Source organism: Prionailurus bengalensis, chromosome B3 (assembly GCF_016509475.1).
Source record: "Prionailurus bengalensis isolate Pbe53 chromosome B3, Fcat_Pben_1.1_paternal_pri, whole genome shotgun sequence".
Lineage (NCBI taxonomy): Eukaryota > Metazoa > Chordata > Mammalia > Carnivora > Felidae > Prionailurus > Prionailurus bengalensis.
Genome location: NC_057355.1, coordinates 32,788,876 through 33,365,591, shown reverse-complemented (window position 1 = coordinate 33,365,591; position 576,716 = coordinate 32,788,876). Strand labels below are relative to the sequence as shown.

The 576,716-nt window shown below is 42.2% G+C and overlaps 2 protein-coding genes, 1 long non-coding RNA gene and 1 pseudogene across 11 annotated transcripts; 2 read left to right on the top strand and 2 right to left on the bottom strand.

Moving 5' to 3' along the window:
* Positions 1 to 231,644: 231,644 nt before the first annotated feature.
* On the top strand, positions 231,645 to 474,351 carry NEO1 (neogenin 1). 9 transcript variants are annotated; one of them, XM_043555062.1, is made up of 29 exons: positions 231,675 to 232,059; positions 301,169 to 301,486; positions 307,217 to 307,492; positions 311,328 to 311,481; positions 330,780 to 330,916; positions 363,472 to 363,626; positions 365,204 to 365,324; positions 411,236 to 411,395; positions 417,965 to 418,119; positions 420,563 to 420,711; positions 421,084 to 421,222; positions 427,165 to 427,214; positions 428,140 to 428,287; positions 432,627 to 432,737; positions 433,842 to 434,036; positions 440,023 to 440,118; positions 442,784 to 443,007; positions 443,093 to 443,231; positions 445,437 to 445,544; positions 447,293 to 447,487; positions 448,121 to 448,153; positions 451,107 to 451,175; positions 454,611 to 454,758; positions 460,350 to 460,588; positions 461,207 to 461,299; positions 464,615 to 464,773; positions 468,762 to 469,025; positions 471,339 to 471,475; positions 471,675 to 474,351. In XM_043555062.1, exons 1-29 carry the CDS (start codon positions 231,933 to 231,935, stop codon positions 471,756 to 471,758), a joined length of 4,383 nt encoding a protein of 1,460 aa, XP_043410997.1. In that variant the 5' UTR covers positions 231,675 to 231,932; the 3' UTR covers positions 471,759 to 474,351. The 9 variants fall into 9 exon arrangements, with proteins under 9 accessions (XP_043411000.1, XP_043411002.1, XP_043411001.1 ...); XM_043555059.1 differs by having other exon boundaries at positions 411,176 to 411,395; XM_043555061.1 differs by having other exon boundaries at positions 231,677 to 232,059; positions 411,176 to 411,395; positions 442,832 to 443,007.
* LOC122468459 lies at positions 368,968 to 372,665 on the top strand (annotated as a pseudogene).
* A 22,155-nt stretch (positions 474,352 to 496,506) lies between the features above and the next one.
* LOC122468456 lies at positions 496,507 to 503,309 on the bottom strand. Its single transcript, XR_006293247.1, has 2 exons — positions 499,703 to 503,309; positions 496,507 to 499,615 (listed from the first exon to the last, which is right to left on the bottom strand). It is a non-coding gene; the product is annotated as an uncharacterized LOC122468456 (long non-coding RNA).
* A 204-nt stretch (positions 503,310 to 503,513) lies between these two features.
* On the bottom strand, positions 503,514 to 545,850 carry HCN4 (hyperpolarization activated cyclic nucleotide gated potassium channel 4). The gene is made up of 8 exons (XM_043555058.1): positions 544,989 to 545,850; positions 521,057 to 521,480; positions 511,995 to 512,156; positions 509,707 to 509,925; positions 505,973 to 506,119; positions 505,634 to 505,874; positions 505,181 to 505,345; positions 503,514 to 505,080 (listed from the first exon to the last, which is right to left on the bottom strand). Exons 1-8 carry the CDS (start codon positions 545,774 to 545,776, stop codon positions 503,618 to 503,620), a joined length of 3,609 nt encoding a protein of 1,202 aa, XP_043410993.1. The 5' UTR covers positions 545,777 to 545,850; the 3' UTR covers positions 503,514 to 503,617.
* Between the last annotated feature and the right edge of the window lie 30,866 nt (positions 545,851 to 576,716).

Here is a 576,716-nt window from a genome sequence, read left to right as displayed (position 1 = left end):
GTCAAGTTTTAAAACATTTTGGATACTAACCCTTTATCATACCTTTATCAGATATGTCATTTGCAAATATCTTCTCCCATTCTGTAGGTTGCATTTTAGCTTTGTTGATTGTTTCCTTCACTGTGCAGAAGCTTTTTATTTTGATGAGGTCCCAATAGTTTATTTTTGCTTTTGTTTCCCTTGCCTCAGGAGACATATCTAGAAAGAAGTTGCTACGGCCGATGTCAAAGAAGTTACTGCCTATTTTCTCCTCTAGGATTTTTATGGTTTCAGGTCTCACATTTAGGTCTTACATCCATTTTGAATCTATTTTTGTGTGTGGTGTAAGAAAGTGGTCCAATTTTATTCTTTTGCAAGTTGCTGTCCAGTTTTCCCAACACCGGTTGTTGAAGAGACTGTCTTCTTCCCATTGGATATTCTTTCCTGCTTTGTCAAAGATTAATTAATTATGGGTTCATTTCTGGGTTTTCTATTCTGTTCTATTGATCCATGCATCTATTTTTGTGCCAGTACCATACTGTTTTGATCACGATGGCTTTGTAATATAACTTAAAAATATTTTATTTCTAAGTAATCTCTACACCCAATGTGGGACTCGAACCCACAATCCTGAGATCAAGAGTTGCATGCCCAGGCAGGCGTCCCTGTAATGGAACTTGAAGTCTGGAATTGTGATGCTTCCAATTTTGCTTTTCTTTTTCAGGGTTGCTTTGGCTATTCAGGGTCTCTTGTGGTTCCATATAAATTTGAGGATTGTTTGTTCTGGCTCTGTGAAAAATGCTGTTGGTATTTTGATAGGGATTGCATTAAATATGTAGACTGTTTGGGGTAGACATTTTAACATTATTTGTCCTTCAATCCATGAGCATGGATTATCTTTCCATTTCTTTGTGCCCTCTTCAGTTTCTTTCATCCGTGTTTTATAGTTTTCAGAGTACAGGTCTTTCACCTCTTTGGTTAGGTTTATTCCTAGATGTCTTACTGTTTTTGGTGCAATTGTAAACGGGATTGATTCTTTGATGGAGTCTTTGGGTTTCCTGTATTTAATATCATGTCATCTGCAAATAATGAAAGTTTTACTTCTTCCTTGCCAGTTTGGATGCCCTTTATTTCTTTTAGTTGTCTGATGGCTGTGGCTAGGACTTCTAGTACTAGAAGTGGTGGGAGTGGATATGCCTATCTTGTTTCTGAACTTAGGGGAGAAACTCTCAGTTTTTCCCCAATTTAGGATGATATTAGCTATGGGTTTTTCATAGATGGCTTGTATTAGGTTGAGATATGTTCCCTCTAAACCTACTTTGTTGAGAGTTTTTTTTTTTTATCATGAATGGATGTTGTACTTCATCAAACACTTCTCCTACATCTATTGAAATGATCATATGTTTCTTATCCTTTCTTTTATTAATGTGATGTATCATGTAGATTGATTTGTTAAAAATTTTTTTTAATGTTTATTATTTTGAGAGAGAGAGAGAGAGCGACAGAATGTGAGCAGGGGAGAGACAGAGAGAGAGGGAGACACAGAATCCAAAGCAGGCTTCAGGCTCCCAGCAGTCAGCACAGAGCCCGATGCAGGGCTCGAACTCACGGGTGGAGTGACCATGACCTGAGCCCAAGTCAGACGCTTAACCGACTGAGCCACCCAGCCACCCCATGATTTTGTGAATATTGAACCACTCTTGCAACCTTGGCATAAATTTTACTTGATCGTAGTGAATGATTTTTTTTAAATGTATTGTTGGATTTCATTTGCTAGTATTTTATTGAGAATTTTTGCATCCCTGTTCATTAGGGATATTGGCTTATAGTTCGCTTTTTTTGTGGAGTCTCTATCTAGTTTTGGTATCAGAGTAATGCTGGCCTCATAGGATGAGTTTGGAAGTTTTCCTTCCTCTTATATTTTTTCGAACAGTTGGAGAAGAATAGGTACTTTTTGGTAGAATTTGCTTGTGAGGCCATCTGGCCCTGGACTTCTGTTTTTGGGAGTTTTTGATAACTGATTCAATTTCTTTGCTGGTTAGTGGTCTGTTCAAATTTTCTATTTCTTCCTGTTTCACTTTGGTAGCTTATATGTTTCTAGGAATGTATCCATTTCTTCTAGGTTGTCTAATTTGTTGACATATTGTTTTTCATAATTTTCTCTCATAATTGTATGGGATCTGAAGTGAAATTTTGATGACATTTGGGGACAATGAGAAACCCAGGTATAGTACTGGTGAGCCCCTTTTTCAGTTCATTGTCTTTCTCATTGTTTCTCACTGTTCCTCTTTGTTCTGAGAGCCACTGTCTTTTCACTGAGGTCCCAATCTAATTGGCTTTCTAGTCTAGGGCTTAGTGAGCCAGCTTGAACTGATAGACGGTTCCCTCTGAAACCTGAGTCCCTAGCCCTTGGTTCAGTCTGCAATTCCTTGGTTATTTGGAGTCTCTGTCCTCGGTTCCAGTCTTAAGTCTTCACTTACTGGGTTTAGTTCATGCTGGGAATTGCTGGTGGTGCATACATCCTTCTTTTGGCCAGTCTCAGTAATATCTCTTGTTTACTGCTGGTATGTTAAGGGCACATCCCTTTTAGGTATTTGTTTGGCTCCTAGAGACTGAAACTCTTAACTTGAAAAAACCCAAAAAGAATAATAATAAAAATGGGATTCTTAAGGGGCACCTGGGTGGCTCAGTTGGTTAAGCGTCCGACTTCAGCTCAGGTCATGATCTCGTGGTCTGTGAGTTTGAGCCCCACATTGGGTTCTGTGCTGAGAGCTCAGCCTGGAGCCTGCTTCGGATTCTGTGTGTCTCTCTCTCTCTGCTCCTCCCCTGCTGGCGCTCTATTTCTCAAAAATAAATAAACATGAAAAAATGGGATCCTTAAAATCCAACAAGTTAAGCATGCCACCTTTTAGCACACCTGCTCATTTTATGTCCCCACACTGTAGTCCTAGAAGCTGTAGACATCTATACAAATGACAAAATCTTACTAAAAATAGCCTGAAATTCGATGAGATTGTTGTTTTGTGTCCTGAGAACTTAGCTTGGTAATCATCAGGTTGGGGGCCCCAAAATATAGCTGAACAGAAATGTGGGGTGCCACCCCATTTGAGGCCAGAGATGGCTGTACAGAAATGTGGGCTAAATCCCATTCCCACCTAAGTGTCTTCCCAAACTGTTGCCAGCCCTCAGGGAGCTATAGTGACCACAATGGAAACCATTTCAATAAGATAAGGTCATTTGAGAAGTGCACTTGAAAGAAGTAACAGTTCCCAAATTAAGCAAATAGGATGGACATGCCTACTTTAATTGACATGCAGAAGCCCCAAAAAGGCTTCAAAATTCAAAAATAGCTTTATTAAAGATTCACTGCAAAGGACTAGTAAAGACACAAAAGGTACCTAAAACATAAAACTATAAGATGGGCCCAACTCCTGCTTCTCCTCTCTATCCTCCTTTATCTGAGTTCTCATTCTAGCAATCCCCTATTTGAATCAACTTTATACCATAAATAAAAGTCCACTGAGGCCTCACAGATACCCCCATATCTACTTTCAGGGCAGTGCCCCCAAAGGGAGCCCACCCAGAGTTGAAAAGACCCTGAGGAATTTTCTGGTAAACTACTGTATTATTCCCTTAAACAGCCAAGGGGAAACAAACATTAAATTAAAAAAAAAACACAAAACTTTGCAAATTCAGGTAAATATTGAAGCTACACTCTGCTTCAAATCCACTCAGAACCTACAAGATGGGATTCTGGAAAAACTGTCAGAAGTCAGCTAAAGGTGAGGATTCTTCCAGAGTCAGCTCTCCCAGATCTCTGCCGATAATACCCAGGGGAGAGATAAAAATAAATTATGTTTTGCACCCTTTTGGGGAGCCCTCTTACATCTGAGGCGGGAAGTATTCAATACTGCCAGAAATGTTTGCTGTTTGTCCGGGCTGAGAACTGACAAAGTATTTACAAGAAAAAAAAAAATTTTTTTTAACATTTATTTATTATTGAGAGACACTGAACATGAGCAGGGAAGGGGCAGAGAGAGGGGGAGATACAGAATCTGAGGCAGGTTCCAGGCTCTGAGCTGTCAGCACAGAGCCGGATGCGGGGCTTGAACTCAAAAACTGTGAGATCACGAACTCACAAACTGCGAGATCATGACCTGAGCTGAAGTTGGATGCTTAACCGACTGAGCCACCCAGGTGCCCCGGTATTTATGGGAAATTTTTAAGTAGCTCTGTAGTCAACAGTCAGCCAACTAGGAAGCTGGCATTCAGAGACTAATAGGAATTTTGTTAGGCCTCCTCCCCTAACCTAAAATAAAACTATGTGCCCAGAGAGAAAGGAAAGTCTGAAGTCTTTGTACCAGTATTTACTAAAACAGATAACGTAATTAGGTGGGCTGCTCAACCTGTGACATCATTTAAGGTGCAGCTGAATTCTTTGAAGGATTGAGAGCAACTGTTCTTATCTCACAAAAATCTCTGCCAAACTAGAAATGTGGCTTTATTTATTTATTTTAATGTTTTTATTTATTTTTGCGACAGAGAGAGACAGAGCACGAGCAGGGGAGGGGCAGAGAGGGAGGGAGACACAGAATCGGAAGCCGGCTCCAGGCTCTGAGCTGTCCTCACAGAGCCCGATGAGGGGCTTGAACCCACAGACTGTGAGATCATGACCTGAGCCGAAGTCGGACGATTAATGGACTGAGGTACCAGGCGCCCTGAAATGTGGCTTTAGAGGTGATTCAAAGTTGACCTATTCCTTTTTACCATTCCCCAAACCTTCCCTTTTTATCTCAGCAGGCTTATTGGCCTTGGGAAACCAAAGTTCTTCTTAGAGGAACTTGTATTCTTTCTATCTGATCCCTGTGAGAACCCTTATCTAGACCATCCCCAATTCCTAAGACTAAAAAAGAAAAAAGGTGAGATGTAGGGACTATTTTTTATTTATTAAAAAAAAAAATACATGGGATGCCTGGGTGACTCAGTCAATTAAGCATCGACTTCAGCTCAGGTCATGATCTCATGGTTTGCGGGTTCAAGCCCCGCATAGGGCTCTGTGCTGACAGCTCAGAGCCTGGAGCCTGCTTCAGATTCTGTGTCTCCCCCTCTCTCTCTGCCCCTGCCCTGCTCGAGATTGTCTGTCTCTCATTCAAAATTAAATAAACATTAAAAAAAAAGAATTAAGAAAAATACAAACTGCTTTACAGCCTCCATAAGATTACTTTTGAAGGACAAATCCAAATCTTAAGGGTTTTCTCCACAAATATTAGTAATAAAAAGCTTCAGTCACAAAAACTATAAGGTCTCTGTTTGTGTCTGCATGTTCATGTGTGTCTATATATAGGGTTTTAGATGTATGATAGTATTTTCTGCCTCCAGAAGGAATTGCAAAAACTAATTTATGAAAGAGCCCTATTTAATTGGCTTAAAGAATATTAAGTGCTTATATAAAGTAAATTCTCAAAAATGTAATAGAGACTAACCCAAATGAATTTCAGGGAAAGTATTTGGTATTAAAGCTAATGTAAAGTTTGTTTAGGGGCGCCTGGTTGGCCTAGTCGGTTAAGTGTCTGAATCTTGGTTTTAGCTTAGGTCATGAACTCGTGGCTTTGTGGGTTTTGAGCTGCACATCAGGCTCTGTGCTGGCAATGTGAGCCTGCTTAGGATTCTCTCTCTCTGCCCCTTCCCCACTCGGACTGTCTCTGTCTCTCTCAAATAAATAAGTGAACGTAAAAAAATAAAGCTTGTTGGTTTAATAAAAATAGACATATCTTCAGAGTTATCAACATTAAAAATAGTGCAGACCTGCAACTTTTATTATACCTTGGCTTACAAAAATTAAAATGAGTCAATGTTATGTAAAAATTTGTCAGGAAAAAAAAAGCTTGAGACAGCGATTGACTTTGTCTAATGTCTCATGAAGTTTTTTTGGGTAATCTAAACATATCAAGAACAAGTACATTAAATAGATGTAAATAGGATTTAAAAAATTTAGGTAAATTAAAAAAAGTAGTTTCCTCAAATAGTTTTGGTAACCTGAAACCTTAAAGTTTTCCTAAGTTAAATGCTGAGTTAAGTTAAATTCATTGACTATTCAGATCATTTCTGAATAAGATAATATAATGAAACATTAATTACTGACAATAGGTTTATCTACTTTTGACTTCTTATTAGGAGAATTGGGGATATTTGGGCCTGTTAGCAAACATGGGCATGTTGAAAGATTGTACTGTGGGGGCGCCTGGGTGGCTTGGTCGGTTAAGCATCCGACTTCGGCTTAGGTCATGATCTCGCGGTCTGTGAGTTCGAGCCCTGCGTCGGGCTCTGTGCTGACAGCTCAGAGCCTGGAGCCTGTTTCAGATTCTGTGTCTCCGTCTCTCTCTGCTCCTCCCCTGTTCATGCTCTGTCTCTCTCTGTCTCAAAAATAAATAAACGTTAAAAAAAATAAAAAAAAAAGAAAGATTGTACTGTGAATAAGTATATGTTTCTAAAAATTATGAAATGTATTCATAAATTTGCCAATATAAAGAATACTAATGTACAAGTTTTCACTTAGTTTTCACTAGAAGTTAAGGTTTCCAAGGTTTCCAATTAAGGGTTATATATTCTACCTAGTATAAGTGGTGAAAGCTACTAGAAATAATAAGGGAATCAACTCTGCATATAAGCAAAATAGAATGTGTGTTTTGATAAAATAAAGTATGAAGAATGGAGCTACATTTTTGTTGAGAAAAAAAAAATTTGTCCTAAAATGAGATTGGTTATTTCAAAATGAGAAAGAGGGAAAAACAACATAGGGCAAAAATTTAAAAGTTGTAGAAGGTTTATAGAAAAGGAATCTTTAGAAAGGAATTTTATATGTAGTCAGGACTGGCTAAGATTGGAATAAATTTAACTTTTTTTTTTTTAATTAAATAAGCTTTATACCCATTGTGGGGCTTGAACTCACGACCTTGAGATCAATAGGCACATGCCCTACTGACTGAGCCAGTCAGGCAGGCCCTAAAATTGGAATAAATTTAATTAAATAAATGAGTTTTGGGGCGCCTGGGTAGCGCAGTCGGTTAAGCGTCCGACTTCAGCCAGGTCACGATCTCGCGGTCCGTGAGTTCAAGCCCCGCGTCGGGCTCTGGGGCTGATGGCTCAGAGCCTGGAGCCTGTTTCCAATGCTGTGTCTCCCTCTCTCTCTGCCCCTCCCCCGTTCATGCTCTGTCTCTGTCTGTCCCAAAAATAAATAAACGTTGAAAAAAAAATTAAAAAAAAAAATAAATGAGTTTTAATATGAAAGGTAAGCTGGTGCAAAATAAGAATTTGTTTTTTTATCTGTTAAAAGGACCAAGTTTTCTTGGACTATTGGTCTGTTCTTGATAAGAGATTGTAAAAATGTTTTCTTTACCCTTTAAAGAAGTCTGTCTACGAAACAAGAATTCTGTGTTTTGTCAAAATAATTTCTTCTGTTGGTTTTATCAAATCTTTGATTACTTAAAAAAGCTGAATTTTCTCTATTAAAAGTGCTAAGGATTTTTTTAATTTTTAATTTTCTTCTTAAAGTTTTTTTTTTTTAATTTTTTTTTCAACGTTTATTTATTTTTGGGACAAAGAGAGACAGAGCATGAATGGGGGAGGGGCAGAGAGAGAGGGAGACACAGAATCCGAAACAGGCTCCAGGCTCTGAGCCATCAGCCCAGAGCCTGACGCAGGGCTCGAACCCACGGGCCGCGAGATCGTGACCTGGCTGAAGTCAGATGCTTAACCGACTGCGCCACCCAGGCGCCCCCTTCTTAAAGTTTTAAGTTAGATATGGTGTAATATTAGTTTCAGGTGTACAATAGAGTGATTCAACACTTCCATACATCAGCCGGGTGTGTATCATAAGTGTCCTCCTTAATCCCCATCATCTATTTAACCCTTCCCCCTGCCCACCTCCCCTCTGGTGACCATCAGTTTGTTCTTTGTTGTTGAGTCTTTCTTTCTTTCTTTCTTTCTTTCTTTCTTTCTTTCTTTCTTTCTTTCTTTCTTTCTTTCTTTCTTTCTTTCTTTCCCTTCCTTCCTTCCTTCCTTCCTTCCTTCCTTCCTTCCTTCCTTCATGTTTTATTTATTTTAGAGACAGAAAATGTGAGCAAGGGAGGGGCAGAGAGAGAGGGAGAGAGAGAGAATCTCAAGCAGGCTCCACACTCAGACCTGACACAGGGTTTGAACTCATGAACCTTGAGATCATGACCTGAGTATCTAGTCAGATGCTTAACTGACTGAGCACCCCAAGAGTCTGTTTCTTGATTTGCCTCTCTCTTTCTTGTTTTTCCCTTTGCTCATTTGTTTTGTTTCTTAAATTCCACATATGCGTGAAATCATATGGTATTTGTCTTCCGCTGACTTATTTTGCTTAGCATAATACTCTTTAGCTTCATTCATGGCATTGCAAAAAGATATCATTCTTTTTTATGGCTGAGTAATAGTCTAGTGTGTGTGTGTGTGTGTGTGTGTGTGTGTATACCACATCTTTATTCATTTATCAGTTGATGTACAATTGGGGATGTTTCCATAATTTGGCTATTGTAAATAATTCTGCAATAAATATCAAACATATATTTTGAGATATCAAAAATATATCCCTTTGAATCAGCATTTTTGTATTCTTTGGGAAAATACCTAGTGGTGCAATTGCTGGATCATAGGGTAGTTCTATTTTCAACTTTTTGAGGAATTTCCAAACTGTTTTCCAGTTTGCATTCCCACCAACAGTGCAACAGGGTTCTCCTTACTGAGGATTTTTTAAAACAACTAGTTAACTTCCCGTATTTGACTGTGAAATCTTGAATTGTCAGTGTGGTTAAATAGATAACTAAATAGGATATGATCCTATTTGACTGTTTTAAAACCCCTTTGACATTTTTAACAACTTCCAAAAAATCAAATTCTAAATGAAGTCTTTTTGACCCCCAAATATCTTTAGGATGTTTTGGAGGTCCCTAGAACATCTCAAGAGATTTGTTCTTTCTCCTTACAAAAAGAAGAGATGTTAAACTAGTTAGATGTATTTGGTATGTTAAGTAACATGAGAAGCATTGTCAAATAAATTGTTATACTAATAAGCCTTCTTTATGTTGTATTTATAAAGGTATATGTTATAGCTGTCCCAGAAATGGTGTAAAATTCTGGATATTTGGATTTCTATTATAATGTTATCATATGTAATTCCAGTTATTATCTTAAAATGTTGTGTGTCACAAAATAACCAAACTTCCCTTTCAATTCCATTAGATCTTTCAATTCCATCCGAGGATCTTTAATTATGGACATTTTAGGGATGCCTGCATGGCTCAGTCAGTTGAGCATCCAACTCTTTTTGTTTTTTAATGTTTATTTTTTTTGAGAAAGAGAGAGACAGAGTGTGAGCCAGAGAGGGGCAGAGAAAGAGGGAGACACAGAATTTGAAGCAGGCTCCAGGCTCTGAGCTGTCAGCACAGAGCCTGATGCAGGGCTTGAACCCACGAACTGTGAAATCATGACCTGAGTCCAAGTCAGACACTTAACCGACTGAGCCACCCAGACGCCCCAAGCATCCAACTCTTGATTTTGGTTCTGTTTGTGATCTCACAGTTGTGAGATTGAACCTTGTGTGGGGCTCTGTGATGGGCATGAAGCCTGCTTGGGATTCTCTCTTGCCCTCTCTCTCTGCCCCTCCCTGCCCCTCTCTCTCAAAAAACACCAAAACAACAAAAAAACGGACATTAAAAAAAACTCTTTTGTAATTTACGGTTATTTGTTACTCTGATATTTTTGCAGAAGTGTTCCTGCATAACTGCTTCATCTTCAAGGAGATTCCTGGAGGTTTCTGATAACTTTAATCTCTCAGTACAAGTTTCTGATAACAAGTACAGTTTTCTGATAACTTTAAGATCATAAAACTGAGCTGGGTAAGAATTTTTACAGTGAATGGAAAAACTGGATTCAAGTAGAACAAATATTAATTACATGGGACTGAATAAACTAAAGAGAATAATTGCAATTTTTATGAATTCTTGTTTGAAACATTGCTTGTTTTTCCAGATTTTAGAAAACCTTTCTTTTTTTTTCTCTTAAGCCATCAATAATTTGATAAGATATACCTTTGTGAACAAAGATGAAACATTTACTTTTTCTCCCTACCCTATCCTTCCCAGAATTTGGAAACTCTTGAGTCTTCTTTTCATGGTAATATAGTTATTTATATAAAAGTTCAGTGCGACTTTGTTCTTGTAACAGGACACAATTATTGTGCTATATTGGTGAATTATTGGTTATACCACCAAGGCTTTGACCAGAATGATATATTTGAGAGAGATGTACGTAGACTCAGATATGACCAGACAGTTTTAAGGAACTAGGGTTAACTTTATAGAACCAATGTAAATTTTACCCCTTGGAAAAATCAGCCTGGGTACCTTGATTACAAGTTTCCACCAAAGCAATCTTAAGAAGAGGTTATATGGTCAGTCACTATCCTTGCTATACTAATGTAAATAATCAGGTCAAGGGGCACCTGGGTGACTCCATCGGTTAATCATCTGGCTTTGGCTCAGGTCCTGATCTCACAGTTCGTGAATTTCAGCTCTGTGCTGACAGCTCAGAGCCTGGAGCCTGCTTTGGATTCTGTGTCTTCCTCTCTCTCTCTGCTCCTCCCCCACTTGTGCTTTCTCTCTCTCTCTCTCAAAAGTATACATAAACATTAAAAACTTTTTTTAATTAAAAATAATCAGGTCAAGTTTAATACAAACTAGTTTTACTATAATTATCTTTGATAAAAAATTAATTGCAGAGAGAAGAAATTGTGCTTGTATCTTTGTCTGTTATATACCTGTAAACTGGACTAGATCCTGAATTCATCTAGTTTCCTTAAAAAAATCTGGCTACAGAGGTGCCTGAGTGGCTCAGCCACTTAGGCATCCAACTTCAGCTCAGGTCATGATCTCATGGTCTGTGAGTTCCAGCCGCGCGACGGGCTCCGTGCTGTCAGTTCAGAGCCTGGAGCTTGCTGTCTCCCTCTCTCTCTCTGCCCCTCCCTCACTCACATGCTGCCTCTCAAAAAATGAATAAACGTTAAAAAAAAAAAATCTGGCTACAAATCACCAAACTAATGTTTCCAATTTTCTTCCACCTTCCTGATTTGGAATCACAAAGAACAAGGACTCCCCTTCAATCTCCCTGAAAGGTTCTCTGCCAGGTCCTTCTCACTACCCAGATGACAGCCAAACTTTAGGAACTTGATCTTTGGATACACATCTCACTGCTAAAGAAGGCTCTCCTTGACATTTGGTTTTGGTACAAACGCTGAAAACCTCCAAATCAAATTGACGAGGAAGAGAAAAAGAGAAGGAGCTGACATCAAGGTAGACTGCTTTCATCCAAGATGCTGGGTCAAGACTTCACACGTTAACTAAACAAGAAAGCCTTACTTCTTCCCTTTCTTTCTGTAACTCTGGCCTGGAAAGATAATGCCATTATCCATATCAACCAGGCCATTACTAAGGGGAGAGGATAGCCTTTGCTTCTCAGGCTGCTGGACTTGTGATTAAAACTTTTCTCTGTCTATTAACAGTGCCACCTTAGCATGAATGGTTTGTGTACCAACAGGGTTGTCTTTGTCTGTGGTGATTATCATTCTCTTTGGGTCTATGAATGCCTAGATGGCTAGCATGTAACCAGGCAATGCCTCTTGGGTTATCTAGCTGTGCCCTTAATTTTCCACTAACAGACTACCTTACCTTACTGGTTGACTCCCTTAGACTTAGAAAGGAATCACCAGGAGACATTCACAATTTAGGAGTTTCTTCCTTTGGCAGGGCCATACTTTCCTGGTTAGGAATGAATGTAAACAAGAATATGATCAGAAATCTCTCCCTAACTCCTGAGAATATCGCAGAATCCTCTGCTAAAGTGATAGCTGCCTATCCCACCCCCCGAAATCCTTAGACTCTCTGGCCAAAGTTGTTAGTTGTTCTTGATAATAAGGTGGCGCTAGATTATCTTTAACTGAGCAAGGAGATGTGTGTGCTGTGGCTAAGACCACCTGCTGCACCTGGATTAACACTCTGGGATATTTGAAACTCAGTTACATAAGATCACTGTGCATGCCACTTGGCTTAAAAAGGTGATTTCTTCAATGAGGTCTTTCTTTTTTTCTTTTTCTTTTTAATTAATTGATTAATTAATTTAAAAATTTACATCCAAGTTAGTTAGCGTATAGTGCAACAATGATTTCAGGAGTAGATTCCTTAATGACCCTTACCCATTTAGCCCATCCCCCCTTCCCACAACCCCTCCAGCAACCCTCTGTTTGTTCTCCATATTTAAAAGTCTCATGTTTTGTCCCCTCCCTGTTTTTATATTATTTTTGCTTCCCTTTCCTTGTGTTCATCTGTTCTGTATCTTAAATTTCTCATATGAGTGAAGTCATATGATATTTATCTTTCTCTGACTAATTTTGCTTAGCATAATGCCCTCTAGTTCCATCCACATAGTTGCAAATGCAAGATTTCTTCCAGACTGCCGAGTAATACTCCATTGTATATATGTATATATACCACATCTTCTTTATCCATTCATCTGTTGATGGACATTTGGGCTCTTCCCAAACTTTGGCTATTGTCAATAGCACTTCTATAAACATTGGGGTACATGTGCCCCTTCAAAACAGCACTCCTGTATCCCTTGGATAAATACGTAGTGGTGCAATTGCTGAGTCATAGGGTAGTTCTATTTAAAAAAAATTTTTTTTGTTAATGTTTATTTATTTTTGAGAGAGAGACAGAGCAAGAGAGAGAGGGAAACACAGAATCAGAAGCAGGCTCCAGGCTCTGAGCTGTCAGCACAGAGCTCGACACTGAGCTCGAACCCACGAACTGTGAGATCATGACCTGAGCCGAAGTCGGACGCTTAACTGACTGAGCCACCCAGGCTCCCCATGGGTAGTTCTATTTTTAATTTTTGAGGAACCTCCATACTGTTTTCCAGAGTGGCTGCACCAGTTTGCATTCCCACCAGCAGTGCAAAAGAGATCCTCTTTCTCCACATCCTCACCAACATCTGTTATTGCCTGAGTTGTTAATGTTAGCCATTCTGACAGGTGTGAGGTGGTATTTGATTTGTATTTCCCTGATGAGTGATGTTGAGCATTTTTTCATGTGTCGGCCATCTGGATGTCTTCTTTGGAACGAAGTGTCTATTCATGTCTTTTGTCCATTTCTTCACTGGATTATTTGTTTTTTGGGTGTTGAGTTTGATAAGTTCTTTATAGATTTTGGGTACTAACCCTTTATCTGATATATATGTCATTTGCAGATATCTCTTCCCATTCCATTGGTTGCCTTTTAGTTTTGTTGATTGTTTCCTTTGCTGTGCAGAAGCTTTTTATTTTGATGAGGTCTCAATAGTTCATTTTTGCTTTTGTTTTCAATGAGACCTTTCTTTGGCTTACTTGGTTTTGATTGATTTGGGTCTTGGGGACCATGGCTCTGAAGTTCACTCCAAATACTGTGAGTTATCCTGCTTATAGTAATCATAGTAATCTCTCTGTGTGTTTTATTCTCTCAAAAACTTTAGATGTATATTTGCACCTGCTAACTACCAAGCAAATGATCTCCCTAAGACTGGAACAGCAGAAAAGGAACGAAGAGAATGATCAATTTAAAGATTATGAACCTGAATGGGGCACCTGGGTGGCTCAGTCGGTTAAGCGTTTGACTCCTGATCTCGGTTCAGGTCATGATCTCATGTTTTGTGCGCTCAAAGTTCATGAGTTCAAGCCCCTCATTGGGCTCTGTACTGACAGAGTGGAGCCTGCTTGGGATTCTTTCTCTCTCCTCTCTCTCTCTGCCCCTCCCCCACTTGTTCTCTCTCTCTCTCTCTCTCTCTCTGTCTCTCAAGATAAACAAACTTTAAAAATAAAGATTATGAACCTGAAGCCATGACCTGTGATTATCATAGGGATTAAGCAAAAACATCATGACCTATGACTACCACACAGAAGATCGACATAAGCTGCTAGAAGAACAGAGCAGTAGCTGAGAGTGACACCAATGCCTTAAATTTTGATCACATGTCTCAGGCTAAGAGTCTGATCAAAAGGGAGGAATTGTTAAAAGAGAGACAGCAGACCCAAAGTGGAGTCACTTGTGCTAAACCCATGTCAGCAACCAAGACTCAATACCTAAACTAATTGCAGTTTCAACCACTCAGAAATGTGACCTTTCACCAGTCAATATGGGTCAACATTAGTGAGGTAATCTGCCCAATAGACTCCCTGTTCCCTCAGGAGGGAGACCTTGCCTGAACAATGCAGGCTTTGCTAAAATATCCTTTCTTGGTGCCCTCTTTCTGCCTTCGAAAACCTTTCCTTTTCTAAAGCAGGACACAACTTCTTTCTCTTTGCCAGATGGGATGCTGCCTGATTCATGAATCGCTGAATAAACCAATTTGTTCTTTAAATTTACTCAGTTGAATTTTTGTTGTTTAACAATAATAAAAATTTGCAGACCTATGGAGGGAAATGGTTGAAATCTGTAATCTAGAGGCCTCAGCATTCCAGGCTTCTAGCCTGCTCTTTCATTAACAACAAGGTTTGCATCCTAATCAACTTTGGGAAAAACCGTGCTGTGCCCCTGGGTGTTGGTGCAGGGATGGGGTGGCGGGAAAGGCTGTGTTGCTGCCTCTTTGCTCCCTGACTTTTTCCTAGGGCTCAGGACTCTCCCCCTCTTTCCTAAGGTTACTTCCTGGGATAGGTCCAAAATTCCTGTGAGTTTATTATGCAGTGCAATTTAGCTTCCTCTTTGTCTCATTCTTCCTCTCCAAAGCAGCCCTGGGGCCTCTCGCTGCATAATTAAAAGATCCATTAAGGTGTTTTCCTAAACAAAAGAGTAGCTCTCTCCCTCAGAGGAATTCTGTCATCCTTTCAGGACTAGTAGTGGGGACTGCAGTCGGATTTTAAAATAATAGCGCGCGCCCGCGCCCGCGCGCGCACGCACACGCACGCGCACGCGCACGCACACGCACACACTCGTGAATATGAGAGAGAGAAAGGTATTAGGGCATCTTCACCCTAAGCTCAGTGGACAGGTGAAACAAACCCTAACCGGGAGCTGCTGGAGTGAATTTACCAGAACTAAGAAGGAACACGTGGCCAGCATGTTCTCTCTGCAGGCAGAGGAGGCCAGGAGTAGGTGAGTCCACCTCACTCTTAGAAGTGTGTCACCTTCAGGACTGGAAGTGCTCCTAGTCTGCTGCTCCCAAGCCCTGTGTTCATCATCATTGCACAAATATCCTCAAGGCCATAGGCACGATGTCTCTCTCCCCACACAGCTGCATGGCCCTGCCATCACCTCTTGGGTTCTGTGCTCCCTTTTGGAACCCTTTTCTGGTCTCCCTTTGGGACTGACACTAAGGCAGGTTAGTGCCCTGCCCTGAATGTGTCCTCCTCATGTTTGGGGGGCTTTCCACACTCCTTGCACACCTGGTCTCGGAGCTTAACTAAGTGGTCGGTGCCTCATCGTAGCACCCAAGTGCTGATAACTTGACACCCTTTGTTACAGCAAGAGACATCATATATGGTTCTCAAACTTAAAGGAATCAGAGAAATTTTGGAGTTTTAGAAATCTGAGGCATTTGTTAAAGTTTGGGGGCAATGAAGTTGTGGGACCCAAGGAATTTAACAAGAATCCCCTACCCCTGGACAAGCAGAGCAAGACTAACTCCATTTTGTGCTACACCCATTATCTCATGTATAACCCCCACATGACCTACTTATTGCTTAAGACACTCCCCCACCCTAGTCAAGCCGCTGAGCACACCTTTACTGGAAACTGGCTAATATAGGAATGCAGAACCCCTAACCGCCAAAGAATGTAAACCCCGCCTTTTGCCCGCCAAACTTGCGCGCCAATTCTGACCAGAGTGATAGGCTAGTTCAAACAGTTACTATAGGGTAAATTGTAATTCAATTGGCCACCTGCGTGTGGACTAGCATAACTATGCAACTTTCTGTGTGTGTTACAATCTCATTGGCCACTGGCCCCTATAAAACTGCTACGCCTCTTAACCTAGGGGTCCAAGTCCCTGCTCCGCTGTGCCGGGTATACTTGGGCCCAAGCTCGAACTTGCAAGTAAACCCTCGTGCGTTTGCATCGGTATCGGCTCCTTGGTGGTCTCTCGGATTCGAAATCGGGGCATTACAAAGTGACCACCAGCCCTTGCACATTTCCTCAGACTGGCACGTTCTAAGATGCTCCTCCAGGGGAGGAAAAATTTTCTTTTGCCCTCTTAGGTTCTGTGGCTGGCCTAAGAATTAAACTGACAGAAGACAGAATAACAGGAGAAAAGCATATAGATTGATATGATATTTTTATGTGCACATGGGAATCTTCAGAAGGCAAATGAAGACCGAAGAAGCTATTAAATCCCAAAGCCTATATGCCTTTTTACACAAAGAACAATAAATTGTGAGATGTGACAAGACAAAGGGGCTTGAGCAAGGGACAGTAAATTGTGGGGCAGTGACTAGGAAATTATATGGGGGAAACTAATGGAAGATAACGGTTATATTTGTAGGTTTGCTTGTGCAGTTCCATTTCGATGTGGACTCCCAGGCTCTGCTGATAAGAATGTTCTCTTCCTGATACAGGAGGGCACCTTTCTCAGGGGAAATTTTATGTCCTGCCTTCAGGTAGAAAGGGGAGGGTAGAGAGTGCTTCCTGTATCTGCTGTTTCTCAAGTGCCTTCAGCTCAAAATAATCAATCTGCCAAAGTGGCATATTTTGGGGTGGCATGTTCCTTTCACTCCATTTGCCGCCATTGGGGGGAGAATCATGGTCCTGAGCTGGTCCCCACCATCCTCAGGTTTGGGGACCTCCTGACAGTGAGACCTTCCTCTCACTTTGTGCTTGGCTACAACACAAATCTGCTCTTGTAGGGGAGTCTTTTCTTCCAAGAGTCCTCTTTAAGCTGCTTGAGCCTGAGAAGGACATAGTTAGGGATGCTGTTAGCATGATCTTTGAGAAGAGTGTGAATATCTGGGTGACGTCCAGCCAGAGGCTGCTTCTACCCTGTAAATATGGAAGCCAGTGGTAATGGCTAAAGCCTTTTAGGACACGATCACTCAGGGCCAGACTGAAGGGGAAATGAGGTTAGGGTGTGAGCAGCATCCTTGGGGAGCCTGGTTACCAAGGCTGCAGGGTCATCAGTCCTCAGAGCCTGTCTCAGAGCAGCAGGGTGGGGATTGGTAGTACTGAGCAAGGGTCCTGAAGGGTGGAGCTGGAGGCATGGGGTAGGGGCTCTTGGGGGGACCACTGGTTTCTAGCAGGGGTCAGTCATCCCTTCCTTCTATGCCAACAGTCTTCATTTATCTGGAAAAGAAGCAAGCAGGGCAAGTGATGTGGGAGTGGGGAGTACTGAGTCTACACCCTCTGCTTTTGCTCATTATCCTAGGAGAGGGAAGGTGTTCAGGTCTCAGTCCTGAGGGTCTGCCCACACACCGGGACAATGTTCTTGCCCCTTGGGCTATTTCAGGTGGAGTTGGTGGTGAGCAGTACCAACCAAGTCCTTGCATCTGACAGTATTAAGGTGTCCTCATTACCTCTGAACAGGTATTTGTGTGTAATGGGGCTCCTTGCTTGAGGCAAAACAATGTCTATTTCCAGAACTCAGGTGAAGCCGGATATTTCTGACAACCAGTGGGACAGTATCCTCTTTCTTGTGGACTGTGGTCTTTCAGGAAGAGTCCTCACCAAAGGGAAGAGGTGTCCCAAGCCAAAGAGTTTCCCCGGTGGAGGCATTAAGGGGCAAAGCAGTTCTGGGTCCAGCCTTGCCTCTTTCCATCACTAGCCAGCTCCCATGGGCTCACGTCTAGGTGCTAAGGCATAGGAAATGGGGTCACTGGGATGGTTGGAGCTGCAAAAGTCACTTCTCCAAAATTCTGTAAGGCAGTGGGGCCCAAGCAGCCTTGCTCTGGACACCTGTGACAGGGCATGGCATGGGAGGAGAGAGGTTTTGCCCCACTTTGTATGGCTGTGGGCAGGCTCGGGTTTCACCAGGATGGCTGGGGGACCCAGCGTTACCCAGCAGAAGCGTGTCAGGCAGGCAGTCCCTGGTAGAAGAGGAAGAAATCTGCAGCTGTTGTATAGCAACTGATCAGCTTCATCCCTGAGCACATATGGGTGACACCCTGGGACTCCTAGAAATGCTTGGGGGGATTTAGCAGGCAGTGTGGTCCTGCATGAGCCAAGGAATTAGTGTGCCTACTGGTTTCTTCCTTTTAAGAGCTTGTCAGCAGCCTTGGAGTTATGTGAGAAGGAAAAGAAACCAGGTTTTCTGTTTAAGAAAACAAAACCCTGTTTTTGTCCACAGACAGATTCTTCCAAGCAGCTGCTTTCTGAAAGCCTGGGCCTCCAGGTTCCTGCTGCACGTGTGCCCGGGGCTGGGAGGCTGCCTGGAGGAATTGTTGGTGACTGTGGCGTGAGCTGCTGGGGTTCTGGGGCCTGGATGCTGTGTGATCTGACCCTGCACCGCACAGACAGCCTGGCTGGGGCTCACAGGGGTTGGCTGCCGCCAGCACTGGCAATTCCTCAAGGTGAAAGCACTCTCTAGCGGGTCATTCCGGCTGTGTCTGAGTGGCTTTCTGTTCACAGAATCATTTATTTCTGGTGTCAGGGAGGCCCAGGGCGGCTTTTCCCACTGGCTGTAAATGCTATGAGCACCATCGATTCCTCTGCTCCCATCCATGGAAATCTGCTGGAGCAGCAAGTCTGTGTCTGGGATTCCTAGTGGGGGCGGGGGGAGGGCAAGGGTCAGGGTGGCTTTGGTTCCCTCCCTCCTGGCAGAGGCTGGTGGCAGGACGCTGAAGCCCCTGCAGGCCCCCAGGGAGCAGCCTATTGGTTTGGACACTATGTCGGAGTTTCCTGGCCTGCAGCTGGGGGCGTGTGGCTTCCTGTACACCCCCAGGCCTGCACTGCCACCTGACGCTTCTCATGGAGCCTATCCTGTCCCAGAGCAACCGGATGTACCCCTGAGCTTGACTGAGGACTCGCTCAAGGCTCATCTTCTTCCCTTCAAAGATGCCCCGGATGTCCCTTTTCCCTCCTCCTCGCTTGGGCTGCAGCTCACCCAGGTAGGGGCTGTTGCTAAATCCAAACTTACAGGAAGGGCCACTGCCCAGCCTCAGGCTAGAGCACAGTGGCTAGAACGAATGTGGTGTGCATGCCCACTGTGACTGCGAGAGGGTGACCTCATGCGAACTTGTCTGCATGTGACCCTGTGTGTGTGTGTGTGTTGGCATCTGTGTCTCTGTGGAAGTGCATGCTCATAGTGTGTGAGTGGGTGTCTGAGTGGGATGTGTGGTCCTTGTGTCTATGTGTGCATGAGGGGGTCTGAGTGTGTACCTCTCTCAGCCCTTCCTTGCTCTAGTCCATGTCTCCCTGTCATGGGAGGATTTATGGAAAATCCCAGGGATGAGGTGGTGGGTGTGGAGGAGACCTCAGATACGGGTCTCTTTGCCCTCAGAGCTGCTCTGGAGCCAGAGGGGGCAATGTTTCCTGGTCCCTGAGAGCCTCTCCTGAGAGAAAAGCATTAATCTGCTTGTCAAAAGGAAAATGACTATTTGTCCACGTCTGGAAGGACCCCAGGGGGTGGGGGGAGGGGGGAAGGGCTGGCTCTGAGTCACCATTGTCTCCTGGGCCCAGCACAGAGTAGAGGCAGGGGATGTGACAGACTGATGAGCCCACGGCCAGTGTAGGCTGTGCACCCTGGGGGCTGACACTAGTGGTCGGCCTAGTAGGGGGTGGGCTGTAGCCTGAGAAGGTGGGAGGGTCCAGAGAGGCAGGGGCTGAGGAAACGGGGCCTGGTCAACGTTGCATTGGCATTGCATCAACTGGTAGCTGGTGCAAGAGGTTGGGGACACTATGTGAGTGTTGAGGGCCAAGGTGGGTGCAGCATTCCCTTTTGATGGACCCAGAAGAGCATGGCAAGCTCAGGATCTAGAGACACTGGCCTTACTTCATGGAGGCCCTGCTGACTAGAAGCCTCAGGTGGGAGGAAGCTTCTGTTAGAGCCTCCATGGTGGAAGAGATAGGCTTTTCTCTTTTTTCCTTGCTCTTATTTCCCCTACACCCTTTTTTTAGGGCCTGGGGCAAGTCCTGACAAGTCTTCCCATCTGGGTCATTGTCTATGGAGTGAATGCCTGAGAGAATTAATGAACTGCTAGAGGTCAGATGCCTGGGCCTGAGGCATGGTTCTACCACTGACCATTGACCAGAGGCTCCTTCATGGGCCTCCATTTCCACCTGTGCAGTGGCTGGGGCCCTTCATGGTCTGGCTATCCATGGTCCTGTGGCTGGTAAGGCCTTCCCAGAAGCCAGAGGACATATTGTGGTAGGGACACTCCATGCATACACTTGCCCACCATTCCCTTTCTGTTTGTCAGGAGTCTGTGTCTCTGGCCCCAAGGGTGAGGCTCCTGTGCTGCTGGGCTTCAGGCGACTGCCCATTTCTATCATGGCAACCTAGGGATGACGCCCCCCCCCCCCCCCCAGTGGTGAGTGGACAGGAATCTGTGGCCACTTGGATTATTTTTCTGGGCTTGGCCCTACATCTAGGGGTAAGTGGGTAGAAGAAGGAGTCAAAGCCAGAGCTCACAGAGAGGGGGATGGGGATGCAGCAGAGGGCAGGGCTGGGTAATTTCTCCCTCCTGGTGTGAGTAAGTGACTTTCAATCCATGAGAAGAACACATTACACACATTCATTTTCTCACTAGTTAGACATTGACTGAGCACTTACTCTGGGCCAGAACCTCTCCTTTGGCCTAAAGGGACCCAAACCACTTCCAATCTTTTAGGCTCCTGCTATAGCAAGAAACAAAGGGGCTGAATTTGTGTTCTTCTGTAGTTCCATGTTGAATCTGGTCTATTTGCCCAAGCAAAGAGAATGCAGCCAAAGGGATGTTGTGCAAGTTATGAGTCTATTCCTTAAGGGGCCTTGCATGCCACCTGGAGACACCTTGTAAAGGAGCACATGACAGCTTCCTCAGAGATAAGAAGCCTTGTGGAGGGACAGTGAGGCTCAGGCCACTCTCAGCTATGTCAGTCTTCCCAGCTGAGTACCAGGCATGAGGGAGTCCATTGAAACCATCTGTTGAAGAGATAAATTGGCCAACTGAGCACAACCCAGTTTGCTGATATTAGGCCATTAAGTTTTGGGGTAGTTTTAAAAAATGTATCAGAAGCTAAATGAACAAAAATTTGTACACAGGAATAGAGGTGCTACCATAACAAAAATCTAAATCATGTGGGTAGACTTTGGGGCTGAGTGGCAGTTGGAGGCTAGAAGGATAAGGCTGTGGAGGCTAGAAGAGCAGGGAGGAAACTGCTATCGCAGGCTAGAGAAAGGGCAATCTATGCTGTATTGTGGTGGATAAATTAGTGTGATCTTGGAGAATAGAAAATGTAGCCAATGAATCTGTGCCTCTGGCTAAGGAGGTTTCCAGGAAGAATGCTGGAAGTGCCCATTGGGAAAAAGACAGTCTCTTCAATAAATGCTATTGGGAGAACTGGTCAGCTACATGAAAAAGAAAGAAATGGGAGCACTTTCTTACACCATACACAAAGATAAATTCAAAATGGATTAAGAACCTAAATGTGAGACCTGAAACTATAAAAATCCTAGAAGAGAGCACAGGCAGAAATTTCTCTGACATCAAACATAACAACTTTTTTTCTAGATATCTCCTGAGGCAAGGGAAATAAAAGCAAAAATAAACTACTGGAACTACATCAAAATAAAAGGCTTCTGCACAGCAAAGGAAAAAATCCACAAAACTAAAAAGACAGCCTACTGAGTGGGAGAAGATATTTGTAAATGACATATCCTATAAAGGGTTAGTATCCAAAATATATAAAGAACTGATACAACTCAATACCCTCCAAACAAATAACCCAATTAAAAATGGGCAGACATTTCTCCAAAGAAGAAATACATTTGGCCAACAGACATATGAAAAGATACTCACCATCACTCATCATCAAGGAAATGCAACTCAAAACTGCAATGAGATATCACCTCACACCTGTCAGAATGGCTAAAATCAAAAGCACAAGAAACAACAAGTATCAGAGAAGATGTGGAGAAATAGGAACCCTCATGCACTGTTGGCGGGAGTGAAAACTGGTACAGCTACTCTGGAAGATGGTATGGAGGTGTCTAAAAAAATCAAACATGGAATTACCCTATGATCCAGTTATTGTACTATTGGGAATTTACCCACAAAATACAAAAACCCTAAGTCAAAGGGATACATGCACCCCGATGTTAATAGCAGCATTATCAACAGCAGCCAAATTATGGAAACATAATTGCCCTAGTGTCCATTGACTCATGAATGGATAAAGATGTGGCATATATACACTGGAATACTACTAAGCTATCAACAAACACGAAATCTTGCCATTTGCAATGATGTGGGTAGAGCTAGAGTGTATCAAACTAAGCAAAATAAGCCAGAGAAAGACAAATACCATCATGATTTCACTCATGTGGAATTTAAGAAATAAAACAAATGGGCAAAGGGAAAAGAAGAGAGAGAGGCAAACCCAGAAACAGACTCTTAACTACAGAGAACAAACAGATGGTTACCAGAGGGGAAGTGGGTGAGGGATATGGGTTAAACAGGAGTGCACTTGTTGTGATGAGCACCAGGTGATGTTTGGAAGTGTTGAATCACTATATTGTACACCTGAGACTAATATTACACTGTATGTTGACTATATTTGGATTTAAAACAATAGTAATGAAAGAGAGTGCCCATAGCTTCTTTTAGCAGCATAAACTAAGGTATTGTGAGAGAAAGAGGAGCTCAAGAAGGAACTATTCTGTCTGCAAGACGTTAGAAGCAATGGAAAGATTCCAGGACAGTATCTTCAGCAAAAGTCTCAAAGTAAGAAATGGTCTCAGGGCAAAGAATGAATCAAGTTAATGGCTGTAAGACTCAGTTTATATCTCAGAAAGATTTAAGGTGGTGAGTTAGTAGATTCTCTCAGCTGGGCATGAGAGCTTCTAACACAATCCTGACACCCACTCTAAGTAGGAAGAGGTGCAGCGGGGAAAGCATGAATGTTCCAAGCCCGATTAAATCCACACAACTTAAAAGAGACTTGTCCTGGCAAAAACACTACTAGCTTGAATTAAAAGGAACAGAAACAGTGAAATGAAAACAGGTTTCTTGGCTTCTAACTCTTCACAGGCATAAAGCAGTAGAGATTGCTACCCAGTTGTAAATATGATCCATTAATTCTTGAAAAGTAAAGACATCACAGAGAGTGGAGCCTACAATGTGAAGCCAAGAACCAAGGAGAACAATGATTAGGGAATTACTCCTGGGAAGCCGAAAATAAGCCATAATTGAGGAACTCTCTTTGCTTCTACGATTGTGGGAATACTGACATGTACCCAGTTAGATCTCAAAATTGCTATGGGACAGTAACTACTATATGCCTCTCATTTACCACCCCCCCCCTTTTAAATTAAGATGTCTCCAGGGGACATCTATCCCCTTCTCATCCTTTTCTGTTAAGTATGTTGAGGTCAAATAACTTGAATTTTAATTCCTTGATCTCTGGATCAACATGAACACCATTCAAAGAACTGCATCCAGGGAGCCCTGCCTACATCTAGATCAATATTATAAATGATTTGCCACAATCTGCCCTCCAGCACCAGTGATTCATATCTCTCCCACATGCAAAATACATTCACCCTCTCACAAGACCCCCAAATTTTCAACTGATTACAGCATCAGGATCCAAGTTCAAGGTCTCATCATCACATTAAAATTCTTCCAGCCTCTACTCATTACCTAATGCCAAAGCTCTTCCATCCTTTAGGTGTCTGTCACAGCTGCACCACTTTCCTGACCAAAATGTGTTTTGGTTTCCTAGGATTGTTGTCATAAATTACCACAAATTGGTAGTTTAAAACAGAAATGTATTCTTTCACAGTTCAGGAGGACCAAAGTCCAAAATCAAGATGTCAGCAGGGCTGGTGCCTTCTGGGTGCTCTGAGGGCGAATTTGTTCCATATTTCTGTCCTAGCTTCTGGATGTGGCAGGCAATCTTTGGCACCCTTTGGCTTGTAGCCCCACCATTCCAACTTCTGCTACCTTCTGCATGTGGCTATCTTCCTCATGTAGAGGAAGAAACATCTGTATCTGTTTAAGGCTTTCTTACGAGGACACCAGTCATTGGATTTAGGGCCCACCCTAATCCCCTATGACATCATCTTAATTAATTACATCTGCAAAGACCCTGTTTCCAATAAGGTCACATTCTGAGGATCCAGGTGGACATGAATTCTGGATGGTGTACAAATGTCACTTAATTTCTTAACTCCTACAACCCCCTGAAGGACAGATATTGGCCGCATTCACAAATGCCAAAGCAGAGGCAGAGAGGGATGAATTGATACACATATTTCAGAGATATGTTCAGTTCCAGACAGACCACTGCGATAAAGCAGGTATTACAATAAAGCGAGTCAGATGAACTTTTTGGGTTTCTCAGTGCATATAAGTTATGCTTACACTATATTGTAGTCTATAAAATGTGCAATGGAATTATGTTAAAAAATGTTTATACCTTAATTAAAAGTTTATTGCTAAAAATTCTAGCTATCATTTGAGCTTTCAGCGTGTCAATATTTTGCTCATGGGGGGTTCTTGCTTGCTGCTGATGGCTGCTGACTGATCAGGGTGTTGAAGGCTGGGGTGGATGTGGCAATGTTTTACAGTAAGACAACAGTAAAGTTTGCCATATCGATTGAATCTTCCTTTCGTGAATGATTTCTCTGTAGCATGTGATGCTGTTTGATAGCATTTCCCCCACAATAGAACTTCTTTCAAAGTTGGAGTCAATCCTCTCAAACCCTGCTGCTGCTTTATCACCTAAGCTTCTGTCATATTCTAAATTCTTTGTTGTCACTTCAACAGTCTTCACAGCATCTTCACCAGGAGCAGTTTCCATCTCAAGAAACCACCTTCTTTGTTCACCCATATGAAACAACTCCTTATGCCTTAAAGTCCTGTCATGATATTGCAGTAATTCAGTCCTGTCTTCAGGCTCCACTTCTAGTTCTCTTGCTTTTTCCACTACATGTGTAGTTTCTTCCTCCACTCAAGTCCTGAGCCCCTCAAAGTACTCCATGAGGGTTGGAATCCACTTCTGAACTCCTGTTCATGTGATACTTTGACCTTTTCCCATGAATCATGAATGTTCTTAATGGTATCTGGAATGGTGAATCCTTTCCAAAAGGCTTTCAATTTACTTTGTCCAGATCTATCAGAGGAATCTCTATCTATGCTAGCTATAGCCTTATGAAATATAGTTCTTAAATAAAACTTGAAACTCAAGATGACTCCTTGATCCATGGGCTACAGAATGGCTGTTGTGTTTGCAGGCATGAAAACAGAATTCATCACATTGTACATCTCCTTCAGAGATCTTGGGTGACCAGGTGCATTGTCATTGAGCAGTGATATTCTGAAATAAGTTTGTTTTCTTGTTGTTGTTTTGTTTTTTAGTAGTAGATCTCAACAGTGGGCTCAAAATATCAGTAAACCATGTTGTAAATAGATGTACTGTCATCTAGGCTTTGTTTTTCCATTTATAGAGCATAGGCATAGGAGATTTAGCTTAATTCTAAAGGCTTTAGGGTTTTCAGAATGGTAAATGAGCATTGGCTTCAACTTTAGGTCACCACCTGCATCAGCCCCTAACAAGAGAACCACACTGTCCTTTGAAACTTTGAGAACAGCATTGCCTTCTCCTCTCTAGCTATGGAAGTCTGAGTTGCTATCTTCTTCCATTATAAGGCTGTCTTGTCTACACTGAAAATCTGTTGTTTTGTGTAGCTACCTTCATAAATTATCTGAGTGAGATCTTCTGGATAACTTGCTGTTTCACTTTGCACTTTCTTATTACGGAGACAGCTTTTTTCCTTGCACCTCCTGAACCAACCTCTGCTGGCTTCAGACTTTTATGCAGCTTCCTCGCCTCTCTCAGCCTTCATAGAATTGAAGAGAGTCAGGGTCTTTAGGCTTTGGCTTAAGGGAACGTTGTGGCTGCTTTGGCCTTCTATCCAGACCACTAAAACTTTCTCCATTTCAGCAGTAAGTCTGTTTTGCTTTCTTATCATTCATGTGTTTTTCACTAGAGTAGCACTGTTAATTTCTTTCAGGAACTTTTTCTTTGCATTCACAACTGGGGTAACTTGTTTGGTGCAAGAGACCTAGCTTTCAACCTATCTCGGCTTTCAACATTCCTTCCTCACCTAAGCTTAATCGTTTCTAACTTTTGATCTAAAGTCAGAGACATGTGACTCTTTCACATGGACACTTAGAGGCCATGGTAGGGTTATTAATTGGCCTCATTTCAATATTGCTGTCTCAGGGAAAAGGGAGGCCCGTGGAGAGGGACTCAGGGACCTGCTGGTGGGTGGAGCTGTCAGAACACACACATTTATTGATTATGTTTACCGTCTTGGGTGGGTACAGTTCGTGGTGTCCGAAAACAATGACAATAGAAACATCAAAGATTACTGACCATAGATCACCATAACAAATGTAATAATAATGAAAATGTTTGAAATATTGCAAGACGTGACACAGAGACACGAAGCGAGCAAATGCTGTTGGAAGAATGACGCCAGTAGTCTTGCTCAATTCAGGGTTGCCACAAACCTTCAATTTGTAAAAAACAAGCTCTGAGAAGTGCAAGAACGTGAGGCACAATAAAATGAAGCATGCCTGTATTTCAAAAGACTATAGAAAACATCTGGTACCATTTTCCGCCCAAGGCTGTGTCACCCTCCATAGTGTTCACTGTGATCGTCCATCTTTTCCTGGGCTGTTTCAGTGGGATGTTCCCCAGTCACTCCAACTAAAAATTCAACCTCTCATGCACCCTTTTAAATCCCATGTCTCTGCTTTATTTTCTCTCTAGCATCTATCACCATTCACCAAGCCTTACATTTTGCTTATATATCTTGTTGATTTTTTGTCTTCCCCACTAGGATGATCTCTGTGAAAGGAAGCATTTTTGTTCATTTTGTTCCTTTCTATATCCCCAGGGCCTAGAGTAGCATCTGGCACGTAGTAGGCGCACAATAAAAATGTGTTAAAGAACTGAATGCAGGCGTGAGTGAAGGCATTCTAGAGAAGTAGGCATCTAGCTGCTGTGGACAGGGAGCTCGTTCCTTCATCAGGCCAATTTTGCCCTTTTAAGTCACTGAGTGGGTCATTAGAAAAGGCAGTCACAGGTCTCCGAAGTCCTCACTCAGAGCCCTGTGGGTCTGTTTGGTAATTTTAGACTCTTGGGAGTAAATTGGGATGGTTGTTTAGCTGGGGGTCAGGAATAAGAGTCGGGATGCTCCAGGGCTGCCACTGACCTGCGGGGTCATCCTGAGACCTTTGTTCCATGTCTCCCTGGGCCCCTGGCTCCATGACCTCCTTCTCTTTCACTTGTTAGGAAAGCAGTTGCCTTCTCTCCTGGCCGCTATCTCTTCTGTCTGGGACGTGAGAATTAAAGCCAAAAAGTCTCAGCATCACTTTGAACTCTACGAAGGAGGGTGCCAACTAAGCCAAGGACTTTATTAGTAAAAAAGACAATTCCTTTGAAAATGGAAATTGCCACATCACACAATCTCCCCACCACGGGGTGGAATTAATGAGGAATTTGCTCAAGATTCACAACGTCAAAATGATCTTCCAGGTGGCCAAAGGACATTTACACTTCAATCAGAAATTCCTTTGTAGAATGTAAGAGGGGAGGGTTTAATTTTCTGAGATCACAAATGGCCATTCCCTTCCAGAGAAGAAGAGAGCCTGTGATAAAGACCGCCCGGTATCTGCAAACTCTCCAGCTAATTAGAAAAGTGAATCTAATTTCACGGATTTCAGCTCCTATTAATTTATTCTGAGCTTGTTGGTAATGAAGCTGTGTGTTTGTTTCTTAAGAAGAAAACATCAGAGAGGAAAAGAATGGGTGCGAGGCTGCGCTATTTATTCCCCTACCGTCATTCTGTTAATTGAGGAAATAACGTATGATTGAATGTATATTACAATGCCACCAAGGCAGCACTTTCTTTAGCTACTAAAAAAGCCCTGTGTGATTAGCCCATAACAGGGAGCCTATTTTAACATGACTAAAATACAAACTTACTGGGGCAACTGAACCACAGGGCATGGGAGCACCTTTGGTGTTAATCAATATGGTTGTAACTGTTTCCAGACCCACAGTCCGATCATGGACACCCATCCCCTTTTCAGCACCCATATTTTCCTGGAATGAATGGCAGGTTTTCCTTGGGAGTTAAAGTTCCACTTATGGCTGATACTGAGGAACTCTAACATTTATCTCTCTTGAAACAATGGCTAATGTTGGCTGGGGCTTTTGTCTTGTTTTGTTTTTAATTTATATTTTAGTTAGTTAATATGCAATATTGGCTTCAGAAGTAGAATTCAGTGATTAATCACTTGCATACAATACCCAGGGCTCATCACAAGTGTCCTTTTTAATACCCATCTAGCCCATCTCCCACTCACCTCCCTCTACAACCCTCAGTTTGTTCTCTATCATTAAGAGTCTCTTGTGTTTTTTTTCCCTTTCTTCCCTTTCCCCCCGCTCCTCTGCTTCCCATATATTTATCTGTTTTGTTTCTTAAATTCCACGTATGAGTGAAATCATATATTTGTCTTTCTCTGGTTGACTTAATTTTGCTTAACATAATATATTCTAGCTCCATCCAGATCATTGCAAATGGCAAGATTTCATTTTTTGATAGATAGGTAATATTCCTGTGTGTGTGTGTGTATGTGTGTGTACACCACATTTTCTTTATCCATTCATCAGTCAATGGACATTTGGGCTCCCTCCATAGTTTGGTATTATTGATAACGCTGCTATAAACATTGGGGTACATGTACCCCTTCAAAACTGTATTTTTGTATCCTTTGGGTAAATACTTAATAATGCAATCGCTGAATCATAGGGTTCTATTTTTAGTTCCAGAGTGGCTGCACCAGTTTGTATTCCCACCAACACTGCAAGAGGGTTCCCTTTTCTTTGTATCCTTGCCAACACCTGTTGTTTCCTGTGTTGTTAATTTTAGTCATTCTGACAGGTGTGAGGTGATATCTCAATGTGGTTTTGATTTGTATTTCCCCGATGAAGAGTGATGTTGAGCATCTTTTCATGTATCTGTTAGTCATCTGGACGTCTTCTTTGGAAAAGTGTCATGTCTTCTGTCCATTTTTTAATTGGGTTGTTTGTTTTTTGGGTGTTGAGTTTGATACCTTCTTTATAGATTTTGGATGATAAACCTTTAGCTGATATGTTGTTTGTAAATATCTTCTCCCATTTTGTAGGTTGCCTTTCAGTTTTGTTGATTGTTTCCTTTGCTGTGCAGAAGTTTTTGTCTTGATGAAGTCCTAATAGTTCATGTTTGCTTTCATATCTATCTAATAAGGAGTTGCTCCAGCCAACGTCAGAGAGGATGCTGCCTGTGTTCTCCCCTAGGATTTTGATGTTTTCCTGCCTCACATTGAGGTCTTTCATCCTTTTTGAATTTATTTTTGGTGTAAGAAAGTGGTCCAGGTTCATTCTTCTGTGTGTCGCCATTCAGTTTTCCCAGCACCATTTTTTTTTGAAGAGACTGTCTTCTCTCCACTGGATATTCTTTCCTGCTTTGTTGAAGATGATGAGTTGACCATATAGTTAGATGTCAATTTATGGGTTTTCTATTCTGTTCCATTGATCTATGTGTTTGTTTTTTTGCAAGGACCATACTGTCTTGATGACTATAGCTTTGTAATATAGCTTGAACTCCAGAATTGTGATGCCTCCAGTTTTGTTTTTATTTTTCAGGATTGCTTTGGCTATTTGGGGTCTTTTGCGGTTCCATACAAATCTCAGGGTTGTTTGATGTAGCTCTATGAAGAATGCTGGTGGTATTTTGATAAGGACTGCATTAAATGTGTAGATTGCTTTGGGTAGTATAGACATTTTGACAACGTTTATTCTTCCAATCCATTAGCATGGAGTACTTTTCCATTTCTTTGTATCCTCTTCAATACTTGCCTCACTGCCTACTCTTGCCAGGACCTGGATTGTGTCTGGTATTGAACTTTCCTCATGTTGGAGGCCAATGCCTCCATTTTGCTTCAGTTAGTGCCAAGTTTATCTAGATATTGTTGATACTAGCTTGCTTCAGAATTCTGCATTTATTTGAACATGTACTTATCTTTACAAATCTCTACTATTTAACTCTGATCAGTTAATACTCTGAGTAATACCTAAGCACCTAAAAGAGCTTTGTTCTGGGATGTCTACAGAGGTTTATGAAGGAATGCTCAGGCTAGTCTCCAGTGCCTGAAGTTTCCTATCAGGCTGGCTAACAAGATAAACATGTGGGAAAATATATATATATTTTATATATATATATATATATATATATATATATATATATATAATATGTGACTTCTTTTTAAAGCCTGCTTTACAATCCCAAATACAAAATTTTTATAATAATTCTTTAACATTGTCTTCCATAGCTTCTAAAATCCCTGTCTTGTTTAAACTCCAGTTTGCCTGGAACATGGGAGATGCCCAGTGAATACTTGTCAAATGTTATAGGAGAAAGTTATGAAGTAGATATTAGAACAGGTAAGAATCTGTAGCAGACTGTGTTGGCCACTTCCTCATCATTTATTTAGTCCCTCTTTCTTCTCTCTCAGCTGTGGCGGACACCTCTCAGCTGTCTCACCTACCTCCCATTCCAACTGCTAGAAACAACATTTCCCAGAATGCCTTGCAGCCGGGTTCTGCAAGTGATTTAGATCCTTCTAGGTAAGACCTGGATATGCAGATGAGCAGGGGGCGGTGGAAGGTGGTGGTGCAGGGGCTGCTCTGCAAAGACTAACTGGATCTCCTGATGCAGCACATTGTATTTTCTGAAAGTGGCCACAGTCAGTCAGTTCTCATGTGTTCTTCCAGAACTTGCCACTGCCCCACTAACAGATTCTGTTTCCCCTCTCTTTGAAGATGGGTGACTTTGTGACTGCGAGGGACAGAATATGGGAAAAGTGACATTGCATGGCTGAGGCTGGGTCTTGAAAGGAGATATGACTTTCATCTGGTTTCTCTCTCTTTCTCTGTCTCTGACTCTCTCTCTTAGTGCTTGTCCTTGGAACACAGACTTCATGGTATGAGGAAACCTTGGCCACATGGAGAGGCCACACGGGAACATGAGGGGAAGTCTGTAGGGGGATTTTTAGGAAAGGTTTCCTCATGTCTAATAAATAGCCCTAGGAAGAGATGGTCTCTCTTCTTCATCCAGCTATGATGCATGGAAGCTTTTTTGGCCATCTTGCTACTGACCAACACACAGAGAGGGGCAGTTCCCAGAAAACACAGAAAAGATGGAGTGCTGAAGTACTTGCCTGGCGTCCTGTCTTCCCATCTCTGGACTTCCTTATATGTGAGGTAATAAACTCCCTTACATATTAAAGCTACTCTGAGTTGAGGTTTTCCGTTTACTTATAGCTGAAAATATCCCAACTGATTTGGGATTTGTTCCTTGGTGAACAAATTCCTGCCCTATCTGTGAATTCTGGGGCCCAGGGCTCTCCCAGAGGAGTCATCAAGCTATAGAAACCCAGTAGGTCAGGTGCAGGCAGAGGTGTGCCCTGAAAATCAAATCTGAAACTTTTGGGGTTTGGATCCATTTTCTAGAAGTCTTCGTAATTTCAGCAGGACCTGTTTTGTCCTTTCTCCTGAGATTACATGTGTGAGCTGTACTTTAGAGATCATTCCCTGGCACTGAGAAGCAGAGAAGAAGGCAGGGAAGGGGATGACAGAACAAAGAAAACTTGCTAAAAACAAAATGAGACTAAAACCTTACATTTCCCAGCCTAGTTCTGGCCAATAAGACATAAACTAAAGGTTTCTAAGAAATAGTTGCTTTCCTTTCTTCCTGCCTGGATCATGATCACGAGACCTGCAGCAACCATCTTGTGATCATGAGGAAAAGGCCGAGAGAAGCAGAGACCGCAGACCTGACATCTTTGAATCACTATTATGACACCACTACCTATCTGTCTGGTTGTGTGGGGGAAAAATAATCATAAACTCACATGTTTAAGTTCTAGTTCTGGTGTTCTTGACTGGATGCAAGTTCTAACTGGTAGAGACCATTTGCCTGCAGCCGGGGCTTGGGGCAGGTAGCTGAGGACATGGGTGTTTGGTACCTTCTTTCTGTCCTCTCTCTCTCCTTTTCCCCCTTTATCTCTCCTCTCCTCCATTTCTTCCCTCCCTGTTGGGCCTATGCTATGCACCAAACTCTGGGCCATGCACTGGGAGAGGGGAGTTTGACTTTGGGCAGTCCTGGAGAGAACCTGCACCTGCTCTGTAGGGTGATCTTATCCCCAGAGAGAAGACTGGGTCTCAGAGGTGCTTTCTAAAGCTCCCATCTCTGTATGTGGATTCTTTCTTCTTAGGGAGACAAGAGGTAGAGGAAGAGGTTAAGTCTCTGAAGCAGACAGACTCAGGTTTGAATCCCAGCTCTGCCACCTGTTGGCTGTGAGATCTCAAGTAAATCACTGAGCACAAGTAGGAGCTCTTCTGTGCAATGAGTTGTTGCGGGGATTAAATGATACAGCAGTAGCTCATTTGTAGTGGGTGCTTAGTCTGAGCCCGGTGAGGCTCAAATAAGGGTTACATTAATAAGAAAGAAGGAGGAGGGGATAGATATTGAGTAGACTTCTGGCAGTCTCTGCCAAGAATGAGAAAATAAGAGCTAATTCTTGATTCCCTGTTGAAACAGAGCAGTCCACTCAGATCTGGGGATAGCTTGCACACTCTCTTGGGCTCAGCTTTGCTCTGGCAGTGAGAAGCTTCCCTGTCTTTGCCCCTCCCCAGCCATGACCTGGGGGGTGTGCTGTCCTCACTCAGCGAGTGTGTTCAGGGCCCTGCTATTCCAGCAAGATGGTTGGAGAGTGTCCATGTGTCTGTGGACAGCTGGACCACAGCCTCCTCGTCCTGGCTGGACACCTGTTAGAAGCTATAGTTAGAACAGTAAATCCTGGGGGCAAGGAAAAGAGAGAAGCCAAGGGAGAAAAGAAAAAAGGAAAGATGCAGTCCAGGAAAAATGGGATGTTCCTCCTGTGCAGCAAAACCACAGCGTTCTCTCGGCTGGTCCTTAAGAAGAAGAAGTGGAGTGTGGGTGCTCATGGGGGCCAGCCTGGAATTGCAGCTGGCATGGTTTGGGGAGCTGTAAATTCTGCATGTGCTGGCACAAAGGCCTGTCCTGAGAAGCCCTGAAAAAGCCTTTCTATAATCGGGGCTCCTCAGCTTTCCACTGTGGCATCCACAGGCAGGATACATGGCTTTGTGCTCTCCCCTGCTCTCAAGTTGCCACTGAGGAGAAAAACTCAAGAAATAAAACAAGTTGGATTCATTATGGTGCTAGCAATATAAACAATTCACTTATTAGTTACTTCAGAAGAATGTGAACATGCCTAATAGATTTTTCTACTATGAAGAATTGGCTAAAAACTTAAAAATAACTCAATATTACTTATTAACATAGCTGATATTCACAAGCAGCCCATCCCACATGACATGTCCCTCCATGAGCAACAGGGATGTGAATGATTCCTATTCGAACACCAAACTTACATGGTCTTGGAGCCTATTATAGGAAAGTTATAGGTTAAAAATTATTGATGCAAATCTGGATCACTATAGACTGTGAAATCAACCTAACAACCCACAAAAAGCCAAGTGGATAATGTTAAAGCTATACTGAAAGAGACTTTTACAATGAAAATAGCAAGGCCATCAGTAGGAAGAAAACCACAGCCAGTTCAGGGTAACACTGATGAAGTACTAACCATGCGTCCTTCTGAATTGAGAAATTCTAACCCTGTGCATGCATTCTAACCAAGTGTGCATGCAGAGTAGGAGTTTGAAAACATTGCTAAGTGTGGCGTGGCAGCCAGACTTCTTAGCAAAGGACACAGTCAGAGTCCTGGGTCATTTTAGTTTATAAATAGCACATTTTACTAACCTTTCCTGATTCACTTTGTTGTTCCAAAATACGAGAGTCCATAGAAAGAAGCATGAGTCACTTGACTGTAAGAATTGAAGAAAGATCTTGCATTTTTGGGTCACCCTGACCCACTGGGGAACCCCGGGGGCCTGGCAGGGAGCCTCGGGTCGCTTGTGCAATCTCTGCTTGACAAGCAAGTCCCACCTACTGGAGGTCATTTCTCCAGCAAGTGTCCTGTGTAGTGCAGTCACACCAACATTTTTTTTCTCCACTGGATTATGGAATTCCATTAGCACACAAATAGGACACAAGGACTCCTACCTTAGAACATACCTCCTTGACTTACAGCCTCTGCAGCTGCTACGCAATTCCCTCTTTGCTGCTGCAATGAACCTCCTCAAAAGAGTTGTTGATATCAGTTTCCCTGGTTCTTCTGCCATCTGTCTTGAACTATTCCAAGAGGCTTTTGTCCTCATCATCCCAAGTGAGACAGCCTTCCACAAGGCTGCCAATGACTTCCCTAATGGATGACCCTATCATTCTTGTTAGTGTTATCAGTAGGGGAACCAACCCCCTAAATGCCTGGGACTTCCTTAGATTTTAAAATGGAAACTCCTGCCTTCCAGGAATAGCCTCAGTCCTGGGCAAATCCAGATGGCAGGTTATCCTAAACTGAAGACCTCCATGTTAACAATATGACTACCCTATACACTCTTAGTCCTTTTCTTAGTTGACCTCACAGCAACCTTTAACAAACCTCGGCTTCATTGAGATATAATTTGCATACAATAAATGGCACATATTTCAAGTGTGTAAATTAACAAGTTTTGACATATGTATACATTCACAAAACCATCACAGCACTCAAGATGATGAGCGTATCCATCACCAAAAGTTTCTTCGTGCCCATTTGCAATCCTCTCCTGCCTCTCACCCCTGCCTTCTACCCCCAGTCTACAAATGTATCAGTTGTTTATTGCTATGCAACAACTCACCAGATTAAAACAGCAAACATTTATCATCTCTCACTTTCTGCAGGTCAGGAATCTGGACACAACTTATCTGAGTGCCTCTGCCAAAATATCTCCCCCAAGGTTGTAACCAAGGTGTTGTCCAGGGCTGTGGTCTCATCTTACAGCTGGACCAGGGGAAGATCTGCAACCAAGCTCATGTACATGGTTGTTGGCAGGATTCAGTTTCTCATAAGCTGTTGAACTGAGGACTACAGCTTCTCATTAGTTGGGTAGAGGCTTCACCGAGCTCCTTGCCATATGTCTTCTTCTTAGGGCAGTTCAACATGGCAGCTGACTTAATGAGAGAGAGATTGTGCATGGCAGAGAAAGTAAGCAAGATGGAAGTCACCGTCTCTTTATAGCCTAGTCTCAGAAGTGAAATCTCATCATTTTTTGCCATATTCTGTTCATTTATAGTAAAGTCACTAAGTCCAGTCTACTCTCAAGGGGATGGAATTACACAAGACTGTGAATACTAGGATGTGATAATCACAGGGAGCCATTTTAGAGGTTGTATATCATGCTAGGCAATCATTAATCTGCTTTCTGTCACTATAGGTTAGTTTGCATTTTCTAGAGTTTTATAAAAATAAGAAATCTTTCACTCAGCATAATTATGTTGAGATTCATTTATATTGCATCTATCAACAGTTCTTTTTATTTTTTATTGCCGAGTGGTATTCCATTGTGTGGATATACCAAAATTTGTGTATTCATTCACCTGTTGATGGACATTTGAGTAATTTACAGTTTGGGCTATTACAAATAAATTTGTTATGAACATTCATCTATAAGTCTTTGTATGGAGATATACTTTCATTCTCTCAAGTAAATATTCAGAATTGAAAAGGCTGGAACACTTGGCAGCTACATATGTACCTTAAAAAAAATACACGACCAACTTTTTTCCCAAGAGGTTGCATCATTGCTATGGGCAGTCATTTTATTTTAGCAGTTTATTTTCTTTTATTTATTTATTTTTATTTAAGATGATTTAAGAACAACATCTCCTTTCTTCACAATACGACTACCCTATATACTCTTTTATTTTTTATTTTCTATTTTTCTGACAATTTTTTTGTTTATTTAATTTTTTTAATGAATATAATTTATTGTCAAAGCAGCTTACATACAACACCCAGTGCTCAACACATGAAAAACATATAATCCAGTGAAGAAATGGGCAGAAGACATGAACAGACACTTTTCCAAAGAAGACATCCAGATGGCCAACAGACACATGAAAAGATGCTCAACATCACTCTTCATCAGAGAAATACAAATCAAAGCCACATTGAGATACCACCTCACACCAGTCAGAGTGGCTAAAATGAACAAATCAGTAAACTACAGATTTTGGCAAGGATGTGGAGAAACGGGAACCCTCTTGCACTGTTGGTGGGAATGCAAACTAGTGCAGCTGCTCTGGAAAACAGTGTGGAGGTTTCTCAAAAAATTAAAAATAGAGCTACCCTATGACCCAGCAATAGCACTAGTAGGAATTTATCCAAGGTATTTTAGCAATTTAAATAGCTGTGTAGCGATATCTCACTGTGGTTCTAATTTGCATTTACCTAAAGATTAATGATGTTGAAAGTCTTCATGTGCTTCTTTGTTATCCGTATGTATTCTTTGGTGAAGTATATTTTCAAGTCTTTTGTCCCAGTTTTGGTAGGTTGCTCGTTTTCTTATTATTTAGTTTTGAGACTTCTTTGTGTATTTAGGACACATGTCCTTAGCAGGTATATGATTTGAAGGTATTTTCTTTTAGTCTATGGTTTGCCTTTTATTCTTTTAACAGTGTCTTCAAAGAGCAGAAATTTTAGATTCTGATGAAATCCAATTTATCAATTTTTCTTTTACAGAAAAGAAAAAAATGTGTAGCTTTGGTGTCATACCTCAGAAATCTTTGCCTAATCTAATGTCACTAAAAGTAGTTTTAGTGTTTTCTTCTTATGTTTTCTTCTAAAAGTAGTTTTAGTATTTATATTTAGATCCATGATTCATCTTGATTTAATTCTGTAAATGAAGTCCATGTTCTTGCATATAAAGAGCGAATTGATTCTGTATCACATATTGAAAAGAATATCTTTCCTCCATTGAATTGCCTTTGCACCAAATGCTGAAAATCAATTGTCCATATGTGTCTAGATCTATTTCTAGATTGTATCTTTTTGTTTCATTGATTTACATGTCTGTCTTTACTGCAATACTTCTGTGGCTTTATAGTAAGTCTTAAAACCAGGCAGCACTAGTCCTCCCACTTTTTTTTCTTTTACAACTTTATTTGGCTCTTCTAGATCTGTTGTATTTCAATATGAATTTTAGAACTAGCTTGTCAATTTATTTAATAAAAAGGCTTTTGGTACTTGGATTTGGATTGCATCAAATCTATACAACAATTTGGGAAAAATTAATGCCTTATTGAGTCATCCAATCCATGAGCACATTATATCGCTCCATTTTTTTAGGTCTTCTTTAAATTTTCTCAGCAATGTTTTGTAGTTTTCAGTGTTCAGGTCTTGTACATCGTTTGTCAGATTTTTCCCTAAGTATTTCACATTTGTTTATGCTACTGTAAATGTTATTTTCAACTTCTTTTTTCAAGTTTATTTATTGTGAGAGAGAGACAGGTGCGGTGAGGGGGAGGGTGGTGCAGAGAGAGGAGAGAGAGAATCACAAACAGGCTCTGCACTGTCAGCACAGAGCTGGTCGTGGGGCTCAAACTCACGAACAATGAGATCATGATCTGAGTTGAAGTTGAGTCCGATGTTTAATCAACTGAGCCACCCAGATGCCCTGGTATTTTCGACTTCTAATTGATCATTGCTAGTATGTAGAAATACAATTGATTTTTGTATATTGATTTTGTATCCTGTAACTGTGGAAACATTAATTCTAGTAGTTTTTTTTGGATAAATTCCATTAGATTTTTTACACAGAAGATCCTATCATCTGTGAATGAAGGTTGGATGCCCTTTCTTTCTTCTTTCTTTCTTTCTTTCTTTCTTTCTTTCTTTCTTTCTTTCTTTCTTTCTTTCTTCTTTTCCTTAATTGCACTGGCTAGGACCTCCAATGTAATGTTGACTAGAAGTAGTAGGAGCAGGCAGCCTTGCTTTCTTCTTGTTCTTAGATATTAACTGTAGGTTTTCCATACATTTAAATTTTTTAAAAAGTTAATTAATTAATTAATTTAGAGACGGAGGGAGGGAGGGAGGGAGAAAGCGTGTGAGTAGGAGAGGGGCAGAGAGAGAGGGAGAGAAAGAATCCCAAGCAGGCCCCATGTTGTCAGCGTGAAGCCTGATTTAGGACTCGATCCCATGAGTGGTGAGATCATGACATGAGCTTGAAACCAAGAGTCAGACACCTAACCAACTGAGCTACCTGGACACCCCTTCTATACAGTATTAAAAATAATGTTGAAGACCTCTCTTATCCTATTTTGCTGGAAAGATTTAAAAAATTTTTAATTCCAGTATAGTTAACATACAGAGTTATATTAGTTTCAGGTGTACAACATAGTGATTCAATAATTGTATACATTACTCAGAAATCATTATAAGTGTACTCTTAATCCCCTTCGCCTATTTCACAGCCCCCTCCCCCCACCTTCCCTCTGGTAATCACCAGTCTGTTCTCTACAGTTGAGTCTGTTTTTTTGGTTTCTCTCTTTTTTTCTTTGTTTTGTTTCTTAAATTCTGCATATGAGTGAAATCATATGGTATTTGTCTTTGACTTATTTCACTTAGCGTTATACTCTCCAGCTCCGTCTATGTTGTTGCAAAGCAAGATTTCATTCTTTTTTATGTCTGAATAATATTTTATTGTATATATATACCACATATTTTATCCATTTATCGATTGATGGACATGTGGGATGTTTCCATAATTTAGCTATTTTAAATAATGCTGCAATAAACATAGAGGGGCACCAGTTTTCATTCCCACCAATAGTGCTAGAGAGTTCATTTTTCTCCACATCCTTGTCAACACTTGTTGTTTCTTATGTTTTTGATTTGAGTCATTCTGACAGGTATGAGATGTCTCATTGTGGTTCTGATTTGCATTTTCCTGATGATGACTGATGATGAGTATCTTTCACGTGTCTGTTTGTTGGTCATCTGTATGTCTTTGGAGAAATGTCTGTTCATGTTTTCTGCTAATTTTTTAATTAAGTTATTTGGTTTTTAGTGTTGAGTTGTATAAATTCTTTATATATTTTGTATACTAACCCTTTATCAGATATATCATTTGCAAACATCTCTGATTCTGTAGGTTGCCTTTTAGTTTTATTTTTTGTTTATTTTGCTGTACAGAAGTTTTTATTTTGATGTAGTCCCAATATTTTATTTCTGCTTTTGTTTCTCTTGCCTCAGGAGACATAGCTAGAAAAATGTTGCTATGGCCAATGTCAGAGAAGTTATCGCTTGTGCTCTCTTCTAGGATTTTTATGGTTTCAGGTCTCACCTTTATGTCTTTAATCCATTTTGAGTTAATTTTTGTGTATGGTGAAAGAAAGTGGTCCATTTCCATTCTTTCATATGTAGCCATCCAGTTAACCCAATATTATTGGTTGATGAGACTTTCTCATTGTGTATTCTTGCCTCCTTTGTCCAATATGCATTGACTACATAATTGTGGGTTCTCTATTCTGTTCTACTGATTTATGTGTCTATTTTTGTGCCAGTATCATACTGTTTTTTGATTACTAAGCTTTGTAGTTTATCCTGATATCCAGGATTGTGATACCTCTGATTTTGTTTTTCCTTTTCAAGATTGCTTTGGCTATTCAGGGTCTTCTGTGGTTCCATACAAATGGTAGTATTATTTGTTCTAGTTCTGTGAGAAATACTGTTGGTATTTTGTTTTTTTTAATTTAATTTTATTTTATTTTAAAAAATTTTTTTTCAACGTTTTTATTTATTTTTGGGACAGAGAGAGACAGAGCATGAACGGGGGAGGGGCAGAGAGAGAGGGAGACACAGAATCGGAAACAGGCTCCAGGCTCTGAGCCATCAGCCCAGAGCCTGACGCGGGGCTCGAACTCACGGACCGCGAGATCGTGACCTGGCTGAAGTCGGACGCTTAACTGACTGCGCCACCCAGGCGCCCCAATACTGTTGGTATTTTGATAGAGATTGCATTAAATCTGTGGGTTTCTTTGGATAGTACGGACATTTTAACAATATTTGTTCTTCCTTTTAAAAAATTTTTTAAAAAGTTTATATATTTTTCAGAGAGAGAGAGAGAGAGCACAAGCAGGGGAGAGGCAGAGAGAGAGGGAGACACAGAATCTGAAGCAGATTCCAGGCTTTGAACTGACAGCACAGAGCCTAATGCTGGGCTTGAACTCATGAGCCGTGAGATCATGACCTGAGATGAAGTTGGATGCTTAACCAACTGAGCCACCCAGGCACCCCTCAATGTTTGTTCTTTGAATCCATGAGCGTGGAGTAACTTTCCATTTATATGTGTCATCTTCAATTTCTTTCATCAATGTTTCATAGTTTTCAGAGTCTTTCAGGTCTTTCATCTTCTTGGTTAACTTTATTCCTAGGTAGTTTATTATTTTTGGTGCAATTATAAATGAGATTGTTTTCTTAATTTCTTTTTCTATTACTTCATTATTAGTGTATAGAAATGCAATGGATTTCTGTATATTGATTCGGTATCCTGAGAACTTACTGAATTTATTTATCTGTTCTGATAGTTTTTTGGTGGAATCTTCTGTGTTTTCTCTATATAGTATCATGTCATCTGCAAATAGTGAGTTTTACTTCTTACTTATGAATTTGGATGCTTTTTATTTATTTTTCTTGTCTGGTTGCTGTGGCTAGGATTTCCAGTACTATTTTGAATAAAAGTGGTGACAGTGGACATCTTTGTCTTGTTCTGATCTTAGGGGAAAATCTGTCAATTTTCCACCTTTAGGATGATGTTAGCTGTGGGTTTTTCATAGATGGCCTTTATTATGCTAAGGTATGTTCCCCTTAAACTTACTCTGTTGAGGGTTTTTAAAAATTATGAACAGGGGTGCCTGGGTGGCTCAGTCGGTTGAGCAGCTGACTTCGGCTCAGGTCATGATCTCACGGCTCGTAAGTTCAAGCCCTGTGTCAGGCTCTGTGCTGACAGCTTGGAGCCTGGAGCCTGCTTCATATTCTGGGTCTCCCTCTCTCTCTCTCTCTGCCCCCTCCTGCTCACGCTGTCTCTCTCTGTCTCTCAAAAATAAATAAAATAACACTAAAAAAATTTTTAAAAATAAATAAAAATTATGAACAGATGTTGTAGTTTGCCAAACACTTTTTCTGCATCTATTGAAATGATCATGTCATTTTTATCCTTTCTCTTGTTGATATGATATATCATGTAGATTGATTTGCAAATATTGAACCACCCTTATGATCCAAAAATAAATCCCATTTTATCATGGTGGATAATTTTTAAATATATTTTTGGATTCAGTTTGCAAATATTTTGTTGAAGATTTTTGCATTTATGTTCATCAGAGATACTGGCTTATATATATTTGTGTGTGTGTGTGGTGTCTTTTGTCTTTATCTGGTTTTGGTCTCAGGGTAATGCTGGCCTCATGGAATGAATTTGAAAGCTTCCTTCCTCTTCTATTTTTTGGAATAGTTTTAGAAGAATAGGTATTAATTTTTCTTTAAATGTTTGGTAGGATTCACCTGTGAAACCATCTGGTCCTGGACTTTTGTTTGTTGGGATTTTTTTGATTACTGATTCAATTTCCTTGATGGTAATCAGTCTGTTCAAATTTTCTATTTCTTCTTGCTTTAGTTTGGGTAGGTTATATGTTTCTAGGAATTTATTCATTTCTTCTAGGTTGTCCATTTTGTTGGCATATAATTTTTCATGATATTCTCTTATAATCCTTTGTATTTCTGTGGTATTAGTTGTTATTTCTCCTCTTTAATTTCTAATTTTGATCATTTGAGTTCTCTTTCTTTGATGAGTCTGGCTAAAATTTTATCAAACTTCAGTTTGTTGATCTTTTGAAAGAACTAAGCTTCTGGTTTCATTGATTAAAAAAGAAGGCTTGTTTACCTTCTATTTCATTTATTTCTGCTATATCTTTATTCTTTGCTTTCCTTTACTGGGTTTTGTTTTTTCTCTTTCCAGCTTAGTTAGGTGTAAAGTTAGATTGTTATTTGAGATTTTTCTGTAGGTAGGACTGTATTCCTATAAATTTCCCTTTTAGAACTGCTTTTGCTGCATCCCAAAGATTTTGGACTATTGTGTTTTCATTTTTATTTATCTCCATGTATTTTTTAAATTTCCTCTTTGATTTCCCAGTTGAATCATTCATTGTTTAGTAGTATGTTATTTAAACTCCATGTATTTTGTTCATTCTAGATTTTTTCTTGTGGTTGATTTCTAGTTTCATAGAATTGTGGTTGGAAAAGATGCATGGTATAACTTCAATATTTTTGAATTTATTGAGACTAGTTTTGTGGCTTAACATATGATCTATTCTGGAGAATGTTCCATGTGCACTTGAAAAGAATGTGTATTCTGCTGTTTTAGGATAGAATATATTTGTTAGACCCATCTGGTCCAGTATATCACTCAAAACCATTGTTTCCTTGTTGATTTTCTGGTCAGATGATCTATCCGTTAATGTAGGTAGGGTGTTAAAGTTCCCTACATCATCATATTACTTTTTTTTTAAGTTTATTTATTTGTTTTGAGAGAGAGAGAGAGAGAGAGAGAGAGAGAGAGCATGAACAGGGGAGAGGTAGAGAGAGAGGGAGAGAATCCCAAGCATTCTCTGTGCTGTCAGTGTGGAGCCCAATGCTGGGCTTGAACTCACGAACCCTCTGATGGATCAAGAGTTGGATGCTTAACTGACTGAGACACACAGTCTCAATAATAGGTACCCCTATTATTGTATTACTATTGATTACTTCCTTTATGTTTGTTATTAGCTGATTTCTGTATTTAAGTACTCTCATGTTGGGTGCATAAGTATTTACAATTGTTGTCTCTTCTTCTTGGATTGTTCCCTTTACTATTATATAGTGTCCTTCTTTGTCTCTTGTTAAAGTCTTTGTTTTAAAATCCATTTTATGGGGGCACTTGGGGGGTTCAGTTGGTTAAGCATCCAACTCTTGGTTTTGGCTCAGGTCATGATCTCATGGTTTCATGGGTTTGAGCCCCACATTGGGTTCTGTGCTGGCAGATCAGAGCTTGCTTGGGATTTTCTCTCTCTATCTGTCCCTCCCCCACTCATGCTGTCTTTGTCTCCTTGAGAATAAATAAATAAACTTAAAAAAAAATCTAGGGGTGCTTGGGTGGCTCAGTCAGTTAAGCATCCAAATTCAGTTTATGTCATGATCTCACCATTCCTGACTTGGAGCCCCATGCTGGGCTCTGTGCTGACAGCTCAGAGCCTGGAGCCTACTTTAGATGCTGTGTCTCCCTCTCTCTCTGCCCTCCTCAACTCACTCTGTTTCTCTCTCTCTCAAAAATAAACCTTAAAAATAAAATAAAATAAAATAAAATAAAATAAAATAAAATAAAATCTATTGTGTCTGCTGTAAGTATTGGTACCCCGCTTTCTTTTCACTTCCATTTGCATTATAAATGTGTTTCCAACCTTTCACTTTCAATCTGCATGTGACTTTAGGTCTGAAATGAGGCTCTTGTAGGCAGCATATAGATAGGTCTTGTTTTCTTTATCCATTTTGTCACCCTATGTCTTTTGATTGAAACATTTAGTCCACTTACATTGAAAGTAATTATTGATGGGTGTGTACTTATTGCCATCTTGCTACTTGTTTTACAGTTGTTTTTGTAGTTATTCTCTGTTCTTTTCTTCTCTTGCTCTCTTCTCTCATGGTTTGCTGGGTTTCTTTAGTGATATACTTGGATTCCTTTTTTATTTATTGCATATCTATTACTGGTTTTTGGTTTAGTGGTTACTGTTAGATTTATATACAACATCTTAGATAGCGGTATATACTAAGTTGATAGTTGCTTAAATTTGAACTGTATCCTTATTCTTCTCCTCACCATGTTTTAGGTATATGGTGTCATACTTTATATCCTTTTCTTTTATGAGAGCCTTGACTTATTTTTATATATATATACTTACTTTTCCTGCTTTTGCATTTCCTACTTTTCTTAATCCTACTTATGGTCTTTTCTTTCCACTCAGAAAGTCCCCTTTAGCATTTCTTTTAGAACTGGTTTAGTGCTCATGAATTCCTTTAACTTTTGTTTGTCTGGGAAAATCTTTTTTTTTTTTTAATTTTTAATGTTTATTTATTTTTGCATGACAGAGAGACAGAGCATGAGCAGGGGAAGGTCAGAGAGAGAGGGAGACACAGAATCTGAAGGAGGCTTCAGGCTCTGAGCTGTCAGCATAGAGCCTGTCATGGGGCTTGAACTCACGAACCATAAAATCATGACCTAAGCCGAAGTCGGATGCTTAACTGACTGAGCCACCCAGGCACCCCCCTCCAGTGTATTTTTAATTTCAGTTATTGAGTTCTTCATCTCTGATAGGTTCTTTATACTTTTTATCTCTTTGTTGAGGGTCTCACTGAGGTCCTCCACTCTTCTGAAGTCCAGTGGGTATCTTTATGATCATTACTTTAAATTCTCTATCAGGCATATTAGTTATCTCTATTCTGTTTAGCTTTCTTTGCTGTGATTTTTGTCTTGTTCTTTCATTTGGGCATATTCCTCTGTCTCCTCATTTTGTCTGACTCCCTGTGTCTGTTTCTGTGTGTTGGAAAAATCATCTATGTTTCCTGCTCTTGAAAGTAGTGATCTTATGAAGAAGAGGTCTTATAGTATCTGCAGTGCAATGTCCCCTGTTCACCAGAACTTGGTGGTGACAGCTTCAGGGCTGTCTTCTTTTTGTTACTATTATTATTTTTAATGTTTATTTATTTTTGAGAGAGAGAGAGAGAGAGACAAAAAGACAGAGCATTAATTGGGGAGGAGCAGAGAGGAAGAGAAACAGAATCTGAAGCAGGCTCCAGGCTCTGAGCTGTCAGCACAGAGCCCGATGCGGGGTAACTGTACTGTTGCTTTTGGTATATATATATATATATATATATATATATTTTTTTTTTTTTTTTTTTCATCTTTTCTCCCCTCAGAGCAGAGAGTCCCCCTTAAAATTTCTTGCAGGGCTGGTTTAGTGGTCACAAACTCCCTTAATTTTTGTTTGTCTGGGAAACTTTTTATCTCTTCTTCTATTTTGAATGACAGCCTTGCTGGATAAAAAATTCTTGGCTGCATATTTTTCTGATTCAGCACACTGAATATATCCTGCCATTCCTTTCTGGTCTGCCAAGTTTCTGTGGATAGGTCTGCTGCAAACCTGATCTGTCTTCCCTTGTAGGTTAGGGACTTTTTTCCCTTGCTGCTTTCATGATTCTCTCCTTGCCTGACTATTTTGTGAATTTGACTATGCTATGCCTTGTTAATGGTAGGTTTTTGTTGACTCTAATGGGGGTCCTCTGTGCTTCCTGGATTTTGATGTCTGTGTCTTTCCCTACGTTAGGAAAGTTTTGCACTATGATTTGCTCACATACCCTTCTACTCCTGTTTCTCTCTCTTCCTCTTCTGGGACCCCTATGATTCTGATGTTGTTCCTTTTTAATGAGTCACTGATTTCTCTAATTCTTAAATCATGCTCTTTTGCCTTAATCTCCCTCTTTTTTTATGCTTCATTTTTCTCCATAAGTTTGTCCTCTATGTCACTGATTCTCTGTTCTGCCTCATCCATCCTTGTCACTGTGGCATCCATTCAAGATTGCAGCTCAGTTATAGCATTTTTTATTTCATCCTGACTAGCTTTTACTTCTTTTATCTCTGCAGAAAGGGATTCTAATCTATTTTTTACTCTAACTAGTATTATTATTATTGTGATTCTAAATTCTGGTTCAAACATCTTGCTTGTATCTGTGTTGGTTAAATCTCTGGGTGTCGTTTCTTCCTGCTCTTTCTTTTGGGGTGAATTCCTTTGTTTCATCATTTTGAAGTGAAGGAAGGAATTAATGAGCTAAAAAAATTAAAATTAAAAAATTTAAAGCTAAAAAATATTAAAATTAAAAAATTAAAAACAAACACACACATACAAAATTGAATAAATGATGCTAGATCCTAAGTGTGTTTTGGTCTGAGTGTTGAAAGGGGCTTGATAGATTAGAGAAAAAAGGGGAAGAAAAAAAAAAGGAATTGTTTGAAAATTTCAAAAAAATGAATACACTGAAGTAGACTAAAATGAAATTATGGCAGTAAAATAGAATTTAAAAAAATTTACACAAAAGTAAAAATATAGTAGAAAAAAATTAAAGAAAATATTTTTAATAAAAATTGAAAATAAAAATGGATTTTTTTCTCTTTCTGTATTCAAGAAAAAGAAAAGAAATGAAAAAGAGAAAAAAGAAAAAAAGAAAGAAAATTGAATAGATGGACCAAGGAACAGACTGAAAAATGACTGAAATTACTTCGTTTTCCCCTAGAAGTCAAACTATGCAGCGCTTTATAGTCCATGAATTAAGCAGGCAGAGAGACTTGTGTTCCTGAAGAGCGAGGTTAGCCCAGTTGGGTGGGGCTTAGTGTAACAGCTCCGTTATCCACTAGATGGCACTGCTTAGCTTATTGGGGTGGATTGTTGTGGTGCTTGTAGGTGTGTATGTGCATGTGCAGGAGTAGTGAAAATGGCCTCGCCCAGCTACCGGGTCTCTAGTATTGGAACTCTGTTCTCCCCGGTCCGCAATCGTGCACCTGTCCTTTGTCTTGGCTTCCTTCCAATCCCCGCTTTCACACATCCGTGACCAAGCCCCAGGCAGCCCCTCCATCCTGAGTTTTGTCTCAGATGCAAAAAAACTCTCGGATGTTTTTCCTGACCCCTTACTTCTGAAGGACTGTGGCTTGGACCCCTTCTGCTGCTCTGTGGAGGGTCTCACCAAGCAGTGGCCGAATGCCAGTTGCACCCAGGAATGTTTGCTGGACCCTGATACTGCTGGTGCCCAGAGAATGTGGCCAAGTGCCAGCCCGCTCCAGAAAAAGTTCGTGAGATAGTATAGCAGCAGCATTTCAGGGACTATGGAAAATCACAACACACAACTGGCACCAGGCTTCACCCTTAATGACCTTGTTCCAGCACCAGCAGATGTGGCTGTTCTCCCAAGTCCACTGGGGCCTTGCCTTTGGGGGACCCACACAGCCTCTCCCAGGTGTCCTCCCAGCAGGGGAACTGCCTTCTCCCATGTAACCTGAAGACTCCCGGACCCCACTCTGCTCCTGGGGATTCGCCCTTCCCACCAGAGCACCACCAGATATCGAGCTGTGGAATTTCAGACTCTGTGCTCCCCCTGTTGATAGTCTTAATGGAATTTAAACCCTCTCCTTTCTCCTTTCTCCTTTCTCCTTTCTCCTTTCTCCTTTCTTCTTTCTCCCTTTTTAGTTCAGTCCCTGCAGCTGTTTCCACTTCTGCACTTTTTGTCCAGTTGCTTTTGGGGGGATGCTTTTCCCGTATCCTCCCCTCCCCCATCTCCATCCTCTCTCCACATGCAAAAGTGGCTCCCTGCCCTCTGTGGCTTCTCTCTCCCCAAGTTCACTTCTCCGTGCTGTGTACCTGCTGAATTCTGTGGTTCAGGTTGTGCAGATTGTTGTGTTAATCCTCAGATCAGTTTTCTAGGTGTGCAGGATGGTTTAGTGTTGGTCTGGCAGTATTTCATGGATGCAAGATACACAAAAAACTTCCATGCTATTCCACCATCTTGGTTCCTCCCCCAGACTTGATGATTCTAAGAACTTGTGACATTTGCCCCACTAGTTTCCAAAGCCAAATGTTATAGGGATTTGTCCTTTCATTGCCTGTGGTTTCTGGTGTGAGGATCTGTTTCTCTCCCCTCTTTGCATCTGTGGCACTCCTACCTCCTGCAGACAGTCCTGTGGGTCCATTTAGTTCTCAACTGTGTCTCTGTCCTTCCTACCCTCTTCTATGTGGCCTCTTCTCTACAGTTAGCTGTGGAGTGTCTGTTCTGCTAGGCTTCAGGTAATTTTCTGCTTTATTTACCCCGATGTGGATGTTATTCTGTATCTGCAGGATGAGGTAAGCCTAGGATCTTCCTACTCTGCCTCTTCCCCAGAAGTCTTCTGGCAGCTTTGTTTTTTCATCATAAAATGATACTGTATTTTGTCAAATGCTCTTTATGCATCTAGTGAGATGATTATATGGTCTTTTCTTTTTTATTGATATGACTCATATTTAAAAAAACAGAGTATGAGAAACGAACATTATAGGCCCACATCACATGAATAACAACGTAGAAATCCCAAAGAAGAGAGTAACAAACAGAATTTTATAATAGGTAAAAAAGATAATGCCTCATAATCAAATGCGATCTATTCCAGGAATTCAAGATTGATTTAATATTAGAAATACTATTAGTGGGGACAGAAAGAGATTCATTTTTGCACTACCCATTTCCTTTTGGTTTTGATTTTTAAAGATTAATTTTAAAATGAAATTTTTATAAGATATGATCATAAGACAACTATAATTATATATATAAATGAATTTTTATCTTGTAATTATAAAAAATATTTACACGGTTCCAAAGTCAACTCTGTAACACAAGGTACATTCAGAGAAGTCCAGATTCTGTCCTTGTCCTCTCCACTACTTTTCCTCCCTTACTTTTTGGGTGATCATTAAAAAAAGTTATGACTTATCTTTCCATTAAAATATGTCTCCTGCTCCATTTTAGATGAATGGTAGTATACTATACACACTTTTACCATCTTACTTTATTTACTTAAAAATATATCTTGGAAACTTCTGTATAGTAGTATATATAAATGGTTCTTATTTCTTTTTACAGCTGCATATAATTCCATTATATAAGCATACCATAGTTTATTCAACAATCTCCTATTGTTGGGTGAGCAGCGGGCTTTTGCAGTTACAAGTAGTTCTGTAATGAATAACCCTGCACTTGTGTCTTTGGTATTTTTTTACCATTTTATCTTTGGAATATATTCCTAGAAGTGGGGTTGGTGGGCCAAAAAGTAAATGCACAGATAATTATGTCAATTTTCTTTCCTCAGGAATTGTACAATTTTGCATTACCACCAGCAAAGAATGAAAATGTCCATTTCTCAGAGCTTCACTAACAGATTGTGCTGTCAAAATTTTGACTTTTTGCCAGTCTTGTAGGTGGGAATGACATCTCAGTTTGCATTTCTTTATGAGCAGGGTTGAACATCTTTTCTTATGGTTAATAGCCATTTGTATCTCTTTTCTGTTAATGGTGTGTTCATATCTCTTGCTTATTTTCCTACATTATTTTCTGGATTTTTCTATATAGTTGTGGTCTTCTCTATTTTAGAAATTTTTTTTTTAATATTAGGGATATTAACTCTTTAGAATATAAGTTGAAAATATTTTCCCCAGTGTGTTGGTTCAGACTCTTTTCCCAACAGAAGTCCAGAGGTAGGTGGTTGCCATCATTGTCTCAGTGGCCTGACAGTGTCAGTGCCAGTCTTTCTGAGATTCTCTAGGAATTTCCCAGAGTCACATTGTGACTCTGTTGAAGGCAGGTAGGGCCAGGAAGAGATGGCTCCAGAGACACATGTCCTTTTTATTAGGAAGGCAAAAGCTTTCTCAGAAGCTCCCAACAGATTTTCATTCATTCAATTAGCCAGAACTAGGTACCTCTCACCCCCAGCTTCAGAGAAAGCTGGGAAAGAAAATATCTCATTTTTCCAGCCTGTGGAGTGGAGGCGGGCAAGAAGAGAGAGACTGGAATGCATGTTGTGTTATCCAGCCAACCAACACAAACAGGAATGAGCAAGTTTAGGTCAAATGGAAGACTCATCCTTTTTCCCATTCTGTAACATGTTTGCAAATCGACAGGAAGTTAGTAGCTGGGCTCACGACTCCAAAAGGGAATTCAGTCTTGTGTCCAGGGGAAGGTTCGTGTGGAAGCCAGGTTATTGTGGACTAAGGAGCTGAGGAAACAGGGCAAGGGAGAATAGACTGGTGTTCAGAGAAGTTTGACTGTGGAGGGTGGAGAAAGTATCAGGATAACTCAAGAAGATCTGGGTCTAAGGATGACCAGAGATAATGTGCTTTAAAACATGGAGGAGTCTTGAAGGAAGATTTTGATGAAACATGGAAAGGGAGTAACTGATAGAGGAAGGTTCTGGAGGGAATAGGATGTTGTGAGAGCAGTGACAGGTGTATAGGTGTGTTTGTGGTGGAAGGAAAAGTAGCTCTGCCTCTGAAGTTGAGAGCAAGGTGTGCAAAGCATCTGGAGCAATTTATGTGAATTATATGCAGATCCCGTCCTTCAGAAAGTCACAGTCTGAAAGGGAGATGAGACGTTATGTGTTATGTCTTCAGGAAACTTGGCTTCAAGATAAAGAAACATATTCAATAGTTTAAGTTAAAGGCCATTGTGAAATAATAGAAAAAAAGTGAAAGAACAGAAAAAAAGTATTTCTATACACATCTGCCCCTGTTCCTGGCACAGAGTTCCTAAAGCCCTAGTAATTTCCTAAGTGATAGGAGTGTCTTTTGTTTTAATGAGGTAGCACTTGATTGGTTCCTGGATAGGGGCTGGTCATCAGAAAGACCATTAGGAGCTTGAAGCTTTCAGCCTCCCTCCCCATCCTCCAAGAAGGGGAGAGACGCTGGAGATTAAGTTAATGATTGATCACACCTACTCCACACCAACTTCAGGGGGACTGAAGCTCCTATATTTGGGGCTCTTCTGGACTTTGCCTTATATATCTCTTCATCTGGATCTTTATCTGGATCTTTTTTCATATCCTTTATTATATAATAAATTGGTTAAGTGTTTTCCTGAGTACTGTAAGCTGTTCTAGCAAAAGACTGAAACCAAGGAGGAGGTCATAAGAAACTCAGATTTATAACCTGTTCATCAGAAGCACAGGTGACATCCTAGATTCATGAGTGGCATCTGAAATGGAGGCAGTACCCTTGAGCCCTTAATCTTTGGGGTCTGAGCTAACTCAGGTTACAGTCAGAACTGAATTGACTCAGATACCCAGGTGGTGTCACAGAGACTTGCTTGATGTGGAACCCCGTGCTCTGCCCCAAGTCTGGTGTCATAAGTGTTGTGAGTGTGGTAGTGGTGTGAAATTGGTAGAGGAGAGGGGCGCCTGGGTGGCTCAGTGGATTAAGTGTCTGACTCTTGGTTTGAACTTAGGTTATGGTCTTGCAGTTTTGTGGGGTCAAGCCTGCATAGAGCTTTGTGCTGGTAGCATGGAGCCAGCTTGGGATTCTCCCCCTCTCTCTCTCTCCCTCCCCCACTCATGCTCACTCTCTCTCTCTCTCTCTCAAAGTAAATAAACTTACAAAAAAGTAGTAGAGGAGAAATACAGAAGTGTTTTTCCTATACAGCCTGTTTATTAGAAAGATACAAAGAAATATCAAGGGAATCCAACTGAGAGGTCTTTTTAAAAAAAGGTTTATTGTGGGGCGCCTGGGTGGCTCAGTTGGGTGAGTGTCCAACTTCTGCTCAGGTCATGATCTCACAATTTGTGAGTTTAAACCTGTGTCAGGCTCTGTGCTGATAGCTCAGAGCCTGGAGCCTGCTTCAGATTCTGTGTCTCCCTCTTTCTTTGCCCATCCTTCACTAGTTCTCTGTCTCTCTCTCAAAAATAAATGAGAGCATTAAAAAACTTAACATAAAGCTTTATTGAGATATATATTTTGCATACACCTATTTAAAGTTTAGTGGATTTTAGTATATTCACTGAGTTGTGCAATGATCACCATGATCTAATTCTAGAACATTTTTAACGCCTCAAAAAGAAATCTTAGAATTAGTCATGCCCCATTCCCACTAACCCCAGCCCCCCACTAGCCCCAGGCAACCACTAATCTACCCTCTGTCTCTATGTTTATTCTGTACATTTCACATAAATGCAGTCATACAATATGTAATATGTTATGTCTGGCTTCTTTCATTTAGCGTAATGAAAGGTTTCAAGGTTTATCACTGTGATGGTGTATATCAATACGTCATTCTTTCTCATTCTTGGTTCTTTAGACTTTTTGGCTACTGTGAACGATGCTGCTGTGAACATTTGTGCACGTTTTTGTGTGGATATATGTTTCATTTCTCTTGGGTATACACCTAGGAGTAGAATTGCTCAATCATATGGTGTAAGGTGGGTGTATGGTGGTATCTTGGCGAAGTTTTGATCTGCATTTCTGTAATGATTAATGATGCTGAGCATCATCACATGCTCATTGCCACATGAATTGTGAGCCCCCCCCCCCAATTAATATGTTGAAGTCCTAACTCCCAATGTGATGATATTATAGAGATGGGATGTTTGGGAGATAAGGTCATGAAGGTGGATTCCTCATGATGGGATTAGTGCCCTTATAAGAAGAGACACCTGAGAGCTCTCTCGCTTTCTCTCTCTCTCTCTCTTCCTCCCTCCCTCACACACACACACACACACACACACACACACACACACACACTTCAGCTATTTGAAAGCCTGGGAGAGGGCTCTAGGCAGGAACCAAGTCAGCTAGCACCTTGATCTTAGACTTCCCAGACTCAGTAATGGGGAGAAATAAATGTCTGTTGTTTGAGCTAACCAGTCTATGATACTGTGTTGTAGCAGCCCAAGCTAATACACAACTTAAGAAACCATTGTCTAGCCCAAGGTCAAGAAAATTTACTCCTATGTTTCTTCTAAGAATATTACAAGTTTATCTCTTACATGTAGGATGATTATTCCATTTCGAGAATTCAATTGGCTGTGCATGGATTAGGGGTCCACCTGGTATAATTAATTGTGGCCAGGGAGATGAAGTCCTGAGGTCCGCACAACTGCCTTTTCTGGGACTGTGGACAGAGCCGGAACCCTAAGGGAGAATCCTCCCAGAAGCAGCCTCTGAGGCAAGGATTTGAGTGCAAGTGATTTATTAAGTGCTCCGAGGAGAAATCAGCGAGGGAGTGGGGGAAGCAGTATCAGAAGGGGAAGAAGCCAACGAAAGGAAGGATTTCAGTTGAAGTCCAAACCTCTGCCTGACCCCTTGGGGAGACATGGAGTATAAATTGCATCTGAGAGTTTGCAGCTACTCAGGCAAGAGAGGTGGGCTTTGTAACCTTGTACCAGCCATTGCTGGAGGGTGGGAAGGGGATGAAACATAAACTCCCCGACCTGTAACTCTGGATATGTGGATTTGTGCATAGCAGCTCCAGGAGCCCAAGGGCAAGGTCTGAAGAAGGTCACAGCTGCAAATAATTAGCACTAACGTACACAGAAGCGAGGGGGTGTGCACACGGCACTGGGAAAGGGGTTCTGAGAGGGGGCTGAGGGCATCCTCCACATGACATGGCAGGAGATAGAAAATAATTGTGACATCAGAGATGCAGATGAAAGTGCTGGGGAGTTATGGGAAGAGGTTTCCTTCTCTTTTTTGCCGTGTTGTGTGATGAGAATTCTATTGTGACTTTCAGAGACGCAGAAGTGCCCTTAAGATGCTACAAGGGTCTCCCGAAGGCAGATAGAAATCATCCTTTTGAGACACTACTAGAACTCTTCTGATTACTTGTGGGCTCTCAACTCTCTGGTGACTTCTCACAGGCACATTCTGTCCTTGTTACCTGCTGGCATGTGCACAGCATGGAGACCCGCTGCCTGCTTGGGAAGTCTGGGGTAGATCCTATAGATCCCTGGTGTCTGTCTCTGCCCAGCCCCCAGGTAGTGAGAACAATCCTTGCCACCTTGTACCTTTCTTTTAAATTTTTTTTAACATTTATTTATTTTTGAGAGACAGAGACAGAGCACGAGCAAGAGAGGGGCAGAGAGGGAGATACAGAATCGGAAGCAGGCTCCAGGCTCTGAGCTGTCAGCACAGAGCCCAACGCAGAGCTCAAAATCACGAACTGTGAGATCATGACTTGAGCTGAAGTCTGACGCTTAACTGACTGAGTCACCCAGCCGTCCCACACCTTGTACCTTTCCAAATGGTATCCCCTGCCTCTCATGCCCCAAATAACAAGGCTGTCTGTTCTACCTCTTTAAGAAGCTCATTTCTACATATACTCCTGGTGTATTATGGGTAGATGTAGTGATACAGTTAACAAGTCTCTAATGTGGACAATTATAACCTAGACTGCAGCTTGGCTTAGTTCTTTCCCACTCACGTGCACAGACTGATTCGGTAACACACACCCACTCACAATTATACTCTCGTGTCTGAGAAACTACCATACCCAGGCCTCACAGGAAACAGACCAGAGCTGTGCACATGCATGCACACACAGGCACGCGGACGCCCACGGGCCCTCACACGCTTTCAGAACTGTTTACTACAGGAGATGTGTTTGGAGTGCCTTCCCAGACAACACCCCTTTGTAGAAAGGACCTGCCACTGTATCTGTTGAAGAGGTGGGTCAAGGTGGCTAGGTTTGCAGCCGGTGGTCCTGCCCCTTCTCTGGCCAGCTATGGCTAACTGCACCAGATGGTCACTTGCCCTTGGGTTCCATAAGCACAAATGCTTTTAGGGATTCTTTGGTGGCAAGAAGCAGAAACCAACTTAGGGTGTCTTAGGAATCAGAGGAATCTGCAAAACACAATGGCAGGACAGGCAGAAGGGCGTTGTGAGGGACTGGAACCGAAACCAGAAGCCATCTTCAACCCAGGCAGCTTGCCTTCCCTTCTTCCTTTTTCTCTCTGGGACAGTGAAGTTTTCTCATCTCTCATCTGCTTCTCTTTTCTCTCTGGCTGAAATACCTGTACTCAAATCACTTGGAGCATTTATTAAAATTCAGAGTCCCCGATCTCTGGGAATAGAGCCAAGGCGACTACGTTATTAACAAACACCCCAGGTGACCCTTTGGCATGCAAAGGTTTGAGAACCACCATTCCAAAGAGCTGCATAATTCAAACATTGACATGTATTTGAGACAAGTCCTTCTGGACACATCACTGCCAGTTTAGTAAAATACACATACCTGTGTCCCAATCCCAAATTTCTTGGAGAGAGAAGCAGACTGATGCAGCACAAGTTTGCTCTCCTGGTCTGATGGGCCATGGCTGTTGGTGAGCGGGGCAGTTTGGTCCAATCAGAAGACGCAGACTCTGACAGGTTGGGGAAACTGACCAGCTGGTCTGTTACAGCAGTTTCTGACTCCTTATAATTAATTCCCTTTTACTTAAGTGGGCCAGGGTGGGCTTTTTACACTCAGATGACTCCTAAGGTGTAAGTCCTTAGAAACACTCAGACACACACACATGTGTGCACACCAGCTGACAAGTACACACTCATCATCTGGGGCACTGTGGGAGAGGTTTGTTCTGGTAATGATCTCTTTGCAGCTCAGTAAGACTATAAAAAAGGTGGGGGACCTTTATTAATTATATATCTTCCATTCAATGAAACATAATATTTAATTTAAATAATTGCAGGAGGCCACTTTGATACTTTGATTTACTTCCCAGAACACATGGTTCCTCTCCCTCTCTGGCCTGCTGAGCTGATGTCTCAGGATGAAAGACCAACCTGGTCTGTCCCTTTCACAGGATTTTTGTCCTAAAAAATGATGAACTGCTTCCCTGATGTATAAAGCAAACAGTGCGGCCATTTCACCAGCTTTGAAAAGGAAATGCCAGGGAGGTATATTCATTATATCTTTTATAAACAGCAGATTGGAGAGATGATGCTTATTTAGAATAGGATGTTTCTGTGTTACAGCCCAAGAGGCTGCCTGGAGGAGGCAGGTGTTCTGTGCGGACAGCCCCACAAGTGTGTTAATGGTGGACGTTGCTTTCTAATCTTCTTATCAGATTGGCTGTGTTTCCTGATCTTGGCTACACCTTACTTTGTGCTGGGGACCGTCCATCTCTGTGGGATCTCAGTAATCAAAAGAGAAACCATTTTCTGCTGGCCCTGCCCTCAGCAAGGTCTCCAGAGGTGAAAAGCTAGTGCCCTGGTGATAACCCCCAACCCCTGTAACACCACAAAACCAGCTACATAACTCAAACCCTGCCAGGTCAGGCTAGAAATTCCTCTTTTGACAAAAGCTTCCAGAGTTCAGGTGGCCAGTGGGCTCATGCCAGCACTGACTGGAAGAAGGGATCTCAGGATCCTTCCTTAGCTGAGAGCTTCCAAGGCAACGCATCTGGCTGAGTCCAGGCCAGCTGGCTGAACACATCCCTGGAATTGCCTCTCTCTCCTTCCTGAAAGACGAGAGACTTGACACCAAATGTAGGTCAAATTTGTGTCCAAGATTCTTTTCCCTTTTTTTTCTAAGACAGAGTCTGGGAAGTAGCTGGCTGGAGCAGTTTGGAACAGGGAGGAGGGAACCTAACACTGACGCGTCAGAGACAGCGGCTGGTGTGCAGACATTGTTGCACTTGACCCTCACCAGTCTTGTGACCTAGGGATGCTTAGCCCCACTTTAGAGATAAGGAAACGGAGGCTCTGAGGAGTCACTTGCTAAGGTCTTCCAGTTACTAAGAGGCAGAGCCAGGATTTTAAGCTACATTGTCTGGTTCCGGACAGCCTCCCTCTTCCATTGTAGCTGCTCTATGTGAAAGGTAAGGTGAAGATTCTCCTGATCTGGGCTGGTTCTCCCAACTTCTAAGGGCTCACAGCCATGGAGGAGGGGCCCAAGTAGGGCTTACAGGCTCTGCAGTTTCCACCAGTAAGCTGCCATAGGGCCCGGCCGCTTTATTCCACATCCTTGACTATTCTCTCCTGTGCTTCGTCTTCTGCCTTTGCCAAATAACCTCCAAGCGATCTGATGTTAAAACCACAACGGCAAAGAATGAAACCTGGACCTTTATCTGCTGCCAGCCACCATTTTATCTCTATGGGCTGATGTACCCCCTTTCTCAGCTGAGCTCCTCCTAAACTTATCCTTACATGATGTCCCCACTTCCTCACCATCCTCTTTTGTCCCATTCCAATCTGGCCTTCTCCCCCTGCTCCGCTGACATTGCCCCACCATAGCCACCAATTACCATCTTGTTGATGAATTCATTAGACACTTTCCATTCTCATATTATTTGGCTTCTCAGCAGCATTGACCTTTTGGCCTCTAAGTCTCTCTTATTACTCTCTTTCTCTTCCTTCTTTCCTTCCTTCCCTCCCTCCCTCTCTTTCTTTCTTTCTCCATAAGAACGCATTCTCTGGATGTTCCTCCAATCTCTCAGCCACCCGTTCTCAGCCTCTCTTTTGGGCTACTTCTCCTCCATCTAACCTTTATTTTTTATTTAAAAAAATTTTTTTTAACGTTTCTTTATTATTGAGAGACAGAGAGAGACAGAGCGTAAGCAGGGGAGGGGCAGAGAGAGGAGGAGACACAGAATCTGAAGCAGGCTCCAGGCCCCGAGCTGTCAGCACAGAGCCCGACGCGGGACTCAAACCCACCAACCACGAGATCATGACCTGAACCGAAGTCGGATGCTTAACCGACTGAGCCACCCAGGCGCCTCTCCTCCATCTAAACTTTAAATGTCCGGGTTTTTCAGGGCTGGCATAAGCCTCTTCCCATCTCATTCCACATTTGCTCTCCAAATTCACCTACTTCCATGACTTAAATACCTCTAAGCTGTTGCTGATGCCCAGAGTTCAGATGATTTTTCTGAGCTCCAGATCCATGGATCCAATTGTCTGTGTTAAAGCCTGGGAAATTTTCATGCAACAGGCCAGATAGTAAATATTTTAGGCTTTGTGGGCTAAATGGTGTCTGTTCCAACTACTCAACACTGCCATTTTAGGCATGACAACAAGTGGGCGGGGCTGTGTTCCAATAAAACTTGGTTTATGGACACTGAAATTAGAATTTTATACAGTTCTTATGTGCTGGGAAATATTATTCTCCTTTTGATTTTGCCAATCATTTAAAAATGTAAAAACCAGATGTGGTCCGTGGACTCTAGTTGGTGGCCCCTAGTCTCTCTGTTGGTTCACTTGGATGTCTGGTAGACATCTCACACCAGCATGTCCACAATGTAACTCTGAACTTCCATCTCTAGGTCTCAGTGTCCCTAGCGCAGCAAAGGACAACTTTAGACTTTTAAAAAACTATTTAGTTACTGTGAGAGAGAGAGACAGAGAGATAGAGAGAGAGAAAGAGAGCGTGTGCAAGCTGGGGAGGGGCAGAGAGAGAGGGAGAGAGAGTCCCAAGTAGGCTCTGTGCTTGACAGCACAGACTTGAGCCCACAATGCAGGGCTTGACCCCACAAACTGTGAGATCATGACCTGAGCAGAAACCAAGAGTTGGGTGCTCAACTGACTGAGCGAGTCACCCTGGCGACCCAAGGACAACTTCAATATTCACAGTTGCCTGGGCAAGAAATTGGAGAGTCATCCTTGATGGGTCCCTTTTCTCACTCCTGCTGTCAATGTTCAATCAATGTCCTATAGATTCTCTTTCTTAAATACATGCAGAAGATAATATTGTGAAGTATCTGCCATGGTTTTTATTCTGGGAATTTGAGTTGACTCACTCTCTCATGCCCTGCAAATCTTTTGTCCAATGCCATATTAGGTCTAGCTAGATGCCCTCTCTCCATCCCTGAGTCCTTTGCCCTGTTTTTTTTCCCTTCTCCTTTTGCATTTTTCACTTGCAAATGTACTGTGAGATTTACTACATGTTGTTGTTATTGTTTCTTGACTGTCTCTCCTGGTTTGAAAGTCAGCTCTCCAAGGGAAAGGATTTTTGTCTATTTTGTTCATTGCTATGTCCCAAGTACCTAGAACATTGCACATAGAAGGGACTCAACTAACATACGTTGAATCAATGAATGTTGCTGAGGTGTAGATTTCTTCATGGGGAAGGCAGGACTGGCTGAGACAAAGGAAGTCATTGCTATTCATAAATGGGACTCTTCAAAGAATTTGTTCCTTGACCCTAACTGCATATAGAACCATCTGGGAGCTTTAAGGATCCTGCTGCCCAGGTTAAGCCCCAGCAGACCAATTAAATCAGAAGTTCCTGGAATGGGAACTTTTCAGGTCCCTGCAAAGTGCAGCCAAGGTTAAGAACCGCTGCTTTAAAGCAATGGGAATTATAATGGTCATAAAGGCAAAATTTTCATTTATGAAAGTCATGCTTTGTGATGGAGGAAAAAACATGTGTGGACTCTGAAGATCCTGAGCTCAGAGAACTGGGTGTTTAAGCAGGGAAGAAAGTAGATTACGGCACAGGAGAGAAAAATTCAGGCAAGAGATGAGGACCAGTGTTGGGGGCTGGTACCTCAGGTCCCGTGTTATGGCTAATACTGTGGATAGGTTTGGGGATGTAAAGGTGGGAAGGGACTTTTTATTAACCCCTTAACTTTTTATTTTGAAATTATTTCAGATTTGTAGAAGAATTGAAGACAAAATAAAGCGCAGAAGTTTCCCACATACCTTCACCTCACTTCCCATAATGTTACCATGCTGCAGGACCATCAAACAAGTAGAGAAACCAAGAAATAAAACACTGATACAATATTGTTAAGTAATCTACAGACTTTATATGAATTTCACCAGTTTTCTCAACAATGTCCCAATCTAGGATGCCACATTGCATTTAGTCATCAGGTAGTCTTCCAATCCGGGACAATTTCTCAGTCTATCTTTGTCTTTCATTGAAAAATACTTACCAGCCGAATCTGTAGAATATCCCTCAACTTGCATTCTTCTGCTGTTTTCTTATGATTGGACCGAGGTTATGCATTTTGGGCAAGAACACACCAGAAATGGTGTGCCCTTCTCACTGCATCGTATCAAGGGTAGGTTCTGTCAATCTGTCTTATTAATGGTGGACACTAATCTTGATCCCTTGAGTAAGGTGGTGGCTACAGGTTTCAGTTGAGGGGTCTTTTGTCTCACTTCTTCTAAAACTTTGTGAACCTAAACAGTGGAATATTGAGGTAGGGAAAACCTGGGTAGACTCTCATTCCACCTCACCTAGAGATTCCTTCACTTTCAGTGGTTTGTGAAGGGGATAAGAAAATGTTCCTGTCCCCCTGGAGAGGGGCCAGGCAAGTGTCTGGTGATGGAAAGCTAGCATGGCTGCTAGGGGACCCTGGAACAGAGGCAGTGAGAAGGACAGCCCCGGGCCAGTGCAGGATGGAGATGGGGTCAATCTCAGAGGACTGCTGGGGCCAGCCGTAGCAAAGAAGGGTGGTATGTCATGAGGGAGTAGACCACTATGCATATTTTCCTCTACTTAGGATATGATCACATCCCAATAAATCCAGCGTAGGTTGAAAATACTGTGTTGAAAATGTGTTTAATACTCCTAACCTACCAAGCATCACAGCTTAGCCTGGCGTACCTTAAACGTGCTCAGAACACTTACAGTGGCTTACAGTTGGGCAAAATCATCTAGCACAAAGCCTACTTTATAACATAGTATTGAATACCTCATGTAATTTGTTGAAAGTGAAAAACAAAAAATGAAAAACAGAAAAGCGATGATTGTATGGTCATAGAATGGTTGCAAGTGTTGTTGACCCTTGTGATGGTGAGGCTGACCAGGAGCTGTGGGTTCACTGCCAGCATCATGAGAGAGTATGGTACCACTTACCGCTAGCCCGGGAAAAGATCCAAATCCAAAATTCAAAGTAGAGTTTCTGCTGCTTTCTATTGCTTTTGTACCATCATAAAGTAAAAAATCATTGAGTTGAACCATCGTAAGTCAGAGACAGTCTGCACACTTAATTTGCTGAGAAAATGGGCCACATGTCACACCAATGGATAGTGTTACAGGAATGGAGCCAGGGCCAAGACTGGCACCCACACAAGCCCAGTTGCTCTGCAGTGCTCAGCAAGAGCCAGAGGACAACATATAGACCAGGAGCCCCTTCCCTGACTCCATAGCATTTTCCAAACCATGCAAGTGTGTTTTTCCTTTGTGTTACTTTCACTATTGTCATTACGTGGTGATATGAATCATTGTTTGGATGATTATTTGCTGTTTAAACTGTAAGGTCTATGAGGGCAGGAACCCTGTCTGTGTCCCTAGAGCCTAATACAGTGCCTGGCACACAGGAGTGGATATTTATTGACTGAATGAAGACCTGAATAAATGGGGGTCCTGGGCTGAGGGGTGGGGGCAGGATTCTAGGCACAGAATCTGCTTCCATAGCCCACCAAGATGCTGTAAGAAGGAGGGGAGATCTCCTCTTCAGGTGCCCTTAGGACTGGGACCATGCATGCTTTTGCTCAGTTTTGCTGATTTGCATGTGTCTGGTCTTGTCTCCATATGGCCAGACAATGCATGGGATTCTTCAGCCTGAGACACAGGTCTGTGGGGCTGGCCACATGTCACACTGCATCCTCCATACTCGGCTCTGTTGACACCCAGGGGACCTCGTCCTGGTCAGGCGCTCTCCCAGCTCTCTTCCCATCCCCACCTTGTCCTTCCCATTGACTGCAGGACTTCCTCTACCTCCCTCCAACAGGGGCCCTTGCCTTTCTGTCTCTGGACCTATAAAAAGTTACTTTGGCCTCAATCAACAGGCCGCCTGTAGTGGAAGTTGACATTCATTTGTGTATTTCTTTAATTAATACGTGCCTCGCCTACCAGACTGTAATTTTCAAGTGACATTCACGGTTTTGTTTTATCCTCTATGGTTTGCACATTGACTGGTACGAAGCAGGTCCTCATTCAATAACTGCTGACTGAATGACAGGTTCCCCCCCCCCCACGCCCTGAAAGCAGTGGTCCTATGAAAACCTGTGCAGCCAAAATGCTGTGACACAAAGAAGCAATTGCCATGAATTTATATGGAAGTATTTTTAAGTGTTCCCAGACCCCAAAAGTAATCCCTCTTAGGCTTTTCTGATACCTTAGGACACAGCTTGCTCAGGGAAGCACATAGTAAATTGAGATAAAACACAGATGCTCATGGACACAGCTCAGAGCTCTGGCGGCCTGACTCTGGGGTGCTGAGTATAGTTCCCGGAAAGGGCCTTGGCGGGGCCACTGTGACTACTTGGGGCACCCACTGCCTCACTGCAAAGTAAATGCCAAACACTATTTTAACTTTTTGCCTTAAAAATTTTTTTTAACGTTTTTATTTACTTTTGAGACAGAGAGCAACAGAGCATGAGCAGGGGAGGGGCAGAGAAAGAGGGGGAGACACAGAATCTGAAGCAGGCTCTAGGCTCTGAGCTGTCAGCACAGAGCCCGACAGGGGGCTCGAACTCACGGACTGTGAGATCATGACCTGAGCAGAAGTCAGACGCTTAACCGACTGAGCCATCCAGGTGCCCCAACTTTTTTTTTTTTTTAAATAAAAGTGAAAATCCTCTTTGGACTGTTTTCTGTTAGTGAAAGCAGGTACTAATGCAGGTGTTTTTGTAAAAGTGAAGTGATGTAACCTGAACTTTCAAAAAGTGGAGGATGCCTGTAATGGTTGTGGCTGGCAGAAACTGCCCCCCAGTGACCCCTAACTCCTGGTAAGCGTGCCTCTGTGTAACCCCCTGCCCTGAGTGTGGGCTGGTCCAGTGAATGGCAGAAGTGATGGCTGTCACTTCTGAGATTATCTTATAAAAGTCCGTAACTCTCATCTCTCTCTTGTCTTGACCCGCTTGCCTTGAGGAAGCCATCTGCTGTGTTGTGAGCTGCCCTATGGGGAGGCCCATGTGGCGAGGAACTGAGGGTGGCCTCCACATGACACCCAGTGAAGAACCAAGGCCCTCAGTCTACCACCTGGCAAAGAACTGACTCCTGCCAATAGCTAGGTGAGTTGGGCCTTGCGATGGCCGTAGACTGGCTGACACCCTCTTTGTCACTTTGTGGTAGACTCAAAGCCAGAGCATCAACCTAAGTTGTACCCGGGTTCCTGACCCATAGAAGGATGAATGTTGTTCATTGAAGTCACTGAGTTTTGGGGTTATATGACAACATTGCTATGTACAGATGACTGATACAACTGCTGGATGATGCAGTCCATTGTGTGCACTGAAGCATGCCCTCCACAGAGACTCCCCTCCACATAACTTAGCCCCCATCTTGGCACGTGTGTGCATACCCCTCCCTCCACACCTGCTGGAACCCTAAGAGGCATTTGCCCTTTTTCTACTTTTGCTACCTTACAATCCCATTTAGGTGACATCTGTTCAATAATTCTCCTGTGTTGGGCCAGAGCTCCAGGCCCACTTGGAAGCCAGCCCCGGCCCTGCCACAGAGCCTCTCATCCTTATGGACCCCCTGCCCAGCTCTGTGTCACTGCTGAGGCCAGAGTTACCAATTGCCCAGCAATCCTGTGAGAGCAGCTCAGTGTGAAGGCTGGGCTGGATCCAGTCTGAGGAGAGTGGCGGGAAATAGGCGATCACAGGGGAGGTTGTCCCTCACACACCCCCCAGTGCCTGCCCCTGCCCGACACAAGGCCTGCCTGTGCTCCTGAGGCAGCTTAGCTCCTCTTCTGCCAGCAGAGAGGGAATAATAGGGGGCTGTTCTCAGCCTGGAGCCCTCTACCAGGCAGCAGTAGGCAGTGGCCGCACACACTCCCTCCCAGGCTGGCAGCTGGCTGGGCAGTGAGAACGTGGCAGTCCGTAACAAATAGGAAATCCTCTTTCTCCTCACTTGCTCTGTCACAGCCTCCCTGAGGCTCTGGAGGAAAGGCTCTCTTAGCCCAGGGCTCACAATACCCTTCTCTGGGAGTCACTTCTCTAAATAGGATCACTGTACGAAAGGGTCAGTGGTAAATGCTCACATTTCTGGTGCTAGACAGAGGGCTGGTATTCTAGAGGTCTCTAAATCCAGGCAGATTTGCTGAAAATAACATGCATATCCTTCACTGACTGGCAAGAAGAGATCCAGAAAGGCTTCGTTTTCTGTTCCTCATCCCTACCATCCTACCATCAATTCAGAGGTTGCTGCCTTGCTCTGGGTCTAATGGGGTTATCTGGAGTCCACTGCTGATTTCTTTGGGAAGGATGGTTGAGGAACACCTGCAGGCAACTTGTGTCTTGCTTAGTCAGACTTTATTCTCTCCTTGGCCCTGCTTTCTTTGGGCAAAATATGGGGAGAATTGGAGCTCTCCTGCCAGGGAAAATGAGCAGCACAGGCAGGTTGAAGAACCGAGTCATCTAGATGGACTGTCTGAATGGATCCTCAGGGCCCTGTGAGGCTGTTTGCTTAGCGTAGTCCTCAGGCTTTGGGCAAGGCCAAAAGCCCTCAAGTTGCGCTTCCCATAGACAGTGCCAGGGCAGCACTCTCAGCTGTTGATCCTACCTGTCACCCCTGAGGAGCCTGCTGCTTCAGACCCCAGAGAGTGGGGGCAGGCTCCCAGTCTGACAGGTTCTCACTGACACCAGCACAGTCATAGGCACTGACTGGAGACAGGTGCAGTGGGGCGGTTGGGGGCTTGAGTCTTGGTTGAAAAGCAAAGCTGAGATGGCTTTAGAATGATTAATGGTGAATCTTGCCACATGTCCCCAGAGCCTACACCCTGCACAGTATGTATTGTGTGCTTGTGTATAATGGCAATAAAAGTGGGGACTCCTACCTGGCAAGTCTTCATGGTTAAAGGAATTGAATATTTCTCCTAATACAAATCTGTCTATTCATCCATCCATCCTTCCATCCATCTATCCATCATCTGCCTACCTATGTACTATTATCTACCTCTCATCAATGGCCAAGTGGCTCTTCATATCAAGGAACTCATGATCGAGTTCAGGAGACCAAAATCACAAATGGTGGCAGTGGGGCAGGTGGTGGACTCTGGTATCAGATAGGGGCGCCATGAATGATCTGTGCTCAAACACACACCCTTTGCACCTGTTTTCCAGCCTCCCAAAGTCCTAGACCTTCTACTCTGAGGCTTTCTCTTAGCCTCTTCCTTCTTCCCTCCCCACTTCCCCAGCTTTCTAGGAGTCTTTACTCTGCTGTCCTACAGTCTTGGAAAACCCCAGTTTCATTTGGGCTCAATCATTTGCCTTCCTCGTGCCTGCACAGACACTTTGAGCATTGCATGAAGACTGCATTATACACACATGGTCTCCAGCCAGCTGGTCCCTCTAGTAATGTCTAATAATTCCTTTATGTTTCTGTAGAGTCTTCTGCTTCCTGTTCTCCACACAGGCCATTTCAGTTTTGTCCTCAAACCTCCAACCCCACCATTCCCCTGCCTGTTACCTCTCAGCCACTATCAGCAATCCCCTTGCTGTCACCTCATGGATAAAATCCTCCCATCTTCCTGTCTTCGCACCTCAGATTGGTCTGAACCTGCATCTGTATTTTCCTCTTACCTCTTGTTACCATGGTGGTCTGTGTCCTAGATTCCTGTCCCTTTCACCTTCCCAGCGACTCATCCCCCTCCCTCGCTTACAGCTGCAATCTTTACCTCTCCATCAGCCTCTTGCCATCAACATTTAAATATGCTCAAGTTTTTGTTGTTTTTTTTTTAAAGGCTTTTGTTAACACTACTGTGTCCTCTCCATCTGTCATCCCCTCTCTTTTCTCTCGTTCACAACCAAACTTCTTGAGCGTTTCCTATACTCATTTACCACATTCCTTGCTTACTCCTCAACACTTGCTCATCAAATTTCTACTCTCTCTTATCTACTGAGACTTCTTTTCTCAAGATCACCAAGGATGTTCTGGTGCCAAAGCCAGTGGACACTTCCCATTTCTTTTTCATTTGATCTCTAAGCACCACCTGATGCCGTTGACCACTCCCTTTTTACAAGTCTCCCTTGGCTTCCATGACCTTGCTCTCCTGTTTTCTTCCTATCTCTCTGGTCACTCCTCTTCAGTCTTCTTTAATGCTCTCTCTGACTATTGCTCAAATGTTCCTGCTCTTGGAGACTCTGCCATACTCCCTCTGCTCTTGTTAGGCTACCTAACTTTAGCTAACCTGTTCTGTTAGCATCGGATCTTGATGACATTTATATAGTGAGGACTTTTGGTTGCTAATGAAACAGACTCAATTCACACTGGTTCAAGGAAAATTAAAGAGAAATTTTTGGCTAGCATAACAAGTGACTTTAGAGGTGGCATTGACTTTGGGCATTTCTTGATCTAGGGACACAGATGATGTCAGGCCTTTCTTTCCTCCATTTCCTCCCCTGGCTCTGTTTCTTGGTCCATTGGCCTCATTCTCTTTTACTGCAGACAGGCTTCCTTATGCACAGTGGGGAGGGGCAGGAGTGAATGTAGACAGCTCAAGGTTTTATCACCCTAAATAGCCACTTGGGAGGAAAGAAAGAACTTCTGTCTCCTAATATTGTTATTTCATTCCCAGGAAAGGGCTCTGGTTAATCCAACTAGAGTCACATGCCTACTCAGCAGACTACACTGTGAGTTTGAGGTGGTAGTGGAGATCTGTAATTGCCAGTGCCCCAGGAACACAATGAATTGTAGAAGTACAGCTTTTTAAGGAAAAATGAGGTACTATAACCAGAAGAAGGATAGGAGTATAGAATGAACAAGCCTGATATTCGCTGTAGTTTATTCTTTCAGTCTAGATTTTTCTCCTGTGTTTCAATTTTAGCCATGTGATAGATGCCTCTGCTTGGATGTCTCAAACTCAAGAAGTCTTTGCATGGATATCCTAGGAAATATATCTTGAGTCAAAATGCATAGGATAAGGCTTTTTAAGGGGGTATACTTCCAGGGTAGCAAAGAGCAAGAGAAAAAAGGTAAACGAGGAAGGGAAAGAAGGAAGCAAACATAAGGTGGTATGTTACCCAGTGTGGTGGGTTGAACTGTGTCCCTCAAAAAGATATGCTGAAGTCTTAACCCCCAGTACTTGTAAATAGGACCCTATTTGGAAATAGGGTCTTTGCAGATGCATCTACTTAAAGGAAAGTTTTACTGAAATAGGGTGGGCCTTAAATCCAATATGTTTGAGGCCCTTATAATAAAAGGAAAGGACACACAGAGACACAGACATAGAGGGGAGAAAGCCATGTGAAGACAGAGACAGAGATTGTAGTGATGCTGCCACCAGCCAAGGAGTACTTTGGGCCACCAGATGCTAGAAGAGGCAAGGAAGGATTCTCTCCTAGAGCCTAAGAGGTAGCACAGCTCTGTCAACATCTTCATTTTAGTCTTCCGGCCTCCGGAACTGTGAGACAGTGGATTTCTGTTGTTTTAAGCCACCCAGGTACTTTGTTATGGAAGTCCTAGGAAACCACTACCCCAAACTAGCCACAGCTTCATTAAAAAAATGCTTGGGCACACGGAATGTCTTCTAGACAGGGCTCATAGAAGAACCATGCCTAGGAACACTCCTTTGGGGTAAGAGACACAGAAAGATGTATCTGGCAGTTTCTTCCTTTCTCCTGCACTTCCCCATGAAAGGCCAGGTCTGAGCATTAACTCTCATACATTTCTGGGTTGTGTTAACTGGCCCCTCCAGGCATCCACAAGCTTCCAGTTTGGTGTTTCAGATGACCCTAAAATTGATCAGAGAAGCAATTGTCTAGAATGGATCCAGCCAAGTAAGTTCAAGGAAGGCTGGAACTTGAAGGATCTATTGATGCAGACAAAGTGGGATGAGGCAGGGAAGCTGCAGTGTGTCATAGTATACAAAGAACTGGAGATGAAGCATCACCTGGGAACCCACTTGATAAGCAGCAGGACCTGGGTGGAACAGAATTAACTATTTGTGACAGCTGCCTGTGAAACATGTAGAGAAGGTGCTAGTGGTGAAGATACTCAAGCCCGCTACCTGTCTACCACATAAGGAGCCAGTGTCCTTGCTACAGCTACATGAGAAGCAGTTCAAATAGCTAAAGAGAGTTGCTCCAATGCCAGTGTGATTTGGGATGAGGCAAGTGGGCACCAGTGATTGCACCTGGGCAATCCCCATTGAACAAATGACTAAGGCCTGGGGAGCAGGCGGGGATGAGCAGATCTTGGGGTGTGTGCCTAACAGGATCTGGGATAATGTCCGAAATGCATTTATCATCACCACCACCCCCCCAAGATCAAACCTACTATTTCTATGCTTCCTGATTCAATAACCTGAGCCAGAAACTGTAGAGTTGTCCTTGACTTTTCCTTTCTCCCCCATGTTCATTCCATTGCCAAGTGCAGTCAATTCTGCCTACAAGATCTCCTCTCTAGATTCTGACCATTTCATTCCATCTGTTTTACGAAACTACTCTTCCAGGCTATCATTTTCTCTAGCTGGGATATTGCAATAGTCTCCAGATGGGCTCCTTACCTTTTGTCTTATCTATCTCCAAAATGTTTCCCTCTATGCAGCCAGCATGATCTTCCTGCAACACAAATGTAAACCAAGTTACACCCCTGCAGACAATTCTTCAAAGCTCTTCATTGATCTTGGGATAAAGATCCAAACACGAGGGCCCTGCATCCTCTGGCTCCATGGAATCCTCTTGGCTTCTTGTCTTGCTGCTTCCTCTCTCACTTGCTACAATGCAGCCACTCTGAATTTCTTATAGCCTTTCTACCTACCATGCTATGCTCTCACTTTCTCTCTCCATTCATTCACCTAGCAAGTGTCTGGTGAGTGCTTACTATGTTCCAGCACTGTTGTAGGCCCTGGGAATATAGCAGGGATGCTCTTACTCTTGACTGACTCTTGAGCTTTTGCACATGCTGTGCCTCCTGACTCAAATGTTCTGTGACAGACAATGGGAACTGGCTACTCAAGACCTTCTCTCTTGCCTTCCTCTCAGAAAGCTTGGAAAGTGAAGACTATTTCCCACAGTTTTGGCCAATGAGATCAAGTCAGAAGTCCATACAAATGGCATCCTTTCCTGAGTAAAAATTCTCATTAAGGGAAATTGCCTTTCCCTCTTCTTTCCACTTGGAACATGGATGTGAAACCTAGGAGTACAATAGCTGTCCTGCAACTATGAGGAGGCAAGAATGAGGAGAGCGGCCTCCATGCTAGGGAAAGTGAGTACAGATAGGGAAAGAGTCCGGTGTTGAGGCCACAATGCACAGTCGTATAGGTTTTGCACTACACAACTCCAGGGGGCGCCATTATCATAGACTGTGATATTAAGCTGCTGCACTGATCCTGGCACTGGTCTAATCTCCAAAGGGGTTGGGGTTGGGGGGAGGAGAGGAAGGAAGGAAAGGAAGCTTTGAATTCTATAAGCTGTGAATTTTCCCAAATCTCTTCTGTAACCAAACTGTTTCCATAATCCTTTGTGACTAGGTTTTTGAAGTATTTTTTTTCAATGTTTATTTATTTTTGGGACAGAGAGAGACAGAGCATGAACGGGGGAGGGGCAGAGAGAGAGAGGGAGACACAGAATCGGAAACAGGCTCCAGGCTCTGAGCCATCAGCCCAAAGCCCAACGCGGGGCTCGAACTCACGGACCGCGAGATCGTGACCTGGCTGAAGTCGGACGCTTAACCGGCTGCGCCACCCAGGCGCCCCTGTGACTAGGTTTTTGAAACTCAGAGGCTGAAATCTACACATTCAATCAAAATTGCACCAGCATTTTTCTCAAAGCTAGAACAGATAATCCTAAAATTTATATGGAAACACAAAAGACCCCGAATAGCCAAAGTAATATTGAAAAAGAAAACTAAAGAGGGAGGCATCACAATCCCAGACTTTAGCCTCTACTACAAAGCAGTAATCATCAAGACAGTATGGTACTGGCACAAAAACAGACACATAGACCAATGGGATAGAATAGAGACCCCAGAGTGGACCCACAAATGTATGACCAACTAATCTTTGACAAAGCAGGAAAGAGTATCCAACAGAAAAAAGACAGTCTCTTTAACAAATGGTTCTGGGAGAACTGGACAGCAACATGTTGAAGAATGAAACTAGACCACTTTCTTACACCATACACAAAAATAAACTCAAAATGGATGAAAGAACCTAAATGTGAGACAGGAAATCATCAAAACTCCAGAGGAGAAAGCAGGCAACAACATCTTTGACCTCAGCTGCAGCAATTTCTTGCTTGACCCGTCTCCAAAGGCAAGGGAATTAAAAGCAAAAATGAATTATAGGGACCTCATCAAGATAGAAAGCCTCTGGACTGCAAAGGAAACAATCAACAAAACTAAAATGCAACTGATGGAATGGGAAAGGATATTTGCAAATGACATATCAGATGAAGGGCTAGTATCCAAAATCTCTAAAGAACTTACCAAACTCAACACCAAGAAACAAATAATCCAGTGAAGAAATGGACAGAAGACATGAATAGACTCTTTTCTAAAGAAGACATCCAGATGGCCAACAGACACATGAAAAGATACTCAGCATCACTCATCATCGGGAAAATAAAAATCAAAACCTCACTAAGATACCACCTCATACCGGTCAGAGTGACTCTAAAATTCACAACTCAGGAAACAACAGGTGCTGGCGAGGATGTGGAGAAACAGGAACCCTATTGCATTGTTGATGGGAATGCAAACTGGTGCAGCCACTCTGGAAAACAGTGTGGAGGTTCCTCAAAAAATTAAAAATAGAACTACTCTACGACCCAGCAATAGCACTACTTGGAATTTATCCAAAGGATACAGGAGTGCTGATTCATAGGGGCACATGTACCCCAATGTTTGTAGCAGCACTTTCAACAATAGCCAAATTATGGAAAGTGCCTAAATGTCCATCAACTGACGAATGGATAAAGAAGATGTGGATTATATATACAATGGAATACTACTTGGCAATGAGAAAGAATGAAATCGTGCCATTTGCAGCAACGTGGATGGAACTGGAAGGTATTGTGCTAAAGGAAATAAGTCAGGCAGAGAAAGACAGATACCATATGTTTTCACTCATATGTGGATCCTGAGAAACTTAACAGAAGACCATGGGGGAGGGGAAGGGGGAAAAAGTTACAGAGAGGGAGGGAGGCAAACCATAAGAGACTCTTAAATACAGAGAACAAACTGAGGGTTGATGGGGAATGGGGGAGAGGGGAGAGTGGGTGCTGGGCATTGAGGAGGGCACCTGTTGGGATGAGCAAGGTGTTGTGTGTAAGCGATGAACCACGGGAATCTACCCCCAAAACCAAGAGCACACTGTACACACTGTATGTTAGCCAATTTTACAATGAATTGTATTAAAAAAAAAAAAAGAAACTCAGAGGCTGAGAACTGACTCCATCCTTTGTTTTGTCAGCCTCTGCCTAAGGCAATGAAGGATGACGAGCTTAGTTCAAACAGGGAAAGAAATCTGGGCTGAAGGAAAGCATGATGAGGGGGTACAGTTCATTGGATAATATTTCAAACCATTACTCTGCAACAAGTGTGCACAAGAGAGGGCTGTGCCAAGCAATATAAACACTCTGAATGGCAAAGCAACAATTCTGCTCAAGTTGGAGTAAGACATGATGAAAAGTTAGAGAAGGTGCCCCAGAGAGGATGATGGTTGGACTGAACTTTGAAGGCCAAATTTATTTTGGAAGGGAATATCAGGGAAGGGCTTTCTAGACAGAGGTATGACTAAGCAACATCAGAGGTCCTAAGTGTGCATGGAACACTAGATGAAGTGATCAAGTATGGCAGGGACAGTGGCAAGAGAATGGCTGGGAGGGAGGTTGGGGACAGAGCAAGGAGGTTTTGAATGTGCAACTTTCAGAGAGCTGAGAAAAAGGTGAAGTCCTATCTTCTCAAAAATGTGCCCACCTGGTGTCAAGTGTTTGTGCAGCCTCTTCACCTGTCTGATAAGTAGCTGCACAGTGCTGGCTACTCTGGGGGAACCATGGGAGACTGAGCTGATTCTGAGAGTGTGTGCACTCCACATGATGGGGTTGCCCTCTGGCTCAGGGGCTCACAGACTCCTGAGAGCTTAGCTGAGCCTCCTCATATCTTCTGGGAAAACCCTTCTCCTTCAGGCCTATAGGCACACACCTAAGGAGACAGAGAGGTGCTGTTAGCAGACCTGGCTGCAGTGACCCCTAGTCTCCACCAGCCTGTGGTTGGTGAGAAGGTGTGTCCCTGGATGCTCTGCAGCTGCCCACTATGTGCCCACCTGTGTAAGTTGGCTCCATCCTGTGTTTAGACTTAGAATCCCAATGTAGGGATTCCTTCCCTTGCCCACCCCACCCTCACCCATGGAAACAAGTGACTGGGAGCCTTTCACATCTCTGGGGGTGGATAAAGACACGTACTGTCACCTACCCCCAGTAAGTGGGAAGAATGCCAAGTCTGGAGAAGGATTCTGGGATTTCATCAGTGGATGGCAGATTCCAGTCCCCCGTCCCACCAAGGGCTGATTCTAGAGAGCTGACAAAGAACCCTGTGGGCATGGCTCGCACCATTGCAGACTTTGGTGACACACTCAAGCTAGTCAGAAGACGAGAAAGACCACCTGACCACCCATGGAATCAGAGAATATTTTCTTGAACCCCTTTTGCCCTGTTTGGTGATTTTCTTTTGATTCTACTCTCAGAATTCTTATCTGAATCCCCATCTTCTAGGGTCTAAGTAACCAACCCCTACATGGGTGCAGATCTTCACCCAACCTGCTCCAGTCAGACACAAACCCAAAGGCCCAGGTTGCCTCCCACTCAGTTCCTACCACCCACTGACTTTCTGTTCTCTGAAAGGGCTATAGGGGGAGAGGTATCAGTGCTCTGTTGCTGCTATAAAAAATTGCCACAAATTTAGCAGCTTAAAATGATACCTACTTATTATCACATAGTTTTGTAAGTAGGAAGTCCAATACTTGTCTCACTGGGTCAAAATAAAGGTGTTTGCAGGCTGCATTCCTGGCCCAGGGGAGACTCTAGGGGAGGATCTGTGTCCTTGCTCATTTAGGTTATTGGCAGAATTCAGTTCTTTGCAGTTCTAGGAATGAGGTCTCTGTTTCTTTGTTGGCTGTCACTTGGCTTTTCTCAGCTTCTAGCAGCTGCCAGCATTCCTTGGCTTGTGGCCCCCTTCCTCCATCTTTAAGCAGCGGTGCTGGGTCAAATCCACTCATGTAAATCCACTTTAACTTTCTCCTGCCTCTTCTTCCACTGCACCTCTTTGAGTTCAGCCTGGAAAGATTGTCAGCTTTTAAGGGTACTTGCAATTAGATTGGGGCCACCTGGATAATCAAGACTAATCTTCCTGTCTCAAGATCTGTAACCTTCATCACACATGCAAAGATCCTTTTGCCGTATTATGTAACATATTCACAGGTTCTAGGGATTAGAGAATAAACATCTTTAGGGGCCACTATTTGGCTTACCACAGCTGTGACCTAGGAGCTTTGTCTCTACACCATCTTTTTCATTTCCCCTCACAAACTATGGTTCCTTAACCTTGGGGTAGAGGAGAGCACAGGGCTTGAGAGACAAGTCCAGGTCTCTTTTGGCTTCAGATTAAGTTTGTTTGAAGTTGTCTGCATGATCTCTCCAAAGGAAGGCTGGTCTGCAAGCTGGAATCCCACTTATAATGTGACTTTATTTTGAAACTAGGAAAGAGTGAGGAGGAATTGGGGCCCTACTTGCCATCCCTGATCTCTTCTTCCTCAGCCTGCCCCAGACCTTAGCCCTGACCTAAAGGCTTTTCCACTTACCAGCAACATGGAAACAAACATTCATGCTCCATAGACTTCTCTGCCCTGTAGCTTCAAGCAGATTATAGATAGACTCCCCTCTTGGCAAGGAGCCCAGGCCAGATAACCAAGAAAGCATCTACATTTGTTTATTAAAGCTTTTCATATGTTAAAAAATATAATTTGGGGAGATGTTTGGAAATATGAAATCTTTCCACCAGGGGCTGGCCAAGGGCCAGGGGACCCTACAGGGACTGCCCCATGGGAGGCTTCTGTGTGCCCTCTGCCTTGTGCCTGCTTGGCATCCAGGTCCCACTGATTTCCTGCTCTCTGGAGGGTCTATCAGTCTCTGGCCAGGCGGCACACCTACAGGACCAAATCCTATTAAGGACCAAATTCTTAGTCAGAGACAGCATCTGCTTCCCAGGAGAACTGGTGTTTGTCCTCCAGCATTGACTACTACTTCTCCCCCAGCCGTGTGGAGGGCTGGGAGAGCTGTGGTGACTGGGTTGGCTTCCTCCCTGGCTCTTGGGCTGTGCAATCACCTCTCAGAGTGTCAGTGGTGTGAACACACTTTGTGATCAAGAGGAAGGAGAAGAGTCAAGGTGGCATCTCTCTGGGTATTGGGCCAGGAGAATAAGAACTCAAGTTATACTAGCCACCTAAGCATCTTCTCCACCAGCCAAGGGAGACCTGATAGTTAAAAAGTACTAATCAGTCCTTTTGGGGTTGTTTATTTCAAGACTCTGAACTTCCTCTCCCTTCTCCACTCCCATCTGTACTTTCAACCCTCCTGGTATCCACCGCCACCTTCATTTCATATCCTAGCTCTCATCCTCTTCCCCAGATTTGGTATAAATAACACCACTGATGTCTTACTATAAAAAAAAATCACTAGATACATTTTGCCACAATAAAGAAGTCACTATGTTAGTGATCCTCAAACTTTGGTGGGCTTGGGAGTTGCTTAATGGAAACTTGGTAGTGGCCTGAGCTGCACCCCTGGACATTTTGATCTGGATCTAGAGCAGGTCCGCGCATCTCTATCTTTAACAAGCTGTATTTTTAACAACTCCCCAGGCAACTGAGGCTGCTCACTGTCTGTGACCAGGATGGTCAATCAATGCTGAAGCTTGTCCTCCTTCCTAGGGGTGGGTATTTTAAACTCTTAGTTAATTTTGTTGTAGTCTCTTTCCCTCATAAGTTAGAAGTAAGTACTTTTGATTTGGACCAAGTCCAAGTCCCTATTTGGTACAGATACTGGCTACCCAAGTTATTTTTGTTTGAAATTAGACTTTCAACTCTGAATCAAATTGCTGCGGAATACAAGTTCAGTTTGAAAGGATAAAAATGTATTTTGTTTTTGCATACATGGCGAAAGCATGGATATGCTGGTGTGATCTCCATGGATGATGGTCAGTTTTCGTTCGTTCACTTAATGCTGATTAAGCAGGAACATGAAGATACATAATGACCAAACACCTTAACAAGTCCTGTGTGCTGTGTGCTACAGGTCCTGTGTGCTCTGACACTCGCCTATACGCCCCAGCCTCACTTTGTAACTACAGAAACTCCCAGCCCTGCAGTAGCCACAATTGACTTCTTCCAGGCCCTTGAACTTGCTAAGTTGCTTTCACTTATTCCCAAGTGGATCTTTGCTAATGTTATTCCCTCTTCTGGGGATAGTCTTTCCTCCTCTTTCTAGTTAATTCATTTTTCAGCTCTCAGCTCAAATGACACCACAACCTCAGGAAAGTTTCTCTGGTCTCCCAGACCTGGGTTAGGTTGGGGCCCCACATTTTCAGATGTGTCAGTTGTGTGTGCTTCTTCTTGGCTATTCTTATGTGTCTAATGCATAGCAGGCTCTTGGTAAATATTTGTTGAATGAATGGATGCATATAAGCATGAGGATCTTTGAATCCTTAGGTTGTTCATGACCTAGTAGGAGAAACAGATGTGTGAAGTGATCATTGTAATAGGTTCTTTAATAGAAAAACTTACAAGATTTGTTGGAGAAAGAAAAGAACAAAGATAGTTTGATCAGTATCGTGTGTGCAGTTGTGCCAGAGAAGATCTTATAAAGGTGATTCTCGAGATGGATATTGGGGCTCCAGGAGTTTTCCAGGCACAGGAGAGGGCATTTCTGGCTAGAAAACATTGCATACTTGGCAAAGGGGATGAAATACAGTGATGTTGTGGGGTGGTGTTTAATAGTTTACTGCGCCTGAAGGGATGGGTTTGGGTTCAGTGGTGGGACTCCACTCAGTGCCATTTGGGGTCCAGATTCTACTCTGTAATGTGCAGAACTGTGGTGCTCCAAAAATGTCCAACTCCTAATTGGTCATACCTGTGAATGTGACCTTATTTAGAAAAAGGGTCTTTGCAGATGTAACTGAGTTAAAGATGTAGATATCGGATCATCCTGGAGTAACTGGGTGGGCCCTAAATCCAATGATAAGTGTCCTCATAAGAAGAGGATAAGACACAGGGGAGAAGGCGGTGTGAAGATAGAGGCAGCCACAAGCCAAGGAATGACAAAGATTACTGACAGCCATCAGAAGCCAGAGGAGAGGCATGGAACAGATTCTCCTTCAGAGTCTTCAGAAAGAAATGGCCCTGCTGACATTTTGATCTTGGATTTCTGACCTCTGCAACTGTAAGAAAATCAGTTTCTGTTGTTTTAAGCCACGCAACTGGTGATAAATTGTTATGGCAGCCACAGGTTACTAATACACACTCTCAGGTGCGCAGCCTAAATCCAGCATGGCTCTGTGACTGGCAATATGTGTCACTGGAATCTAGAGAGGGGCTCTCACAAGTGTTTGCATCAAAGTCTAGCTTTTAGTTGCTTAACACGGAAGAAACCACAGCCATTATAGACGCGTGCTTGTAAACAACAAATTGGCTACCCAAAAGGGGCAAACTTTTCAAGATTAAGAAAAGGCAGTCTTTCTGTCTGGGAATTATTTTCCTGAATCCCTTTGTCAGAGGCTCCTTATTCTGACTGACTGAGTGAGATCCTGGGGGATGGCATCATCCTCTTCATGAATTTGGAAGCTTTTATGAAGACAAACATTTATGTGAGTGGCTTCCATGATCTTTTCATCAGGGAGAGATAAATCGGATGTCATTAGTAAAGTTTTATGCCAAGAATTAAAGCAACATTTTTCCCATTCACCAAGCATCTTGCCCAAAGCAGATTTGAAGAAGCTCCCATGATGCACCTTTTTGTTCTTTTTTCTTTTCTTTTTACTTCTTGGAAACATTAGATTTGTTTAATCTTTGTAATTAACCAGAAATGTGGGGTTTACCTGTGTTGGGGGAGAGGGGTGGTAAGCAGAATAAAGGCTCTCCAAAGATGTCTATGTCCTAACCCCTGGAACCTGTGAATATGTTAGGTGAGGTGGAAGAAGAGAATTAAGGCTGCAGATGGAAGTAAAAGTTGCTAATCAGTTGACCTTAAAATAGGGAGATGATACTGGATTATCCAGATGAGCCCCATTGCAATGAGGTGTGAGAAAAATGTCTCAACCATTTAATGCTGGCTTTGAAGACAGAAGGGGCATGATGTGGAACCAAGGAATGTGGATGGTCTCTAAAAGCTGGAAAAGGCGGGGCACCTGGGTGGCGCAGTCGGTTAAGCGTCCAACTTCAGCCAGGTCACGATCTCGCGGTCCGTGAGTTCGAGCCCCGCGTCGGGCTCTGTGCTGACGGCTCAGAGCCTGGAGCCTGTTTCTGAATCTGTGTCTCCCTCTCTCTCTGCCCCTCCCCCGTTCATGCTCTGTCTCTCTCTGTCCCAAAAATAAATAAACGTTGAAAAAAAAAAATTTTAAAAAGCTGGAAAAGGCAAAAAAAAAAATGTATTCACCCCTAGAGCCTCTAGAAAGGAAAGCAGTTCCGCCAACATCTTGATTTTTGCGCCGTGAGAGCCATCTCAGACTTCTGGGCTCAGACTATAAGATAATAAATTAGTGTTGTAAGTCACTAAGTGTATGGTAATTTTCTACAGCGGTCGTAGGAAACTAACATAGTGGGGTGGGGAGGATTGGGCAGGGGAAGGCTGGTGGGAATTCCCTTCTGTTTTTCCAACATGGCTATCCCAAGGGGAATTGCTGATGAAATACAGGCCAGAACTACCATGAGCGGCAGGGACAGAGAAGGCGATACAGTGATAACAATCCCCTGACCCATGACTCTGCTGTCAAGAAAACTCACAGGCCCCCTCCCTGGCTTCCCTGGAGTGTGACTGTCTCAGACTTTTTGATTGCGACAGAATCCCAGGGACTTCCAGGCTAGGAATGGTCATGTCCTGGCTTGTGTAGCTGCAAAGTGTAAGGATCCACAGGATTCCCCTCTCACAACCCAGAGAGCTGGCTTTGGAGGAGGGCCTCGTTCACCAGCCACACTGACCTAACGAAACCTTCAGCCTGCTGCGGTGTCTGGTTCACCTTACAAAGGACTGGGAGGCTTCGACATGTCTGCTTCTCTCTCTCTCCGTTTTCCCACAAAAACCTCCTTCATTTCTAAAGATTATATAGATTTAATGTGAACTCCTTCTACCTTCATCAAATCACACGTGTCATATTTGAGCTATGTGGGACCAGAATTTACTATCTTCTAAAACAATATTCGGCCCTATTGCTTCCAAACTATTACAACAAAAATTCCAATAGCCAGAACACTTGCTGTGTTCTATAGGAATAGGAAGTATTTTATTTAGACCATTTTTAAGGATTCTGCTTCAAAAGTTTTGCATGTGGCATTCAAACTTATTTTAATGAGTACAGTCTAGTCTTCTTCCAAGGCCCTCCCAGGCCTAATGAGACATCCTGGAACACCTGCCATGACTGGCCCACTCCCACCCCCGCCCCCCCTGCCCCAGTGCCCAGAGAGGTTCGGAGAAGCCACTGAACTGTAGATATTCCAAGCAGGCCCTTATGTGTGCCCTCATGTGTCACTTTTCCCGACAGCTTTCATCTTCATTCTCTCAGATGTCCCTCAGAGCACTGGCTCCCAGCCTCCTGGCTTGGAATTTGTGAGACCAGTGCTGCCTGAATCAAAACTCGTCAGGGATGGCTTTGCCTGCCTGGCCTCAGAGGATCAGGAGCAAAAACAAGAGAGCAAAAAACATTAGGAGCTGGGTAGCTTGAGTCTGCGTGGCTGGGCAGAGTCAGGGGGGCTGGGAACCACTGTGATTGGGTTTGTGCTAGCACGCCCCCAATACTGAGGAAACTGAGGGCGCCCTGTGGTCTGTTCTGGAAGCCTCCCAGTGATCTGGTTAAGTGTGTGGGCTCTGGATCCAGATCATTATTCCACCACTCACTAGCTCTGTGACCTTTAACAAATTGTTTAGCCTTCCTGAGCTTCTATTTTCTCATGTGTATACATACAAAATAGTAAGCAGACAATAAACATTAGCTATGATAGAAATATTATTATTCTTAATTATAATTATTATTGTTATTTCTATTACTTTCAGTTGGATCCTTCACCTTTAAAAGTCATGAATCCCAAAGTACTCTCCAGTGATATTCCCCATGTCAGGCCCTCTCTTTCTAGTTCTCCTTGTCTGTTGGTCTGCGTCTCTCTCTCCCTAACAGTTTTACTAAAGTAGAATTGACTTCATATTAAAGTGTGCAATTTGATCTATTTTGACATATGTGTACAATCAGGAAACAATCACCACAATCAAGATGATAAAAATACCCATCGTGCCGAAAAGTTCCCCTTGGCAATCCCTCCTTCCTCCTCCTCCCTGTCCTGTATCCCTTTCTCCCAGTCCTCAGACAACCTCTACCAATATAGTTTGTATTTTGTAGAATTTTATGTAAGTAGAATCATGAATATGTATTCTTTTTTTGTCTGGCTTATTTCACTTGGCATAATTATTCTGAGCTTCATCCATATTGTTGCATGTATCAATGGTTCATTCCTTTTTATTGCTGAGAACTAATTTCTTGCATGGATATATCATAATTTGTTTATCTATTCACCCATTGATGGACATTTGGGTCATTTGTACTTTTTGACTTGTTCAAATAAAGTTGTTATGAACAACATTCTTTGTATGAACATATACCTTCATTTATTTTGGTTAAACATATAGGAGTGGAACACATAAGTCATATGGTAGGTATAAGTTTAATGTTTTAAGAAACTGCCAGACTGTTTTCCAAGTGGTTGCATGATTAACATCCTTACTAGAAGTGATTGAGACTTCCAATTGCTTTACTTTGTCACCAATGCTTGGGATGATCAGTCTGTTTAATTTTAGATATGCCAGTGAGGCAAGTGGTTTTCATTTGAGTTTCCCTGAAGATGAGTGATTAATGATATTGGGCATGGTTTCTCATATCAACTTATATTTTCTTTGATGAATTGTCTCTTCAAATATTTTGTCTATTTTATTTATTTATTTTTTTTTAATTTTTTTTTTCAACGTTTATTTATTTTTGGGACAGAGAGAGACAGAGCATGAACGGGGAAGGGGCAGAGAGAGAGGGAGACACAGAATCAGAAACAGGCTCCAGGCTCTGAGCCATCAGCCCAGAGCCCGACGCGGGGCTTGAACTCACGGACCGCGAGATCGTGACCTGGCTGAAGTCGGACGCTTAACCGACTGCGCCACCCAGGCGCCCCTATTTTGTCTATTTTAAAAATTGCACTGTGTGTTTTCTTATTACTGAGTTTTGACAGTTCTTTATATATTATAGATACAAATCCTTATCTGATATTTTTCTCTGAAAATACTGTTTCCAAGTCTGTGGCTTGTTTTTTGTTTTTTTTTGTTTTGGTTTTTTTTGTTTTTTGTTTTTTAATCTCTTCACAATGTCTATCAGAGAACAGAATTTCTTAGTTTTGATGATGTCCAATTTATCAATTTTATCTTTTTATGGATTGTGCTTATTTGTTTGTATCAAAGATGTCTTTAACTAGTACAGGCTCATGAAGATTTTTCTCCTGAGTTTTATTATAGAAGTTTTATAGTTTAAGCTTATATGTAGGTTTATTTTGAGTTCATTCTTACAGATACTGTGAGGTAAGGGGGTTGAAGTGTTTTTGGTTTTTTGGTTTTTATGTTGTGTGTGTGTGTGTGTGTGTGTGTGTGTGTGTTTTGCATGTGGGTATTCCATTGTTTGAGATCCCTGTTAAAAAAGCTATCATTTCCACACTGAATAGTCTTTGTACCTTTCTTGAAAATCAATTGTTTATGTATGCTATGGGTCTATTTATGGACTCTTGTCTACTCCATTGATCTATCTTTATACCAACACCTTGATTACCGCAGCTATAGAAATCTTGATATTTGATGCCGTAGGTTTTCCAACTTTTTCTTTTTCAAAGTTGTTCCAGCTATTCTAGTTCCTTTGACTTACATGAATTTTAAGACAAATACATCAACTTCTACAAAAAGTCCTCTGAGATTCTGACTGAGATTGTGTTGAGTCTATATCCATTTGCAGAGAGTTGGATATCTTAACGATATTAAGTTATCCAAGCTATGAGCATAGTCATTCTTTTATTTGGGTTGTCTTTACTTCCTTTAATCATGGTTTTGTAATATTCAATGAACAGAGCTTATATGTCTTTTATCAGATTTATTAATAAGTAATTTATATACATATATTTTAAAGTTTTTTTAAAATTTATTTTGAGAAAGAGAGACCATGAGCAAGAGAGAGGAAGAGAGAGAGGAGAGAGAGAATCCAAAGCATACTCTGCACTCTCAGCACAGAGCCCCAGGCAGGGCTCAGTCCCACAAACTGAGATCATGACCTGAGCCAGAATCAAGAGTTGGACATTCAACCGACTGAGCCACCCAGGAGCCCCAGTAATTTATATTTTTTGATGCTATTGGGAATGGTATAGGTTGTTACATTTCAATTTCTGATTCTTCATTGCTGTTATAAACAAATATATTGAAGGCATCTAAATTAGAAAAGAAGAAGTAAAACTGTTACTGTTTTCAGATAACGTGATATTATATATAGAAAACCCTAAAGACTCCACCAAAAAACCTGTTAAAACTAACAAATTCAGTAAAGTTGCAGACTACAAAGTTCGTATACAAAAATCTGTTGCATTTCTATACACTAATAAGAATCATGAAGAGAAAATAAGAAAAAGAAAATCCCATTTACAGCTGCAGGAAAAAAAAAGAATAAAATACTCAGGAATAAATTCAGCCAAGGAGGTGAAAGAGCTGTACTGTGACATTAATGAAAGAAATTGAAGAAGACACAAATAAATGGAAAGATATTCTGTGTTCATGGATTGGAAGAATTAATATTAAAATTTCCATACTACCTAAATCAATCTACAGGTTTGATGCAATTCCTATTAAATTACAACAGAATTTTTCATAGAAATAGAACAAAAAAAAATCCTAAAATTTTCATGGAACCATACCCTGAATAGCCAAAGCAAGCTTGAGAAAGAATGAAGCTGGAAGCACTATGGTCCCTGATTTCAAACTATATTACAAAGCTATAGTAATCAAAAGAGTATGGTATTGGCTTAAAAACTGACACATACATTGATGTAACAGAATAGAAAGCCCAGAAATAAACCCATGCATATATGGTCAATTAAGTTACAACAAAGATATGGTAAGGAAAGGACAGTATCTTCAATAAATGGTATTGGGAAAACTGGACAGCCACATGCAAAAGAATGAAACTGGACCACTATCTTATACCCCACATAAAAATTAACTAAAAATTGATTAAAGATTTGAATACCTGAAACTGTATCCGAAACTATAATACCTGAAACTATAAAACTATTGGAAGAAAACAGAGGTGATAAGCTCCTTGCCACTGGTCTGGGTAAGGATTTTTTTGATTTAACACCAAAAGCAAAAGCAACAAAAGCTATAATAAACAAGTGGGACTATGTCAAAATAAAAAGTTTCCACATAGTAAAATAAACCATCAACAGAATGAAATGGCAACCTACCAAATGGGAGAAGATATTTGCAAATCACATATCTGGTAAGGGGTTAACATAAAAAACTCATACAACTCAAGAGCAAAGAGAAAAACCCATCAAAAAACCCACACACACAAACCCCTCCCTACCTTGGGACAACAATCTGATTAAAAAACAGGGAGAGAATTCAGGGAGCCTGGGTAGCACAGTCGGTTAAGCATCTGACTTTGGCTTAGGTCATGATCTCGTGGTCGGTGAGTTTGAACCCCACATCGGACTCTGTGCTGACAGCGCAGAGCCTGGAGCCTGCTTCAGATTCTGTGTCTCCCTCTCTCTCTGCCCCACTCCCACTCATGCTCTGTCTCTCTCTGTCTCTCAAAAGTAAATAAATGTCAAAAAATAAAAATAAATGGGCAGAGAATCTAAACAGATGCTTTCCAAAGAAGACACACAGATGGCCAAGAGACACATGAAAAGATGCTCAACATCACTAATCATCAGGGAAATGCAAATCAATACCACAAGAAGATATCATCTCACACATGTTAAAATGGCTATTATCAAAAAAGACAAGAAATAGTGACTATTGGTTAGGATGTGGAGAAAAGGAAACACTTGTGCACTGTTGGTAGGAATGTAAGTTGGTACAGTCAATATGGAAAACAGTATGGAGATTCTTCAAAAAATTAAAAATAGAACTATCATATGATTTAGCAATTCCACTTCTGGGTATTTATATTAAAAAAACCCCAAACCACAAACTCGAAAAGATAATAAGTACCCTCATGTTCATTGCAGCATTAGTTTCAATAGCCAGGATATAGAAATAACCTAAGTGTTTACTGATGGATGAAAATGTGGTACATGTATACAATGGAATATTATTCAGCCATAAAAAGAAGATAATCCTATCCACTTGTGACAACATGGATGGACCTTGAGGGCATTATGTTAAGTGAAATAAGTCAGAGAAAGACAAATACTGTATGATCCCACTTATATATAAAATCTTAAAAAAAAAAAGGAAAGAAGAAAGAAAGAAAGAAAGGAAGGAAGGAAGGAAGGAAGAAAGAAAGAAAAAGAAAAAATAGATACAGAGAAGAGATTGGTGGTTGCCAGAGGTGAGAGGTGGGGAGTGGGCAAAACAGGTGAAGGTCAAAAGGTACAAATTTCAACTTATAAAATGTCATGGGGATGACTACAGTTAAGAATACCATATAGCATATTTAAAAGTTGTTAAGACAGTAGATCTTAAAACTCCTCATCATTAGGACAAAAATGTGTATAACTCTGGTGATGGATGTTGAATAGACTTATTGTGGTGATCATTTTGGAATGCATACAGAAAATCACATTGTGCATCTGAAACTAATACAATGTTGTTTGTCAATTATACCTCAATAAAAAGGCTGATTTCTATTTACTGTTTTTTTGCCCTTTTAACATTGCTAAATTCATTTGTTTGTTCTAGTTAACTTTCGTAGATTGTATAGGATTTTGTATACAGATGATTATGTTGACTGCAAATAATTTTATCTTTTCCTTTTTAATCTGTGTGCATGTTATTTCTTTTTATTGCTTTATTTCACTGACTAGAATCTCCAATATGATGCTGAATATAAGTGTTGTGAGATGACATCTTAGCTTTTTCTCATTTTAGATGGAAAGTATTCAGTCTTTCACCATTAAGTATGTTGTCTGTAGGTTTTTGTTTTTGTTTTTGTTTTTGTTTTTTTTCCACTTCAGTATTTCTTCTTTTTTTTTAATGTTTTTTTTTTTTATTTTTTTTTTTCTGAAATTTATTGACAAATTGGTTTCCATACAACACCCAGTGCTCATCCCAAAAGGTGCCCTCCTCAATACCCATCACCCACCCTCTCCTCCCTCCCACCCCCCATCAACCCTCAGTTTGTTCTCAGTTTTTAACAGTCTCTTATGCTTTGGCTCTCTCCCATTCTAACCTCTTTTTTTTTTTTTTTTCCTTCCCCTCCCCCATGGGTTCCTGTTAAGTTTCTCAGGATCCACATAAGAGTGAGACCATATGGTATCTGTCTTTCTCTGTATGGCTTATTTCACTTAGCATCACACTCTCCAGTTCCATCCACGTTGCTACAAAAGGCCATATTTCATTTTTTCTCATTGCCATGTAATATTCCATTGTGTATATAAACCACAATTTCTTTATCCATTCATCAGTTGATGGACATTTAGGCTCTTTCCATAATTTGGCTATTGTTGAGAGTGCTGCTATGAACATTGGGGTACAAGTGGCCCTATGCATCAGTGCTCCTGTATCCCTTGGATAAATTCCTAGCAGTGCTATTGCTGGGTCATAGGGTAGGTCTATTTTTAATTTTCTGAGGAACCTCCACACTGCTTTCCAGAGCGGCTGCACCAATTTGCATTCCCACCAACAGTGCAAGAGGGTTCCCGTTTCTCCACATCCTCTCCAGCATCTATAGTCTCCTGATTTGTTCATTTTGGCCACTCTGACTGGCGTGAGGTGATACCTGAGTGTGGTTTTGATTTGTATTTCCCTGATAAGGAGCGACGCTGAACATCTTTTCATGTGCCTGTTGGCCATCCGGATGTCTTCTTTAGAGAAGTGTCTATTCATGTTTTCTGCCCATTTCTTCACTGGGTTATTTGTTTTTCGGGTGTGGAGTTTGGTGAGCTCTTTATAGATTTTGGATACTAGCCCTTTGTCCGATATGTCATTTGCGAATATCTTTTCCCATTCCGTTGGTTGCCTTTTAGTTTTGTTGGTTGTTTCCTTTGCTGTGCAGAAGCTTTTTATCTTCATAAGGTCCCAGTAATTCACTTTTGCTTTTAATTCCCTTGCCTTTGGGGATGTGTCGAGTAAGAGATTGCTACGGCTGAGGTCAGAGAGGTCTTTTCCTGCTTTCTCCTCTAAGGTTTTGATGGTTTCCTGTCTCACATTGAGGTCCTTTATACATTTTGAGTTTATTTTTGTGAATGGTGTGTGAAAGTGGTCTAGTTTCAACCTTCTGCATGTTGCTGTCCAGTTCTCCCAGCACCATTTGTTAAAGAGGCTGTCTTTTTTCCATTGGATGTTCTTTCCTGCTTTGTCAAAGATGAGTTGGCCATACGTTTGTGGGTCTAGTTCTGGGGTTTCTATTCTATTCCATTGGTCTATGTGTCTGTTTTGGTGCCAATACCATGCTGTCTTGATGATGACAGCTTTGTAGTAGAGGCTAAAGTCTGGGATTGTGATGCCTCCTGCTTTGGTCTTCTTCTTCAAAATTCCTTTGGCTATTCAGGGCCTTTTGTGGTTCCATATGAATTTTAGGATTGCTTGTTCTAGTTTCGAGAAGAATGCTGGTGCAATTTTGATTGGGATTGCATTGAATGTGTAGATAGCTTTGGGTAGTATTGACATTTTGACAATATTTATTTTTCCAATCCATGAGCAGGGAATGTCTTTCCATTTCTTTAAATCTTCTTCAATTTCCTTCAGAAGCTTTCTATAGTTTTCAGCATACAGATCCTTTACATCTTTGGTTAGATTTATTCCTAGGTATTTTATGCTTCTTGGTGCAATTGTGAATGGGATCAGTTTCTTTATTTGTCTTTCTGTTGCTTCATTGTTAGTGTATAAGAATGCAACTGATTTCTGTACATTGATTTTGTATCCTGCAACTTTGCTGAATTCCTGTATCAGTTCTAGCAGACTTTTGGTGGAGTCTATCGGATTTTCCATGTATAATATCATGTCATCTGCAAAAAGCGAAAGCTTGACTTCATCTTTGCCAATTTTGATGCCTTTGATTTCCTTTTGTTGTCTGATTGCTGATGCTAGAACTTCCAGCACTATGTTAAACAGCAGCGGTGAGAGTGGGCATCCTTGTCGTGTTCCTGATCTCAGGGAAAAAGCTCTCAGTTTTTCCCCGTTGAGGATGATGTTAGCTGTGGGCTTTTCATAAATGGCTTTTATGATCTTTAAGTATGTTCCTTCTATCCCGACTTTCTCAAGGGTTTTTATTAAGAAAGGGTGCTGGATTTTGTCGAAGGCCTTTTCTGCATCGATTGACAGGATCATATGGTTCTTCTCTCTTTTTTTGTTAATGTGATGTATCACGTTGATTGATTTGCGAATGTTGAACCAGCCCTGCATCCCAGGAATGAATCCCACTTGATCATGGTGAATAATTCTTTTTATATGCCGTTGAATTCGATTTGCTAGTATCTTATTGAGAATTTTTTCATCCATATTCATCAGGGATATTGGCCTGTAGTTCTCTTTTTTTACTGGGTCTCTGTCTGGTTTAGGAATCAAAGTAATACTGGCTTCATAGAATGAGTCTGGAAGTTTTCCTTCCCTTTCTATTTCTTGGAATAGCTTGAGAAGGATAGGTATTATCTCTGCTTTAAACGTCTGGTAGAACTCCCCTGGGAAGCCATCTGGTCCTGGACTCTTATTTGTTGGGAGATTTTTGATAACCGATTCAATTTCTTCGCTGGTTATGGGTCTGTTCAAGCTTTCTATTTCCTCCTGATTGAGTTTTGGAAGCGTGTGGGTGTTCAGGAATTCGTCCATTTCTTCCAGGTTGTCCAATTTGTTGGCATATAAGTTTTCATAGTATTCCCTGATAATTGTTTGTATCTCTGAGGGATTGGTTGTAATAATTCCATTTTCATTCATGATTTTATCTATTTGGGTCATCTCCCTTTTCTTTTTGAGAAGCCTGGCTAGAGGTTTGTCAATTTTGTTTATTTTTTCAAAAAACCAACTCTTGGTTTCGTTGATCTGCTCTACAGTTTTTTTAGTTTCTATATTGTTTATTTCTGCTCTGATCTTTATTATTTCTCTTCTTCTGCTGGGCTTAGGCTGCCTTTGCTGTTCTGCTTCTAGTTCCTTTAGGTGTGCTGTTAGATTTTGTATTTGGGATTTTTCTTGTTTCTTGAGATAGGCCTGGATTGCAATGTATTTTCCTCTCAGGACTGCCTTTGCTGCGTCCCAAAGCGTTTGGATTGTTGTATTTTCATTTTCGTTTGTTTCCATATATTTTTTAATTTCTTCTCTAATTGCCTGGTTGACCCACTCATTCTTTAGTAGGGTGTTCTTTAACCTCCATGCTTTTGGAGGTTTTCCAGACTTTTTCCTGTGGTTGATTTCAAGCTTCATGGCATTGTGGTCTGAAAGTAAGCATGGTATAATTTCAATTCTTGTAAACTTATGAAGGGCTGTTTTGTGACCCAGTATATGATCTATCTTGGAGAATGTTCCATGTGCACTCGAGAAGAAAGTATATTCTGTTGCTTTGGGATGCAGAGTTCTAAATATATCTGTCAAGTCCATCTCATCCAATGTCTCATTCAGGGCCCTTGTTTCTTTATTGACCGTGTGTCTAGATGATCTATCCATTTCTGTAAGTGGTGTATTAAAGTCCCCTGCAATTACCACATTCTTATCAATAAGGTTGCTTATGTTTATGAGTAATTGTTTTATATATTTGGGGGCTCCGGTATTCGGTGCATAGACATTGATAATTGTTAGCTCTTCCTGATGGATAGACCCTGTAACTATTATATAATGTCCTTCTTCATCTCTTGTTACAGCCTTTAATTTAAAGTCTAGTTTGTCTGATATAAGTATGGCTACTCCAGCTTTCTTTTGGCTTCCAGTCGCATGATAAATAGTTCTCCATCCCCTCACTCTCAATCTAAAGGTGTCCTCAGGTCTAAAATGAGTCTCTTGTAGACAGCAAATAGATGGGTCTTGTTTTTTTTATCCATTCTGATACCCTATGTCTTTTGGTTGGCGCATTTAATCCATTTACATTCAGTGTTATTATAGAAAGATACGGGTTTAGAGTCATTGTGATGTCTGTATGTTTTATGCTTATAGTGATGTCTCTGGGACTTTGTCTCACAGAGTCCCCCTTAGGATCTCTTGTAGGGCTGGTTTAGTGGTGACAAATTCCTTCAGTTTTTGTTTGTTTGGGAAGACCTTTATCTCTCCTTCTATTCTAAATGACAGACTTGCTGGATAAAGGATTCTCGGCTGCATATTTTTTCCTGTCTAGCACCCTGAAAATCTCTTGCCAATTCTTTCTGGCCTGCCAAGTTTCAAAAGAGAGATCAGTCACGAGTCTTATAGGTCTCCCTTTATATGTGAGGGCACGCTTACCCCTTGCTGCTTTCAGAATTTTCTCTTTATCCTTGTATTTTGCCAGTTTCACTATGATATGTCGTGCAGAAGATCGATTCAAGTTCCGTCTGAAGGGAGTTCTCTGTGCCTCTTGGATTTCAATGCCTTTTTCCTTCCCCAGTTCAGGGAAGTTCTCAGCTATGATTTCTTCAAGTACCCCTTCAGCACCTTTCCCTCTCTCTTCCTCCTCTGGGATACCAATTATGCGTATATTATTTCTTTTTAGTGTATCACTTAATTCTCTAATTTTCCCCTCATACTCCTGGATTTTTTTATCTCTCTTTTTCTCAGCTTCCTCTTTTTCCATAACTTTATCTTCTAGTTCACCTATTCTCTCCTCTGCCTCTTCAAGCCGAGCTGTGGTGGTTTCCATTTTGTTATGCATTTCGTTTAAAGCGTTTTTCAGCTCCTCGTGACTGTTCCTTAGTCCCTTGATCTCTGTAGCAAGAGATTCTCTGCTGTCCTGTATACTGTTTTCAAGCCCAGCGATTAATTTTATGACTATTATTCTAAATTCACTTTCTGATATATTATTTTAATCCTTTTTGATCAGCTCATTAGCTGTTGTTATTTCCTGGAGATTCTTCTGAGGGGAGTTCTTCCGCTTGGTCATTTTGGATAGTCCCTGGCGTGGTGAGGACCTGCAGGGCACTTCCCCTGTGCTGTGGTGTATACCTGGAGTTGGTGGGCGGGGCCGCAGTCAGACCTGATGTCTGCCCCCAGCCCACCGCTGGGGCCACAGTCAGACTGGTGTGTGCCTTCTCTTCCCCTCTCCTAGGGGCGGGATTCACTGTGGGGTGGTGTGGCTCGTCTGGGCTACTTGCACCCTGCCAGGCTTGTGATGCTGGGGATCTGGCGTATTAGCTGGGGTGGGTAGGCAAGGTGCTCGGGGGCAGGAGGGGCAGGCTTAGATCGCTTCTCCTTAGGTGATCCACTTCAGGAGGGGCCCTGTGGCAGCGGGAGGGAGTCAGATCCGCTGCCGGAGGTTTGGCTCCGCAGAAGCGCAGAGTTGGGTGTTTGCGCGGAGCGAGCAAGTTCCCTGGCAGGAACCGGTTCCCTTTGGGATTTCGGCTGGGGGATGGGCGGGGGAAATGGCGCTGGCGAGCGCCTTTGTTCCCCACCAAACTGAGCTCTGTTGTCAGGGGGCTCAGCAGCTCTCCCTCCCTTTGTCCTCCAGCCTTCCCGCTTTCCGAGCAGAGCTGTTAATTTCTGGCCTCCCAGACGCTAAGTCGCGCTTGCTGTTGGAACACAGTCCGCCCGGCCCCTCCGCTTTTGCAAGCCCGACTCGGGGGCTCTGCTTGGCCGGCGAGCCGCCCCTCCGCCCCGGCTCCCTCCCGCCAGTCCGTGGAGCGCGCACCGCCTCCCCGCCCTTCCTACCCTCTTCCGTGGGCCTCTCGTCTGCGTTTGGCTCCGGCGACTCTGTTCTGCTAATCCTCTGGCGGTTTTCTGGGTTATTTAGGCAGGTGTAGATGGAATCTAAGTGATCAGCAGGACGTGCGGTGAGCCCAGCGTCCTCCTAAGCCGCCATCTTGCCGCAACTCCTTTTTTTTTTTTATTTTTAAAGAGAGAGAGAGTGCAAGCAGGGGAGGAATGGAGAAAGAGGGGAACAGAGTATCAGAAGCAGGCTTTGCACTGAGAGCAGTGAGCCCCAAGTGGGGCTGGAACTCACGAATTACGAGATCATGATCTGAGCCGAGGTCCGATCCTCAACCTACTGAGGCACCCAGGTGCCCCTCCCTGTAGGTTTTTGTTTTAAAACATTTTTAATGTTTATTTATTTTTGATAGGGAGAGAGACAGAGCATGAACGGAGGAGGGTCAGAGAGAGAGAGGGAGACAGAGAATCCAAAGCAGAATCCAGGCTCTGAGCTGTCAGCGCAGAGCCCAGCGCAGGGCTCGAACCCGTGGACTGCGAGATCATCACCTGAGCTGAAGTTGGCTGCTTAACCAACTGAGCCATCCAGCTGCCCCATTGCCTGTAGGTTTTTATTGATATCCTCTATTGGGCTGAGAAATTTCTATTCCTAGTTTCTTGAAAGGTTTTATCAGGAATGGATGTTGGGTTTTGCCAAATATTTTTTCTGCATCTACAGAATGACCATATTTCATTCAATGGTTTTTAAGTGTTCAACCAATATTTTTATTGGGAGAAACCCCATTGCATTGTGATGTATGCTATGTGTCATATATCACTAGATTCAATTTCCTGTAATTTTGGGTTTTGTTAGTTATATTAGGAGGGTGGGTGGTAGTTTCTTTTCTTCTAATGTCTGTCTGATTTTGGTATCAGTGTAATAATGCCTTCTTGCTAGAATGAATTGGAAAGTATTCCCTCCTCTTTAATATTCTGAAAGAGTTTGTGTAGAATTGGCATTATTTCTTTTTTAAAAGTTTGATAGAATTCACCAGTAAATCCGTCTAAGCCTAGAATTTGTTTGGGGGGGGGAAGTGTTTTTAACTACAAATGAAATTTCTTTAATCCTTATAGGGCTACCCCGATTAATGGACTCTTATTCTTGTAATGTCTTTAGAATCTGTAATAATGATTTTTTCTCATTCCTGATTGTGGCAATTTGTATGTTTCATTATTTTTTTCTTGATCAATCTGGCTAGGGGGTTATTAATTTTATTGGTCTTTTCAATGAATATTAAGCTTTTGGTATCAATGATTTTTCTCTATTTTTTTTTTTCTGTTATTGATTTCATTGACTTCCACTTTCTTTGGTTCATCTTGCTCTTCTTTTTCTAGTTTCTTAAGGTGGAAGCTCAGGTCATTAACTTGAGAGCCTTCTTTTCTAATATAGGCATTTAGTGTTATAAATTTCCCTCTAAGTATCACTTTAATTATAGCCCAGAAATGTTGTGTTTTTGTCTTCATTCAGTTCAAAATACGTTCAAATTCCTCTTGATTTCTTCTTTGGCCTGTGGGCTATTTAGAAGTGTGTTATTTAGTTTCCAAATATTTGTATATCTTTCCATAGATATTTCTGTTACTGATTTCTAATTTAATTCCACTGCGATCAGATCAGTTTAAAAAACTGACTCTTTTTAAAGTGATTGAAACTTGTTTTTTTTTGCTGAGAATACATTATATATTGGTAAATATTCTGTATGCACTTGAGAAGAATATCCATGCTGCTGTTGTGTGGACTGTTCTAAAAATATCAATTATACCAAGTTTTTTTTAATAGTGATTTTCAGGTCTTCTACATTTTAGAGATTATTTTTCTACTCATTGTGTTAATTACTGAGATAGGAGTGTTGAAATCTCCAACTATAGTTACAAATTTATCTATCATTGTAGTTATATCAGTTTTTCTTGATGCATTTTGAAATTCTGTTATTAGGTGTGGAAATATTTAGAATTACGGTCTCTTGATTAATCGACCCTCTTTGCCAAAATGAAATGATATTATTATCCCTGGATATGTTCATTGTTCTGAAAGATTTTTTCTGAAATCTACTTTGGTCTTTTTTTTTTAATGTTTATTTATTTTAAGACAAAGAGAAAGAGAGAGAGTGTGTGTAAGCAGGGGAGACGGGCAGAGGGGAAGAGAGAGACTCTCAAGCAAGTTCCATGCTCATCATGGAGCCCAACATGGGGCTCAATCTCAAAATCCTGAGATCATGACCTGTGCTGAAATCAAGAGTCAGATGTTTAACTGACTGAGTCACCCAGGCGCCCCAGATCTACTTTGGTCTTGGTATAGCTACCCCAGATTTCTTTTGATTATTGTTAGAATGTATAGTGGGTGGAATAGTGTCTCCCTCAAATTCATGTCTACCTGGAACCTCAGAATATGACTGTATTTGGAATAGAGTCTTTGCAGATGGAAAGTGTGATTATACTGGATTATAGTGTGCCACAAATCTGATAAGAGTGTCTTTGTAAGAGACAGAAAAGGATGCACAGAGACACAGGGGAGGCCATGTGAAGATGGAGGCAGAAATTGGGAGTGATGCTGCCTTAAGCCAAGAAGCACCAGGAGCTACCAGAAGCTGGAAGAAGCAAGGGAAGATTTTTTTGTTAGAGCCTTGAGAGGGATCACGGCCCTGCCAACACCTTGGTTTCTGACTTCCAGCCTCCCAAATTGTTGTTTTCAGTCATCAAGTTTGTACTGACTTGTTATGACAGTGCCAGGATGCAAATGCAGCATGGTTTAGCTTTTACCATTCCTTTCCTTTTCATCTGTGTGTCTTTACATTTGAAGTGGGTTTCTTGTTGGCAGCCAACAGTTGGATTTTGCTTTATTTATCCAAGTGATAATCTCTGCCTTTTTCTGAGGGAATTTAGACCATACATTTCAATGTGATTTTTTACATGGTTGGGCTTAAATCTAGTATTTCGTTATTTGTTTTCTATATTCTTTTCCTGCCTTCTTTGGAATTGTGTATTTTTTATTATTTCATTTTATGGCCTCCTAGAGTTATTAGTTTACTGTTTTAAGCAGTAGACTATAATGTGTCATGGTGTATTTTTCTCGATGTTTCTTGCACTCAGGTTTCGTTGAACATTTTGCATATGTGAGTATAACGTTTTCACCAAGTTTGGAAATTTTCCAGCCATTATTTCTTCAACATTTTTTGGGGGGGGGTCCTCTCTTCCTTTGAGGATTTCAATTACCTGTGCATTTGGCTTCTTGAGGTTGTCCCACAGCTCACTGGTGCTATGTTGATTATTGTAGTCTTCTTCTCCCAACATTTTATTTTGGTTAGTTGCTGTTACTGTGTCAAGTTCATTACTATTTTCTCTATGGTGTCTCCTCCCATCCAGTTTATTTTTCATCTCCTATATTGTAGCTTTTATCTCTGGACATATGATTTGAGTCTTTTTTTGTATCCTCCATGTTTCTACGAAACACACAGCATCTTTCCTCCAGCTTCTTGAACATATGATACGCATTTATAATAACTGTTTGACTATCCTTGTCTATTCTATCACCTGTGTCATTTCTAGTTCAGTTTCAGCTGGTTGGTTCTCTCCTTATTATGTTTTATTCTCCTACCACTTTCTATTCCTAGTTTTTCATTAGATGTCAGATACCTGGTTGGGCACTGGGTATATTTTTTTCTTCCCATTAAATTCTTGAGCTGTATTCTGGGATGCAGCTAAGTTACTTGGATATGGTTTAATTTTTTTTCAGGTCTTACTTTTAAGCTTTGTTAGACTGAACCAGAACAGAATTTATCCTAGGGCTAATTCAGCCTCACACATTAGGCAAAACCCTTTTTGGTACTTTACCAAGGGCCCCATGAATTCTGAGGTTTTCCAACGTGTCTCTTGAAGACAAGAACCATTTCCAGCCTTGTGGGAGCTCCAAGAATTTTCTCTTTCCTTGGTCTGGGATTGCTTCCTCACATGTATGTACTGATCAGAACTTAGCCGAAGACTCGAAGAGATCTCCAGAGCTCTCTGTCGATGTACAGCCCTCTAGAGTCTAGTGACTGATCTCTAAATTCTAGCCATTGTAGTATCTCATCTCCATCTCCTTGACTCGGAAGACTGCTGGGCTCTGTCTGGGCTCCACCTGCCTGCATTGTGGCCTGGGATCCCTCTGGGAAGTTAGGTGGGGCAATCTTACCTCATTTGTTTCTCATCTCACAAGGATCCCTGTCCTTCTCTTTTTGATATCAAGTATCTTGAAAACTGCTGTTTCATATATTGTGTTTGGACTTTTCTTAGTTGCTTTAGGCTAGAAGGTAGCTGGCAGCTGAAGTCATTCCCATGCCTCATTCTTTACTCATTTTCCATTCTTTCCTATGCCCCCTCCAGCTCTGCTATTGCCAAGAAATATCATCTCTACAGAAATTTCCTTTAGATCAGTAGAAGGCATTGTGGACAATTAGTTACATGCCCTTGGAGTCAAACACACTGTGGTTCAGATCTTGGTTCTGCCAGTTCCTTGTGTAATGTTGGCCAAATTATTTCACCAAGTTGAGCCTCAGTTCCCTTATTTGAAAAGAGTACAAATGATACCTAGCTATAGGGTTGTTGTGAGGATTAAATAAAGAAATGCAAAAAAATAACTAGCACCAGGTTATGGGCCCAATAATATAATTCAGTGACTGCATGACCAAATGAATACAAGCGGGATTCGTTTTTTATATTTTTTATTTTAAAAAAGTTTTAAAATTTATTTTGAGAGAGAGAGAGAGCAGGGGAAGGACAGAGAGAGAGGGAAAGAGAGAATCTGAAGCAGGCCATTGTGGCCCTCAATCTCATGAACCGTGAGATCATGACCTAGGCTGAAATCAAGAGTCAGACGCTTAACCGATTGAACCTCCCGGGAGCCCCTGGGATTAATTTTTTTAAATTGTTTTGAATTTCTTGTCTACTCCAGCTCTGTTCCTGGGGACAATCTTACCATTACTCTTGAGCTCCCCAAAAGGACGATATGACCAGCTCTAAATTTCTTGCACCAACAGAGGGGAGCAATCATGTGGAGAACTTCCAACAGCACATACTAGAAACATCATGGACATTTGGCTGCATGAAGCATTATAATGATCTTTTCTTTGTGGCAGATTGACTTTACTAATTAGGTTGGGTTTGAGCCAATGTTAAATACAGTTTGCATGTACAGAACTCACACCAATTGGCAGAAATTGGGACTCGGAAACATTTTAGGTATCAGGACAAGCCAGCTACAATTAAAGCTTTACTTCAGATAATCCTTTCTCTCTCCCCTGGTCTCCATTTTTATGAGTCCTTTAAATATTAAAGATGTTAACCCTGAAAGATGTTGCTGAAAATACACCTTACCCATTTGTTATTCAATTCTGGTTTTAATTTCTAATCTGTTTTAAATGGAATTTAAGAATTTTTATGCAGTTAAACTATAGGTTTTTCCTTTTGTAATTTCTTCTACTGCTTTTATGCCTAGAAAAACCCCATCCAGGGATTGAATAAACGTTCATCTTTATATTCACCCCGTTTTTTTTAACACTTTATTTCTTATTCAAACTAGAATTTATTTTGATTTTGATGAGTGCTATAAGGTGCGAAGGTGTTGTATTAGAGATAATTAATGCTAGCTGCTACAACTGCCAAACCTTGAAATCTCGATGCCTTAACACAACAAAGCCTTAATTCTCGCTGAAGTCAAGTCCAATGATGGTCAGGTGATGCTGGGGAATGGTGGTCCTCCGAGTAGTGTCTCAGGGTCCCAGGCTGCTTCTGCCTGTGATTCTACCATCTCAAAGTCTTTTGTTTCCAGATAGGGAGTCTCATAGAATATTTGGTAAGCCCTAACTGCTTCTGCCTCAAGACGAAATTAGATTTTTTGAATAACTAACTAATTACATGGTGCCATTTACTGATCACATATGAAGTTGTTCTGTGTGTACTACCTAAAGTCTGGATGCTTTTTGTTCTAGGAGGCATTGTGCTAATTTTTTTTTTTTTTTTTTGAGAGAGAGAGAGAAAGAGCGCAAGTGTGAGCAGGGGAGAGGGGTAGAGGGAGAGAGAATCTGGAGCAGGCTCTACATTCAGCAGGGAACCCAATACGGGGATAGATCCCACACTGTTGGGATCATGACCTGAGCTGAAATCAAGAGTCACTCAACAGACTGAGCCACCCAGGTGCCCTGATTTTTTTTTTTTTTCAAACTAGCTTTACAATAGGTTTTAACATGCTCTAAGGGGAGCTCCTCCCTCATTATTTTCCTTTTTCAAAGTTTTCTTGGATATTACATAATAGATCATATTATATATTACTTATGCTATACTGGCTCTATTAGCATATGAGTTCTATTAGACTTCAGAAACCACACCCACACTTGGGGATTCAATTAACCGCTCAGGTAAAGGATGTTTACTATGGATTGAATGTTTGCATTTCCCCAAATTCATATGTTGAAGCCCTAATGTGATTGATTGGGAGGTGGTGCTTTGGGGAAGCAATTGGGTCATGAGGGTGGAGCCCATGATAAGATTGGTGTCCTTACAGAAAGAGGAAGAGAGCAATCCCCTTCTCTCCACCATGTGAGGATACAGGAAGAAGGCAGCTACCTACAAAACAGGAAATGGGCCCTCACCTGACACCTACAAAACAGGAAATGGGCCCTCACCTGACACCCCAATTCACTAAGTGTGGATCTCCCAGCCTCCAGAATTGTGAGAAATAAATGTTTGTTGTTTAAGCCCCCACTCTATGGCATTTTTGTTACAGCAGCCCCAACTGACATGACAGTGTTTAAAGCCATATCTCCATGTTTTACCCCTTTTCTAAACTCCAGGCCCACATTTCTAGGTGCCTGATATACAACTGGAAATACCTATAAATCTGGCTAGCACCTCTAGTGGGCGTGAGATCATAAAGCAGCTGATGGCTGATTTGAGCTTTTTAATTAATTAATTATTATTTTTTTTTTTTGAGTTGGAGGAGGGCTTCCCAATTTGGGACACCTTGAGCAAGTCACTTCAGCCCCTCATGAGTCAATACTCCCTCCCTGTGGCTGGAGTTGAGGGGCAGGAGGAGAAAGAGTGCAGCAAGGGTCCTGTGTAGCAGCTCAGAGGAATGGCTCAGAGACTGGCACCCGCTGCCAGCAAGAGGGCCTTCACGAAGATCTGGGTGCTCTTTCATAGTCACAATAATACGAGTAACTGCTCCCAGTTTTTGAGCACCTACAATGGGCTGGGCATGTTTAAACATTAATTCGTTCCACCTTTACAACTCTCTGGCAAGCTAACCAGTGTTCCTCTGGTATACAGATGAGGAAACTCAGGTTCGAAATGTCAAGTAACTTATCCAAGGCCACAGAGCTAGTGAGGAGCAGAACCAGGATTTCAATCCAGGTCAGATCGCTCCAAAGTCTGACTCTATCTTCTCAGCTATGCTGTGTCTGCCATCTTTGAACACACTAGGGAGATTCAGACTGCTCAAAAGCTTGGGAAGAGAACTGAAAATTGTCTTGAAAATACTTGTAGTTGGGTGGGAGGGGTGATGGTCCATCTTAATGGTGTGGTTGAGGGATGATTTAATGTAATTTAATTCTTCATGCTGAAGAATAATGATGTGTGTGGTGAATTACTAACCCATTGGCTAGAACAACCCAAATCTAGTTTCTAGGCATTAGACAATTGTTTGTATTTTCGCTTCCCTTTGGTGGATAGACCAGCTACTAAGGAAGAGGGCCTTATATTCTTTTCAATATACAACACGGAGGAACTGATTAAGAAATCATAATATGCCTTACACTGAGCCTGGGCTGAGAACTTAAGTGTGTACCAGGATAGAGACCTTCTAGATGACTGAAAGGCCACATAAGAAGAGAATATGTTTTACCTGTGTCATAAGAAATCATTTGTGTTCTGAGGAGAGCCTTCTTCCATGGCTTACAACCTTTGGAGTATTATGCCTTTAACTACAGAAAAGCAGTCATCCTAATTGGCATGCAATGGTCATGACCACGTTTGTTGTGCCTAAAGACTCTCATATTCCATGATGGGTTATTCTGACCCGTTTGGATTAGGAAGAAGAAAGAAACCTTATTCACAGGGGTTTTCTTTTTGCAAGAGAAAGGCTTGGAAGACAGAGTGGAATGGGTTTAGTCCTGTGCTCTTTGCAACAAACATAAGTCACCCACATAGTTAAGGAGAGTCTCAGACAAAGGGAAAACTTAGCTTGTTTGGGATTTGCTGAGCCCAAGACTATTCCTCAGTGTTTAGGGCATAAGAAACAATTATGCATTTTGCCTAGCGTGCCTGTTCCCTTAATGATTGCATCCATGTGTATTTTAGGAGAACTTCAGTCTTCTGTTTTTTATTCATTTACACTTTACACTTCAAAAGATTGTTTTGTAAGAGCTACTCAATGCACAAGAAGTCTCATGAGTTTTCTTCTAAATGAGCCAGCAACTTTCCAAGAACCAGGAAGCTGCAAGTTGCCAAGAATAAATAAATGAACTCCAGAAGGTTCAAGTTTGGTTTAAAACTCTGTAAGGTTTTAAGTAGGTTCTCTATCTGGCTTAACTCCATGACCCCATCTAAGACCTACACCACAGGAGGGAATACTATTTCTGGCATGCAACTTTTTTTCCCAAGCATTAAGTTTAATGATCATTTCCAATAATGACTAATTAGAAAATCTTAGCAGAATAGTTATAATGCAATGGCATAAGGAGGAAGAGGGTATGGAGGAATAGCTCCTGCCCGAAAGTCAGGCAGACCTGGGCTTGGTTCTGCTATAAAATTTTCTGGGGGAAAGTGGGTGATGCGTTGAGGAGGGCACCTGTTGGGATGAGCACTGGGTGTTGTGTGGAAACCAATTTGACAATAAATTATATTTAATATAAAAAAATAAAAATGTCTGGACAAAGTAGATCTTGTCTCTCTGTGCCCCAGTGTTTTTAATCTATGAAAAGAAGAAGCAACAACAGGTGATCTCTAAGTTTCTGTGATGATCCCTTGTCTAATCTGTGGGAGCAAGTAGTCTGGGGTTTCAGTATTGGCGATCAACTTTGGAATTAGTTGATTGTGTTCATGTCCAACTCTGAAGGTTGAAAAAAGAGTGAAAGTAGGCTAGTCACAGACCTGTCAAAAGAAAATATGTGTGGATAGAGAAAAGGTAAGAGGAGTGTCTTAGTCACTTATGGCTGCTATAATCAGATGCCATAGGCTGGGGGCTTAAGCAACAAACATTTATTTCTTCCAGTTCTGGAGGCTGGAAGTCCAAAATCCAGGTGCTGACGTGGTTAAGTGATGGTGAGAGCCTGCTTCTTGGCTTGTAGACAGCTGTCTGTTCATTGTATACCCATATGGCTGAGAGAGACAGCTCTGGTTTCTTCGTGATGAAGAATACCAATACCATCGTGGGGGCTCTACCTGCATGACCTCATCCGAACCCAATTACCTTTCAAAGGTTCCATCTCCAAACACACCACACTGGAGATTAAGGCCTTCACATATGAATTTGAGGTTGTGGGGCACAAAAATTCAGTCCCTAGCTGGGGGTGTAACCGATGTTGTGGGTGTCTCATTCAGATCCTCTGTACCAGGGCAGTGCACCCATGCCTTGGTTGCTGTGGGTTTTGGCTTCTAGCAGTGCACACCGGTGCACTCCCCGGAGGCTTGGCCTCGGCTGATTGAAGCTGGAGGTGTGGGAGGTTACAAGTCCTGCCTTCAGGATGCGTCTTGGCCACGGGCTGACTGATGGAGAAATCTAGCAGCCCAGCCCCTTTGTCTCTAGGCCCTTGATGCTCCGCACAGGTCAGGCTGTGGCTATATTTCTCCTGACATCCTTGTTGAACTTCTTCTCCTGCCCTCTCCTGCTTCTCTTGCTCCTCTATAGGTTTCTCTTGCGAGCACTTCCTCACTCTATCACTTGGCAAAGAATCTCTACCTCAGGCTCGACTTCTAGGGACCCAACGTAAAATGAGGGGAAGAATGTGCTGTGTAAGTGACTCTTGTTAGTGTTACAAGAACCATGCCTGGCTCATGTGTCCTGGGCCTGGCAAGGACAAGGTCATGATGGAGAGAGCAGAGGTGCAGGGCATGAGGGAGCCCTGGGAAACAGAGCTCTGTGGTCTTGGTAGGAGTTTTGTCCAGCTAGCCAGCCAGCCGGCCGGCCAGCCAGCAGTCATTTACAGAGTTATGACTCTGATGGTTCTGGACCTGTATGCAGCTCCACTAAGGTCAATTCAGTTCATGCTGTAACTTGACCAAGCTGGGCCTTGTGTCTGCGGAGGCCCCAGCAACAGGCTGAGAAGGGGAGGGGATGGCATCAGAGCAGGGGACGGGCAGCATCTGTTCTGAGCAGGAGATGCGTGACCACAGGACTAGGGGATTTGAGAAAGAGGAACAATAGCATTCACCTTGAAGATCAGAGAAGACTTTCTGAAGGAGATGACATTTATTCCTGACCCTGTTGCGTGTATCTGATTTGAAAATGTGGAGACATGTGGAGGAGAGCTTTCTAGGTGGGAAAAAGAGTCTTATCGAAATACGCGTGCTCTTTTTATGTTTTTGTTTCCTGTGAAACTATACCAAAGTAAAATTTCAACCTTGGGTGTGATTCACAAGGTTTGAGACTCCATATGGGGAATTGAAACTGAGATCCCCTGGGGCCTTAGAGCCCCAGGATCTGTTTTCCTCTGGTGGAAGCTATATGTCCCTTGTGAGTGCTCTCAGATACCTTCCAGGATGTACTCCCTTTTCTACAGTCCCATGCGATGGCATATCTGACAGTAGGGGACTCACTCCAGGAGGACGACAGACCTCAGTCCCCAGGGGGAAGCCAGGGGGATGCTAAGTGAAGGAGAGAGATTGTGAAAGCTCCCCAAAGATGCAGACCCAGGCTGAGGAAGGGCAGGAAAGAACACCATGTGCCCGAAAGTCAGAGAACTCTCTGGGGAGACAAGAAAGCGAAGACGAGACGGCAGCTGGTGGCAGGCATCAGCAGATGGTCTGCCTCGCTGCCGGAGATGGAACAGGAATCGCAGACAAAGACGCCATCCTGGAGAGAGGAGGACAGCCACACTGGCCCTTCTGCAGGAGTTCTGGGCCAAGCTGGGGACAGAAGCCTCTCGCCTTCTGCCAGGAAGTGGGATAAAGGAGGGGTAGTGGCGTTCTCCAGCTTGCATCTCCAGGACACTCAGGAAGCGAAGACGGATGGATAGAGGGTGTTGAGAATTGTAATTACTTTATGTCAAGGTCAAGAAAGGTGCCTGTTGCACTAGGAGCCCTCAGGCTCCTTGTGTTACAGGAGAGGTGGGAGCGGAAATGAGTAACTAGAGGCCAATCAGAGCCACGAAGCAGAGGAGGATGGAGGGAGTATAAATCCAAGGGGCTGAAAAGTGAAAGAGCCTTATGTTAGCATTTCTTTCAACGTATGCGGTCCCCTCCTTGGGCCAGGAGATACTTCATGATATTCCAGAATTTTTATATAGAGCAAATTCTTTTCGTTGTGATTTTTCTTAGCATTCCTAGGTTGAGAAAAATATCCTCTTCAAGAGGTTTGATTTCATGGTCTCCCACGTTTTCTACCGTCTGAAAACTTAACTCTTTAAAATCCCTGCAATCAATTTTGGTGCACAGAGTGAAGTGAGGACCTCATTTAAAGAATAATCTGTAAATTCCTCATTGATAAGAAAAGAAAATTGATTGTTTCATCATTTTAATAGTAATTAGGAAAATATAAAACCTTTGGCAGAAGGAAAAAACATCATGTTCTCACCACCCAGGAGTGATCATTTTTGGCACATGCTCCTTCATTCTTTCATTGTTTATAGTTTTATTGAGTGTAATCATATGGTACATGCAAACTTATATAGGCTGATTTTTAAAATTGCAGCTATTCTGATAATAAATATTACAAATGCTCATTAGAGAATACATAAATTTATAAAGGAGAAAGTGAAATCCAGTTTTGTATCTTTTCTTATAGTAATAATACAATTTTTGTAGCTGTACTTGTATGTTTTTTAAATCACTGACGCCATACAGTATATGCCGGACTTGAAGCACTGTGAACATATATCAGCAGACTCCAGATGGGAGACAATATGAAGAGGGACATGGGAATATATCCACATATATACCTAATCTATGTCTCATGTACGTCCATATCTATGGAACCTGTGGTTTAGCTTTTCCAAATAATGTATCCAGTATTCAGGTTGCTCAATATGATTTTTAAACTACATTAGTAATATTTTACTTCTTAAGGCAGATATAGAGTATTTGGTATATTACTGTTTCGTTCATTTAAAATTTGGGGTTGGGGACAGGGTGCCTGGGAGGCTCAGTCAGTTAAGCATCCAACTTCGGCTCAGGTCACGATGTCATAGTTCATGGCTTTGAGCCCCACGTTGGGCTCTGTGCTGACAGTTCACACTTGATCTTAGCCAAAAGGCCGAGAAGCTCTGCTCTCCCAGTTCAGAGCCTGGAGCCTGTTTCAGATTCTGTGTTTCCGTCTCTTTCTCTCTACCCCGCCCCTGCTTGTGCATGCTCTCTCTCTCTCTCTCAAAAATAAACACTTTTAAAATTTGGGGGGAGGGCATCAAAATGCATTTAGTTTCTTTTTAACTTTTTATCTGGCAATAATTTGAAATTTAAAATAGAATAAGGAACATCTTTATACCCAAATTTACTTATTGTTAACATTTTAAACCTGTTTGCTTTATAGAGTACTCCCCCCCCCCCCCTTTCTCTCTGCCTAATTCTTTCCTGACCCATCTGATGGAAAGCTGTGTATTCATCATGGTCCATTACCCCTGAATACTTTGGTATTTCCTAAGAATAGAGATATTCTCTTAACGTAACTATAATACAGTTATCAGCTTCATACATGTACAATTTACATGGATGTAATCACCTTATCTCCTTTACTGCTCGTATTCTAATTTTGTCAGTTGATCTAATAACGTTCTCGATGGCATTTTCCTCTCCAAAACTGAGCACAGAATTCAGTCAAGGCTCAAGTATTGCCTTTAGTTGTCATATCTCCCCAGCCCCTTTTAATCTAGAACATTTCCACTGCCTTTCTTTGATTTTCATGATATTGCCATGTAGTCCCTCACCTGTTTTTTTAACCAGAATGGCTCCCATTTATACAAGTGTTCATTTTTATTAAATTGTTGGCTGTGCCTTCATGACCAGAATACTGTATTAGAGAATTAGACTAAATTCTCTAAAATTAGAGAATTTTTAGAATGTAGTCCCTCACCTGTTTTTTTAACCAGAATGGCTCCCATTTATACAAGTGTTCATTTTTATTAAATTGTTGGCTGTGCCTTCATGACCAGAATACTGTATTAGAGAATTAGACATGTATCCTTTTCAGGGTACCTCATTTAGAAGTGTGTAATGTTCACCTGCCCCACATTGCTGCTGTTAATTTTATTTTTTTTAAGTTTTAATTTAAATTCCAGTTAGTTAACATACAGTGTAATATTAGTTTCAGTGTACAATATAGTGATATAACACTTCCATACATCACCCGGTGCTCATTGTGACAAGTGCGCTCCTTTATGTTTTTTAAGTTTATTTATTTTGAGAGAGAGAGAGAGAGAGAGAGAGAGAGAGAGAGAGAGAATCCCAAGCAGGCTTGGCTCTGTCAATGCGAAGCCCCCCGTGGGGCTCAAATGCATGAGCTGTGAGATCATGACCTCAGCTGAAATCAGGAGCTTAAGCGACTGAGCCCCCCGGGGCCCCCTGACAAGTGCACTCCTTAATCTCCATCACCTATTTCATCCATCCCTCCACCCATCTCTCCTCTGATAACCATCACTTTGTTCTCTGTAGTTAAGAGTGTTTCTTGGTTTGTCTCTTTCTCTTTTTTCCCCCTTTGCTTATTTGTTTTGTTTCTTAAATTCCACATGTGAATGAAATCATATGGTATTTGTCTTTCTCTGACTGACTTAATTCGCTTAGCATAATGCTTTCTAGCTCCATCCATGTCATTGCAAATGGCAAGATTTCACTCTTTTTTATGGCTAAGTAGTATTCCATTGTGTGTGTGTGTGTGTGTGTGTGTGTGTACCACATCTTCTTTATCCACTCATCAGTTGATGAACACTTGGGCTGCTTCCATAATTTGGCTATTGTAGATAATGCTGCTATAAACATTGGGTGCATGTATCCCTTTGAATTAGTATTTTTGAATTATTTGGGTAAATACCTAGTAGTGAAATTACTGGATCTAGGATTGTGCTATTTTTAACTTTTTAAGGAAACTCCATACTGTTTTCCAGAGTGGCTGCACCAATTTGCATTTCCATCAGCAGTGTAAGAGGGAGGGAGCCAAAACATAAGAGACTCTTAAGAACTGAGAACAAACTGAGGGTTGATGGGGCACCTGTTAGAATGAGCACTGGGTGTTGTATGGAAACCAATTTGACAATAAATTTCATATTAAAAAAAAAGGATTGTTTAAAACATCCATCAGCAGTGTAAGAGGGTTTGCCTTTCTCCACATCCTCACCAATTCCTGTTATTTCTTGCATTGTTGATTTTAGCCATTCTTTGTGAAGTGATATCTCATTTGTATTTCTTGATGATCAGTGATGTTGAGCATCTTTTTATGTGCCTGTTGGCCATCTGTATGTCTTTTTTGGAAAAATGTGTATTCACATCTTCTGCCCATTTTTTAATTGGATTGTTTGTTTTGGGGGTGTTGAGTTTTATAAGTTCTTTATATATTTTGGTTACTAATCCTTTATCAGATACATCATTTGCAAATTTCTTCTTTCATTCTGTAGGTTGCCTTTTAGTTTCGTTGATGGTATCCTTTGCTGTGCAGAGCCTTTTTATTTTGATGAAGTCCCAATGGCTTATTTTTGCTTTTGTTTCCCTTGCCTCAGGAGATATATCTAGTAAGGAATTGCTATGGCAGATGTCAAAGAAGTTACTGCCTATGTTCTCCTCTAGGATTTTTATAGTTTCAAGTCTCACATTTAGGTCTTTCATCCATTTTTAATTTATTTTTGTGTATGGTATAAGAAAATGGTCCAGTTTCCCCAACACCATTTTTTGAAAACACTGTCTTTTTCCATTGAATATTTTTCCTGCTTTGTGGATGACTAATTGACCATACAGCCGTGGGTTCATTTCTGGGTTCTCTTTTCTATTCCATTGATCTATGTGTCTATTTTTGTGCCGGTACCATACTGTTTTGATGACTACAGCTTTGTAATAAAACTTGAAGTCCAGAATTGCAGTCCAGCTTTGCTTTTCTTTTTCCGGATTGCTTCAGCTATTTGGGGTCTTTTGTGGTTCCGCACAAATTTGAGGATTGTTTGTTCTAGGCCTGTGAAAAATGCCATTGGTATTTTGATAGGCATTAAATGTGTACATTGCTTTGGGTAGTTTAGACATAGGTTTAGACATACCATAGGTTTGGTTACATCAGCATTCAATGTTTGCATTAGTATGACCCTGTAAACAGCTGCACTATTTGTGTCCTATGATTAAAGTTACTTACCTTTCTTGCATAAATTTTTATCTGCCCTGGAGTTAGCTGTCTTAATTTTTCCATTTGTTTAGTTTTTGTGTTTCACTAACTTAGTTTCACTGATTCAACCCCAAATGCTTTGTCGGTTCTCTAAATGTGCTCCTGATATCACCTGATGCATCAGATGTGCATTCTGTTTTATTTTCTTGATACCTGTCCTTGTAGCCTTCTGACCTGCTTCAGTTTGGGCTGGTTACAACATGGATACGGATGCTGATTTCCCTTCACCATCACCTTGCGGGGAGTGGAGGGGGGATGGGGATCCCTCATATCTGTCTTGAATCCCCTGGTCCCTGATTCCCATCTCTTTCTATATTTAGTCCTATATTTGGATGAATTACAACCTCTGGTTGTTTTACTTAAAACACAAAACCAAAAACACATGCAGTACATTTTGTGAGAGCTTGCACATCTGAAAATGTCTCTATTATACCCTCACTATTAATTGACAGTTTGATCTGATTTAGAATTCTAGGTCAGATACAGTTCTCCCTCAGAATCTTGAAGGACTCATTCCTTGTCTTCCAGCTGCTAATGTGGTCAAGAAGTCCAAAGCAATTCTGATTTTTGATTGTTTATATAAAAACTTGCCCCATGTTTCTGGAAATCTCTTTTTTCCTTCTTAGTTTCTGAAATTTCATCACAATATGCCTTGGTGTGGGTCTGTTTTCACCTGCTAGACACTCAATGGGCCCTTTTAATCTGGAGACACCTAACCTCCAGTTCTGGAAACTTTTCTTGAATTATTTTTTTGAAGGTTTCCTCCTCACTATTTACTTCCTTTTCTCTCAATGGAACCCCTAAAATTCACACCTTGGACCTTCTATATGAAGTCTTAATTTTATTTTCGTTTCTGTTTTCCACCTCTTTAGGTAACCCCTCCCCCCCACTTTCTGGAAGATTTTCTTATAATCCTCCAACATTTCTATTCAGTTTTTAAAACTTTTGCTATTGTATTTTTAATTTATAAGATTTTTTTGTAAAGATAATATCATTTTTTTGAGGAAAAGTGTCTCAAGAAACTAATGGTAAATTTTTGTTCTTTAATTTTTTTCCACACACAGTCTGTTTTCCTCAACTTATATATTCTGTTTGTTTCCCTTGGCCTCTGTCTCCTGTATGAAATGATTTTCTCAAATTTTCAGTGATCCTTGGCCATCAACTGAATTTTTAAAAAATAAACTTTGCTGAGATATGATTTGTATTTTCATCCTATCATCTAACTCATTGATCTGTAGTTCAGCTTCCTTTTTTATTGCTGAATAGTAGTCCATTAATTGCAATTAATTAATTAATGGAATTAATGTATTCCCATTACATTAGTATACCACAATATGTTTGTTCATTCTTTTAGTGATGGACATTTTGTTTGTTCCCAGTTTGGAGCTATCAAGCATAAAGCTCTTATGAACATTCATGTATAACTGATTGTATAGACAAAAGCTTTCATTTCTCTTGGACAAATACCAAGCTGTGGGATTGCTGGGTTTTATGGTGAGTGTATTCTTAACTTTATAAAAAAAACTGTTAAACTGTTGTACAATTTTTCATTCCTATCAAGAATGAGTTCCAATTGTTCTGTGTCCTCACCAGCACTTGGTATTCACAGTCTTTTTAATTTTAGTACTAGTGGTTGTTTAGTGTTACCTCATTTGGTTTTGATGTGCATTTCCTTGGTAATTAATGACGTTGTGCTGTCTATTTAAGGAGTAGGGCATTAGAAAGGTGACTGGACATTCAGGCAAGTGGGAAAGTCTTGTCAACTGAGGATTCACTGTATAGTGATCCTCATGGGTTATTTTGCAGAGAATCCAGGTGTCAGTTTCTTAAGTATTTTTCTCTTAGACTGGCTAGATTCCCCATAGAATCTTCTCCAAATCATCACCTGCCAGAAGCATGTATGGTTACTAGGATTCTGAAATCCAAATGAGAAAAGAGAGCTGGATGCTTCAACTTCCAGTGTGCAATCCTTGCCTTTAATCCTGTCTGGTGTCTCTTAGCCCAGAGAACCTGTTTTGCATTCTCCAGGGAATGAACCTACAGTTTTCTACAGAGTGATAGAGGGGCTGTTCCTGATCTGAGCTGAGTGGATCAGGGCACTGGGGGGCTAATCGCTTCTTTAGTTGACTTTCACTCACTTTCCTCTTTTCAGATCTGCCTTTACTCCTACTTCCAGATCTATCTGGTGTTGCCAATTTCTGAGCCTTTGGGGCATTGTGTAGTGTAATTGATTAGCTTCTCAGCTACTCAAGCTCCTTGGTTATGAAAATGATTGCTGTCACTTTATGCAGCTCTACCCTGTAAAGGGAAAAGACAGAGAATGTAGTAAGTCTCCTAGCATGGGATACCACAGCATAAGGATATGACCCCTGTTAGTAAATGCCCGAGCAGAAGAGAGCAGCAATGGTTCAAGCCACCAAATGGGGCAAGTTGCAGAGAAATGGCAAAATGAGACCTCAGACACAGCTGTGGCAATGGAGAAAACAGCAGAAAACCCACCCAGGAGGTACTCTGGGGTCTAGCTTTTCTTGGACTCTGGGATGTCCCTGAACACATGCCATTCAACTGAGTTCAGGCTCCAAACTAAGTCAAAGAAAACTTGTCAATCATTTAATGCCACTACTTCCACGTTGTGGTTTAAAAAAAAATTTAACAGACTTACAAATGTTTTTAAGCAGTTTAGGTTTGTGGGAAAACTAAGCAGATAGTACAGAGAGTTTCCCTCACCTCCCAACCCCAATTTCTCCAATTATTAGCATCTTGCATTAGTGTGGTACATTTGCTACAACTGACGAACCGGTGTTGATACATTATTAACTAAAGTCCATAGTTTACATTAGGGTTCATTTTGGTGTGTACATTCTATGTGTTGTGACAAATGTATAATGTCAAGTAGCCACCCCTGCAGTATCACAGAGAATAGTTTCATTGTCCTAAAAGTCCTCTGTGCTCTATTCATCCCTTCCCACTTCCCTCCCCAGACCCTGGCAACCACTGATCTTTTTACTGTCTTCATAGTTTTCTCTTTTCCAGAATGTCAAGGCTACACTAGGTAGCCTTTGCCAATTGACTTCTTTCAGTTAGTAATATTCATTTAAGGTTCCTCTTTGTCTTTTTGTGGCTCGATAACTCGTTTCTTGCATGCTGCCTACTTTATCCATTAGAACCCTTCGTATATTAAGCACAGCTGTTCTAAATTCCCAGTCTGATAATTCCAACATCCCTTCATGTCTGGTTCTGATGCTTGCTCTGTCTCTTTGGTTTGTGTTTTTTGTCTTTTTTTTTTTAATGTTTATTTTTGAGACAGAGAGAGACAGAGCATGAACAGGGGAGGGTCAGAGAGAGAGGGAGACACAGAATCCAAAGCAGGCTCCAGGTTCTGAGCTGTCAGCACAGAGCCCGACGCGGGGCTCGAGCTCACAGACTGCAAGATCATGACCCAAGCTGAAGTCGGAAGGTCAACCGACTGAGCCACCCAGGCGCCCCTTTTTGTCTTTTATTATGCCTTATGTATATTTTTCTTGATAGCCAGAGAAGAACATATACCAAAACCCTGGGCTGGGAGAGAATGTGGTGGGCTTGAGGGTACTATAGAAAGTCAATGTGGCTGGAATGTGGAGGGGAGAAACAAGAGGAGGTGAAGTTGTTTGTTGTTGGCTGAGCACAGTAGAGGCTCTATAAACGTTTTTGTTTAATGGGTGAAAGAAGGCAGTTGTAGCTGGTCTGTGGGGAAGTTCCTGCCGGTGGGTATGGGGGCTGCCCCTCAGCTCTTTCTTCTCACATTTTATCAGTGTCTAGAGTGAGGATGCAGGAACTGTGCTCAGTGGGCCAGGAGATAAGGAAATGGCTCAAAGGCAGAGAGGGGCTAAAGGAGGGACCAGCAACATGGCGAGGCCAAAAAGAGAGAGAAGCCACAATAATGCAAAGAGTCCGGGAAAGGTTTCATGGGGACACCACTTTAGAGACAGTGAGGGGTGAGGGGAGAAAGTGCCCCAGCAAGTCGCAGGTCAGGAGACAAGGTCTCAGGACAGAACATTGTGAACGAAAGCTCCATGAAAGACGGCTCAGCTGTGGAGGTCTCTCTGGGCTGCGGGGCCAGGGTGGGCGGATGACGAGGCGGGCAAGGTAGCATCTCAGCTGCGCTGGGTCTAGGAGAATGTGCCCCCAAACTAGACGTGCCCCCTTCTTGGAGCCCATCATGAGGAAGCCTGGGTCTGCCTTCTCTATCCAGAGTCCACTGCTTTTCATATTCAGGCATCAGGTAAAGAGCGGCTGCTTATAGCTTTGGTTTCTGGGAGGTGAAGAAAATGGCCCAAACTGGGAAGGCTCCAACTCTTCAAATGCAGATTTCACTTCCCATTGCTTCCCAGTGAACTTGAGAAAGAATTTGCCCCACCTCATGGCTCAGATCTCATTGGACCTGAGACCTAATAAAAACCTCTTTCCCCAAAGCCCCATGGAGTCAGAACAAGGGAAAAGAGAAACCACTACAGGTGTGACCACAGGCCATTAGTTTTGATAAAGCACCTGTGTCTGGGGAGCCAGGGTCATTCATTCAACAAATCTCCCTGTGTGCCCTCTCTGCCACGCACACGGGCTGGCATCAGGCTGTTCAGCTATCGCTTTTGGATGCTGAGGAGTGCCCTAAACAGCCCTCCGTTTGGGACAAGAGACATCCCAGCGAGCGGTCTCTGAGGAAGTGGTTTGGCTTCTCCGAGCACCCAGCAGTCTCTGGCTTTCACTCTTAGGAAGAGAGGACGTCTGGGAGTGGGGAGTGAGGCTTCCTTAGAGACCAGGAAGCCACGAGGCTGCGGCTCCCCAGGAACAGGCAGAATTGCACAACCCCAAATGAATTGGGAGTGGAAATTGAGCAGTTCGAGTTGGCTTGTACCCTACAATAAAGATCTGCAAACACTCAGCTCCGTATTGAACCTGAGGCAGGGTGATTAATTCATTATTCACTTCCCAGCCTGGAAGGGAAAGCGTGTATACCCGGGGGCCAGCATGGATGAGCACAGTCATAAATCACGCCATTTACAAGCCACGCAATGAGAAAATCAGCTGGCTGCAGGGGGACGCTCTGCAGGCAGCAACAGCGGCCCGAGAACTGGCCTGTCAAGGCGGGTCAGTCTGCTCTCTGGAGACGCACCAGTTGGCCAGTCATTCAGCCTTTCAGCCAAGGCGGCCAGCCTCTCGGCCACCCGGCTTGGCGCTTCCTGGCCAGACCACAAAGAAACAAATTCCACTCCACCCAGGAGGAGTGCTCCTGTGACCTGAGGTGGCCTCTTCCAAAAGTGGACCAAGTACTAGGAAGAGCATTAGGGTCCATCCAAAGGGCCTCTGTGGTCCAATGGGGATAAGCTACTACCCGCTCCTTTCCCTGGGCTGTTCTGAGTTCCAGGTCCTTCTGGCCAGGCCAGAGGGCCTAGCGCATTTATGTCTACTCAGCAGCCTCCAACCAGGGTCCCTGGACGTCATCAGCTGCCAACTCTGAGCCCTGGCCTTTACCCTCCAGTCTCGGCTGCCTTCAGGGCAGAGGCCTTTGGGGAGACCGGAATTGCATACAGAGTTGAAAGTTACCGTCCAGTTCAGGATCTGCCCCTGTCCTGCAAAAAAGTAGCTTTTTGGTCCCTATTGGAATACAAGGTAGCTCTTCAAATATTTGACAGTTCTTTCTCTTCCAGGTAAAACACCCTCTATTTCCTCAGCAGTTCCTCATAGTTCAAGATCCCTCATATTGTCCAGATCCCTCCATGTCCCGACATGCTGTTATTGACTGTCTCCCACTTTACGTTTCCTCTTAAATCTCTAAACTCCCCACACGGGAGGCACTGCCTCCCCTGGGTTATCATGACTAGTGAAACACCAAGACTTCCGAGCCAGCTGCTTTGCCCATCTTCTCTCACCTCGCTCTCTAATGGCCTGGCGAGGTAGTTATGAACTCCAGCATACAGATGAGGAAATCGAGGCCTAACGAGGTCAAATGGCTGCCAGGATTCAACCCTCGGTTGGTCTGACTCCAGAGATTATCCTCGGAACCTTTCTGGTAAGCAGTCTCACCCGCCCAGAGCCTAGCAGGCTCATTAGCTAAAACGCACGAGATGCTGCCAGACTTGGGGACTTTTTTGCTCAGAGCCAAGCTGAGCTTTGAGAGACTGGCCAAAGCCTTTTAATCTCAACCAAATGCAGCATCAAATAAATAAATAAATAAATAAAACCAAAACCAAAAAAAACTTTATCTGCACCGCTTTCTACCTTTCGCCTGAGCAGAAGAGCTGTTCTTCCTCTTCCAGAAAGAGCTGCAGAGGAATCCTTCTTTCTCTCACTCTTCTTTCCAGGACAGATAGTATGACCCAGGAAGCAATCTGTTTACAACTTCTTTTGCCTTATTTGGGACACAAAAGAGACCGATTTTCCCTAATCTATTTATAGAGCAAAAGAGCAAGCAAACTAGACTTCTTAACAAAAGGGTCTCCAACCAGGAGATTAGTGTATAATACCCATTCTCCTCAGGGCTCCCAGACAGTTGTCTTACAAAAAAGAGTGTGGTGACTCAGCCTTCCTTGCCCAGGAACAATGGGCATAATCTATTTATACCTTCCTTTCTCCTAAGAAAGGAAAAAAAATGTTACATGGCCAGAACTGGGGGTTGAGGCTTTTGGGGAGTTTGCCAAGCATTGCCCATAGCAACACTATCCATGTATTAACCAAGCTCCAAGTGAGTATTTCCAGAGGCATATTCTGATTGTACTCACCTGTGGGCTGTATTTGATATCAATGGTTAAAGGAGAGAGGAACTGGCATTGGGCAGCTGCTTATACAGAGTTGTCTCATCCTGGGACTAATTGGGTGACCTGAATTGGCAGCCAGGTGGGCCCTGGAGAGCTTGCTTTGTAGTCATACCATGCCAGGTAGCCATCAAACCAACGTGAGAGATGGTGCAAAGGGTTCAGCTTCTAGATTGTTCTGGCAACATCAAGGAAGTTAGAGTTACTCACAGCCTGCCCAGTGGGCTGGGGCCACTCCGAATGAACAGGAATATGGAAACAAGACCACCAGCTGTGCTCGCTGACCATCTGTTAGGAGCAGCATGGGTGGGATTGGGCAGGTGAGAACTGTCTACTCTGGGCAAGGGCACCAAGACTGAGGAAAGTCTGGAGAAAATCGTTTGCGGCTCAGTCCCAGTTGCAAATATCTACATTGACCTGAACTCAGGACACTGTGCTGATTGGCATGTTTCAGATTCATCACCGGTGTGAATTTACCAAATAGATGTTATGAAAATTAAGTTGTCGAATATGCTAGGAGATTTAGCACACTTCCCTGCAAACTAAGTGAGCTCACCAAATAGGTACCTACCTGAATATGTGCTCAATTTCTTCAGAATTCAAGTTGTATCCAAAAAAGTATGTAAAACTCAAACTACAAACCAGAGGTAAAAATATTCAAACTTGGTGTGTTTTGCAGGGGAAACTTGTGTGAAATATAGAAAAACCACAGGGCACCTGGGTGGCTCAGTCAGTTGAGTGTCCAACTTCGGCTCAGCTCATGATCTCGCAGTCTGTTAGTTCAGGCCCCACGTCGGGATCTGTGCTGACAGCTCAGAGCCTGGAGCCTGCTTTGGATTCTCTGTCTCCCTCTCTCTCTGCCCTTCCTCTACTCATGCTCTGTTACTCTCTCAAAACTAAACTAAAAAAAATAATAATAAAAAAAAGAAAAACTTAAACCATAATTCACTGAGGTGTTAATTTACATATAGGAAAAAATGCACACATCTTAACAGTGGAGCTTGGTGACTTTTGCATACATGTGACTTTTTGCATATGTGGCCACTTCCCAGATCAAGAGAGAGGACATTTCCTTGCCCCAGAACAATCCTTTATGCTCCTTCCCAGTCAATCTTTACCCCCAGATCAGACTGTTCCAATTCTTTCATCATATTTTAATTTTTGCCTGTTCTTGAACTTCATGTAAATGGAATCATACCTATGCATTCTCCAGTTTCTCATGCTCAGTGTAATGTTTTTTAGAGTAATTTATGTTGTTGCATGGACCAGTAGTTAATGCCTTTCAAGTAATCCATTGTACGAATATAACCAAATATTTTTATTCACCTGTTGAGTAGACCATTGTGTTATTTCCAGTGTTTGGTTATTAAGAATAAAACGGGTATGGGATGCCTGGGTGGCTCAGTCGGCTGAGCATCTGACTTTAGCTCAGATCATGACCATGAGTTCGAGCCCCATGTCAGGCTCTGTGCTGACAGCTCAGAGCCTGGAGACACCTTCAGATCTTGTGTCTCTCCCTCTCTCTCTGCCCCTCCCCGACTCGTGCTCTGTCTCTCTCTTTCTCCCTCTCTCAATAAATAAATAAGCATTAAAAAAATTTTTTTAAAGAATAAAATTGGTATGAACTTTTTTTGCTCATATTTTTATACAAGTCTTTTGTATAAAAATATACTGGATTCTCTGGGGTATATACCTAAGAATAGAACTTTATTAGAATCTGCCAAGTGATATACTGTAAGTTTAAAAATAACTAATAGAAATGTGAAATAAAAGTGGAAGTCTCTTAAAATTCGCTTGCTGATTCACAAAATATTTAAAAATAGGTAAAACATGAGGAATCATCCAACATTCAAAATGCTTTATAGAGATAGAGTGATTTTATCCTTAAGAGCCACACATATGCTCTTAAAGATATAAAATTTCAATAGCCAGGACTTTCAGCCAAATTGGTCTTAAGCAAATTGGCCCAAAGGCTCAATATAGACTCTTGTCAAGACAAGTCTCCCCCATTCTGTATTGGTGTAGTTGTATTTTAAACAATGCAGATTTGACATTCATTCCTGAGAGATTTCCTACCAGTGGGAAGTACACGTGTATTTATGCACATGGATATATGGGATTAGGGTGTTGGAACAAGTAGGCACTTGGTGGAAGGAGGGAAAGGAATTCCCGGCCCTGCTTTCAGAGCTCTGGGGGGACTGATAATGGGCCATGAGCTGGCAGGACACCCAGGGAATTAAAACCTGCATGAACCAAGGCAGGGGCAGGGGTAGGTCACCGTGGAGCTCAAGTGCAGCAGTGGGTTTTGCCTGGCACTGTTGGGGCCCATTTGCGGCGAGGAGCAGGGGCATCATTACAATGAAGGAGGGGAATAAGGAAGAGGCTGCCCCTGGAGGTGGCGGCACAGAGGACTACAGTGTCACTGGGTCGTGCGAGTTAGCATTCATCTGAGAAAATGAAAAAGACGGTGCTTGAATCAGCCCTGAGCAGTCTTTGTCCTGGTTGAGATATTCCAACCTCCGTTGCCAAAATGTGTCAGCAGACAGGACTGCAAATTAAAAAAAAAAATTATAGTCATTCGCATATGTTCACTATCCCTTTTGCCTGAGCGGCTTCCACAGTTTTGAGATAATTGGCTTCTAGGTCATCTTCCAAGTTATTAATACAGAGTGGTGACCTGGGCAGAACCAGAGCAAACCCCACCAGACTGTCCCCAGACACTTGCCTGCAGGGTGATGGGGGTTTATTAAACAACACTCCTTGAGAACAACTGTCCTACCAACTATAAATCGACCTCCTTGTCCCCACTGTCACATTTCCACCTTTGCACGAGAGAATCACGAGGGATTTAGTAAAGGGCCTTATAGAAATAAGACACCAAGTCTATGACACCCCTCCCTCACCCACTAATCTGTTCACACGAGAAAGAAATGAGGTCAGACTCAGTGAGTCCGCACAGGTTCCTGGCAAACATCACTTTCTTTTTTTAAGTCTTCGGAAAACCATCTGTTTAATAATCCTTCCTAGACTTTTGTTGGCAGTGGTGGTGCTCGTCAATCAAATGGTAAATTTCATCCATCACTCTATTTTAAAATCAGGACATTTCCCAGTATCATCCTTTTGGCTGCTCTCTCTGATTTTCTAGGACATCTCAAAGATTTTATAGGTGACACTTGTGGTCATCTGGGAGGTCATCCTTCTGGACCAGCTGACTTAAACTCAGTAAAGCAAGTTTGGTAGTATGTCTGCTGTAAGTGAATTTCTGGTGTGTAAGCGGAAATCAACTTTATTTTGCTTCCATTTGTTCCTTTAAAATTAATTCGGCGAGCCATGTCCTTCTGATGTTTGTGGATGGAAATTCATCAGTCCTGTGACTTGAGAAAAGGGTCACACTCGTGATAAATAAAATTCTATCATCGCTTTAAGTCACCAAGCACAGCCTTCATTTACATGATAGAAATCTACTCCTGGATAAGGAGCGGAATGGAACTTAGGCTTCCTTCACAGTTAAATCTTCCGAATCAGCCTGAACCCACTGCTGCTGAAAGTGTTTTGGGTTTCTTCTTTCTTTTACCTTTTCCACCAACCTCACCCGCATACCTAGATCTTCTGACTCCTCTGGGGCAGGGCAGTAGGAAAGCTCGTTTTTTGGCTGTCGCTTTCGTACAACGGCTCTTCACTCTCCGGGCCCGGCAAGTGTTTCAAGCGTTTTCATTCTTTAGATTTTTTTTTTTTTTTTTTTTAGGCAGCAATCAAATTCCAATTTCCCGTGTCCCATCCTCAGCCTCCGCTCTCCACCTGCTCTCCTTTGAAGCCTCTTCCTCTCTGTGTGTCTCTTGATGAAGGCGAAGTGCCCCACAGCATGCAAACCATTCTCTCCAAAGACCTCTTCCTCCCTGGTCCTCTCCCTCCTTACCCCTCTGAGCCTCAACGCTCTCACTGTGGTCTTCAAGGGTTCCAGAGAAACCCCACCAGTTCAAAGACACTGTGCAATGTTTGAAATATTGCCTCCTTTGCAATGTAACCTTTGTCTTCACGTTGCAGCCAAAAGGAGGCAGAGTCCACTTCGTATATTGGGTTAAAGTAGTTTTCCACTACATGCCCTCCAGTCATGACCTTCCATTTCCTCCATTCTGGTTTGATGGCATTTCTTCCTAATAGGGAGACAGATGAAAATAGTAGTTAAGGACATCTTCATTCTCTCTGAGACCTCGCCTGATTATATATCATCTTCCTCAAGCACAGGGATTTTCCTCTTTTGAAACATGTGCTTTTAAAAACCACAGCCATCAGGCCATTCGATTAATTTATAATGAATAATATCATGGTACATAGATCTAAATACTCATGTTCTTTTTATTACTTCCCACTGATAAAGTTAAAGTAGGAGTGGGAGGGGGGAGTAGGGGAAAGAATCTAACGTTTATTCAACACTTACTATGTGCTTATCATTTTATATTCATGATCTTATTAAGTAATCACAATAGCCATGGGAGGTAAATATTATTCCAATTATATAGATATGGGAACTCAGGGAGAGAGTCAAGTAATTTGTCTAAAGTCCACAGCTAGCCTGGTATGTGCTTTTTCTATGACCTCCCTGGATTTCAAATTACTGACGTAAGGCAAATTGGTGAACTTGGTAAAATAACAAATAGATTCAAATATTTTTACAAACAAACAAACAAGCTGTTTCACTGGTGGGGGATATGAGAAAACTAGAAATCACCAGCTATAAACACCTAAAGAGTTGATATATATTTTTACAATATTTTGCTTAAGAATATGCATAGAATAGTTTTATGAAATTAAAATAATACTGCATACCCAGCTCTGAAACCTAATTCTTAAACTTGCTGTACTGTGAACATTTCCCATTCTCAATAAAAATTTTTTGAAAATCATTTTGAATGGCTTCTTACTAGGCCAAGGTATGGGTATACCATGACTTACTTAGCCTTTTCCCTTATTGTGGAACATTGAGATTGTTTCCTTTTTTTTTGTTTTTTTGTTTTTTTTTTTTTTGTTACTACTTTGGGTAACACCGTATTTTTGCACCATTGAGCATAAATCTGTGTTTGAGTTTCTGACAATTATTAGAAGAGGGGTTGCTGGATCAAAGGGTATGGACCTTTTAAAGGCTCTTGATACAAATTGCCATATGCTTTCTAGAAAGGTCAATAGCAGATGGGCTTATCTTAATGGACAGTGTTATCATCACACTCCATCAGTTAAAGACCCATTTCCACACCAGGGCCAGACAACAGAACCAGAACATTTATGCAGGCCGGTCACGTTATCTTCTCTTCTGGACAATGTCAGAGACATAAAACAGAAGTGTTTTTGGCTACAGTAACCAGAATCTCCAAACTAATATCTGTTTGGAGTTAGTGGAAGGAGGGATGTATATTTGCCTCTTTGTAGCCAGGGTTCTCCTGGACGCTCGCATGTTCCTCTGATCCAGCCTGCATTTCGTTCATTGGCCTATAACGCAGCCCTGCTTGAGCCAGAAGGCCCTTAAAGCCACAGGGCGGGATAGCTTTGTGCACCCAGTCACATTCTGGCCACGCCTCCCTGCACACAAATCCAGGGCTCCCCCCCCATGCAGCTGGGTTGTCTCTCAAGAACCCCCAGCAACAAGCTAATAAACAGATCTTCAGGCGGGCTTGCTTTGCATCTTTTACAGGTTGATGCAAATTGCCCTAGTTTTGTTTTCAGGTGCTGACCTTTATCCAGAGTTTGTCCCAAACCCTGTCCATCTCCCACCCCAGAACCACGGTTTGAAGACAGAAAAGCAACATCTAGCAGCACTAAAGATACATTTAAATGACAATATTTTAATAATCTTTTCCCCCTAATTTCAAAAGCAGTACATGTTTAAAACAGAAACCTTAGAGAACCCAGGAAAGCAGGCAGAGAAGGATGCGGAGTGACCAACAGGGATGTGGCCTGCCCGGCAGATGGGGAGTGCAGGAGTGTTGGCGGACATCTGTGCAGGGTCAGCAGGGGTGATGTTCAGCTCTGCAGATGTCGGGTGGACGTACAACAAAGACAGAGAACTGCTAAAAACTCTCCCACTTGACCCTACATAAACCCAAGAACTTAGTTCCAACACCAGGGAGAAGGGGAGGGAGAATCTCCCCACATGACTTAGATGAAAATCATAGGCGCAGTGGAATGGCACTTGATACATGAATTAAGTTCATTTGTAAGAAGACAAAGAACACCAGAGCCGGTTTTGTGTTCTCTGTCTAGCCCTCTTTGGCTTCTGATCTCACAACTTCAGGCGTACCTCACCGCCAACCTCTTTGCCGATGCCTTGGCCTGGTTCCGTCCTGGTGCCTGGGGCGGTTTGAGGGACAGATCTACGATCTCTTGGGCTGCCCATGGGAGCTAGCCCTGCAAATCACCATGGAAACTAAAGATACTGTGATTGTTCATGCTGGGCTTGGATTGAGGCTGTTCCCAGGTGAAGGCTGGGGCAAGCCACTCTTAGGATAATGTAACTCTGCCTGCCACCTCTGAAGACTTTCTTCCCTTAATTCTCCTTGCTGGAACTGGGAGACTAAATCCCTGAAAGCAGCAGGTGGATGTAAAACAAGACAACAAAACAAAATAAACAGCCTGATAGGGCCATGATCCCCAGCAGGAATGCACCAGAAGGAAAGGAGTCTGGTTTCCCTGAGCCATGGCGCTGGACTCTGCTCTTTGTCCCATAAGGGCTCTCAGAGCCACCTGGCACAGTTGCCTTTCTCTTGGGGTCCTTCCTTTTGCACTCCTGCCTCCTTGGCAACATTTCAGGGGAGCCCCGGGGTACGACAACATCCTAACTGTCAAGGCAATGCAGCATCAGAGAGAGTCAGTGAGGCAGGCTGGAATCCCCGGAGGCCTCTGAGAACAGAACACATGTACCAGGATCGTCGCTGCCACGCTGTCGATAGTGACAAAGAACTTGAAACATGCAAAGTGTTGATCCATAGGAAATGGCTTAAACAGATTAAGGCATGTCCATACAAAGGAGCGCTATCCATCATTAGAAAATATATGGATTTATGTAAATTAAAAAGGAATATGAATATGTCTATCATATATTTTTAGTGAAAAAATGTTTAAAACAGTATGTAGAGCATGATCTTATTTTAATATATATTCATATAACTTATATATTTATTATATTTTAAAATATAATACATATAGAAAATCTCCAGTGTGATAATTTCCTTTATTTTTCTGTATGTTTAAAAATTATTTTAGTGTTTATTTAATTTTAAGACAGAGAGAGAGAGAGCAGGAGTGGGGGAGGGCAGAGAGAGAGGGACACACAGAATCCAAAGCAGGCTCCACTCTCTGAGCTGTCAGCACAGAGCCCGATGCGGGGCTCAAACTCACGGACCCAGACCCGAGAGATCATGACCTGAGCCGAAGCCAGGCGTTTAACTGATGGAGCCACCCAGGCACCCCTATTTTTCTGTATGTTTAAACTGATTATGATATATGTGCACCGCTTTAATTTAAAACAATTATAACCCTCATTGATGGGTGTGGCGCTGAACCTGTGCTGGCAGCCACAGAGGTGGGCACTTAGATCTGCCTTCGAGAAAGAACCTGATGTGTCCCTATGAGGAGCGCAGGAAGTCAGCTGTCTCTGGCTGCAGCGCCTTGAGGATCCATGGCTACGCTTGTACCAAGCTGGTACTCCTCCAGGCAGCCCCCCTGCAATGACCGGGCATGGAGGGGGACTGATTCCCGCCCTTTCTGTCCCAGGTAGACATCCTCATGGGTGCTCTCAGTGCTGGAGCTCCCCATTGGGCTGACAGCTTTCTCAAAGCCGCCCCGCAGGCTGGGGTGCTTCCTACCCGCTCCTTCCCCCGCCCCTCTCATTCTACATGTGTCAGACCTGCTTGGTAAGCTGCAGTCTTCCCTGCCTCCTCTTGCTCCCCCTCCCCCTTTATCCTTCGCAGGTAGCACCCAGTAACCTCTCACACTTCTAACTCTATTGCGGTTTGCTTCCTGGAGGACCTAACACAGTGCTTCCGTGTTCGTGAACGCGATACAAGAAACTTGGACTTGATTGTTACATTCTTTTTGTACAAATCCTCTCCTCCCCACCTGCCTCGGCAAAGAATGATTCCCAGATGACTCCCCAAGTGGGCTCCAAAACATGAAATGCCTTTTTCCACCAGGATTTTCTTCTTCTGATGGTTGTTGCCTGAAATCTGTTCCCTTTCGGCCCTCTGGAGCTGATTCAGAAAGGTCGAAGATGGCCAGGTCAATCAATGTCCATGATGCATAATATTGCTGGAATGAGAAAGGCCAGCTAACAAGAATGAAGATCTAACGCCCGTGGATCCTTGCATGTCTCAGTGCAGCAACTGCAGAAAACTGTGGCTAATGCCATGATTGCTAAGACTTTGGAGCCAGGTCTGCTCTGGTCCGTTCTTCAGGCCTGGTCCATTCTTCCCCAATCATGTAGTTCTTAATAAGCAGACCAGCTCTTCCCAGCACACAAGGCTCAGTTTCCCCCCTGGCTCCCCATGAAGCATGCCAGCGTCTTGCAGAGCCCATAGTAGGTAAGTAGCACATCTGGGGAGGCCACGTGGAACTGGTCAAAGGTGGCCCTGCCAGCCATCCTCAGAGCTCTGGCCTTAAATAGCCCAAGGATCACAGCGTCAGCACCACATGGGGAACTGAGAGACAGAACCAAAAATGGGAGTGGGCAATCATAGCATATTTGAGGGAGGCCGGCAAGGGTTAAATCAAGAATCAGAACACAATCAGATCTATAACCAAGTGTGAACGTGAGGTGAAGAGCACCTCATTAATATCCATTTACCCTCCCAAGAAGGCTGACGTCCTGTGCGGCACTTTCTTCTGTGGGTGGAGAAGTGTTCGCCTGCCCTGGGTCAGTGCCATGGTGCCTGGCTGCAACGACAGTGTGTTCACAGGACCTGCCCCGCAAGTGATTTGGAGGCAGTGGCCCTGTGAGTGGACTAACTTCAGACTGTCTTTACAACCCACACAGAGAATCTGTGAACTACTCAGTATCTTTTTAAGAGGCTTCCTTGCTGCTTATATCAGCCAGAAATGGTTTCTTCGGCTTGCTAACTAGGATCCCTGGCTGATATGCATGCATAATGCACAGTATTTTTGTATATGTTAAATTAGCATGGAGAAAACCAGGTTAACAATGAAGTTTAACAACTGGGTTATTAACACAGGATGCCTGGAAAGGGGGAGAGTTGAAGATGGAGAGGGGAGGAAAAGGAAGGAGGCAAGCGAAAATAGAACAAGGGAAAAAAATAGTAAGACTGCGCAAAGGAAAATCCCAGCACATATTATAATATGATTCCGTGTTTTCGTCCACATATTCATCATATTCACATACCAGCCATATCTCAGATCCGGGGAGAAGGAAGTTTCCCAGGATTACAACCAGGCCTGAGTAGTTTTTCGGAGCTTCTCGGGAAATGCTGAGCAGACAAAGTTGACAAATGTACATCTACCAATGTGATCTGAGACCACCTCCACCAGGATCAGCCAGAAGTTTATTTAAAAGTTCATGTTCCTGAACTCCACTGTCAACCTCCTGAGTCAGAATCTGGAGTGGGGACTTTTTCTGCCCAGAGTGAGGGGGCTCGGCATCCTGTGGCCACAGAACCAGATTCCTGGGGCCCCGAGCCACCACAGGCCTCCTTGGCGCAAGCCCAGGTCTGGTGCAGCGGGCCCCGTCTTTTCAAAGATCTGCTTTTCAAATCTTTAATGACTGTCTAATCCAGCAGTTCCACTTGGAACTTCTCCTAAGGAAATAACCACACAATGTGAAAGGATGCCTGAGGAAGAATGTTCGTCACAACCCTTGTTTAATTAATGAACATTTGGAAACGACCCAAATATCAATCAATAGGGGAGTAATTAAAATAATTATGACACATTCACACAATGGAAGGCTATGTAGCCATTAAAATTGTGAGGTAGATCTCTATGCGCAGAAATGGAAATACAGACGCAATATAGTGCGTGTGGGGAAAAAAATCAGATGGCAAAAGAACAGGGGTGTCTCACACACAACAGATGGCAGTCACATGTATGGCAGAGTTGTGTGTCATGCATAATCTTGGGGACACTTTCTTTTACACCCAAGAAAACAAGATCTGAATGCTGTTATGGAGAATCTTCAATTTCATTTCTTACACACACATATACATATTTACTTTTCATTATGAAAAATTTCAAACATAAATAAAAGTAGAGTGAGACTATATCAAACTAAAAGGCTTCTGCGCAGCAAAAGAAACCAGCAACAAAATGGAAGGGCAACCTATGGGATGGGAGAAGATAGTTGCAAATCGTAGATCTGTTAAAGGGTTAATATCCCCCAAAATAAAGAAGGCATACAACTCAATAGCAAAAAAAACAAAAAACAAAAAAAACACTGATTAAAAAACGGGCAGAGGAGCTGAACAGACATTTTTCCCCAGAAGGCATACAAAGGGCAAACAGGTACACGAAAGGTAGGTGTTCAGCATCACTTTGATTTGATTTGCAAATCAAAACTACAAAATCACCTCACACCTGTTGACATTATTGATCTGTTGTCCTCAAAACTCATCATATTGCTTTATATTTTAAGCATATCTTTTAGAAATACAATATCTGTCTTTATGGCTTCTTTCATTTGGTATCTTTGAAGTGTATAGCTTTTGTATTTCAGTAAGTTCGTATTTTTGTTCTAAGACGGTTCCCTTTATACCAGTTCTGAAATTTACACTCTGAGTCTCTTCCTTCCCAGGCTATTGTCTACTGGTTGTTTCCCTCCCCCATGCCAACATTGAAATTGTCTAGCAGCTTCCTCTTTCTACGGGCCATGTCCTCAGCGTCTAATTTGAGATGATATCTTTTTACTCTGAGTTAAAGTCTGTAAGACAATTTATAAGCTTATTGAACTTTTTATACACTTTCCCCATTCTCCCCGCATTTGTGACAGAGGTACTCTATTTCTGTACATAAAGCCACACATACTATTCTCTCTCCCTAAGAACCATCATGTAATCTTAATTCTGCAGGGAAATATATCCTCAGTGCACACCATCAGTCTTTATGCGGATACCTCCCTAGTTGCTTTGGTTTTTTGAAACTCACTCTCTAGCAGCTTCCTCAGGAAGAACTCGTGAGACAATATTGCCTGAGTTTTTTGTGTGTTCATAATAGAGCACCTGTGCCTTTATAGTTGACGGTCAGTTTGCTAGAAAATTCTTATCTCACGGTTTCTTTCCTTGAGTACATATGTGGTTTCAGTGTCCCCTGGCATAAAGTGTTGTGTCCAAAGTCTGGTGGCAATCTGATTTTCTTTCCCTGATAAGTGACTTGGTCTTTTTTGCAATTTTTTTCTTTTTCTTTGAAGTCTTCTAGTTTTACTAGAATATTGGTTATTGTAGGTTGATTTTCCAGATATGAGATGTACCTTTAACTGTGAAGTTTCAAGTCTGTTTTATTTAAGAATAAGAATTAAATGTTTTTATATTTGTTTTATTCTACTACTTTGGTTTCCATCCTTAGGATTTCTATTCCACATGCTTTCAGTCATCTTTCCCATGTATGCATGTATGCAGGTGCCTGTGTGTGTTTTTTGCACCATTTTCTCTTGAATCATTTTTCAGTTTCTTCATTTCTTTTCTTTTTTTTTTGATATTTTTTTAATGTTTATTTTTGAGAGAGAGACAGAGAGACAGAGCATGAGCAGGGGAAGGGCAGAGAAGGAAGGAGACACAGAATCCAAACTAGGATCCAAGCTCTGAGCTGTCATCACAGAGCCCGATGTGGGGCCAGAACTCACAGACCACGAGATCATGACCTGGGCCAAAGTTGGACACTTAACCGACTGAGCCCCAGGCGCCTCTTTTCATTTCTTGTTTATTTAAAAATCTTTTATCCTTTGCAACTGGTGTTCATTCAGGTTTAGATTCTGTGGTGATTTAAAAATATGGTCACAAAGAGACACGAGAAAACACTTTCCAGCAAGGGAATTGTTCTGTCTTGACTGTGCTGGTCTTTGAAATACTGTGTATCATTACTTACATCATCAAACTGCACAGTTTTCATGAATGAATTTTATTGTGTGCAAATTACACATTAACAAAGCTGAGAAAAATGGGCCAAGATTCTTTGACACTCCTCCCGTCAAGAGATGGAATCTGTGCTCCCTCCCCATACATCTGGGCGGTCCTGGGGCAGCTTTGACCAATAGAGCACAGAAGTGAAGCTATGTGACATCCAAGGTGAGGTCAGAAAATGTCAAGTTGGTCTGCCTTGGTCTTTGGAACATTCACTCTTAGAAGCTTGACCCACTAAAGGGGCACTTGGGTGGCTCAGTTGGTTAAGCTGACAACTTTTTTTTTTTAATGTTTTTATTTCTTTTTTGAGAGAGAGAGAGACACAGAGTGCGAGTGGGGGAGCGGCAGAAAGAGAGGGAGACACAGAATCCGAAGCAGGCTCCAGGGTCTGAGCTGTTAGCACAGAGCCTGACACGGGGCCCGAACCCATGAACCGTGAGAACATGAGCTGAGCCGAAGTCAGACGCTCAACCAACTGAGCTACCCAGGAGCCCCAAGCTGACCTGATTTCAGCTCACGTCATGATGTAACAATTTGTGAGTTTGAGCCCTGCATCAGGCTCTGCACTAATACATGGAATCTGCTTGGGATTTTCTCTCCCTCTCACTTTGCCTCTTCCCTTCTCTTTCTCTCTCTCACTCTCTCTCTCTCTGTCTCTCAAATTAAATAAATACATTATAAAAAAAAAAAAAGAAAAGAAGCTTGACGCATGACGTGTAAAGGCTGCCTACCCTATGAATGCTATGCCCGTAGGCCACCGGTCTGTGCTCCAGTCCCTAGGCCTAGCTGAACCTGCCCGATGGCCATCCAAGCCCAAGTGCCAGACATGTAACAGAAGCCACCTTGGAAGTAGACCTCTTACCCGCAGCTGTCTCCGCACACAGCCACTCAGGTCACCCCAGCTAAGGCCAGAACCCACAAGCCTGGTACAATTGTTGCTTTGCTCCACGAAATCTGGAGGTAATTTGTTACATAGCAGTAGATAGTTGGAACAGGCCCCTTCCATTTTAATCTTCATTTACAAAGTTATGCTTTCTTATTTCTTAGTCTCTTCTGAATTCTATCACTTTTCCCCCCAAATCTTTCTTTTCCCAATTACCTCATGTCCAAGTTTTTCTAAGCTTATTAGAATCTAATCTTATTAGTGCTACTCTTTCAGAACATCGTTTTTCTTAATTTACTTTAGTTCATTTAGCAGATTACGTTACAAGTTTTATCTCTTTTGTGGGCACGTCTTTCCAGCATGCCTTCATTATCTCTAGAGACAGTATTCCATCCCTTACCTTCTTTCCTCTTATGGCGACTTGGCGTGGGATTTACTCATGATCATTTATTATAGCTCATTTTAATGAGAAGAATTTTCTGTACTTTTCGGAAGGAAAGGTAGGCTGGGCTAGCCATCCTACACTTGATCTTAGCCAAAAGGCCGAGAAGCAATTAGGCTAGGTGTCCTAGATTCACTACCCTGAAAGTCCTCCTTCCACTATTTTCAAAAAAATGATTAGACATGTATACATATCTCCAAGTATTTTCTGAGCTTCATCACCTCTGCTATTCTCTCACCTTTATCTGAACCTTCTCTCCCTCTTTTTTGAGCATCCTGTGATGCTCAATTTAAATTCTGCTCCCAGCAGGTACTTTTTAGCACAGAACTTTATGCTACAACAAAGTCTGGTTAGTTTAAACATGTTCAGAAAGCCCAGACTATACCAACACCTTCTACCTTCCGGAATCCCCTTGTGTTCATGTGCAAATGGGAGCCTATGAAACTTCCTCAGCTTTTGGCTGGCGGTCTCAGATTGGGCTACCAAGATTCCCAAGTCAATTTGTGGGTTCTCTGGCTCTCAGAGCTACTCAAGACCATTTGCTCTTCTCCCATTTCTCCTATAATTGCCCAAATCATATGGTCTTGTAGCTTGTACCCACCTGCTCATACTTTGGAGTCAACTATGATACCTACTCATATCAGTGAGATCAGTGGTTCTCAAACATTTTTTTTAATGTTTATTTATTTATTTATTTTGAGAGAGAGGGCAGTAGGGAAGGGACAGAGAGACAGGGGGAGAGAGAGAGAGAGAGAGAGAGAGAGAATCCCAAGCAGATCCCACACTGTCAACACAGAGCCCAACACGGGGTTCGATCTCATGATCTGCGCGATCACGACCTGAGCTGAAAACAAGAGTCTGACGCTCAACTGACTGAGCTACCCAGATGCCCCAGTTCTCAAACTTTAGAATTGGCATCACTAGAGTCGCCTGGAGGGCTTGTTAAAGTGCAGATGCAGAGGTCTGGTGTGGGCCTTGAGATCTGCACGTCCCGCACATTCTCAGGGGGTAGAGACACTTCTGGTTTGGAGAATTCCCTTTTAGAACCATCGTTATCAATGTTTGTGAACATTTTTGTTTTGCTGTCCTCGTGGTTTTGTCTATTTTTATGGAGGAACCTGGGGAGTTAAAAAATTATGCTGCTGTCACTTTGGAAAACAGTGTGGCCATTCCTCAAAAGGTTAAACATAGAGTTACCATATGACCCAGCAGTTGTATTCCTGGGTTATATCCCCAGGAGAGATGAAAACACGTGTCTACACAAAAACTTACGCATGAATACTTACAGCAGCATTATTCATAAGAGCTGAAAAGTGCAAAAACCCCAAATGCCCATTAACAGATGAATGGATAAACAAAATGTGGTATATCCATACAAGGAAATATTATTTAGCCTTCAAAGGAAAGGAAATTCTAACACATCCTACAACATGGAGGAAATTTGAAGACATTATGCTAAGTGAAATAAACCAGACACTGATATAATGATTCCGTTTCTATGAAATGTCCAGAATAGACAAGTCTATGGAGGCAGAAAAGAGATTAGTGGTTGCCTAGGACTAGGGAGTATGGAGAGAATGAATAGTGACCGCTAGAGTTACAGGTGATGGAAGTGTTCTAAATTGATTGTAGTAATAGTTGCACAACTCTGTGAATATACTAAAAACCCTTCAATCATGTAGTATAGTGTGTGAATTATATCTCAATAAGGGATTAAAAAAAAAAAAGCAACTGTGTTACCACAACCTCCAGAAGCCTCTTCTGCTTTAAAATGTTAATTATTCACAAAGGTTGGGACTTCCATTCATTGCAACAAGTTTCTTGCAATGCCCCTTGCAAACAGTCACCGCATGGACATCTGTGGAGGGCGCTGCCATTGAAGCTGGCGGCTGAGAGCACCCTGAGCGAGGCTTTGTGACTCCACAGGGCTGCTCCCAGTACAAGCTGTGGTGATGTGAGGTGGGGTTCGCCATGATAAAGCCGTGCATCTGGCCTCAGAACAAAGCCTCTGTGCCTGTGCTCTGGGAATCCCGGCCCCTCCCTGGCCCTCAGTGCAGCCCATAGCCGGTTGCCATGAAAGGAAGCAGACACCTTCATCCCCGCTTCTTCTTTCCCACTGCAGACTCCTTCCCAGCTCTTCCCTTGGCTCCAAGGGCTGTCAGGGTCACCCCCCCCTTTCCCCAAATCCCCCACCCCCTGCCCCGCCACGACTCATTCTGCTTTCCATCTTGTCAGACAACAAAGACACTGGAGGAATTTATTTATACCTCCAGCCAGCTAATGAGACAATTCAATGAAAAGCAGCCCCAGCTTGCTGGAGCCTCCTCAGGCCTTTGATTGCCTCTTCTGTGTTCCAATTCCCAGCATTTACTCTACATATAAATTTTCCACGCTGAATAGGCACCATTCTTCCGGGAAACGCATTTGTTCCCCTGGCTATTTCATTTCAATCTCTTGTTTTGCTTTTTACTATTATTGTTAAACTGTAATTAATTCTTCTATCAGCTTCTCTTTAGTGTACAATGCCTAATGCAGCATGAAGTGTCTTCACTCACCCCCAACTACACACCTATTCTTGAGCAAAAGGAAGGATCTGACATTTTAAAAACACACAAGCTGCTAGATCCTCGCCTCTGCAGAATGGGAGTGGGGGAGGGAGGGAGGAAGGTTTGCGCGGGGGGGGGGGGGGGGGGGGGGAGCTGAAATGGTTTCATGGTCAAGTGACCGCGGATTTCAATTGAGCGGAGATCGTTCTGATTTTTAACAGACACTTGAAGAGTTAAAAGAGTCATGGTGGGAACCTGAGAGAAAAGCCAAAATGCACTTTAAAGTCTAGGTAGGGGTACATACCTCTGTGATGGTGGCCCCCAGATATGTCCATATCCTAATCGCCAGAATCTATAAATGTGACCTGATCTGGAAAAAAGATCTTTGCAGATGCTATTAAGAATCTTGAGATAAGATTGAGGCACCTTATGGTGCCTGGGTGGCTCAGTCGGTTAAGCGTCCGACTCTTGATTTTGGCCCAGGTCATGATCTCACCGTCATGAGACTGAGCCCGAAATGGGGCTCTGCTTTGGGCACGGAGCCTGCCTAAGATTCTCTTTCCCTCTCTCCTTCTGTCCCTCCCCCACTGGTGCTTTCTATAAATAAATAAATGAATAAATAAATAAAATCTTAAAATAAAAGAACCTTGAGGTGAGGAGGTTATCCTAGATTGTCTGGCTAAACCCTAAATCCAATGACAAGTGCCCTTGTAACCGACCCGCAGAAGAGAGAGACAGAAGAGAAGGTGATGGGAAGAAGGAGGCAGAGATTGGAGGGATGTGCCACAAGCCAAGGAGCACCAAGGGTTGCTAGGGATTCCTGGGGCAGCCACCAGAAGCCAGAAGAGGCAAGAAATGGATTCTTTCCTAGAGCCTCCACAGGGCTGTGGTCCTACCGATGCCTTGATTTTGGACGTCCCACTTCCAGAACTGTGAGAGAATACATTTCTGTTGTCTTAAGTTTCCACGGGTGTGGAAATTTGTTACAGCAGCCATAGGAAACTGATACTGCTTCCACGGTTTGCCAACTCACGATGAACAGAAAACGGGAAGAGAATTGGAGGATACCAAGTCACAGAACCCTCCAACACCAGGCTGTTTCCTTCAGATGGTGACAAGCTGAGTTGTCAGATTCGATGAGCCCATCCACATAACTCAAGCCTAAAGCGTGGATTGGATGCAAGAAATGAATTCCTACAACTCAGAGCCTGCCCGCACCAGCTGCCCACAGCTTCGCTTTTCAGGAACGCTCTTCCCCTTGTGCACACGTGATACGGCATGCAGTGGCTGAGCTGTGACTTTGTGCTGAGACATAAGATTCCTCCATCCAAAAGATTTCTGAACTTGAGGTTTCTATATTTCATCCCCCACCCTTATTTTCTGTATTTCTTTTAATGGCTACAAAGAACACATTTATGAGTAGAGAAATGTCTGGAATCCTAGGTCTGCATGGGATCTCTCTGAGAAGTCATGTTGTTTGTGAGCTGGTGGCCCTGCCTTCATCTCAGAAAGTGGCCCGTCCCAGCAGGCCAGGCCACTAGCTGGGTGTCCTATTCTACCACCTTAGAATCAGGCTCTTCATTCATTCATTCATTCATTCATTCAAAAAATGCTTGTTTTTGAATATCGTAGTTTTTCTCATCAGTTGGTGATACTTGCTGGCATGCATTTTCTATTGGTTCAGGCAGTATCTGGTCATTCTCTCTACAAGCTCCTTAGTTCACTTGCTTCCTACTGCCAACCTCTCATGTGAGATCCAATACATTTCCTTGTCTGGCCCCCTGGACATAAGTTGAGCTAGTTTGGGTCCATATTCTCCATGCTCAGTAGAATCAGTGGCTACATGGGACCTGGCTTACGGTAGGTGCTCATAAACAACTTGTAGAACTAAAGACCAGGTTTCCGGATGTTCTAGCCACATATAATTGTACCACTTTATTATACTTTGATTTTATCTTGTGGGAAAATGTTTGAACATCTAGATTTAAATTGTGTCTATTATTTTAAAGAACTTCCTCCGGCAACTTACAGAGTGAGTTTTCATCCTAAATGACTAGCTATGCATGCCTGTTTGACTTGGTGTGTGTGTGTGTGTGCGCGCGCGTGCGCGCGTGTGTGCGTGCATGTGCATTTGTGTGTGTTTATACACAAAATCCCTCCAGTAACAGAAAGTTTATTTTTCTTCTTCCCATAACTCAGAGTCCACTGACTGAATGAATTTAACTTAAATTACCTCTCCCGACCCAAATAAATACATAAATAAAATATCAACAGGATAAATTATGGCCTAAATGTTATTTCTTGTTTCCAAAAAGCGAAAAGGTGAGTCTAATTGAGTCTGCTTCTCAAATCACAGCCCTGGCTCTTGGCAACACCCTAAAATAACACTTTCCACCTCAGTTCTGTAGCCCAAACACAGCAGCAGCCAGGCCCTGCTTCTCCACTGATGAAAGGTTTTCATTTCTGGCAGGGCACGCCGTAAACTGAGGCCCACGGCAGTGAGTGAGAGGTGGTGTGGAATTTACAAAGCTCAGAGGGGCAATCTACATCCATTTGTGGTGATTAATATCTCCTTCCTTTGGGTTGCATGCCAGCCTTCAATTATAAACAGAAACAGAATCTTGCTCTTTATAGAGCAGCCCCCCAAACCCCCATGGAGGGGCCTGCCATGGGAAAGGAAGGCCTGGTAAAATCAGAATAGAAGAAGTGCTGAAACCCAGAGGGCATTCGCATTGCCTGGGCACTTCCTGTGTCTTCCATGCCGTCCCTACTGGGTACCTGACAACACGGCAGGCGTGACCTCAAGAAGGTGGGGACGTGAGGAAAGAAAAAAACTTACTGAACTTCTTCTTTTGTTTTCTGTGTTTATTATTTTTATTTAGACCAAACAAGCTCAGGAGTCTGCGGGAAATTTCCTAAGTTCTGCCCACCCCCAACGGTCTCCCTCCACTGAATTCAGGAACTCACCAGCCAGGCCAGGCCCACGTGGGGCTCTTCCGCTTCCAGCTGGGGCTGAGGCTGATATTGCCAATGCCAAGGCCAGTTAAGGAGAGAACAGGGTCATCTTGAACAGAAGTTTTCAAATTTTTTTGTTTGTTGTGGGTGTGTGAAAAATAGCACAAGTTCCAAATCATCACCCCAACAGCCCATCCTCATTTCCCCAGTTTTTCCTCTCTCTTTGGGTTAAAATGTGTGCTTGCAGTTCTGTCAGATGAGTTGATAATACTCTTCAACTAAAAAAAGTTTTTTATTGTTTATTTATTTTTGAAAGAGAGAGAGAGAGAGAGAGAGAACACGAGCAGGGGAGGGGCAAAGAAAGAAAGGGAGACACAGAACTTGAAACAGGCTCCAGGTTCTGAGCTGTCAGCACAGAGCCCAATGTGGCGCTGTAACTCACGAACCATGAGATCATGACCTGAGCCAAAGTCGGACGCTCAACCGGCTGAGCCACCCAGGTGCCCCAGGACTCTTCAATTTTTAAAAAAGTGTATTTATTTTGAGAGAGAGCACAAGCAGGAGAGGGGCAGACAGAGAAGGAGAGAGAGAGGATCCCAAGCAGGCTCTGCACTGTCAGTGCATAGCCCAACATGGGGCTTGAACCCGCAAACCCGACTGTGAAATTATGACCTGAGCCGAAATCAAGAGTCGAATGCTTAACCGACTAAACCACCCAGGCACCCCAAGAGTCAATAGGACTCTTAAAAAAGGGCCTTGGTGGGAGGTCCTGGCCCAGATCTGACCAGAACTCACTGGTGAGGGTGGATTCCTGTTCCTGGATATTGGGGTGGACTTTAATTGGTTGCCCCTACTCTTCCACATTCATTCTCCACTTCCTCATCTGCAATAGCATGTACCAGGCTCTGGGGTTATGAGTGGGGATAAGACGGGTAAACCCCCTACCCCCATGGAGTTTGTCTCCTAGTTAGGGAGACACACACTGCACATATCAATCACTTCAGGTGGTTCTAAGTAACATGGAAAAAAAATGAAACAGGTTAATGTAATACAGAGTAACTAGGAGGGGAACTAAGTGGGTTTTTTTTTTTAATGTTTTTATTTATTTTTGAGAGAGAGAGAGAGAGCATGAGAGGGGAAGGGGCAGAGAAAGAGAAGGAGACACAGAATCTGAAGCAGGCTTCAGGCCCTGTGCTGTCAGCACAGAGCCCAATGTGGGGCTTGAACTCACAACCATGAGATCATGACCTGGGCCAAAGTCGGATGCTCAACCAACTGAGCCACTCAGACACCCTGAGCTAAGTGTTTTTTAGGTGGATGAGGAAAGGCCTCTCTGAGAAAGTGATATCTGGGCTTGGAACCTCTATGATAACATGTCTATCACCTCTAGGTAACACAGAGCTAGTCCTGAGAGGTCATGTGCCAGGCATAAAGCAAGAGTGGCTGGGTGTCTGGGTCTGTTGCCAGGAAGTCAAAGTGGTGTGGATTTCATCCGACATTACTGCCACCCCCAGCTTCCTCAGCTGCAGACACTGATTCCACTCATGCCTGCAGGTCAGGGAGCACGCCATTTTGGAGCCTGCGCTGGGCATCGGGACCACCACCAGTGGTTCCATAAGCCATGCTTCCTCCTTGGGGCCCCAGCACACGTGGTCCTTGCAGAAAGAGCAGCGATGGAGGCCACTCATGGCCTTGGCACTGAGCTACAGTTCTCTACCCCCTTTTCACAGCAGTCCAGTGAGGAAGGAGGTCACGACCTGGCACTGTCTAACACATAGTCATCATCCAGTGTGCTAAGCGCAGGGGGTAGATGCACTGAGGGCCCAACAGGGCAGGGGCTGCAAGAAGAAGGGTGTGAAGGAGGCTTCCCAGAGAAGCTGGATCATTCCTGTGCATCTACAGTGTGCCTTCAGTCTTCTTGAATGTTTGTCATCCTTTCTAGCAATCATCTGGGCTCTATTCTGGTTCAGCATCAGGTTGGGCCACCGTTGCAAGTATACCACCAAATGTGACCAGCTCTGGAGGCTCGTCCCTGTTCCTCCCCTGGTGCTGCTCTTAAGAGGTGTTCCCATGGGCTGTTTCCCAAGCCCCAGGGAGAAAGCTGGAGAGTCCTCCCTGGGTCAGGCACAAGTCCCGAGCCTTCCACGCTCCACAGACATGGGTCCCAACCAGGCCCAGTCACACACTGGGCTGCTGCTCCTGTTTCCTGCCCAGCAGCCTGCTCGGATTTATATCCAGCACAAAACCCAGCCCACAGATTCGAGTTCAGTGGGCCCTGAGAAAACATCCCTGAGGTAGTCATTCCAGACTGGCCTGGGCTGGGGCACCCAGGATGGCTCAGTCCTGTGGGCCTCAGGGATGCAAACTGCCCACTTGATCTTTTGTGCTGACCATAGGGCTTGGTCATGAAGAGAAACTCTAGCTGGGGTTGGGGCAACCGCCCTCCCAGGAGCTGCCATCCCAGAGGAAGTCAGGAGCTACAGACCAAGGACCATGAGTATTTGTGCATGCTGGCAGTTTCGGCCCCAGGTCTGGGTCTCCACAGTGAGCAGCAGTGAAGCTTTTAAGTCCAAAGGTCTCCTGGGCTTGTGTTCAAGGTCAGTGAAGGAGAAAGAGGTGGTTCTGTACTTCCCTCCAGAGCTAAGCCAGTGGGGCCAGGTCCAAGTCTTTGGAAGGACACTGGGGCTCAGCATATAAATCTAGCACGGGGCAGAGGGTTGTAATACACTCTTACCTGCCTCCCTTCAGTCCTATCTGCTGGCTGTGGGGTGACTCCCTTCTGCACAGAGGTTCCAGATCCTCATAAAACACAATTCACTATCTCCCTACGTATGGGCATGTAGGTGGTTTCCTAACGGAACATTCCTGTATCTGAATGATGCTATCATGGACACATCTAAAAGATGGGTTGTTATCAATAAAACAGCAACTGTAGAACAAAACACACATGATGAATTTATAAATAGATTTTGCACACGAGCGAAACTGTATCTATTTCCATATGCACATAAACACATTGAAAAGGGCCTAGAACAACAGCGGTCCTCTCCCCAGGAAGGGCAGGCTTGTAGGAGGGAGTGGAAAGTGTGGTCTGTGTGGTTTGAATTTTTTGTAGCAAAGATGTTTTCAGGTACTTCTTAGGGAAAAATTTAAAAACCGAACATGTCAAAACAACTTCGAAACAACAGCACTTCGTGCTGCGAGGGGTGTCAGCCCAGGACGGCTGGCTGGGGTGGATGCCCCTCTTGATTAGGGCATTCCTTAGTGGGCTCTTTGGTTCTAAACAAGACTGTCTAAATGGAAGGAAATTGAAACCAAAAAAGGCTAGATTCCTGTGAAAAGATTTGCCAGAGAGAGTCTCCAAGGCCCTGGAATGGGAGAAAGATCTAGAAAGGGGAGAGTGAGTGAGTGAGAGAGGGAGAGGGAGAGAGAGAGAGAGAGAGAGAGAGCAGGCCCAAGGAATGGCCGGTGTTGGAGGCCACTGAGAAGACCGGCCATGGGACAGTCCGGTGGTGGGTATGGTCCAGGTCTTTAAGATCCCAGAGGCTTCCTGCTCAGTATTATCCCATAGACCCCTTAGTCCCCCAAGCCTTTAGACTAACAAGTCTGCTACGTGTAGAACATTATGACAGTAGAGTTTTAGAAAATAAAAGAGAATGTAAAATGGTTACTGTGGTGACAAGGGAGTCTCAGGAATTCAGAGGGATCAAGAATTTGAGGTGAGGTAACCAGGAGAACGTGAAACGTCTTGGGATCCCTCGTAAATTCTGGGAAGAGCAGTAAATGTTCTATGGTATGTGGGATGGAGGTTCGAACAAGCTTAATTGGCCACTGGAGTAGCAGTGATTCCAAAATGTGAAGATCCTGAGGCTGAGTTAATATAAGTAAAAACATGCTAATTGATTTTTAAAAATCAGAAGCCTATAAAGAAGCAAAAATTGCCAGTGTAGCATTTCCATCCATTTGGTGTAATACATTCACGCATTAGAGACTAAACTCACGCACCGCCCCCTCCAACGTTTCCCTCTGCAACTGTGTCTGATGGTCCAGCTTTTAGAGTGATGCGGTCCATGGAGTCAGAAGCCCAGAGATCCATAAACCATCCAGACATCTAATAGTGCTTTAAAAGGGGCCCTGAACACTGGAGGGTAAGTGGCCGGTAATGGCTGAGCTGGGTACGGAGGGGGAGGAGAGAGGGCCCTGGGCTTCAGGGGAAAGTGAAGTAGCAAGTGTAAGGAGAATTTTTACAGCAGCTATAAAAACAAGCCCCATGTGCATACAGCTAGATTCTGAGTTGGCCAAATAAACTCGGGCCTCTCGTGGTTCATGTTGCCAGCGCTGGCTTCAATTCCGGCAGCTACTGTCTTAGAGATCCAGTAAAAATGCTTCAAGAGAGAAAGACACCACCATCGCATTATGGAGCCAGCACAGAGATGGCTCTCGAAGGGCTCCCTGTTACCAGGAGTTACAGGCAGCAGGCAGTCCTCCTGGTCAATAGGCTCCTGGCAGGTGATTATTACTATTCAGCACCAGCCTTTGGTTCCTTGGAAGCAAACAATGGTTTAGGCTTCTGAGTGAGGGTCACGCTTTGCACACATGGAAGGGAACGTCTGTATTTGCAAAATGCTACCATTTAGGGTTGCTGACCCCGCAGCCCATTCCCATAGGCTCTCCAAATGGAAATGCTCACCCATCAGTACTCCCTAAACTCCCTGCTTTCAACCAGTCACTGGTGACAAATGGAAATTTCTTGCCCCAGCACTGCTCTGGAGAGGACAGAGCACACTTACTGGCTTCACAGAACCTCCCAGTTTAGATGCACTGGGGAAGGAAGGCTGGACCCAGGCTGATAAATGTTCAACCACCAGTTCTTTCGTGGACAGAAGCTCTGATTTGTAGCATTTGCTGACTGCCATGGACTAAAATCTCCCGCCAACTGCCAAATCATGTCTCTGGATGGAGTTAGGAAGAGGTGTTCAGTAGCACGCCACGCTCTATAATAGATGGAAATAACTCCAAGAACATAGATAATAGTGAAATATCGTCAGAGAATTAGGAAGTGATGTATTTTGAGTATTTGTGACCTTTGTCTTTGACATAGTTTAATTATAAGCTTATGCAATTTTTAAATTTTTAAAATATTTTTAAGGTTTATGTATTTATTTGTGGGGTGAGAGGGGCAGAGAGAGAGGAGAGAGAGAATCCCAAGTAGGCTCCTTGCCATCAGCACAGAGCCTGATGCAGGGCTCGATCCCACAAACCATGAGATCATGCCCTGAGCTAAAATCAAGAGTCAGATGCTTAACCCACTGAGCCACCCAGGTACCCCACTAAGCTTACATAATTTTTAATTATCAGTGTTTAACTAGTTTGCTAACCCCCTGAATATTTAGCAATTGACTCTCATGAACTAGTATGTGAGCCAGCTCCCACACACCACTGGCTGTGCCCTGGGGCCTTCTGGTTTTGGGTTCTGGATCTAATTTCTTTCTATAGATTTCTACCATGCTTCTCTCTTCTTCTTTCCTCCTTACTCTCTCTGGGCGTCCCCCACCCCCATTTTTCTCTATTCGTTGATCACTGAGCCCCTGCATGGTGCCTGTGTGATTAGAGAGGCCCTCTGGGGGGGAGTACTTCTGGTGCTCACCCAGACCCAGCTCTGCTCTCTTTCGGCACCAGAAGGATGATCCTTCTCAGCTTCCCATCAGTTAGGCACAGCTGTGTGACCATCTCTGGTCACTGGTTGTCAATGGAAGTGGCATGGGTCGCTTCTAGACCGAGGCATTTAATTGATGGTGGGAGACCTTCCAATGTTCTCTTTCCCTGCTGCAGTGATCTTAGGGAACCACCACCAGCCTTGTGTTAGGCTGGCAGGGCCAAAAGATGGAGGAGCACAGGTTACTGGGCCACCACATGGAGGATGGTTGCCCTGATTAATCACCTGGGCTCATGGTAGATAAAGTGCTTTTCTCTCAGTCTCTCTAATTCAGGTGTTCTCATTCTTGGCTGCACAGTGGTCTTAAAAATCCTGGTGCTCAGGCACATCCTAGACCAAGGGAATCAGAATCTCTGGGAGAGGGGTCTAGGCATCAGAATTTAAAAACACAAAGTACCAGGTGATTACAATGTGTAACCAGCGTTGACATCCAGTGTGCTCCAATTTCCTGGTCTTATTATTAAAGCTTATGAATACAATGATTATGCCAAATTCCAGCCAGGAATTCTGAGTGTCATGGTGAGCTGTGTGCCTGAAAGGGGTATCTAAGCCCCCTCTCTCCCAAATGCTAGGCCAAGGGCAGGCCATGTGGAGCCTAAGAGAAGTCTCTGGATATGCACAGTGACAAGAACCAGACTCCTCAAGAGAAGGGATGGCGCCCCAAAGCCTCATAGGCCAGGGAGCTGGTCACAACTTCTCAGTACAGCTGTGGTCCTTAATGTGACCCATGATCTCTGTGGGTCACAGGAGGCCTGGTTCTGGCTGCCCCAACATAAAGTCCTGGCAGGATGCCAAGAGAGAGGGGAAACTCCTTTCCAGAGCAACATGGGATTTAAGAAAGAGAAGCCAGTTGCTTACTCTACTGGACCGGTGAGTCTCTTGGCAGAATGGGGTCTGAGCTGGCAAACACAGGCTCAACCTTCCAGCACCCACTCTGGTGGATAAGTGCTGGAAAGGCAGCAGGGAGACTTATTTTCTGGGTGGTTGCTTGTCAGAGCCCCCTGCTCTCTGGGTCCCCTTTCCCCTTATTATAACTAAGGTTCTTTCCTAGAGGTTGTTGTGGGTCCACTGTGATACCTGGTGGATGGTTTCCTTTTGAGAGGTTATGTTTCTGTACTCTGTCCTACGATGTGTCCAGAGGGGAGAGACTCAAGGTACCTCCTATTCTCTTGTACTACAAGGCCACTGCCCTGGTCTGATGGTCAACCAGTCCCGATTCACTCCTTTGGCTGAGCCTGCAGACGCTCCAAGGGGGTCTCCTAGCAAGTCTACCTCAGGAACACTGGATTTTGAGCAGTGCAGGAGTCTCCTCTGCTGCCATCCTGAGGCTGTCCCCAAAGTCCAGGGTCTCATGGCAGCTCTCCCAAGCTACACACTTCTCTGGTCCCATAGTACTATCATAGGGTCGATACATCTTGGGATTTCCCTTGGCTCCTCCCCAAGGCTGTTCCTCCCAGGCTCAGACCTCCTGAATAACCAGTTAGCCCTGTCTGTCCCTTGAAGTTTCCTACCCCTGACCCTAACCAGAAGCCTTATTTCTCATCTGCAACCCTGGCCTTGCAGTTCCAGGACATGGCACAGGGATTTTTGCCCCCCTTGTACCTGGATCACTGCAACAGACTCTTAACCTATCTCTTGAAGGCACTCTCTCTCCTCTAGCTCTACACTATACTTTGAGATTCATCTTCCTAAAACATCCCTGCCGTTGGTCAGCTCACCTTTTTGCTCAAGAGACCTCTGCACTCAGAGATACAGATTCTCTGCCCCACTGTTCAAGGCCCTGAGGCCTAGAGCTGCTCTCTGGGGACAGCCTCCTTCCAGGCTGAACCAGGGAGCCTCTGGCACCCAGCCAGCTGCCTGCATCCTGTGGTGCCCTGGGTATACAGTAGTCTTGTCTTCGTGCTCCATTGTCTTAGCCCATGCGTGCTTCCCCAGTTTGGAATGCCCTCCAGTTTTAAAATCCCACCATCCATTCCAGGCTCTTGCTACACCCCCACCACCTCCCAAAGTCTGTTCAGACTATTGCAGCACATACTGGTCTCTTCATCTTTTTGCTTCTTTTCTAACACAGAGTCAGCACTATTATTTTGATTGCACTTAACAGATACTGAGTTCCCTGCGCGTAGAAACCACAGTTTGTACTTGTTTGGGATCTCACCATGAAGCCTAACATCAGGCTTTGTGCACAGTAGGGTGGAAGACACTCATGGCTGCCCACCCAACAGAAATATTTTCTTGCTGCCCAAGCCAGCCTTCCAGTACAGGAAGGTGTCAAGGAGGGAACCTGAGGGCTGCATTTGCCAGCCTCCCATGTAGCAAAGGCACTGATACACAAGCCAGTCCTTGCCCCTGGAGCTTACGGATGGGGCAGGGAAAGATTCCTTCCTGTATGAGGCAGAAAATTCCCTTACTTGTCAATCTGTGGAAATCAGAATGGCATCAATAGACACTGGCCTCGATACCTGCCCTTGCCTGCTCCCAGCCTGGAGCTAGGACCACCGAGCCAGAGCTTTTCCCAAGGTTCATAGTAAGTTGGTGAGACCTTGGAAACAAGCCCAAGAACGTATAAATACATAGGGCTTTGTTGTTTCATTTCTTATCGTTTCATCAAGTCAGTGGCCAACAATCAATGCTTCAGAAGAAGGTAAAAGTCTTTGACACTGGACCTACCCACTAGTGTAATTCTAGAAAATAGGCTTTCTGACCCCTCCAGGAAACCAGCTTATACCATGAAATATGAAATCCACACATGCATAACTGTGAGTGTTACTAATGATCATAAAACCATCCAACTCCTTTGAAAATCTAAGCCTTATTTCCGACACAATTAGCCCCTGCAGCGGACTGGTTATTCGTGGTGGAAAGATGTATTTCCTTTACTTTGTTAAACTTTACCAGTCATTAACTCTACTGAACGGAAGGCTTCTCGTGTTATGGACAAATTGAAGCTTTGCCAGGAAGGGAGAGCTGCACACGAAATCTTCCTGCCTGGGTCTGGAGGTGAGTTGATAAGTTAGAAGAGTTCTGTCTGTCAGATCCACTAACACCCATCTATAAGAGTAAGTTGGTATCTTGGGTAGGCAGGAGCTGGAAACTGTATGTTCTTGGGGATTGGAGTGAGGTGATGTACCCCTCAGCCCCAACTCAGAATCTACTTGCAGGTGTGGATTAATACAACTGAGGAAACAGTTTGGTAAGCTATAGAACCTCTGTCTATAGGGTAACCTATATCCACACAGGTTGTCTGACCGACTGCCTGTCTCAGCATTCTGGAATCCCCTTCAGCTTTCACTATTCACCCTTCTCATTCATTTCAATAGGAAGAGCCAGCTTCCTACCAAATGACCCTGGTCCCTCTTCCCATTGTTAATTGGATCAAAGTCAGCACCTGATCAAAACTGGGCCGATCGGCGCATCTTCCCAAATAACTGAAACTAGAACTGTGGGGGATCAGCTTCTCTCTGGAGTTCCTGGATATATAAACTCAGGAGCAGTCAAGGGCCACGTTCCTGTAAAAGCCAGTCTATAAAAACAGGGGACACTGGAGGAGAAGTACAGAAGGAAACAATAGCAAGTTGAAGGGAGGGGCTTCCTGGTTTCCCTATGCTCTAGGTCTTGTGTCTGTTCATAACCTAGTCCTGAGGTCTGGCTGCATCTGTGCCTCTAGTTTCCAGGAAACATCCCTGAATCCTCATTACAAACGTCTTACATTAAAGAAAAATTTATGCTTGCTTGAGTAGGTTTCTGTGACTTTCAATCAAAAGACTCCTGACTATTACGTATACCACTGGATAATATGTAACCATTAAAGATTGCTCATAAATAATATTTAGTGTCAAGGGAGAAAGCTTATGATAAATGGTGAGTCATTAAAAAACAGCCTGTAAAATTATATAAACAGGGTGATCTTAACAGTGTGAAACAATGGAGGAGTGCAAACCATCAGGACATTACTCGTGATTATTTCTAAGTAGTGGGATTATAGGTGGGTTTCATTTTCTTCATGGTGTCTTTCTGTCTATGTATTTTATATTTTTTCATTAAAGTATGTATTCATGTTATAGTTATAAAATAAGACTTATTTATTTAAAAGTAAAAACACCTAGGAATCTTTACCTGCTTCCCTCCTGCCTTCCCCCCACCCAACACTTGCAATGGGAGGTACCACTTGGGTGTAAGTGTCCTCACCAATAAATTCCAAACACATCTAGAGAGTTTGTGAGGAGCATGAGGGGTTGAAGAGTCTTCTCGGAGAGAATTCATTCAGCAGGAGTCAAGTATACCAAGCTGGTTCACTAATAGAGCCTTGGATTTCAGGGAGGAGAAGAAATTCCAAATATAGCTGGGTACCCATCGCTCGCACCTGCCCAGCCAGTCTCCCGTGGCTCGGGTCACAGCAACAGTGTAAGTTAAAAGGAAAGGACTCTTTTGCTAGATACTCAGGGATGCAGAAGGGTAGGAGCAGCCCTCACTTGGATATCGATCCTTTAACAGAGTGTGGTGTATCAAGGGGTAGAAGCACTTTCTCACTTTCTCCCCATTTTACTGTAGACCTCTATACAGCTTTAACACCTTGAGGTCTGGGATGTTGGCAGTGGTGTTGATGGTAGTGGCAGCAACACATGGCAGAGGGGGCAGCATTCAGGAGCAGCAGCAATCATGCATGCACACTACAGCAGTGCCCAGCAGATGCAATGCCCGTTTCCAATTAATGCAGTGGAGTGAAGGAGTCCTACAGAATTTACAGCGATGCCTGGCAAAGCCAGCAATGCCCAGGTCCAGTGGTATAAGAAGTAAAGAAATAGGAACAACGGAATAAAATGTTGGTAACTGACTGGACAGCTAAAATGGAAGCTGAAAGCTAAGACAATCCCAGAAACCCTCAGTAGACTGCCAATGCCTCATTGACCAGAATTTTGTTAAATGGCCACCCATGCTAAAGAGAAAGTTGAGAAAGCAAGTTTCCAACTTTTCTGTTCTTAATCTAGATGTGAGCAAGGAAGAGGAATAACAGAATGAATCTTGACTCGATAAAGGTAAGTTTAAAATCAGTATCAAATTAAATATAGACAAATGTTAGGGAGAAAGCTCTAGAAGAATCCTGCACTCAGATTGTAGGTTTATGACACAGAAAAATAAAATGTCTTTCCTTAAATCAAAAAAACAGTGAATGGGAGTTCATCTACATGTTTTAAATTGAAATAGATTGTTTAACATATGCTTATGTCATTCTTTATGATTCCCCACAGTAACTGCCACTTTCCACTTGTCAACGCTGGATCTCATCACATCTGGTAGATGGAGTGAATTCTACCACATTTTTTCTTCCTTTGTTTTGAAAAGAGATTTATTCTGATAAAATTCATGCTCATTATAAATATTGAAATATACAAAGAATAAAGTAAAATACAACTGTTGGGGTGAACATCCTTCCAGACAGCTCTCTTTGTGCACCTATTAAAATATTATACAAATGGGATCATGCTGTTCCGTTGTCTCCCTTTTTGCACTCAGTTACATGTGTCATAGGCAAATTTCCATGTCATCAAATAAAGATTTACATTATCATTTATATATTGTCTATATAAATGTGCCACAATTTCTTTAACCAGTGATTTAGCCCTATTCATGATTATTTAGGTGAACACCCATTTTTCACTATTGCAAACAAAACTGAAATGAAATCCTTGTCTTTAGATCATTGTATGCGTTGGCAATTATTGTCTTGAGGAAAATTACAAGAAGTGGGATTGCTGGGTCAAAGGTGCACTTGTTTAAAACGTGCATTCTTTCCATCCTTGTGCACTCTGAAAAGGCTGGATCAATTTATGTCACCACCAGCCGAGCATGAAAGGGCTGAGCACCAGCTCCTCACTAGTCCAAGGTTTTGCCATTCTTCTGTTTCCTAGAGTAAAATTTCAGAAGAATTCTCTTCATTCATCTTTTATCTACTGTGGGCTTTTTTGTAGGTGCTTTTTTGCATAGGTTACCTGCTGTGTTTTTTCCTGCTTGCTTATCTCTAATTGAGGACAGTTCTATTAGGGGCTACCACTTGCTTAAAAATGGTATGAGCAAAATCTTCTGGACTCTTTTCCCTGTTGGTTTGGTTATTACTTGGATCTTCTTATATGATTTGAGTTGAAAGGCTAGACTCTAATCATGATTTATTCATTTGCCAGAATGATTTGGTGAAGGGATACAGCCCTGATTTCCCTTCTAAATCATCAGCACTCTTGCTCCCTAGGGGAGTTTGGGTTTCTGAAGAGGCTGGCCACTTTGGTGAGAAGTTGGGTGAGGGAGGCCCCACGTTCATCAGATGAATCTGCTCCTCTTTTATAAGTAGAGTGGATGATTAAGACAAACACAAAGCTGGATTGGGGTAAAATCCAGCTACAACAATATCCTCCTGGCTCACTGGGTCTTCCCTGAGAAAGACCACCTTCTAGATCGCTGGTGTCCAAGCACTGTCCCCAGGGGGCCCCCAGGAAGGGTTAGGCCTGTCCTTGACTAACCCTACAGCTCCGAATTAACACAATTCTACTTGACCCAGTCTCCGGGAAGAAGAGCTGACGTTTCTGACCTCAGGGTCTAGAACCACACCCCGAAAGACAAGATGCTACCCTTGATTGCCACAGCTCTGTCCTTTTGGGGCACAATATGCTATAAAGCCAAAGGGCTGCACTAGACGTACCTATTCCCTGCCCATAGACCACTCTTTCTTCTTGGAAGGCCTCAGGTCAAATATGGGGTCTCTTCCCTCAGAAAGACATTTGTTAGCAGATGAACAAGACCAGGACTGCCACAGGAGGGGCCATGTATCATCTAAGACAATAATTGTGCGTAAGCAAGAGGCAAAGTTCTCTGATTAGAACTGAAACCCCAAGAGATTGGCAGAGAGAGCATCCCTGTGAGAATCACAGTTTGTGTTTTGGGAGTCCCATCGACCAGTGCTTTAAGAAAGTATAGATGGCCAAGGGCACTCTAAGACCAGGGTCATGGACTGATTCAGTAATATCTCTAAGCTTTCTACATCTGTGTAGTTTTCTACACAAGGGCTTAACACAACACCCATTTATTATGTCCTAGTGTGTAGGTCTGGAGTTTGATATAGGTCTCAGCAGGCTAAATTCAAGGTGTCAGCGGGGGCTGTGCTCTTCACTGGAGACTCTGGGGTAGGATCACTTCCAGGCTCACGCAGGTTGTTGGCAGAATCCAGTTGCATGCAGTTTGTAGGACTGAGGTCCCCATTTCCTTGATGGCTACTGGCCAGGGGTTCTTAGCTTTTAGAAGCCACCCACATGCCTTGGCTCATGGCCCCCATCATCTTTAAAGCCAACATCAGAGGTTCAAGTCTTATCTTCCCTGACTTCTCTTCTGCCATATCTCTCCGTTCAGCTGGGAAAGTTTCTTCTCTTTTGAGGACTTATGTGATTACATTCAGCCCACCCATATAATCCAGGATAATCTTTCCATTTTAAGATCCATAGCCCTAATTATATCTGCAAAGTCCCTTTTGCCCTGTAACTTAACATACTCACAGTTTCCAGGGGTGAGACATGGACACCCTTGGGTGGGGGGCATTATTTGGGCTACCATGAACTTTTGGGCCACCATGACCTTTTGGGCCAGGATTAATCCAGGAGCAAGAATCTCTTCAGAGATCAGTCCAAGGAAGACCTGTATGGTTCTCACCCCTTAATTCCCCTTTCTACACATACCCATCTCTCTGGGACCAGGTGGCTCAGGCCTCCCACCTGAAAATGTCACCAGACTAATGCTACAATGTGTCATGCTCCAGGAGAGGCTGAGCACCCGGCATAGCCCACTGCCTCTGGAGAGCTGGGGGCAAGGCTGGAACTTTCACCCCAGGCCCTGAGCCGCCCAATCTGTAAGCTCACTGCTGTTTCCTGAGGCTGAGCCAATATGCCTGGGAGGATCCCAAGGACTTTGGGCTCTAGTCCAATGTGCCAATAAGTGGAAAGCTCTGCTTTCCCTTTACAGGGGAACATTAAAGGCTGGGGTTGTAAGTTTCAGTATAAATATTATAATGGTATTACAGCCAGGAAGGCTAAAATACTACCCTGCCAATCAGCCTGCTCCTTAATGTCCCATATAAGGAAGAATAGCAAGAGGAGAATAAAAAATGCCTTTTTTTTTTATTAGCCTTGTTAATGGTTGATACTCAAATGAAGAAACTGGTGAAGGGATCATTGTATGAGATGGTTGAAGTCATCCTTCCCCAACCCTCCTCTTGAATCTAAAATCCAGGGGCAGTAAATGCAGGCACATGTGCCAGAAAGTGAGGAAGCCCCAATCTAACTGACTCATTCAACCACACGTTCAGGGAGACAGAGACATGGCCAGGCCCACGCTGAGGTGGCAGCATGGCCTGGAAATGCTTACCACATACCAGCAGGAAGCATGAGCACCATAAGGCCCCAAAGACCAAGACCTTCCTTGGCACAAGGTAGGAAGTTGAAGAGAGAGAAGTGAACTCGGGATGGGTGCCATTCAAGTACGGTAACCCCACTCACCAATAAAATGCAGCCTGGTGGACATTCTGGACTCTGACCCGTCAGGCTAGCAACTTTTCTTCCTTTGGGCAGGGTGGGGAGCTAGGAAGAAGTTAGAAAGAAGCTGTGCCGGGTGTGAAGAGTAGGCAATAGGGTGTTTTCCCAGTGCCCACCTTCATCTACTTCTGGTCTCAACCCACTGGCTGCCCTACAATTTCTGGGGATAGAGGGTGTGGGTGCTTATTGACCTATGTGTTTGTGAGTCCAGACTCTTGAAAACCATGTGCCCTGCCATCATGACTTCTAGCTAACCACACCTGCCTATGGAGGGATATTTCACCCAGAGAGAGCCACTCAGTCGGAGACCTGCAAAGGTTTAGCCACTTTGAGGCCTCCTGGCCTGTAATGTGGGGGATTAGCTGCTCCCTGAAATGTCAAGGACATCCTAAATTTCTGAGATTCCATGGACCATACAGAGTTTTCATGCCAAATTTCTGTGCTGAGACCTTTCTGGCTTGGCTTTGGGGCACACAGATGGTTTCCTGTGTTCAACAAATTATAAATAGTCTCTCCAGGAAGTTTTCACTGATGCCGAGGTGAGAGTTAGATGTCCAACCTGGTGCTTCCCTGCCTGCCCCGTACTCTGCTGACATCACCTTTATGGCTCTGTCTGTCCTAATAAATTGAATTCCTCAAGGCCAGGGACTGGCCATGAAATCTCCATGATTTTTCCTAACCCAGTGTAAGATATCACATAATAGGGACTCAGCTAATAGCTGTTGATGAATATTCAGTGGCTGAAATACCCACCCTACTCCACCCTTAGAGGGGCAGTCCCCATCCATTTAACCCTGCCCAACCTCAAGCTCCCCAGGCTTGGCACCTTTTAGAAGGACAGCTTTGTCATGCTCTTTATAGTCTTTCACAAGCTCTCCCTGACTCACACAATCTGAGCCAGTTGTAATCCATATTGGGCATTCCATACTGAAATTCCTTAAGACCTAACTCAGCTAAAGGTGGCAGATTTCTTGCCATTTCTTCAAATTGTTGAAACCATCAGAACGATGATTGCTCTTAGAAGTTGCAACGCTTGGCCAGCCTGCTATTCAGTTCTCCTCCTGGCATCCTGCTACCACTCCACCTGCTTGACCCTCTTCACTGTGCTCTGCTGATGCCAGTCATTCAGTATTTTCATCTGCGAAGGACTAAGGAGGGGATCAGAGGCTCTGTTGCTCATGTAAAGATTCCCCGGAGAGAGCCAAGCCTGATGCCTTAAGCAGTGAGTCTTACCCAACCTCATTACTTCATGGAATATTATTGACTCCATACTTACCCCCACAATACTCCCTGCTCCATCCCAGGCAATTACACAGTGCCTATAATTTTGCCCTCTAGCACACTCTCCTTGACCTCGGACCCAGCTATAATTTCTATGGGTCTTGGTCTTCATTGTCTGCTTTGCCTTCCTGGCACTGATCTTATTCCAATGACTAGGCTAGACCCTTGGGTGCACATTTCTGACCATTCTCTAGTCCCTAGATTCCCTGCTAGGGGTTCTGTTCCCAGAACCCCTTTCCAGTCCTACCCTGAGTTGGCCATGCAGATGGAAGAGGGAGTGAATGGGTGACCAGGAGGAACATGGTCCAGGCAGGTGACAAATATCAGGAATGTAGGACACCTATCTATACCATGCTGGGATGAGTAGAGACTAACATAAAGTACAGAAGGCCTTCTGCCTTTTAATCTACCTTCCCTACCCTCCAAGTACCGTTTCATTATCTGCTCATGTTGGAAGTTTTCTGTCCTTCTTGTTCATTTTTTTCTTACTTTACCCATACATGGTAAGAAATTGCAGGGGGCAACGAGAAATTTGCTACTAAAGGCTTTTGAGCAAAAAATGATGTGATCAGAGTTGCTCTGTGGTAAAACTACTGTGGCAGTAGAGAATGGAGGAAAGTGGAGGCCAGGTTGGGGGTACTGGTCTAGGCCATGTGAGAGATCTGAACTTGAAAAGAAGTAGGGCATGGAAACATGGCGATGGTGGCGGTACAAGAGACACAAAATAATATGGAAGTAAAGCTGTAGGATGTAGGAAGGGATTGGAGGTCAAATTTTGGGACAGGGAAAAATCAATGAAAACACCGAAATTAAGAGGGTGTGGGGCTGTGGTGGTGCCATGAACCAAAATACTGGCCACAAAAAATATCTGTTTCTAGGAGATCATTTTGAGCTTTTTTGGTGATATACTGAGTTTGTGGCTTGGATATGATACCTAGATAGAGCTGTCTCACATCAGTTTGGGACTATCTCACATCAGTTTGGGAGAGGGGAGGATTGTATTTCCAGCTACAGGAGTTGTCTGCATAGAAAGGGCAGTTGGAAATGAAAAAGAAAGAAAGCTTGAAAAGAAAAATGCTCAGACTGTCCCTGTGACTGGAATGCTCTTTCTTCTATACAGGGTGCTCCAGCTATCCACTGTTGAGTAACAACTGACCTCCAAACGTAGTGGCTTAAAACAACAATAGTCATTTTATTGTTAACTGTTCTGATTCTGAGGATTGATTGGGCTTAGTTGGGTGGTTCCTGCTCAGGAAATCTCAAATAGTTGCCATCAGCCTGTGATTAGGGAGGAAATAATCTAAAGGCTCCTTCTTCACATGTCTAGAGCTCAGCCTGGGAAGAATCCAACAAGTGGGGACTGGAACAGCTGGACCTCCTCAGACGTCTCCCTCTCCTCCTCCCTTCCTTCCTCTCTCTGTCTCTCTCTCAGGTCTTCCCAGCACTGTGGCTCACGCACGGGGGTAACCAGACTTCTCACATGGTGGCTCCAAAGGTTCCTGCCTCAAGTGAGAAAGAGAGAAGCCCCATCACTTGTGTGTGTGTGTGCGTGTGTGTGTGTGTCCCATCACTTTTTATGACCTAGCCTCAGAAGTCACGCTGTGTTACATCTGCTACATTCCATTCCTCAAAGCACTCATAAAATCCCACTCAGGTTCAAGAGGAGGGGGTATAGACACCACCTCTCGACAGGCGAGTGAAAAGGTAATACAAGAACATGGGAAACTAGAAATATTTTTCAGTGACTCCAGGGGGAAAAAAAAACCTGCCCTTCTTCCAAAACACAGCGTAAGAAGCGTCTCCTAACCTCATGGTTGGTGTAACTCCCACTCGTCAGTATCCTAGCATTTTATAGCCCGATAGCAACGCTTGGCACTGTAGGCATTTCAATCCAATTATATATGCAGGCATCTGTCTAAATTGTAAGACTTTATAAGACAAGGCCCATGTCTTGTTTTGTTTGCTGAAGCACAAAGAAGCAGGTAGATACAACTTACTGATTTAAATTTAATCTCAGAGGAGAGGACTGAGTGCAGAACCCTAGGGAAAACCTGTATTTTGGGGTCATGGGAAGCAAAATAGCCAATGGAGTCTTTGGAGAGTGTATTTTCAAAACCACACCAAAAATAGTCTTTGCAAAAATATCATGGACATTTTCCCTATCTATGAAGATTGTCACTATTCAAATAAGGCTACTCAGGGAACGTTTGGATAGTTAAACCTTGGAGTAAATCCTAACCAAAAACTGAACCAGAGCTTGCAAGGATATTTTTTTCTGGCCCAAAAACTTATGGCATGATGGGGCATAACTTCAGCAATAATAAAATAGTCTTAAAATGATACAGAGATACTATTTTACACCTATTAATTTGGGAAAGCTTTTAAAAAAAATCGTAAAATGGTTTAGTGCTACCAAATGGACTTCTACTTTTCTGACACAAAGGTGAGTTGGTCAAGCCTTCTGGAAGATATTATTATTATTATTATTATATTTATTTTTTATTTTTGAGAGAGAGGGGGCAAGGAGAGGGACAGAGAGAGAGAAGGAGACACAGAATCTGAAGAAGGCTCCAGGCTCTGAGCTATCAGCACAGATGCCGACTGGGGGCTTGAACTCACAAACTGCGAGATCATGACCTGAGCCAAAGTTGCACACTTAACCGACTGAGCCACCAGGTGCCCCATGGAAGATAAAAGACTGGAATGCGTTTGTTCCCCGTGTTGTAGTAATTCCACCCTGGAGATTTATTCTATTTTTAATAATCCTGGTAGGGCAAAGATTCATGTTGAGGATGTTCAACAAAGTATATCTTATGATGGTAAAATACGGGAAACAAGTGAAGTGTTCAGAGATTGGTTAAATAGATGATGGTTAACTTATTTGCTGAAATTATGTGGCCATTTAAAAATATTTTTGAAAATATTTGACAAGAGTATGCTCACAATATGATGTTCTCTGTAAGTAAGAAAGAATTCAAGCTGTGTAAATTATAGGAAGTAGTATGATCCCAGTTTTGTTTAAAAATTATATATGTATAAAAGAAGAGAATAAAAGCAAATTCCACAAAATGTCGACAGTAGTCATGTCTGAGGCAGTGCAATCACAGGCAGTTTAAATTGTTTTCTCTATGCTTTTCTGCCTTTATTTATTATTATTTTTTTTTATAACAAACACGTAATACTTTTGTAATCTAAGGGGAAACGTACTTTTCAAAAAAGACCCAGTAATTGCTTCAGTGACCGGCTAGGCGATGAACACAATGGAGAAATGTTTTTCTGGAAAAGAAATTAAATAATTTATGATAAAGGTCTTGGTATAGAATAACTCGCACTTAAAAAAAAAAAACTAACATGCAAGAAAGCAGTCTGGACACACACAGAAGTGCTATCTCTGAGGTGTGAAATTTCACACATGCCAAAGCTCGTGCAGTCCCACTGAGTATTTCCTTTAATGACACATGGGAACTTGGAGTCCTCTGGCTGTAACTAAGACAGACTCTAATGGGCGGCAGGAGTGCTGAGCTGTGCCTTTCGGGTTGTGCCTCAGACTTGCTGGGTAACAAGGAACAAGTCCATTAACCTCTGGAGCTCCTTAAATCCCTCTCAGATATGGAAATCCACTAACATCAATAGGGCGCCTAGGGGCGAAAATGGAAGAGAATAAAAGCCACAAATAAGGTGGCTTTAGACAGACGCCCGGGCCAGTGGGATGGGGACACTACACATCCGCCTCCAATTGAACTGCTAAGATCCTTGGCTGGGGATCAGCCCAGGTTCCCACGTTACAAGCCCTCTCCTTGCAACACTGCTGTGGTAGGCGCCCAGGAAATGGCTGAGCTTTCTGCACAGGCAGACGGAGCTGCTTGGGACCCACCAGGGCTCCTCTGATAGGAGGAGCCTCCACTGCAGGAACTAGTTACCGTAATGCCATAAAACTGTCTGCTCTTGGCAATGCATCATGCAGTGGTGACAGGCTCATAAAACCTGACTTCCCAGCGGACACCGAACGCTAGCCCTGAAGGCATGTATGGTCAGCATTCAGGCCCTTCCCAACTTGCAAATGAGCCAGGATCCTAAACCTTGTTTGTAAAGCAGTCCCGAGGAACCCGGAGTGCCAAGAAAACCATGTTATAAACATAACACAGTACGCGGCACATGGTATAGACTCAGTAAATATTTGATGACCAGTGATAGCCAGGTGGGGGCCAAGGTCCGGTTCTAGCCCTTAGATACATTTGAATCGAACGCAGCCAAAAGCTGCATATTTTTCAATATAGGAAACAATTTTACTTAATGCTAGCAATTAAAATAACAGACCAACCACTGCATTAAATAATTCAACAATTAGTCATGCATGTATTTATCTTAATGTGTTTGTTGGGAAGAAAGCAGGCTTAACTAGAGGAAGTTGAAAATGAAGTTTCTAGTGGAGACGAGGGAAAAATCTAGGCAGTCTAGTGATGGAGTTCAGAGATGAGAGGGTTTTTATTATTTTGCTTTCATACCTTTTATATAAATGAAAAAGCACTTCCCTGTTGGTTGGCAGCCAAGAGCAGGGTTATTTTACAACGATTACAAGAAAAAAGAGGAGGAAGGAGAGAGAGAAAAAAGAAAGTGTTAATCCACACTAAGACTTTTTGGAGTCACATGGACCTCCTGCAAACACACCAGGACCAGCACTCAAACTGCAGATTTAGGATCTGGTTCAGTCACTCCCCAGCTCTGTAACTTGGACATCCCTGCTTGAGCCTCGGCTGCTGAAACAGAAGAGTACCTGTTTCCGAGAGCTCTCGGGAAATTAAATAAGATCATATATTTAAGCACTCTTCCACTGGCACATAATAGATGCTAGATAACGTTTATTACATTATCATCATCATCATTATTATTATGACACTGAGTTTTCCTGCCCTCTTCCTCTAAACTCTGAGTTTCACAAGGGGGACCCACGTCCATCTTGCACACTACTGTAGACCCAGCATGTGGCAAACCTGGCACATGTATTTGTAGGGGAGAATTTACTTGTTTTCATTGTTCTTTGCGGTCCATGGCAAAAATTGTTTTATTTTGCTTCTTCTGTCTCCTTTTTGGCTCAAGCGTTTTCTGATAAGTTATGGACATCACACTTCACCCCTAAATATTATAGGACGCGTCTCTAAGGGCTTTTTCTCTATAACCATGATATCATTATCATAATCAATAAAATTAACAGTAATTCCTAAATATCATATAATACCTAGTCCATGTTCAGATTTCTTCGGTTGTTCCCAGATATCCCATACAGCTGATCTCTTCACATTAGGACAAGTAAAGGATCAAAATTACCTTAGTAATGAGCTCATTTAAGTCTCTTTTGATCTGGGGCATCTGGATGGCTCAGTCAAAGGTTCAACTTCAGCTCGGGTCATGATCTCACAGTTTGTGGGTTCCAGCCCCACCTCGGGCTCTGTGCTGACAGCTTGGAGCCTGGAGCCTGCTTCAGATTCTGTGTGTCTCCCCCTCTCTCTGCCCACCCCACTCTCACTCTGTATCTCTCTCTCTTAAAAATAAATCAACATTAAAAAAAAAACTTAAAAAAAATTTCTTTTGATCTAACTCCACACTCCCTTTTTTTCTCTGACACTGGGTTACTGAAGATACAGTAGAATAGCCCATCTTTTGGATTTGCTTAATTGCTTCATTGAGGCGATACCTAACATATTGGTGTCAAGGAAGCTAGATGTAAAGTCCTGATGTGATTCAGGTTAAATATTTTTATCCAGAAAAGCTCATAGATGACGCTGTGTACTTAGCAATGTGTCACATCAGGAGGCACATAGTGTCAGGCTGGCCTTCTATTCGTGATGCTGAGATTGATCTCTAGGTTATGGTGGTGATGGCTTAATCCCTTCGTTGCAAAGTAAGCCCCATTCCCCCTTGGAACTAGCAAGTAAACTGTGGGGTGATAATTGGTACCTTGTAAATATGTAATCCACTATCAACCTTTGCCAGATGATTTTAGCATCCACTGATGATCCTGGCCTGAATCAATTATCCCAACGGGGGATGCAAAATGTTAATTTTCCAATTTTATCATTCCTCCTTCATTTATTAGCCTGCCTTCTTTTGTAAAACGGAGCATTCCCTTGTCAGCAGGGGCTATTTTGTTACTCTGAAATATAGCTCCTGATGGAAAGACAGGATTTGTATGTGTGATTCTTCTATAATCAGTTTTTAAAAGAAAAGTTATTGGTAAATAGCAATTTATTTTAAATAATGGAGTCAAAGCAAAGCTTGTAAAAGGGTTTTCCTTTTTCGTCTGGCCCCAATAAGCATCTTAGCATTAGCCTGGCAAGGGACTGGGGGGTTAAGGACTATGGCAGTTGCCCAGACTGGTTACTTGGGTGGAAATCACACCTCCGGTCTTGCCCCCTCCATTCCTCACATTCCTCTCCGGTTGGCTGATCCTAAATCCAAGATAAAACGTGGGCTCTTGTGTCTCAGCAGGTCTTGGTTATGAAATTTAATGAATTGGGTGCTAATCTCCCCCTCGATAATTAGAAGTATCTCCTAAAGTGATTTTCCAGTGCTTCTCTCACAAGAGAAGTCCACAAGCTGAAGAGATTCAGTGTTCCTTATTTTTCTCTTTGGCTGAAAATTTTATTTTAAGCATTCCAATGAGAACTCCTCATTCTGAAACCTCAAATCAGAGTAAATAACTCTCCTCCTTCCCCACTGACTACACCGTGTCCATGTGGCTGGGACATCCTAGCGTAAAAGCTTGCCTTCCCGCTGGGCCAGAGCAACACAGAGCAACTCCACTGAGTTCTGGAACAGCCCGCGCCAGCCTCCCCCGCGCCCCATGCAAGCCCCCCCTCCCCGGCCTGTCTCCAGACCCACTCCCCCCATGAAATCAGATGCACAGTGTCCTACCCTCTCTCTGACCCCTTTGCCGCCACGCTGCAACATAAGCCCCCATCTAATTGCCGCTCTGCCTCTCTCAGCAGAACTTGACCTCTTTCTGGGTTCCTCTCTTAAAGCAACTGTGTTTTTCGTTATGTTTGCCAAGATGTATTAGCTTGAACTTTTCCCGGATGAGGCTCGTTTTGCTACTTTGTCTTCAAACCTCTGAGGCAGCAGGTTCAAGAATGCAGGCTTTTGGGGAAGTTTTTAATCCTGGAGCCTGCAGCCAACACAGGTGAGCTCTCCCAAGTGTCTTCCTGGGTGCCTCGTGAGAGCTGGCCCTTTAAGAAGGGGACACCTTCTGGTTCCAACTGCAAACCTCAGTTGGAAGTTCAAGCCGCAATTGGAACATACTGGTCCTGCCCAGAAAGCTGCCCAGCCTTGAGTTGACTTTCTCCTACAAGCTGTCATCCTCAAACTCATCCCACACAAACACAAACATCTCCTTTTAAACCCTGAAGTCTGAGAGCCTCCACCCTGAAAGGAAGTCGCAAGCCAAGTTCCGGGCACCCTCAGCTTCTCTAGGCTGTCAGCCGCTTGCCCAACTCAATGCCCGCCAGGATTCCTTTATGACCACTGGGAAGATGTCATCTCTGTGTCTCAGCTAATCCTCATGGGACAGAGAGCAGAGAGGGGAAATGCCTAGTGATAAGAATGCTAATCAGAATGAAGGGAGTTTTCCAGCATTTGCCTTGCTAGCAAAAAAAAAAAAAAAAAAAAGTCATCTATAAAAAGCGCTGGAAGGCTTTTTCTTGCAGCCCGGGGCCTTTGCCAGGGAACAGATTTCTCTCCCTCATCTCAGTTTCTTCCAGGCTCTGTTCCTCAATGTTCTCCTTTTTTTCTTTCTTTCTTTCTTTCTTCTTTCTTTCCTCTCTTGATGGAGTCCTCTCTGTCTGGGAAAGGAATCCAGGATAGCCAGAGGGGTTGCCCTGTGCAGGACCTGGAAACAGAGAAGGCAGACTCCCCGCTGACTGGGACACTGGAACATTGCGGGTTGCAGTAGGGAGATCCCACTCCTCCGCCTGGTGGGGTCCCATTGAGGTCATACTGAGAGCTCCCCACTGCTTTTTCTCTCCCCTTCCCCACTGTTTCATTCCCATTTTCTTCTCCTTGGCTTCCCTCCTGTGCAAGCCCTTGCCTTTGGGGGCAAGATGACCGAGGGAGTCAGCAGGCCTGAGGCTGCCTCCTCACACCCTGTCCCTACACTCGGTTTATGACAAGGCTGATCTGTGCAGCTCAGCACATCCAAGGATGGCCTTCTCCCTCACTCCATTGTCCAGATGTATGACCCCAATGTCTTTGTAAATAATATAATCTCAAGAGGCCTGCTGCTGTAGAGAGAGGAATAAATAAATCAATATGTAAATAAATCCACAAGAGCAGGGGAATGTACTAGGACTTTGCACAACTGTGATAAAGCATTTTAGAAGATGGATGTTGCTGTATTTCTGGGGAGCTCTGATTGAAGGGCTAGGATTCCAGCCGTGGGCTGTGGGAGACAGAAAGTGAGCCGTGACTGAAATTCCCTCGTGCATTGATTTGACTTAAATATATTCCAGGAGCCAGTCTAATTGCTGGTTCAGTCTCAGGCTTTGATTTTCCTTCTCTCGATTCCCTGCATTTCAAATAGTTTTTTATCAAGAAGCCCTAAGCTGCCCTCAGTCCTATTGAGAATCTGTCTGGATTCATGATCGACTCTTCTGAGAACACAGAACTGGGAATTCTGCCCTTGGCCAAAGGAAGAACCAGACATTCCCGACCTGGGAGAAGCATGCAGGTAATTTCCAGAGGAAAAGGTAGTTAATTCTCATTTTGAATTAGAGATTCAAATGGCAGGCTCTTACACAGACTCGGAGCCACATCGCTACTGGGGTGGAGTCCGGGAGAAGGTGGAAGGGAGCTTCCAGTTTTGTGAGTCCCCTTGTACCACCCAGCCAGCACAGAGGCCACGGACACTGACTTCTGGAGTCTGACCGCATGACCCTCTTGCCAATTCACCCTGACTACCATAGTGCATTTTGGTGTTTGGGGACCCAGTTTAGTGGGCCCTGTGTCCATCTGCAAGAAGTGAGAAGAGAGGGATCAAGCAGCTCTTGAACCTTTCACCCACCACCTCAAGTTCCTTTGTGAGCAGAGAGTGTTCTGGCCTCTCACCAAAATGCAAGGAGATTTTGATTAAAATTCCATCAATTCCAAATTTCTAAGCAGAACCCTGGCTCCACAGACCCTATAAAACTACCTGGTGCCCAGTCCAGGTGGTTGTACCTGCTGAGCACCCACAATAGGGGCAGAACAGCAGGAGCGAGAATGGACCCCCTCACCTACAAGCTATGTGGAGTCTTACCTGTGGATTTTGAGGTGGACGGCTGGAGTTGGAGGGGAACACAGGAGAGGTTAGGTTTGTTGCTCACCGTATGTTCATGTTTTTATTTTCTGCTATTCATGTATCGATTCCCCTCCATAAATCCCATGGCCCTGCCAGCATCACTCCAGTGTCCTGATATCTACTGCCTTCACAAATGCTCTTATAGCCCACCTCAGTAGGAACCAAGTGCACTTGCAATCTCTGAGCCATACTGGCACAGATCTTGCCAAGTATAAGGACTGTTTTTCAAAGCCTATATCCAGGTCTGCATGGGCTCAAAAGTACATCAGATCTTTGCCATATCATGGGGCTTTCTTTGCAGAGGAAAGCCCAGGACAAACCAGGCTTGCCAGGAGTTAACGTGATGATGATATGGGGTTGCCATTTGCTTCTACTCGACATAAGCTCTTGGATCAACTCAGATCATTCCAAGGATTCACAAAAGTGGCCTTGCTGGGAGCACAGCTTCATTCACATCAGGGACTAGTAGAAAACACTAAGAAGGGTAGTCATTAATGCTCTTCACCAAATATTCTTGGTTCTTTGCCTTTTGGACACATGGCACACCTGTCTTTCATGATCCCGTTATGTTTGAGAGTGAAAATGTGACTGAGTTTGACCAGTGAATTAAAATAAGTGATATATGTCACTTCAAAGCCCAAGTATTTAATTATTTGGCAAGACACTCTTTCACCCACCATGATCTCTGTCTGTCCCTCTGACATAACAATTGGTGATGTTTGAAATGGTGGTTGCTCTGTCAGCCTGGGTCTCTCAGAGTCATGAGCACAGAGCGGAGCTCTGCTGACCCATGATGGATGTGCAGTGTTACCCAATAAACGTTGGTTCTTATAAGCTACCAAGATTTGGAGATTATTTATTACTACAACATAAGTTATACTATCCTTACTGATACACAGATCAGACATGTTTAAGGCAAAGTGGCTGTCTATTGAGACTATTCAGCCTGCTTAAAGTTCCTGGGTCTGATGTAAGCTCCTACTGATCTCTTGGACTAGGGGTGATCATCCATTTTAGTGACACATCCACAGACCTCCTGGCCTGGCTCCCTCTAGATACTCAGAATAGTGCCCTGGACTTCTGAAGCCTAGCCTCTCTCATGATACCCTGGACTATCTGCAGGGCATGAGCCAAGTGACAGGCCCAGGAAAACCAAGGTATAGTAAGCAGAATGCCCTCCCCAACAAGATGTCCATATCCTAATCCCCAGGACCTGTGAATATGACATGACATACCTTACACGACCAAGAGGACTTTACAGATGTGATGAAGTGAAGGATGCTGAGATATGGAGATTAGTCTGGATTATCTGGGTGACCCAATGTAATAACAAGTGTCCTTATAAGTGAAAGAGAGAGGTGGGTGTATCAAAGGCAGAGAGAGATTTAAAGATGCTATGCTGCTGGCTTTGAAGATGGAGAAAGGGGACAATTTGCCAAGGAAAGCAGGTGGCTTCTAGGAACCAGAAAAGGCAAGGAAACAGATTCTCCCCTATGGTCTTCAGAAGGAACATAACCCTGCCAAAATTTTGATTTTAGTCTAGTAAGACCCATTTCAGACTTCTGACCTCCACAATTGTAAGATAATATATTTGTGGTGTTTTAAGCAACTCAGTCTACGGTGATTTATCATAGCAGCAGCAGGAAACTAACATACAATGGAAAACCCATTCCTGCTCCTGAACGCTCTCAGGGGACCGTCACCCAAACTTGCCATGAGACATACTGGATAGAGCACCTGGAGGTCTGTCAGCAGAGCCTCCTTCTTATAGTGATTACGGTAGATATTCTTCTGGATCCTCCAAAATTGAACCTTCTGCCCAGTGCCCATCACTCTTAAATCACTAAGGGCCTTTGAACCAATGCACTGTGTCTTCCTTATTCATTTTTTCATGTTGAGCATGTAGTAGACACCAGTGAATATCAGGTAAACGGAAGAATGAATGAGTGAATAAATGCCACAAGGAATTATCTGATTATGTATGCGGTTCTTGATGATCTACTCAGAGTCTCCGGCAAGAAACACATCAATTTGAGTTACTCACAGTAAAAATTTCAAACAAAACCACAAATGAGTACAAAAAAGAATGTAATGGTTTTCCCACTCACAGTTTTGTCAGGTGCAAACAATCTGTATAATTCTCCTTAGCTGGCTGATTCTTTTCATTCCTTCTGCCGTGCATGTTTTATGTGTGTGTATATGATGGCAGAGGGGTGTTCTGATGGTGCAACAGATCCACCCTCCCCTGGGCACCTGCTTCCTCCAGCTTATTAAAATTTCACTCATTTTTTTTAGAGATGGAGCATGATTTTGTTAGCAAGGATGCTCACTGGGTCTAAAATGGAGCAAAAAAATTACCACCCCTCAAGTTTTAGTGACCTGGATATTGTGTCATCCATTCATATTTAATGCGACCCTGACACTGAACAATAGCTACGAAAAGAGAGAGTTTATGCTGCCATCAAACAACATTTTGGATGAGAGAGAGGTAAAGTCCCATCTTAACAAAAACAAACATATTTCACTCACCATCAATAATCTGTTCCTGAAAAACATGTTCTGTCCCAAACACTAATCATTATTTTCAATGGGGATAATGTGTCCCATAAAAACCCTCACTCCAAACTTCCTAAAACATAATCGAAACATGGCAAAATGCCTATATTTGTATGTAACAACTGTCGTCTTTGCTTACAAAGTGCTTAAACATCTCTCTCTCTGATCAAAAATTATAAAATTATAAGGCCTAAATAAAAATTATCTAACACTTAAATGAAAAATCTAAACCCATAAAACCAGAAGCAAATATTTATGACTCTGAATTAGGTTAAGGTTTCTCAGATAGGACACCAAAAACACAGTCTATACAAGAAAAAAGATTGCAAAATTGAACTTCATCAAAATTAAGAACTTCTCTTCTCCCACAAACCCTGTTAAGAGAATGAAAAGACTAGCCACAGACTGGGAGAAACTATTTTCAAGTTAATACATCTGATAAAGGATTTGATTCAGGAACATCCAAAGAACTTCCAGAACTCAATATTAGAAAATAGAAATAATCCAATTAAAAATGGGCAGAAGACATAATGGAGATTTCATCAGAGAAGACGTATGGGTGACAAACATATGAAAAGATGTTCGTCCTCATTAGTGTAGGGAAATGTACTATACATCTACTACAGAGCTAACATTAAAAAAAAAAAAAGCTGACACTATCAAGTACTGACGAGGATATGGAGCAACAGGAATTCTCATTCATTGTGGGTAGAAATGTAAAATGGCAGTCACTTTGGAAGACAGTTTGACAGCCTCTTATAAGGTTAAACATACAATAAGCACATGATCCAGAGATGAAAACTTATGTTCACACAAAACCTGTATGTGAATATTTACAGCATCTTTAATTCATGAGAATCAAAATCTGGAAACAACTCAATGCTCCTCATTTGGGGAATGACCAAATGGACTGGTCTACCTGTACAATGGAATGTTAATAGCAATAACGAGGAACAGACTGTGACATACACATCAACACAAATGAATCTCAAATGCATTATGAAAGAAGCCAGAAAGTCCACCTACTGTATGGTTCCATTTCTATGTCATTCTGAAAAGGCAAACTATGGGGACAGAAAATAGATCAGAGGTTGCCAGGGACTGGGGGCTGGGGGGCAGAGTTGACCACAAAGAGGCACAGGGGAATTTGGGGACGGGTAGAAATATTCTATATCTTGATTATGGCGGTGGATATGTTTGTCAAAACTTGCAGAACTGTAGACTTTTTTAAAGGGTGAATTTTACTCTATATAAATCATGCCTTAATAAACCACGGCAACAAATAAAGGCAGTTGCTTGGTATGCAGCAGCATGTATATTTCCCACGACCCTCAAGGACACTTGGCATGCTTTGCAAAACATTTGCACGTGACGCTGATATTCTACTATTTGTATTTAGAAAGTAAGTTAAGGCGTTATTGAATGTTGTTCTGTTAAAATGCTGAATTGAAGTTTGGGTACGTAAATATGATTCTTTCTTATGGAAACGTCGGCCAAAAAATATATTGACAAATACATGTGTTCAGTAAAGTTTGGGTATTAAAACCCTAGATGGATTCTACTGGGAACACAAACTGTAGACATTCTTCAGGGCATGCCAGTCTCATGATACTGCTGCACTCTATTTTTATATCCTGGCTGACAGCCTGCACCATCAGTGTTCAACTAACACGTATACAACAAATCCTGTTGAATAAAAAATCATCTCTACTTAGCAGATCCTTTTCAGTCACTGACAGTTAAACTAGCAAAAAGTGGAGAAATCCGAAGGAGCTGAATAATTCAAATAAGGATGATCATCTAATATTGATTTATACTAATAATTGATTTCCAAATCCAGTAACTAGAGGATGCACAGTCTTCTCATGTCCATTGAATATTTACAAAACTTGATAGGTTAGTCTATGAGACATTCAAAAATGTACAAATAGAATAAGCTATATTCTCTGATTGTAATTCAGTGCGACCATAAATAGATAATGGGAGAATAACCAAAAACTTCTAACTACTTGGAACAAAAACTGGAATTACAGAATGTTTGGTAAATATCAATATTGGAAATACTACATGTTAAAACTCTTAGACATAGCCAAAGCTGTACTTGGAAGGAAATGTATAGACTTGAACACTTCAATTACCAAATTAGAAAAGATGAAAATGAGCAATGAACTAAGTAATCCATTGACTACGTCTGACACATATTAAGCAATCAATAAACATTTAGTGAGTGAAGAAATTAGAGGGAAGAAATGACGGAATGAACTTAGGGAATATAGGATAAAAGAAAACATTTAAAAAATCGTAATTAATAGTTTGGAAATAGAGAAATTAAGTCAGATAGCTGGGTGGGGAAGGAGAGGGGAGCAAAATAGATTATCCACTCAGTAGTCAACTCAAGGAGAAAGAGAAAACATAACTATACAAAATTTAAGAGTAAGGAGATTCAGCCACAAATACAGATGAAATTTAAAGAATTATAAGAGAATACTCTTTATAACATGCTGGATACTTGAAAACCTAGATGAAATGAGAGATTTTCTAAGAAAACGTAAGTTACTAAATGTATGCAAGAAGTGTAAAACCAGGAGATGTTATGAAAGCAAAGACTCCTCACTTCAGGTCCCGGCTCTGTCTTTTTGTAGTATGGAACCTTAGCAAATTACTTAAGGTCTTTGCCCTCAGTTTCCCTATCTGTAAAACAGCACAAACAACAGAATTTATCCCATGTTTAGGAATATTGTGTGGGGATTAAAAGATAACACGCAAACAGCTTATCGGACGCACTGTGATCACTGAAATTTGAAAAGACCATGGAAGAAATCAAGAATGTGGTCAAAGAGCTATCTCTTATCAGAACACTGGAAACACAGAGTTTTACTGCTTCCGTTGCTATTTAAGCTGTTTTGGAACTTAGAAAAAGAAGGAGACATCTTACTCCTTTTTAAGAGACGAGCGAATCCTGATACCAAAATCTGACAAAGATAGTACACGGAAGAAAAGTACAGACCAACCCCTTGAGGAATACAGGTATACACTTTCCAAATGAAATATTAGAACTCAACCTTAGTGGTATTTATGCACAGCATACATATCAAGTTAATACTGCTTCATTATATTTCTGATCATACAGTGATTTGTTTTCCTATTGCTGCTGTAACAAATTCACACAAATTTGGTGACTTAAAACACCCAAATTTATTCTTTTACAGTTTTGGAGGCCAGAAGTCTGACAGATTCATGGGGCCAAAGCCAAGGTGACTGCCAGGACCGTGCTGCTTCCAGAGATTCTAGGAGAGACTCCATTTCCTGGCTTTTCCAACTTCTAGAGTTACATTCCTTGCCTTTTCCAGCTTCTAGTTTCTGGCTATATTCCTTGGCTCATGACCTCTTTCTCCCTCTTCAAAACCCAAAATATCTTCAAATCTTTCTTTCTCTGCCTAAGTCATCACATTGTCTTTTCTCTTCTGTATGTGTGAAAATTTCCTTTCCTCCTCCCTCTGATAAGGATTGTGTGATTGTCTTAGGGCTCACCCAAATAGTACAGGGATAATCTTCCCATATCAAGAACCTCATCTCAAGGCCCTTAACTTAATCATATCTGCAAAGACCTTTTTTTCCCATATAAAGTAAATTGGGATATGGAAGTATTTGGGGAGTATTTTTTCACTCTATCATAGTCCTCCAAGGTACCTATCTGTCACACATGCAAAATATTGCCCCATCCCAACATTCCCAAAGTTCCAACCCAATACATCATCATCCACATCCAAAATCTTATCAGCAATATCAGGAATGGGTGAGACTCTTGGTATAACCCATCCTGGGGCAAAATTCATCACTATGTGTGCACAGTGAAACTAGAAAAACAGTTCTCTGTTTCCAAAATACGATGGTGGTACAGGTTCAGTATAATAGTTTTAAGTTTTCCCATTCCAAAGGGAGAAATGAGAGGAATAAAGGGGTCACTGCTCCCTTGTATCTTAATACACATACTCTTTGAACTATCCAGTCCACTTCTGCCCCCTCTGCACAGAGATGATGGATTATATAAGGACTGTAATTCAAACATTGTTTGGGTTTGTAAAACATTGGAACCGACATAAATAGGCTTCATGAGGGGATGGGTTGATGGAAGACACTGAGTGCACCCCCACCATGGAATACTATGTAGGTACCCAAAGGAATGAGTTACATCTTAGTACACAAATATGGAAAGATGTCTGAGATTCATTCATTCATTCACTCATTCATTCATTCAACAACTATTTGTTGAGTGGCCAGGATGTGCCTGACTGTCTTCCAGCAGTGCAATTCAATTTCAAAATCCAGCAGTGCAAATTTCATTAGGTTTTGAGGCCAGGGAGTAATCCTCTGTGGTCAAGGTTGTGCCTCAGGGCCCAGGGCTCCTGTGTCTGCCTCCTGACCCACGGTTCTTCTAGTTTCTAGGCCCCAGACTCTGCTCTCTGAGTTATCCGTGTTTTCCCTTGTTTGCTGCTCAGCAGTTGACCTACCTTTAGGATTTGGAGGACCAACCAGCTTCTTTTATTTCATTCTCTGTCCCTGTTGGCATGAGTCAGTGTTCTGCTTGCATACCATGCTCAGAAACGTCATGGGTCTCCCCTATACTTCACAGAAACTCATGCCATTATATAAGAGGGTCTATTCCTGGCTTCTGTTGATATGGCTGAGAACATTCATGAGTCACACCTTTGACTGCTTTAACACTAGTGAACAGTTGTCTAGCCACACCCCAGACTTTCTCTCCAGAGCACGTTTCTTAACAGTGAATGTCTTAATACCAACTTTTTTTTTTCAACCTGGATAGACCAAGAATTTCCAAGTTCATCAAGTGTTAATTCCTTTTTGCTTAATAATTCTTTTAGTCTGTGTCTTTCCTTATACACTCTACATAAGCAATAAGAGGAAACGAGGCTCCAGCTTTGACACTTTGGAACTCTCTTCAACTAAATATTCCAAGTTCAGTGCTTACAAGTTCTGCCTTCCACACAACCATAGGACGCAATTCAGCTAGGCTTCTGGCCACTGTGTAAGCAGGATCTTCTCTCCTTCATGTTTCAATAGCACGTTCCTCATTTGTTTCTGAACCCTCACTAGCAATGTTTCTAAAATTCACATTTCTACCCACCTTCTATTTATGAGGATATGTGTATACTTTTAGGTAATATAGGCTTTATCCTCCATATACCTTACTTCCTCTTGAGCCCTCCCTGGCAGTCTTCAACATCCATATTTCTACCAACAGTCTATTCAAGGCAATCTAGTTTTTTCCTATCATGTGTCCCCAAATTCTACTAGCCACTCCCCATTATCCAATTCCAAACCCACATCCCTATTTTTTGGTATTTGTTACAGCAACTCTACTTCCAAATACCAAGATTTGTATCAGTCAAGGATCCACCAGAGAAAGAGAACCAGTTAAAAAAAATAATACACACACATATTCATGCATGCATGTATGCATACACACACACACACACACACACACACACAGATTTATTGCAAGGAATTGCCTTATGCAATTGTGGGGCTGGCTGGACAAGTCTAAAATCCATGGGGCAGGAAGGGCAAGATGGAATGCTCAAGCACAAGCTGAAGCCACAGTCTACAAGGGGGATTTCTTCTCCTTCAGGGAAATCTCTGCTCTTCTCTTAAGGCCTTTCAACTGATTAAATCGGGCCCACCAAAATTATCAAGGATAATCTTTTTTATTTAAAGATAACTGATTAAAGACATCAGTCACATCTATAAAACACCTTCACAGCAGCACACCTATGCTAGTGATCAAGTGAATAACTGGAGACTATAGCTTAGCCAAACTGACACGTAAAACTGATCATCACACATTGCAAAATATTTAGACAACCAAGAAATATAAAATAATGTAATGAAAACTACCAGGAGACCTACCGTCCAGAAATAGCACTGCTAACTTCTCAGTGAGTGTCCTTCCAGACTTTATTCTGTGCAAATACAAATACACATATCTTAAAATGAAATCATGATATAAATTGTGTTCATTTTTACTATATATATATATATATATATATATATTAGCAAGAGAGAGGACAGTGCATGCATGGGGCAGGGGAGGGGTAAAGAGAGAGAGAATCTTAAGCAGGCCCCATGCCCAGTGTGGAGTCTGATGTGGGGCTCGATCTCATAATCCTGAGATCATGGCCTGAGCCAAACTGAAGAGTTGGACACAACCGGCTCAGCCACCCAGGCACACCTACATTTTTTATTTTAGAAGTAATACTTGTTCATTGTGAAGAATTCAGAAAGATATAAAGAAGAAAGTAAATATCATTGGAAGCCCTACCACTCAGATAAATCGCCATGAATATTTTGGTATATTTTAACATATAGACAGAGATAAATATATCTATGTTGTTACACACATCTAGTTTTAATAGATGCATTTATTTTATTCTAAGGCTGTACCATTATTTATTTAACCAATCTTCTTCTGGTGATCCTTGCATTGCTCAGAACTCTTTCTATTGCAAACGACAACAACCCAAGTCAAACAAGCCTGTAAGAAACGAAGGAATGTATCAGCATAAGTAGCTGGGAGGTTAAGGCACAGCTGGAACTAGGAGTCCATCGATGTCAGAGTTCTGTCTCTCCAGTTCCTGGTAGGCTCTCTCCATCTGCTGTGCACAATGGCTACCAGGTGCTCCAGACTTACTTTTTAAAAAAAATATTTGTATTTATTCTTGAGAGAGGGAGTGTGTGTTCGCATATGCACACACTTGTGCAAGTTGGGGAGGGGCAGAGAAAGAGGGGTGACAGAGGATCCAAAGTAGGCTGTATGCTGACAGCAGAGAGCCTGATGCGGGGCTTGAACTCAAGAACTGGGAGACCATGACCTGAGCTGAAGTCAGACGCTTAACCAATGGAGCCCCCCAGGTGCCCCACCAGACTTCCTTTCTATAGGCTTAATCTGTGGCAGAGACCGCTATTAGTCTACCCAGTACCCTAACAGAACCCCAGTTTTATTTTGGGAATCAATGTGCCCAAGTTTTTAAAACTACATTTCTGAGACTCCCTTGCAAGTAGGATGCAGGGCTGGCCAAAAATAAAAGTCATCAGATGGGGCTACAGCCAAAGTTAACTCAGCCTGCATCCTTCTGCCCTTTCACTTTTTCTCCTTTTCCCCAGCTGACACATGGATAGGATTGCTGGAATTGCAGCAGCCATTTTACAACCATGAGGGACCTTTGAGGAGTGAAGCTACATGCTAAGAAAGAGCAGAAAAGAAAGAAGAGTCGTGGGTAATTGAGAGTAATGTGGAACTGCTATCCTATTCTGGACTGCTTATCTCAAATTTCTTTTACATGAAGAAATAAGTTTATTCCACTGTTATTTGAGTTTTCTGTCAAATGTAGCTGAGCCCTAACTAATGTACAACCCTAGTAGAAAGAGTAGGTCTGTCTAAATACCTCTGGCATAAAAGCCCCAAGGAAGAGTCTGACCGGCCTCACTAGATCTAGGCCTGTCTCTCCCTGAATCTATGGAAATGGTACATCAATTAGGATACTTGCTGTCCCAAGAAACAGAAAAGCCCAACTTGAAACACCAGCCAACTCAGATGGAACCTTTTGCAGCGTTCGTGGGTATGTAAAAGGGTGCAGCCTCTATAGAAAACAACGTGGTGCTTCCTCAAAAAAATGACAGAGAATTACTGTACGATCCAGTAATTCTACTTCCAAAAGAATTGAAAGCCAGGACTCAAAATCATATTTGCACACCCGTGTTCAAACCACTCTTCACAATTTACAAAAGGTGAAAGCAACCAAAACGTCCATCAGTGGGTGAGTGGCTAAACAAAATCTGATGTAGACATACGGCGGAGTTATTACAGAGCCTTATAGAGGGAGCAAATTCTGACACATGCTATGACATGGATGAACTTTGACCATTATGGTAAAGGAGATGAGCCCATCACAGAAGGACAAATGCTGTATGATTCCATTTACAGGAGGCACTCTGAGTAATGAAAGACAAAAAAAAAAAAAAAAATTGAACGGTGGCTGTCAGGGTCTGAGGGGACGAGGTTTTGGGGTGTTATGTTTAATGGATCCAGAGTTTCGGTTTTGTAAGACAAAGAGAGTTCTGGAGACGGTTGCTAGCGAGGCACTAACAACAATGTCAGTGTACTTATCATCACCGAAGTGTACACTTAAAAGTGGCAAAAAAATGGTAAACACTTTTTTAATGTTTTTATTTATTTTTGAGACAGAGACAGAGCATGAGCAGGGGAGGGGCAGAGAGAGAGGGAGACACAGAATCCAAAGCTGACCCCAGGCTCCGAGCTGTCAGCGCAGAGCCCGACACGGGGCTTGAACTCACGAGCCGGGAGAACATGACCTGAGCTGAAGTCGGACGCTTAACTCACGGAGCCACCCAGGTGCCCCTGGTAAATATTTTTTGTGGTAAAATATATTTTACCACAATAATAATAAGTAAATAAAACACAGAAACACCAGCTTAACAGATGCTGCCACTTCCGCTTCCTTGGCCAGAGCTGGTCACACGCAGAGTCGTCACATACGATACAGAATTCCCACAAACTGAGTGTTGTGGGAAGAGGGGAAGTGGGTGGGGGGATGGGCTAAATGGGCGATGGGCACTTGTTGGGATGAGCACTGGATGTTATACGGAAGTGATGAATCACTAAATTCTACTCCTGAAATCATTATTATACTATATGTTAACTAACTTGGATTTAAATAAAATTTAAAAAAATACAGAATTCCCAGTTCAATTTGAATTTCAGGTGAATAAACACATTGCCTTTTCATGTGAGTATGTCCCAAATATTGGCTAAGACATACTTTTATGAAAAAATTATTTATTTACCTGAAATACAAATTTAATTGGGCATCCTGTGTTTTTATCTGCTAAGTCTGGCGACCCCATTCATGTGGCCATTTGGAGCTCTAAGGGAGGTTAGGAGTGAATTGAACATTTAGCTTTTCTAGCCTCTGTGTTAGAGGAAGGAAGTGAAGGGCTTGGCAGTCAATATTAGATCATCTCACCAACAGTGTCTGCTCTCGGACTGCCTTGCTCATTTAGTCTCAAATTCTTCTTTGTCTGAAATTAATTTTGGGACCCAGATTTTTGTTGTATATTTTGACCTGGAATATATCCATCCATCTTTCTATTTTCAAACTGGTGATGTCATTTTGTTTTAGGTAGAGCTCTCGAACGTAGTTTATAACTTGTTTTGTTTCGTTTTAAAAAATAATCCCAACTAGGGGCACCTGGGTGGCTCAGTTGGTTGGACAACTGACTTTGGCTCAGGTCATGATCTCATGGTTGGTGAGTTCGAGCCCCGCGTTGGGTTCTGTGCTGACAGCTCAGAGCCTGGAGCCTGCTTTGGATTCTCTCTCTCTCTCTCTCTCTCTCTCTCGCTCTGTCCTTCCCCCGCTCATGCTCTCTCTGTCTCTCACAAATAAATAAACATTAAAATTTTGTTTAAAAATCCCAATCTCAATCTTTGTCTTTTCACAGAGGGATTCAGCCCTGATATGTATTTTATGGTATTTGTTTTTGGGTTTTTTTTTCTTCCTCCTTTTCTGTCACTTCTAACCACCATAATGGCTGTTTCCTCCTGTTTTCTGTTTTCTTTTTTCTTTTAGAATTTGAAAGACACATATTCTATTTATGATTTACCTATGGTGACCTTTACCTTGAAATTTGTAACAAAAAATATTTGAGCATGTGTTTCTCTGAGAATTCCCCACTCAACAAGAAAAGACTGTTGGTAGCTGTCAATTTCTCCCTTCTCTGTTGAGCTTACAACCTTGTTGAAGAATTCTAGCGCATGACTGATTTTGTTTGACATCATAGATCCTTCTCTTTCAAGAAACTTTCAAAAGTATTTGCATTGTAACTTACAACCCCAGTATCAACATTTAGGTTTTAATCTGTTTTTTCAGACTCCTTCACCTTTTTCTTGATTCCTTTATTCTTATTCATTTTTTCATTTGGATGAAACTCCTCTTCGAGAAAGTTTTCGGAAAGGATCTGTGAGTGGCATTCTTCCCAAGTCTGCACATCAGAGCATGTTTTTTTTTTCTTTCCCTTAGATATGAACCATCATTGGCTTGGCATAGACTCTGCAGGCATAGTCCTCTCCCCTCGGGTGTCTGTCAACATTACCTGGTCAGCTGTCAACACTTAATAGTGCAGAGGAAAAGTCTAGCACCAATCTGCTTCACTTTTCATGGTAGGAAACGCACCGTTTCCTGGAAGACTAATTTTAGAATATTCTTTATTCCTTGGAATCCATAAGGCATGAGGCTTAAAAATAAATTAACCATTGTTTGTGATAAAACTAGTCAAAGTGGGAATAGAAAGTATATTTATTTTCTATTGCTGCTGCAAAAATTACAAGAAACTTGGTGGTTAAAAATAGCACAAATTTATTATCTTACGGCTCTGAGGTCCTGACATTTGTGGGCTACTGGGATAAAAATCAAAGTGTAAGCAGGGTTGGGTTCCATCTGGAGACTCTAGGGGAATATTCATTTTCTTGCATTTTTCAGCTTCTAGAAGGTGCCCGCATTCCTTGGCTAGTGGCCACCTTCTTCCACCTTCAAAGCCAGGAACATAGCATTTCTCTGGTTCTGTTTCCATTGTCACATCTTTTTCTCTTACTCCTCTGCCCTCATCTTCCACGTTTAAGGACATTTGTGGTTGTATTGGCCCCACCTGGATAATCCAGGTTAATCTCTCTATTTTAACAATTCATTTATTTTTAATTTTTTTTTTTTAACATTTATTCATTTTTGAAAGAGAGAGAGCGCAAATGGGGAAGGGGCAGAGAGAGAAGGAGACACAGAAACAGAAGCAGGCTCCAGGCTCCAAGCTGTCAGCACAGAGCCCAACGCAGGAATCGAACTCATGGACTGCGAGATCATGACCTGAGCCGAAGCTGGCTGCTCAACCGACTGAGCCACCCAGGGGCTCCATCTCTGTATTTTAAAGCCAGTTGGTTTGCAAACATTAATTGCATCTGCTAACTGAATTTCCCTTTGCCACGTCACCTAATGTATTCACAAGTTACAGGAATGTGGGCATCTTTGGGGAGTCACTATTCCGCCTACCACAAAAGGATACTTCTTCAACCTGGATAAAGGGCATCTGCAAAAAACTTAGTTAATGATGAAAGACTGAATAATTTTCCCCTAAAACCCGAAATAAGACAAAAGCATCCACTTTCATAGACATTGTACTGGAGGTTCTACCTAGGGCAATTAGGCAATAAAAACAAAAGATATCCAGATTTGGGGCACTTGGGTGGCTCAGTCGGTTAAGTGTCTGGCTCTTGGTTTTGACTCAGGGCATGATCACACAATTTGTGAATTTGAGCCCCACATCAGGCTCTGCACTGAAAGTGCAGAGCCTGCTAGTGCAGAGCCTGCTTGGGATTCTCTCTCTCTCCCTTTCTCTGTCCCTCCCCCACTTGGGCTCGCTCTCTCCTCTCCCCCTCAAAATAAATAAATACATTTTTTAAAAAAAGATGTCCAGATTGTAAAGGAAGAAACACAACTATTTCCATCTAGGTGACATGTTTATATAGACACAAATACCTAAGGAATACACTAAAAAGTACTAGAACTAATTAACAAGTCTAGCAAAGTTGCAGGATACAGAGTCAAATACAAAAATCAATTGTATGTCTATACACTAGCAATGAAAAAAATCTGAAAATTAACAATTATGTTTATAATAGCATCAAACAATAAAATACATAAATTTAATAAAAACACAAAACTATTATTCTGAAAATTACAAAAAGAGTTTTGAAAGAAATTAAGAACCACCTAAATAAATGTTCATAGATCCCAAACTTAATATTGTCAAGGTGGTCACACTCCTCAAATTGATCTACAGTGTCAATATATTACCTATCAAAATCCCAGCTGCCTTTTTCCCTTTTTGCAGGAATTGGCAAGGTGACCCTAAAATGTATATAAAAATGCAAGAGCCGGGGCGCCTGGGTGGCGCAGTCGGTTAAGCGTCCGACTTCAGCCAGGTCATGATCTTGCGGTCCGTGAGTTCGAGCCCCGCGTCAGGCTCTGGGCTGATGGCTCAGAGCCTGGAGCCTGCTTCCGATTCTGTGTCTCCCTCTCTCTCTGCTCCTCCCCCGTTCATGCTCTGTCTCTCTCTGTCCCAAAAATAAATAAAAAAAAACGTTGTAAAAAATTAAAAAAAAAAAATGCAAGATCCCTAGAATACCAAAACAATCCTGAAAAAGAACGAAGAATACACTCCCCAATTTAAAACTTACCAGAAAGCCACAGGAATCAAGACTCTGATAAGGGTAGATATATAGGTTGATGAAACAGAAATGAGAATCCAGAAATAAATTCTTACATTTATGGTCAGCTGATTTTCAAAAAACGTGCCAATACAGTAGAATAGGGGAAACAATGGTGTTTCCAACAAACGGTGCTGGGACAGCTAGGTATCCACCTGTAAAACAATGAATGTGGACTCCCACTGTATAACACAGGTTTTAAGTCAAAATGGACACTTGACTGCATGAAAGAGTTAAAACTATAAAACTCTAAGAAAACAAAGGAATACATCTTTGTGACCATAGGTTAGACAAATCCTTCTCAGGTAGGGTACCAAAAGCACAAAAGAAAAAACAATTTTAGCAAGCTAAAACTTTTGTGCTCCAAAGGACACTATTAAGAAAATTAAGACAACCCACAGAATGGGAGAAACTATTGGCAAATCATTTATCCGAGAAGAGTCTAGTATCTAGGATACATAAAGAAGTCATACAACTCAATAAAAAGTCAAACAAACCAATTTAAAAATAGGCAAATGATTTGAGTACACATTTCTCCGAAAATATACAAGTGACCGATAAGCACATTGAAAAGATGCTAAACGTCATGAGCCTCAAGGAACTGCAGATCAAAACCATGAGATATAATTTCGCACCCACCAACATGGTTAAAATCAAAAGACACACCATAACAACTGTTGGCGAGGATGTGGAGAAATTGAAATGTTCGTGTATCACTGGTGGGATTGTAAAATGGTACAGCCACTTTGGAAAACAGTTTGGAAGTTCTCATAATGCTAAACATAGAGTTACCAGATGATCCAGAAATTCCACTCCTAGGTGTATGCCTAAGAGAAATGAAAACATATGTCCACACAACAAATTGTACACAAATGTTCATAGCAGCATTATTCATAACAGCCCCAAAGTGGAACAACACAAATTTTCAACAAGTAATGAAAGGATTAATAAAATGTGGTATATCTGTACAATGGAATGTTTAGCCATAAAAAGGAATGAGGTACTGATACATGCTGCAACATGAATAGACCTTGAAAACACACTAAGTGAAAGAAGCCAGTTCCAAAGACCAATATTGTATGATTCCATTTATATGAAAGGTCAAGACTAGCTGCTAAAAAAAATAAAGCTAGGCTTGCATCTGGTGTCCCTTTTTATCTGAAGATGGTCTTTAATTATTTATTTGATAATTTCATCTGCACTTGCTCAGTTATCTACTTCTGGAACTTCGGTTACATATAGCATATTTCCAACATCCGTCCTCCATTCAGAGCCACAACATCATACTGCTCACATGTGATGGGCACACCAGCACCCCACCTCCCATTCCAGCCCCTAACCCAACAGAGTTTTGCAACATTATGGCCTGTTCTGTGCCCCTTATCGTTTTCTCCTTCTCTAAAATTTCCTCTGTCTTTTTCGTAGGGGTTTTGGAAGAATCCCTTAGACCTGTCTTCTAATTGAGCAGTCCCCCAATTTTTAATTCAGCTAGTTGGGTGTTTGGAAATGGCTTTTATTATAATCCACTAATTCCTGGTTCTGCAATATCCATTCTGCCATTTACTGCTCTGTTGAGCATTTTATTTTAACGATGTTTCTCATCTCCAAGAACTCTTGGTTGTTCTCAGATTGCTCCTTTTTCGTGACAGTTTTTTTTTTTATATTTTAGCACCGCAACGTCCTCTCCAATCCCACTGAGAATACTAATTAGAGTTTTTTTTTTCTTTAATTCTCTTCTTTTTTCTGTATTAGTTTTGGTGTACGTCCAGAGTACTCACATATTAAGAGACTTCTGCCTTGGCCTGTGGCATCAGGGCTGTGAATGTTCTGTGGGGCTGGACAAGTCAGGGGCAACTCAGTAGGAAGAAGACTCAAGCTAGAGGGAAGATATCTCCCTAGCATTGCTGGAAATTTCCATTAGTGGTTACCCAGCAAATGCTTATCCAGCAGTTTTTTCAGCAGTGGTCTTCCACCTCAGCTGCATATTAGAATCACCTGGGATGTTTACTTATTTTTATTTTTTAAAATGTTTTTATTTATTTATTTGGAAAGAGGGGAGGGGCAGGGAGAGAATTCTAAGCAGTCTCCGTGCTGTCAGCTCAGAGCCCGATGCAGGTCTTGATCCCAGGAACTGTCAGATCATGCATGACCTGAGCCAAAACCAAGAGTTAAATGTTCAATCGACTGAGCCACCCAGGTGCTCCTCACCTGGGGACTTTTAAAAATCTCAATGCCAGGGCTGTACCCAGAGCAATGAAACCAGAAATCTGTGCAGCTGGGTCCCAGGTATTCGTTCTAAAAGCTTCACAGTGATTTCCGTGTATACTTACTGTTGCAAACTGCTGTTTTGGTCTAATCAACACCTCTCAAACTTTCATGTGATGCATATCACTTGGGGATTTTAGTAAAAAGCAGATCCTGATTCATAAAGTACAGCATGGAGCTTGAGATTCTGTGTTTCTTTTCTTAAATTATTTTTACTGTTTTATTTATTTTTAAGAGAGAGAGACACACAGAATCCTAAGCAAGCTCTAGGCTCTGAGCTGTCCGCACAGGGCCTGACTCTAGGCTCTGAGCCACCAGCAGAGAGCCTGATGCAGGGCTCGAACTCACAAACCACGAGATCATGACCTGAGCCTAAGTCAGACGCTTAACCAACTGAGCCACCCAGGTGCCCTGAGATTCTGCATTTCTAACAAGCTTCCAAGTGATGCTAACGCTGCTGGTTTCTAGGAACCATATTTTAAATACGTATCAGGGTCTAAAGTAGCGGGTCACGCAGTACGATGTGTGGACCACCAGCAGCAGTATCAGGTGGGAACCTGTTAGAAATTCAAGTTCTCCACAAATTTCTCCTGAATCAGAAACCCAAGGGCTAGGGCCCAGCATCTGTGTTTTTCAAACCTCTCCTGATGATTCTGACATTTGCCCAAGTTTGAAAACCTACAGGATACTTCTCTGAGCGTGAGCTGCTGACCCACCTTTATCAGAATCACCTGGCTTTACAGCATGCAGATTCAGTAGACCCCACCTTAGCCCCCATTCATTCGGGAGCTCAGAGGGTGAAGCCTGTATTCTGCATTTTTCACAAGCTTTCCCAGATGATGCTAATGCATGCTAACTTTAAAAACTACTGTCTCCGGTGCCTCACCCTTTGCTAGGCCTCTGAAGATGTTTCAATGTCCCAGTGCTGAAGCACTTTTGGTTATTTCGATGCCCCAGGCTATTTCTACCTGGGCTAATTACCTGTGTAGAAGCCGTAACATGATTAATTCAGGCGGATACCATCTTGGAAGTCCCATAGAACCCTATAATTATGTGTGAAATACACATTTAATTTAAGCAGAGGGGCAAAGATTACCCCTATGATGCTCAGGGGCCTAAGGGTGTGCAGAGCAGATTTTGAGCAGGTCATGTAGCCCTTCTTCCCTTGGCTTCCTAGGCCATAGCCATCTGGTGTCGGTAGAATGTTCCTGATTTTCAAGTCAGTCTTTATAGCATCCAATTAAGTCTTAATGCCGCTAGTTAGCTAAGCTCAGAAAAAAAAGCCGAGTCCCTGTAGATAATACCTAGCAGAGATCTGGATATAGTTATTAGGATAACTTGGCCACAAAATGTGCCAAATTAAATGCGGTTTTCTTCCCCCACATAGATTTTTGGGGTCTAAGTGATCAAAACCTCATTGGTCTCTGATTTTGGCTCTTGCAGAAACTCGGTCTCTAAGTGTTTGTTTTTGCAAATTATACATTTTAACCTGTTATGCTGTGATGTGTTAAACAAATGGAGAGATTTCTGTTCAGAGATTCTTTTTTTCCTTCTGTACTAGCCAAACATTTCAAATGATTTGGCTTTGGCTTCAGTGTTCCTTTGGACAGTTAATTTTTTGTTTTGTTTTGTTTTGTTTTTTTGTTTTGTTGTTTTTTTGCCTTAGGCAAAAAAAAAAAAAAATCCAAAGTGCCAAAGGAATAGTCAAAGCAACTCTATAACTGCCACCCCACCCCCAGGCAGAAAAAGTAAAATCCAAACAACACAAAACAGCTCAACAGGCCATCCCCTAACTAACTAAAAACAGTTTTTCAGGGGAATGTTTCTTACCTAGTGCTTTCTCTCCACTTCTGGGTCCTGGCTGAAACTGGAAAGGTGCCAGTCTTCAGCACCTCCTTGCTTTTGATTGCTGTTTATCCCCTGAAACATGATTGTCTATAATTATGTATAATCTCTCTCTTGTTTACTCTTTTTCACCAAAGCTTGAACATGGTTCAATTGTGTCTCTGTCTTTGCTCTGCCTGGGCTGGGCGAAGAAACATTTCCTGTATTTTCAGCTTTTTTTTTTTTTTAAAGAAATAAAAGGCATTAGGTCTCCCTTTGTCTCTTCATTCTCCAAAACCTGACATTGTGACCATTCCTGAACTGATTCATTCAACATCAGTTGAATGCCAAGTACTGTGCTAAGTGCCTTAGAGGAAATAATGCTACTCATCCTTTCTTGCCCAACGGTTGATATTTTCCTCTCGGTCACTTGCCGGTTTAATTCCTGACCCTGAATTAATCATTAATAGCTGAGTTTATTAGAGGCAGGTGTCTGTGAGTATCCTATTTGGCTTTTTCCATCACAGGCCATCTCTACTCTCTTATTTTAAAGAAAGTGAATTCTCAATGCAAAGTAGATCCCTAAAACTAGAACAGGCCCATAGACAGCTTACAAGAGTATGGATCATACATGCAGACTTGATGGGTCACACAAGACCCCGTGCATGTTCAGACAGACCCTGTGCTTGGTTTAATGCCCCGCTGTCACCACTGTGACATTCTTAATAAATTTTTAACAAGGAACAGACATTTTTATTTTGCTGTATCCTACTAATTATGTACCTGTTCCTGTAGATACCCAGGACTCATCTCCCTGTGGCATTCTCATCCAACTTTAAACAAAAATGAATGAAAATTCTTCCAGAATCTGATGGCACAGAGGAAGAGGGAAAGAGAGAAAAGTTTGTGTGTGTTCATGTGCTAATGACTTTTGTGGCACTGCTCCAGCCTGTGTTTGGATTTCTTTAACATGCTTATTAATCTTGTCACATTTCAACTTAGCTCCTCTGAGATAGAACTGACCCCAGAAATATCCTGGCAGTGAGCTGTTCAGTCCCTGCTGCCTTTCTGAGGGCGCTGTTTAGGGGTTATCTGTCTCCTTCAGAGGGAAGCTGTCAATTCCCAGGATTGAGCTGGGAGGACAGACTCGGGGTGCAGTGAAGGGAAGGGGAAGAGTTTGAGAAACCATGTCCCAAGTGAGGAGAGACAGAGCCTGTTGGCTAGATCACCAGAGAATTACATAAAGGGAAACCAGGATCCACTCCCCCAAACCCTAATTTATAGATCCCCAAAGGAGAGAGGGAAAGGTTACTCCCGAGCTGTGAAGGACTGGGAGGCGAAAGAGGCCCCCAGGGCTGTCTACATGGCCCAGTGGTGAGTGGGGAAAGTGTATTTTCCTTTGACACACCCTTTTGAGTTTCTTATAAGGTTTGCTTTGTTTTTGGTGAGGCAAATATTGGCAAGGGAATCAGTTTCTTAAAAAAAAAGAGAAAGAGGGAGAGAGCGTGCGCAAAATTTTGAAAGCCAAATCTTTAAAATGTCTGGAAGAAAACACAACAAAGTGTTACAATGCTTGATTTGGATGGCAGGATGATGGTCGGAATTCCCCACTCCCCTTCTTTTTATTTTTCCCCCAAATTTTACCGAGAGAGCTTATAATTTTCATAACATAAAAAATAAATCTAACAACTGCTTTAAAATGCAGAGATGTGGGCATAGCTTTCAGCATGCTGGGGTCCTCTGCTTAAGCTGAGCACTTTTCTCCTGTCGGTTTCCAGCTCTGAGCCTTAATGAAGAAGGTAGAGAATCAAATTACCCTTCTCACTTCCACATTTTTAAATCTTAGGGGATATTTGTATGCAAACAGGAACGTGAGCTCATAGCTGGCAGAATTCATTTATACCTGCTGAACATTCCCACCTGAATCTCCAGTCATTCCTACACAATCTCCAGAGCAGAGGGAATCAGAGCCATAAAAGCAGCTGTGGCATCAGGCTGTCAAAAGGCACAGATGTCCTCTGGAGAAACTGGGTCCCCGCTTTCACACAGGCAAGAGAGGCATGAGGACTATTGCCGCAAATTACCTGGCCCATGGAAGTACCGACGTTTGCAAGAGAATCTTTCAACCTTTTTTTCTGAGAAGTTTTGGTGGCTCGCTCAAGTACCAATTATAAATTTCCAAGCCCCAGACATCTGGGTGCCAGTCTGAAACAGGGACTGTTCGTGCTGAGACTTGTAGTAAATTGCAACAGCGTGGAAAGTGGGTGGTTTGTTTCCCAGAGTTCAAGCGGGGACGGCAAGTACCCGTGGCACCTTCGAGATGCTTCTACACGGGGCTCCTGGCTATTCCAAGACAGGGCGTGGTTTTCATAGGCTCCCGAAAGGGGCTAGCCAGAGGAGTGACCAGTGGGAGACAGAACTCTCAGGCCTGCAGGCTCTCCGCGCATCAATAGAAAAGTAACTGCTTAATGCTGCTTCCAGCTACAAGAGGAATATAAATGAACACTGTGTTCTTCCAAAGGCCTCTAATCTGAGGCGCCTGGGGATGATACATATGCATGTGTTAAATTTATCTATAAAGAGTCAGGACTTGTGGCTGTCCCTTTATGGCTTACAAGTCAAAATGTGTGCCGCATCGGAAGTTAACTTCACAGATACGGTCTTGCTTCAGACAAAAGGTCACTGGGCTGTCACTGAGAAACTCAGTAAGGGAAAAAAAAATGATGCCAAACGCCTCAGGATGGCCGCGCATTAACTTGGGTAAACACCAGCATGTGGTGTGTTTTACACATGTATATACATGTATGTTTATACTTCAGTGAGATGAATAGCACCACAAAACTGGTATTTAAGTGATTAAGTGTATTTGATATTTTATTGATTCTAGAAGAGATGGCATTTAAAGGGAGGGCTGGTCAGGCAGAAAGGAGTGTGTAGGTTGGAAATAAGAGAAAAACGTGCTGTCTCTGTGGGTGCTGGGAAGTGGTGGGCCCTGAGGGAAATGCTTGAATTAGTTCCCACCAACCAGGACCAGATCAAATATGGCTGCAGGCATAGCACAGGTCTAGAGGGAAATCTAGCCATACAACCCAGCATCTCAAGGGCTGGCATTGAGACCCATGAGCTGGTAGACAGGAGATGAAATCAGAAAGAACTTCTACCTCAAGATAAAGCCTTTAAGTCAAAGAGAAGGCACAGGCTTCTTCCTAACCCATCAGGGAGTTCCCTGAAGCAATAAGCAAGAGACCAGGCAGCAGGGAGGGGGGATGGGGAAGCCTGGACTCCACCGGCAATGGCAGGCACGAAGGATGACATAAATTTTGACTTAAGGTAGTACTACTCAAACTGGGAACCAAGAATCCCAGAGCAAATTCCTCAAGAGAAAAAGCTCTAAAAACAACCCCGAACCCTGAGAGACTGTAGTCATCTTTTCAGTGGGCATCTGCAAGAGTGGTAACACTGGCCGCATGTGAGGCCTGGGCCCGGGCAGGGAAAGATCAAGGACCAGCAGGAAAAACGCAGGAGGAGGTGTGACCCTAGGAGCTCTGGCTGGCAAAGGTCAGGCTTGGAAGTCTTCACGGCTTCCTCTGTTGCTGGAAGCTGAGACTGGGGGCCAGGAGAAAGAAGGGCTATTTAGAAAGTAGGTGATAATGACTGGAAGAGCCTGTTGCTAAATATGAATTTGAAAGTTTCAGTGCAAAAAGCACAGACGGTGGCATCAAAGAAACCTGACTTCATCGCTTACAACCTTCCTGAGCTTGGCTTAGCTAACCTATTTAAGCCTCAGTTTCTTCTTCTGTCACATGTGTATAATAAAACCTACCTCATGGGGCTGTTGGGAGAAATCAACAACAAAATCCAAAATACCTGCAAAGAGTAGGCACTCAAAAAAAAACGTTAGTTCTCTTCCACCTTCCTTCTCCTTCCCTATTTAATCCTGTTGATTCAGGCCACTTCCTCTTTTCTTAAGCCTTTTTCTCAGTCTCAGCTCCCTCTGCTCCCTCAGCTCCCTGCACAGGGCTCTCAAATGCCTCAGAGCTGACAGCACACCCCATGTTGACTTGGACCTGTGGCTCTGTTCTGGAATAATCTGAAGAACTGCATTTCTCTTTGGAACAGGCCATGTATAACTTTAAATTGGATCCTTGTCATTCTTTGGCCTGATAACACTCGGTTATAAGACTCTTCCAAAATCCTTAAGGAATTGTCCTGCTCAGCCTCTACTGTCTGCACTCTTGGACCAAATACAACTGACCTCATTCTAATTTGCACGGCCGATAACTGAGATCAGTTCACTGTTTTGAAGATAGATCAAAACTAGGTCAGCCTCTGTTATCCAAGGCTAAAATCAGCACACAGTGTTGAGGAAAGCAGCCGACAAACAAATGTACAGACAATTAAGTTCTTTGAGTTATTTTATTTTTTATTAGACAATACATACTCATGGTTAAACATAAAAGCTATATAAAAAGTTACAGGGTGACATTTTTCTCTCCCATCCTCCATTGACTTTGTTTTCCACTCCTTTGTCCCAAGAGACACTTTCACTATTTTACATTTCCCTCTAGTTTTCTTTATGCCAATGTGGATATATATTTCTATTTTCTCCCTTTCTTGCTGAAAGGTAATGAACCATATACCTTCTTCTGTGTTTTGTTTTTTTCATGTGTCAATATGCTTTGTATACTTTTTAAAAATCAATATATAAAGACGTCCCTATGTGTTTTTCCTCTCACTTTACAAATTCACAATACTTCGTTGTGTGCAGTTACCCTAGTTTAATCAGATTCCAAACGATGGGCTCTTGAGTTGTTTCCAATCTGCCGAGGCAAACAATGCTGCAGTGGCTTACTTTAGGCATCTGTTATTTTGTATGTGCAGGTAGATCTGTAGGATGCATTCTCAGAAGTGGATTTGTTAGGTTAGAAGGTTGGTGCATCTGTGTTTTAATAGATATTGTCAAATCGCCCTCCACAGGGTTGTGAACTTCCATCAGTGGCATGTGGGGAGAATGCCTGTTTGCCCAGAACCTCACCAACAGAGTATGTTGTCAAATGTTTGGATTTTTGCCTATCAGATAGGTGAAACATGGTATCTCAACATCATTTCCAATGGCATCTCATTACATTTCTCTTATTCTGAGTTAGGGTGAGAATCTTTTCACATGTTTAAGAATCATTTGCATTTTTTCTTTGTCAACAGTGCATGTCTTTGGCCTAGCTTTTTTACTGAGTCATTGGTCTTTGGCTTATCACTTTTTAGGTTTGCTTATATAATCAGAGATTAGTCCTTTTTCTGAGAGAAGTTCATTTTTCCCCCATTTTTGTCATTTGTTGACTTTTTTGTATAAACTTATCATAGCTTTCATTTATGGTTTTTGAGTCATTGTTAGAAAGGCTTTTCAGGGGCACCTGGGTGGTGCAGTCGGTTAAGCGTCCGACTTCAGCCAGGTCACGATCTCGCGGTCCGTGAGTTCGAGCCCCGCGTCAGGCTCTGGGCTGATGGCTCAGAGCCTGGAGCCTGTTTCCGATTCTGTGTCTCCCTCTCTCTCTGCCCCTCCCCCGTTCATGCTCTGTCTCTCTCTGTCCCAAAAATAAATAAAAACATTAAAAAAAAATTAAAAAAAAAAAAGGCTTTTCCTACTGTAGTGTTATAAAGGAATTTGTGTGTGTGTTTTCATGTAATGTGTGTATGATTTTATGTTTATACCGAAACATATTTGATTCATATAAAGCTTGTCCTAGTATACAGTGTGAGGTAAGGATGGCTGCACACTTGTCCTAATACCATTCCTTTATAAATCCATTTTTACCTGTACTTTTAACAGATATACCTTTTATCATATATAAAACAGTCATGTATTTGGATCTACTTCTGGACTGCCTATTCTGTTTCACATAACCCTGGAATTATATCAAGAAGTGGTGAGCCAAACTGCCTAGATTAAATTTAAATACATCTCATGCTGTGTGTGTGACCTAGACAATTTGCTATCTCAACCTGTAAAATGGGATTAATTGTGCTTTGCACTGTGCCTGGCACGTGGGCACACTCAACATCAACAACGAGGATAATTATGTTGGTATGGTTCCCACCCATTACAGTGGGTGATATGTATTACCTAAGAAGATACTGTGTCTATAGGGCCGGGGTGGGGGGCAAAGTGCCTCATCCTTGCCCCCTGTGCCCCCTTTGCTGGGTCCTCTATGAGAAAGCTGCTCCTGTATCACAAGTCCATTACCCTTGTGTTCCTGAAGTTTCCAAGGTAGGCCACACCAGCCTTGGAAGGCCAAGGTAGGCCCATACCTTACTGTGTCAGAACTTCCCAGTGATCTCTGGGTATTCCACACTCTGTGGAAATGATTACTTCTTCCAGTTCCCCTCTTCACACACCTCAGGCCTGAGTCCTGAGGAGGAGGCCGTGAAGCAAGTTTCCAGGCTGACACCAGGCTCTCTCCTCATAAGCGCCAACAACTATCTATCTTATCTTTCATACCAAACCTTCATATAAATCAACTCCTTGAAGATCTGTCCTTCGGTTCATCAGACATTTCTGGATATGTTTGGATCCTATCTCATACCCAAGACAGGTCTCCGTCCTTGGCACGGGCATGTGTGCACACACACACTCAATGCATATTAACCAGAGACCTGTGGATCTAAGAATGTGAATGAGTGAGTCCCCAGGGATTAAAGAGAAAGGTCATTTGCAATCCCAAAAAGCACTGAGATAACAGAATGCAACCCACTCTTCAGGTATTCAACCATCTAACCCAGTATAGACCACAACTACATTGTGTGAAGGAGAGCAATTTGTTTTGTTTTGTTTATCTCAACGTGTTTCCAGTATAACAGGTGAGCAAAAACTATACAGACTTACATCAAGCAAAAGAGAAACAAATATCCCATAGCAGCCGGCCTGTGATACACACAAACTTGGGTCTGGTTCCAATTCCTTCAGCAGTGGCCACCTGATTGGAAATCCATATTGAGCAGGGCACATTACTTTTCAGTTGATAATAATGGTCAAGTATGCTCTAAAAGTGCAAAAATACGAAAGCAGTTAAAGGACCGACAGCTACATCAACTTTATATATAAAAGTGCATAGTTAAGGTCTCCTGTGAATCACTGATCAATTTGGGCCAAGTCAGTGAAAACAGAGCTATTTCACAGACCAAGCACATAAAACACAGGTAAACATTTACTTTGTTTCTTAATCCCTCGAGCTCTGTCTTGGACTGTCTGCAGTTTTAGCCCCTCAGCAACTTCAAAGACATAACACAGTCACTGAAAATTCAGAGTCCAAATGGTCCATATCAAGAATTTGGGGCAGGATGAAAGTTAAGCGATTTTCCTCTTATGAGGGATTTCTCATGCTATGTGAGCCTTATTATATAATTTGGGTAAAAATACTAACCATTCTAATAGTTTATTCCTCGTTGAGTCCTTGCTGTGGCCCAAGAACTGTGACCAGTCACTAAATGCTTGACTAGAGTTTTCATTCAACCCTATCAGCAATTATATGAAGCAAGTATTATTACTATTTCCATTTCATGAATGACGAAATTGAGGCCTGAATAGTTTAGGTGACTCTCCCTAAGGTCTCAGGGCTACCAAGTGGCAGAGTTTGAACTCAGGTTTGTCAACGTGCAAACACTTAACCTCTGTGTACATTGACCAATTGCATTTGGCCTTCGATTACAAGGACTAATTGAATCAGGCCTGCTAACAGAGCCTGGAGGCGTCAGTTACAGAGCAGTAGCAGGGGCAGGTGGTTTGACCCTATTCTGTTCCAGTGCATATGGGTGAGCTCATTGCTAAACACTCTCTTTGCCTAAAAATATCAGGCAGTCCACACCCTGGAGCCCCACAGCTGCTTATGGCAGATGCTCAGAGCTAGAAAGTGCTTCATCAAGCCTTTACAAAGGCTTCTTGAACATAGTGCTCATGCAGGTAGTGAGAGCAAAGGGAGGAAAGTGGAAGCAAGAAAAGCCGAGACGCAGTGAGGTTGTGTAAACAAGGCACGGACCCCCAACCACTGCTTCCCTAATGAGATGGCTTGCCAAGGGCCAAACTCTCTGCTAGAGGGGTCAGTCTAGACCAGTAGACTGACAACCTTTACCTCTCCCCAGCCTCCACAGATCCTTCCTGAGTTCCAAAGGATAGCTAAAGGTGGCACAATCATTCAATCCGTTCAACAAATATTTATGAAACTTCTACCATATGCCAGAGATTCTGGGGCCACAGCAACAAACAAGTGACCCTCCCTTCCCCCCAACAAATCCTTGTGTGGGCCTCAGGGAAATTGCATTCTGGAGGGAAAAGAGGAAATCCAACAAACAATAATTTTTTTTAAAAGCACATATCAAGGGCACCTGGGTGGCTCAGTCGGTTAAGCCTCCAATTCTTGATCTCCGCTTGGGTCTTGATCTCAGGGTCGTGAGTTCAAGCCCCATGTTGGGCTCCATGGTGGGAGTGAAGCCTACTTAAAAAAAAAAAAAATTACATATCATAGGTCAGATGTGACAAGGACTGTGTAGAAAAAAAGAGCAGGTAAGGAGGATGGAAAGTGAGGTGGGAGGAGAGGGAGGAGAAAGAGAAAATTGCTATTTCAGTGAGGGTGATCAGGGGAGGCCTCCTCTGATAGATAACTCCTGTGCAGGAACCCAAGGCCCTGAGGAAGTGAACCATGTTGCTTTCCAAGCAAGAGTGTTCTGGCCGGAGGGAACAGATAGAGCGGAGGCCCAAAGGCAGGGACACACCTAGCTTATTTTATGAGTAACAGGAGGTTAGTGGGTCTGAAACGAAGGCAGGGAAAGTGAAAGGAGATAAAGTGAAATGAAGGCTCAATTAGGTAACACCTTGTGGGCTGGAGGTAAGGACTTTGGCTCTTGTTCTGAGTAGACGGAAAGTAATTGAAGAGCTCTGAGCAGAGAGGTGACATAATCTTGGGTTTTAAGGAGACCACTCTGGGGGAGCCTGGGTGGCTCAGTTGGTTAAGTGTTAGACTTCAGCTCAGGGCATGATCTCACAGCTCGTGGGTTTGAGGCCCACGTGAGGCTCTTTGCTGACAGCTAGGAGCCTGGAGCCTGCTTCAGATTCCACGTGTCTTTCTCTCTCTCTCTCTCTCTCTCTCTGCCCCTCCCCTGCTTGTGCGTGCATGTGTGTGTGTGTGTGTGTGTGTGTGTGTGTGTGTATGTGTGTGTGCTCTCTCTCTCTCTCTTTGTTTCTCAAAAATAAATAAATAACATTAAAAAAAATAAGGAGACTGCTCTGGCTGGTTGTAGTGAGGGAAGAGAGACCAACTGTAAAGGTATTGCAACCATCCACATGAGAGATAATGGCTTAGACCAGGGTGGCAACTAAAAGGTGACACAAAGTGATTGGATCTGGGCTGTATATTGGAGAGAGGGCAGAATGTGCTGAAAAAAAAAGAGGTGGGTGTGGAAGAATGGAAGGAATCAAGAAAAACTCTAAGGTTTTTGGTTTGAGCAATTTGAAGAATGGAGTTGTCATTTATAGAAGTTGGAGATGGCCCCAACAGATATGGGGATAAGGAGGAATGTGGTTTTGAAAAACTACATTTAAGATGACTAAGTATTAGATATCCAGTGAAGACTTTCAGCAGGTAGCTTGGCATTCAGTGAAGTGTGGGTCCAAGGCAGTTACCTGGGCCCATGTGCAGTTTGCCCACAAAGACACCTATTTTCATTCATTCTCACTAGTACAGTCCATTGATTAATTTTGTTGCAAGGTGTATTGGTACAAAAAGATTCATTATTGTTGTATTTCATCACAGAGGAAATATTTTCTATTTAGCATTTATTTTTGCTTTGAGTTCAACTTTATCTGATGATAATATTTCAATCTCTGTATCTTTTTTGTTTGTTTGCTTTCCTAGAACATCCTTTCCCATATTTTTCCATTTTTCCTTTTTTAAATTTTTTAAAAAGTTTATTTATTTTTGAAAGAGAGAGAGACAGAGCATGAGCAGGGGTGGGGCAGAGAGAGAGAGGGACACACAGAATCCCAAGCAGGCTCCAGGCTGTTAGCACAGAGCCCAGTGCAGGGCTCAAACTCACAAGCTGTGAGACCATGACCTGAGCCAGAGTCGGATGTTTAACAGATTGAACCACCCAGGTGCCCCATCTTTTTTCATTTTTCAGAGTCACTATCCTGTAAAAGTGTCTCAAATAGATAACCTATATGATATCATTAAAAAAATAAAAACCCAGTCTTTTCCTGGGTAATTTTATCTCATTTACATTCATTGCTATTGAATCAGAACAGTCTGGGTAAGATTTCTACTAGTTCACTTGTGATAAGGAACAAGAATTTGTTAATTTCAAACCCCACCAAATATATTTAGGATTAAAAAATAATGGCATATAATCTCATTTCAGAGTGAAGATTTATTAATTCTCAAATCCTTAGCTTCTTTTATAAAGTCCTTCCAGAAATTACAACACATACATCGCTGGATAGGAGGCCATCGCTCTGGCTAATGCAGTAAAGGTCCTGGGTCCCAGGGTTGGCAAAACCTGGTCAGTAGCTTCTTGTTCAGAATGCTTAGCTGAGCTCATTTTCATCTGGGTATACAGTGCATTCTAAAATTATCAATTAAATCCAACTAGTTGAGAGGGATTTGAAAAGGTTTTCCAAAGGAGAGGGCTTTTGAACTGAAGCAAGAAAGATGTTGAGGATATGCATATGAGAAAGTGAAAGGTATTTCAAAAAAAGAGGGGACACCATGAATGCAGGCATACTCCTGGAATCTATTTGAATAGTCCATTGTGGCTGGAAAGCGGGGTGATTAGTAAAGTGATATGAGGCTATAGCAGACCAGAAGTTTAGAAAGGTAAAGCCAGAGTGTGATGGCCCTGAATGCCATGCTAACAAAACCAGACTTCTTAACTAAGAACTAAGGAGTCATTAGAGGTGTATGGGAGAAAGTGAATATTTCTAACTATTTTAGGAAGATAATATTATATAGGCAAGAGACTAAAGATAAGAAGATAGTGGAGAGGTTGTTAAAATACCTGGGCTAGGGATGGTACATGCATTGCTTTACTGGATACTGGCCCTTCTCCCATATCCACAGGAGACATCCCCACCCTATTTTGATATTCTTTCCCTGTGTACCAGCTTAATGCCTCAGTATCCTTTTCAGTGAAGTGCCCCCAGTCCATTTGAACTGGCACAGGAGTTAAATTTGTCTTCTATCCCTGGTTTAGACAAGAGGTGTAGAGAGTCCAGATCTAAGGGCAGATCTAAGATATATTGGGTTGGTAAAATAAAAAAGTTAGAAACAAGTGGATGAGGAAGAAAAGGGTGTCTAGGACATTAGCCTTGCAGAAATTCTGTCATAAAGTGTACCATTGGAGCATCCTCTCCAGGGCTCTGATTCTATGCTATGAATGTATTGGACTATGCTGGGGCAAAGCAAATTGTGTTCAATAGTAAATATGCAAATCAACAAACCAGCAACTCATTTTGAAATTAATTGGTATGAAAATGCAATGTGAAAAAAATTTTTTAAATTATTTTTATGACTTTTCCAGTCTATAATTGATTCTTTCACTGGGTGTTTTATGTTAAGTGCTTTATGACATGGAGTATTAAGGATGTTGCATAAAAATAAAATGGACTACACTGGGTAGCTTCATGTACATAACCCAAACCCAACTCCATTTGTCATTGACTTAAATTAAGTTCAGCTCTTACAAATTTTCTTTCTTTCTTTTGCAGCTCTTCATTGATTTTTCCTTCCATCTCCTCTCAGTGACCTTTATTACACAGTCCTTTCTGATGCTAGTCCCTCCTACTCCATTTCATCTTTTCAATTTCTCCCTGATGAGATACCTTATCTTGCTGGTCCTGTTTCAGACAGAGACTGAATTATATAGATTCCCCAGAGAGCCTGCATTGAACCAAGGAAGTGGCTGATATTTCTACAATAACATATCCGAGTTTGTAAAAATATTCTTCCACTTCCACCCTGTTACTGAAAATTGGCTATCACTTAATTTGTTAACTTAGCAAATAATCATTTGGCACATTCTATGTTCTAGGCACCACCCTTGGCACTGGAAATACAAGGGTCTGTCCTCCAGCTCCATGTCATGATTTTTGTGCCGTTGACATTTGTAATGGACTCAAAAATTTATTTGTACTCAGTTCAGACATGCAAAGAGAATGTTGCTTCTTCATGTTGCCCAGAACAGATCTCCATGAGATCCAACCTGCTGGAAGCTAGAAAAAACTCCTACATTTTCATCAATCTTTGTACTAAATCTGGTGTATAAAATGATTGTGGTACAACTATTTAAACTGTATCTTTGAGAAAATGCTCAATCCCTTTAGAAAATGCTCTGCCTCTCAGATTTCCAACTGTCCTCCCTGCTCTTTTCCAAGATGGTGCCTAGGTGTATGAGGAAGGGGTATGGCTCAGTGACCTTGGCAATAGGAAAGAAGGTCCTAGATCCAGATCTATGTGTCTATATGGCTCTCCAACTGTTGGCTGACCTCGGTGGCAATGATGTCTCTTTCTGACCCATCTCCACCTGACCCATGAGCTCCCTCTGTCATTGTCTGTGATCAGGTCTTCAGCCTGACCAAGCCACATGGGTCCTCCCTGGCTGACTGGCTCCTCAGCTCTTGTGGGCATCACAAACACAGCTGAGGTTCTGCTTCATCTTCCACCCAACCCCTGGACAATCTGACTCTTTGCCCCTCACCATCACAGGCCCCACTGCAGACCCATAGACTCTCACCTCAGTGACATTCCAAACATGCTCTCACTCAGAGGCATGAGGGACCTTCTAGATCCTACCCACGGCACACCAAAACCAGCATTATTCAGGAAAAGCAAACCCTAGTTCTCCCTCTGCAAATCATGGCGCCCAACCAAGTGTCCTGGGATGTGACCCCCACGGGCTGGGGCAGCACAACCTTTGAGACAAGCTCCTTCCAGAGTACAAACAGAAGTAAACCAACATCTGACTCCCCCTAGTATTCCCTGTAACCCATCTAACACTCCTCGCTATTCTGAGCTGAGGCCTCCATGAAGATTTCTGGACACACTCTCTATTCTCCTGTTTTTCTCACCCTTCTTCTTTCTAGACTCCTAGGCCAGAGGAGGAGGTGTTTGTTTCCCTTGCCCTTCCTGTTTGTGCAGGACTTCTGTCTCAGTAACCTGAGCCAGGAGAGGTGAGCACCCTCTTTCTCTTTCTCCATATAATTCTCTCTCCTTAACCCAGCCTCATGGCTAAGCCTTAACAGCAAATGGGGGGGGCAGGGGAGAGAGGAAAGCTTAATAATAAGCAAACCTAAATTGAAAGGTTTTTTTTTAATGTTTATTTATTTTTGAGAGAGGGAGTGAGCAAAGGAGGAGCACACACACACACACACACACACCCCGAAGCAGGCTCCAGGCTCTGAGCTGACAGTACAGAGCCCGATGCAGGGCTGGAACCCACGGACCCTAGATCATGACCTGAGCCAAAGTCAGATGCTTAACCAACTGAGCCACCCAGGGTCCCCTAAATTGAAAGGTATTTTGAAAATACTATTAGACGTTGAAAAAAACTAGGATTTATAAAAAAAAATGTTTATTTATTTTTGAGAGAGAGACAGAACATGAGTAGGGGAGGGACAGAGAGCGAGGGAGACACAGAATCTGAAACAGGCTCCAGGCTCTGAGCTGTCAGCACAGAGCCCGACGCGGGGCTTGAACTCACGGACCGTGAGATCATGACCTGAGCCAAAGTCAGATGCTTAACCAACTGAGCCACCCAGGCGCCCCTAGGATTTTTTTTTAACTGTCAAAATATTGGGTCACAAAAATTTTGCTCTGAAATTCTGGAACAAAGAACACGCCTCTGAGATTTCCTTGTGATTTGGATCCTCCATGATACACATTTTTACTACAGCATGGTCTGATTGTATGTAAAAGTATTGTATGAATTTGAATATTACAATGTTTCAGGTATAAAATCCCATCATGTGAAAGGAAAGTGGAATAGAAATCATGGCGTTAGAAGGAACGTTAGAGATGATGTAATTATTTGTTCCCTCCAAATGGGAATCCTGACCTGTATCTCCAGAGTCTCTGACAACACATAAACTCTAAGAACTAAGGCTCTGCAGGCATTCTTTCTTCCAGCTAAACAACCCCCATTGTGAGAAAATCCTGCCTCACTTTGAGTCAAACTTGTCCCCCTGAGACTTCCAGGCGTTACTGCTGATCCCGCCCCTGAAGCTACAGAGGCAAAGTGTAACATCTTTTCTCCATAAAGCCACTTAAAATATTCTAAATCTAAGATATTCTGCCTCTTCCTCAATCTGTTCTCCAATTCATAGTGTGGGTGTGTTTTCTTTCTTTTTAATTTCTGCCACCTGGATACTCTTTCCCAGGCGCATTTCATTCTCTCAGTGCAGCATCTCTCTTAAAATGAGGTGCCTGGATGTGACGTGACGCCTCGGTGTGGTCCCCTAGCACTGAGTCCAGCAGCATCTGGATCACAGATTTCTGATGTCAGAGTCTATTAAAGAGATTAATACGTGTTTGTTTCCCACCCTCCACTCCCAAGACCCGGTGGTTCACTGAGACTCCCAGATAAACCTGCTGTCACCTGCAACACACTTCCTTTCCCCCAGGTATTCCTGCCTTTCTCTACAGTTTATGGAACTCAGGTGCAGGACTTATCCAGGCTCGTATAGTTAGTAGAGGCAGAGTTATAAAAACGAATACTAAAATAACAAAGCTTAAGGCTGCTGCACTTCATAGCAAAGAAACAATTTGGGGGGGGGGTGCAGTTTAAGAAAAGAATTAAAATGTTATTTTCTCTTTGTTGTCTCAGTATCTCAGTATCAAAATCTCTTTTCACATTTGTAGGCACTATGCCAAGACTCCTTGACGTAAAGCTCCTGATATCCCAGTAGGAGAAACATATCAATACAGTACTATACTTTCTTAAAATGAGACATCATTATGGTTAGTACTAATCATTCTGAAATGGATGTGTTTGCCGACCTCCCCCCAGCAGGACGGTATTAAGATGGCCACTGTTAGTATGCACATCTGTAAATACTTAATTCAAGTCTAATGAAATATTAACCTATGACTATTGCATTAGTACATGTAAAGTAGAAAGTATCTTAGGTTACTACTCTGCCTCTTAAGTGAAATACCTTAAGTGAATGCAAAGGTGGTGATATAATATTCCCACAAGAACTGCAAGTTTTGCATTTCCTGAATTGGGTAGGTTTTCAGTTACATCATTTACTTTGAAAAAAATATATAGATGTTTTGTGGGTTAGCATGGCAGTAGAATGCTGTCCCTGATACCATTCTTCCTGCCTCCCCATTAAAATGCCAGGAGCAAAATACAAAACTAGCAACAGCATTAGAAACCATAAATAAGACAGTATCGTAGGTCTGCAGTGGGGCAGACAAAAAGAAGGATTAAGAAGCATATTATTTGATTTGCCTTCTGAATGCTCCATCCTCTAAAGGCAAACAGGGCAGATGGCCCTAGAGAAGGAAGGAATTATTTAGAGTCTTCCTTTATTATCTATACATAATTCAGGCACAGATCAGACAACCTAGACAAACAAATTGCCATTTCCTAACTGTGCTGGAGTCAGGTACTAAATGAGCTGGGCTCAGCCCCTGTCACCCTGTCAGCATTGCTCTCTGCCGTTATTGGGGGACTGTCGCTCCCAGCATGCAATAGAACCGGAAGTGGTCGAAGCAAGCTGAGAAGCACCACATCCCGGACAGAGCCACCTCTACCTTGTGAGCGGGAGTGGAAAGAGGAGGACCAGAGGAGGTGTGCGGCCCTCAAGTCCGACACTGCTTAAGGAAAACCACCAACTGTGTCTGACTCTCTTGTTTAGACACTGCACGGATTGGAATGGGTTGCAGGTTGATTGGAGTGTATCTTTGGATCCAGCAGAAATATGGATGTCTGGTAGAGGCTCTTCTATCGGCCCAATCTCTGGGCTGTGAGCTGAAAGAGCAAAGGAAACTTCAGATATCTTGTCCGTTGGCAAACCCTGAGTCTAAATCTATTTACTCCATTCGTTGATAACTAAACGGAAAACAAAACAAAACAAAACATAAGGTTATGAAAAGGTTTATGTTCTTGCCACTGAAAAGAAAAAAGATTTCAGGATTACTTTTCTAAGCCTAAAGACGTTAATAGAATAATTAAAAATAGAATTTCTGAATTCTAAATTACCACAGAGAATTCAAGCAAATACAACACTTCTCCTATTTTTATACAACATAGAATATAGAATAAAATAGAGAAATCAAAGGAAATACCTAGATAACACAAAAAGCAGCAAACATAAAGTAAGTTGAGAAAAACAATCTCTTTGACAAAAGATGTAAATAAATGAATATATTTAATTTCAGTAAAGAAAACAACCAACTTTACTTAGGGTCAGGGGAAAACACCTGCGTAATGGAGCGTCATGCTCTCTTGCTGATGAAAGAAACTCACTTTAGGAGACACCAAACATTTTTCAAAGCTGTAGAAACTAAAATAGTCTGCTTCTGCCGTAAAGACAGATACATGGAATAGAATTCAAATTAGCAGAAATCAGATACCATTCAACAAATGATGTTGAGACATCTTGCTGGCCATTTTGGTAAATGAAAAAAAAAAAGACTGGATCCACACTGTACCTGTTTATATCAAAGTAAATACAGGAGACATTACAAATTGAAGATGTAGAAACTTGAACCATCTAAAGAGCAAATGGGAGGGGCGCCTGGGTGGCGCAGTCGGTTAAGCGTCCGACTTCAGCCAGGTCACGATCTCGCGGTCCAGGAGTTCCAGCCCCGCGTCAGGTTCTGGGCTGATGGCTCAGAGCCTGGAGCCTGTTTGCGATTCTGTGTCTCCCTCTCTCTCTCTCTGCCCCTCCCCCATTCGTGCTCTGTCTCTCTCTGTCCCAAAAATAAATAAACGTTGAAAAAAAATTAAAAAAAAAAAAAGAACAAATGGGGATGTTCTTTTGAAGCTTGTCACCAAGGGTAGGAACCGGAAAGGACTGTTAAGGTAGATATCTCAAAATGAAACATTTCTAGAGAGGGAAAAACACTCCATAATCAAAGTTAAAACACAAATATGTGTTTGCAATATATGTAACAAGGAACTAATCCTTTAATACATAGAATTCTTATCAGTTAATAAGAAAAGATGAGCACCCAGACGTAAATATAGGCAAAGGACATTGACAAACAATTCACAAAAGAATACACATGACCAACAACTACACAAAAAGGTGTTCAGCTGTACTAGTGATCAGTTGCACAAAATAAAGAAGCAGTGAGGTAGTGTTTTTCTAGCAATGTTGGCAAAGACAAGAAAGACTAATATTCCTTAGTGGTGTCAAGGATGTAGGGAAATTAACTATAACTCTGTTGCAATCTCTGCTGACGTGACCCCATGCCACCTCTAGTATCAGATGCCACTTTTGACATTAATGTCTCTGGAAACAGAGTGCTTTTCCAGGTAAAAGAGCGGATAGACAAAGAGAAAGCCAAAAGGTCAAAGGAGTAGCTCCAATGAGGCCCCAATGTTGTTGAAGGGCAGATACAGGGGGAGTCATTAGATGGACAAGATGGAAAGATCAGAGGTTGTGGTTGCATAGCAGGATGTTGAAATTAGTGGCATGGCCATTGGCACAGTTTCTGAAAAATGACAGGATCCAAGTTGAGACAGCGGGAGGAGATAGCAGGGGTGGTATGGGAGGGAAGGCCTTTGGTAATGAGGGAGTAGTGACAGAAAAACTGAGATTTTGGATGGTTGTTCATGTGGACTTTGAAGTCCCCCAGGATGATGGCATGAGTTGGGATAGAGAGGGAGTCTGTGAGTCAGGGGCGAATGTCACCTCTGAATGAGGAGGATTTACTAGGAGGGCAGTAAAAGACAGAATCAAGATGAGGAGAGGGGAGTAGGGCCCTTTTGGGGGTCCTATGTTATTTTCACATCAGAGTAAGAAGATAGTGGTCTAGAAGTAGCATTTGAATTTTTTTTAATGTTTATTTATTTTTGACAGAGAGAGAGAGAGACACGGCATGAGTGGGGGAGGGGCAGAGAGAGAGGGAGACGCAGAATTTGAAGCAGGCTCCAGGCTCCGAGCTGTCAGCACAGAGCCTGCTGCGGGGCTCAAACCCACAGACCACGAGATCAGGACCTGAGCCAAAGTCGGACGCTCAACCAACTGAGCCACTCAGGTGCCCCTAGAAGTAGCATTTTGGAAAAAGGAGAACAAGATGCCAATTTCTGACCTCAAAGTACATGAAGCATATATAACTGAGCAGCCTCCATTTAAGATGGCCACAGAAGAAGTGATGTTCTTGGGAGAAAGTTTGGTATCAGTCAAGACTGAAGATGGAGGAAATGCTCAATGAAAACATTGAAGATACAGAGAAATTTGGTAATTAATGAATGGGAGCTTCAGAGGAAAAGTAGAATTTAAGTAAGAGAGAGTGAGTACAGAGTTGTAGAGGGATGAATGGTAAGGCAGAGAACTTAAGAAAGAATCACAAGCTTAGCTCCAGACCATGGTTTTGGCCAATGGAGATGGTGAGTGATGGCTCAGTGGAGTGTCATTCACCTGGGTTTATTTCCCATCACAGCCCACCATAAACTCAGATATAAAGAGGGATGGGGGTTAAAGACTGAATGATAGGTGTCATAGTGTGGTGAGTATACTTGGCTTACAAGTAACAGGACCCCCAGGGGAATCTGGGTGGCTCAGTTGGTTAAGCATCTGACTTCAAATCAGATCATGTTCTTGCGTTTTGCGAGTTCGAGCCATACTTCGGGGTCTGTGCTGACAGCTCAGAGCCTGGAGCCTGCTTCGAATTCTGCATCTCCCTCTCTCTCTGCCCCTCCCCCAATCATGCTCTGTCTCTCTCTCTCTCTCTCAAAAATAAATAAACATTAAAAAAATTTTTTTGTAAGTGAAAGGAACCTAAATTAAATTAGCTTAAGCAAATTCAACTCACATAACCAAACCATAGGAAGGACAGGGGTACAGCTGGGCCTGAAATCCAGGTCTCTGCTTCTCTCTGTATTCTGGCTTTCTCGTCTCAAACCAGTTCTAGAAATTTAGCTGCCGGATTTACCACTCCAGACACTAGAGCTCTCCAAGTTCAAAACTTTCGGGGAAGAGTCTTGATTGGCTCTGTTTAGACTAACTGTCCATTTCTAGTGAGTAGCGGGGAGTAAAAACACAGCAACAGTGTAGGCCAGAGAGGGAGATAGTTATTCCCCCCAGTTTGCAGTAGAACCCGAGGACGACCGCATACTAGCAACAGCAGCAGTGTCTGGCTAAATGCCAGTGCCAGGTAGATATAAGCACTCCCAGTGGAAAGATATCAGACCAAAGCAGGGCGTGGGGAGGAATAACAGAACCTCATTCAGTGGACCTAACTCATTCCGAAGGCGAGAGACATCCCAGGTAAACTCAGAAATGCTTGCCAATTGAGGATCAACTTTGTAGTTGGGTCCTGAGATCACAGTTGGGGCGAACTAGCAAAATACAGGTTCCGGTCATAGTAACCTCCCATATTACCCCAAGCAGGAATGAAAGCAGGGAAATTTCGCTACAAAGAAATAAATTAACATATGGATGATTGTTAACATACTCTTGTTATAGGGAAAAAAGTAAATTGTAGGTAAATAAGGAAGACTTTCACTTCAAATAAACACCTCTTGCTTGTCCTTTCCCACACAATGTTTTTCAGATCCAAGCCTTTTCAGAGGTATAAAAGGGTACCTGAAAATCGGCCAATTTATTTATGAGCAAGGCCCATCAGAGAGATGAGCTGTGTATTCCAAATCCCTCAGCAGGCTGTCCTTTTTCTTAAAGAAGAAACACTCCCCATTTCTCGCTGGATCTAAAATCCCATTGTTTGTAAAACATACCATTGTTTCATGTTCTGCTAAGAAATGATGAAGGATGTCCGTTCAACTGTCATGCTGCTTTCACTTGAATTTTTTATACTTATTGAAAGACCTCTTTAAACTTATTTAGACACAGATTTTTATTCTACAGTACTCTCGTGTGTACATTTAAAAAAAAGGAAAAAACCTGAGCAAAACAAACTGGTTACGATATTCTTAAAACTTTTTCACACTTAAAATTGGCCTCTTCAAGGGGCGCCTGGGTGGCGCAGTCGGTTGAGCGTCTGACTTTAGCCAGGTCACGATCTCGCGGTCCGGGAGTTCGAGCCCCGCGTCAGGCTCCGGGCTGATGGCTCAGAGCCTGGAGCCTGTTTCCGATTCTGTGTCTCCCTCTCTCTCTGCCCCTCCCCCGTTCATGCTCTGTCTCTCTGTCCCAAAAATAAATAAACGTTGAAAAAAAAAATTAAAAAAAAAATTGGCCTCTTCAAAATCATTTTTCGAATTAGAGTTGAAGACTGTTTCTTCCCCTCCTTACACACACATACACACACACACACACACGCATACACGCACACACACCCATACACACATCATCCTTGCTGTTGCAACATTTTTAAAAAAAGAGTTCTTCATTAATTTCACTAATAGCTCCTGGATTTTCTTCCCAGTCCCTGACCAAATCTTGTGCATGTGTGGGCAATGACAGCCCCCTTACCAACTGCTACCTGGCTAACACATCCTGATTCCAGCACTGTCAAATATGACTTAAAAAAAAAAGTGTTTTAGAATCAATGAAGCACAGTATCCATAACAGGTTATTCCAGTGTGCTGTAAGTTATAGTGGGGAGTGCCGTGTTAATGTCAAGGGCAAAATTTCTAGTGATATTTAGTGGTCATATCACTTTAGTAAGGACAGTCTTCTCCAACACACTGTTGCCAAGCCTGTGACTTCTTTCCATGCCTTTTCTGAGAAGACCAGTCCTCGTGGTGATGTTCTGGCAACTACTTTTGAATGAGGCTCGTGTGACCTAAATCAGAAAGACAAGTCATGCTCTACATATCTTCCTTTTTTTTCACTTAATAATATATTCTGCAGACCTTCCCATGTGAGCGCTTGTAAAATGAGTTCATTCTTTGTGATGTCTATATAGCCTCCCATTGTATGCCTGAACCATAATTTATTTTACTAGTGCACTACTGACGGGCACTTCACTGCCTTCTAGCCTTTTTGTTATTACAAGTAATGCTGCAGTGGGCATCTTGGAAACATAAGAAACCATTAATAGAGGTTGCCTTTAGAGGTTCCAGACATTTGGAACAAGGAGAATTCTGGGGTGCCTGTGTGGCCTGGTTGGTTAAATGGTTATGCATCTGACTTTGGCTCAGATCATGATCTTACAGTTGATGAGTTCGAGCCCCTGGATCCTGCTTCAGATTCTGTCTCTCTTTCTGCCCCCACCAGCTTATGCTCTGTCTCTCTCTCTCTCTCTTAAAAAAATAAATACATAAACATTATTTTTTAAAAAAAGGAAAGTTCTTTCTCATTGTATATACCCCTTTGACTGTATTTCTTTTTGCAGTATATTGTTTTTATTTTTAAATTAAAAGTAAATATTTTAAAAATGTTTTTCTGGCTTTGTTTTGTCTGGTTGTTGCTCTTTCTGCCTTGGTTTTAGAATGAATATTGGTCTTTAGCCTCCTCACGGATTCTGCTCTGATCCAGGAAGCCTCTGGTTCCCTGTTGCTTGGTCCTTTGCCTTGTTGGACTTTTCCAAAGAACAACTGGCTTCTGCCAATCCAGCCAAGCGCTCTCTTCCAACCCAAGCTGGAAAGAGGCACTCTTTCTTCAAGAGAACCTCCAGGATGCTTGTATCACATGCTACATTTTTTTTCTATATTTCTAGATGGGAGAAGGGTTATCTCTGGCTTGTAGTCTGTTTTGTGAAGGAGCTGTATCTTTCCTTTTCTTTTCTTTATAGCTCTGAGAATTAGTATTCACATTTCACAAAAAACAATATCATTTTTGCCCTCAAAGTTCCCCTCTGCGGCCTTAATTCAGAAGGAATCTCCGGTCCTTAGCAAGGCCCATTGCAATGGACAGCTTGGAGTTCAAGATCCTTTCTAATAGTGAGGATATATTATAAAGCAGTTAAAGACTCTGTTCTTTTGTTGGTACAGTGCAATTTAAAGGATTTTATTTATTTTTATTTATTTTTATTTATTTTATTTTTTTTTTAATGTTTATTTATTTTCAAAGAGAGAAGGAAGAAGAGAGGGAGAGAGAGAATCCCAAGCAGGCTCTACACAGTCCACACTAAAGGATTTTTTTTAAAAAAAGTCTTCACTATAAATTTCAAAATGCTATGATTTTCTCTCATATATTATTTAGATCAGCATTCAATGTCTTTATTCTCTTTTGGTGCTCTTGTCTGAGAGTACTTGATCTTGCTGTTTCAGACCAGAAACATTGAATTTACATGGTGTCTATTGTAATTTTTTAACTGCATGTTTCAGGGGCGCCTGGGTAGCTCAGTCAGTTAAGCGTCTGACTTCGGCTCAGGTCATGATCTCACGGGTTCGTGGGTTTGAGCCCCGTTCAGGCTCTGTGCTGACAGCTCAGAGCCTGGAGCCTGCTTCAGATTCTGTCTCCCTCTCTCTCTGCCCTTCCCCAGCTCACACTCTGTCTCTCTTTCTCTCTCAAAAATAAATAAACTTAAAAAAAATGCCTGTTTCATACATAAATAGGGGAGAAGAGACAAGTCTTCCCAAATAATGTATGTAAGTCTTCTCCCCTCTCATCCCCCACCACCCAGGATGAGCAGAACTTAGTGACTCACTTCCAAAGAAAAGAGTATGAGACGGGAAACAGTAACTTTCCAGTGAAGAAACCTAGCAAACACTACCTCAACCACATGACCAAGGTTCACATCATCAGTGATGTCATGTGGCTACCAGATAATGAGAAGGGCACATGACCTCAGTGGTATTCTTTCCCCAAAAAACAAAAACCAAAACAAAAGAAAAAGAAAAGACAAAAAAAAAAAAATACCAAACCTCCATAACCCCAGTTTAATCATGAGAAAATACATCAATCAAAATTGAGAGACATTCTACAAAATACTTGACCACTAGTTTTCAAAAATGCCAAGGGCATGAAAGACAGAGAAAAGCTAAGGAATTGTAACAGATTAGAAGATCCTAAGAAGATGACAGTTAAGTGCGGTGTGGTCTCCAAGTTGGATTCTGGAACAGAGAAAGGACAGTAGTGGAAAGGCTGGTAAAATCTGAGAAAAGTAAGAATTTCGTTAATAGTAATGTACCAGCTTGTTAATTTGACAAGTATACCTCGGTAACGTGAGATAACATTAGGGAACACTGCAACTAGCTGAGGGGTATATACTATCTTTGCAACTTTTCTGTAAATTTGAAATAATTCCAAAATTAAAAGTTTATTTAAAAAATTATGTTTGTAGTTCCCCTTTATTATTATTATTATTATTATTATTTTTACTTTTGGAGACAGAGAGAGAATGCAAGCAGGGAAAAGGGGCAGAGAGAGAGAAAGAGAGAGAGAATCCTAAGCAGACACCATGCTCAGAGTAGAGCCCAACAACGGGGCTCGATCCCACAACCCTGGGATCATGACCTGAGCCCAAATCAAAAGTGAGGTGCTCAACCCGCTGAGCCACGAGGTGCCCCTCTTTTTAAAAATTTTAATTCTAGTATAGTTAATATACAGTGTTATATTAGTTCATTATAGGTGTACGATATCATGATTCAACAATTCCATCCATCACCCAGTGCTCATCACAAGTGACCTATATTACTTATTTAACCCATCCCCCCCCACGCACCTCCCCTCTGGTAACCATCAAGTAAGTTAAGACTCTGTTTGTTGCTTTGCCTCTCTCTCTCTCTTTCTTGTTTTACCCCGCTTTGCTCATTTGTTTTGTTTCTTAAATTCCACATATGAATCAAATTATATGGTGTTCGTCTTCCTCTGTCTGACTTATTTCACTTAGAAAAGTACTCCCTAGCTCCATCCATGTTGTTGCAATAGTACTGTGCTGTTTTCATTACCACAGCTTTATAATATAACTTCAAGCCTGGAATTGTGGTGCCTCCAGCTTTGTTTTTCCTTTTCAGGATTGCTTTGGCCGTTCGAGGTCTTTTGTGGTTCCATACACATTTTAGGATTGTTTGTTCTAGCTCTGTGAAAAATGCTGTTGGTATTTTGATTGCATTAAACGTGGAGATTTCTGGGTAGCACAGACACTTTAACGATAATTTGTGCTCCCAATCCATGAGCATGGAACATCTTTCCATTTCTTTGTGCCGTCTTCAGTTTCTTTCATCAGTGTTTTAGAGTTTTCCGAGTACAGGCCTTCGGCCTCTTTGGTTAGGTTTATCCCTAGATATCTTGAATTTTCTCTTTTCAAGACCACAAGCCTGTGAAGTTAGGACTTTGCCTATGTCTCTCCAGAGCCTTGCGTCATAGGATGGAAAACTGTTACAGCTGCTGCAAAACCAGGACCTCATCTCCCCCCTCAGTCTGACAACCAGGACATAGGGAGAAGTCGACATCAAGTGCCAGGGCAAGAGTGAGGGAGTATATGTGTCCTGGAAGATTCCTTGTCTGGGCTTCCTGGTTGCTGGAGTTCTTGGGTACCACCATGGCTGCAGCTGCTGCCCTCTTGGTGGTGGTAAAGGGGGTCACTTGGAAATCTCCAGCTACCACATGTCTCCCAAGGAGAACAGGCTGCTGATAACTGTGCTGTGATAAGAAGATAGATGCAACCTCCTCTATGGTATTTTTAGGCCCTGTCTTTACTAGCAGAGTGTTTTAGAACAATCATGCTCATTGTTTGAACACCATTAAGATGATAATGATGCTATAAGACAGAGTATCAGTAACTTCTTTCAAAGGATTCCAATCCACAAATGAGAGAGGGAAACACAAACAGATTTTTATCACTGGGCCACATTTCCTGACCCATAGTTTAAAGACTGGCCTCCCTCTCCAGCCAAGGGGGACTCTGCAGGGTTTCTGAGTAGGTGAGAAGTCTCTCTTCACTCTATCTCTATCTCTATCCGGTAGGAGCATGAAGCAGCTTGCTGTGGATTGAATCGAGCTTCCCTCCTCCCTATTCATACGTTGAAGCCCTAACCACCACCACCACCCGCTCTGCAAGTGACTGCATTAGAGATGGGATTTTTTTGCTGAGCGTGGCCTGGAAAGTTGGTGGAATGGATGCCCTTATAAGAAGACGAAGAAACACCAGAGCTCTCTCTCCCCCGTGTGAAGACACCGTGAGAAGCAGCTGTCTGCAAGCCAGAAGAAAGACTCCACCAGAACCCGACCCACCCAGACCTTGATCTGGGACTTCTGGACTCCAGAACTGTGAGAGATAAGTTCCACTGGTTAAGCTACCTAGTCTGAGGTATTTGGTTGTGGAAGCCTGAGCAGACTAGTCTAGCATACTAATAATAACTTCTCCATTCTTCTTTTCCTCTTTTGATCAGAAGGGAAGAATGTTAGAGGTAAAACTCAAAATGAGGTTGTTAGAAACAAAGAGAATTCCATCAATTTTAATACCTGTAGCGGCTTCTGGGAAGGCGACAAGAATGATAAAGCAGGAAGGAGGAAGAGAATCCGTCACCTTTCCTGGGCTTCACTCAAACTCCCGGGCACAAAGACAGAGGTTAGCTGGCCAGAACGTTATCTTACTGATAGTAATAATAATAATAATAATAGTAATAGACTGATGTTTGGAATTTTCCCCATATTTTTTTTTTATCATACTAAGTCAATGACCTCGAGTTTCTTCTTGGGTTCTTTAAAAGCATCTCAAAGAGAACTCATAAAATTTCCCTATCTTTTTCCCTTTACCTCCTTGTGGAGGTCTCTCAAGGCTCTGGTGGGGAATTGCATGAGGTAATGGATGCAAAAGTGTTTTGTAAAATACAAAGCATTCCACCCATGCAAGCTATTATTGGAAGGAAGCAGAAGGATGAATTTAAATCCCAAGATCCCCTGAAAAATGTGTGAAAGGTGGCCCCATTTAGATTGTCGTCCTCACTGTGAATTTACAGACCATTTAGCAATTTCTCCAAGTGCTCACACCCGTTCCCTCGGTGACATCCTTGCCCTGTGCTCGGGAGAGCAGGGAGAGGCTGGCTCTCCCCAGCCTGGCCGGGTGGACGGCAGCCGTGCCTGCAGAGGAAGGGGCTCGGTTGCTAGGAGACCAGCAAAAGTGGGCAGCCAGCTCCCAAGCAGGTTAGAATCCGGCGAGGAAGGATTTTAAAAGCCTATTTCCGTCTGCTTCTGTGAGAATTGAAATTCTCTTCAGGGTCCAGCCACCAGTGATACAATCTGCTTACATTACTGGTATTGAGAGGCCCTTGAAAGGGATCTATTTGGCCATTTCTCGTGTCTCCTCCCTCCCATAGTGCCTAGAAAGTCAGGCACTTAAAAAGTGGGGGGGGGGGGGCAGTTGGGGGAGTCCATGGTGGAAGCTGAGAAGTGACAGCAAGGATTAACCCAAGCACATCTGATCATGACTCTGAGACCCCAAAGAGGAAATGATGGCTCTCAAGTGAGGTTAAATTGCAGCACACCTTCCAATGCTTCTACCGTCATCTGGGTGGGTGGCCGCACGGCCCCGAAAGTGTTTTTCAAGTCCACGAGAGGTGTGCCAAGCAGGTCTTTTCTTCTGCACTTCATCTTCACAGAAACAGCCTGACATGTACTCCTGGGCTAATTAGACGAGGTTGACACTGTATTTAAGTCTTCCCTTTGAGGATTATGAAAAAAAATCTGGTTTTCAAATAAGAATTGTTTGGTATGGTTTGGTTTTCCCAAAGCATGCAGCACACCCAAGAAATCAAACGCTTTTTCAAACCCCGTGAGCCCTCAGCAAGATATACTGACGCATACACCTGCCTAGACCAGAGTATTGAACTCAGGAGAATCAGCTGGAAAAACAGTGGAATAATAGGTGCATTTAGAGTCATTTATGGGCTGAAGCTTGACAGTCTTTGTGCCTTGTTACTGCCGGAGCATTGAGAGCAAAGCGGCACTGCTGATTCATCAGGAAGAAAGAAGCTCGTGGGGCGTACGAAAATAAACCATCTCTGAAGAGAGGTTCCAGTGCCCTCGGCAGACACGCTTTATTTGGGCACAGCGTAATGTCCAATGACAAAATGCAACAACAATGGCAGTATTTACCGGGACACTCTGGCTTCCAGCCTGCTTTTAGAGGCAGTTGGGGTGGGGTGGGGGGACTTCCAGGGGCCACGGTAATTGGTCGAGAAAAGAAAGGTGCAGGAGAGTTGAGGACGTGCATACGACAGTGCCTGTCTAATGGAGGTGAAGACGAGGGCAGACCTGAAATTCGAGAACAGTGTGCATCGAGAAAGACCGAAGACCCTTCATTGACTAATAGTAGGATGTGTGAGAAACACAATGAGGAGCCGCTGCGGGGAATTACAGCAAGGTGGGGAGATGAAATATCATGATACTATGCATATAAATGAGAAAGAACTGAATCTCGTAGATACTTCTGCATCTGACTCACTGAATGAAGTGGGCAAGCGCTGGAGCCATTTCCCCCTGATTTCTTCATCATATAAAGTGGAAATAAGTCCTTTGTCAACAGAGGTTATTTTGATGAGAGGAACACAGGCTTCGGGATCACATAGACCTGGGGTTCAGATCCTAGCTCTGCCATTTAAAAAAAAATTTTTTTAATGTTTATTTATTTTTGAGAGAGACAGAGAGACAGAGCATGAGCGGGGAGGGGCAGAGAGAGAGGGAGACACAGAATCCGAAGCAGGCTTCAGGCTCTGAGCTGTCAGCACAGAGCCCGACATGGGGCTCAAACTCACGGACCGCGAGATCATGACCTGACCCGAAATCGGGCGTTTAACAGACTGAGCCACCCAGGCGACCCATGACTCTGCCATTTATTAGCGTGGGATTTCGGAAAAGATATTTAATTTTCTGAGTCTGTTTTCTCATCGGTAACACAAAGGAGCTGCTGCCTTCCTCCTGTGTGACAGTATTTGGGGGACGCTCAGTTCTACCTGTCATCCGACTCTCTGTGTTCCAGCTCCAGACTCAAAATACCCAGGAGAAAGGGTCTCACTAGGGATTGTGACACAAGAGGCAGGGCCCCAGGGTTTGTAGCTTTCCCCAGAATCACACAGGGGCATTTCTCCAAGAGGAAAGATGCCTAGCCGACAAAAGCATAAGGAGGAAGGTACTTACTCGTAACAAGGTAAGTTACGAGGAATTTTTGAACACCTTGGACTGAAGATCGGGTGAAACTGTACTTCTTCAGAAGTATGTAATAGAGTGGGGGTGGTTTTGCCATTTCAAGGAGGCCACTCCAGGATTTGGGTCACCCTGACAATATTGTCCACATCTCCTAAGAGACCCAGGAATCTGTCATCAGTATTCTCCAGATTTTCTCATGACCAGCCTAAGTACCAAAATACGCCCACTACCCCTGGGTCCAGTGGAACCCAGAGAGCCAAGTTTCTCTGCAGGATGCCTTCTCCTCCTTCCTCCATGAATAAACATGGTTCTGTAGGCTTAGAGATTCAGCTTGGGAGCAGTGGGCCCTTTGGCCAGAGGGGTGAATAAGAACAGGCATCAGCTCTCAGCAAATGCTGCATTCAGTCCTGATTACCAGGTGGGACCTCAGCTCACCTGTCTTTTCTTTTCAAACAGCACCAGGACTTTAGCAAGAGCAGCTGAGTCTAGGTCAGAAGGCACCCCAGGGTGAGCCTGGGGTGAGCCTCTAATTCAAAGTGGAGGAAGGAGGCAACTTCTTAGCTTTCTGTTCCCAGGGGGGGCCAGTCTGCGTGCTCTTGGATCATCTGAGCTCCAGGAGGAAAGCAGGCTAAGAGTCCCCCAGGAGAGAAGGAAGTTGCCTGCCCAGGTCTTTTGGGCTCAAGGCTCTTTTCTTAACCTAGGCATAACCTAACCACCTGATCAGTGGCTAGGGGTATTTCAGAAAAGAGTCTCATTGTCCCTCTAGCTCCTCCTTCCCAGCATGGGCCTGACTAACTCTCCCCATGCCTAAGGGAGCAGGTTGCCAAATAAATTATCTATACCTACATATCTAGTCACACATGAGGATGACCCACTTTTTACCCTTCCAGGTGGAAACCCAGAAAGGCCACCAGGATGGTTAATTTTATGTGTCACCCTGACTGGCCATGGGGTGCCCGTATTAGACGTTTCTGAGTGTGTCTGTGAGGATGTTTCTGGATGAGGTTAGCATTTGGATCAACAGACTCAGTAAATTGCCCTCCTTAATGTGAATGGCATCATTCAGTCCACTGAGGGCTGAATAGAACAAAAGGCAGAGGAAGGAAGAATTTGTCCCTTTTGTTTTTTAAAAAAAATTTTTTTTAACGTTTTATTTATTTTTGAGACAGAGAGACAGAGCATGAACAGGGGAGGGTGAGAGAGAGAGGGAGACACAGAATCTGAAACAGGCTCCAGGCTCTGAGCCGTCAGCACAGAGCCCAATGCGGGACTCAAACTCATGGACTGCGAGGTCATGACCTGAGCCGAAGTCAGACGCTTAACCGACTGAGCCACCCAGGCGCCCCCCAGAATTTGTCCCTTTTATTCGCTCTCACTCTTTCAACTGGAATGTCTCATCTCATCTTCTCCTGCCCTCAGACTAGGATTTACACCACGGCTCCCCAGGTTCTCAGGCTTTTGGACTTGGACTCAGTCACACCACTGGCTTTCCTGGGGCTTCAGCTTGCAAACAGCAGATTACGGGACTTTGCAGCCTCCATAATCATGTGAGCCAATTTCTCATTTTATAGACCTTTATATATATATATATATACAAGTATGTGTGTGTATATATATATATATATATATCCATATCTATAGCTATCTGGTCTATTTCTCTGGACAACCCTGACTAATACAGCTACTCTCTGGGTCCCCCTGAGAATTATAAAGTGTGTAGGGTTGTAAGTCTTTCAGCTGTGCCAAAACTTTCACTGCTGCATTCACCAAGAGCTAAACCCTCTTCCCTGCGCTAACCAGGCTCGTCACACCTTTGTGCTGAAGGTGTTCCTGTGTAGATTTGTGTCCGTGTCCCAGACTGATGAGGAAGGGGCTGCCTCAGGGGAGGAGATGGGTGGAGAGGTACTGGGGGCCAATCAAGTGTGACTAGGAAAACACATCCGGGGACTCATGAGCTAAGGAGAGGAGATCTGAAAGCAGTAGTGAGGGAGTTGAACTGAAGTCAGAAGCCAAGAGAAGTAAATGGTTTATGAAGAAGCATTAATGGAAGAGAGGTCTAGGGGTGGGTGACCAGGAAACCAGAGGGAGCTGCCATTTTTTTTTCGAGGCAGCTGTGTGTATGTTTAGAAGAGTCACACCAGGTGAGACAGTGATGTAGGAGCTGGTTCGAGGCTGGAGAGGGCAGAGGTGAGGTTGGGTGGGGAGGACACAGTCTTGGTTTCAGATCCCAGAGGCTCGGCAGGTAGGGAGGGAGGGACACCTGAGAGAGTGCCAGCAGCTGGCAGCCACATGTAGCCTGTGCTATAGGAGTCTAAAAACACCTGCCACACCTGAAGCTACCTTTTAATGAAAGTGGCCCAAACCGGTTCTTTCCTGTGTCTGTGACTATCGCTTATGACATGGTTTGAGTGAAACCGACTCAGTGCCCTCACCATAACTGGCTTTACCAGACACTGATGCCAAGCTAAAGGCAACCACCTATGAGCCGGGCACAGCACCTGCCTTCTAAGGTGCCGTATGGCATAAAATCTGCCCACTGAGAGCACTTCGTGTTGGAAGTCATGGGTTGAATTGTGTCTTCCCCAAATTCCTGTGTTGAAACCCTAAGCCATGCTACCTCAGAATGTGATTGTAGTTGGAGACAGAGCCTTTAAAGGGGGTGATTAAGTTAAAATGAGGTCATTTGAGTGGGTCCTAATCCAATCTGACTGGTATTCTTACAAGAAGAGGGAAATTTGGATATACACACAGAGACACCATGGGCATGCGTGCAGACAGGAGAGACCATGTGAGAACGCAGCCAAGGAGAGAGGCTTTGGAAGAAACGAAACCTGATAACACCTTGATCTTGGACTTCCAGATCCAAGAACTGTGAGGCAATACGTTTCCGTTGTTTAAGCCACCCAGTGTGTGGTATTTTGTTAGGAGAGCCCTAGCACACTGATACACACACAATTCATTTCTCCCTTTGGGGGAGACTAAATGCAAGGTTAGGATCTCTCACGGTCCAGTTGGAAGTACTGGAATCTAGATAGAGTCAAGCTGAGAAGACATGTTCCCTATGGCCTTGGGTTCTTCACTCTACTGGTAGTCAATCCTCCTCATCAAAGATGAGCTGTGCTACTCTCTTGCTAAAACATTATGGAGCCAGGTTAACACCCAGGAGGTTCCTGAGAGGCAAGACCAAGAATGCGGGTAATGGGCTTGGTGTGGGGCACTTAGGCTGGGCTGGGCCGGGCCAGACAGAAGCTGACAAAGTACCAGGCCCTGACCAGGAAGAGGAGGTGCTCTAAGAAAGAGAAACAAGAGAAGAGAAAAGAATGAAAATGTGTACTCCTATTTATAAGAATCATTAAGATGATGGGAGCTTGGGTGGCTCCGTTGGTTAAACGTCCAACTTCAGCTCAGGTCATGACCTCACAGTTCATGAGTTCGAGCCCCGCGTCAGGCTCTGTGGTGACGGTACAGAGCCTGCCTGGGATTCTCTCTCCCTCTCTGTCTTTCTCTCTCGGTCTCTGTCTCTCTCTGCCCCTCCCCTTCTTTCTCTCTCTCTCAAAATAAATAAATAAACTTTTTTAAAAAAGTAAAGAAGAAACACTAAGATGTTAATGGGGCTCTCACTAGGCTTGGAGACTAGGAGCAAGCAATTGTGTCCCAAATCAGTACTGAGCCAGTGGCTGGGGTCCACAGAGAGTGGATATTTGAGTCTTGGGGGCTCTTGGGGCTCTGGAAGAATCCTTGGGGGTGGAATTTCTGTATCAGATAGAGGTGAATACTCCTGGTGAGGACAGGGCCTGTCCAGTGGTGTTGTAGATTCCAACTCTTAAGGCTGAATATCACCTATTTGTTTCCCTTCTCTTCTCACAGAAAAAATAAAATTAGATTTCTTTTTCTATAATCAGCTCACACAACAGATAAGCCAGTTCTTTATGCATACTTGTTTTTCCCTCTTTCTTACAATGTTGTTTGTAAGTATGTTATAAAAGTATTGGGGGGAAATTTTGATATTTTGTAACTCTACAACAGATTTTTTTCCACACCTCCCCCCCCACCCCCGCACCCCCCCCCCCGCACCCCCCCCCCAAGACAGATGGGAATCCAGAGAAGGGGAGATAAACCCCGGTTACCATTTCAAATGAATTCTGGCAACTGTGTAAAGGAATTTAAAAGCATGCGGAGCATCCAGGTGGATGGTGAGGCAGGGTGAAGAAAAGGGTCCTCGTGTGCTACAGGCTCCCACATGTGGTCTGCAGTTTTGCTTTGTCTTCTTTGCTTGGATTGGATTTTCTAGATTTGCTCAGCGTGAGGAGGGACCAGTCGGAGGACCGGAAGAGGGTGTGAGGAGGGGTATGCTGGACTGAACGTTCAGGATCAAGGAGACTATCTCATCGCTCACTGTGAAGTTCGTCCTTCCTATTTTATTCTCTTGTTCCTTGAGGGATGGGCCAGTGCTCTGGGTGGGTGGGGACGGTGGGCAGGGAATGAATAAAGGATAAGAGTGAAGCTGGTTTACAATGGACCGTGAGAGTCTTCATTCCAATGGGGGGCTCAGAAAAGCATAGAACTGTTGCCAACAGCTAAATTTACTTTTGTTCTGCCCTCCCAGAAAACTAAGATCTCTGGAAATCACCAATGGTCCGTCCCATGGACAAGAGGTACCACGTAGGCAATCAGCCTGGCACCAGCTGGGCTGTGGTGGGCAAGCATGTGAGGACTCTTCAGGGCAGGGGGGAGGGGAGCCTGGAGGAAATAGGGTTGGCCCTGTGGACTCAAGGAGTACGTGACATAGAGTTTCTTGACAAGTTTTCTAAGATCAAATGCTTAACGCCTTCCATGGGAAGGAAAATAAGTATGATCCTTCTTATTTGCGGGAATTCCCAAGAGGCTGTTTGTTTGGTGGTAAGAAAACAACTTTAGATATGTAAACAACTTCATAGCAGAATAGGGATCTTCAATAAGGGAACGCCAACTCTCAATTCCGATAAGTTTAGACATTTCCTCTACTTACAGATGGCTAGGCAGGTCGACAAGATGATCTCTTGAGAATTCTCTCAGGTCTATGGAACTCTATTTTCTCTGGGTTAGGTAATATTCCAATTGTACTACTTGAATTTATGATAAAGGAAATGAGTGACAAGTATCTTTTTTTATTATGTGTTCTGCATAAATACGTGTGTTAAGTATGCATGCTATACTATAAATCTGCTTGCCTACACATTTATCTTTCCCTCTGTGCAACACGGTGACCGTGCATTTCAAATGACCTAAATAAAGATAGGTTTTAAGACTTACATGTATTTCTGTAGAGGCACGGAAGAATGACCTCTTTAAAAGCACCAAATCCTTTGGCAGTGATTCATTTCAGGGCGTCCCTGTGGGCTGCACCAGTTCCGTGTGTTATAAGGGTACATGAAAGGCTGAGTGTAGGACTGCTTAAATCAGAGTTTGTTAGAGGAACGTTAGGAAAGCTGCAGTGCCATGGGAGCAGTAATCAAAATCCAGAAGGCAGCCGGTAGCACGTCAGACTCAAGCACCAGAAGCCAGGGGACCAGGAGCCCATCTGCCTGGATGCCACCACAGCTGCCCTGTCTCATCTATGAGAACCAGATTTCACAGTCGAGGTACGCAGCTGAGTTGAGGACATTTGTCCTGAACTTCCAAAGAGCATATGAAACACACAGCAAACTAGCCAGAGGCAGTATGCATAGAAACTAGCGGGAGCACAGAAATGCAAGGGGCCGAAACAGCAAAACAGAAGGCCTAGCGTGGAGAAAGGTTGCAGAAGAGGTTACACTACAAAGAAATCAGGAGTCGGTGAAAGGATAAGGTGTGTACAAATCAAAAGGGCAGAGAAGGAGGAGGAAGTTATTCTAAGCAGGACGGGATAGCACAAAGAGCCTCAGAATTGCAGTCAAAGGGCTTGGCCTCCATTCACCAATCACTGACTGTTTTATCTTGGGAAAATTGCTTTACTCCTTCTTACCACCGCTTCCTCAGCAGTAAAAAAGAAGAGAAAGACAAAAGCAACCAATCCTGCCACCTGCCACGAGCAAATGCTTTACACACACTTCAGTTCGACCTCACGTAGGGGATATGATCATCCCCACTTTGCGGATGAAGACTTGGAGGCTTAAAGAAAAAGCAACTTGTAGAGGAAGCTCAAAGAGATGAAATAATCTCTCCACGTTCACATGGGTGGTATGTCACCGAGTGGGAATTTGTGCCCACATCTACCTGGCCAAGGTCTGGGCTTTTGCCGCTGTAAAATGCCACCCCTCCTTACCTTACAGAAATGAGAGTTTAAAGAGCATAGTGTATGTGAAAGCATTTTGACAACTGTGAAAAGTGAGAGATGTAAAGAATTTGTATTATTTAAAATCAAATCTCTCCAGACAAGCCCGTGATGAGATAGTGGAAAACTGTGGTTCAGAGAAATGCTCTCACTTGCCAAGTCAATGACACTCCTTCCCAGATCACCAACAGTAATAAAGTGAGTTAATGACTGAATAAAGCTTTTAATGGTGGGTTGGGCTAGATGACCTCTAAGGTCCTGCCAAGTCAGTATTTCTGAGAATCAGGAATTTTATCAAAGCAGTAAGAATGTAGCCCTGTGCTGAATCTGACCTCAGACAAAAAACTGAAAAGTCAGCAAAATGCTTCCTTTTTGTCTCTCATTTCATTGCTCTGTTCTTTCCCCTCAATTTCAACCCTCTTGCCAGGCAGTCATCACTCTCAAGGCTATCCTTACTTAGGTTTTGTGTGCCACAGAGGAAAGGAGTTTGATAAATGAATTCAGACTAAGGGAGAGAAAGGTCACTTTTGACTATTGGCTCCATCGTCGAAGGCTGTGTGATGTGGGAGTTTGTCATTTAACCTCTCTGGACCCCAGATTCCTCATCAATAAGATGAGAAAACCTACTCTTAGAGATCATTGTAGGAATTAACCAATGTGACACGTAAAGTGCGTAGCATGTAGTTCAAACGCTTTAAGTGTTAGTTTCCTGCAATCTTCTCGATGCAGTGACTGTTAGCAGAGTGTGACAATCTTCCAAAAGGAATCTGCATATTTTAAAAATGATACCTAGAGAAGGCAATTCAGTACAGGGTAATAACCAGTCCAATGATGGGTCCCCCCCCCTCCCGCCGCAGCGAGACACCTGGGTAGAAGAGATAGATTGAGGGTAATAGGGAGAGGGGAATGCGGGTAGATGGGACTTCCCTGAGCTTCTCCCAGTTTACTCCATAACTCACGCCCTTCTTCGCCATTGTTCTTTCAAGACCAATACAGGTGTGACAATGTGAGAATATTTCCTTACTTCACTTGATTAAGTTTCAATTCCTAAAACTTCCTTTTCTTATATCAGAGATGTTTAAGGAATGGTTGGTGTGTGAGGACAATCAGATAAACCTGAAAAATTGTTGGTCATTTATATAAAGAGATCATTCCAAGGATTCGGATGTTCTTCATCCAGATACGGGCCATCCACGGCTACAACAAATTATTGATGGTTTTAACAAACATCGATCCGGGCAGAGGAGGAGTTTGGACATGAACGCCTCTCAGTCCTTCCTTCAGGAGTGTACCACCCAGAAAGAAATTTACGATCTGGCTGTGGAAGCCTGGATTTCTTTGGATTCTAGTAATCTTTTATGTTCTGTACTTACTTTTAATAAGCTGATACTGTTAAAGAAACTGAGAGCTTCTTCTCATAGCTGTCAAACACAGAGATTTTTCTCTATTTTGTTTATTGCTCTATTTCCGGTGTCTAAAACAGTGCCAGGCAATAAACATTTGTGAAACAAGTGAATTGTGAAGGTGATACTTACAAGAAGCAATTCTTCAGATTCACAAGAGAGATGCATTTTAGCAGGCACTTGGTGAACAAATTCTTAGAAACACAGTCGGTGTGGCATGATTTGTCTGATTTCCTTTTCTCCCCCTGGGCTTAGGGATACTTAAATGCTATTGCTAAGAACTCATGTGTGTGACACAGAGACTTCTATTACAGCCTTTGCCTTTTTTTTCTTAATAAACAATAAATAATTCTTTGGAAACATCTGCCCTTTATGGGTAATTGGAGAAATGTTAACTTTGGTGATAGGATGAGAAAGATGTGACCTTTTAACTTTTATTCAATTGGTAAATGAGGGGAAAAAAAGGAAAAAAATTATAACTGGAGAAGATACATATTCTGGCAAGCTTTCAAAAAATGAGGAACCAGTATAGTTTAATACAGCCCCAAAGCTTTGTAGGTTCCAGCTCTTTTTGGTAAAAATGCGTCTTAGTTTAAAACAGAGGAAATTGCTAAAAGAATTCGTAGGCTCTCTTAGAATTTTGAAACTACCTTATTAAGTGAAAAGGAATGATAATCATGATTAAATGTCCTTTGAAACATATCTGTACTTTAAAAGTTTTTTTTCTTTTAGTGTTTATTTTTGAGAGAGACAGAGACAGAGACAGAGAGAGAGGCAGAGTGCAAGTGGGGGAGGGACAGAGAGAGGGGAAGACACAGAATCTGAAGCAGACTCCAGGCTCTGAGCTGTCAGCACAGAGCCCAAAGCAGGGCTCGAATTCATGGACCACAAGATCATGACCTGACCCGAAATCGGGCGTTTAACCGACTAAGACACCCAGGTGCTCCAAAACACATCTGTGCTTTTAAAATTAGGAGACAAATTGCAGAAAGACCACATTTTGCATTCTGTTGAAAACCAAACATTTGAAAAACAGTTCTAAATAGTTGGTTGAATACACAGTTCTGCTAGCTCTATAGCTCCCTAACATACATATATTGTTTTGAAAAACAACAGAGCAAGTTACTACACGTTTTTAAATTAGTATATGTGCTGCCGAAGCGAGCACAACACGTTTTTAAATTAAAAGGGAGGAGATTCAATATTCAGCAATAATATAGGTTTCTGGGTTTTTCCTATAAAAGTACCCAAACTGCATTTGGAGTGGGTCTCAGGGGAAAGTGGGGGTGATGTAAAAATTGATTTCAGTAATTAATCTGCCCATTTCAATATACATATATTAGAAATAGTTCTTTTACTTCATAACTATCCAGAAATACGTGCTTCCTTAAAAAAAATTTTTTTTAACTAGACAGGAAGTTAAAACACCAGATTGTCTGGTTCAATACCAGACACCTGGCAAACCTATTAAAACTTTGTCAGTCCTCATAGTTCTTTCCCTGGAAACTGTGAATTTGTTTTGTGCCACCTGGGTGACTGCAAAGGGTCGGGGGATGGGAGATGCCCACCAAGCAGGCCCCCCAGGCCTTTCCACAGCTGAGGTAAAGCAAGGCCCCCAAAGCCAAAAGAGGGGACTCCAAAGCAGTGGCAAACTTGACAGGGAAGCGTAGAGGCGAGGCCCTGATTCTGAGGGCTGGCATTCCAGAGGCAGAGCCAGGTCCAAATGGACAGCTGTCAACCCAGTAAGGCAGACACAAGTGTTAAACTCAACAAGGAACAGGAGCACAGACCAGGAAGAGATCCAGAGCTGAGCTGTGGTTGGCCATCTCCATTCTCTGGTCAGTCTCTGAGGCCACTATGGCCCAATCCCTCAGACTTAAAGGTACTGGTGAGGGATGAACACGTTTGCAAATCCCTTATACACTGCGTTAGGATCTCATCTAAGGACAGCAATTTGGTGACATGTGAGCCACCACTCTCAATGAGTGGTCCCAGCTGGATGGAAGCAGCAGGGCCTCCCCTAAAGAGGAATATGGTACTTGGGTCCTATCTTAGGAAAATGGGTGGGCCTGGCTAAAGAAGGGCATCCAAAACAAGCTGCCAAAGGAAGGAAAGGCCAAGGTGAGTCTGGCTTAGTTGCTGAGGGTCAGAGAAAAAAGGAGGTCAATGAAACAGGAGATGAGAGTAGGGAGTAGCAGGTTAAATAAGCTAAGTAGGAAGTAGCCTCTGAATTCTGGAGATTGGGCCAGACCTGATACAAGGAGGTGAAGAAGACTATACTAACAAGATTACCCACTAGGGAGAATATTAGATGTTGTTCAGTGTCTCATGGGGTGGGAATAAGGCCCTCAGAGAATGGGCTTACATAGTACTAGGTGGTTACGAACTCGCCTTCTAAAAAGGGTGATAGGGCCACTACCTGCAAAGCTTTTACTGGAGGGACAGTGCAAGTTGAGCTGAATTTAGAGGGGTGTGAAAGAACGATGGAAAAGAACTGGTAAAGAGAGAAACGCGATGCTTACTTAACGGGGATGACGATGTCTGGGGATTCCTTCCCTCTCCCTAATTAAATCTTCGGCACATTGTATGTTAATTACTGGGGTTTTCGTATGGGCGAATGAAAAGAGGGGCGCTGGGAGCACAAAAAGTGATGTGTGGTGGAAACAGCACACACATGGTGACAGCTGACAGAGCAGACAGCGCCCCAGCCCTCTGAGCCCTTTTCCTTGGATGAGATTCAACTAGGGTTCCACCTGGAACCTGGTAGAAGGTCCAAATGTTCTCTAAGATAAAGTGGACGATGAGATCTCACTACCACTTTTCTGGCCTGTGTTCTCCCTAGCAGTCCAGACAGAGAGCCAGCAGAGGGTCACTGGGGATTTAGCAACTGTTTCATGACAGTCATCAGGCCCCTTGTCTTGGTTCACTGGGGACATCTTTGCATGTTGGTGAGCTGGATATAGAAATAAATGAAAATGAGATGAACACGCCCGGAGAGGGGCAACCGGTATTTTATAAAAAGTGTGTATTGGGTGGTTTTCATTACCTCAAATGGCCCTCAGTAAGCTCCTTCAGGTATTAGGTTGGGCAGACCAAATACGTTGTGTGGTTTTTTGTTTGTTTGTTTGTTTTGTTTTGTTCTGTGTTGTCGCTGTAATGAGACTATAATCCCTTCTGGAGAAAGAGAACAATCCGGTGATAATAACTTGCAGCCTGGAGTGGAGTAAGTAAAGAACCAGTCCTTATTAAGAAATAGATGATCCAATGCTAGTGAAGTGGATTCTTTGTGCCAATAAGTTGTGTTCAGCAATCAAGGATGGAGCACATTTATCCCTTCCCCCACAGCCCCCGCCTCAGTCCATGCAAAACAAACTGGAGTGAGACAACACCATCTGCTCATTTCACACTGAGTGAAGAAGCACGTCAACTCCTTCTCAAGGTTAGGAAGTCCAAACTCAAAAAGGCACTCTTCTAGCTATTGCACTAAAAATGCTTCCAAAAGCAGGAACTCTGCAAGCTTAAAAAGAGTCCACTATTTCCCCAAACACGACTTTGTAAGGGCTGAGCTGATCAGGGCTAAAAAGCTGAGGGCTTTCTGACAGGGGTGCCACGTAGGGCTTCGCTTAGTGGCACAAAGCCCTGTTTCACTAGCCAATCGCACTTCTGAGATTTGGGGCCTCTGACTGAGATGAGAACAGCAGTAGACAAGACTGTTCTAATCACCCCAGTGCTAGCATCCAGTGCTGAGAGAAAGAGAATGAAGTACAAAGATAAGTCTTGCTCAGTTTGAGATCCTATTTTGTGCTGATAGTTTTTCCTTTGGTGTAGGAACCACTTTTCTTCTTGTTTTTTGTGTTTGTTTTTTCACAATCGCTTAAAAGAAATTGAAATCCTTAATTAAATTCTGTTATTCTATTCCAAAATGATGCTTTGAGTTAGAGAAGAAGCTTACCCCTAATTTACTTTACTCAACTAAACTCTGGGTTCAGAAGTAAAGATAAGGGAGTGTGCTTACTAAGTCATGTGAATGCCTCCAGAGATGAGAAGGCGGACAGCCCTTTGGTTTTTGCAACAATCTTAAGTTCTACACGGTTCTAACTAGTCACCAGTTCTAACTAGCCACCAATAAATAATGCTGCTCCCAAGAGGACCCCTGGAGCAGTAAGCAGCTGGACTTGTCTTAGAGATCAGACACTTGCAACGCAAAGTCTGAGAAGAATCAAGTCTCATGCCACTTACCTCACTGGTGTGTGTGTCGGCAATTTATGATCTCTTGGGAGAAACAGGAAATTAATTAAAAAAAAAAGATAAATTGTGACATGCCAAGTACCAAATAAGTGTACATTATGTGAAATTATACCTCTTTTTGTTCACAAAGCTTCGGTACCAGAGTTTTGAGACTTGGTGAACAAGACCTCATTAACCTGAATTCATTCATCCATTCAACCATCTGTTGGTGCGTCCATCTGCCCAAAAACGTTACTCCAGTGCCTGGAGCGCCAGCCCTCAGAATTACCAACACAAATAAGGCGTGGTCCCTGCCCTAGTTGGGGAGGCAGACCTGCAAATCATAATATGGCAACAAGTGCAATGACAGAAGTGTGTTCGAGGTGGATGGGTAGCCAAAAAAGAGGAAGCAGTTGGCCACACGAGAGTGGAATTGTGGGGGCACGGGGTTATAGGCAAGAAAAACTTCCGAGAAGAGTTGAAATTTAAAAGAGGAGTTGGAGCTTGCCAGGCACATTCTAATCAGAGGGCACAGCTTCAGCAAAGGCATGGAGACATATGAAAGCATGGGGTATCTAAGGAGCCAGAAGCCACGTAATATTGCTGCAGGGGTTTGTGTGGCCATGACAGGAGATGAACCTGGAGAAGGAGACACAGGCTGGAGTGAGACAAACCTTACACATCATGTGAAGACATTTCCCTATAGACAATGGGCTTTGTTGGTGGGATTTCAGTAGGACATGTTTAAGAATAATCTCTAGGATGGCTATAAGGAAAATGGATAGGAGGACAGTGAGAACAGGACAAGAAACCGAAGAAGGGCAAGTTGTCACAGTGTTCACACCATGCTTTTTTAAAAGCTTTGTTCCTTTTTTTTTTAAATAGGGTTTTGGGGTGTCTGGGTGGCTCAGTCGGTTAAGTGTCGGACTTGGGCTCAGGTCATGAGCTCGCGTTTTGTGGGTTCAGGTCCCACATCAGGCTCCATGCTGACAGCTCAGAGCCTGGAGCTGGCTTCAGTTTCTGTGTCTCCCTCTCTCTCTTCCCCTCTGTTGCTCACACTGTCTCTCTCAAAAAATGAATAAACATTAAAAAAAATTTTTTTTTTAAAACAGGGTTGTTTTTTTTTAGAGCAGTTTTAAGTTCACAGTGAAATTGAGTGAAAGGTCCAGGGATTCCCCACATATGCCCTGCCCCCACATGTGCATGGCCTATCCCTTTATGGACACTGGCACTGGAGGAGTACATTTGTTACACTCAACAACCTACATTGCCACATACTCACCCAAAGGTCATAGCTTTAGCCTTTATATGTCTAGACTGAGAAATGTCAATGTTAGTCAATCCAGTATTTTTAATATCATGGATCTTATAGAAACTGGTCTTATTTTTACCATATCTGGTATTTTTGCCACAAGCATTTTCTCAGCGAACATTTTCACCATTTAACTAGTTGGCCGTAAGGCAATTTTGCCATAAAAGATTAAAAAAATATAACTGATTAACACTTTGGTTTGACAGTTTGTTGTTTCCATCAACTGGTTGGCAGTTTGGTCTCATTTCTTCACTGACATATAACTCTTATTTTTATAGAGTATACGTCGTAGTCCTCATAATGGTCTATAGAACAGAGCAGAGTTTTGAATCCACATTTCCCATAGAACTTTGGAACATCCGTCAGCGGACATGTGACAATGTGCCAAGAACAAACAACAGCGTAGAAGGCTTTTACAGCACAATGCAAGCCTTGGTTGCAAATATGTATTCTAGAAGGAAGAAAAAATGCAATGCTGAACGAGGAGCCAAATAACAAGCAAAAAAAAAAAAAAAAGTGTGTCATACTATGAACAAAAGACTTTGGAGACAAGTGCATAGGTACAATCCACAAAATAAAATCAGTTATTTGTGCACTATCTCCATGAATCTACAGTATACATTGTAAATGTACTCAAATATTTTGTAGTTCACAATAAAGTCTTTTTAATTATGTTGTTCATTTTGATGTTTCCTTATATCCTTTTTAATGCGTGCCCTCTTTTATTTTTCATGATTTTATCTTGTATGGCAAAACTGCCCTACAGCCAATTAGTTATGCAGCAAAAATGTGACAAAAATGCTTGCGGCAAAGGTGCTTATGGCGAAGGTATGCAGAGCCATTTTCATGGCATACTGGGGTTGAGCACACTATTGAGTCTGCTTGTTGCCACTCAGCCAGTCCAAAGGCTGAGGGAATCAGCAGCTCAGCCTCACCCATAAAGCCTTGTGCCTCAGTGGCATTCAGTCTACCTGTTCTGAAAATTGATTAAGTAATAATAAACAAGCTTATCTAGAATAGATCTGGAAGCCAAGCTTTGGTGTTCTAATTCCAGTTACACTGTCCTCCTCTAATTCAACCATGCTGCCCCTCAGAGCTGTGCTTGAGGAGAATTTCTCTCTCAAGGTATACAAAAATGGGTAAACAGTCCCTAATAGCCAATCAAGGTAGCTGGAGGGTATTTAGGATTGACCTCCTAAAAGATAATCATGCTTGCTCATAAAATACCTTTCAGTTTCAAAGTCACAAAGTCTATGTTGTTCAGGCCCACGCTATTGTTCACAGCTGGTGAAGTATCTCTGGGATCTGGCACATGTAGATACAGGGATTTTGGATAATCTACAAAAGTAATTGAGTGAGTAGGAAAGCTAAGAACAAAAAATACCCAATTCTTTTGAGTTACAGCTGAAGCACCCTATTTGCCATGGTTACCCTTTCTTTCTCTTCATTTAGAGTTTTTGTGTTGGCAAAAAGGATCATGCAATAACATTATTTTTAATTTGCTATTTGGTCTATGAATAATTCATTTAAAGAAAAATCTCAATATCGTGTGAGCTTATTTTAGGGTCCTAAGCATTGATTAAAATATCAGCCTGTTTAACATAACAGCATGGTGCATGGCAATCTTCAGGAAACGTCTTCCCTCTCTGTGCTGTTACATACTTCTGGTGGATTCCTTTTGCATTATATCACATTGCATTATATTACAAGACTTTCTTCTTGCCATTAACTTTATAGTCCCCTTACTAAAGGGATTTTCTAAGATTTTTTCCTTAATGTTTGTTTCATTGTGATTAAAAAGAGTTAAACCAAATGTTTTGAAGATATCTGCCAAGTTGACAGAAATGGTAAAAGTTATTTGTCCTCACCTCATTTTTGTCCTCAAAGCACCACATCTAGCTAGGAGTAAGAAAGGAATGTATGCTGTTGGTAACATACTTCTTAGTTGTCCTGCTCAGACTGCCAACACAGTAGCCAAACAACTGTAATAATTTCTGGAAGGCATTTGTGACATTGACACTTGGCCCATTATGAACCGCACCAAACCCCTGAAATCATTTCATGTGGGTCTGAAAGCTGCTGTCAGGTGATAAAAGCTCTCAATTGTTACCGAGTTGCGCCAGATTTGCATTCTACTTACAAATTTCTATTTGGTATTTCTGTTTGTGTTTGAATCAGGGCAAAGGTACATTTGGACTCTTAAAATTCATTCCATATTTCTTTTAATCAATACAAATCAAAAGCAGTCTCAGAAATGCCTAGTTGTCAATATGTCCAGCCAGGTCAGAAGCAAATGTCATGTCTTCTGAGGGTTGCATTTTCTCAAGGAAGCAGTGTTCGGGCATATTTGTTGCCTCAATTAGTCTGATTTAGTGGTTCAGTCAGTGAGCTAGGGCCTCTGGCACTCAGCAGAGTAATTTGATTTCTAAGCTGCTGGTAAGGGACTAAAAAAACATCCAAAACGGTAAACCCACGTCCTGAAAGCAGATGTACAGATCTTGACATTCCTGGTCTCATAGCTGTCAGGGAAGTGCGCTGGTCTTTCACACAATCTTCATCCAGGACTGGCGCCCGTCAGTGTCACATGCCTGGAGAGTCGGACTTTGACCATCAGTTCCCTGAGAATGCTGGGACGTGATAGGAAGGGTGTTCCTTTTGCAAAGTCTGTTCCCTTAAGTGATTCTTGTTCTTCTCTACTGCCTTTAGCTGGCACAAGGTAGAGGCTGACAGCCTTGTAGATAAGTACTGCAGGGCATGTTGTAGAAAGGGAGTATGTCATTCTCAGAGGCTATCGATCTCATCGCTTTTCCCCTCACTTCATCCAGAGGCCATGAAATCAATCTTCTACTGCTCGGATACGTGCTTTGGAAAAGTGGTCACACTGTAACTGGGACTACTTAGGACCCCAATCCAATGGCAGAAATGGTGGCTTGCGTTACCTAGATAAGAGATGAGGAGCATGGGACCAAGATAATCTAAACCAGTGAATTGTATTCTCCTCTCTCTTAATTCGCCGCTGGACTGATCTGGCCAATGTAACATCAAAAAGGATAAAGTTTACAAATAAAAGCAAAGCAAAGATATATTAAGCACAAATAAACCAAACAGAGGTTAAGAAAGTAAAACTTAAGGCCAAAGCCATTTAGCAAAGAGCATAGTTTAATTTTGATAAGAGGTGTATTTCAAAATAGAAACATAACAGCAATAAATCCTAAAACATCAGGTAAAGTCAAAAACATAGAGTAAAACCTGTCAGAAATGCTGTATAAGGGAGAATAAGTGGTATATCTCTAAAACCAAAGAGATGCCATAAAAAGCTATTGAATTGATAAAAAGAGTTCAATAAATGGTAGGATTAGACAAATATACAAAAATCGATAGCTAGCCTGTATAACAGCAATAATGTGTTAACAATGTGATGAAAAAGGAAATCCCATTCTTAACAGCATCAAAAATACAAAAATGGTAGGGGGCAGACTGTGATGAATGTTTTATGAAATTAGTATATAATTTATCTAGAGGAATAAATCATAAAGGGCAACAAAAAGAATATATGTTAAAGGTAAGCATAATTAGGGAGAATTAGCCCTGACAGGTATTCAAATGTCTCACACTCAAATAACTACACAGTGCAGTACTGACGCAAAATAGGCAGATAAGTGAACAAGATAAATAACCTTGACATAGATTCTGATAGACTTAAAAATGTTCATATATAATAAGTGTAACTGCCCAAACCAATGTATGAGGGAAAAAAACAGCAAAGAGTGTTGGGACAACTGGTAATTATGCAGAGAGAGGAGCACCCCACCAAAGTTAGGGGTCAGTCAAGAATCTGGAAAAGTTATTTGTAGCAAATACGATAAAAGTTAAACTTGTACTCTTTTAAAAGCTCATTCAAACCAATAAGAAATTCAAAGCAGCAAAGATTACAAAATAGTGTAAATGCCCAGTGATCCCATCTCAAAGGTGGGAATACAAGTTGGTCCAACCCTTTGGAATGTGATTACAAACGTAACTTGTACAACAAATATGAATAGTATTCACACTCCTTGATTCAGTCATTCTTTTGTAAGTGTCTTGGCAAAACAATTTGAAAAACTTAAAAGTATTATGAACCACTGTACTCAATGCACTATTGTTTGTGTTAACCATGCTATATAAAATAGCAGCTTTGTCCTCCTTTATCCCTTTTCCCTGCTTTTTTTTTGGGGGGGGGTGGGCATTTTTTTTATCACCTGACATTTATTGATTTATTGCCACTCTTCCCCTCACTAGAACTTGCCTACTTTCTTCCCTACTGTATTTCTAGGCCCCAGAACTCTGCCCAGCACGTAGTAGGAATTTGTGGAGTGAATAAATATTTGTGGAATGAATAAACAACGGCAAATACCCAACAATAAGAAAATGGTAGGGGCACCTGGGTGGCTCAGTCTGTTAAGCCTTGACTCTTGATTTCAGCTCAGGTCATGATCTCACAGTTCATGAGTCTTGGGGTTTTCGCTCCCCCTCTCTCAGCTCCTCCCCTGTTCTCTCTCTCTCAAAATAAATAAATAATCAAAACAAAAAATAAAATGGTGTAGGCAATTATGACTTATCTATTCACATGAAATTGCCAAGTATTGCATATATTTTTAAGAATAATAATTTATGACAAAGTAGTTATGATAAGTTTAGTTTCAAGAAAGCAGAATATATGTTTAAGAAAGCAGAATATGTATTTATTTATAGTATGATTACAAATTTTCTTCCGCTATTTTCTCACAGAGTTACAAAGTTAAAAACTAGTGTCTTATTTATGTATGTATGTATGTATGTATGTATTTATTTATTTATTTATTATGTTTATTTTAGAGAGAGAGAGCACAAGTAGGGAATGGGCAGGGAGAGGGAGACAGAGGAGCTGTAGCGGACTCTGTTGAGAGCAGCAAGTCTGATGTGAGGCTTGAACTCACGAACCACGAGATCATGACCTGAGCTGAAGTCGGACAGTCAACCGACTGAGCCATCCAGGTGCCTCTAGTGTAGTTTTTAAAACCAGAATAGACTACAAAGTTTTTTTCTGTATACATTGTAATTAAAAATATAGAAAAAAGCTTTGGAGTGAAATAAAAATGGAAAGAGATACAGCCAAATACTAAGTGTGGCGTGGGAAGAAGGAACATAGGTAATTTTACTCTTCTATTTACTTTTGGGCATTTTCCACATGTTCCAAAGCATGGATTCCTTTAATACTGGGAAATTTGATAAACTCAGCATCAAATGGGATGGTTTTTAAAATCACCAATGACAAGAAGGTATGATTTCAAACGAAAATAATGACAAGAAGGAAAAAGAGAGGAGGAAGACAAAAGTGCTCAGTATAGGCAGTTACAAGTTAATAATGGCTTGGCTTATGTTAATGCAATTAGAGAAGTTTGGGTTTAAGAATATGAAAATATATAAAGCTGATTATCCTTTGAGTCACTGCTTGCTTCTGTCATTCAATGACATTACCAGCCTTAAGTTCCTGTTATAAATAAATTCTGAAGCCATCTAGCGATTTCTCAAAAATACATTATTCCTAGGGTCCACCCCTGGGAGTTTATAATTCAAGGGGATTGGGGTGAATCTCTTCCCTAGGAATCTTTGTATGTTTTATTTTTTAATTAATTAATTAATTAATTACTTTTTAATTTACATCCAAGTTAGCGTATAGTGCAATAATGTTTTCAGGAGTAGATTCCAGTGATTCATCCCCTGTGTATAACGCCCAGTGCTCATCCCAACAAGTGTCTTCCTTAATGCCCCTTGCCCATTTATCCCATCCCCCCTCACCCCAAACTCCTCCAGCTGCCCTCAGTTTGTTCTTTGTATTTAAGAGTCTCTTATGTTTTGTCCCCCTCCCTGTTTTTATATTCTTTTTGCTTCCCTTCCCTTATGCTCATCTGTTTTGTATATTAAAATCCTCATATGAGTGAAGTCATATGATATTTGTCTTTCTCTGACTGACTTAATTCACTTAGCATAATACCTTCTAGTTCCATCCACGTTGTTGCAAATGGCAAGATTTCATTCTTTTAGATTGCCAAGTAATACTCCATTGTATATATGTATATGTAACACATCTTTATCCATTCATCTGTCAATGGACATTTGGGCTCTTTCCATACATTGGCTATTATCAATAATGCTGCTATGAACATGGGGGTGCATGTGTCCCTTCGAAACACCACACCTGTATCCCTTGGATAAATACCTAGTAGTGCAATTGCTGGGTCGTAGGGTAGTTCTATGTTTAGTTTTTTGAGGAACCTCCATACTGTTCTCCAGAGTGGCTGCAGCAGTTTCTTTGTGTTTTAAACATATTCCTTGGGTGACCCTGTGGTTGGGAATCCCTGCACGAAGTCAGGGAGTTTACCTCTCCTGAGACCAGCACCCTTGAACTTCTGGAGGGGAGGGACCTCTCATCTGCCCCTGGGTCACTACTTCTTCTGCAGTCTTGCTCCAGCTGCTGTGGTTGTGGTTGTCCACCTGAGGGTATGTGTGCAGAATCTAGAACACTCACACGAGCAGCTAACAGACTGGCCCTCTTCTGGCTGTTTCGCCTCCACTGACTGAGTCAAACCCCCAAAGCTGTGTCAGGCTGGGCTGGGATCCTCCCAGGCCACAGTCCTCACCATGGTACATTGGCTTAGTGTCACCACCGACTCAGAACCTCTCATCCCAGGGGTCATTATCCTGCAGGCTCCTTTTATAATGTTCTGCACTTCCTCCCCATTGATGCAAGCTCTCAATGCTCAACCTCCCTTCCAAACATCTTTTCGGTTCCCCTGGAAGTCCCATTGGGTTATAAACAAATGCCTCCATTTACCCACTCTCTGCTGGGGCATTCTCTGTATCTCCTATTTTGTTTTGTTTTTTAAATCTTTCTCCCGAGGTCACTTCTGTGGACCTCGTTTGTTCAGATCTCAAGTGACCAGTAGGTGGTGTTAATATTCATCTGGGATCCCTCTCTCATTTCCCACCATTTCACTTACATTTTGGGGTCATGACAAAAATTCCTAAGGAAAACAAGGATGCTGTTTGATTTTGAGAATCATGGCATCTACTCAGTGTCTTTTTGTCGTTGGTGTTATATAATGATCGACTCTGAGTGATTTCTCAGATATCTTAAGAGTCAAGTGGCTTATATATATTCTTTCTCTCTACTCTAACTGCTCCATGTCAGCCACCCTGGGTGACCTCATGGGCTTTGTGGATATCCTGTCTCTTAGCCACACTGACCCTGCTCTCCTCCCTCTCCCTCTCCACCATCTTCACCACCCGAGAGGAGATTGCATGGCAACATCCAGTGCTGGAAAATGCCAGTATAGGCTAGCAATTCCATTGATTCCTATTAGTGGTAAGGTTGAGAATGCCTTCGGCTTGGGAGTTTCTCAGAGCTAATAGAAGGGGACCAAAACACAGGTAGCCCTGATATAGGACATAAGCTAAAGGAATAAATGAGCTTCTTGAGGCTTTTATGTTATCCAATTCAGCTCCCTGGTGTTGGAGAGAGGACTGTGTGTGTGTGGTGGTGGTGGGTGGGTGGGGAGGGGTGTGGAACTAGGAAGACGAGCTAGGCTTTCCTCAGCTCCTCTGGTAATCTATTGTTTTGGCCACTTCAACTCCTTTGTGGAAAGTGGCTTGGTGTGTGTGTGTGTGTGTGTGTGTGTGTGTGAGAGAGCGAGAGAGAGAGAGAGAGAGAGACAGAGAGAGAGACAGAGAGAGAGACAGAGACAGAGAGACACAGAGAGAAAGAGATACAAGTTTCATGGCAGGAAACCGGATAGAGCTGAATCCACAGCAAAGAGAAGGAAACTCCCAACATTTCCAAAACATGGAAGCCATGCACCAGAAAGTGATGCACCAAACACTATTGCCTACAAGTTTCTTGGCTTCCTTGACTCTTCTGAAACAGTATACTTCTAGTCTCAAATACACAACCTTCCATTTTTATGCCCCTACTTCCTTCCTCATACACAGTACATCTACTGTTGGATCTCTTTGAGTGCTCCAATATGTTGACACTCTTATTGTGTCCCAGTCATTCTGCCCATTCTGGATTTATTTCCTTACCTATTTAGACTAGACCACATGATTTACCACTTTAATAAGTCACTTTCCAGCATCCTTGAGTGCCTCAATGACTTGTCCTTTTACTTCTTCATCCACTCCTAGAAATCCCCAACTCTGGGTCAATCCAACCATCCATATTCTCTCCTCTTACTATATATAGCCTTCGAGGTACTAGATGGGCAAAAATCACAAATGTATTACTAAGAATTTCAGCCAAACCCATGTATACTTCCCTCTTTTAATCCCCTCTGTGACTCTTCCAAACATTTGCCACTTTCCTTAAACTTACCTTAGCACACCCCTTCTCTTCTTGCTGCACAAGTCCTTGCTCCCACTACATGGAGACTATCAAGACCCTCAAAAATAAATTTTGCGTCCTCTTGCCTCTGAACCTATCTGCACATATGCATCTTTGCTTTTTTGTTTTCCGGCTCTTCTCAAGCAAATACCTTGATCTATATCTAAACTCTCTTCCACAGTTTAATAAATCCTTATTATTTTTTAAATATTTATTTTTGAGAGGGGGGGCAGGGGCAGAGAGAGGGGGAGACAGAATCTGAAGGCGGCTTCAGGCCCTGAGCTGTCAGCACAGAGCCCGATGTGGGGCTCGAACCCATGAGCTATGAGTTCATGACCTGAGCCAAAGTCAGACGCTTCACCGACTGAGCCATCCAGGAGCCCCAATAAATCTTTATATCAACATCAAATATGTATGCCTTAGAAAGATATTTATTAAACACCAGTTACCAGGTTGGACAATTGGGATAGAGTGCTAAATGGAACCCAGCTGCAATAGATGTCTGTTGAATTACTTTGGCACCTCTTTTCCATGAGTTGCACATTCCTCTTTTATTTACTTAGTTGCAGTGGGAGCTGCCATATTACTGCCTGAATGGGTTAGAGTGGGCACCTAAACTAAGGTTGGCAAGTGGTCCTTTCACTGGGAAGTTTGTAACTGGGACTGACAGTCAGAAGCAGAGTATAACAGGGTAACTTGGAAATTGTTGGCAGTGGCCATTTTCTGCCCTGTGGACTAGGACACAGAGCTATTCTGCAACAAATGTGAAGCTGAGGCAGATTCAGAAAGCTGTGCAGAGACGAGACTCTCCAAAAGAGGACTTTCTGGGGTCCTTAAAGTGCTGCAGCTTCTAGTTCCATTCCTGAGGTCTGGCTGCATCCTCGTCCTGAGATTCCAGGGTCCTTCCAAACACAATTTCTTTCTGCTCAAGACAGTATTTTGTGTTGGGTTTCTGTCACTTGCAACCCAAAAACAAAATCCTGTCACTCTTGCTGGAAAGTTGGACTGCCTTGTTTTGTGACTGCTGTTTGTTGGGACACATTGTCCTTTGAGGAGAGAGCACTGGGTAGCAAATGCCAGGATGTTGTTTCTTATTTTCATTCTTCATTAAGGTGTTGCAAGGACAACACAGGCTCAAATACAGCTGAAAGCTGCCTGGAAACCACAGGGCCAGGGTGTAACTCTATTCTGCGAAGTCCTTTTTGCATATTGCTAGTTCCTTGAGACTACTGAGGTCAGATAATCATGGGCCTTGCTGAATGACAGCTGCCAAATTATCTACTACACTGCTTCTAAGCTATCAATTATCCCCTTGCTCTCTTGAATCTTCAACACTTCCTTCTCTATTGGCTCCTTGGATCGGCACTTAAATTCACTCGCCTCTTAACAAAATCCATTCTAGATTCCCCAACTCTTTCTTCCCATTATAGGTAAACACCTTGAGGAAGATGTTCATACTCAGTGACAAGCCATAGCAATCAAGTGACCGTACTCTACCCTACAACTCCTCTTGCTGAGGTTGTCTATGATCACCTTATCTCTAAAGGCAACAGATGTTTTCCAGGTCTACCTTACTTGACCTCTCAGGAACATGTGACACTATTGACCACTCCTGCATTCCTGAAGCACTTTCTTTTCTTGGCTTCTGTTACACTACATGCTTCTGGTTATCTTTTTATATGTCTGCTTGTTTCTTTGCAAGTTCCTTTTCTTATTTTGTACCTTAAATGTGTTGGTGTTCCCTGGGTTTGGTCCTAGTCCTAAATCTTCCTCTCTGGTCTGAAACTTTCCTGGGGCAATCTCAACTATTTCCTTGGCATTACTGCATATACTGGAATGTAATAGCAACCCCCCCACCCCCAACAATAATCCCTTAGAAAAGGGGTTATATTCTGATTTTATATTCCGATCTTTAAAAAGCCCTTCATAGGGGCGCCTGGGCGGCTCAGTTGGTCAGGCGTCTGACTCTTAATTTTGGCTCAGGTCGTGATCTCACAGTTTCGTGGGTTTGAGCCCAGCGTCAGGCTTTGCGCTGGCAACTCGAAGTCTGCTTAGGATTCTCCCTCTCTCTCTCTCTGCCCCTTCCCCACGCACGCTGTCTCTGTCTCTCTCAAAATAAGTAAATAAACTTTAAAAAAATTAAAAAAAAGTCCTTCATCTTACTGGATGTTCTCTCAATTATTTTGAACATCAAAATGCTCTTTGGGGGAATATGCATTAGCATGAAGTAATCTCATTCAATGTTCATATAGAAGCCATCTGACAAAATTGGTAAGAAAGGAAACAAAAAATTTAACACCGATTTAGAAATTACTTCCAGGAAAACACCTTCAAATTTGCCAAGTGTCGGATGTCCTTGTAAACAAGCCCTTAAGAGTCATTATGAAAAAATATATAAGTTAATATGAGTACAGGATGAATGATGTAGTGTGATTAGATACTCTGGCCTGGAATAAAATTCCCAGCGATAACGTCAGGTATCAAGTCAAAAATTTAGGTGGAAGTAAAGATCATCTGTCTTGGGAAACCGTGTCAGAGACTCAAAATGTGACTCTGGTGACAATAAAAACACTGTGAAGAGCTTCAATAAAATCATTTTAAAAATTATATTTCCCAAATAAAGTGTGTAAGCATAATTAACACATTAAATATTGTCAGTAGATCTCTAATTATTTTGTCGACATCTCTAAAAGTTCATATATTTTAGCTGGTGACAAAGTTTTATTGGGGATGGATTTTAATTGGGAAAATGGGGTTCGATCTCTATTCAGAGGCGCCTTATATTTAGACATAGTGGCATCTGTTGATGACTCATCTCTAGCCCAGTTCTCCCTGCTAAACCCCAGACCCAAATAACAAACAGTTTATTGATATTTCTACTTAGATGTCCCTTAGGCACTTTAAATTAAACTTGCCCAAAGTTACTCACATTTCTTCCCATCTGCTCCCCTCTCAGTGAATGTCACCACCTTCATTCTGACGCCCAAGCTGAAATCTGAGTCCCACTCGCCTCCGGTCGGTCTCCCACACACCTCTGTTGTTTCTGTCTATCTCCTAAATCTCTCTCTTATCTGCTCACTCCTCTTAACCCCCTCTGCTTTACTCCAGGCCACCAGCATCTCCTCCCTGGACTACTGTTAACAAAATCCAAACTGGTTTCGTAGGTCTTGTCTCCTTCCAACCTACACTTCAAGAAGCAGCCTGAGGGATCCTTCTAAAATGCAAATCCGATGTAATTTCTCACTGCAGGATAGCTAGCTCCTGCCCCTCTTCTTCCATTTGGCTCAGTTTAGAGACTGATGCTTCTTCCCTAATTCCCTAACCCTCCCCCCACCCCTTCCTTCTGCCCCCACAAACAGTTTAGTCAGGTTAGATGCTCTTACTATGTTTCCCACACTCCTTATCTTTCCTTACCATAACACCCTTCACACTTCTTTGTTATAACTGTTTATCTTTCCTGCTAGACTGGGAAACCTTGTCTATCTGGCTCACCACTGCGTTCCTTGAACACAGGGCAGAACATGAGACGCAGTGTTTTATAAATATTAAATGATTGAACCAATAATTTTGTAATCTCAGCACCCAGCACAGTATCTGGCAAACAACGGATCTTCGATAATATTTGTTGAATTAATAGATTGTTGTGGAACTAAAGATATATGTTTAATTAAGCAACATGTAATGCGCAAAATTAATGTTGTATAGGTGCTTTGTCCTTAAGGAGCACATGTCCTTAATTAGGCTTAATTTAGAGATGGCTCCCTAGGACAGGCAGCTTTTGGAAGAGAAAGGGAGAAATAAAGTCTTACCTAGTGAAATGTAAAGGGCAAACGTAAAAATGTCAACACCTGTGTAGAAGGAAATTTTGTTTTTATGACATGGGTAACTCCCAGTTAAAATCTTCCAAGACCAGGAAGTGTTCTGTACTGGGATCTACTAGTCAGGGGGCTAGCTTTCTTCTTCTCTACCTTGGATTCTGGTATTCAGCCAGGGAATCAGCTACAGAATCTTAATTACTGCTAGCAATTAAACACTGAAATGTATTGCCTCTCTAAAGTTGGAAAATAATACCTTTACTATAGAGAATATGATTCTTACCAAGTTTTATATTCATAGGCTTTATTAATTTTTGTATCAAAGTACACTTAGAAAAAATTTCACAGGAATATTTGGTCTAGTTATTTTTGGCCTGCACTTTGATAACTTATACTAACATACAATGGCCAGTCTGTTTTCTTTGCTCTAAAACTTTCTTTGTGCACTATTCCTTGAACACGAGCCTCATGTCTGACTTAGATGGAAAAAAGTGTTAATTTCACGAATTAATGGTTAATATCTCTCCGTAGATTAGTAGTTTAGACTACATAAAATATGTTGATTAGCAGTATAAACGTGGATTGAAGTATTAGCTGAAAATCTTGTTGGGAGGATGAAAGTGATAAGATTCCTAAGAAAATCTCTCAGAGATGCCTTACTAAAGAGAAGTTAATGACTTCAAGTGCTGATTTTTAAAGGGAATATCTATAACGTCAGTTACATTGAAACAAGGTGAAGGATCTGAATTCAAGTGTGTGCTTGGGTTACTTGAACTTCCTCTTGAACCGATATAGAATCTGTAACTTTTTATTTGGGGCTCCATGTGTTAGTGGTTTATTAGAGTGGGTTTAACTAAAATTGTGATTTAATCACAAGTCAGAAATACATGATGTGAGTCACCCTCTTTTACAGAAAGTGCTTTAAACTTTTTGAGTTAACCCCGATGGACACGGGGGCGGCGGGGAGGCTGAGACATTAGTGACACAGTTCACAGAAGTCATACCTGAAAATCAGTCTGTTTACTTTATTAACCGCAACTCATATTTCTTCAACTGGGGAGATAAATGTAAGCTTCATTTTAGAAGTCACATTATATATTTTATAGTTTTATGATTGAAAATTTTTCAGACTTGGAAAAGATATCTGATAATTAACATTTGCAAGGCAATTTATAGTTTCCAAAGGGCTTTTTTCATTAATTATCTCAGAAAACTGAATAATGATGTGATTATTAAAGGTTAATTAAGCAAATACTTGTGAAGTAATTGGGAGGTAATCTATTTCCAATTTAACAGGTCAATCAGGGGTATTTGGAAAATATTTTGCTGGCTAACAACTCTAACCAAAACAAAAAGATATTTAAATTGTTTCCCTAGTGGAAAACAATAAGCGTGTCTGTTCTTTTAGGAGTTAATTGTTTCAAAGAACTGGGATGAGGGCTCCTAATTCCACCGTTTTGATGACCTAAGAGGTTTTACGAGGAGCCTGAGCTCTTCCCTCCTAATGTCAACGCAAGCCTTACGTTGCTTATTTCGGCACTTCAGAATAAAAGAAAATATCTGAAGAAAAATAATTACGAGAAGGCATGCAAAGATGTGGAAATCAAAGAATAAAGCCACCTTATGGCAAGCAACATATTTTGGCTATTGACTACCCAGGGCAGTGAACAAAAATCCAAACCATATTAAGACGTGACTGTTCAAGCGAATAACCACACAAAGAGATTTTCTTAAATTTTCCATAGCAGTATTCCCATCAGCAGTGTAACTTACAAACTGCTTTTCCCCTAACTCTGGGGCTGCCTCACGATGACCAGGTGTTTAAAATCACATTCCTCTCGCTCCCGGTTTATCGGCTAAAGACGTGATTTCGATTCGAGAGAGAGAAGTGCCCCGCAGAGGTATAGGTAAAAGGTTTGCTACAGCTGGAGCATTAGCCTTGGGCCCCCGCTCGGGCTGGAGGGGTGGACACCGGGCACCTTTGTCTGCGCCCTGCTTCCCTGGACCCGGGCCGAGCGGCGCGGGTGGGGGCGCGGGCCCCGGCCCTGTCCGGGGAAACGCGCGGCGAGGGCGGCCCGGCCTGGAAGCTGGAGGTCAGCGGCGGCGCGGTGGGCCCCCTCCCACGGGAGCCGCGCCAGGTCCCAGCAAGAGCCGGGCGGGATCGCTATTGTTTTTGGCGAGCACATAAATCCCCGCGCCGACCCTCTGTGCACCCAGGTTTCCTCCCGGAGGCCATTCGGTTTCCTCTGAGGCCCTATATAGAGGCCCTGGGCCCAGGCTGAGGAGAGCTGCACGCCCGCTCCGGCCTCCCGGACAAGTCTAGGCTCGGAGCGCGTCTCGCCCCAGGTCTCCGCAGCCCGAAGCGGCAAGGGAGGTGAGAGAGGGGGATTGCTCCCTGGGGCAAGGAAAAGGCGGCGGGGGCGCGCGGGGACGAGGGGCTGCGGCGTGCCGGCGGCCGCGGGGAGGAGGAGGATCCGCTTCTCCGGGGTTTCCCTGACGCCAGCAGCAGCGCCCGGCGCGCGCGCCCCGCGACAGTCCGCGGCTCCGGGCAGGGAAGGGGGAAGGGAGCGGGCCCGCCGCCGCGGCCGGCGAGGCGGCAGCCGGGATTGGAGCGGGGGCGGGCCGCTCGCGGAGCCGAGGGGGTGCAGGCGAGAGAGGCGCGCGCTTGCGCGTGCGCGGGTGTGCGCGCCCGGGGCCCCCGCCCCCCACCCCCGCCGCCCGCGGTCTCCGCCCCCCTCGCGCTGGTGTGTGGAGTCGGAGTCGGCGGCGGGTGGCGGCGCCTGGAACCTGGAGACCGACCCCCCCCACCCCCGGTCCGGAATGTACTGACTCCCCCCTTCTCTGCACTCCTCCCCTCTCCGCCCCCCTGCAGGAGGGAGGCGCCCCCGAGTCTCCCCTCCCGCGAGAGGGGCCGCGCAGGCCGGGCCGGGCGGAACAGCGGCGGCGGCGGCCGCGGGAGCCGAGTCTGCAACGAGGGACCGGCTGAAGCGCGCGGGAGGGAAGGAGGCGAGGGCTCCGCGGCGCTGGCGCCGCCGCCGCTGCCGCCGCTCGCGGGGCAGAGATGGCGGCGGAGCGGGGAGCCCGGCGACTCCTCGGCACCTCCTCCTTCTGGCTCTGCTGCCTGCTGCTGCTCGGGCGCCCGGCGCCCGCCGCGGCCGCCAGGAGCGGCTCCCCGCCGCAGTCACCAGGTAAGCGGGGGCGCGGGCCCTAGAGGAACGGGGTAGGGGCGGGGGCGCGGCACCCGCACCGGCGGCTGCGGTGTTTTTGTTTAGGATCCTGGAGGAAACGTGCAGGAACTTCTCTGCCGCGGCTCAGGTTGCCAAAGAGAAAGGGGGTCGCGCGGGGCGGAGAGTGAAGTAGGCGGGCGGGGGCGCCGCCGGGGGAGGGGCGGCCGCGGGGGCGCGTCGGGGGCTCCCGGGTCTAGTTCTGCGCTTTGTACCCGGAGGCAGGTTCACCCCTCGCCTCCCTCCCCTCCCCCAGGCTCATCCCACTTGTAAGAGTGGGACATTCTTGTGCTCACACAAGCACCAGTAGAGGCCACTACACACCTCATTAAATAAACAATCGCACGGCCAATTCATTAATTTTCAGGAAAGGAAGGGGGAGGGGGGGGCTTGAACTCCACATTCCCTGGCCAGGGATTTCCCAGCTGAAGTCCCAGGGAAGCGCTGGCTGATCTCGAGGGACTCCTCGTGCGGGGATTGTAGCCCCGAGGCTGCCGAAGAGAGGGTGTCAGAGGGGCACAATTGCCTCCTCACAACCCCTGTTGTTGACTTAACTATGAGGGCGCCTTGGAGAACCGCTCCAACTGATTATATCTGTTAGTGTTTCCGTTATGAGATGCCTCTTCTTTCCTGGGGGTTACGAGGATATTTACAGCCTGGTGATTGCTCTTAACCCAGGGAATTGTCTAAACACTGGATTTTAAGTACTTTATGTTTCCAAGTGGCAATATATATATTTAGCCTGAAAAGCCTTTTTCAGGTGTTATTTTTAAATATCATTGATTATTGAAATTACCTGCATCCCTGTTTATTTAAGGGAGCGAATGGACCAAACGCCAAGCCTGCCTGTAGACCTCACAGCATAATACGTTGAGAAGAAGCGGGACACACGCAGCAGTTGAAGGGCAAATTAGCATATAATCTGTTTAAATTGTTTGACCAAGGTGGTATATCACAAAACTTGACAAAACTCTCACCTACTAGTATGATATCTGAACTATTTGCATTTGAAAGTCATCTGATGGGGAAAGTGGCAGCTTCTAATCGCTGAACCTTTACTTGTTTTTCCTATTCATAGTGAATAGGGTTTAAAATCACGCTGCAAATGTAACTTTACTGATAAACTTTCTTTTGATTTTCTTGCAGAATATTATTAGCTCATGGCTTTTGTCAGTGTTAAAGCTTTAACTGTGAATACCAATGGGCGTTATCTAAACAGCAGTATAAATAACTGTTTTAGTATCAAACTTGCACATTCAGCCTGTACCTAGTTCAGAATACACGTTTTGGGCCTGAACTGTAGGTAACTGATCCAACCTTTCTATTCTTGGGGATGGGCAAGTAACATGTAACTATTTTGGAATACAAATTCCTTCTTGCTCTTAATTTATATGTAGTTCATATTATGTATGTGTTAGGTAATTGGTGGAGTTTGTTTAGAATTTTGTCAGTAATTTTGAAAGTAAAGTGCTAATAATTCTATCAGGTTAATGAAAGTAATGTAAGCAGTCTGTTAGAAGTGGTTGAAATATCTATTTCAACATTGATTCAACTGATGAGCTTTTATTTTGTGCTGAGGAGGTGCAGGCATTGCTTAAAATGTGTGTCCTACCTTCCTGGAGCTTTGAGTCAGGTGAGTGGGTGGGAAGGATAGTCATTAAAGTGCTGATTATGTAATTAAGTAATTGTGATTAACACTAGAAAGGAGAAGAAGAGTGTTTGAGAAAGTGTATACTGCAGGGACCTAACCTATTGGGGTGTCAGAGTATCTGAGAAGTGAGATCTGAAGGGTGAGTAGGACTGGAGGCTGGGAGGCTCGCAACTAGTTAGTGATATAGTGGCAACTAGAACCCAGATCTGATTCTTTTTTTTTTCTTCTTCAGTGTTTATTTATTTATTTTTGAGAGAGAAAGAGCACAAGCAGAGGAGAGGCAGAGAGGGAGACACAGAATCCAAAGCAGATTCCAGGCTCTGAGCTGTTAGCACAGAGCCTGATGTGGGGCTCGAACTCACGAACTGTGAGATCATGACTTGAGTTGAGTCTGATGCTTAAATGACTGAGCCACCCAGGCGCCCCAGTACACAGATCGGATTCTTGGTTCAGAGTGCTTTTCCCAAGCCACCTTGCCTCATTTCAAAAGTGAAAGGAATAACAGCAATAAGGAGGGGCTGATCAGTTCTGTCATACGCTGTGGAGAGATCGAAGGAATTGAAAACTGAGTAAGTGGCAACTGAAACAAGTGGTCAGTAAATCACATGTCATTTGTCAGTGGTTTTAATTTTTTTATCTTTGGAGAGGGGTAGACTCAGAAACCTTTTTGTAGGGGATTACAGTGAGTAGGTGGTAGGGGATGGAGGTATTTGGTAGAAAAAGGAGAAAATTACAGAGCGTGGGACAACAGGATAAATGGAGTGGCCTTCCAGTCTAGGGTACACGTTGAGGAGGACAGAGAAGGGGAGGAACTGGTGATAGAAAATGGTCAGCTGTGGTGGAGGGTTAGAAATGATTAGGCATTTAGGCACACTATTTTAGGAAGGAAGGAAGGGGAGATTTGATGGGTAGGGACCTAAGGAAAGACATCAGGGCAGAGCAGCCTGCCTGAGCAGTGCAAGTCTTCTCTAATCAGAGTGAGGGTTAAGGAACGGCCATTCCGTAGAATTGAGATGCAAGAATGGGGAAAGTTAGGAAGTCAGCTCAGCTAAAATCAGTTTGAATATAAAGTAGACTAGATCAGCTATTTCCACACTTTGTCCAGCAGCTTTCTGTATGCCAAGAGCAGAATTAGTGAAGTTTTAATCCAGTATTGGTTGCTTATGAGTTAGTTGAAACACGTAGAAACCTTTTAAAAAAAACTTTTATTAGGGTAGTCCAGTATTCCATTCCTTGGTCAGAATGCAAAGAAGTATTTGATGCAGTGCCACAATGGTGGTGAGGTTAGCCTTGACCTAGACATCAGAGGTTTTCTGTAGAGATCCTGTAGCCTAATTGCTCACTTAAGGGAAGAATCCTCTTGTCAGCATCTTGCATAGATGACTCTGTATGCACTGTTTACTTGGTGATGTGATTCATTACCTCACAAGGTGGTCTATTCCTGTTTTGAATAACTTCTGTTAGTAAAACTTTGCTTTATGCAGTACATTTAACTTTAATTTTCACCCTTCCCACCCTTCTTGATTTTTCCCCCCTTTTCTCTGGCCTTTTTTGACATCACCCTATCTCTAATTCATCCCTTACTTTTGTGATCAGTTGTTATTCAAGTTTTTCTTTCTCTCCCTCATTAAATTTGGGTATCAAAGTTGATCTCATTCTGCTTGTCTTCACTTGCTACCTGTATGCTAATGACTCTCCTAGACCACTTTTCTTTATGTACGACTCAGTAGCTTCACTGAATAGGCACCTTACATCATACGATACGGAAGGTAAAACTCATTTTTGTTCCTCTTCTCTCCTCCTTCCTTCATCCCCTTTCTCTAGACAATAACAAACCAGTTCGTGGCCCAGGGTTCTCACATTTTTGAATGATTGCATGGACTTGTCTTCCCGTGTTACCTGTCTTGGGCATCTCTGTTTGCCATTCACCTAAGTTGAGGTCTAGAAGTCATCCTGGACCCTCCCATGTCCCTCATTCCTGTAGCCAATACTTCTATTTGATTTTTACCTCCTAGATCTTTCTTGAATCTGAATCTTTTCCTCATCATCTCCACTGAGACTAGCAGTAGTGGTCTTATAATTAATCTCTTTATCTCCACTGTTACCCTCCAGACATCTGTCCTCCAGCTGGAATGAGTTTTCTTATGTCCTTTTCTGAGCTTGCCACACTCCTACTTATAGTCTCTTATTAGTGTTCCACAGCTTGAGTGTTAGAGTCTAAACTCCTTGGCCTGGAGATTGTGAAGGTCCTTTGTGTTTTTTACCACAGGCCTCTCCCATCCCCCAGTTTAAAGCCTCGCCTGTTGGCACCTGTAATGTGCACCCGGTGTTCTGCCACATCAGATTTACTGCAGGGCTTCATGTTCCCATGCCTTTGACGTGCTGTCCTTTCTTCTTGTTAACGCCACTTCCCACCTTGTCTACCTCTGAAGTTCCTATTCATCATTCCGTGAATTTTTCTCTACCATCCCGCTGCCCAAAGAGAGGTAGAGTCCTCATTCTCTGTGTTCCCATGGCTTTTGAGTACTTTTTGTCTTGTGGTATTTTCTTGTCTCCTCCAGTAGTCTGAACCTCTTGAGGTTTGGGACTTCTCTTATTTACCTTTTGTGTAGCTAGTGTAGCATAAGCATCTGGCAGAGGGGGTAACCAGTAAATGTTTGTTGAGTGAATGTTGAATTGCCTTTGTTTCTACCCCTTAGGGCCATATAGCACAACTGGTTTCTTTATATGATGGCCTTTCATGTGTCTGATCACAACATTTGTGTGTAAGAATGTCACTTTCCCCTCCTTCTCCTTTCTTTTTTTTTTTTTTGAAAAATTTTTTAATGTTTATTTTTGAGAGAGAGAGAGAGACAGAGTGCGACTGGGGGAGGGGCAGAGAGAGAGGGAGACATGGAATCCGAAGCAGGCTCTAGGCTCCAGGCTGTCAGCACAGAGCCGGATGCGGGGCTCGAACTCATGAACCGTGAAATCATGACCTGAGCTGAAGTTGGACACTTAACCAACTGAGCCACCCAGAAGCCCCTCCCCCCCTTCTCCTTTCTAAATTAATTGTCCTTTATTCCTTCAGCCACTCTTCACATTACCTAGTTGTCTGCCCCTTTGTGAGTTTGGTCATCCTCTTGATATGCTATGGTTTTAGCATTTATTACCTTTGTCATCTTTGGGAAGATCAGTGATTTTACTGAGTCTTCTGTAAATAGAGACTGATGCTTGCCTAACAGGATGAGGCATAAAAGAGTGTAGATTTCCAGGAGGAATGTTCAGAGGAGATAAGAAATGTGGCTATTCTTAGCAGACCGTATGAAAACTAGTATGTGATATGGGATAGAGAAAAAAGACTTAGGGTATGAGGCAGAGGATTTGGGATATGACTCCTGGTTCCATGCTTTTTGTATCTGATGGGGGTTATAGGCAGGCAAGAATAATACCTTGCTTATGTAACTGGATTCTCAGAAAAGTGAAATGTGAAACTGCTTACAAACTGTAAAGTACTATATCTTTGTGGGATGGTTTTAATATTTCTTTATGAACTTTTTAAAACGGTAATTCTGTTAAATTTTTGAAAGTGTAGATTTTTTTTCTGTTGGCTTAATTGATCATTGTTGGTTTCTTTATAAGTTTTCTCTACATTAATAACAAATATTGGGATAATGTTAATCTCATTACATGTGGAGGCTTTGGGCTCTATTTAATAGTCTTTTCCCAAACATTGTATTTTATTAGTGATTTTTGTGTGGTTGGGAGGTATTTACCGTGTCATTGGTAGGTATTTTGGCTTCTAGGTAAAATCACATCAGTAACAGGAGAACAGAAGAAATGACCATAGATAAGATCAGATTGACCAGATTAGCTACTTGAGGTTAGGAAAAATCTAGTGTTTATGATTTTAAAACATTGACTTTGCCATGGACCACAAGCCAGTGAAAGATATTACAATATAACCCAAATTTTGGATTCATTGAGAATGAAAAGAGTTTTTTGATTAGAATTTTTTGGACATAGAGACAAAGGTCATTTAGAACCACTGGTGTAATCTTGGTATATTTCTTTCTTGTTTCTGTTAATATGGCACATCATTGTTACATTATAATCATAGTATATGTACAACTTTATATGTAGATGTTCTCCCTTAATGGTTATGCCAGCCAGGTTTTGGTTGCTAGATTATCTTTAATTAATTAATACTTATTTTTAATTTTTGTTTATTTCTGAGAGAGCGTGAGTGTGGGAGGTGCAGAGAGAGAGTGGGGTGACAGAGGATCTGAAGAGGGCTTTGTGCTGATAGTAGAGAGCCCGCTGTGGGACTTAAACTCACCAACTGCGAGATCATGACCTGAGCTGAAGTCAGACCCTCAACTGACCGAGCCACTTAGGCTCCCCTTAAATAATTTTATTTAAAAAAATTTATTTTAAGAATAATTAAATATATGTTTGAAGTAAAACAACATAGAATTAAAGTATCACTTCTACCAACAAATCCCGTTTTTACCCATAAATAACCACTTTGAGTATTTTTTCTCCTGCATTCACATATGTATGTGTAGTTTTATTTTTTACACATAAGCAGGATCATACTATCTATTGCTTTCCAACTTCATTTTGTTAAATAAGTGTATTCATTTTTTAAGTTTATTTGTTTTGAGAGAGAGAGGGAGAGAGCATGTGTGTGCACACGCATGATTGGGGGAGGGGCAGAGAGAGAGAATCCCAAGCAGGCTCCACGCTGTCAGCACAGGGCCTGATGTGGGGCTTGATCTCATGAAAGATGAAGTCATGACCTGAGCCAAAATCAAGAGTCAGATGCGTAACCGACTGAGCCATCCAGGTACCCTGATTTTTCTTTTTTTTAATTTAACAATGTGTTGGAAATCTTTCCAGTATGTATAGATTTTCCTGTAGCCATTATTGAAAATGTCTGTATAATATTCCAGTGAATGAATATGACATTAATAGTGACCAATAAAAGTGATATTTATTGAACACTCACTGAACCATAGGCATTTTGCCAAACTCTTTTACATGCATTTGATTCTTTATTGCACTTTGTAAGGCAGATGGTAATATCCAGCCATTCTACAACTGTGAAGAAGTTGGCATTTGAATCCAGGTCTTTTCAGCTCCAAAGCTATGCTCTTTATTATACTGCATGCCTCTGCTGGTATTCTCCTGTTATGGATGTTGGAGTTGTTTTTAGAATTGTGCTATAATAAAGAATGCTGTCATGGACATCTTCCTGCCTGTGGTCTTTCGTTTTATATTTTGGATCCCCACAAATGGGGTTACTGGTGAAAAGATAATTTTTGTGTGTATATGAGAGTCAAGGTTGCATTTTTTATAGAAGAGCAATGATATCATTAAGAATAATATCATTTACTAGGACTTGTACAACTTTTGCAAGACAGTTTCACCTCTGATTTGAACTTTTGAGTACTTAAGTCCATTATTTTAAAATGCAGGTCCTATAGCTTTTCTGTTTCATCTGTTAGCTGCAGGGGTTAATTACCAAATTAATAGGTAATCTCAAAGGTCCTTTCTACCTTCAAGTTTCTATAACTCTGAAGTCTATAAAATTGAGTGGTGGATATCTAAATGACCTCTATTTAGTTCTTGTGCTTGAACACTGATCATTTCTGTTCTTGGATGCAAGAATTAACCTTTTGTCATTCTTTAGAGGTCGTGTTATTGTACATTTTTTTTTCTGGCATGAGGTTGGATATGATTGGAGAAATCTTTTAAGTTGCTTGTAAAGGATTGTGTGTGATTTTGTGTAAAAATGGATTTATTGGTGATTTCAAGAAATGAAGATTTAAGTGTTAAGAAATTGTGAGATATTTGGGGCACCTGGGCGGTGCAGTCGGTTGAGCGGCCGACTTCAGCCAGGTCACGATCTCGCGGTCCGTGAGTTCGAGCCCCGCGTGGGCTCTGGGCTGATGGCTCAGAGCCTGGAGCCTGTTTCCGATTCTGTGTCTCCCTCTCTCTCTGCCCCTCCCCCGTTCATGCTCTGTCTCTCTCTGTCCCAAAAATAAATAAACGTTGAAAAAAAAATTAAAAAAAAAAAAGAAATTGTGAGATATTTTAAGTTGCAGTGTTACTTGCAACATTAGATGCTTATTCTTAGGCTTATAAGTGATACAAAGTAAATTGCCAAGGTTATAGATCTGACTGAAACCAGCCGATTTTGATTCCTCCCTTGGATTTCCTTATGTAAAGAAAGGGGAGAGAGAGGAATGGATGTTTTATATTGTAGACATTAGTACTTAAATTCTTCTTGAAAGGAGTTAGTAGTTGGCAATCTGAAAATCAGATGTGTGGTTTTTTTGCTTCTTAAAAAGAACCATGAAGGGGTGCATGGGTGGCTCAGTTGGTTAAGCCGACTTTGGGCTCAGGTCATGATCTTGCAGTTCATGGGTTCCAGCCCTGCATTGGGCTCTGTGCTGACAGCTCAGAGTATGGAGCCTGCTTCAGATTCTGTGTCTCTCTCTCTGCTCCTACCCTGCTTGCACTCTGTATCTCTCTCTCTTTCAAAAATAAATACACATAAAAAAAACTTTAAAAAATGAACCATGAAAATAAGCCCTTTAAAATTATTTTATAGCAAGAATTTTTATTTTTTAAAGTTTGTTTATTTTGAGAGACAGAGATAGCATGAGTTGGGGAGGGGCAGAGAGGGAGGGGGGAACAGAGAGAGAGAGAGAGAGAGAGAGAGAGAAAGAGAGAGAGAAAGAATCCCAAGTAGCACAGAGCCCGACGTGGGGCTTGAACCCACGAAACCATGAGATCATGACCTGAGCCGAAACCAAGAGTCAGATACATAACTGACTGAGCACCCAGGCACCCTAGAACAAGAATTTTTAAATTTAATTTTCTAGTCAGACAGTTTTTCTGTAGCCAAAACTAAAAATTTAGGTAAAATTGGCTAGTTGCAAATTTTATATTGATGGCTAATTATGCTCTGTAGAGATACTAAGGTGAATTGTACTAATGGTTTCTTTCCTTAGGAAGCCTTAGTCTAATAGCAGAGATAAGACATACTCAGAGATAATAGATAACTTAATTTGGAGGGAGAAAGTGTCATTACTGCTGTAGGTGGAAGTACAAATTCTGGAATCACTGTATTACTGTTAATCAAGTAATAGTGCTACTTTTCTCGTAATTTTGGTTCTATAGCGTTAGAGTAGTCCTAACTTAGTTTTACCAAGTCAGTAGACTAGAATTCTCAGAGGGGGTTATTTTTCATTTCCTCTAAGTGTTATGGTTACTGGAATGTTTGAATATATGAGAAATCTAATAGTGAGCTGTCTGGGGGTGCAGCTACTTCCATGACCTCAGGAATCCCGAGATTGATTATACTGGTTTTCAGGATTTATTATTGGTCAGTAATAGCCAGTAAAACTTGGTGATAAGTCCTGGGCAAAGGGAATTTTTAACATGATACTACATGAAAATTGGATACAGAATATTTGTTTTTCAGCTGTAGTGTAAGTGAATTAAAGAAATCACTTAGATATATTTATATACATATATACATTATATGTTTATATACATACAGACCTTATATACATAAGGTATAGTTAAGTTGGTAGCATTATAATGTACAGATTTAGGGACAGAATAACAAATTATGTTTTATTGATAACCTTTTATTCATAGCGTAACTTTTAATGTAACATTAAAATTTTTGTAAAATTTAAGGAATTTTTTTGCTGGTTCTTGAATGTGTTACAAGTTTGAGGTGGGGTTATTGTGTTATTTTTTTAGTATTTTAATTTATTTTTCGAGAGAGCAGAGTATAAGCAGGGGAGGGGCGGAGAGAGAGGGACAGAGGCTCTGAAGCAGGCTCTGTGTTGACAGGCTGCTAGCGGTGAGCCTGATGTGGGGCTTGAACTCACAAACTGTGAGATCATGACCTGAGCCAAAGTCAGACACTCAACTAACTGAGCCACTCAGGCACCCCAGGGTTATTGTGTTAAATTGATGTAGTGTTACCTTAAGTATCCAAGGGATTGTGGGTACGCTTCTTACGGCAATAACCCCTTTATTAATAATCTACCTCACCTACATAGAATTCAACCAATATGTACCCTTACCTCTAGAATGTAACTGAATATTAGGGAGTAAAAGAAATAATTTTCAAAGTCTGTGCAACGAAGTAGGTAAGTTTCTCAGAATCCCAAAGGTCCTTGTTTAGAGCCTATTTACCTTTAATTCACGTGCAGCTCTAACAGATTGTACTGTCTGATTTCTAATTCCATTGCTGATCAGAAGTGGGTAGAAGCTATCTTGGGAATGCCCCTTAACAACAGCAAGTTGTGTCCTTTGTAAGGAGGAAGATTCAAAATAAGATTATAAATGAGACCTCCCCTAAACAGAAATAATTGTCTCAGCTATGTTAAGGAAAGTTTCTTACCCTGTCACTGCTAATGGATTTTGCCTGCCCCTTGCTCTTTCTTTTCCCCTCATACTATAGGTAGTTGCTGACTGGGAGATATATCTTCCCTTAGAAATCTCTGGAGTCTGAAACAAACAAACAAAAAAACAAAAAGAAAAAAGAAATTTCTGGAGTCTCATCTCATCTCAAACTAATATGGGCTGGGTTGACCCCTGAGGTGGGAGAACAGGAAATGTGCATAGGAAGAGGTGAGGCGGCAGGGCAGGGTTCCTGCTCTGCTGGTCCCTGCCCCTCTGACTGTGGAACTTATCTTTACTAGCAGCATCTCTAACCCTTGTTGCTAAAATATGTATTGAATACGTATATGAATTTTAATTTTTATGTAAAATAAAAAGGGAAATCATACACTTCAACCTTTTCCCCAGGGATCATCACTCTTAATAGCTATGGACTTTGTTTTATATGTACAATTATCTTAACTATATAATATTTATATAATTAATATATATATATAAACTAACAAGTTGGGTTGTGCTGTGCATAGTCTTCCAGCTTGCTTTAAGGACATCTTTCCGTGTGAGTACATATAAATTTATCACACCTGTTTTGATAGCCGTATGGTATTTTTATAGATTTTTAAAAATTTATTTAGCCAGTTTCATTTTGATGCTCCCCATTTTTTTTCATTGTGAACATATTCAGTGAACTCATTTGTACAGATGTCTTTGTGCATATGTTCAAATGTATTATAGAATAAGTCTGTAGTTGTGACATTGTAGGGTAAAAGAGCACATGTGTTAAAATGTTTGATAGTTATTTTCCAAATTTTTCTCCGAAAGACTGACTTATGCTCCTGTCAGCAGCAAGTGAGACAGTGCTTGTTTCCCCACACATTTGCCAGCATACTAGTTATTTTCAGACTTATTAGTCTTGCCAGTTTGATCGGTGAAGAAAGTATTATCTCTTTAAATTTTATATCTTAAAATTGTTAATGGGGACGCCTGGGTGTCTCAGTCGGTTAAGCCTCCAGTTCTTAATTTTGGCTCAGGTCGTGATCTCACGGTTCCTGGGATTGAATCCTGTGTTGGGCTGTCAGTACAGAGCCTCCTTGGGATTCTCTCTCTCCCTTTCTCTCTGCCCCTCCCACTTTCTCTCTCAAAATAAATACATAAACTTAAAAAAATTGCTAATGGAGTTGAGCATCTTTTCAGATTTTTATTCATGGTTTGTTTCTGAGAATTGTCTATTCAGGTTTTTTGTTCATATTCCTATATTATTTCTTGAATCATATGTTCACTTATAAACATAAATTAAACAATACATAATTAAGAATGGGAACAATTTAAAATTTTATAATTGTTAAAACTCTCATGGTTGCTTGCAGTTTCAACTTAATGAAGAAGTGAACTGAGAAATCAAGTCAGTCTGCTTATCTGACTTCTGACCACTGCTCATGTTCACTTAATATGGTTTCGTAAGCTCTCAAACTATTCTATTTTGAAGGGAAATAAGTTAAATATTTTATTCATTGATTTGAGTGAAAAATAGGAATTGAAACAGATCCAATACCTCTTTTAAGACAGGACGAGCAATTTTGGTTCACAGTGAGTAAGTTCAGTTAATCAAATACTTGAATGTCAGTTTGGCTCAAGGTACTGAGTGGTTTCAAGTGGAAAATGGATTAAGAATGTAGCAGGAGAGACAAGTTCGAGGGACAGGGTATGATTTCCATTTTGGACACCTTGAGCCTGAGGTGCCAACAGAACATCTCTGTAAAGACATTACAGAGTTAGGCTCAAGTGAGAAACATGACTAGACCCCTGGCTAGAAATGTAGGTTCAGGGGGCAACTGGGGATGGCTCAGGTTGGTTGAGCGTCCAACTTCAGCTCAGGTCATGAGCTCCTGGTTTGTGAGTTTGAGCCCCACATTGGGCTCTGTGCTGACAGTGAGGAGCCTGCTTGGGATTCTCTCTCTCTTGCTCCTCCCTCCCCCCCTTCAAAATAGATAGATAAACTTAAAGAAATGTAGGTTCAGGAATTATATGGATAGAACTTCAAGTCATGAGGCTAGATCATATCACTGAGGAAGGAAAAAGAAAATAGAGGGCAAAAAGACTTGAGCATAGTTGGGTGTCCAAAGGAAGGGAAATATTACCCTGTCTACAGAAGAAAAGGACCTAGAGTCAGAGATATGTAACATAATAAAGTTCATTTCACCTGTGGATATCTTATTCGCAAACATCTGTATGACTAAATGGGACAGTGCAAAAGTAATATTGGTTCTTTTCCCTACTTGCATGGCATAGCCTGGGTTAGAGTGCTAGGCAAGGAGAGGGGAGGCTTCCAAACACCATTCTGAACAACTTTAAATTAAAAAAATATATATATATGTGTGTATGTTTATATGTATATATATTCACTTACCATCCTGCTGGACTGAGGTAAAAGGTGAATGAGTAAATGTATGTATGTGCTTAGAACAGAACCTAGTTTATCTTGATCATTCATTAAATGTAAACCACTGTTATTGTTGTTTTTATTTTATAAGCTGGATGGAGAGCCTAGCTAAAAATACGTGAAAATTAGATAGTGCTTATATAATTTGTTCTATATTTTTACCTTTTGGCCGTATATATAATTAGATTGTTAAATGAGGGTGCATATGTTGAGGACAAGGATTTGTTTAGTTTGGAGTATTTGGTTAAAATCTTAGAGGAGGTAGGACTTGACTTGGTTTTGAAGGCTTTTTAGATGGGTAAGTTTTTTTGGCAAGGGGGATGAAGTAAAGCACAATAGGGGTCAAGGCAGAGTCAAGGCAAAACCAGTTGAAGTGTTCTTGATCAGTAAACTATTTCTTGAAAGGTTCATTTTCTTTTTATTTTAAAGTTTATCATTATGGAGAGGTGGTTTCTCACCTGCTAAGAAGGTCGTAGGCCAGATAATCTTGTAAAGATTGTGATGCTAAAAAAGAAGGTGGAGACAGTGTTTATTGCAATTTAACACCTGAAAATTAACCTTATCATTACATACCTGCTTTTTAAGACTTTGTTTATCTCCTGGTAGATGCTATAGGCATCTTTTATGAAACATTGATTTGTCTGAAGTTTATTCAAAGTTACAAAAATAAGCTTCAGGATAATGTGTATTGTGAAGTTCTGAGAAGTTAATTTTTTCCACTTTTGAAGAAATGTTTGTTTTTAAAACATTTTTGTGGAAGCTTTGTAGGGGAGTGAACTTCTTTCTTCAGAGTAGCTGTAGTTAAGTAGAGATTTTGCAGCTTCAGAATTAGTTTTATTTGTCAGTCATTAAAATTTGTGGGTAAGAAGTATCCGATAACATTGTGGTAATAACTTGGTAGTCAGTTCCATTTTGTGCACATTTAAGTTTTAAAATTGGCCTCTGCATATGCACGACAACTTGATCTTGATATCAGATTCCTGTGTCATAGTCTTTTTCTTTCAAAACTCCCTGAACAGTTCTTTCCCTCCTCTCTACATTTAATGTTGTACATAGTATTAATATCTACTAGATCTCTTTAATTTTTTAATCTGTATATTTGTAGAATTTTTTTTAGTGTGTGGACTTTGAGATCTAGAAATTTCACCAGGCTCTGACTAGGTGGGAGTTTATTAATTGATTTTTTTTTTTCAACCTGGTACAGTGGAGCTGCATTTTAGTTAGGCATTAGATTTAAAGTCTGTAAGTAAAGTGAAGACTGCCTATTATTACATTTCCCTTTAACATTCCTTAGACAGGTCCACCTTGGAGGCTGATACTTCATCTCTCAGTATGTAGGGTATAGATGGTTTTTCTTTCTAGCATTGGAACAGATTATTGCCTTTGTTAAGTATGAACAAAGAGGAACACTTACATTTATATTGTTCAAAAACATTTTTTTTTTAACTCTAGAACTGTGGTGTGATGAGATGCTCATACTAAGGCCCACTAGAGCTGAGCTCATCTGGGAGAATAAGTTCATGTCTCAGATTGCATGTTCATATTGAATGGCAGGTAGAATGAGTTGTTCTGTGTGTATTATTTCACATTTTCTCTCACCATATATGGTTGAATTCTTTTAACTTAAAATGTCCGTATGATGTGATTTCTCTGTTTAGTGAGTCTTTGGTTCTGAATGCACACATCTCTGTTGGGGTAGGACAATTTTATTTATTATGTATACTCTTTTTTTTTTTCTGGAATTCCAGAGACATTTGCTCTCTTATGTCTTTCCTCTGTGACACTCTATTTCTCCTTTTTTGTGTGTGTCACTTAATAACTGTATTATTAGATGAATACAGATTTGGAACATTATCTTTTTCTGGTGAAAATCATGCTATTTACCTTAAAGTCTACTTTTTCTGATATTAATATGGCCCTATCAGCTGACTTTTTAGTGGTTTAAGTGTTTCTGTCCTTTTATTTTCAGTCTTTTTGTAGTCTTTATATTGCTGGTGTAGCATATTGTTAGGTTCTCTTTTTTATTTAGTCCAATGGTTTTTGTCCTTTTACTAGAGTGATCAGTCTATTTACATTTAATGATACATTAGTGGTATATTTGGCTGATATATTTGGCTTTTAAAGCTTCCATTTTATTATTTACTATTTGCTTTGCCTGTTCTGTGTTTTCCTTTCTCTCTTTTTCTTGCCTTCTTTTGATTATTTTCAGTTGTGCAGTTTCTCTTTTAGCTTACCAGTTATATATATTCTTTTTTTAAATTTTTACTTATTTTTGAGAGAGAGAGAGAGAGAGAGTGTGAGCATGAGTTGGGGAGGGGCAGAGAGAGGCAGGGAGAGAGAATCCCAAGCAGGCTCCATGCTGCCAGTGTAGAGCCTGACTCGGGGCTTGAATCCATGAACCATGATGAGATCATGACCTGAATTGAAATCAAGAGTCAGACATTTAACTGACTGAGCCACTCAGGCACCTCTACCGGATGTATATTATATTCTTTTGCTCTTCATTTAATGGTTCCCAAATGTATGTTTAACTACTTTTCCCATTTATTGGACAATGTGAGGTTTTTAGAATACATTAATTCTGTTTGTTCTTCACCTCTGATTTTTGTTTTTCTTGTTACGTATTTTCTCTTTATATTTAAGGCTTATAAGACATTATTATTTCATAAGTCATTATTCATTTAGATTTATCCATATATTAACTTCCTTAGTTACTTTTCATTTCCTTCCCCATCGCTGAGCTTCTATCTGGGATCATTTCCTTAGGCTTAGAGAATATCCTTTAGTATTTAGTTAGGAGTTATGTCTGCTGGAGGTGAATTCACTCAGTTTTTTTATGTTTGAAAACATCTTTATTTTACCTTCAATTTTTTGGGCAGCGGGTGGGAAGCACTGGGTGTAGAATTCTAGTAGATAGTTTTTTCTTTCAGCCCTTTAAATTTGCCATTCCATTGTCTGCTGGGCTCTATCATTTCTGATTAGAAGTTAGCTGTAAGTCTTAATTTCTTCCTTTTGTAGATAATGTTCTTCCCTCTTTGATCACTTTTAAGAGTTGTTCTTTGTCCATGGTTTTCAGAAATGTGACTGTGATGTGCTTAGCGTGATTTTCTTTGTATTTATCCTGCTTGTTGAGCTTCTTGTATCTATAGGATCACTTTAATCAGTTTTGGAAAATTCTTGGCCATTATCTCTTTAAATATTCTTCCCTGTTGGAGTTTAGTTCACTTAGGTCTTTGAATCCTCATCACACTGATGGGTTCAGAATGACTGGTTTTTGTAGCTTATCTGCCCTGTTTTGGTTATTAGGGTAAGGGCAATGGTCTCTTGTGACTTTCTACATTCTAACCAGAGGCAGCACTCCTTTTATTGATTTCTAAATTATATTTATTGTATTCTTCAGTTACAGAATTTCCATTCTGTTTTCTTCTGTAGTATCTAGGTTCCTGCTGAAATTCTCCCATCTTGTATTTTTATTCCTTTAACCCATTCTGTCATATGTATTCCCATGCATGTTTGCTTTTATGTCTGCTCTTTCTCCTTATTTGGGGGTCGTTTTGTCTTCTTATGTGCCTGTTTGTGATTGAGGGCCAGGAACTATGTATGAAAAATTATAGAAATAGTTTGAATGATGCTATCTTCTTCCAGAAAGGATTTACCATTGCTTCTCTTCAGATATGTGGTTATACTAGAGACACTGACAGTGTCAGATCACTTCAGGGCTGGATTTGAAATTACTTAAAATGGAGCTTCAGACCCTATGAGTTGAAATATTTTAGGGGCACCTAGGTGGCTCAGTCGGTTGAGTGTCTGACTTTGGCTCAGGTCATGATCTCGTGGCCCTTAAGTTTGAGCCTGTGTCGGGCTCTGTGCTGACAGCTTGGAGCCTGGAGCCTGGAGCCTGCTTCAGATTCTGTGTCTCCCTCTTTCTCTCTGCCCCTCCCCCACTCATGCTCTGTCTCTCTCTCTCTCTCTGTCAAAAATAAACATTAAAAAAATTAAAAAAGAAATATTTTAAGTTTACCTTTACTTCTTGGATGTAGCCCATTGAGGTCCTAATCCACAGCTTAAGGGGTTCACCCTCTTGCTTGACAGCCCTCACTCATTTTTGTCCCTTCAGGGATTGAATTTGTCAGAAGCTAAGCTCCTCTTTTCAGGCTCTTCAGCAGTAGTGGCCTTTAGAATCTGCAGATACTTCTAGATAAAAAGCAGCTTCAAATACCAGATTTGTCTCTTTGGATTTTCTCATTTTCCTGATATTGGTCCCTTAATTCTTTATCATTTTGATTGACTTCACACAGATATTTTCTATTTTGTCTACTTTTGTCCCCCCCCCCCCCCCCCCCCCCCGCCATTCGTTCCAGTGGAAAATTTGGTCTGAACCACCTAATCTGTCATTTCTGGGAGCTGAACTCTCACAATGCCCCTTTCATCTTTTCTCTTAATTGTGTTCTGTGAGGAATATTCAAGCTTGTCTAGTTTTTTGTCATGTGCAATCTGCAATTTATTGCCCCTATTGTATTTTTTTGAAAAATCATTCAGTTTTGTGGCTGAAAGCAGTCTTCCCTTATGTCAGATTGCTCTCTCTTCAAATACACAGCATTTTCTTAAATTTGGGGGACTTTCTATACTTGAGATTTGTGCATTTGAGAATTCTAATGATATTTGAAAGTTTGTTCTCTCTCACTAAATTTTCCAGGGAAAAATGTTGCTCCAGTTAATAGAAAAATCACTCCTTTAGTCTGGGTCTTTTCTGGTATCCAGGAAGAGGGGGATGGGGGCTGGTAATTGTGATGATGGCATGGTGTCTGTGTATGCTCAGTGTTGCTGGTAGAGGTGGTTTCTTTTGAACTTGTGTGGAGTCTTGTTCTGATGTTTCAGGTCCAGATGAAAAAATGAAAAATTTTAGATTTGCAGTAATTTTATATTGCTAGATCATTGGTTTGCTGATTTGCAGAGATTAGGGACAAAGTATCGTCAGATAGCTGGGAAACAGGGAGGTTTACTGCTAAAGCATTTGTTTTCAGTGCTGAAGTAAAAAAAAAAATTACAACTCAATGTTGGCAATTGGTTGTGGCATTAGCAGTGCCTCTTCTCTTTTTGCTCCATCATTGAACTTTACTTAGCACATTATCTGCAACATGAATGCTTTGTCAGCCTTTTTACTCAGCGACTTCCTAGTCCATACATGGTTGGTACTCTTCTGTGATTTTCAGTGGGCTACAGACTTTTTCCCCAGGTTTTTTGTTTTTTTTTTGTTTGTTTGTTTTTTTTAATTTATTCCTTTGGTTATTTCAGTGGCTGTTGGGGTGGAGTGTTGGGTGGACATCGGTTAAATTCATGAGCTCAGTTTTGCTGTCTTGAATTGATAATCTACACTGTGTATTGTTTAGTCTTTTTCATTTGGCTTGGTTTGGTGTCTGACTCAAGAATAGTTTTATTATTTTCTTTTTACTTTTATGTACATGTAGATTATAATAATGCAATTACTGAAGGACTTTAAGAGACTTTTTAAAAACATTTTTTTAAGTTTATTTATTTATTTTGAGAGAGAGAGAAAGCATGAGTGGGGTAGGGGCAGAGAGAGGGAGAGAGAATTCCAAGCAGTCTCCATGCTGTAAGCGCAGAGCCTGATGTGGGGCTAGAACCCATGGACTGTGAGATTGTGACCTGAGCTGAGATCGAGAGTTGCACGCTTAACTGACTGAGCCACCCAGGCACCCTGGAACTAATTAACTCTTATATGAAAGGAACTCTTTGGTAGAATGGGGCATTTTTTATTCTACCTTTTTGTGAATGCTGTGTTCCCAGGGCTGTGCCAGGTTTTGTTTGGGATTACAGACATGGGCAGAGATTATGTATCTGTTGTGGCAGAGATACCTTTCTCTGAGGCTGAGAGACTTTTCTTTGGGAGAATGAAAGCACCAGTGTTCATTTAAAATTTTGATTTTTTTGGGGCGCCTGGGTGGCGCAGTCGGTTAAGCGTCCGACTTCAGCCAGGTCACGATCTCGCGGTCCGTGAGTTCGAGCCCCGCGTCGGGCTCTGGGCTGATGGCTCAGAGCCTGGAGCCTGTTTCCGATTCTGTGTCTCCCTCTCTCTCTGCCCCTCCCCGGTTCATGCTCTGTCTCTCTCTGTCCCAAAAATAAATAAACATTGAAAAAAAAATTTTTTTTAAATAAAATTTTGATTTTTTAACCCGTTAGTTACATTGTTGAATATAAATGAATATTTATGAAGATGTTGGTAATAATTAAACATTTTTAAAAAATATTTATTTATTTTTGAGAGAGAGAGAGAACGTGTGAGCAGGGGAGGGTCAGAGAGAGAGGGAGACACAGAATCTGAAGCAGGCTCCAGGCTCCATGCTGTCAGCACAGAGCCTGACCTGGGGCTTGAACTCAAGGGCCGTGAGATTATGACCTGAGCTGAAGTTGGACTGAACCGACTGAGCCACCCAGGCGCCCCAAGATGTTGATAATTTTTATGTATGTGGAAAATGTTCCAGTTAAAATCTTATTTATAATTTTGATTTTGTTACTTATTATATATATATATATATATATATATATATATGATACATTTCAGTTTATTCTCTGACCAGGTGATCATATATTATCAAATGTAAGGTTTTACGTTCTTTATATGATTGAATTTACTCCTGTGTTACACATATGAAAGGAGGATGGCATGGTTTTTTTTTTTTTTTTCCTCTAATAAGGAATCGAGTTCAGAATTTAGTAAGATAGGACATGAAACAGAAAAGTAGAAGCATTATATATTCATTTTGCAACTTTTTACTTAGGGAAAGAAGAATTAGGAATTTGCTTTAGCCTTATATGTGGAGTTTGCCAGTCTGGAAATCATGCTTTGCAAGTGGTTTGATAGATCAGATAAAGAAGGAATTAGGAAAAGCAGGCAGCTGGGGCCAAAAGGTGGATTGGAAAAGAAAACGGCTAGCTTCATTATGCTGTTTCAAGAAGAATCAGGTTATTTCTGTTATAGATATAAAATGCACTCTAAGGAGAGTTGGCTGTCTTCATTTTGCATCCAACAAGAATAGTATAATTTAGGGAAAGCTATTAAATTGAATCTTCCTGACTAATGCTTTGTCATGATAGGAGTTAATTTTCTTTATATGTTCATCTTAGGTTAAATACATTATTTATGTAATGTTATAAACTTGGTATGACAAAGTACAGTTGCTGCCAAGTTTTCAGTTTTTAATGCAATAGCTTTCACACTTTTTCATGTGTTAGAACATCTGGAAGTAGTGGAGTGCTTTGTGAGATATTGTAGGCTATTAATACCTTTAATTACATTAAACAAATGTATAATTTATAAGTTGTCAATATGACTTATATGAAGGTAATTCAGCTCAGTAGTTCAGTTCAGGAAATATTTAGTGAACATTTATTGTGTACCATAACACAGGATAATTTCATGATGAAAATGAATCATAGAAGAGGTGGAAGAAAATAGGAGTGAGTTTTTCCCCTCCCAAACATCAATGGTATTTGTAGTATCTTGTAAGACTAGTTTGAGATCTTCACAGGCACTGTTTTCCTTCAGCCAATGGCAACATGACTGAGTGATTCTTCAGGTGTAGTCACTACTTTCAGGGCATCATTATACATCTACTGAGACAAAATTTTTGGCTCAGGATCCTGGCAATCTGCATTTTAAGAGCATCTGAGTGGTTTCTTCTACACAAAGCTGGGGACATGTTTTCTAAATTTGACGGAGGAAAAACTCAGGATATTGCTTCTGATTTTAAAAGGAATAGTATTTTAAGATGAACTTCCTCTCCAAGGAAGAATATAATCCATATGATGGCGTAGTTGCTATTTATTCATTTGTATTTGAGAAATATCTTTTTATAACTATGAACATTTGGAATATTGAAAGAGAATTCCATTTCTCAGGAAGTCTTTTACTTTAGTTGTTTTTACATGGAAATAATCATATCTAATGACCGTTAATAGTTTTTCAACTATAAAACGTCATTAGAATTTGAACTACATTCCATTAATAGAATATCTGGAAGATTCAAAATTATAATATATTTCTAAAAGTTTTTTGCTTTTTTGACTGCTTCAACATTTGGTAGCGGGAACATAAATGAAAAGTTGAACTGAAAGTCTTACGTATATAAACTTAAAAATAATCTTTTTCGCAGTGAATTTCAGACTGGTTCACTCAGTAAAGTTCTAGGAGTACATACTGCATGCCAAGCTCTATATTGGGGCCATGAGAACGATTAAAACTTAAACCCTGTCCTGGTAAGGTTCAGACTCCAGTGGGAATAAGATGGGGAAGGACTATATGTGAACCGGTGATTTGTGCTTTGCCTAACTTTAAGGAGTTTGAAACTTCAGTAAAAGGTAATTAACCTAACCATTATGATACATGCAAGGAAAAACCTGAGTGTGTTTGTGTGTGTGGAGGTGGGTGGTGGTCATGGTGTTGTCTCATTTAGGCCATTACATTAGTCTGGGGAGTCTACAAAGATAACTTGGATTAGGATGACGGAGGTGGGGAAAAGTTTATGGAGTGGAAAGATATTTAGGGGATAAAATAGAATTTAGTGATGGATTGGATATTGTGGTAAGAGACATGTCCAAGATGGTTCCTAAGTTTCTTTAGGATTTATATTGCAGTATGGATGGTAGTATTTTGGCAAGGAAATAAGTTTTTAGGGGACAAAAAGAGCATGAGTTTAATTGTGGACTTAATGAGTTTGATAGGCCTTTGGATTATCCAGGGGGCCATTGGTTCCAATCTGGAAAATAGAAGACACGGGCTGTAGATTTATGTTATCTGCTTAGAGAGTGGTTGAGTTGAGAAGGATGGCTGTTACACAGCAAGAGAGGCGAGTGGAGAAATAGGAAAACCAGGGGGAGGGTTGTATCATAGAAGTCAAGAAAGGAGTCTCAGGTTTTGCTGGAAGAGGAGAATGTCTTTTGCATTTATCTATCCACAAGTTATTGGTGGCCTTGCTAACAGCTTTAAGTGGAATTTGGAAGCAGGTTAAGGGATAAGTGGGAATGGAGGAAGTGAAGACTGAAAAGTTTCAGAAATTTAGCTGTGAAGACAGATGAATGTGGGTGAGGTCTACTATGAGTGAGGTGTATGTTTAATTGGGAGAGATTCGTGAGTGTGTCTAGAGGGCAGTGGGAGGGTAGTTTGAATATACAAAGAAAATGAAATAGTCAACAGTGTAAGTTTCCTGGGGAATATGGGGTTTGTTCTGAGCATAAATAGAAAGACTTGGATTGGATCGGAGAAGAGTGGCAAGGTCACTCTTTAACTGGAGGGAAGGAGCATGAGAATAGGTGAATATTCTTAGTAAGGAAGCAAGGCCTTCTGTGCATGAAGAGGATTGAAGTGTAAGAAATAGTTTCCAGGCGGGTTGCGGAGTTAGTTGATCAGAGAGGAATCCTCCTCATATACTTTTTAAAGTATATGAGAATTTACCATACTGGAAGAGTTAACAAGATTTTAAGTTCTATGGGGATAGCATTGTTTTCTATGCTCCCCCACCCCCCATCTGCTGGGGGAGGTGGTCCACGAGCATCTTGGCAATAGTAGGTTCTCAGTAAATATTTACCCAAAATTAGAATCTTAAATGAAAAATTCATAAACAGTAACTAACTCTTGACTGACAAATGGTAGAATTAATAAGTGAAAGAAGCCTCTTCCTATAACAACGTTTAATATACCATTTCAACAAATTTCTCCCTGCAGCCTACTAAGCTTTTTTTCTTTAATTAAGTACCTGATTTACACAGCAGATTTTGCTCATTTGAGGCCTCAATCCTCGTCTAAACAGATAAAGGTAACAGCTCAGGCATAGTTAAGATACATTGTAAGTGCAGTCAGGATTTCACCTCAGGGCAATTCACTTCAGACATCCATCTCTAAAGACCTGTTGTGTCTAAAAGTGGGGACTTTTATAACCAATTCCCAGTTATTCAGGGGCTAATTAACTATTTTATTTGTCTCAAGATTAGGTAATCGCTTTGCTTCTCACTGTCTTCTAACCTGGCCCTCTGTTTGGCTATTTTGTTAGTGTAAACTCATGAGTAAGACAGGGAGAAGAAAAACAGAATATAGATAAATTAATGGCTAAAATGAAGTTTTCTTTGGCTTGTTAGTTTTTCTTCTGCGTTTGTTTCTGTGGTTAGTTGGAAGCTGTCAGAAATGACTATAATATTCAGTGTAATAAAAGGAGTTTTCAATATGCGAGGAAACCCTCATGTTATTTAGATTATAAAGATAAGGCAGTTCCAGGCAGATAGTATTATTTTCTTATGTTTGAAGTAGTATGGGCATATGGCTCACTATGGGCGAGGAGTAGCCCTTTTCTCTGTGTCCGTTTTCACACCCCTGTCCGTGTGACTGTCCCCTTTCTGTCAGTCTTCTTCGTTGCCCCAGGCACCCCCAGCCTCCTTCCTTGCTTTGCAAGCATATGAAGTGCTGGCATCTGGCGACCTGGGCAGACTATACGACCAAGGTCAGGCAGGGTGCAGAGGTCAGGTAGAGGAATTCAAATTATGATCACTAGACCATGACCCTCTAGGTAGTGGCCATGAGTTTTATCTCCAAATCCTCAGGAACTAAGACAATACTTGGAATATGATTTGTCTAGAAATATTTATCTGTGGAAGGATTTTCAAAATTACAAAGTCAGAGTAGGAATGATTTAATTTATCTTTCTGCTTTTATAGATGAGGAAAGTGAGGCTTAGATTGAGTAGTAGTTATTTACATATCTGTGACATGGCTAATTATACTTTAGACTGTACATAGAGGTGAGTCCCAGCCTTCTAGGAATCCCAAGCTAAATAGAAAGTCAAGCAACCATTTATCTTAGAGTTTTTCTTTTCTTATTTATTTATTTATTTATTTATCTTATTTATTTTTAATTTTTTAATTATTTAGTTTTTATTTATTTATTTTTGTGCAGGGTTGAGGTGATTGGTGGTGGTGGTGGTGGTGGGGTTTTGTTTTTGGTGGTTGTATTTGCTGAATACTGTTGTGGCAGGTACAGAGTTGCTTAAGACATAGCTTTGCCCGAAAGGAATTTGTCTAATGTAACATAAGAATCAGTATGTTTCAGAACAGGATATGATTAAATATCAAATGAGTGGTACACTTTTATATATGCCAACTTCATAAAATGAGAAAAAAAAAGCTAATGATACATCATCAGGAAGATACGCATTTTTAGTTACTTTTCTAGAAGTGGGAACAGATTTGAGTTGGGAGAACTCTATATCTGGAAGTACATACTGGTGATTATTGGCCACTGGGTAAGAGATGATGGGAGGCTATTTCTTAGTGGAAGCTGTCCATGAGGAGATGAAGCCAGTTGATGGCTTTTTTGTGCATGTGATGCCTTGTCAGCAGCTAAGGAATTCATTCAGCCCATTCAGTTAAGTTGAATAGTGCTGACCTATCGTAAAATTATTTTATCCATCTGTGTGTTTGCATTGTGAAACTCATAAATTCCAGAATTTTTTTTTTTTAACTGGAAGGGTACCTTTAAGATCATCTGCTTTACCTCTTCCCTTCTTTCTGGTCCAGAGAGGTTGCATCACTTGATTAGGTCACACATTAGTTGAACTGTAACTGGCACGAAGGCGTGTCCCCTTGCAAGTTGTACCTTATTTTTCTCTCTGTTGAATTTCTTTTCTTGCTAAATTTAGCAAGACGTTCCCCACGTAAAAAATAATTGTCACATGTTTACACAAATTTGGGGCATAGATGAGTGTGGAAGGAGAGGGTAGAAATCCGGGGAGGGAAATGGTGAAATGTTGCTTCCAGTAAATTTAGTAGAAGTACGGAGAACCAAGAATGTAGGTACAGTTCTGGTCTCCCTTTTGGCCACTTTTGGTTTGTGATGGTGTAACTTTGCCTGCAAATAGCCATGATGAATATTTTCCTTTTTATCAGCAACATGGACGTATGAATAGATCCTGTGACATATCTAGCTGAAAGAAGCTGTGAAGATAATGACACTTAGTATATGTTACTTACCCTGCTCTCAAAGTACTTGTAATCTCTTTGAGAGATACTGCCTTCAGAAGGTTTATAGTCAGATGGGTGTTAAAGCGCCTAAAGAAGTTAAATAACAATACCGAATGTCTTTGTTCCAAATGAATGCTGATTACAGTTTTCCCGGTGTCTAGAATGGCGCTCAGACACATAACTTATTAGCAGTAAGTGTTGGTTGGGTGGCTACATAGAGGCACTGACAGTAAACATGGTGGGGGGCTCTGAGGGCTATGGCAGTTGGAGAAGGCCTAGGATCTCCCACAGCGTGAAGGGTAAGTACTTCATTCCGTCTGATCCTGTGTTTCTAACTTCTGACCTCAGCACTTCCCCACTACCTTCTCAGAACCTGAAGCAGTCTCTTCCTTTGGATAACTGATTTTTTTCTTTGCCTGACTTCTCACTTTTATTTTGCCACTGCTTTGGCCACCTCCTTAACTCTTCCTTTCTTCTCTCCTCAGGGTTTAGAAGGATCATGTTTTGGTTTCTAAGTTGATTGTGTTTTCTTAGGTCTCAGTTCCCTCTTCCCCTGAAGGGGTAAGGTACTATCTGGGAAAGACCTGAGTTATCGGAAAAAGTTCAGAAACATCTTGTATGGTTCTTAAGAGGAAAATTCTGTGGGATAGGTGATATCTTACAATAACATAGCATTTTTTTAAGCCACATTTTCAGGCTGTCATAAATACATTTTAATTGGCTGCATTTTAAAAAACAAACTAGTTATGTTCTCCACCCTCTTCAATTTTGGCAGTATAAAGGCCTGTTTCACAGAACACATAAACAAGTAAGTACAAGGCAGCTTGTGTGAATGAAGTTCTGCTGTATAGCACAGTGACTTTCCCTAATTTAAGATGTAGCTCTTGGCAACTTCAAATAATTTGTGTTCTCTGAGGGAGAAGTCCAGTCTATTTAGCTGTGTTTAATGAAAGCTAATTATGATTCTCCAATGGGAAATAGACTCTCAGATTCATTTATTCACTCAGCACGCATTTATTGAGTAGCTACCATGTGCCAGGCACTGTGCTAGGAGGTTATGGGAGAATATAAGAGTATTCAGTCTAATAAAGGGTGTAGCATGTATAAAAATGATAATGCTGTGTTGAACGTGATGTATGCCATGAAAAGGGTATAGAGTGCTCTGGGAGTTCTTATTTATTTACTTATTTTTGAGAGCGTGAGCGAGTGCACATAGGCTGGGGAGAAGGGGCAAGGGGAGAGAAAGAATCCCAGGCGCTTCCTGGGCGTGGGGCCTGATGCGGGGCTCGATCCCACAACCCTGGGATCATGACTTGAGCTGAAACCAAAAGTCGATGCTTAACTGACTGAGCCACCCAGGTGCCCCAGTAGGAGTTCTAAAGATGGAGAATTTACTTCCAGACACATTAACTTAGGGTAAACTTTGCCGGGGTGGTAGAATTGGAGATGGACCATGAAGGCTGAGTACATGGTCCTGCATCGGCAGTACAGGCTGTTGCAGGATGTTGGCCCTGGCTAAGTAGAGGATGTGGACTTGTGGAGATGGGAAGGGAGAGAGGAAATAAAATGGGCAAATGTTGGTGAGCAGGACAGCATTGGTGATACGGTCAACAGAAAGTAGTTTACTTTGAGATTCAGTGTATTAACATAAAGTGGCACAAGATAGGGATGGAAAGTTTCGGTGCTTGGTCTGACAATTGGGTATATTATGAATTGGAAGGGTGGATTAAGTCTAGGCTATTTATCAAAAATTAGTGTTTTGTGGGCCATTGTTCCACTAGTCTAGGAGTTAAGTTTTATCATGAAGAAAAAGTGTTCTCTGTTCAAATAAGAGAATCCTGCAGGAGAGGGAGAAAGATTGATATTTTAGAGTGATTTGTGTGATAATACTGTATTCATTTGTGTTGCTGCATTAAAAATCCATTGTCCTATAGATTTTATCAGTTGAAATCTGTTGTAGTTTTTCATGTTGGTATCTTGATTGAAGAGCCGCAGTGTAAGTGATCGGGCTGGGCTCATCCCCGTCTTCTTACTCCACAGAGGACTCTGTTAGACTGTGGCAGTGCTTCCCACCTTTTGCTAAATAAGAAGTCCAGTACATAATAAAAGGGTCCTAAATGATTTTAGGGACACTGTGATGTAGGCATGGTATGCGTAGCTGTTGGTTACACAGATACAGTAAATGCCCTGGTTTTCTGCTGTGTTGATATAGTTGCCTATATTTTCCTTATGTCTTTCTGCAAATCTCTTCCTCATGCCTACTCACTAGCACTGTTGGGCGTTTGCAAGGTTTGGGAGACTTGAGTCAAGCTGGTTAACTTTTCTATGCCTCCGTTTTCTCATGTGGAAAGCACTACATTTAAACTGGAGTTATATACCTAGTAAGTGACAAGCAGGAGTTTCAACCCAAGCCAGGCTATTAACCAGCTGGCTGTACTACAGTATCCTAAACAGTGTGGTTTTCCCTTCTGGATTGCTGGCTCTTTTCCTCTCTAATGTGCATTCATTCCCATCTCCCCTCTGTTTAGTCATACGTGCTTCCTCTGTTCCAGTGAGAAGGGAAAGCAGCTCTTTGTATTTTATTTTTTTATTGTAGTGGACACACAGTGTTACTTTAGTTTTAGCGTACAACATAGTGCTTGGACAACTCTATACGTTATGCTGTCCTTACCACAAGTGTAGCTACCATCTGTTGCCATATAACTCTTACAATACCATTGACTATATTCCCACTGCTGTATCTTTTTTCCCCATGACTTATTCAGCAGCTGGAAGTCTGTATCTCCCACTCCCCTTCACCCATTTTGCCCATTCTTCTACTCTTATCCCCTCTGGCAACCACCAATTTGTTCTCTGTGTTTATGGATCTGTTTCTGCTTTTTGTTTGTTTTTCTTAAATTTCACATATGAGTGAAATCATATGGTATTTGTTTTTCTGTGACCTATTTCACTTAGCTTTATTTGTATTCTCTAGATCCTCCCATGTTGTTGCATATGGCAAGATCTCATTCTTTTTTATGGCTGAATAATATTTCAGTGTGTGTGTGTGTGTGTGTGTGTGTGTGTGTGTGTGTGTATCACATATTTTATCCATTCATCTATTGACGGACACTTGGATTGCTTCCATATCTTGGCTATTTTTTTAAATATTTAATTCTTTATTTTGGGGGAGAGTGCAGGCAGGGGAGCCGTAGAGAGAGGGGGACATTGGATCTGAAGTAGGCTCTTCACTGACAGGCTGATAGCAGTGAGCCTGATGCAGGGCTTGAACTGACAAACCATGAGATCATGATCTGAGCTGCAGTCATGTACTCAACTGACTGAGCCACCCTGGTGCCCCCCCCCCATATCTTCACTATTGTGAATAATGCTGCAATAAACATAGTGTCTATCTTTTTGAATTAGTGTTTTCATTTTCTTTGGGTAAGTACCTAGTAGTGGAATTACTGGATTGTATGGTATTTCCCTATTTAAGGAACCTCTATACTGTCTTCATACCGTGGCAGCATCAATTTATACTCCCACTGACAGTGCACAAGAGTTCCTTTTTCTCCACATCTTCGCCAGTACTTGTTTCTGACAAGAAACTAGCCTAGCCATTCTGATAGGTGTAAGGTGATGTCTCTTTGTGGTTTTGATTGGCATAAGAAGTGCTCCTTAAATTGTTTTGAAGTGTATATGGCAAAGACAATGCCAAAATAGATTTTGCTTTAGAGTCTTGTTACTAGTTATTTAGTGCCCCAATTCCTTTGCTCCAAAGAGCAGAAGTTTTACTGTGAAAAGTTTGGCATATATTACATGTTGTTATGCCGTACAGTCAGCCCATAATTGTGACTCTAGGAATACAAACGATGTATTAAAAATATCCTGGAGTTAAAACATACAAGGTAATTTCTGTCAGTATTTTTCCCTGAAACCAGAGTTAGAAAAGAGACCAATAATTTTTCTTGTTAGTGGGGAAAATTACCCAATTTTACTCTTGGACTTTCTTTTTAATTTAATTTTTTTAATTCAGGTGTAATGAAATATAAATATAGTTGAAATGAAGATATAGATCTCAAGTGTACTACTATTCAGTTTTGATGATTATACATTTTATTAATTTTTTGCTTATTTTTAATTGGCATGTGAAAGCATATTCTTAGTTTAAATAATTGGGTCCCTTTGCTTTGTTTTCTGTATATTAATAAGATCCATATGTATTTTCAACTCATATCTTTGTTACTCAGATATGTTGTCAGACCATAACCTAGTAGCGGAGGTCGCCTTTTATATGAGCTTCTGGTGTACTTGAATAATTTCCCTTCAAAAATGAGCTGTTAGTGTTGGAGCTACATGGAGTGAATAAATTTCCTGGGAGGAAACGATAATAAAATATTCAGGAAGTTATTAGGAAATGAGAACTTGTGTTCTTGTTCATTCAGATAAGCTGCCGAGACCTGTGTGTATATCAAAACAGTTGGTATTAGAGGAAGGACTCAGAGGTTTGGCAATTTTTTTCTAATAGTGTTAGGGACTTTGGACTATAGAATGATGGAACGTATAATGTGTAATTCAAAGAAACACTTCCCAAAGCTAAGTTGTTTGGGAATTGTTTTTTCTCTATTTGAGTGTTTCCACCAGGGAAGAAAAGTGAGAGCTTTCTGAAGCTGGGCTGTATGAGTGAGAACCCAGTGGGAACAGTGCTTCTGGGGGAGCCTGATGGCATGTGCTTTTTAAGAGTATACAGGAAGCGGATGAGTATACATTATCCCTGCTTGGATATAACAGTTTTCTTCCTATGCTTTTCTCTCATGTCATTAGACAGTTTCGCTCTGCCCTCAATTTTAGCCACTTTGTTCTAGAGGAACTGTGACCACTGTAACTCTCCAGGCAGTATTTTTCCTTTTACTAACTGGAATTGGCGAACCATTTGTTTTGTTTTATTTGACAAACCAGGTTTAGAGTCTTATTTTTTCCTCAGCATGTGTCCGTGGCAGGGAGGATTTACCCTTAAATTGATGAATCTGGATCCCCTCACTTATGGAGGCCCCTCTGGAGCCGGGGAGAGGCTCTAGCACCATGTTCAGTATTCATATATTTCTGTAAAGTCTGCAAAATTGAATTTTCCCCCCTATGCTTTTTCCTTAAAAAGGGCCCCCAAATTATATATTCTTCAAACACTACAAAACTCAGTTCAGCCCTGGTTCATGTGGCAGGTTGGGTGCTGATTTCTACTTGTGGCTAAGGTAGATTTGAAGGATAAAAAAAGGCAGGAAATAGTAGTGAGGATGCTGAGCTATTGCCTGGTGCTTGTAGTGGTTAGGGGTCTCTTTCTGAGTGTCAGGGTCCTTGGCTCCTTCTCCTGCAAACAGTCCAGGAGGAGGCAAGAGAAGTAGGGATAGGAGTGGTAGAGGGGAGGGTGTGCCCCAGGCAGGGGAGTGAGAAGATAAGGATGTCTACTTAGATTGAAAGGATGCATTTGCAAATAAGGTTTCAGAGAGCATTTAAAATAACTCAAGAGTCATCCCAAGATCATCTGTTTCGTCCTAAAATTTAATAACACCTTTTTAGAATTTTTGGATAATTTTATTGAAATTTTTGAAAAATCAATTTCTTAATTAACTGGTTGACTTGAGATTAAAGTCTTTATTGATGAGAAGAATATTTTGCTGGCAACACAAAAATGTCACTGGTTCTTTTGGGTTGCTGTTAATTTGGGTTTTGACAGCTTATAGGTTTGAGAGGTGTTTCTTGTTGTCTGGTCTTCTTTTCTCATCATGTCTTTTTCTACACTTCCTTTATCTCTCACTTTTTAAACTTTTGCATTCAGAACTCACTCTTAGCACTTCTGAGGATTTTGAATAACTGAACTGGATAACCACATTTAAAAATCGTATTTAAAAAAAATAAAATTGGGGCGCCTGGGTGGCTCAGTCGGTTAAGCGTCCGACTTCGGCTCAGGTCATGATCTCGCGGTTCGTGACTTCAAGCCCCGCGTCGGGCTCTGTGCTGACAGCTCAGAGCCTGGAGCCTGTTTCAGATTCTGTGTCTCCCTCTCTCTCTCTCTGACCCTCCCCCGTTCATGCTCTGTCTCTCTCTGTCTCAAAAATAAATACACGTTAAAAAAATAAATAAATTGTATTTCAGTGTTCTTTATTTAAAGATAATTGTTGCTCTGTGTGGGTTGGAGACAGATTTACAGCTAAATAGGTGTGTAATGTTCTGAGAAGTCATCAGGTTTAAATATGTTTAAAATTATTTCACTTTTTCTAGGTTTTTTTCTAATTGGACTAACTTCTTGGGACTGATAAGAGCATTTCTAGAAAGTTGTATGGATCTGCCACCTGGTGGTGAAATTATAGCAAGTACTGAATATTTAATGAGTTTAATAATGGATTCTTGCCTTTGTGGACATCAGGTTTAGATTTAGAGTCTCCTTAGGCTCTTTAGATATATGATATTTTCCTCTAAGTTTTTTTTTTTTTTTTTGATTAAGAAAATGTTACTTAAATGTGACAGAATTGGGAAATTTTGGCTAATGTGTTGTGTTAACTGTATAGGACTCTTCCTGGCTCATAAAATGTATTTATTACTGAGTTGAAATAAACTCTGAGCATTCTGAGAATGTACTCTCTTAAATTCAAAAGAGATATGAGCTTTTGAGATGAGAAGATTGTTAATTATTCTAAATCTTTTAATATGGATAGTCATTGACTTATAAGAAAAACAAAGATCACAGGAACAAAGCAATTTTTTAGAGAGAGAAATAAAGCATTTTGTTTATTCCCGTCAAAGAACAGCACCAGGCATTTTAAAGCTTTTTTTTTCTCTTTAGCACATGTAAAGATTAACAGTACTTTATGGCCCTCAACTGGATTATTAATAAAAATAAGTATTCTATACTGAGCACTTTGTTAGGTGTAGAGGAGAAGGTAGTGAATGTATTTTGTCCTGTGGCATTTATTAAATTTTTTTTTTCAACGTTTATTTATTTTTGGGACAGAGAGAGACAGAGCATGAACGGGGGAGGGTCAGAGAGAGAGGGAGACACAGAATCGGAAACAGGCCCCAGGCTCTGAGCCATCAGCCCAGAGCCTGACGCGGGGCTCGAACTCACCGACCGCGAGATCGTGACCTGGCTGAAGTCGGACGCTTAACCGACTGCGCCACCCAGGCGCCCCTGTCCTGTGGCATTTATAATCTAGCTAGAGGCAGATATTAAGGAAGTATGTATAGAAATAATTAATTACAATTTTGGTAAGTGCTATAAAGGCCAGGTACATCACAGAGAGACTTAAGTCAAACTAGTGTGTCAGGGAGAGCTTCTGTAAGAAGGTGACATTTCAGCTGAGATCTGACAGGTGCAGATCTGGGCAAATGTGGGTATATGTCCCCCTGAAGCAGGAAGGAGGTTGGCAAGTATGAGAAGTTGAAAGAAGATCAGGATGGCTGGAGTGTAGTGAGAGAGAGGGATTGTGGTGTGAAAGAAAACAGGAAAGGTAGTAAAGGAGTAAATCAGGGCCTTGCTGGGTGTGTCTGGAACTTTGGACTTCATCATAAGAGTAATGAGAAGCTGTTGAAGTGTGTCGGCAAGGAGTATTAGAATGAGATTAATGATGAATCAATTGGACAGGGCAAGACTGAGGAGAGGGCAATTGGTTAGGAAGCCATTATGGTAGTTCTGGCTTGGACCAGAGGGTATTATTGATGTGGTAAGAGGCTGACATACTTGGAATGTAATTGAAGTAGGATAGACAAGACTTGGTGAATGATTGGATGTGGTGGTCAATTTTTGTGTCTTAGTTTCCTCATCTGTAAAATGAGGATGGGGTGCCTACGTGACTCAATTGGTTAAGCATCTGACTCTTGATTTCAGCTCAGGTCATGATCTCACGGATCATGAAATCGAGCCCTGCGTTGTCAGTGCAGAGCCTCCTTGGGATTCTCTCTCCCTCACTCTCTGCCCCTTCCCTGCTTGCGTGCACACTCCCTAACATTATAAATAATAATAAAAGTGAGAATAATAATATTACTTAGATCATAGGGTTGTTGGGAGTATTAAAAGAGTGAAGTTCTATAAAAAACTACATTTTTTACTTTTTCCCCTTCTGTTCAACATGGTGCTTTCAGAATGTATTTGTCCGTGTTGTTAAATGTGTGCCTACTTAGTTGCCTCTGATATCTGCCATAGTTTTTACAGTATGCATTTTACTTACCCATTTTGTAAGTTGTGCATTCCTAGCTTTGCCCCACCTTCCACTGCCACAAATACAACCATGACCTAAGTTTTTTTTTTTAATGTGAATCCTTACTGAGCTTTGCATAAATTTCTCGGAGATATAAGTCCAGGAGTGGGATTGGGATTGTTATAACATATGGCATATATATAATTTAATTTTGCTAAATGTAGCCTATTTTCTAGAGTGTTTGCACTAGTTTATTCTGTCACCATCTCCTCTATCCTTGCCAGTATTTGTTAGGACTTACCTTCTAAACTGCCATTTTGACATGGGTAGAAGAGTTATTTCAGTATTGGTTGAATTTGCAAGACTTGCAGTGATTGCAGCCATTCAGTTGTCTGCTTCTGTGTTTTTCCTATTTATATCCTGTATTCATTTTTGTGTCAGCTTTCTAGTCTTTCTTGTTGATTTGCTGTTCTTTGTATATCCTGGCTACCATTCCTGTTGGTTCTGGTCATTGCAAATCATTTTTTCACTGTCATCTGTTTACTTTGCCTATTGTGTTCTTTGAACAGAGATCCTTGATTTTTTTAAAATTTCACCTTAGTCTTCGGGCTTTTTCGTGTTAGCAACCCTAGGCCTCCTACATTTTCTTCTTTCTTAATATAGTTTTAGATTTCACATTTAGATAACAAATATTTATTGAGTACCTCCCATATTCTAGGCATTAGGGGGTAGAACTGTGAACCAGATATAAAGAGTGCTTAGCTCATCCATGGAGCTTATGAAAGAGCAACTTTACTGATTTAGGTAACATGAGTGATGAGGAAATTTGGGAGAGGTGTGGGGGTTGTATGGCATACAGACCTTTAGTTCAGTTAAAATTTTAAGTTAACTTATTATAAAATTAACCGTGCGTGTTGTGTGTGTGTGCGTGCACACTTGTGAGTTTTATCATGTGTATGATGGATTCCTTTAACCATAATCAGGATACAGAACAGTTTCCAAAAACTTCCCTCGTGCTGGCCCTTTGTAGTCAAACTCTCCCTCCACTCCTGATTCCCACTGATCTCTTCTCCATCCCTATAGTTTTGCCTTTCCCAGAATGTCATGCAAGTAGAATTGTATAGCCTTTTGAGGCTGGCTTCTTTCACTAAGCGTAGTCTCTTTGAGATTCATCCATGTTATTGTGTGTATCCATAGTTTATTCCTTTTTATTGCTGAGTAATATTCTGTTGTACGGAGGTACTGCAGTTTATCCATTCACCTGGTGAAGGACAACTGGGTTGTCATCAGTTTGTGGGTATTATGAATAAACCTGTTACAGATGTTTATGTACAGGTTTTTGTGTCAACATGTTTTCATTTCTTTAGGGTAAATATCCCAGAGCGAGATTGTTGGGCCATGTGGTAAGTGTTTAACTTTATAAGAAACTGCCAAACTGTTCTCCAGAGTGACTGTACCTTTTTGTATTCCCTTTAGCAATATGTGAGAGTTGTAGTTGGTTGGCATCCTCACCAGTATTTAGTATTGTCAGTTTGTTGTTTTTTCTTTCTTGCCACTGTAATAGTAATAGTATCGTGGTGTATTGTAGTTTTAGTTTGTATTTCTGTAATGACTAATGTTGTTGAACATCTTTTTCTGTGTTTACTTGCCAGGGTTGGTGAGATGTCTAGTTAAATCTTTTGCTCAATTAAAAAAAAATTAGGTTGTTTTCTGATGGTTGAGTTTTTAGTTTTTTGTATACTGTATAAATACAGTTTTCTTTGTTAATGGCTCGCAATTATATTCTCCAGTATGTTGGTCTATTCATACTTTCAATGTCTTTTGCAGAGCAAAATCTTTAAGTTTTGGTGAGGTTCAATTTATCAGTTTTGTCTATGAATTGTGCTTTTAGTGTCATGTCTAAGAACTCTGTCTGATCTAGGTTTACAAAAATTTTTCTCCCTGATTTTTGTAAGGAATTTTATAGTTTACTTTTGAATGTAGATTTTGATCCATTTTGAGTTAATTTTTTTTTTAATTTTTTTTTTCAACGTTTTTTTATTTATTTTTGGGACAGAGAGAGACAGAGCATGAACGGGGGAGGGGCAGAGAGAGAGGGAGACACAGAATCGGAAACAGGCTCCAGGCTCTGAGCCATCAGCCCAGAGCCTGACGCGGGGCTCGAACTCACAGACTGCGAGATCGTGACCTGGCTGAAGTCGGACGCTTAACCGACTGCACCACCCAGGCGCCCCTTGAGTTAATTTTTATATAAAGTCAAGGTCTGTTCTTTCTTCTTTTTTTTTCCCCTAGCATATGGCTGTCCGGTTGTTTCAACCCTATTTGTTGAAAAGACTCTCCTTTCTTCATTGAGTTGTATTTGCACCTGTGTCAGAAATCAGCTACCATAATTGTATGGGTTTATCTCTGAATTCTGTTTGCTTCCAGTGATCTATGTGTCTGTCCTTTTGCCAATCCCACATCATCTTAATTCCTGTAGCTTTGTAAGTCTTAAAATGGGGTAGTTTGAATGCTCCAACTTTGTTTTCTCTTTTTTGAAATTCTTTATTTTACTTCATTTGCTTTTTCATACAACTTTTAGTTCTCTTGTCTTTACCTACAAAGCTTCTGGGTAGGATTATGATTGGAATTGTATTAAATCCATAGAACAGTTTGGGAGGAATTGTCATTTTAACTATGTGAGTCTTTCAATTCAGGCATACAGTGTGTTTGCATTTATTTACATAGCCTGTGTTTTTTTTCATCAGCATTTTGTAGTTCTCAGGTACCTAAGTATTTCATGTTTTTGGAGCAATTGTAAATGTTTTTTTTTCTCATTGTTGATTGTTAGTATAGGAAAATATGATTGATCTTTTGTATGTCAACCTTGTGCCCTATGACCTTGCTTTCTTAACTCATTTAATAGTTCTGAAAGCTTTTTTGTAGACTTTTTGTTATTTTCAAAGTAGGCAGTCATGTTCTCTGCAATAATGATGGTTTGATTTTTTTTGGATCTGTATACCTTTTATTAATTTTCCTTGCCTTATTACTTTGGCTAGGATTTCTAGTACAGTGCTGAATGGTGGTAGTGAGTATAGATGTTCTTACCTTATTCCTCATCTTATGGGGAAAGCAATTCAGTCTTTCACTATGATGTATGATTTTAACTTAAGGTGCTTTTGTTTGTTTGTTGTTGTTGTTGTTATTTTAGATACCCTTTATCAAATTAAGAAGTTTCTTTCTGTTCTTAGTTTGCTGAGTTTTTGGTATGAATGGGAGTTGAATTTGACAAGAGCTTTTCTACCTCTGTTGAAAGATCATGCAGTTTCCTCTTTAAGTCTCTCATTCTGATGGATTACATTGATTTCTGAATATCAGACCAATCTAACATTCCCAGGATAAACCTCCACTTGGTGGTGACTTAGTAATCTTTTTATATTGCTGGATTTGATTTGCTAACATTCTGTTGAAGATTATTCCAACTGTGTTCATAAGGAATTTTGGTCTATAGTTTCCTTGTACTATATTTATTTGTCTGATTTTAGTATTAGGGTAATGCTAGCCTCATAAAATTAGTTGTGGCATGTTCCTTCCTTTTCTGTTTTCTGGAAGAGATTGCACAGAATGTTATTCTTTAATGTTTGGTAGAATTCAATATTGAAACCAAATGGGTCTTTTAAAATGTAAAAACTTTTGGGGCTCTTGGGTGGCTCAGTTGGTTAAGCATCCGACTCTTGATTTTGGCTCAGGTCATGGTCCCTGTGTCATGGGATCAAGCCCTACATTGGGCTTCGTGCTGGGCATAGAGCCTGCTTGAGATTCTCTTTCCCTCTGCCCTTCTCCTGCTTGCACATGCTTATTGGTGCTCTCTTTCTGTCTCTCTCTCTCAAATAAATAAATGCAAAAACTTTCATAATCAGAATAATAACATTTCAATTGTAGAAAACTTAGAAAATACTGTAAAAAACTTCATAACTATAGAAATTAATGAAAATAAAAATCACGTATTTCACAATTTAGATGATTTGGTTAACATTTTGGTATTTTTTTTCCTAGTTTTCCTCATCTGCATATACATTTGTATATTTCTGAACTGCATATATGTGTGTTTAAAACAAAATTGGGGATCATATTACAAATACCATTTTATACTGGGATCCAGTATTGCTACCTAAGTTTACTGTATGCCATGATTTTACATAAACGTTATTCTAATGTTGAACATTTAAGTGTGATAAATGCCTCTTATATAAGTTTTTTTTCCTGAAAATTTACTTAAGATATGTTTCTGCAACTAGAAAGGGTTTGACATATTTAAGGCTCTTTATACACATTACCAAATTGCTTTTTAGAAAGGATGTATAAATGTTTACTCACTAATAGATACTTTAAAAAGTATGTATACATTTATAGTGTATGTATTTGTGTGTAAATATGTGTAAAATACATTAATATATATTTCTGTTTCTGTGTGTATACATGGTTTATTTTAACTAATTTTAAGGAGTGGAGTATATTATTCTTAAAAATTTAGTTTCCCAAGTGAGTGTGATTGTATTTTATAACTACACACACTTATAGAGATAGTTTTGATACAGAAATGAAAGTTTTTAAATTATGAATGTGCAAAAATGCTGGTAAGAGGTTATTCTTATCATAATAACGATGTGACATGATTCAGTCTTGAATTTTATTCTCTGCTGATTTTTGTTTATCATTGAATGTAGTTTGCACAATATAATTTTAATGAAATCATCCTCGAAAATATGTGTGTTGACTTTTTAATAGGAAATACTTGTGTCAGATAGACATTTTGATTTACAAGGTTAGTGAAACAGATTTCTATGGTATAAAAAAGTATGGAAAGCTCCCAAAATAGAAGTAGTCAGCAATCAGTTTTTAGGTATATTTCAGCAAGGCCATATAGATGTAGAGTTACCATAGGTCCTGGTTTGCTTGTTGTTTCTGGTATAATTATATTTAGCACCCCCTGTCACCCTCAGAAATGTCCTGGTTTGGATAATAAATTATATATTAGGCCTGTATTTATGATAAATTGGGCCTTTCCAGAATATAAACTTGTCAAAGGCCTTGAAACCAAGTTTAATGAGCCAAGGAACTTTCAAATTACTGTTTAGTGTTTAGGAAATTATGTGTGCTCAAGAAAATAGCATTTTTGGACTTCTGGTAACACTTTGTCAACCATGGTTTTTAGCAGCGGTTTTGAAAAAATCTGGTTTTATATTTGTATACCAACATTTAAAAATTTGCCATCTCAAAGTCTGTTTAGTTCATTTATTTCCCATTAACAAAATAATAGGACAGCAATTACTGCTTCTCACTCTCACTGTAGACGGTGTTTTCAGGTCCCTGAGGCAGTGCAAAGACAGAGATTTTATTTCCATATCAGTCTTGGTATGTATAGATAGAATTTTAGACTCAAAAAATGAACTTAAACCCTGCTTAATTTGTGACAAGCATTTGGCCAATATTTGCAAAATGACAGAAGAATCCAAATACAGAGAATACTCTATTTCAGGACAGTAAGAAAAGAAACACTACAGTCTATATAACATAAAATCATAGGACATTTAATAAATTTATTCTATGCAGAGTATGTTCTAGGTACTATTCTGGGTTCTGGGATGATCATTGAATAAGACAAACACAATTGTTGCCCTTATGGAGCATGAAATCTAGTGGGGAAGACTGAACACTTAAACATGTAAATAGTGAAATGTAGTAGGTGTTTATGGATAATGGTAAGGTGATACTTAAAATGCCCAAGTAATACTCATATACTTTACTAAAATTAGGAATTAAGTACCCAGAACTTAAAATAAGTCCTGAAACCCTAATATCCTGGTGTGATATGTTAGGCATTCACTCATTCCTGTATAATTTACATGAACCTACACAGAAAATAGATGTGCCCAAGTCTCGCTTGGAATTTAATCAAGCTAGGTACATTTTTACAGTTGTTCTTGCTTATACATTTTATGTGAGTTGTTATGTAGGCTTAAATTGGGGCACCTGGGTGGCGCAATTGGGTTAAGCGTCTGACTCTTGATTTCAGCTCAAGTCATGATCTCATGATTCATAGAATAGAGCCCTGTGTTGGACTCTGAGCTGGCCGTGTGGAGCCTGCTTGGGATTTTCTCTCTTTGCCCCCTCCCCCACTTGTGTGTGCTTTCTCTCTCAAATAAACATACATTAAAAAAGTTGATCAAAATCCTAGTATTATAGTAACAACTTTTTTTTTACTATGACACATTTGAATTTGATATAGTTTATTGCAGTATACATTTTATATTGAAAGACTACTGAATATTTTAAGAATGCCTGAAGCTGTGCTGTTTAGTATAGTAATCACTGTCTGCCTGTAGCTTTTGGACACTTGAAGTGTATCTAGTTCAACTTGTGATTTACTGGGAGTATAAAATATACACTGGATTTCAAAGACTTACTATAAAAATGTAAGATATCCCAGTAATACTCTTTCTGTTGATCACTTGTTTAAATGATTTAAAAAATTTTTTTTTCAACGTTTATTTATTTTTGGGACAGAGAGACAGAGCATGAACGGGGGAGGGGCAGAGAGAGAGGGAGACACAGAATCGGAAACAGGCTCCAGGCTCTGAGCCATCAGCCCAGAGCCTGACGCGGGGCTCGAACTCACAGACCGCGAGATCGTGACCTGGCTGAAGTCGGACGCTTAACCGACTGCGCCACCCAGGCGCCCCTAAATGATTTTTAGATATATTCGGTTAAGTATAGTCATGATTAATTTCATCTGTTTATTTTTTAATGTGACTACTAGAACTGCATTTCATCCCATGAGCTAATTCTCAGGGTAGGCAGTGCATTTGGGTTTCACATTGAATTGGAACAGACATGTGATACTGTGAGGGTACCTCTTTAACTTTACATTTTTTTTTTGTCTTAAGTCGGTTTGTATGGAATTCTGTTTGTAATCAGAATGATTTTTGCTCCATCATTTAAGTTTAAGATCTGTTTTCTAATTAGGGTTGTAAACTTGAGGACAGAGATGGTCTTGTATTTAAAAAAAATTTTTTTTTAATGTTTATTTTTGAGAGAGAGTGTGAGTGGGGGAGGAGCAGAGAGAGAGAGGGAGACACAGAGTCCAAAGCAGGCTCCAGGCTCTGAGCAGTCAGCACAGAGCCCAATGCAGGGCTCAAACCCACAAATGAGATCATGACCTGAGCCACAGTCAGATGCCGAACCCCAGGCGCCCCTGGTCTTGTATTTTTTGCAAATGACCTGCATTATAATAGTGATAAGTACTTGTTGAGCTGAAGAAGTGCCAACACATAACCACCATCTGTAGCACTGATTTTTAGAGTTACTCAGAGGAGAGAGAGAACATTTATGGCTATGGTGATCTGCAAAAGCGCCATGGAAAAGGTAGAATTTGAGCTTTGACTGGTAACAGTAACAAAGTTACCTAGCATTCCAACAATTGACACTTTCAGAAGCTTGAATGGGGCCATCATACTTTTGCCATCATAGTGAAGATGGATGAAACTGTCCAGAAGTCTTTCAAATAAAAACAATGCAAAGAGGACTGACTGCCCCTGAGCTAAAGACAAAAACTGAAAAACCAGCACGTAAACATCATAAGACTTGTAATTTACCAGCATTTATGGAAATAATTTCATCTTAGAACATAGTTTTATGTTCATGTGAGGTCAGAATTATCTCAATATTATTTAAAGGCTTTGATTGTGAAGTTAAAGAAAATAACAATTCAGGAAAAGAGGGAAGGGAAATAAGCAATGAGAAGGCAGTAAGAGCATTATAGCTAAAGGGCATAAGCCCCGTATCAGTTAGGACCCAATGCATAAAGCAGTGCAGAAACCCTACCAGTAATTTGAGCAGAGAAATTTTAAAAAGAATTGTTATTCGGGTCAATGGCAATTAAATGCCAACAGGAGTAAAAGAGAACACTAAGATGTATGGAGACAGATTCATCCCTTTGGCACCCTTGTGTTGGCTGAGCCTCTTAACAAGTCAGCTGACAGAGGAAGCACATAGTCTAAAGCATCCAGTTCCAGGCCAGTAGGGGTGGATTTAAAACTTAGAGGTAATAAATTAATAACTGGCACAAGCCTCAAAGGAGAAGGAATTTTGTACAAATTTGGAGTACTATTTTGGAAGTTATCAGTAGAAAGGAGAGTGCTGAAGTCACTTTCTGCTCTTTGGTTATCAGGATGTAGAGACATGACCAGGATTGTCCTCAGGGAGCCAGGTTTTGGGACAGGAGAGCTAGGAACATTTCAAAATGGATAGGAGATTTGTTTACAGTGAGATGAATTTGGTAAGATTCTATAGCATCTTCTCAGAAATGATATTGGTGGCTGAGACTGGAAAATGTGTGCAAATTACCAGGGGAAAGGAATATAGAAAAAGAAAAGAGAAAACTAAGGGTTGATCTTTGTGAAATACTTTCATTTAGAGAATGGTAGGAGAAGATGCCAGGGAGGTAGAGATAAAGGAGAGTTTTGAAAGTGCACTGTGACAGAGAAGGTGCAGTGAGGGTAGGGGCAGGTGGTCGACATGAAACACCTGAAGATTTTAGAAGTAAAGGCTTTTGATTTTTGGTAAAATGGTGATTGTTGTTAGCTCCAGAAAAAAGTTTCAGTAGAGTAGATGAGTGGATAAGCCATGTTATTGTTAAGGAATGTGAAGTGAGGAAGGTGGAGGCAGGAGTACAAACTGTTTCAGGAAGTTTGGTAGTGAAGGGAAGGAGCGAGAGAGGAGAGCATCTCAAAGTGTTAGCAAGGATAAGGGAAACATTAAAGAAAACATTTTTTTTTCATTTGATAAATGGGAGATTTTTGTAGATCAAGGCAAAGACACAGTAGAAAGGAAGAGTTTGAAGAGGAGAAAGCGATCAGGAGTTGTTTCAAATGATAAAATAGGGTCTAGGTGAAAATGTTGGAAGAAAAAATGATACCAAGGAGAGAAATGTAGGGATCAAAGGAGTTGCACCTCTTTTAGGGTAGAGCCATATGAAATTGCCGATATTGACCAGTTTTTACTGAAGTTTTTTCTATTTCAAATAGTTTAACCTGATATTTGTGACACAAAGAGGAAGGATGAAAATAAAGAAAATTTGAAGTACAAAGAAGACACGTGCAATTTATATAAAAAAGGATTGTGTTTTCTCAGAGGCAGGGTCATCTTAATAGTATGGGATCAAGGCAAAAAGTGAAGCATTTTGGGGAAATATACTTTGGAAAATGTGAGACTAGAGAGAGACAAAGATGAATTAAGAGGCAGTGGTCTCAGCATAAGACGAAGACTAGAATTAATGGAGAGGCACTAGGAGTGAAAAGGATGGGCACGTTCATGAGAGATCACTCCAGTTAATTTGGTAAATTAACTGGGTCTGAGAGTGGTGAGGTAGAAGATAAGTTTTGAGACTCGAGGAGTGGAAAAACAGTGATGCTTCTTAAGGAGATTTGGAAAGAATAAGGAGAGAGAGAGATGTTAGGTTTTAACTTGTTGATCTTGAGCTGATGTGAAGGAAGAGATTCAGATTTGTGCACCATTGTTACAGTTAATGGAGTGTGGACAGTGAGTAAATGGCTTGAGGAAGTAACTACAGATAAAAGATAATTTTATTTTTATTGGTTAATAAATCAACAGTGTCTGATATTTTCAGACCATTTATCTTGCTATGCTTTTCATTTTTATTGAGATTTAATGACATATAACATGTTTTAGATGTACAGCATAACGGTTTGAGATATATATGTGTGTGTGTGTGTGTGTGTGTGTGTATGTATTTTGCACAGTGATTATCAGAATAAGTTAACATCCATCAACACAAAGTTATAGTTCTTTTTCTTGTGATGAGAACTTTTAAGATCTCTCTTGTACAAGTATATAATACAGTATTTAGTATAGTCAACATGATGTACATTACATCCCCAGGACTTATTTATCTTGTAACTGGAAGTTTGTATCTTTTGACCACATCTGTCCATTTTACCTACCCATGGCCAACCCCCCTCCATCAGTCTGTTTTCTGTATTCGTGAGTTCAGTGTGTGTGTGTGTGTGTGTGTGTGTGTGTGTGTGTGTATTTGGATTCCACATATTAATGAGATCATGTAGTACTTGTCTTTCTCTGTCTGACTTATTTCACTTAGCATAATGCCCTCAAGATTCATCTATATTGTCCAAGTGGCAGGTTTTCCTTCTTTTTTTATGGCTTGATACTATTCCATTGTATATGTATACCACATTCTCTTTATTCATTCATCTATTGATGGACCCATGGGTTGTTTCCATGTGTTGACTCTTGCAAACAAATGGTATCTTTTTGAAATTAGCAGCTTTTATTTCCTCTGGATAAATACCCAGAAATGGAATTGCTGGATTAATGGTAGTCTATTTTTACATTTTTGAGGAACCTCCATACCATTTTCCATAGTGGCTGTACCAATTTGCTTTCCCACCAACAATGCACATCCTCTCTCCAACACTTGCTTTTTCTTATCTTTTTGATAATAGCCATTCTGACAGGTGTGAGATGGTAATCTTATTGTGGTTTGATTTGTATTTGCCTGATAATTAGTGATGCTGAGCACCTTTTCACGTACCTGTTGGCAGTCTTTATGTTTTCTTTGGAAAAATGTCTATTCAGGTCCTCTGCCCATTTTTAATTGATTATTTATTTATTTTTGCTGTTGTATGAATGCTTTGTGTATTTTGGGTATTTAACCCCTTAATATATATGATTTGCAAGTATTTTCTATTTGGTAGATTGCCTTTTCATTTTGTTTCCTTTGCTGTGCAGAAACTTTTTAGATGGGTACAGTCCCAGTTGTTTTGCTTTTGTTGTCTTTGCTTCTTGATTATGAGTGGACACTAGATTTTCAATATGATTAAAAATAATTTCTTTTGTCCCCTCACTCCCTTTTCAGAAGTAGGAAATTTTGCTTTCTTAAGACTGAGCATAATTCTATGTGTAGGAGTAGGAGTACAGATTAAAATCAATTTGCTCAATGATTTGTAAATAACCTGATAAAGTATTATCATAACTGTTTTTGATATCTCAGAGGAAAAAAATGTCTGATAGGCAAGGCAGGTTGTTTTGGATATAAATGAAAGTGTTTTGAAATATAATAGAAGACGAACTAATGGACTAATCACTTTTTTAGACATCTGCCTCACAATCATGAGGGTGTAGTTAAGGTTCTTTCCTGTCCTAAATTAAAACAATTTTTAATTCTAAAAGTTTTGACTTTTGAAGTACTTTCAGAAAATTCAATAAAGACTTTGGTAAGCATTAAAATAAAAATATGCAGTGCATGGAAAATAAGAATTGCGGTAAAAAGATATTTGACTTTACCCATATTGAGGGAAGTACAAGGTAAACAATTTAATAGCATTTTTTTGCCCATTAACTTGGTAAACATTTAAAAGCTATCCAATTTTTTTTTTTTTTAATTTTTTTTTCAACGTTTATTTATTTTCGGGACAGAGAGAGATAGAGCATGAACGGGGGAGGGGCAGAGAGAGAGGGAGACACAGAATCGGAAACAGGCTCCAGGCTCTGAGCCATCAGCCCAGAGCCCGACGCGGGGCTCGAACTCACGGACCGCAAGATCGTGACCTGGCTGAAGTCGGACGCTTAACCGACTGCGCCACCCAGGCGCCCCAAAAGCTATCCAATTTTGGGGTGCCTGGGTGGCTCAGTCGGTTAAGCGGCCGACTTCGGCTCAGGTCATGATCTTGCGGTCCGTGAGTTCGAGCCCCGCGTCGGGCTCTGGGCTGATGGCTCAGAGCCTGGAGCCTGTTTCAGATTCTGTGTCTCTCTCTCTCTCTGCCCCTCCCCCGTTCATGCTCTGTCTCTCTCTGTCTCAAAAAGAAATAAACGTTAAAAAAAGTTTTTTTTTAAAAAGTAAAAAAATAAAAGCTATCCAATTTTGACAAAGGAAAGAGGGAAAATCTATCTTATATACTATTAAAGGGACTATAAGTTGACACAGCCTTTTTTGTAGGTGGTGGTATTTATCAGGATTTAAGGTGTGCATTGTTTTTGACTCAGTAATTTTGCTTCTGAAAATCTCTCTCTTACCATTTGCAAGGGGTTATAGGTACAAGGATGCTCAATGAAGCATTGTTTATAGTTGCAAAAGAATTGGAGATGACTTAAACATAACCGGTAGATGTAGCTCTCTTTTGTAGTGTGACCATATGTCCCAGTTAGCTTGGGATGGGTCTGATTTACACCTGTGCCACTGGCATAATTGTTAAGAGCACTTTCTTTCACTCTCAGTAGTGTCCTGTTTTGGATAACTTCTGTGTTTATCGTATGTATACACTAATAGCATGGATCACTGTGCATCTGTGAAAAGAATGAACTATATGCACTGACATGGAACTATAGTCAAGATACATTAAGTGAGAGAAATGAGTTGCAGTACAGTATATATCACCGCTTTTGTTTTTTTTTTTAAAGTAAAACTCCTAAACTGTGTGTGTGTGTGTGTGTGTGTGTGTGTGTGTGTGTGTGTGTGACTGAAACACAGAGAGAGAATCTGTTGAAAAGGTGTGGAAGAATTCACACTAATTTGTTAATATGATAACCACTGGAGAGAGGTGTCAGCCCCATGAATAAGCATTATATTTATTTTTTTTAAAGAACCTTGATAAAGTATCTCTAAGGTATCAAAAACAGTTATAATACTTTATCATAACAACAAAATGGAACTGTTGATTGCCTGCAGATGCTATAATTTTTAACTAGAAAACATTAATAATTTACCAATATAAAATTTTTAACTTAATGTATTTTGTCCTTATAGATGATAACTTATATTTTTAAAAATGTACTCATGGAAATTTAAAAAGTTATTACTATCATTCTACCACTACACATCAACAAAATTTTTAGATTACATCCTGTTCCTTTTATTTGTATGTACATAATTCTTACATAGTTATAATCCAAGTGCAGTTATAATTTCATATATATATATATATTTTAAGATTACACACTATAGTATATTTTTGCTACAATCTAGTCGTTTTCTTGAATGCTTACTGTGTGCCAGGTGCTGTGTTAAATGGTTTACATGTATGATTTATGCATCCCAGTTGCATTATGCATAAACTGAGTCTAGATAATTTGCCAAGACCGTCGTTAACCATAGTTAGAAAATGACAGAAATGGGGTTTGAACTCAGGCAGCCTGACTCTTCAACTCATGCTCTTATCTACTACTCTTATTGCCTCCCTTCACAATTTTTTAGTGATTATATAATATCAACATGCCATACTTTACTTAGCCATTTTTCTAGTTATATATCTATATATCTAATTTATCACTATTGATGTTGACCTTGATTACTTGGCTGAGATAGTTAATGTTTGCTAAGTTTCTCCACTGTAAAGTTAGTATGCCCTCTCCCCTTTTGGAAGGAAGTCACTGTGCACAGCCTACCTTTAAGTGTGGAGGTTATGCTCCTCCTCCTTAAGGGTGGAGTCTTTATGTAAATTATTTGGAATTCTTCCACATCGGAGGTTTCTCTGTTTTTAAATGTATTCAACCATTATTTTATACTCTGGGTTATAACATACTACTACTGTTTTGTTGCTCAAATTGTTCCCTGCTTTGGCCTTTGGAAGCTTTTATTTGGCTCATTTGTCCCTTTGGTATAGCTCCATTTTATTTTTTGTTTTGTTTAAGCACTTCCTTACTTTCTGGCACCACAAGGTACCCCAGACTCATCTATTATATTTCTTGTCCCAGTCCTAGAATTAGCCATTTTTCCATGGAGCCCTGGTTCTTTTCATAACTATTATTATTGTTATTAGTACTATTTTTAGAGAGAGAGAGAGCATGAGTAGGGGAGACAGGCAGAGGGAGTGAGAGAGAGTCTTAAGCAGGCTCCACGCTCAGTGCAGAGCCCAGTGTGGGGCTCAATCCCACGATCCATGACCTGAGCCAAAATTGAGTTGGATGTTCAACCGACTCAGCCACCCATAACAATTATTTTTTTAATAGCAGCTTTTTTGATATATATCGTGTGTGTGTATATATATGTGTGTGTGTATGTATACACACACACACACACAATTCACCTATTTAAGATGTATAATTCAGTTTTTAATATATTCACAGAATTGAGTAGGTATAGCACAGTCAATGTTAGAACATTTTCATCACCTGAAAAAGAAACCCTGTACTCCATTACCAACCACTTCCCATTTCCTGTGTTTCTCCCTCTACCACTGCCCCTCTGCTCTACATAACACTTTCTGTCTCTGGATTTACCTAGTCCAGACATTTCATATAAATTAAATTATATGGTATGCAGTCTTTGGCACTTGGTTTCTTTTACTTTATACTTTCAAGGTTCATTAATGTTGTAGCTTGTATCTGTACTTCATTCCTTTTCAAGGCTGAATTATATTCCACTGTATTGCTCTATCACATTTTATTTATCCATTTATTATTTAATAGATGGGGTGTTTCCATGTTTTCATCTTTTGGCTGTTACAACTAATGCTTCTGTGTACATTTGTATACAGTGATTGTTTTTTTTAAGGTTTGTGTTTGTTTGAATCTGAATTGAGAGCTACATAATAGGTTGGTATATGTTTTACATTTCTTTTAAGGTATAATTATCCCCCTCCACCTTACTTTATATGTTAAAATTCATTTGTTGAAGAACCTGGGTCATTTGTCCTAAAGAATTTCTTCTCCGTTGATATGTTGTTGATTGTATCCCCATGGTGTCTCTTGCTGTATTCCTCTGTCCTTTTTATTTTCTTTTAATTGTTAGTTGGATCTAGAGGCTTGATCCATTTCAGGATTTGTTTTTATTTTTGTTTTATTTTGTGGGACTACCACATAGGTGGTGGTGGTACATACTTCCATGAAAAAGCATGTAATATGTGATTGGGTCTGTTTCCCTGTTGCACTCAGTCACCAGTATTTAGCAAACTGTGGCCTATGGGTCATATCTGGTCTGTGGCCTGTTTTTGTATATCCTGTGAGCTCCTGTTAGTTTTTATATTTTTAAAGTATTGTAAAAAAATGGACAGTTAAAAACAAAGGAGAATATGGGACAGAAACTGTATGTAGCCTGCAAAGCCTAACATATTTACTATCTGGTCCTTTTAAGAGAAAGTTTGCTGGGCCAATGATGTTTATTGCCTAGAGCTGTCAGTTCATTAGGGGTTGCAAAATGGTGATATTGTATCATTCCCTTCTTCTTAGGTGGAATACTTGTATAAAGAGAAACTTACTTTCATCAACAGTTTTGTTGCCATAAGAAACAGTTTGATTAGGAAAATGCTTAGTTCTTTCACTTTTACAATGCCAGTTTTCAAAATAATGGTTTGGTTCTGGAACATTCTCTAAAGGTGATGAGTTGTGGGTTTTTTTGTTTTTTGTTTTTTGTTTTTTTTTTTGGTTTTGGTTTTGGTTTTTTGAGGACATTATAAAGTAATGGAATTCAGCATATTTGAATGTTTCAATTTGTTGCATTATTATCATTATCGATGCTTAAATGTGCCATATTTGGCCAGTAAAAACTTCTTAAGTCTGTTGTGATGACCCTAGTCATCATTTGATAGCTTTTTGTTTTCTGATCTGACAAGATGTTGCAGATTCATTTCATGTTCCAATTGCACACCCGGAATTAGCCAGTTTTTTAAAGATTCTTTTGTGTGGAAAATGGAGCTTAGAGCCAAAATATCTATGTGGAGAGTATTCATTGCTACTGGCTGGGTCATTGTTACTAGGTCTTTTCAGTCAAGTGAGCTAGGAAATACATATTTTTTAGAAAAGTAAAATACAAATTCATATTGGTTCTTAAGATTAAAACTGAGGGATAGATGGTTTTTTACTTTATTTCATTGGTTTTTTTTATAGTGATTCAACACATCTGTACATCACCAGGTGTTCATCATGCCTTAATCCCCATCACCTATTTAATCCAGCCCCACCCATCTCCCCTCTGGAAACCATCACTTCTCTATAGTTAAGAGTCTGTTTCTTGGTGTGTGTCTCTCTCTCTTTCTTTTTTTCCCCTTTGCTCTCTTTTTTTTTTCCTTGACTGACTTATTTCACTTAGCATTTTCTGTAGCTCCATCCATGTTTTTGCAGATGGCATTATTGCATACTTTAAAAAGAACAATATTGATAAATCTCCAAACATTATGCCAAATGAAAGAGGTCAGACACACGGGACTGCGCATTCCCATTGACATAAAGTTCTAAACAGGAAAAAATAACTGACAGTGGTGGCCTGGGGGAGTCGGTGAGTTGCCTGGGGAGGCAAGGCAATTTGGGTTGAGGGGAGGTTGTCTTGGTTGGGGCTGCATACATGGCATATGCAGTTTTCTAAACTAATCTGACTGTACCTTAAAAATGAGTACATTAATTTTATAGCATGTAGATTGTGCCTTAAGATCGTTAATTTTTTTACACTTATATTGGCTTTAAAAAAATGTTTTTTATTTAAATTCCAGTTAGTTATCATACGTGTATAATTATTTTCAGGTGTACAATCTAGTGATTGAACACGTCCTCATCACAATATGTACACTGCTTAATCCCCATCACCTACTTAACCCATTCCCCCACCCACCCCCCTCTGGTAACCATCAGTGTGTTCTCTATAGTTAAGAGTCTGTTTCTTGGTTTGCGCCCCCCCCCCCGTTTTTTTTCCCTTTGCTCATTTGTTTTTCTTCTTAAATTCCACATGTGAGTGAACTCATACGGTTTTTTTTTCCTCTGACTGACTTATTTCACTTAGCATTATACTTTCTAGCTCCATCCTTGTTGTTGTAAATGGCAAGATTTCATTTTTTTAATAGCTGAATATTCCACACACACACACACACACACACACACACACACACACACACACACACACACCACTTTTTTATCCATTCTTCTATCGATAGACACTTGGGTTGCTTCCATATCTTAGCCATTGTAAATAATGCTGCTATACACATAGGGGTACATGTATCCTTTTGAATTAGTCTTTTTGTATTCCTTGGGTAAATACCCAGTAGTGCAATTGCTGGAACGTAGGGTATTTCTATTTTTAACTTTCTGGAGGAACCTCCTTACTGTTTTCCAGAGTGGCTGCACCAGTTTGCATTCCCACCAACAGTGCATAAGTATTCCTTTTTCTCTACATTCTCACCAACACCTGTTGTTTCTTGTCTTGTTGATTTTAGTCATTCTGACAGATCACCTCATTGATTTTTCATCTATATTGTGTTTATTCCATACTGGGAATCCTGTTCTCTGTGATGTTAATGAAATGACTCATTTGCTCTATTCTACAACACACATGTTCACATACCAGTCTCAGAATAACAGTACCAATAGTAATTGCAACAAAGTGTTTATTAAAACAGTTAAAAACTTTTTGCCATTCTTTTGGTCCTTAGGGCATATTCCACTGAGTATAGCTTGGTTGTTGTGTTCTTAAATTCTCTTACGCTAGTTCCTGTCTGGGTGGTTATAATGACAACTAGAGATTTAAGTTTGTTTCACTTCTGCTTTCAGTGTTTAGGGATTTTTAAGATTAGTTTTGTATTTTATTTTATTTTACTTTATTTTATTTTATTTTGTTTTGTTTTATTTTATTATTTTATTTTATTCTATTTTATTTTATTATTTTTTGTTAATGTTTATTTATTTTGGAGAGAGACAGAGACAGAATGTGAGTGGGTTGGGGCCAGAGAGAGAGGGAGACACAGAATCCAAAGCAGGCTCCAGGCTCTGAGCTGTCAGCACAGAGCCCGACGCGGGGCTCAAATTCACGAGCTGTGAGATCGTGACCTGAGCTGAAGTTGGATGCTCAACCGACTGAGCCACCCAGGCGCCCCAGTTTTGTATTTTAAATATGTAAAATATTTGCACAATCCCAAAGTCAAATCTATGAACAAGTTCTATTCAGAGACATCCAGCTTCAATTTCTTATCTCTGCTAACCATATTTCCTCTCTTGTATGGGTTAAAAATTATGTGTGTGTGTATGTCTAGTAATATCCTACCTTTCTTAGATAAATATACCCACTTTTCTCCAACCTTGCTTTTTCACTTGATTTACTACAGAGATAAAGTTATTCTGTCATCCTGTTTACAGCTGCATAGTACCTCATTGTGTCCGTGTACCACAGTGTGTTCAGTGTGTGCCTTGTTGTTGGACATCAAGATTGTTTCCAGACTGTTACTACATGTAGTAGTGCCGTGAATAGTCTTGCTTGTACCTATTTTCATATTTGACCAGTGTATCTTTGGGATAAATTCACAGACATAGGATTACTAAGTCAAGGGGCAAATACAGTTACAATTGTGTTAGATGTTGCAAACTTTTTTCTATAGTGGATATGACATTTTGCGTTTCCATTAGCCTGTTTCCCTATACTTTGCCTACAGAGTATGTTGTTAAGCATTTGGATTTTTGCCAGTAGGTGAGAAATTTGTATCTCAGTGTAGTTTTTTTTTTTTTAATTTTTTTTTTCAACGTTTATTTATTTTTGGGACAGAGAGAGACAGAGCATGAACGGGGGAGGGGCAGAGAGAGAGGGAGACACAGAATCAGAAACAGGCTCCAGGCTCTGAGCCATCAGCCCAGAGCCTGACGCGGGGCTCGAACTCACGGACCGCGAGATCGTGACCTGGCTGAAGTCGGACGCTTAACCGACTGCGCCACCCAGGCGCCCCTCAGTGTAGTTTTAATTTGCATTTCTCTTATTATGAGTGAGGTTGAGTATCTTTTAAAGTGATTAAGGACCATTTGCATTTCATTTTAGTAACTAATTCTACATCTGTGTGAAAATGGTAGGCAGTTACAAAAGCACAGAAAAGTCTTATTTTACTCCCACAAGTGTATTTACAACTGCTTGCTTGATATATATGTGGCTTCATTGTGAGTATTTTGGAGTTTGTGTCTTATCTTTCTGATGCTGTTAACATCTTTCTTGGATTTTTAAGTCTTCTTTTCTCCTCTCCCCCCCCCCCACAGGATTACTTCATATCAGAAATATGCTATCAAGAGATTAAGAACTCAATTAATGAAATATGAATTCATGACTTAATATGACAGCTTACTAACATAGGCTTGAATTAGCTTTAGGCTAATTAACAAGCTCTTGAATTCAGTTTATTTCTGTCATTAAAGACACAGCTGAAAGAATTCTAGAACCTGGTCTACAGACCTTGGGAAATGATGACACGATCTTTCTGAAACCTGTTTATTTTGCAGTGAGAGCTTGTGCATGCACAGCTTTCTTTGCAGAAAATAGCTTTGATATTATAAGATTCATTATTAAGGATTTTTGGTGTTATGTTCTTCTCTTTTGCATATATTTGTTAGATTGTCCTGTGGGATTTCATAAATTTTTACTTCTGTTTAGTAAAGCTGCTGACAGCAAAAGCTTTCAATAAATTATTCATGTGCAATTTGTTTTCTACGTTCAAGAATTAATGCATCTTTACTCAAAAAAAAATTTTTTTTAGCTGAACTTGGTAACGGTTTGTAAACATATGGTGGTATAGTCACATAAAATCTGTAATGCTTGTTTTCCATGTGAAAAAAGTCCTCTATTTGCAATATTTAGAGCAGTATCAGCTCTCTAAAACATAGCTGATTACTGAAGAATAATGGAAAAAAGAGCTTTCAAAAATGTGAAATAATTACTTAAAAAAAATTGCTGCTCTTTCTAGATGTGGGCCACTAAATCTTAACGGTTTTGCTTGTTCTCCATTATCCGTGTACTTAACATACTCACTTTCATTCATTGAAAACTTTAGGTTTTGTTTTATAGTCTTCATTGCAAGTCTGTCATGTTGTGGAAAATGTGTCTGTTTGGCTTACTTTCTGCTGTCATTTTCAGTTCTTCAACTTCTTCGTCTCCGGTGGCTTCTCTTTCCTGCCACTTCAAGCACCAGCTTCCAGAATTGCACCCTAGCCCGTCATCCCTCGGCAGCGCTGAGATATTATTAAAATGGTGCCACAGCCTCACCAGTCTCCTGGTTTCCCAGGTTTCTCCCGTTGTGCTGGCATCAGTTTTACCCACTTCAGTTCACTCCTGTGTATTTCCTTCCCTGTCTGTCGTAGATTCCATTGACAACCACTTGCTGATATCTTCAAACCTCTTACTTCATTGTCACTTGCTACTCCTCTTCTTAGAGAACTTCAGTTTTAAATGTCTGCGTTCTCTTCCCTTTATAGTCTGCAAAACCCTGTTCTCATACTGGCACTTCTTTAAATACAGTTACCAACCTAACTGTTCCCACAGTGCAGCCCAGTAATCCCATTCTCCCTTTTTGATGCTCCCTTCCATTCTCACTGCAACCCTTTCAGATGTTTGCCATCACCTGCAGACCTCTGACCCTTCCCGACAGCACAGCCTACCCACAGCAGCAATGGTCATACTCACCTCCTCCGTCAGCAACTGTACGAGCAGTGAAGTGTGGCGCCTGGGACCCCACACCAGGCTTACTCATATCCTCATCTTTCCTTCCTGTTACAACAAAAGAAGTGTCCTTTCCCTGATCCAGAATAATTGTCTGACGTTGTTTTCAGCATAGACATTTAACGCTTGAAATTTCCCCTCAAAGCATTACTTTAGTTACGTTACACAAATTTGACATGCTGTATTTTCATTTTCACTAAGTTGAAAACATTTTGTAATTTCTCATGTGATTTCTTCTTTGATCTGTGAATTATTTAGAAGTATGTTGCTTAGGGGCACCTGGGTGGCTCATTTGGTAGAGCTTCTGAGTCTTGATTTCAGCTCAGGTCATGATCTCATGGTGAGTTTTCCAGCTATCTGTTACTAACTTCTAGTTTAATTCCATTGTGGTTAGGAGATATACTTTGTACAATTTCAGTCCCCTCATCTGTACATTAGTAGTCATCCACAGATTTGAGGGGACTCTTCTGCCAAACTCCAAAGTTCATGTGCATCATTCTCTCTTTGCAGGTCCCTCCTCTTATGTACTCTGCAAATTGTAGTAACCTTGGCCTCCCCACTCTGATCTGTTTCTTTAACTGTGAAATTTCAGAGGTCTCTTTGTTTTTCCCTTCTCATGTTAAGGACTGGAAAGATAGGATATTTACAGGCTGTAAGATGGGGTGATTTTAGGGCTCATCTTGTTTGCTTCCTCTCTCTCAGGGGTCACAGTCCTGTGTTTCATGTTGTCCAGTGTCTGAAAAGCATTGTTTCATTGATTTTTGTCCAGTTTCCTAGTTGTCTATGGCAGGGTGGTAAGTCTAGTTCCTGTTACTTCATTATGGCCAGAAGCCTGAATCCTGATCTTTTGGCCTGAATATTCGATTTCACCCTCTCTTCTGGTTCTGTCCATCTTTCAGCATACTCCAGTCTCTCTTCCATCACAGAGAATATAAAAGATGACCAAGCTCAGATTTTCTTTATTTGCCAGTCTATTTCTCCTCTGCCTTTTACAGCCAGACTTCTTGAAAATGGTCTCTATATCTTTCTCAAAAATGTTGCTTGCGGACTGGCAGAATCCACATCACTTGCACAGTTGTTAGAAATGTGGAATTTCAGGCTCCTCCCTAGAATTACTGAACTGGAGTCTGAATTTTAAGGATTTGACAAGGTGATTGGTATACAAACTAAAATTTGAGAAGCGCTGTTGCACATTTTATAAGCTCTGTTTCTTCATTTTCCATCTTGTTCCTGAGTGCATTGTAATGTGGCATCTGTCTTCATGACACCACTAAATTTGTCCTTGCCCAGGTCGTCAGTGAACTTCTTACTGCGTATCCAGTGAGTGAGTGTCCATTTGTATTGTACTCTCAGCAGTTCATCCTCCTTCTTGAAATATTTCTTTGGCTTCTGGGATGCCGGTTTCTTGTCCTCTAATTTGTGTGACTTTTGCAGGCTTTTTTTCTGCCTTTCTCTTAAATGTTGGTGTTTCGCAGAATGCGGATCTTGGCTTCATATTTTACATTTCTTATTATATCTCATCTTCTCTTGCAACTTCAGTTTCAACATATGTCTCCTGAGTGGAATTTGTGAATTCAACATGAATCTCTGCTGAGTTCCAAGCTTGTATGTCTTCCACATCCATGTACCATAAACACCTTAAACTCCCACATTACAGCAGACACCATAATCTTCCTGACTGTGTCCTCTTCCTCAGTGACTGGCACCTCCATTCAGCCATTGTTGAGGCCAGAAACTTGTCAGTCATCTTTGACTCCTCCACCGCCCTTACTCTACATTTACTCACGCTCACTTCCACATTTAATCATTCTCCAAGGCTTACTGATTTGACCTTAAGAATTCCTCAGATCTTTCGCCTCTTAGTCACTATTGCTACTTTCCAAAATAGGGCTTTATCAGGCTTCCACAGAGATAACTACAGTGGCTTCCTAACTGGTTTCCTTCTCTCCAGCCTTGTCTCCATTTGGCAGCAAGCAAAGTAAATAAGCATTTACTTATTAAAAGTAAATGTGATCTTCACTTTTCATCTTAAAGCCCTTGCCTGCTTACTAACTTCTTAGCATATAAAAATCCTTATAGTTTGGTCCTTGCCTACCCACTTCTGAGTTTCTTTGAGTACTTTGCCTCTTCCACCTTGTTTCTAGGCTTTTGCACCTGCTGCTCCATTGATGATGCATTCTGCTCTTTACTAGCTGGCTCTTACTAATCCCTTAGGTTTCATGTTGGGGACACCTGGGTGGCTCTGTCAGTTGGGTGTCTGACTCTTGATTTCAGCTCAGGTCACAATCCCAGGGTTGTGGGATCGAGCCCCACATCAGCCTCCATGTGGAGTGTGGAGCCTGCTTGAGATTTTTTCTGCCCTTCTCTCCCACTTGCACTGTTTTTCTCTAAAAGTTAAAAAAAAATTAAAAATCACATTTTGCATAGGTGTCCTCCCTGACTGTCTAGGCCTGGTTTGTTTCTTTCTCTGCATCTTGTACACACCCTGTAACGGTTCCCACCACATTGTTATGATTGTGTTTGTGTGAGCCATGATTATATCATTGTGTGTTTCCACTGTCAGCACTCTAGGAGAGGGTACTAGTGTCTTCCTGTTGTAATTAAGGTGCTTAGCATCCTTCATTCAGTCAACAAATGTTTATTGAGTACCCACTATAGACACCAGACAAGGTTCCTGCTCTTATCATGCTTGTATTATGGGGATGGGAGTGGATTAGGGTGAAGTAAGAAATAATAAACAAATTTTTGTTCTTCTACATAGTAGATCTTTAATAATTTTTTTGGAAAACTAGTGTATAAATTATTATTTTAATAAGCCCTTGAAGTCCATAAACCTTTGATGTTATTGTTACTGACTTCAGCTCTTGAAATTTTGCTCTCTAAGAATTATTGCACCTTTTTGGATATAGTGAGATGTGATAATTAGGTTATTGTTCAGAGCCTTTTACTCTACCTGATCTTAGTTTTATTTTATCTAGTTTCCTTGAACAGAGCTGAGGTAATGAAAGGCTATTAGAGGTACACTTTAGAAAGAGTGAGAAGTGATGTTTAACTTCAAAAATAGAAAAATAAAATAAGTTATTTTAAATAATAATACATATAAATTGTTAAATAATAATAAAGGTCAAAGCCTTGATCCTAAAATCAGAAAAATTTCTCCTCAAATAGCTAAAATATACGTTTAATAGTAGATTATCTGAAATTGGCAGCATATTTGGAACACTTTTCTTAAAGTGCTGTCACTTTATCAGTTTGTAACCAATTATATGAAAATGTGGTATTATATTTATTTAAAAATCTTATGTACCCAGAGTTTCAATTAAGTACTTTTTGTAAGCATCACAAATTTTAACTAACTTAAGCAAAAAAGGAATTTATTGGAATGATGTCAAGTAGTTTAAAGGATCAATGGAAATACTAAAGAAACAAACAAATGCCCACTGTATCTTTTAGGCCAAAGAGATTAGTATTTAAGCTAAAGCTAAGCTTGAGGAAATAATTCCACAAATCTAGAATTGAAGACATTCTATAATACAGCTGTCCTGGTCTCTTCAAAAAGAAGTCAGTGTCATGAGAAACAAAGGCAAAAGGACTGTTCTACATGAAAAGAGACAAAAGAGGGGCTCAGTTGGTCAAGCATCCAACTCTTGATTTCAGCTCAGGTCATGATCTTATGGTTCATGAGTTTAAGCCCTGCATCAGTGTGGAACCTGTTTGGGATTCTCTCTCCCTCCCTCCCTCTCTCTGGCTCTCTCTGGCTCTCTCTGGCTCTCTCTCTCTCTCTCTCCCCTTCCTCTGCTTGCACACACATACACACACACATACACACTCTCAAAATAAATAAATAAACTTAGAAAAAAAAGAAAAGAGACTAAAGAAACAAAAACAATACTAAGTGAAGTTTTGTTCGGCCTTGGGCTTTAAGAACATTTAGGGAATATTGGGTAGATTTAAATTTTGAGTATATTAAACAATATTATTGAATGAATTTTAATTTTCTTAGATGTGATTAATGGTACTGATATATAGGAAAATACCCTTATTTATAGATACTTTCACAATATTAAAACTTTGAGAGGAAAGCTCTGCATTAGGCTATTGATGATCTAAGGAATTATAAAAATACCAGAAACTATGCGACATGTAGCATGTACTCTTAGGCATTAGAACACAAGAAATTCAGAAAGGTGGAATTAATTAACCAAGGAGAGTTAAATTTAAGGAAAAGTAATCTCTTTGGCCTAAAAGAGTTGGTTGAGTGTCCAACTCTTGATTTCAGCTCAGGTCATGATCCCAGGGTCACGGGATCAAGCCCTACATTGTGCTCCTCACTGAGTGTGGAGCCTGCTTGAGGTTCTCTATTTCTCTCCCTCTGCCCCACTCATGCACTCTCTCTCTTTCTAACATAATAATAATAAAACAATATAATAATTCTTCTTACTGCATCCCATCAGGACACATATCATGTCAGGTTGTGTCGTTACTGCTAATACTGAATTTGATCACTTAGTTAAGGTGGTGACCACAAGATTTCTGTCCCATGTGAAGGTACATTTTATCCTTTGTAATCAATAAGTAATTTGTGGATTACACTCTGAAATTGTGTGAATTGCAGAAACCTCTCACCCATTTCATCAATAAAGAATTGATTTTTTTCTGCAATTTTTGATTAAAAGTTTCTAAAAAATTGAGTTTCTAAATAGACATTTCCGAGTAGGTATTAAAGAGAGGGTGCTGATAGTTGCTTAAAATCTTTTAGTTTTTACTGTTTAGTTAGTAGACCAGTTGTTTCTATTTGACAGCAAAAAGAATTTTGCTTTGCTTTGATCCCTCACATCTACTGTCATCATTCATAATCTTTTACCCTTTCCAGAAACAATGCAACTTTTTTTTTCTTTAAAAAGAATTTGTTTGTTTTAAAGCATATTAATGAAGGGTAGCGTCTGACAAGGAGAAATATAGTGCAAACCACATACATAATTTAAAAGTTTCCAGGTACCACATTAGAAAAGTAAAAAGAAACTGGTGGAATTAATTTTAATAATATATTTTATTTAAATGACTATATCCAAAATATTTTAAGATACTATCAGTATAAAAATTATTAATGAGATGTTTTTCTTTGTGTGTGTGTATGTGCATGCACTAAGGCTTCTGAATCTTATGTGTATTTTATACTTAAATCTTAACTTAGATTAGTCACATTTCAAATAGTCACATGTCACCGAGTGGCTACTCTATTGGATAGTGCAGGTTTAATGGTTATGATCTTGGGCACAGGAAAGCCAGAGACTAATTTGATTCAAATCTTACTTTCTTCATGGCTTTGGGCAAATTACTTTTTCTCTTTGTGGCTCAGTTTTCTCATTGTAAATGAGGATAATAATTCCTACAACAAGGGTTGGAGGACTTAATACAGGTTAAGCACTAGAACAGTAGTGGCTTTTCGGTAAATGAAAACTATTATTTTTATATCTTTGGACTTGGTCCTGTAATTCTCATTCTTAGAAGTAAGCTTGTATTTTGTTAGGGAAGCTAGGACTAGATCTTAGATCCCTTGCTGTTTTGGATCTTACTATTTCTTGCCCTCAGTCTCTTACTTTCTGTCTTCTGTGGTGAATTTATAAGCCAGTAAGATAAACTATAGATTTTCCAGGCCAGTTTTGATTTCAAGTGTTCTGTCATCACCATAATTCATTGAAATGAATGGGAAAACCTGATAGCTCTGCAGATGGCAATGATTTGTCACTATGATTAAAAAACCTCACAGAAGGTTGAGAGCTACAGTAGTCAGGATTGTTAACTTTCTCTCTGTAAAACCCATAAATACCTCTCTACTACAAAAGCCTATATAATTATAGCAGTAAGATGAGATATTAGCACGTGTAGTAGAGGCAGTCCTGTATATTCATGAGTGTAATTGTATTAGAGTTTTTTAGAATGTGTTTTAAAATAGATAACTATCGGGGCACCTGAGTGGCTCAGTTAGGTGTCCAGCTCTTGATTTTGGCTCAGGTCATATCTCACTCAATGGTTTGTGAGTTCAAACCCTGCATCAGGCTCTGTCATGATAGCATGGCGCCTGCTTGGGATTCTCTCTCTGCACTCTCTCTCTTTTTTTCTCTCTCTCAAAATAAATAAATAAACTTAAATAACTATAATAACTATTCATTTTCATATTAGGTCAAAGTAACTATAGATGATTGAAAAAGTATTTAATGGAGGTGCTTGGGTGGCTCAGTTGGTTAAGTGTCAGACTTTGGCTCAGGTCATGATCTCACAGTTCATGAGTTCAAGCTCCACTTTGGGCTGTGTGCTGACAGCTCAGAGCCTGGAGCTGGCTTCAGATTCTGTGTCTCCCTCTTGCTCTGCTCCTCCCCCGTTCATGTTTGCTCGCTCGCTCTCTCTCTCTCTCTCTCTGAAAACTAAAAATTAAAAAAAAAGAAAAAGTATTTAATGAAGGCCTGCAAAGGAGATATTCTGTTGAAAAAGAACTTAACAATTTACTGTGATAAAACATTTTGTACCAAAAATGCTAGTAAAATACTGTATTGCTCATGGTAGAAAAATATGATACCACTTAATAATCAAAGAAGTATTAAAATACAGTATAAAACAGTGTCACAATTCATACCTTTGGAACGTACCTGCAAGTTACTTTTTACATTGTATTATCATTGAGCCCATATTTTCATCAGTATAGTAGGCAGAAGTGGAACTGAAAAATACGTTGTTTCAGACATTGAAAATATGCTGCATCAAGTATTGGTAAAATGTCTTACTCTTAGGAAAATCTTCTTACCACAAATAACAAAAAGTTGCTCATAAGATATTTTCATGGAAGTTCTATGTAATTAATATGAAAATTCTAACATTTTTCTCACCTAGCATAATGAAAAATGACCAATTCAGATTTTCCTATTTTGAGCTGAAATATAAGTATTGCTAGTATTGTTGACATGTTGACTAAGACTTATTAACATAATTCTCTAGGACAACTCTTAGAAAATTTCCATGTAACTATTCAGGACATTGGTGGTTGGTATTATTTTTAGGTTATCAGATTGTGCCTACTCATCTTGACAATTGTATAGAAGTTACCATAAAATATTAATGATACTTTAAAAAGTGTTATTGAAACATTTTTACAAAGGGCAGATTTGTTTCTTGATGCTTTAAAAAATATTTATTTATTTTGAGAGAGAGAGAGGGAAAGATTGTGTGGGAGAAGGGCACAGAGAGAGAGGGAGAGAGGGAATCCCAAGCTGGCTCTACTCTGTCAGTGCAGAGACCGACATGGAGCTCAAACTCATGAACGTGAGGTCATGACCCTGAACCAAAATCAGGAGTTGGACACTTAACTGGTTGAGCCACCCAGGCACCCCACAAAGGACAGATTTGAAATCATCAGGATATAAGTTTTTGAGGCTGATTTTAGAAAACCAGTAGAGACTTGATGCAGAGTTACTGAGAATCACTAATACGTAATTACATCTTGGCCCAGGAGCCTTTCTGACCTGTAGGATCCTGAAAAGAATGCAAACAAAAGGCAAAAACAAATGAAGGTACAAATAAGCAGGACTTTCATAAAGTCTAGCCTTCTATCAGGGAAGATAGGCCTTAACAACAGAGAGAAAGTGAATTGCTAGAAAAGAGCACATAAAGGGTAGGATTGGGAGACTGGGACCTTCACAGAGATAGTTGTCAGAGAAGGCCTTGTAGAAGTGACCATTGAAACATAGAAGATGAGACGGGAAGAGTGGGTGCAGTACAAGTTCAGGCAGAGGGGACAGCAAATGCAAAGACTTTCAAAGGGGAAAGAACATGGCTTGTTCAAGAAATTGAATAATGGGATTGGAGCTTATTGAGTTAAGTGGGAGCACGATGTGAGATTAGGTTGCAGAGAGGCAGGGACTAGATCTGAGGCCCTTTTTGCATGCCGTGGTGATGAATTTACGTTTTACATTCACTGTAATAGAGGAGTAGTGGTTTAAAAATTAGGCAGAGGAGAAAGATGATCAGACTTGAATTTTAAGATCACTTAATATTATTTTATATGTAATTGTAATTGTCAAAATGTGGTTCAAATGAAAAAATAAAGTCCATGTTATGCATGGCACTTTGTAAAATGTGATTGGTGAAAACTAAGGTGCTAGATGTTAGCAGTTTGGGAGAAAATACTGTTAGGTTTTTGGACTGTTGAACTTTTTTTTTTCCTGTTTTTCTTCCAAATTTTAATGTAAATTTTAGTTAACATTCAGTGTAATATTAGTTACGGGTGTAGAATCTAGTGATTCATCCCCTAATACTCAGCATGAGTGCTCTCCTTAATTGAATAGTTAACTTTTTATTGAGGACTTGTTACCTGCCAGGCAATGAGGTCGGTGCTTTATACCTGTCTTCAGGGAGACTTTCATGCAAGGAGGGCATGGCATTCTTTTTCCTGTTTTATAAGAGAATGTCAGACACAGAGAAATTAAGTAGAACAGCAGAGCTAGAATTCAAAGTCATGTCTGCTTGACTTCATTTTACAAAAGAGTTTTCCACCATGGCTGGTTTTTTTGGTGGGGAGAGGGGAGTGGCTGAATAATAAAGAAATGGAAAGCACTCTTACTATAACAGATGTTTCTTGAATAAACAAATCCAGATATATTTTGTTTGGGGGGAATAGTTTGGAAAGTAGATGCTACAAATGAGAATAATCCAGTTGAATTTCCCTTTTAGGATAGTAGTAGCCTGAAAAAGAATTTCAGATTCAGCTTCGCTTAGAAGTTGACATCCACTGTTTTTAATGTTTTAACCAGTACCATCAAAGTTCTTCAAAGCATATGTTTATCAGGAAAGTAGGACCGGCCATATGTAATATTAACAACTAACCACTTGCCTTACTTGAAATCCCAGGAGAAGAGTTCTGCATGTTCTGTAATTGAGTCTTTGGAAGAACTGGCTGTTCAGGGCAGACAGGGGATGAGCTCTGGAGCTGGGAGCACTAATTGTTATGTAGCAAAACAGGGTGGAAGACATTGAACTCTGAAGTATTGCTTGTTCTTGGGCATTTTAAAAAATGGTTTATTAGTATGCGCAAGCAGGGGAGGGGCAGAGAGAGAGGGGGAGAGAGAATCCCAAGTAGGCTCCGTGCTGACAGTGCAGAGCCTGACACAGGACACAGACTCACCAACCATGGGATCATGACCTGAGCTGAAATCAAGAGCCAGACGCTTAACCGACTGAGCCACCCAAGTGCCCCAAGTATTGCTTGTTCTTAATCAACAACGTGAATGTATTATTTTGTTGAGTCCTTTGAATGGAGTATTGTTTTACTTCCTAATTTTTATACTTTCTGATTATAAATTGAACTTGAAGCAGGAAAGCCTGAACTATATGGTGTTTAGTGGACACTAAAGAGTCAGGAAGGATGAAATGTAGGATTTACAGACTGGATAAGATAGGGTGGTCAGAAGTAATGTTATTAAGGAGTAAAGTATGAAGTCCCTTTGACATTAGTCTCCTTAGTTTATAATGAAGACATAATTTTCATAGTATGAATAACAATTATACAGGATACTTGCATTGGTAGGTGTGTAAAAAAGGCTTACCTTTCCATCCTGCATTTCTGCTGCTGTCAAACTTAGAACTTCTGTGGATGATAAGGCATTTTTTTCTGCTGGTATTCAAATATTGTATGTTATTTTTTTACTCCGGGCATGATAAAATTTAGAATTATTGTCCACGCTGGTGTGCCGTGAGTGTATGATTTGTTGATGTTTGGGGGTTGGGGAAGTACAACTGAAATAAGTTCCCTGTGGATATTTTCCTTTCATAAGATGGAATTCTATCAAGAAGTGTGAAATATTTTATCAAAAAGTGAGGAATAGTCTATCAAGAAGTGAGAGCTATTCCATTAAAATGTGAGAAATTTGCAGAGACCTGGGAGTGTAGAAGAGATAAGACAGGATCATTAAGCCTGTTTCAGAATAATGTATAGTGACTGTGGTCATAGTAAACTCAAATTAAGCAAACTTAAGTGGATAGGGAATTAGGACCCTGGTGGGAAGTATAGGCCAGTTTTTATTACAGAATCAGCCAAGGAGTTAGTGTCTGATAACTCTTCTAACTGTGACAAAGGAAAAGTGGTTAGAGAAACCGTGATAGATCTTAAGAAAAAAAAAAAATTAGGTTGCTAGCAAAGTACTGTTTACCACCACCACCAAGAAGTTATTTTGTTATTAAAAAATAAAAAGATGACAAGAAGAATGGAAAAGCATTTGTTTATATTTTAAGAAGTAAGCAATACAGAAATCCGTGGAGTAAAAAGCCTTCCCCCTGTATGCTCTCTGTCAGTAGTTGAATCAAGTACTTTCCGCAGGAGAAAACACTGTTATACTGTTCAGTGCTTATTCTTCTAGCCTTTCTCCTACATTATTTACATTTAAATATATGCTTACACACATATGTGTATATATATTTTTATATCTTACGTATATTTTAATATTTATATTTTATGTATATATTTATATTTTATGTCATACTATACACATTTTGAACTTGAGTATTTTTTATTTATATATTTTGACAGTTTTGAATGTCAGTATGTAAATATGCCCCACACTTTTCATATTGTCCCCTTCCTGTGCAGACTACATGTAAAAATGAAAATAGCTTTTTTTTCTGCTTCAGCAGTACTATGTTTTATGTAAAATATTCATGCAGTCGCAAAGGTGAAAGAAAAAATTAAAAGTTAACTGAAATCTCACCATCCTGAGATAATCTGCATTTTAATGACTAGTTTTTAAAAGATGTATCCCTTTATGTATTCACACAAGCGTGAACATACAGAACTGCCACATACACGTAATAATATTTATAAAGGGATTTTACACACCAGCTGATTTTTGTCATGAAATTATTTTCTAGGTGCTTGAGGATTTTTATCTACCCACCCCTCCATGTCCTTCCATCCTTCTTCTCACAGTAATAACCTGATACACTTTCCTACTTTCTCAGTGCTCATACAGTCATATGCACATGACATTTCGTTATTTGTACTTGTCCGTATTGTTCCCTTTTCACAGAATTCACTCCAGATCAGCTAAAACATAGCTAACTTATTTTTTTGCTGGCTAAATATTCTAAGGCAGGAGTCAGTAAACTATAGTTACTGGATCAAATCCATCCTGCTGCCTGTTTTTATAAAGTTTCATTGGAACACAGCCTCCACTTTTCTATTGAGTGGTGTGACTTTTTAAATTCTTTATGTTACATATGATATATTTCCTCCCAGCCTTGTCGTATTTTGCTTTGTTATGATATTTTACCATAATTTTTTTTTTAATTTAAATGCGGGGTTCCTGGGTGGCTCAGTTGGTTGAGCATCCGACTCTTGATTTTGGCTCATGATCCCAGGGTTGTGGGATCAAGCCCCACGTTGGGCTTCATGCTGAGCGTGGAGCCTGCTTAAGATTCTTTCTTTCTCCCTCTCCCTCTCTCCCACATACATGAGCGCTCGCTCTCTCTCTCTCTCTCTCTCAACAAAATTTAAAAAATAGAAAAAAATAAATGCAATGAATTGAAGCATATCTATCTTTTCTAGCTTTGAAGTTTCCTGTTTTGATTTAAAAAGTTACATGGGGCGCCTGGGTGGCACAGTCGGTTAAGCGTCCGACTTCAGCCAGGTCACGATCTCGCGGTCCTTGAGTTCGAGCCCCGCGTCAGGCTCTGGGCTGATGGCTCAGAGCCTGGAGCCTGTTTCCGATTCTGTGTCTCCCTCTCTCTCTGCCCCTCCCCCGTTCATGCTCTGTCTCTCTCTGTCCCAAAAATAAATTAAAAAATGTTGAAAAAAAAAATTAAAAAAAAAAAAAAGTTACCTGACTCGGGGTGCCTGGGTGACTCAGCCGGTTGAGTGTCTGACTTCGGCTCAGGTCATGATCTCACAGTTTGTGAGTTTGAGCCCCGCGTCGGGCTCTGTGTCGACAGCTCGAAGCCTGGAGCCTCCTTCGGATTCTGTGTCTCCCTCTCTCTGCCCCTCCCCTACTCATGCTCTGTCTCTCTCTCTCAAAAATAAATAAACAATGAAAAAAATTTTTTAAAGGTTATCTGACTCGAGGGTTATCCTTGTGTTTTCTTAAAATTCTCACTAATTTTTTCATAGGCCTGGAACGTATTTTTCTATATGTATATGAGTGACATTATAGTGTAGTGTGTTTAACATCACAGGCTCTGGTTTTGTTATTTATAACCTGTGTGACCTTGGACAAGGTAACATTTCTGTGCTTCTGTGCTTCTCCTCTTTCTGTTTTCTCCTCTAAAATGAGAATAATAGTACCTATCTCATAGGAGAGTCATGGGGGTTAAATGAGTAGTTAGTTTGTAGAGAATGTTTAGAGCAGTGTCTAATACATAGAACCATGTTAACGTTAGGTTTGTTTTTCTCCCATGTGGATCACCAGTTGTCCTAGTAACATTCATTGAGTAGTTCATCTTTTTCCCCATTTGATATAAAATGCTACCTCTAATGAATGTTAAGTTTCTAAATATATATATATAGCTCTATTTTGTGACTCTCTAACCTGTTATGTGGCTCTGTTTATCCCTGCTCTGGAGCCATAGTGGCTTAATAAATACTGAAAATTGATGAGTGCAGTCCCTTTACCTTGTTTTTCTAAATTATTTTCGCTCTTCTTGGCTTTCTTTGCTCTTATATATAATTTTTTAGAGACTCATCAAAGTTTGCAAAACCCAGTTCATTAGTAAGTTTTATCATAAAAGATAGTGATACTAATGGCTAGTATTGGAATGGAAATAAATACTTCAAGCAATGGAAATTTTTAGAAGCTGGTAAAGGTAGATACCATCGATTGTAGTAAGTCGACATTATGAATATGGAGAATAAAGATATGTAGAAAGATTGTGAGCCTCTAGTTCCCAAACTATATCCCGACATACCCCAGGTACCTCACAGAACTCCCAGGCGTATTTTAAGCTGTCTAGGGAAACACAGCGACATCTGTTGGACACTGTGCAGACTCGTAGGTGAGAGGAGTTCCCAGTTTCAACATTTGATTGTGCTGTCTTCATTTCAGTGCTGTGATGTTTGTGAAATTGGGTTTTGGTGGTTGCTGGGATAAAAACCAAGTACCATGCAAAAGTCACTGTGGAGCAGGAAATGAGGATGGCAGTATCCAATCTGATTTCAAGGTTTGAGAACACGTGCAGTATCCAGTAGGTGTACACACCCCATAATAACTAATTGTGGTTAATTAAAAGTTGAAGTATTTTTCAATGTATGTGTATTATTTTTTCAGCAAGGTACTAACTTGTTAGGACATGAATATTTCTTCATTTGTTTGAACCTAACTAATTCCTAAGCAGAACTGTTAGGTATTTCTTTTAGCCTAGGGAATTCATGAAAAAAATTACTAAGAAAATAAAGGCACCAGGAGCCAAGAAAATTTGGGAACTTCTGTGCCTGAACAAACAAGTTATTACAAATATTTAAAGATTAAGAACATTTGAAGTGCTGTGTAGGTAGAGTACTGTATGCCATGCCTGCTTGGGACAGGATGAACCTAATCTTGTCTGGGTACCTGGGACAGACAGCATTTCTGAGAAAGTAGTATTGAAGCTGAGCCTGAAGGAGGACTAGGAGTTAATTGGGGAGGGGTGGTGGTGGGAATGGCTTGTGTGAAGAGGGCAGGAGCTGCAGGGGCCGACAGGAGTGCAGCATGCCTTACAGGGTGAGGGGACAGTGGTGCGGGGGGACGGCTGGAGAGTAGGCAGAGGCCAGGTCATACAGTCACATGGAAGTCCAGCTAGGGAGTTTATTTAGATCTTTTTGAAAAAGACAGTGGCAAGCCTTTGAGGGATTTTAAGTGAAGGAACAATATGTTAGGTCACTGCCTGTTTACTGAGGGAATAAAATACAAAGAGGATATATGTAAGTATTTAAGTAATGCTGTATTCTAAGTAATGTAGAGTACATATTTGTAAAATTTGAAGTGCCTTGATTTTCAAAGGCATTTGTAAACTTTCATATAATTTAAAAACTCTTGGAAGACATATACTCTTGTTCACTGTGGCTGATACGGACTTTTGAAATGAAAGAAAATCAAAAGTATGATAGAGTGTTTAGCTGTAAAACATTTACATTTATGTAATTATTACTTTTTTAAATGGCAGAAACTTTGTCCAAATTTTAAAATTAAATTTGGTTTGTTAATAATTTCTTAAAATTGTTAATTTGCATATTTTGATTGCCAGTCTAATACATTTATCTCTTAAGTTCCTGAATTGTTTAATTTGGGTGGTATAATAAGATGTAATGTTACACAGGAATGGTGTAAGAGTAATTTCTCTTAGTTTAGCTGTCATTTTGTACTGCCCTGGAGTTGATATTTTTATTTATTTTGCTATAGTACCAATTTAACATTTTTTACTGTAATAAGAAGCAAATCACCTCACTTACTTTTGAAAAATTCCCAAGGTTATTTTCAAGAGTTTTAAGTCTTGAAGAATCAATTTCATAACCATCAAATAGGGATGGGACCCATCTCTGGCTTTTGGGGAAGGATGATTAGTCTGTTTGGAATTTGATTAGCATTATAAGTGTTAGAATTATTTTATTTTATTTTATTTTATTTTATTTTATTTTATTTTATTTTATTTTATTTTATTTTATTTTATTTTATTTTTTATTTTATTTATTTTTTTAATGTTTATTGTTGAAAGAGAGAGAGAGAGAGAGAGAGAGAGAGAGCAAGCATGAGTAGGGGAGGGGCAGAGAGAGAGATACAGAATCTGAAGCAGGCTCCCGTCTCTGAGCTGTCAGCACAGTGCCCGATGCGGGCCTCGAACCCACGGACTGCAAGATCATGACCTGAACCGAAGTCGGACATTTAACCAACTGAGCCACCCAGTTGCCCCAGAAAATTTTAAAACAAGCAAATATTATTCCCTTCCCTCTGCCAGTGTGTTTCGTATTTAGTTAGAACTATTGTTTCATAATGTAATAAAGAGCTAGTTGCATCCTTAAATTTACAATGTAAATAAATTTAGATAAAGGTGTGTGTAGATATATTTTAAAAACAGTCTTGGTTTCATTTATTTAACTAAACTTCCCTAATTGTTCACATGAAGAAATCTGATTACAACTGATTGTAATCTGACTGCAAGGGAGTTGGTTAGTACTTTTCTTGAAAAAAAGAGGTAACGCTTGGACTTGGAAAGCTTTCTTTGGCTGAGAATTTAAGGGTTATAGCAGAAATTTTTTAAGTGAAACCACAAGAGTACTAGCACAAAACAAAGCTGAAATTTTTTGTAATCTTGGGATAAAAACTTCTTAAGCATAACAGATTTATTTCTATGTAGTTAAAATTTATTTTCTTATAAAAATAAATTCAAAATGGAAAAAGGAGTATTTGCAAAACATGATAGATAATACCCAAAGATTGCCAAATCAATAGGATGAATGATCCACTAGAAAAATGGACAAAGTATATGTATGGTGAATTTTGAAAGAAATACAGCCAGTAAACATACCTTATTACTAACAAAGAATCATTTCAATTTTATGCTTCCTTTATGTTTCATAGAAAAGTTCACTTTGAATACAATAATTTTAAATATTTATAAATCCCATTGTAGGGTTTGAAATAAAGCTTTTATTAAATATTCATGTAATTTAACAATGATTATCTCATCTGGCAGGGTCTTTTTTTCTCATCTTCTAAATGGGTCAAATTTTGATTTCCTCATAAAAGAAATTTTATTAGACACTCATGGTGAAATGACTGTTACTATGTATCATACCCAAACAGCATAATTATTCGACAATAATTTTTGTCCAAATTATATTTTCTTGCAGAAATAGAAGAAGAAAGTTTTGCTTAACTTTGTTCTTTTCATTATTTTTATAGGATCCAGCGTTCGAACATTCACTCCATTTTACTTTCTGGTAGAACCAGTGGATACACTCTCAGTTAGAGGCTCTTCTGTTATATTGAACTGTTCAGCATATTCTGAGCCTTCTCCAAAAATTGAATGGAAAAAAGATGGGACTTTTTTAAACTTAGTATCTGATGACCGACGCCAGCTTCTCCCAGATGGGTCTTTATTTATCAGCAATGTGGTGCATTCCAAACACAATAAACCTGATGAAGGTTATTATCAGTGTGTGGCCACTGTTGAGAGCCTTGGAACGATTGTCAGCAGAACAGCTAAGCTCACAGTAGCAGGTAAGTTTTTTTTTTAAGTAATTTATGTATATTTTCAAATTTATCAAAGGTATATCTTGATAAAAAGCATTATCATCCTGGAGTTTTCACTTAACTGATTACCATAAATAAACTCATTTAACAAATACCAATTGAGCATCTAGTGTGTGCATGGGATTATGCTAAGACTTGCTTAGTGCTGTAGGAAGTAAAATGCAGCACTTTGCCCCTTTCTATTATTTAAATTGCTTACAGTTGCTATTTGAAGTATTGAGTCAGTTCTTTTTTTTCTAACTTGGAAATGACAGAGGAAGTTGTATAGGAAAATTGATTCACTGATTGCTAAATTATCTTCCCCAGCATAACAATTTAGTATGGCTTTGTAAGACTTGCAGGATAGTCAGAATCTTGGTTCCTTTATGCCCCAAGCAAGGAACTGACATTTAATTGGATTATTTAAAAACCTATAGGATATAGGTATTAAGGTGAAGAACAGAAAGTTGTAAAGAGAAATATTCACTCCCTTTTAGAACATTCTTATTTGAAGAATAATGGAAAGTGTAAACTGAGTAAGTCATGCTTATTTTGTATTAGATACTTATATTCCTCAGGTCCATGTTTTTTCACTTGAGTACTAGATGAAGTAGTTTTTGTTAAGGGTCACATTGTACAAAAATTGTATTATGTTGGGACGCCTGGGGGGCTCAGTCGGTTAAGCGTCAGACTTCAGCTCAGGTCATGATCTCACGGGTCATGAGTTTGAGCCCTGCATTGGGCTCTGTGCTGACAGCCTGGAGCCTGCTTCAGATTCTGTGTCTCCCTCTCTCTCTGCCCCACTCCTGCTTACACTCTGTCTCTCTCTCTGTCTCAAAATAAATATTTAAAAAAATTTTTTTAAATTGTATTATGGTTAAGTCTTATATATATACTCGTCTTGGTAAAATGCTAACATGTAAAAAAAATATGACTGCATGAATAGTTCCCCATTTCATTGCCACTCTAGGGTGATGGTTCCCCATCTCCTGCGCACTTCACAGTATACTTGTTCATTCATTCAGAGTATGATGACGCTTTTTCTCTTTGGAACCAGATACTCAAAGCTGAATTTGAGTGTGATATAGAACTACTGTAATTATTCCATAATCACAGATTGAGGATGGAAAAAGAAAAGGGTGAAAGAGTCACTTCTTTTGATAATTAGCCTTTCCTCTCTTTTTTTCCCCCCCTTCTGTCCTTTTTCCCTTTCCCCCCTCTCCCTTCCTTTCTTCCTCTAATCTACTTGTCAGGCTTTCTCCAACCTGTTGATAGATAAGTTAGCATGATGACTGCCCCTACACTGTTACTTAGGTGAGCTCCTGTTTATTGTTTACATTTTTAAGCTGGGCTTTAATCGTAACTCCTTCTTCTCAGTTGTCTCCCACAACCAGTTGCCAAATCCAGTGAATTCTGCTTCCTAGTTTCTTGTATGTGATCCTGAGGCCACTTCTCACCATCCCTCACCTTGTAACCATCTGGTGCCTCATTCTTTCCCTCTTCCAGTCCAGTGGTCAGGGCTCTCTTCTCACCCTTCAGTAGCTCCTCAGTGACAACATCAAGTTGATGTCTAAACTCTTACAGGCCTTGTGTCTTTTCATGAGCTAGTCTCCACTTCTCTAGCTTCATTTCTCAACATTCCACCCTGCCTGTCCCTGCCCTCTACCCTCGTCAGCAGGACCACCTGCAGCACATTTTAAGCTCTGCCAGTACTGAACATTTCAAATCCCTTTTATTCTTGGTCTCTGGCCTTTGCTCATGGCTTCCCCACTGCCTATTAAGCCTGTCCTCTACATTTTCCTCTTTTCTACTCTGCTAGGTTTGTCCAGCCTTCTTTTTAGCTTTCAAAGCCTTCAGGAAATATTTTTGGCCTAATGTAATGTAAACAGCCAATTTTAATATAGTATAATCAGTCCTTTGGCTGCAGACAAGATTCTGTAGGAGAGTTATTTAACTCACTCATGGCCTTGAGTATCAGAAGGTAATAATATCTGAGCTAAGAGATGAATAGAAGCTCTTTTTAATAGTTGCATACTATCCATTGTATAGATATACTGTGATTATCTAAAGATTCCCTTTTTATGAACAGTTACATGGATAAAAATTGTTTGATATTATAGGCAGTACTGTAGTGAACACTCTTTTCTGTAAATCTTTTCTGTAGAACAGATTACTGGAATAAGTAATTCTACTAATTGCTGGATCATAGGCTATACTGTGTGTGTGTGTGTGTGTGTGTGTGTGTGTGTGTGTGTGTGTGGAATTTTAAAAAGAGCACTGAACTGTTTGGCTCTCCCTCAAAATTTTAACCATAAAGTTACCATATGACTGAGCCATTCTATTTCTAGGTGTCTACCCAAGAGAAATGAAAAGACAGTATGTACAACAATTGTACATGACTTGTTATAGCAGCACTACCTGTAACAGCCAAAAAGTGAAAACAACCTACATGTCTGTCAAGTGTTGAATGGATAACCAAAATGTGGTAAATACGTACATGGAATGTTATTCAGCAATAAAAAGGAATGAAATTGTGCTATATACTGCAACATGGATGAACCTGAAAAACATGATACTAAGTGAAAGAAGCCAATCACAGATCATGTGACTTCATTATATATATATAATGTCCAGAATAGGCAAACACAGGGGGCCAAAAAGTAGATTGGTGGTTTTCTAGGGCTGAGGATGGGGGAAAGGAGACAAGGGCACAGGAGACTGGGTGAGTGAGTACAGGGAATGTGGAATGGCTGCAAGTGAGTACAAAGTTTCTCTGGGGGATGATGAAAATGTTCTAAAATTAAACTATAGTGATGGTTGCACAGCTTTGTGTGCATACTAGAAACTGTCGAATTGTGGACTTTAAATGGTAAACTTTATGGTATATAAATTGTATCTCAATAAAACTTTTTTTTTTTTTTTAAGAGACTACCAAATTGCCATTCTAAAAGAACATTGGTTAGTGTTCTTTGGTTACAAGCAATACAGACCGATTCCGGCTAAGTCATGTAAGAAGGGGAATTTTTGAAAGAACACTAGGTAGCTCATAAAATGAAATTTGAGAAGTCTTCTCTGCACTCATTTTTCCACAGTAGAAATTTTTGTTTTACTGCCTGGGCAGTAGCCTGGCTGTGAGTGTTTTGTGCCTAAAGGTGGAGGAATTGGGTGGTCTGAATACAGACACTGTCAATCTTTTCTTGTCAAGCCTGTGTCTCGCTCCCACTCCAGGTCTCTGGAAGTAGCAGGACAAACTGGCCCCCTGCTTGTGAGCACAGGAAGCCCCAGCGATTTCTGCCTCATATGTCCGTACTAGTTCCTCCATCTGCTTTCCCTATTCAGAAAAAAAAAAATTGATTCGTGTCTGTGCCTGTTGGGGGATAATAAGGCAGACATGGTAAAGTGTTACCAGCTGAGTGATCTGAGCGAAGAGTAGATGTGTTCCTATTCAGAAGCTAGACAACCTGCAAATGTGCCATTTCCATGTGGATTAATTCTCCATCATGAAACTACAAAACCTAGAACTGTTACTCATAATTTACTATGGTCATTAGTCTTTAAAGAAACATTTTGTTGTGTTGTTAGCATCTCAGAATCTTTTCAGATGTTACTGTTAATAACAATAGCTAGTATTTGAGTATGTGCCAGGCAGTGTGCTTTATATGAAGTGTGTTAAGTATTAACCTTTTTAACATCCAATGAGGCCTCTTATGGTTCTCATTTTATTGAAGAAGAAACTGAGGCTTCCAGGTTAAGTAGCTTGCTAACGTCACACAGCCATCAAGTGGTGGAGTTGGGATTCAGATTCAGATTGCGTGACTCCAGAATTTAGGCTCTTAACTACTGCATTCCGTGTATCTACAGAGTATTTATGACTGCATTCTTGTTAATATTTTATTTTGAAATAATTTCAAGCTCATACAATTATTGCAAGAATGAAACCAAGAAATTACATCTGCTCGTCATTCAGATCACCCAGCTGTTAACACTTTACCATGGTCTGCCTTCTTATCCCCCAATAGGCACAGACCCAAATCAGTTTTTTTTTTTTTCTGAACCATTAAGGGTAAGTTGCAGACACTGCCTCCACTGAAATACTTCCATTTATATTTCCTAAAAACAAAGATATTCTTCTAAACAACCATCCATCAATTTTAGGAAATTAACCTTAATACAGTACTACTGTAGGTACTGTTCATATTTCACTGGTTGCCTCAATAATGTTCTTAATAGCAAAAACCAAAAACAGTATCTTTGTCCCTCCCCCACTCCTTTCTGGTCCAGGATTACATGTTTTATTTGGTAGTTGTGTCTCTTTAGGCTCTTTTGGTCTCCAGTCATTCTTCAGTTTATCCTTATCTCATTTTGTGTTTTCTGGTTTTCCCCTATGAATAGATTCAGGTTTTGCATTTTGGGGAGGAATATCACAGAAGTAAGTGATGCTGTGTTTTTCTTAGTGTATCTTATCAGGAAGCATACGATATTTTGTTCCATTACTTGTAATGTTAACTTTCATCCCTTTGTTAACATGGACTGTATTAACAAATATATATAATATGGACTATATTAACAAAGTAATGAAAGTTAGTGCTCTATTTCTCCACTGTACAGTTAAATATTTTGTACTTTCATTAATTAGTAATATGTATTTTGGGAAGAGCTAATTTGATACTCTAATAATATCCTATTCATCATCCATCTTTCACCAACAAGTTTAGCATCCATTCATTATTCATTTCTGTGTTAATTATCATCATCCCAGATTTAGCTAGAGGAAACTCCCTTCAGTCTGACTTCTGTGTACTTTTTGATATGTTCATGTTGTTCTTTGAATGCTTCCTTACTTCTGTCACAGGATGTTCCAGGTTTATCTTGTACTTTCCTTATTCTAGTCCTAGAATGAACTTCTTCTCCAAGGAGCATTGGTTCCTTGTAGTGGAGAATGTATTTAGAAATCAAGATTGTGTCACCATATCTACTCATTGCTACTTAGGTGGCATTGATTTTGAGCTCTCTCTGGATAGAGCTAGGAAATGTGTGTGTGTGTGTATATATATATATATATATATATATATATATGTATATATATGTACATATATATGTACATATATGTATGTATATGTATATGTATATATGTGTATATATATACACACACATTTACATATATGTTTATATTTATACAGACACATACATACCTATGTGTATATCTCATATATATTTGTATACTCATGTACGCACACACATACACACGTATGTGTATATCTCCTAGCTCTGTCCAGAATATATACATATACATATATATACACACACACATATACATATGTCTGTTTGTAATGACTATGAAATGTATATATATTATACATATATACATTTACATTTATATATACATTTAACTATATTTGTATAATCACATAAAACTGTAAGCTTAAACTGATACTTCAGTTCTACCAATACGAATATGGGATTTATTCTGCCCTCTGCTTTTCCATATTTATACCTTGCTTCTCCAACTGTGAGGAATCTGATTCCGTTTATCCCTAGTACATTTGCCTCTTTGACCTGTATCCGCATTGTAGCCAATTTCCTGACCCACAGACCTTCATCTGGACCCTGGTTCCACTCATGGCCACAGGGGCCGACTTGCTCCTGGTTCCCATGACTGCATTTTAAAGTCACATTTAACTACATTTTATTTCTTCTTTTCTTTTTTTTATTGTCCAGGTCTTCCAAGATTTGCTAGCCAACCAGAACCTTCTTCAGTTTATGCTGGGAACAGTGCAGTTCTGAATTGCGAAGTCAGTGTGGATCTGGTCCCATTTGTGAGGTGGGAACAGAACAGACAGCCTCTTCCTCTGGATGATAGAGTCATCAAACTTCCAAGTGGGACACTGGTTGTGAGCAACGCCACTGAAGGAGACGGAGGGCTCTACCGCTGCACAGTTGAGAGCGGCGGGCCGCCGAAGTATAGCGATGAAGTGGAATTAAAAGTTCTTCCAGGTATCCCCCTGTCATGAGGACCCATGGTTTTATGTTCGTTAATGGATAAAAATGGTTCTTTTAGAATTTTCTTTTTTCATCAAACACTGTCAGATGTGTGGTGGGACAAGTTAATGTCAGCATAGCAGTTTCAGTTTTTTACAGGGGGAGAAAAGAAAACGTGCCAGGAAGATCCTCTCTTTAGTGAATACATTAGTCAGTAAAAATGTATCAAGTGATAAAATGTGTTTCATATCTATGGCTTTCTTCTTGGCCAAACACTAGCTCTGTGTCTTTCGTCAAGCCTCCATCTGCTACTTCCCTGTAATACTTCATACACTTAGGTGTCTTTACCCGTCAGCATCAGAGACTCGCTCAGGCTAGTTCATAGAAGGGATGTGCAGAATGGTAACAAAAACAGCAGCTTTGGAGACGCTGGTAAGCAAGAGTCCTTGGATCTTTATAACACTCCCTTATTTTAATGCAAACCCAGCTCCTTCTTCCCTCTCTTGGTGGGTTCTCACTCTTCCTGCCCCTGCTGGCTCTCCTCATGATCTTGTTTTGTGTGTCTCTTCCTGGCTGTGTCTCTTCTGCTCATAACACCCTCTCACTTGTTGCTCACCACAGTCCTTCAGCCTCCTGATGTCTCACCTTTCGGCTTCCACTCCCACTGCTGGGTGCTTGATTCTCTGCATATTTCTCCCTTACACCTGAGCTTATGGATATAGTTGGGCCATCCTTACGTTGTTTTGGCAGGTTTGTCATATACAGCTACTTCATAGGCTAATTTTTGGTCTATGGATTGGCTTGCAAAGTGAGACCAGTGTTTGAACAGCGATGCTTGAGGGTGTTCCTGATGAGCTTTGAACTAATTTTTTTTTTAAATTTTTTTTTAATGTTTATTTATTTTTGAGACAGAGAGAGACAGAGCATGAACAGGGGAGGGGCAGAGAGAGAGGGAGACACAGAATCTGAAACAGGCTCCCGGCTCTGAGCTGTCAGCACAGAGCCTGACGCGGGGCTCGAACTCACGGACCGTGAGATCATGACCTGAGCCGAAGTTGGACGCTTAACCGACCAAGCCACCCAGGCGCCCCATGAACTAATTTTTTTTTTAATGCAGTTTCTTTCTTTGTTGTCATCATCCATGTCCTTGTCATTCCTGTCCTGTGTGTTTACACCTCAGGAGCCACAGTTATTTTTTTTAATGTATGTTAGATCATGTCACATCTTTGCTCAAAACCTAATGGTTTCTCATCTCAGAGTAAAGGTTAAAGTCCTTGGCCTGTAAGGATTTATATAATCTTTTTTTTTTTTAATTTTTTTAACATGTATTTATTATTGAGAGAGACAGAGCATGAGCATGGGAGGGGCAGCGAGAGGGGGAGACACAGAATCTGAAGCAGGCTCCAGGCTCTGAGCTGTCAGGATAGAGCCTGATGTGGGGCTCGAACCCACAAACCACAAGATCATGACCTGAGCGGAAGTCGGATGCTTTACCGACTAAGCCACCCAGGTGCCCCAGGATTTATGTAATCTTAATGCCACCTCTCTTCCCATAACGCTCCTTCCATCTGGTACTCTTCTCTCCCTCACTTTGTGATTGTGGCCACCTTATGTTTCTAGAACATTCCAAACACTGTTTTGCTTTAGGTCTTGCTACTTGGCATTTGCTCTGCCTGGAGTCCTCTCTTCCCTCAGATGTCTGCCTGAATCAACTGTCTTATTTCTTTGCTCAAATGTCACTCTATCAGTTAAGCCTTCCTTGACCACTGTTTAAAATAAGTCTTCCGTTTCCACCCCATAGTTTCCTCTTCTCCTTCGTTTTACTTCAGAACATATCACTACCTGACATATGCTGTCTTGTTTCTTGTCTCTCTCCTCTAATAGTAGGTTAGCTCAATAAGGGTAGGAAATTTTGCTGCCAAGAATGGTAACTGGCAGAACAGAAGACAATAGATATTTGTTCAAAGGTGTCTGTTTCTATCAAAATTTGATTAAATGTAGCTAAATCTGGGGGGTGGGGAAGAGAACTATTACCATATTGCAGTGTCTTCCAGCCTACTTCCTGACTTGCTTTTACATGGCAGAGGTCCTGTTTCTTCTTTATACCTGGGGTGCCATTCAAGCAAATCCTTAAAACCGGATCCAAGGAAACAAGATTTTTCAGTGTCAAAGGATGAGCCACCACTCAATATCTGAAACATAAACGAAGTACTGAATGTTTCTTTTTACTTAAGTAAGAGAAAACCATACTTTCAAGCACAGTCTTCTTGAATTAATGCAAACTGCTAATCTCGTATAGAATTTTGGGGAAGACGTTGTTTTTGGTATGTTGGTTAAGAGGCAAGGGTTGGTTGATGTCAGCCGAAGAAGCATGTTTAATGGTTGGTTACAGAGGCGAGAGCAGGTTAATGTCAGCTGTAGAAGCAAGTAATTCCACTGCTGAATGGCTGACTTCTAAAGCCTGAGGCTATCACTCATTGGCTGACTTTCCAAGGCATGTTCACTGAAGCGAGTTGTCACTGATCTGTTAGACCTTGTTTATTTGTTACCATGGCTACAGAACTGTCATCAATTAGTTACACAAGGTTAAAGCCAGCCCTGGTGGTGGTTACCGTGGCTGTAGAATATCTTTTCCTAAGAGTATGGACACAAGAATCACATCTCTTTACCTGAGAATGGTCTGTCTTCTCAAAACTTAATACTGGAAATAGATGTTCTACCCATAAAAGTGTAGCCTTTTCAGATGTCCATAAGAGGGCAGCTATATAAAGTGGGCACATTCCGAGTAGTAGCCTCATAGCTGTACCATTGTAAAAATCAAAGGATTGACAGACTGCGTGAGTAAGGTAAAGAGACAAAACTCAGAAAGATTTTCATAAGTAACACAGATACAGGGATGTAAAGGAAACCTCTTATGATACCCCTGTGAATGGAGAGGATGCTGTTAAGGATCCTGAACTTGCTCAGTCTTTTCTCTTTGTACCACTCATGAAACATTTACTTATCCAGCCTTTTATTTTTTATTTTTAAAGTTTATTTATTTGAGAGAGATAGAGATAGCATGAGTGGGGGGAGGGGCAGAGAGAGAGAATCCCAAGCAGCAGAGCCCAACACAGGGCTCGAACTCACATACCGCAAGATCATGATCTGAGCCGAAACTAAGTGTTAGACGCTTAACCGACTGAGACACCCAGACACCCCCTTATCCAGTCTTTTAAGGTGAAGGGGATTCGTGTCAAATAATCTCTCAGTTAGTCAGTAAGCACCTTGTGTTAGGAGCTATAACTTGTACATCTTTAAGGCCCCCAGAGAGCGTAGCACGATGTTTTGCACATTGAAATGACTTAAGAAATGCTTGCTAATTTTTTTTTTAATTTTTTTTTTCAACGTTTATTTTATTTTTGGGACAGAGAGAGACAGAGCATGAATGGGGGAGGGGCAGAGAGAGAGAGGGAGACACAGAATCGGAAACAGGCTCCAGGCTCTGAGCCATCAGCCCAGAGTCTGACGCGGGGCTCGAACTCAAGGACCGTGAGATTGTGACCTGGCTGAAGTCGGACGCTTAACCGACTGCGCCACCCAGGCGCCCCTAGAAAGGCTTGCTAATTTAATTGGAATTTTCTTGTGTCACTTTTTCTTAAAATATTTAGTTATATAAAGCCAAACAGGGTGCCTGACTGGCTCAGACAGTAAAGCATGCAGCTCTTGATCTCAGGGTCATGAGTTCAAGCCCCACATTGGGCATGGAGCCTACTTAAAAAATAAAACCACACAGACTGAACAGGAAATTGCAATTCCTCATCATGAAAGTGGTAAAGTGCTTTCTTAATTATTGTCTTCTATTTTTTAGATCCTGAGTTCACATCAAACTTGGTATTTCTGAAACAACCTTCTTCCTTAGTCAGAGTCCTTGGTCAGAATGCAGTGTTGCCGTGTGTCGCTTCAGGACTTCCTCCTCCAGCCATTAGATGGATGAAAAATGAGAAGGCACTTGACCCAGAAAGGTAACGTTGTCTGCCTAAAAGCCTTTTTCAGCCTTAGCTTCAGACTTGGTCTAATCTTGTTTGGGACTACTGATTAATAATGGAAAAAAATGGCCATCTACTTTATTTTTTGTTTAAACACATTATAATGCTCATTTGTCATTCTTGAAATAGTTTCTATACTGTATATGATAAGGATGTTTAAAGAAAAAACTGCTTTCAAAGTACTAAGCGTTTATTCCATTTGTTCCTTCTGAGCTACAGTATACTTAGCTTAAGGCCTCAAGACCTCCTTCCCTAAACTGTTGCAAGAGTTTCTGGTTCTGACTAGCCTGAGGTTTATCATTCATTTTCATGAGTTCAATTTGCATTTTGTTGGTAGTAGTTTTCTTTAACAATAAAAGAAAATGTGTTCCTCATCGTTTTGTTTTTGCCTTTTAAACTCCTGCCACCCTTCTTCTGTGATCAAAATTCTTCCTCTTCCACAAAAACCTTTCTATTAACATCAGCCGTCATGTCACCCCTCATTACTTCTTATGTAATGGGTACTTGACCTACATAATGGGTGGTTTTCTCTGTTGTACTTTGATAAAAGAACTGAGGTAGTGGCAGTGGTGGTATTCAGGTATATTTTGTTTCCAAAACAAAGTTATCTTGTGCGTTGTAGAATGTTTAGTGTCACCCTTGGCCTCTGCCTGCTAGATGCCAATAGCACTCCCAAGTTGTGACAACCAAAAATGTTTCTAGAGCTTGCTAGATGTCCCCTGGGGGATAAAGTGGTCCCAGTTGAGAACCACTGTTGCAGAGTATTGCTGTCCAATAGAGATATGATGCAAGCCACATATGTAATTTAAAAGTTTTGGTAGCTAAGTTAAAAAAAAACTAAGATGTACATGTGCACTACTAAATACAATAATAATAATTTATACAGTGCACCAGTTAAAGTGAAATGTAGCTCTACCAAACAATAAAGTCATGGTTAGTGTTACTTCAGCTTTTTAATTTTTTTATTTTTTAAAGTTTATGTATATATTTTGAGAGCGAGAGAGACAGAGTGCAAGTGGGGGAGGAGCAGAGAGAGAAAGAGAGAATATTCAGGCAGGCTCTGCACTGCCAGCATGGAGCCTGACACGGGGTTTGAACCCACAAACCATGAGATCATGACCTGAGCCGAAATCAAGAGTCAGATGCTCAACCATCTGAGTCATCCACGCACCCCTGTGTTGCTTCTGCTTTTATATTTAAATAAAAATTAAATAAAATTCAGCATTCAGTTCTTGAGTCATTCTAGCCACATTTAAAGTGTCAGAAGCCACGTCTGGCTAGTGGTTATTGATTTGGACCAAGCAGGTCTAAAGATTCCCAGCTGAGTAATCCAAAGTAAGCAGACAGTCTTAGTTTGTGCACTTGAGTAACCAAGACCTGGGAAGGGGTATCTGTCTAGTCAGCTTGGTGATTGACCTTCAGGTGGGGATGATAGACTGCAGTAAGGTGTTCCATTACCAGAACTAATGGTATCATCTCCAGTATCACCTCTTTCTTTCTCAGCACCCATCCAGTCACCAACTACTTCTGCCTCTATTTTACTCCTTTCTTGCCACTCCTTTCTCCAGCTGAATATTTTGCAAAGAATCTATAAGACCTCAAGGGAATATTTAAAATGTATGCCAACTGAAACATAGGGAACCTTTGAAAAGGGGATAAAAATTTGAAGCTCTTAGAGTAGCAATTTTAATTGGCTACATCTTAGAACATAATCTTTATCAGCAGTAGGAAAACTGAAATAGGTTATCTTAAAAGATTTTGTATTTTATCATCATAGAAGGACATTCGGAGGATAGATAGTGATAAAGGAGGTTGAGTTCTTATGTAAGAAATAAAAGTGAGGATTGCTGTGATTCTCATTTGCTTATTCGATAATTATCAACATATTGAACGCCAATTATGTTAAGCACTGTTCTAGGTACTGGGAACAGAGTAGTGAACCAAATAGACTTTTGCTGTTACGAATCTCATATTCTAGTGGGGAAGAGTCAGACAGTAATTACATAAGCATGTAAAATTTGAGTTTATGGTAAGTGCTATGAAGAACATTAAGGCAGAGTATGCCAAGGATGCCAAGAGAGGTAGAGGTAGGATTGCTGTTTTATATATAATGTGTTGGGCAGTTGTTCTGTTAGTAAAGTGATTCTCAACTGGGCTCTAGATGTGGGTTGGGGTATACAAACCATGGTAGAAATGTTACATATCTTCCTTTTATGTTGCATAAAATTGTTATATTCAATTTTATTCAAAGATATTTCTCAGGGAAAATTTTTTTTAATTTTTAAAAAATATTTATTTTTGAAAGAGAGCACCAGAGAGAGAGTTGGGGAGGGGCAGAGAGAGAGGGAGACACAGAATCCAAAGCAGGCTCCAGGCTCTGAGCTGTCTGCACAGAGCCCAGCGTGGTGGGGCTTGAATCCATGAACCATGAGATCATGACTTGAGCCGAAGGTGGACGCTTAACCAACCGAGCCATCTAGGTGCCCCCAAAATGTTTTGTAATTAAACCAAATGTGAATATATCATGGCTAGTAGTATCCCTCTGAATTTTAAGGATAAGTCAGAAGACTTAAGACTAAGTAGACTGTTTTCTACCTTGAGTTCTCCAGGTTTCTGAATACTTGGGTTAGGTGGTAGAAAAGTCTGAGAAGCATTGCTTTTGTATAGCACTGTCTCAGGAAGTTCACAAGCATATAAAAGGGCAAATGTTGATGTTGTTCATGTCAGTGTTTCCAGACCCTCGCATAGTGTGTGGCACATAATGGGGGAAAGAAGTGGTGACTAATATTTTTTGGTCAGATGTCTGAATGTAGGGTAGGAAACTCAGAGTCCTTCAGGTTAGATATAGGTAATTACTCAAAATGTCTTTGTTTCTACCAGTGTATTATGAGATATGTAGGTGGGCCTTAGCTAATAAATTATTTAAACCTCAAATTAGAAAGAAATTTTGTCATTGGAAGAAACAAGTGGGTAGAAATCTAGATAGTTAGTACTAGGCTGGCTCTAGTAAAAATCTTTAACTGTTAGACATCTTCTCCATTGCTAATCTAAGACCTCTTTGAAAATGAATATTTTAAAACATTACTGGATAGGATTTAAGATGGTGGAGTAGTAGGAGCGCCCTAGGCTTGGCTTGTTCCTTGAACACAGCTAGATAAATATCAAATCATTCTGAATACCCAAGAAGTTGATCTAAAGACTGACAGAACAAACTGCACAACTAGAGGGAGAGAAGAGGCCACATCGTGGAAGGTAGGTGTGGAGATGTGATTTGGGGGAGAAGTAGATCATGGGTGCTGCAAAGATGAGAGAGAGAGAGAAAGAAAGAGAGAGAGAGAGAGATAGGGGATCACACAAGGAAAACACTTCTCCAAAACCATTGACTGGGAAAAGGAGAGGGGCTGATTTTTGTGTTTTTACAACCAACAAGGCTCAAAGACTTGAGTTTTGGAGGTCTGTGGCATGGGTGGTGTGGAGCCCAGAGGGCACTGTAGTGGTCCTGTAGAGAAGAAGGGCAGATAGCCCAGGGGCAGATGGTGTACTGGGAGAGGTGGTTCCCCCTTCTTAAAGAGCATCTGGGAAAGGTGGCATTGTCTCTCCAGAGACAAAAGGGCTGGTGGGCACCATTAACCCTCCCTTGCCCCTCAGCATAGGCACAGAGCCATCTGCTGAAGGCAGCTAATGTGGACAGTGGCTCTTTGCTGTGCTTTACTCCAGATTCCACACCCCTGCTCTTTGCTGCGACCGCCCTTCTGGGACAAACCTACATCAGTCCCAATGTGGCAAGACCCTCCCTTAGAGGACCAGTGTGAGTCCATACCACACTAGTTCCCTAAAGTTTGGAGTTTTAAAACTCAGCCAGCCTGCCTGGGATAGAACACAGACACATTGTGCTGTTGGATGGGCAGATGCCCCACACATAGGCAGAGTGAAGGCAGTGAGCTGAAGGACACCTGGGACATTGGGGGAGATTGTTTGCTCTTCTAGGAGGGCTCCTCGAACAGCAGTGGGCATGAACTCTCACTCTGGGCATGAGGGAGGGGGATGGTGCCATTTCTGTCCCCATCCCTCAGGGTAAACTAACTTCAGTAAGCAGCACAGCACCAACAGTGGTGGCCTGAACCGCTTACATAAAGGCCCACCCCTCTGTACTTTGCACCCCTCTGCTTTTTGTAGGGAAGTGTGCGTGAGAACCAAAGCAGCAAGCCCCTCCCCCAGGAGACCAGCACAAACCCCCGACCATAGAGTTCTGCAAAGCTTCAACTCTGGGGGAAATAGCATCAGGTCTATTTTAACAAGCAGACAGACTAGAGCACACCTAATTAAAACCTGCCAGCCATACTCTGGCCAACGTCCAAACACTCCCCACTGCAGGCAAGGAGTAACTGCAGAGGACTGACCTGAGGGGAAGAGCAGCCAAAACACAGCAGTAGAGTGTACACAGAATACACCAGAGACACTTCCTGAAGCACCAGACCCTGTACAGTATATGGCCTCTTCTTCATAAAGCCGTTACTCTCAGGAGGCAGAAACTTAACAGGCTTTTCTAACACAGAGAAGACAGCAGAGACATAGACATAATGCCAAGATGGAGAAATTGATCCCAAAAGAAAGAACAAGAAAAGGTCATGGCCAGGGAACCTATTGAAACAGATATAAGTAATATGCCTGATCCAAAATCTGAAGCAGGAATCATAGAGATACTAGCTGAGCTTGAGAAAAGCATAGAAGACACCAGGGAGTCCCTTAGCACAGAGATAAAAGCCCTAAAAACTAGTCAGGCTGAAGTAAAAAATACTATAACCAAGATACAAAACTGAAAGCAGAGGAACTAAGTGATACAGAAGATAAAATTAGGGAAAATAATGAAGCTGAAAAGAAGAGGGAAAGAAAAACACTGGATCACAGATGTAGACTTAGAAACTCAGTGACTCCATAAAGCATAATAACATTCAGGAGTATAGATAACATTCTTCTAGAAATCCCAGAAGAAGAAGAAGGAGAAGAAGAGGGAAGAGGGGGAAGAGGGTTTATTTGAAGAAATTATAGCTGAAAACTTCCCTAGCCTGAGGAAGGAAAGAGACCTCTAAATCCAGGAGGCACAAAGAGCTCCCATCAAAATCAACAAAAGCAGGCCAATGCCAAGACATACCATAGTTGAATTTGCAAAATATAGAGATAAAAAAATCATAAGAGCAGCAAGACAAAAGAAGTCCCTAACCTACAAGGGAAGACAAATAAGGGTAGCATCAGATCTCTCGACAAAAACTTTGCAGGACAGAGGGAGTGGCATGATATATTCAGTGTGCTAAGTGGGAAAAATATGCAGCCCAAATTATTCTTATCCAGCAAGGCTATCATTCAGAATAGAAAGAGAGATAGTTTCCCAGAAAAACAAAAACTAAAGGAGTTCATGACCATTAAACCAGCCTTGCAAGAAATATTAAAGGGGACTCTTTGGGAAAGAAAGACCAAAAGTGACATAGACTAGAGAAAGGAAATCTCTAGAAACAACAAAACAAGTAATAAGACGGCACTAAATTCATATCTGTCAATAATCACTGAATGTAAATGGACCATATACTCCAATCAAAAGACATAGGGTGTCAGAATGGATAAAAAAAAAACAAGATCCATCTATATGCTGCCTATAAGGGGCTCATTTTATAGACCTAAAGACACCTGCAGATTGAAAGTGAGGGGATAGTGAGAACCATTTATCATGCTAATGGACGTCAAAAGAAAGCCAGAGTAGCAGTACTTAATATCAGACAAACAAGATTTTAAACTGAAGATTGTAACAAGAGATGAAGAAGGGTACTGTATCATAATAAAAGTGTGTGTCTCACAAGAAGACCTAACAATTGTAAATATTTATGCCCCCAACTTGAGAGAACCCAAATAGGTACAACAATTAAACATAAAGGAACTCATTCATAATAATACAATAAAAGTAGGGGGCTTTAATATCTCACATCAATGGACAGATTAAGTAGAAAATCAACAAGGAAACAATGGCTTTGAATGACACATTGGTCTAGATGGACTTAACAGATATATTCAGAACATTTCATCCTAAAGCAGCAAAATATACATTCTTTTAAAGTGCACATGGGAAAATCTCCAGAATAGATCATATACTAGGTCTTAAATCAGGCCTCAACAAGTGCAAAAAGATTGAGATCATACTGTGCGTGTTTTCTGACCACAATAGTATGAAACTTGAAGTCAACCACAAGAAAAAATTTGAAAAGACCAAAAAAATACATGGAGATTAAAGCCATCCTACTAAAGAATGAATGGGTCAACCAGGAAATACAAGAAGAAATAAAAAGAAACATGGAAACAATTGATAATGAAAATGTGACAGTCATAAACCTTTGGGATGCAGCAACAGAGGTCATAAAAGGAAAGAATATAGCAATACAGGCCTACCTCAAGAAGCAAGAAAAATCTCAAATGTACAACCTAACCTTACACCTAAATGAGCTAGAAAACAAACAACAAATCAAGCTGAAAGCCAGCAGAAGAAGGGAAATAATAAAGATCAAACAGAAATAAATGAAACAAATAGAAACAAAACCCAGTGGAACAGATCAATGAAACCAGGAGCTGGTTCTTTGAAAGAAGTAAAATTGACAAACCCCTAGCCAGACTTATGAAAAGAAGAGAGGACCCAAATAAATAAAATCACAAATAGGAGAGATCACAACCAACACCACAGAAATGCAAATAATTATAAGAGAATTTTATGAAAAATTACATGCCAACAAATTGGGCAATCTTTAAGCAATGGATAAATTTCTAGAAACACATAAACTACCAAAATTGAAACAGGAAGAAATAGAAAACTTGAACAGATTGACAACCAGCAAAGAAATTGAAACAGTAATCCAAAATCTCTCAACAAACAAAAGTCTAGGGCCTGATCGCTTCCCAGGGGAGTTCTACCAAATGTTAAAAATGTTGTGTTTTTTTTTTTTAACATTTATTCATTTTTAGAGACACAGAGCATGAGTTGGGCGGGGGGGGGGGGGGGAGCAGGAGAGAGAGAGAGAGAGAGAGAGAGAGAGAGAGAGAGAGAGAGAGAGAATCCAAAGCAGGCTCCAGGCTCTGAGCTGTCATCACAGAGCCTGATGTGTGGCTCAAACTCACGAAGCATGAGATCATGACCTGAACCGAAGTTGGATGCTTAACCTACTGAGCCACCCAGGCGCCCCTCTACCAAACATTTAAAGAAGAGTTAATACCTGTTCTTCTCAAACTGTTTTCAAAAAATAGAAATGGAAGAAAACTTTCAAACTCATTCTATGAGGCCAGAATTACATTGATCCCCAAACCAGACAAAGACCCTACTAAAAAAGAATTCTAGGCCAATATCCTTGATGAACATGCATGCAAAAATTCTCAACAAAATGCTAACAAATCAAATCCAACAGTATATTAAAAGAATCATTCACCATGATCAAATGGGATTCATTCCTGGGTTGCAAGGGTCATTTATTATTGGCAAATCAATCAACATGATACACCACATCAATGAAAGCAAAGGATAAGAACCATATGATCCTCTCATTAGATGCACAAAAAGCATTTGACAAAGTACAGCATTCATTCTTGATTAAAAAAAAAAAAAACAAAAAACCTACCTCCACATCATAAAGGCCATATATGAAAGATCCACAGCTAATGTTCATTCTCAGTGGGGAAAAACTGAGAGCTTTTCCTCTCAGGTCAGTAACAAGATAGCATTGTCCACCCTCACCATTACTATTTAACATAGTCCTAGCGACAGCAGTTCAGACAACAAAAAGAAATGAAAGGCATCCAAGATGGCAAGGAAGAAATCAAATTTTCACTATTCGCGAATGACATGATACTGTATGTAGAAAATCCAAAAGAGTCCACCAAAAAAGCTGTTAGAGCTGATCCATAAATTCAGTAAAGTCACAGAATATAAAAGTCAACATACAGAAATCTGTTGGATTTCTATACACAAATGATGAAGCAGCAGAAAGAGAAATTAAGGAATAGATCCAATTTACAATTGCACCAAAAACCTAAGATATGTAGGAATAAACCTAACCAAAGAGGTAAAAGATTTGTATGCTGAAAACTATGGAACACTTCTGAAAGAAGTTGAAGATGACACAGTGGAAAAACATCCCATGCTCATGGACTAGAAAAACAATTATTGTTAAAATGTCTAAACTACCCAAAGCAATCTACACATTTAATGCAATCCCTATCAAAATACCATCAGCATTTTTCACAGCTAGAACATACAGTCCTCAAGTTTGTATGGACTCACACAGGACCCCAAATAGCCACAGCAATCCTGAAAAAGATAAGCAAAGTTGGAGGCATCATAATTCCGGATTTCAAGCTATATTACAAAACTGTAGTCAAGACAGTATGGTACTGGCACAAAAACAAACACATAGACCAATGGAACAGAATAGAAAACCCAGAAATGGTCAACTATATGGTCAGCTCTCTTCAACAAAGCAGGAAAGAATGTCCAATGGAAGAAGGTCTGTCAACAAATGGTCTTTGGAAAACTGAATAGCAGCTTGCAGAAGAATGAAACTGGATCACTTTCTTACACCATACACAACAGTACATTCAAAATGAATGAAAGACCTCAATGTAAAATAGGAAACCATTAAAATCCTATAAGAGAACACAGGCAGCAACTTCTTGACTTCAGCTATAGCAACTTCTTACTAGACACATCTCCAGAGGCAAGAGAAATGAAAGCAAACATGAACTATTGGGACTTTATCAAGATAAAAGTCTCCTGCATTGGGAAGGAAACAATCAATAAGACTAAAAGGCAACTGATGGAATGGGAGAAGATATTTGCAAATAATATATCTGATAAAGGGTTAGTATCCAAAATCTATAAAGAACTTATCAAACTCAACACCCAAAAACCGAATGATCAGTGAAGAAATGGGCAAAAGACATGAATAGACATTTTTCCAGAGAAAACATACAGATGGCTAATAGGCACATGAAAAAATGCTCAATATCACCTATCATCAGGGAAATACAAATCCAGACCACGTTGAGATACTACCTCACACCTGTCAAAATGGCTAAAATTAACATAAGACAACAGATTTTGGCAAGGATGTGGAGAAGGGGGAACCCTCTTACGCTGTTGGTAGGAATGCAAACTGGTGCAGCCATTCTGGAAAACAGTATGGAGCTTCCCTCAAAAAATTGAAAATAGAACTGCCCTGTGATCTATCTACTACGCACTAAATGCACTACTAGGCATTTACCCAAATGATACAAAAATACTGATTCAGAGGGGCACATGTACCCTGATGTTTATTTATAGCAGCATTATCAACAATAGCCAAATTATGGAAAGAGCCCAAATGTCCATTGATTGATGAATAAAGAAGATGTGGTATACATGCAGTGGAATATTACTCAGCCATCAAAAACAATGAAATCTTGACATTTGCAGTGATCTGGATGGAGCTCGAGAGTTTATGCTAAGTAAAATCAGTCAGAGAAAAGACATATACCATATGATTTCACTCACATAGGAAACAGATGATCGCGGTATGGGGAGAGAGGGAGGCAAACCATAAAACAGATTCTTTTTTTGTTTGTAATTTTTTTTAATGTTTATTTATTTTTGAGAGAGAGCTGGGAAGGGGCAGAGAGAGAGGGAGACACAGAATCCGAAGCAGGCTCCAGGCTCTGAGCTGTCAGCACAGGGCCTGGCATGGGGCTTAAACTCACGAACTGTGAGATCATGTTCATGTGAGACTGGAGCCAAAGTCAAACACTTAACTGACTGAGCCACCCAGGAGCCCCCAAACAGAGTCTTAACTATAGAGAACAAACTGAAGGTTGCTGGAGGAAAGGTGGGTAAGAGATGGGTTAAATGGGTGATGGGTATTAGGAATGCACTTGTTGTGATGAGCAGTGGGTGTTATATGTAAGTGATGAATCACTAAATTCTACTGAAACTAATGTTATGCCATATGTTAACTAAATGGAATTTAAATAAAAACTTGAAACTAACTACATATTTTTGACCATTAAATTAAATAGAGGCGCCTGGGTGGCTCAGTCGGTTGAGCGTCCAACTTCAGCTCAAGTCATGATCTCACAGTCCGTGGGTTCAAGCCCCACGTTGGGCTCTGTGCTGACAGCTCAGAGCTTGGAGCCTACTTTGGGTTCTGTGTCTCCCTCTCTCTCTGCCCCTCCCCTGCTCATGCTGTGTCTCTCTCTGTCTAAAAAATAAATAAAAACATTTAAAAAATTTTTAAAAATTAAATAAATGAAACATTACCATGGTGTTTGTAACTAAGAATTAATGTATTTACTTAATCTTTTGATCGCATTTGTTTAGATCTAAACCAAACGTAGTATTGAAGGAAGGGTGGTAGAAATGTATCCCATTCATTGAGTTGTTTTATTTTAAAGGGAGAGAATTGAGAAAATATAAATGGTAAAGTGTAGAGGAACTGACAGCACAAAGTAATTTAGTAACCATTTAATTTCTGTTTCTGTGCAATGATCAGAACTCAGCTGCAAATGAACAAGTTACAGTTATAAAAATGCTTAATGTTATTATAATTGACAATAGTAGAAAAATTGGATTACTTAAAAAAACAAATGGAGGACTTCCATTTCTGGGAAGATGGAATAGATATGTTTTTTCCTGTTCTTCCTACTCTAAAAACCCCAGACATTATATATGAAACAAACATAAGACTCTAAAAGGTGGAGAGAGGAGGACTGACTGCTTAGAGACCTTGGGACCCAAGTAACACCATGATGGTGACTTCCTTGGGTTTTGTTTTTGTTTTGCGTATGTCAACTTGAGCTGAAGAAGCTTCCAACCTGGAAGTGCCAAGAGGCACATTCAGAATTGCTCTGAACAAAAGTGTACTCTCTCTAGGCAGAGGACCGGGGAAGGTGATGTCAGTGGACACCATGTGGGAATGCTAATGAGACATTCCTTCTGCCCCCAGCCAGAAGGTAGTACCAGTGAAGGCCTAATGGGGAGCTCTGACTGTTAAGGAATAATGAGGAATCCCTTTCTCCCCTTGGGTATTAAAATGGAGACTGAGGAACCTGAACTTTTGCCTCCCATCTGACAGTAATGAGGTGGTGCCTCCCCCTTCCTCTGCTAGAGCAGTGTCAGAAGAAGCCAGCTAAAGCAAAAGGTTTAGTGACATCCAGAGTCTCACAACAATACCCCAAATATCCAGATTTCAATTTAAAATCACTCATCAGGGGCGCCTGGGTGGCTCAGTCAATTGGATGTCTGATTTCAGCTTGGGTCATGATCTTGTGGCTCGTGGGTTCGAGCCCTGCGTTGGGCTCTGTGCTGACAGCTTGGAGCCTGGGCCTGCTTTGGATTCTGTGTCCTCCTGTCTCTCCGCCCCTCCCCAGCTTGCACTCTGTCTCTCCTTCAAAAGTAGATAAGGATTAAAAACAATTTAAAAAAAAAAATCACTCATCATACCAAGAACCAGAAAAATCTCAAACGAGAAGAGACAATAGATGCTAACACTGAGATGGCAGGTTTTAGAATTATCTGTTGGATTTTAAACCAGTCACCATAAAAATGCTCCAATAAGCAATTATGAATACATTTGAAACAAGTGCAAAAATAGAGGGTCTCCAGAAAGGCGCACCTGGGTGGCTCAGCTGGTGAAGTGTCTGACTATTGATACCAGTTCAGGTCGTGATCTTGTGGTGGTGGGATCGAGCCCTGAGTTGGGCTCTGTGCTGAGCGTGGAGCCTGCTTGTGATTCTCTCTGCCCCTCCCCCACTCGATGGCACAGGCATGCATGCCCTCTCTTTCTCTCCAAATAAACTTAAAAAAAAGAGTATCTTAGCAAATACATAGAAAAGTCTCCTCAAATAAATAGTTTTAAGGAACCTAGTGGAAATTTCTGACCCGAGACATTAAAAAAAAAAAAAAAATTAAAAACTCAGTGGATGACCTCAGCAGCAGACTGGATGGGACAGAGGAAAGAATCCTTGAACTACAAAAAAAGAAGATGCAATGATTAGCATTAGGGCTGAAACAGGGGATGCTACTACAGATCCTGCAGGCATCAAAGTGATAATAAGGGAACGCTATGAGCAACTATACACAAGTAAATTTGACAGCTTATGCAAAATAAACTGTTTGCTCAAAAACACAACCTACCACATCTAGCCCAATATGAAACAGATAATTTGAATAGGTCTCTGTTAAGGAGGTTGACTTTGTAATTTTAAAACTCCCAAAAAAGAGGGGCACCTGGGTGGCTCAGCCAATTAAATGTCTGACTCATGATTTTGGCTCAGGTCACAATCTCACAGTTCATGAGTTCAAGCCCCATTGTCAGGCTTTGTGCTTTATCGGCATGGAGCCTGATTGGAATTGTGTCTCCCTCTGTCTCTGCCCCTTCGCCACCCATGGTCTCTCTCTTTTTCTCTCTCTCAAAATAAACAAGTTAGAAAAAACGGCTCTCCAAAAAGAAGTCTCCAGGCCCACGTAGTTTCACTGGAGAATTCTAATGTTTAAAGAAGAATTAACACCAGTTTTACACAATATCTCCAGAAACTAGAAGAGAAGGAATTGGGGGTGTCTAGGTGGCTTAATTGGTTAAGCGTCTGACTCTTGGTTTCAGCTTAGGTCATGATCTCATGGTTGGGATTGAGCCCTGCATCATGCAATGTGCTGACAGCATGAAGCGTACTTGGGATTCTCTCTCCCTGCTTATCCATGCTCTCTCTCTCTCTCTCAAAAAAAAAAAAAAAAACACTTTAAAAAAGAAGGAATTGAAGCTAGTATCACTCTGATACCAAAACCAGACAAAGATAATACCAAAAAGAAAACTGCAGGCCAATATACCCCATGAATATAAACATAAAAATTCTTATTTTATCCTTTCTTTTTCTTCCAAATTTTTATTTACATTCTAGTTAGTTAACATACAATGCAATATTGGTTTCAGGAGTAGAATGCAGTGATTCATCACTTACATACAACACCCAGTGCTCATCATAACAAGTACCCTTCTTATTACCCATCACCCATCTAACCCACCCCCACCCATCTTCCTCGGTTTGTTCTCTATCTTTGAGTCTCTTCTAGTTTGTTTATCTTTCTCTCCACCTAAGTGTTCATTGATGAATGAATGGATAAAGAAGGTGTGTGTGTGTGTGTGTGTGTGTGTGTGTATGTATGTATATATACACACATTGTGTATAGATATAGATATATATACACACACATTGTATATATACATTGTATATATACAATGTGTGTGTATATATAGATATAGATAGATACACACACATTGTATATATACAATGTATATATATATTATACAATGTGTGTGTATATATATATAGATATAGATAGATACACACACATTGTATATATACAATGTATATATATATTATACAATGTGTGTGTATCTATATCTATAGCTATATATATATACACAGTGGAATATTATTTAGTCATAGAATGAAATCTTGCATTTGCAATGACATGGATGGAGCTAGAGAGTATGATGCTAAGGGAAATAAGTCAGAGAAAGATAAATACTGAATGATCTCATGTAATTTAAGAAACAAAACAAATGAGCAAAGGTAAAAAAAGAAAAAGGACCAAGAAACACAGTCTTAACTATAGAGAACAAGATGATGGTTACCACATGGGAAGTGGGGGTGGAGGGGGGAATGGGTGAAATAAGTGATGGGGATTAAAGAGCACAATTATCATGATGGGGAAAAAAAGAATCTAGGTTAGAAAACAGAGATTAGGCACCGGGAAACTAGAGTGGGTAAAAAGACCCAAGCAGCAGAGGGAAACGCCAAGCTAGGGGAAGCCAGGTATGTTTTGAGAAGGGCAATCTAAAGTCATTGAAGAAAAGAGATAACCTGTACTGCTCTTAATTTCTCTCCTTCAAGACTCCCCTAATGCCAAGGCTCATTGAAGAAGAATTAAGACAGCTTTAGTCCTTGAGAACAAGGAGGAGAAATGGAGAACATTCCTGGCCACTGGGAACAAACTGGATGGCCATCCTTCAGAAATGGAGGAAAATTGCCCAAGATGATCTGGGCTCTTTGTAATGAACAAATGCACAGAGATAAGTTTATACAAAGGAGTTTGAATTTTTGGAAGTCTTGTTTATGTAGCGATTCTAAGCATATAAGTGTGTATCTTCCCATTGAAAAATATTTTTGTAGAAAAAAATCAATTGTATTTCTGTACACTAGCAATGACTATGTGAACACTGAAGTTACAGATATAATAGCATTTACAGTCACTCACAAAAAAATTGAAATATTTAGGTATGAATCTAACAAAACTTGTTAGATTTGTATACGAAAAACTGTGAAATGCTAATGAAAGATACTGAAGATCTAAATAAATAGACCTATGGTGTCTTGGGATTGGAAGAGTCAGTATTAAAGATGTCAGTTCTTTTCAAGTTGACTCACAGGTTAACTCAATTCCTGTCAAAATCCCAGCAAGATCTTTTGTAAATGCAGACAAGATTATTCTAAAATTTATATGGAAAAGCAGAGGAACTGGAATAAGTAACAGGTTTTTTGTTTGTTTTTTAAGTGAGAAGAATCAGTCTACCTGATTTCAGGACTTACAATACAACTACAGTGATCAAGGCTGTATGGTGTTGTGGGGAGATAGTCACGCGTATCATTGGGACAGAATAGAGAATCCAGATGTAGACCCAAACAAAAATGGCGAACTAATTTTTGACAAAGATGTAAAAGCAGATCAGTGGAAGAAAGATAGCCTTTTCAACAATTGCTGCTGGAGCAGTTGGTCACCCATCCATAGACAAAAAAATTGAACCTCAACCCGTGTCTCACACCTCATACATAAAATTAACTCATGGACCCAAATGTGAGATGCAAAATGAAAGTTGAGAAAAGAAATACAGGAGAAAACCAGGATCTGGGGCTAGGCAAAAAGTTACTAGATTTAACACCCAGTATGCTTTTTTGAAAATTGGATTTCATCAAAATTAAAAACTTTTGCTGTGCGAAATACCCTGTGAAGAGGATGAAAATATAAGCTACAGAGTGGAAGAAAATATTTGCAAATCACATCTTCAACAAAGGACTAGTATCTAAAATGTATAAAGGTCTTTCAAACTTAACGGTACCAAAGCATTTTATCCCAATAGAAATAGACAAAACATGAATAAATGTTTCACTAGAGAATATATGCAGATGGCATATAAGCCAAGAGAAGTTGTTTAACATCATTAGCCATTAGGGAAGTGCAAATTAAAATCACAGTAAGATATTGCTGTGTATCTATCAGAATAGCTAAACTTTTTAAAAAGTGACAGCATCAGATGCTGTCAAGGATGTGGAAAACGGGATCACTGACAGTGCTGGTAGGAATGTGGAACTCTGAAAAACTGGCAGTTTCTTTAAAAGCCTAACATTGCAAGTGTAGTGTGACCTAACATTTACACTCTTGGGCATTTATCACATAGAAGTGAACTTAATGTTCACACAAAAGCCTGTATAAGTGTACTTAGAGCAGCTTTATTCATAATAGCCTCAAACTAGAAACAACCCAGATGTCCTTGATTGAGTGAACAGTTAAAACAAACGGTGGTATATCCATACTGGGGAATTATTGCTGAGCAATAAAAGGAACGAACCACTGATACGTGCAACAACTTGGATGAATCTCTGGGGAATTATGCTGAGTGAGAAAAGCCAATCCCCAAAGGTTATATACTGTATGATACTGTTTATATTACATTCTTCTTGAAATGACAAAATTACTGAAAGGGAGAACAGATCAGTCGTTGCCAGGGGTAATGAAGAGATGGGAATAGGAGGGAAGAGAGTGCGGCTGTAAATGGCTATAGAAGTGTCAGTATCCCAGTTGTGGTGGTGTATTCTACAACGTTAGCCCTGGGAGAAACTGGGTGAAGGGTACACGGGATCTTTGATCTCTCTTATTATTTCTTAGAACTGCAGTTACCTCATAGTAAAAAGTTGAATGAAAAAAGCTGGAAGAGAATGAATTTTGTGCCAGAAAGCATATAAGACTTAGCTTTCACCTACCTTTCCTTTTTTTGCTGTTTTAAAGGAAGAGACATCTAAGAAGTCTTTTTGTGCTCTGCATCTTACTACCGTCCATTTTTCTCCAGCACTTTCATGAATCCTCTTTTCAAAATTTTCCCTGTCCACTGACTCCTTCTCTTTTGCCTGTAAAAAGGCTTAGCTCTCTCTTACTGAAATAACAACAACACACACACACACACACACACACACACAAAACAAATTAAACAAGCAAATTTCCTTTTGCTTTCTCCTTCTCACACACTCCACCCTAACCTTAAGAATCTTCCTTGACATTTGTCTCTTCCTCAGCTTCTGTCTCTAATTCTCTCTCTGTCCCTCTCTGTGCACCTTCCTTACTCACTTGTTCTCTCTCTCTCAAAGATCTGTTGCGGTACCTCCTAACTATCTCTGAAAGCCATCCGTGTTGCTGCCACCTTATTCTAAGCTACTGTCAACTGTCACCTCAGTTACTCCAGTAGTCTCCTGTTCTTCCCATACTTACTCTGGCCTCATTCCAGATACATCTTCACACTCTGGCCAGAGTGATCTTTTCAAAGCTCAGATCTCATAACATCATTGTCAACCCCCTACCCATTTATTCATGTATGTATGTATGTATGTATGTATGTATTTTTTTATTCATTGTTTTTAGACTAAGGACTCAAATTATTAAAATGGCTTTCAAAACCTTGTGTGGTCTGGCTCCATTCTCCTCTTTCTTTTTTTTTTTCTCTCTTAAAGCAGGCCACACTAGTTATTTTTAGATCCCCAAATACAGCGTAGTCCTTTCCGCCACTGTTCCTTTGCATATGCTAGTCCTTCCTTCTGAAATCTTTTTCTCCTTTTCATTATTGATTAGCTCCTCCTCATTTTTCCGATCTCAGTCCAAAGGTTACTTTGGTCAGAATATTTCTTTATTTCTAATTTCCTGGTAGGTTCTTTTGGTATGCCATTTTGTGGAATTCTCATCTTTTATGTGTGTCTTTCCCACTGAGTTGCATGGGTGCACTGTTGTGTTTTTGCTCACTGCTACATCCCCAGCTACTACCTGACACATAGAGGCACGCCAACAAGTGTTTGCCAAATGAACAATATATCCCTCTCCTTACCTTCTCTTGCATCGTTTCTAAGAGTGGTCAATACTTTTTGTTTTCTCTTTACCTCTGTTATTATTGCCCATATTTTATCTTCTTTCTCTTTAATTCTGGACCATTACAGTGATTTTACAATCAAACTTTCTTCTTCTGGTTTTTTCCCCTTCCTCTTCTTCACTAAATTATGTGATTTATCTGCTTAAAAGCCTTTTCCTTGGCCAAAAAAAAAAAATATATATTCTTAGCACACTAAGCTCTCTTAGATTGACCCCGACTACCCAGGGATACACACACATACTCCCTTTGTCCAGCAACACTCAGTCTAACTTGGGTTCAGTGACCAGGCATAAACTTTTCACATATTGTTCCTTTTGCTTGTATCTTTGAATTTTGGAGTTCTAAAGACTTGATTGCCATCTTACTGTAAGCCAGTATATCATCGTGTGAACAAGTTAAGTGAATTCTACCAGGCTAATGGACATTCTTCCTCCCAGGCTTCTTTTAAGGGAGTAAAATCAATTCCATTAAGAAAGATTACAATCTGTAGTGATACTCAGTTATGGCAAATATGAGGCAAAACAAGTATCAGGAGTATTTTTTAGCATAACTGTTAGATATAAATTACTATCTGTCAGTTCAAAAGTCCCACACCAACTAGTATTTCAAGTTATGTTCAACTGGGTATCACATGTATATATTGCTGAATTTCCACTTGTGAATGTTGTTTTCCATTTCTTAAGATTAATAGCGATTTTATCTAAGGGTGAAATAGAGGATTTTAATTGTTGTGAATTTTTTCCTATTTTTTGAGGCATGGAATGCCTTTCTGTCTTATCCTAGTAGTCAGTGCTCTGTTTCGTGATACGTTGTATTGCTTCCCTGTCTCATCACATTAAATTGGGATTTGAGGGCATAATAGAGATGTTTCACATTGGAAGGCCGCTTGACAAAGTTTAGTTGTGACCTTGCAGGGTATTTCTTAGAGAAGTCGCCAGACCTCATTCTGGTTTTCCTCTTTCTTTGTTCAGAAACTTAATCTTGTTTATCAAATTCAGGAAGACTAATTACTCAGGCTAAAAGTGTACTGACATTTAAGCCAGAATAGCACTTTACTTAGGTTGAGAATTATAATTGTAGCACAGAATAAATAGTCATTTCCTCTATTTTTTGCACAGCAGGAATTTTATATGAAAAGCCAAATTATAATCAGAACATTTTTCGTTGAACATAGATACAGATAGGACATGTGACAGTACTAAAATTTTAGAGAAAAAAATTTGCCAATGAAAACCAGGTTAGACATAGAACCTCAAAATAAAAATAAAATTACAACTCTACAAACTCTCCAAATCAACTAAACTTGTTTACTTTGTAAAAATTTGATGAAAATATTGATTTGTGATTTCTTCTTCAATGTTATAGGATTATTTTACTTTTTCTTCAAATATTCCTTTAAAAGATTTAAATCACTCTGTAGATTTGGATGATAGTGGGCAGCATCCTCGTTGATAAATGGCATGATAGCTGATTCTCGCCCGGCAACCACACCCAGGGAGCTGTTCCCTGGCAACCGTGTTCCCTCCCTTCCCTGCCCTTTTTCCTCCCCTTCCCAGCCAAGCCACCACAGGAAACTTTCAGTAGGCACTGTGGCCCCAATACTTTATGTCTCTGATCTGACATTTTACTCTCTCCATTAGTCCTCTCAGTGTGGCGTGCTATAGTGGAGTGACTCTGAGATTGATTCCAGACTTTAAAATTACATAATTTGTAGAAAAACTGGGTAGAGTCGGGAGGCAGGGATGGACTATGAGGAGTGGAATTGGTTACAAAAGTGGTCTGCTTTTGAGAATAATTAGAAGTGTTGGAGATAATTCATTGTAACATTTTGGTTTGTATTTGTGATATTTATGCATTTAAATATGAGCAAAGCAAATTGGACTAAATTATATTCTGCTAATTTTATGTTAGTCTCAGTCCTTAGGTAGCCATATGAATAACCTGTTTAAGTGTTTTCTCTGTTTTATGTGGAAAGTTTCTCAGGTGTTATTTTCCTAGCTCTGAAATGTATCAATATTTTTTATACAGCTCTGAAAAACTGGCGTTGCTGGCAGGTGGTAGTCTGGAGATCAGTGATGTCACTGAGGATGATGCGGGAACTTACTTTTGTATAGCTGATAATGGGAATGAGACCGTTGAAGCTCAAGCAGAGCTTACAGTACAAGGTATGTAACCATTTCCTGTATAAATAAATTCTGTGTACTGTATGGGTTTGCTAATTATTTAACATCAAAGTGAAAGAGGCAATATAGGATAGAGTTAAAACCCTGAGCTTTAAGCCAGATTGCTTAGGTTCATACTATAGGAAATTTGCTTAACTTCTCTGGCCCTCATTTACCTCATCTGTAAAATGGAGATGATAAGAGCACTCACCCCATTGAGGTTGTTTTAAGGATTAAAAGAGTTCGTGTTTGTAAACCTCCTGGCCTATGTGACTAGAATACGATAAGAGCTCAGTTACTGTTATTATCTGTAGTACTAGTAGTAGTGTGGGGAATGCTGTGTTCTGGGGCATCTGGAAGGTTCAGTTCACTCTTCTTGTCACAGAGACTTCTTGTACTCTGATCTGATCTTGTACTCTGATCTAATACTTTATCTCCTAAGTATTGGTGTTCCCTCCTTTTAGGAGAATAGATCACCCAGGACGGAATGCTCTGTGACTCTCAATGTAACACGGTCGTCTCTCCGATGATTTGATGATGTATTTCTTTCTGTTCAACTGATGTTGGTCATCACAGCATCTCCTCTTACAGGTTCTCTGATTTAGAAGTCAGAGAAAATGAACATGACATGTGCACATAATCTCTTCTTTATCCTATCTCCCTTGCCCTTCCTCCATATTGAAATGTACCCTCAGAGAAATATTTGCTCTCTCCTATGATTTGTCTATACCCTCATTTATCTTGTTTTTTTCTTTTTTTTTTAATTTATTTATTTCTGAGACAGAGACAGAGCATGAGCAGGGGAGGGACAGAGAGAGAGAGAGACACAGAATCAGAAGCAGGCTCCAGGCTCTGAGCTGTCAGCACAGAGCCTGACGCGGGGCTCGAACTCACAAACCGTGAGATCATGACCTGAGCTGAAGTCGGTCGCTCAACCGACTGAGCCACCCAGGCGCCCCTCATTTATCTTGTTTCAAATAAAAATTTTTAAGGACTTTTCTAGTACTTTCAGGAAAATTTACCATTGTTTGGATAGGTAGAGGTATGTATTGGTTCATGATATTCATTATTACCTTGTCTCAAATTGTATCATATTTGATAAAATACTTCCTGATCTGTGGTTTGGGATTGTCTCACATTTTTATTAAAGTTTCTCTTGGTACACTGGTGGGTTTTAGAGTAGGAATCACAATAGTCACATTTATACTCCCAGCAGTCATGGAGGACTCAAATTTGTTTTGTTCTCATCCAACATGGGGCTCAAACTCATGACCCCAAAATCAAGAGCCGCATGCTCTTCTGACTGAGCCAGTCACGCACCCCTCAAGTTTGTTTTTGATAGGAATTGGAGAATAGATTGCTTGGGATCTTATGCTGACAAAGGCACAGAATGTTTATGTTCTCTGTTGCTATTTGTGGGTGGATTCGTAATCTCTGAAAATCAAAAGAGCAATCCTTAGACTATAACTATTACAGTTATTTACATAACTTTTGCCTCAGTTGAGCTCAGCCATTGTTCTCGGCTAGGTGGAAGGTTGGCTATGACCAGTTGTAGAATGACCAATTTATTTCTTTACCTCTATGTGGGTGGGATCATGCAAGTAGAATATTAGTGAACTCCATCTTATTTGGCCCCTGTGCCTCCCTTAGTAGATGTTTTCTCTTTTTGTTTTTACCATTAATCAGATTCTTGGCCTAACACTCTTCCATTTCCTACCTGTGCCTCAGTTTCCTCTACTGTGAAGTACCTTGTCGTTAACCTCACATTGTGAGGCATGGTGTTCACCATAGTCAGTTCCATTTGTCCATGTGGTTATTTTCTCCTTTTTAACTTTTATTCATTGTATGGAATCAAGTTAGGACTCTTCCTGTTAACTTAATTAACTATATTTTTTAGTTATAATACATACATCTTACAGTTTGTACCAAGTTCCATCTTATTATCTGTGCCTATAGAAAGTACCTTTTAAATGAGTACATTCTAGAAAACTGAGAAAAGAATAAGAGTGAGGAAACCTAGGTGTTAAAAATTGTCACAGACCTTCTCTAATCAAAACAGCATGGTATTGGCCCAAGAGAAGTCAACCAAAAGGAATAAAATCTAGCTGTTACAAGTGAATACAGAACCTAAAAATATTATCAAAGTGGGAAGTCAGTTCAGAGGGAAAATCTTTTATTTACTGAAGGGTATTGGTATAATAGATTTTCAAGTAGGAGACTATAAAATCGGATCTGTACTTCAGACCAAAGGTCAGAATGTGAAAAAGTGAAGATTATATGGGTTAGTGTTTATATTATCTCTGCTGGAAAAGACCATCTCAGGAAAAACAGAAAATAGGATGTCAAGCAAAAACTAACACATTTTGACAGTGTACACATTTTTAAAGAAGTTATGTAGAAGAGCCCCTGTAAATAAAGGCTAAATGCAAATGGTAAACTAGGAGAAAATAGTGTAACACATAACTGAGAAAGGGTCAGAATTCTGAAAATGCAGTTTTCAGAAAATGATTTTATTTTTAATTTTTTTAATGTTTAAATGTTTATTTATTTTTGAGAGAGTGTGCGAGCAAGAGCAAGGGAGGGGCAGAGAGAGAGGAGACAGAATTCCAAGCAGACTCCACACTGTCAGCACAGAGCTCAGTGTGGGGCTTGAACCCACGAACCATGAGATCATGACTTGAGCTGAAATCAAGAGTTGGTCGCTTAACCAACTGAGTCACCCAGGTGCCCCTGGAAAATGATTAAAAAAAAGAAAGAAAGAAAGAACCTAAGGAAAATTGGTAAAGAATATGAACAGGCAGTTCACAAAGAGGAGTTTATCAGCCTATTGCATTTCTTCATCAGCAGATAGGAAAAATTAAAAGATACCATTTTCCCCAATGATTATATTGGCAGAAATTGAAAAGATTTTGACCTCCACAGCATGTGGTGTGGTGTTCAGAGTTAAAAATTATTAGTGAAAGCGTCTCAACAGTACAGAATACTGTTGTACAGTAATACGAGCATTACCTCCTTGGTACTAGATAATTGTATTCCTTAATGAGATTTAAGATTGAATTAGCTTTTTGATACCCTTACTATAGGGAACAACCAAATTCATTTATTAACCACGCCTTATCAATTGTCCACCAGCTCTTTCTCTTCCTCCCCAGCCTCACTTGGAGAGGATGTATAAGGTTCTATGTCAGGTCACTTCACTTCTTGCCTACTATTGATAAAACATCCTGTATGCTAGCTTCTCTTTTTCTACCATAGTTTCAGATCGGCTTGAGGCTAATAGTTGTCCTAATTCCTGACTCACAGAATCTTTGAGCATAAGAAAATGGTGGTGGTTTTATGCCACTACGTTTTGGGCTATGCAGCATTAGTAACTTGGGAAAGTTCATTATTCTTTTTTAAAAGGCTAGAATCAAAGGAAAAGTATATCGGAGATAACCCAGAACTAAAAATTTTGACCAAACCAAGTGTGGTGGTAGAATAACATATACCATTTGATGGAGAATTATTGGAAAAGATTAACCAAGAATTGAAAATAAGCATGATAAATATATTTCAGAAGATTAGAAAGATATTAGCAATATATTTGACATTGATAGGATACTGCAACAAACAAATGAGTAATTTTTTTTGGGTTTTTTTGTGTGTGTGTTTTGTTTTTGTTTTTTAAAGATTTTGTTTTTAAGCAATCTCTACACCCATCGTGGGGCTCGAACTCACAACCCTGAAGTCAAGAGTCATATACTCTACTGACTGAGCCAGCCAGATGCCCCTAAACTGTTTTTTTTTTAATAAGTGCTTGTGAAACAGTTACTAAAATGCGCCACATATTGAGCATAGAATAAATCTTAACAAATTTTAGAGAATTGAAAGTCTATAGATTTGACTACGGTAGAATTAAGTTTGGAACTAATTACAAACAAAGTAACTTTAAAAAATGGTAACTTGAAGATCTGCTAGTGTTTGGGCCTTAAGTGAATCACTTTGAAATAATCCATGAGTCAGGAAAGAAATGATGAAAATAGAAAACAGTTTGATGAAACAGTGGAGGTGTGACCTATCAAAACTTATGGGATACTTACAAGACATTTATAACCTAAGTACAGGTACTAGAAGAGAAGAAAGACTGAAAAATCAGTGACTTAAATATCCACCTCAAAAAGCTAAAAAAAAAAAAAAAATAGCAAACTTAACCCAAAGGAAATAGAAGAAGGGAAGTAATGGCAAGAGCAAAATTAATAATATAGGAAAAACCATTCAAAATGGAGAGTTTCAACAAAGTCAAAAGTTGGTTCCTTGTAAAGCATAAAAACACTGATAGACACCTGACAGGACTTAAATACAAGTCTTGACAAAGGTCTTTATTTAGACCAAGAGTGTGCAAAACTACAGCTTACAAACCAGATCTGCCCAACTGCTTGTTTTTGTATAATAATAGCTAAAAATAGTTTATACAGTTTTAAATGGTTGAAACAGGATATTTAGTGATATATGAAAATTTTATGAAATATGATTTTATTGTCCATAAATAAAGTTTTGTTTGGTATACAGTCACATTCATTTGCATACTGACTATGGCTGTTTTTAATGGATTTGAGTAGTTGTGACACAGACCACATCACCCACAGATTCTAAAATACTATCTGGTCCTTTTCAGAAAAAGTTTAAACTCTCGATGTATACTCTGTAAACTCTTACAGATCAACAAGGTAAACAGGTAAACAAAGACAGATAAACCAGTAAAAAATCAGCAAAAGACTTGAATGGCTACCTCACAGATCTTCAGGTGGTTATTAAACATTTGCAAAAGTGGTTTATTATCATTAGTTTTCTGATATGCAAATAAAAGCTACAGTGAGATACTATTGTACTCCAGAGTGGTTAAAATTAAAGAGATTAACAACAGGAGGTGTTGGTAAGGATGAAGAACACACTGATGTAGTGTTATTAGGACTATGCATTGATGTAATCATTTTAGAATACTGTTTGGCGGAATCTACTGAAATTGCACACAAACATATTTTACGATACGATGGTGGTATTCCTAGGAGTATACTTAACAGAAATGTGTAAATATATGCATCAAAAAAACACATGATAATGTTCTCATCAGCTTTATTCACAGTAAATAAAAACTGGGAATAATTACAACATCCGTCAACAGTAGAAAAGATAAGTAGTATTTTTAATCCTACAGTGGCATATTATCATTGACAGACCACTGCTACATTCAGCAACATGGATAAATCTCACAAATACCATTGAAAGAAGGAAACAAGGCACAAAAGAACACATACTGTATGATTCCATTTATTTTTTATTTATTTATTTTTTACATTTATTCATTTTTGAGAGACAGAGACAGAGCACAAGCGGGGGAGGGGCAGAGAGAGAGGGAGACACAGAATCCGAAGCAGGCGCCAGGCTCCGAGCTGTCAGCACAGAGCCCGATGCAGGGCTCAAACTCACAAATTGTGAGATCATGACCTGAGCCAAAGTTGGATGCTGAGCCACCCAGGCGCCCCATTTTTACAAAGTTCAAAAATAGGCAAAACTAATCAGAAATTAGGGTAATGATTACTTTTGGACAAGGTAGTGACTGAATATGGGACAACAGGACCTCTGGTGTGTTCTGTTTCTTAATCTGGATGGTAATTAAAATAATTGAACATGTACTGTTAATGTGTGTCACATGAGGTTTTCTCTTTTTTATTGTTTACAGATAAGAAGTCATTATGTACAGAAAAAGTTTGGAAAATTTTATTTTGAACTTTGTCCCATAACTGAAAGTATTTTCTTTTTCAAATGGGGTAACCAGTTTATGAGAAAGAGTTGGAGATTATATACATAAATATTTATATAGTTGTTTCTATATATGGTCATACCTATCTGACTTCTGTTATTTTTTAAGAAGTTATAGCCGCAGGAAATGCCATAGTGAGTGTTAATGCAGAAAAAGGTTATAAGTTCATTATTCATCTGTTAAAAATTTCAAGTGTATTTTTTTTATCATTAACTCTTGGGATTTCTACACATGCTGTGACGTGAATTAGCCCATCGTGTATTTCCTGTCATCTCAGATTGCGGATAACACCCATTGGTCATGAGTTGTTTTTTATTTTTTAAGAGGAATTTTTCCTTTTCTCTTACAACATTCATAACAGTCTGTGATACACATCTCCACTCCCTCCCCCATACACAAAAGAAGAAAATTTTCCATTTGTATCCTTGTGAGATAAATTGATAAATTCTAAATTGGCCACCTCCTTGACTTTGTCAATACTCATAATAAATGTGTCACTGAAGTTTAAATTCTACCATCTTTCTCTGAAGTCAAAGTCTAATGTCATTCTACATTTACCCTTCTACTCTGCCTGCTCTCTATCTACATCAAGACATTGATCTCTCCTTTTCTGCCAGTCTGCTGCTTGATTTCATTTCCCTTTAGTTCATAATGAGTTACAATATTCTGCTCTCATTTATTAGAACTCTCAGTTCTCTTGGCTTAGGATAAAATAAACTCCTTGTGGCATATTTATAAAACATTACCAGACCTGGGGCACCTGAGTGACTCATTCAGTTGAGCGTGCGACTCTTGATTTCAGCTCAGGTCATGATCCCAGGGTCACGGGATCGAGCCTGCATCAGGCTCTGCATTGGGTGTGGAGCCTGCTTGGGATTCTCTCTCTCCCTCTCCCCAAGTCTTTCTGTCTGTCTGTCCCTCTCTCTAAAAAAGAAGGAAAAAAACAACCAGACACTTCATATAAAGTCAATTTTTTCTTTTTTTTTTTAATGTGTATTTATATTAGAGAGCATGTGCATGCATGCACAGGTGAGGGAGGGGCAGAGAGAGATGGAGATAGAATCTGAAGAGGCTCTAGGCTCTGAGCTGCCATCGCAGTGTTCAGCTTGGGGCTTGAACTCACGAGCCATGAGATCATGACTTGAGCCAAAGTCTGATGCTTAACAGACTGAGCCCCCCAGGCGCCCCTAAAGTCAACTTTTTCATTGTTAACTGAGAGACACCGGAGAGTAGTTAAGAGCAGTCTTTGGACCCAGCATGCTTGGATTCCAGTCTTATTTCTTTCGCTTACAGAAATGAGAACATGGGCAAGTTATGTAACTTACCTTTGTCTTAGTTTCTTTTATCAGTTCAGTAAGTGGTTGTAAGGAATTGATTAAATAAACTTCTGGCATTCTTCCACCTGAACCTGGGATGGAAATAGGGGTCATCTTTACCAAACTGCATATTGTTTCCTGAACATACTATATTTGCTAGCTGTATTCCCCTGTAGCCTCACACCCTCAGCTAAAATTTTCTGACAGTCCTTCAAGATTAGTTCTAATCTTAACCTTGCTGTCTTTTCGCAAGCATTCTCTTACCCTCAGGTAATTATTATGTCTCTCTCAGTAGTTCTCTTTTTACCAGTGTTTCTTGTTGTTTTGTTTGTATGCCTTTTCCCACTACTGTTAGACTGGGGTCCTTATCAAACAGGGACTGGTCTTAATAATGATTTATCATAATGGATTATCAGTAAATAATTGTATGAATGAATGAAACTTTGCATTGAAATTCTGAAATGGTGAAAACTAGGATGAGTTCATGTTTGTGGTTACTTTATTACCCATGTTTTCCTTTGCACCTTGTTTTTTATAGACTTGTAGTGTAAAAAATTAGGATTAAAAAAAGTCTTCTAAGGACACCCGGGTGGCCTAGTCAGTTGAGCATCTCACTCTTGATCTCTGTTCAGGTTATAATCTCACAGTCATGAGATTGAGCCCCACCTCCAGCTCAGCACTGACAGCATGGAGCCTGCTTGGGAATCTTTCTCTCACTCTCCCTCTGCCTGCTCCCCTGCTCACATGCTTTCACGCTTGCTCTCTCTCTCTCTTTCTCAAAATAAAGAAATAAACCTAAAAAATCTTATAAAAGCTTATCCTGGAGAAAGATGAATCATTACCCTAATTTATATAATTGAGGCCATAATTGCCACGTTCATATATATAATGTTTATAAACAGTGCTTTATTGTCTTTATTGCCATTCTTGACTTTTTGATGCCTTCCATAAGCCAACATAAAACTTGAAAGGACCAAAGCCAATAAAGATGAGCTTTCTTCCAAAAGGCTGCTTAAAAACACTTATATTCCTGGGTGGCTCAGTTGGTTAAGTGTCTGACTCTTGATTTTGGCTCAGGTCATGATCTTGCAGTCTGTGGGTTTGAGCCCACAGTGCTGACAGTGCGGAGCCTGCTTGGGATTCTTTCTCTCTCTGCCCCTCCTCTGCATGCATGCATGGTCTCTCACTCTATCAAAATAAATAAACTTTAAGGGAAAAAAAAATCCTTCATATTCCTTATTTGCTGTTGTAGTTCAAGACTGTGTGCATTGAATCCCTTCATCTTTACTTCCAACCCCATGAGATGCTCCAGTACTTTGTCTTGGTAACACTGTATTATCCTGCTTCTCCTTTTATTTGTCCATTCCTCTGCTTTTCTTTTATGGACATCTTTTCTTCACTTCAGTGTACTCATTAAAATATTAGTGTTCTGCAAAGTTCTGTCTTTAACCTACGCCTCTTTGTACTCCTGGCTTCTGGTATAATTGACATCGCAATAACTCCCAAATTCCTATAGCAGACCCCGTGCTGATCTTCAGACAATTCCAGTTGATGTCCTTCAACCTTCACATGTCCAAAACTGAACTGAATTTTCTTCCTTCAAAATCTTCCTCTGATTTTCTATGTATTAGTGGTGTCACTGCCCACCTCTTCACTTGTGCTCGAAACATGGGAATCATTTTTGATCATTTCAATCTTTTTTATTTCTTCTCACTTCTAATTCATTAGGTTCTCGTTGTCCTTGTCTTTACTCACCTAGTTCAAGTTCTGTTAATCTCTTTCGTAGGCTGTCTTAGTATCCTAACCGGTGTTTCTTGTTCTAACCTGGTTTTCCATCAAATCAGTTTTATCAGAATGGCAGAAATGACCAAAATCCTTCCATTAAAATCTTGGAAAAATAACTGCCACAGATAAAAGTGGAACGTATAGATGAACAAGAATGAAAAGAATGCTTCTGTTGAAAAAAAGGGAAAGAGAAAATAGTCTGTTTAAAAAAACGAGATGAAAATGGAAAATTGACCTGAAAAAGTTCAACTTCACAAATAGTAGAGAATGCAGATTAAAGTATGGGCCTTTCTTGGCCCATAGTGCCATATATGTGCTGCTGAAGCAAGCACTTTTTTTTTTTTTTTTTAAGAGAGAGAGAGAACACAAGTCAGGGAGAGGGGCAGAGGGGGGTGAGAGAGAGAGAGAGAAAGATATCGAGAGAGAAAGAATCTTAAGCAGGCTTCATGTTCAGTGTGGAGCTCAACATGGGGCTCGATCATGACTTGAGCCTGAAGTCAAGAGTCGGATGCTCAACTGACTGAGCCACTCAGGCACCCCTGTAGAGTTTTAAAATAATAATCTACTCTTGGCAAAATTGTAGTTAAGTGAGGATTCTCATACATTGCTGGTAGTAGTACAAATTGGTGTAATCTTTTCGTTAAGGCAGTTTGTTAATCAAAAGTCTTAAAATTTGCACATCCTTTGGCCCACAGTTCTACTTCTAGTAATTTCTTTTAATGAAGTAACCTAGGATGTGTGCAAAGATTTATGCATAGAAATTGCAATGATACATATTTTTTGGAGTGATACATATTTAATGGAGAATTATAAACCACCTAAATGGCCAACAATAGGTGATTGATAAAATAAGTTTTGTCCTATCCATATATCAGAACACTGTGCATCTAACAAAAATCATATTTTGTAAGACTATTAAGTGGCAAGATCATATGGTTTGAATATATTAAATAATATTTGTGTCATAGTTACGGTATAAATTGGGTCATACCTTTGACTTTCATTTACAAATTACCACAATTAGCAAGAAGCCTTAAATGTCTTCCTTTTGAGGTCTCATATGTAATTTTCAGAATATTGGATGTTTACTTATCTTGATGTGGTCATTTTTCTTCTAAATGCCAAGCAGAGAGACAACTAGAGTCTGAGTCTGATCAGTTCCAGTATTGCCATTATGGCTTCTTTTTTTTTTTTTTTTTTTAATTTTTTAACGTTTATTTATTTTTTGAAAGCAGACACAGAGCACAAGCAGGGGAGGGGCAGAGAGAGAGACACAGAATCCAAAGCAGGCTCCAGGCTCTGAACTGACAGCACAGAGCCCGACGTGGGGCTCGAACCCACGAACTGTGAGGTCATGACCTGAGCCGAAATCGGCTGCTTAACCCACTTAGCCACCCAGGTGCCCTGTTTCTTCTTCTTCTTTTTTTTTTTAACGTTTATTTATTTTTGAGAGAGAGAGAGAGAGAGAAAATGAACGAACAGGGGAGGGGCAGAGAGGGAGAGGTCAGCTGAGCTGTCAGCACAGAGCCTGATGCGGGGCTGGAAGATCATGCATGCAAGATCATGACCTGAGCATAGTGTCTGATGCTTAACCAACTTAGCCACCCAGGCGCCCCTAATATTGCCATTGCTTCTTAAGGTATTATAGCTAGCTAGCTTCTTAGAAACCCCATGTGTTTCTTTTCTTTGTGCTGTTCCTTCTGTGTAGTTTTCCTCTTTTTACCCTCTTGCCTGGCTTTTCTCAGAAATCTCTGAAACTCTTGCTCCCATTTACTCCCTTTGTTTGCGTGGACCCATTTTCTCTTACTTCTTCCATTATATATTCTGATTTTGCATATATACCTTGCATATATCTTTCTCACTTGTTACATTTAAGTTTCTTTTTTTTCAGTTTGTGTATGTTTCTTTCTTGCCAGTTCCTTGAAGACAGGTCTGCATCAGTTTCAATTTTTTGATCCATAACACCTAAATATAGTGTCTGACACTACATTTTAAAAAAATGTTTATTTATTTATTTTGAGAGAGAGCGAGCGAGTGTGTGAGCCAGGGAGAGGGGCAGCGGAGATAGAATCCCAAGCAGGCTCCACACAGCCAGCATGGAGCCTAATGTGGGGTTCAATCTCATGATTTGAGGTGAAATCGAGAGTCAGCCTCCCAACCAGCTGAGCCACCCAGGTGCCCCCAACACATTTTTTTTAACAACAAATGGGTAAGATACTTGGACATTTTTATAATATGCAATCTATATCCAGAATTTTTTTATAATTTCACTTTATAGATGTTCCATTTTTGAAGCCATTGCTGTAAGTCAGAAATTATTTTATAATCTTTATTGGGACCTGAATCTCTTTGAATTGGTTTACAGTTCTTACATTTTTATCGTACCAGTGGTCATGTTAGCTTTCAGGTAAATCCTGTATTTTACAAGCTTGAAATAATTTTCTAATAGTTATGTAAATTTATTCTGAAGTACAACAGCCTCATTTCCATGGTAACTAACCACCTTCAGGAGATAACCTGCAAGTATAATAGAAGAGATGAGGAATATCCACATGAAATAAAATGAAATATGATGTAAAGTTAGAAGCTAGATTTATGTGGAATACAGATGCATGTTTCAGACCACGAAAATACTACAAAATAGAGGAGCCATTCATATGTCAAAAGATCCTGCCTGTTTTGCTGTTTGTGCATTAGTCAAAGTGCAACATGACAAGAAGAATTCAACTCTGTTGTGCTTTTATGTTACCAAATGACCCTAATTAGGAGGAAGCTTTGTGGGACAAATAAGCAGGAATCGTGGTATACAAATAGATCCCTGGTTTCTATAAGATCACTACTAGATCAGGGACACGTGGGTGGCTCAGTTGGTTAAGCGTCTGACTTTGGCTCAGGTCATGATCTCACAGTTTGTGAGTTTGAGCCCGCATTGGGCTCCGCGCTGGTGGCGTGGAGCCTGCTTGGGATACTCTTTCTCCCTCTCTCTCTGCCCCTTCCCCACTTGCACTCTCTCTTTATCTCAAAACAAGTAAGTAAACTTAAAAAATAAATAAATAAATAAATAAATAAATACCACTTAAGAGACCAGCATTACCTCATGGAAGGAATATAATATGATGAAAAGAGCTTTGTTTTTGGAGGCATGTCCCTGTTTCCCAGTCTCTGGCCATGTCACCTTGGCAAATTAGTCAGTTACTTGAGCCCCATTTTTCTTACTTGTAAAATGGAGATGAGAATGCCTTCTTTTTGGTGATGAAGTAAAGAAGATGCAAATACAGTGCCTGGTGCTTTGTGGGCATTTAGTGAGTTGCCTCTGCTAATGTCCCTGGGGTTTAAAGACTCTTTCCTTTCTATCTAAATCGTCTTTACTTGATTCTTTCTTTGATTTCTTTTTTGTCTATTTACCTAGATTCTACTTCCTCCATAGATTATTCAAATGGACATCTCAGATGGCTTTCTGTTTTGGTTTTGTCCCATTCCACAACCATCAGATACCATTGGCTCCACATTTTGTTATCTGTGAGCCAGGCCGGTGGCACTCCACTCTTAAGCCCAATTTAGCTTCTTAGGCTCTCCTGCTTATCTACCCTGGCAGATTGGACAAAATATTAGTATACGCTTTTTAGTGTTTGTTTAAAGAACATAAGAATTGCAGTATTTGGGCAAAGTCATTTAGCTTACTCTGGGTCTCTTATTCATTAGTTTTAGCTATCTTTTCTTGAATCTGTTATACATTCAGTCTTTTTGAGTGAATGTATTCCATATAGCATTTACTGTCTTACTAGCTATATTTCTTTTACTTCGAAGGGTGCTATTGAATTTACCAGATTTGGTAAAGAGATCCATGCCAAGAAGAATTTTAGTAATTTCAGTTGTATTGGCAATAAGCCTCTCATTAAATATATTGAATCTCCTAAACTTCCCATTCTCTTAATTTTAGGTGTTTTTCTCTTTCTTCATTAAAGACGTAATAGCTGGAATTAGGAACGACAGGAAAAGTGGAACAACTTGATGAATTAAAAAATGCCACCTTCTACTAAAAATTGAACTCTCAGAAGCTCCAGAATGGTCAATAGAAAAGATACCTCCTAGTTAGAAGAATATGTAGGGCAGGTTTCTTCTTCATTGCAGATTTCTTCCGTGTTTATCCATTCCCACCCCCTATCATTAAGTGTTTATTGTTGACACTTTCAGGTGAACCCAGTTTATGCACAGGAAAGGAATCTTACCCCAACCAGAATATCTTATCAATACGGCACAGTTATCCTCAGTGTATCTGAAAGCTAACTTCCCTGCAGTGATATAAATTGTGAGAAAAACGTGACAGCTTAAATGAAATTAAATCTGTTCTGCATTTTCCCCAATCCCCATTGTAATGATAATGAGCACTTTATTGGTCTTTTTGTCCAGAGAAATTTCTGAAGGTGAGATCATGTCAGTGCTCTTCAAACTTTTTGGAGGTGGGAGGATGGAGGGAACTCAAGGAAGATTTACTTTCTAAGCAAGAAACTTAAAATAGGTAAACATGGAACTTCTCTAATGGAAGCTAAATAGGAAGGGGATAGTCTCCACCCCACATCTCCTCCATTCTTTGTGTTAGTATTTTTCTTGTCCGTGATTACAAATACAGCGTTTCAATGACTATCTTAAAAGTAATATCAAAGTGGGCGCCTGGGTGGGTCAGTCAGTTAAGCATCTGACTTCAGCTCAGGTCATGATCTTGCAGTCCATGGGTTCGAGCCCCATGTCATGCTCTGTGCTGACAGCTCAGTCTGGAGCCTGCTTTGGATTCTGTGTCTCCACTCTCTGCCCCTCCCTCGCTTGCGCTCTGTCTCCCTCTCTCTCAAAAATAAATAAACATTTTTTTAAAAAGTATCATCAAAGATTTTTCCAGCAATATTTATTCAGTACTTCAAGTTAGGCATAGGGCAGAATCTAGTGTTACTGGAGATAGAATGGCAAATGGGTTGCAGTCTTCATCCTCAAGGGTACAATAGGTGACACAGTGAAGTCATTAGGCATTTCTAGCCCAGGGTGATAAAAGCTGCGATATTATGTGTCAGCTTTGTCTCTGACACTCATTCTTGTCTAGTTGATTTCAGTGATTCTTGCTCAGAAAGTAGAAGAAAAAACATGACACTAGATGTTTTTAACAGATGAATCTAATTGCTTGAATTCTTTTCTTTCTTTTTTTTTTTTTAATTTTTTTTTCAACGTTTATTTATTTTTGGGACAGAGAGAGACAGAGCATGAACGGGGGAGGGGCAGAGAGAGGGAGACACAGAATCGGAAACAGGCTCCAGGCTCTGAGCCATCAGCCCAGAGCCTGACGCGGGGCTCGAACTCACGGACCGCGAGATCGTGACCTGGCTGAAGTCGGACGCTTAGCCGACTGCGCCACCCAGGCGCCCCCTAATTGCTTGAATTCTTGACGTCACATTGTGAATCAGAAATGGACAATCAGTCCAGACTTTATTTAAGCATTGTTTTTTTTGTTGTTGTTATTTTCAACAACATGGATGGGGCCTCAGGGTATTTTGCTAAGTGGAATAAGTCAGAGAAAGACAAATACCGTATGATCTCATTGATACATGGAATCTAAAAAAACAAGACAAAACAAAACAAACCATCAACAACAGAAAAACCTGAATTCATAGATACAGAGAATATCTAGATTGGTAGTTGTCAGAGGTGGGGTGTGTGTGTGTTTGTGAAATGGGTGAAGGTCATTGGTACTTGTTTATGTGAGGCTTCTTTCACCAAGCATAACATTTAAAATTCTTTCACATTGTTGCATGCAGTAGGAGTCTGTGTCTTTTTGTTGATAAGGAGTATTCCTGTTGTGGCTGATCTTTCCCCAGAGTGGTTGTACCAATTAATATTCCTGCCAACAGTGTATGTGAGTTCTCTTTGCTCCGCATCTTAGCCAGCGGTCTTTTTAATTGTAGTCATCCTGGTGGATGTGAAATGGTATCTCTCTCGCTTTAATTTGCATTTCCCTGATGATTAATGATGTTGAGTAGTTTACCATCTGCTTGTTGGTCATTTTTGTATCTTCCTTTGTGAAATTTCTAAGTTTTTTAGAGTATTGATTTTGTATGTAGGTGATGCATCTTATTTATTGGTACCTGAAAGATGTGGGAAATAGAAAAGTTAAAAATTTTTTTTTAATTTTTTCTTATTTAAAAAAAAGTTTTTAATGTTTATTTTTGAGAGAGAGAGACCGAGCAGAGCATGAGCAGGGGAGGGGCAGAGAGAGAGGGAGGCACAGGATCTGAAGCAGGCTCCAGGCTCTGAGCTGTCAGCACAGAGCCCAGTACGGGGCTCGAACCCGTGACCTGCGAGATCATGACCTGAGCTGAAGTCGGATACTTAACTGACTGAGCCACCCAGGTGCCCCCTGAAATATTTAACAATATTAATTTCAGGTCTTTGCTGTATATGTCTTTAGAAATAGTTGAATTTTAGCTATCACTACTACTTCTATTATTTTTGGATTTGGAATTTTTCTCAATATAGCTGTTTGAATTTCTCTGGAAGAAGCAAAAGAATAATGTCAAATGTGCTATGAAATATCTGTAAATTCCAATTCAATTCCAATTATGTTTGCCTCTGTAAACTGCTATTTCATAATACCTGTACCTTGAGTAAATAATTAAATTGGCCTAGTATATTAGTCTTCATCTAATTATAAGTATTTTTAAAAAACCTAATTATCAAACCTAATCCTCACATTAGCAGAGGTAAAATACCATTTTCCCAAAACCCTTGAGAATTTTTTTAAACTGTATTTATTTTGAGAGAGAGAGAGAGAAGAGGAGAGAAGAGACAAGAAGAGAAGAGAGAAAGGGAGAGAGAGAGAGAGAGAGAGAGAGAGAGAGAGAGAGAGAGAAAATGAAAATGAATCCCAAGCAGGCTCTTCACTGTCAGTGCGAAGTCCGACCTGGGGCTCGAACTCACGAACTGTGAGATCATGACCCAAGCCAAAATCAAGATTTAGAAGCTCAACTGACTGAGCCACCCGCGTGCCCCAGAGAATTTTTTATTTCCATACTTGTGAAGTAAATTATTTGTGAAGCATTGACCTTGAGCTCTAGATTAAACGGAGCTGTAGAACATACACTACATCACACTAGTGTGTTCAAGTGAGAAAGTAGTATTAAGCAAGTGCATTGGCCAGAGCTCTTATCGTCTGCCCTTCTCAGGGGATCATAAGGACTAATTTCCAGTGATTGTGATTTATACCTATCAATGCATTTTACATTTGAGATACCTTTCCAGTGATTTATACCTATCAATGCATTTTACATTTTGAGACTCTAAAGGGATTTAATAGATAAAGCACATGTTATCATATTTGACTCATAGCTGATGCTCCACAAAATTTAGTTTCCTTTTCACTTATAAAACCCTAGAGGGGGTATTGTTACTAATCTACTGATTGATAAAGCTTCCATAAGTCCCCAAATTACATTTTCCTCTTAAACCTTTTTCTTGGGATACTGAAAATAGTTGCTGCTGAATTTTTAAAAAAATTGTAGCAGGACAGTGGAATTATGAGACATTTTTATGTGCCAAGAAATTTTATCATATTAGAAATATCAAGCACCTTTTATTTTATTCATAAAATACAATCTATACTTTATCACATTTACATTGTATGAGTATACCTGGCAAATTCCTTAAATGCCTTTTGTATTAGCAGAGTTTTCGCATGCATATGTCTTATATCCTTTGAAAGAAAAGTAATTTCCCTAAAGTCACAAAATGCACTTGAAGGCAAAGCTAGCAGTAAAAGCCTGGAACTTCTTATTCCTAGTGTGTTCTCTTCAAGCAGTGTATACCACTTCATGAGGGTCTTTATTCTCCCCCAGTGCTTTTTAAACATTTTTAACTACTACAAATAGTAAGAAATACATTTTATGCCACAATTCAATATATATATTGGATCCTACACCTTTCTATTGATCTATATCTATTACGTAGACAGGTTATAGATATAGGTAAATACAGATATATCTGTCTCTGAAGCAAACATTTTACGAAACAGGACCTACGCACACTATGTAAGATGCACTGTTTTCTGTTCACCCCATCCTCTCTTCCTGTTCCGTATTTTTAAACATTGATGTCATGAAACATCAAAGGAAGGGTCAGCTAACAAAGTAGTAGTGGGCGAGTATCACTGACATTGTGGAGAATTGCTGGCACATGGTGATAATAAAAAGCAGACCAACGTTAACTTTACATTGGTTTGATTATTGTTTTTAACCTCTACAGACTGTCCTTTCTCAAGTTTCTGCACCAGAGTTGACTATGCCCACTGGACTGCCCTAGGTACACCAGTGGGTCAACGGTTTGAAAAACAGATATTCTGCTTTGTACTAAACTGCCGAAGCTTGTGATTTACTGAACTTCTATAAGAACTAAAATGCTTATTTTCAGCTGCTGTGTAGAATTTTCAAATAAATATATTCTTATTTGCATATGGACAAAGGAAGCAAAGATTTTTCTAAGCTAGGCCAATTTGGAGAATTTTCATGAGTAGTAAAGAATGAAAAATATGCCAGTAGCAGTTTGATAAATCAGGAAATTGTTTAAGAACAAGCTTTTCATCTTTGGAGATGAGGAATTCATTTACAATAAGCTTAATAATCATTTACTGGGTTTGATTGGATTATTCTTCAGCAAATTGTATTCACTCATTCAAGGTTTCTGTAATGAGATTATAAAATTATTTCTCCAGAATGTAAATTGATATTACAAAAATAATTTCATCACTTTTTTAGATTATAAGAAATAATCGATATTATATATTCCCTCTGCAAAACCAAAAGAAATCTCGAAAGTTAAGAAAAATAAGTCACTTATAATTTTATCACCCACAAATAGCATTGTGGTTAACATTTTAGTTTATATATATTTATAAATTTATTTAGTTTATATATTTATTTTAGTTTATATATATTGGTGAAATATATTAACTTATCAATAAATCCATGTTTCTTAAAATATGAAATGATACCATTAATTCTGATTTTGGCATGTTTTTATTGGGTATCATGGTCGCATCTTTCTGTGTCAGGACACACAAATGTACATTGTATATAGTGGTTTACAGCAGTCAATAAACTTTTCTTAAAGGACTGGATAATAAGTGTTTTAGTCTCATGCACCTTTTGGTCCCTGCCACAAGTACTCATTTTTGCCATTGTAGTAGAAAAACAGCTGTAGACTCTACCTAAACTAATGAGCATGACTGTATTCCAGTAAAACTTTATTTGTAAAAGGGGAACATACTTTGCTGACCCCTGTGATAACAGTATTCCAGTGTTTGCATGTGTTTATCCAGGTTTTTAATAAATATTTAGGTGGCTTCTAGTGTTTTGCTGTGGTAAATTACACTGCTATAAACGTACATATCCACTTGTACACTTTATCTTTTTATGATTATTCCTAGGACTATTATTGCTAAAATAAAAGGTATTCATGTTTTAAATATTGATACATCTTGCCAGGTTGCCATTCAGAAAGGTGGTATCACTTTGTTTACTCCTTAGTAGTGGATTTTTAATTCAGAAGAGATTTGACATCTTTCAGATTTTTTTTTGACTTTTTATTTTCTTTAATTGTCCATTCTTAATGGACAGTGTTTGGATTATCTTTTATTGACTTGTAGAATTTTTTAATGTATTCTGAATACCAATTCTTTGACATATGAATTACAAATAATTTATTCAAATATTTCACCTGTATTTTTTTAACAGCTGCATTGAAATATAATTGACATCAATGTACTGCATACATTTACAGTGTACAGTTTGATAAATTTTAGGTTTACATGCATGAAACAAGGACCAAGATCTAGATAATTAACTTATTCATTACTCCCCAAATTTTCTGATGCCTCTTGGCACTCCCACCTGCCCTTCACACACCCCTTATCTCTAAGTAACCAGTAATCTACTTTCTGTCTTTATAGATTAGTTTATATTTTCTGGAGTTTCACATACATGGAATTGCATAGCATACACTCTGTCTTTGTCTTATTTCTTTCAGCATACTTATTTGAAAGCAGCCATGTGATTGTATCAGTGGTTTGTTCCTTTTTTTGCTGAGTAGTATTCTAATGTATGAATATACCATAATTGTTGATTCATTTTGATGGGTATATGAGTTGTTTCCAATTTTTAGCAACTTAAAACTGCCATGAACATTCCTGTAATTTGTCTTTTAATTTTAAAGTGTATTTTATCATACAGAGAATTTTTATTTCTTTGTAGTCAACTATGTTGGAATTTTTCCCTTTGGAATTGTATCTTGCTCCCCCTTATTCAAAAACATTCTTTCCCATTTTCTTCTATTGCTTTGTAGTTTATTTTTACTTTTTGATTTTTGATCCATCTGGAGTTTTTCTTTTGTTTTGGTGGTTTTTGTGGGGATTTTTTTGCTATATGGTAATATTTCCCCAAATGGATTACCTGTTGCCCCACCACTGTTCTTGCTCCCCCCCAGTTATTTGAAATATCACACTTTATAATCCAGATTTCCAAACTGTGTAGGTCTTATTTCTAGACTCTATTTTATTGATAAATTTGTCTAGTCCTACATCAATACTGTACTGTCTCAGTTATTGTTTAGATATTTTGTTAAGAGGATCCCCTCTCATTGTTATTCACAAAAAAATTATTTTTCTCAACATTTTTTCATCTAGATGTACTGTGGAATCAGCTTGTCAAATATTCTTAAAATTTTTCTTGGGATATTAAATGGCATTTCATTGAATTTGTAGATTGACTTTAAAAGAGTTATGGGGAGCGCCTGGGTGGCTCAGTTGGTTAAGTGTCCGACTTCGGCTCAGGTCATGATCTCACGGTCCGTGGGTTCGAGCCCGCGTCAGGCTCTGGGCTGATGGCTCAGAGCCTGGAGCCTGCTTCCGATTCTGTGTCTCCCTCTCTCTCTGCCCCTCCCCCGTTCATGCTCTGTCTCTCTCTGTCTCAAAAATAAATAAACGTTAAAAAAAATTAAAAAAAAAAATAAAAGAGTTACGGTTGACCTTTTGGCACAAGCATGTCTGCCTAGCCAGGTGTATGCATGTCTCTCCACTTTTATTATTTTTAACTCAACGTTTTTAATAGGTAAGGTAGATAGAAGATACAAAACGATATATAATGAAATATTACCTAGTGTCCTACCCCCTTTACAGAAGCAACCACCACTATTAATTTCTTTTGTATCCTTCCAGAGATATTCTGTGCCTATTCAAGCGAATATGTTTGTAGAAGTAGCATTAAATGTAACAAGCAGATCTAGTTTCTATGGGGCCTGGAGTGAAAACTAAGGCCTTCGGTAAGAAAATGAGTGTCAAATTAGGTGCAAAATGAGTATTTACGATGAGAAAAGAAACCACGACAAATACTTTTTTAAAAGAACTGTTAAAAGTACAAACAAGGCAAAAATCCAGAAAAATAACACTTCTTTTTTACTGTCTTCTGTATACTTACATAATATTTGTTTTGCCTGTATTTTATTTGATTGTCTCCTCTTATAACAGTGATTTTTTTTTCAAGTCATTCTCTGTGAGAACAGAAAGTTCATTTGGTCTTTTTCCTCCAGTGTTTAGAATTTGGCCATGTGATAGGACTCTGCACCTTTGTGTCTCAGCTATTTAATTATTTTTGTAGCATGAATTAGTTTTTAATTTACCTTTTCTTGGTTGTATAAGTATATGAGTGACATTGAAAAGTTTGTTAATCATTTTTTTTGTTAGCTTACAAAAATTTATTTCTCTATTCGCTTTTCAGTTTATTTGGTTTTTGTTTTTCTTTTTTTTTTTCAACGTTTTTATTTATTTTTTGGGGACAGAGAGAGACAGAGCATGAACAGGGGAGGGGCAGAGAGAGAGGGAGACACAGAATCGGAAACAGGCTCCAGGCTCCCAGCCATCAGCCCAGAGCCTGACGCGGGGCTCGAACTCACGGACCGCGAGATCGTGACCTGGCTGAAGTCGGACGCTTAACCGACTGCGCCACCCAGGCACCCCACTTTTTTAAATTATGTAAGTAACAGGGGTGCCTGGGTGGCTTAGTCGGTTAAGCGTCCAACTTTGGCTCAGGTCATGGTCTCAAGGTTCATGAGTTTGAGTCCCACGTCAGGCTCTGTGCTGACAGCTCAGAGCCTGCAGCCTGCATTGGATTCTGTGTCTCCCTCTCTTTCTGCCCCTCCCCTACTTACACTCTCTCTCTCTCAAAAATAAATAAACATTAAAAAAAAATTAAATTATATAAGTAGTATAATGTTATTAAAGGATCAAACTGTATCCACAAAGTAAATCTTCTGCATTTCTCCTTTCCCATTCCCACCCTGTTTCTCAGAGGTAATCTTTTCCATTAGTTTAGTATATATATACTTATGGATGTTTTTAGAAAGCATTTGTGTACATGTACATCTAGAAATATATTGGGGTTTTTTTTGTTAACAAATAGGATCATACCATCTGTGTTGCTCTGCAAATTGCTTTTTGACTTAAGCTTTAGTTTTTTCATGTTTGTACATAGAAGACTGTATCAGTATATAAATTCTTGAAAGCAGTGCTTATCAAACTTTTAATGTGCATGCAAATCACCTAAAGATCTTGTTAAAATGCCAATACTGATTCAGACAGAGGGTTTAGAGTAGGGTACAGAGGCTGTGGTTTTTTTTTTTTTAATTTTTAACATTTATTTATTTTTGAGACAGAGACAGAACATGAACGGGGGAGGGTCAGAGAGAGAGGGAGACACAGAATCCAAAGCAGGCTCTAAACTCTGAGCTGTTGGCACAGAGCCCGACATGGGGCTCGAACTCACGGACCATGAGATCATGACCTGAGCCGAAGTCAGATGCTCAACTGACTGAGCCACCCCAGCGCCCCTGGAGGCTGTGTTTCTAATAAACTCCCAAATGATGCCAATGCTGATGTTCCTTATACTTTGAGTAGGAAGACTGTAATGTACTTTAACTAGATGTGCCATAGTTTAATTATCATCCACTTGATTACATTATTGTCCTGCCCCCCCCCCCAAATAGTACAGCAATGCACATTGAAATTTCTCCATGAGAGGGATTTTCTTGAATGTTCTAAATAGACAGTCATTGCCATGGTGTACTGGGGAGAGGGGAGTGGCAGGGAGAGATTTTTCCAACCCCACCCCTATATTTATATTTCTTTTCTTTTTCTTATTTTATTACATTATTAGAACTTCCAGGAACGTGTTGAATAGTCTCATTGATAGTGATTCTCTGACAGGAGTATAAAGCTGATACAGCCATTGGTAATATGTATAAAGTCTTTAAATAGGAAAACACCATGACCTAGTTATTCCTTTTAGGAATCTAGTCTTTTGAAACTCTTTGACATGTGTGCAAAGATCTGTGTATAAGGATGTGTATTAAAGCATTACTGGTAAAATAAATTATGGTGTAGTCAGACTGTGGACCACTGTGCTGCTGTCAAAAAAGAGATGGTCATATAAACTGATAAGTGAGAGAAACCCAGGTTGCCAAAGAGGTATTTATTGGCTGATCCATTCTATATTTTAAAGTGTGTGTGTGTGTGTGTGTGTGTGTGTGTGTGTGTGTGTGAGAGAGAGAGAGAGAGAGAGAGAGAGAGAGGGGGGGGGAGGGAGGGAGTGAGGGAGGGAGATGTGTTTGGAATACATAGAAAAAAGTTTGGGAAGCTTACCCACCAAAAATAGTGTTTATCTCTGGGGAAGATATGATAATTGACAGGTAGTTTGGGGCTTGGTATAGAGAAGGATTTTTTGTTTTCTGTTCTCTGTTTCTTTTTTTTTGTTTGTTTACTCCTTCTATATTGACTACTTATTCAGCTTCTAAAATTAGAAAATGAGGAAAGTAGAGAGAAGGAGAAAACAAAGACACTCCCAGCAGATAGAACTAGCTGAAAGAATAGGGAGAAGGGGGGAACAGACAAATCCAAACCAGTAGTCAGTAAAATTTTCTTAAATAGTCTATGAACCTAGAAAAAGTCAAATGGTTCAAAAACGTATATGGTGCAATAAAATAGCACCTCACACCAATTAGGATGGCTACTCTCAAAACAAAACAAATCAAAACAGAAAATAACAAGTATAGGCCAGGATGTGGAGAAATTGATTGGAACTCTTCTCTACGATTAATGGGAATGTGTAGCCATTGTCAAGAACAGTATGGTGGTTCCTCAATAAGTTAAAAATAGAATTACCATATGATCCATCAGTTCCACTTTTGGATATATATTCAAAAAGAATTGAAAGCACGGTCTCCCGGGTTAACTGTACATTCGTGTTCGTAGCAGCATTATTCAGGATAGCTAAAATGTTAGAAGCAACCCAGTTGTTGCAGATGAGTGGACAAGCAAAACATGATATGTACATACAATGGAATGTTATTCAGCCTTGTGAAGGAGGGAAGTTCTGACGCATGCTTTGTGACATGGATGCATGTTGACAGTATGCTAAGACAAAATATGATTCAACTCATGCGAAGTGCTTAGAGTAGTCAGAAGCAGAGAGACAGAAAGTGGAAGGGTGGTTGCCAGTGGCTGGTAGGGAGAGAAGGAAAGGGGTGTTACTGTTTAATGGGTATAGAGTTCCAGTTTTACAAGATGAAAAGAGTTCTGGAGATGGATTATGCCGATGGTTGCCCAGCAGTGTAACTGTACTTAATACCACTGAACTGGATACTTAAAAATGAGATTGGGGGCGCCTGGGTGGCTCAGTCGGTTGAGAGTCCAACTTCGGCTCAGGTCATGATCTCGCAGTTGACAAGTTCGAGCCCTGCATCGGGCTCTGTGCTGACAGCTCGGAGCCTGGAGCCTGCTTCGGATTCTGTGTCTCCCTCTCTCTCTGCCTCTCCCCCACTCATGCTCTGTCTCTGTCTCAAAAATAAAGATAAACATTTAAAAAAAATTTTTTAAACTTTAAAATGGTTTAGATTGTACATTTTCTTTAATGTGTATTTTACCACAGTTTTAAAAATCAAGGGGAAGAGTATATGGCAACAAGTCACTGTCCGCCAGTTTCCCAGTTATCCTCTTGAGAGGTAACCACTGGACCAATTTTTTATGTATTCTTCACTGCATCGGTAGTCATATCTCTCTCTATTTGAACTCCCATCTATATAACACTTATTAAGCATGTCTTTATCGTCATTCTCCTTCACAGCATCCTTTAAAATGTTTTTTTAACTCAGTAGTTGCTTATTGAATATTTGTTTGATGAGTGAGCAAATGAATGAATTCAATGGTTCCAGCAGGCACAAAAATTGGGGAGCTCTCTGTCTATATAAATTGTGATAATGTATGTAGTTATCTCCTTGAGTGACTGACCCCTAACACAGGGTTCTCACACTTTACCATGGTTGAGAGTAATTTCAGAGAGCTTGTTAAAATGTGGATTTTGTGGCCTCATCTTTTGCAGTTCTCAAGTATGTGGTAGTGTGAGGCCAACGCTCAGTATTTTTCTCAGGCCCAATACAGAACTTTGTGTAACTCTTCAAATAGTCTGTGGATCTCACTTGGAGAAACCTTATCCTAAGTTATTTGTATGCTGCTACAAGGCTGAAAGCAGAGAACTGACAAATTGAGTACAGCTATTAAGGGAGCATTTCTATCTAATGTACTTATAGTGCCAAGCAAAAGTAATCAACCTTGAGGCCCTCGTACCTTCTTTGTTGGGGTGTGGTACACAGCTGATGTTCATCATGGCAATATTGTGACACCATGCAAAGATTAAGTATGTCCCAGTCTTAAGAAGGAAGGAGAGCTTATGTTCAGTAAAGATTTTTGAGAATTCTTAAAAAATAATTACTTGTAGAGCACAGTTTCTCAAGTTTAAGACGTATAAGGACCGTAAGACCCAATGATTGTTTTTAAGACGTATAAGGACCGTAAGACCCAATGTTTGAGTAACATTGCATTGGGATTGAATTCTGCCATTACAGAGCCAACTGAATGTGAGTGCTGAAATAACATGCTTACTAAATTTTTACATTATAAACATTTAAAATTCATGCAGAAAATTCACAGATAGCAAAGAATAAATTTATGAACTCTTGTTGGAGAAACAATGGTATTGTTGAATTGGTTCAATGGTATTGAATCTGTGAAAAACTTGAGAATCCTTGACAAAAATTCTCATCTGAGCATCTTCTGCTGATTAATGGAAGTTTTAGAATTCAAATAACCATTCATGCTGATAAATAGACATTGAGCGTCTGTTTGGGTTTTCAGTGGTAAATAGGCCAGTGATAGCCAAGATAGCCAATGGTAAATAGGTCTGCTGGGTTTTCAATGGTATATAGGGCAGTGATAGCCAAGAATTGGGGGAGAAGTAGATCAGGAAATGTTTTTAGTTAAGATCCTAAGGACAACTGAGTACCTGTTAGATAACTTGAGGGGGAGAATTAATGAAATGTGATGAAGCTGGAGGTGTGGGGAAGGAAGGAGACAAAATTTGAAGGTCACATGGCAACTTTGTCACAATGTTGCTCCATAGTTATAATTTCCTGCTGGAGAGTAAGGAAAACCTATTCACTTTCTTCGGAAGGAGAGGATTTCTGAGAAATGTTGGAGAGCTCTAATGTATTTTTGCTTTGTTATTTGAGACAGTACTTAAAGCGGACTTGTCGATTAGATTGCCAAATGACATCCTCAAGGAATTTAAGCCTGTTAAAATGCTTGGGTTTTATTTGTTGTGTTTTTTTGTTGTTTTTTTTTTTTAAGGACTTACATGTAATTTTGTGAGTAATTGAAAAGAAGCTTAAGAACAGCAAGTGTGCAGTTTAAGTAAAATGGACAGAATTGATTTATTTCTCTACTTAAAGAGCTTTTTAGGAATTCCAATGCTTAAACCTTTAAAATGCAACAATAGAAATTCCAACAATTCAGAGGTAATGTAAATGAAAACTGTTATAATCTTCCAAATAAGAGCATAATAAAGTAACCTTGAAACATTGCTGTTGGCCCTACATTGTTTTCTGTTTGAATTGAGTGGTAATTTCCAACGTTGCAAAACAGTGATGGAATTAAGTGATGTTTCCAGCAAAAGAATTTTGCAAGTATAATATGTTTTAGTATTAAATTCTACTTGTGCATTTAGCAATTAAAATTATTCTTGTAATGATGATGGCATTAGAAGGGATAGGGAGCTGTCAAAGAGAATTTGAAGCTTAATTATCTCTTTGGTAACAAAATGCATAATCTTCCATTACGACGCTTATTTTCTTATGGTAATTGACTCATTTGCTCTCTGGTTATCAATTTAACTTCCCAACCACAAACATCTGCTCTTACATTGTGTTTAATTGGTGTGAATACTATCTACAGAGAAGTTAAAATCCAGAGCACATTTTAAAGGCTATATTTTGTAATTCATGAAAGGGAAAAAGTAAATGATGAATTGAACATTGTGATAATTTTTTTCTAATAGTCTTTGAAAGTCTGTTTACTAAAAATGCATGCTAAAATCATATTAAGTGGGATTTTTTGAAGAGGATTTTGCTGTGTTTTCCAGAATTACTTACTCTGCCTTACGGGGAATCTCAGTCCTTGAGACTCAAGAAATACATCATTTCCTCAGAAACATGATACCCTAGTAGTTAAGATTGCAGGCTTTAAAGGCAGACAAAGATTGTTCAGTGTGTTACTGATGAGGTTTTGGGGTGACGATGGGGTGGTCCAGAGCTGACGGCCAAGAATTCTTGAAGACGTCTTTGATGCAAAAAGGTGATTTTATTAAAGCACCGGGACAGGACCTGTGGGCAGAAGGAGCTGCACTGTGGTTGTGAAGAATGGCTGGTTTTATACTGTGGAGTTGGGGAGGTAAAGGCATATGGGAGGCCTCCAGAGGGACATTGACATGCTAAAGAGGACTCTTAAAATTGAGGCATTGCTATTATCAAGCTGGTTGTTTCCCCCCCCAGTAAGGCATTAACATTGAGACGGCAGAGGATTCCTGGAGAAATGTTATACTCTGTATTTGCCTCAAGTATTTGTCAATGGGCTGCAGGTTATAAGGGAATTTGATTTTACCTGCTGTTTCCTTCTTGCCTGTGTTCCCTACATCACTATGGAAGGGTGATGTTAGAGTTCCAGGAAACTGAGTCTACAGTTTCTGGAGATCAGGTTATTGATAAGATTGCCTTTTTCGTGTAATTTACTAAGATATTTGCAAACTGATGGAGACTCCTGTCCTGTATGACTGTGATCTCTATCAGTTGGCCATTTGTTTTGTTTCCTTTCCTTTGTTCTTGGGCAACAAGGAGTGCCTGAGGAATATCACACGGATCCCACCGTGGGGGAAGGGGCTGGTCTGCTAGCTTGTACTTTGTCCTTAGCCACTCCCTCATTACTATTTAGTCTAAAGAAGAGAGGTGGGTGGGGCGCCTGGGTGGCTCAGTCGGTTGAGCTTCTGACTTCGCTCAGGTCACGATCTCACGGTCCGTGAGTTCGAGCCCCGCACCAGGCTCTGTGCTGACAGCTCGGAGCCTGGAGCCTGCTTCGGATTCTGTGTCTCCCTCTCTCTCTGGCCCTACCCCCGTTCATGCTCTGTCTCTCTCTGTCTCAAAAATAAATAAATGTTAAAAAAAAATTAAAAAAAAAAAAAAAGAAGAGAGGTGGGGACAAATTGTGTGTGTTTGCTTATAAGTTTTAAAATGGGAGGCTAAACCTTAAAAAAAATTTTTTTAATGGCTACCTATAGGGGAAGAGAGAGAACAGGGTGGAGAAAGCAGGGGTAGAAGCAAGACTTGAGTATACCTTCCTTTTGTAGATTTTACAAAGTAATTTCAGAAAGGGGAAAGTAGAATGAAACAAGTGACTCCAAATGTGTATCTAGTTGGTAGTGTAGCCGCACAGAAAGTTACAATTCCAAGTAAAAATTATTACAGGGGTGCCTGGGTGGCTCAGTTTAGGTCATGACCTCACAGGTTTGTGGGATTGAGCCACAAACTCACTGAGAGCATGGAGACCACTTGGGATTCATTCTCTCTCTTTCTCTCAAATAAACATTTAAAAAAAAGAAAGTTATTATTACAAATAAATGTAAAATGCCAACTGGACCATATATATCTAATGGGATATATGCTGAGAACAAAAAAAACTACAAAAATCTTGAGCTGCTTTCTGGTATTATACTGTTGGTGGAAACATTGGTATCATTATTCTGAGCCTACTGAGTGTAAGATAAAACATATGAGTTGGTGTCAGTGAGAATGGATTTTTAGTATGAGAAAAGAAATACATATGTGAAATTATTATGATCTAGTTAAAACCTATGGTTTTGAATTTAATTGGAGAACAGAATGAAATCATGATCAATTTTATATTTAAAAAGTATATAATTGCTAGTTTTGTCCACAAATAGGGCCTAAAACTGTGACCAGAAAATACCAAAGACCACTAGGATCATGTCAAAAAGGACTCAGGAACTTTCAGTGGACTCAGGCTTCCAGTAGTCAGAAAGGGGGATAGTTTGTGAATCAAAAGAATAATAACTTGCATGGATTGAAACAAATCAAATTTATTTTAATCCGTGAAATCATAAGAGTACTTTTTAAAAAACCCTTCAGTGATTCCCTTCAGTTGGGAGAATATTAGAGAGCCAGACCATTATTTTGAAAAATTGATAAGGGAAGAAATCAAACATTTATCCTGCTCTTTCTTTGAGAGGTATATTTAAGGATAACCAAATAATTGATGAGGGGATTTTTTTTTTTTATAGAAGGAATGCAGAATAAGAATATTATTATTTCACAGTATATAAGACTGCTAACATCACAAAAAGAGAGATGGTCACACGTTATGAACTCTCCTGACCGAAGGACCATGGCACTATTTATGAAATAGACTTGAAAAAATAAGAAGGAGCCTAACTCCAGTCAAGCTTCTACATTTAACTGCTAAATGCAGGATGAATATGTTTAAATACCACCATGGCATGCAGTCAGCAAAAGACAGACTGCAAGAAACTTTATAGAGCAGATGATTTCTACAGCAAATTAATTGCAAACAAAGATAGGAGATAAAGAGGAAACATGTAGGTTAAAAGAAATGTAAGCAACAGATTAATACCAATGAATGTACCTTGTTTGTCCAATTCAAATAAATCATTTTTTTAAATGTAGGCCAGCTAGTAAAATTAACTAATTGATGGCTAATTGATGACATTGAGAAATAATTGTAGATACCAACCTGATGATGGTATTATAGTTTTGTTTAGAAATGGGAATTCTTGTTTTATAGAGGAATTTACTTAAATACTTACATATAATAAAGTGATACCCAGGATTTGCTTTCAGAGTAACCTGGGGAAAGACATGGGGTAGGTTAGGATATAGATGATGGAATACACTGGCCGTGGGTTGATAATTGTGGAAGCTATATGACAGTACATGGGGTTTATTATTACTTTCTCTAAGGTAAAAAGTTAGAACATAGGGTTTAAAGTCAGACTGCTTAGGTTCAAAATCCAGATCTGTCACCGACTAAGCCTTGTGACCTGATGGAGCTACTTAGCCTCTTGGTGTGTTAGTATCCTTGTCTATAAAATGGACCTAAATAGTAGGGTTGTTGTGGGAAATAATGATAAGAAGTGGAAAGTACTCGTGAATGTTAGCTATTATCATACATCAGATATATAAACCAAAATCATGATGTTGCAGTTGGTTAGAGACCTTGGTGTATTTAGGAATAGTCCAGTTGAGTTCCTTATTTAGTATAGGAGCAGAGTGAAACCCATGGCCAACAAAATGTCTACTGGTAAACCCAGAACTCATGTGTAAATCTCTTGACTTCAGTCATTGCAGTGTCTTTACAGTAAATCATTATTGAATAATATTCAAATAAGCTTAAACATCTGATCTTAAATAGGGAACACTTAGGATTGAAAATACGTTATTTTTTCCTGCATCTAAAATTTATTGCACTAAAATGAAAACTCTGGGTTGTTCTTGTTTGTATGCTTTCTTTGAGAAAGAGCAGATAAACTTGACCAAAGGTGAGTCTAAATTCATCTGGAATTCAAAACAAAACAAAACAAAAAAAACAAAAAACTAACAATATGAGGAAAGTTTTGAGGAAATAAATATTTTAAAATATTGTGTAGTTACAGTCATTAAGTTTTTGGTTCTAGTGTGGGAATAGACAGATCAGGGAAACCACATAGTATCCAGAAATAACTGCCCCTCAAGAATACTTAGGATTTTAATATTAAAACGATTTTGGGGTGTGTAGGTGGCTTAGTCAGTTGAGTGTCAAACTCTTGATTTCAGCTTCAGTCATGATCTCAGGGTTGTGAGATTGAGCCCCACATCGGGCTCTGTGCTGCCAGCATGGAGCCTGCTTGGGATTCTCTCTCCCTTTCTCTCTACCCCTCCCCTGCTCGTTCTCTCTCTCTCTCTCTTTCTCTATCTCAAAACAAATTTTTTTTTAAAGTTTAAAACCAAAAAATGATTTCAAATCATGTAATGTTATTGGGATTACTGAGGTTGCCATTTAGAAAAATGTAAAGCTGGATACTTGGTGATGTCCAGATTGTTTCCCAGACATACTAGAAGAAATTGCAAGTGAATATTTTTATAGTATGGAGGCAGGGAAACCCTTTGAAGCAAGAATAACAAAATATAGATGCCAAAAAAGGGAGAACTGATAAATTTTACCACATACAAATTGACAATTTTGGTAGAACAACAGGTGCCTTAAGTTAAAAGACAAAAGAAAAAATTGGGAAGAAATATTGGCAGCGTGTATGAGACTTACATTAGCGTATTAGCCCGGGTCCAGTCAGGGGCCAAAAATCACACCAGGAATTTGAACAAAGAAATATTAATATAAAGAATTATTAACTAGTAAAAATGTTTTAACTACTAAAAAGGACAAAGGACTCTAAGGAATACTGAAGGATCAGGTACTACCTCTAGAGCAAAAGGAGCAAACAAACTTGGAAAAGGGCATCCCAGTCTAAGGTTGCAATTCAGACCTCAGAGAGGGTATAATTGCTGCCAGAGAACACAGCCATGGGCCAAGCTGGTCCACAGGAGATCTTCTAGATTCCACAGACCTGAGCTTGTGTGTGGAAAGTTACCTGCTGGGGTACCATGGGTCTGACTGATGATGAGCAGGAAGTTGCTTCTTAAGATCATGTGTTCTTTCCATCCTTGGCTCCTACCAGTTTCTGGGGTTCTACCTACTTGCTCTACTCTACTCTTACTCTTCATTAACCCTGGATTTGTTCCCAGGACCTGCCCCAGTCTAGCCCTCTAGCCAGTGGAGTAGGCAAGAAAATGAAAAAAAAGACCAAAGCAGATTGGAAGAGAAGAAATAAAACTGTCTCTATTCACAGACAACATGATTGTTTATGTAGATAATCCCCCAATTGTCTATAAAAAGCTACTAGAACTAATGAGTGAGTTCAGCATGAGCATAGGATAAAAAGTTATATACGTAAATCATATTAGCAGTGAACAATTGGAAACTAAATAAAAAATTAAGTATGAAAAAAGTAGCACCAGAATCCTTAGGGAAATACCTAAAAAAAGTATGAACAAGATTTGTATACTGAAAACTAGGAAACAATGATGAGAGAAACCATAGAACTAAATAAATGGAGAGGTAAACCAAATTCAGGGAGAGGAAGACTCAGTATAGTTAAGATGTCAAATTGCCACAAATTTAACAATCCCAATCAAAATCCCAGCAGGCTAAGCACATTTTAGCTCAACCATTAAAAACAAAAACAAAAGCAAACCCTTGCTGTTGTCATGGTTGCTCATTTGGTAGAATTACCCTACAGTGGAACTTGCTGCTTTCGGATACAGGGAGGCTTATCATTTGAAATTTTGAAATAGGGATTAATGAGACCCCTTGTCAAGGATGTTGTATAGGAAATTACAACGTTAGGCTGGAGGTTGACTAAATGATCTATTCTTATCCTTCTAATTCAGTCTTCCTCTGTTATTTGTAAGTCAGTGATTTACAACTTTAGGGCAGGGAGAGAGAGATACTGGAATGTTCAGACTTTTTCTGCCGAAGGTCCTGCCACTCTTTCTCCCACCTTGAAAACTATATCATGCAATGAGGGATGTTACTAATGAGGGATGTTACATGAGTGAACTACTTAAGGCCTCTAATATGACATTTGTATTCCCTTTTTGTGTTTTTTGGTGTTTGTTTTTGTTGTTGTTGTTACTTACTCAGCTGACTGACAAGAAAAATAATGTTAGTTTTCTCAGTTTTTTAAAAAGTTTGGTTATGGTTCTTCCGAAATGGCATAAATGTTAGGGAAGTAGTCTTTTAATACTCATTTTTAGACAGTTTAGAATATTCATATCAATTTCTTCAATATAGTCCACTTAATATATATTTATCAACAAGGAATCTCAGAAATTATCTTTATAATTATCCTTCCAGTTAATTGTACCAAAATACAATTCGTAAAGATATGTATGGAGTTCCAACAAATGTTTTGAATATATGTTACATGCTTTAATAAAACTATGTGAAAGCCTCAAATAATAAGTAAAAATCCTGTGAATTCTATGATTTAAAAAAATTATTTGAAATGTGAATAGCTAGCTATATTTATTTTTATTAATATCCTAATTTCCTTTCTATTTTAAAGTCCAACCAGAATTCTTGAAACAGCCGACGAATATATATGCTCATGAGTCCATGGATATCGTATTCGAATGTGAAGTGACTGGGAAACCGACTCCAACCGTGAAGTGGGTCAAGAATGGAGATGTGGTTATCCCAAGTGATTACTTTAAGATTGTAGTAAGTATTTTTCAGAGGACGCTTATCTCTGAAGCCTTTACATGTCTTTATTTTCTTTTAATTTTTTTAATGTTTGTTTATTTTTGAAAGAGAGAGAGAGAGAGAGAGAGAGAGAGACAGAACTTGAGTGGGGGAGGAGAGAGAGAGGGAGAGACAGAATCTGAAGCAGGCTCCAGGCTCTGAGCTGTCAGCACAGAGCCCGACATGGGGCCTGAACTCATGAATCACAAGATCATGACCTGAGCTGAGTCGGACGCTTAACCAGCTGAGTCACTCAGGCGCCCCTTTGCGTGTCTTTAAATGCAGTCGCTAAGAGATCTGTTGTCTTCCACATGCCAGTTTATGTACCGCAGATGAAGATAGAAAAATATTACAGAACGTAATCTCTTCACTGGCTGATAAGAAAGCTGAGCCTAGACATGTTTTGGTAGTTTTTATGGGATCGCATAGCATGTCAGTAGTTGAAGTAAGCCTAAGATCCAGATCTGATCAGCAGTCTAGTATTTCTACTCAGACATGCTAGCACTTTTAAAGACAGCTGTCACTATTTTCTTGGTAATGATTATCCTGTGTGTGCACCTGCTCTCTTCATATCTCTATTCAAAGAGCAGCATCTGTCCTTCATATATACTGATTCTAGGCCCTTCAAAATAAGTATGACCCAGGGTTGTGACAATAGATAAAAAAAAATCCTTAAGAATTAAATAGCATTAAATTTATTTAAGAATACCGAGCCATTAATTGTTTTTTGTTTTTTATATAGGGTTAAATGCTTAGTAAATATTGTCTACTGTTATCATTGTTTTAATCCTAGTAATAGAAATATCTAGGTTTTGGTAATAAGGATTCATATCTTAAGGTACATATATGACATTCATAGAAATAATAAGAATTATGGTTGTTAATGATATAATAATGTCTTATTATAAATTTCTCTCATTAGTGATTCATTCTTAGTAAGAATATAGTTTCTATTTTGAAGTGCATAATCTTGTATGTTATAAAAAGTAATTCACAAGTGTTTAATTAAAAAGCAGTGTGTTACAGCTAAATTGGCATTTTTTTTACTCTTTTATCATTTTCACAGTATTCTTAAAAATCTTAAAACCATATTAATAACAACAGTATTTGACATTTATATTACTTTATAATTTAAGGGAAGCCGTATATATGTGGCCTCACTTAACTTATCGTGGTCTAATCTGTTACAACTAATGATATTAGAGATAATTTTAAGAAAGTGCCTTGAATTCATAAATTCAGACTTTTGCTGTGATCACGTGGTATTGTATGTCAGGTATTTTTCCAGACAAAGATGTAGGTTTTCAAACATTGTAGGTATTACTTTCCATAAGGATTAAGTTCTTAATTGGTTAGTTACAGTGTTTCCTGTTCTAGGCAGTTAAATCAGTACCTTGTCAATAAAATTCAGTTAACAGGTACATAGACAGATATTTTGATAGCTGAATCATACAATTTTACTTGTTCTTCCTCCCCTGAAAGAGCATCCTCTTGAGATTTTCAACTAATGTTCGTCAGTTCAATCATAACATTTTGCTTATGTTTTTCTTTCTCAGAAGGAACATAATCTTCAAGTTTTGGGTCTGGTGAAATCAGATGAAGGGTTCTACCAATGCATTGCTGAGAATGATGTTGGAAATGTACAAGCTGGAGCCCAACTGATAATCCTTGAACATGGTAAGAGGGGCTGAAATAGTAAAATGAAAGAGGCTGACTGTGTCGAGGAACTAGTACCTGTCACAGTACCTATTACTCTGGGATACCCCATGATTAATATCCTGTTTGTAAAGGCCAGTATATGGCATAGCTAAGAGGAAGAGAAAGCAGTCTAAATAATTTCTGTTGCTTAAAATGGCCTAGAAACACAACTTTGGAGAATGTTGAAAAGGAAAACTGTAAAATTAGACTTACATGAATGTTCTTCACATCTCAGTTATTTTAATTTTACAAATATATTTCTGCTCTATTAAAATAGAAAAACTTCACTTGAGGTAATGTTTATTTTACATTAAATTTTTCCAAAATAAAAATAACTTGCCTTTTCTGATTATCATGCACAAAAATTGCTTATTATAAGATCAGACAACATTGAAAAGTAAAAAGGGGGAAAAAAACCCCTACTCTATATCAGTCAAAGTCGATGGGGAAACCACACAATAATTTGAACAGATGATCGTTAATACACAGAACTATGAACTATAATGGGATTAAAGTAACAAAGGGTTGGCTAGCAAGAAGTAAAGAGAACTCTAGTGAATATAAGAATGGCAGATATAAAGAGCAGCCACAACCTGTAGGTCTGAGAGAGTGTTCAACCCCTCAGGACTAAAATCCAGACCATGTTGGAGAGAGTGTGGCCATGTCTCACTGGACAACAGAGTAATTGCTGTGCTATTATGCTGTCAAACCCTGCTCAAAACCCAGTATCTAGTGTGCTAGAGAAGACCAGTCACAAGGGGGTGTCTCCCTGAAGGCTTTCTGCTACAAAACCACCTGAGGGGTTGGAGTGTTGGGAGAAGCACCCTATACTGATAAAATTTAAAACATATGTCCGCTGCAGAGGAAAGGTAGATAAACGGGCCAGCTTCATTTTTGCAGAGCAGGCAATAAAGTAGAACTTCCGAGTTGAGAGGCAATAAATTGGTAATGGCACATGCCCCATATCGTGCCTTCTAGGAGTACTACATATGAGCATGCACAGATGTGTATGTGGTTGAATAACACATTTGCTTAGAACAGCATGCTGTGGACATCTTCTCATGTCAGTAAACACATAGATCTATGTCAACATTTTCCACTGTTCAACAGTATGTATGCACTTTGTTTTGTATAAGTGATTCCCTATTAATATTTAAATTGTTTCTTATGTTTTACCATTATGAACAGTGCTGTGCTGAGCTTCTTTACATGATTATTTTCTCATACTAAATTACCAGAAGTTGAATTGTTGGATAACAGTTCTGTGTCAAATTGATAAGGATACCTGTTGGATGTATTGTTTGTTTTAGCAAGGAGCATTTTTCATTTTGTGCAGTTCTCAAGAGTACATGGAGAAGATAAAGCTTTTGACGTGTAATCTGGTATCTGAGTCAAATTAAGTTCAGGTTCCAGTGTGGCCCCAGCCACATAGCCTCGTTGGGAAAGCTAAGTGGCAAAGATGGTGCCTACCCCGGCTTTTCACTAAAATAGCATATAGGATTTTTACATGCTCTTTCTCGAAAATGTATTTAAGAGTACTGTTACAAAAAGGAATAAAATATTAGAACTGTTCTTTTTCTTCCTGTATCTGTTTGTGACTATACCTTTCCCTATTCATTGAAAATGATTTAGTAGAAACTTCTCACTTTTCCATCTTGGCAAAGTGCCTGAGTATGATTACCAAACCAGGCACGAAGGTAGATAGGCTTGTTTCTTTTTATCAGCGGCAGTGGTTTCCCTTGGTAAAATTTGTGAGTCTCTTGGGGTGATTTACGTGGAACTAATAAATAAAGAGATTTCAGTATATTTGTGTTTGAGATCACCATTACAGATTTAATAGTAAAGATGGTTGGCTTTGCTAGGAGGTCCCTAAGCTAAACCTAATTGGGTTTTCCTCTGAAAATGGGTGACATGATCATTATAGTTGCAGTGTGTGTTTTTTTCCTTTTTGAGACAACATTTCAAAACCAGACAACATTTCCAGGCTGGCAAAATTTTTTAGTAGCCTTGTCAGGGATGAATGAAGAATGCATGGATTATAAGGAAGGAAGTGGCATGTTATTAATTTTGCTTTTTTAATTTGCAAGATAAATATGTGGAAAAGCTAAAAAGAGAATATAACAGTTTATAAGGTCTGATCTCTGGAGTTTATAATATTGTAAAGGATGTAAGAGATGTGTACAATTTAATACTAGTCCATAATAAGTGTTATTTTTATAGTACAAATAAAGCAGTAATGCAGCATATAGTTTGGAAGAGAGGAATTCTGTCTGTGCGATCATGGACGTTTTTTCATGGAAAGTGTCCCCTTTGTAATAGGCCTTGAATTATAAGATTTCCAAATGTTAAAAAAAGGGCTTGGGTCAGTATGGAAATAGAGTAGAATACCTATACCTGTAGGAAGGTAGCCTGTAAAGACAGAATAAGATCAGATTGATCATGGCCTTGATTGTAAATAGTCAAAACAATACTGTAGTTAGGCAGTCTGATGATACAGTCAGGTTTATTTAGAAGAAGTCCATCTGAAATTAATATAACACTGTGTGCTAACTAATGAATTAAAATAAAAACGTAAAAAGCCAAAAAATGAAAATACAACCATCCCACACACCCAAGAAAAGAAATAGGTGGCAGATTGAAGGGGTCATCTAGTCGAAGGAATATTGTTATAAAAAGACCATTGTAAGTAGTTATACTAGAAAAATAGAAAGGATCCTAATAAAAAATATATGGGGCGCCTGGGTGGCTCAGTCGGTTAAGCGTCTGACTTCGGCTCAGGTCACGATCTCACGGTCCCGTGAGTTCGAGCCCCGCATCAGGCTCTGTGCTGACAGCTCAGAGCCTGGAGCCCGTTTCAGATTCTGTGTCTCCCTCTCTCTCTGCCCTCCCCTGTTCATGCTCTGTCTCTCTCTGTCTCAAAAATAAATAAACGTTAAAATATAGATAGATAGATAGATAGATAGATAGATATATTAGTGATTTATTTAATCCAGACTTTATCAGCTGATTGGATATTAAACATTATTATAGAAAAGTCAGAAATACTTCCCGGGCTTTTTCTGGGTGGCTAGAAGAGTGGTGATGCCTTTCCACAATAGAAAAGGAAGGTGGACGGAAGTGGAAGGGGACTTCTACTCAGGTATAGATAGTGGACATAGAACATCCCACTCTCACCTACAATAAAAAAGCTGGATGATTTACAAAATCATAATTTTTCTGAGTCCATCAAAGAGCTGAGCTTGCAAAGCAGCTAAGTAAATTAAATTCCAAAGAATTGAACACTCTCCTGTCCCCAAGGAATGGGTCATTAATTGTTTCACCTTTGGCAGAGCACGAAAGAGTTGGCTGCTGTAAGAGTGGATAAGAAGAAATCAGCTAGGGGCGCCTGGGTGGCGCAGTCGGTTGAGCGTCTGACTTCAGCCAGGTCACGATCTCGTGGTCCATGAGTTCAAGCCCCGCGTCGGGCTCTGGGCTGATGGCTCAGAGCCTGGAGCCTGTTTCCGATTCTGGGTCTCCCTCTCTCTCTGCCCCTCCCCCGTTCATGCTCTGTCTCTCTCTGTCCCAAAAAATAAATAAACGTTGAAAAAAAAAATTTTAAAGAAAAAAAAAAAAAAAGAAGAAATCAGCTAAAGTTTTATGTGATAGTTAAAGACTAAGCATGAACTAGTTTGGAATACCTCAGGGCCCCAGATGAAAGGGAAGTTCATACAGGCTTGCAAATACATATCCCTGGAACTCCACAAGATACTCATTGTGAAGACTGGAGGAAGTCAGAGACTTGAGAAAAGTCATTTTGGGGGCGCTTGGGTGGCTCAGTCGGTTAAGCTAACTTCGGCTCAGGTCATGATCTTGAAGTTTGTGGGTTTGAGCCCCATGTCAGGCTCTGTGCTGATACCTTGGAGCCTCAAGCCTGCTTCAGATTCTGTCTCCCTCCACTCTCTGCCCCTCCCCGATGCACACCCTATCTCTGTCTCTCTCAAAAATAAATAAACGTTAAAAAGAAAAAAGAACAGTCATTTTGGTGGTGAAGAGGTAAAAGAGGTAATCTGTAGCTGCTGATAGATAGGTACAAAACCACTCTCATTTACTCAAACTCCTTTAAGCCTCAAACCAGTGCAGGAGGGGCCGAAAGCCTTATTTCATAAATTTATGAGGGGAAGATGAGAAGCCAAACCCTTCTGCTTCCCGAGGGAGGAACCCTCTGATGCGCAGGACCTGCCTAATACTGAGGCTGACCAAGGACAATTGAAAATCCTACCTGCCCTACCACCAAGCAATAGACAAAAAAGCTTTCTACTGCTGGGGGAAGGTCAAGAATATAGAGATCCCTGTGTCATAGAGTTATGTAGAAATAGTTGAAAGCTGAGAGGAAAACAGGTAAATTGAAGAACTCTCCTTCATCTCTCTTCTTAAGCACAAGATAATGGTAGTCTACCATTAGAAGAATTTGAAATCTATGGTGTGCTGAAGGTAACTAAAACAATAGTAAAATCTATACCAAGTTCAATTCCTATCTAAATTGATTTAACTCCTCCACATTAATGGCTTGACAGAATAGATATGCCATGTCCCAAGTGCAAATAATAATTATCTCAGTCTCTGCTCAGCATTCAATAAAAAATTATTGGACATAAACAGAGCAAGGGAAAACTGGTCCTTTGTTGATAGATAAACATTCAACAGAACCAAATTAAGGAGGCCCAGATATTGGAACAATCAGACAGGGACTTTAAACTAATTATTATTAGTATATTAAAGGAGTTAGTAGAAAACGTAGATGACTGAACAGAGGAGGAATTTTGGCAGAAAGATGGAAACCATGAAGATACTATATTTGCATTTGTCCAGAGAGTGAAAGGGTTCTATAACCAGAGGAAGGGAAATTATTAAAAATAATAGTATCAGAGATGAAGCATTTACTCAGGGTGATCATTGGGCTCACGACAGCTGAGAAAATAGTCCATCAACTTGAAGATAGTTCAATATAAATTATTTAAACTGAAATAAAAGAAAAAGAGAGAATGAACAGAGTATCTAAGATGGGAAAATATAAGATGGTTTAACAAATTGGAGCCTCACAAAGAGAAGAGAACAAGAACAGAACAGAAAAAAATAAATATTTGAATAGATAATGGCCAAAATTTTTGAATTAAAAAAATGAACAAGACCATACCACAGGTCAAAGAAGAAGCTAAGATAGCCCCACGCAAGCTAATGATGATAATAATAGTGGTAGTAGTAGTAATAAAAGAAGACACACCTATATGCATCATAGTTAAATTACTGAAGACCAAACATAATGAAGAAGTCTTGAAGGCAGCCAGAAAGTTATAAAAAGATACAGAGGACTTTTTCCTTCGGTGGCACGCAGTGGCAAGATGGTGCGAATTTCTAAGAAGAGGAAGGTTGTTGCCGTTGGCCTCTTCAAAGCTGGATTCGACAAGTTTGTCACTTGGGAGCTGGCTGAAGATGGCTCCTCCAGAGGTGAGGTCTTAGTTACACCAACCAGGACTGAAATCATTATCTTGGCCACCAGGACACAGAATGTTCTTGGTGAGAAGGGCCGGTGGATCCAGGAATTGACCACTGTGGTTCAGAAGAGGTTTGGCTCCCCTGAGAGCAATGTAGAGCTTTATGCTAAAAAGGTGGCCACTGAAGGTCTGCATGCTATTGCCCAGGCAGTCTCTGTGTTACAAAACTCCTAGGATGCCTTGCTGTGCGGAGGGCCTGCTTATGGTGTGTGGTTCATCATGGAGAGTGAGGCTGTGAGGTGAGGCTGTGAGGCTGTGAGGTGGTGTCTGGGAAACTCTGAAGACAGAGGACCAAATCCTTGAAGTTTGTAGATGGCTTGATGATTCACAGTGGGGAACCTGTTAACTACTACATTGACACTGCTTGGTGTATGCCATGCACTGCTCCGACAGAGTGTGCTGGGCATCAAAATGAAGATCATGCTTCCCTGGGATTCACATGGCAAGACTGGCCCCACAAAGACCCTGCCTGATCATGTGAGCACTATGGAACCCAAAGATGAGTTATTGCCCACCACTCCCATCTTGGAACGTAAGAGTGGGAAGCCAGAGCTACCTGCCATGCTGTAGCCAGTACCCACAGCATAACAGGGTCTCCTTGGAAGCTGGATCTAGAGTTTGCTCTGTAAAGACCTTTAATAAAATCTTTGAAAAAGACACATGGCCTGAATAGACTTTGCATCCACTATTTGGACTGAGGATTCTTTTGCACCAAAAGAATATTACTTGATTGATTCTTAGGACTGCCTGGTTCATAATGCTTCTGGGCTTTCCCTTGGTTTCACCTGTGATTGTTAGGCAAGAGCCAGAACAGGAGGACCCAAGCAGAGCTAACCCTAGGGATATCCTGTAGGGGAGTAAATCTGGCGATGCTGAAGCACCTTGATCAGTTCATCTGTGGTTGGGGATTATAGGTTTAGAACAGGGATATATTTGAGATGGTTTTCTTTACGTGGTGTATAAGGAAATCTGTATTGCACACAGAAAATAAATATAGTGCCAATTAAAATACATAGAGGAACAAAAATAAACATTACAGCAGACATTTTACCAGAAATGGTGCCAGCCAGAAGGCAGTGGAGCAGTTTTAAAGTCCTATAAGGAAAGAAAGTCAACCCAAATAATATACCCAACAAAAAATATCTTCTAAAAATTAAAGTGAAATAAAGACATGTCAGAACAAAAGCTGAGAAAATGTACTGTCCGCAGACCTGTGCTACAAGTAATGTTAAAGTTCTTTAGGTAGAAGTAGTATGATACCCGACAGAAACTTACAGGTCTTCACAAAAAAACAAAACAGGCCAGAGTGGTTTAAAAACAGAAAAGTAAATATAAAATTCTTTCTTATTTTCAGCAGTTAATGAAATAACTGACTATCTAAACTAGGGACCACCGATATTTCAGTAAAGGTCTAGACCATAAATGTTTTAAATTTTATGGGCCAGTATCTGTCAGAGCTACTCAGTTCTGCCCTTGTAGCATGAAATCAACCATATAAATCAACTTCGACTTTTCAGTAAAACTTTATTTGCAAAAAGAGGTGGCAGGTCCTTGTTTGCTGATCTCTGGTCTAAAGAAAAATAGTTTATAACCTATAAAATTAAAATGTATGACAAAACAGAGCAAAGTACAGTAGGATTAAAAATAAACTGTTGTAAGATCCCTTTATTACATATCAAATTCTAATATATGAAGTAGACTGTGATCATTTAAAAATGCATATCCTAAAACTTAGGGAAACTACTAAAAAGTAGAGAAGGAGATTTAGCTAATAAGTAAACAGTGGAAATAGAATGGAATCTTAAAAATTAGTCTAAAATAAGGAAAAGAGAAAAAGGGAACAAAGAACAAATGGACAAATAAAAAACAACTAGCACAATAGTAGATTCAAATCTATGTATCAATTATTGCATTAAATGTAAATGGCTTAGGCCTTAAAACCAGTCTCAAAACATTTAACAGCATGTAAATCATCCAAAGTATATTCTTGGACCTCAATGGCATTAAAACCAAAACTCAATAACAGAGACTAGAAAATTCAGAAATATTTGGGAATTAAACAGCCTTCTAAATAACCCATGTGTCAAAGAACAAGTCACGAGGAATTAGAAGATACTTTTAACTAAACGAAAATACTCCTTATCAAAATTTGTAGAATGCAGATAACGTGGCATTTTGAAGGAAGCTTTTAAAAGCTAGATTAAAAACAAATTAAAGCATTCAGAAGAAGAAAATGATAAAGAACACAAATGAAACAGAAACAGTACTAACAGCTGTTTACTAGTTACTAACTAGTTACTAACTAGTTACTAACTAGTTTTTTGAAAAAATAAATTTAATTGGAGTATGTTTACACTGATCAAGAAAAACAAATAAATATCAGTATCAGGATTGAAAAGGAGGATGTCATTACAAATCCTATAGACTTTAAGAGGACATAGGGAATATTAGAAACAACTTTATGCCAATCAATTTGAAAAGGAAGGTAATAGAGCTAGTTTGGTTAGGAGTGTTGAGTTTAGGTTAGAATAGAAGAAAACTAGTTAAAAATGTCTAGAATCAGGAGCGGTTCATGTCAGAAGCTCAGGAAAAAGGTTGAGGAAGAACTTAACAGGCTTGGTTTTGCTAGGTTTTTTAAGAGTTTTAATCAAACTCTTGCTATAAATTAAGGCAGCTAAATATTTTATTTTCTTGTATGTAGTGAATATTTTGTCCCCAACTTTTATGTGGCAGTCTTTCACACTATTGTAAATTAAAACTCCCTCTCTCTTTAGTAAGTGGAGTTTTAAGGGATCATATATTGTCTAGTCATATTTTTTTGCCTTCAGACTATTGTCTTAGTTAACTAAAGTTCATCTTTGCATACTGTCTTGAAGATCTGCATGGATACCATCACTATAATCTTTGGGTAAGTTTCTTGCCATGTGTTATTTTCTTAATCAAAAAATTCATTCTTGGGGCGCCTGGGTGGCTCAGTCGGTTGAGCGTCCGACTTCAGCCAGGTCACGATCTCGCGGTCCGTGAGTTCGAGCCCCGCGTCGGGCTCTGTGCTGATGGCTCAGAGCCTGGAGCCTGTTTCGGATTCTGTGTCTCCCTCTTTCTCTGACCCTCCCCTGTTCATGCTCTCTCTCTCTGTCTCAAAAAATAAATAAATGTTAAAAAAAAAATTAAAAAAAAAAAAAATTCATTCTTGTTTCTACCTTAAATCACCACAATTTTCTGTGGACTTACATCTCAGCCTCTTATTTTATCTACTTAAAGATAGCATTTATTGGGGCGCCTAGGTGGCTCAGTTGGTTAAGTGTCCAACTTTGGCTCAGGTCATGATCTCGCGGCTTGTGAGTTTAAGCTCCCCATCAGACTCTGTGCTATCAGCACAGAGTCCACTTCAAATCCTCTGTCTACCTCTCTCTGCCCCTTCGCATCTCTCTCTCTCTCTTTAAAAATAAACATTTTTAAAAAATGAAAATAAAAATCTTCTTTTATCTCAGTCTTATACACATCATTTAAAAAATATGGCCTATAAGAAGCTAGAAAAAGAAATTTATATAGCAGAAATAGCACTTTATATTTGAATGTATGAAGACGTGAAATCACAAATCAGTGTGGATTGAAAGAACCTGCATTACTTGATATGTGGATAATTGGTGTTTTGTAAAGAATTACATTATGTGTTTATCTTAATGTCAAAATAAAATATAGAGAGAGTTAAACTTTTAATTGAATCCATAAAAATGTTGAAAGATGACAGAAGAGTCTTGCCATTTGCTTTTACATATAAAAGAGGTAAGAGAGAATACAGATAGAAATTTGGTATTTTAGGGTGTAAAAACAATTCTTCTTCATAGAAAGTATAACTAAATTAAAGAAGAAACAAGGTAGGGAAGAAGTTTAATATTCTGACTATGTAAGAATGCGCACAAATAACTAACATAAGCTTACAATTCACAATAGAGCAAAGATAAAGATAATTTCTAAACACGACGTATGTTCCACTTCACTATCAAAGATACAAGATTAAGTCAGTGAGATGTCATTTTTGCCTAATGAAGATTTTATATCTTCTAATGAATTATTAGTTTATAATGGTTGGTTAGTGTGTGATTAGGGGTTGTGCTTTGCTTTCACTCAGCAAAAATATAAATTGTTACATCATTTACTAACACCATTTTGACAATTATATGTTAAACATTACTGACTCAACCCAATAATTGTTCTTTTAGGATTTTTTAAAAATTATTTTATTTTTGAGAGAGAGACAGAGACAGAGACAGAGTGCCAGCGGGGAAGGGGCAGAGAGAGAGGGAGAACCGAATCCAAAGCAGGCTCCAGGCTCTGAGCTATTGGCACAGTGCCTGATGTGGGACTCGAACTCACAGACAGTGAGATCATGACCCGAGCCAAAGTCAGACGCTTAACTGACTGAGCCACCCAGGTGCGCCCCTTTTAGGATTTTTCCTAAGGAAGAAATCAATGATTTGGACAAAGACTGTTAATATCAGCATTTGTATTTTAAAAAGAAAAAGATAGGGATAAAGAGAGAAAGAATAGGAAATGACTTACATGTCCCAAAATAGAGGAAGTAGTTAAAATAATTATAGTACAACATTGTGATGGAAAGGTTATTTGGCCATTAAAAACCGTGTCTTTGAACACTCTTTAATGACATCAGGAAAATCTCCAGATGTAATGTCAAGTAGAGAAGTAAAATACAAATTTATGTATACCAAATAATCTGAATTTAGTTAAACAATTATATACACATATGGAGACATTCCCATACCAAAATGTTAACAGTGCTTATCTTTGGATACTAATATTTTTTCAGTTTTCGGAAATAACCATATATTCCTTCTATAATCAGTAAAGGTTTTATTTTTTTTAACTTAATACTAAAGCTATCTTTCAGTGCTCAAATTTAGAAAATACACCAAACACATAATTTTGAGGACTTTCTGCCAAAAACATCATAGAATTACAAACACTTCCCTTCATAAGAGTTGGGTTGTATTGCAGGAAGTGAACAAAGCAATTTCCAGTAGACTCACTGCTACCCCTGATTTGGTAGGACAAGTACTAGAGGCCTGAGCAGCCTGGAGGAGGAAGGATCGAAACTGGCCCGCTTGGAGCCTCTCCCTTTGCATTCATTACCATTGTGACTCTCCAAGAGTAAAATAGAATGCAAGTATATAGCATTCCCAAATCTGTTTGACTATGGAGCTTTTGTCTTTTTTTATGTACACTCATTAATATCTTAAAGGGCACAATTTGGGATACATTGATGTAGAGATATTCAAAGGTGGGTGGACAAAAGTGATGTTGGCAAACAGCCCACAGGCCAAGTCCATCCAACCTCCTGTTTTTGTAAGTAAAGCTTTGAGACCCAGCCACGCTTGTTTACTGATTGTCTGTGTCTGGTCTGTAGTTGTTTTCACACTACAATGGCAGAGATGAGTAGTTTAGACACAGACCACATATCCCACCACGTCTGAAATACTCATTCTAGCCCTTTACAGAAGTTTGCTGAACATGGACACAAATGAGAGGAATCGTTCAACCCTGATACTTTGTGATCCTAAGTTATTTCTGGCCACTGGAAGTCTGTTTCAGTTAAAAGTTTTAAAATGAAAAAAGTGGGGGTAGGTAGAGAAAGGCAGAAGAAGGGCAGGAGAGTGAAGGATATAAGGGTAACAGAAGAACGTCAGACGTAGCGTGTAACTCGATGTGTCATGGTGACGGACTCCAGAGAGGAGCTGTTAACAGAAGAACTACCAACTACAAGAGAGTTTGCTAGCACATCTTTGTGGCTAACATCCGAGAGACGTTTAAATACCAGAAACCCCATGGAGTAAATTATTGAAAGTGGAAAGAATCTTAAGATGATGTTTACCTTCATGCATCAGGTTTAAAAATAATATTGAAAGTATTTGAGTGTCTTTGAGACTGAGCCTTATTTTTGTAGGGGGAATTTTCTACTGCCCACTGGCTACTGTCTGCTGGCTAGTGCTTCGTTGCAAGAAGGTAGTTTCGAGTACCCACAGTTGGCCTCCGATATAATTTGGACGGTTCGGGTTTAAGTTAATTATCACCTTGGAATGTTAAATGAAACTTTGTAATTATAATTAAAATATATGGAACATGTATGCAACAACACTAGAAAATAGAATTTCTAATTGGGAATTAGAATTTGAGAATGAGGGGCGCCTGGGTGGCGCAGTCGGTTGAGCGTCCGACTTCAGCCAGGTCACGATCTCGCGGTCCGTGAGTTCGAGCCCCGCGTCAGGCTCTGGGCTGATGGCTCGGAGCCTGGAGCCTGTTTCCGATTCTGTGTCTCCCTCTCTCTCTGCCCCTCCCCCGTTCATGCTCTGTCTCTCTCTGTCCCAAAAATAAATAAAAAACGTGGAAAAAAAAATTAAAAAAAAAAAAAAAAGAATTTGAGAATGAGTATGTTTGAAACATACCTTTCTTTTTTTTCCTCCAGCTTTATTGAGATATAATTAACATTCAATGTTGTGTAAATTTAAGGTATATAATGTGATAATTTGTACATGTTGCAAAATGTTTAGCACAGTAAGGTTAGTTAACACATTCTCTACCTCACATAACCGCCATTTTGTTACTGTTCTGGTGAGAACATGGTGAGCTCACCCCTCCTACAACTTTCAACACTACAACAGTATTGTTTATTAGAGTCACCGTGCTGCACATTACAGCACCAGATCTTACTCCTTTGTAAGTGGAAGTTGGTACCTTTTGACCAACATTTCCCTATTTCCCCTGCCTTCAGTCCCTAGTAGTCATTATTCTACTCTATTTCTCATACAATATGAGTCAATGCCAAGCATAGCTTTCTTAAAATATTTAATTTCATGTGTGTTGGGAGTACTTTTTAAAAATTTTTGGTTAACATACAGTGCAAGATTGGTTTCATGAGTAGAACTCAGTGATTCATCACTTACATACAATACCCAGTGCTCATCACAACCAGTGCCCTTCTTAGTACCCATCACCCATCTAGACAATCCCCCTCCCACCTCCCTCTATCAACCCACAGTTTGTTTTCTATCATTCAATATTCTCTTGTGGTTTATTTCCCTCTCTTCTCTCCCCACCCCCCGTGCTGTTTTTAATATTTACTTTATGCATTTCTAGGAACAGCAACTGTTGATTTTAGAATCTCTTGTAGTTTTAAAAATAGTTACAGCAGTATTATTTTTATTTGCTGCCAGTTAAATTAATATTATCTGTCATTTTGTGCCAAAGTACTTTCTATGTCTTATTGTCTACTGAATGACTTTAAGTATTGGCATTATGAAGTATTGCAGTTAAGATAGTAAGAATTAAGTAGAATGTGTTTTGTCCATTAACTTTTTATTAGCCTTTCTTCCTGTCACTTTGAATTTAAAAATAGATTCCAAAATTATCTTGTAAGATTTAAATTTAAAAACACAAGAATGTTTTTCTTTGTACACTCATTCATATCAAGTCTGATAATTGTCAGTTGTAGTTCCAGTAAGGGAAGATGGGCTGGTGAAAAGGGAGTAACATGAACTTGTTTTTAGTAAAGGAAATTCATACTTCACCAGTTCATTAAACGACTTCTAGGATATTATGGCCATGGTAGATAAGGATACATACTGAACTTCACTTTTTTTGTGTGTGACAGAAACATTTGCAAAAAATTCCACGTGGTATCTAAGGTAAATACTGAATAATAGAAGTTCTGGAATAAGTGACTAAGGCCTGGCATGATTAAAAGTTGGCTAGGTAGGAGGAAATCATTAGTCATTAATGGAATATTTTAAATCTGAAGCGCTAGGATGTGTGATAGTTGGTGTTGATTTTAATCAAAGGATAAATTCTAATCAGTTATTTTACCTTTTTGTAGCAGTAATTATAAATTTAAGAAAAGTTTTAACTCAAGACAACTACGATGAAATTTGACTTCTTAATCATGAATTCCATGTCCAGGAACTTACTGTGATTGAAAATGCATCTAATGTCAATGTCTTGGTTCTGGTTCTTGTCTGCCATTAACTTGCTGAATGATTGGATCAGGTACTGAAATTCTCTGATTTTAATTTTCTGTAAAATGGAGGATTTAGATTATATGACTTCCTTATCACTCAAATATTCTGTTAAATGCAGCTGTTACAGAAATATATGCACTAACTGTAAGATGCATTTTGAATATTTTTGTTTAAAATAGATATTTCAAACAAATATAGTTATTTGTATTAAAATAGATACATTGTTTGCAGAAAGACTGAGGCGTTGCCAGTTACCTGCCATAATGTGTATAATGACACAAACCTCATACAGACAACCTGAATTACTGGCTATATGTCCCAGCCCCACTACAGATGAGGTAGTTAATCTCTCTGAGTATCACTTTCCTTATCTATAAGTATAAACAGTAATCTCTGCACAGCACACTTCTGAGGGGCAAATAGACTAATAAAGTTGACCCTTGAACAACATGGAGGTTAGGGGCACTGACCTCTGCACAATCAAAAATCTGCGTATAATTTGACTCCCCAGAAACTTAACTAGTAATAACCTATTGTTGGCTGGAAGCCTTTAGTAGTAAACAGTCAATTGACACATGTTTTATATGTTATGTGTATTTTAGACTACATTCTTAAAATAAAGTAAGTTAGAGGACAGAAACTGTTAAGAAAATAATAAGGAGGGGCACCTGGATGGCACAGTCAGTTGAGCCTCTGACTCTTGATGTCATCTCGGGTCTTGATCTTGGTGTCTCGAGTTCAGGTCCCACATTGGGCTCTGTGCCGGGCATGAAGCCTACTTAAAAGAAAAGAAGGAAGAGAAAATACATTTGAGGTACTATACTGTGTTTATTAAAAAAAAAAATTGTGTGTAAGTGGACCAGTGCAGTTCAAACCCATATTGTTCAAGGGTCAGCTGTATATGTAAAGCATATTGTAAATCATAAGCACTCTGTAACTCTAGGGTAATAGTAATTTGAAAGAATGTACAAAGGCAAAGCTACTGAATGGGAATTTAGTAGTCAACATTAAATTAAAATGGAAATAGAAGGTTAACTTCATGGGGGCACCTGGGTGCCTCAGTCTATTAAGCGTCCCAATTTCAGCTCAGCTCATCATCCTACGGTTCATGAGTTCAAGCCCCACACTGGGCTCTCTGCTGTCAGCACAGAGCCTGCTTTGGATCCTGTGTCCCCCTTTCTCTCTGCCCCTCCCACTCTTGCTCTCTCTTTTTCTCTTGCAAAAATAAGTAAACATTAAAAATAAAAAGGTTAGCTTCATGAAGCAAGGTTTGAGAGTTTTTTCAAGTAGACAGTAATTATTTAATATTCAGTTAGATCATTTAAATTTGCAAATAAGAAAAAAATCATATGTGACCAGATTGCAAGGCATCTGAAATGGTTTGCTTAAAACTAACTTGCACAAAATAATTTTAAATAAATATAATCCACGTTTGCTGTAAAAATAAGAATGCGTAATTGACTGCAATAAAAGTAAATGTACCTTTTACCCCTTCCCTTAATCTCACTTCCTAGAGATAGCCCATGTTAGCAAACATTGTGTATTTATTCAGTAACTATTTGTTGAGCAAAATTCTATATGCTATTTAAAATTGTATATTCGACTGCACTGAGTGGTGGGGGTGAAATAGCCAACAGGCAGGCGTGATTCTCTGCCCTGTTAGTGTTTATGCACTCTAAGCATAGACAGACATTGAGCAAGTGAATAAATAAAGTAATTATCGATTTTATGCCTATTTAAAGGAAATGAATCCTTTACGCTCTGATAAAGAATTATTGAGGGTATACTGAGAGTTAACTTTAAATAGGATGGACAAAGAGGCCCTTTCTGATGGCATATGTAAGTTGAGACTTGAGCCTTAGAAGAAGCCTATGTGTGCGCGCATTTTATACTTACATATGCATATACACATGTCATGATTAACCTTTTCGTTTGCAGAAATGAAATTATGTTTTTCTATGACTTAACTGAATGGAATTTGTGGACATGCTGGCACTTACAGGTTTCCTCTTTTTCTTCTTTCTTTACCTGCTCTGTTATCATCAGACTGGAGTATGAGGAGACTTGTGTTTTCATGTTCTTGATGGCAGTGTAAATTTTTTTGAAATGCAGTTTTATAATTTAGAATTCATATGCCCTTTCATCAAATAACTATTTGCAATAATTTATCTTGCATGTATAGCTATCAAATATTTAAAGATATTTATGTTAGGCCAGGATAACTCTGGAAACAATTCAGTCAATACAGTTAGTAAGGGGGCTGATTAAATAACATGAATGCAATGGATTACTAGGTAGCTGTTAAAATATAAGGTAGATATGGAAAATATCCGAGTTATATTATTAAACAAGTTGCAGAAAGGTATATGTAGGCTGATTTCATTTGTGGGAAAGGTAAGATAGAAGGATATTTGAACAATACCTTTGAACAGGGGTTAGGGACCCCAACTCCCGTGCAGTCAAAAATCTGCCTGTAACTTTTGACTCCCTAAAAACTTTACTAATTGTGAGAACCATGAGAGATGACTTTTTACTGCAGTACACAATTTGCTGGAGAGACGAATGCTTACACAGAGATGGTTGGTGTTACACAACCGTCATTAGCTTCACACAGCATTTTCAGCAGATACTTGCAATACCTTAGCTCACCACAATGGCAACAAGACATAGCTACTAAATTATTACAGTACAGTATATATTGCAGTTGATCTTATATAGGTACAATTTATTTAAAAAAAATTTTTAAAGCATTAAACTACTTTTTAATATTTTTTTAATGTATTATTTTTGAGAGAGAGAGAGCACATGTGAGTGGGGAAGGGGTAGAGAGAGAGGGGGATAGAGGATCCAAAGCGGGCTTTATGCTGACAGCAGAGAGCCTGAAGGGAATTTTTTTTTAACTTTATTCATTTTTGAGAGACAGAGACAGAGCATGAGCAGGGAAGGGGCAGAGAAGAGAGAGACACAGAATCTGAAGCAGGCTCCAGGCTCTGAGCTGTCAGCACGGAGTCCGATGCGGGGCATGATCGTGAGATCATGACCTGAGCCGAAGTCTGATGCTTAACCAACTGAACTACCCAGGTGCCCCAGCAGTAACAATTTAATACTGTCTTTACATTTGTTTACATTTCTCTAAACTGCACATGGCACCATGTATATAGACTGTGCCTAAGTTCTGATTACTTTTACCTTGGTGTAGTTTAACTTTGTGTGTATTTTATGGTAGTAAATTATAAAATAGACTAGTATTTCCATATATTTATGTATTGATGACATATCTAACTTTTTCTTACTTTTTTGGATATTTCTAGGCTATAAAGTTTTATTATTTCTAGGCTGTGAGTTTTTTCAAATTGTTTACAAATCTCCAAAATAATTTCTAATATATTTATTGAAAAAAAAATTCATGTATAAGTGAACCCATGCAGTTCCAACTTGTGTTGTTTAAGGGTCCTCTGTAGATGTATATATGCTTATAAGAAAGTTTTATAAATCTACACAACAATCTGTTAATTGTGCTCAAATGTGAGGAATGGAGTTGGCAGTGTCTGAGGATGGGGAGGGAAGGACAGTGTTTTGTAAGTATTTGAAAAGTCAAATAAAAAATCTGTTACAAATTAAATTTGGAATATTGCAATCAGGTCTATATACATAGTGATTTTTATTTTGTTCAGGATAGTTTAAAGCTTTTTGAGTTTATTTCTTAAAAAACAAAATACTATTAGAGAAAAAGTAGGTATTTAAAGTATTTGGCCACTATCTCCAAATATTTTCCTATCTTCAAATATCTTCTATTAGAGCTTCCCCCCACCACCCACTGGGAGATGAATCATGTCATATAAGTGCTAAGGCAATTACACATAGTTTATTAAAATATTAAAGCAAATTTGTAAAACCAACAAGAATTTTATTGAGTGTGTGTACTGTGTAAATAGAGCTTCCTAGTCACCCGGCAGCCAGCAGGAGAAAGAAAAATCATAGAGTCCAGTTTAGCTGAGTTGGAGACTCAGACAAGTGACATGCCTTATATCACGTCGCTAGTTAGCACCAAAGTCAGGACTGGTATCTATGTTTTCAGTTTCAGAATTCACTGTGCCACTTTAGCAAATTTAATATTTTTAAGACAAAGATCATCCACATTCTCTTAATTTCAAGGTCATTTCTTTGAGTCTACTGTTGTTGTACTTACTGACAAGGCTGGTTATGTGTACCACTTTGCAAGGGTGACCATGCATCTGGTGTGCCTGAGACAGCCCTAGTTGATGTCTGTTGTCCCAGCATAATTACCAAAAGTGCTTTCTTTTCACTCTCCCAAGTTATCTGGCTGTGGACAGTATATTCTACAGTCGCTCCAATTATTGCCAATCTATTGAATCTGAAAAGCCGCGAACAATACCAGGGTAGAAATTTGGTATTATGAGTCTAAAGAACTATAGTGCCAGCTGTGCTAAGTGCCAAAACGCTGCTGTAATTCTGAGTGGAAAAAAATGACTGCTACTTAGTTTGACGGACAAGGATGGCTTCTTGAAGGATGTGGCATTTGAGCTGAACATAGAAGAATGAGCAGGACTGTAGATTGGTCAGGTTACACAAAGATGAGAGAGGATGACTTTTCAGATGTGTAAGTAAGAAGACTCAAAGTGCATTTGAAGAATACCAAGCAGCTTAGTTTACCAGTCTTCAGAAAGCAGGAATATAAGAATATACATCCCAGAATCCAGATAGGCCGGATTATTTAGTACCAGCTCAAAAGATTGGCGTTTACTGAGTAGCTACAATACCCCAACAGTTTTCAGGTACACAAAGAAACAAGTAGCACTTTGTGTACAAGTAGTACACAAGGATTGGTCTATTGGAGGTGTGTTGAGTGAGTTTAGAGAAGAAAACATGAAATCTGTGATACTGATTGGAATTCTGTGCCATATCAGATGTGATGTTTTAGACTCTCCACTGGGCATTGACAGTGGAAAGAGAAACTCTTTTTATCCCTCAATGGTCAACATTTAATAAATGTTGGCTAGGTGTTCCTACAAAGGAAGAGAGGACAAGATTTGTGATTTGGGCGGGGGGGGGGGATATTTAGAGTAAGGAAGAGAAGATTTAAGTTTCACACTAAATTCAAGTAGAGAGATTCTCTGTATAAGTCCAAGGTTATGATCTTAGTCTAGTTAGGTTAAGAAAGTTTGTCCCCATTACAGTTGAGTTGTGCTGTTGTAATGAATGCTCTGTTTTTAGAGAGCTTTGGAGAGGTAGAAATATAATTAAAGTATGATTCATCTGTTGAATGCTTAACATTTCATCTTTAACAAAAGTCATGAATTTTGAGGCCAGAACTTGTGAGGTCCAGGTAATAACTTAGTGCCTCAATTACAGATTTTTGGTCTCAAGCGACTAAATAGAAGTTCTACAAATGACCTTTCTGGACACAAAGATGGATTTAGACATTATCAAAGAGCAAGCTTGAATTTGAATTTAATGCTGTTATTTTGTTATAAAGAAAGAATCTATTATGCAGTGCTAAAACACCAGAAGGAAGATAGTATGTCTGAATATCTTTTAATTGGTAGCTATATTTAAGAGATGATAAATTATACAATAATGTCATCGTTGGCAGAACATTATTTAGGACTCTAAGACATCAGTGACAATCTGGCTGCTTGTAGGCTTTATTTCATATAGTTTCAATGCTGGATCAGTGTATTCTTCGTTTTAGGTTATAGTGTTGTTGGTGTTAAGAACTTCTCCCATTTGGTGCATGCTTAAGGGAGCACCAGAAATTAAAAAGTATAATATAATTTGATATGCATTTTGAGTTACATTTTTCTATAGTATTAGCATTTTAAATGCTACTACTACCTCATAACTACTATAATATTGTCCTCATATGTATGCATATTTTAAAAACCAACTTTGTTCACTACCAGAATCTCTCTCTGAGTTTCCTTGTATACATTGTGTACCTGAGCATTGTAGACCCCAAATGACAGAAAGAATGTGAGAGACTTGTTAGTGGGATTCTAGTTGGTTGACAGTTTTCTCCTAATTTTTAGGATTCCTCTTCAGTTCACACTCCTTTACACATTTGAGTAGTTGGGGCTTCTTGTCAAACTTGGTTGAAGATCCAGATTAGGTACTACTTGAATTCTATCACTTTTTACACAATCGGAGGAAATAAAAACTGCTAGAATTGGGGCTTCTAAATCTGAATCTTAACAAATGCCGAACAAATGCTAATGCTCCTTATCTCTTGACTATGTCTCGGGAGACTAGTTATGATCAGAGTTAATGTAAATCATTTAAGCACATTGGAACAAAGTCCATTTTCTCTTTTTATTGGTCTAAATGGGTAATGAGCAAAAATATCTTTACTCGTTTTGTCTTTCCTTTTTTCTAGAGTGTTTAAATCACACAGCATTTTTATTTAGGATGAAAGGAGAGAAGGCTATCTTTTTTCTGGGCTCACTGCTGTGACAGGTGCGTCATTAGCATCTGGCACACCTTTTTTAATGAGTGCTTTTGATGTCAGGAAAATGTCAGATGACTTCCTTAAAATTGAAACATATCTCCTGCACACAAGAATGGGAGGAGTATTTTGTGTTCATTTTATTTTATAACTTCCTTCAGTTGTTTATATAAGTCATTTATTTAAACCAGCAGTTCACTGCAGGGGCTGCTTATCAGAACACACACCTACTAAAACTCTCTAATAGAGTGCGTTCCTCTGATATCAGGTTAGTTCTTCTCTACCTTTGGGATTTAGTTCCTCAGAGGAAGAGCTCTAAAGTCTGTGGAATCATCACATGCAACTTTTATGCCCTTGCTTTGAAATTGTTTGAATACTCAAAATATGTAGCCTTGACAAAGCTTTTTTGTGAGTTCATGTTCACATTGCATCGTGCCCCTAACCAGTTGCCTAGCTCTTTAACGACTGTGCTGGTGGACATTTCAGGTATTTGCATAGTTTTGAATTATTTCATTTTGGAGTATGCTATTCTCTCACAACCCTTGAAGACCATTAATAAATTCATAAGCACCAACTTCAGTTGGGCCTCAGACTCCTGGAAGACCCTATTAGGTTTTTCTAGTCTACTTCCTCCCCCTTTCTTGTATATCAATTATTTTAAACCTTCATGCTCTTCAAACCTACTATTTTAATGTCAGAAGATGACCACAGTTCTCATTTCATTGGAATTTGAGATTGTTTTTATGATTTAACACACGGTCAGTTTTTGGTGAGAGTTCTACTGGTATCATGTTTGCTAGATATTACCGCTTGTAAGTACCAATTAGCTCAAACTTGTTAATTGTGTTTGTAAAATCCTTTAGAGCCTTACCTAATTTTTGTCTTAGTCTGCCAATCTCTAAGAAAATATATTTCTAAGAAAAGTATGATTGCAAATTTGTTCAATTCTTATATTTCTTCTAACTATAATTGCTTTGAATATTCAGAAGCCTTGTTAATGCATTAGGAATCATGACTTATTCTCCTGGTTAGATTACTGTTTCATCAAATCTAAGATGATAAGATGCATCCTGATTTCAGAGATCTTAAAATGTGAAAATGTACATCGTAGAATCTAGAAAATGTGTTATCAGCAGGAAACATTCATTTTGCCCTGATTAATTCTTGTTACCTTCAACTATGTTTTGTTTGATATTGACATTACTATACCTCATTTCTTTTTAAGTTTATTTATTTTTTTAGAGAAAGCGTGTGTGCGCGCATGCACAGGGAGGGAGAGCCAGAGAGAGAGAGGGGAAGAGAGAATCCCAAGCAGGCTCTGCTCTGTGCTGTCAGCACAGAGCCCTGTGCTGGGCTTCATCTCACAAACCGTGAGATCATAACCTGAGTGAAAATCAAGAGTCAGACGTTTAACCAACTGAGCCACCCAGGCGCCCCTGCCTGTTTTCTTTTTAATACTATTGCCTGATACATATTTTCTTTTATTTTCAAAGTTTTGGTGTTCTCTTATTTTATTGATTATAGACAGCTTTACACTTACTGTTTTTATATCCTTATGAGTCCTGCCAACCCATCCTAATTTGTTTCTATTTATCAAATCGTTATCTTTAAAACTTTTATGTACATATTTACCATAGGTTTTTTTTTTTTTTTAGTAGCACTTAGGGTTAACCACAGTCTCTTCCCTCTCACCAAATAACTAAAAAGTTCATCATGCTGTCACTGCCTTCTTCCTCAGATGCTGTGCCTTCCTCCCAAATGTATTCTTTGGACTACAATTTCTACTTTCTTGGATGTGTTTAAATTTACTTTGCTCGAGTATACCTTGTAGTAAATTTCTCAGAAAGGATGTGTGAAAAGTAAATTTAAGACTGTATATCTGAAAATATATTCTTTGCTCTCATGTGAAGCTTCATTATCTCTTTAGCATACTCTTTGGAATCTTTTCCTTGTTCATATGTTGGATAATAGTCATCTGTTTTATTCTCTGTAAGCTTTTGGAATTTTTGTCTTTCATTCTTTGAATTCTGCAGTTCGTGACACGGATTTCTTTCTTCCTCCACCTCCAATTCATACTGTTCAGCATTGAGTGGTCCCTTTAAAACAGACTTGCATCTGTTTAGTTCCAGAAAAATTTTATGATGTTACATACTTGACCATTTATTGCTCTTGCTGCTTGTTCTTTCATCTCCTCTCAGACTTTTCCTTTACATGTCACTTCTTGTACTTGAGTGTTTTGTTCTGACAAAATCCCTAGTTTACTTTGCAGTCCACTAATTTTATCCTTATTTTGGGTCCAATTTTCTTTTCTGTCTGTATTTTTTAATAAACTTTTAATTTTAGAATAGTTTTAGATTTATAGAAAAGTTAATGAAGACAGTACAAAGAGCTGTTACACATTCCACACCATTTCCCCATTCACATTTTACATTAGTATATTTTTCAGGGTTAATTAAACAATATAATGTAAACATCACTTTTTTATTAACTAAAGTTCATACTTTATTCAGATTTCCTTATCTAATGTCCTTTTTCTATCCCAGGATCCTACCCAGAATATACATTACTTTAGTCATCATATCTTGTTAGGCTCCTCTTAGCTATGGCAGTTTCTCAGACTTTCCTTGTTTTTCATGACCTTACCAGTTTTAAGGAGCATTGGTCAGATATTATGTAGAATGTCCTTCTATTAAGAGTTGTCTGATGCTTTTCTCATGATCATATTGGGAATATTATTTGGGAAGAGGAGGACCAAAGAGGTAAATTTCCATTCTCATCACATCATATCAAGGCATACACTGTCAACATGAATGATGACTGTAGATGTTGACCCTGATCACCTAGTTAAGGGTAGTACTTCTCAGGTGTCTCCCGATAAAGTGACTTCTTTTTTACTTTTCTATATCCTGCACTTTGGAAGGAGTCACTATACATAGCCCAGACTTACAAAATGGGGAGTTATGTGCCACCTCCTTGTGGGCAGAGTAACTACATAAACTATTTTAAATTCTTCAGTGCAGGAGATGTGTCTGTTCTCCCCCCAGTATTTATTTATTCAGTCATTTGCAAATATTTTCTTAAGGATTTTGCATCTGTGTTCATATATCATGAGATATATTGGTTTGTAGTTTTCTTTTCTGGTTTGATATTAGGATAATGCTTTCTTTATAGAATGACTTAACAAAGTGTTCTTTCTGTTTCTATTTTCTCAAGAAATTGTGGGGAATTTGCATTAGATGTCCTTTAAGTGTTTGGTAGAATTCACCAGTGAAACTGTCTGGGCCTAGTGCTTTCTTTATAGAAGGTTTTAAATTATTAATTTCATTTCTTTAATAGTTATATGATTGTTGAAGTTCTCTGTTTCTTCTTGTGTAAGTTCTCATAGTTTATATTTTTTAAAGAATTGGTCCATTTTAGCTAAGTTATTAAAATATGGACATAGAGTTTTCATAGTATCCCCTTATTATCCTTTATTTGGTATGTTTATTTATTTTGAGAGAGAGATTGGGGGAGGGGCAAAGGGAGGGGGAGAGAACCCCAAGCAGGCCCTACGCTGTCAGCATGGAGCCCAGCGCAGGGCTCTAACTCACGAACCATGAGATCATGACCTGAGCCAAAAACCAAGAGTTGGATGTACAACCAACTGAGCCACCCAGGCGCTCCCCCTTTATTATTTTAATGCCTGTGAGATCAAGAGTGATGGCCCTCCTTTTATGTCTGATATTAGTAATTTGTGGCCTATTGTTTTTTTCTTGGTGCCTGACTAGAGTTTTTCAATGTATTGATATTTTCAAATAAGCAGCTTTTAGTCTTGTTTTTCTCTGTTGTTTTCCTGTTTTCATTTTTGTTGATTGCTGCTCTAATTTTTATTATTTTTTCTTCTTGATTCAGGTTTAATTTGCTCTTCTTTTTCTAGTTTCCTAAGCTAGAAATTTAGGTTATAGATTTTAGATTTTTTTTTCTTTTTTAATGTATGCATTAATGTTGTAAATTTCTCTCTAAACACTGCTTTTGTTGTATCCCACAAAGTTTAATAAGCTGTGTTTTCATTTCATTCAATTCAAAATATTTTCTAATTTTCTGTGTGGCTTCCCCTTTGACCCATGAATTATTTAGATGTGTATTTATTTTTAAATATGTGGGGGTTTTACATGTATATTTCTATTACTTATTTCTAGATTAACTCTGTTGTGGTTAGAGAACCTACTGTTTTATGATGTTTATTCTTTTAAATTTGTTAAAATGTGTTTCATGGCCCAGATGTTGTCCTAAGGAATTCCTATATAAGTTTTTAAACAATGTGCATTATGCTGTTGTTGGGTGTTTTATAAATGTCAATTAGATCAAGGTGACTGATGATACTATTCAGGTCATCTACATGCTTACTAATTTTCTTCCTGTTTGAATTACAATTTACTGATGGAAAGTTGTTTAAACTCTCCAATTATGACAGTGAATTTACGTGTTTCTCCTTATACTTCTATCCATTTTTGCCTTATATACTTTGGCACCTTTTTTGGGGTGCATATGTGTGTAGGATTGTTATATTGTCTTAGTTGACAGCTTTTTCATTATGTATTGCCCTTCTTTATTCCTAATAATCTTCCTTATTCTGAAGCCTGCTTTGTGTAAAATTAATATAGCTAGCTATTCCAGGTTTTTTTTGATTAGTGTTAGCTTTGTGTATCACTCTTCATCCCTTTATTTTTTGTTTACTGAATTCATTATAACTTTTATTCATGTAGTCTTCTAATCAAGAGACTTATTTTCTTTCTTTGTGAGAGAGAGAGAGAGAGCAAGAGTGCACAAGCGGGGGAGAGACAGAGAGAGAGAAAGAGACACAGAGTCCAAAGCAGGCTCTAGGTTCCGAGCTGTCAGTGCAGAGCCTGATGTGAGACTCGAACCCACAAACTGTGAGATCATGACCTGAGCTGAAGTCGAACACTTAACCAACTGAGCCATCCAGATGCCCCTAATCAAGGGATATTTAAACTACAACTGCTAACATGAAGATCTTTAAAAAAACAAAAAAAGCAACTATATTTAAAAAGGGATCCTCCTACTCAAAATTTTGGAGTTATTGTCCTAATCTGTAACAAAAAGATGTTTCTAACTCAACTGAGCCTCACTGGACAAGCCTGAGAAGAGAATTTATAATCTCGATTCCTATTCACAGCCCCTAATCCCTTGAATATTATCATAAACTAGAATTGCCCTAGCCTGTGGTTTTTTTTGTTCTAGCTGTCTTTATCCTTTTTCTCTGTCTTACCTTCTCCTGCCAGTATTCTTTTCTTAATTTTTTTATTGAAATGAAATTTACTTTCTTAACCGTTTTTAAGTGTCCAGTTCACTGGCATTAAGTGCATTCATATTGTTGTATACTGATTACCACAATTCATCTCCAGAAATCTTTTCATCTTGCAAAACTGTAACTTTCATATAGTGTTTGTCTTTTTGTGATTAGCTTATTTTATTTAGCATAATGACTTCAAGGTTCATCCATGTTGTAGCATATGTCAGTATTTCTGCCTTTTTAAAGCTAAATAATATTCCCTTGTATGTATGTATCACATTATGTTTATCCATTCATCCATCAGTGGATCCTTGGTCTGCTTCCACATTTTAGTTATTGTGAATAATGCTGCTATGAACATGGGTGTACAATTCTTTGAGATTTATACCTAGTGGAATTGCTAGATCCTATGAATTCTATTTTTAATTTTTTTAGTAACTGCCATACTGTTTTTCATTGTGGCTGTACCATTTTACCATTTTACATTCCCACCAGCAATGTACAAGGGTTCCATTTTCTATACATTCTTTCCAACCCTTGTTATTATCTGTTGTTGTTTGATAATAGCTGTACTAATGGATGTGAAGTGGTCATCTCTTTACTTTAAATGGGTTTAAAATGGATTTCTTATAGACAACATGTGGTTGTGTCTTGTTTTTTTAATATATTCTGTCTCTATCATTTAATAGCCTCATTTAGACAGTTTACATTTACATTTAACGTTTATTTATTTTTTGGGGGGGACAGAGAGAGACAGAGCATGAACGGGGGAGGGGCAGAGAGAGAGGGAGACACAGAATCAGAAACAGGCTCCAGGCTCTGAGCCATCAGCCCAGAGCCCGACGCGGGGCTCGAACTCCCGGACCGCGAGATCGTGACCTGGCTGAAGTCGGACGCTTAACCGACTGCGCCACCCAGGCGCCCCTACATTTACATTTAAATTGATTACTGATGTGGGGCACTTGGGTGACTCAGTCGGTTAGGCATCTGACTTTGGCTCAGGTCGTGATGTCACAGCCCATGGGTTCAAGCCCCGCGTCGGGCTCTGTGCTGACAGCTCAGACCCTGGAGCCTCCTTCAGATTCTCTGTCACCCTCTCTTTCTGACCCTGTCCTGCTCATGTTCTGCCTCTCTCTCATATAAATAAACATTAAAAAAATTTTTTTAATAAAAATAAAAAATAAATTGATTACTAATGTAGTCAGATTAATGTCTACCATGTTTGTAACTGTTTTCTTTCTATTCATTGAATTTTTTGTTGTTTCTTTCTCCTCTCTCTTTCTGCCTATTATGGTTTTGAGTATTTTCCATGATTCTATTTCAGCTCCTCTCTGTCAGTTATACTTCTTTTAGGGGCACCTGGGTGGCTCATTCAATTGAGCATCCGACTTCAGCACAGGTCATGATCTCGCGGTTCATGGGTTCAAGCCCTGTGTTAGGCTCTGTGCCGACAGCTCAGAGCCTGGAGCCTGCTTCGGATTCTGCGTCTCCCTCTCTCTCTGCCCCTCCCCTGTTTGCTCTGTGTCTGTCTCCGTCTCTCAAAAATAAACGTTAAAAAAAAACGTTAAAAAAAAATTTTTTTTTAATTATACTTGTTTTAAAAAGTTTTTGGTAGTTGCCCTAGATTTTACAAATGCCTTTTTAACTAATCTAAGTTTATCTTCAAATAACACTATTACTGCTTCCTCTAGTGTAAGTACTTTATAACAGAGTGTTTCTAATTTTCCTCCTTCCCATTCCTCCGTATGACATTTATTTCACTTATCCATAGTACTGCTTTAAACAGTTACCTTTTAGATCAGTCACGAATATGAAAAACAAAAGATTTCTTTCACTGTCTACTTTCTCCTTTAATACAGTCATTGGATGCATACAATTTCTTGTTTACTAAACTAGGATCACTGGGTAAAGGATTTGTGCCTTTTATCATTTGTGTCCTTTATCTAGGATTCCTAGCATTGCCTGTCATGTAACATTTCAACAGATATTATTAATAAATGCATATTTATTCAGTTTAATTTATGTCTTTATAACTGCATCCTTTTAAATCAATTTCTGCATCAGGGTTGTTGACTTATAAATATTTGTGTGGGTTTTATTTAAATAGGAGTAGGGATCTTGAATATATCTGTTTTAATCCTGTTTTAATCCTGCTGATGGGATTAATATTTATGAATACCCAAGAAATGGAAAATAGTTTTAGAATTAATTAAATAGAGGCTCCTTATTATACTGGCATCAATAAAAGTATCTAAATTTGCATGAAAATTTCCAGGAAATTCAAGATATTTAGGAGTAATTTGCATGCTAAATAAACATTTAGATTTTTTCTTCTAGAACTTAAATAATGTGGATCATCACATGGAAGACGATTCTCAAATCAAATGTAGGCATCACGGGGCGCCTGGGTGGCTTGGTCGGCTAAGCATCTGACTTCGGCTCAGGTCATGATCTCACAGTCCGTGAGTTCGAGCCCCGCATCAGGCTCTGTGCTGACAGCTCAGATTCTGTGTCTCCCTCTCTCTCTGCCCCTCTCCTGTTCATGCTCTGTCTCTCTCTGTCTCAAAAATAAATAAACGTTAAAAAAATTCAAATGTAGGCATCAAATAAATCATTGTTTCTGTTACATACACCTAAAAGGAAAATAGCATGTATCTGCCAAGACTTAAAATTCATGCCACAATTTCATAAAGCAATTTGATTATAAAATATCTTTCTTTTTAATTATACATAACTGAGATTTGTCCCTCTTCAAACAAGGGATATGTTAAACATAGAATCGCTAAGATTTATTAACAAGACCATATTTTTTCTGTTTCAGAATATCATAGAATTTGAGAATTATAAGTGTTACATGTACAGTGATTGTCTTAAGAATAACTCCTTCCATTTTCCAGTGATAGGGCATTCTTTCTCATAATATATCACATTCTATTCACCATAATTTAAAAAATTATTCCTTACTTTAAACTAAAATCTTCTTTTAAAAAACTCTGTTTTCTAGAGCTGCTTTCTTGTAGTTTGAACCTTTAGAATCTATAAAAACCTTAAGATTTTTAACACTAACCCTCATGTGGGGCATCCAGCAGAATGAGGTGGAGCAGAGGCAGTGGTGCCATAGCTGTTTCTTTATATGAGTCTCCTGAAGGCAGATGTTTATAAACCAGATTGTGACAGTATAAGAGGATGCTAAGCCTAAATCATCACCATTGTGTCGCATTATTCCTCTGCTTTAGTTTTCCTAATTCGGTATCATTATATTTTAAAATTGGAAATAGTGGTGAACTATTTTCTTTTGAGAAAGGGGGAAGAAATCTGTCTTTTTCTCATGCGTCTCTGTTATGCGCTTCCATGAAATATGCCTGATCTGTTGAGAGACACCATTGGGAGCAACCAGTGCACAGCTTTGAACTCCCTGTAACTGCCACGTATTTTTCAGTGGCTCCTTTATGTGATGGATTACTCTCAGGAGCAAATAATTTGTAGCTCTTCTCACATTCTGTTAGAGTTTTTATTTTTAATAAAGTGCTATGATTAATAGTCTAATGTAATTGTTGTTTCCCCGTTGAGTGTAAATGCTTCATTTGAATGTCTTTAATCTGAAGGAACAGTTGTTTTATTGGACTCTTGTTGTTTTTCTGTGCTTCTCAAGGTTTTTTGATTGCTTTCTTTGGGCTCTTTACAGTGGGAGGAGGAAATGAATTTCTCCATCAGAATTGTGGAGAAGGACCCAATAGAGAAATGTTAGGGATGAATACTGAGATACTTGAACATTCATGCATATATTTTTATGATAATTTAGAAATGGGATAAGCATTTATTGCAATTTTGATTGATTTTCCAATGGCAATTATGAAAATACCTTGTCTCTTTGGCCTACTGGTGTTATGATGACATTTACATTATAGATGCTTTCTGAAATGCCAGGGTCCTTTCACTAAGTTGTTTTTCTTGTTGTTTTTGTTTTTTTGTTTTTGCAAATTAAAGTATAAGGTAAGACAAGATGTAGAGAAGAATCGTTGAAAAGTGGAGAAATTGTGCACTGAGCTTTTAGAAGAATCTGATGCCCCACTCATCAATAGGACAGTTGTTTGTTCTTGCTCTTGAAGTGGTAACACTCTTCAGCCTGGTCATTCCTACATCCATTCTCAGAATCCTGACTGGGAGCAGAAGTGTAGGAAATACTTCTGTGTAACCACAGAGCAATTTCCCTTTTGTTCAGAAATCCAGAGTTTCAGGTTAGGCTTCTTTGGCACTAAACATTGAATACTTCATGAGCCCTTGCCAGGAGCCAACTACGTTGTTAACGGTGTAACAGCATTGGAAAGGTTGTTAATGGTGTAATGGGATTGGAACCTTATAAGAATTCAAAACTAGTAAGAAAGAATCTTGTGAAATTAGTGTTGAATGCATCTAACTTTATTTGAAAACTAATTGGGTGAAACTTTTACATATAAGAGAAAAGTCGCTTAAGACTAATTTAGAAGTTGAATAGCGTATGTTTACTTATATCTACACAGACATCATTTTGGCCTTTTTTTGGCTAATAAGGGTGTTACTTTTACTGTGTCTTAGAATTTAGGGAGAGCTGCTTATTTTGGTATAGTTAAAAGTCTTTATTTTCATGTAAACTAAGTTCTTTTTAGAAATTCAGCCTCAAAAGTTTTCTTTATGATATCAATTCATATTTTAAAATCTTTCATATCTCCACAATTACATATTTTTGTTCTCAAATGTTTTCTTAGTTTTTATTTATGTATTCAGTCACTAAGTGAACATTTATTGAATTGTAGTAGATATTAGTTTCTACATAGGAAACTAACGAACATATCAATTTTAGTAAAAATAAGTGTTTTGTATAAAGACTAGAGCTTAGAAGTGTTTTTAATACAGTGCTTTTTTTTATTACAGTGGTACTTTTGAAAGAGCATTTTTAATTATTGTATATTTTTTTAACAGTTTTTAAATTTTTTAGTTTTTTTTTTTTTTTAATTAGAGAGCGAGCATGTGCATAAGCAGGGAAGAGGGCAGAGGGAGACAGAGAGGGAATCTTAAGTGGACCATGGTCAGCATGGAGCCCCATATGGGGCTCAATCCAGCGACCCTGGGATCATGACCTGAGCCTAAATCAAGAGTCAGATGCTGAACCAACTGAGCCACAACCCAGGCACCCCTGATTATCATATCTTGAAAGTACTTGGGACTTACATTTCCAGCCATGACAGAGTAACTAGTACTGGACTAGCTGTCTTGATCTAAACAGCTAGAAAACTGGACAAAATATATATAGTAAGTATTTTTAGACATTTGAAAACATGCAAGACCATAATCCCTAAGAGAAGGAAAACTAATGAGATGAGCCCCATAATTACCTCCAGCTTTCTGCCTGGAAGCACTTTCCAAACTGCAGTACAGGGTTGAGAGAAGGAAGCAGACAGCTTAGAGTCTCAATGAGCTAAGGAGACAGAGATCAGAGTTTAGGGTGAGAAAGGGTAGTTGGAATTTGTGGAGCAGCCCAGTGGAGAGAAATGAGATGTACAGAGAAGCTCAAGAAAACTGTATAGGGTTCCCCTTGAGTCTTTTACTGATGAATACTAAGCTGCACATAAACAGAGCAAGACTCTACAAGTTTAGCAAAGAACATCTATTAAGGAAAGAACAATTACAATTACTAGAGAGCTGGAAAATTCTTGGAGCATAAACCTGGTTGAGAAATGTTTATATTCTGTCCAATCAGAGTAGAGAGAACTTATTGAACACTCCAGGTCTTCAGTGGAGACTACAGAAAAGCTATTTTGAGAGTAGGGCTAATATAGTTCTAGATACCAGGCTACTGTAGAACCATCAGTAACAGTTTAAAACAAATCTTGAAAGGAACATGTTCAACACTCTACTTAGGAAGACAACAAAATCCAAACAACCAACAGGTTAGCATACATAATGTGTAACATATAATCACAATTAGTTGAAAGGCAAGGAAAGGAAAAGAGAGAAAAGGAGGAGAGGGGAGGAGAGAAAATAGAACAGGGAAAGGAGAGAGAAGAGAAAAGGAAAGGAAAAGGTTAACAATTAACCTAGGAAAAAACAAACAAACAAAAACAATTAACCTAGGGAAAAAAATTCAGTAGAAAACAAACTCAGAAATGGCATTAGTGGACAAGGAATGTAAAGTAGCTATTATGGATATGTTCAAAGATATAAAGGAAAACATGAACACACAGGGAACAAATGGTGGCTCAGTAAAGAAATGGAAATATAATAAAGAACTAAATGGAAATTTGAGTACAGAAAAACACAATATCACGAGGAATACTTGGAAGAACAGAAGCTTGCCGGAAAAAAAATTTAAGGAAAATCAATGACGCTAACAAGTACAAGTTTCTCTTTTCAGCTATCTTGTTGAACTGTGCCTAAAAGGGTCATATAAGTTAATACTAATAGACTCCCTATTAATGTAGATCTGCACATTTGGAACATTCTTATGTAGCCCTGTACAGGCAGTATAAAATTAATTTTAAGGGGCGCCTGGGTGGCGCAGTCGGTTGAGCGTCCGACTTCAGCCAGGTCACGATCTCGCGGTCCGTGAGTTCGAGCCCCGCGTCAGGCTCTGGGCTGATGGCTCGGAGCCTGGAGCCTGTTTCCAATTCTGTGTCTCCCTCTCTCTCTGCCCCTCCCCCGTTCATGCTCTGTCTCTCTCTGTCCCAAAAATAAATAAACGTTGAAAAAAAAATTTTTTTAATTAATTTTAAACAATTACATAAGTGCTGTATAGGATAGCAAAATAAACTTACTACATGTGATATTGTATGGCCTTTAGGTTATTGGTAGCTCAGTAGATCTCATCAATATGATATAAATGCCGAGAATCTATTTTAACCTTTGAATACAATGACAAAAATATATAATATTCTTATTTATGTTTTGGCCACTTTAGTTCAAGAGTTTATAGAAAGGTTTCAAAACCATGTTATGAAGGGAATAGAAGAAAGAACTGGCATATTTTAATCAAAAGAAGACGACTACCCTTAAATACTTTAAAGTAGTCTTTGGCAGCTCATTCATATTTAAGAATATGGTATTAAAAATATTGAAAGTTCTATTTATATGAAAGGAACTTTTAAAACACTTTTCAAAGTAATTTTAGAATTGCAGAAGTGTTAGAGTGTAGAGAGCTCTCATAGAATATATTCTCCACCCAACTTCATCTAGTGTTAACGTCTTAAATAACCGTGATGCAATAAACAAAACTAAGAAATTGACATCAGTTAACTGTTAACTATGAACTTTATTCTGATTTTACTGGTTTTTCCACTAATGTCCTTTTTCTGTTCTAGGATCCAGTTTTGGATCCCACGTTGCATTTAGTTGTCATATCTCCTACTCTCTTTAGTCTGTGACTATACTTTTGTCTTTCATGCCCTTGACTCTTTTGACTCTTGAGAAAAGTATTGATCAGGTATTTTGTATATTGTTCTCAATTTTCGTTTGCCTGGAATCATCTCATGATTACATTAGGTTAATGGAGTACATTAAGGCTATAATTTTTTTTTTGACAAATACTATAGAATTGATGTGCCCTTTACAACACATCCATATCAGGGTTATATTATGCCAGTATGTCTTATTATTTGGTAATGCCAACTTGATCATGTGGTTAAGGTGGTGTCAGTCAGATTTCTCCATTGTAAAGTTTTCTTTCTGTAATTAATAGATACTTTAGGAGATATACCTTGAGGTTATGCAGATACCCTGTTTTCCCTTAAACTTTTGAGATGAAATCTTTTTACTGCTAGGCTTTATTATAGGACAGCTGAGTAGTCATTCTTTTTTTTTTTTTTTTTTTTTTTTTTTTAAGTAGGCTCCACACCCTGTGCAGAGCCCAATGCAGGGCTTGAACTCACGACCCTGAGATCAAGAGTCGGATGCTTAACCGACTGAGCTGCACAGGTGCCCCAAGTCATTCTTTTTTGTTATTCTTGCTAGGACTTTACCAGATAGCAATATTTGTAAGTCTTCTCTGCTACTCAGCTTATCCAGAGAGGAATGCTTCAATTTCCTGCTTAGTGATAGGAAGCCTGATGGCCAGCCTTCTGGAACTTGCTGAGGAGAATGCCAGGGAGTTTCATATTTGAGTATGTGGTCTTAATCCCCTTGTTGGCTACCGCTGAGCGCAGAGCCCAGCCTCTCTGATTTAGTTTCTCCTGAGTATAAACCCCGTGTTTCCAGGGGTGAGGTGAAGGTTGCATAGCTCCTAATTCCTTTGTGCCCCATGTCATCCCTGTCTCCTGAAGTGCTGCCAGCGCCTCAAGGCCAGTTTGTTGGGAGTCTTATCAGTCTGTCCCTCTAGAAGTACTTGGTTCAACTCTGCTCCATCAATTAATCTGTCCGCTTTCTCTTTGCATATGTTTTGGGGTGGGATTACAGCTACCTCTTTTGTTCAGAATAGAGTTTGTGTTCGTGTTTCTTGTCCTATTTGTTGTTGGAAGGTATTTATAAAGTTGTGGACCGAGAGGTATATTTGGCCCTCTGTCCTAAAACTGAGGCCAAAGTAGATTTTCAGAAGATTATTTGGCATCGCCTCTGAAGCATTCAAATACACAAACCTTTGGCATTTTATTTCTAAGAATCCATCTTACAGAAATATTTGCGCATGTGCACAAAGATACACAGATAGGAAAGTTTTCAAAAACATCATCCACAACAGCCAAAATAAATAAATAATGGAATCAGCCTAAATGTAAGTAATAATAAGGAAATTATTAAATTAATGGTGATGTTTGTGTTATAGAACAGTGGGTAGCAGTTGGGAATAATGAGGTTTGTTTTTATATACTGACATGAGACGTTCTTAAAGACATATTATACCATACAGCAGTTTGCAGAGCAGCATTTTTGGTAGCATTTTATTCTCATATTTTTATGTATATACAAGTGTATAATTGAAAAGGAAAATATTTGGAAGAATATGAACCAAACCTTTAACAGTGGTATTTTGGAGATGATGAAAAGTGGAACTTTAATCTTTTGGCTTTGTATACTTCTGTATTGTATATATTACTTTCATAACAAGCTTATTACATTTTTATTTTTATTTTTTTTATTTTTATTTTTAATTTTTTTTAATGTTTATTTTTGACAGAGAGAGAGAGAGACAGAGCATGAGTGAGGGAGGGGCAGAGAGAGAGGGAGACACAGAATCCGAAGCAGGCTCCAAGCTCTGAGCTGTCAGCACAGAGCCTGACGCAGGGCTCAAACTCACAGACTGCGAGATCATGACCTGAACCGAAGTCGGATGCTCAACCGACTGAGACACCCAGGCACCCCAACATTTTGATTTTTAAATAAGAATATGAAATAGACTGCCTAAAGAAGTAGTTGAACAATGACCAGATTTCAAACAGAGGCTCTTTGAAAGAACTGTCTGCTAGATACTATCTCAGGTATTATTAAAGATTGCCCAAACTGGATTATGGTTTGGGGAAAAGAGATTTCACGATCATGTAAGAATGGGAAAGTCTAGGTTAACACACCATATTCTCCTGTAGAATTTCTGGGAGTCTATAACATACTAAAAAGGATGATACATCTGCACAGTCTCACAAATATGATTGTTCTCCTCTTTTATGGTATATTTGTTAACATCTCCCAAAAGAAATGCTTTGTAGAACTGCACTTTTGTTGACATTGCTTTTATGTTTAGAGCAATAAGCACCATGTTAATCTGGCTCTGTTTTGAACAATGAATTTTGAATAATACTCTTGTGAACATTCCTGGGAAATACCAATTTAGTAAATTCCTTTATGCAAGGAAATGAAGGGCTTGAAAGATAGAAATTTTTCCCTAGATGCCTTCAAAACCTTCTGAACTCCTTCAAAAGGTAAGAAAGAAAGGTTATGAAAAGGGAACAAAATTTGGGGGCACCTGGGTGGCTCAGTTGGTTAAGCGTCCGACTTTGGCTCAGGTCATGATCTCATGGTTCGTGAGTTCAAGCCCCACATCAGGCTCTGTGTTGACAGCTCAGAGTCTCGAGCCTGCTTCAGATTCTGTGTCTTCCTCCCTCTCTGCCTCTCCCCCACTCATGTTCTCACTCTCTCTCTCTCTATTAAAAAAAAATTTTTTTAAAGGGAACAAAATTAGGATTTCAAAAGAAAACTTACATGTGCCTATTCACAGCTCACTTGGCTGGTATGAGTGGGTATCAAATCAGGATAATTGGTTCCACTTAACTGAGGGCAACATGCCCAGCACAGAATTTAATGATCTCTACCTAGAAACTGTTTTCAGTGCATAGATGTATTGGTTAAACTCATAATTACAAACTAAAAGTGACACATCATCCATCACAAATCTAATGTATCGTTAAAACTGGATCCAGCAACCACAGTGTAGCTGGATTTTGAAAATGATTTCTCAGAAAAATGAGAATATCTCTGATGATTTTCTCAGGTAGCATACTACATCAGGAGGAATAGGATCCTTCAGGGTCTCGCACAGATCCCCTCAGAGCCTGTGAAGTGGTTAGGTTTCAGCGAAAGTGCCAGTGTGAAGCTGCTGCCAGGAGTTTGAGCAGCAGGTCAAAGCTAACAGCTTTTTTTGATGTTCACATTTTGAAAGTTTGATACCTTTTCTCGAACATATTTCCCAGTTGCCTTTCACTTGCGTCAGATTTACATGGTGTTTATTGCTCTAAATAGAGTAGCAGTGTGAACATAGGTGCAGAAGCTGAACAGCCCATTCTTGTTCAGTAACCAAGCAAACCTAGAGCACGGTATGTAGGACCTTGACCCTTGTACTGAGGCATTGCACTTCATTCTGTAGATAGTTTTGGGGAGAGATGTGACAAGATCTTTTACTTTCAGGGGTGAACTTTGGTGGCAGATGGGAAAGGAAGCAGCGTAACTCCTAATACAATCAGACTTCTTTATTTAAAGAAAGATTTCACTTGTGCTTTAGGACCCTTGATGACTAATTGGCATTTGTAAAATCTTTGAGTAACTTCTGGACATTTTATTTTTTTTGTGAAGGCTTCAGATAGGTTGGTTTTAAGCTCTGATATTTTGAGCAACAGAAATGCCCTGGGATTCTGTCACTATTACTATTGTAACTGTCTATTTTAACTATACGCTAGAAAAAAGTATGTTTAATACTTCCAAATGGCCAGGTTAAGCCATTTCATTCTTTTTAGTGATTTTATTGTAGTATGATTTACATACAATAAAATTCATGCATTGTAAGTTTACACTTTAGTAATTTTTAGTGAATTTATAGAGTTGTATAGTCATCATCACAATATAGACACAAAACATTTCCATCCCCCAAATCACTTAACATCTGTTTGCAGTCAATACCTACTCTTGTCCCCAGCTACAGATAATCAGTTATTTGCTTTCTGTTACTATAAAAGCGCCTTTTGTAGTTCTTTTACATAGAAATGGAATCATGTAATATATAGTCTTTTACAACCGTTCCTTTTCATTTAGGGTAATATTTTTGAAATCATCCATATTGTGGCATACATCAGTATTTTGTATCTTTTTATTGCTGAATAATATCTTTTATAGAGATATACCTCATTGTGTTTACCTATGTATCAGTGGTTGGAGACTTGGATTATTTCTAGTTTTTGTGTATTCTGAATAATGATACTCTGAACATTCACGTATAAATCTTTGTGGGGATATTTGTTTTCATTTCTCTTGGGTAGTAGATTCTAGGAGTAGAATTTCTGGGTCATATGCTAACTCTGTGTTTAACTTTTTAAGAAACTAAAACTCTCTACAGGTGACATCATCTTGTATATAGAAAATCATAAGGAGTGCACAAATAAACTATTAGAACTAATAAATGAATTCAGCAAGAGTCAATATCTGTACCCAGAAATCATTTGTATTTCTGTATACTTGGCAGTGGACAATCTGAGATTAAAATTAAAATAATTTCATTTAAAAAATAATACTACTTAGTAAATTAACAAAAGAAGTGTAAAACTTACGGCCTGAAAACCATGGAACATTTTTGAAAGAAATTAAAGATATAAATAATAAACGGAGACCATTCGTATTCATCAGTTGGAAGACTTAAAGCATTCCCGCCAACCATGTATGAGGATTCCAGTTATTCGTGCCCTCACAACTTTTGTTGTACGATACTTAGTTACCCTTTTTGATGATATATATTCTGGTGAGTGTGTCGTTGTGTTTTAATGTACATTTCCCTAATGACTAATGGTGTTTGCACATTTTCGTGTGTTTATTAGCAGTTCTTATGTTTTCTTTGGTGAAATGTCTAAGTCTTTTACCTACTTTTAAATTGGGTTATTTGTTGTTGTTATTGATTTATGAGAGTTCATTTTATATTCTGGTCCTTGATATGTATTCTGACTTGTATGTTCAAGTCCTTTATCAGATGCATGATTTGGAAATAATTCCTGCCAGTCTGTGGCTTTACTTGTCATTTACTTAGTTGTGTTTTTCTTAAAGTGAAGAAGTTTTTTATTTTTAATAGAATGCAATTAATTTTTTTCTTTCATGTCTTGTGCTTTTGTTGTCATGTCTAAGAACACTTTTCTAACCCAAGTCACGAAGACTTCTTCCTGTATTTTCTTCCATAAGTTTTCATTCTTCCATTAAGTCTACGAGGCATTTTGATTCATTTTTGTATGTGGCATTAAGTAAGGATCTAATTTCATTACTCTGCATATGTATATATAGCTGTACTGACACCAGTTGTTGAAAGACTTTTTTCCCACATTAAAATTTTTTGACACCTTGGCCAAAAATCAGTGGACCACAAACTTAGGGGTTTATTTGTGGACTCTCAGTTCTCTTCCATTGATTTACATGCCTACTAATATGACAAGACCAGACTGTCTTGATTCCTGGAGCTGTATTGTAAGTTTTGAAATGGAGTAATACAAGTTCTCCAGCCCTTTTTTCTTTTTCAGAATTGATTTGGCGATTCTAGGCCTTTTGTCTTTTCTGTTACATTTTAGGAGCAGCTTGTCTTCTTAACAATGTTGTCCTCTAACCCATGAGCATTTATTTATTTAGATTTTCTTTTCATTTAGATACTTTTGTTTTAGATGTTGTTTAATTTCTCTCAGCAATGGGTTGTAGTTTTGAGGATATAAATCTTACACTTCTTTTGTTAAGTTTATTTCTAAGTATTTTGTTCCTTTTTTTTTTTTTTTTAATTTTTTTCAACGTTTATTTATTTTTGGGACAGAGAGAGACAGAGCATGAACGGGGGAGGGGCAGAGAGAGAGGGAGACACAGAATCGGAAACAGACTCCAGGCTCTGAGCCATCAGCCCAGAGCCCGACGTGGGGCTCGAACTCCCGGACCGCGAGATCGTGACCTGGCTGAAGTCGGACGCCCAACCAACTGCGCCACCCAGGCGCCCCAGTATTTTGTTCCTTTTTTGATGCTATCATGAATGAAGTTGTTTTCTTAATTCCATTTTTAGGTTGTTTATTCCTAGTTTATAGAAATAGAGTTGGTTTTTGTATATTGACTTTGTGTTCTGTGACCTTGCTAAACGTATTAATTCTAGAAGGGTTTTGTTTTGTTCTGTTTTTTTTGGGGGGGGGCGCAAGTGAGCAAGGGGCAGAGAGAAACAGAGACAGAAGCATTGCTCACCTGAAGTGGGGTTCACCCAAAACGGGGCTCATCCGAAGCAGGGCTCACCCATAGTGGAGCTCGAGGTCACCTGATATGGGACTCAAACTCACCAACTGTGAGATCATGACCTGAGCTGAAGTCAGTTGCTTAATGACTGAACCACCCAGGCACCCTTTATTTACTTTTTCTCTTTTTCCCACCTTCCTGCACTGGCTAGAACTTTCAGTACCTGCTTAATATAAGAAACGAGAGCTGACATGTATCCAACCTTAAGGGAAAAGCATTTAGTTTTTAACCATTTCATATAATTTCACTGTAGATTTTTCAGGATGAGGAACTTCTGTTCTTTGTTGAGAGTTTTTATCATGAATAGGTAGGTGTTTGATTTTGTCAGATTGCTTTTTCTGCGTTTATTAAGGTGATCATATATTCTTTTTTGTCTCAATATGGCATATTACATTGATTTTTGGATATTAAACTAGTCTTAATTCCTGTGATAAATCCTACTTGGTCATAATGTATAATCCTTTTAAAATGCTACTAACTACGGTTTGCTAGTGTTTCATTAAGGGCTATTGTATCTGTGATCATGAGGGATATTGATCCCTAGTTTCTTTTCCTTTGGCTTTGATATTAGAGTAATATCGGCCTCACAGAATGAGCTAGAGGTGTTTCTCTTCTGTTTTCTGAAAAAATTACGAAGGATTAGTTTTTATTTCTTGTTTTAAATATAGCATTTACTGGTGAAGGCATCTGGGCTTGGACTTGTCTGTGTGGGAAGATTTTTAATTACTAGTTAAATGTCTTCATTTGTTTTATTTCTACCTAGATTTTGTGTTTCTTCATGAGTAGGTTTGGTAATTTTTGTTTTTCTTGGAATTGTTCTGTTTCCTCTGAGTTATCTGATTTATTGACATAAATTTGTTCATAATTTTACCTTATAACTTACCAATCTATAGGGTTGGTAGTATTGTCTCTTCTTTGATTCTTGAATTAGGCAGTTTATGTCTTCTATTAATTTCTTAGTCTTGTGTCTTTTTTTTTTAAAGAACTTGGCTAAAATATTATTCAATTTCATTTTTCCCAGCTTTGTTGAGGTATGACTGACAAATGGTAATATATTTAAAGTGTCCAACATGATGATTTGATACATGTATACATTTTGAAAGGATTCCCACAATTAAGTTAACAAGTTAATTAATACACCTGTCACCATACATGGTTACTTTGTGTGTATGTGTGAGAGAATGCTTAAGATCTGCACTCTTCACTAAATAGGAGATTAGGTAATTTATGGGAGACTTCTTTTCTGGTAAAAGTATTTAAATTTCTCTTTAAGCATTGCTTTAGCTGCATCCCATAATTTTTAATTTTTTGCTTTTATTTTCATTCAGTTAAAAATATTATTTAACTTTTTTGTGTGATTTCTTCTTTGACCCTTGGGTTACTTAGAAGTGGGTTGTTTGAGGGGCACCTGGGTGGCTTAGTCGGTTAAGCGTCTGACTTCGGCTCGGGTCTTGATCTCACGGTCTTTGAGTTCAAGCCCCGCGTCGGTCTCTGTGCTGACAACTCAGAGCCTGGAGCCTGCTTCAGATTCTGTGTCTCCCTCTCTCTCTGACCCTCCCCCGTTCATGCTGTGTCTCTCTCTGTCTCAAAAATAAATAAACATTAAAAAAAGAAGTGGGTTGTTTGATTTCCAAAAATTTGGGGTTTCCCCATATTTATTTGGATTCATGTGTTTGGGGGCTCTACTGTTAGATGTAAATGTATTTATAATTGATATGTTCAAAGAGGTATATAATTCAATGATAATGGTTAGAGATTTTAATAGTCTGCTCTCAAAAACTGATTAAAACAATCAGAAAAAGCTAAGAGTATAGAAGATTCAAACATCCCTATCAGCCACTTTGACCTGATATTACAGAATCTTTGCACAACAACTACATAAAACATAAAACAAGTCTCAAGAAATTTTAAAAGACTGTAACCATACAAAGTATGCCTCTGACCACATCAGAATTAAATAAGATATCCACAGTACACCTGTTCTTTGTCTGGGGCTTGCTATAGAAGCCTCAGAGGTGCCTCAGGGCACCTGGGTGGCTCAGTCGGTTGAGTGTCTGATTTTGGCTTAGGTCATGATCTCATGGTTCACGAGTTCAAGCCCCACATCGGGCTCTCTGCTGTCAGCGCAGAGCCCGCTTTGGATCTTCTGCCCCCATCTCTCTCTGCCCCTCCCCCACTCTCATAAAATAAAATCAAGAAGTTGTAAATCCCTCAAGCTCAGGGTTCTTCTCCTGTTACAACCTGCTGCAGATGTAGGCATCCATCCTGGGCCTTTAAAACATTGCCTTTGTGGCATTTGAGGGGCATGGAGAACTGATGAAAACAAACAAGAAGCTCTGACCATTGCCATTGCCCTGAGTAATGAAGTTCTTTGTCTCTGATGTGAGGCTTGTGTTTTTGCCTGTGCCCATGAAACAGTAATAGGCTGTCTTGTTAGCTTAAAAGTAAGGTAAATCTCTGACACTGTATAGTTCCTGACAGTTTCCTTTAGTTCTTTGAACATATTTTTAACAGCTCCTCTGAAGTCTTTGTTAAATCTAATATCTAAGGACCCTGAGACCTTTTTATTGACTGCATTTTTTTTTACATTAGCCTCTGAGTGTAAGTCACACTTTGTTTCTTTGCATGTCTCTTCATTTTTTGTTGAATATTGGATATTTTGGATAGCATATTGTAGCAACTGTGGGTTCTGAGTCCTCTTCCTCCCCCCACTCCCGTTTCCCAAGCTGTTCTTGTTTCCTTAGTGTAGTTAGCTTGCCTGGACTAAATCTGTGACATCCACCTTCCCCACAATGTGTGACCGCTGATGTTTCTGCTCAGCTTTTGTTCTTTATTGTTTTGTTTTTATTTTTAAGCCTGGATGTCTAGGGTAACCCTTGTGTCTGTATGGATTAGCATTTATCCAAATATGAGTCAGAAGTTGTGCTCAAATATCTCAAGCCAGTAAGCCTTCCACTCTTAGCTGATGGATCTGGGTGTGGTTTGGGCAATGCATTCAAAGTTCAGGTCATTTTTTAGCCGGCCTCAGCTTTTGCTTTCTGCGGGGCTCTCTCACTTGTGCTCTGAATACACACATAGGTTCCCCTGGCTGGGGATATGTAGGTCATCTGGACCTCTTCTTGGCTCTGCTGCATATACGCATGGCTTTCAGTCTTCCTGGATTATGTGGAGAACTTCTCAAGCCTTCTTACTATTTTTTACCTCACCAAACTCCCTGTTAAATCCAGCCTATCATCTGCTGTTTGCCCCCAAATCACAGTCTCAGGCTAGCAGAGACACTGGCCCTTCCTTTTCACTTGCCACCAACATTGCCACTTTAGTTGGCGGTGCTCCACATCGAGTGTGCCCCTCTGATGGCAGCAGCAGGGCCACTAGCTTCTGGGGCCTGCCGTACCCTGGTTGAACAACTACTCCCACAGAGCTGGGGAGCTTGGAACAGACCCAGGCCAGAATGGCACACACAGGCTCACTGATTTTACCTGAACTGTGGTAATTTTTATGAATAAATCCTTCTTGGTTTGTTGTATGCCTTTGGCCAGTTTCCAGTTTTTGACAATTTTGTCCAGCTTTATAGCTGCTTTTGGGGAAGAGCATTTGTTGACATCCTCAAACCATCCATCATGCTAGAAGTCTAAAGTCCCAATCTGTATCGTTCTGCCATTGATCCTGGTGTATCTTAACTGCCTATTTGATTCTCTGAGATCACGTAAGACCCTTTCCCTTACCTGCCCAGCTAGATCATGGAACGGCAGCAAAAGAACCAACTTGGGGAAAGTGGGTATAAAACACTAGGACCACAGTGGACATGGATTTTTCCCGTAGTTAACTAGGAATCATTTACAATGATCTGCCATTATTTACACTTTGATTCTGTGTATAACTGGTAAAATACATTTGCAAAGCAAATGTTTACATAGCATCATTATATTTGTATATACTTTGTAGCAGCTACAAAGATTAAAATATTTGTGTGTGTGATGAGCTTCTAGAAACACTGGTCCCCATTGCACTAATATTCTCCCTGATTTTTTTCCACTTATTCAGTAAGTACACATTTATTGATTATCTAAGGTATACACATGCACAACGAGTGATGCCAAGAGGAAACAGATATGGATTTCATCCTCAAGGAGCTTACAGATGAGCGTGATTCATCATGAACATGAAAAATATAAGTGGGAAGTGCTGGATGCCATTCAAAATGTTCAGATGTGTGCCCTAGAGTTCCATGGGCTAATTGAAATGTCCGTGTCTGACCAGTTCTTAGTTATCACCCATCACTTGTAGCGCCTGATCTTCCTGCTTACATTCTCCTCCTGGTTGCCTTTATATTTAGATTTTTCTGTCAGTGAAAACATGCACCTAGTGCTTCCACATACACTTTTCTTATGGATGATATTCGTGTGGTTCATACCAGCCTGGGACATGAGTGGGGAGCGTTTCCAGTTACAGACAAGGAAACTGAGATCAGAGAGACTGTGACTTGCCCAACTTCACGTTATTAGGACGTGACAGAGTCAAGTTTTGAATAGAAGGTCTTTGTACTTGAAATCCTGGGCTTTTTCCAGTATGCTGTACTGCCTCTCACAGTACAGATTTCCTCTCCTCTCCAGCCAGCAGATAGTTGGGAAAAACTTAGCTTAGTGGGTCAGGTCAGACTTGGAAGCAGTTTTTACTTAAGTGTATTTCTGGATAGACACAGAAATGAAGCAACAAAGCAAGACTATTCAGGCTACTCTTCAAATCATTTCCCTCTAAGGGTTTTTAGTGACTTAATTTTACATAGTCAGAGATTCAACATCTCCAGTTGCTTCTTACACATTTCTCTGGCACATGTGGGATCATTACTTTGGACACAGCATGTTCATCATTTGCCATCTCTCCCTCAGTCTCTAGTCTCTTTTAATGTTGTCATTCTCTGTGAATGACACCCCCAACCACCCATTCTCCCAAGCCTGGTTTCTCCAGGAACCTGGAGTCCTTGACTCCTTTCTTATCTTCACCCCAACATCTAATGCTGTCATTCCCATCCTACCTCATAGGGTTGTTGTGTGAATAAACTGGCACAGCATGTGAAAAAGAACTCTGAAAGCTGTGAAGGAGAGATGCTTCTTTTCTCTGAGGAAGCGCATCTGTTCAAGCATCAGGGATAAGAATGAGGCCTTAGAGGCCATTCAGACGTAACGGTCTTACAATATTGACACTTGTGTCAATGAAATGTGGACTTGTATCTTCTGTGACTGTGGCTGTGACTTCATGGTCTTACATGCTGACAGCACTCTGTTCTCTCCAAAGTACTTTCTCAGAAGGAGAGGAAAAGAGAGAGTAAGTGACATGCACAAGATGATAAAATTAGTAAGAGGTCCAGCAGGAGTAGAGCTCCTATTGGCTAAATGCAGAGGCCTCTTAAACTAGAAATCAAAGTTGATTTTTTTACACTCCATCACTTACCATCTGTGACTTAGGATGAGTGGTTTAGCCCTCTTAACTGTCAGCCTCTACATAGAAGACAGAAATAAAATTTTTCATAGAGCTGTTGTAAGGATTCAGTGAGTACATGAGCCAAAGTGCCATGTAGAATGACTTTCACCCTGCCCCACCTGAAGAGCGACGTTAGGTTGGTCTTCCTCTGTACTTTCCCTTAGAGAACTCATTCTACCTGGTGTATTTATTTGACTGCTTCACTTTAGATTCTCTGCAGTTCACAGATCTTTCCTGGAGATTGTTGACTTAACATTTCATTGAAAACCAGCTTCAGGAGTTTTCGTGTTTTCCTCTCTGCCCTTTTTCTCCTAATTTTCCCATTAAGGTTTTGACAGAATTCTGATGAACTCCTTTAGTTGAAAATTGTGAAATTATCCTTATACTTTCTGGCCCCAAGATGAAGGAGATTTTAAGTTCACTATTAGGAAAATCAGAAGTGTCCAGCAACAGAATGGACTGCCTCAGCGAGTAATAAAGTTACCCATGACTACAAATATATGAGGCTCTTGACAAGCAGAGCTTTGACTTGCCTTCACTTCATCTGTCCCACCCAGTTCCTGAGTTCTGCAAGCCACAGAAATATATATCGCAGAGAGGGCTGTAACAAACAGATGAGCTACCTAAGTGTTGTATTTTTATGGTTTTGGAATTTTTGATTCATGTTTTTATACTATTGTAGTTAAGTGAATTGATGAAGATAGCAGATGAACTATTTGTGAAGTGAGGAAAGTTGTCGAACTTCCCTGGGGATTACCAAATTACAGAGAGCAGAGTTTAATGTTAGTCTGAAGTTAAAGTGGTGGCTCTTGAATCTCCTGCAGAGCCGAAGACCCACAGCTGTGCCTTAAGGCTGACGGTAGCCTGGGCCTATGCTGAGAGTACCTATACTCCTCCATACTGCACATGTTATTCCATATTTGATAAAGTAGCTAAAAATACTGAGGTTTTATCAGTAGATGAGACTTTTATGTGAAAGGTTTGACAGGTGATGCATGCTGCTTTCAGGATTAAAAAAAAAATTACTTGGTCACTGCTGTGTCCTTCTGTGAGATGTTTTATTCTCAGCTGTCACCTTCCCTGTCCCTTACCCACAACCATTATAGTGACCGAAAAGTCTGCTTGCTCTACAGTGATGTGTCTTGAATAGTGCCCATTAGTTTTCAGTAGTTACCCCTGGCCTGCATGTTAGCCTTCAGTTTAATGGCCTTTTTTATGTTCATTCATTTTATTTTATTTCCCATCGTGGTTTTGTTTATTTCTTTTTTGTTTTTTGTTTTTCTGTTCTCTTTTTTAAAACCGTCGTGGTTTGCCCTTCATATTCCCCAATGTTTGCACATGACAAGATGTTGCCATCCCAACATTACCTCCCACTTCACTGACCAGTGCCACTACTGACCATCTAGCACCAGCCACAACGGGACCACTGCCTTCAGCTCCTCGGGATGTCGTGGCCTCGCTGGTCTCTACCCGCTTCATCAAATTGACATGGCGGACACCTGCATCAGATCCTCACGGGGACAACCTTACCTATTCTGTCTTCTACACCAAGGAAGGGATTGTTAGGTAAGTGTCTGTATGTCTGGAGCCAGTGGTTGCATCTTGGTCTACCCCAGGCCAGTCATGCTCACCCTGGCTCTTTGTTGTGCAGAATCTGTACCAATTTTCAGTCCAGAAAATATGACCACCAAGATGCATATTTCCCAATTTTAGGTCATTAAAACTTATCCCAAACAGACTCAAGTCCTGGTATTCTTCCCTGCCTCCCTGGAATGACTTGGGGAGAAGGTAGATAGAGCTTTTTAGGCAGAAGTATTAAAATGTAATGAGGGCTGTTCTTTTTTCATAAGATTCAGTCAGCACAGCCTATAGGATGTGGCTTACTTAGAACATTCAGATTCTAGAAATTAAGGTAGACTTAATTTACAGAAGTAATCATAAATGAGTATTTGCCTGCACCCTTATGTGGATGTGGACTGCCCAGCTCTAGGGGGTCTCCTTGATGATACAAGAGTAATTAGTAGCTAATTTTCCTAAAAAACAGCACTTCCATTAAATTTCTCTCCATCTCCACCTCTTTTAGGAGCTCATGTTGCTTCTCCATTGCTTATGGGAGATTTTCCAGAATCCCCAGGCCACTTTACCCATAGTCCAGCTTTATTTTATCTGTCCAGCCTTACTTGCCTCACCTCACAGTTTAATTCACTTTCTAATGAAACCAGTCCAATTCCTATCACTACACTGCCTTTCTTCAAGTGTGTTCTCTTCTGTCACTTCCCCCTTTCCCAACTGAAGCTGAAGTTAGTGAATCCTTTGTGGCCCAGATTAAGCCCCATGAAGTCCTCATGCATTTTTCTCCACTTTTTCGCATAGTCTTTCTCTTATATGCATTTCTGCCACTAATATTGCACTTAATTATGACAACATAGGATCTTATGCCGCCATAAATTGTTACTCTTCTATTTTATGTATATTTGTGTTGTTTTCCCAACCAAATTATAAAAACTTTCGGAAGAACCAAGCCGCATGCTGTGTATTCTTAGCATTGTCCAGTAGATTTCTTTATTCATATCAAAATAAGAAAGCTGAAATCACTGTTTGGACTAGGGCCCTCACAGATGAAATAAAGCTTGTGTTCTACCAGGGTGCTTTCATCTGGTACATATTGTATTTAATAACTAGACTGTCAAGTTCCACAAATACAGGAACCTAAATCATAATCCCTTGATTTAATACTTTTGAGAAGTCCGAGTGACCTAATTTGAGCCAGTTGGAGATAGATAGAGCTTTGAGATAGATGGAGCTTCTGCTAGAATGATGTTTATCTGAACACTGTACCAGATGTTTTGGGCATTGCAAAGATAAAGAAACATGGTTCTAGACACAAAAAGGCAAGACATTACTACCGAATGGCTTGTGTTAGAATGCCTCCAATGGTCTTTCACATCTCCTTGCTAATTTCATAATATTTCACAAAAGAAAAAACCATTTAGTAATTCCTCAGAATAACAAACTTCTTTCCATTATAGGTCCTTTGTCTCTGCTGTTCCTTCTACCAGAAATGCATTTCCCTCACAAACAACCGTTTCTGGCTTCTTACCAGTCATCTTCAGATGACACCTTCCGTGAATACTCACCCGGCTTAGCCCCCCTCCAACCCTGTCACACAGTGATGTTCTGGGGCCAGCTTGTTTCCAAGCCTGTTGTTAAATTTTCAGGAAATTTTGTAAACCCATGACAACTTGGTAGCTCAAAATGGGGTGTGGCATGAGTATTTACCGAGACAAGTGCTACAAACCAGAGCTGGTTATTAAACGTTGACCACAACACCACTGCTGTCACATCATCCTGTTTTGTCTTTCTGCTTTTGTTTCCAGAACACGGAACACTCTGAAATGTTCTCTCTTTATTAACCAATTTCTGGTGTCTGTCAAATCAGTAGAATATCATCAGCACCTGGAACAGGGCCTGGCATATAATAGCAGTAAATAAATACTTGTCCAGGGAATAAATTCATTTCAGTCAATGGAGAGGTAACAGCTTATTCAAGAAGTCATGTTGAGATAATTGACTCCATTTGGTGGAAAGAATGGAAGTTCTACAGCTCTGTCTTATATCATGTATGACAATAAATTATAGATAGATGAAGAGATTTTAAAGTTTATAAATGTATTAGAAGAAAATACAACTGCTTTATCATTTGAGTTTGAAAGGCCTTTTAAAGGAAGACAGGAAATCCAGAAGCCACAACAGGAGAGATATACAAAGCTTATTATACAACAGTGTAAAATTCCATGTGATAAAACATCATAAACAAAATCAAACCATCAAGTGATAAGCTGGGGAAAAATTGGTAACAGTTATAAGAAAATAATATTGCCATCCAGTCTATATAAAGAGCTCCTATAAGTCATAACTAAGAGATACTCCAAGAGGCAAATGGTACAAGTGGATGATTAACAGAAGTTAATGGAAAGCCTGTTAAAGTTAAAAAAGGTTTTGCCATCACTTGTAGTCTTGGAGATACAATGTAATAATACAAAAAGTGAAACCATTTTTCACTTACAAAGTTGGCAAAGATTTTAAATTGATAATATCTAGTGTTAAGCAAGTTAAATGCTGGGAAGAAATCCACTCTAGGCTTTTGGTGGCAATATAAGAGTAGCCTTTGGAGAAAGTGGTTTGGCAGAATTATTTTTTTTTATCTCTTTAATGCATATACCTGTCAGCCCAACAGTTACACTTCTGGGTGTTCTATAGATAACTGGTATGCATAGGGCACTCATAAAAATGTTTATTGTAGCATTGTTTGTAAGAATGAAAAGGGGAATGAAAGTAAATGCCCATTCATGGAGAAATGAGCACATAATTAATATATGTATATCCACATGAAATGTGATATAGGAATTTTTAAATGATGTGTCTATATATTTTGATGTGTATGTAAATGCTTAGAACAGTGATTCTCAAACAGGCAGTTTGCCCATCCCTTGGGAGACATTCGGCAATGTCTGGTGATATTTTTGGTTATTACAACTGAGATGAGGGAGGATTCTTACTGATGTCCAATAAGTAGAAGCCACAGATGCTGATAAACGTCCTGCAATGTGCAGGACAGCCCCTTACAACAAAGAATTATCCTGCCCAGCAGCTCGCTAGTGCCAAGATTGAGAAGAGCTGACATGGAGAGATCTGGTAAGATACAGGTCAGTCCATGCCATGGTTAGGTGTCAGGGAAGGACATGCTTTGAGGAGAGAGAAAAACTGGGACTTTCAGATTTTTTTTTAAACTATATATACTTTTGTTTTTAATGAGAATCTGTCACTTCAATTTAAAATTAAATTGTCAGGCAGGAAGACAAGGCAAGTATATATAAAGGAAGAAGAGATGCAAGGAGGATCCAACTTAATGTGTCTGTCTGGTGTTTGAAGGATGGGAAAGTAAGAAAGCTGGCTTAAGTGGCCCAGAGTTTTGGTAGGAATTAGTAAGAGATTATAATAAAGTGGAAGTTTGGAGCCAGATGTCATAATGCCAGTAAGAATTTGGACACAGTCAGTTAAGAAGGGACCATTTTAGACTCCTGAGCAAGTGTGCACTGTGATTTTATTAGATTTTCTTAGTAGTTTATGAGCACTACATAGAAGAGGAGAAGAAATAAAGTCAGCAAGACAAATCAGGTAGTTAACCTAGTCGTGTGGTAGGTATGGTCTGGACGAAAGGGAGAGCCGTGACTTGGAGTGGACAGAATAAATGTGGGGAATATTTCAAAGGAAGGTTCTTGGAGACTAATTTTTTTGTCACTTCATTTGTGAATGAAGCTTATGATTTCTGAATATAAGCAATGAAGGAGTAGAAAGAACACTAAGTCAGAAGACTAGATCCTGCTCACTTGTTTTATAAATAGAATTTATTTGACCTTTATAAGCTTAACTTTTCCCATCTGAAAAATGAGGGTCGTAACTTTTCTTCATAGACTTATAATCAGAATGCAGTGTGAGGAATTTACAAAGCCTTCCACTTCCTGCATTTGAAAAATCAACCACCAGGTGGCAGTATGTGTCTTGGTCATATATTGGTCATGTGTATTGGGTGCCAGAGTTTCTTGAGATTTCAAAGGGTCCTTCCTCTGCGTTTGCATCTAGGAAATGTTCACCTTTTTTTCCCCCCCCAATGCCTTTAGTGTAATAGAAGTGCATTTCTGATATTAGGCACTAAATGGAAAAAAAACAGAGTGAGTTATTCCAAAATTAATAGCATTTCAGAGATGGACGAAACCTTAGCTATAAGTTGAGCGCAGGAGTTGGCAAGGCAGGAAGACAAGGCAAGTATATTGGACCTTGGACCAAATCAGACTTGTTATTTTTATGACCCAGGAGCTAAGAATATTTTTACATTTTCAAATGGCTACATTTTAATAGGTTATATAAGTAACTACATAATATTTTCCATTTTGTCTGTAAATATTTGCTTTCTGGCTCAGAAGGAATTAATGATTGGCCTACAGTCCCCCAGAAAGCTAGTAGCTTGCCAAAAGTAGAATTGAAGCTCTTATCGCCTAGCCCAGCACTGTCTTAGTATAAAAAATACCTTTGTCTTTCTCCCTTGGTTCTTAGCTAACACATTCTAACCTAAGTTCCGTTGTAACGTCACACATTTATGAGAATTGCACTTTGTAACTCACCCTGGATCTTGTCCTCAAGTCAAAAGTTTTTTCTAGACAGACACATGGTTTTGGGACCTCAAACCAATCTAGTGTTACAAGCTTTTGCAGGTAGGTGCTGGGTATTTATTTCATCTGAAGGAATCATACCTATTACTGATTTTTTTAAATTGTAATGCTTCTATAGAAATTTATTCCAGATTTTTAGTTCTCTTCACTCATTTCTCTTGTTTTTTTCCCTTTAACATAGGAATGAACAAAAAATATACACGTTATTATTACTATACAAAGGTTTACGTACAGAAGGCAAATTTCCGTTCGTGCATCTGCACACGTTTGTGAGTGCTGCAGTATGAGCATTCTGCTCAGTTCTTATGTAATATGTGAATGTGAATGAGACACTCACTTCAACTTAAAGTAAAATGGTGCCTCCCCCAACTGTCTTTCTCAAGATAGTCTCAGCTTTTTGTACAATTAACTTTTTGTTTGAACTTTTATGTACAGAGTGAGCAGAACAGACCACCTGTGCTCTCACAGGGAGCTTTTTTTTTGGTAAAGTGTAAAATACCAGACAGCAATCATTTGTGATCAGACCAAAGGTCAGAAACTTCAAAGTGTAAGAAATCAGCTCATATCCTCCATTTAAATGTTGTGATTTGGAGGGTTAGCTGAAGAGAAAAGTACCTGTATGTACCTCAGGTATCTTAGAGCAGTAACTGTTCCCATAGTGCTCTTCTCCAGTGGACCTACCTGCTCATATAGAGACAGACACTCTATAAGTATGATGTGGGTACTGTTTGTTTGTTTGTTTGTTTTAAATTAAAATGAGGTAGTTTAAAAAAGTATAGAAAGCTATTGAAAAACACAAATATCTGAAATGTAAATGTTCACATACAATCAGGCCAATTGATGTATGGTCATGTAGAACTAAATTAATTTTAATCAGTGATTTCAGAGAAAATTACCAATATTTTAAAGTAAGAATTTTAATTCAATTGATTATGTGGTTTCAGGTAATTTCTTCCACAGAGTAGTTTTGGGCCTTTTTTATTATTGTCAGGATAGATACAGAGCTCTCCTTACATGATCGGTGATCCATAAAGGCCAGCCATTTGTCTAATACAGTGAATGAATACTTCCACAGTATTTGTTGAAAACGCTTGTGTCCTATGAATTAGTTTTTATTATAGTACATACAGTAGGCTGAACATAATTATGGACCCAAGTGTGGACACACAGACCCTGAGGATAGAGAAAACAAATAACTGCTTTTATGTTTTCAGTTCATAGCACCAGACCACTGGATTCATTTGTCCTGTTTGTCATAAAATTTGTCAAATATTTCAAATCAGTTTGGAAAGCATTCAAAAAGAGTATTTGTTTTAACAAATAAATTATAAAAATCAGTATCAGGATTGGCTTATTTTAAAAATTGGATTACTTAGGATTCATTTAAATGTTTAACGTTCCCAACTTTAAAAGTGTTAATCTCTAGTTTTCTTTTTATTGGATCTTTTATCCAAAATATACACAGACTTCCTTGATATTTTCTTTGATAATTGGGTCATACCTGTAATCAGCATCTGTTTGTCTCCCTGGAAATCACTCCTTAAAAACTCAATGATTCCTAAAGCCTGCAAAATTGATGACCAGCTGTCCCATTTGAAATGGCAGTGAGAAGATTCTTGTCTGTGCCTTCTCTGAAAGGAAGTTGTGGTTATGATCTGCAAAGTCAGTCATGTTTAAGCAAAATGTCAGTAAGTTATCAGGCACGTGTGACATTGTTCTTTGCCAGTGTCTGTATTCTGTGCCCTGTTCCACCCCAAAGGTTTGCTTTTTTGAGAGTTCATTTGACTTCAATTAAGATTTTGATGTGGTGTTATATCTATAGGACTTGCAGTGAAAATGAAACCGCACATTCTAGAAGTATTCCTAATCAATGCTGTTTCTTTCCAAACCCCTCTTTGTCTAAAGGGAACGTGTTGAGAATACCAGTCGCCCAGGAGAAATGCAGGTGACCATTCAAAACCTAATGCCAGCCACTGTGTACATCTTTAGAGTTATGGCTCAAAATAAACATGGCTCTGGAGAAAGTTCAGCTCCACTCCGAGTAGAAACACAGCCTGAGGGTGAGTCTTCCACCTGTCTGTTGGCCATACCTGTAGGTAGACTTATAGCAAGGTCTGTCTTCTGTGTAGCCTTGCGGAAAGTACCAGTTCCTTGCCATCAAGGACTTGTGAATTAGGGCAGATAAAATTAATTCCCATCAAACAGTAGCAGATGGTGTAAGGCAATATGATTCTGCCGATACACACTCCAATTTTATTGGTCCTGTAAGACCTACCTCAGATGTCTTCTAGCGTCTTTCCTCTGATCCTTTCTATCTAATATTGTACCTCTATTATTCTAAGGAAAGTAGGCAGCACAATCTTTTGGTCAAGGAGTTTGATTAGAAGAAAGAGGTGAAATAAGAATGTAGGTGGAAGGCGAACCTGATTCTCTTGAGGGTATTTGAGGGATGGAAAGCGACTATAACATGTTTTGGCAAAAGACAAGTTAGCAGAAAAAGACTTACACTTCATTTGGAGGTGTTCAGCCTGTGGCGGGTGAAGGTGTAAGTGTTGGAGTCAGTCCTCAGAAAATATTTCACATGTTTAGCTGAACAAACCATCTGAAAATGTTTTCCATTTATTATGCCACTGTGCAGGTTAAATGGAAGAATTTCTTAGTGCCTTTTAAGGATAATATTTGCTTATGTTTATCCAGTGAATATATTGAAAGTGATTTCAAGGGAATTGGGGGACTGTTTTGTTTTCCTTTTCCTTTGATAAGTTAGAGGAAAGTTTTCCATAGCAGGAGAAGTGTGACAAATCCCACCTGTCAGGCTGCACAAAATGATGCTCTTAACATTAAACGAATAACATGATTTATGACTAAATAAAGAAACAACTGTCAGAATAACCACATTTAGGTTTCTCTACTTTGGTAGCAAAACTGTCAAACTGTGGTGCTGTTATTTAAGAAATCCAGTTTGTTTTACATTTTGCTAGTTTTTTCCCCTTCTCCTAAAATCTAATGGATTCTGTTGCAGAAACACTAGCACCAGAGAAATTGTTTTCAAATATAGAATGTCTACCAAAGTATAGGTGTAGGAAACTTCCAGAATTTGTGTATAAATTGGAACTGGAACCTATCAGACAAAAAGAATATAGTAAAAAGGTATGGGAACCGTTGTAGGAGGTAGAGCTGGACAATCAGGGGACTAACCATCCCACAGAGGGTGTTGTAATAATCTCCTAACTGGTCTCCTTGAGTCCAGGTGTTAGAGTCAGAAAGTGTGCAACTCCTGGCCCCACTGCTCACTAACTTTCCCATCATTTAAGAACGATTCTTAATCTCAACCTCATGTGTAAATAAGGATGACAGTAGTATACCTCTCATGTGAGTTAGTACAAGGATTAAATAAGACATAATTGAAATTTATGTAAAGCGTAAAGCACTTTAAACCGGACTGATTATAAGCATTCAGTAAATGGTAGCTATTTTTAAAATCATTATTCTTTTATCTAGTCTTATTCCCATACTGTTTTTCTTCCATGCATGTGTTCACATGTCCTTTCTAAATACAGATCTGATCATGTCGTGTCATGTTCCTGCTCATAATTTTTCAGTAATTACCTAACACCTACAAGAGATAATTCAGACTCCACAGCAGCACATTAGAAGCTCTTTGGCTCGTGTCCTCCTTTTAAACATTCTCCCTCCCACATTTATTTAGTATTCAGCCTGAACCACATTACACTGTCTTCTCACGTATCATCCCCATTGACTGGAATAATTTTCCCCTTGGTGTCTGAGAAAGCTGTTCCTTCTTGCTTCCCAGAAGTCTTCCCCAGTCCTTCCCTTGCCTCCCCACCCCCTCCCAAAGCAAAGTGTGTATTCTCTTTATGTTTTTGTTACAATCACGAAATCTGTTAGCATTTGTCACATTATTTGTAACACTTATATGTCTGACTTCCCTCTAGACTGGGAATTCTTTGCGGGCAGGCACCCTGTCCATCATCATTTCCCCAGTTCCTGGTAAAAAAAGGCACTCTCTTTTTTTTTTTTCTTATTAAGTTTTTTACTTTAATCCCAGTATAACTAACATACTTATATTAGTTTCAGGTGTACAATACAGTGATTCAGCAGTTCTGTACATTACTCAGTACTCATCATGATAAGTGTGCTCTTAATCTCCAGAAGGCTCTCTTTTTGTGATGGCTGTTTTTGTGTGCTACAGTCCTACTGAAAAATTAGGACTTATAAACCACAGGAAAAATTCTGCAATGTTTATTTTTTTCATTGAATACATTTGAGATACCTCACAGATCATTTTTGGTTATAATTTGAGTCATAAACAGGGCAATGCATTTAATTATATATTATCCTAAAGCCACTTCCCATCAAAACGTTTTCTCAGTTTTTATTGTTTTTAAAAACATGGCCAAAATGACATTACTGCTGAGAATGGTTGTTGAGGAGTATATTAAATTTCACTCATATCTCACTGTCTCAAAATTTTCCTTCTAGTTCAGCTTCCTGGCCCAGCACCTAACATCCGAGCACATGCAGCTTCACCTACGTCCATCACTGTCACCTGGGAAACACCTCTGTCTGGCAATGGGGAAATTCAGAATTACAAATTGTACTACATGGAAAAAGGGACCGATAAAGAACAGGTATAAGATGAAGCCATTTTTTCATCCATTGATTGGAATAGTGGAGTTGAAATATATTTCCGAAACTCAATACTTGCTTGTCTAGAAATCTGAGCATAAAAAAGATGTATATAGGAAATGAAAAGTCAGCAGACTCTATTTCTTTGTACCAAGTTTTATTCTGTATTTTTTAGCAGCAAGGGTCACTAAACAACAAGCAGTATTTCCTAGTAAATTGCCAGTGTTTATGATTATTCCACTTTGTTAGGTAGCATTCTGTAAAAGAGATAAAAATCTGCATTGTATCAAATATAGAATTTGTATAGCTCATTATTTCACAGCATGTCTTTTGGCTTGAGTTGTATCCATGGAAATTGTTTTATTTTATTCAAGGATGTTGACGTTTCAAGTCACTCCCATACTGTTAATGGGTTGAAAAAATACACAGAGTATAGTTTCCGAGTGGTGGCTTACAACAAACATGGTCCTGGAGTCTCCACACAAGATGTTGCTGTTCGAACGTTGTCAGATGGTGAGTCTTTCTTCCTTTGGAACACGTGCCGTGCTTGGGGGCCCTGGTGGCCTAGTAGCAAGGTCATGGGCTTTGATGACAAGAAGATTCAGTTCAAACCCAGTTCTACCCCTTTTCTGGACTTCAGTCACTTAACATGTCTAAGCATGCTTCCTTACGTGTAAAATGTAGATAATACCAACTTCATTGGTTTGCTGTAAAGATTTACTGAGAGAGTACAGAACATGTAGTGCCTGGTACTAAATAGTTTCTCGTGTTTTTATTTTTGTGTAAGTAAATGGTGTTGCTTGTTCGTAACACAGACCATTCCAGGACCGATGGAAGGCTGGCTTTCTTGACTTAGCAATCATATTTGTGTTCTGAATGGCTCTTTTTAATTCTGAGTATTTTGTGACAGTTTCATTTCTGTCTGCATTTTGAAGCTAACTTATATTCGTATAACCATGACCTGGAGCAGTATTTTTCAAACTACAGCCTGCCAAGGGCATTGAGTAGGTTAAGACCAGCATTTTAAAAAAAATATTTTTATAATAGAACAGAAGATAATGGCATTTATTACAATTAATAAGTATATGATGTATTGTTTTCTGAAAGTCAGCAATATTTTTTAAGAATCTGGGCCAGTTTGTTTGTTTATAGAATTTTCCTTAGTTTGGATGTGTCTAACAGGAAAATTCTACCAAAAAAAAAAAGAAAAAAAAAAAAACTAAACTGGCCTGAATTCTTGTTTATTTATTTAATTAAAAAAAAATTTTTTTAAGTTTATTTATTTTTGAGACAGAGAGAGACAGAACATGAGCAGAAGAGGGTAGAGAAAGAGAGGGAGACACAGAATCCTAGGCAGGCTCCAGGCTCTGAGCTGTCAACACAGAGCCCGAAACAGGGCTTGAACTCACAAGCTGTGAGATCATGAGATCATGACCTGAGCTGAAATCGGATGCCCAACCAACTGAGCCACCCAGGCACCCCTGGCCTGAATTCTTAAAAAATATGAGTCTCATGAAAGAAAAGGTGGGGGAGGACAATTAAAAAAGGTATAGAGACTATTCAGAGAAAAAAATGGGGAGTATCATGGGGCACCTGGGTGGCTCAGTCAGTTAAGTGTCTGACTTCAGCTCAGGTCTTCATCTCCCAGTTTGTGAGTTTGAGCCCCGCATCCAGCTCTGTGCTGATAGCTCAGAACCTGGAGCCTGCTTTGGATTCTGTGTCTCCCTCTCTTTCTCTGTTCCTCCCCCACTTTCTTTCTTTCTGTCTCTTTCTCTCTCTGTCTGTCTCTCTCTCTCTGTCTCTCAAAAAATAAATAGATGTTAAAAATGGGTGAGGGGGGTGCCTGGGTGGCTCAGTCAGTTAAGCGTACAACTTCGGCTCAGGTCATGATCTCGCGGTTTGTGAGTTCAAGCCCCTTGTAGGGCTCCATGCTGACAGCTCAGAGCCTGGAGCCTGCTTTGGATTCTGTGTCTTCCTCTCTCTCTGCCCCTCCCCTGCTCATGTTCTGTCTTTCTCTGTCTCTCAGTAATAAATAAATAAGTGTTAAAAAAAATTTTTTTTTAATTTATTTTTTTTTTAATTTTTTTTTCAACGTTTATTTATTTTTGGGACAGAGAGAGACAGAGCATGAACAGGGGAGGGGCAGAGAGAGAGGGAGACACAGAATCGGAAACAGGCTCCAGGCTCTGAGCCATCAGCCCAGAGCCCGACGCGGGGCTCGAACTCCCGGACCGCGAGATCGTGACCTGGCTGAAGTCGGACGCTTAACCGACTGCGCCACCCAGGCGCCCCCCCAAAAAAAATTTTTTTTAATGGGGAGTATCATACTATAATCTAGGTTAAAGAAGAATAAAGACATGAAATAAAAAACGTGTATTATCTTCAACTGGCTTCCAGATCTGGGAGTAAAATTAGCTATAAAGGGGGGTGTCTGGATGGCTCAGTTGATTAAGCATCTGACTTCAGCTCAGGTCATGATCTCACGGTTTGTGAGTTCGAGCCCCACATTAGGCTTCTGTGCTGACATCTTAGAGCCTGGAGCCTGCTGTGTGTCTCCCTCTGTCTCTCTGCCCCTCCCCTGCTCACACTCTGCCTCTCTCAAAAATAAACATTAAAAAAATTAGCTATAAAGAATAATATTGGTACAATTAGTTAATGTTAGGTAGGCAATTCTAAATATTAGATATGTTACATAATTTTTTTAATTTATTTTTTTAATATTTAAAAAAATTTTAATTACAGTGTAGTTAACATACAGTGTTGTATTAGTTTTGGGTGTACAATATAGTGATTCAGTGATTCCATACACATTGCTCAACACTCATCATGATAAGTGTACCCTTAATCTCCTTCACCTATTTCACCTATTCCCACACTCAACTCCCCTCTGGTAACCAGAAGTTTGTTCTCTGTAGTTAAGAGTCTAGGTTTTTTGTTGTTATTGTTTTGGGGATTTTTTTTTTTTGGTTTGTCTCTTGTTTTCTTCATTTGTTTGGTTTCTTAAATTCCACACATGAGTGAAATCCTATGGTATTTGTCTTTCTCTGACTGACAGACTTCACTTAGCATTATACTCTCTAGCTCCATCCATGTTGTTGCAAATGACAAGACTTCATTCTTTTTCATGGCTGAGTAATATTCCATTTTGTGGGTGGGTGGTTGTGTATACATACTGCATCTTTATCCATTCATCTATATATGAACAGTTGGTATGCTTCCATTGTTTTGCTATTGCAAATAATGCTGCAATAAACATAGGGGTACGTTTATCTTTTTGAATTAGTGTTTTTGTATTCTTTGGGTAAATATCCAGCAGTGAAGTTACTGGGTCATACGGTAATTCTATTTTTAACTTTTTGAGGAACCTCCATACTGTTTTCCAGAATGGCAGCACCAGTTTACATTTCCATCAGCACCGCAAGAGGGTTCCTTTTCTCCATATCTTGCCTATGCTTGTTGTGGTTTTGATTTCAGCCATTCTGACAGGTGTGAGGTGATATCTCATTGTGGTTTTGATTTGCATTTCCCTGATGATGAGTGATGTTGAGCATCTATTCATGTATCTGCTGGCCATCTATATGTCTTTTTTGGAGAAATGTCTGTTCATATCTCCTGCCCATTTCTTAATTGGGTTATTTGGTTTTTTGGTTTTGAGTTATATAAATTCCTTATGTATTTTGAATACTAACCCTTTATCAGATATGCCATTTGCAAATATCTTTTCCCATTCAGTAAATTGTTTTTTAGTTTTGTTGATTATATCCTTTGCTGTGCAGAAGTTTTCATTTTGAAGTAGTCCAATAGTTTATTTTGCTTTTGTTTCCCTTGCCTCAGGAGACAACATTTTTCTAGAAAAATGTTGCTGTGCCTGATACTAGAGATTACTGCCTTTGTTCTCTTCTAGGATTTTTACAGTTTCAGGTCTCACCTTTAGGTCGTTAAGCCATTTTGAGCTTTTTTTTGTGTGTATGGTGTAAGAAAATGGTCCACTTTCATTCTTTTGCATGTAGCTGTCCAGTTTTCCCAGCAACATTTGTTGAAAAGGCTGTCTTTTTCCCATTGAGTATTTTTGCCTCCTTTGTTGAAGATTAATTGACCAAATAATCATTGGTTTCGTTTTGGGATCTCTGTTCTGTAGATCTGTGTGTCTGTTTCTGTGCCAATATGATACTGTTTTGATTACTGCAGGTTTGTAGGTTAATTTGAAATCTGGGATTGGATACTTTGGTTTTTCAGGATTGCTTTGGCTATTCAGAGTCTTTTGTGTTCTACACCAATTTTAGGATTATTTATTCTAGTTTTGTGAAAAATGATGTCTGTATTTTGATAGGGATTGCATTAAATTTGTAGGTTGCTTTGGGTAGGATAGACATTTTAACAGTATTTATTGTTCAGTCCATGAACACAGAATATCTTTCCATTTGTTTGTGTTGTCTTCAATTTCTGTCATCCATGTTTTGTAGTTTTCAGAGTACAGGTCTTTCACCTCCTTGGTTAAGTTTATTCCTAGGTATTTTATTGTTTTTGGTACAGTTGTAGTTGGGATTGTTTTCTTAATTTATCTTTTTGCAACTTTATTACTAGCATATAGAAATGCAACTGATGTCTAGATAATATTTTTGGGTTAAGATGAAATGTTCTGAATGTGATTGTTTTATTATAGTTTTGTTGGAGAACATCCTTGTTCTTAGGAGGTACGTACTATATAGTATTTAGGAGCGAAGTATGATGATGACTGCAGCTGTTCCTCAGATGATTCAGAAACAGTACGTAGATATATAAATATGCAAGTATAAATATAATGAGAGAAATAAAGCAGATGTGCCAGAACATTAACAATTTGTGAATCCAAGAAAAGAATATGTAGAGATCAATATCTTATTCTTGCTGCTCTTTTCTGTGTGCTTGGCATTTTTTCAGGATAAAAAGTTGGGAAATGTAAATACAAATTATAGTTTGGTTAGCCAACTACATAAGCCATTTGGTCAGGACTTTTGAGAAAAATTGAGAGAAAAAGTGTTTAATGTAGGCTTTTAAACTTACACATGAACCAGTTTCAATGCACTCATTGGAATGCTGACTACAGTGCCTGTCATGGGAACTGAATGTGTCTGGGCATGGTGGTTAAGGGCAGCACTGTGGATTAAGACCATTCTTTCCCTACATTAGCGAAACAGGTAACTCGGTCAGGTTCACTGCCCTGAACCTCATCTATAGCTTTCTCATCTATACCATGGGAATGATTATAGAAACTACTTTGTAGGATTGTTGTAAGGATTAACTACCTGCCATGTAGGAACAGGCAGCAAATCTTAGTCATGATGATGAAGAAGACGAAGACACCAGCAACAGCTATGTTGGCTGCCTCTGCAACTAAGTCAGGGGTTCTTAGCCAGGAGATGATTGGAACCATTCATAGACTTTTTTCAAAATGCACTGGAGTCCTACTCGAGGCCTTCTCTGCCTAAGTCTCTGGGTTGAGGCCTGATGTACTGTGTTTAGCACAGGATACAACGTTGAGCAAGAAATAGTGTCTGTCCTCCAGAAGCATATAGAGCAGTGGGTACTGAGTCATATATCTGGTCACCAAATGTCAGAGAAAGGGAGACAGAAGTTTCCATGGATGGATTAGGAGAAAATGAGCTAAAGTCCGCGTTTTGTGAGTGAAGAGGAAATTAATCAGGTTTACTTAAATTCTTTTTGCCTGCTGTAGTTACTACAAAGGGATGCTGGAAGGTGTGTGGATCATAAAATTTGAGAATGCCCTGCCTTGTGTTCTCATACATGAGAAATTAAAGTTATGCAGCTATTTGTTTAACCAGCAGTCCCAAACTTGTCACATCAAAATGAGTGTTCCCTGCAATAGAATTTGTCTTGGGAAAACAGATGGCCCCTTTACTGAAGCTGTCATTGTATATCTCTCCTTACTCTACTTGGGAATTGGCTTCAAAACCAGTTCAGGAACCCCACAAGAATGCAGAGCTCAGTGATTTATGCACCTCATATTTGGGGCTCATAACAACATTACCCAGTACATTTACTCGCCATATTCATTAGACTTGTTTCCAGAAAATTTGTAGCTCTTCCCCTAGGTAAAGATATGCTATCACCAAGAATATTCAGAATGATATGTTGAAGGTTCAGAATGTATATATGGGGTCTAAAAAAGTTCAGAGCCTATGTCATTTCCTTGAAATGACTCCCCAAAGGTGCAACCTAACTTGGATATGGGGGCCTTTATATGAATGTGTCCCTTTTTTTTTAAGCCAGTCAAATATGGCCACACCTTATCCACATACTTCTATCAACATGAGGGCATTGGCAGCTAGGTTTAGATCTGCAAGTTGTATAATCAGTGTTTGAGATGCATATTTGTATAAAGTCTGGCCAGGGATATCACATGATGGGTAAAAAAAAAAAAAAAAAATTTTTTTTTTCTTTTTCTGCCTGTCCAGTTCCCAGTGCTGCTCCTCAGAATCTGTCCTTAGAAGTAAGAAATTCAAAGGTAAACTTTATGTTGCTATTCATTTTTACTAGCATACTATTAAGTCTCAGGAGGGCTTATAGACAGGGAGAGTCTGTGTCAAAAGACTTGTCATCAAGCAGAGAAATAAGGTGTCATAGATATTCCACCTGCCAGTAAAACTGAATTCGGAAACCGACTCCAGGATTTTCTGTTTAACTTTACTGCCTTTCTCTCATGCCAAAATTACTATAGTCTTTCTGCAGATGTATCGCAGTTATGCAAATCATGACATTATAAATCTCAGCAGTTCAGAACATTGGTGATAAGGTATAAAGAAGTAAGTTTATGATACCATAACCCCTCAGTTCCATGCGTTGAGCTCAGTGCAAAGCCGAAGGTGGACATCTGTCAGAGCGTTGCATGTGCTCAGACTCCCTCATAGTCAAGTCCCTGTTCACTGAAGACCACGTGTGCCTCTCAAAGGCCCAGAGCCCTTCTGGGCTCACTGACACCTGAGACACTCAGTCCTTTCAAAAAGTACCATAGGACCCCTTTTCCTTTCGTCAAAAACCACTATTAGTTAACAATTCCCTTCTTGAAGAGTTTTTGGCAGAAATTGCCCAACTTCAGCTGTTCCACAGTGGAGATAGAAGAGAGCACCTTACACCTAAACCATAGTTTACTTTCTAATCCATGTGCCTCTGACCTTATATTTTCCTTATGAAAACTTTTCTGAGACTTTTGCCTAATGTATAAGGGCCCAGAACATACTACCTGCAACTGGAATCTCCCCATTCGATCATTAAAGATTTTAAAATTGAAAAGTAATTTTGAGTGATCCTTAAGCAAAACTCTGAGCACCCTGCTGCCTTTAAAATGTCAGTGAATTCAGGATAATAATATACAAAACAGGACCAAGCTTTTGATAGATTTGGTCGTTTCCCAATATTCTTGTCTTCCCCAGAGTATTGTGATTCACTGGCAGCCACCTCCTCCAGCCACACAGAATGGTCAGATTACTGGCTACAAGATTCGCTACCGAAAGGCCTCCCGAAAGAGTGATGTCACTGAGACCTTGGTACCTGGGACACAGCTCTCTCAGCTGATTGAAGGTAAGCTGCCCCGCACGTGGGCAGAAGTTAGGAGACAGCGTCCTTCTCAGGAGTTGAATTATGTTAGTCTAATGACCACTCTGAGCTGGTGACTTAATGTGAAAACAGTGCAAGAGAATTAATTCAGTCTACTTCTGACCTGATAATCAAGTTAATGGAAAATAGTATTAAGTGTTCTGTTATCTGAGTCTTGAGATTGTGTTTGAGTTTCATTTCTTCACTTGGGGTTTTCTGTAGTCTCCACATTTTCTTTTTTGAATATATAGATACAGATCTTCCTTGACTTACAGTGGGGTTATGTCCCAATAAACCCATCAAAATTTGAAAATATCCTAACTCGAAAATGCATTTAATACACCTAACCTAGCAAACCTCATAGCTTAGCCTAGCCTACCCTAAGCATGCCCGGAACACTTAACATCAGCCTACAGTTGGGCCAAACCATCTGACGCAAAAACCATTCTATAACAAATTGTTGGATATCTCATGTGCTTTATTGAATACTGTACTGAGAGTGAAAAACAGAATTTTGTAAGTGTATCAGTTGTTTACCTTCGTGATACAAGGTTGACTGGGTGCTGCCACAGCATCACAAGAGAAGACTGTGCTTCATATCACCAGCCTGGGAAAAGATCACAATTTAGAATTCAAAGTACAGTTTCTACTGCATGTGTATCACTTTTATATCATTACAAAGTCAAAAAATAGTAAGTCGAACCATCCTAAGTCTTCATTTTTTTGTAATCTCAAAAGAAGGTAAAACAAAGCTGTCTACGCCAAGAATCTGCTCAGTCTAGCTGTTAGCAGAGGTCTACATAACACGGACACCACTCATGTATATGTGGCCTGAAGCAACGTTTGTGAATAGCTATAGCAGTGTAGCAATCATTCTACTACTTGCTACATGATAAGTTTTAGAAAGTTCTGTCAGGGATAGCTCCTTTTGGGCAGTTTTCCCTTTTTGTGCAGCAGAGCAGGTGGCATAGTTGGTAAAAATGGACCCTCTTGCATCTCTAATATGGATTCCCTCTACAGATGACAGAGTGCCGCCCCCCCCCCGACTTCTTTCCTCAGGTAGGGGAGTAGAGTGGGCTCGGCAAGGACCAGTTGGCTTTGCAGGAGAAGCATGAGAAGAAACGTGAAGTGCTTTTTGCTCTTTGGATATTGGGACTATGCTTACAAGGAACAGAGATAGATGCCCCTAAGAAGCCATTTTGGGGCTTCCCAGCAGAGCTGGTAGAAGAGAACTACAAGAATTGGAGATATTGTCACCATTATTTAAGCCCTAAGAATTAGTTTCATCTCCCTTGGGGAGCTCTCAATTTCCCTTACATTGCTTCCCTCCTGGGGAGAGAAGCGTGACACCAACCTCTTTGCTGTGCCCAAGGGGTCACGTTCTTGGCAGAACCAAGATCTGGGGTCAGGAAGTGTAACGGTAGGAATCTCTAACAATTAATTGAGTCTCTGTAGTGGAAACTTTGCTCTGGTAATCCAGCACGCTTTTCTCCTTACTCCTCAGCTCACAGATGGGATTGACTTCTTTCAAAACAGGTGAATGTTTGTCTCTTAGGGTAGCTTTCAGTCTTTTAATTTATTCACGGGAACCCCACAGCTCTAAGCTTCAGCGTGTAAACACAGTTGAAGTAGTGTTGCTGAGACATCTCACAGAGGAGCATCTTCTATGTTCTTAAAAATCAGTTTCTGGGGCGCCTGGGTGGCTCAGCCAATTGAGCGTCTGACTTCAGCTCAGGTCATGATCCTGCAGTTCACAGGTTCAAGCCCCATGTCGGGCTCTGTGCTGACAACTCGGAGCCTGCAGCTTGCTTCAGCTTCTGTGTCTCTCCCTCTCTCTGTCCCTCCCCTTCTTGTGCTCTGTCTCTGTCTCTCTCTCAAAAATAGACGTTTAAAAAAATGAGAAAAAAAAAAACGTTTCTGATTTTATACCAAATACAGATAACATTTCCCATCTGTAAGGCCTTTATTTTGAATATTTAGTAGTAGATACTTACTGTGTACCAGGAACTGTTCCTGTTACTAGTATAAAAACAGAGTGTAGTCCTGAACCATGAGGAGACTATTCACTTTCTCAATGAAACATTTGACATGTAAGCCAAGTAATCACCTTCATGTTAAAAACAGCTTTTTCTTTCTTTTTTTTTAATAGTTTTTTTTTCCTTTTTTTTCAAATTTTTTTTTTCAACATTTATTTATTTTTGGGACAGAGAGAGACAGAGCATGAACCGGGGAGGGGCAGAGAGAGAGGGAGACACAGAATCGGAAACAGGCTCCAGGCTCTGAGCCATCAGCCCAGAGCCTGACGCGGGGCTCGAACTCACGGACCGCGAGATCGTGACCTGGCTGAAGTCGGACGCTCAACCGACTGCGCCACCCAGGCGCCCCAATAATTTTTTTTTTAACATTTATTTTTTACTGAGAGACAGAGAGACACAGAGCGTGAGCAGCGGAGGGTCAGAGAGAGAGGGAGACGCAGAATCCAAAGCAGGCTCCAGGCTCTGAGCTGTCAGCACAGGGCCCGATGCGGAGCTCGAACTCACAAACTGAGATCATGACCTGAGCCGAAGTCGGTCGCTTAAACAACCAAGCCACCCAGGTGCCCCCAAAACAGCTTTTTCTTTATCGAGAAAATCCTTGGATTTTAAAATCATATATGGATTCATTTGTTTAATGGACTATACTGAACTTTTGTTCATATGTGCTGGCACTAGGTACACAATGGGGGGCAAAAATGGACATCTTTGCTCTCCTGGCGCATTAACTTGAAGCTTGATAAGTATTAGCAATGTGGATTACCAGGATCCTGTACCGAAACACAAATATGACTAAGTGGTAGCCAGAAGGAATTGTTGTTTCTTCGTTTTATGCCACTTACAGCACTTAACACATTCTGCCATGTCTTTGTAAACATTAAGTGTGGGCCTTAGTTTTAGTCTGCATTATGTAGGTTACTTATGGGGAGAGGAACTGAGCCTCTTTACACTCATGTCTCCTGCTCACATGGGCGTGTGCACTGTCACTTGCTTACGTGCTCTCTTACATTCTGACTTTCACCTACGGGGAGGGAATGATAATCTGATTGGTTGAATTCTTTTAGGACCTCAGTTGAGCCATGTTTGCCAGTAGTCCATATTATTTGTCTATTAACAGTCATAAACACATGCACAACCCTCTCTGGACTTTTGGGTTCAGTGTATGCAGGGAGGTGACAGGTTGAACTGACTTGGGCCCAGTCATTTGACTCCTCCTCCTGCCTTGCTTGTTGCTTCTCCTGTGGGCAACCAGCTTCAGGGTGGGCCTGCTGAGAACAGAACCTCCCACCCATCTCTCACGTGTGACAGGATTGTTTTGAGCCACGCTGCATCCTGGCCGTGTCCTCCCTCTCAGGTTCTCTCTTAAGAGCTTCTGTACTATGCTGCTGGCCAAAGAACCTAATATTTCGATATGGGGAGGTAGGATCATTTCTCACAACCTTATGAGATCTAAGGCTATATTTAGTATTTAAGTCCTCAAAAGATGTATACATGTGAGCTGTATGCTGAAAAATGGTTAAGATGGTAAATTTTATGTTATCTGTTTGAACAGAAGAAAAAAAATGGATGTGTAAATAATATGAATAGCTGGCCATATTACTGGCTGTTGCCCTATTTTGTAGGGTAGACTTTTACATGTGGGTTTTTGTTGCCTTCAGTACATAGGCAGGTTTATTACTGATAGTCATTATGAAAAATTGCATAATAGAAAGGGCTTATTCCTGTTTATGGGCAGGTAGGCTGTTGTGAAAAAGATTTCCAGGCCTTATTTGGTGTTTAAAATTGTTCTACTCTTGTTATGGGGATGACTCAGAGAACAGAGGTTGAGGTAACCCAGCAGGAGTTACATCTTTGAGTTATTTTCTGGTCTTGGGTATCTTCTGAGACCAACTGACTTTGTTTCTTTGTTAGGATTCTTTCATTATCTTCGACCTCTTTTTGACCTTAGCTGCCTTAGTAACAAAGTGAAGAGATTACATTAAATGATCTCTGAGGGGCCTTCAGACTCTTTTAAAAAAAAAAAAAGTCTGTAATCTCTTGGGACCTTTACTCATTGGTTTTCCTCCTGATTGTGTGGGCTTCAGCCTCTCCTGGAGATGTGGGGGAGCTCCTCTGAGCTGTGTTGATGTATTGCTTGTGCTATGTTAACTTTAACTGAAACTTTATCAAGATAGTAGCTGTGTATGGAGTTGGTGGATGGGATACTTGGTTAATGACAAATTGTTAATCTTCTGTTTTCCAAATCTGTTTCAACTTGTCTTCTTTTTTTTTTCTCCTCGTTTGGGTCTCAGGTCTTGATCGGGGAACTGAATATAATTTCAGAGTGGCTGCTCTAACCATCAATGGCACAGGCCCGGCTACTGACTGGCTGTCTGCTGAAACTTTTGAAAGTGATTTAGATGGTAAGAACAACAATCAACAGGGTTGGCAGAAGCTAGGTACTAACTAACTGTAGTTAAATTATTTAAACTGGAAAGCCACAGATTTGGTGGTGTATGTGGCTTAAATCTGTGAACTGTAGTATATTACACTGCTGTCCTTACTGTAATGCAGCAAGTCTCCTAGAATGCTTTTTTTCCCCCAGTGGCTTTTAGAGATCTGTCCCTTTAAGCAGAACCAGAACAAATAAAATGTACAGGTGCTTTAAGTCTAGTTTTTTTATCAAGGCCATTGAGTAGATGGATAATCTAAAATTTAACACTGAGCCACATCAATGCCTCCTTTTTCAGCTACAGTTCCCCTTTTCTCTTAGTCCTGCACACCTTGCCCTTTTTCTCACCTGTGTTCAGTGAGTACCTCCATATAGGGTGTGCGTGTGTGTGTGTGTATGTGTGTGTGTGTGTGTGTGTGTCTTTATCGGACACTGGTACTGCACTTAGGAGACAAAAGACCCCGGTCCTTATTCTCATTCTTGGCTTACCACTTTTTAAATTTAGATAGCAAGTTATGCCTTGAAGTGATGGATTTGAAAGATACTATAAATTGCTACCTTTTTTAAGCCTCTTAGTCTCCCACCATTTAAATCAATATGCAGTTCTAAAGTTTCCTGTTTTCTGACTTACATTACTTAGAGGAGTAAATAATTGATACAGTTGCTGTAATGTGATACTTGATCACCTGTTGACAACAGGCTTCTAATTAGTTGGTATTCTGCCTTTCTCATTCCACCTAGTTGAGTCTGGGACTCAGATGTGGGACCAAGAGGAATGAGTAGTTATTGAAAGGCAGTTTATTTGTTTTCCCCATTGGGCAGAGGTTCTTAGATTCCTTTGCCTTCCCTTCCAAATTAATATTTCATTGTCTTGTATTTCAGGCTGTTTGGGTTTTGTTTTCTTCTTAGAATGTGGTAAAACCACAGGCCATACTTCACTATATATACAGATTCTCTGTGAATTCTTGGGTGTAATGGAAAAATCTTAGCCCCAAATAATTTGACAGGAGGCTAAACACCATGGCCCAAGGATGGTGAAATATTCTAAGTCCTGTTTTTCTACTTTCCTTCCCAGAAACTCGTGTTCCTGAAGTGCCTAGTTCTCTTCACGTCCGACCACTTGTCACTAGCATCGTAGTAAGCTGGACTCCTCCAGAGAATCAGAACATTGTGGTCAGAGGTTATGCCATTGGTTATGGTATTGGCAGCCCTCATGCCCAGACCATCAAAGTGGACTATAAACAACGATATTACACCATCGAAAATCTGGGTATGTATGCTGAGTAGAGGAAGTAAATGCACATGGAATTTCTTTCTTTTTAACTTTTTTAAAAAATTAAAAAAATTTTTATTTTAGAGCGAGATGGGAGAGAGGGCCAGAGGGAAAGAGAGAGAGAGACAGAGACAGAGAGACAGAGGGAGAATCTTAAGCAGGCTCCATGTTCAGCACAGAGCCTGACACGGGGCTTGATCCCACGATCCTGGGATCATGACCTGAGCTGAAGTCAAGAGTGTTGGATGCACTACCAACTGAGCCACCCAGGTGCCCCTTAACTTTTTATTGTATAATAACTTTATTTTTACAGAAAACTTTTAAAAACTACAAAGAATTCCTATATATCCTTCACCAAGAGACCCCAAAAGTTAACATTTTACCATATGTGCTTTATCATTCTCTATCTTCCTATACATACATATTTTTTTCTCTGAAACATTTGAGAGTAAGTTATACATGTGATGCCCTCTGCCCTCTGACACTTTTATGTGAGTTTCCTAAAACTTGAGGGCATTTTCTAATATAACCATACTACATTTATCAAAGTCAGCAAGTTAACACTGAGACAATATCTATAGACTTTATTTATATTTTACGAGTTATCTCATTAAAGTCCTTTATAATAAAAGAAAAACATTGTTTTCTGGTCCAGAGTCACTTATTGCATTTAGTTATCATGTCTCATTAGTTTTCTCTGACATAGAGTAGTGCCTTGTTTTTTTCTTATATTTTATTACTGTGACATTTTTTATAAGTATAGACCATTTATATTTTGTAGAATGTCTCTCAGTTTAGACTTGTCTCCTGTTTCCTCACTACAGTCAGCTTACCCATTTTTGGAAGAAACGGCATCCATACGTTGTGTTCTTGTCAGTGCATCACAACAGGAGGCACATGAAAGGCTGTGATGTTAATGCCAGGTGATGTTAATCAATCACTTGGTTCAGAGGGTATCTGCCACATTTCTCCAACATAAGGTTACTGGTTTTTTCCTTCATAATTAATAAATACCTTGTTGGGGAGATACCTTGAGTCTTTGTAAATATCTTGTTTGTCGTCAAATGTTCACTCACTTGTTTTAGCGTTTTCCTAACAGGTTCTGTGGTGGTGTTTCCCAAGTGAAGTTCTAATTCTATTACTTCTACATTCATCAGCATTCTTTGATACAGAAGCGCTTTCCTTTTCTTCCTTAGTGAAAGAATGGCCAGTGGGAATCTGTTTATAGCCACTTCTTTTGTTTGACATCTTCCAGCTTTCTGTGGGTACTTTCTTCCTTGTGACACAGTAAGATATTTTCCCTGCCCTTAGCCCTTGAATCAGTCATTTCTCCAAGGAACACTGATTTCTTTTTTGGAAAATGATATTTAGAAACCAGTATCTGCACTGTACATACTTCCTGTTATCAAGGTAGAAAATCCTGAGGAATCTGTAAAAACTCTAAGTGAGCTTAACAAAGTCACAAGAGACAGAGTTGATGTACAAAAATAGTTGTGTTCCCATGTACTCACAATAAACAGAAATTGGAATTAAAATAACAATACTAACATAGCATCAAAAAATATGAAATACTTAGTGATAAACTTTAAAAATATGTAGAAGGTCTGTACTGGAGATTAGAAAACTATTGCTGAGAGAAATTAAAGATGACTTAAATAAATAGAGGTACCATGTTTATAAATTGGATAATACTATTAAAAGAAAATGATTTTATTAAAATGACAGTTCTCCCCAGTACTACTCCAAGTAAAATCCTGGCAGGTTTTTAGTAGAAATTGATAAACTTAATTCTAAAAATCAAAGGAACTAGAATAGCCAAACATTTTTTAAAATGAAGAATCAGGTAGTGTGGTCTTTTCAACATTTATTCAAGTGTTTTCTGAAGACCCACACTGCCTGATTTCAGTACGTATTATAAAGCTACAGTAATCAAGACATTGTGATGGTATTGGTACAAAGGTCGGTGTTATAGATCAATAGAACAGAATGGAATCCAGAAATAGATACATAGGTTGATAGAGTGAAATGATTTTTTGATTGATAGAGTTAATTGATTTTTTTTTTTTTTACAAACATGCTGCCATAATTTAGTAAGGAGAGGGTAGTCTTTTCAACAAAAGGTATGGGAGTAATTAGATATCTGTATGATAAAGAAAAGGAACTTTCCTTGGCCTTTATCTCACACCATACATAAAAACAGATCTAAATGCAAGAGCTAAAACTATAAGACTTCCAGAAAAAGACAGGGAAAAACCTTCATGACTTCGAGGTAGGTAAGGATCTCTCAAGATATAAAAAAGCATAAGTTACAAAATTAAAAAATTAATCTATTGTACTTCATCGAAATTTAAAATTTCATCTTTTGAAAACACACCAATAAAATGAAAAGATAAGCCACAGACTAGGGGAAAATACTCCTCATTCAAATATCTAACAAAGAATTTGAGTCTGGAAAACATAAAAACACTTACAACTTAATAAAAGAATAGGCAAAAGATTTTGATGGGCAATATACCAAAGAAGGTATGTGAGTGGACAGTCAGCACATGAAAAGACTCTCAGCATCACTAATCATCAGAGAAATGCAAATATAATCACAACAAAATACCACTCACATTCTCTACAACTGCTAAAAATTAATAGTCTGATTCTATATCAGCAAAGTTCAGCCGAACTGGAACTCTTATACTTGTCGTGGGAACATCTGAGGTTACAACCACTTGAAACAGTTGAGAGGTTTCTTAAAAAGCTGGCCACACAACCCAGCATCCCCACTCATAGATACTTAGCCAAGAGGAATAAAAATACATATTTACACAAAGTAAATACATATTTACACAAATCTAAAAGGAGTAAACAGGTAAATGGTAAATTGTGCAATGGAGTACTCAGCAATTGAAAGGGATAGGCTGTGGATAGACACAGCAACATAACGAATCTCATAACATTATGCTGAGCAAAAGAAGCCAAACACAAACACTGCATTACTACTTTTCTATGAAATTATAGAGTTGGCATCATTTATCTACGGTGACAAAGCAGGATCGGTAGTTGCCAGAGGAGACAGGGGTGATGGGAATTGACCGCAGGGGACACAAAAGAACTGTTTGCACTGTTGAAAATATTCTGTCTGGATTGTGGTAGTGATCACACAGGCAGGTATATATATTTGTCAAAAGTCAAACTGTATACTTAAGTGGGTACATTTTATTGTATGCTAATTACACCTGAAAGTTGATTTACAAAGCCAAAATTTTTTTGAGAAACAGTAATACTTTATAATAGAAAATGAACTGATTTTGGTAGCTGTAATTATTTTTCCAAATTAGGCTATCATTATAGAGATCTTTCTTTGAAAGACTTCTCTTGAAATTCAGAGTCTGCCCTGACCAACTTTTTTATTCAAATCATTTCTTTGTAAATATCTTTCCTAAGAATGACTTTACGTGCCTAACAAATGAATTACCTTCATCTTTTCTGGTAGAGAATAAACAGCAATTTAATGCTTTATTCAGAAACATTATTTCTCTTTTTCCTTTAAGAAGAAACAGCACAGCTAACCTAGGAAGTATTCCCCATGTGAAACAGTCTTATAAGGCAATTGTAGGAGAACAAACGAAAAGCTTTGCTGGTAGGATAAAAGTGTCTCTGTGGTGTTTCCTTTATGCAGCTACTCAAATGAAGATCCTCTGCAGTACACATGGTCCTTGACCTTCAGGTGCTTTCAGTCTAATAGGAAAACAAAAGAAACAATGAAATGAGTTGATGTGAAGTATGTTCAGAGAACAGAGAGCTAGTTAAGGTAACAGTGGAGCAGTCAAGGAAGAGGCTTAGCCTGCACTTGAAAGACTGAGTCATGATTGTGTTTGAAAACGATATGAGAAGGAGCAGTGCATGTGCTGAAGAATAAACAGACTTTATTAGAAAAGAGAGTGGACATTGAAAAGTAGCAAAAATGTTTAATTTGGCATAAAGTGAAGTAAGCTTGAGCTGTTTGTCAACTCAGATAGATCAAAAATGCATGTAATGTTAAACAAAAGAAGAAAGTCAGAAATGGAAAAAGTACATTTAGGAATTCATTAATCAACCAACAGCTCTCTCCTTCCAGTTGATGTAAACTTCTGCTAACTGGGTGTCTGCACCGGGATATATCCCATATTGTATCATAATTTAACCCAAATTAGAGTTAGTGTCTTCTGAAGATCTTTCAGTCAGTTAATATTTCATGAACACCTACAATATCCCAGACTTTCAAACAGACATGATTCTAATTATTAGAAATAATACTATTTTGAGATGATTGAAATTGTTTAGAGTGCTGAGGAAGAGATATGAGGTGGTATAGCCTATAACCAGAGAGGCTAGTCCAGTCTGGGATGAGCCCTCTTAAAGGAACAGGCACCGTTCAGGCAAAGAAGGGTGATTGTATCACAGCACATGGAACAGCTGCACATGTTCAGGCCCAGTGGTAGGAGAGCTCACGGTGCTCAGTGAACTGAAAGATAGCGGTAAAGAGCATAGAGCACTGAGAACAAGGCAGAGCGGTGAGAGGCAAGAAGGTGGAATCAACAAGACTTGATCATTTGCATAAAGGGGAGGAGGGAGAGGGAGGTCTTATGATTCCCAAGTTTCTGACTTGAGCAGCAGGATACATAGTGCCATTTACAAACTAGAGAACACTGGAGCAGATCTGAAGTGGGGACAGAGAGGGAGATGCCAAGTGGAGCATGCCAAATAGACAGTTGAACATAGAGGTCCAGTGCTCAGAAGAAAGGTCTAGACTGGAGATACGTATTTGCATTTGATGGCACGTGTGTGCTCATCCAAACTAAACACAATAGGAAAAAAATGAAGAGTGGGAATTGAAGGGGGCCTAGAATCAAGCCTTGAAAATGCGTACATGGTTGCTCTGCCTCTGTCTCTGATCCTAGTGAGTGACATCACCATCTATCATGTTGCCCAAATCAGCACCTTTTCCTTTTTCCTCACCTGTCAAGCACTAAGTCTTGTTGATTCTATTTATCATCACTTCTTTCTGACATTGGAAAACCAGGTGCCTTTGTACATTTCCCACTGATAACTAGAGAGGGCCACCAAGCAGACCAGCTCTTTTAAGCTTTTGAAGTAATGCAGGCCAGTTGAGGTGTGGCCTCTTGGAAAACTGCCCAACTTCACCAGAAATAAGTGGTATGGGTCAGCTCCTTACCCTGCCATACTTCAGTGGAGCCCAAGTCCCATTTCTGGAACTGGACTTCAAAGTATGAATACTAAACCTTGCCTAGATCAGGAATGTGAGAAGTAGAGCCTTCCTGATTTGCCAAGAGGAGAACGAATTCTGCTCCAACCATTTTATGCCCCCTTTCCACCAAGTGTCACTAGTAGCATTTTACATGATCACTGGAGGGAGCATTTCTTTCCAGCTTCATTTCCTGCAACATCACCTCCAGGCCAGTTGAAATTTGCGACCATACCTTATCCAACCAAGAAGTCTACCTGAGGGCTAGATGGGGGTTGGCAGTTCCTGGATTTGGAGGTCCCCCACTTGCTGAGTTAACAGTTCTGCTACTTCTTCACTTGCTTGGCTGTTCCATTCGCTGTCCCGCTTTCTGAGAATAAAAGGGGTTTAATTCTAAGCTCCATCTATGGGCTTACAACACAAAAAATTCCTATTTACTCATTCTCATCTGAGCCCCTCACTGTACAGTAACATCAAACCATTGGATAGTTAAGGCCAAGAGAGGATTCAGGTACAGCCACCCTCACTCCTGGAACTAACTCCAGATAGTTGATCCCAGCCAACTTTTCTGGGCTGTGTACGATGCCATCTCCATTTCCTCACACCCCAGAAGAATCCCCACATGAAATTCTCAAAATCTTTCCTAACTTCCTCTGCATTTAAGATCATGCACAGTCACCCTTGGATTTTTAAAATTCTGGAGTGAGAATTTTTTTCTAAGTGTTTTCACTTGTTTCTTTCCTTCAGATCCCAGCTCTCACTACGTGATAACCCTGAAAGCCTTTAACAACGTGGGTGAAGGCATCCCCCTGTACGAGAGCGCCGTGACCAGACCTCACACAGGTAAGCCATCCTGACCATCTTCAGTCTTCAGCATTTTTTCCAGCAGCTTATGTGGAATGTTGGCACGAGGTCTGCCCCATAGGTATCAGTGGAACGGAAAGTATATGCCACTATAGACTTCATATAGGAAAATGGGCTTTCAGGGGCGCCTGGGTGGCGCAGTCGGTTAAGCGTCCGACTTCAGCCAGGTCACGATCTCACGGTCCGTGAGTTCGGGCCCCGCGTCAGGCTCTGGGCTGATGGCTCAGAGCCTGGGGCCTGCTTCCGATTCTGTGTCTCCCTCTCTCTCTGCCCCTCCCCCGTTCATGCTCTGTCTCTCTCTGTCCCAAAAATAAATAAACGTTGGAAAATGGGCTTTCAGCAGGGAAATTTGTTAATTTCTGGTTTTCTCTTTTTAGAAAATATTAACAGTCCTGTTATCCAAATAATTCTATGTAGATATGCAGCAGATGTTTTTAATATGTTGGTCTCTAGAAAGCATAGTTGTGAGAGAATTAAAAGTGATTTTCATCTTTTGGTCATGTGAGTTACAACTAAAAGGAGTGAAAAAAAAGAAGGGATCTCTATGACTCTGGAGGAATTATATAGGTTACTGAATGTAGCAGTAAATGTGTATGATCAGTGAGTGAATCCATCGTTTTCTTTACTAGTTGCCTGAGTTGATTGGGAAAGTACTTCTATTGCTTTTCATAAACTTTGTTTATATAAAGAGTATAAAGTCCGGCGTACTATCCATTTGATCGACTGTACATTTATTACAAAAGAGACCAAAATACTCATTTTTTTTGTAACAAAGGAATACACATATAAAATTTCTGTAGGTAAATAAAATCTCTAATTTAGAGCTGTATGAGAAAGCTTATTGAAATAAATATGTAAGACTTGTAAATTTTTCTAAGGAATACTGAAAACCCAAGAATTTATCATTTTCAGAAATGCTCTTTTCCGTTTGCTTTCCAGAACTGTGAATCTCTATTTCCTGCCATATTTTTTGGATACTTTGTATAATAGTGCAAATTTGACATTATTCTTTTTAAAAAGATAATCTCTGTCCCTTTTGTTCTTTAATGCTTTTACTTGACAAGACCAACATCCTTACTGCCTGTTTGGTAGTTCTGTCCTGTCTTCTCCTGTGTGCTTGCAATTTATAAGTTCTTTTTCCAGAAAGGGGAAAAAATGTAAGATGAAAAAGAGAATATTTAAATAAGTGGTTTGCTACTTTTTAAAATTGGCTTATAATAGAAAAATTTTTTTGAAATTATTTTCTCTTATGTGACTTAAAAATAATAGTCTTCTGGCTAGAAATATACAAGAAAATGTTCCTAAGTCATGTAACATCATTATCTTTTCCAAGAGTTATTACAAATAAAAAAAATTTCTCAAAGAAGTCTAATGATTTTTGCATCTGAAGGTGCATATTCTGTAACTAATTGGTTTGTGTCCTAATTTTTGAACAAAGCCCTTGACTAGAATGTGTGCTATTCCTCTGTTATTTTTAGTACTCATTGTGTAGGAATACACAAATGGAGACTATTAATTAGTTTGGCAATTATTCATGAACAAGGTCCATGCCATTTCAGATTTTGAGTTACAGGAAGGGCTAATTTCCATAATCATGTGGGAAACCCATTTTAAAACCTTAACTTAAAATAAATCAATCTGTGTATACTTAGAAAACCTGACCAAGAGTTGATAAAGCCCAGTGGATCCTGCTGTATCACCCTGGGTTTGTGGTCCTTGTTGCCTTTGTGCACATTCTAGCCTCTATTTTGACATTGAGCTTAGAGAAGGTGTCTGTTGCATATGGCACAGGACATACATGAGTATAGACTTTCCATCAAACAAGAACTCTCACTTCTAAAGTTCATAAAGGCTGTCATTTGGATCCATAACTATGTCATTTCCCATAACTGATTGGGATTCATTAGATGCGTTGTTTTCTGACCCTACTGGAGAAAGTACAGCAGATGTTCCTGCATGGTATCACCTTACCTTTTCCCCAGGAAGAATAATACCCTTGAGAGTTACTTTTGCTTTATTTGGATGTACGCCATCTTGCTGTACTGCTTACAGACCCAAGACATCAGTAGATCTCAACTGGACCCTGTGGGTATCAGATAACCCTAACACCAAGGCCAGGTTAAGTTGCCATTGGCTGGCATTCAAGACTCAGGTTTGAGAGTAGGACCCTTACCTGTTCATTGACATGCATTGATAAGCCATGTCCCAAAAATTCGGCCATATTCACTGAAATATCAAAACAGATCATAAGCTTTGTGTTGCTTGTTCTGAAATTACACCCTTGATTTTAAAAGCAGATTGTATCTTCTCACAATCCTTTTTGGAAAGGTAGTAGAATTTTCAAGTAATTAAAAAAATTCAAGTATGATTATGTTAATATCACTGGATTATCAGATTTTAATATACATACAGATACTGTAGAGACTATAATTATTTCCCTAGAGATTTTCCTGCAAATTTTTCCTGAAAGAATGCAAGTGGAAATATTCTTTTTAATGAATGATGGTTATCTATTAACTCCGGATTCTCTTTCTCTTTCTCCATTCCTCATCTTTCATTCCATTATGTTACCCTGCATTTCCTTTTCTTTTATTTTTGTTTATGTTAAAATGCCACTTCCCTTTTTTAATTACTTTTTACCCAGACACTTCTGAAGTTGATTTATTTGTTATTAATGCTCCATACACTCCAGTGCCAGATCCCACTCCCATGATGCCACCTGTGGGAGTTCAGGCTTCCATTCTGAGTCATGACACCATAAGGATCACATGGGCGGACAACTCACTGCCCAAACACCAGAAGATTACGGATTCCCGGTACTACACAGTCCGATGGAAAACCAATATCCCAGCAAACACCAAGTACAAGGTACTGGCACATTTGCTGTGGGTGAGAAAAGCTAATAGCTATTGATATTTCCTAATTCTAAAGTTCTTCATTCATATGCTTCCAGAATGCAAATGCAACGACTTTAAGTTATTTGGTGACTGGTTTAAAAGCAAATACACTGTATGAATTCTCTGTGATGGTGACCAAAGGTCGAAGATCAAGCACATGGAGTATGACAGCCCATGGGACCACCTTTGAATTCGGTATGTGTTGTCTGAATCTTACATCACATGGCATTTCTTCTCTTTGCAAGACATGAGAGCCAGTGGCAGTCCATGTGAGTATTGTCCCACATCCCAAGTCCTGAGACTTCTCATCACCTGCTTCTACGACCCAAGGAAAATTATCGAGGGTGTGAATTAGCACATTTACAGAACATAGTAAGCCGCTACAGCTGGAGTTCAGTGTTTGAATTATGTTTTCTTCATCACTGAACAAGAACATTAGCCAATAATGGGATAATATAATGCAAAGTATACTAGTTTTTAGGAATCAAGAGACTTGAGTTCAATCCCAGATCAACCAAACACTGACTGTGTAAGTCATAAGTAAGTCATCCAGCCTCTCCATCTGTTTCTTCCATCTGTAAAAGAGGGGTAATAATATCTGCTTTTCATACCTTACAGGGTTATTGTAAGGGTAAAATGAGCAGATGAGAAAGCACATGGTAATTATAAAGCACTGTGTAGATGTAGAGGATTACTGTCATTAATCCTGCTTTACTGCTAAATTGAGAGAAAAACAAGTGACCTGCCCTTAACGAAGCAGCTGCCAATGCCATGCTTGCTGGAGCCTCAGAACTTTACTGGTAGCCACAAAGCTGCCCCAGCAGCCTTCTTACAAACCAGGTAATATCTGGTTGATATCTGATAAATCTCCCATTGGGACAGCCTCTAACAGGTTTTGCCTGTAAATAAACATGAAAGGTAAAAGACACCTAAACAAATTAAGGGGAAAGCAGGCTATCCAAGTTTGAGATTCCATTTGCCTTTTGCTCATTTGTAGGCCTACCTTCTACCTCTTATACTTTTCTAGCATGTGGATATGTGTAACCATTGGGAGTCTCTGTCTCTTCTGGCCTCCTATGGCTTTTTTCACCTGTATATAATGAAAAAAATGGAGCTATTAAGTCTCTCTGGACTGGGCCTGGCCCTAATGCCTTTTTGTCTTCTGCACAGTTGATTGGACTTCCTACAGAGAAAAAGGGTTGACTTTGGAGAGCTTAGAATTAATAGTGCACAAAAGTTTAGGTAGACATTGAGTTTACTTTCTTTGCTAGTTTTAAGAATATCTTTTTGCTTGGGGCCCCTGGGTGGCTCAGTCGGTTGGGCATCCGACTTCAGCTCAGGTCCTGATCTCGCGGTCTGTAAGTTCGAGCCCCGTGCCTGGAGCCTGCTTTGAATTCTGTGTGTGTGTCTCTCTCTCTGCCCCTCCCCCGCTCATGCTCTGTCTCTCTCTCTCTGTCAAAAATAAACATTAAAAAAAAATCAAAAAAAAAAAAAAAGAAAATATCTTTTTGCTTAATTCCAACCCATTAGTTAATAAATGATACTACATATTCCCTTAGGATATGTGCATTTCACCAGGCTTCCTGCCGTCCATTTTATGCTAGGAGAATTCCAGTATTTTAGGTAGAGAAGAGTAAATTGAAGGATATACTTAATTTGCTCATTTCTCTACTGGTACATTAATAGTTATCAGCCATGACATCGAAATACAAGAAATGCAGTGTTGTTTTATTCTGTTGGTTTTTCTGTTTCATAAACAACTTTACATTTCAGAACAATATTCTCAAATAGTTGACAGTGTGTGTTTAGTGCAAACTTAAAATAAAAGCATCAATTTGTAAATCATTTGTTTTTTGAGGGAATAGGGATTTTTAAACATTGTATTTGGTTTGGAGAGCCATCTATAAATGAAAGAGAAAATTATTTTACACTTGAAAATATTCTAACAAAATTATCCAAATTTGAGGGGGAATGTCATCTTGGGCAAATTACCTGACTTTTTTCATTGCCAATGCCCTGATCTGTCAAGCAGGGATAGTGGTAACTGCCTTTCAAGTTGCCATAAATATTAAGTGAAATACTGTTTATTAAATGGCTGGCATATAGTAGATACTTGGTAACTAACTACAAAGGTCTTTTGACTTCCCTAAGTATCCTATAAATCCCTGACCCGAAGCCAAGATAACAATTCTGTATTCTCATTGTGTGGTATTTTCTCTTTGGTACTTGGCATATTCTTCTCTTGATTGGAGCTATTTGCAGGTAGACTTGGAGTTCTTTGAAGCCAGGAGGCTTTATCTTTTTTGCCTTATACCTCTTATTGTGCCTTATAATGGGTTGAGGAAATGGTGACTTAAATTGAAATGGACAGGAACTAATGAAAGTCTTGTTTTTTTGTAGTTCCTACTTCTCCACCCAAGGACGTGACAGTTGTGAGTAAAGAGGGAAAACCTAGGACCATAATTGTAAATTGGCAGCCTCCCTCAGAAGCCAATGGCAAAATTACAGGTAAGCTGCCTTTGAGTGTATGTCTGCCCTCTGTTCCTACCCGGCAGAAGCATCCCAGCAGAGTGCTGTGTGGTTGGGGGAAGTGGGAGTCTGAAGGCTGGCTTGGTCATTTCATGAGGTGCAGAGTCATGGTGATCCTTGAAAGTGGACCTAGGGGGTGCTGTTGCTCACAGTAAGGTAAAAATGAATGGCCAGTTGGTTGTTCTGACTCACTTTGGGTGACAGTCTGATGGGCGTTGTTACATTAGACAGTCTTTGGCTATGGTGGGGCTTTATGGACATATTTATTTTCATCAGAAAAGCCCTTCTTCTCTGCCTCTGACTAGATAATCAGCTTTGGCGTCAAAGACCCTGCCTGATTCTAAAGGGTAATACCCAGTAAATATAGATTCGAAGACCCAAAAAGCCCATTAAACTTTTAATTCAGTTTTTTGTCCCCAGGCCTGCTACTTCAGCTTCCTGTGCTCTTAACACTAGAGTTAGAAGTTTGAATTGGCCTAGGCCTTTGAAGGGACCTGGGATTTTTCCTTGGATTTCCAGAGAACTCGCCACAGTAGAGGACACTGTGTCTTCCTTGGCTTTATCAGGGAGGAAAGCCCAATGGGATTTAGCTCTTAATTATTCCCCTTGGAACCTCTGCTCCGTGTAGGTTTATGCTGAGGAACAGGAGTTTGCTTTCTGATGTTCCTATGTATGAATAAGGAGGCCCAAGGGAACTGATCGCATTTCTCAGTGTTGTCCTGCTTCCACTTCCAGTTAGAATCCCTTTCCGTAAATCCCTGGGCTTTCTCATGGTGTGTGTGTGTGTGTGTGTGTGTGTGTGTTTTTAACTTCCCTGTTCCTTACAAGAAGGAAGCATGACTTGACGTGGATTACATTTTATTTTATCTTTAAAAACCAGTAATGATGCATGCAGTGCATTTTTGCACTGTGTAGGTCAGGTAGGCATGTAGCTCTTCCTGCCTCGGCCGTGGAGACTGAGTGCCCCCTGGTGGGAGTATCAGGTGATGTTTCACTAGGACTTCAGCCACATCAAGTCTGCAGTTTTAATAAAGGTACTGCCCAACCCTCTCCCCGCTGGGGCGGGGGAGTTTTTCTCCTGGGAAATCATGTTGGTGCGAGCTAAAACAGCGCTTCAAATCAGCGTCTGTTTTCAAAAGTGCATTATTTTAATTGTATACCCTTGATGTGTATGCTATTCAAATATTAAGATGTTGAAGTGATTGGATTGTTTCCTTCTGAGAGTTCTTGCCCCTGTATTATTAACTTATGATAGTTACTATATAACTGCTTTTATTGCTTCAACTGCTGATACAGATGATAACTTACAGCTTGGCACTGTTGAGATTGCAGTTTTCTCTATATTATGTTTAGTGTAGCATTTTGAAGGCATTTTACCCTTGCACCGCCCCCCCCCCCGCCTTTTTTTTAAGTTTATTTTGAGAGAGAGAAAAAGTACGAGTGAGGGAGGGGCAGAGAGCCAGAGAGAGAGAATCCCAAGCAGGCTCCACACTGTCAGCATAGAGTCTGACTGGGGGCTTGATCTCACAAACTATGAGATCATGACCTGAGCTGAAATCAAGAGCCAGATGCTTAACCCACTGAGCCATCCAGGTGCACCACCATTGCTGTTTAATCAGTAGCTAGTTTTCTACTTGTATATGTCATAACATATATCTTTGTTGAGTTACCGATTGCAAAGAAAAAGCAGGAATAAGGTATCTTTTCTCATTTCCTCCTTTGGACAGGTTACATCATATATTACAGTACGGATGTGAACGCAGAGATACACGACTGGGTTATTGAGCCTGTTGTGGGAAACAGGCTGACTCACCAGATACAAGAGTTAACACTTGACACACCATACTACTTTAAAATCCAAGCCCGAAACTCAAAGGGCATGGGACCCATGTCTGAAGCCGTCCAATTCAGAACACCTAAAGGTAAAACTCCACTAAACGGTGTTTTCTTATATGTCTCTTTAGTGAGGCAATGCTTGCACATATAACTTTAGCACATAGAAACTGTGGAGAATATAAGAAGTCCTGATGATGAGTTTATGAGCCACAGTGTGAACCTTTATCTCAAAATGATCCTTCACTCACCCATTGACCACCAAATCAGTGCTCCCTAGGTTATTGGCCTAACCATATCACTTACAAGGCTGTTTAAGGCAGATGAATTGCAATGATCCTAAAGTTTTTATCGGTCAGATCAGATGTGATTCGTTTAGTTACCAGGTAGAGTAATAGCATGTTAATTTCCTTTCAACACATGCAGGCTCTCAACCTGAAAGGCTTATGGACCTTTGTAGAGAGAAAGACACTAACGGGGGATGTTTGAAGAAATCTCTAGATAAAAAAGTAAAGATAAAGTGCTGAACCATGTGAGATTAGGAGTAAAATTTAGCTGGGGACTGAGTCTGGAAATTTCTTTTCTGTTAGTACTGAAAACAAGATTCAATTTGTTTGGAAGTTTGTGGGTTTCTTTTTTTCCTTTAAAAATTCTGCCTGTCCCATCTTCAAAGCTTGTGATCCTTGCTCTTGTTTTTTCTTCCCCTGTGCTTGGCCGGTTAGCGGACTCCTCTGATAAAATGCCTAATGATCAAGGTAAATCAGTTAGATGGCCTCTTCTTTCCTTTCCTCTCTTTTGTGACCTATTATTACTAGCTTTTTGTTGTTTTTGTTTCTTTTTTTCCCCCCCCAAAAAAAATCGGTACTTTGTGTTAAAAACCACATATTCATTGGCCAAAGTGGAGTTGAGTCCATGTTTATGGCACTTGGGGTATCTGAAAAGCTGGGGATCTACTTAGAAGCTAAATAGGCAGCATCAGAAATGGAGCTGTAGATGAAATTCTGCAGCTGTAGGAGATTGGCCTTAAGTATGGGTCAGTTTGTCCTTTGTGTTAAGATACTGAAATTCTGTAACAATGATAGGCATTTGGGCCATGATGGGAACCCTCACAGTTGTTTGTCATATTTGTAGCATCTAGGATTGTATTAGTATTTCTAAATGAAAAGTTGTAATCAAATTCAGCCGATACCCTATTTCCCTCCCCTCACAAAGAATCTACCCTAATGAATTGTATGGTCATCCATGACAAAATTAGTGCTATTTATTCTGTTACCCTAAGCTTACTTCAGAGCTTTTCTCCATTTCTCCCTTAAATATACTTGCTCATTTCAAAAGAGGTAGAAACAATTTAAAATAGAAGCTTAAGAGGCACTGGCCTCAGTGTCCACTCTTGAAATTATCTGTCCACATGGTTTCTCTGCTATAATTGCTATGGTGGAGAAGTAACTGGATTGTGGTTTTCATCTCCAGGGAGTCAGCTACAGTTGGTATCTGTTTTCTATACCAAGAGCAATGAGGGGAAAGTTGATGATTGCTTTCAAGATTTAAGAGTAGTTTTTAGAAATAAAAAGTCTTTGGATTTTGGTGAATGGCAAGGAAGAGTCAGAACTTGAGGTTACATGTTTCAGGCTTTAGAAATGTGTTTGCACTCAGTGAGTCTTTCTTTGTATGTGCTTGTGTATATGTGTGAGGTACCTTGATGATGGTAGACATTTTAACTTAAGCATGAGAACAGAAGAAGAACCCTACTGTGTGCACAGATTACAGATGTGCTCACTGTCCTTCCTCTACGTCACTCGATAAGCTAGAGTACAAGTCTTCACTTGCACCACACCTCTAGCCTTTAAATTCCTTACCCATGTTTATTTTTGGTGTTTGGTAAATCCTTGGAATTTCTTGTTCATAGGTTGTATTTAAAAGAAAAAAAATGCTGGGGAATACAGGAATTCAGCCAACCAGTTTATTGGCAAAGTGTGTTCTTTGGCAATTAGTTACGTGCTACGATGCTCTGGATAGTTGGACTTATAGGTGGGCTACCTGAAAAAGAAGCAGACCTAAATGTGAAGAGCTTTGCAAGTACTAAGTCATCCCCTCCAACTAGACTTCATCACAGTGAAAAGAACAGCTGGAGTCATGGCCTGTGGTGTGTGCCACTTGGCAGGAATGATGGCGACAGAAACAAGGGGATGAAGTAACAAGTATGGACAGCAGGAAAGGGATCAGGGACTCTGAGTTAAATATGCCCTTTTGGATACCCAACAGCTTGCATTACTTTGGGAGTTTTGAGCTTCTGGAAACATAGAAAACATTGTTTTCATCTAGATATTTATTCTGTTCAATGAACTATATACACAGATGTTCAGATTTTAATTGTTCATTTAGTCCAATGCTATTAACTTTTATAGAAGTACTTGACATTAGCTGTAATATTTTGTAGAAACACATCTAGTTTATGTATTTCTAGTCAAGCTTTATTTGTAGAAATAACTCATTTTTAAGTGTTTTCTGAAGCTTCATACTCTGTGCCTCTGCAAAGGGAAAGATTATATTCTTCCCTGGAGACTTATTATATTTGTAATAATAGTAGTTACTATTTGTTGAACATTTGCTATGTGTCAGGTGGTATTCAAAATATTTTATAGGATTAAATTTCTATTTAATCATCAATACCATTTCATGAAGTAGAAACAATTATTATCACTGTTTTACAATGAAGAAACTAAGACCCCAAAATAATGAATAACTTGCCAAAAGTCAAGTACACGAAAGGCCAGTATTCAAGTGCAGGCAGTGTCCTGTATTAACCATGAGGAGCAGCTTTGACTTTGCAATTCTTTCAGACTTCAGGAGAAATCCAAACCTTGAATTGAGGAATACCTTTGATTTACTGGGAAAGGGCTCCTTATATTTGCTTTACCCAAGCAGCTTTTTCTATAAATGTGAAGAATAAAATCTAAGACCAAGAATATGAATTATTAAAAAAACTGATCTTTGTATTTCATGAAGTCTGTTTGTGAGGTGGTCCCAAGCCTAAGGTCGACAGCCTCACTCATTGTGTTTCATTATGATGGATTAGGAGACAGTGTCCTTGGTGAGCAACTAGAGGGAAGACTTCATTTTTCCATCCTTGGGTATTTAGATGGCTGAGCAGGAACTGAGAACCCGATTTGAACCTCCACTTGTTTTCCTGCTCCTGCTTAAGGCAACTTTATACTGAGAAAGGCAACTTTATAATTGGAGAAAAAAAAATCCAAACACTACTGATACCTGGTAGGCCAGATCAACATAGCCAGGTCCTTGGAAAAGTCCACTTCTGTAATGCAGAAGTCAACCCAGCTGGTCCCTCTGTTCCTTTTCTGAGAGAAGCTAGTTTTGCCATAAGTGCTCTGAGCAGTCTTTCAGGAACTGTTTCCTGGGCGAGAGGAATGGGTGTGTTCCCACCTTATGAACAGCAAGTGGCAGTCTAGTTACATGCTAGATACAGCCATGGAACAAGGGTGTCAGCCTTTCAGATGCCTCATTGCATAGAAAGCTATATACCTTAGTTTGCTTTGCACAGCCTATTTTTTCCCCTGTTGTTTATGTGCTACTTTGTTTTCTCATGGACAGAGTAGACTGAAAATATTTTTTGTAGAAAACACTTGATGTGAAGCAGACTCATCACACCAATGGCTTGGATCCTTACTGATATGATTTCTTCTCCTTCAGCCTCAGGGTCTGCAGGAAAAGGAAGTCGGCTTCCAGACCTAGGATCTGACTACAAACCTCCAATGAGTGGTAAAGCCTTTCTTATGGCTCTTCTGGCTTCCTGTGGGCATGACACAGTTCTACTTGAGTCTCAATAAGTCTTTTGTAGCTTGTTTGTGGTGGGTTGTGGCATGTTACCTATTTCCTTTTGCTGAGTAGAGTTTAATTTAGGCATTTTCTGGCAAATGTTTGCTGAATTATAATGAATTACCCATTCATTATAGGATCCATAAGTAAAATTGTTTCCCCACATACACAACTTAAAATAAGATTAATTCTAAACAAATGAGTCTTCCTTTGCCCACTGCCTGCCTCTATAAAATTAGAATCTTGCTTTCAGAAATAAACCTTCTAATGTGATTATCCATCACATAACAACAAGCCAAAGAAATGCTTCAGAATCATGAATTTCTCCCCCACACTGCTTACCACACTGTTTTTAATTTGGGAATTCTAAAAACTTCTTCCCAGTTTTCCTAGCCAGGCTAAGAGCTGGTGCCTTCTGATTACTTAAGTGATGGCACCTACTTCTCTGTAGAACTTCACTGTATTAAGTTATTGTCACATGTGAAATTACATTTGATCCTCATAACACTGTGAAGCAGGGAGAACAGATGTCATTCCCATTTTTACATTAAGAGACTGAGTGAAGTGAGTGCCTGGGTCCACCCACTAATTATGGAAGTCCTAGAACCAAAATCCAGGTCTTCTGACTTCTGATTGTGCCTTTTCCACTATCACATGCAGCCTAAAAGGTGTGGGGTGCTGTACCAGATGTGGGAATCTGAGTCCTAGGCTGAGTTCTAGGACTCTTGAATTTTTCCTCCTGGGATGCATGTGTTACGTTTATGTGCTGTCCACATAGAATATTCATGATTATGAGAAAAGCAATTACTTCCTTGTCTCTTCTTTCATTTATACTTTCATTCACACATGTTTTTAAAGGTCCAGGTTCTGTGTAACAGGCTATGGGAGCAAAAGGAATGGGTAACAAACCAGCTGACGGAGAAAAGGGAAAGCTTCATAGAAGAGGTGATGACTGACCCAGATATGAAAGGATGCATGGAAGATGGCTTGACATTTGTCAAGGAGGGGGTTGGACATTTCAGGAAACAATAACAGCATGTGCGAAAGCATGGCAACAAAAAACAGCCGGCTCTCTCCAGGGATCACGCTGCCTAGAGACAGGATAGAGAGTCTCACATCAGAGAAGGTAGTGGGTTAGAACCAGCCTGCCAAAAGCTCAGGTACCCACACTATGAAATGTGAGTTTCATCCTGTGCATAGCACATGTAAGATGCCTCCTACCACAGGGACACTGGGGTTTCCATTTATTGAGTATCTAGTGTTACTACTCTGATGAATGAAGAATGAGTCAGGGGCTAAGATTATGAAGTCAGAGTGGGGAGTTAAGAAGCTGTTGCAGTAGTCCAGATGAGGCTTAAGAAATGGCCTATCATAATGTCCCTAACAGGACACACTCCTATGGCAGCTCACTCTCTATCTTCCCTGGGGGGTTTTGGCCCTCTCAGAAATTAGAGGTCAAATGCAGTTTAATGGGAATTCATCTCTGTTGAGAACAGGGAAGAACTGCCCCCACCACCCCTGCTAGCCTCCACACCCCAGGCCCCTAATCTCTGATTCGTACCGCCTGTCCCACCACATATCCCACCCTGTAACTCAAAACTGCTGTTAGTGAAAGTTATTTATGCAAAGCCCCAATATGGTCTAATTTTATTAGTCCCTAGCTCTGTAGTCTTTCCCGAATGTAAAAATGTTGTTTTACTAAAGGTCGTTATGTGCAGTATACGTTATCTGTCTGCTTACCTTTCTCTCAGATGAAGAATAAAAATAATCAAAGCAAATGTAGAATAATAAGCTCTAAGCCCTCCTAAATCAGCCCAGATTTCTAGCACTGTGCTTAGATGTAGCCTATAAAATCGTATAATCAAAAGTTGGAAGGTCAGCTAATACAGTGTTCTGGATGGGATTCCCACAATAGGTAAAGTTTGAATTAGATCCTAAGTTTATAAACCAGAGTTGTATTTGAGAATCACTTTAGGAGCTTTTCTAAACACTCAGATTCCCAGGCCATAACTTCATGTTAGGAATTTCTTCCACAATCTCCCAGACGGGTAGAATGACTCTCCTTAGGCACTTCTAGAAACTAAACACTCATTACTTGGTAAGACAGCTCATCCATCATTGTGCAGCTCTGTTTGTTAGGTAGGAGAGAGAGAATCGCTAGAAGGAAAGACATCAGATATCTATGGTAGAGCTGTTTGGTGGAATTTCCCACATTTTATAATATGAGCATGCATAACTTTTATCACACGGTGGAAAGCAAAGCAGTGTGTTCCCGAAGGTAGAAGAGCAACACAGAATAGAGCTAAGTTACAAAAGGCCTTGGACGCAGAGTTTGGCCCTCATCCTGTAAGCAGTGGGGAAATAGTAACAGGAAGGAAAGCCAAATTTCCTCAGGGTCATAAATGATCCAGCCTCTGCACACTCATCTATCTCTGTCTTTTTGTGCTCACTTTCTTCCCTGTAACTTTGCATCTCTCCTTGCTTGAGCAACACTGGCTGCCTTCCTCTTCCTTGGACATGCCAGGGCTCATTCCTGCCTTAGGATCCTTCCACTAGCTGTTCCGTCTCGAATGTTCTTCCTCCACATCGTTGTATGGTGGGATCTTTCTTGTCCTTCATATCTCAGCTCAAATGCCATTTCCTCAGAGAAGCCTTTTCCAACCATTCAATCTAAAATAGCCACCCAGTCACTCTGTATCATATCCCCTCATTTTATTTTTTTCACAGCACTTATTACTAATAATTTCTTACTTGTTTATTTTCTGCCCCTACCCCAGCAGTCACATCTTTGTTGTTCGCTGTTGCATCCTTAGTAACTAGAACAATGCCTGGCACATAGTAAAACTACTCGGTAAATATTTGTCAAATCAATGCGTATGTACAGACCTGCTTTTTCCTGAAACTGAATAAGAGAATTGACTTTGCAAAGACTGTATTTATAAAAACAGACTGTATTTTTCAAGTAGTTTTTTGTGGTCTCAGACATCTCTATGGTGGGGAAGACTTCAGCTTTCTATGAATGTACATTTTTTAAATGGTTTTGAAAGTCAGAAAACTAAATGATTTACAAATGGTGCTTTATAACACAAATTTATGCATAAAATAATATAAGACCACGAGGGGCAGACCCGTTATTTGTCCAAGTGTAATGTTTAGTATAATTCGAGAAGCTTTTATTGAACCAGCTTTGTGCAAAGCACTGTGCTAAGAACTGTACATAGTGCAGAAACTTGGTTCTCTAGATTTTGTGAGACACCTGTATGCAAGGCACAGCAATGAGTGTATTACAGAGAAGTTCACATGAAGTTTCCATAGCCTGAGTGTATACATGTTTGGAATTCTCTAACACTAATAAATGTCCCGGTTTTCCCTCTCCAGGCAGTAACAGCCCGCATGGAAGCCCCACCTCTCCCCTGGACAGTAGCATGCTGCTGGTCATCATTGTTTCTGTTGGCGTTGTCACCATTGTGGTGGTTGTGGTCATTGCTGTCTTTTGTACCAGGCGTACCACCTCTCACCAGAAAAAGTAAGGAGCCCCAAATGTAGCCCATGATTTTTGCTATTGATTCTTTTGCTACTATGTGACTTCTGTGTTTGGAGTTGTACAAAGAGATCAAACATAAAATGCACTTCTCCCTTGAAAAATGTGAGGATTAGGGACACTGACCCTAATTCAGAATTAGGCAGTCAGAATTCTGCATGTAAATTTTGACGACCCCCAAATTTAACTACCAACAGCCTACTATTGACAGAAAGCCTTGCTGATAACATAAACTATTGATTAACATCTATTTTGTATGTTATATATTATATACTGTATTCCTTCAGTAAAGGTAGAAAAAAGAAAATGATTAAGAAAATCATAAGGAAGAGAAAATACATTCACAGTACTGTACTATAATTATCAAAAAACGTCTGCATGGTGAATAGCAAACGTATACCCTCACCCTGGCCCTAACCCTAACCCTAGATCTGGAAAGTGGATTCCTGAACACCCAATAAGAAAAGCTAGGAAGCAGCCTAGTTATTTTGGAGAAGACCCCAAATATTTAAGAATTTCTGAAATATTTAAGAATTTCTGAAAATTGGTATGAAGGTAGAGATAAAAACAGAAGGAATAATTGAATATCTATTTGAAGACTGTTTAGAGCCCAAAATCCCCTCCTTGCCTCAGTTCAGTAGATGGCTACCATTCTGTTTTCAGCCAAGCAGAAGTCTTCGGTTTTACTCTCTAGAGAGGTCTCTGAACTGTCGGATGCCAGGCACTTACCCTCATGCTCACTCTAACCCTAGATCTGAGGGGGCAAAAGGGAAGATATGGTGTATTTATGCAATGGAATATTACTCAACCATAAAAAAGAAGGAAATCTTGCCATTTGCAATGACATGGATGGAGCTAGAAGAGTATTATTTTAAATGAATTAAATCAGAGAAAGAGACAACCGTATGATTTCACTCATTTGGAATTTGAAGCAAAACAAATGAGCAAAGGGGGAAAAGAAAAGAGAATGGCGAACCAAGAAACAAACTCTTAACTATAGAGAATGAACCAATGGTTTTCAGAAGGGAGGTGTGTGGGGGGACGGGTTAAATAGGTGATGAGGATTAAGGAGGGCCCTCGTGATGAGCACCGGGTGGTGTATGGAATTGTTGAATCACTACGTTGTATGCCTGAAACTAATATTACACTGTATGCTAACAAATTTAAATAGAAATTAAGAAAAAAAAAAGTCTGCATGTAAGTGGACCCCTACTGTTCAATCCCATGTTGTTCAAGGGTTAACTGTACATGAAAAATTATGTTTTAAGTATTTTTAAAGGAAAAGAAGAATGGTTCTCATAAGTGTGTATCACTCGGTGTCCTGGAAGGACACTCAAAAAGAGTGAAAGGAAGATTCTCTTTTCCTAACCTGACTCTTTCCTAAATGGTCCCTTTAGGACATTCACAAAGTCATAGGTGGGGTTAGGAAAGAGGCAGAGATGTTTGAGGGCCAGCAGCCATGATGGGCACTGTCACCCTTAGGCCTAAAACGGCAAGAGGTCTTTCTGAAGAATAGCTGTGTTCAGAGGTCTGAAGCAGTAGGAGAGGGCTTTCTGACAGGAACTGGGTGTGGTTGTAGGAATGTAGTCTCTGCCAACCTCTAGCCCAGCAGGGAGGGGACAGGCTAAAAACTCCTACTCTCCAGTCTCTTGCCTGTGTCTTCTGTTGGCCAGATCCATAGGAAGCCACATAAAGCAGATATAGTTCATTTGACTCAACCTCTCGGGTCACAGGGTCACATAGAGAATAGATCTGGAGAGGAAAGTGGACTGCATCCCGCCTTGCTGGTTTGGAGTACTGTTTAGAGGTGCACACGGTGAGCCAGATGGACAGGGGTTTATGGGCATTCTTACAAGCTTTTTCATGGCACAAATATACCTGAAGTGGAAGGCCACAGCCCTCTTTATTCTACATCTAAGTTTAAGAATATTTTCCAGAAAGTGCTACCAAGTGTGGAAGTTGAGGTTAGGGCTGGCAGGGGCAGGTGGGGGGTCAGTGGGGACAGATACTGATTTAGGGAATAAGAAAGGCTCATTTAAGATCGGAATATCAAATGAGCAGAGGGGTCAGGTGGCTGCTAGCTCTGAGTTCCTCTGAGATATTGAGGGTCGTGGTAATTGTTTAAAGCAGATAGCCAGATGATTGAGTTACATACTGCTTGATAACAGCCTACACTCCTGAACTTGACAGAATCCCTGACCCAACACTGCTTTCAACTCCTATATAGTATCTGGCCAGCGAGACAGATACCAAAAATAAAAAGGTTCCTGAGTTAGCCCTAATAGCAAAACACATTATGGGCAACAAAACGACTTCAGTTGCAGTATCCTAAAAGATCATAAGATGGAGATACTGCTGCGTAAAAGAGAGAGAGACCAGTTCATGTTAGTGTTTGTGATTATCCCTCAGACTTGGTCTGCCCAAGGTCAGATGCATGTGTTTGATAACAATGAATTTGGTTTTAGTACCGAGGACGAGTACAGACTAACCACCCTGTCACTGCCACTAGTGACAGCTTCATGTCATTTTGTGTACGTTATGTGAGGTGCTGAATCTTTCTTTTGCCCAGAGAAAGTAGCTTTCTAGATCTTGCAGAGCATCTTTTTTCCAAGGGAATGGGAGCTCCTTTTATAAGCCTCCTGGTTACTGCCTCTTACACCTCTCCTTGTCCCCTTTTGATTATAGAAAACGGTTTCTCTTAAAAGCCTCAGAGATGACATTATTTCTACTCTAGAATTTTCCTGCAAGCTTCTTTGTTTGGCATTTCACATTTATTTACCTTTATGAACTTAGTTTTATATCTAGTTTCAGAAATCTTGAGATCTTTATTTAAAAGAGTCTAAAAAAACAAAGTGACATAATTCCTTAGTGCTTTGGGGAATTTAAAATTCAAAGTAAATAAAAAATACTTATTCTTCAGATTGAGAGGTAGGAAACTGAGTGGATAATAGGCTCTGTACAATAGGCTCTGTACTTTGTACTTGAATCTGCAAGTCCTACAGATTTGGGTCCTTTGGTTTAAGAAGAATTGTACCGAGGGGACACCTGGGTGGCTCAGTCAGTTAAGCATCCGACTTCAGCTCAGGTCATGAGTTCAAGCCCCGCATAGGGCTCACTGCTACCAGCACAGAGCCCACTTCAGATCCTCTATCCCCCTCCCTTCTTGCCCCTCCCCACTCACACTGTCTCTCAAACATGAACAAACATTTCAAAAAGAATTGTATTCAGTCTTCATGGAGCTTTCCCTCCCCCTCTCCCAGTGACCATCTTTCCAGGTGTTCCATGAATACTAAAAAATATGTGAGCTTTTCTTATCACTTTTCTTCCTTTCTGATACCTGAAGTACCTCCCATTTCAATTGTAGCTGTTTATAGACTCTTACAACCTCAATGATGACCAAGCATTTAGGGCCTCGTTGCTTCTCAACATGTTCCTCATTAGCCGCCTTACCCTTGGCAGATGAGAACTACCTCCGGGTACCACCACTGGATCCAAAAACCTTCCTCTGCATACTTCCTCCAGTTGTTCATTTATCCTCTGGATCAGTGGCTCTCATCTTTCTAATACCTTATACTTGCTGTTACCCCCTCTCTAGCACAGCCAACCTTTCACTCTCTCGGTTCTATACCTTCAGCAGTTAAGTGTGCTCAGACTCTTTCATCTTAAGAAATCAGTATAATTATAACCCTTATTCTGCTGCGTAGTCCTTACCACTGGCCTTTTACAAACCCCTGTCTTTCCCTTCACCAAAGAATTTCTTGATTACTGCGTCCACTCGTCCACTTTTCCATTGCTTACTCATGCTTCAGTCCTTTTCAATCTGGATTCTGCTCCTACAACTTTTATCAAAATTGCTTTTGGTAAGGACCAGTGACCTCCATATTGCTGAAGCCAGTAGACATTTTTTAGTCCTCATCTTAATCTATCAACAGTGTTCAACTCAACTACTCCTTCCTTTTGAAACATTCTCTTCTCTTGTATTTCATGATTGTATGGTTTTGTTTTGTTTTTTTTTTTCACAGCTCCTCCTGTCTACCCAGCCATCAAATACAAACCTTCCTTAGGGTCTGGTCCTTGGCTGACTTCTCCCTCTATGCTCTTCCCCAGTGATATCTGCTCCCATGGCTTCATTTACTGTTGGCATTCCAGTTACTTCTGTGTTTCTATCTCTAGCCAGGGCCTCTCTTCTGAGTCTCGGACTTGCACACCACTTGCCTCTTCTGCATTTCCTCTTGAGTGTCTCAGAGGCACTCAGCATGTCCAAGACAGAATTTATAATCTTTTCTGTGAAACCTGCTTCTACGGCATTAATCCCAATGTTAGTGAATGGCTTATCCTCACACCTTGTCTTCATCATCTGCTCCTCTTGCTTCGTTACTCCCACCCCACCAAATCTCAAATGACCAAATCTCATCATTTCTGCCCCCTGGATAGCTGTCAAGTGTGCCCCTTTCCTTCATTCCACTATCCTGAACCACCATCAGTCATGGCTAAGACTATTGCAGTAGCATCCTGTTTGGTCTCCTGTTCTGTCCCCTACCACATAAATCTGTTCTTCACACCACAGTTAGCATAAATTTTTAACTCAAAATTGATCTTCTTACTCCCCTGCTTAAAACCACGTAGTGAAATTAAACTCTTGGCATGTCTCTAAAAGCCCTTTATGGTCTGGGCTCCCTTTCCACCATCATTTCCTGTCATTCTTCCCATGGTTCACTGTGCTCCCACCACTCAGGACTTCTTACAGTCCCTCTGATACACCAGGCTGTTGTGCTCTGCTGCAGGACTTTGACATAAGCTGATTTCATCACCTGGAAGGCATTTTCCGCCCTTCCTTCTTTAAGTCTTAACTTTGGCGTCACCTCTTCCTCCAGGTTTGTCCTCTCCGCCTTATGTGCAACTATTAAGAAGTAACTGTAACTCTTGGCATTTCATTAAGTTCAGAATATTTTAAAATACTTAGTTCAATATCTGTCTTCCTCACTTGACCAGAAATGCTGTGGGCACAGCAAGCCAATACAGGGATTGACTGGCATACAATGGACACCTAATAAATGCTTACTGAGTGGATGAGTGAGCGAATGGAGAAATTAAGGCACAGAGGAGTAGACACTGTCATCTGCTTTCGTGACTTTACCTGTTTGGTAGTCCTTGTTTGGGTTACCTAAAATGTTCCCTTCCTTTTTTATGAGCCATAGACTACCTCTACTCCACTCTTACATTTCTAATTAATGTTTTCTGTCTATTGTTTGGAACTGGAGGAGAAACCTTCTGCTTTAGAGATTGTTTAATCTTAAAATGCTGTCTAATCTGATGATAAAAAAATAGTCACAAAGCAGTAGTCAAATGTGCCCTTGTATGTATCTCTAAATACGGGTGGACAGAGCAGAGATACCCTTATTATTCCCTGAAGTGAACTTACTGCCTCAGTTTTTTGTTGTTTCGTTTATGTGGTTTTAGTTTCTGCCTTTGCTTGAAGCATCTCTCAGATGGGCAGTTTTAGTCACTCAAGCCTTTGACAAATATGTTCAAAAGCGTGACTTTAAAAAAAAAAACCCTCTTAAATTTGTGCCTAGGAAACGAGCTGCTTGCAAATCAGTGAATGGTTCCCACAAGTACAAAGGGAACTCCAAAGATGTCAAACCCCCAGACCTCTGGATCCATCATGAGAGACTGGAGCTGAAACCCATCGATAAGTCTCCAGACCCAAATCCCATCATGACTGATACTCCAATTCCTCGGAACTCTCAAGATATCACACCAGTTGACAATTCCATGGACAGCAACATCCATCAAAGGCGGAATTCATATAGAGGTGCAGGTTATCCCCAAATATGGGGAGACTATTTCCATTTAAATCATTTTCTGTTTTCTACAATTGCCTCAATTTGGTGATTCCTATGCGAGGTTAGGTTTCAAGAAATCTGTGTGGTGGGATTTGGTCAACATCAGGTAAAGAATAGCTAACCTGAAGGAAAAAAAAAAGGAAAGAATAGCTAGCTTGTCGTGGGGGAGAGGTTCTGTACCCAGATAAGATAGCTTTCTGGATCTGTTAGGTCTCCTCTCATGTGTTGCCAACTCGATACTCAAACATTTGAGACAACCTAGCCCACGTCTGTACATTTCATCCTGTCCCTTCATTTGGAGTCCACCTGTCATTGTGGTTTTCAGAATGTTCTGGTCTGGATGCCCTTACTCACAGACACCACACTGAAGCATGGTAGGCAGCATTGTGTCAACTGCATTGACTCTCAGCAGAGACTTCCTGTAATGCATTACCAGTCATTCGCCTCTTTATTTCATTTCCTGCAGAAACACCTCATCCCCATCATGGTGTTTGTGAGTCCTGAGTCCCCCACTAGAGATGTTCTGCTGAGCCTACCTAGTGGCGTAGGGCATACACCTGTAACTAACCTCTGTATTTCATGTCTAGGGCATGAGTCAGAGGACAGCATGTCTACACTGGCTGGAAGGCGAGGAATGAGACCAAAAATGATGATGCCCTTTGACTCCCAGCCACCCCAACGTAAGTTAAAAGCCTCTCATTTGCCCTGTGCAATCAGTATATCTAGTCATTCTGGGGAGCAATTATGAATGATCTCTTTGACTTCACTTGATCCTAACACAAAAGATAACCCACTGAAGCTGGCACCTTGAGGGAAGAAATACCAAACAAACTTTGCAATATTATTCGTGAGACTATTTTCTTTAGATAAATAAGCTAAAAAGCTAACTCCCTCAGTCTCTCAGGAACAGGGAAGTTGCCAGTCTCCCTGACAATGTGCATAGCATCTCCATGGCACAAATGAAGAAGCCAAATTTCACAGTACTCCCTAGACTTCCTGATACGCACTCAGTGTTGATGGGGCACCTGTGGAATTTTTTCTAATTAATGGACTTTATATTTTAGAGAATTTTTAAGTTTATAAAACAGAGTTTTTAAAACACAATTTTTCAACCTTATTTGAAACCTTATTTGCCTCACTTTCATAAGCATAAAGTTACCTAGCCTTCTTTAATAACGTGTGAAATATCATGATTGAAAACCCAAAGGCAATGGGACAGACCAATTTCTTTTTTAAAACAACTGTGTCTTCTCCCTTGTCACTGTTTTCAAGATAGGGAAGCAGTTCAGACTAGCTAGCACAGTGGGGCTCTCAGTGCGGGTCCCTGCACCAGCCTAGAGTGATACAAAACCACCTGCCTACTAAGAGCAAGTTTAAAAAACTTGGAAGTATTTGCTCTAAGCTGAACAGGTGCCCAGTAAGCCTTAACACTGCCCATCCTGAAAGCATCCATTAGATCACTTTTCAATTTAACCTAAATGAGCCTTTGAATTTGTTATTCATTTCATAAGATGTCTGATTTCAGAACTCTCAGGCATCTTTCTGTTGACAAGTGGCAGGGATTTAAACCGCAGATACCCTACACACAAAGAAATGAACCATGACTCCCTATGCTTGGAAACTGGTGAAACACCCAAGTGTGTAAGTGTGTGCACACACACACACACACACACACACACACACACACACACTGTGCACAAACATGTAGGCACTAGCCTCTAAAAATCAGCTTTGGAAGAGAAAGGCTGATTCGTTAATAAGTCATTTCTGCACAAAGTAGTTTTTGCTCAGGGACCGTGATGAAAAATGAAGAGCCTGAACTTGGAAACATGCAGGGGGAAAAACATGGTTTTCCTCTTATAAGAGGTGCCCAGGATGGGGTCCCCAGGTTTAAAACATAAATGTCTTAAAAGAGTAAATCCATTAAAGTTGCTTTTAATTTATAGGAAGATGGTAGCTTGACTGCTTATTTGTTTCGTATAAGATTTTAGTTTTTACTTGAACTGGCTTATTTTTAAATGTTAAGGAGAAAAGATATGTTATACCAGTTGCTAACAGTTCTTTTTTCTTTCTTTGGGAAGGGGATGGGTAAGGTGTACACATAAATATACAGTATTATTTAATTTGTGTCTTAATGGTTGGGTGAGTGAGTGGAATCTTTAATTCAGGAATCTGGAAACCAGGTACCCTGATGTACTTGTGACCTTCAGGTTTTGAGATCTCCTTTTCTGCCTGTGGCTCCAGTCCTTTCAAGCTGCAGCTCCCTGAAGTCTGTCTTCACCATCCACCTCCCTATTGCCAGCATTGGGCTGGGCTCGGTCAGCCTTGTACAAGACCTTGCTCAGAAGCATCAGGATCCAAGTCAGCTGACAGCTAGTAATTGCCAGCTGTAATCTAGGCAGGCACTCTCACATTGTTTTCTTTTTCTACTTACTCTACTTGGAAAGATTGGAAATGCCTTTAAAAAGAGGAAGTCAATTTTGTTTTCTTGTTAGAGTCCTGCATACCTAGGATGCTTTGCAGGTTGGACTTCCTAGGTAAAAATCAGGAGGCTTCTTTCCCTCGTCCTAGCCTCAATTCTAGAAAATGCTGATTCTGAAGCTTCTTGCTCCTAAAAACCACCTATCTTCCCCCTAAAGGAAATGCTGACTCCCAGACTGCCCTGAACCCTCCTCTGCCAGCTTTTCCAAGTGTTTCATTCCGAAGGACCACCTGAGCCTTCTGGTCTCTTGGTGGAGCCATCTGCTTGTCCAGCAAGTGGCCAGGACAGGAAATAGCTGGAGAATAAAAGCATCCTGTTTATTGACTAGGATTTTTCTTCACCAGAGTAATTTTGAGTGGCCTCACAAAGATCTAGGGAGATCCTTGATGACAGAGACATTTAATAGACTCCAAAGGCTAATTAAGCTTTATCATAGTTTGTGAAGCCTTTACTTAGAGGGGAAAAAAAAGATCCCCTGTGTTCCTAATCAGCCCCACCTGTTTGCCTGTTTAAGGGTTTAGAGCTGACCATGTTGGTCTTAAACATGCTGTTTCTAAAAGTGCTCTAAGGGAGGACCAAAGAGAGGCTTATTCCCCAGCTGGGCTTCTGGTTTTGTTTGTTTGCATCTCAATCAATAATGAAGCCTCATTAAAGAAGTGTTTTGTCTTCATAGAAAGTTGTATATGAGAGATATCTGTGTGGAAACTTGGATTCTATAGCTAAATGCAGCAAATTTAATTCCTTAGCTTTTGTGGGATGGAAAGAGGCAATTAGGAAAGATCCATTTATATTTTAAAATGTGAATGGATGTGGCTGAGCTTCCAGACGAGAAGAGAAGCGGTCAGAGATGGTGCCGTAGGCCTGTGTTCCATACTTTCCTTACAACTTTGGAGTTCAGGCCCATTTGCATCCTTTTAAGAGACGAAAACTGATTAAGCGGCTACTCATTCATTCAGCCTCAATGCCTACTGCATGCCTCATCCAACTGTAAGAAAAATGGAACGCGTTAGGAATATAATCAGAGGGAAAGAGACTTGTATTTTTTTTTAGCAGGAGAAAAAAAAATGATAGAAACCTCAACCATCATTTGTTTGCTAATGGATTTATATTTTGTGACATATTCAGTTCGATGTTTTAATAACTCATGTAATCCGTGTTTATTGTAGAAGAATTGGAAAATACAGGTGAACCAAAAGAAATTTTTTTTGACTCCTGACCACTCTTCCCCACAAGATAATCCCCATAAACATTTTAGTACCTATTCCTCCAACGTTTTTTTGTTTTGTTTTGTGTGTGTGTGTGTGTGTGTATAGACAAATACATAGCAGTATGTTGATTTAAAAAAAAAAACAAATGTAAAATCCATGGCTAATTGTTCACATCCAGCTGCCACCCAGAAGCCAAGGGAACGGTCGTACCGCATGGGAGGGGCAGGGGCGGCTTTGCTCTTGAACTGTACTTGTGTGTGTGTGCAAGCACGTTAAGCACTTCTCTGTCTTGTGTTCGTTCACAGCTGTGATTAGTGCCCATCCCATCCATCCCCTCGATAACCCTCACCATCATTTCCACTCCAGCAGCCTCGCTCCTCCAGCCCGCAGTCATCTCTACCACCCGGGCAGCCCGTGGCCCGTTGGCACATCCCTGTCCCTTTCAGACAGGGCCAATTCCACAGGTGAGAGATGAGGCTCGAGCCCCCGATGGAAAGCATCCTGGGAGTTGGCAAGCCCAGATGGGGAGGACTTGCCCTGCTTAGAAGGATTTGGAATTTTTCTGTGTTATTTATGTATCATAACATTTCTGTTACTGACTCAAATTTGTTTCTATAAAACTCACCCCATTTTCTTCTCCCTAAGTTGTTAAGTACTCAGTGCAAGGTGTTCTTTCAGTAAAAACACAGTAACTCTAATCACATAACCATGTCCTGTTCCATCAAGTTGCATCTTAATTCAGTGATGTTTTCAAGTTTATTTTTTTAATCTTACAATCTGAAAGGAAATCTCATTCTGGGTGATTTTTCAGACACTAGAGGTAGCCTTTGCCTCATAGTCACCCTGATGTTGGGAGGGTCTGGAGGGCAGCCATAAGGTAAATTCTCATCTGAGGTCTCACTGCATTCCTCCTGCTGTGGCCCGGAGTGAGAGGAGTACCGCGGGGCCACATTGAATTCTGTGCCTCAGATTGTACACCTCAGGATGTGCCCGGTGGACGATTGAAGTTACAAGGGGCTGCACAGACACAGATCATCTCTAAACAACAGGTAGAAATTAGCCTAAAAATCTGCAGTGCATTGCCAGACAACCATGCCCCAGTTGGGATATCTCAGGACATAGCATTATCAAAACAGTTTTAGGGAGGAAATCGTGAAGGTGAGGAGACAGTAAACGGAACAAATACTGTACTTCCTCATTAGATGAGAATGAACTTCCATCTTCTCAGTTTTAAGGCAAAAATCTAGTAGCTTCTCATATGTACAGTATGTTCTTTTTCCACCATTTGAAACTTGTCTATTAATAGTTATGACGTTACTAGTAGGACTAAATTTTGGTCGTTCTGGAAAACAAGAGAACTTCAAGTGAATTTCATTTTTTAAAAGCACCTCAAAACCTCATGCTAGAAGTTTGGGTTGCCAGTAACACTCCCCCTCCCCTTTAAGTTTTGATCAATTTGAAATATACCTAAAACATCAAATGAAGGTCAAAGCTTTATTTAGGGATCTACTGACTCCCACAATTACCTCTCCCAAAGCTTTACTTGGTTTGGACAACGCCACTTAAACCCACATCAGAAATTGGCCTTATGCTCTCTCCCTCAAGATCCAGGTTTGGGGTCCTGCCCCAGGGAGAGACCATCTGCCAGAGGCTGTATGGAGAACCACCCTCTGGCTCACAGACTTAGTCTCAGAACAGGGACCAGAGAGCAGACCTCCAGATGTGCTCTTATAAAGCATTTTTATGTCCTGGCTCTGTTTCTCTATTTTTAAGCCAGAGGAGTCCCACCCACTAAGATGTGGGCCTGCCAGAGTGCATGGTAGGCTCTTCCCATCCAGATTAGCCCCTCTTCCTTCCTCTCAGACTAGGAGGGGTCAAAGGTTGGCAAGAAGCAGGGCAGCCCCGCCCAGCCCTCAGCCAGGTAGTCTAGTGCTGCTGAAAGCACTAGTCTGTACGGACTTGGGCAGAGAGTGAAGAGAAGGCAAAGTAAAGATCTGCATCACTAGAGGGTTCCTCACTTTAATGACCAGGGGGATAAAGAAGGTAAACTAATGACTGGGAAAGTCACTGAAGATAGATTTGAAACATAGAGCAAGTCTCTAGAAATCATCTGCATTCTCTCACTGTTGTATTTCCCTGTGTCTCTGGAGCTCCGAGCTGCCACCAGCCCTGCACATGCGGGCTAGGCGTGACTCGGACCGGCCAGGGCAGTCCTTGCTCTGGAGACCATTTACTGTGTCACCACCACTTGACGTAGGAAGAGCACTTTCCTTTTGTCCAAGCCCTTGGCCAGTGTGAACTTTGTGTCTCTTAAACTCTGAGAGGTAAGTCAGTCAGGAAGTAGACTCCTCACCAAGCGGAAGTTTAGTTACAGCATAGTTTTCCTCGGGAGCCAGCAGTGTTGCACACTTTCAGGGCACACCCTTCACTGAGAGTATAGTGTGCCTGGTGCCCTCTGTAGTTACACCACAAGACAGCCCTGGTCTGTGGCAGCAGGCCAGGGCTCTCACTCATGTAGGCAGCCCTATCTTCTTTTTTTACATTTCCCACCATCTCTTTGGCCCTCAGAAGCTTATGTATGAAACTAAGGCCGTTGAGGCAGCCGAGGTAGGCCTCTGTGCCCAGAGCTGACCCAGCCGCCTGCCGATACAAGCTGACGGTCCCGATTGGAGCCTGTCTTTTTCTCTGCTACTCCCTGCAACCCTCCTTGACCAGCTTCTCCCTGGCCGAGGATCACACGGAGTGGGTCCAGCAGCTCCCAGCTGTGGCTGTGGCTGTGGCTGTTTAAGCAAGCACAAGAAACAAGGTCCTTGGTGCACCTCTTGAGAGGATGAGAAGTGACCTAGTCCTAGTAGGGTTATCATCACAGCCAGGCTTTCAGCACTAGGGGGAGGGGAGTCCCTCATCCCTGAGACCCAAGGTCTTTAAGCTAAGGGAGTAGCACTCGTGACTGGTGTGACTTGTCTCCTAAGAGCCCAAGGGAAGAGATTCAGTGATACCTCAGCAAAACAGGCAGGGAAATAGGTTGGATTTCTTCAGGCTACTCATGCATTACTACTTAAAAGGGTTTATTTTCCTTTTTAAGGTTGAGGACTCTAGGAGTCAGGGGAGGCCCTCCTCCTGACTAGCTGGTGCAGCCTATTTGAGGAGAGCTGGTGCCTCTGGGCCCCTTCTCAGGACAGGGATGTTGGTCTGCACCCCTGTTTGAAAGGGCTTCCTCTTATGGCCAGCCTGGGTCTTGGTGCTGCTTCTGCCGCTGCAGGGTCAGGGGCCATGTGGTACTGGAAATGGAAGGGCAGTTTGACGTGGTAGTTCAGAGCATGAGCTTGGGAGTCAGAGCACAGGGGTTCCGATCCCTGCCCTACCCATTCTGTCTGCATCTTTGGGCGATGCCTAACCTCCCAGTGCCTTCTGAGTTAGTATGAGGACTGAGGGAGGTAAGGAATACGAAGGGCATAGCATAGTGCCTGGCTCAGCATAAGCACTCAGTAATTTACAAAGAAAAGAGCCTTATCAATTATTCAGGTCCCGTGTTCAGCACATTTCATACATCTTCTCAATCCTCAGTGAGTTATTTTATTCTTCCTGTTTTGTAGGTGAAAAGAAAACAGAGAGTTTCAGTGACTGCCACATTCACCCAGTTAGTGTGCCAGGATTAGAGTCCAGGTTTATCAGACTCCAAAGCCAGTGCTTTTTCCATCCCCCCATGCTGCCTTCTAGAACAGCTCTGAGCCCTCTTCACGTATTTTGAGATTATCACGTTCTTCCTTAGTCTCCCCCTTCTCCAAGCTGATCTACCCCTGTTTTTCCCTCTGGACCCAAACACCCCTCCTATGGCATGCTCTTAAAGCTATTTGCAGACCTCTGGACTATTTGGTTGTCCAGGTCTCACTTGAGCTGTGGGGCTGTTGCTCTGGTGAGGCTGCACACAGTCCACAAAGGATATATTCACCACCTGTGGCATTGCTTCTCCTGTAGTAACCACCAGGCCTTGTGGGCAGATACTTGTCAGGTACCCAGCCAGCCTTAGTGACTAGATGTGTACTCTATGAAAGACCAGCTTCTAAGGCTGAGTGTCAAGGAGTGATGTTTTAATCTCTTTTTATACTTATTTACATCTTAATAGACAGTAGTCTCAGGAACCTTTCTGTGTACTACACAGTAAGTACTGAGGAGAACTTTAAATCTGTAAAATTGTGACCACTTAGCTGTGTAGGTGAGAAGGTTCCAGCAGAGCGGCTGGTTGACAAAATTCTTTGGGACTCTCTTAGGTTAGTTAGTCCATTCCTACCTGGCCTTGTCAGTAGTGCTAAACCATCTTCCCTTGGACTAGCACTGATCCTAAGTGCTTATTGAACTGGTTTCAGGGGCCCTTAGAAGTAGCCAGAACCCCGGTATGTGCGTATGTTTCATGGTAGAAGAAATGCTAACATTTAGACTTTCCTGCTGTAGAATCCGTTCGAAATACCCCCAGCACTGACACCATGCCAGCCTCCTCGTCTCAAACATGCTGTACTGATCACCAGGATCCTGAAGGTGCTACCAGTTCCTCTTACTTGGCCAGCTCCCAAGAGGAAGATTCAGGCCAGAGTCTTCCTACAGCCCACGTTCGCCCTTCCCACCCATTGAAGAGCTTTGCTGTGCCGGCAATCCCGCCCCCAGGTCCTCCCACCTATGATCCCGCGTTGCCAAGCACACCATTACTATCCCAGCAAGGTGAGTGAGGGCGGCAGCACCACTGGAGGGACCCTTTGGCTCTGGCTTATGGCAAAAGTCACTTCTTTGAAAATAACAAAGCAAGTATTTTCCAAGCTTATCCTAGCAACTTAGAGTAGCTGGAAGTCATTGCCCCTCTCAGGAAGTATATGGGCTCCCCTCCTTGGGGAATGCGTATGAACCAGAGAATAATTTGGTGGGGAGTGAGGGCTGACTTTTCAAATCGTGTTTTGGGTGCAGAATCCTTGATGGTAAAACCCAGTGGCCATGGGTATGGGCAACAGATCTAATCCATTCAGTTTCCCAGAAGTGCATCATCCTGTAGGGTTCCTACAACCTAGAGAAGGATCAGGGAGGCCAAGACACGGAAGCCAGGGGACCCTTTGGATGGGAAGTCTATATTCCCTAGGTTCACGTGGCCCAACAAAATCCCCTGACCTGAAAGGCATGCTTTTCCCCCACTTCTCCGCATTATTATCTGTTACGATGGTTTGTTTTAGAATAAGTCAGTGGTTTTCAAGCTTTTTGGTCTCAGGATCCCTTTATACTCTTAAAAACTATTGAGACCATGAGAGAGCTTTTCTTTTTTTTTTCATTAAAAGAAAAATTTTTTTTAATGTTTATTTATTTTTGAGAGAGACAGAGACAGAATGTGAGTGGGTTAGGGGCAGAGAGAGAGGGAGACACAGAATCGGAAGCAGGCTCCAGGCTCTGAGCTGTCAGCACAGAGCCCGACACGGGGCTCAAACTCACGAGCCATGAGATCATGACCTGAGCCGAAGTCGGACATTCAACCGGCTGAGCCACCCAGGCTCCCCAAGAGAACTTTTCTTCACATGGGCTATATCTGTCTATAATTTACTATATTAGAAATTAAAACTCAGAACATTTTAAACTATTAATGCATTTAAAAATAGCAATAAATCTATCATTTGAAGATAGCTTATTTTTCTGAAAAATAACTTCTCAAAACAAAAATACAGTGAGAAAAGTGACATTGTCTTCTGTTTTTGCAAATCCCTGTAATGTCTGGCTTAATAGAAGGTAGCTGGATTCTCATACCTACTTCTGCACTCAGTCTGTTGCAGTATGTTATTTTGGTTGAAGTACAAAAAAATCTTGGCCTCAGATAAGTTGGAAAAGGGAAGAGTATTTTTGTAACCTTTTCAGATAACGGGATATTCTTTTTTGATACTATAGCAAAATGCAAGAAGTTGTAGTTTCTTATAGGTTTGTTTGTAATGTGGAATCAGAAACCATACCCATGAACTGTTCGTACTCTGTTCCATTAAAATCCATCTATCTTGTACTTTGAGTGCATGATATCAAACATCACACATTAGTCATTTGGAAAATACTGGTTCAGTAAGTTATACAGATCCTCCAAGTCTTGACCTATTTCATTATACAATATCTAAAAATACATTTATTAATATCCCCAAAGGCTGTGAGTATTAGGAGGCTCTGAAGCTCATGCTGGCAGACACAAGTTTTTCAGGATTCTAATTTTCACTTGAAACTTAAATTTTATCGCTAGCAGTAACTACTGTCCATTGTTTCTCTTGAAGTGACTGGATTTTTGTACTTTCTAGAAAATTTCTACAAACGCTCAAGTCTGAATAACTGGTTTGCCTTTCTTTGGACTAACGGTGTTTCATGATAAAAGCAACAATTGCGCTTGTAACTCAAGCTGTCACAAATGCCTTACTCGAAACAGCCACCATCCTCGAGTATATAGCAGGAGTTCTTTATGCAGACTTTCCATCTTGTCACGTAGAATATTGAAAAGATGTGTAATCAAGTTGAGATTTAATAAAATAATTTTTACTACTTCATTAAGGATGATCTTAATGAAACAGTCAAACTGTTTTGTTTTTTTCATTGCAAGGGGTGTCAGCTGATGACTTACAGTTTGGTGCCACTGCCTTAATTTGTGCTGAGGCTCCAATAGTTTTACCCACTGCTTTCATACCCTGAGTGCAAAGGTGAAAAATGTCTTCATATTATTTTGAAAAGAATTTTGACCTCCTGGACATCCCACAAGGATTCCATGGATACACCAAGGTGTGGTGACGCTTTGAAAACCATAGGAGTAGATTAGTTTTCCAAAGCCAAATGGAGTATTTTCTCTGGCCTCTGAGATGCCATACTTTCTCCCTCCTTCCATCTAGTGAAGCCTTTTCAGAGCCCGATCTGTGCACTGGGTCTGGGTGCGCCCCTCACCCAGAAGCAGCATTTGGACCTTAGTTGCCTTGGTGCGGAATGGGGGGAGCGCGCTCAGCCCTACACCTGATGGTGTGCTTTCCCCCTCAGCTCTGAACCATCACATTCACTCGGTGAAGACAGCCTCCATTGGGACTTTAGGAAGGAGCCGGCCTCCTATGCCAGTGGTGGTTCCCAGTGCCCCTGAAGTGCAGGAGACCACGAGGATGCTGGAAGACTCCGAGAGTGTAAGTTCCTGGGCCACCAGCCCAGCCACGATGTCTAGGTGCACGTCCCACAACCTGCGAGTGTGCTGGTCACACTGATCCTCGGTGCTGGCCCAGAAGTGTGAAGCAGATGCACTCATTCATTGAGCAGATGTACACTGAGCATCTCCTCTGAGCCAGGAAGCATGCTGAGGGTTTATCTGCTTTCTCTTTCCTGCAGAGCTATGAACCAGATGAGCTGACCAAAGAGATGGCCCACCTGGAAGGACTAATGAAGGACCTAAACGCCATCACGACAGCATGACGACCTTCCCCGGGACATGACTGCAGACCTGGGTCTAGAAGTCTTGGGACGGAGCCTGGAAAGCAAGGATTGTACAGAGCACGTGAGGACAGCACTTGAGAACACAGAGCGAGCAAGCAGACCGGTCAGCGCCCCTGTGTGGGGCTGGCTCCGGGCATGGCCACCTGCCTTCTCCTGGTCAGCCTGGAAGAAGCCTGTGTCGAGGCGGCTTCCCTTTGCCTGCTGACACCCTGCAGGACTGGGCACCATGGGCCAAAATTTTGTGTCCAGGGAAGAGGCAAGAAGTGCGACGACCTACATTTCACTTTGTGGTCAGGCTGTGTCTTCGTGCTGCGACTGCATCGCCTCTATGGAGTGTAGACATTGGCATTTATGTACAATTTTATTTGTGTCCTATTTTATTTTACCTTCAAAAGAAAAACACTATCAAAAACCAAGGGAGTCCATGGTGTTCTCCACAAGTGGTTGACGTCTGACTGCTTGTTTGAATTATGTATGGAAAGTCATTGACAGTGTGGGTTGTTCCAGGGGTTGGCTTGTTTTTTGTTTTTGTTTTTATTTTTGAATTCCAAGTCATTGCATCCTCTACCAGCTGTTAATCCATCACTTTGAGGGGGGAGGAAATGTTGCATTGCTGTTTGTAAGCTTTTTTATTATTTTTTTATTATAATTATTAAAGGCCTGACTTTCTCCTCTCATCACTGTGAGATTACAGATCTATCTGAATGAAATGTAACATTGAAAAGACTTGTTTGTTGCTTTCTGTGCAGTTTCAAAGTATTGGGGTGGGGGTGGGCTGGGGGGTTGGGAATAGGAAATGGCGGGGCTGCTGAGGTCTGTGAATGTTTCAGTCGATGTACTTTCTTCCAGAAGCCTGCAGAGAATGGAAGCATCTTCTTTATTGTCCTTTCCTGGCATGTCCATCTCTATTGTCACTAAGTTGCAACTGGAGTTTCGTTTGGATCTAGTTAAAAAAAAAAAAAATTCTTCTGTGCAATAGGTGAGTTCGAGAACTTAGCTGCCCTGATGTCTTGGTCATATCCTGATAAGAATGTCCATGCTGAGGCGCCAGTGCCATATTTCCAGCTACAGGAGTGATGCCGGAACAGGACAAGAGCCCAAGCCTGTTCCTGGGAAATCGGGGGAAAAGATGGAGTCCCTTTCCTGCTGTTATCATGTGTTCCCTGGGGGAGGCCAGAGGTGAAGGAAGGAACTTTGTCTCCACACAGGACTCCTTGCTTCTCTCTAGCTCCTGTCCTCAGCCAGCCTGGCTCTCGCTGCCGTGTTTCAGAGCCGCTTAGGAAAAGCATTCCCAGGATGAGGCAGGCAGGGGCTGTAGCACCCCTGAAGTTCTCCTTTCTGAACATTGTAGATAACGGGACAGGGACAGCGGAAAGGGACAGAGGAGGCGGCTGCCCCCTCCTCCATCCCAGCAGCTCAGTGAAGCCCCTAATTAGAACAGGGTAGCAGGAGGTTGGTGAAGTAATGCTGAGAGGCCCAGCCACATACACAGAAGCCTTTGCCTTTGCCAACAGTTCTCATGTTCTTTGTCTTAAAAAGGTAAGGAGCTGAGGTGGGTTTTTTGGGGTTTTTTATTTTGTTTTTTCTTTTGTTTTGTTTTGTTTTGTTTTTTACTATTGAGAATCTATTCTGACAAAACACAGGACTGACCCTCAAGCATCTTCCCCTACTCCCTACCACTCCCCGGAAGACAGTGTGGAAGGCAGTATAGGAGCATCAGGCTTTGGTTCTGTAGCCAAGAAGAGTTCAGCTCGCTGAGACCACCAGGGGGCGCCCAGCCTACCCGCCTTGGCCCTGCAGGCACCCCACTTGCCTTTGTACATTGGTCACTTCTCCTTTTTTAGGTCTTAACACATATTTGCTTTTTTAGAAGATGAACTCTTTGTATTTATTATTTTGGGGGGCAATGAAAAGTGCAATGCCGGAACTCCCGCCACCATGCCGGCCTGTCGTAGAGGGCAGTGCCAGGCGGGATTCTGGAAAACCAGTGCACTTCAACTGATCCTGAACAGAGCACTCAGAGCACTCTGGACACCAGGAGGGCTAGATTCCCCAGAAACTGTCTTACCTTTTGCCCAAAGAAACGTGCTCGGTATTCGGGGCATTCCCTCCCGTGAACCCTGACACTCGTGTTACCTCAGGGCCTTGGAACCTGGATACTGCCACAGAGCTGGGGCGGGGGGGCGGGGCCTATTTTTAAATAAAATAACTGTTCAAAGTCGGGGGATTTTTTAAAATTAAAAAGGAAAGCTATTCTGTATTGCACCTTTTCACAATTTAATACATTTTCTTACATTTTCCTGTGATTTTTGCAATTAAACCATTGTGTGTCTTGTAATGTCTAGTTGAGCTGCTGTTCAGCAGCTTCCTTCAGGAGGATTTGGAACACATGTGTCTGTTGCCTTGTCGCCTGCTGGAGGGGGGCCTGGAGGACTGCTGGGGACTAGTCTCTGTACACACTTGTTTGGCCTTTTCTGTAGTTGATGCTGTAAACTCTATGGCTTTTTAAAAAAACAATTTCATGTTTTTATTTAGTATTGGAAATCCAATACACTTTTTTAATCCAATCAAACTCTGGTGTGGTCAAAGAGTGTTTTTCCTGGAGAAAACAGAACTGCGGGGTCCCCTGTTCCCTGCCCCAAAATGACTTTACCGTTGCCCTCACCACCTCAAAGGCAGGAGATGTGCAGGGCACGCAGGGAGGTGTGGCAGGTGAGCCAGGAGACTGCAGGCAGTGGTAGGGTTGTCCACCAGCCCTGAACGGGAGTCCTGTCCCTGTCCCCGACACCACCACCCCCCGCCCCCGCTTTGCTGCCCTGCAGGGAGGAGCAACCTGAAGAATGGGAGGTGACAGCTGGTCCAAAGGGCCAAGTGACCCCAGCAGAGAAGTGCAGCCGCCCCCGGAGGGTGTGTAAAGGCCAGGTCACCGATGTGGCAGCGTCCTTGGGCACACTGAGCACTCTGCAGACCTGCGCCCTCCCCTCCTGCCTGCCTCTCATGGGCTTTGTGACACGAGAGGCAGCATCCACCAGGAGCCCCACCTTTCCCAGGCAACCTCACTCTGGGTCTCCACCCTGGCTCTTAGCTTAGGCTACTGTAACAAAAATACCGTAGATTAGAGGACATAAACAGCAGACAATTATTTCTCACAATTCTGGACACTGGGAAGCTCAAGGTAGAGCAGATGTTGTGTCTGGTGAGGACCTGCTTCTTGGTTCGCAGATGCCATCTCGCTGTGTCCTCACATGGAGGAGGGGCAAGGGAGCATCTGGGGGCTCTTCTAAGAGCACTGGTCCCACTCACGGGACTCCATCCTGTGACCTAATCACCTCCCAAAGGCCCCACCTTCAAATAATTCATTGGGAATTAGCGTTTCAGTATATGAATCTGGGGGCCTAAACTTACAGTCCGTAAAGCTGTGAGGTCTCTCATGGTACACGAAGGTCTGGGCTTGGAATAAGGGTGAACACAACAGCCACAGGCCCTCCCCCTCCATGAACTTGCAATAGTGTAAGGGATACAGAGCCCAGCGTCCCTACCAACTGCTCTGACGTCAGCACTGCTGCTCTGCTGCCAGGTGCACCTTATGATACACAAATCTCATTCTTCCCATTAGCAGCCTCAGGATGGAGTCTGAGCTCTCAGGGCTAAGGTCTGTGCCGGTCCGCTCAGCCTCCCGGGCAAGGCTTCCATCACCTCGTGCTCCCAGGATTCTAGCCACAGAAACCTGCTGTGAGACAGTGTGTAGGCATTGCACATGGACCGTCCTCTCTACCAATGCTCCTGTTCCACCAGTGCTGGCCCTCCTCTGTCTCCCTAGAGGGAGCTCTTGGCACGTTTTATCAGTTTGAGTCTTTCCCCACTGGACGGTGGACTCAGTGGGGACGGATTAATGACTCTTCTCCTGATGTCAGGAGAAGTTTCTGACAACAACAGATGCTTGTTTCCTGGATGGATGGACAGATAATCATGAGGACTCACGGCATAGAGCATGTTGGAAGGCTTCCCACACAAACACCACCCCACCCCTCCTTTGGACTCTCGTTACTGGTGCCAGGACCCTACCATTCCAGCAGACATGGCCCTGTGGTGTCCTGGGCTGAACTTGAAAGAGAACACCTGTCTGCCTGGCAGTCCTAAGTAAAGATGCCGATGCCACGGTGACCAACTAGGTACTGGGAACTAGGGCAAGGATGTCCTCCAGATTGGCTCTAAGATGAACATTGTGAGCAAGACTCTACGTGAAGAAGTACCCTCTCTCCCCAGTGCATCGGCCTCTCCAGTTTCAGCCATCTTCTGCTAGGGGTGTGATATCATCACGAGAGACTGGAGAATATCCCTGAACATGCCATCAGATTAATGGAGATGGGGGCATGGGCAGGGGTAAAGAAGCAGAGAGCCAAGAGGGGCCCCAGACAGCAGGCGTGACTCTTCCCCTTGGGTTTCCAGCTACCAAAGGAGGGGGTTCACCAGGAAAGCTGGGAGAAGAGGGGGGAGAGACTAATTGAAGGGAAATAATACTTTCTATTTTTCATAATCTTTTAAAAGTATGTAGTAATACTTTTTAAAGTATTCATGATATTTTAAAAGCACATTGAAAAAGTGCTACTCAAAACAATTGCTCTCTAAGCAGAGTGGATGATGTTCATCTCAAGATACTCTTTTACTCAACTAGGGACTTGATGGGTTTTGGAAATGACAAGGTAGGCCTTGGAGCTGAGCTGAGAAGGGGTTAGAGGGGGCTCTTGCTGCACTATAAAGGAAGAGGAATTAAGAATTTCCCGAAATAATGGAGTGGGGGGAGGTGTGCTGGCAGCATGTATAATCAACAAGATGGTGAGAGAGTGAGGGGCGAGGTGGGAAGTTACCCCCAGTGGGAAATGGCTGCCCTCGAGGTACCCAAAAGGGCATCTTCAAATGGGAAGATCCGAGAGGTAAATTTAATGCTGTTTGCTCCTTGCACAACTAGGACACAAACCCCCTCCAACTCCCCAAATTCTGCATGACATCTGCCATGTGTATAAGGCCTGGCATGAGTTACTGGTTTCCCCCCAGCAAAGAAAGGGGCATTTGGGCCAACACAGTGATGGACAGACCACAAATCAGGCATGGTGGGCGTGACCATAAATGGGATTGGCTCACCAGAAACAAGAGCCCAGAGCCAGAAATGACTAAAAGAATCTAAACCTGAGAATTCGCAAAAATCCAGGGGGCAGAGGGGAGGGCACGAGACCTTTCACAGGTCAAGAGATGTGAATGCCAATCAGCTTTGTTCAGATTTTAAGAGGCAGGCTGACCTCAGCTGGAGTCTGGGTTGCAATCAGAGATTTCCACACTGTCCGCCAGCGTCCTGGAGCCACTCCCTGTCACCTGACACAGGAATGTATGCTCGGTGCCTGCTCTTCCCCAGTGGGTCTGCCTTCTCTGACCCTGGTCTCCCAAGGGAGAAACCTGGGAGCCGTTCTAAACTATTCCCTCCTCACCAAAGCACATTGCTCAGCTAGTCCTGTGACTCTCTCTCAAATGCCCCCTAAAGTGGCTCCTCTTTGTTGTGTGTTGGGCAAATTCCTGGCCCACACCCCTGCCTCTGCCCCACCGGCAGTCCAGCCTCCACACGACGATAGGGGTGATTTTTCTAACTCATATCTGGCCTCTCTCCCCTGCTCAACACCATATGTTCTCTTTCCTGTCACCTGCCCTGCGGAAAAGAGACCAGTGTGGCCCTGTTCACCTCTTCACATTTATTTGCCCCTCAGTCTGTCCTCTCGCCCACACGTGGCCCTAGCATTCGAGAACCATTTGCACTTACAGAATAAGCCACACCATCCAACCTCTGTACCATTCCCTTTGCCTCAAATCACCACCCTACCCACTACCATCACTGCTGGCTTTCCCTGGCTAGTGAATTTCCATTCGTCTTTAAGGACCCGGCCTAACCCCCCGGTCCTCTGTTCTCATTCATATTTCTGTCTCATCCAATACACTGTGAACTCCCCGAGGGAAACGATCATGCTAGTTTTTGGATCCCCCACCCCAGGGCCTAACACACTGTAGGTGTTCACCGACTGAACTTTCCTGAGGAAGATGGACTGAAGTTACCGTGGCCCAGTGCTGGGGGGTTGGGCAGCACCCTGACTCATCCTGGGAGCATACACAGGTTTCTCAGAGGAGGCAAGGCTGAGGTGAGTATGGGAATTACCATGAGCCCATCTATCTGGAGGGAGAAGGAGCCACTGCAGACCTGGGCAGCTGCGCCCTTCATGTGGCCGTCAGAAGACCTAGAGGGGCACACATCCCAGCCATCCTTTTTCCTGCTGAGGCCGGGGCCTCTAGGACTGTGCTCAGCCCGCTGCCATCGGATTAAGGGCTGGAGTCCCGGCAGGCCGGAGCAGAGGGTATGGAAGATGACAGAGCTGGTCCCGCCCTCCCCAGAGTCCCTGGAACACTGCAAGGGTGATTCTGGGCCCCGTCGAGCTGGGTTTGGTTGGCCAGGTACCACAGGTGGAGGGCAGCCCTGGTGAGTTAAGAATAAGGTGGGGTTCCTTTCAGAAACTCAAAACCCAGGTCTTAGGATTCTGGGCAGCTTTCTGAAAGAGGACAGGAAAGTCTACTCGTGAAGGCAAAATGATGGATCAAACTAGTTGCCTGGGACCTGGCAGGAGAACCGGCTAAAGAACATTCTAGACTAACACACAGAAGGAAAACTTACTCCTCTTCTACTTTGAAGGATTGGTGTTAATTGTTCTTTAAACATTTGGTAGAATTCTCCATTGAGGTCCTCTGGTCCTGGACTTTTCTTTTTTTTTTTTTTTTTTTTAATTTTTTTTCAACGTTTATTTATTTTTGGGACAGCGGGAGACAGAGCATGAACCGGGGAGGGGCAGAGAGAGAGGGAGACACAGAATCGGAAACAGGCTCCAGGCTCTGAGCCATCAGCCCAGAGCCTGACGCGGGGCTCGAACTCACGGAGTGCGAGATCGTGACCTGGCTGAAGTCGGACGCTTAACCGACTGCGCCACCCAGGCGCCCCCTGGACTTTTCTTTATGGGAAGTTTTATTACTAATTTAATCTCCCTACTTATTATAGATCTATTCAGATTCTCTATTTCTTCTTCTTCTTCTTCTTCTTCTTCTTCTTCTTTTTAATGTTTGTTTTTTGAGAAAGACAGAACATGAGCAGGGGAGGGGCAGAGAGAGAGGGAGACACAGAATCTGAAGCAGGCTCCAGGATCTGAGCTGTCAGCACAGAGCCCAACGCGGGGCTCAAACTCACGAGCCACGAGATCGTGACTTGAGCTGCAGTCAGATGTTTTACCGACTGAGCCACCCAGCTGCCCCTCTCTCTCTATTTCTTCTTGATTTGGTTTTGGTAGTTTGTGTGTTTTTAAGAATTTGCCCAATTTCTCAGTGTTATCGAATTTGTTGGCAAACAGCCATTCATATACAGTGTTCTCCTATTTTCCTTTGTACTTCTTAAAGGTTGGTAGTAATAGCCCTTCTTTCCTTCCTGTTAGTATTTTGAGTCTCTTGCTTTCTCATTCTCTTCTCTGTTTTTTGGCAGTCTGCCTTTTTAAAAAAAAATGCAAGTAGTGAGTTTATTTTCTTTGATACAGAATTAACAGGGTTAATTTGATGCCAAGTCCCAAATGAGGTAAACGTGTAACATTTGCCTGTGAAAACTTCCCTTGAAACAGGTCTTTGTGACCGTTATTGATGGTCAGATCAAAGAAACTAGTCAGTTCAAGTTTGTTCACAGAAATTAAAAAAAAAATGTTATGTGGGAAGTTTCGAAATGGCAATTCTATGCCAGAGCCATAATTACCAGGGGTGGAGGGAATACCGTCTCTGCTGAGCGTGTCAACATCACGTTAATACTAATATATCCACTTTATAGGAAGGCATGTGCATCTTGCAAAGAGAATGGATACAAACCTATTACCTCATTTTGGAAATGGACTCAGTTGCCTTATAGTCTCCAACACCGTCAGTTGTCAAAATGAAAATTTGTCAATTTCACTGATCTCTGCAAAGAACCATTTTTTGGTTTTGCTGACTGTATCATTTTTCTACATTGCATTTATTTCTGCTCTAATTATTTATTATTTAGTACTTAATCATTTATTATCTCCTTCCTTCTACTTGATTTGTTTACTTTGCTTTTATTTTCCTAGTTTCCTAAGGTGAATGTTCAGGTTATTTTTTGATCTAAGATCTTTTTTACATATAGGAGCTTGTTTGCTATAAATTTCTCTCTGAGCACTAGTTTTGTTGCACCCCATATGTTTTGGGATTTTGTTTTGTAAGTTTTGGGGTTTTGTTTCCATTCATCTCAATTTACTTTCTAATATTCTTTGTGATTTCTTCTTTGACCCTTTTGTTCTTTAGATGTGTATTGTTTAATTGTTTATTGTTAATTAAACAATAAAAATTGTTTAATTTTTATATTTGCAAATGTTGCAAATTTCTTTGGCATGAATTTCTTTTAAAAATATATTTTTTAATTTTTTTTAATGTTTTATTTATTTTTGAGACAGAGAGAGACAGAGCATGAACAGGGGAGGGTCAGAGAGAGAGGGAGACACAGAATCCGAAGCAGGATCCAGGCTCTGAGCTGTCAGCACAGAGCCCAATGCGGGGCTCAAACTTGTGAACCATGAGATCATGACCTGAGCTGAAGTCGGACGCTCAACCGACTGAGTCACCCAGGCGCCCCTGATTTCAATTCTTTTAAATTTATTGAGATGATCTATCCTGCAGAATGTTCCATAGGCACTTGAGAAAAATATACATTTTGCTCCTGTTAGGTGGGGTATTCTAGATGCCTATGAGGTCTAATTGGTTTGTATTGCTCAAATTTTCTATTGCCTTGCTGATCCAGTTGTTCTACCCATTATTGAAATACTACATTTAAAGTATTTTAAAGTTTTAAAGACTACAACTATTATTGTTACCTATTTCTCCCTTCCATTGTGTCAGTTTTGCTTCATGGATTTGTGGCTCTGTTGACAGGTGTATATATGTTTATAATTGTTAAATGTTCTCTATAGATTGACCCTTTTATCATTTTAAAATATTTTTTAACTTTATTTTTTATTTTTTAAAATTTACATCCAAATTAGTTAGTATATAGTGAAGCAATGATTTCAGTAGATTCCTTAGTGCCCCTTACCCATTTAGCCCATCCCCCCCCACAACCCCCCCAGCAACTCTCAGTTTGTTCCCCATATTTATGAGTCTCTTTTGTTTTGTTCCCCTCCCTGTTTTTATTTTATTTTTGTTTCCCTTCCCTTATGTTCATCTGTTTTGTCTCTTAAAGTCCTCATATGAGTGAAGTCATATGATTTTTGTCTTTCTCTAATTTCACTTAGCATAATACCCTCCAGTTCCATCCACGTAGTTGCAAATGGCAAGATTTCATTCTTTTTGTTTGCTGAGTAATGCTCCATTGTATGTGTATACCACATTTTCTTTCCCCATTCATCCATCCATGGACATTTGGGCTCTTTCCATACTTTGGCTATTGTTGATAGTGCTGCTATAGACATGGGGGTGCATGTGTCCCTTTGAAACAGCACACCTGTATCCCTTGGATAAATGCCTAGTAGTGCAATTGCTGGGTGGTAGGGTAGTTCTATTTTTAGTTTTTTGAGGAACCTCCATACTGTTTTCCAGAGTGGCTTCACCAGCTTGCATTCCCACCAACAATGCAAAAGAAATCCTCTTTCTCTGCATCCTTGCCAACATCTGTTGTTGCCTGAGTTGTTAATGTTAGCCATTGTGACAGGTGTAAGGTGGTATCTCATTGTGATTTTGATTTGTATTTCCCTGATGATGAGTGATGTGGAGCATTTTTTCATGTGTCGGTTGGCCATCTGGATGGCTTCTTTGGAGAAGTGTCTATTCATGTCTTTTGCCCATTTCTTCACCGGATTATTTGTTTTTTGGGTGTTGAGTTTGATAAGTTCTTTGTAGATTTTGGATACTAACCCTTTATCTGATATGTCATTTGCAAATATCTTCTCCCATTCTGTTGGTTGCCTTTTAGTTTTGCTGATTGTTTCCTTTGCTGTGCAGAGCTTTTTATTTTGATGAGGTTCCCAGTAGTTCATTTTTGCTTTTGTTTCCTTTGCCTCTGGAGACGTGTTGAGCAAGAAGTTGCTGTGGGCAAGATCAAAGAGATTTTTGCCTGCTTTCTCCTCGATGATTTTGATGGCTTCCTGTCTTACATTGAGGTCTTTCATCCACTTAGAGTTTATTTTTGTGTCTGGTGTAAGAAAGTGGTCCAGGTTCATTCTTCTACATGTCACTATCCAGTTTTCCCAGCACCACTTGCTGAAGAGACTGTCTTTATTCCACTGGATATTCTTTCCTGCTTTGTCAAAGATTAGTTGCCCATACATTTGTGGGCCCATTTCTGGGTTCTCTATTCTATTTCATTGATCTGTCTGTTCTTGTGCCAGTACCATACTGTCTTGATGATTACAGCTTTGTAGTATAGCTTGAGGTCTGGGATTGTGATGCTTCTTGCTTTGGTTTTCTTTTTCAAGATTGCTTTGGCTATTTGGAGTCTTTTGTGGTTCCATACAAATTTTAGGATTATTTGTTCTAGCTCTGTGAAGAATGCTTGTGTCACTTTGATAGGGATCATGTTGAATATGTAGATTGTTTTGGGTAGTATAGACATTTTAACAATATTTGTTCTTCCTATACAGGAGCATGGAATCTTTTTCCATTTCTTTGTGTCTTCTTCAGTTTCTTTCATCAGCTTTCTATAGTTTTCAGTGTATAAATTTTTCACCTCTTTGGTTAGATTTATTCCTAGGTATTTTATGGTTTTGGTACAACTGTAAATGGGATCGATTCCTTGATTTCTCTTTCTGTCGCTTCATTGTTGGTGTATAGGAATGCAACCTATTTTTTGTGCATTGATTTTACATCCTGCAACTTTGCTGAATTCATGAATGAGTTCTAGCAGTTTTTTGGTGGAATCTTTTGGGTTTTCCATATAGAGTATCATGTCATCTGCAAAGAGTGAAAGTTTGACCTCCTCCTGGCCTATTTAGATGCCTTTTATTTCTTTATTTTTTTTTTTTAGATAAAATTAGATGTTTTTTTTATTTTTTATTTTTTAAATATATGAAATTTATTGTCAAACTGGGGGGCGCCTGGGTGGCTCAGTCGGTTAAGCGGCCGACTTCGGCTCAGGTCATGATTTCTCGGTCCGTGAGTTCAAGCCCCGCATCGGGCTCTTGTGCTGACAGCTCAGAGCCTGGAGCCTGTTTCAGATTCTGTGTCTCCCTCTCTCTCTCTCTCTGCCCCTCCCCTGTTCATGCTCTGTCTCTCCCTGTCTCAAAAAACAAACAAACAAACAAAAACAAAAAACGTTATTGTCAAATTGGTTTCCATACAACACCCAGTGCTCATCCCAACAGGTACCCTCCTCAATACCCATCACCCACCCTCCCCTCCCTCCCACCCCCCATCAACCCTCAGTTCTCAGTTTTTAAGAGTTTCTTATGCTTTGGCTCTCTCCCACTCTAACCTCTTTTTTTTTTTTCCTTCCCCTCCCCCATGGGTTTCTGTTGAGTTTCTCAGGATCCACATAAGAGTGAAACCATATGGTATCTGTCTTTCTCTGTATGGCTTATTTCACTCAGCATCACACTCTCCAGTTCCATCCACGTTGCTACAAAGGGCCATATTTCATTCTTTCTCATTGCCACGTAGTACTCCATTGTGTATATAAACCACAATTTCTTTATCCATTCATCAGTTGATGGACATTTAGGCTCTTTGCATAATTTGGCTATTGTTGAGAGTGCTGCTATAAACATTGGGGTACTAGTGCCCCTATGCATCAGTACTTCTGCATCCCTTGGGTAAATTCCTAGCAGTGCTACTGCTGGGTCATAGGGTAGGTCAATTTTTAATTTTTTGAGGAACCTCCACACTGTTTTCCAGAGCAGCTGCACCAGTTTGCATTCTCACCAACAGCGCAAGAGGGTTCCCGTTTCTCCACATCCTCTCCAGCATCTATAGTCTCCTGATTTGTTCATTTTGGCCACTCTGACTGGCGTGAGGTGATATCTGAGTGTGGTTTTGATTTGTATTTCCTTGATGAGGAGTGACTGAGCATCTTTTCATGTGCCTGTTGGCCATCAGGATGTCTTCTGTAGAGAAGTGTCTATGTTTTCTGCCCATTCCTTCACTGGATTATTTGTTTTTCGGGTGTGGAGTTTGGTGAGCTCTTTATAGATTTTGGATACTAGCCCTTTGTCCAATATGTCATTTGCGAATATCTTTTCCCATTCCGTTGGTTGCCTTTTAGTTTTGTTGGTTGTTTCCTTTGCTGTGCAGAAGCTTTTTATCTTCATGACATCCCAATAGTTCATTTTTGCTTTTAATTCCCTTGCCTTTGGGGATGTGTCAAGTAAGAAATTGCTACGGCTGAGGTCAGAGAGGTCTGTTCCTGTTTTCTCCCCTAGGGTTTTGATGGTTTCCTGTCTCACATTCAGGTCCTTTATCCATTTTGAGTTTATTTTTGTGAATGGTGTGAGAAAGTGGTCTACTTTCAACCTTCTGCACGTTGCTGTCCAGTTCTCCCAGCACCATTTGTTAAAGAGACCTGTCTTTTTTCCATTGGATGTTCTTTCCTGCTTTGTCAAAGATTTGTTGGTCATACTTTTGTGGGTCTAGTTCTGGGGTTTCTATTCTGTTCCATTTTTCTATGTGTCTGTTTTTGTGCCAATACCATGCTGTCTTGATGATTACAGCTTTGTAATAGAGGCTAAAGTCTGGGATTGTGATGCCTCCTGCTTTGGTCTTCTTCTTCAAAATTACTTTGGCTCTTCGGGGCCTTTTGTGGTTCCATATGAATTTTAGGATTGCTTGTTCTAGCTTCGAGAAGAATGCTGGTGCAATTTTGATTGGGATTGCATTGAATGTGTAGATAGCTTTGGGTAGTATTGACATTTTGACAATATTTATTCTTCCAACCCATGAGCACGGAATGTTTTTCCATTTCTTTATGTCTTCTTCAATTTCCTTCATAAGCTTTCTATAGTTTTCAGCATACAGATCTTTTACATCTTTGGTTAGATTTATCCCTAGATATTTTATGCTTCTTGGTGCAATTGTGAATGGGATCAGTTTCTTTATTTGTCTTTCTGTTGCTTCATGATTAGTGTATAAGAATACAACTGATTTCTGTACATTGATTTTGTATCCTGCAACTTTGCTGAATTCATGTATCAGTTCTAGTAGACTTTTGGTGGAGTCTATCGGACTTTCCATGTATAATATCATGTCATCTGCAAAAAGTGAAAGCTTAACTTAACCTTTGCCAATTTGATGCCTTTGATTTCCTTTTGTTGTCTGATTGCTGATACTAGAACTTCCAACACTATGTTAAACAACAGAGGCGAGAGTGGACATCCCTGTCATGTTCCTGATCTCAGGGGAAAAGCTCTCAGTTTTTCCCCATTGAGGATGATGTTAGCTGTGGGCTTTTCATAAATGGCTTTTATGATGTTTAAGTATGTTCCTTCTATCCTGACTTTCTCGAGGGTTTTTATTAAGAAAGCGTTTTTTATTTTTGACAAGCATTTTTGACAAACATTTATTATCAAATGCTTTTTCTGCATCGATTGACAGGATCATATGGTTCTTATCTTTTCTTTTATTAATGTGATGTATCACGTTGATTGATTTGTGAATGTTGAACCAGCCCTGCATCCCAGGAATGAATCCCACTTGATCATGGTGAATAATTCTTTTTATATGCTGTTGAATTCGATTGGCTAGTATCTTATTGAGAATTTTTGCATCCATATTCATCAGGGATATTGGCCTATAGTTCTCTTTTTTTACTGGGTCTCTGTCTGGTTTAGGAATCAAAGTAATACTGGCTTCATAGAATAAGTCTGGAAGTTTTCCTTCCCTTTCTATTTTTTGGAATAGCTTGAGAAAGATAGGTATTATCTCTGCTTTAAACGTCTGGTAGAACTCCCCTGGGAAGCCATCTGGTCCTGGACTCTTATTTGTTGCGAGATTTTTGATAACTGATGCAATTTCTTTGCTGGTTATGGGTCTGTTCAAGCTTTCTATTTCCTCCTGATTGAGTTTTGGAAGTGTGTGGGTGTTTAGGAATTTGTCCATTTCTTCCAGGTTGTCCAGTTTGTTGGCATATAGTTTTTCATAGTATTCCCTGATAATTGCTTGCATTTCTGAGGGATTGGTTGTAATAATTCCATTTTCATTCATGATTTTATCTATTTGGGTCATCTCCCTTTTCTTTTTGAGAAGCCTGGCTAGAGGTTTATCAATTTTGTTTATTTTTTTCAAAAAACTAGCTCTTGGTTTCATTGATCTGCTCTACAGTTTTTTTAGATTCTATATTGTTTATTTCTGCTCTAATCTTTATTATTTCTCTTCTTCTGCTGGGTTTAGTGTGTCTTTGCTGTTCTGCTTCTAGTTCCTTTAGGTGTTCTGTTAGATTTTGTATTTGGGATTTTTCTTGTTTCTTGAGATAGGCCTGGATTGCAATGTATTTTCCTCTCAGGACTGCTTTTGCTGCATCCCAAAGCGTTTGGATTGTTGTATTTTCATTTTCGTTTGTTTACATATATTTTTAAATTTCTTCTCTAATTGCCTGGTTGACCCATTCATTCTTTAGTAGGGTGTTCTTTAACCTCCATGCTTTTGGAGGTTTTCCAGACTTTTTCCTGTGGTTGATTTCAAGCTTCATAGCATTGTGGTCTGAAAGTATGCATGGTATGATCTCAATTCTTGTATACTTATGAAGGGCTGCTTTGTGACCCAGAATGTGATCTATCTTGGAGAATGTTCCATGTGCACTCAAGAAGAAAGTATATTCTGTTGCTTTGGGATGCAGAGTTCTAAATATATCTGTCAAGTTCATCTAATCCAATGTATCATTCAGGGCCCTTGTTTCTTTATTGACCATGTGTCTAGATGATCTATCCATTGTTGTAAGTGGGGTGTTAAAGTCCCCTGCAATTACCACATTCTTATCAATAAGGTTGCTTATGTTTGTGAGTAATTGTTTTATATATTTGGGGGCTCCTGTATTCAGCGCATAGACATTTATAATTGTTAGCTCTTCCTGATGGATAGACCCTGTGATTATTATATAATGCCCTTCTTCATCTCTTGTTACAGCCTTTAATTTAAAGTCTAGTTTGTCTGATATAAGTATGGCTACTCCAGCTCTCTTTTGACTTCCAGTAGCATGATGAATAGTTCTCCATCTGCTCACTTTCAATCTGAAGGTGTCCTCAGGTCTAAAATGAGTCTCTTGTAGACAGCAAATAGATGGGTCTTGGGTTTTTTTTTGTTTTTTTTTGTTTGTTTGTTTTTTATCCATTCTGATACCCTATGTCTTTTGGTTGGTGCATTTAGTCCATTTACATTCAGTGTTATTATAGAAAGATATGAGTTTAGAGTCATTGTGATGTTTGTAGGTTTCATGCTTGTAGCGATGTCTCTGGTACTTTGTCTCACAGGATCCCCCTTAGGATCTCTTGTAGGCTGGTTTAGTGGTGATGAATTCCTTCAGTTTTTGTTTGTTTGGGAAGACCTTTATCTCTCCTTCTATTCTAAATGACAGATTTGCTGGATAAAGGATTCTTGGCTGCATATTTTTTCTGTTCATCACATTGAAGATTTTCTGCCATTCCTTTCTGGCCTGCCAAGTTTCAGTAGAGAGATCCGTCACGAGTCTTATCGGTCTCCCTTTATATGTTAGGGAACGTTTATCCCTAGCTGCTTTCAGAATTTTCTCTTTATCCTTGTATTTTGCCAGTTTCACTATGATATGTCGTGCAGAAGATCGATTCAAGTTATGTCTGAAAGGAGTTCTCTGTGCCTCTTGGATTTCAATGCTTTTTTCCTTCCCCAGATCTAAGCTATTATTTCTTCAAGTACACCTTCAGCACATTTCCCTCTGTCTTCCTCTTCTGGAATACCAATTATGTGTAGATTATTTCTCTTTAGTGCATCACTTAGTTCTCTAATTTTCCCCTCATACTCCTGGATTTTTTTATCTCTCTTTTTCTCAGCTTCCTCTTTTTCCATAATTTTATCTTCCAGTTCACCTATTCTCTCCTCTGCCTCTTCAATCTGAGCTGTGGTTGTCTCCATTTTATTTTGCAGATCATTTATAGCATTTTTTAGCTCCTCCTGGCTGTTCCTTAGTCCCTTGATCTCTGTAGCAATAGATTCTCTGCTGTCCTGTATACTGTTTTCAAGCCCAGCAATTAATTTCATGACTGTTATTCTAAATTCACTTTCTGTTACATTGTTTAAATCCTTTTTGATCAGTTCATTAGCTGTCATTATTTCCTGGAGATTATTTTGAGGGGAATTCTTCCATTTTGTCATTTTGGATAGTCCCTGGAGTGGTGTGGACCTACAGGGCACTTCCCCTGTGCTGTCTTGAATAACTTGCATTGGTGGGCAGGGCCGCAGTCAGACCTGATATCTGCCCCCAGCCCACCGCTGGGGCCACAGTCAGACTGGTGTGTGCCTTCTCTTCCCCTCTCCTAGGGGCGAGATTCATTGTGGGGTGGCATGGCCCGTCTGGGCTACTTGCACCCTGCCAGGCTTGTGGTGCTGGGGATCTGGCGTATTAGCTGGGTGGATCGGCAAGGTGCACAGGGGCAGGAGGGGCAGGCTCAGCTCGCTTTTCCTTCAGAGATCTGCTTCGGGAGGGGCTCTGCGGCAGCGGGAGGGAGTCAGACCCACCGGAGGGACGGATCTGCAGAAGCACAGCGTTCAGTGTTTGTGTGGTGCAAGCAAGTTCCCTGGCAGGAACTGGTTCCCTTTGGGATTTTGGCTGGGGGTTGGGCGAGGGAGATGGCGTTGGCGAGAGCCTTTGTTCCCTGCCAAGCTGAGCTCTGTCGTCCGGGGCTCAACAACTTTCCCTCCCGTTGTCCTCCAGCCCTCCTGCTCTCCGAGCAGAGCTGTTAGCTTATAACCTTCCAGATGTTAAGTCCCGCTTACTGTCCAAACACACTCTGTCCGGCCCCTCCACTTTTGCAAGCCAGACTCGGGGGCTCTGCTTTGCTGGCGGGCTGCCCCTCTGCCCTGGTTCCCTCCTGCCAGTCCGTGTAGCGCGCACTGCCTTGCCGCCCTTCCTACCCTCTTCTGTGGGCCTTTTGTCTATGCTTGGCTCCAGAGAATCCTTTCTGCTAGTCTTCTGGTGGTTTTCTGGGTTATTTAGGCAGGTGTGGGTGGAATCTAAGTGATCAGCAGGACGCGGTGAGCCCAGCATCCTCCTACGCCACCATCTTCCTCCTCTCTGGATGCCTTTTATTTCTTTGTGTTGTCTGATTGCAGAGGCTAAGACTTCCAATACTATGCCAAATAACAGTGGTGAGAGTGGACATCCCTGTCTTGCTCCTGACCTTAGGGGGAAAGCTCTCAGTTTTTCCCCACTGAGGATTATATTAGCGTTGGTTCGCTCATATATGGCTTTTATCATCTCGAGGCTATGATCCTTCTATCCCTACTTTCTTGAGGGTTTTTGTCAAGAAAGGATGCTGTATTTTGTCAAATGCTTTCTCTGCATCTATTGAGAGGATCATATCGTTCTTGTCCTTTCTTTTATTGATGTGATGAATCACGTTAATTGTTTTGTGGATATTGAACCAGCCCTGCATCCCAGGTATAAATCCCACTTGGTCGTGCTGAATAATTTTTTTAGTGTATTGTTGGATCCTGTTGGCTAATATCTTGTTGAGGATTTTTGCATCCATGTTTATCAGAAAAATTGGTCTATAGTTCTCCCTTTTAGTGGGGCCTCTGTCTGGTTTTGGAATCAGGGTAATGCTGGCTTCATAGAAAGAGTTTGGAAGTTTTCCTTCCATTTCTATTTTTTGGAACAGTTTCAAGAGAGAATAGGTGTTAACTCTTCCTTAAATGTTTGGTAGAATTCCCCTGGAAAGCCATATGGCCCTGGACTCTTGTTTTTTGGCAGATTTTTTATTACTAATTCTATTTCCTTACTGGTTATGGGTCTGTTCAAATTTTCTATTTCTTCCTGTTTCAGTTTTGGTAGTGTATATGTTTCTAGGAATTTGTCCATTTTTTCCAGATTGCCAATTTTATTGGCATATAATTGCTCATAATATTCTCTTATTATTATTTTTATTTCTGTTGTGTTGGTTGTGATTTCTCCTCTTTCATTCTTGATTTTACTTATTTGGGTCCTTTCCTTTTTCTTCTTGGTCAAACTGGCTAGTGGTTTATCAATTTTGCTAATTTTTTCAAAGAACCAGCTTCTGGTTTCATTGATCTGTTCTGCTGTTGTTGGTTTTTTGTTTTTTGGGGGGTTTTTTTTGGTTTTGATAGCATTAATTTCTGCTCTAATCTTTATTATTTCCTGTCTTCTGCTGGTTTTGGGTTTTATTTGCTGTTCTTTTTCCAGCTCCTTAAGGCATAAGGTTAGGTTGTGTATCTGAGATCTTCCTTCTTTAGGAAGGCCTGAATTGCTATATACTTTCCTCTTATGACCGCCTTTGCTGCATCCCAGAGGTTTTGGGTTGTGGTGCTATCATTTTCATTGACTTCCATATACTTTTTAATTTCTTCTTTAACTGCTTGGTTAGCCCATTCATTCCTTAATAGGATGTTCTTCAGTCTCCAAGTATTTGTTACTTTTCCAAATTTTTTCTTGTGGTTGATTTCGAGTTTCATAGCATTGTGGCCTAAAAATATGCACGGTATGATCTCGATCTTTTTGTACTTACATAGGGCTGATTTGTGTCCCAGTATATGGTCTATTCTGGAGAACGTTCCATGTGCACTGGAGAAGAATGTATATTCTGCTGCTTTAGGATGAAATGTTCTCAATATATCTGTTAAGCCCATCTGGTCTAATGTGTCATTCAAAGCCATTGTTTCCTTATTGATTTTTTGATTAGATAATCTGTCCATTGCTGTGAGCGGAGTGTTGAAGTCTCCTACTACTATGGTATTGCTATCGATGAGTTTCTTTATGTTTGTGGTTAATTGATTTATATATTTGGGTACTCGCACATTTGGCGCATAAATGTTTACAATTGTTAGGTCTTCTTGGTCTATAGACCCCTTGATTATGATATAATGCCCTTCTGCATCTCTTGATACAGTCTTTATTTTATTTATTTATTTATTTATTTATTTATTTAATTTATTTTTTTTTTTAATTTTTTTTTCAACGTTTATTTATTTTTGGGACAGAGAGAGACAGAGCATGAACAGGCGAGGGGCAGAGAGAGAGGGAGACATAGAATCGGAAACAGGCTCCAGGCTCTGAGCCATCAGCCCAGAGCCCGACGCGGGGCTCGAACTCACAGACCGTGAGATCGTGACCTGGCTGAAGTCAGACGCTTAACTGACTGCGCCACCCAGGCGCCCCTATTTTTTTTTTTTAAATTTTTTTTAACATTTATTTATTTTTAAGACAGAGAGAGACAGAGCATGAACAGGGGAGGGTCAGAGAAAGAGGGAGACACAGAATCCAAAACAGGCTCCAGGCTCTGAGCTGTCAGCACAGAGCCGATGTGGGGCTGGAACTCACAGACTGCGAGATCATGACCTGAGCCAAATTCGGACACTTAATCAACTGAGCCACCCAGGCGTCCCATACAGTCTTTATTTTAAAGTCTAGATTGTCTGATATAAGTATGGCTACTCCAGCTTTCTTTTGTTGACCATTAGCATGACAGATCCATCCCCTTATTTTCAATCTCTAGGTGTCTTTAGGTCTAAAGTGGGTCTCTTGTAAACAGCGTATAGATGGGTCTTGTTTTCTTATCCATTCTGTTACCCTATGTCTTTTGATTGGAGCATTGAGTCCATTGACGTTTAGAGTGAGTACTGAAAGATATGAATTTATTGCCATTATGATGCTTGTAGAGTTGGAGTTTCTGGTGGTGTTCTCTGGTCCTTTCTAATCTTTTGTTGCTTTTGGTATTTATATATATATATATTTTTTTTTTTTTTTCATCTTTTCTCCCCTCAGAGCAGAGAGTCTGCCTTAAAATTTCTTGCAGGGCTGGTTTAGTGGTCACAAACTCCCTTAGTTTTTGTTTGTCTGGGAAACTTTTTATCTCTTCTTCTATTTTGAATGACAGCCTTGCTGGATAAAGAATTCTTGGCTGCATATTTTTCTGATTCAGCACACTGAATATATCCCACCATTCCTTTCTGACCTGCCAAGTTTCTGTGGATAGGTCTGCTGCAAACCTGATCTATCTTTCCTTGTAGGTTAGGGACTTTTTTCCCTTGCTGCTTTCATGATTCTCTCCTTGCCTATTTTGTGAATTTGACTATGATATGCCTTGTTAATGGTAGGTTTTTGTTGAATCTAATGGGGGGTCCTCTGTGCTTCCTGGATTTTGATGTCTGTGTCTTTCCCCACGTTAGGAAAGTTTTCCGCTATGATTTGCTCACATAACCCTTCTACCCCTATTTCTCTCTCTTCCTCCTCTGGAACCCCTATGATTCTGATGTTGTTCCTTTTTAATGAGCCACTGATTTCTCTAAGTCTTAAATCGTGCTCTTTTGCCTTAATCTCCCTCTTTTTTTCTGCTTCGTTATTCTCTGTAAGTTTGTCCTCTATATCGCTGATTCTCTGTTCTGCCTCGTCCATCCTTGCTGCCGCTGCATCCATCCGTGATTGCAGCTCAGCTATAGCATTTTTAATTTCATTCTGACTATTTTTTACTTCTTTTATCTCTGCAGAAAGGGATTCTAATCTATTTTCGACTCCAGCTAGTATTCTTATTATCGTGATTCTAAATTCTGGTTCAGACATCTTGCTTGTGTCTGTGTTGGTTAAATCCCTGGCTGTCATTTCTTCATGCTCTTTTTTTGGGGGTGAATTCTTTCATTTTGTCATTTTGAAGGGAGAAAAGGAATTAATGAGGTAGAAAAATTGAAATTAAAAATTAAAGTTAAAAAAATATTACAATTAAAAATTAAAAATACACACACACACAAATCGAATAGATGCTAGATCGTAGGTGTGTTTTGGTCTGGGTGTAGAAAGTGGTTTGACAGATTAGAGAAGCAAACAAACAAACAAAAAAGGGGGGGGTGAGAGAAAGAATAAAAAAGGAAACGTTTGAGAATTTGAAAAAATGAATACACTAAAGTAGACTAAAGTACACAAAAGTACAGAATATAGTAGAAAAAAATTATAGAAAAATATTTTTAATAAAAATTAAAAAGAAATATGATTTTTTTCATTTTCTGTATTTAAGAAAAAAGAAAAGAAAGAAAAGACAAAAAAAGAAATCATTTGAAAATTTGAAAAAGTGAATACACTATAGTAGACTGAAATAAAATGATGGGAGTAAGATAGAATTTGAAAAAATTTACATAAAAGCAAAAAATATAGTAATAAAATTAAATAAAAATATTTTTAAAAGAAATTGAAAGTAAAAATGAAGTTTTTCTCTTTCTGCATTCAAGAAAAAGAAAAGAAATGAAAAAGAGAAAGAAAAAAAGAAAGAAAAAAGGAAATTGTTTGAAATTTTGAAAAGGTGAATACAGTGAAGTAGACTAAGATAAAATGATGGAAGTAAAGTAGAATTTGAAAAAACTTACACAAAAGTAAAAAATATAGTAATAAAAATTAAAGACAGATATTTTTAATAAAAATTGAAAATAAAAATGAGGTTTTTTCTCTTTCTGTATTCAAGAAAAGGAAAAGAATTGTAAAAGAAAAAGGAAAAAGAGAGAGAAAAAAAATTGAATAGATGAACCTGCTAACAGATTGATGTAGGACTGAAATTGCTTCGTTTTCCCCTAGAGGTCAGTCCATACATGGATTGGCTCTTTATAGTCCATAAATTAAGCCTGCGGTGAGGTTTGTGTTCTTGAAGAGAGAACTTGGCCCAGTTGGGCACAGCTCGGTGTAACATCTCCACTCTCCCCTAGATGGCACTGCTAGCCTACTGGGGTGGATTGTTGCGGTGCTCGTTGGTGCGCATGCGCATGCGCTGGAGCGGTGAAAAATGGCGCCACCCAGCCACCGAGTCTGTTCTCCCAGATCAGCAATCGCGCACCGGTCCTTCATCTTCAGCTCTTATCCACTCCCTGCTTTTCCACTCTCTGTGACCAGGCCCCAGGCAGTACCTCTCTCCCAAGTTCCGTCTCAGATGCAGCTGTCCTCCCCGGCCCCTTACCTCCAAAGGACTGCGGCTTTGACCCGCTCCGCCCCTCTGTGGGAGGGTCTCACGGAGCAAGGGCCAAATCAGCAATGGCCGAATGTCAGCTGCATCCAGGAAAGCCCGCTGGACCCTGCTGTTGCCAGTGCCACAGACTGCGGCCAGGTGACAGCCCACCCCCCTCCCCCCGGCAAAAAAAATCGCAAGACAGTGTAGCCTCAGCATTTCAGGGACCATGGGAAATTGCAACACACATCTGACACCAGGCTTCACCCTCAACAACCTTGTCCCAGCACCAGTGAATGTGGCTGCCTTCTGGGGTCTGCTGGGACCAGGTGGCTTCAACGGTCTCTACCAAATGTCCTGCCAGCAGTGGAACTGCTTTCCCCGTGTGGCCTGAGAACCTCCCTGACCCCACTCTGTTCCTGGGGATTCACCTTTCCCACCAGTGCACCGCCAGGTATGGAGCTGAGGAGTTGCAGCCTTTGCGCTCCCCTTGTTTACAGTCTTCATGGAATTTAAACCCTCTCCTTTCTCCTTTCTTCCTTTTTAGTTTAGACCCTGCGGCTGTTTCCAATTTTCCACTTTCTCTCCAGCTGCTTTTGGGGAGGAGTGCTTTTCCCGTATGCTCCCCCCACCCTGCAGTCTCCATCCTCTCTCCGCCCTCAGGGCTTCTTGCCCCCCAAGTTCAGCTCTTTGTGTCACGTACCTGCTGAATTCTGTGGTTCAGGTTGTGCAGATTGTTGTGTTAATCTTCCAATCGGTTTTCTAGGTGTGTAGGATGGTTTAGTGTTGGTCTGGCTGTATTTCAAGGACGCGAGACACACAAAAAACTTCCATGCTGTTCTGCCATCTTGGCCCCTCCCCTAAAATATTTTTTACCTGTAGTAACGATTTTGTCTTAAAATCTACTTTGTCTCATATTAGTATAGCCATTCCAGCTCCCTTTTGGCTAAAATTTGTATGATGTGTCTTTTCATATCCTTTCAACTTACATGTGTATTTGAATATGAGGTGTGCTCTCACAGACAGCATAGAGTTGGATTTTATATATATATGAGACATATTTAATATATTAAATAATATCAACAAATAGTATTGTATATAATTTATTATGTTAATATATTCATAAATAATATAGTTATATTTTATTATATATTAAGATCTATCTATCAAAATTATATATTTTTACTATTCATTCTACAAGTTTCTGCTTTTTAATTTGATTGTTTAATCTATTTACATTTTATGTAACTGCTGATAAGGTAAGATTTACATTTGTTATTTTGCTATTTGTTTTCTGTCTTTATTTTTTTTGTCCTTCTCTTACTCTGTTACTGCCTTCTTTTGTGTTAAGTAAATATTTTCTAGTGTACCCTTTTACTCTCTTGTCAAAAGGCACAATTCTTAAAAGAAAAATTCGAGGGGTGCCTGGGTGGCTCAGTCAGTAAGGGTCCGACTTTGGCTCAGGTCATGATCTCATGGTTCATGGGTTCGAGCCCCACATTGAACCTGGAGCCTCAGAACCTGGAGCCTGCTTCGGATTCTGTGTCTCCCTCTCTCTCTGCCTGCCACTAATGCTCTGTTTCTCTCTCTCTCTCAGAAATAAATAAACATTTTTTTAAAAATTTGGTAAGTTGAACATCATCAAAATTAAAAGTGTTTACCTTTTCAAGACATGGTTAAGAAATTTAAAAGGCAAGCCAAAAACTGGGAGAAAATATTTACAAAATATGTATATTATAAAGGGCTTGTATTCTGAATATATTATTTATAATTCAATATGAAGAAAACTAAGAAAAAAAATGACCCAGTAAAAACCAATGGGTAAAGATTGGAACAGTCACTTTACCAAACAACACATATGGATGGCAAATAAAGGCCTGAAAATCTGCTCAACATCTTTAGCCACTATGGAAATGCAAATCAAAACTAGGAGATAAACATTACACATACTTTTGATGATAAAAATAAAAGACTGACAATATCAAGTGTTGCCAGGATGGGTGGTAACCAAAACTCTCCTAGAATTGCTGGTGGATGGCAATGGAAGACAGTATTCCAGCTCAAAAAAATATTCTAGCAGTTTCTTAGAAAGTTAAACATATATTTAGCGTATGACCCAACAGCGTCACTCCTGGATATTTATTCAAGATAAATGCAAATCCATGTCCACATGAAGACTTGAACATGAGTGTTCATAGGAGATTGATTGATTGATTGATTGACTGATTTTTTTTTTGAGAGAGAGGGAGTGGGAGAATCCCAAGCAGCCTCCACACTGTCAGCACAGAGCCTGACAGGGGGCTTGAACCCACAAACCGTGAGATCATGACCTGAACCAAAATCAAGAGCTGGATGCTTAACCGACTGAGCCACCCAAGCACCCCTGGAGTCTTATTCTTCATGGCCCAAAACTAGAAACAATCCTATTGTTCAACATTTGGTGAATGACTAAGCCAATCGTGGCATCTCCATAAAGGGAGTGTTTGCTCTACAATACACACGACACACACAGATCTTAAAAACTTCAGACTCATTGAAAGAAATCAGATGCAAGAGGGGCATATTTAATGATTCATTCCATTTATATGAAATTTCTAGAAAAAACAAAACGTTAGTGACAGAGGCAGACCACCAGGGGCCAGGAGAAGGAGGCAGGGGTTGACTGAAAAGGGTCACGAGGCTCCGGAGGAGTGAAGGACATTTTCTAGATCTTCACTGTTGGGTTGCTTACAGGACTGTGTACATTTGTCAAAATTCAGCCTCTGTGAAGCAAACAGATACGACTAGCAGTCGCAACATTAAAACAAGGGATGAGGAATAAATCTAACAAAAAGTACAGACCGCCATGAACTGTAAAGCCATGTGAAAGATTTGGCAGAGGCAGTTAATGCCCAGCGAATATTCCACACGCTTCCTCATGTACCACAGCCTCCTTGGTGGTTACGAGATGGCCAAGTGACAACAGACCATGAGAGGAAGTGAAGCATGTCTCTGCTGGACAGAAGTGGTCCACGATCACTCACCTCTTCCAGTTGCCTCTGCTCCTCCCACAGCATCTTGGACACCAGGGGTTCCAGCTGATATCAGTGAGGAGAGTGGCTGCCTGGCCTGCAGGGGGCTTTCCCTAAGCTGGAATAAACCCTCCTTGTGTAAGACCATTGAAATTTGGAGCTTTTCCTGTTGGGGCAGCTAAGTGCTAATTATCCTGACGGGTATATATATAGCTAGATAGATATAAAAAAAAACACATTAAAGAAGACCCAGGTGTGGGGAAAGTTATACTCTGTTCATCCATAGGAATACAAATTTTAATAATAATGCTCATGTAATTTCAAATGAGAAGTCCATTGAATTCTTCATGCATCTTAACAAACTGATTGTACAATGTATATGGTAATACAAAGAGACTAGAATAGCCAAGACGTTCTTTAAGAGGAAGAAGGTGGGGACTCGCTCAACTAAATATCAACGTACTTTATAAAGCTATAGTAAGACAGGTACTGTTTGAACAAGGACAGGCAAGGACAGGTGCTGAACACAGAGCCTCAACATAGACCCAGAGATGATACATAGTGACATTGTAAATTAGTAGGAACAATTGGTTATCCATACGTGGTAAAAATGAAACTGAATTCTGTCCTGATACCATACCAAAGTTAAGATCAGGTAGGTTAAGCAACAGTACACATTTTTGCAAATTAATATAGAAAAATATCTTTATAACATCAGAGGAAGATAGGTTTCTTAAACCAGCAAAAAAGACACTAAAGAAATACTAGACATTTTTTTAATATTGCTAAACTTGATCTCATTAAAGCGTAAAACTTCTATCAAAGAACACCAAAAAAAAAAAAAGTGAAACTAAAAGCCAAAAAGAGGAAGATGCTTGTAACGCATCTAACGACCAAAGAATTTGTTCCCCAAATAGATGTGTGTGTGTGTGAAACTACTACAAATCAATAAAAAGATAATAAGAAATCAGGCAAAATACATTGAAAAAATATTTCTCAGAGGAGGAAATACAAATGGCAAATGGATATATTAAAAAATATTCAACTGTACTAGTAATCAGGGATTTGCACATTAAAACATAATCAGGTGTCACTAGATTGGGAAAAATAACAAAGTCTGATGATTCCAATTATTGGCAAGAACGTGGGGCAGGAGTAAGTCATACCCTGTAGGTGGGAGGTATAAATTGTTAAAACCACTTAAAACTGTTTGGCATTATCTTGTAAAGCCAAGAGTAACTCACCCTATGACTCAGTTATTCTGCTCCTAGATACAGAATCTAGAGATCTTTTTACACTTCTTTATCCGGAGCCACAAAGAAGAATGTTTCTAGTAGCTGTGTTTGTAATAACAGGACCTGGAAGTAACCATCTCCAGAAGTAGCCATCTCCAGAAGAATACTTATGAACATGGCATATTCATATATTGGAATGCTGTACAGCAGTGAAAATGAATTAACTAGCTCTATGCATCAACAGGGTCTCAAAATTACAATATTGAACCAAAAAAAGCAAATTACTAAAGGATACATACAGCATGATACCACTGTGCAAAGTTCAGAATTTTACAAATGTATTCAGTGGTGTACAAATTGGAAAGGGCAGGCAATGAAAAGATAGATCATTTGCAAGGAAACTGAAAACAAGAAAATGAACTAAAACTCAGTTTGCTTTTTACAATCACCGTCTATCAGCAATTCTGAATATTATTATTGATAACTGCCCCTCCCCCCCCAGCAAAGACAACTAGTTCCAATCCCTATCCCCCAACCTTGGTAAGCAACCAAACACATTGTTTAGACATGCTTTATTTTGGTAGTAAAAGTGTCAGGAAAAGTAAGGGGATCATAGTGGTACATGGTTGCTTTATCATATTTTTAATGTCTTATTTATGTATTTATTATGTGTTTATATCTTCTGTGTGTGTGAAATATTCCACCCTCAAGAGAAAGGGAATTGAGGAAGCAACATCAACAAGGGGCGGGGCGGGGTCGGAGAGGACCACTCTGTAGTGATGTCCTTGTCTAGAGCTATTGGTGGGGAGGAGGTGGGAGCCAGATTGTGGTGGAGGAAGAAGTGACTTGGAGGAAAGGAAATGAGGGTGGGGAACGGGGACAACTCTCAAGAAGTTTGGCTGGGAAGAAACAGAGTTGACGGAGGGATTTTATTCAACTTTTTAAGTGTTTTTTCAAAAATGTCAATCTGGCTTATCCCCACAAAGGCAGAAAGGGTGACTTCAGTCCTGCCCACCACGATGGTAGCGGCACATGGAACCGAAGTCTGGGGTGTGGTGACACTTCTGGGGGTGGGGGGCGCTGCCTGTGTGGAGGGGAGGGAGGGTCTTATGGCCAGTGTTGTTCGGAATCGCTGGTAGATGGTGATGATGACAGATAAAAGAAAGCAACCTGGCGTTTAGTCATTTTTATTCTTGCTTTTAAATTCTTACAGACAACACCACCTTTCTTGCCTGCGCCCGGACAGACTGCTCCTGCCATCAGCCCCTTGGCATGTCACCACGGAGAGGGGCAGGATTGGAGTCCCCAGTGCCAGGTGTGCATCCTGGTCCCTGCACATTCTCGTGGACTGGTCTGGCCCAAGTTCCTCGCCCTGTTGAGTGTAGGTGCCCTTCTGCTCACTGTAACTGAGGTGAATTCTGAGTGGTCAGGGCTGTGTGGGTAGAAGGAGAGAAGGGGAGATCACCAGCGCCTGGCACATGGTGGGTACTTACCAAGGGTCCTTTTGGAGTCAGGGAACAGAGAAGATCATGATTGGCGTTGCCTGGGTCCCCCAGTGGAGCAGCGAGGCCCTGTGCTGTGCAGGTACCTGGGGTGATGCGTCCTGGGTAGGTAGGGGGGTGGATGGGGGTGAGTATCCTTGGGGCCGCTGAAGTACACGTCTGCCCCTCGAGGTTTGGCTGGACTAAATCACTCTTCTTCGAAAAGACTTCCCCAGAGCCTCAAAGGCCAGGCCTGTGTCCCACCTCTGCCCTCCCCTGGGTCCCTGAGGAAGCGCCTGCTGCCTGGGCCGCAGGGGGCAGTTGTCATGGGGACGCCAGGCCTGCCAAGCTGCCTCCTTAGCAACGGGACTCCGGGGATGGTTACCATGGAAACAACATCCACTTGGCAATCCGTGATGGGGACCGGGTTCCCTGCCCTTTGCTGAGGGCTTTCCCCTCCTCCTGCAGGCGGCCACGTGGCAGTCCCCGAGCCCAGCAGGGAGCCCCGGGGACTTCACTTTTCCAGCCATGGATGGCTGCCTGTCCCCTACGGCAAGGTCGCAGAGCTGATAGGCACCGTCTGTGGCCTGGGGAGAGTGGGGGCACCTGCCTGAGGGCTTCACAGAGAGTCTGGGGGCCAAGCCCAGGGCCCCCACCCCTCAGCAGGGAGTGGGTGCCACACCTCTTAACAGCGAAGCCACCAATCCTGAGTGTGCCCTCAGGTTCCCCAACCCACACGGCAGCCCAGCGGCTGTTCCCTGTCCTTGGCCATTCTGAAAGGCAATCCTCTGTCCTGGCCATGACACCCTACCCCCAGCCTGGTCACCTTTTGCCCCCCAGCCTCCCTCCAGTTGCTGAGGGCTCAGGCTAAAATGGCATTTCACTCTTCAGTATCCAACTGGAGTCCACATGCACACTGACTATCCTCCTGCCCCGATGGGGAACACCAAGGAGCCCTAACAGCTGGGGTGGGAAGGGTCTGAGCCAGGGTCTCCTCCACCAGCCGACAAAGGACACTCACACACTCTCACGCTCCTCCTTAATGACTCACCAGCCCGTAAACAGTGCACACCAGCCCCCACAGCCAGACCTCTCACACTCCCTTGCACATGTGACCCCTGCTCTGGGGCACAGATTTGTACACACAAGTGCCCCCGTGTGCTCTAGGGCCCATGTCCCACCGCCCACCACAGGCTGGCTCCTGAGCCTCCAGTATATCCCACTGACCTTACTCTCCAATCCCAATCCCTGACACCTGGAAAAAGACAGCATCTGCTGGAATTTTTTTATTTAAATAAAATATACAACACGGTGCATTTACCGTTTTCTGTTTTAAAAGTGGTAGATTTGAAAATTGCTTGTGGGGGATTGGGGATGAGTGGGCCTGCTGACTGGACCTGGCTTCCCCAGTCTCTGAGGAGTGGCTGGACGGGGTCAGAGCTTTTATAAAATGTGTGTGTGTGTGTGTGAAGAGGGTAGTGAGGCCAGGCCCTGATGGCAAGGGGGGTGGTCCTCACTCCTCATGGCCCTGCACCCTCCACCCCTACTCCTGTCCCCTCCCCCCACCCCATCACCTCCAGGACTAGACTGGTTTTGGATCGAGTCCTGTTCCCTTCCTTGGGGGGAGGGCGGGACAGGGGTGTGTGCAGAACTCACGTTGAGGCTGCCACTTAAATCCTTCCAGTTCTGAGAACTCCCTGGGCCTCAGGGGTATTCTCCTGCCCCACTAGAGACCAGGGCCAGGTGCTTAGTCTCCCCCCAGGATCCTTCCCCACCTTCTCTCCTGGATGACTGCCTCCCTGTCCCTGTGGCCCAACCATGGAGAAATTGGCCTGCCCTACATCCCAGGACGACTCAGGACAAAACCTGATGGTGACATCATTCTGGTTGGAGCATGGAGGGGGTTCCTGGATGGACAAGGCGAGACCAACCCTCCTCACTGTGCGGGTCCTGGCAGCCATATCTGCTCTTGCCTGATAGGCAGAGGCGGACCATTAATCTTGGCTCTGTTGTCTGGGAGGAGGAGCATGCTTCAGGAGGCACCTGAGCAACTTTCACGTTGGCCCCCCACTCTGAACCTGCTTCTGGCTCCCAGGTGCCTTCAGAATTGAGCCAATCCTCTTAACCTCTCATCCAGGGCCTTCCCTGGATCTCCACCCAAAGCCCCTGACTCTACAACTGTTCGTCCACCTCAGTCTCGTCCTCACTGGGCGCTCCATCCCACCCCTACTCTCCTCTTCTTGACACTCCCCTTCTCTTCCCTTTCCTTCCTTCTTCCTTTCTTCCCTCTGACACTTCCACCTCTCAAGGCCTGACTCAAGCCCACCACCGGCCACAGGAGGCCCTTCAGGAGGCCCAGGCACCTCCTGTGTCCTGAGATCATAAGATCCTGGAGCCCTCAGATGAAGTTCTCTGAGCTCTTACCATAGCTTGTTGGAGCAATGGCTGGGCACATGAGGGATCAGAGGAAACATTTATTGAGCACCTACTATGGTGTGTGCCAGGCTCTGGGCTGAGCATTTCACATCTACTTTTCTCATCTGGTCCTCATAGGTCCTTGTGAAGCAGTACCATGATTATTCCCATTTTACAAGTGAGGTAACAGACTCAGAAAGGTCAGATAATTTGCCCAAGGTCATATAGCTAAATGGCAGGGCTGGGATTCGAACCCAGGTCTGATTGCTTCCAAAATCTGGTCTCTTCCCGCAGCACTACAATTGAAGACTCACTTAGCCCCGCTCAACAATTGCTTATGGAAGGGATATAGGATTTGGCCACAGGCAGGCGTGGATTTAAACCTCAGATCAGTCCTGGCTCTGCCACTCCTAGTTACAGGATTCTGGGAAAAATACAGCCAAACTCCGTTTCTTCACCTGTGAAATGGGGAGAATCAAAGTACCTACCTCATCGTCTTTGTGAAATTGAGGGCGTTAACGTGTGTAAAGTGCTAAACCAGTGCTTGGCACAGAGCAGACTCAATAAATAGAAGTCCCCCTCACCTCCCACTGTACAGATGGGAAAATTGAGGGCCATGGAGGTGACAGGATGTGCTTGAGGCCCCACAGGGAAGGAGCAGTCTTCTGCCTCCATGTGGTGAGAGGTTGGGCTGAGACTGGATTTGAGACCAGAGATGGGGAGAAAGGGAGCCTGCTGAGAGGTCCTGGGGTCCTCTTCCCTGAGGACTGCAAAGAACACTTCCCCGAGACCCTGTGGTGTCCAGCCCGAGGGCCAAGGCGTGTTGCTGGATGTAAAGTGACCTGGGTGTCCTGGCAACATGGGGTTAAAATGTGCACACATGTGAGTGGCTATCTACATGGCTCTACAGAGCGCTACATAACTATACATATACACATCTTACATACATATACATATACATATACATGTTCATATACATATCTTGCTAAGTTTGCAGTAGAAAAAATGCAAGACTCTCAGGGCCCTGGCCCCATTTTTGTCTCAAGGACTCAGGCGACTGAGGCTCCCCAGAAACACATCCAAGGGCAACACTTTCCTACCCCCATAGAATGGGGCTCCAAGTTCACAGCTAGGGGGCTAGTGGTGCCTGTTGCCCTAAAACAAATACAATAAACAGATCTGCTCTAAGAACCCCAAACATGGGTCACCCCCACCCCCCAAGCCCCAGAGACCCCACCTGCCTTCTTCTGGCTTTTGCCTTTTGGGCCCTGCCTGCTTCCCTCCCCCCTCCCTCCCTCTAGTGCTGTGTATTAAAATAGTCTATAAAAGCAAGTGACCAAAAATCTATAGCTCTAAGAATACCTGGTTATTTTCTGCTGTCTTTTTTCTGGTGTGGGTTTTTTTTTTCAATGATAATTATTATTGTTATTGGTATATCTCCTAATCACAGTTAAACCTGAAGGAAGAAAGAAGGGAGAAAAAGGGAGAGAAGAGGGAGGGAGGGGCCCCAGCTCATAGATTGGACGGCAGTTTGGAGCGCACCGGCTCAGACCTGGCCCCAGGTTCCCTCTGGGGGGCAGCAGTCAGAGGGGGGCCCCCAGAAGAGGCGGCTCTTGCCCCAAACAAAGAAAGAGGGGGTGGCAAAGAACCTGAGGATGTCTTCCGAGGCAGAGTGACATGCTGGCCGGGGACGGCACCATAGGGCCTCCCCGGGGGACCGAGGCCCCCGCTGCCCCCGCTGGCGCCCCCAGCTCTGGGGACCAGCGGGAAGGCAGCCACGGACTCCCCCGAGGAGTGCGGAGAGGCTCTGCGGAGAGTCTGCGCCCCGTCCTGGGGCAGGGCCGGCTGAGAGGCTGAGATGAGCTTGAGGTCCTGGGTGAGGCGGCCTGGGGTGAGGGGTGGCGTGCCCCGGCGCTGGGGGACCTGGGGGGCCGGGGGGCTGGATGCGGGCGGCAGGAGCAAGGAACCGTGGGAGCCAGAGGCCCGAGGGGGGGCACTTGGGAAAGTTCTCGGGGGGCCTGGGCTGTGGCCAGGGGGGCTGAGACCTCCGCGGGGTGTAAAGGCTACGGGAGAAGCCCCCCCAGAGGCCCCGGCCACGAAGGACAGGCGCTCCGGTTGCCGAGGGGGCGTCTCTGGCGTACTTGGTGGGCCGGCGGCCAGACCTGGGGACAGCTCCCCGGGAGGCTGGCCCAGCTGCCCGGGGCTGGACGACGGGGACCGGGATGAGGGCGGGGGCGGCAGGAAATGCTCCAGGAGTCCCAGGCCCCCCCGGGCCCCCGGCAGCGGCGGCGGCGGCTGGTTGGCCTGCGGCGAGCGGGCGCCGGGCTGCAGCGGGGTGAGCAGCGGAGAGTCGGACGAGGACAGGGAGCCGCCCAGCGCCTTATGGAAGTGGCTGAAGCCGGCGGCGGTGGCGGCGGCGGCGGCGGTGGCGGACGGCGTGGGAGCCGGGGAGGAGCCGCCGAGCCCGGGGGGCGGGGAAGAGCTGGACGAGGGCAGCAGGGGGCTCAGGCCCGCGGGCGCGGAGAATCCGGCCAGCTGCTGGATGTGGAAGGAGGAGGAGGACGGCGTGTCCACCTGCGACGGGCTGCTGGCGGGCGAGGCGGAGCCCAGCGCCGACGGGATCAGGGACTGCAGCCGCTTCAGGTGCCTGGGCGTCTGCCCCGCCCCGAGGCTGCCTAGCCCGGGGCCGGGAGGAGGGCGGAAGATGGCAGCGGGCAGGCGGGGGTGGTGGGTGAGCGCGATGGCCACCGAGGTGGTGGCCGCGGCGGCCTGCAGCGGCGCCTGGATCAGCGGGGTCCAGATGACCGGCGTGGGGGTCGGGGTGGCGGAGGCGGCGGCCTGGACGCGGTGGGCACAGTGGGCCATCTCGCGGTCGTGCTGCACGATCTGCTGGATGATCTCGTTCTCCTGGTAGTTGAAGACGCCCGAGTTGAGGTCGTGCTGGACTTTGTGGAGGAGGATGGAGTTCTTCTTGCCTGGGCCGCAGAACGAGAGCAGGGGCTCAGGCCAGAGCAGGAGGCGGGGTTGGGGAGGGGGGAGGCCCCAGCCCAGCCGCCCTCTTGCCCGGCCCCTCACCAATGCGGTCCAGGCGGTCCAGGGCCACCGTCTCAAAGGCCCGCCGCATCATGGGGTACTCCTCCAGCACCTCGTTGAAGTTGTCCACGCTCAGTGAGTAGAGGCGACAGTAGGTGTCAGCCCTCACGCTGGCCGTGCGCCGGCCCCGGGTCAGCAGGCAGATCTCTGCCAGGACAGCAGGAGTGGGGAGGGAGCTGGAAGGGGCCTCCTGCTAGACCCCGACCTGGGTCCCCACTGTCTGGTACAGAAGCTTGACAGTCACAAGACTCCATCCCCGGCTGTGACCACACTAGATGTCCCCCAGTGGGTGCCAGGCTCTTCCAGTTCTGGGACCCCTATACTGGGCCACAGACACCCACTTCCAAGCAGTGGCCACGAGGGGCTCCAAACATCATCCTTTGTGTCTCTCCTGTCCATTCCCCTGTCCCCCCCAGGGCTCCCCGGCCGCCTCACCTCCAAAGTAGGAGCCATCTGCCAGCTTGGTCTCCTTGTTGCCCTTGGTGAGCACACTGACCACACCGTGCTGGATGAAGTACATCTTCTTGCCAATGGTGCCTTCTCGGATGATGTAGTCCCCTGGCTGAAACACCTCGAAGCGCAGCTTGGTCAGCATGGATGTCACAAAGTTAGGATCCGCATTGGCAAACAGCGGCATGGAGGCCACCAGCTTCCGGCAGTTAAAGTTGATGATCTCCTGCTCTCCAGACAGGGTGGGTGGGGAGAGAGGGAGAAGGTGAGGGAGCCACCCAGCAGGAAGGAAGCTCCCTTCCCAGACGCCCCCACCCTGCTCACCTCCCTCAGTGGCTCGCTCAGCTCGCCCAGGATGCTCTCCTCATCGAACATCTTGCCCTGGTAGCGGTGCTCATAGTAGTCATGGATGCGCTGTCGGGTGTCGGGCGGGAGCTTGTGGAAGGACATGTACTGCTCCACCTGCTTGTACTGAGCCCCGGGAGAGAGGGAGAGGGCGTCACCTCCTGATCAGCCTCGGTCCTGCTGGTGACCAGAGCTGGCACTGACCCTGTGGGCCTTCTTGGCTGTCCCTGGCTCCTTGAGATTGAGATCCTTGGTGTGGGTGTGCCCCAAACAATGGCCCTGACTCCCAGCTGCTTGGGGTGGGGGAGGGCTCCATCAGCGTGTTCAATACTATGGAGATGGCCGGGGTCAATAGGGACTGTCCAAAGCCTACTTACAGGCCAACTGACCAGGAGATCAGTCAAGTTTCCTCTGCACATGGGTCTTTTCTGTGTCACACTATGGACCAAGGCTATGGACCAAGGAGGCTTCACTGACCCTGGAAGGAACTCTTTCCCACCAGTGGTAACACTGGCATAGGCAGCGGGGCTGGGCTGCAATGGGTTAGGAGGACTGGAGGCTGCAGTCATGATGCCTGACCCGTCATATGGCGTGCATCCAAATGTGGCCCCAGCTGGGTCCAAGTCATTTTGTTGAAGACTGACTCTAGCCCACGGGAGGGCCAGAGTAGAGCAAGGTCCTTAATCAGAGGTTGGGGATAAGAGATTTGTGAGCCTATGTGCCCAGGGCTCAAACTAATAAGAAATGCTCCTGCCCACCCAGAGGTGAAGGATGGGTGCTGCCCCAGCCATCCCAGGACTGTGGGTGGAGAGTAGGGGTCCACAGGAGCATGGTAGACAGAAACAGATTAGGCAATTAGTAAATTTTTCCCACACTGAGATGTCAGGGAAGTTTCTCTACCCCAGGAACAAGCAGATTAGGGGAGCCTGTTCTCATACATTAGTACTTCCAAGAGGTGGGGTGGGGGGGTACACAGTGTGGCTACAGATAGATGCCAATAGACAAATGAGAGCTGGGAGATGAAGTTTCCTAAAGTTCTTCCAGCCAAGCTGGCTCTGTCTGCTCAAAGTTGTACCCAGCCCCAGGGGACAGAAGAGCTAGAGCTGTATCTTAGAGAATTCCCCATGCCTACAGAGTCAATAGTGGTGAAGAGGCAAGGTCTGGAGACAGAGATGGAGTTAGAAGGTTGCTGAAGTGGTCCACGTGAGAGCTAGTAGTGGGGACAAAGGGAGGTAATACATTTCAGAGAGATTTCAGAGAGAGATTCAGTGAATCATATTGGAGAGCCATTAGCTAAAGAAGAAAATAAAGACAACTCTCAAATGGAAAGCCACAAGAGGCTTGACTCTGCCCTAAAATGAACCCTGGTGCTTTTTCTGAACTGTCCCTGATTGTAGTCCCGGACTGAGCCTTCAGCCTGGTCACACACTCGACCCTAATCCTGGTCACACACTGGGCCCTCGCACTGATCCTGCAGTGAGCCCGATCCTCGTCACACACTGAGTCCTGCCCTGGTCACAGGCTGGGCCCTGACGCTGGCCCATATGGATTCCTCACCCGGCCCAGACTAAGCCCTGGCCTTTATAATCCAACTCCTTCTGTCCTTCCCCTTTCCAGCCCCCTCATTCCTAATCCAGACCCTTTGTTCTACTCGGGCTGATTTCTCTCCCACCCATCTACATACCTTTGCTGCTGCTCATCATGACGACTGCCCTAGAATTCTACTCTTCTACCTTCTCCTTCCTCTGCCTTCCCAAACTGACCCTCCCACCCTGCCCTGGCTCTGCAGGCTCTTCTGAGCTCTCCTTTTGGCAGCATGGGACCTGGGCCTCCATCTCTCGGTCACCCCACCAAAGGACAGCACCTGGAGCAGGCAGGCAGCCAGTTAATCCATACATACTGAGCCCTGCCATGTGCCTGACACTGCGAATTCAATGGGGATGGAGAGACCTGGGTCCTGCCCTCACAGAGCCACAGCCTGGATAGGGAAGAGGGGACGCTAAACAACCGATCACACAGATTAATTAAGCAATGGCAGGCGTACCAAGTGTGGCGAAAGGGAATTAGAGGGCATGGTGGGGTCACATGATGGGTGGGGTCACGGAAGGCTCACCACGGAGGCCAAGTGCATGCTGAGAGGTGGAGAAATGGTCAGGTGAAAAGGAGAGAGGAGAGTTCCAGGCTAGTGTTTGAGCCAAGGCCCTGTGGCAGGTCATGTGTAAGGCCCTGGCATGGCTGGAATAGAGGGCTGTGGGCCCATGGCTTGATCCGGGCATGAGAAGGGCAGGGGCCAGGGGTGCCCAGATGGCTTAGTTGGTTGAGCATCCAGCTCTTGATTTCAGCTCAGGTCATGGGATCGAGCCCTGCATCAGGGGGATTCTCTCTCTCCCTCCCTCTCTGCCCCTCCCCCACACAATCACTCTCTCTCTCTCTCTCTCTCTCTCTCTCTCTCTCTCTCTCTCTCTCTCTCTCTCTCTCTCTCTCTCTCTGTCTCTCTCTGTCTCTCAAAAATAAAATAAATAGGGGTGCCTGGGTGGCTCAGTTGGTTAAGCATCTGACTTCGGCTCAGGTCACGATTTGATGGTTCGTGGGTTCGAGCCCCGCATCGGGCTCTGTGCTGACAGCCCAGAGCCTGGAGCCTGCTTCAGATTCTGTGTCTCCCTCTCTCTCTGCCCCTCCCCTGCTTGTGCTCATTCTCTCTCAAAAATAAATGAATAAACATTTAAAATAAATAAATAAAATAAAAACATTAAAAAAACAAAAAAAGGAAGGGCAGGGGCCAGATTATGCCCCTTAAAGGCCAGGCTGAGGAAACACACCTCAGAGTTCCTCTGCATGTAGGAGTAACGTGAGGACTGTAACAAGTTTTAAGCAGGGTGATGTGATCAGCTTTACCTTTTTTAAATGCCTGCTCTACCTGCCACATAGAAGATGGAGTAGAAGGTGGTAGATGGAGTCCACTTGGCCAATAAATATTGAATGGCTTGCTCTGTGCTAACACAGTCTTAGTGGTTGGCAGGTACCATTCACTCCTCGTAAATGCCATGATATGACTGACCCCTTCTAATGTCCCCATCTTACAGATGAGCAAATGGGGCGCAGAGACGTGAAGGGACATGCCCGCGCTCCACGGACAGCTGGTTATATCATTTGGGCCCCACTGCACAGAGGTGGCCGTAGAGCATGGTGGCAGGGGTAGCACTGAGAAAGACGGAAGACAGGGAGGAGTAGAGAGCAAGGCCTGAGCCACCAGGGACCCAATGTGTGACAACTGGGAAAACACGCCAGCCACGGAGAGCAGCAGAATCGGCCAGAGAGGGAGGAGGAAAACCGAGGGTGTACGCTTACGGAAACCAAGTGCGAAGCCAGGGAGGGAGAGGTCACTGTCTAATGCCACTGACAAGCTGGGCGAGATGAGGACCCAAAGGAGCTATTGGCTTTAGCAACGCAGAGGGCACTGGTGAACGTCAATTTAATGGGCCAAGATATGGATTCGGCAACCGGAAACAATGTGGGGGGTTGTTTATTGTAGGAATTTGTTCCACGAACAGGAGGCAAACTAAAAAGTTAACAGGCAAAGCCAGATGATGGTAGAGGACAGAACACGTGGGGGGCCTGGTGGGGACCCACTGGCTGCCAGCCTGTGATCCCTGGGAATCAATGGTCAGGTTCTCTCGAGAGCGCCCAGGATGGACCACAGCTTTCTGACCTACCTTTTCCTGGTACTGGCGCCGGGAGGAGTCCAGGGACTGGATGAGGGCGGTGGCGTGGCCGATGAACATGGCGTAGCAGGTGGCGCCCACAATCATGCTGAGCATGGTGAGCCAGACGTCCGACATGCCTACAGGTGCCTGCCGTCCGTACCCAATGCACAGCATGTGGCTCATGGCCTTGAAGAGGGCATAGGAATACTGCTTTCCCCAGGAGTTGTTCTGTGGACAGATTGTGGGGTGGGTAGTGAATGGCCCGTTCTCTCATTAGCACCTAGAAAGATCCTTGCCACCTTCTGCTCGTCAGCCTAACTCTTTCCCAGTGTGTGAGCCCTGGGCTTCCAACCTGGCTGTTGGCTGAAAGCCTTGGGTGAGGGACAGGAGGTCCACGCTGGCAACCTGTGGTGACAGTGAGTCCCCGACTTGGGCCTTTCCCTTGTTATCAGGGACAGGGATCAGACCGGCAGCCCCAGCAAAGGGAGGGGAGCCAGCCTCTCAGCCCCCATGGGGCAGCCTGGAGCCCCTCCCCCACCCAGCAGCCAAAGGCTCCAGGCCGAGCCACCCTGCTGTCCTCTGCTTGCTGAAATAGCCCTATCCCCCAACCAAATGACTGCCAAGTGAAGCCCATTTCCCCACTGACCTCAATTATAAAACCAGATACACTTCCCCTGGGGGGACAAGCTCTGGCAGCCTGAGCCAAAAACACTGCCCTCGTTTTGGGTGAGCAAAGTTTAGGCGCCGCGGAGCTAACTCGCCTCCTGGGTGAGCCCCGCCAGTCCAGGGCTGAGGCCACTAGTTGTCCTCCCCCATCGGGAGGTGGACTGTCTGGAACACACAATGCTTGGGGGCAGGAGAAGGGAGAAAGGGAGTGAGAGAGGCTCTTGGCTATTTTTGTCTCCAAAGCCACTCAGTGTCTCAAGGAAGTCTCTGTGTGGGAACGCTGGGTGCAGAAGGACCATCTCCTGAATTGAGTGCATGTGTGGGCCTGTCACCCTCACACAGAGGAAACTGTCCCAAAAGAGGAAGCTGCCAGATGAAACCCAGCACCTGCCACCTCCCCAGCGCCTCCCTGTTCACACAGGGAGTGTGAGCAACAGTGTGCACGACCTAGTGCGGAACCCACAGAGCCCCTGCCCAGAGCCCCAAACCTTTCCACGGTCACCAGGCTGTTCTTAGCACCCAGAGAAAGGCACAGGAGCTGCCTGCCGTGTTCAAGGTCACTCAGAATGGTTCTAGACAAAGCCGAGCTGGTCTGGTGGTTCTCAGTCCAGACCAGGTTGGGAGGTCAGCGGGGCTGATCCAGGGGTGCTGGCCTGTGGTCCGGGCCTGGGGAACTGGGGTGGCCCCCAGCTGCCTCTCAGTCAGGGCTTCTGGCCTTACTGCAGAACCTCTGGGGACCGGAAAATTCAATCCATATGGCCGATTCATTTACACTTAGCTCATCAAAAGGCTGTTTTGTAAAGGCCTATTTGATGCTGAAAGATGCCTCAGGGTCTCTTTCACCTCTTTCAAAGCTGGTTTTTTGTCCCCTGGGGCCCTGGGGATTTGCCAACAGACCAAACCAACTGACTGGAGGAGGGAGGCAGGGGTTCGCCAGACCCACAGAAATGCTCACAGGTCCAGGGGTCCCCACCCCGCCTGGTGCCCAATCTGTCCATGGGAGGCTGGGGGACTGACTCTACGCTATGGCTTCCCAGCCCCAATTCCATCTTCCCTCACCCACCACGGGGTTGGTGGTAGGGAGGTGGTAAGTCTTCCCAGCTGAGGGCCCCACCTATGAGCAGCAGGTGTGTATCTGGCGGCGGGGGAGGAATGGGGGCAGGGGACAGCCCAGCTCAGCTGCTGGAGCAGAAGGAGGCCCTGTGTGATCTGGGAGTCTGGGCATTGCCAACAGCGCCCTTCATAGGTTTCCCTTTTCTTGGGTTCCGCTTTTAGGACTAGTCTGCCTCTGGGGAGCAGAGGTAGGACAGGAGCCCCCAGCCCAGCTTTGCCACTCTTGAGATAGTCTGAGAAAGGCCAAGGTTTCGTCTCCCTGGGTGAAGTTGGGACAAACACAAAGCTCCCAGCCGTGCTGGATGCTGTAAGAAGGCACAGGTAACCGCACGCAGCCCAGCGCTCTGGGACAGACGGATACTGGCTAGATCCATGCGCCCTTGGGCACCAGGCTGGCACCCCAGGATCCTACGTGTGGGGGCCCAGGAGTCCCAAGCCCTAGACCTACTCTGCCCACCTGTGCCTCGCTGGCTCCCCTCTTCCCAACGCCCAGAGGGAGGGCTGAGCCGCACGCTCACCACCATGTTGTTGATGGACACCCAGCAGTCGTCGGGGAAGTCCTGCAGCATGGGCACCAGGAACTGCAGGCAGCCGTCCCAGTGGCAGAGCAGGAGCATCATGCCGATGAGATTTACTATGCGCACCACGGCGCTGGCCAGGTCGTAGGTCATGTGGAAGATCTGCAGGCAGAGGGCAAGAAATTGGCCTGGATAGGTGGGCTGTCAGGAGGGGTCTCAGCTCGCCCCTGCAGCTGCTTGTGGGCGCCGCTCCACATGGACTTGGCAGAGCACCGGGCTGGGTGCAGGCGCAGGCTGTGGCAAGGGTGGGAAGGTGTCAGGCTGGGAGCCGGAAGCACACAGCAGGCTGTAGGGCCCCAGAGGGATGCCTCCTGGGTTGTGGGGGCCTCCCACGGGAAGTCCAGCCATCCAGGCCGATATGCGAAGGGAGGGCATCCGGAGCCCCATAGACCCCAAAGGGTGCAGAGAAGCTGCTTCATCTGCTTGCCTAAGCCGTGAGGACAACAGGGAGAAAGCCAGAGCCAGCGTGAGCCTCCTCCGGGGACCAGAGTCTGCAGTCTGGCCAGGGGCATGGTGCTTCCCTAAATCTGCCACTAGACGCTGAGGACCTACCAGGGGCAGTGGGCTCTGCTTAAGACAGCCACGGAACTGAAGGAGAAGCAGCACAGACACTCCAGGTTCACACAGACCTTGATCCCAGGCCCATTTCCACCCCATTCCTAGCTGTGTGACCTTGAGAAAGTCCCTGACCCTCTCTGAACGTGCCTTCTCATCTGGAAAATGGCAATAAAAATTCTTACCTGGATGGATTGTCAAAAGGATTAAATTATACATATAAAGTGCTTGGTACTGGCTATAGAAGTGTTCTATAAATTGCAAACCATTATTAATTGATAAGTGGTTAATAATTAATCTTTATGATTAGTTAATATGTGGTCGTAGTAATGCTCTCCCGTATCGTTTAATAAAGCACAGCACCCTCCGCCTGGGTGGCTCAGTCAGTTAAGCGTCCAACTCTGGATTTCAGCTCAGGTCAGGATCTCACAGTTCTTGGGTTCGAGCCCCTCACCAGGCTCTGCGCTAATGATGCGGAGCCTGCTTGGGATTCCTCTCTTCCCCTCTCTCTTTCTCTCTCCCCCACTCATTCTCTCTCTCCCCCCACCTCAAAAATAGATTAAATTAAAAAACATAAAAACAAAATAAAGTACAGCCCCCTCAACCCCAGCCCAGTGGCACCCATGCATCCCCACTCTCATGGCTTCTAGTGAGAGGCTGACGCATGGGTGGGTGGGGCCAGGGTGGGCACATCAGCCCAGCACCCCCCGCCCACCACCCTCCTTCCAGAGCTGCTGCTTCATCTGGTTTCAACAGGGCTCACCATGCTGACAGGGCAGTGAGGGGACGGAGAGATGGAAGGAAGTCTGGAGGGAGGTCTCAGGAAGTTCTGGCCTTGCCTCTGGCCTGGGAGGCTCTGGGGGCAGCATGGGGTAGACTTTGGTAGCTGGCGGCAGGATACTCTGATACTAGCGACCTCAGTTTCCCCTTCTGAAATGTGGGCCTAGTTTGGGTCTAGGTTCTGAAAAGCCGAACATGAATCCTACTTGTCCCTCATCTCCAGGGTTGTGCCCGCCCGTGGCTCCCTTAGTCGCATGACTCTGGATATTCCAGCTGAAAGGCTGTGGAGCCTTTTCAGGAGGAAGCGGAACTTGGAACAGCTGGTGGAGGGTAGTGCCGCACCACCCCCATGGCCCTGGTGACAGAGGGACAGTGACACCACACCTGAGTGTGGGCACGTGGTCCCACAGCCACCACCTCACTTAAACTCACCCTTTGCTGGAAATATCATTAATCCATTTTACACCAAGGCGCAGAGAAGTAAAGGGATTTGCCAAAGTCATGGCGGCAGCGGAAGAGGCATTATCTGAAGATACCAGGGCTGCCTGCAGATTAGTGCGTTGGCCTGGTGAGGGAGGGGCTGTTTTCGGTGGCTCTGTTTGGCAGGTGAGACAACTCAGACCCCAAGTGGCTGAGTGATGTGGCTGGATTCACACAAGCAGGACCCAGGGCTAGCCGGAACACCCCGGCATCTCGCCTCCGCAGCCCAGTGCACAGACAGAGCCGTGTGTGCTGCAGCCTGGCCCCACGGGGGCCCCAAACCGGCCCCCAGTCCTCAGTGTGTCAGCTCCCAGCCAAACCGATACGTTAGCGTAAGGAGTGGCAGGCACTAGCGACTGGGCAGGGCGGCTTGGGACTGGGGTCTCGGAGGTGGAGCAGGCCTGAGCACAACACCGGTGCCTCTGGCCATCGGTCCACTGCCAGCTGTGCCCTGGGACCTGGATCCCGAGCCCAGGAAGCTCCTCAGCCTCTCCCCACCGTTTCCCGCAGCTCCTGAATACCAGCACCACATCCTGGGCTCTGAGGGGAGATGCCCCTCCCGGCCCTTCCGTGCTTAGGTGAACACAACAGCTCTATGACCTTGGGCAAGTCACTAAACTTTCAAAGTCTCAGTTGACCAGGATGCCACCAGCTCTCCAGACTCAGAGGCTGGCAAGTGACGTGGGACCATCTGGTCTCAGAAATGGCCAGCACCTGCCCTCACGTCCCACCACATCTCAGCCTCCCCTCAGCTAAGACGAGCCAGGCATCTGCCCCCCATTGCTCAAGGTTGCTAGAGAAATTAAACTGGCTAAGAAAGTCCTCTGGGCCCTGAACACAACACAGGTGGGGTCATTATTACGAAGCTCCTTCATTTCCCAGCTGCTACAGACTAGATGTCTGTGTCCCTGTGAAATTCATATGTTGAGGCCCGAATCCCCACTGCAATGGGGTCTTTCGAAGGTGATTAGGTCGTTAAAGTGGCACCCTTATGGATGGGCTCAGGGCCCTTAGAAGAAGAGACATGAGAAGGAGGATCTCTTTCCACTCTGTGAGGACATAGCAAGAAGGTGACCATCCACAAACCAGGACGAGGGCCTTAGGCAGAACCCAACCACACTGGCACCCTGGTCTGCTCTCCAACCTCCAGAACTTCAGGAAATCACTGTTTGTTGTTTAAGCCCTGATGTCTGCGGTATTCTGTTATGACAGCCTGAGCTGGATGGTACCTATGGTGTCTAGGGCATAGAGTACTATGTTGTATATGCTGCAGAGTATAGACTATATAGTATGTGGTATATAAAACAGTACTTGAGCTGAAGGAAGCCTTGGACCCCTTTTAGAAAGCGTCCCAGGGGTGCCTGGGTGGCTCAGTCGGTTAGGCCACCAGTTCTTGATTTCGGCTCAGATCATGATCTCGTGGTCATGGGATCAAGTCCCACATTGGGCTCCATGATCCTCTCTCTCCCTCTGCCCCTCCCCCACTTCTCCTCCCTCTCTCTCTCTCTCTCTCTCGCTCGCTCAAAAAAAAAAAGAAAGAAAAAGAAAAGAAGAGAGGAGAGAAGAGAAAGGAAAAGAAAAGAAAAGAAAAGAAAAGAAAAGAAAAGAAAAGAAAAGAAAAGAAAAGAAAAGAAAAGAAAAGAAAAGAAAAAGCAAGCATCCCAGACTGGGGCAGCCCCTGAAAACTTTCCTCTACATGAATCACTCTGGGCCTTAGAGACAGAAGTATCAGGGTTGGCACGTTTTTATGCAGTACTTTCTTTTCCTTTGGCATCATCTATGTTTTTTGTTCCTTCGTGGCAAATTTTCTTCCAGGATCAGGTGCTTGTCTAGCTTTGGCTTTATCGCGACCTCAGCAATGAATATGGCAGAACACATGGTACGATCTCAGGAACTGAGAAGTGCTTAGCGACAAGGGTAAAGGTGAAGGTGATGATGACAGTGATGGGATGATTGCGATCAGGGCTGCCACACGTGTATATGGTGGTGTTAGGGAAAGGCCCCACTCTGGGCAGGTGCAGCCTGCCTCTGACCTTGCGGGAAGAAAATGGTGCCTTTTCCTGCAGGTGGGCACAGGCTCATATGTCCTGCACAGAGCACAGTGGTGGTGGTGGTGCCAGTGTCGGGCTGAAGAAGCATGTGGATGTAGGGAAGGCCCATGGGGAGGCAAGGAGGGTGCTGGGAAGTGGTGGGAGGGTGGGAGTTTTCGGTGGGGGTGAGGGGTATTGTGGCTGACTGCACCAACGTGGCAAAATCTGAGCTTGCTGCCAAGAGTTGGGTTGGGGGTACATCCATTCAGGCTAGGAGGGCACCCAGGTGGTGAGGTCACTCGCCCCGGCCCCGACACTATGGCACCCAGGTGTGGTTGCCGAGAGTAAGGCTGGACGTTGCTGGGAGAGGCTGCTGAACACTTGTGTGTCCCTGCTGTGGGCTGGAGCCACAGGCCACCCGCAAGTCAGCTGCACTACACAAATATTTGTTTTGCTCTTTGTACCTCATTAAAACCCCCGTTTACGATGTTGGTTCTGACCGTGGGGGTTGAGTACTTCATTTCCAGGCCCTGCAAGGCTTGCTGGGTGGGCAGCCTGGGCAGCTTGCTCTCTGTGCCCCGCAGGGCACTTGGGGGAGGCTCCGTATCTTCTGGCCACAGTGTGGAGACAGAGCGACATGTCCTCTACCTCGGCCAACCCCTTCTCATCACAGATGAGTTTCCTTATCTGTGCAATGGGTCAATAACTGCCAGCTCCCAGGGCTGTCTTGGGGATAAGGAGAGATGATGTCCACAGCTGGTACACAGTAGGTACTAAATGCATGTTGGTTCCTTTCCTTCCCTCTCTTCCCCAGCCTTCAAAGACAGAGTTGATTTCTCAGTCCTGGGAAGAGACCAGAAACTGGAGTTTCTGCCAAGCCTCTTCTTGGGGCCTAGTTGAGTTCCCTCCCAGGGACTCGTCTTCTCCTCAGGGAAAAAGAATAACTTCCCCTTGTGTCTCAGGGACCAGTGGCCACACTGAGGTCAGCAATCCCAGGCCTGAGAGGATGGCTGCTGCATGTGTATCCCGGAAAGAGCCTGGAGGTGCCCAAACTGAGGGTCATGCTGAGCCCCTTCCTGGGGCACATAGACAGGGCCAACCCCCTGCCCCGAGGACCGCTCCTTGATTCCAAAAGATAGAAAAATTGAGGCCCATGGGAGAGGAGACTCATCAGGAGGCTCGGCCTCGGCCCAGCCTCCTGCCTCCAGCCTGCCTCCCCAGGATGGCTTCCCCATTCCTGAGGGAAAGAGAGGATTCTGGGATGGGTTGCTGGGGTGCAGGGCCTGCAGGGGAACATCCGGAGGGGGGGCGACCAAGGTTTCTAACAATAGCCTCTGTGCCTGTAACAAGCTCACACCTCAGAGGGAGGGAAGAGGCTTGGCTGGGAGAGGCTTGGGTGGAGGATGCTGACCTAGATCGCCTGGGATGGAGGCAGAGGCTGGCATCCTCTGAGAGGGTGGCTGTCACCTGCCGAGACCTCCCCCTCCCCTAACTCCGAACACCTGCTAATACCACTAGAGAACTGTCTGATGGGGGAGTGAAGCCTGGGGGTCAGGAGTCTAGCATCTTACAGCTTCACCAGGGGTTATTTCCTCTTCACAGGTGGCTACCACTCTACCTGCCACCCGGGGCTGAAGACCATGTCCTCAGGATCAGCTAACACGATCCTTGCCGACAGAGGCTGGAGTGGGGACCAAGCTCCCACCTCCTAGACTATCAGAGCACACCTGACAGTTGGGGAAAGTGAAGCCTAGAAAAGGAAAGAGAGTCACATATGGAGTTAGAGGAGGAGACAGAGCAGGGTTTTCTCTACCAAATACCTCCTTTCCCATGTTTCATGTAGACCTGGGACCTCAAGGGTCTCCCTGCTCTTGCCTCCAGGCCAAGTTGAGGCTAGAAGCCCCAGGACTGGGGCAGGCTATTGAGGATGTGGAGACAGGGTTTCTGGGACCAGCTGGGAAAACCCAATTCAATCCCAGGGGTCCAATGGGAGCTCTTGGTTGGGCGGTGTGCCCGGCAGAAGCCAGCTCAAAGCAATTTCCTCCCCAGCTCATAGGCAAGATAACAGTGTATGTGGAGGGGGTGGGGAGTCATCCATCTGGCCTCCTGGGATCTCCCTTCTGCCCACAAGATTGAGTACCAACTTCTAGTTCAGAGCCCTGACCTAAGGCCTCCTGGGGCCTCTGTCTGCCCCAGGAAAGGGCCAGGGCAAGAGCCTGCCTGACCAGTTCTGGATAGCCCAGAGAGGCAGCAGGGACAGAAGCCCTGGACAGAGCTCCCAGGACGCATGGTGCAGGGACAGTAAAGAAGCACTTAGTTTCTATTCTCACACTTATCCTGCTGAACCACTGGCCATTCTGCCACTTCTCCCCAGATATCATGGCCCTCAGGGCCCAGGCATGAGGAAGGAGCAAGGATGGCTCCCAGGGAGCAGGGGCCTGGAGACACGAACCAATGCCAGAGAAGGCAAAGAGTGGCTATTTCTCTGCTTTTAATGACAATCTGGCTGTAAGTTCAAGACAAACAGAAGGTCGGGGTGTGGTGGTATCTTAGGGACTGAGGGAACCAACGTGGTCCAGTATTTTGACTTGGACGAGCCTGTTAGGGCATTCTAGGAAATATGCTTCCATTCTTCCTCCGCAGCCACTCAAAGGGGCCCAGCCACCGTCCCCTCCTCCTGCCCGGCACTGTCCCCTGTCAGGCCTGAGCTCAGCCCCACATGCCAACACCTCTCCGTAGCTGGATGTCCCATGGTTACCTCAAACCCGACCTGTCACACAGAACTCCTCACGCCACCCATCGACCCGCTCCGCTGCCTGCCTTCCCAATCTCAGCTGGGAGTCATCCCTAACAGAGGGACAGATAACAGAATCAAAGTCACCCCACATTCAGGTGACCTAAGAATGCAGGGAGTGCATGGAACCCGGAATCAGGAGGCCCAGGTCCAAGACCCTAACACTGGGGCAGCTGACTCTTCTGACCCCTGTCCTCGCTGACAATCAGGAATAATAAATCCTGCCTGGCTTGCCTTGCCAGATAGGTGTGGCGAGCCAATAAGATAAGGGTTAGAAAGTATTTGAGAAAAGCAACCCCTCCCATAGAGGTATAGAGGATTATTAAGACAAGTGATTGGGGAGGGGCATTTATCAGATAGTTCACCAGGCTTTGTGCTAAGCATTTGGTAAATACCATCCCATTTAATTCTCAAGGCAATCCAGTGAGGATTAGACCCACTTTGCAGATAAGAGATTGAGGCTCAGGGAGGCAAGGTGGCACCAAGGTCACAGAACCAGGCAGTGTGGAGCCAGGATCTTCATTCAGGTCTGAGAAGTGTAAAGCCCTGTGGCCGTTCACTGCACCAGACAGGCACTTCTCATTGCTGGGAGTCAAGAGAGCTAACTGGGTTCTGCTCCAGCTCTTCCAGAGGCCTGCTGCATGACCTTGGGCAAGTCATTGCCCCTCCTCTGTCAGCAGGAATAATGCAAATTTTCCTAGGCAAGGAAAATTTCTGCCATGCAGGGATGCTGCCAGGCCGGTGTAGGCACTTCTGCAGCACAGGTGTTCATGACACCTCCGACCTCAATCTGCCAGTGCTCTAACCATCAGCCATGTGTGCTATTTGCCCAGGGCCCAGGCTGTTGCTGGGGTGGGGTGGGGTGGGGTGGGGGCTTTGTGTCCTGAGCATAGGAACTTCTGTCCAACCAAGCAGAGGGGTCCTGGAGACCAGAAGACCAGCAATGAGCCACGGCAAGAAATACGTCTCTGTAGAAGCTTCCCCAGGCTACAACCTGCTCCAGACCCCAAGGTGGGCAGCCTCACAGAGTATGCCTACCCCCGCCCTGACACTTCCAGGCTGGCCTGCCTGCCGCCGCCGCCAAAAGGTGTAAGGTGGATGGTGGCAGACACAGACAGAAGCGCTTGCAAGGTCACCTGCTTTTTCTCAAACGCCAGCCCATAGCCCTCCTCTTGTCCTTCCCACAGATGACTGCATTCAGCCCATGGCTGAGTTAGGTTTGTTCAGAACAGTGTTTTTTTTTACACCCAGTCCTTTTACAATTTTTTATTTAGTTTCTGTAGCCAGTGCTCTGCCCACAGCCCCTAGGATCCCTTTACAGTTTGTGCACACACAACTCCAGTCTCCTTGGAGCTTTTCACTCCCTATGGCTAGCACCTGCGGCTCTTTGTCGGAGACCTGCCCCAGGCTGCTGGAAGCCGCTTCGCCTGCTAGCACTGAGCGCAGGAAGTACCCTGAACTAATGACAGACACGCAAGAGGATATAAAAACTCCAACTTCTTTGCCCTGACTGGGACAACTCAGAGGTGTGAGGTAAGAGGTGTGAGGTATGCTGTCCCCAGAGCTCCCCATGGGACTTTGCTTGATGTCACCCTTGTTTGGCCTCCTTCCTTCTTTCGTGTGTCCCTCTTCCTTAGTCCCCCACCAGATGATTCCTGGAAACACTCCCCACCTCAACCCCACTGAGAGAAAAGCCACTTTCATGCAAATCCTCACCTCAGGCTCTGCTCCAGAAGAACTCCCAGGATACCTAATAGAGTTGCCTACAAAATTTGCACAAAAATCCAGATTTCTGCATCCCATGGTCAACCTATAGATCTAGCAACCCTGGGCCCTTTCTCACTTGGCAACAAGTGGCCAGAGCAGAGTAGAGGCAGACAGAAAATGTTTTCTTCAGTTTTCCCCAGTCTACCACACTCTCTACTGCCTTCAGCTGGCCCTTTTTACCCATTCGCGTTCCCTGCCTGGCCCCTGCCAGCTCATGAGTTTGCATTTCCTACAATATAGTCCAATGGTTAACAGTGCAGGCTTTGGAATCCAGGTTCCTCAATTACTGATTCTGTGACTTGATATAAATCCTTTAAACTTTCTGCCTCTCGGTTTCCTTATGTAAAAGACGATGTACCTATATGATACTCTCTACAGTTGTTAGAGACTTCAATGGGATACTGCCTGTAAAGTGAGTTTTACAGTATCTAGCACATAAGAGGTCAAGAAATTACTAATATTTGTCCTCTCGGAGCAGATGTGCCTGCTACAATCTGACAGCCCAAATCCAACTATCTGAGATTACCTGGGGGCCCCTTACTCCCCCTGGGGGTAAGATACCCCTTCCCCCAAGATGTTTGGGTCTGACCACTCACCTCTTCCCACTGATGAATATATCGAATGAGGCGGGAGAGACGCAAGAGGCGCAGGAGGCTGAGGATCTTGGTGAAGCGGACAATGCGCAAGGCCCGGGCAGTCTTATAGACCTCTGAGTCAATGCGTGTCTCCACGATGAGGAAAATGTAGTCCACAGGGATGGACGAAATGAAATCTACCACGAACCAGCTTTTGAGGTACTTCATCTTAATCCGCTGCGGATCCAGGATGATCTCTGTGTTGTCCTCCACCACGATCCCTGTGCGGAAGTTGAGGACCAAGTCGATGAGGAAGAACGTGTCCGACACCACATTGAAGACGATCCAGGGTGTGGTGTTCTCATCCTTGAAGAAGGTGATGCCCACGGGAATGATGATTAGGTTTCCAACCATCAGCAGCAGCATGGTCAGGTCCCAATAAAATCTGCCCAGAGACACAGGGGTCAGTCGCCAGGAGGACAGACAGAATGAGTTACAGACTATGGGAGAAAACTCCAAGGGACAGCAAACGTTGAAGAAGGAAGTCTCGGGAGGTTCTGAGTCACTGGGTGAGAAATGCACATGGGTACCAGGGGAAGATATGGAGATTGGCATAGAAAGGCTCTTCCTTCACTAAGGATACCCTCTGCCTGCCCCTCTGTCTGCTCCCCCGACCCCATCCCCACTCCCCAGTGGGATTCAGGCTGAAAAGCAAACCATAACAATGATGTCCAGAGAGAAGTGCAAAGCTATTTTAGAAGCAGGAGTAGCTTGCCCCACAACACCCCAGGCTCAGGCTTAGCTGCTCCATTCTCCCTGAGGGTCAGCTGTGGTCTGAGACAGGCTGGCAGGCAGACATGCTACAGACCGTGACCAGAGAGCAGGGGAGGTCCAGACACACAGCAAGTGTCTGGGTGGAAGGATGCTTGGGATCCACTCCCAGCTCTGTCATTGACATGCTGTGTGACATCAAGCAGGTGGCCTCCCTGCTCTGGGCCTCAGTTTCTTCACTGTGCAATCAGGGATGGAGCCTCAACACTTTGTCCTATAATTCTGAACTGGCCCTCACCCACACTGACTTTCTGGGGTCCCCCTTTAGGCTATTTCTTATTGCCAGAAAATGTCTGACCATCTCTCTCCTCAGAGGTTTGCATCCTAACACAGGGTTAGGGAAGGACAGTGAAATCTTCAAGGGCAGGAAGTGTTAATAAGGGGATTTCAGGCACCAGTGAGGTGCCACTCGATGCATTGGAGTGAGATCAGTGGGGGCTTTAGAGTATCATTTCTCCTAATGCGTCAAAGCAACTGCAAGTGTTTCCTGCGGGAGGTGGGGAGGGCCCCCTCAGGGTGAAGCCACCTGGCTCATCAGGAGCCCCTTTGGAGTGTGCAGACAGCACAGGTAGGCACAGACCCATGTCCAGAAGGTGTGATCAATCAATCCCAGGGACCCTGCCCGAGTACCAGCCACCCTAGGGCTGGCCCCAAGCTCTAACATTTGCACTGCCCAGCTATTTCCCTCTGCTATTAATTTAGACAGTTACACGATGATAGATAAAGGTATTAAGTCAGGAAGAAATAAGCATGTTCTCCCCCAAGAGAAATAACCTTTCAGCCATCTTTAATTCTCAACTACACGAAAGCCAGGAGGGAGTGGGAGACAAAAAGACAAGCTTTCCTCGAGTCTTCAGAGGGTCCAAAGTGCTCCTGCCAGAAGAGTTCCAGGTTTGGAAAAATATTACTTCCCAGCAAAATGTTTCCTTTGCCAAATGCAAAATGGTGCTATGAGTCAAGGAGAGGGTAGGGCCTGCTTCACTAAAGGTGGGCAAGACAGCTGTCCCACAACACACAGCTCAGGGAAGCGCAGGTTCTGGAAATGCAGCTTTGAAGAGCTCTTTTGAAAGCCATGCCATTTAGGGCCTCAAGAAAAGACTTCAAGTCAGGAGCCTCTCAGGCTAAATATTCTCATTCTAAGGCTAGTGCCAAGAGGTGAACTTCAGCTCCTTCCTTGCTCTACAACCCACCACCCTTTCTCCAGCCCCAATACCCCTATGCCATCTGGGAGAACCCAATCTATGACCCAAGAACCCACCCCAGTCATCACACCCACTACACAGAATACAGCACATCCTGCTAATGACTCGTGGGCCCCAAGAGAATGGTTTCAGCTTCTACGGGGTGTTCCTGAGCTGTGTATACTCTCTACACAGCCTCATGCATGTCATTCAAAGACAGCTGCAGATGCTCATTAGAAGCCACAAACAGGTATCCCCATTCACACACACAGTATGGAAACACCCCTATATACACATGGCCACCATTCCTTTTCACTTAATCTCTTGGAAGAAACAAAACAAAACAAAACTGGCATAGAGAGAATACTGAGGGCCTTGTGGCCCTCTGTACATAAAGCTAATAATACACCCAGGCTAGAAGAGTTTCTAAAATTAACAGAGCGGGCGCAAAGCGGCTGGGAGTGCTGACTCGGGCAGGCCTGCCACTCCAGCGGGTTTCTACACTTTTCCCAGCTCTAGTTCCCTCAATTACAGACCAAATTTGAGACAGTAATTAACAGGAGAATGTTTGCATTTAGTGGTCTTCATAAAACCAAATTACATGAGGGAAAAACAACCATTTCCTTGCATTCTGACTAATTATTTCAATCGTGAGTTTCCAGATGCTAAGGGATATTTCTGGTGCCTGATCTGGGCTGGGGTCGGAATACTGGAGCATTCCTCCCCACAAACCACTATCCTGAAGCATCACAGAACTACCCAAAAGGCAGCATAATATAGTGGGAAGAAAGGCTTTCAGAGCCAGCCAACCTGGGTTCAATTCCTGGTTCCATCATTAACTAGCAAGTCACTTAATCTCTCCATGCTTCAGTTTCCTTGTCTGCTCAATGAGGATAATAACAGTACCAAACTGGCAGAATTGTTGTAAGAATGAAATGAATTGACGTTTGTAAAATCCTCTGGCCCATGCCTATCTGTATCACTAAGTGAGGCAACAAATTCACAGGAAAGAGGTGAGGGAGATGAGGGAGGAAGATGAAATCTTCCAAGGAAGAGCCAAAGCAAAGTATCTACTTGGGGGTGGGGGTCGAAGGGAGCGTAGAATGATTCTGGGAGAATCCAGGAGTGGAAGTCAAGGACCACAACATTCTGCGAACGGTCAGACAACAGAACCAATCTACCTTGGCAGACAGATGCCCTGACCTCAGGGAGCTCATGGTCCAGTCAGACAGAGCACAAGGCTTAGTTAGAAGACAAGTTGAGCAATGATGTAAGAAACCATCCCAGGCAGCAGCCCATGCAGCTGAGAAGGTGAACTCCTGGTGGCCCAGAAGGGCAAGGCCAGAAAGTGTTCCTGGAGGAGCTGGTCTTTGGAACCTGTCCTTGGCCTTGGAGACGACCTCTCCTTACTCTTGCAAGATGATTCCACAGACATCCAAAAGCAGGGCTGGACGAGGGGTGAGGAAATGGTTCAGCACCACGGACAGCTCCCAGCGCCAGCGAGCCCCATTCTGTTGGTCCAGCCAGGGGCAGTTTGCAACAGCCTCCCCGCTGCATCCTCTGCTCCCTGGGCCCCTCTTCTTGCCAACCCAGGTGATTAGAGGCATCTCAAGTGATTCCTTAATGTCCCTGGGCTTTTTTACGGGGGCTCCTTAGTGACCGAATTCATAAAGCCTCCAAAACATTTTACATGTATCAAGCGGTTGCTTTGTGCTTTCCATGCATTACTTCATTTAATCCACACCAGCACTGAGATGGCTGTTAACATCTGTATTTTGCAGATGATGACACTGAGGCTCAGAAAGAAATATCTACCTAAGACCACACAGCTAGTGAGGAAAAGAACGAGATTCAGAGAGGTCTGGGGGACTTGAGAGCCTGACTGCTTAGGATTTTAGGCACCTCAATGGGATGCAGGGAGGGAGACAAGCCTTACTGGCATTTCTGCATCACACTAGGGAGGTAGCCTATCACAGCAGGTGTGGTCCTCTCTTGTAGACGAGAGAGGAGAAGAGATGCGGTGACAGATGGTGACTACACTTATAGTGGTGAGCACTGAATAATGTATAGAATTGTTGAATCACTGTGTTCTACACCTGAAAGGAATATAACATTGCATGTCTGCTAAACCTCAATAAGATTTTAAAAAGAGGCAGAAGAGAGACTTGTGAAGAGGTTTTGAGGAGACCCATCCTCCTGATGTCAGAGCCCTCTGAGGTGCTTCCTGGGTGGGGGAAGTAGTACACCTTTCAAATATTAAAAGCACCTTGGTCATCAGCAACCAGGTACAGTTGTGTGAATCTGTAAAAGGGGAAAACTAAGGTCCATGGAGGAACAGTAACATTTCCAAAACCTTGAGCTGGATGCCCCCTATTTCCCTAGCATCTCACTGTCCCTGGAGTCATGCATAATTAAATTCCACAATCCAGGGTACACACTCCATGGTAGCGTGTGGCAAGCCCTGGCAGGGAAGTCATGGACAGCCAGACTCAGACATGCTGGAGTTGGCACATGCCTGCATTAGAGGCCTTGTTCTCTCCAAAGCCAGAGGACCCTCCCGTATCCCAGTGTTCTCAAAGATAAAAGGAAGCCCTGGCCAGCAACACACCTCACCGTGGTTTCAGCCCCATGATCCCAGGCCTGTCCTCCCTCATTCCTGGACCTTCCTTCCCACCTGGCCGTCCAAGCAGGCAGGTGGCCTCTCAGCAGGCGGATGTGGCCCGAAGGCCAGCTTTGGAGGAGGTCTCATGTGCAGAAGGAACGGGGGATGGCAAAAAGCCAAGCAGCCCTTTTATACTGACACCTGGAGCATTTCATCATTTGGTCTGAGAGGAAGGTTATGGTCTCAAGGGAGCTGAGGGAAGCGAAGATAGGAGGCTCCTGATCCTGAACGCAGAGACTCAAGGACCAGACCAAGGGCCCTCTTCTTTCCTAGAGGCTGAGAGGAGTGAAGGGTAATAAAATGGGAGCAGGAGAAGTAGAAGCCGAACAGGGATGGCCTCCTTCAGCCTCCTCTTGCTCACATATGCCCATGCTTGCCCGTGAGCACATATGCTCATGCACACAAATGCATCCACATGCACACATGTGCACATACCTGCACATGTGCACATGCACACACCCACCCCTGGATACATTTTTGTACACATTTCATCTATGTGCTCCTGTTAATTTTTCCCTCGTACACACATGTTTGCATACATTCCCTGGGACTCCTGCCAGCTGGAAGAAAGAGTGTCAGTGTTTTGCCCATTATATCCATCCTTCAGGATTCATCTGAAGGGCTACTTCTTCCAGGCTTCTCCAACCTCTCACTGAGGGAGCCTCAGCCCAGCCTGAGCCCTGGCTTTGGACCTCCTAGAACGCTGCATCTCCCTGAGGGCAAGGGCCTTGTCCCAGACAATGCTGACTGCAGGCCAGGGTCCCCATGCTCTCTCCCCGGTGAGTGGCACACCCAGGGCCCCATCTTCTACCCACTCCCTCTGTGTAGACACCTCTCCTAACACCAGGCCTGCATTCCCACCTGCCACCTAGAGGGCCCGCTGGCTCCTGCACCCAAGTCCAAGGCTGAACTCAGCATCTTCCTCCTCAGGACTAAATGGTACAGTCAGCATTTCAATCACCTGGGCTTAAAACCACAAAGCCGTCCTCAGCTGCTTTCTCTTTCCTGCAGGCCCCATATGCAGTGACAAATCTTGTCCAGCATCCTCTACGATGGCTTCTGGATCTGTCCCTGACCGCTCCGTTCTAGATCAGTTCCTCACTGCTCCTCACCTGGACCCATGTCCCTGCTGCCTACCTGGATCTAGCCTCCACACTCTTTCCTTCCAACTCACATGATCTCTGGGTTATCTTCCCAAATATTATGATTACATCACTCCTTGCAAGCTTGAGTAGACTCCCACAACTACAGAAGAAACTTGAAGCTCCAAGATCTGGCCTCGCCTGTGCCCCACTTCTTCTGCTTCCTTCCCAGTAGCCACCGGACACCCGACCCCTGGCTCTATCGCCATCCACATTCTCGCTTCTCCTTCTCTTGAGAGCCACCCCAGCCTCCTGAACCCCCAGCTTGTGAAATCCCTTCCCTGTTTGACTGCCTCCTCCTCCGGGAAGTTTGTGTAGCCGTGCTGTGTGCCTGGGAGCAGCTGTCGCATCCTGCCCCTTTCAGCAGGCTCTCCTCTCTGCCTCCCAACAAATCACAGAAACCAGAAATCCGGGAGTCCTCGTGTCTGAGACAGGGATGGCAGCGGGGAGACCCCTTGGGTTCCCAAGCCATCCCTTGGTGTTCCAGGCCCAGCACAGACGACTGACCCATGTGACAGTGAAGACAACGAAACTGGAGGGGGCCAGGGACCAGTGTTTTTTGGAGACTTATTATTTGCCAGGCCCATTTATTTACTCATCTGAATACCTTATATGGATTAGCTTATTTAATCCTCATAAAAACTCCACAAGGGAGATACTAGGATTATGCCTATTTTACAGATGAGGAGACTAAGGCACAAGAAGTTGAGAAGTTTGCTATAGATGGTGCGTCAAGAATTGAAGCCCGAAGAGCCTGCCTCCAGAATCCCACTTTTAACTACTCTACAGAAATCAATCCGGCTCGTAGTATTTTCCTCTCTCCCAAACTCTGTACCTCCTTCTGCTTCTCCTCCCCTCACTGAACTTGTCTCCTGTGCTCTCTTCACCTGCATCCTCCACCTCTTTACTTCCTGGCCCCTCCGGCGCTTCCCTTAAACAAGCCTTCGCTGTGTCCTAAGGACATCACTCTCCCAGTGCCACACACCTCAGCGTCGGGGGTGGGGTCGGCATCCTCCCCGCTTCACGCTGGTGCCACTTCCTGCCGGCGCTGGAATGTTTTCAAGATCTTGAGAGCATCCTGTCATTTTCTGGCCATCCTGCCAACATCCATCTGCCACCCTAGGGGACCCTGGCAGTGCCGACACTTGGTTCACAACCTCCCATTCCACTCCAAACCCTGCCATCGCCCTGGGTGACTTCTACTCCGTATATCAACCCAAATGCCCAGCTCCTCAGTGGCTTGGTGCCCTGACTCTAATGACCGCACATCAGTCACCCGCTCCTGCAGTGTGGGATGGACCATGTCACCGTCCCCAGTTCTTCCATCTCTCGCCCCAACCCCCTTTCCCTCCAGCTCTCTTAGCCAGTCATGCTAAGTCTATTCCTTAGTGTCTGTCCCAGGAACCGTGAGTCACAGAACCCTCTGCCCCCTCTCCTCCCCTGAGACATACTGGTCCAGCTCATCCACCTTTCTCGCCCAGTCCTTCTGGCACCCACTTCACAAGGTCACACCCTGGCTCGGGACCACCATTCACCCTTTTCGTGCTTCACGAAACTGCAGAAAACCCCACAACCTCAGACCCGTCCTACTAAATATTTAAGCACCTTGGCTCCTGTGCCTCACTTTCCTCATCAAGGCTTCCATATTCAGCCGGCCTTCCCCTCCACCAGCCCAGCCTTCCAGGAGACCCTAGGAAACACCCGACACCCTGCTCCTCCAGCAGCCATTTCAAATCACCTCCTCTCCTCAAAGCTCTGAAACTACTTTTCCGCCCATCTCAGCAGAGAACACCGTCTTCTACTTCTTAGAGAAAAGAGAAGCCACCAGAATGTCCCCTTTCTCTTTCTGCCACCAGACCTCTACCCTGCTTGCCTCTCCCTCATCCACCTCCCTCCTCCGGTCCCAAAGGCTTCGGTGACTCCTCCACCTGCCTCTTGACACCCATCCCCTCCCCCTCCCCAGGGATGCTGACCCATAGGTTACCCCTCCCTTGTCTGTATCTTCGGTCTCCCTCTCTACCCATCCCTTCCCATCAGCTTGTTCTTTTAAGCTCCCTTCATTAAAAAAAGTAAAATGGAACCACTCCGGATCCCCGCTGCCTTATCTCTTCTCCCCTCAGAAATGAGCTTCCTGGAAGAGGCGCCTCTCCCTCACTTCCCACACTCCTGTCGGCCCCCCAGGCCAAAGCACTGGGTGCTTTGCGGTCTGTTCCTGGCTGACCCTCACTGCGGGTCACTCTGCGGAGGCCCCTCGCCCCGCTGGGCTTTCTCCCTTTTCTCGGCCTCTCTTTTTCCTTCCCCCAAAGGGGCTCCTCTTCCCCTGCAAGACCTTTAAGTGCTTTTGTTCCTCTGGGCCCCGGCCCCTTCTCTCTCTACACGCCGTCCCAGGGTGACCTCACCAACTCCCAAGGCCTCCGTGGTTCGGCCTGTCTCTAAAGCTCCACACCCACATGTTCGCCTGCCAACCACCCCTTTAAACCTGCACGTTGTGCAGGAACCTCATTCTTGCCACATCCAGGTATGAGGAAACAGCTTCCTCCAAACCCTTGTGCTCCCAGCGCGTGTTCCTCCAGCCATCCAAACGCTCGGTCTAGAAACCTGGGAGACACCCTCCATCTCCCTCACCCACCAACCACCCACTCAGAGAGTCTCAGCAGCACACCACCTGGCCTATCCTGTGGCTCCTTAACTGGGCTCCTGGGCGCTGGGTGGGGTCCACATCCCGCCATCAATCCACTCTCCATGTGTTGCCAAGCCCAGAGGCCTTCTGTGCTCCCAGCTAAACCACGTTCCTCACCATTGCCCCCCGGGGCCATCCTGATCTGGACTCTGCCTCCTCCCCGTGTCTCATGATCCTTCCCCCTCTCGTTGCTCTGCTCCAGACATACCAGCAGCTTTCAGTGCCCCACGTACACTACGCCTCCTGTCCTCTAGGGCTTGCCTACACACTGGCGTCTGCCTGGGTCTCTCCTCCCCGCCCCTGCCCACCCCAGGCTCCTTGGCTCAGAGGCGTCATTTCTTTGTATCCTAGGAAATCTGGTTAGGTGCCCCTTGCGTGTGTTGCCCTAGCATAGTGTTTATCACACCACAATGAAATGGTGTGTGTTTTCATCTCGTGGTCTACGCGCCTCTCGGAACTTGGCACAGGGCGTTCAGGGCCTTTTGCATGGTAGGTCCTGACAAATGTGTGAATGGATAGGTGAATGAATGAACGAACGCAAGCCTTGGGGAACAAAGCTGAGTGACAGGTGGCCCAGCAGAAGCTGCGTGAAATGGCAGCTCACTGAGACCCATGAGGCTTTCACAGGGCCTCGGATGATCAGGGTGGAACTTACCCTGTCCAAACCCCGAAGACTCCAAGACTCCCAGGAACATCCATCAGAGAATGGCCCCCCTACCTGGTGCTGAAAACCATGGTGGAAAATTCACAGAGAAGGAAGGGCAGAGTTGAGGGGGCAAGGGGGACTAGGTGAATGAGAGGCCAGGAGACGCATGCGGGTTGGGGTTTCTGACAGAACGGGATGACAGGAGGAGCTGGCGGGGGACACAGTGGCTTCAACGTAGGCATGACTATTTCCAGCCTGACCAGCGCAGGCGCCTGGTAGTCAAACACCCCCTCATTAAGGGCATGGCCTCTCATGAGGATTTTAAGGATTCTCCCTCCTCCCCAAATAGGCCTAGCACAGAGATCCAGGAGGTGGGGGTGGGCAAGGGGAGGGGGCGAAGGGCAAGAGCAGCAAGGAGGCTTCTCCTAGGATCTTCTCCTAGGATCCCCCTGTGTTGCCCCCACCTTGCAGATCCAGCATGAGTCTTCTGTCCTCAGCCCCGCCACATGCTCCCCGAGAGCAGAAACGATTGCTCTTCCTTTTCTGAGATGTGAACACAGAGCTGGGCCTTGGGGGTGGGTGGTGGGGCGAGGGGGGCAGTGGCCTCTCAGTAAAACTGTCTTATCGCTAAAGAGATGAGTGGCTGTTGCCAGTGGGGGGGGGGGGGGGGGGAAGACTGCCAAAAATAAAAATGAAAAAACTACCCTAAAATGTTAATGCTGATCACTGCTACGTGGTGGGATTATGAGTGATTTTGTTTTCTCCATCACACCTTTCTATATTTCCTACATTCTGTTCTATTTCTAGATTCTTTATTTTCTTAAAAGTGGGCAAATATTCCCTTTATGGTCAAAACTCTGAAACCTGCCTTCAGCCGATGACCATGCCCCATGCTGGGAGGAGTCCCCTCTCGTGTGTCAGGAGACAGACACACTGGGTCCCCGGGGGAAACTCTTAGGCAGCCAGAGTAAACATGCAGGAAATGTGTTAGCAAGACGGGGAGGTCAGGATGAGCAGATTTTTTGGAGGAGGGCAGTGATGAAGGAGGGAGGGAGGCCATTTGAAGGGCAGGTGTGATAGGCAAAGGAGACCACGTGCCCGCCCACAGCACACACGTGGGCACGCACACAGGCGAGCTGGCTTCCTTGTCTTCTCTCCCTCCCAACCTTAAAAACTGGATCTTCAACCAATCCTTCCCTGCCCCCCACCCCGTCCAGGCTCCTGTTCGTTATTCTCTGAGGCGGTGCAGCCCAGCCCCCTCACCACCCCACCCCTACTGGAAGAAGCTGCCGGCAGCCTTGTCTGGGGGTTGGGCGGGGTGCTCCCTGCCTGTGCCCCTGGGCTGGCATCGTAGACTCTCCCTCTCCCTCAGGCTGGAACTCCGCCATCCGGCAACCAACCAGGGCCAGGCTGGGCCCACAGGTGTGGCGTCTGAGGGCACAAACCCCCATTCTCACCGCCCACTCTTTTGACCAACCACCCTGACTTGGGGGTCTCCCCCCTGTAAAAGATGAATTGCTCCCTTCCTCCCACCAGCCTCTGGCCACTAGGGCTCTATTTTTAACCCACCTCAAACCCTCTGACTCAGAATCACAGGGCTCCCAGGTAGCTGCTCCCTCAGCCGGCAGCCTGGGGCTGCCTCCAAAACAGATTCGGCACCAAGGGCATCTGGTGCTTGGTTTATGGGTGGCTAGCTGGGATTTGGGCACATTTTTATTTTCTAATTTTTCTATGTGACTTGAGGAACAAAATTTGTTTTTGTTTTTGTTTTTGAAGTCCCAAAGAACACCCATTCCCCCGTCTCTTTGCGCAGTCCCTCCCTGTCCTGGGGCTGAGGCCCTAGCCTTTCAGCATACAGTGAGGGCTAGACTCCGCTATTCCCCAAGCAGAGGTGAGCTGAGGGCTGTAACTGATGGAATCTTCCCCTTCTGTGATCTTTCAATCATACAGCACAGTGCTTCACAAACCTTAATATGCACACAAATCACCTGGGGCTTTCACCAAGACACAGACTGGGATGTAGTAGGTACGGGGTGGGGGCTGAAATCGGCATTGCTGATAGGCTCTCTAGTGACACCGAGGCGGCTGATCCAGGGACTACACCAAGGAGCCAGGCTATAGCATATGGTAGGGAGGTCAGGCATTCTAGTGTTTAAATACCTGGCTGTGTGGCCTTGGAAAGATCACTTAACTTCTCTGAGCCTGTTTTCTCATGTGCACAATGAGAACATTAATCCCACCTCACAGGATTCTGGGAGAATTCAGCGAGATATTCATAATCTGCTACACAGTGTAAATACTCAGCACATGCAGGCTGTTACCATCACCATTATTATTCTTGTGACCACTAACATGCAGGTCCTGGCCTGAGGGCTATGGGGATACTGACGTGTGTATCCCCTGATACACTGATACACACTGACTGGTCCCACCACAAGGAGCCCTCAGTGTGGTGGATGGACAGACCCACCCCACACGGGAGCTGATGATCCGGACCAGTTCCATGGGCAGATGAGGCCATAAGCCGGCGGGGGCGGGTAGTGAGGGGATTGTCTGGCTGGGGATAGCTGGAGGGGAAATTCAGCCAGGCTTGAGACAGGGACAGAGAAACAGGGAGCAGCACGGCCTGCTGGGCACTAAAGCCCCACACAGGACATGGCCCGAGTGTGTCCACTGGTCAGGAAGGTCAGTGTTGTGGTTACGGGAAGGAGGTTTACGCTGCACAGCAGAAGGAATCTAGGTCAGGGGCACACGAGTCTTCGGTTCTAGTCCCCTCTCCATCTCTCACTTGCTGTGTTCCCCGAACAAGTCCCTGCCTCTCATAATCCTTTTCTCAGTTTCCCCACTAATGAGAGAGGATGGAACCAGCCGATCTCTGAAGACTCGCCAACTCCATGCATCTCTGCAGTGCAGAGGCTAGAGGCCAGCCAAGGGCAGCTGGCCAGATGGAGAGCTCGCTGAGAGAGAAGTGTAAACCGTAGAGAACTCTGACACCCCGTCCCCCAACCCAACACTGGTCTGCAGAGAAGACGGTGGGGGGGGGGGGGCACCCGAAGGCCAGACTGAGAAGCCATGAAGTTTGCAGAGGAAGAAAGTTCCTCCAGGCAAGGGACTGTGGCTGCACCTCCTCAAAGGCACAACTGAGCACGGGCCCCACCATAAGGAATACCAAGCTATCAGCCCATCGCTCCTCCGATGGGCTCAGACTTCCTCTGGAGACCCTCAGTCTGTGCATGCACAGATACGCTAATGTAAGAGGAAGCACACATAGACACACACATGTGTACAGCAGGGGTCATCTACGCTCTAGCGCTCTGAGCTGCCACGATGCTGTGTGCCTTCAGGCCAGCGGCCTAACCTCTCTGAGCTTCACCCAGCTCACAAGACCATTTGGGGAAAAATGGGGAGGGAACTAGCAGTTGGAGAACTTACCCGCCCAGCTGACAGGAAACAAAGAAGGCTCAAGCACAGCTGTCCCCTCTCAGGAGAATGGAACAAAAATAGCGTACTGCTGTGGAGTAGCACGTGAACTCAACCTCGGGGGATCTCAGGTAGGGGCGCTCACCTGCTCCTGACCAAGGGCGCGCCAGTGTGAAGGGGGAAATGAGATGGATTCAGGGCAGAAGTGGTGCTCCGGTGACAGATGAGGCTAATGAGGACAAGGACGCCGCGGGAGGGCTGCCCCACAGAAAGTAGCTAAATATTGACTCTAGGAGGGTCTACATGGCCCCCTTCTCGCTGGGATGGGGGTTCCCTGGAGGTGCCTGGGCTCTTGAGAACATGAGCCAGATGGGACTCCGCTGCCTTCCATCTAGGAAAACACAGTGTGACAAGGACGCAGAGTGAGGGCCATGTTCCCTGGGGTCCCGCCAGCCTCCGGGTTTTACGATTCTGATTGCTAACAGAAGAAAAGGTAACGACTCCCCGGAGAGGGGCCTATCATAAATGGGCTCAGATGGCGGGCTGGGGAGCAGGCATTTCACCCCCAGGCTCTGGGGAGCACCGGAGGGCTGAGGCAGACGAAGTGCACTCAGAGAGCTGCAGACTGCTTGCGCGGAGAGGGCCTTAGGGGTGCCCAGCTCACTGGCTCCTAAAGTGACAGAAGTAGAATCATCTGGGTGCTCCCCACAATTCTACCCACGCCAGCCCCACACAGGGAGGCCCAGGCATCCATAATTGCATACAGCTCCCAGGGGTCTCTGCAGCCTGCCGATTTCAGCTCTGGGGTCTTGAGAAAACCCAACCCCTCTCTGGAAGCATTTTCAGATGAGGAAAGGCAGGCGCAGGGAGGTGAGGCCTCAGCTCAGTCCTCACAGCTGGACGGAGCAGAGCAGAGTATTCACTGGTCTCTTATGATGGGGGGAGGTCTGAGGTGGGGGGCTCGGCTTGTCCCCAGAAGCTGTGGAGCAACACAGAGGGATGAGGACTCCTCAGAGCCTCTGGGACAGGATGAACAGCTTGTCGCATCTCCTTCCCCTGCCAGTTCCAAAGCCGAAGGTGCTGCTGGCCTGCCCCGAGGACCCCTCCAGTCACAGCTGTCTACTATGACCTGTGCTCTCCACGGATCCTCACAACCAAACTCCTCCGAGGCCAGGTCTGAGCTTCCAGGAGGGGAAGACGGGCCCCCAGGAGAGATGGCTGGAGGAGAGGGGGGTGGGGTTTGCCTAGGGAACAAGAAAGCCTGCTCTCCACTCCCACAGGGGCCATGGTCTAATGGCAGAGCTCAGCAGACCACACGGATGCCACACAACATACTAGGGAGCCTCCGGCCTGGCCCCCAGCACTGAGGGCTAGCAGAGCCTCTGCAGAAAGAGACGCGTGTGTAAGGAATTCCCACATCCCCAGGAGCCAGGGGCTGCACAACTCCAGGATCATGCCCCGATAGGCCTCGGCGGAGTCTCCAGAAAGAGGGAGGGAGGTTCTCATCAGCTCTACTCATCAGCAGTGCTGCCCCTGCCCTGCTGGCTCAATTTGTACTAATGGGGTCAGGATTACGGGTTCAATACCTATTTGGGCAATTAGCTTTGCTCTCTTCTCAGGCTCAGACGGAGGCCTGACCCTGGACACTGAGACAGGAAAGGACTTTGCTGAGGTCATACAGCGGAACAGGAAGGGGGTCAGGAGGGCAAACTCGGCATGGAAGGGGTGGGCAGTTATAAGTCAGGAAAGCTCAGGATGAGAGGATCTGGGGGCTCCAGGGTGGGCCAGCCCCGATGCTGCACACACAGGCCCTAGCTGTGTCTTCCCAGCTAGACCATGTTTCTTCTAAAAGGTGCTGGTGGCCCTGTAGGCTTGTCTTTCCTGTCCCTGCAGAAAAGAACAAGCACCTCGTATCCTCTGACAGACTATATAGGTGGGAGAAACCCCTGGCTGCCTTTGGCGATGAGTGGCCGGGGACGCACGTTAATCATTGACAGGGGCTGCTCCAGCTTGCAACAGGGAACTGCAGGGTAATTACTTCTGGGCTCCAGGCCACACACTCAGTGACATTAATGCGGTGGCAACACCTGCCTTCCAGGCTGAGTACAGCAGGGAAACAGGGTCTTCTCAGAGGTTGTGCAGCTGGGGCCAGGAGAGCCGCCTGGGCCACTAGAACCCAGACAGTCCAGAGAGATGCACATACGCATGCAAACATATGCACACATACTCAGACAGCATCAGGGGCAAGACCCAGGGCAGTGGGGTCACAGTCCTGAAGGGTGAAGGGCAGAGCTGAATGAGTACAGGTCCGAAAAGGCAGATTTGGGGGCGCCTGGGTGGCAACTTGGGCTCAGGTTATGATCTCGCAGTTCGTGAGTTCGAGGCCCACATCTGGTGAGCTCGAGCCGCGCTTGGGGCTAAGCACTGACAGTGCAGAGCCTGTGTGGGATTCTCTCTCACTCCCTCTCTCTCTGCCCTTTGCTCACTCGCACTCTCTCCCTCCTCTCAAATAAATAAATAAATCTTAAAAAAAAAAAAAAAGGCAGATTTTGAGTGACCTGCTCTTAGTGCTTGCCAACACCCACCCCAGCCCCTTAGCTCCATCTCCCAGAAACCTACTTACAAGAAAGTGTGCTGAATGGTTCTCTCTTTCCTTCAAATCAGCTCAGATCTGCTTCCTCCAGGAAGCCTTCCCTGACCATCAATCCATAGTGATCTACCCTAAGAGGCGCTGAAATCCTATTCTCTTATTGGCAGGTAGGTAGTGACCCCCATCCACCATAGTGGGTGAAAGCGGTCTTGGGATGGAGCATCTGGTCTCTGAGGGGGCGTGACCCCCCATCCCCCTCCACCTTAAGCTTGCCCCCCACCAGGCCCAGAAGACAGCGTATTAGCCAGCCCCATGTTATGCATTAATGTCTGAAAGCCTCTTCACGTAGACATAACACGTCCACCCACACAGATAAATGCTTAGACAGACACAAAATCATCAGCAGCCAATTATCAGGCCCCCACAGCTGCCGTGAGCAGACCCGGAGGCCCCGCTGCTGGCTCCACAGTTTGTGGAGCGGGGAGTGCGGTGGCTCATCGGGAGCCCCTCCGTCAAGCCGCCACATGCCTCTGCCCAGCCCTGAGCACGGCTGTGCTGGAGCCCCGAGCTGGCTGCCTGGCTGGGAAGACAGACACCAGCCCCAAACAATGTGGGAGCAGAGTGGGGCAGGGAGCCGTCACGTGTGAGATTTGGTGGCTCCGGCGTCGGCAGCAGTGGCACTGTTGTTTATTTATAATTTGTACTTTACCTCCCAGAGAGGACCGGAGGCAGCTGGCTCAGATGCTAAGGGGTGTAGGCGCTCAGGGAGCCTGAGAAAGGGGAAGGGCACAAGGTGGGCTGGGCCACACGCCCACCTTGCCCAAGCCCTGGACGCCTCAGCAAGGTACTGACGTTGGTTCTGGGACTCTGTTGGAGGGCTCCAGTTCCTGACCTCAGACCAAGGCCTTATCTTGGTCTCAGGCTGAGTCCTGAGCCTGGTCACAGCGTGGGCCCAGACCGTGGCCTCAGATAGAACCTCGACCGTGGACACACACTGAGTCCTAAACCAGGACTCCGCTTCCTCACTTCTCTGGAGGATGTGAGGAACAGACCACGTGACCACCTATTTCTCTGGTGGAGAGAACACAGATACCACTGACCACTCGTCCCCTTCCCCTAGGAACCCTAATCGTCCCTATTGAAGAAAGGTGCATCAACAGCATCTGGATATGGTGCCAAAATCCCAACGGCCTCCACACCAGTCAGGATCCTGGTCCAGCATCCCCAGGGGCGGAGCAGCCCCAGCGTGGGGAGTCAGGGCAAGCATGTCTCAGTCTGAAGTTGCTGATATGGAAAGACTCCCTTCTCACTGGATAAGCTTAAATTAAAAAGGGACTCTGAAAATACCCATCATCTCAAAATTCAGGCATGGAGCTGGGGCAACCAGAAAAAGCTCCGGTGAGAAGACCATTCAGGACCTCTGGCTGGGGTCTAGGGGTGGACTGTGGAACTTTATGATCTTTGCAGCCAGATGTTACATAACCCACTTGGGTTCCAGTTTCATCTCTGACGTGGATTTATTCTGTGACCCTGGGCCAGTGGCTTCCCCTCTCTAGTCCTCTGCTCCCCTTTTAAGTTTTTCATATTATTAGAGACAGAATGCGTGAGCGAGGGAGGGGGCAGCAGGAAAGAGAGAGAGAATCCTAAACACCCTCCACACTCAGTGCGCAGGCCGACTCAGGGCACCCCTCTGCTCCCCTTTTATAAAATAAAGGCTTTCGACCAGGAGCTTGCTAGGGCCTGTCCAGATCTGGTATTCTGAGGCCTGTTAAATTTCCCATGCCAGCGCAGCCCCATCTCCTACAGCCCCTCTTCACCGATAATGTGTGGTCAAACATTGTCTCCTGTTTTTATTCTCAGGAGAATGTTTTCTTGAACTACTTTTGTAGTCTAGCTTTTTAAAGCTAAGAAAAAGAGAAGAAGAAGGAGACAAAGAGGGAGGAAGGAAGGAAGGAAAGAAGGAAAGAAGGAAGAAAGGAAGGAAGGGAGGGAGGGAGGAAGGAAGAAAAGAAAGAAGGAAGAAAGGAAGGAAGGAAGGAAGGGAGGAAGGAAGAAAGGAAAGAAGGAAAGAAGGAAGAAAGGAAGGAAGGAGACTCAGTTTCTTTATCTGGAAACTGGGGGTAATAGAACCTATTGTTCAGGCCACTGTGAAGAGTAAATAAAATATGAGACATAAAAGCTTCTAACAGTTTGGTACATGGTACAGATAGTTCACAAATGGTAGCTATTGATCTGTGAATCCACCTGGCTTTAGTTGGTTTGAATCTAGGGTTGTAAACTCAGAAGCCTCAGGGGTCAGGTAGCTAAACGTGCATAAATGACACGACTGGGACCTTAGGGACAGTGGGCAACTGGAGAGCAAAAGTCACACTAAAGGGGGCAGCCTCTTGTCTGCTCCAGCTGCCTGCTATGGTGTGGGATGTGGGGCCAGAACTGCCAGAGCTCTCAATGTTTCAGAAGCCCGAAAGCCAAATTTTTATGTTACATCTTTCCATTTTAAAACACTGTCTCTGAGTTGTTATGACACACCATGCTGCCCAAACAGAACACATCTGGGCGCTGTATTTGGTCCCTGGGATGCTGCTTAGCAACTTCTCGTCTAAGTACTGCTGTCACATCTTGAGTACCTTTGGTGACGGGATACTCTCCACCTCTTTGTGCTGCTTCCTCCCCAATTCTGGACAGGTGCTGATGATTAAGAGTGTCTTTGAGTGGCCTCCTAGGCTTTGGGATCACAGATCTCCAGGGCCCTGGCAATGCTTTCCCAGTAAAGCCTGGCTGGCAGAGAACATCCTCTCCAAAGCCAAGGCAATGCCCCTGCCCTCCCCATGGCCTGTTCTGGCTGACGAACGTGGATTCTTCAACATCCCCTGGGCCCAAGCAGGACCGCCTGGCCGGCCTTAGTAGCCCTTCTATTAATTAGCAACTGGCAGTGGCAGCTTTGTCGGAGCCCTTGAGCCAAGGGGTGTATGTGCTGGAGCTGGCCGCCTCCTTGGTTGAACAAGTCCCTCCTCCCCGCCGGAGCGACCGGGGCTGCACCTTCTACTCTGGGTGAATTCCCCCATGATGGCCAGTGTTGTGACAGGGGCCGCTCGGGCTGTGAGGACACTGCCAGCTCTGTCATCAGTATGTAGACTTGTGCCTGCCAGGGTGGGAGTGGGCAGAGAGAAGTGACAAGTCCCACCCACCAGGGAGGCTGCTAGGCATGGCGTGGGGCAGCGGACGGGGCATTAAGATTCAGACAACGCCCCTCCACCACAATCTCAAGGCACCAAGGCAGCCGCTGTTACTGGATGTCTCTTTCTCTTCCCGGGCAGCCACTGTCAGAGCCATCTCACACTGACCCTCTTACCCTGACACCTCTGGACTCTCTCACTGACATCTGTCCCTTCCCAGAAACCTCCCTGCAGCACAGCAGTCACTGCTCCTCCAGCCGGGCCCGTTCCTCTGGCCTTTGAATGGGAGAAAAGGCACCCAGGCAAGGGGACAGGATGGATTCATAAGGGTCCTCTGGCCACCTGGCCTGCCCCTGTTCCTCCCATCCCAACAACCAGCATCCAGGGCCAGCAGGGTCCAAGCCGCAGTGCAGGCGGGGAGGCGGGTCTGTGAATCCAGCTCTCCCAGGCTTGCGGCTGACCTCTGTGGCGGAGGGCTGCTCAACCCAGTTCACAGAATTCACCCTGCTGTGCTCAGTGCTAGAGGCCAACTGGAGAAGACAGAGTCTCTGCCCTCAGGGAACTCAGTCAGAGAGCATGGGACGAGCATAGAATATACACCCAATCTGAACCCCGGTCCTACAAGCTTGGCTCTGGGCTGGGCACCAGCAGCATAGCATCACCTGAGCACTTATCAGAAATACAGAATGTCAGACCCCACCCTATTTCTGACCTAATGAGTCCGAATCTATAGTTTAATAAGATGCCCAGGTGAGCTGGATGCCATGGCGATGTGAGAAGCACTGCATTGGAACAAACACAGAACTCCATCCAAATGCCCGGGGGTGTGTCAGGCAGGGACAGACGGATGATAGTGGCCATGGTGGCCTGAGAGGACATCCCAGAAGACCCAGGGGCCCTACAGCATGGGAGAGGAGGGCAGAGGGACAAGCAGACAGGCAGGCAGACATCCCAGCCCTGTGTGAGGCAGGCCACCTGACAGCCCAAAGCGTCACAGCTCACAGAAGCTAAGGGAACAAGCAGGGGCAGGGTTGGGCAGGGGAGCAGCCCCCAGCCTCATCACGTGGTAGTCAGCCCACGGACTGAAGTCTTGCAAGGGGAGAACCTGGAGCCCAGCCCTCCCTGCCCAGGCGGTGCAAGGGGCCTGGCCCCATGGGCCTTCTGCGCACCTCGCATCCGGGGAGCACCTCAGCCCCGAGCTGGGTGCTGGCTTTTGCCACCAGCCCAGCCTCATCAGGTTGAACACGTCCTCGTCCCCGGAGAATCCCGCTGCCCACTGTGCCAGCTGACAGCACGGCCCAGGCAGCTCACCTTGGAATTCCCCTCTGCACCAAGGCGCCCTTCCCCCTCCCCTGGCGCCGCAAGGCCTGCAGCTCTTTTAGGCCTGGCTCTCTACCCTACAACACATGAAGGGAACACCTATATTCCTATGTTCCCGTTAGCAGGAGCGGCATTCTTGCGCAATGGCCTCCAGCAAGGCCCACCCAGAAGGGACCTCAGAACCCCCACCCCCATCCTACCCAGGGCCAGGCCGCTCCCTCCTTCCTCCTCACCACCTCCTATGCAAATAGTCCTGCCCAGGGTTGGAGGGGAGAGGGATGGGCGTGGGACTGAGGAAACAGAAAAGTAACTAGTCCCCAGAGTGCCTCCTTCAGGCATCTGACTCTGCTCCATTTTCATTTCCATCCGCCAGCAGTGGGAGGCCCAGGCCTCAGGTTACAGAGGGCCCCAGGGAAGGCTAGCTCTAAGAGGCTGGCACTTGCCCCTGCCAGACCAGGACTCTTTCTGGGATGGTCTAGACAGAGTGGGGTTCACAACCTACATGGTTTTCAAGTTAGGGAGTCCACAGACCCCAGAAATTGAACGTCATATTGTGTCTGGATATATGTGCCTTTTTCTCAGTAGAGACCCTATAGTTTTCAGCAGGTTCTCACTTAGGTCTCTGACACGGGTTCAGAACCACTGGTCTGAGCCAAGGATAGAGGCCCATCTGGTCCACTCAGGACTGAGGGAAGGAGGCAGTGAGAGTGGGGGCAGCGTGGCTCAGAGCAGCATCACTGGACTCTGACAGCACACTGGAGCTGCTTACGTCGACAGGGTGATCACAGTTGTACGACTCGTGTCTGAGACGAGCAACAAGATTCCCATTTCTCTAGGTGGGAAAACTGAGGCTCAGAAAAAGCTCACAACCCAAGCAGGGCCCCATAGCAGACAGGGCTGGGCAGGTGATAGGAGGTGGGCAATGGCAGTGCCTGGGGCCAGGGACCAGCACAAGAATTCAGTCTGAGGCCACCTTTGGGACTTATCAGGGCACTGGCCCAGGTTCCATGACTTCAGAGCCCAGCTGTTTCTGCCCCAAGGAAAGGACCTTTTAGGGCCCTTCCCTTCCTTACCTGTCCCTTCCTCACAGCCTCAGAAGGCTCAGGCTAGAAGAGGGAGGGGCAGAGGGCTGACAAGGGCCAAGCTTCTCCACTCTCAAGGCCAAACTGGAGTTTGGGGCACAGGAGTAGCTCCAGAACAGACACCCCACATAGGGACTTCTGCGCCAGCCCACATGTCCACCCACACAGCCCCAAGACATCTGCACATACAGACACCTAGGCGTACACACCCCCAGGCAGACCCCCCTGGGCCTGACACTTAAAAGCCCAACAGGCTTCTGGGTCACCACTCCTTTCCTCTCACTTTGAAAACACACTGTTTTATTTGTTTCGGGTTTGCACTGCCAAGCCCGGGTCCCAGGACACGGCTCACATGGAAGGAAGGACCCATCCAGGATCCAAGAGTCCAACAAAACCTTAATTAGCAGTTTCAAAAGGCGACTGGGGAAGGGGAGGCCAGACAAACCCACAGAACCTGGAAGAGCCATGGAGTAGCTGGGGTCGTGGTAAAGAAAATCACAGGAAGCCAAGAAAAGCCGAGTGTTAGTCATGGCCCGGGTTCTGCAGGTCCCTCAGAGCACAGTCTACTCCAGCCCTTGGAAGAGGCACCCAACCTTCCTCCCCCAGGAATGGGAGATGTCGGAAGCAGCCCATGACAGTGAGCCCTGAACTCCAAACCACAAACTCAATCTATCATGGTTTGCTGGCGATTCTTTATTAAACCAATTCTGCTGGATCAATGCTTCCTGCCCGTCAAAATGATGAATAAATCCTCAACTGGCCTGAGCAATGCTTGCAGAAGCTCTTGTGAAGGCTGAGCTAGGCAGTGGGGATTGGCTCTATATAGAAGCCCAAACAAGGCCAGTGGCTGAAACTCAAAGGACTGAGGCTTGGGGTGCTGAGGGTGGGGGTGACACTAGTTTGGTGGGTTTCCTAAGCTCAGAAAACTTAGCCAGGCCCTTGCCTCTTTGACCTTGTGTAGATGAGACCAGCTATTTTGGCCTAGAGGTATGACCAATGCTCCTCCAGATGCACACAGACGGTCTTTCTTGGATTTCTTTTCTTACACTCCACCCAGCCCCAGACAGCTACAAGGCTGCGCACAGAGATGTGCGCTTCCGGCTACCGGTCCCTGTTGCTTGTTGCACAAACCCAAATTCAAAGCCCAGTCTGACCCTTATCCTGTCGCCCATTTATCAATCGTGCAGCATCCACCCTTCCCTACCCCCACCCCACCACCCCCGCTCCGCCATGTCCTGGGCAGCCTGCAGTTAGTGAGAGATTCTGCAGTAGGGGGACTGCAGACAGACATGCCAAGATGGGCAGAGTAAGATCAGGAAGGCGGCGGGGAACTTCCCATTGATGCAAATAACCCAGCTCTTCACCATCCAGGGTAAGGAAGGTCCAGTTCCCAGAAGGTGCTCAATCAAAGCCTATGCTCTACAGAGGTCAGGCACGCCTGGGGCTTCCCCCTTGCACTCCCACATCCCAGGTGATGAGAACCTTGAACAGAGACTCTCAGACACGGAAGACAGTGAGGAAATGAACAAGGGGAGGGAAGGCCCCTCAACAATCTCAAGCGGTTGATATTGGCACAGCCCACCTGCTACCACCTCCCAGAAGTTCAGAGGGAGGAGCAGAAACCCAGGACAACCAGAGGGTGCAGGAAATACAACCCCTACCCACTCCTCCCTAGCTCAGGCTGGGATCCTTCAGTCCCAGTACTGACCAGAGGGAAGGCCACACTTTAGGAACCTGGCCCTGGGAACCAGCTACAGTTCCTGATGGTCTCTGTTCACTCAACTTGAAGACTATGCCTGTCTGTTTAGCCTGTCCTCTGGCCTCCCACACCCTCTAGAATGGGAACCGTGGGTATTAGGGTTAGGAAGAACAGTCCCTCAAAAAAAGAAAGGCGGGGGGGGGGGGGGCTCTGTTCACCACTATTTTAAGCCATCGAGTGTTGCCTGACTGGTCACTCCCAGCACGAGAAATCTCTCTCATTGGATGGAAAATGGCTTTGCTCTCATTACAAACCTGGCTTCCCTGGAGTTTGCAAAGAGGGCTCTGGGTTGGCAAAATGTTCATTTATATTGGCAGGCAAGCAGGGTAGGCAGGGAAGGGAGCTAAATAGGGGGCAGGGCTCAGAGAGAGAGAGAGAATAAATTAGACCCAGTTTTAAACGGTGAATGTTTTCAGACCCTCACTTCTGTCCTATGTATCAGGAAAACTCGGGGGGGGGGCACTGGGGGACCTTAAGATCTTGACTGGGATACGGGGGCATCCCTTATTTCAACTTTAGAGGCAATCACCAATCTCCTGTTTTGCAGATACCCCCACAGGCTCCAAGTGGTATCTACTCGGTCAGTGGCATCTGACTCAGGTGATGGGGGAGGGGGCAGGGTCCTTTTCCCTGACTGGCAGTTACACCATGTATTTGGGGACCCATGACTGAACCATGAGAGTCCTAGTAGCTACTGGAGCTTGGACTGGGGTGACAATGGGGCACAGGATGAGCCTGGGGTTACAGGACAGCTGCTTGTCAGTCAGGACACCAGGCATCTTCTCTGACCACTATGAGCAAGGTCATTCTGTCCTGCCAGTCTGGATGCCAGGTGCCCAGGGTGCCTGCTGCTGGCCCACCACTTGGCATGAGGGTCTGGGCCCAGGGTTAAGGTGGGCATGGTGGGCTTTTATCCTGGACTTGAGGCCCCAGTGACCTCACTCCTCCAGGGGCCTAGCTCTCCCTCCCCAGCTGCAGCTTCTCAAGGCAGAAGAAGGAGATCCTAATGCTTGGGGTCAGTACCCAAGGAGCTGGCCCCTCTGCCAAGAGGTCTGTCTCTCTTCGTGGCCCTGCTCTTCAGGCTGAATGACCTGGAACTGCCTCTAGGATGGCCACCCTGACTCTGCAGCCCAGAACAGGGAGGTGGGATGTGTGGCTTAAAGTGGCAGAGCCATATCCTGGCTGCCGGCAGGGCTAGGCCAGAATCAGAACACCTTTTTAGCCTGCCTCTAATGTGGCCTAGACCCCAAGAGGGCGAGGACTGGAGCCCGGAACAGAGAAGAAAGTTCCCAGCGCGGTGCAGGAGGAGGTCTGGGGGTGTCTTGGTGCCTAGAGGCGCCCCACTTCTCTCGGAGCTCCCTGCGCGAGGAAGGAAAGTTAACTCTGGCTGAGAGGCAGGGCTGAGAGAGGAAGCATGCCTGCCACCGCTTCAGGGAACCCATAGGATCGCCTTGGCCTCCTTACCTGAAGTCGCTGTAGGGGTGGATAATCCAAAATCCGGCCGACTTCACCCTCTCCTGCTCGCGCTCCACGGCTTTCTGGCTGCCAAACATCCTCAGGGAGAATTTGTTGACCCCGGGCTGGAGCATTGCCCCGAACTGGCGCTGCATGAAGCCGGCCTGGCCCAGGCGCACCTCGGCCTCTGGGAGGATCTGGTCGCCGGCGGCCGCGCCTCCCTCCACTTTGATAGCAGTGTCCACCGAGGGCTGCTCGCAGGAGGCGGAGGCCGGCTGCGGCTGCTGCTGGGGCGGCGGCGGCGAGGCTGCGGGCTGCGCCGAGGCGCCGGGGCGCTCGGGCTCTGCCGCCAGGCCCGGGGGCGTCCTGTCCTCACCGGGGGACGCGTCGCCCTCGGCGATGAGCCGCCGCTCCTCCGCGGAGTCATGCAGGTGCCCGTGACTGCTGCCGCCCCCTGCTCCGGAGCCGCCGCCGCCGCCCCGGCTGCCCAGCGAGGCCAGGCTCCCGCGGAAGCGCCTGCAGTCGCCGTTGGTGCTGGACTTGCCCGCGCCGCGGGCCGGCCCCTCGCCGTCCGCCGCCCCGAGGGCCGCGCCCCGGGGCTCCGTGCCGCCCGCGGCCGCCGAGGGTGAGGGTGAGGGCAGCGGCCGCAGCCGGATGCTCCTGCGGCTGGGGTCCTGGCGGCCCCCAGCCCCCTCCTCCTCGGCGTCCTCTTCCTCGTCCATGATCCACGCCTTGGCCCCCACCTGCTGCGGAAGGCTGTAGAGCCGCTTGCGCATGGACGGCGGCAGCTTGTCCATGGCGCCAGGGGCCGGGGCCCGGCCGGGGCAGGGGCGCGGGTGCGGCGCCGCCGACCCGCTCCAGGTCCGCCCGCCGGTCGGTCCGCCAGCGGGGACGCGTCCTCCGCCGCCTGCTCCGGACCGCCTTAGGCGCCCATGCTCGGGGAGGCTGGGTGCCGCGGGGAGGCTCCCAGTCCCGCTCCGGGTCCCCCGGCTCGCAGCGCTGCGCCTCCTCCCGGGCCGGGCTGGGCGCGGGGACCCTGCGCTCCCTCCCTCCCTCCCTCCCGCGTTCGGGGGCGCGGCGCGCGGCCCGGCTCCAGGCGCCCCGCCCCCGCGGGGAACAATGGGCGCGGGTAGAAGCGGCGCTGCGGCCGCGGCGCTCGGAGAACCGCTCTGGAGCGCAGAGCGCACGACCCGCGCGCCTCTCGGGCGTGCGTCCCGCGGGCCGGCGGGCTATCAGTCTGTCCCGCCGCCCCGGCTTTGTGGCCAGCCACTCGCGAGCTCGCCTCGCCTCCTCTGGCCGAGCCCAGCCGGCCCGTCCCGGGGCTCCCGCCGCAGCCGAGCGGAGCCCAGCGGCCCGCCGGGCTTACATCAGCGGCCGCCTCCCCCGGAGCGCCCTCCGGCAGCGCTGGGCTCCCGCGCCCCGGAATATTCATGAAGCCGCCGCAGCTCGCGGGTTGCCATAGGAGCGGCTCCCGCAGCCGGGCCTGCCTACCTGGGCTTCTTAAAGGAGCAGCGGCGCGCGGGCCGGGGGCTCGGAGAGGGGCGGAGGGTGGAGGGCGGGACCCGCGGGCGCGCAGGGTGGACCCTTGCCTGACCTTAGGGGCTGGGGTGAAAGGTGTCCTTAATCATACACCCTCGAATACCTTTCCTTGGACAAGGCTGGGAGCGCGCCCCAAGTCTAGGATTCCAGCTTGGGTTGCGAATTTCCACCCCAAGACGGGGCGGGGGAAAGTGGAGGGGGGCGGGGGGGGGGGGACGGGGTTTCCTGATCTCTCCTTCTCCGAGCTCTAGGCTCGCCTTTCCCCGGCGGTTTAGCTTCTCAGCTGAGTCTCCGACCCTGCTCCCGGGAGGCGGGCGGGTCTTCTGGATGCGGAGCCCCCAGGCCTTTCCTCAAGGCGCCTGGAGAGGGGGTTTCCAGGAAATGCGCTGCCTCTGTGCTGCTCCCGGGGTTTTCCTGCGACACGGGCGAGGGGCGAACCCCCACCCCCCCTCCGCCGGTCTTTCCCCTGCGGAGGCTCGCAGCTGCCGGGCAAGGAGGGCGTGGGGAAAACTCCGGGAGACACCGGGCGCGCGGGTGAGACCCAGCCCTTCGAGGTAAGACTTCGAGGAAATGCGCCCGCAGCAGCCTCGGACCAGGGGTCCGATCCCCGTGCACACCTCTTCTGATGTGGTTCCGACGGGGGTTTCTGAGACCAGGGGGGCTGCAGCGGGGAGCCAATAGGCAGGCTCCTCTGGAGGCCTGGCACTCTGGAGCTAGCTGTGGACCTTCTCCCATCCAAATTGTGACACCTCCGTATGGACCAACGCCGAAGGAGTTCCCGCTCCACCCTACTCCCTACCCCCAAGCAACTGTACAATCGCCTCCCCCTTTGAGTCTGCTCCCCACCCCCACCCCCAGGCCAGCAAGCCATCCAGCTGTGTGTCCTCTCTCTCCCTGTACGTTCTCGGGGCTTATGGACAAATCCCACCAGCTCAGCCAGAAATATCGCTCTTTTTCCTTCCACACCCCACGATAGCCTGACACCCCCGCCCCTCCACATCCACACAGGCAGGGCTGCCACACCCCCTCTCCTTGGCCTGGGGGCTACCAAGATGGCTCAGGGGTTACTCAGATCCTGTCAGGTCCAGCATCCCAGATTAGTTCCTGAATGAGGACGGGGCATTGGAGGGAAGGGGTTGGCCAGGGAAGGCTGGAGTTTGGGTTAATGCTGAAGTGGACCCTCAGCAAAGTCTGACTGACGGGAGAGAGGCAAAAAGGTCCCCTAGCCTTGCCATCTGTCTGAGGAATAACGTGAAGTTTTTCTTCAAAGGATTTTTTAGTCTCATTCTTAGCCCACTTGGGACCACCTCCCCCACCCCATTCAGAGCAGAAATTTTGGAAGCAAGATGGGAGGAGGCCGCCTGGCAGGTGCTTCTCTGCTCTACCCACTGGACCACAGGACCTCCCATGGGGGGAGGGAATGACTAGCAGTGATGTCATCACCGCTAGCTGGCATTTCTACTTTTGAGCAGCTCTGAGCTGACAGTTCTCTGCACAGATGCTGGGAGGCCTAATCCTTGAATGTCCTTGGGTCTCCTTGAGGAGTGTTCTTAACGGGCTGGGAGCCCCGCCTGCCCTGATGTGCCAGCCATAGGGAGAAGACCTCCGTTTAACTCACTTCTTTGGGCTTCTGGATACAACTAGGAGCTAGTCTGCCCTACCCCAGCTTCAGGAAGTCAGCCCAAACAGGATTCCCAGTGACCTGTGGTAAGGGCATCCTCCTCTAGGTACCCTTCCTGGCCACCCAAATCTTGGCCATGTCCCACCTTTTAGTCCCCATGGCCCATGATCTCCCATCCACCTGAACACTGATTACCCAGTGGAGTTTATGTCCCCTTCAGAACTGAGCTCCCGAGGGTAGGACAGATTCTATTCATCTCAGGGACCTCAGCACCAAAATGGGGGGGGGGGGGACAGAGAGCAGATCAGTAAATGTCAACTATGGATGAGCAACCCTAGAAGCCAGCTATGCCACTGAAGGGGGTCCTTGAAGTAGATGGAGGATATGACCAAGGTTTATGCTTCCTGGGTTACTCCTGCCACAGGCTGGCCAGGGGTCAGGGCCCTCAGATTCCTCTCCCTCTAGCCCCTCACCTACCTTCAGTTGGGTTAGTACCACTCATCTAGGACCATCTAGGATCACCCTCGGGTGCAGAAATGACCATTAGGTAAAGTAGGCATATGGTAATGCTGGCCTCTCCTGTCTCCTCTGTGTGAAAACCCTAATGGAGGACAGCTGTGGCATGTCGGCGGTGTGGGGGAGAGAGGAAGAAACCCAGGCTTTGATGGGCTCTAATTGTGGGAAATCTTGGACACAGCCTTGGGAAAGAGGAGAAAACTCAAGATAGGAAAGAAGTGTGTACTAAATCACGCCTCAACCGATGAGCAATTTGAGGAGGGGGACCTCGCTGAGCTCGGGGTAGCTAGGGAGGACTCCCTGGAGAAAGGAGTCAGACTTGGTAAGAGACAGGTATCCAGCACGTTACAGTTGACTCCGTATCTGTTAAACCACATGAAATTTTTGTGGGCCAAATATGATCAGATTGTCAGGATTTCACTGGCTCTAACTAACATCCTTGCTCCCATTTGCAAATAAGGGAACTAAAGCACTGAGACATTGCCATTGCCAAATATCTCACAGCAAGAAAATGGTGGAGCTGGATGCCCAGCCAAGGGCCCCACAGGTTGGGCTCTTCTCAGCTGCCCAGAGGACTCACGCAGCTACGGTGCCATTCTGAGTGCGTGGTTGAAGCAGAGAGGAGGTGAAGAATGGAGCCCCTGCATTCTGTATTCTCCCCATTGCTCCTGCCAGGTCTCATGCCTTCTCATTTCCAGTGCCACCTTAGAAAGCCCGGGGTCTGTTCTGATTCATCTGGTAACACAGTGGACAGGACCTGGGGACCCCAGGAAGGGGAAGGCCCTGCCTCTGGCCTGAGACAGAGACCTGTGGCTCTCAGCTTCATTGGGGAACTGAGTGTCCCTGGGAGACAGATGTGTCTCCTCTAGGGCCATAGGGGAGTCTGGGTATTCCTGGACTGCAAACCCAGAAAAAATCTGGGTCTAAGAGAGAAGAGGCTGTGGGATGGGCTAAGAGAAGGGATGAGCTTCCTTCTCTGGAAGGGATACTGAATTCAGAAGATCAGCTGGGAGTGGGGTGGGGATGTAACTGATTATTATAGATCAACCTCAGACCTTATTTGGCAGGAATCTGGATGGGCAGATGGGTAGAGGGGGTTGAGAAATTCTGAAAGGTTATTTGCTTGTGGGCCAAGGGCATTGTTCTTGCTTAAAGAAGTGGCTCCGAGGTAGGGCCGTGGCTCCCACACCATGTTATGCCAAGGTTTTGTCCAGTCCTGCTTAAAATTTAACCGAGAGAGAGAGAGAGGGAAAGAGAGAGGGAGAACAATGTAGGATATTTTAGGGTAAGGTTGCCAACTGCCCTTCTTAGAAGTCTGTCTTTATTCTAACATTATATCCTTGCTGCATTTTCTGTGTTGAAATGCCCTTTTATGAAATCATAGTGCCAGGAGATGGTATTTTTTATGTCCTCAGCTAAATAAAAAGTTGGCATGGGATTCTGTGTTTGTTCCCAAAAATCATTTTTGAAATGTTATTGGTCTGTGAATTCCAAAAGTCTGGGAGCCCCCACCATAAACAATAGAGCATGAGACTGGAAAACAAATCCAGTGGAATTAAATACTCCTCTGTCATTTACTGCCTGTTTATGCCTCAATCTTCCTCATGTGTGAAATGGGTTTAATGATGTGTACATCATAAGCTATTATGAAGACCAAATGAGACATGAATGCACAGAATATGACATCTCATTTGTAGTAAGTTCTCAACAAACATGGGATGATGGAATAGTGAATAAAGCCTGGGTGGCTCAGTCGGTTAGGTGTCTGACCCTTGGTTTCAGCTCAGGTCATGATCTCATGGGTTTGAGCCTCACATCAGGCCCTGTGCTGGCAGCAAGGAACCTGCTTGGGATTCTCTGTCTCTCTCCCCCTCTCTGTCCTTCCCCTGCTTGCATTCTCTCTCTCTCTCTCTCTCTCTCTCTCTCTCTCTCTCTCAAAATAAATAAGTAAACTTAAAAACAAAACAAAAACCTGCAATAGCCAATGGAGAGGAGACAGCCTTTAGAATCCAATTTAGGTCATATATTTGTCTTTAAAATTGCTGTTGGGACAAAAAGGATGTCTTGTTATGCAGGATTGCCTTCTTTGAATTCTTCATCCCTGGTAAGTCTTGGCTGATTCTCCAGAAGGCAGATTTTCTTCTCACTGGATGAGCACTTGCCTAAGTGGGATCAGAGAAATTGACCCAGAGGTCACACCCTTGACCTTATGCTCAAGGCTCCCACCATTCACAGGTGCAACTCCATCTTTCTGTTTAGGGTAGATATGGTCCTCCCAGTGCACCTTCTGCTCTGCTCTGAGGCAGGTCTGCTCTGTGGGCTGGAATTGGGGGTATGTAAATTTCCTGCTGGTTGTCCTGAACTGGGGATGAGGCCCCCAAGAAGTAATATTGGAATCTGCTACATTCCCTCAGGTTTCCCATCTCAAGGCTTCCTGATGAAAAAACTGGAAGGGAGAAGGAACATGGGAGCAGCCAGATTGGATGTAGATGTATGGAGAGAACAAATTAACCACACAGTCTTGACCAAGCCTTGGTGCCCGTCCCTGAGCACAGCCACCAATGGATGGAGGCTGAGAATGGGGCATCTGGGTGGCTCAGTTGGTTGAGTGTCCAACTCTTCATTTCAGCTCAGGTCATGCCTGATCCCAGGGTTGTGGGATTGAACCCCATGCTGAATGTGGAGCCTGCTTAAGATTCTTTCTCTCTTCTCCTCTGCCCCTGTCCCCAACTCATGCTCTCTCCGTCCTTCCCTAAAAAAAAAAAAGATAGAGGCTGAGAAGACAAAGAGATGCCCTATTTGGGGCAGTTCTCAGTCTGGTCAAAGCAGTGAAAGACCATACCAGAAGTTTGTAACCAAGGATCAGAGTGAGTGGTTCAGAAGCTCAGAGCAGTGGTGCTCTTGAGTGTGGTCAAGGTGGGCTTCCTGGAGGGGGTAGAAAGTGAAGTGGATTTTCTAGACAGTGGTTACTGTGTGTGTGTGTGTGTGTGTGTGTGTGTGTGTCTGTTGGGGGAAACAGTGAATGGAGCAGCCTGGCAAGGGTGAGGCCTGCAGAATTCTCTGTGGGGTTAATGAGGCATTGCCAAAGGATAGACCTAGGGTAGCGTCCACCCCAGGGGACCACTACATGGTTGCTCTAAGCTGGCCCTAAAAGAAAGTCTGCTATCTCCATAGGAGGAGAGTACTGGGTCCTTTTGACCCCCTCCTCCCAACACACTCACCCTCACAGTCTGGCTGCAAAAACTACTGGGAGCCCACATGCTCACCCTCCCCCAATGACGTTAAGGCACTACTGAAAGAAAGTCCCTACAGGCTCAGTTTCCTATTGGATTTGCCATCTGCTTTCTTCCAGCTCTGCCTTGTTTCTTTAGGAGCTTGGAGTGTGGGCTATGGCATTGTCCCCTACTCTACCCCCTGCCTCTCTGCAGGACCCCACCTGTGAGTGCCCAGAGGCTGGCAGAGCCCAAAGCCCTTTCATCCCCAGGCCAGGCCTTGATCTCTCCATTCTCCCCATCCCACACTCCCGGCTACTCCCCAGGACTCAGCCAGGACCCTGGCAGGGACATCATGCCCCTTTCCTCTCAGGAAGGCAGAAGAAAGATGTGCTGACAGCTCAGCCAGGCCTGGACTGTGTCTCTGTGTCCCACCAGGGCTCCAGGACGTCTGGGCCACCTGGACTCAGAGCCAGGCTGGAGAGTGAGGCACTTGGGGTCGGGGGAGGCTCCCGAGGTGCTGGCTGAGCTGAGCTGCCAAGAAGTTAAGTACCAGAGACTCCTCTGTCCCAAGTCTGGAATTCACCGTATATCAGGGCTGAAGTGAGTTCAGACAGGAGCTCCGGAATGGTTCCAAGCCTGCGCTGGAGGAGTTAGGGAGGGAAAGGAAGAGACAGGATGGCCTGGGAAGGGGGAAGAGGCAGAAGAGGCTTGGCAAACAGGACAAGGTGGAGGATTGGGGGAGAGTGAGGAGCACCGGGCGGGGGGGGGCGGTAGGTTTCCACCCCCTCCTCAGGGAAACCTGAGGTGGCCCTTACTAATGCTGGGCTCCTCCCTTCTGCCAAGGCTTGTTCATGCTGTCCTGCCCTCTGTCCTCTCCCCCACTCCTCTACATATTCTTCCCCCAATTTCACATAGTTCCTGTTTTCGTTCAACCGTTCACCCCTTTATTTATTGAGCCGACTATGGAGTACCTACTGTATAATGCTGAAGATCCAGCCCCTAATCTCCAGCCACCGCAGGCTGTGACAAGAATAAGACAGAGACAGAACCTCTTGTAAAGAAGCCAGGGACAAGGGTCATGTGATGTGGACAAGTGGCTGGAGCGCCCAGAAGGAGGAGGAAGAACGTGGAGGAGGGGAGCAGGGGGAAATGGTCTTGCTTGAATTGGCTTTTGCAGAAGGCATGTGTGATTTGGAAAAGTGGAAGCAGAGAGGTGGCCTATGCCGGGCAAAGAGCACGGTGTGAACAAAAGAGGGGCAAACGGGAGCCCGTGCACTGGGGTGGCTGAGCAGTCTGGGGGACGGCAGCCCTGGTGGTCGGGGTGGGGGAGCACGAACACCCAAAGGTAGCCTGGCTCTGGAGGCAATGGGGAGTGACTAGACCTGACTTAAGACAGGCCAGGACTTTGGGGACAACCATCAGGTTGTGCCCTGGGCGCCCAGCCCTGTACTCAGGTCTTCAGTGAGTGAACAAGAAAAGAATAAGATACAATCCCCGCTCTTGGAAGCTCACAGTGGAGTCAAAGAGATTAAAGTAATGGCACAAAACCATTCAGTCATCCTGCCAGAGTCAAGGACCTGGCCCCCAGATGCCTGTGGGCGCATACAGGGAGCCACAGCCAGGGTTGGCAGCTGGTTTGAGAGCTCTGCTCTCCAGCTCCCTGCAAAGCGCATCTTTTGTACGGGCCCCACAGCCCAGCCTCCCTCCCACGAGCCCTGCGCATCAGGATAACCTGCTATTACATGAGCCTTTCGCTGGACGCCTTCCAGAGAGAGACAGTTCCGCTGTGTAACGAGAGCCGTGCCCCACAGGCCACCCTGCAGGGTCCAGAGCAGAGGCAGTGTCAGGGAGAGGGTGATAGAGGCTGTGATAGGGGCTGTGGCAGACACTATGATAGGGTCTATGATAGAGGCTGTGACAGGGACTGTGACAGTGGCTATGACAGGGGTCTATGACAAGGCTGAGACAAAACCTATGACAGAGGCTGTGACAGGATCTGTGACAGAGGCTGTGACAGAGCTGTGATAGAGGCTGTGATGGAGCTGTGATAGGCTGTGATAGAGGTTGTGACAGGGACTGTGACAGTGGCTGTGACAGGGGCTATGACAGAGTCTGTGATAGAGGTTGTGATGGGACTGTGACAGGCTGTGATAGAGGCTGTGATAGGGACTGTGACAGGCTGAGACAGGGGCTGGGGCAGAGGCTACTACAGGGGCTGGGACAAAACTGAGACAGAATCTATGATAGAGGCTCTGACGGGGGCTAGGACAGAGCCTGTGACAGGGGCTGTGACAGAGTCTGTGGCAGAGGCCATGACAGGAATTGTGACAGGGGCTATGACAGGGGCTGTGATAGGGGCTGTGACATGGTCTGTGACAAGACTGAGACAGAATCTGTGATAGAGGCTGCGACAAAGGCTGTGATGGACTGTGACAGGAGCTGTGACAGGAGCTGTGACAGAGTCTGTGATAGTGGCTGTGATAGGGCCGTGACAGAATGTGATAGAGGCTGTGACAGGCTGATACAGGGGCTGGGACAAAACTGAGACAGAATCTACAATAGAGGCTCTGACGGGCTAGGACAGAGTCTGTGACAGGGGTTGTGACAGAGTCTGTGACAGAGGCCATGACAGGAGCTGTGACAGGGGCTATGACAGGGGCTGTGATAGGAGCTGTGGCTGTGACAGGAGCTGTGATGGGGGCTATGACAGAGACTCTAACAGGAGCTATGACAGAGGCCATGACAGAGGCTGTAACAGGGGCTGTGACAGGGGCTGTGACAGGTATTGTGACAAAGGCTGTGGCAGGTACTATGACAGATGCTGCCACAGTGCTGTGACAAAGGCTGAGACAGGGACGGTGAGAGAGCCCGGGACAGAAATGTGACTAAGTCTGGAACCACAATCAGAGTTGGGACAACAGCTCCCGGAGCCCAGGCCTACACTCCCACGGTTGACAGAGCAGTTGGCGGTGACAGCAGCAACACAGCAAACACATGGGCCCAGCCAGGCCCAGGCACTTGTGGAACCGCCAACAGGCTGAAGCTGCCACAGGAGAGCGAAAGGGGGTGAGTGAGGCCCGTTCCCAGCCCCCCTGCCGTGGGTTCCTGTGTGTCCGTGGGTAAGTTTCTGGGCCTCCGTTTCCTTGGTAATGCCTGCCCTGGGGAGAGGCCAGGTCGCAGAATGAGACCGGAGCAGATGTGGACCGACCGAGGGTCCCTGTGAGACTCCAAGCTTTTTCAAGGGGTTTCAGGGTCTCCCCAGCCGCCGCCAAGAACAGCCTGCTGGCCGAATAAGAAACACACCCTCCACCTATACAGACAACCATTCCCCCCATGTGTGGGTGCTAGTGTGACGCATAAAACACCGATTTGTTTTAAAGTATAACTGAATTCATAGTCGTGAAAACTGACATTTATGGAGAACTAGCTCTGTGCCAGGCACCTTGCCAAGTGCTTAGCATGGATTAGCTCATGTAATCCCTGCTAGAGTCCTGGTCAGGTAAGTGGTATTATCTCCATTTTACAGATGATTAAATCGAGGCTAGTGAGGTTGACTAACTTACCCAAGCTCCCACCGGCAGAGGAAGAGCCAGGATTTGCTGGCAGTTACGTCTGACACAGTGTCTTAATCTCACCCACCATTGGCTGCTTTCTCAATCACAACTGCTATCACGTGAGATGTATTTTGAAGCTTCAAACCAGAGATTTTTTTTCAGCGAAAAAGAGGTCCTTGTACTCGAATGGGCTGGGACCTACTGTGTACAGGCTCCAGCAGCCCTGCTGAAATCACACGGGTGCCCTGACTTGTGCTTCCTCCAGTTCCTGGTCTTTAATGCACTCGGGGCCACCTGGTGATCCCACTGTATTTTCCTATCTGCCTGTCCTCATGCTGTTCCCATCGGCTACCATTCTCCCAATCTTTGCACCTCTTCCTACAGAGTCCTGCCCATCAGCATTGAAGCCTGATCAGATGCCTTTGATCCAAAAAGGTCCTCTTTGAATCCTATTGTCTCTTTCCCTCCTTCCCATCACATCTAATCTTCTTGAAAGGGAGGGAAGCCCTCTCCTTTGTCTCTCAACTGCCACTCATTCCTTAGCATGCAGCCATCAGGCTTTGCTACCCTGTGTCTTCAGCAAGACCAAGTCCACCTTTCGTTCTCTTCCTTACCTCCCTCTTCTTGAAACATCCTCTTCCCTTGACTTCAGGAGCACATACTCTCCCGATGTCCTCTCCATCTCTGGCAGTCCTCAGTTTCCCGTGTGGGAGGAGGAGGGCTTCCTCAGCCAACTCCGCATCTCTTGGCTTCATTCCTGACTCTGTTGCCCGTGCTTTCTTTTCTTATGTGATCTCTCTCCTGGGACAGTGTCACCCAGTGGGCTCAGTTCTCATCCATGCCCTCAGCCCAGACCTCTCCCATGAGCTCCAGATCTGGTTGTTTAATGGCCTCTTGGGTATCTCACAAGCACCTCACATTCCACACGTTCTTCTTCAAAGACCCCTCTTTCTTCCCAGTCAGTGAATGACCACCATCCTTCCAGTGGCTAAAGCCAGAAACACGGGCATCATTCCTGACTCCTTCCACCACCAGTCCCACCACCGACCCCCATATCCAATCAACTCCAACGTCCTGCTATTTCTCCTTCATAAATATGTCTCAAGTACGTCTACTCCTTACCATGTCCGCTGACACAACTCCAGATTACCTCTTGCCTAGGCCATGACAGCAGCCTCCTAATGGAACTCCCTACCTCCAGCTTTGCCTTATTATAACCCATTATCCATGATGCATCCAGAGTGATTTTCCAAAATGTAACTCTGGCATATCTGCTTAAGACTCTATAATGATTTCCACTGGGCTGGGATAAAGGCCATTTTTAATGGCCTGGCCACCATGATTTCCTCAGCCTTCCATCTCAACAGTGCCCTCCTTCCCCTGGCACTCTGCACTCATGCACTTTCCTAGACTTTCTGCTTGTGCTGGTAGCGACACTCTCGTTAATGACTGCAGTGGCGATCATGGAGATGTTAGTTGTTGATGATTAAGGTGGAGTAGCAAGTTGAAAACACTGCCTACCACATTGTAACGGCAGTCGTTGGAGGCAAAAACCATCCCACAAGGTTGGTAACATATGCCCATCTCAGGACCATCTGCAATGGGGGTTGTTTGGGGACTCTCTAGTCAGGGCACAGCTGTCTTCCCATGGTGACTCTTGGCTGTCAGCCTGAACCTATGTCCAGTATTCACCTCTTTTCAGCCTTGAGTTGATCCCAGCAAGTTGGTGCAGTAGTGGCGAGGGTGATGATCGTAGAGGGACCAGGTGATAAGTGTGAAGATGCCACTGCTGTCAGCCCTTAGTGAGGACACAGGCAAGGTGAGCCACGAGGCCACAGAAGACCAGCTCCAGCCAGTTGGTTCCCCAAGCTCTGTCTTTGCTGGTGACTCTCTCAGTGACCAGCTGAGGTGGTGCTTTGACTTTCTCGGAAGCTTAGGTCTATAGCCCCGACCAACCACCCAGTTTCCGTGTATGCCCAAGACCGGTAGCCTGACCTCCATCACGGGGCACTGGCTTGCCAGGCGGGGCCTCTGACACCCCTGATATAGACAACATTCTTCCCCAGATTCAGCATTTATTTGCATCTATAAATATGCATGGGGGCTATTTTCCTGAACTTGGGAAAGGGATTGGGGGCTAAGAAGACAGGAGATGAGCAGTCTGGAGGATGATAAAAAGGCATCTGGCCCTGTGGCAGTCTGAGAAATGGTACCCAAAGATAATCGAGTCCTAATCCCTGGAACCCGTGAATGTTACCTGATATGACAAGACACTCTGAAGATGTGATTAAGGATCTTGAAAATGGGGAGATGACTTTGGATTAGCTGGGGAGGCCCTAAAGGCAATCATTAGTGTCCTTGTAGGAGGGAAGCAGAGGGAGATTTGACACAGAACAAGAAAGCAATGTAACCATTGAAGCATGATGCCATGCTGCTGGCTTTGAAGATGGATGAAGGGGCCATGAGCCAAGGAACACAAAGAAGGCAGCTCTAGAAGCTGGGAAAGGCGAGGGAAAGATTCTCCCTGAGAGCCTCTGGAGAGAGTACAGCCAGGCCTGCCAGCACTGTTATTTCAGCTCGAGACAGGCTTCGGACTCCTGGCCTCCAGAGCTATAAAAGAATAAGGTGTGCTCTTGTAAGCCAATGGTTTGTGGTCATTAGTTACAGCAGCGGTAGGAAACTAAACAGTCCCGTTCTGTCCTCCTTCTCCGTCCCCTCTGTCTTCCTCTTGCGCTGGGTTAATCCCCTTGGTGTTAGCAGGGAGGTCAGACACTGAGCAGTAGAGAAAGCTGTTCTCCTCACTTCTCCTCAGGGCCCAGCACACTCTGGTTCCAGGAAATGGAGGCTTTGGGAACATTGGAAAGGGGACGCTGCCTCACAGCAGTAGTCACACATGGGTCACTGTTGGAGTGGCTTTGCTGGCAGCAGGCACTGAACCAGGAGAGGAGAATTCCAGAGAAGCCATATGGGGATTGTAGCTGACGGGGTGATGCCTCATCATATGTGGGCTCCCTTTTTGGAACTCCCAGAAATACTTGTGGCAGAGGAGGAAGAGGGCAGAGGTCTTGTAGGTGCCAGAAGAGAAACAGCAGGAACTTTGGGTGATGGATGTTAATGGAACTTTATTTATAGCCCCAAACTGGGAGGGTCTGATAACATTTGTGTTACATTGTTCTTCTAGCCCACTAGTCTCTCCCTGACTTTGCGCCAGGTGGCTGATTAAGCAAGTAATGATTCCCGAACTCTTTTCATGCCCTTTCCCCATTTCCATTCAGCTTTTTCTCTTTTTTTCTTATGGAGTTGAAGGAGTACTTTCTATATTGGGAAGAGTTTTCCCTTTTCTATCGTTTATTGCTACAAATACTACCCCCCCTCCCCCCGCCCAATTGTTATTTGACTTTTGTTACGGGGCATTTGCCATGTCAGAAATTTTCATATTTTATATAGTGAAGCATATCAACCTTTCTTTTAAAAAATTTTTAATGTTTATTTATTTTTGAGAGAGAGAGAGAGAGAGAGTATGTGTGTGAGTCGGGGAGGGGCAGAGAGAGAGGGAGACACAATCTGAAGTAGGATCCAGGCTCTGAGCTGTCAGTCAGAGCCTGACGTGGGGCTCGAACCCACAGACTGCAAGATCATGACCTGAGCCGAAGTTGGACGCTTAACTGAGCCACCCAGGCGCCCCAACCTTTTCTTTTATAATCTCTGACCTATATCACACCTGAAAGAGCTCTTCCCCGCCTGAAGAAATATTTATTTACATTCTCTTGTCTATAAGCACATGCCATATGCATATGTAATCGATCTTTCCCCTATTAACTAGCAGTGCCCCTTTTCTCATACAGTACATTTCTATCTGTATGGATATATATTCTGGATTCGATACCTATTCCGTGATTTGCTTCTTATTCCTGTTCCTACAACACAACCTTTCCCCCAAATTACCATAATGTACTATTATCTTTTAAAAAAAGAAGAAGATAAAGAATCTTTCTCCTCTCCTGCTGTCTCTTTCAGAATTCTTCTAGCTATTTCCTGTGAGATTAACTATATATAATTATTTGATGCTGGTCTTTTGATTAGGATTGTACTGGGTTTACAAATTAATTCAGAGGAAATAGATATCTTTAGATCATGGTATCTTCCCTTCCAAGAGGAAGGTCTGTCTCTATTTAAATCTTCTTTTGTGTCTGAGGAGAATCATGCCACGGTTTCAGCCCTGGTGCAGCCTTTTCTCTCATTTTTGTTTCTTTTTGTTCATTTCTGTCAAGTTTGGGGAGGGTAGTTTTGTAAACCTGCATTTAAGCCACCACGATTCCCTGAAGCCTTTAGCTTTGTGCTGCGTTGGGGGCGAAGGCGGAGATGATGAGCTGAGGCTGTGGATGGGGGTGAAATTCAGAAGGAGATTAAATGCTAAGTGAAACAGAACCTTACAAAGCTCCAGCATTTGGGGGGAAAGTGAACGTGGTGGGAGTGGATGAGAGAGAGCACACAGAAGGGAGAGGCCAGAACTAGCCAAAGGGTGTCAAGCAAGCCAGAGGATGAGGACATTTCAAGAAGGGCACAGTCAACAGAGCCGGTGTTGCTGGGAGGTTGTGGAGAATAGCTGCGATGAAGCCGTGGGATGTGTTGGTTGTGGCTGGTTCAAGGTCAGGTGATCCTATCACTCCGCGTTTAAACTGGCACATTGAAAACAATTCTGGGACAACAGGGGCAACCCAGGGTTATTTCTGGCAAACCGGAACACATGGTGCCCCTGATTATGGTGACCTCTGAGAAAGTGGTCTCAGCAGATGACATCCACCGTGCCCATCGTTGTGTCGGTTGAGGAGTCAAGACAGTGAGACTAGATTGTTCTTTTTAGAAGTCTGGCCAGAAAGGTAAGGAGACAGTTGGGTCATAGCCGGAGGGAAATTAAGGTTGGAGGAGGGCTTACTTGCTTGTTAGTTTTTTACACTTGACAGATTTGTCTATCTGGGGAGGAAGAGGACTTAGCAAAGAGGGAGAGATTGAAGACGCAGGGTATAAAAGGAAAAATTAATAAAGACGAGAGACTTAGGAGGGAAAGAAGCAGCCCCAAGAGCCTACAGAAGACCTGAGGCCAGCCTGGAAGAGAAGGAAGGACAGTTCCCAATATGAGAGGCAAGTAAAAGAATGCATGACAGGCCAGGGAAAAACTGAGGTGCAGAGAAGGATCTGAGACAACTCATTTAACTTCTCAAGGATCGTTGCCAAGTAGGAGGTGGGCAAAAATCCATATGGGGCAAAGAGCGTCCAAAAGGAAAGGTCCCTTGGCCCCTTCCTTTGGAGATCAACATGGTTATCCCTTCTCTGATGGATTGAGATGATTCTAAATGAGGTCCACTGGTGGTAGGAAGCTTGACAGATTGTCTAAGCTCAGTACCAGGCCCTAAGCTTGCAGGGTTCTGGCTGGTATGTGTCTGGGACTGGAAGCTTCTCTCACCCTAACCACTTTGACAGGTTGGGGGTCTTTCTCCACTGGAGAACTCCTTTAGAAATCCCTTGGAAACCTGTACCATTGAGGACATCAAAGCACTGCCTTGCTGGACAAAGATGCTGGGATTGTGCAGGACCAGGTTCTACAGGGATGCCTCGGTGTGGCAACAGAAGCCATAGCTAATCAGAGGCTCCAGTGCTCTCGTCTGTCCCCTGGCTTTGGATGAGCCAGCTCTTTTGAGGACGTCCTTGTATGCTTTGACAATTCGGGGCGGAGGAAAAGCCCAAGACAGACAGACTGTACTTCTTGTCACTTCAGATGGGCTTGAGTAGTTAGTGTGAATATTTATGAAACATTTATCTTATTTCTTCCCCAACTTGATAAAGCAGGTTCATATAATAGAATGTTCGACAGCCATTCGAAATGATATCAGAAAATAAAACAAGTAAACTTGATGATATGAAAAAATATTTAGGGCACATTAATTGAAAAACGGGTATGAACACAGCAATCTGATTTTTTTTAAAAGAATATGTAGTATGTCCATACATGGACAGATAGATGACTGTAAGTATATACCAGCTAACAGTGACTGTTTCTGAGTGGTGGAATGTGGAATTAAGGGTGACTTTTCTTTTTCCCTGACCTTTATTTACAAATTTTTTGACAGTGTGTTTGTATTGCTTTTTCTTAGTTAAATAATGTGGTTATCATTTTTTTTTTGAAGGATTGCCAAGCAGCAACGGGACCCCATCTGAGCCTGAAAGAGAAATCTGTCAAGGGGCCCATGTATCAGGTTGAGTTTACTCCCTCCAGCTGCACTCAGCAGCTTCCCTTTCCAAAGGGAAAACAACCTGGCCAAATTTAGCGATGTCCTTAGCCCAGTGCTGCTCACAGGTCACCCATGGGACACATCCAGGAAGAGCCTCCCTCCATTCCCCACCTGGGGCTCCATGGACAGCCCACCATCGTTGAGCTGGCATCTTCAATCCAGGTGCATAAATGAAACTTTCCCCCTTCCTTGACCCTGCAGACAACTGTCTGGAGACCATTTGTACCCTGACCAAAGGGAAAAGGCACATTGCCAGACCGGAATCCAGCACTCAGAAGGATGGCACTTTTAACTCTAGCCAGAATCCTTGATGAGTCCTAAACAGCATTCAGATGTGAGTCGGACAGCGAGTGCACTCATCCTGGCCTAGTTTGTTGGTCCATCCTCCATGCATCAGTGAGTTTGACTCAAGAAAGTCCCATGGGGCAGTTGCTGGGCTCAGAGGCTTTGCTCCAGGTCAGCCCCACTGGAGAGGAGCTTAGTGACACTTCCTACCTACATTTGGCTAGTGTGTGTAGGGGCATAGTTGTTAGATATGAGGGGGTCTCCACTGGGCCATGCAGAAAGGTCTGGGCCTTCACTTGGCGCTCTACTCTTACCATATCCCTGAGCTTTTGATCCCTAAATCAGACATCACCACCTGCCCCATGGGAAGCCCCATAGGCAGCCAGACTTTTCTGTCCCCGGCAACAGGGCCACCTCTCCCAGGCACCTTTGCCGCAACAGCAGGAGTGAAGTGGGCCAGGTGATGAGGGAGGGGCCCACCTCTGTGCCCGTGTGAAGATTCCATGCCATCTGTGATACCTACTAGCTTTCTCTGAGCTTCTTCCAAAGACAGTGAAGGAAATGCACAATTCATCTCTGACCCACGATACGCATCCCATAAATATTTGTTAAATGAACAAATGGGTGAAGAAGTGAATTAATCAATCACCTGGCTTTGTGGGCACAGAGGCCTTACGTGGCCGGATGAGGACATCAACTCTTTTTAGACTAGGGACATGTAGATAAAAATACCTACAGCACTTGGCTATGAGTAAAAAAGAAAGGCTAAGATGCCAAGTTTTGTGACTGCAATTCAAAATTTGTACGTATTAATCACTTGTATGTATTAATCATGATACTTTAAAAAGTCTTTCCTTGGCACTGGAACCACAGATTATCAAGTCCAAGTTTCAGATAAGCCACACCAAGGCCCAGAACAAGAAGGGAGTACCCAACGCCAGCAGCCTGGTGAAATTAAAGCACACAATATTGGACAGTCCTCTCGGACCCTGGCCCCGCAGCACTCTTCCCACTGTCTACGCCAGTGTTACTGGAGGTCTTCTGCTCTGGGGCAGTGGGAGGCAGTTTCTCTTATAAATAGATACTGGTTCGGTCACTATGTGTGCCAAGCAAGCTGCTAGGTGCTGATGACATAATGATGGACTAGATGGTGCTCCGACAAGAGAAGAGATGGGCAGTTATGGTAAGGAAAGTGCACCTGACTTTGGAAGCCTGAAGGAGAGACACCTAGCCCAGACTTGGGGTGGAGGGTCAGGTTGGGGGAGCTTCGGATGGGAAGCAGAAACTCCACATGCTCCTCTTAGAGCTCTCTAAGGGCATCCCTCAGCTGCCACCCCCGCGCCACTCTGTCTCCTGCTTCAGTGAGAGCACCAGATAAGAGTCACACCTCTGGGGCCAAGGGGGCAGATAAGCAAGAAAGCTGCTCAAATGAAAGAGGCCCCAGGCAGGGGTGGGTGTCAGGCTCCAGAGGGAGGCCCTGTGAAGGAAGGGACCTGCTGTCCTGTTTGAAGGGATGTGGAGAGATGGCACGGACCCCGTGGCAGAGGCCTGAGCTCCAGGACTGTCTCAGCAGGCCCTCCAACCCCTGGGCAGTCAAACATGGTTCTGATCTTCAACCTCAGATCTGTCTTGTCTGGAGTCCAAAGCTTCTCAGGAGGCCCTCGATGACTCCTGCAACTCTGTCTTGTTTTCCGCCTCCTTCCTCTGATTCGTTGAGTCTCCACCTCGCTAACAACTCATCCCTCCTGCCTCATCAGCCCGCCCTGAGCTATTTCTTCCATCCTTCCTCATTTGGATGGCTCCCGGAATTCAGTCCCTTCTGAAGAAGCTTGGAGGGAGAAGCAGAGGTGGTGAGAGGAACATCCACCATCCCCCATGCCTGTGGTACTACCAATTGGACTAGCCTAGGCAGGGGCTTGTGTATCAGGACAGGGGAGGCATTTTCACACTAGGTCATGAAGGAGAACCAAGTAAAGAGTATCCATAAGGAGAAACCAACAAGGGACAGGGCAGCACCCCATCAAGAAACAACAGGAAGCGCCTTCTACCTCAGGACCTAAAGGGGCATATGGAAAAAGTTACTGGAACTTGGAATGAGGAGATCTCTAGAGAGGGCCACCTGACAATGCTGTGGCCTTTCATAGAGGGACAGAGCCCACCCACAGTGGCCAGGCAGGGAGAATGCCACAAAACATTTCGGGGCGCCTGGGTGGCTCAGTCGGTTCAGCGTCCGACTTCAGCTCAGGTCATGATCTCACAGTTCGTGGGTTTGAGCCCTGCGTCGGGCTCTGTGCTGACAGTTCAGAGCCTGGAGCCTGTTTCAGATTCTGTGTCTCCCTCTCTCTCTGCCCCTCCCCTGTTCATGCTCTATCTCTGTCTCAAGAATAAATAAACATTAGAAAAATTTTTTTAAAAATTTGATTTTACTTTCATACATTTTAATTAAAATGGCCACGTGTGACTACCCTACTGGACCACACAGTCCTCGAGCTTACTCTGTGGGTCTTGGGTTGTTGGACCTTAGAGAGAGGAATTTCTGCTAGTCTTGCTCTGCAGCTTAACTTTGGGGAGGGTGAGTTGATTGACAATGTCACGGTGATGCAGGTTAGCCTTGGACTGAGAAAAGATGTGGGGGTGGGTGTTCTCCCCCATCTCAGGCTGCAGAAGCTCATCAGATACTTCCCTCCACCCTCACCTGGGGAGGAGCAGCCACGGAGGTAAACAAGGGGTCATTAAGATGCTGGGGGCAGGGTCCTAAGGGAGAAGGGACAAAGACACTTGCTCACCTTCTCCCGCTAGACATGCTGGTTAAAATAATTGGCTGTGGTAGGTCGGCATCTCTGAAATTTTATTGCTACTGCTACTTGGCCTGGGGCAGGCCTCCGAGCACTTTTCACGCTTCTTGATCAGGAGTTCTTAACTGGGCTACTGGAGTTCCATGCATTGCTCTGGGGGGGGGGGGTCTCCGAAGCCCCTAAAATTGCATGCAAAACATTGTATCTGTGTCTTTGTTTCTAGGAGAAGGTCCACGATGCCATGAGAATCCCAAAGGCATGTGTGACTCACAAGACAGTAAAGCCCCTGACTCAGGTCCTTGGAGGAAGAAGTGCCTCCTGCTGGGCTGTGCCCTCCCGCGAGACCCGGTCTGCCCCTCCTCTGGGTTTCTTCCACTGCTATGGCTCTGCAGGCAGACTGTCCCCAGAGCCATCTGGAGCTGTGTGCCTCGCTGCTCACCTGGACACAGCGCTGCGCCTCTATCGACTGCCCTAGTTAAGAGCTGTTGAGCTGACTGCAGAGACCAAGTCTGCACCTGCCCCCTCCAGAGGTGGCCAGGCTTAGAGGTGGGGTATAAGCAAAAGCCCTCTGAATCTCTGGGCTTGCAGGAAGGAGCAGGAGTCCTGGAGCCAAAAAAGACGTGCACTTTACCTTGGATCTGTGCCTCCTTGACAAGTTAACGAGCGTCCCTGAGACTCTGTTTCCTCATCTACAAAATGGGGGGGCCGGGGGGGGGGGAATAATGCCCCCTTATAGGGGTGTTGTAAAGATTAGCTGAAGTAATGGCTATAAAGCACCAGGAACCCGATAAACGTTAGCTGTTATCTGGCACAACTGGATCCAGAAGTTTTCTCCACAGTGTTCTGGCAGGAGGCTGTGCAGCTCTGCCCTGGGGAACTGCAGCCTCCTGGGGCGGCCCCGCCTCCATTTGGACAGTTCTGTGAGAAAGTTCGGACGTCAGTCAGGAACCCTTTGCGTTGAAGTGACAGAAATTCAACTCAAACGGCTCACCAAAAAAGGGATTTTATTGGCCCAAGAAATCGGAAAGGGCAGGAGCCGAGGTGATTTCAAGGGCTCTGGAGACCCAAACAGTGTTGTCAGGACTTTCCTCCTCTCCCTTCACAACTCTTGGCTCTCTTTCTCCATGTAATTGAGGAGAAGACAGCCCACAATGCTCAGCATACATGATCACATCTTACTGAATCACAAGATAAAGCTTCTAGGTCCCACTGATGACATATAAATTCTCGGAGAAGGACTGAGGTGGCCCAGCCTTGGGTCACATGACCATCCTGAGCCAATCGCCATAGGCAGGGCCATGGGTAATTATGATTGGCCAGGTCTTGTCACATGACCCGAGGCTAGGCAATGCTAAATGGTAGCCCTAGTGGAACCAGTTGGAGTGTGCAAGGGTAGAATCCCCAAAGGGCGAAATACTGTTTCTAGAAGCCTATAGAAAACCAGAGGGTATGCACCACCCTTCTTCCCTTACATTGGCTCCGATTCTCTGTCCCTCTGACAACCTCCAGGCCCACACCGGTCCTCGCTCTGTCCCAGCAGGCATAGCACATGGCTGCTCACCCAGTCGAGCCAGCCGCTTGGAGATACAAAGTGTCAGTATGACTTGACCCGATGTGCTTTCCTCCAAGCAAAGTTGTTCTAGTTCCTCCATTTCTCCCAGTGCAATAGGTTTCCAGACCTCTTCCTTCTCTACTCCTGGGCAGACGGCAGCAATCTGGTGGAAGTTGGAATGGGGGCCAGACCTGAGATGTGTCTGCTGGAATGCTGATGAAAATCACGGAGGGCTGCAGTACCCCCTGGTGCCAGTCGCCAACCTGCTGTTTCCTTTGGCCAAACAAGTGAGTTGACTGAGGAGGAAGCACAAAGAAGGAGGAGAATGTGGGGAAGAGGAGGAAGGAGAGAAGAGGGAAGAGTGGGAGGAGGGAGGGAGGCAGAGGTAGAAATAGAAGGAAAGGAGACAAGGAGGCCACGAGGAGAACAGGGAGGAAGCTTCAGCTCTCTAGGAGCTCCCAGGCTGGGAAGCACCATCAAATACTTTAAAAAGTACCCAGCTTGGGTGGCACAGACTGTACATGCAGGAGCTGGCCAGTCAGGGGAGGCTTCCTGGAAGAGGGGGCCTGGAAAGAAGAAGGAGATTGCAAAGCTGGAGCTTGGCTCAGGGAGCTTGCTGCAAGAAGTGCAGAACCGTCTCTGAATGCCCAGCTGGACAGTAGGGGGCAGGCTGGCAGGGGAGGGGGCTTGTGCTCCCCTTTCCCCCCTCCCATTCTTCCTTTCCCAACTGGGCTGCTCTGCAGAGGTCACCCCTAGGCTAATGAGGAATCTTCCTGAGGTTTAAAACCAATTAAGCAACAAACGGCTTCTGATTAGTTATTTCTCTTGATATGAATTTTAATGAACAGCCTCCTCTCCCCTCCTTACCTCTCAAACACCCCTCGGGGTCAGCCAGCTTTTGGTCTGCCTTGGAGAGCCTGCAGGGGGTGTCTGGGAAGGCTAGAGGGGAAGGGGAGAGGGGCTAAAGGGGGGTCTAAGCAGTTTTCCACTGCACAGCAAGCCCTGCCAGTCAGCTTGCATGTCCCCTGACATTTCAGAGTTTCACTGTGTCCTAAGACAGGGCTGCTCTCTTGGAGGGGAAGGGGTGTGGGGGGTGGGGCAGAGAGATACACAACCACTGACCTCTGCCAGCTCACCTTGTCCGAGAGGCTGAGCAAAATGTAACAAGTTAGAGCACATGACAAACCTAGAAGGGCTTGGTGAAAGACATGGGAATGGGGGCAGTGCCACGTTTCAGGGGGCACAGAGCTGGGGACAGGGCTACAGGAGAAGGCAAAATGGCGCATGGGCAGAACTCAGTTCTGCAGGGGTGCGCTGAGTGCTTTTGAACAAGCGAGCCCCCACTCTCACTGCTTATCCTTCCAGGAATGTAGAGATGCTAGCTATAGCTTGGCCTTTCTCTGGGGACTCTTACGTCTCTCCTATGAGATGGTGCAAGAGAAAGTCCACGATAAGCCAAAAAAAGAGACTGGGGGTTGGGCAGGGAGTGTGCGAGAGGTGGCAGGGCACTGTCCTCTTTACTGCCCTGAGCGCTCACCAGGAGAACCCCAGCACAGTAGCAGTGGGACCCTGTTTGGTTATATGCCATCCCTATTTCACAGGCAGCAAACTGAGGCCAATATACTCAGCTCTGTCTCCAGTATGGACAAAAGGGGCAGCTGCAGAGCCTCAGGGTCCCGCTCTTTCTATCCTAAAATGGGCATCCTTTAGGATCCTCCCCTGGGATCTAGAAGCCCAGAGGGGAGGCTCAGGAGCTTGGTAAAGCCTTGCTGTCCAGCCCCACACTCCTGACTACTCCTTCCAGCTGAGCAGAAAAGCTCTTTCTTGAAGGGAGAATAAAGTCCATGGTGTCTGCTGGAAGAAGGAAAGGGAGGGGGAAGCTCCTCTTGAGAATTGCTGACAACATAAATAAAGATGGATTTTTCTGCAGGTTCCTCTTTACCATCTCCCTTCTCTTCTCTCCTCCCAGAGTACATATTTTTCCTCTCCCTGTCCTCTCTGTCCCTCTCCCTGCCATTCTCTTCCCTACTCAGTCCACGTTGGCTCTGAGGGGCATCTGGCTGAGGGATTACAGAAGGGTCTGACAGGCCCTGGACTCCCAGGGATAGCCCAGTGAGTTTCGTAGTGATTCCCTGAAAGGCAGCCCTGCTGTCCAGGTCAAAGGAAAGACATCATTTCTGGCTCAGGCATCTGAGTGATGACAAATTTAGAGCAGCCACCCCCAAGCCCTATCTCTTTGGCTTCCGTTTTGGGTACCAGGAGCCAGCCTGGCCCAGAAGATTGGCTTCCAACCAGGGCTCTGCAGTCCAGAGTGGGGCCAGCTGTTCCAGGCCTGAGATTTCCCCGTACGTGTCCCCATGTCACCATCAGGCACCTGGGCCCCTCTGGTTTGCTTCACCGCCCCAACTTTCGGGACTGTGTCCTCCTCATGCAGTGGTGATGGGTGAGGAGACAGATTAGTCAGGTCACTTGGTGGCAGGACAGTTCATACTAACGTGGGCACAAAAAGGGACTTTGTTGGTAGATGTTGTGGTACCAAGTTGTCCCTTTTGAGAAGCAAGCCAGGGTCAGGTATGGGATGTTGGCAAACATATCCCAACCAAAAGAAGGGTCGAACTGCCAACCTGGAGAGAGCAGGGATACCACTAAGCCTCAGGAACATCTGAACTCAGTCTCAAATGCTGCCAGGAATCCAACTTCCTCCTTACGTCTCCATCCGTGTCCCTGCTTCTCTCTGACACTAGATTGGCTTCCTATACCTCCTGAGCTTCACCCTCACAACCGCAGCTCCTGGAGAGAGATGGGGTCTTTATCTTAGCCCCAGTTTAAGAAATGCCAGCAAAGAGGTCTGATTGGCTCAGCTTGGATGGCAGTCCCGCCCCTGAAGCACTCAACTCTGGCGGGTGGAGGGAATAGCAAAATGGCTGCTCCCATGGGCACCCTATGATTGGAAAGGGAGAAGGCGTAGTTTACTGTAAGTTGGAAGGGGGGGAAGGGGGGAGGAGGGGAGCTCACCCCAGAAACTGAGAGGAGGGATGGAGAGACAAATCAGTAGGTATCTATCTCATCTTCTCTCTGACCATGAGGATAGTGGAATTTTTTTTTTAAGTCCTATTACAGAGACTTTGTGAATGTTACTCTCACCAACTCTGGTTTGCTAGGACCACAGACAGCTGGATGTCTTTCCTTCTGTCATCCATAGCTCCTGACCTGTCGTCTTGACTCATGGACTGTAGTCACATGTCACCCCAGATGTGGTCCTGGTAACCTACCCCCGTCATCTTGTTCTGGCATCATCTCATCTTGGTCAGCTTTACTTAGCAGTTGAAATAGAGCCCAAAGATGGGAACCTAGGATTTGGAGTTCAATCTACCTGAGTTTGGATTAAGTGCCACCATTTACTATCTGTTGGATCTTAGCTTCTCTTGTCTAATTCCCTCTGGTTCCTCGCATGTAAAATAATACTTAGCCAACAGGGTTATGGTAGAGGATAAAACAATAGAGTGTAAGCTCATGGCACACAGTAGGCACTCAAAAGGGGCAGCTTGGAAAAAAGCCATGCAAATGTATAGGGGCTTCTCAGATTCTTTTTCAAATAGCAAGATCACTATATCTGAGCAGATGCTATTTGTGCTAGATGAGGGATGAGTGGTGGGGATTTCCTTCAAGTCCCAGGGTCCTGGATGCAGGCTAAGGGAGAGAACTTCAATCCCCTTCCCTAGGGAAGCCCACACACACCCCTTCCGGCCAACTCTGGGGAGCCCTCTCTTTCCTGGGTGACTGCTACAGCCCTGATAAAGCCTTCAGGCCCACCATTGGCCTCAGGGGAAAGGACTGATGCCCTAGAGTCTATCCTGAAAGCAGAGTGGATCAGGGGAGGGGGATCCTGCCTGGGATCCTGGCCACATCTGTCCTGAGGAAGCTCCAGCTTCCAAATGTCTCAGGCCACAGGGAGAACCCTGAATACAGGCTCCCATGTGACCACGATCTGCGTCTGTGTTCAAAGCAGTCTTGTGTATCAGTGCAAGCTGTCCCTTCTGAGGAGCTGGCCGTGACTGGGGATGAGATATTGGCAAACACGTCCCAGCTTCGTCCCTCCCCCTTGTTTGGACCAGCATCCCTGAGCTCTGGCTGGTAGTCATAGTATTGGTGGGGGCGGTGGGGCTGCAAGGAGGATCAAAGACGTGGGCACACACGTGCAAGCACACTCTCAGACACACACTCACCCTCGCACATGCTGGCCCTGTGAGCGGAGGGAAACAGATGGCCAAGACCAGAAGCCCTACCTGATGTCTAAGCCTCCCAGATGCCTAATAATAGTCATTGAGACTCTACACTGACAGAGCACTTACCACGTGCCAGGCGCTGGGCTCACATCTTCACCTTCATTATTTCATTGACTCTTTTCCACGACCCCTGGACATGGGCATTAGTCTGTAAAACAGGGGTTTTACAGATCAGGGAATGGAAACCCAGGGGTTAAGTAACTTGCCCAAGGTCATACAGAATGTGACCGAGCCAGCGTTCAATCCCAGACTGACTTCAAAGCCCTGTTATCCTGCGCTCACCTGGGTACTAGAGCAGACACAGTTTTCCCAAGGAGAGATTCAAAGGGGACAGACGAATCTTACGGCAGATGCACTGGTTCTTGGAGGGAGGCCTGGAGCGGACCAGCCTCAAAGTCACCTGGGGAAGTTGCTGGCGGTGCAAGTTCTTGGGTCCCATCCCCTCCCTCCATGTGCTCCTTTCCTTCAGGTATTGATTCCATGAGGTGGGGTGGCCTAAGAATATGCATTTCAGCAAGCCACCTAACTCCCATGAAAAGAGCTTCCTTCTCCATTGTAAAATAATAACAGTGTTCACTGTAAGACGTTTGAATCCACGTGGGGCTCAGAACTCTGCATTTCAATCACATTCTCCAGGAGACACCTCTGTTCACTAAAATTTAAAAACACTTTCTCAGGGGGTTGAGCCCGTGCCCTTCCTTAGGTGAGTCCCAGGCATCTGCACTGAGGACTGGGGGACCTCCACAGTCTGGAGTTCTGGACACCCCCTCCAGCTCACACCTGGCCCCTGAGGCTCCCCTAGGCACTTTGGACTCAGCCTCACAAGGAGGGTGGAGAGGGTAGTGAGCTCTGCTCAGAGGTGACTCTACCAAAGCTTCCCTATCCACCGGGGATGCTCAACAGCTTCTGCAAGAACCCGCCCTTCCCTCTGCTGCTCTGCCCAGGACCGTCTCTTGGGAAGCCTGGACCCACCCCTTGGCTCCCTACTTACTCAGCCCCTCCCACACCATTCTGCCAGACTTACAAAACTCCTCTTCCAAGAATGTCCTCCCCTGGGTAATTGGACCCTCAGGCCATTGACATTTAAAGAAATGTTCTTGACCTTTTCAGCAGTTCCATAAAATCACAAAATAGAACGCTAAATATTACTGCAGACTCCTACTTGCCCAGACCCTGGCAGAGACTCATTTTCCAGGCTAACTCAAGAATGAGAGAAAAATAGCAAAATTGCCAGCAAAAAAAAAAAAAACAAAAAAAAAAAGTAAACCCCCTTCTCAAACATCTCCTTTTTGGTAATCATCCCATTATGGACCACTATTAACTGCATCAAGATTCTGCCATCCTCCACCACCACCACCATCACCACATCCACCCCATCATCATCACCCATGACTACCATTGCACGGTTCACCGTCATCACCTCAATTGCATCGTTACATAAAACTTGTAGGATTTGTGCTCTTGAGACCTCACAGTGTGCAAAGTTTGCTTGTGCTTCGGATCTCTGGTCCAGTACCTCTCCCTGCTTCTCTTCTTGCCTCGTTGCTATGGAACCAGGTGGAATAGTGGATGGAGAAGGACCTAATGGCTCTGGAGGGAGACACAAGAGAGGACACACCTTGTGGGGAGACAATGAATGTGTTAAAGACATTTTGAGAAAATCAAGAACATTTAAAAATAGATTCGATAGTGGATCAGGACCATCCCTTACATTTACAGAGCTTGGGTCAAGGGTAGAAATTTAAACTATTTTTCCCATAGGTTTCAAAGAAAGTTTTGTCGTCTAACACAGGCGTCCACAGATTCTGGTCTGCAGGTCAAATCCAGCCCTCGGCCCATTTTTATGTGGTCCTTGAGCTTAAAAAAAAATGCTTTTTACACTTTTAAATAGCAGCTTTGTTGAGATATAATTCACACACCATAAAGTTCGCCTTTTTAGAGTGTACAATCCAGTGGTTTTCAGTGTATTCACAGAATTATACAACTATCACCACCCTTTAATTCCAGAATATTTCCTCACCCGCATCTATCAGCAGTCATTCCCCCTTCCCCCATTCCCCCCCAGTCCTTGGCAACCAATAATCTACTTTCTGACTCTATGAATTTCTCTGGACATTGTTCTGGACATTTCATATAAATGGAATCATACAATATGAGGCCTGTTCTATCTGAATTCTTTTGCCTCGCATAATATTTTCAAGGTTCGTCTACGTTGCAGCATGTATCATATATATAGCATGCATAAGCAGTATTTCATTGTGTGGATACAGATGTGGCGTTTTCTGATACCGCCTCTGACACCAAATGCACGGGGTTTTTCTTTCATGGCAAATATATATTATTTTCCAAACCAACAACAACCAATTCTCAGACGCCGACTGGGTGTCTAACAACTCAATTCAGTTCTGACACAGTCCAGGGTTAGCACAGACCCCATAGGTTAAGGACTCAGCCCCACAAGACTGCTTCCATTCAGATGCCAGCTATGAATGGGGTGCCCAGGCTACTAAGAGCTTCCACAATCCCTTTCAACTTCCACAATGCACTAGAACAACCCACAGAACTCAGGAAAGTGCTTTACTTGCAATTACTGGTTTATTGGAGAGGATACAAATAAACAGCCAAGTGGAAAAGATACACAGGGCAGGATATAAGGGGTAAGGCATGGAGCTCCCGTGCCCTCTCCAGGTGTGCCGTCTTCCCAGCACGTCAGTGTATTCACCAACACAGAAGCACTCTCCTTGTTGGAGGGTTTTTATGACCTTGCCTCCAGCTCCTCTCTCCTCCTTTGAGGTCAGGGACGGGCCTGAAAGTTTCCACCCTGTAATCATGTATTTAGTCTTTTTGGTGACCAGCTCCCATCCTGAAACAGTCCAGGGGCCCCACTCTGACTCACCTCATTAGCATAAGCTCAGCTGTGGTCTGAAGGGGTTCTAATGAACAACAAAAGACACTCCCATCACTCAGGACGTTGCATGAGTTTTAGGAGTTCTGTATTAGGAACTGCGAACAAAGACCAAATGGATACTTGATTATGCCACACAATATACCACATTTTATTTATCCATTGATGAATGGATAGCTAATGGACATTGGGATTGTTTCCACCTTGAGCTATAATGAATAATGCGGCTGTGAGTATGCACACCCTGTTTTTGTATGAATGTTATGTTTTCAGTTCTCTAAGGTGCACACCCTGGAGTCATGTTTCACTTCTTGGGGAACTGCCAAATTGTTTTCCAAAGAGGTGTTTCATTTTACGTTCCCACCATCAATGTGTGATGGGTGCAATTTCTCCATATCCTTATCAACACTTATTACTGTCTGGCTTTCTTAGTTTAGCTATCCTACAGGCTATGACGTGGGATCTCCCTGCGGTTGGCTTTTACATTTTTAAAGGGCTGCAAAAACAAATAAAAACAAAGGAGCCTACTATATGTAGCCTGCAAAACCTTAAATTTTTAGTATCTGGATCTCCACAGAAAAAGTTTAGAACCCGTGGTCTGAGATATTCTAAATTATCTTTTGAATTAAAAGGCAAAATAGAAGTCATAATTAGCGAATATCAAGAGCTAAAGTCCAAATTAGCTAAATCTGAGATTCATATTTAAAACAAAGCACTTATATATTAAGTATTTTTATTGAAAAATATTCACTGGGGTGCCTGGCTGGCTCAGTTAGTAGATTCTTGCATGTGATTCTTGATCTCAGAATCATGATTTCAAGCCCTATGTTGGGTAGGGAGCCTACTTAAAATATAAATTAAAAAAAGAATTAAAAACATTCACAATTTTGGCATTCTTTGATTTTCTAGTTGCCTAAGGTAAGGATCATACTTCAGGGATATTATATCTAGATCTAGCATACACAAATTTAAGAGTATCATGAATTGTTTAACTTTGCAAAATACTCCTCGGGCACCATGTACAACTATTGCAAACCCTGTGCTAATTCATGAGTGCCTCCAGAGCCGTGAACTGGAATATGGAGAGAAGCAAGAAATGGTTCATTGGCACTGCTGGAACAGACAATTTATTATGCAAGAATCTACAGCATCCACATTCTGTAAGAGGAGGGACGTGACAAGTTAATTAGTCTTTTCTCTACTTACGAGCTTCTGCTGTAAAATCTTGTAGGCTGTCTGCTGTGGACCCATCTCCAACCCCTGGAGCTGTACAGCTCAGATGCCTACTGAGTAGGTAGAGGCCCTAGGGCAAGAAGGGGGGAGAAGTGATTCCCCGGGGCCTGAACTGTGTTAGTCACAAAAGCGGATGTTAGGGCAATGGGTCGCTCAGCTCAGTGCAATATCCACGGTGATATTGGTGCCCATGATTTCTTTAAAAAATTTATTTTCTGTGTGTTTGAAATATGTGGGAACTTCTAAAGGACAGGGTCTTGCTCAGGTCTGACAGTAATATTGTATTCTTGTATTAGAAGGTATTGAGGGATTGTTATTAATTTTGTTAGGTGTGATAATGGTATTATGGTAATTTTTAAAAGTCGTCTGCCAACACTGAAGTATTTATGGATGGAATGAAATGATGTCTAGGATTTGCTTTATAATACTGCGGCAAAAAAAAAAAATCAGAGAGATAGATGAAATAAGATTGACAAAGTATTAATATTAATAGTTGTTGAAATTGGGTGATGATATGACTTCATTTTGCCATTCTCTCTACTTTTATGTTTGAAATTTTTTATAATACAGTTAAAATAGGAAAATGAAATGTAAAAGGACAGAAAGATTGTCAAAGAAAGGAGAGGGTGTGGAGAAGATGTCCTTGGCCTCCTGGGAGGGCAGCCACATGCTTCCCCATGAGAGTGCAGGAGGAATGCAGCAAGGACACCCATCAAGGCAGCTGTAGTCAGATGCAAGAACCTTTCCTCCCAACCCACTCCATAACAAGTGGTATGAAAGTACTTAGACCTGAAGGAAAGGACTAATTAAATGTTTCCAGGATTCCAGCTGTGCATGTAACCAGCTGAGGCTTTGGTTACTTTGATATAGGCCGTTCCAATCCTATTCCATAAAGAAGGGTCCATTTAGGGTAGGTTACACCAGGAAGACTGCGGGATAAGGAGAAGACAAGGCATGCTTGGGATGACAGAAGAGTCCCTGAGAACCCATGGACTGAACCCTGTGGTAGCTGTGTTCCACATAATTTTCAAAACTGGGAGACAGTTCGAACACCAAAAAAAATTGTATAAAATAGCTTGGTAGACATCCATGTACCTGCCACTCAGCTTGTGAAATCTTAACATTTTGCCATGATGCTTTAGACCTTTTTAATAAGTTAAAATACAATATTATAGATACAGTTGAAGCTTTCATGAACCAGTCTGCAATTCTCTCCTCCCTTTTTCCTCAGAAGTAACCATGAGCTTGTAGTTGGTGTTCATCATTCCCATGCGTGTTTTATACGTAAACTCCGTAGGTATGCATCTGTAAGCAGTATTTAGCATTATATTGCATGTTTCTAAACTCTATATAAATTAAATCACACCTAGGTATCCTTTGGCAATTTTGTTTTTTCACTCACATTCTGCAAGATCTATCTATGTTGATTCTAATCATGGCACAATTTTCACCTCCCTGTTGATGGACATTTGGGTTGATTCCCATATTTCTCTATAACAAACTGTGCTAAAATGAAAATTTTGTAGCAATCCCTATCAAAATAACACCAGCATTCTTCACAGAGCTAGAAAAAAACAATCTTAAAATTTGTATGGAACCACAAAAGACCTCGAATAGCCAAAGCAATCCTGAAAAAGAAAACCAAAGCCAGAGGCATCACAATTCTGGACTTTAAGCTGTATTACAAAGCTGTAATCATCAAGACAGTACGGTACTGGCACAAAAACAGACACATAGATCAATGGAACAGAATAGAGAACCCAGAAATGGACTCACAAACATATGACCAACTAATCTTTGACAAAGCAGAAAAGTGGAAAAAGGTGTCTTCAGCAAATGGTGTTGGGAAAACTGGACAGCGACATGCAGAAGAATGAACCTGGACCACCCTTATACCATACACAAAAATAAACTCAAAATGGATGAAAGACCTAAATGTGAGACAG

What these genes read in the sequence shown, in the direction of transcription:
- NEO1 (XM_043555059.1), top strand. Translation starts at nt 231,933, where the DNA reads ATGGCGGCGGAGCGGGGAGCCCGGCGACTCCTCGGCACCTCCTCCTTC. An exon ending in TTTTGAAAGTGATTTAGATG is followed by an intron (nt 432,738 to 433,841) that starts GTAAGAACAACA and finishes TTTCCTTCCCAG; the next exon opens with AAACTCGTGTTCCTGAAGTG. An exon ending in CGTGACCAGACCTCACACAG is followed by an intron (nt 440,119 to 442,783) that starts GTAAGCCATCCT and finishes CTTTTTACCCAG; the next exon opens with ACACTTCTGAAGTTGATTTA.
- HCN4 (XM_043555058.1), bottom strand. Translation starts at nt 545,776, where the DNA reads ATGGACAAGCTGCCGCCGTCCATGCGCAAGCGGCTCTACAGCCTTCCG. An exon ending in GGCGCCAGTACCAGGAAAAG is followed by an intron (nt 506,120 to 509,706) that starts GTAGGTCAGAAA and finishes CCCGGGGCTCAG; the next exon opens with TACAAGCAGGTGGAGCAGTA. An exon ending in GGACCGCCTGGACCGCATTG is followed by an intron (nt 505,081 to 505,180) that starts GTGAGGGGCCGG and finishes TCTGCGGCCCAG; the next exon opens with GCAAGAAGAACTCCATCCTC.